This window comes from Gavia stellata, chromosome 3 (genome assembly GCF_030936135.1).
Source record: "Gavia stellata isolate bGavSte3 chromosome 3, bGavSte3.hap2, whole genome shotgun sequence".
Classification (NCBI taxonomy): Eukaryota; Metazoa; Chordata; class Aves; order Gaviiformes; family Gaviidae; genus Gavia; species Gavia stellata.
The window spans coordinates 14,541,193-15,059,827 of NC_082596.1; the positions used below are offsets into that span (position 1 = coordinate 14,541,193).

Sequence of the window (518,635 nt, forward strand, 5' to 3'; positions counted from 1 at the left end):
TCATTCAGCTAAGACATGGGAAGATTTATCAGCAGGACTAAAGGAACTGTAATTTCTCCTACTCTACAAAGAAATCCCTGTAGTGTTAGCACCACCCAGTACAGCATACTAGCGTATTTGCTTCTGCAATACGTGACGCTGTTAAGAGCCGAATAGGCACCCCTTTCACGTAGTCTACATCTGATTAAATGGTGCAATGCAAACCCTTAATCCTGTATAACTCACGAACTTTCCAAGTAAATGCAGAGCATCAGAGCATAAGAAATACTCCCACTGGCTGACCACAGCCTCTCCCGCAGAGGCACCGGCACGGATCCCTGCTCTAGGGCCCATCATGCCCCGGAGCCACGAGGTTCTGGACCACTTCTCACACTCCTGTTCTTTCGCTGGCATGGTTTGCCATAAAATTAAATCTCCACAGCTTTAAGCTAGGTCTCTGACTTCAGCTGGGTAGGAAGTGCCTGGGTTCTCCGAAGTCTATGCTCTTTCATGGAGCTAGGCCTCCATTCCAGCACATTTTTGAAAATGATGTTTCGATCTTAAATAATATATTGGTGTAGTTTAGAACTGGGAAATGGGGCTTAATCCCCTTAGCTGCTTTTGGAAACCTGACTAGGCAATAATTTGCATTTTCATTTTGCATTTTTATTTGCATCTTTTGCATTTTCACTCAGATTCTTTCAGGATCTGGCTATGGGGCATTTTTGAACATGTTATCCATGCACCTTTTCACTCTGTAGACCAATCCCCAAGCATGGTGTGCCAGGACAAAGGGGCTCCTGTTCACCTAAGTGACTTAAAGTGCATGAAGATTGCCATACCAGGCTGTCTTCAGCAAGAAACCATTGCTTTTTGCCTCCATTATCTTACCACTTATCACCTTACAGGCATCTTTGCCATCGGTGCAGTTTCCTGCCTATTTCAGGCAGAGTTGAGGTTGAGAAATTAGGCCTCAAAGGGAGTAAGATTTATGTGAAGACAAATCTATTGAATGCCAAATTAACACACGAGTTTTATACACAAAGGCATGAAAAGTCATGGAGGTATTCTACCTTACGCTTCCAGAGCTGCTGTTCAAGCTAGCACAGGGACCTTCATGAGAGAAATGTTTGCTGCAATGATATTGATGTACTTAATTAACTTTGACTTATTGGAATCCTTCCTCTTGTTTCATGTAAATTTATCTCCCTCTGCCTTGCGTTTTGTCTCCTTTTGTCTGTATTTCTCAAGATTTCCCATCAGCAGCCAGAGGGTAGATTTGTTTGCAGCATGATTGAATTTCCAGTGTTAGTTTTATTTAACTCTGTACTGCTGTGTATTTGGTCTGATCATTTCTTTTTTTAATATATATTTTTAGTTTGGTCTTATTATCCAGTGCTTTGTAATATATAATTATAGGTATCAGTTAAAATCACAGAATCATAGAAATGTTGGTTGGAAGAGACCTCTGAAATCTGTGGCCCGACCTGCCACCCACAGCAGGAGTATCACCAAGTAAATGAGGTCAGCCATAGCTTTGCCTAACACAGCATTGAAAACCCCCAGGACAGACTTCACAACCTCCCTGGATAACCTGTTCCATTTCTGCACTACTGTCCCGGTAGAAGAGGACAGTATCTTCCCTTGATCTGCTGACCAAGATCCTCATGATGTATATTTCAGTATGAAGTTTGCTCTGTTTGCAATCAGAGTGCAGTGGTGGCTCGTGTTCATCCACCGTCACGATCTCTCATTGAGCCAGTCACTTCCCAATCTACAGCAAAGCAGGGGGTTATTCCTCTAGATACACAATTTTTCTTTACTCATCCTCATGGGGGCTTTGCTGGTACAGCCAACTTTTCTGAGGTTGCTGGACTGAGGGGTCATGTCAGTCACTCCCTTTACTTGAGTGCCATCGCAGGTTTGCTGAGGGTGCACACGCTGTCCAGTTTGATGATGATACTGAGCAACCATGTGCCTCAGTATCAACCCCTGGCATACTCTCCCCTTACTCATACAACAAGATACGCTGTGAGACTTTACCATGGTAACCCAAGACAAGATTCAAAGCCTAGCGAGGCAAATGGGAATATTGTCAATGATTCTGCCAATGGCCCAGTGGTTGGGGTCCCTAGATATGATCAAGTTTTGACTTGTAGCTCCAAGCTGCTTGAGCACAGGCAGAAGCAGTTTCAAGCAATTATCCTCATGACTCGGCCACAGACAACAGTGTATGTTTGGCCAGAATTTTTACTTCTCTGGGCTGAGGGCCAGGTATTTAGTGACTAGAGGCATCTTGTGCCAAAACACATCTTTACCTATTATGGAAGGTGATAGAATGAATATTACACTAGAGCTTTGCTATTCCTGAGTGAAGTGTGTAATACTGTAAGACTACATTTTGTTCATTATCAGCTAAAGTACTGTGTTACAATCACCAGTGCCTGTAAGACTTTTGCTACTCAGAGCAAGATCACATAATAAATTAATAAGTTAACAGCTAATGCATCATATTCCAAAGTGTCCTTTTTTCATTTATTTTTAAGAACAAGGTAGTTTTAATTCTTCATATGCATGGATCAACCTGAACTAGTATATTTTGCCTGAAGTGATAAAATTTTACTAAAAGGGGACATCGTTTACGCATACCTTTTTACATTTTCCTGGAAATAAAGTATTTTTTTTGTGTTGTGGAAAACTTCATTCAGTGAGGATAGCTCTGTGCTATGCCTGGGACTATGAGTTAGCTGTTCCACTTCAATATTATCTACACATAAGCTCATATGATTTGAAAAGGTGCCTAAGTCTAAAAGAATGAGGCTCTGCTTTTCGGCACATGAATGCATACGTATCTGCTACTTATTTGCCATTAAAAAGAGCATGTGGTAGAGTGCACAAAATCGCACATGCCCGCTTGCATTGTGAACGCCATTTTCTGTGGCAATTGCTTGACCTCAATAATAACAATCTTTTCTATTCCACCATGGGGGAACAGAAGAGAGGGGGACACCTAATAGTGGCTTATCAACACAAGACCTATCAAGGCCACCTTGAGTAACTCAGAAACTGGGCCAATTCTGAGGACAGTGATTTGTTGGGATGGGTCCATCTGATGGCTGAAATTCAGCTGTGTAAAAGTTTGGCAAAAAAATCAGCAAAAGAGAGCTAAATTCAAGAAGGAAATCTGACTGACAAAAGAGAGCATCCAGACTACACGCCAGAAGACCAACCTGGAGGAAGAAAAAAGAGAAGAGAACCCGCCAAGCCTAGGACACTCTCCAAGGAAAGACTCACAGGAAGAATGAGGTCAGAATTGGAGCGGGGAGTGAGGAGTCTAGGAAAGGGGTCTGTAACTTCTCTAGCACTTTTTTTTTAAATTATTAATAAAAGTGAATGTGTTTGAGAAACCCTTCTGATAGTACTGTCTGGCTCATATATTCGGCACACAACTGCTGAAAGTGCTGATCAAGAGCAGGGAGATACCCAATTTAGCACTGGCTTTAGGGTTGTGGAGTCCAAAAAGGACAGAAACTTCCACATTCCAAAAACACCTTGGAAACCTGGACTAAGCAAAACTGACCTGGCTTTTCCCAAGCCCACTTGGCTCATGGGTACGTGGGATTCAGCAATGATTCACAGGGCTCTGGTATTCATCCAGAGCCAAGCTGCGACTTCTGCACATCATGTTCCCTGGATGGATACACGATCTACGCCAGTCAGTTAACAAACTGAAAGCATCATTCAGCTCATTGTTACACTGCAGCAAAGTTGGGTGAGGCTTCATGGACCTGTGCCAATTTACAGCCACTGCGTTGTGGCCCCACTAAGATCACCAGGGTGAAAGATTTTATTCTATTGCTTCACATCGGCTTAAATTCTTGATTATTTTCTTATTAGAAAACACTTGGGCCTGAGGCCAGAAACTCTAAAAAAGTATAACTAAAACGAACTATTTCAGAGTGCTTCATCAGCATCACAGGCAACCACAAGCACTTTAACACATATTCCCCTCTCTATACCGTCTTTTTTAGAATACCATCTCAACTTTAAGATCTTAGCACTTATCAAGGTTCCCCATAAACTGCTTCCTCAGTGCTTTGGTACTTTTTGGTAGCGTGGTTCAAAGGGCCGTGTTCCAGACCATAATCAATATCATCACACCAGACTTTTTGTTTTACAGTAAGTTTATGCATGCAGGAATGGACATTTCTCAGGAGCTGGTCCACGGTTGCGGAATAAATCTTGGAAGATACACTGAGTTGCAGGTAGTCTTAAGTCCTATTGTATGGAGCCATTCATGGAGTAAAGAAGTTGAAACTGGCTACGAATCTCCCTAATTAGTTTTATCATAGAGAGAGTGAGGTTGCTCAGAATACTTCTGTTGGAGTTTTCTTTTTCAGTTTCTATTTTGTACATTTCCTTTGGAACATCATCAGCGTGGCTGCAAAATACTGTTTATATGCTACACAAGGAAAAACAACTCTCCTCTCTGCATATTTGTTCCCATTTTTAAACCAACAGCAACATTAAACTACGTCTACAGCATCCAGGTGTTTCCTAAAGCAACACATACCTGAGACAGATCTCTGCTCCCAGAGGCTGTCACTTTTATATCTGCAATGGAGAGGGAAGTATTTTTCCTGATCTGGACAGAACAATACCATTTTGCACAATGCTAAAATCTGTGCTCTGAAGAAGAAACAACTGCAATATAAACACCAAACTGGCTGCCAGTTGGCTCTGCTTGCTGAAACAACAAAAGCAAATCCCTTCCAATGTAATCTTTGCCTCAGGAAGGGTAAAAAAAAAGAGACACAGCTAACAGCAAACAATGTGAAGTATCCCTATGGTGTACTTTCCAGCTAGCCAGGGAACAGCACTGTAAAGTTGGTTATTAACCTTTCAGATTTAAATGCAGACTAAATTATAACACTACAAGCATGAAAAAGAAATGCTTTTCCATATTCCTTCTCTTGGTTCTCAAAGGACCACAGGAGCGATTGTCCTTTTTATTCAGAAATAACCTGCAATGGGCAATTCCAGGCAGGTAGCAAAAGCATCTTGGTTGACAGGTGGTTTTGGAAGGGACTGAGGTTGTTTGTAAGAATGATGTGTAGCTGAAAATGAGGACATTGGTGCTGAATAGATTTCATGGATTTTCCATCTGACCAGCTCCAGGCTGCCTGTAACAGCTGAAGCTCAGTAGGTGCACCCTCCATCGCCTTGCACCCTGAGGCCACTCTGTGATGCAAAGCAGAGCTTGGTTTGCTGGGACAAGCAGGAGATACCCTTCAAACCTGCACTCCTCACCCAAACTGGGGTGAAACACCGAGCTACTGCTGATGTGCCATAGCATGATGAGGCCAGGGCATCTGACACCCCCGCCTTCAGTGCTTACTGTGGTGGGGTGAATCTAAAACCTGGCCCATGAAATATGACACACAAATACGCTTGCATCCTGAGGGAGAATTTGCAAGAAAATTTGTTGGGAAGTTTATCTGTTGCAAGTCAGTGAAAAAGTTGAGAAGAGGAAGCTTTTTGCCCCCCTTTATAATCTTTTTCTTCCTCTGCTTTGTTTTCTTCATATTTGTCCTAACAACAAAATTAATGTTGTTCTCTTTTTCCTTAACAAAGAAAATTACTTTTTTTTAACAAAGAAAAGGACTGTGAAATAAAATTTTGACAGATAACTAGGTCTTCTTTTGTACAAAGGAGACACAAGGCTAGCAGTGATTTTAAAATAAAAGTTCATTTGAAAGATTGCATGCAAAGGGAAGGAAAGGCATATTTTCTTTCAGTTAAATAACTTCTTGTTCTTTTCAGGCATTTAATTTCTCTTTGTGTTTAGCAGGGAAAAACAATTAATCTCTTTGCAAAATCCTATACAGGCCATCTAAGGCTGGCCAGAGTTAGGCAGTGGTGAAACCAAGCAGGGCAACACCAACTTTGGTCTGCAGTTGCTCAGGGTTTTACACCTCTCTGGTCCATTGCTGCAGCCTGGCAGGCAGTCCGAGAACCCTTGAAAACCCCAAGCCCCAGATGATGGAGACAGGGCCAGAAATCCAGCCCACCAGTACCACAGCTACTAATGAACACAGAAGAGCAGCTGACAAAAATCAGCCCCTCGGGGCAATCTCATTTTGAAAATATAATTGTTCACATACCATGTTTTGGCTTTGACAAAACTAAAAACCTCCAGGGAGAAAAAATGGTTTCCCCTAGACCTATCCCAGCTGGTTAGTACTTTTAACTATGACACAGACATTGACATACATGTTGGTCCTGTCACAAGCAGCAAGGAGAAGTCTGCTGCCTCTCTCCTCTTCTGCTTCACCTTTGTGTTATAGCTTCCACCTTTTGGGGCTTCTTTTACCAGGAGATTTCCCCCACCTTAAGGAGAATTAATAGATAATATTTTCCCCAAAATAATTTTCAGTCAATCCTTAGAATAAGTTATCAAGAGAAGACTCCTAGCAAGGTCTTATTGCTGAGGGGATTCAGCAGGAATACCAGCTTAAGGAATTTCATTTTCCCTCTCACAAAACTTCTCCCAACTCTTCTGATTTCAGAATAGTTTTGGAAGACATGGAAATGCCAGAAATGGATTTTGTTGCTAATTGTAGCCCAAATACCTGTTGCAGTGATGAACTTGTTTAATGTGAAATAGGCTGTCACACACAGTGGTGGATACTATTCTGCTATATATTCATGCATGCACCCAGTTTCTTTTGGGAAAACAATTTTTCTCACAGCACTAGCTGGTCAGTCAGTCACAGGGGCTGGGTAAGGAGCTTTCTAATGTCTTTAAACAAAATCACATTTAGATTAACGCAATTTAAAACAGAAAAAAGAAGAAAGAAAAAAAGGAAAATGCCACCAAGGCCTCAAAGCTTTTGTTTTGTGCAAGCCCACTGAAGTCATCGTTGCTCTATTTTCACCAGGTTGCCTGACAGGGCTCTCTCTGCAGTGTGAAGCTAGCTTTGAACAGGTCCAGTTGAGGCAGTTTGCCAAAATACTAAATGCCACAACAATTGTTAGTGCAATTGTGAGTGTGTGAGGTGGTGGTTATGAACTCACAGCCTTTCCACCCTCGAATACAGTTCATACACCTGTTTTATCAAGGGGATTAGTTTCCCCCTCTTGCAGTTTTATACCTATCTGAGCAGACAGAAGTGAGAACCTCTTTCCTTTAGCCTTCTAGTGCTATTATACCAGTCAAAATCTAAGGTATCTCTCTATTTTCAAAGTACACCAAAAAAAAAAGGACAAAACATAAAACAAACTAAACTTTGCATGGCAGTATTCAGACGACATCTATTCCCTCATAATTCCTGGGCCACAGAATCACATTATCTCTTCCAGTCCCCACGCTCACACCCCAAGGACCTGCAGAGCTCGGTCAGTGAGGCTTGAGGTAGTGGTGGTTGTGGTAGCCCCAACTGGTCCAGGAGAGCCCAAGGTGACTCTGACCATCAGAGATCATGGCACAGTAAACCCATGTTTTGGAATTAAAAGCAAATGCATAGTTTCTTTTTTTTTTTTTTTCTTAGGAATTATGATCTACAGGAAAAAAATTATCATGCATTTAGGAAACTACAGGAGGTTATTCAACAGCTGTTTCCTGCTGAGAACTTTAATCTGATTGAAATATTGAAGCATCAAAAAAATAACATGCATCTATGGAAAAATGACAGAATTGTCGACTTCATGACTTTTCTGCTCTTACGGCATAGCCTTGTCTAGTTGTGGCCACTTGAATGCAATGATGCAAAGATGTCTTACTGGAAAAACATGAGTATGACCTCAGTGTTTCTTCTTACAACCTTGCTGAAGCAGCCAAGTCAGCTGGGCAGCTCTAGTCAGCCACAACTCTGCTGTCTCTTCCTGAAGAGCCCTCGCACCTTTACTTACAGAGATTCAAATGGATTTTGAATTTCCACATGAAATGCTAAAATTTGATGTGTTGTGACTTGTAAGCACCAGAAAAAATGCAAAAAAGTGACATTTTAATACCATTTCTGAATTTGATTTAACTGGAAGAAAGAAGGACCAGAAAATCTGCTCCTGGGAAGCTTGTGTTGTCTAATCCTGTGAGCTCTGGAGGAACATCAGAAATTGTGAGCACTTTTACAAACTCTTTTCTTGCATATTTTGGTTACATCTCACCTATTTGTTATGCTTGAAGTCCACTTACAGACTAGACCTTTCCTTTCTCCCCGTTACTGTGCTCTTACCCCTCCTGCAGCATCCATGTGCTAACGAGTACTTTCTACCTTGGTGTCGTGCGCTGAGGTAGAGCTGTGGTCTCACATGCATGATCATACTCAGAGCAGTCTGCTCCCACCTCCTGAGTCAGCCACATTGACAGAAAATGGGTGAAGCAAGTCGACAAAATGATGCTTACAGCTGCTCCAGAGTCATCATGTTCTCTGCAGATGATGGTTAACTGCCATGACATTGTGTTCCACAAGCACAGGAGAAACTGAAACTTTCTAGCACGATATGTACTAATACGTACAGCTATGAGGAGACAGGATCACAAGGGTCTTCTGTTCTTTCCATAGCATCTGAGAGTCTTTCATGTAAAATCAGCAGTAATTTCAAAGTTCCTGGTGAACTTCACATAGTCAGCAAAATGTTTGGACTAGCTAAGGTATTAAAAAACTTCCATCTGTACAGACTTGATCCTCACTGTCTTTCACTGGTGGAGTATGCTTAGGAATTTCAAGATGTGTGGTGTGATTTATCCTCTGCAAGAGTTGAGGGGGTATTCACTAGTCAACAACAATTTATTGTACTCCCATATGGAAGAATAGAATTTGGAAAGAGATAAGAGAAGGATGATCTCAGAATGGGGCCTATTAGAAGATAAGGATCATGATTCCCAGTCCTCCTCCTAGGAGGTTTTATTCAGACCTGCATTTTGGATATAACTCACAGAATATGCATAAAATTAGGGCCAGTCCCATTGAAGGAGAGGAAGAGGGAATTGGAGTTATATCCCTGGAGTAAAATTCAATCGCTCTGGACTTGTATAGTTTCATTGTACGTGGCAGCCCCAGCCATCATTGATCCCAGCAGGAAGGGGAGGATGAGTATTTCAGAGCAAAAGGGGAAAGAAATCAAATCCAGATAGAACAAGATCACACATTTCAATTTGCATCTGTATCATCTTTGAAGTTGTGGTTGCAATTATTGAACGGAGATGACTGGAAATGTCTTTCATACCAAAATGACTTGGTTGCACTGAGTTTCTCTTTTAGCATGTCAAATCAATTAGCTGGTGTTTGGACAATGCTTTGAAAAGAGGAAGCAAGATATTACAGACACACACACATGCACATGTGTATCCCCACAACCTTCTGTGCAATTAGTATTTGTAAGAAATGGAAATCGATGTTTTAACTAGCAGAAGAAACATACAAAGCAGATATTTAGGGCTTAAGTTACTTTGCAGATTTTATTAAACTTAGCAGAACAAAGAAATCAAATCACTTCTGAAAAAAAACCAAAAGGAGTAAAAGCAATATACTAAAAAATAATGGATTTTAAAAGTTTTCACTATAAACCAAGTTTAAAACTATTGAGGTACCAAACTAACAGTCTTATAGACTCACTGCAGTCTTATAGGCACTGGAAAGTAATGCTTGTGCATCTTATTTCATTCTTCCATTGTGTTATATCAAGTTGGCAGTCTGGTAAGGCAAGTGTTGCATTTTGCTTTACTTACCATGTCATAGTCAAAAATAAATGGCAGTGTGGACAACTATTAATCCATATGTCAGCACAAGTCAAAAAACAAAATAAGAAATATGTAACAGTTCTTGATGACACCTACATAGATAGCTCTTTTTTTCACTCCGTTCTCTCCAGTTTCATCACCATTCACTGCTGGATATGTAAGTGGCGGAATTTAGCTACATGAAAAGCATGGTGAAATTTTAAAAGAATGAGATATTGTAGTGCCAGATTGCTACAAAATACCATATGATTCAAGAAAACTAGGCTGATCTTTGAAATCAGTTACACTCAAGGTGCTCTTGGTTGGCACACCTTTGTCTTCTTTTGTAGGTTTAAACTAAATCTCTGGCTCCGGTGTTATAAGTTTTTCCATAATGCTCCATCCACTGGGCTCTATAAAGCTACCCCTGTCAGTGCAAACATGTCTACAGAAGGAAATAATTTGTCTCGTCTGACGAATCACTCTAGGCTGATGAACATAAATTTATAATTGAGATCTCAATCAGGAAAAAAATTATTACCTTGGAGTAATATTTATGCATTTTGCTAATTTGATGTCATAATGACAAATTTTACTGAACATACGCAGGCAATGAGGGTGTGCCTACATTAGCGCTTTAGTTTGGCTCAGGAGGACACTTCTGAAGTGAACATCCCAATGCCCCCCACCAACACCACTTGTGTTTCACATTACAGAGCGGTCTCAGAGAGCACACACTGTATTCCCCTTAGACGAAACGAAACCAGAAGGTGTGCTCCAGCTCTTAATGCGCTTCCAGCCCATGGACCAGGCTAGAGCTAGCTGGAAACAACCCCCCAGCACAACGTACACACCTCATACAGCGGATCCTCAGCACATTTCTCTGTTTATCAGGTCCTGCTGGGCACCACTACTAGCTAATGTAGAGAGCCCCAGGGTATTACTTTAGTTCCTCTCACTTTCTCATCCCTCTGCATGACACTGTTTTTACTAATTCATATTTTATTAATTTATATTTTCAAAAAGCCTAGGATCCCCAGTGGGATCCCAGGGCATAACTGCATTAGCTGCCAACACAGAAAACAAGAACTTTTCCCTAGAGAGATTCTAACAAACTAAACAGAGACACGGGATTAGATGGAGCTAGATAGACCAGTGACTGTGAAGTGACAGTGCGACAACATAAGTCAAACTGGGCTGATCAGAGGCAGAAGTCACCTTCTCAATACTGGAATACAGATAGGTGGGGGAGATTAGGCCAAGAAAAACTCCGAGAACAAAGGCAAAATTGCATTTGATGTGGCAGAGAAGTAGCAGCAGAGAGGACAGAAAGAGAGGTCAAAGATATGGTTTAGGAAAATGCTTTTTGCAGCAGTAGTCTAGATGGATATAAATGGCCCAAAGCTAAAAAAACCCCAACACTGTACCCAAAATGCTATCCAAGTTCTGCATGTCCTGAACTAAGGGTAAGGCACAAACCTTTGGCATGTGATAACAATTCCTTCCTCTATCCAGAATCACTTCAGAGATGCAAATGTCCCCTTTAACACTTCCAATACCACACATATTCCATGTCAACAGCGGAAGCATAATCTTAAAATAAAAATAAAAATGTCCCTTTTCACTTGAAATACATGGACAGTGGTGCTTTCAGCGGGAGAAGCCTTGTGACATAAAGGGACCTGTGAATACTCAAACAAAAAAGACTATGTAGCAGATAAGTGAAAGAGGATATTGATAGTGCTGTTATCACCACAGTGAAGTGATTTAGAAGGCATGAATTTAATGTACCAGCTGTTCCATTTACTTTTCCTGCTTTCAACACTGCACACATAAGTGAGGACACTGGGGAGCTGTCTTCTCCTGCCCAGAACAGGAACATGTCCTGATCTATGAGCAAAGGAAAACAAGAACTCTGATGACACTGAGCTAGCTTGGGTTTCTTCTAGTGACTGAGTCTCCCTTAAACTCACAGCTCTTCACCCTGACCTAAGAGGATCTTTAGCAAAATAAGCACTTGCTTCAAGTGCTCAGTGTACTTCCAGCCACACAAAAGAGCCTTAGTGCAAACAAGAATCAGCACTACAAGCGCGAAGCACTTTACTTGGTAGAGTATTTCTTATTTTCAGTGCACGTCAATGAAGAACCATATTATCCTGTGCACATTCAGCACAAGAAACATTTTTCAAACAGCCAGACAGCTGCCGAAAGGAAGCAACATCATTCCCCGTTCTGAATCCAGACAATACATATGGTCCACCTTTTACATCTGCAGAAGTAGATCATCAGCCCTATTAAAGCAGGCTTATCGTTTTGGTTTTTGTTTTGTACTTTGTGGCAAGAACTATCAAATTTAATCTATGAAATAAGAGTGAAATTCAATTTTGTCATGTAGTTACAGCTGCGTTGTAGCTGGTATCAGGGCTGTGCCTGGGTGCACACACTGCACACTTAGGCATTAGTTCACTGGGTGGTTCCAGAGCTCCCAGATAGTCTCTGCGGAGGTGGCACAAGGGACTGAACCGAGACAAGGTGATTCTCTGAGGTCTCAGCCAGCCTCATAGCAAAGCCTTTGCCTAATTCCTGCAGGAGGTGTCCAGGTGGGAATTTTGGGCAGTCCCTGAGATTTCCTCGGAGAGTTTCTGCTGTGCCTAGACCATCTAACAGGCACTACTTGTGTGCTTCAATGTGTTAGCATCTAGGATGGAGAATCTGGCCAGGCTGGGGACTCCTCCAGACAGGTCCTGATGTAGAATTAACTAAAGTGTACACAGATATTTGTAAATAGTCCATAGAAACCATTCCTGTAGGTGCAGAAAGGGCCATGTAGGGCAATCTTTTGTACATAGCCAAGACAGAATATTTAAGTACTTTACCATGATCTATAGTGCTGGCTCATGCCTGTGATGGAGTGGTCATGTAGGACCACAGCCCAGCAGGTTCACATGAGCTGAGCAGAAGAACGAACGGTTCAGGGAATCTCACTCTGTCCAGCTGAAGATACCATTGCAAGGACCCTCACAGCAGAGACTCCCATCACCTTCAAGGCAGTGACTGGCCATCCTGTTCAACAGATTTGATTTCTCAGGTGAGTGTTACCCTGTACAAAGATCCCGATAAATTAGTTTAGCAAATGCTTCATCCATGAGTGTTGTCTGTGTAACAACTTACAGTCATTCTGGCTGTGCCCACTCTCCTCCTGGCAGCTCCAGTGATTCCCAGAAAGGACTGCTTTCCCTGGCCTTCTACCTTGCACAGTCAGGTTCTACAAGACATCTCTACAACAGGGCAAAAAGTATCAGATAACTTTCTTTTGCTATGTCCTTAGGAATTTCCACTCTTACTTCTACAATATTTTACATAGAAAAAGTGTGCCACCCAATCAACTCACTGCCGGTAAACTCACAAAGATAACCACAGAAAGACACACATAGTATGCAACTGAACCTTTAGCTCTAGTTCTGTATCTGGTATGAGTTTTGGACAAAGATTATTATCACTTTTACTGATATTTGATGAAGGTGTTTATCTAATTTCTGTATTCATCCTAAATGACAAGGTACAGTACCATTAAGCAAGTTTCACCCAGTTGCATCACAACAATTCAATGAAAAGCCCGACACAGAATTTCCTGGCCAAAGTCCAATTAACATTATGCTGGTTTACATCACTGTATTATTCTACTAGACAAAGGATAAGGCATCAAGTTTAAAAATTAATGAGTAATCTTGAATTTCTGTGGCAGTTTTAGCTGGAAGGCACCAAAGGTGTTTGTTGTAAACATTAGGATCACTATGGATTGTTATTCAGGTTAGATACAGATGCAATTCATTGACTCTATTGTATAGGACATGGCTGCCCAAAGCAGTATTTTAGCTAAGCTAATGCAGTAAGAGCCAGTTTGCCTGTGGAATCTGCTTGTAAAGCAACAGGGTAAGAGGAATTCTTTTGTGAAGTTGTCTTTGTATGGCAGGTTTAGGTTCACTACACTCATCTCTACAGCAGTATTAAAGGCTCCCTGTCCAAAAATCTGTGCTTCTCCAAAGCTCTCACTAGCCCTCAGAGTCTGCAGAGCATAAAGCTTTCCCAGAAATGTGTTTTTGCCGTCACACTTGTTAATTACAGCAGTAGGTTCACAGTTAATAGCTGTATGTTTATTGCCATGGCAGCTCTCATTGGTAGCTCAGTGGTTCCAGCTTTGTGTTACACTGTCCACCATAAGAAGTCACCAACCTTTTAAAAGCTAGTATCATTAAAAAAACAACCCAAAAACAAAAAACACACAAGTTTCTCTAATGCTAATCTTTAAAGCACAAGTATATGAAAACAAAGTACACAAACATGACATAAGTAGCACAGAAATACCACACTGATGGCTGAATTCCTTCTGAAATGAGGTTCACATAACCTTTATTTACTGTCTGACATCAAAATGACTGGCTTGATTTTTCTTTTAGAAACCACTGCCTAATTTAAGATACATTTCTCATTGCTTTATTTTATATTTTAGAGGGTAGTCACATGAAAACAAAACTGTCAATTAACAAGATGCTACATAATGTTGTTCTGATATCTCTAGATAGCATATGTATCTTATCTTCTTGACGACTGTGCATCTATTATAGGAGGTGAAAATCCATACACCTTCAGAAGATCCATTCCTATATCAGTTAGTGTAAAGTTCCAAACATTCCCAAAAGGAAAGTAAAAAGAACTGGGATCTGGTAGAAATGAAGCAACCAAACAAGACTTAAAGCTCTGTCCCATGAAAAAGACAAAAACGATATCAACACAACTGCCACCACCACCCACGTACTAAGGGAGTGTACATACTTTTATAACAATACCACTAATCACTGGAACAGCCAGTTGACCAACAATACTCTAATTAATAACAGATGATCACACAAAACAACTATCACAAACAAACAAAAACTCCAGGGTGCTTGATACATGTAGCTTAAAAAGAAGCTTTAGAATAACTACTAACATGCCACAATTTGTTCACCATTTAATTTTTTAACCCTTAAAAGATTCCAAATACTAAGCCAAAATAAAATCTAAGAAAATAGTCACCTGATTTTTCTTATTGCATCTCTGTAGAAAGTAATTTTCCTACCTTGATGAACTAGTTAAAATTCTAATTAAAAAATTATGCACTCTGCAATGTGATAAAAACAGGATCTTTCACAGTAAATATGTGCCCAAATAACAGGTTACAAAGGAATTCACACGAGATTTAAATTAGCAGCAGATTCAAAACATGAACTCTGTTTCAATTCCCATGTTTTCCCCATGGGTGCTGTCTCCACTGGACCATGCTCTGTTCTATTGTCCTTGTGTTACTGTCGTCTCTGGTTTGGACCAGAAATTTCATCCTGAAAATAGCACCTTGTCCCCAAAAATCATTTCTTCCTATTGGTCTATTCCCACACACAGAGGGGAAAAAGAAGAAGAGAGTATTGACTTTATTGATTTCACATTGCAAAGCAATTTCCTCAGAAAAATCTGACCAGTTCCTAGAATTAGTTCACAGCAGGTGATAAAATAGCATCACCACCATTAACTCAGGGTCTTCCTCTGGGCTTAGCAAGCAGCCTGGAAGAAAGTACACCCTTTTATAACTAAGCTATAAATCATCAAGGCAGGCAGCTTAGTAATTGTTTACAGCTGATCATAGAAACTACTTATTGCTCTGAAGAAATAACAATTTTGCATTACTAGAGAAACAAGGAAAAGGGATTTTTTTTTCTGACACATAAGGTATATGATGTGACTCTCTGTGACTTTACAACTGTTTCATACTGATGTAACTTTATGTCAGCTAGCTAACGGCGGCATCAAACTGGTATACTCAAATAAGGAATGACCTGATGGAAAAGACGCCGGTAAGTATGGGAAAATTATACATCTGCTAATAATAAATCAGCAAGGTAAACAGTGGCATACAGTAGGTAAGGGAGTTGATGTAGGCTCTACCTTCACCCCATTACTGGTATCCAACCAGAAATCATATGACTATTTAGTAGAGTCAGATTTTATTATGGATATAGATGTAGAAGAAGGGAAAGGAGGTCCTTTTTTGCTTTGTGCATGATGACACAACGTCGTCTTGTCACTGATGGTCACTTCCAGGCCAGAGTGTTGTCACCATCATTCTGGCCATCGTAACAGAGGATGACAGCACAGTAATGAGTTTGAAGCACAGACAACCCTGCTTATTGTGCAATTCAAAGCGTCACTCAGGCCCTGGTGGCCAGGTGTCCCTGCATGATCCTCATCTTCCTATTTCTCCAGTCCAGGGGCATGCGTCTCCTCTTTAAAGGTGCTTTTCACACCTTCATGCTCCATCACTATTTATTGCAAGTGAAGGCTTATAAGTGTTGGCCTGGAAAGTGCTCTCAGTCAGACATGCCTGAGTGTGTATCCTTGAAGTGTTTCTCAGCAATCACACTTCCTTCTCTGCATGGAAAGTGCAAAATGAACATCTCTCAGGAGCCAAACTATAAACTTTCAGGAGCTCATCAGCTGCTCCACCAACTCTTACCTTCTTTCCAAATACAGGTCAAGGTCCTGTGCCAAAAGTCCCTTTTGTTCGCAACTCAGTGCCATTTAAGTTAGAGAGGGAGCACAGAGGGGTATCCACACTATTAACATATGTTGCTGAAGAAAAGGATATGAGGTGCACTCATCAAAGACTCAAACATTCCCAGACTCTAGTATGAGGCTTTATTAGTACAAGAAAAATTTAAATTGGGAAGGCTCAGAAGTTCTAGATAAGATGTTAAATATCTTGCCCAGTGTGGCCCTGCATGGTAGGCCCTTTCCTCATCGTTGCTCTGCACTCCATTATTTTTCAGTGCTCTCTTAGCTCGAATAAGAGTCACACAACCCTCTCTGTATCCCTAGGAAAATTTCCTTCTCACAATCCATTTGTCCCAAAAGATTGCCCCTTCTCCTGAAGGGTTTCCACTGCTCTAGCCAGGTTAAAGCAAATAGGAAATAGAAAACACCACTGCTGCAGGTGGCACCATCTTCATCAGAGCATCTAGAACATGGTACCTGCACAGCAGGCTGCAAGACAGCACGTGAAACAGCTACAGCAAACCTGGCAATACCTTCTTTCTAATAGCACCTTCATGTCATTTTAAAAGACTGTAGCCAGCTACTTCAGTTGTAGCTGAAGGACCACTTTCGTGGATTCAGTACAGAAATTGAGATAATTTTACATTTTACATGATGATGGAGCTCAGATACGTTGCCCATTTGCAGTGATTTAGAAGTCACTAGGCACCAATGGACACCACTTAGATGGTTCAGGCTTGTCAGATACAAACTAATTTGATTAAAGTTTGCCTTTAAGGAAAGAGGATTACCTAAATCACATAATTTCATAGTAGTTTGTACTACATACCCAGGTAATTTCTACTTCTCAGCTGACCTGTAGTAACTTGTTTAGACCGTGGTAACTTGATCACGCGTCTAGGTCTTTACACAGCACAGGAAGTATGCAAAGGCTTGTAATCCTTGCTGGTATAAGCGTGAGGAAAAACTACAGAAGTCACTAATACAAACATTCAGGAGACGTACTGAAATTTTAATCACTCTCCCATTGTTCCCCAAGCAGGAGCCTTGCAATGACTACATCAGGATGAAATTAGGAATTTGGAAATCGTACAGTGAGCTTCTTGGGGAAAAAAATGAGATGACGAGAGAGATGGATAAGATCCAGTGCTATTAGACAGTAAAATAGGATCTGCAAACATATAGCTCTGTAAAATAAACATTGAGAGTGTCTGCAAATACATGTAGCCAAATTAGACCCATTGGCTAAGCACTGGAGGAAGTTTAATACAGATAAATTATTCTTCTAGAAGACAGGCTTCAGTAGGCAGATATATTTACAACTGGTTAAAAATCCAGTTACACAAGATAAAAACAAGTAGAAAAAACCCCACTACTATTCACTCAGACGGGCTCTGCAGACCTGAAAAGATGCCCATTTTGGAGGCTATCTGAATGCTGTCAGTGTAAGCAGTGTGCCATGTCCTAGAACAGATCCCATTGCTCCTCAGTTCCTACTGCTTTCCAGATGTTCCCCTGACTGCTCCTTCTGGCATGCTCCAAGGCAGCATTCACTCTCTGCACTTCGTCTTGTGTGCAGCCACTGTGAGCACCAGCCCAGGTACCCCTGCACACTTTGCCTCCTGCCCAGCTCACCCTGATGACCCAGCTAGCGGGGCAGTGGGCTACAAGCTCAGCTTATCTATAGGAAACTTTATGGCCAGGTGGCCTAGGTGGAGGCAGCACTGTGTTAGTAGAATAATATTGCTCCTGATAAATAAGCTGGTATGTAAGTCAGAATTGTTTGGAGTATTTATGTGTGACATTGCATTGGGCTGTGACACTCAGGTGCCACAGCACTCAGGATGCAGGTCCACCCCCATCTCTAAGGAGCTTTCTGCCTCAACAAGGCTGAATGAGGGTGGTAATGTCCGAGCAGAGAAGTTGACATGGAGGCAGGAAAATGTGGCCACCTTTCAGGTGGACTCCTTTCGTCAGCTCTGAAGCAAAAGCGCAAACATCTGCTTGTGGCAGGTTGGAAACTACTTACAGCCAAGTGATTAAATAGACTGGACATAGTTTAACAGCAAGGATAACTAACATCTGGTACAACTGGACATAGTTTAACAGCAAGGATAACTAACACCTGCTACAACATCCAAGGTTACTGGTGAGTCTTCCCCATGGGGGAATTTTTAAATCTAGGGTTTTTTTAAGGGGCAGGCAAGAATTCAAAGAAGAATTCAGTCAGAGTGGGTCTGGACCCTGCTGTCCTTGCTGGTCCTTGTGGGCCCTCTGGCCATCAAATTCAAGCAGTTGCTTAACATGTTAATGGCAGAAGCTCCAAGATTGTGGCTTGAGTGGGGTGTCGGAAGAGCAGAAGTGCAGTTTAGAAAAGGTTAAGATGAAGTTTTCAAGGCACTCCCAGTAGAAAGGCAGGTGGGTTCAGGCTGGCTGCTGACAGGTGGAGTGGCTTACAGAAATATTCCTTTGACCCCCGAAACTCCACCCAAAAGTTCAACCCTGTAATCCAGTCCTTCCAGCTGCTCACATCACTCTGGCATTTGAGATAAAATTTTTGCATTTCTAGGGACATCACAAAGTTAGCCTCCTCCCCTCCTTTCCCAGCTTTGTCTCTCTTATTTTCATTTAAAGTTCCACTTCGAGATTTTGTTTTCTCCAGGACAATCTACCGCTCCATCTGGCTGCGCTGTTTGACTAAACTTTGAAATCAAACACACTAGGCTGGAAATGACTTCCAGGCTCTCCAAGAATCAGGTGGCTCCAGCACATTCGGGGGACTCTGGCTAGGACTGAGTCAGCAGAAGCACCGCGTTTCTTCCTGGGGGGAGTGCAGCTGCAAAGCAGAACACAAAAACAAAAACACCAACAATAAGAGCTTCCATGTCAGCCAGCTGAGTAATAGGAACATTTCCACAGCACGCAGGACACTCTGCCCTCATTTAGGGTGTCCAAGAAATGTGATATTCAACAAGTCTCTGTAACTACCATGTAATACCTTTGCTGCTTGGTGTTGTTTTAAAGACAAATTAGTAGGATTTTGCTGTTAGAATCAAAAAGAGGTCCTTAAAAGTGTGGGAAAATTGTATCTTTTCCTCTGATTTTGCAGAGACCCTGAAAGCCAACCTCTGAAAGGTACAAGCAGCTCCTTTTTTAGTAAGTTTAACTCTGATACCTCGATGACTCGTTATTGAACTTTTCAGTCCCTGAGGGGAATCATGTTATGAAGATCAACACAAGTGAACAACATTTGGTCTTGTTGCCATGAGCAGAGGAAGCCTAGGTGAATCTTCTCTTTTCTTACCTCTGAGTACTGCCACTCAGCTTGCCAGCAGAAACATTATTGCCGAGAGAGAGACAGACTTGCCACAGGAGAGCTCCTGCCCCCAGAGACTTAAAATCAAACCTAGAAGTCCCTCTAAACTAAATCCATGCTGGAGCATGAATAGCCTGATTTTTTGGACAAAGGCTCAGCCTTGCTTCTTTGTCCCCACTCCTTGCTGCGGGCATCTTACTGCCCCTTTTCTTTTCTTGAGGACTCCTGGAGGGAATTGTGTATGCTTAGCTGTCTGTTTCTTTCCAGATGCAGAGCAACTCTGCTAAAGCATCCTCCTGTCCTGCCTCCTTCTTGATCTTCACAAAGCTGGCCAGGCAGCCAATCCCTAAGTACACAGGTTCACCTGGGACCACCACATGGACCAGTACTTCATTCTCCAATGGCAGTAGTTAGTAAATGCTCATGTAAATCCAATTATTTTTCCTCTAAATCATCTGAAAGCCCCAGGACCTATTCACCAGACTAAAATTTCATATCATATTTCATTATTTCTCCCATGAGAAAAAAATTACTGTTACGGATGTCATAATTCCTGTAATACCCAGTGAAAATTGTCAATAAGTCAATAAAAGTCATGAAAAAATACATATTAATAAAATCATTGGGCTAACCAGGCTGTTGGCTTGCTCTGTCCAGAGAAAAAAGAGATTTCTGTGTCTGCCTCCTCACAAAAGAAGTTTGGTTCACCTGAGCTGATACTATAAAATGCAGGGTAAACCCACTGCAATGATGAGAATAAAAAAACATAGATCCAAAGGACTTAGGACTGCAAGTGTTTTGACTATCCTGTGTATTGCTAAAAACAAAGCAATTTTTTAAAGCATAAATTCTTTCACTGTGTCATTAACAAAACTAAAATTTATTGACTGTCATAGGACTATCTGCTATTCTGCATGTTCTGTACAGTAGAACCGAAAAGATTTCAAAATATGTGTCTCTGGTTTAAATTCCTTTATGATGTATTTCAATGACAATATTAAATTATTTACTGTTCACACTATATTCTTTATGCTGTTAGCAGAATAATAGCACACATTCAGGCTCCCATGAGCTGTATCTGTCCCTAAAATCCATTGATATCACTGTGTGTTCTTTGGTCACAGTGACAGAACTGTACAATAAATTACTTGGTTGTAGAAATCAAGCAAGTTAGCCTACCGCATAAGTTTGAAGTGCATGAGAAAAAACAAGGCTGTAGCACAAATATTTGTTCAGCTCCCATGGTTTTTAAAAACATTGACCTAAAAATGAGGCGTTTGCACTGGAAACGACAGCCAAACCCCGCAACAGAACACAGCATACGTAGCGGTCAGACTGCGTATTGCTTTCTTGCGAGGTCACAACTGCAGGCTGAGGGAGCCAACATCTGTAATGCAGGACAGATCCCTTGAAACACAAATGGCTTTGGCATATTTTAGGAAGAGAGAGACATCTCCTGGACGAACTGTAAATTTGCTATTCACTCTTCTGTACGCTTAATAACACATGAAGAAAGTTACAATTATCTGCAATATAGTTGCATGATAAATAAGAGAAGTTCTCCTGGATCCGTGTTTTGTTATTTCAAATTAATTTAAAAGTACCATGCCATTGATATCAAGGGGAAAATAACAGTGTGTCCACGAAGAAAAGGATAGGAAAACGAGTTTTAGGAGCGTGGCCCTAGAGCCCAGTAATAAGACAGAGAATTAAACTGTGCTTTTTTCTAGACATTTCTTTTATAAACTGATTTCACCACTTAAACTTCAAAATCCTCTTATGGCTCTGTAACTTCTTAGATTACCAGCTACATCATATTGCTATTGCTTAGAGGTAAGTTGGTTTCCCCTTTTATTCAGAACAAAATTTATTATGCCATATTACAAAGAAAGGCATTGCTTCTCATCTTTCCAGTACGTTACCACTTTCATGAGATGCAGAAAATGAGTAGGAAATCTATTACTGTGTTTTCTATTAGTAGTGATTCCAAAGGTGATCGGTGAAGTGTTATTTAGGCAGTTCTCTAAATAGTATCAGCTTGCCTGAGTGTGAAGTTCCTGGCTATTGCTCTTTCAGGAGAACAGCCAATGTAGTTCATCTTTATGTTGTATTTTTGTTCCTCACAAGGAATTTCCTAGATAAATTCTCAGTGACACCGAAGCTAAATCACACATTTGATACAAAGAGAGGTTTGTGATGCCTTATCCAGTTTTCACTAGATATTTCTTTCCTGGTGTTATGTTAAGATAAAAAGTAAAATAAACTTTCTAAGTTTATCAGCAGTTCCTCTTAGAGGAATATGGGAAACAGAACCGGTAGACTTTCCATTGCACAATGAACAAATAGCTTCTTCTGTGACTGACTGCCCCAAGGACCACGTATGGATCATTGAAAGGAAACCCTAGGTCCATGCCCTGTCTGAATTGCCTTGTCTCATGGCCAGCATTACTGCAGAATATGAAGGGAATATTAACGTTGGGTCTGGAGACAACCAAGGAGCAACAGTGAGAAGTTACACAGCTGTGTGTTGCAATTACTGCAGCATTTCCAGAGATTTACACTGAAAAAAATGAACAGCCAAAGACAGATGGACCATGAATGGAGAGTCATTGCTGATCAGTTGTGAATATCAAGGACTTGCACCCACATCCCTCCCACCAGGGTTTAGAGACAGAATTGAGGTGCTGCACTTAAGGACCCTCAGAATTCAAGCTATCATTGTAGGCAAGGGAGACAGAGAGGTTATTCAGCCCATCTAGGTACTTACTTGCCTCCCTGAGGTGCACCGGTGCATTCAATCATCCTACATTGACACCACCTTGCCTTCACTAGGGATGTAGCCTGGGAATCCTCTCTCTGCATTAAGATACTTTAGTTAAGTATCTAAATCAAAGTGTGATAAATCTCAGCTTTTGCTGTCAGTCCAGAAACAAAAGTACACAAAATGCAGTGGCAGGAACAGCTGCAGACAAAAAGCTATTGCATCTTTCTTTGAGGTTTAAGTTGATTTTAATGTTTATTTATATTGCCAGGTAACACCATTCCTTCACCTCAGAAAGCATTCCCTAAAGCAAATGATTAGGTAAAAACACAGTAAGACTAATGCAGTGCTATTCATACCACTCATCAGACCTGAGTCAATCTGGTTTTGAGATATTTAACGCATGAAACTGTTTGCAGCGAGTTCACAATATTATAGTGGGAACAATTTCTTTAATAATAGCTTATTTTTCCAAGTGCTTTCAAATGCATGTGCACTCTCAGATTGCTTTGAAATTTTCTGTACCTCATCAAAGTTCCAATTAGGCTTCAGAGCCTTGATTTGTTACTATTTTTTCAATGCATTTCCAAGACACATTACCCTCTCAATGCATTGGATATCAGTTTCCTACTTATGGCTCAAATCTCTCCAGTTTAATCACCCACTAAGCTTTGATCTTGGCACTCACTGCCACTCAGCAAAAGAAATATTGAAAAGCTCATAAATGTATTGGTTGCAGAAGGTGACTTTCCAGTACCTCTTGATACAAATTGACATGACAGAACCACGACAGCTTGTGAGCAGACTGGTTTCTAGGTGGTGTGTTGCAGCCTCTGAAAATTATATCCATGTACTGACAGTGTGATTCCTACCCTGCCTGTATCAGCATCCTTGTAAATTCTGCTCGTGGATACACCCAAGATGATACATCCAAGCAAAGGTCTCAGGCCGGACCCTGCTGCCTGGTTGTGACCCAGACTCCTGAAAAACCCACTTCTTCCAGCCCTATATGCAAAACCAGGCTTCAGCATATACATGCCATGCTTGGGAACACAGATGAGACACACAATCCTTTTAAGAAGCTCTTGGTCCCACTGATACAGTTACCTTTCTATGTGAACAGGTAACAGGGTTTTAACCTCATTTTACAGAATCACAGAATCACAGAATTGTTGGGGTTGGAAGGGACGTCTGGGGTTCATCTAGTCCCACCCCTTGCTCAAGCAGGGCCACCTAAAGCAGGTTGCACAGGACCTTGTCCAGATGGCTTTCAAGTTTCTCCAAGGATGGAGACTCCACAAGGTCCATTTACTGGTTTTGAAACGAGAGGTTATTTTAGCAAGGACTGTTTCCATGTTTATGACCTCAGGAACATCTGTACCAGCTCAGCTGAGAGGGCAGTTAATTGCAACAGGGAGAGAAAGAGTGTAAAGAAATGTGTAGCCAGTTGGCAGGAACTTTTAAAGCTAGCTTTGTCTCCAGGTTGTTATTTAGCTACACCATGAGTCTGAATGGAAGCCAAGTTCCTGAAAACAACAAACACACCCTCTGCCCAGGTATAGAGGTGGAGTTATGCAGAGAATAATGTATACCTAGGAGCCTATAGCATGCATTCAGCCTGTTGGTACTGCAGGCTGTGGCCCTAAAGTGTTTTGAGATAAAACAGATGGGAGCATCTTGGGAGGGAGAAAACCAGACTCAGGGGGGACTGTCCTTCGAGTGCAGTGGCTGGAATGGTCAAGCACCAAGAAATCTCTCCTTCAGTATGCCTTAGCTCTTCTTCCCACATCAGTCTCCCTCAGAGTCCTCCTGAAAGAAGAGGACTTGGAAAGGAAAGAGAATGCCTGAGGCAGAGGTAGGGAGCAGGAGCGGGGTATCTCAGCATCCAGTCCTAGCCCCCTGCTTTGTTGCTGATGCCATCAAAAAGACTAGCTTCCCTTGCAGCCTCCGTCATGTAGAACATGAAGCAAGAAGGATGACTCCTCCTAAGAATCACAGTAAATTCTTTTGACCCCTCCTCCCCATCCAGTTTTTTCCAGCTTTCCAGTATATGCCCTTTCAATGCAATTAACATCATTTTCACACCAAGAGCAAGGTACATCTATCTTTGATGCACAGAGTATCTAGTAGGTTTACATATACTTTACCATGGGAAAAACCCAAAAGACTGATTCCAGGAGTAGGCTAAGCTGAGGCCATACAGCAGGGCAATTGTACTGTAACTCTACCTTTTCCGTTTTTCACGAGCTTGGCATCATGACCTGGCAGAGCACGAGGCAGCGTGAGGAAGTACAAGGCCAGTATAACTCCTGGCTAAGTGATACAGCAGTTAATGAGTCCAGGAGAGAGCTGGATCATCAGGCTCGGATTCTGCCAAATTTTCCAGGCCTGACCCTTCTACGACACACAGGTTGATTGCTGGCTTGCCAAACACATTTGGTCTTCATGGATATTCCTCTATTGCTAGAGCACATGCCATGGTTTAGTCAGACAGACAGTGAAGGACAGTTCTTTGTGGGCACAAGCAATATATTTATCGTACAGGACAGAGAGGGCGTTACCTACTACCTAAAGCCTCTTGCCTTCCACTTTAGCACACCTCCAACCCTTCCCAAAGCCAAGATGCATCTTTCTGCAGTGCTCCTTTTCCTCCTATTGTAGAGCTCCCCATTCCAAATAGCTCTTGCACAATTCTTCCTGGCCCATTTCTGTTGCTGCTATTTACCAATCAACAAAGAAAAATAAAAGTCCCAGGTACTGCTCACTTCTTATCCCTCTTCATAGGACTTTAGTCTTTTTAGATCTGTTCAGTTGTAACAGTCCTGAGAGCAGTTTTGCTAACTGCAGTGATTGTCGGTTTGGGGTTTTTTTTTCTAGAGGAATAGAAGTGTGAAGGAAGTAGTAGTGATGCATGTGGTTTGCTTTCTTGCATAACCATTTATCATTTGCACTTTATGACCTTTTTGATTAATGTTTTATTCTACTTGGCTTGTGAGAAGTTGCAGCAGTTTCCAGATTTTATGTCTCTGTATGCCATTAAATGTCATGCTGGCTTTCCACTTCTGGGCCTGATAAAGATGCATTATGGTAGCAAAGCCTCATAGTGAATTAATGCATTGGCCATATTGGCTTGTAATTCTTAATAGGCCTGAAAATGGAACAATGTTGGGTTTCAAGACTTTATAAGTGACAGGATATTTTTAAACATTACGTAGTCTATGGGATAGTATGTATGTAAGTTTGATAAAGCCATTACGATGGACTGCAACATTTTTCAGAACTCCTGGTTCTGAACAGTCAAACCCTTTTCTCTTCTTCTGTCTGGAAACATACAATAAAACCTCATGTTCTGAAGCGCTTGTTGTCAGTTATTTCAGAGTCAAGCCTGGAAAAATCCTTAATACCAGAGGTCCTGTTGCTTTCAACGATCAAGAAGAATATTTGGTATTGCACAGGATGGAGAGTAGCAAGCAAATCTCTTTCCTCAAAGTGCAGTCAGATCTCATCCAGATGTGATGGAAGTTCTGTCATCTGGAAACCACTGTCCTGACCACCTATGAACATTAATGGTCTCATAACACTTTTTGCAAGGAGATACATTAAACTCAGTGTGTGACTGTGACCCCATTTTTTCATTCAGGTTTGTGCACTGAACCAGCTAGTTTGCTATACAGTACGGCACGACCTAGCACGCTGGGTACTACGCTAAGTAGATGGGATTAGGCATTATCAATGCATGGGTATTTTAATCCATTTCCCATGCAAGCCTCTTTTTCCAAGTGTACTTTTGGAGAGCAGATAGACTGCTGATTATCTTTAAACTCAGAGATTTGATTTCCCCCCTAGCTTTCTCATCGACACTCATTCTACATACACCTAGAGCCATCAGTCATTAGGTTTGGCCAGACAAGGACAAGAGTAGCCCTACAAAGCCAGGCTTGCTACTACCACCCAGTGAGAGGTGGGCTGTATAGAATGGTGGCTGTTTTTGCAGGCAGAAGGAGATGGTACTCCAGAGGCACTGCCGTCATTGCTGTCATCCACCCAACAGCAGCAGGAACAGCAACAGCTATTAGACACTCACGCTCCCCCTGGCAGGAGTGACTGAGGCCCAGCCCCCTGTCCTTGTAAAATTCAGAAGTCTGAAGCCAGCTTCATTCTCCCCATAGACAAGCCCTGACTCACTATATATAATTGAAACCATTCTGAGGAATATAGTGTTGCAATGAGAAGTAGCATGAAATATTTTACCAGTCACACTGAATACACTTTTCTGAAGTGGTCCCTCTGGTAATTTTGCGAGGGCGTTTGCTCTAACCGAGGTGATTGTTGGGGCCTGGTTGCACCCAAGGAAACAGACTCGGACATTTGGCTCATTAATTTCATTTTGTGAAACAATGGCATATCTCATATCATAGAAAGAGAATATCCCTTTCAAATCTACTTCTGAGTCCATCACTTAACTGAGAAAATATTTTATGGGAAAGTGTTTCTTGAGGCCGAGCACTTTCCACCTAGGACCAGCAAAATCCCGCTGAAGCTGATGTCACCCTGAATTGATAAGGGCATGTTCGATCATGCAGCTACAGTCTCATCACTGAAGCCTTCCTATCACTGGCTAAATCTTTGGACCGGCTGCTTTAATTCTGCCTCATCGCAGTGGAATCTGCTTTCCAGGCTGCACTTCGATCCTAACGGCTCTTCTTTGCTTAGTGTTAGATACAAAGGATCAAGAACAATGGAAACCATGGAGGAATACTGCCCAAATCTTGTTCTGGCAAAGCATGACCTGAGAATTTGACAGGTTTTCTGGTAGATGTTAACTACTCCTATTCATTGCAAACTCAGAGAAACTGAAATAACAGTTTTCTACTTACAAAATGCTCTCAGTGGACACTGAAGAGCAGTGTCCACATCTGGGTGTCAACAGCCTCATGCTCCTGAAGCAAGGTGTCAGTCAGTGGCTCTCCGTACTGCCTCTCCAATGTCAGTGTCAACTGGCTATTTCAAAGCTGTAGAACCACACTCATGCCAACAGCCCAGATGTGGGCTCGTACTTCCCCAGCTACTGTGCCACAGGCGATCTTGAATTTCAGGCACAATGTATCAAGAGCTTATTTCTGAAGTTGAAAAATCTTAGTTATTTCTTTTAACTTAACATCACCTTGGAGCAGGGGTTTCTGGATACCCTTGACAAAATATAAATAAAACCATGTGATGAAATACAGGAGAACAAATGCAATAGAAAGAAAAAAAGAAGTGATCACAACCTTGAATTTGATACACAGAAACAATGCCAGACAATACTTAATACATCACCAGGAGTAGGAAGTAAGAAGATATTTCGTTATGCACTTGACATGTTTCCATATGTACTTATCTCTATGTTATACATAAAGGGATCTATGATGCCCGTCATGGAGTAACTGAGAATATAGCAGTTACAAAAGCATGCACTGAGAATCATATTGCAGAGTCACATTTGTTGCTATACTGTGCTCCCCAGTGCTCCAGGCTTTTGACTGGCTTTCTAGTTCAGTTGAATGCTACATCCACACTTAGCCAAAGCAAATAAATCAAGCTGGGCCCAAGCTGCCTGTACAGAACCATCTGGAAGTCTCTTGAAGGCGTTCCCTTGTGGGCTTTTTCTGCTCTGGCTTTGTGCCAGGATATAAAGTATTACTGGACAGATCACCTGCATTTCATGGCACTGCACCTGAGTACATACGTCCTGCAGACCACACCTGACTCTGCGCAAAGCCAATTTATGTCTTTTCATCTGCATCAAATTAAGCCAAAGACTGGATAAACTGTCTGTTGATAATCATATCTTTACTGTATGACAATATGCAATTACATCTTCACTATTGATAGCCACCAGGGACAGAGATGGAGATATTTAGTGGGATCGAGTTTCGAAAGTGTTGGCACTTTATAATAACAGTCATATTACTTACTTTACTATGTTTGCTTTTGTCGATACAAAAGTCAAAAAATATCTTTGAACACCCAGTAGGCTATCTTTTTCAAGGATATTGAATATAAAGAAGCACATACTAAATCTCAGATGTAATGTAGCCCTAGCCCAGGTCCAAGCCTTTTGAAGAATCAAATATTTTCAAGATGAGAAACGCCACTTTCTACCAGAGCATGAAACTGCAGGTTTGACTCCTTGATAAAATGTGACTATCCAGGTGTGTCAACATTTCCCCTCTGCCCGAGGCAGGACCTATCAATTCTCTGTATCACAGCTGCCCAATTCACTTGCCTAGACAGTAATACATGTCATATCTGATTTAGTTGACATTCACAGTTACATTTCTGCTTCACTGTTTTGGACAGGCAACAGGATACCTTTGAATAGAAATTATGACTTGTAGTAATATTTCTTTGCAGTTATTTGAGCAATTTTAATACACAGTGTCAACAAAATTCTGTTCTGTACAGGACAGAAGAATAAATTTCTCATTTTCTCAAAGTTTCAACCACATTAAATAAAACTTTCATAGCAGTTTCGAAAGTATCTGTCACCACGGTGTCTCAGTATAATTTAAGAATTATAGCATAGGAATGAGCTAAACTAAGATCATCTCACAAACTGCTGATTAATGACTTCTCATTGGCAGTACCAGCACCATCAGACATGACAGACATTTAATATTATCACCTGAGCAGTATTAACCAGGTTTAGTAGAAACATTGCAAAATCATCCTGCCGTCAAGAGTTCCTCAACAAAAAAGAAGACCTGAGCATGCAATAATTCAATAGGATGAATTTATATTTCATTATGATTCAAATCTCAGTGTATTTTAGCAGTTTTCTTAAAAGGAGGCGCTGGTATGCACATCCACACAGTGAAAGACTTACTCCCATATGGAAAGAATGATGTCCATAAGGTATTAGGATCTCTGACCACTACATAAAACTCTAGAACAACCCTATTTACCAAATGATAAAGAAGATGACGATGATAGAGCACTTCTCATTTCTTTTGCAGGTGAACACAAATCTATGAGCCCAGGAATGGGGACTCTGAGGTAAGCTTGGTCTCAAGCTTTCCCAAAATACTTACTTTAGAAATTTTATTTAGTAGCTTCTACTTTGTTTTTAATGCTAAGTGCACAAAACAGTCGGCAGAGCAAGGACTGTAACTAATGTGTCTCTTTGGCCACATGAATCTCATGCTGTTGGCAGCATTTCAGTCTCACTTCAGCAAGACTATGAATATCTAAGATGCTCATTTGAACTTAGATGGTATCTGCATATGCAAACTTCTTAAGGCTAAACAAAGAATAGAAGACAAGTCTTCCTGCTTTGGCGTGTATAGTCTAACTACTAGGTCAGCGTATCAGTGTCAGGCACAACCCAGCATTTTAAAACAGTGAGTCATAGAATCATAGAATCATTTAGGTTGGAAAGGACCTTTAAGATCATCAAGTCCAACCGTAAACCTAACACTGCCTAGTCCACCACTAAACCATGTCCCTAAGCGCCTCATCCACACGTCTTTTAAATAGCTCCAGGGATGGTGACTCAACCACCTCCCTGGGCAGCCTGGTCCAATGTCTGACAACCCTTTCAGTGAAGAAGTTTTTCCTAATACCCAATCTAAACCTCCCCTCGTGCAACTTGAGGCCATTTCCTCTTGTCCTATCATTTGTCACCTGGGAAAAGAGACGAACACCCACCTCACTACAACCTCCTTTCAGGTAGTTGTAGAGAGCGGTAAGGTCTCCGCTCAGCCTCCTCTTCTCCAGACTGAACAACCCCAGCTCTCTCAACCGCTCCTCATAAGGCTTGTGCTCCAGACCCTTCACCAGTTTCATTGCCCTTTGTTGGACATGCTCCAGCATCTCAATGTCCTTCTTGTAGTGAGGGGCCCAAAACTGAACACAGGATTTGAGGTGTGGCCTCACCGGTGCCAAGTACAAAGGTACAATCACCTCCCTACTCCTGCTGGCCACACTGTTTCTGATACAGGCCAGGATGCCGTTGGCCTTCTTGGCCACCTGGGCACACTGCTGGCTCATCTTCAGCCGTTTGTCGATCAACACCCCCAGGTCCTTTTCATTCATCTATATCCAACACCACCATTTAGACCTCAAAGTGCAGGAAATGCATTGGACCTACCAATGACAGTCTCATACATACACCTAATTCATAATCCAGGGGACAGACGGACAACCTGTCTCCTCTCTGTTGGTCAGTTTAGATATCTGCCCACCAACTGGGCTGTCTACTGAGACTTCTTCAGACAATTAACTTTCCTAGTTGTGGCAGCAACATAGGCGCCTAGCTGGCACTGGGCAATTCTGCTCTGAAAGCAGGACAGATACAATTCAGGGAGATGTTTGTTATGCCAACAAACATTAGCAGAAAAAAAGATGAAAGCATGTTTGGCCACTCCTACGCGGATCTTAATGCTAAGCTTCCTTCAACCAGGAGTCACGCCTAGACCCCTGGAACATACCTCTCAAATTTACCAAGACTGTCAAGATATATGTGGCCTTTTTTATCCTCCCCATACTTCTGCTCAACTTCCAAACTTGGATGCAGATGTGCTTTCATTATGTTGGACTCTTTTCCATTTGCTTTCCAACCTTTGTCTTCTTTTCTACTTTGAGTTCAGCCAAAATCCGCCATAAACTACAGCGTTATCGGCTGGGGAAAAGTCATGTGGTGTAAATGCGTTGATGGCTCTGGTGACTCTATCACATTACAAATCAATTTGCTTCACTCGTGCAGCTGAATCATTATAGCACCAAGCCTAAAACCACTACTGTCAAATGCGTCCTTGAGAGGCATATAAATTTCCTATGCGCTTTTAAAATGTTTTTAGTCATGAAGTGATTTTAAAAAATGTTAAGTACATTTTGCATCTTGCATGGCACTTTGGTAAGATGCCAATCCTTTGTCACAGACTCAGTCTTCAGACTTTTGTGCCATTTTTCATTTACAACTGCATACCTGGTCACAAGCCAGCAGTGGTGGGGTTGTGACAGAGTATTTCACTGCAGTCAGTTCATTATTTCCTATTTTCTTTCAGTCTCTGTGAGGTACTTACCTATCATCTCCCACTGTTATCTGTACACTGCCTACAAAGCCGAGGAACTGTCCAGTGAGGGATCATCTTTCTATTTTGTATTTTTTTGTCTTTCTGTACAATGCCTAATCCACTTGTTCTTGATCCCAGAATCAGATCCTTCTCATTTTCCCACTTTTTAGCCAAGCTCCAGTGTCAGAAACAAATGCATATAGTGCTTTTTCAGTTTCTTGGAGCTGAAGCATGGTCTGGCTTCCTACCCAAGTACCAGAGACAGCTAGGGCTGCTGGGGCTGCAGGATCAGGAGAGGTCAGCCTGGTGTGGCTGCATTGCTAAGTATGACAGCTAAACAAGCTATCTAAGATTGCTGCCAAAGGCCTACACTAATACCTGGCTCCTCATCAAAGCAATTATCTTTGCTAAAACTGTGCCTTTGTTTTCCTATCACTTTGCTGTAAAGGTACATAAACCTTTTGAAATACCAACACCGAAAGTTTCTAAGTGTCTCCTTGTACCCCCATGATAAAGGGGGGACGGGGGATTTTTAACAACAGACTTCCAGTGGATTGATATACATAAATCCCTTACATGCTTTGGAAATTCTCTTTCCACTATGGACAACATAACAAGCTGACTGAAGTTTACTTCTCCCTGTTCCTATTCCTCTGCCAAACCTAAGCTGTGTGATATGCACTAAGTCCATCTGAGAAATGCTTAGCAATGTTATCATATGTTGGCATGATCGCTTGGAAAAAACAGAAATGTATGTTATACTATACTTCTTTATAATTTTCAGCATATTCTTCAGAGATAATACACATCAGTATGTTTATTCATTTCACTTCTTTTCTTCCCACACCATTTAACACAGTAAAAAGCACCATTGTTTTTTGCAGCATCTCCAGTAGAATATATACAAACTTACCACCAGTGTTGCCCAGGTGGTGAAACTTGACCCTGTCAAAATTTTGTTTGCTTTCCAGCTGATGTCTAATAAAAGTTCTTTACAGACAGGATTAGCAGAATAGACTCAAGTTTCCCCACATAAATCTGCCCTTTGTGCTTTGTCATACACTTGAAATTTGGGTCTAGGTCTGCTGGATGAAAGGGCTGTACATATTCTGGCCCTTTATGTGAGCCTGGTATGGCCAGACTGAAAATCACATGGAAAATTAGCATCTATATTCTTATGAAGAAATTGTGAAGCTCTGGGCAAAGCTTTTTTTCCCTCCTGTTCTGTCAGTTTTTCTGGTGTTACCAAATGAAGCAAGCCTCTTCTGCAAAAAGAAGCTTGTATAACTTTCCAAATGAGGAAAAAAAATCTCAGTCAAAGCGCAGGATGAATTTGAAACATCTGCAGCAATCCAAACAGGCCAGGCATAAAATGAAAAGAAAGCCATGGAACTATTTATACTACCACATTGTTGCTGCAGAAGGCAAAGAAAGTATGTCCCAGCAGCTGGCCTGGTGAGGAAAGGAGGTCACAGATCTCTGCTCATACTCTGGTGGGCTCCAGGAAGGGAGTTTCCTAACAGTCCATGTCAAACAGGAGATCCCAGGCAGGTCGCAGAGCCTGGGATGAAAGCCTAGCAGCACGTCTGCACTGTCAGGACTCACAATAAAGGCACAGTCTTTTATAAAAGCTCTGCCACAGCTGGGCAGTGAGTTAGCTGGACTCCGAACTTGTTATCCTGCCGACAGCCGTTCCCAAAGCAGCGGTGGGTAGCGTGTGGGAGGTCACTCATGCCCTCATTCCCCCCCAGGTGGCCCTCAGGGCTGTTTCTGGCGCAGTGATGAAGCATTAGCTAATCTTCAAGCGGTGGTACTTCCCACCAGTAGAAGGTCAGGTGAGGACTATTTTGGGGGTTTCAGAAAACCCTTTACTAACTACATTTGTCAGGTGTTTCTAGGGTGTAAATTGCCCTAGAGCCATGCTTTTTAAAAATGCCACAATTTTACAAGAAGTAATAAAGTTATAGGAGAACAGAACTAAGCTGCAATGGTATGCCCAGAACTAAAACCCAGCATGGGCTGCAGGCAATGAACACAGGCTAGGTGCTTAGAAAGACAAGTATACCATTATACCAATGTAGTCAATAGTGTATGTGAATATAAATAAACAGCTGCAGTCATTTGTCCTAAACAAGCTGATATTCCACTGACTTATTAGGTGTCCACACACAAAAGCTACACCAGCTACAAAGACAAGATGAGAGTGATATCAAAAAGTAGCCTGGAAGAAGATGACTAATGGGATGTGGATTTTCTCCTTTTCTTTATGAACATAAGTGTGCTAGAACAGGAAAAGAATTGAGAATGGAGCCTTCATATAGGGTGCTCCACTTACCGTACGTGGGATGGGACCCGTGTTTTTGTATAGCAGTATTGCAAGGCAAAACTTTAATTTGGTGGGAAATGACAGGAAATTACTAAAACTCTTCACTCTTTATGGGTAATTATGTTTTAGTTCTAACTTCGTGATTTGGAGGAGATTTTACTTTTGGGGGGAATCGCTGCAGTTAATGTTCCCACTCTGATTAAAAAAATTACACTGAAAAGTAAATAAATAAGTGGAGTCTTGTTTAACTACACACTGAAGTATCATAGGGAGAATGTTCCCTGTGATTAATGGGTTTTGGCTGAATAATTCCATTCAACAACTTATCAGCACAACTCACTGTCACTTTTCTTGGCATTGGTTTCAGATGCATATGCAAACTAATTGCCATGTAGAACAACAGCTTACGATGCAGAAACTGAGACTGTCTAAACCAATTCAGAAAGTTCCATCTAGTTTTTACATCTATTTTTTTAAAGAAAAATGTCACTGTCATGAAAACCCTTCAGGTCCCAGGGAAAACGTTTTTAAAGGACTATAAAAAACTTTCTAAGCCACTTTTTCTGCCAGGAAAAAAAAAAGCTGGAAGTTTAAAAACTATCGTGTACCCTCTATAAGGAAAACAGGAAATTAAATATTGGCCACAGATATTTTTCCAAGGTTTATTGATGTAAGGGTTTTAACAATGTGTTTAACTGTGCAACTCATTCAGCAATTGTTACCATGAAGCTTCTGCTTTTCTGTACAGCATTTGCTGCCCCCACTTTAGAAGTCTCCACATCACAAGGGGTGTAAAAGTTCTTTTTAAATTTAAATTATGGTTATTAAAAACTTCAGAATTGCCAGGAGAGCCACTGTGATGAAAACCCTCTTATATATTTTTCCAAGAAGATTTACAACCTACATTAGACACAGCACTCAGCCATAAAATCAAGTGAAATGTGCAGACCTGACACACTTCCTCTGTGCAACAGAAATTAAAATATATATCCCATGAATGTTGTCATAGTAACATGTGGAAAACATTAAAAGAAGTCAACATGATGAACAGGTATAATTTATATTTCTCTAAAATCTTACCCCACACATCGCTCATAAATCATCCAGCTTGAGTACAGAGATGTTCAACTTTCCATCCTCTAGTCATACTGTTCCAACTAACAAAATAAGAATAAGTGCTGGAAAAAATGACTCAGTGTCAACTGGGTCTTACAATGCTCAGTTATAGAGATATACAAACTTAAAAACAAAACCAAAAAAAAGGCTGATATCAGTTTTACGGTGTTTAAACAGATGCTCTGTATATTGACATCAATAGAATTTACTTGTATGTTTAAAATTAAGCACATGAACAAGCTTTGCAGGACTGAAACTTAAATCAGTGCTTTGAGCACATCTGGGGCAATACATTCCCATGCAGGCTTTTGGACCCCTACATATTCCCTACAGCCCATGCTGCACACTGATGGAAATCACTGTGAGTGCTTCTTGCCCCAGCATTATGGACTACTGCTACCTACCATTTGGGATGACAACTTCCAGCGAAGCCTTTCAGAAAACGTTGGTCATCCTAAGCATTTCTGGGTTTGGCTGTCTTTTCTAAAGTGCTGTAAAGCTGGATATTCATGTGTATATCTGCAAGGGAGCTCCTGCAAGAGGGGAACTCAAAACCTGCAGCACTTGAAACCTTAGTGAGCAAATCTTTCCTAAATGGTTTAGCTAAAGGATTGGTTTCTTTAGAAAGCCTTGGTCTAATTAGCTGTTTAAGACTTTCCTTTTTCATAAAAGCCCTGTGGTTCACCCACCTGGAAAATGGAAATAAAAAATTAGTCAAAGCACCTGTAGCCTAGCCTTATAGGGATTTGCATATGGTCCTATAACTTCAACAACCGTCAATACATTGCCAGGATCCAGTTGGGGTCTATAATGCCTCCCTCTGGAAATTAAAGCCCACTACCTATTTTTATGCCCAAAATAATTTAGTTCAATTTAATTTTAATGTATTTTATAGTCTATATTGACAGTAAAATAACTCAATACAGTCGATTTACATAAAAAATATTTCATAGACTATCAAGTGAATAAAAGATTTAAAAATATCCAGCCATTATTTCAGAGGCTGTAACAGTTCCTAAGAAGCAATCAAGCATTTGACACATATACAGAATTATTTGCACAGCTTTTTGGAGGATACTTTGCATATTATTTGATGTGTAATGATAGTTATGACATTTTTTTCAGTTTTTAAACAGCTGTGGGGCTAAAAAAAAGGCAAAGGAAATAATACCACCAGAGATACAGTAAAGTAATATAAAAGGTCTTCCTTAAACTGACTAAAGTCTGGCTGTTCAAAGCTGAGCATGAGAATCCAAATTTAACTCACGCCGTTTGAGTTAATGTCATTTTTACAGCAACAGAAGGGATGGGGTGCATGAGAAAGGTATCTGGGCTAACCTCCGTTGGAGGCAGTGGCACAGCTACGGACTATCATCTGCAACATGGAAATGTTGTGGAGCTGCTGACCAGGCACCGGACCAAGGACGAGGGAAGGTGGGGACAGCCCAGGCAGGTATGGGGTCAGGAGAGGTTGGTAGTGGAGTTGTATCAGTTTTAGCCCAGTGGCATCTGGGGCACTTACACCAACCTGTGGAGTGAGCTCACAGGTGATTTTGCAAGGAAAGGAGACGCATCTGAATTTTCTTTCAAATGTGAGAGGAGAGGGCAACCCTACATTTGTCCAAGAGCAAGACGGGTTATGCTGCTGCTTGCTTGTGGTGCCAGTAGTTTTCAGCTTGTATCGTATCTTGAATGGACAGACACCCCGAAAATCATCCCAGGATTACCTGAGAGTTCACCTGCTTCGTGTGGGAATTTAACATTGACCTCAGCAGGGCCAAGAGGTCTTTTGTGCAGAAATCCACAGTGGTCAGATCAAGACCTATTTCATCTAGTGTCCTTTCTACTGTAGTGGCCATCAGCAGATGTTAAGTGTTTAAGGGTACAAGAGCTTAGGAGTATAAGGAGGTGGTTAGTTATGAAGATACTCCCTGCATTTTCTGAGCAAAACCTTAATCTTCTTTAAGAAGTTTTAGCTTTAGATTGTAATATTTCAACATAACTGCATATGTTTAGATGTCCTGAAAGTCCATTTTGTCATACAATACAAATATTGCAAGGAGAAGTCAAGGAGTATTACAGAAAAAATCCCAAGTAAGGTATCTCAGGCTTTTAAACATAGGCCTAATATAATTTTGTTCTTTCCAAAAAAAAGCACATCCTAAAATAATCTGTAAAACAAGTTTGCCATAAAAATACTATGCTTCTCAGCAGAGAGATCTATATTCTATTCACTGTATTCTTTTGAAATTTAAAATATAAAATGCTTCTACTGGATCAGTATTTAAAAAAAAAAATTTTTTCAACTACAAGCCTTCCTTATGTTTTTCAGTTTATAAGAGTCTAATTTCGTGGATGGTCTTTCATCAAGGATTATTTTTGCTCTGGAAGCACACTGTTCTGCTGGTTTGTTTACTGATTTCTTTATGCAAATGCCTCTGAAGAACAGGGCACTTCACAATGTTTTATACGAAAGTGCAAGTCTTTCATGTGCTTCTTCTCCTACGTTCTCCAAAAGAATCATCTTTTCCTGACAATCCGTATTGAAAGGAAGTGATTTCCTATGAATTTAACTATGTTGAAAGCATGTGACCGCAGCACTTTTCTACCTATTAAAATGAAAATCCTAGAAAACCACATCACATACATGTGATCCAAACCATTGAGCTGTATTGATTTATATAATGTAAACTGCTTTGCTCTATTTTGAATGTTTGTGTGCATTTTCCATTTTCAATTTTCAAAAAAACATTACTCCTTTGCTCTTCCTTCAGAAAGCAACAGAATTCTGAAATCCTAATTTTCATCCAACTGATTATATTAGAAAAAATAGTGAAATGTAAGGCATCTAATCACTGGGATCTTACCCCTTGTTGCAAAGCAACCACAGAGTTTGGAGAATGTCCAGCCTTAAAATTAATGAGTGAGCGTGATCCACAGAGAAGTAACTTTGACCACAATTTGGCTAAACCTTAAAGTCTGCATTTTTATTGTTTTTGGCATTTAGAACCGTATTTCTAATGGATTCACTTCCCTTGAGATAGGCAGTAAAAGAAACGTGGGTAGTCCTAAATTCGAACCTTTTGTGGTTTCTTTGCTTTCTTTTCTGAGATTTAAATAGCATTAATTACATTGTAACCAGAAAAGTCAATTGTCTTACGGTCTGACAGCATTTGGGTTTGTTCCCAAGATGTGAATCCTTGTGCTAAGAAGAAATTACATTCAACTGGGACTTGTTCCAACACTGACAACAGCCTTGGGATAAATGCTGTAATGGCTTTTGGCTCTCACTTCCCTTGAATGTGGCTTGTGTAAGCTCAGAGAACCTGTTGAACACAAGACAACCAGTATCTTAAGCAGCCATTGAAATGAATCAGATGTAAATGAAGAAATCAGAGTAGTATACCATAACTAGTCTGGTGAGGTCTTAACTTTCTCTACCTGGTGAGAAGGTGATAACTGCAGGTAACCCCCATGCTTTGTTCTCCCTGCCGTTTTATATTGCAACATGGCTATGAAAACGTCAGGGAGACCTCTGTGACCAACATCTTACCCATAAGAAATGGGCTGCAACCACTGAACTAACACATAGGGAGCTAAGCTGACCTCTGCGCATTTTTGTCCACCAAACCTGGCACCGGGTGGATGAAGTTTTTTCTTTCTCTACAGCTAACAGAGCCATGCAAAACACAAAGCTGGGTGTTAATGGGACACTTTCCCCAGGCATCTGCCACTAAGGGGCTGCAGAAGATGGCAGAAGGTGGGACATGGGAGACATGCAGCACTGAAGTCTGTACATGAACTAGGAACCCAAGGCTCTCCTTGTACTCAGTGGCAAGAAATGGGCACTAAAAGGCATTGTTCATTGATTCAGATACCAAATTAGGATGAGATGAATGACACTCAAAAAAAAATTACTATTACTGCTTACTATAGATTGCTGTTCGATACTGTCCATAAAGAAAATCAGACAGGGATCTCAGGCCTGTGCTTACATTCATTTACTCACGTACATCTCTATTGGGTTTGAGGAATCTCACCCAGACTTCCCAGCAGGTGTTGTGGGTAAATTTTAGAAAACACATCTGGAAGACAGGCTTTTCTGGGTCAGCTTTTCACCAGCAGGGAAATCATGGAAGTGGCAGGCAGGGGTTTAGAGTGACTAGGGAGGGTTAGGGGGTCTTCTTGTAACAAAGAAGAAATACAGAATAAGAGCCTTCAAGAAAGCTAAGTAGAATAAATTCAGGGAGCTGGAAGTTAACATCCCATAGAAATATATGTAAAGCAAAGGGATTGGGCAAACTAGCAATTCCATTTAAAAATAAAAATAAAGACAATTAGAAGCATTGGAATAAAGTATCCCGAGGCAAAAAATAAGGCAGAAAAAGCAGAGGAAACAAAAGAGGCACCCAGCTGAATCAGAGGTCTTCAATAACCTGAAATATAAAGAGGAACCAGACAGGAAAACATAGCTCAAACAGCTAAGGACAAGAATTAAAGCAAAGCGGAAGCATACAAAGACGTGAAAATCAACACAGATGCGATTAGCAAGTAATGTAAGAAGTAACAAGAAAACATTTAATATATCTATTAGATAGTCAGAGGAAGGTCATGGACATGGTCTTGCCACTCTCAGTAAAAAAGGAAAGCCAGGAACAGAAGATGTCAAGATACAGTTAATATCTCTATGGCTTGACTAGAACAGCTGGCTGTCACCAGACAGCAAACCCATAGTCAACCGCTGCACCCGATCTGGTGGCAGATTAAGGAAAGAGCAAATCCAAGATTACTCAGATAATCAAGGATTACTTAGATAAATTAGGTCCACATAAGTTATGAGTGATTAGGGAGGAGCACACATCTGCTTCATCTGTGCTCCGAGCTGGCCCATCGCGCAGCACCTGCCGTCTCAGAGGCTCTGTGGGTTGATTAGCCTGGTGTGAGCCCAAAACCACAGAGACCTAAGCTTGAAAAATGTGCCAGCCCTCACGCTTCTTCTTATCAAATGCCCAAGAGGGAAAGCATAAATACATCTGTTCTGGTTAGTTTTACCTCGGTTCAAAAATTCAAAGACAAGTAATGCTTAGAAAGCCCAGACAAAGACAGCATAAATAAATGATAATTTCCTTATTTTACTCAACATTGTGAAACTGCCATTAAGCTTCAGTACCTGTTCAGATAACCTTGCTTTAGAAAGCTCTGCTGTGCTGAAAGCCCTCCCCTCAGCCATCCAGAAACTGTCCTGACCCAATATAAGCTGTCAGCAAGCAAGAGTATGGCACAGGTCACAGCCAGAGTGCTGGAAAAACTAAGAATGGGGATATTTATCTAATATGGATATTTACTGTATTGGAGATGAACAGTAGTTTTCAGGTAGCTTCAGCTTATGCTGAATACAGCAAAAAGCTTCTTTAAACTATTGCTTCACTTAATAGGTACAGATCATATAATACTTATTTTAACAATATTTGGGGTAGCTGTGTGACTCAGAAACATCTGAAAGTGCTCTTTTCCCAGCAGAGCAAATGAAAACAACAGAATTTTCCCTCTGCCAAATAAAATTGCCCAGTCTATCAAATCCTACTTTCCACACCAGTAGGTATGAAGGGCAAATACTAAGCTAAAGAAATAATTTAGGAAAAGTGATGACCTAAATTTGAGCTCTTTTTTTTTTCAAAAGATGTAATAATTCATTTAGTCTAGAAAAGTAACCTCTGACTATTCCCTAAAAAAAAAAAATAGTATTTATCAAATAAGATTAATTAATTTAAAATTTGTAAAGGCAAGTCCTAAACCAAAAAAGTGCCAGATTTCAAATTGCCCTTGTCATATTAAATTGGCCTCCTGGTGCTGATACATCATGGTGCAATCTTTAATTACATGACTGCCTACTATCCTAGCTGCAGGATTGCTGCCTCATGCAATGTCCCATGTGGATTATATCAATAGTTCAATATGTTGTAGACATAGCTGGAAAGATCCAGTCAACAAGGCAAAAGAAATCTGTAATCCACACAGAATCCTTCACTAGAATTAGAAATAATCCAGAATGAAAGCACAAGACTGATATCCTTAAAGTTTCAATGAATATGTCATTTAGAATTTCAGAATTGTGGTATCTACAAAATCTTGAGGCATGTACTTTGTGGAAAACATGAAACAAACATTTCACCTTGAAGTGGGAGCATGAAGGAACATGTAGCCACAAAACATTTTCCAAGTACAAAAGTTCCATTAAGGTTAAAAGAATAACAAATTGCCCCCAGGATCTTTATGGGAAGAAAAAAAAATGAAATTCAGAGTTTTTCCAAATATTATACAAAATAAAGCAAATCAGTATAGAATTTTAAAACAAAATGGAATTAGTATCATTCTTTAATATCTGAGGTGTTAGGGCATACTGACATTTTATACAAAGGGGACGGAGACAAATCCGACCATATTTGATTTTTTCCCCTCTCCTGATAAAGGTTCATACTAGTTCTTACATTACTAAAGGCTCATACCAGTACTTGTGAAGTCCCCAAAATCACTCAAAAATAATGAAATCATCTTCATTTTTACAATATGGAAAGGAAATCAGAGTAAAAATTCAAAACTTCAAACCATGAAGCTCAGGAATTCAGAATAGCATTTGACAATCTTCCCTGGTCTTCAGGGAAGGCTGCATTTTCTTCCTGTGATGTTTTCCTGAAAGTAGAGTGGCAATTAACATATATATTGAAACGAAAAACTCATATACCTATCCTATTGCATCCCTTCAACAGGAGAGAAAATTAAATTAAGTCATTGTATATCATCTCTCTGTTCCTAGACACCCGTGGTAGGATCACTCTTGCTACTCCGTGTCTTTTCTGTCATTCATGTAATTTCTTTTATCATCAGTATGCTGTCAGTCTTCAACCCTTGCCAGGGTAAGGAGAAATGAAGGTTGTTCTGTGCCTGTGAGAGAAATGGGAAAGGGCATGGGATCTGGGATTATTGCACAGCCTAGGATGGGGACCCAAGGGAAAATCCATGTTACTTAAACTAATTAAATGCAGTAGTTTTCTGAATTGAGCTGTGCTATATCTGCAAGAACCATGCTGCAGACAAAACCCCTTTATTTTTCCACCCTCATCACACAGGACTGCTGGGGAGGCATGGCACAACAGTCCGTACTAACTTTGATCTGTTTGCAAGAGACAGAGATTTACATTACATTACCGGACACCAAGGATAATTTACAAAGACCTTCAAAGTCTTTGGAAAGCTAGAGCTTAGATCTTGAGGAGAGAAACTGTGCTGAGCTGCACCACAGAGCAGGGACGTGGTGGTGCTTTAGAGCTGCTTTCCTTTCTCCTTCATCCGGCTTCAGCACAGACTGTTTAACCACAACCTTTACATCTAGACACAGTTTCTGCGGTGTTGTAAATGTTGTCTGCTGGTGTCCCAGGGACCATCATTGTTTGCTCTGGGGCAGACTGACGGGCTAATGAACAGGCCAAGGAATCTTCTGGCAGCATTTGTTGGTAATTGCAACTCCATCTTGCTCCCAGGGGACTTCCTGAATGATGAGATCTTAAAATGTTTTAAAGATGCACTTACAAAGACCTGTCTTTTGTAAAGGGGATTTTAAAAGTGTTCCAGCTCCCCATTTTCTCTGGTCTCAGTAATCTGTGAGTTACAGAAATCCAAAGTATCTTTAAATATCTTTAATCTCTAGAATGCTAATGAACTATTTACTCCATAGTATACATTCTAGAAAAGCTGTCTTCAAGACATTTGCATTAACCATCAATTTGTATATTGTTTATTGTTTAGAAATGCTTTGTCTTTGTTCACGTTCTCCTTAAACAGGGAACGTTTGGTTATCTGTCCCCAGTTCCTAACTAAAAACAAACAGAACACTTCACTCATATTTATTTTATATAGTTTTTTAAAAAAAATCAAATTAAATTTTTTTCAGAATATATTTTCTGAGTCCAGGCTAGCCTTGTATCACATGTCCTACGTAGAGCACATCACAAAAGTTTTGATGAAGTTCATTGGAAAACTTGGAATTTGAACTGAAATCCTTCAACTGAAATACCTCAAGTTTCTTGAGCTCTTGGTAGACCACAGGCATCTCTCCCACATAAACTTGCCTGGCTTCAGAGAGTAATGATGAAGACTTAATGCTTCTACAAGAAGCTGGAGAGACCCAGGCACCTAGGTCTTCCCAGCCCTGCTCTCCAGAGCCAAGACCTGGGCGTGTTTGCCCTTGGAGACCTCAGGGCTCTCATGGCCATGGCTTCACAGCGGCAGGTTGGAGTCTCTCGCATGCACGGCTCCCTTGAGTGGTGCCTCTTGGATGAGAAAGGTGACAGTGCTGCGAAGCCAGCTGCCTGAGAGCCGTGGGGTCCTGGCTCCAGCTGCAGGTCTCCAGGCTCCCACATTCTGATCGCAGAACCAGGATGCTAAAGCTGAAAGTAGCTGCACGAGCTCTCCTGGTCCATTCCTGGGAAGAAAATCAATTCTTGATCTATAAAACTTCACAGCCTACCACGCCAGCCTTCAAATCACAGGAGCCTGGGAGTGTTGTACCCAGCCCAGGGAATGTGGTGGACAGTCAACCTGGAGACCCCTGGAGCTTGTGCATTCAACCAACTCCTCTCTTGGCAATGGTGAAAGAAACAGCAATGCCATTTTCTTTCACACCACAGGGCCTCTGTGAGCAATTTTTGTTTTCAAAGTTCCAGTTTATTAGATATTTTTGAGCAGCAATTATTATTGTCTGCCAACTTGAAATTCTGCATTTTGGCCAACTCTGAATAAACCTTAATTGATTTAAAACCTGAGGACTAAGGACATGTAAGTGACAAAATACATCTACACTGGCAATGTTAGAGTCATTCTGAAGGCAGTGTGTACGGTGAGAACCATGTCTATTAATTTTCTTAAAGTAATGGATGGCTGTTAGCAATAAATTGGGGTCTCCAAAGTGCACTGAAATTATTTAGAGACTTTTCTTTCCACCCCTCTTTCACTTTTAACATCTATTGGCAATAGTAAGTGTCTAAACGGATGCAGAAACCAAATCATGTGCCAGAGTTCATATATAGCACAAGCAGCAGGCAATTTAGATTACCAGTTTGGTTATTACTAACAGTGCAAAATTGCTGTGAATGAGGCAAAGTAAAAATACTTTCACAGACTTCTCCATTTCATTCAAATTCCTACATTTATTTTGGAGGTGGATTCTGGTGTGTTTATAGCTGAAGGTTATGGATAATTACATACTGTCAGTGTTCACTTTCATTATTTAGGCACGAATCCTTCTAGCACTTATGCATAAGCATAACTTTATTCATTTTGCAAGTTCAATGGGACAACTCATTGTACGTGAAAGCAAGCATATGAATAAATCTTCATAGGATCAGAGCCTTAATTTGTACAAGAAGAATTAGATGATTAGATGATTAGAGTAATCTGTTGCTGGTTTAGTGAATGTTAAGTTCTTCCCAAAATACCAGATGTGGGGAAGAATGCCCAAACAACAAAGTAGACATGACATCACCTAATTGTCATTGTAGAAATAACAGCGTGCATGTAGCATAATCCAACATGTGGCAGATATGGACAATTTAATTTGATCTTTTTGATAAACCAAAGTAAAATTAATGTAAACTGTAGCTAAGTAGCCAACTCATCAGCCGGTGCATCAAGTCCATTCTTAAACAATGGCACAGATCAAAATTCCTTCTCTTAAAAGTGAGTTTCAATTTTCCAGATAAAAACAGTTCATTTCAAACCAGGATGCTGGTCTTGCCCAGAGCAGGTCAGGCAGTTGTCAGTTGATCTAGCAACCTGATTGTCCCCAGGCAGGACTGCCTCAGCCTCCTGACTAGGAGCAAAGGAAAATGCTCCTGTTTAGAAGTCATGGGGCCACCATCAACCCTCTACTACCAACCTCAAGCTGCTCTTTCTGTTTTGCCCCCACATGCATCCACTTTTCCCAAAGAGCAAGCTGAGCTCAGCATAGGTATAGCTGAGCTCTGGACGCCTAAGAGAGTTAGCGACCCTGTAACCATACCTGTCTGAATGATTAGTGTTGGAAAATGTTTCATCTATTGCTAAATCGTAACTGGAACTAAATGAATTTTCTTTGACATTAGCCTTATCTTTGGATTTCAGAGTAGCCTGAGCAGGTTTCATCCTATTTGTGATGAACCAATGGCAAATTTGCTACTGAATTCGTGAATGCGGAACCTGGCCCAAGTAATCGCTGTGCTGTAAATTTCAAAGGAATGATGCAGCTATTATCTTGCATTTCTCTTCAAATGCATTTTTTTTTCCTATTTTAATTAATGAGTTGGCCAACCTCTCTGGTGTGCTTTACTTACAAATGCTATAGCTATAGAGAATGAATTGTTATTGCTATGCCTAAAAAATCCTGAGGAGTATAGCATGGATCCATCTGCAGGTACCGATTTCATCTCCACACTGAGCACCAGCAGGTAGAGTGCATCCAAGCCCTGAGCTGTCTTGGAAAAGGTGCAGCCGGTTTGTGTGCTCCTGGATCCAAGCTGACTGCACACAGAAAAAAAGCATTTGTGTGTGTCCGCATCCATGGCATGGTTAATCCATAACCCAGGTGAGCTTCCAGGCATCACTGCTGACATGATTATTTTCAAAATCCATAACTTTGTCACTTGACTATACACACAAAAAGGTGAATAATGACTGATTTTGCCCAGTACTATTCAGCTCAACTTTCTTTTTTTGAAATTTTGTATAATTTGACAGTATTTGATAGTATTTTGGAAGTGAGAAATAAAAAAGAATGTATTGTAATGATAAGGAAAACATCTGTTGAAGCCATACGGGTACCCAGAGTTGTTTGTAGCTCTTTTAAGTTTTAAATAACATGCAGCAGTTAAAGCACAGATTTAAATTATTAATATAATTAAGGCACTGGGGTTTTAATGGCAGTCAGAATGAACTCCTGTGAGCAATGCAAAAGAGGTTCAAAGCATCTTTTTAAAAGATGGCTATATTTATACCTGAAATTTTAACCTCGTTATCATATCGATTTTGTTATTTTTTTCAGTTTGGCAAAATATTTATTTACTTCAGTAAACAGGAAGAGGCTCATATGTATATGTATATGATTGCATTGAGGGCAAAGCAAAGACTGCTGGAGTCGGAATTACAGTTCCAGCCTGTAGCCTGCTGGGCAGATCTGCTGAGTGAATTTCTACTCTTTTTCTTCGTATTCTTCTCATGGTGACAGTGGAAGCTTCTTGTAATGCCAGCTGGGGAGTTCCACCTGGGTGAAGAGAGGTATTTCTTACCAGCGAAGTACTTAACGAGCATTGCTGTCAGCTTATCCACAAGCTCGTTACTGCAACAGCAATTAATCCTATCTGGTCTTAGATCTGTAACAAGACTGCAAACACCCACTTCACCCCTTTCTTGATCAGCCCATAAGGTTGCCTGGGTGGACTGCTACAGGCAACCCGGGGACACCATCCCAAAACCTGCCCCCAATCTGCACCCTCCTTGGGCTGCTGCTCCACTTTGGGGGCCAGCTGGTTGTCCGAGCTGTCAGTCCTGATGGCCACCTTTTCTGCAGAAAGCCCAGCTGAATTCCAGGCAAACTTCTCAATGTGAAAGCCAAATTTTGTCCAGTTTTCTCATTTCTTTAACTTCATGTCATCCCAGATGAAGATTTTGCTGTCCAGCAGTGCCTCCCTCCTCCAAGCACATACCTGGCCGTAGGCAAGGGGTTGCAGTGGAGCACAAGTTCATCTGCACACATCTGAGAGCACCTGGCCTCTGCAAAAAATTATAACAATAAAAGTGGCTTTCACTGAGTCCCTGTGTGGCCTGTCCTGGTCAAGGGCTGCCTGAAATAGCAGCCTCCCATTCTGAACATCATCTCCATTTCTTTTTGCCTTGTTTTTTAATTTCCAAAAGCTTGCAGAGATGATCCTTTCCTTTTGGGTTGCACTTTGCCTGTGTACGTGCAACTGCTGTGAACCCATTACTCCTGGAAAGGATCTGCTACCTCTGTTTAATTGAGCAATTTGACAAAGTGACTCTTTCAGGGCTTCTCTGAAGTTAATGGGAGATTTATTAGCTACTTCAGCAGTAGCAGGATCAGGCCCTTTGACTTCATCAGGCATGTCATCCATCTTCACATGAACAGGCTGACAGGACAGGGATGGAAATTTCACAGTCTGTGATATATTTAGAGATTGTTTAGATTGGATTAGGCGATGGAAAATACTGTGCTGACCAAGATAATCATCCTTTAGATATTGATCTAACCCCCTGTCTGCTCAAATTTGTTCTTCCAAATCACATTGCCTGCAGCTACCTACCACTATCTTACAGTAACGCTGCAGTGGCAGCTGCTGGGATCCCTGATTTTTCCCCAATGGGAATCAATAGTGAAACCCCAGCTGACTTCAACGGTGCAGGATTGTGTCCTATGGGGACTGTTTTCAGCACCACATTTCCCAGTAAGATGGGTCCATGTTTTGAGCCGCAATGCTGAAAATCAGACAGTAATATCCCAACTCAGCCCAATAATACAGCATTTAGCTTTGGGGCATAGGAAGGGGAATACATCCACAGAAATCATACCTACAATGCTATATAGCGCTACCTAGACTAGCTCCGAACAAAGTAGTGGGACTGCGCAGGGAATGTGCCAAATTTCCAAAAACACTGTACCAAGGCTAATATGCATGGCCCCAACAGAGCTAAAATGTCCCCAGGAGACCATTGTACCACCATGACTGTACTGCTTCAGCACGGCATTAGCTTGTTCCAAGACAGCTAAGGTATCTCTGGATGGTGCTGCCTTGTCATATTTTGATTTAGACACATTCTTAGACCTTTGCTGAACTGGGTCTAAATATATACTTGTGGAACAGCTCCATAATCTGGATGTCCATTACGACCACGGATTTGGAACACAGCTCTAAACACTTGGGATGGATGAAAAGGGCACACAAAGGGAATGACTCCCTGCAGCCCAGAAAACTGAGGGCTTTGCCAGCAAGACGTAAGGTGGAATAAAACCAACAGAACTCTTAAAGCTGTGCCACCACCCATTAGATATAAGGCAGGCCCAGCGAAGCACTATTGCAGAAAGAAATAACAAAATGTTGTCAGCTCTGTAAGTAGAATTCCTGCACTGGTTTATAGATTTCACATAGCATTTTAGTCAAAGCACACTATGGAAATCAAACGGAATTTAATTTTCAAAGCATCCTTTGTCCTGGAGGGAGAGAAGTGAATTAAGGTGAATTGAGTTTCTTCTTCTGATACCTTACACATTGCACAAAATAAATGTAAAACTCTACCAAAGCTATACAGATCTGGGATTTTGCAGTATTATAGATGATTGCCCCCAGGGCAGAAAAATAGTCTGCCTGGTCCTTCATTCTAAGATTTTCTGCTATTTAGAATAACGTTAGTCTCCTGAGTCATGCTGTTTTTCCTAGAATCCAAGCTCTCATGTTTAGCAGATCACATAGAACCTAAAAATTAATATTTTTATTTATTCTGTGGTAATCCCACAAACAAGACAATTCAGGGATGCAGCCAAGTCTGCAACAGGTTTTGGTGTAGTGTTGCCAGGTGTTTACTGAGGTCCTGTGCTAGCTCCAGATCTTGTGATCTGTATTTCTTTGTTGCTGGAGGTGATGAAGGGTTTGCTCTTATCTTTTGGCCTCTCATTCCAGTTTGTGAGGTTCGGGGTCCATGTCAGCAGCACTCACAGTACAGTTCAGTGCTCTGGGTTCAATAGGCTTCAACAGCTCATCAATAGCTTTTGTTCCAAAACCAGCAACATTTCCCTCAAAACCCTCAGCATACTCTTACCCAGCATTACTTACTCTGAACTATAAAACCTCGTGCTCACTGTTTCTGCTTTCATGGATTCCATGACAAGGGTAAGACATCTTGCCAAAACAGAAACTTTGCTCCTAAAAGCCTTGTACATCCATACAAAAACACCAAATAAGAAAACGTAAATAACGTCCTCTCTTCAAGCATTCCTCCTCAACTCATCAATGGCTTCTCGATTTTTGTCAGCTCTTTCAAGAGACATCTCTTTACCTTCTACATCCTCCCAAAACAGTAGCAAGGAGGGATTATTGGGGGAATCCTTTAACTAGAAAAAACAGTGAACTGTCCATGTCAGGATCAAGTAGATTTTAGAACCCATTGATAGCATTTTTAATAAACCAATAGAAGATGCAGCTACAACACTGGCCCACACTCATTAATGCGTTTGACTATTACTTCATGAAAAATTAATGCCAAGTAGCCATTTTGACATCAGAAAAAAAATGAAAATGGAACTCCAGAAAATAGTCTTAGAAAGACAAAAGTTCATATTGTATCAATTATTCTGAAATCAGGTTCTAAGTTTATGCTATACTTTCCAAGTATACTCACCGTATCTCACCTCTGATATTTTTGATTCTTAGAATTTGCAATAATGTAACTATTTCCAAGAATTTCCTTGCTTGGTTTATATATTATTAAGTTCAATATTTGAGATAACTGTAGTAGAAAGTTTTAACTGTATGTATTCAAGAAAGAGTGCGAATGGGTTGTAATATAGGAGATTATTTGCTGCAGCTAAATAGATGGGATGCCTGAGGACAGGAAGCTGACACAGCAGAGGCAGATATGGACTGAGATCAGAACAGGAGGCGAAAATATGCAAACACCTATCAAAATAGTAATAAAAATTATATAATAATGACAATGATCTTCCTCCTAACCAACTTCAGAGGGCTACTGAGCTACTGAGTAGCAAACAGGCATCATCCTCCCTCAAATAAGAGTGTTTGATGTCAGAAATGGGCCTTGGTCTATAGAAAAAGGTCCAGAGCTTCTGGATGTGACTAAGAGAGACAGAGTTAGATACTCAAATACGCTTGGGATGCTCAGCATGAAAAGTTTTGTGCTGGGAAGTTATGCAAGGCTTGGGTCAAAGATTTCTGAATTGCTGTCATGCCTTGCCTGTCACCGCTCCATCAGCCACCTTAGTGTGGTTCAGTAGGAAATATCCAACATCCAGCTCCTGCCATTGCCTGCCAGGAGTGAAACCAGACACAGCTCCTCTCGCTAACTTTTTAGGCATACTCAGGAGCTAAAATCTGACGTCTCCTGTCCACTGAGCTGACATAAAGCAGGTGCCTGCCCTAATTCTGCCTGCCTGTGCGCCCGGCATCCTTCACTGCTTGCAGCCAGCTCACAGCTCCTCTAAACACAAGGATAACACCCCGGGCCAAGATGAGGCCTCCAGTTCCTTGAAGCAAGCACAAAGACACAAAAGGTGTTTGAAGACTGCAGGAAGCCATGCCAGGGTCTTTCTGGGCCAGGAGGCAAGAGGTGGAGAGGAGAGGGCACACTGCAAGGAGGTGAGGCCACAGAGCCACACTCCGCCTCGGTGGGAGTGCAGTTGGGCTGGGGCGTGAGGAACTGTGGTCAGCAGCTGGAGGAGGGAAGGGGATGTGGCATGTCCGCAGGTTATGGCATGGCTGTGGTGTAGACTCAACTCATCCACGTATGAATGAAGCGCCACCACCATTGGGTCTAGCTGAACAGAACAGAGAGGTTGGTTTTAGGAGTTAACGTTCATGACTAGGGTAGAGAAAAAAACACTCTGGAAGATTAGGGACAGAGTTGGAGAGGTCAGCAGACATGTGCAGGGATTTATAAATACAACCCTTTCTCGTTTCCAAGCTTGCAGATAAGAATCAGATCTGAGCACCGATGGAAGATGCCCGAGCTGTCACACAACGGGTATCACAGTCCAACGCTTCGACAGATGATGGCACATGTTCACTGCGAGTATGTACATCTCGCAACAAGCAGGACTGCTCTTTTCTTCCCACAAGAGGGCCCTACAGTTTCACTCTCCAGACTAAGGAATCTGTGATATTTAAGGTCGGGCTTGTGAATAACTGTAGTCCCACGTTGCCTGTAAGAGGCCACCGTGGGGTATATATTGTCACGTACTTGGCAAGAAAACAGTTCTGCCTGCTATGAATGTGTAAGTCATCCCTCTGACTCCTTCTGAGCCAGAGGAGTAGAATTTGAGCCATAGCAGGATATAAGCCTCTCTTAAAGGGAAAGAAATAGTTTTCAGGGACCCCCAGTTCGAGTTGAAAGGTGTGATTACATGGCACCGGTTTTCTAAGTGCTGCGATGTGGGAGGGACCCGTCTCAGCTTGTTACCTAGAGTTGCAAACAAAAGTAACCACAAGCTGGAGACAAACACATGGTATAAGCGGGATTGATTTCAGCAAGGCATTTTGCAGTAATGCTATCCACTGGTGGGATAACAAGCAGAAATGTTAGAGATGTGAGACAGATGATTGCAGCCAGGCTCATGGGCATGTTTCCTCCGCTGGTAGTGCCGACATGTGGTCACTAAATGAAAAACGACTGGAAGAAGCACAGTGGAACAACCCTGGCTAGTCCCTCTCTCACCATCCCCTGTGCTCCCTGGGGGAGTCCCTCACTGGGGACACAGTGAGGACTCCTGCCCAAGTTTGCAGAGAAGAGGACCCAAAGGACATCAGTCCCCTAGGAAAACTCAATCCCAGCTTCTTGCAATATACAGACACAAAACTCGATTCCTGCTGCAGATCCTAGAGAGGCCGAATAGGAGCAACACCTTGAGCAGTGCAATGCTGGTAAAAGCTTTCCATTTCCCCATGTTTTTTCAAGCCAAGAGCTAGGTCCATTCCTTCCTACAGTGAGCTATAAGTGAAAACCAGCACAAGACACATTTTCTCCCTGTCATTTCTTCTCATTGATGTGTGCTGGTCTTGCTTTATCTAAAAGGAAGCAGGATCAAACTTCAAAAATAAAGTCCCAGACCATGCAAATTAACTTCTTTTTTCCTCCCCAAGTGCACTATTTATACTACTTTTAATGCCAACCAAGACATTCTCCTGCAATTACTTTTTTTCAGTGCTGGAGGGAAACCGAATGTCAAAAACCACATTTCATACTTTATACGTCAAGTTCTTCAACTACATTCTTTTTTCTCCCTTAACTTCAATATACCATTGAAAATGTTTTTAAGGATGGTTACCACAATTACAGTCATATGCAATCACCTGACATAAAACACCAACCATAGGTACACTACTAACTCCCTATGCTCTCTTGAACTGCAGTAACACCCTTTTAGCAAACCAGTGGGATGGCACAACCTCAATCACAGTGTACAAGTCCTCTTATTGTCCTAACAGTTATGAGAAAGATATAAAGGGAAACTTGCAGCAACTCTTAGAACTACAGATCAGAACAGATCCTTACAGTGTTTGCAGAACAGATGAACAATAAACTCTTGAAGAGTAAAACAAGCAAGCGAGCGGAACAGCCAGCTACGCTCAGTACACATCAATCCCGGGAAAAATAAATGTTTGTACAAAGCTGCACAACCAGTGTGGTCACCTAGAGGTTTTTTCATCATGTGTTTCATATACTGACTAATTCCAAACATTTTTTACTTGGGTTCATTTCCAGGTGCAAGGATGAACATCCAGTTAACTCAAAACAACTAAGGGCTGGTTTAGGCATGGTTGAAAATGGTCACAATTAATAGCTTGTTCAAAGCTTGCAGAAGTCGTACTGTTGCCAGACTATTGCTGCAGTGCATTTGCCAACCCTTTTCTGCTGCATTGCTACATATCAAGTATTTCTTTTGATTCTAAAAAATGCCCATTTTTGCTGTGTTTATCAATGATTGCAATGGTATTGTGGAGACCCAGTCTGGAAAGAAGCGGGCTAACAACAGCTCACAGTGATGTTATTTTAATACACCATTTGCTTCACACTCAGGTTCCTGTTTCTGTATAGCTCCTTTTACATCAGCTACACTCGCAAGTGCTTGTTAAAGGCAAATGAAAAAAAAAAATTACAAAAAGTTGCAGCTCTCTCTTCACATTGTGGTCCAAATTTAGGAAGTCGTGTCTCAACTATCTCTAGCCAGCAAAGAATTTAAGACAGCATTTGACTCTAAACGCTTGGTAATGTCCCACTGAAATAAAAGTAAAACATATGTTTATGCACTGAAGTGGATTGTCTATATGGCTACACTGGAATTTGGCCGTTTAAAATATAATAGTCTAATTTAGCTTAGAGATTCCCCCAACCATGAGGGGAGAGACATAAATCAGTCCCCTTGATATTTCTGAGTGTTACCTGGAGCCCCCTCAAGAGACACAGGTGCTGCTGGGGGCAATTGGTCTGGTTTATTTGAGACTGCCTTTAGAAAGGAGAGATCTTTTAAAGAATCCATCTTTCTAAAGTATGAGAAAGGACTTAATGACATACAATCCAGTGCATTTATGAGTGCTATCTATTTTCTCTATCTATTTTCTCTCAAGTAAGGTACTGCTTTGCAGAATCTGCTCGGCAGCAGAACGGACCTTTAGAGTCAGAGGTCCCTTCGTCCTAATACCATGTTCAGTCAGTGTCTTTCCTCAATATCTGCACAAAATCCTTTCTGCTTTGCATTACAGAAGTCATGCTTGAGGCAGTATAAAGTTAGTGAGGCATCAAATCAAGTGTGGGTTCATAATAAGCAAGTGGAGCTGGATGATATGAAAGCTCCAGAACTATGATGGATATCTCTACCAATTCCACCTAATCATTACAACAGAAAGTCATTCACAGTTGGACGTGTCTGTCCCTAATGGCTGTACATGGTTATATTCTGCTCAAGACACTCTTTCTGTTAAAAAACAGAGGAGCCACATTAAAAAAATAACAGAAGTAGCAGCTTGTACAGTGGAAATGTCAAAGGGATAGCTATGCTAAGTTGTGCCACTCTCAGTATCCTCTGGTATTTGGGTATGGGGTCACTCCCACATAGGCAAACTGCCTTCCACAGCCACTTCCAGCTCTCCTTTATTAGCTTTTTATAGAAAGGACATGGTACGAATTATATGGCACTTACCAGTACTGCACAGAAAATGTAACAGGTCACTTTTTGGGGCCATGATTTTAACTTGGAATTTTCTTCCACTATTTTATCAATTTTGTCTTCAGCTCCTACTACTTTGACCAAGGTTCAGAAGCCTCCTGGAATAAATGCGTTATAAAGAGAGATTTCCCTGGTCTGTGCTGATGGATTCAGAAAGCTATTAGAAGAATTGGAATCAATTGGTATTTAGAATAAGTTTGCAAGCACTTCTGCTTATTTTATTACCCCTAGACACTTTCTGTCTGCTTTAAGATTCACTGTTGGTTATTTAGGTCAGGTTTATAGGCTAGTCTCATTCCGTGCTTCTCTCAAGCATCCTGTGAATCCTGTACAGGATTCAATTTGCTGAAGATTTACGAGTCCTTCCCATTCCAGAGTCATATACATCATATGGAAACTATTGTGCAATGGAGAGCTTCGAGGTAGTCTCTCCCCAGCTGTCCCCAGAACTGCATTACGAAATAATAGCTTCTGAAAAGAACTGCTGTAATAGTACCATAGTCTTTTTTCTTGTTGATTTTTTAAATTTAACTTAGGCCCATTTTGTCTTTGTGTCTGAACGTTTTCTAGCCAACTCCTTGAACTTTACCAGGGAAGACAGAAACTGCTACTTGGTTTCAGCTGCAGGCTCCCAGTTAGAGCTGACAGACTGAAATGTCCAAAAATTGAACCCCTGAGGTGGTAGTCAGAATATTTGCATGTGTGTATTCTAGCCCACTGTCTCTTCAAATGAAGAGGCACAGTATAAACACTGCTTTTCAGTTATCTTACCTCTTGTAACCAAGTTGTTCCCTTGCCTGCAAAGAATATACAATCCAAAGAGAGCATAGATGAACTGCATTAGAATGAGGTTTGTCCCGCATATGGGTATAAATACGCACTAGGGAGAGACCCCCTGTACTCAGACCACAGATCCACCTAGTGCAGCAGCCAGCAGTGACCAGAAGCAGAAAACACATTAGAAAACAGGACAAATATAAAGTGATTATTGCCTGCGCTGCATTACAGCTTGTAGCATTCAGAAGGGTGGTGTCCAAACCACTATTTTTAGTAACTAAAGACTAGTGTTTAGTAACAGTGTTTAATCCTCCTTAAATTTGTCTTTTCCCATCTTCAGCTTATACATATGTCTGACCTATAAAAATGCATGTTGCAAAGAAGCTCCTAATTTGACCATGCATTGGGTGAAAGTATACTTGGTGTTTTTAAGGTGCAGATTGCCTTCTAGTTCTTGTCCTGTGAGGAACAGTGAACAGTGAAGCTCCTTTTTCCATTCGTCTTCTTTGCACCACCCAAGTTATAAAAATCTGTTATATTCCTCTGTTTCCCTTAGTCATTTCTTCCAAGCTGAATAGCAGCAATCTATTTAGTTTTTTGGAACATGGAGGATGAGTCAACTGAGAGCCTATGGGTCAGGATTAGAGGGCAGACCAATGTGGGTGACGTTGTGGCAGGTGTCTGCTGTAGGCCGCCTGATAGGCAAGAAGAAGGAGATGAGGCCTTTTTCAGACAACTGGAAGAGGCCTTACGTTGCAGGTCCTGACCCTCATGGGGGATTCGAACCAACCCAATATCTGCTGGAAGGGCAACAGGAGCCATCTGGTAGGTTTCCAGAGTGCACTGATGATAATGAGTCACTCCCTGGATGGGACAGATACAAACAAGGAAGAACTGGTAGGGGAGGTGAAGGTGAGGGGCCAGACTTGGCTGCAGTGACCACGAGATGGGGGGACTTCAGAATCTCAAGAGAAGGGAACAATTCAAATAGCAGGATCATGGCCTGGACTTCAGGAGAGCAGACTTTGTCCTGTTCAGAGACCTGTTAGGAAGAATCCCCAGGGTATCCTGGGGACTAGAGGGGTTCAGGGGAGCTGGTTGATTTTCAAGCATCACTGCCTCCAAGCTCAAGATTGGTCCATGCGGATGTGCAGGAAGTCAAGCAAAGGGGGATAGGAGGCCTGTGTGGACAAATAAGTAGCTCCTGACAAAGCTCAGGCAAAACCAGTAAGTCTACAAGAGGTGGAAGCAGGACTAGGTAACTCAGGAGGAGGATTGAGACACTCTCAATGTGCAGTGATGGGATTAGGAAAGCCAAAGCCTGCCTGGATTTCAATCTGATGATGGATCTGAAGGGTAGCAAGAAAGGTACATAAGTAGCAAAAGGAAGGCTGGGGAAAAATGGAATGGAGCAAGGGACCCAGTGACAAAGGGCATGGAAAAGGCCAAGGTACTCAATGCCACCTTTGCCTCAGTCTTCATTGGCAAGCCCAGCCTTCAGGAACTGCAAGCCCCTGAGACCAGTGGGAAAGACTTCAGCAAGGAAGACTTATCCTTGGTGGATAAGGATCAAGTTAGGGAATATTAAAAATCTCCAATCTAACTGGACATAGTCACAAGCAACTTGCTCTGATTGCTCCTGCTTTGAGCAGGGGATTGGACTAGATCTTCAGAGGTGCCTTCCAACCTTAAGGATTCTGTGACAGTTCATGTTTTGAATCATCCTTCTCCACCTTTATGTCTTACTTTTCCAATCCAGCTATGATTTTTTCCTTTTTCTAATGTAGTACCTATTGTATGTACTGGCTAAGAATGGGTACCCTGGAGTTACACAGTGGCATGATTATACATTCTTTTTTACTCTCTGTTCCTTTGCTAATCATTTCTGAACTTAATTTGCTTTTTTGATCTCTGTTGAACTTAAGGCAACATTTTTGCATACCATGATACCAAGACAGGTAAGACAGAGCTCATCACTGTGCATTTTAGCTACAGTTGGTTTATTTTTTCCCCACCTACATGTATCATTTTGCATTTACTGACATTAAATTTCATCTGCAGTTTTACTGCCAAGACACTCTGTATCACGAAATCAGAAGGATTACATGACTTCAAAGACTTTTTTGACTATCCTAAAGCATTTCCTATTTTTCTTGAGCTTTTCCACCTTGCATCTTCACTCCTCCTTCTATTGTTGATCATGTAAGAGATTTGAACAACAGCAGTCTCAGCACATTTCCTTGGGGGTGACCAGTGATAAACCTCCACATCATAAATGTGGTCAGTAATTCCCACACTACAATTTAACCAGATATTAATAATCCATGAAAGGATGTTTCATCTCGCCCCAAGATGATTTAGTTTCTCTAACAGTCTTCAGTAAAAGACTTGGTCAAAGGCTCTTTGGAAAACAGTTCAACAGTACCAATCTCATACATGGTGCGTTCTTCAAAGAAATCTTGTAAATATATGCAATACAATTTTCCTTTATAAAAATTCAGTTGGGCTCTTCCTCAGTTCACAACATTTATGTATGTCTAGTAATTCTAGTCGTTCATGTTATACTCCACCAATTTGTGAGTAGAGATCACATTTAGTGCTTTGTAACCTCAGCAGATTACCTTAGACCCTTTAAAAAACAATGGTGTCACCTTCATTCCTCTAGTATCTCAAAGGTAATTTCAAAACACCATAAAATTTGCATATTATGCTATAGTAAGTTATATCAAAAAGTCTCTTAGAAACAGACCGGTAATGTATAGCTGAAATGTTGATTTTTCACAAGGGCTGAATCACTTTGTAGATTAAAGTACAGTTTTTAAACTGTGACTCTTCTAGTTCTTTTTTGGAAACACAGCAATATCTCATTGCAACTTTTTATCAGAGTATTTCAAAACATCTTTTAAAAGAAAAATTAAACCTTGTGAAATCACTGCGTCTTTTGGATATAGATAAAATTGATTTTTATCATTGCCATCTCATTCACAGGTGATGCAATGACTCACCCAAGAGCACAAGAGTCCTGGCCAGAGCCAGGAATAAATATAGACATCCTACCATTCGGCACCTTGCACTAGACATTAGGTTGCATTTTCTTTCCCAATTTATTACACTGTGAGACTGAAAAAAACTAGAAAGCCTTTAAGTGCGTCCCTGCTTTACAAAAGATTTTTCTACGAACCCTTCCTGATTTTCATTATGACTGTGGCTCATGATAACTGTGCAGAAAAAAAAATAAATTGCTTTAATTCCATGTGCATAAGACAGTCTTAATGAAATAAGCCCCCATCTAGGAATCACTTTCTTTCCTAATACCTAACAGACATTTTTAAATTAGGCTGACCAAAGTTTATTTACAGTGCTATTCTGGCATATAGTTAATACCGCCAGCAAAGATGCTTTCTGACTGAGAGAGGGTATGAGCTCGTTTTTTCCCAGACAAAGCAAGGTGGATACATACCTGACCTGTAAAGTCTGGGACAAAATGTGAGACTCACTGTGAATTAATGAATGTGAATATGGACTAGCAGCTCCGATTCTAATGTCAGTGCAAGAAGGGTTCTGATTAACCTGTCTCGTAACCTATTCAGAAATGTGTTCCTATGTGTGTTTTATGTAAAAAGCTTATAACAAGAATTCCGTATTTGCTGGACAAGGATATTTTGTGTTCTCTTTGCACGATCATTGGTAACGATGCAGAGCATGTGGAACAAGAAGTAGCTCAGGCTGTGTAATTTTTATAGGATTCTTCTCAATTGGACATCAATGAACAATTTATAAAATCTCCTTTGGCTTTCTTCATATGTACTTTACCTTGGAATTTCCAGATTCCCTCTCTTTTGTGACAGAAAGTTCCAGGTGATCTGGCAAGTACTCCATTCTTTTAATCAACCAGTGGATATTTACAACATGTAGTCAAAACGGATGTATCATGGTAAATTTTACCAGCATTTCCAATTTAATGTACTGGCCCTTTTCCAAATGGTATATCAGAACAGAAATTTCATGTTAGATTTCCATTTTGCCCACTGTCTACATTATTAACTGTATAAATATTATTGCCAGGAATAACTGACTGCAGGTAGCACTTGCGCAAGATTTCACATGCAATAACTTGATCCACATAGTACTCTGTATAGTTTTGAATATTTTCTTACTGTTCAGAGCACCAGAGGAGCTATTGCTTTTCTAATTATTACTACTTTTCTAATTATTACTACTCACCAAGAGAAGTGAGGCAAAGGTGGACACCAGCACAAAAAAGGAAATTATTATTAAAATAGCACTGCCTGTGTACATGCTGTACCCTGCTCCTAAAGGCTTACATTTGAAGGTCAAGAGCTGCTATGTCAAAACCTTTTGGCTTTTTCAATACTAGCAAACACTGCTCTGGTATCCCTGTAATATATACATGCAAAGGCTGCCAACTTCTGCAATTCTATCTCCAGTCTCATCCTATTCTGTAGTTTCCTGCCTGAAGGCCCCACTGGTAGAACAGAGATATTCCCCAAAGGTTCAGCTTTCGTTTTTAAGGTAAGTTTCCATCCCCCATGGCTAGAAAAAAATCTTTATGAGGAAAAACATGTGCCACCAAAGGATGGGGACAGATTGGCAACTAAAGAGAATTCAGAATATGCTATTATAAAATACTTGCTTGATTCTGTCAGGCTGGCTGTGGAATTTGGATAATGAGGTGGGATTCCTGTGCACAAAGAACCGTTAAGACTGTCCTTGCTATCTCTTGTGTGACCCGGGGGAGTGGAGACTCGCCTGGCTAACACAGGGTGCAGATAAGGAGGGGGCCCTGTGGAGGCAGGACAGCCCTGCCTGTGGTCAGCAAAGACAGTAAGATAACAGGAATGTGAGAGGTCCTTTGTTTCTTCGAAAAGGCTTTGTGTCCGATAACTGACCTTTGCCTCATTACCGGTGAAATGCATATTACACCTCACACCCTGCATATGCTAATGAAGATTATAGAGGTCATGCTAAACATACATGACTATAGCACTTGTCTCTCCACCCAAATCATGCTACACATCACATATGCGGGGGGGGGGGGGGGGGGAACCTCATAGTTTTGGGGATAAAAGACATAGAAAATTATTGTTAAGGTGGCAGAGAAGAACCTCAATACCTGACGGACCAGTCGACGGGCTGTGTTCTCTTCCCCCAGCCCAGGCAGGGACGCCTCTCTGGGTAAGTGCTGCGCCTCACCCTCTGGATGAAAGTTATCCCCGGGTTCTTGTATTACTATCAAGTTTGCTAGCAATATTAACCTTAATTAGTAGCACTATTGTAGTTAGTGAATTTATCAACGGCAATCTTAAATCTGTTTCTGTCGCTTTCAATAAAATAACTAATTTCGATTTTTGTGCATCTGCTCAGTGCAAGTCCTTTTGCTGGGGCTCTGATAAACGAATCAGTGAAAGTCGTGGGACTCTGACAGACAAATTTCGAAACTGCATTCCTTTTAACGCGACACTGGGTTTGCCCATGCACGCTCGCAGAGCCCACTTGACATCTGTCAATCAGTTAGTGCACCTCAAAATGTGAACAGTCCAGAGGTCTCCATACAGTCCTCTTCAGCAATGAACATCTGTCCCTAAATATAAAGGGAGATAAACAGATTGTTTAAATTATCGTGTAACTTTGGTTAAAATTTGAAAAGCATTCAAGTTACTGGAGATGGATAAGGAATTTCCTCCAGATACTCCGTGCCTCTCACGTCAGGATTTTGGTTCACGGCTGTCATGCAGTTGGAAAGCAAATTTTCCAATCACCCCTTTTTACTGCGTGTTGGCTCAGTTTGCAGAGTAATTTTGGTGTACATGAACTAGACTTCTTTCAGGAGAAATTAAACCACATGCACACCAGAGCACTCCAGCCCTTTGTGGAGGTGGGAGGTGTGACCAGCTCTGCAGACAGAATTCTCGCAACACAGGGAGACACTCAGGCCAGACGACAGGACTGAGTCCAGTCCCAAGCAAAAGCCTAGAACCACACAAAGTGCAGATGAAAAGCTTCAGCACCCACTGCTTTATCTGGTCCTCTCCTACTGCTCTGAATTAGCCTCTACCACTAAGCATTACTGATTTAAAAGTGCAACATACTTTGCCATTCTCCATTTAACTAAAAGAAGGCAAAGAAGGTAGCTAATAAACCCACAAAACCATGCTGATGCCAGCTAAGCTTGCTCCCTTGCCCGCCTCCTCCAGCCCTGGGGTCAGCAGCCCTGCCAGCGCTGCACTGGGGGCACCTTCCTGAAAATTACCCGAGACACACAAATTCATCACTCCTCTTGGGCATCTCCAAAGACTTGAGACATATCTCTTTAGGTAGATGAATCCAACCCTGCCTGACTACTGTGACAACATTACAGACATCTGGGAAGAAATACAACTGAGTACTTCCTTCTTTGCTTGCGACTATTAATGGAGAATAGTTAATATTTTGCTACAAAGCTCTTGCAGCATGAGTAGTCATCTGTCCCTCTGTACTGTATGTCCCTGACAGTCCCCTTCTGCCCTCCTGCTGCTTTATCCCCACTCTGTGCAGATGCACCAGGTGGAAGGTGGGAGATATTAGGGAACCAGGCAGGAGAGCATTTGAGCCATTAACTCAGATTTGCTCTTCTAATGTCAGAAGATTCAGCCAAATAATTACAGCTCACAGCTGGTGCCTGCTAATACACTTTAAATTTGATAATCTGTCCAGAAGTGAAGAACATTTTTATTCAGTGCAGGTTGGAAAGACAAAGTAAGAGAATTGAATGAGACAAGGTATTTTCAACATGATCTTTTTCATTAGTGTGCTTCAGCTCTATTGACTTTAAGACTAGGGCAACAACTAGGCAAACAAAAGACTCCTTTTTCATCTTCAGAAGTTACATAATTTAACAATACTGTCTCTTTTTTTTCCAGACTTGCAGAGTCTTAGCAACTCTTCTCTGTCAAAACAACGTCTGCTCTCAACACCAAATTTTCTTAATTGCCCTACCTGAAGCAGAAATGTGCCAATTACATTCATGTCCTGATTATCAGACAACTCACTGGAATATATCGTACCAAGATAAATTCAATTCTGAAGACAAGCCTGTGTGACAAACATTTTAAAGATAGATAGATAGACAGACAGACAGACAGACAGACAGACATATAGATAGATAGAAAGGTGTGAAATCAACAGTTATAATAGCATCTGGGAAAGAGAAGACGAAGCAGCTCTGCTCTGGCATGGAGCTCAGTGCTCAGGGAGGTCTGTACAGGCCTCCGTGTCCTCCTGGAGCCCCACCTGATCCATACCCTGCCCTCACAGAGCCACTGAAGGCTTCAGCTCATAGAGAAGACACTTGAACCACAGATCCCAAAAGCACTTGTGCAAATATTTATCTGGTCTCCTAGCATGACTGAGAAATACAAGCAAGGGTCACATTGCCCACTGTACTGATGGGCAAGCAGCATTCAGAGAAACAGAACAGAGAAACAGAAAATGCAGCATTTCCCATGAAAACAAAGACTCATGCCTACACGTCGTGTCCCTCTTTTGGTGTGATGTACCCAGGGATGGAGGTGCTCAGTGCTGAGAAACACTGGTGGGGCTGAGAGGAGTCTCCTCATCCTGAGGGTTCACACTGTCTAGATGGATGCCGCAAAGAAAGTTTTGACATCAACTGCAAGCTTTGAAATTCTGTAGTAAACTGTGTGTATATCTCTTCTAAGACCGTCTTCCTTATAAAATAAACTGGCATGTAGCTGTAGTTGCATGCATAGAAAATGAACTATGTGTGTAGAGAGCAAAATTTACTATCCCATTATTAAGGCAGTGGTGTTAAATAACATAGGACATGAGGACATGAGGTTCCTCCTGGGAGGAACATTAAATGACAAAGAAGCAATACTTCATCACCAGTCCTAATGCTCATCCTCCCCAGACTGACCTTCCATATCTTCAGCTGTTCCTGCTCAAAACTCTACAGGATGAGAAGGTGAAGGTGAAGCTTGTCTCTCCAGAAGGGCTGGTGGGAGATGCCAGCATGGGGTAACTGAGGGTCCAGCAGACACGCACAGGATACAGGCAGCCTCTGCCAGGCTTCAGCAAGGATCTGATGACACTGAGCATCCCCTGTGAAGCTGTTGCTTGCTTGGCAAGATGTTAATTTGCTGGGAATAGTGAAGGAGCATTGTAAATTATTAGCCTTTGTGTTCAGGCTTAGGAAATGTTTTAAAATAGACCAACAGGATATTAGATGAAAGTAAAAAAACCCACTAAAATATAAGTAATAAAATTGAATCTTTGCATAAGAAAAAGATTTGCAAAGTTGCAGCTATTTAAAAACAGGTCATTTTATAGCTGCATGAAAATGCTTAAAGATACTAAGGAAAAATAAACACATTTTTTACTTCATTATATGATATATTTAAAGGTTGTTTATTAAATAGTCCGTACAGTCATTTTAAGTAGCCATGCAAAAACACAGGACATGAGATGTTAATGGGTACAGACAACCTCTTGAGAGGTAAAATGACATCTCAAAGCTGCCCAGCTTCTGCCGTAACTACTCAAGCCTCGGAGCTGCTCCCAGTTCGAGAGAGCTGCTGACCCAGCGTTCCCCAGCCTTGGAGGGTGGGCCCCTCCTTAGATGAGACAGTTTTTTTCCAAACACTTTTTATAATGCTTCTTTGCAGCACTTACAGTTTAACCCCCCGTTTGCCAGCCAGAGACAAACCCCCCACGTAAGGGGGCAGTTCATGGCACAGACCAGCCGAGAAGTGAATCAGTTGGAGCTCCTACTGCTCTGATGAGGGACGTGAAGTTCAGTGCAGCAGAAGCATTCCCTGCCCTTCCTACAGCAGGTTCAAGGAACCTGGCTTTGCATCATGCCATATATTCCCCTGGCCCTACATCCCCCCACACACACATGCACGGAGTCCTTATTCCTCGTGCATTATAGGTCTTCCTGTATGGCAAGAGCCTACAGAGCTTGCGCTCAGAAAAAAAGGGAAAACCTACAATAGCAAACGCATACACACAAAAAAGAGACAGGCAGATGACTGCATGGAAAATATTTTCCATAAAGGAATGGTGGGACCATTTGTAACTTGGGGTAATGAAGCTAAAGTAGTCAAAAAAATGTGAAGCGAAATTGGGGAAGTCATCTTCACAAGCAAGGAGAAGTCAGGCTAACTTCTCTGATCCTGCACGGCATGCAGAGACTAGCAAACCCCAGCAGGAATAAATATATTTTAAAATGAACTTATTTCAGATCACTTTTTCCTTTGCTTATCTGTCATGATCAGAGATCGGACCTAAGGCTATCTATCGTAGTAGATGATATCTTCATTAGAGTGGCTTAGGTAGCTACGCAGGTTCTGGAAGAGAGCTCTGCACTGCTTTAGGTGTTAGTGATGGGCATGACACAGATCTTAGCAAGTAATGAAAATTTTAGTTCGCTTTCAAAACGTGCTTAGAAGTGCAGTCAAATGCCATTTATCCAGCTAAACAAGCTTCAGCTCTCTTGATAGTTTCTCTGCTCCTACTTTCATTATTTATCAGTATATATTACTGGGGTTATAGGAATGCTTAACAGCTTGAACCAAGAAGGAGTTCTCATTATCAGAGGTGTTGTACAAGCACACAGCAACAGACAGCTCCTGCCTGGAGAGCTCCTGATCTGAGCAGAAAAAACAGGCACATGCTGGGAAAGGCGAATTGACACAGGAGGGGAAAGAAGATGTTCTGCAGCAGAGCCAGGAATGGTGATCGAACAGCAAATGCTGTTTTTACACATAGACACAGCGTTTTCAAGTCTTTTCTGCCTTGTTGGGGCAATTTGCATGTAAAAGATCTCACCTGTGTTTTCGCACCTGGGACCAACCACAATCGTGAACATCATTAGTGAGCTGGTTAAATTCCTTATCATTCCTCAGTGCTTTTTTGGCCTGATTTCCAGCTGAATTATGTCATTAATTTGTGTTTGTTGAACAGTCAGCTCCTCCCAAATATTTTTTGAATCTTTTGGCTCACAGCAGCAGAGGGATAAAGGTCTCAACATTCTTAAGCTTCTGGCAAGTTCTGTAGAAGTAATAAGTAATCAGAGAGAGGGGAGAGACCTCATTAATACCCCCACCGAGAGGACAATACTCAGCTCCTTTCAGAAACGGGGCAATTCCCACAGAAGTTCAGCATCAAAACACAAACCCTTAGGAAGTGACTTCCCATTAGTTCTGCTGCTCTTGGAACAATCTGGCCATGCAAATGCTGATATATTTGATGGTTTGGCTCACAAAAGCGAAAGAACAGGAAAGCCATGTCACATTCATTGCAAAGATTACCTTCTCTCCCAAGGGTCCTACCCTTTCTCAAAGAAGATCCCATGATAAACCCTACTCCTGGCTGCACTGGGACAATCAGAGCTGTCTCAAGGCTTTCCAGCCATGTAGCAATAGTTGATTTTTCCCAGCCATAAGGATAAATATATGCAGTCCTTGTCCTCAAGAGAGCCCTGAAATTTGTGTTATTAGTGACAGCAGAGCTGTTTTGCAGACTGTGAAGGGAAAGGGAGGCTGTGGAGAAGGTAGCTCTGCTGGGTATTGCAGAGCTGGGGATGTTTCGGGTGCCCGTCGGGATAAGTCCATCCTTCCCAGCTCCCCAGCCAGCTCTTCCTGGATCCAGCCCCTCTGTCAGGACTGACCCTCGCTGCCCCGCATGGCTCCCAGCAAACCTGACCTCCTTTGCCTGCCACGTAGAGGCAGCGGTGGCGCGGCTGCTCCTTCCTGCATTCATTGTGTCACGCCTGCCACCATCCCTCTTGTCAGGGCTTCCTTTGCGGAAGACTGAACTGGTTCTGGGTGCAATCCCACTAGGAGCCAAGAAAAGTATTTCAAAGTAGAATTTAGCCTGGTGTGGGAATACCTGCTTACATGAGGATATGGCCTGTATTTTGACTGTGCAATGCCTTGGTGTGCTCATTGCTTCCTTACAGACCATCCCAAAACACATTCTCCACAGTGCGCAGTGGATACATCCCCAAAAGGATGCTGTAAACACCACATGCAAACCATCTGCCGCCTCCTCCACAGCCAGAAGCGCTGGATACTGGTATCAAGGCTGCTGAACAACTCTCCAATGCTCCCACAGTTTTCTCAGATGCTTTGTGTGCAATGGTGAGGCAGAAAGGGAAAGGTTTAAAGATGGAGCCAGCTACAAATGGCAACTCCTGAGCGTTACACAGTTTTCAACATTTCTTTTCGCAGATGACTGCAAAGCATTTGGAGTAGGAAAGCAACAGCTCATCTTAGCCAGAAAAAGTCATGCCTTGTGGGTGCGGCACAGAAGGACTTTGTATATGGGAGCCTTTGGGAAGGAAACCAAAGGGTTGGTGTGACTCAGAAGAGCAACAGAGACAAACAACGTGACCAAAATATTCTGATTTGTTTGAAGCTGCAGCCTTAATGACGAAGAAAACTTCACAATACAGGCACCTTCTTACTGCTTCACTTTCCTGCAATGCTCATTATTTTCCCATCTGTGCAACTGGGAACCTGAAGACCCCATGACACCAGGAAAATTTTGTGGCTGTGTTTCAGGACAGTGCAACATGTTCTGCACACTCCCCAGTGCAAAATTCAGTATGTGGCACCACCTTCTCAGCTCACCTGACCTTCCTCCACAAAGCATTGTCCTCAGCAAGAAAACAGCAAATTTCATTTCTGAAAAATCATAGAATCATAAAATCATAGAATGTTTTGGGTTGGAAGGGACCTTAAAGATCATCTAGTTTCAACCCCTCTGCCATCAGCAGGGACACCTTCCACTAGACCACGTTGCTCAAAGCCCCATACAACCTGACCTTGAACACTTCCAGGGTTGGGGCATCCACAACTTCTCTGGGCAACCTGTTCCAGTGCCTCACCACCCACATGGTGAAGAATTTCTTCCTTATATCTAATCTAAATCTACCCTCTTTCAGCTTAAAGCCATTACCCCTTGTCCTGTCACTACATGCCCTTGCAAAAAGTCCCTCTCCAGCTTTCTTGTAGGCCCCTTTCAGGTACTGGAAGGCTGCTGTAAAGTATCCCCAGAGCCTTCTCTTCTGCAGGCTGAACAACCCCAACTCTCTTAGCCTGTCCTCATAGGAGATGTGATCTTCTTGGCCCTCCTCTGGACCTGCTCTAACAGGTCCATGTCCTTCTTATGTTGGGGGCCCCAGAGCTGGATGCAGTACTCCAGTGGGGTCTCATGAGAGCAGAGTAGATGGGGAGAATCACCTCCCTCGACCTGCTGGTCACATTTCTTTTGATGCAGCCCAGGATACGGTTGGCTTTCTGGGCTGCAAGCGCACATTGCTAGCTCATGTTGAGCTTCTCATCAACGGAGGCCCCCAAGCCCTTCTCGTCAGGGCTGCTCTCAATCCATTCTCCATCCAGCCTGTATTTGTGCTTGGGATTGCCCCGACCCATGAGCAGGACCTTGCACTTGGCCTTGTTCAACTTCATGAGGTTTGCACAGGCTCACCTCTCAAGGCTGTCGAGGTCCCTCTGGATGGCATCCCTTCCCTCCAATGTGTCGACCACACCACGCAGCTTGGTGTCGTCGGCAAACTTGCTGGAGGTGCACTCAACCCCACTGTCCCTGTTGCCGACAAAGATGTTAAACAGCGCTGGTCCCAATACCAACCCCCGAGGAACACCACTCGTTACTGGTCTCCACTTGGACATCGAGCCATTGACCGCAGCTCTTTGAGTGCAACTACCCAGCCAATTTGTTATCACTGAGTGGTCCATCCATCAAATCCATGTGTATCCAATTCAGAAACAAGGATGTCGTGCGGGACAGCGTCAAATGCTTTGCATAAGTCCAGGTAGATGATGTCAGTTGCTCTTCCCTTATCCACCAATGCTGTAACCCCATCATAGAAGGCCACCATATTTGTCAGGCATGATTTGCCCTTAGTGAAGTCATGTTGGCTGTCACCAATCACCTCCTTGTTTTCCATGTGCCTTAGCATATTTTCCAGGAGGATGTGCTCCATGATCGTGCCAGGCACAGGGGTGAGACTGGCCTGTGGTTCCCTGGGCCTTCCTTTTTTCCCTTTTTAGAAATGGGGGCTATGTTTCTCCTTTTCCAGTCAGTGGGAACTTCACTGGACTGCCACGACTTCTCAAATATGATGGATAGTAGCTTAGCAACTTCATCTGCCAGTTCCCTCAGGACCCACAGATGCATCTCCTCAGGTCCCATGGACTTGTGCACCTTCAGGTTCCTTAGGTGGTCTCAGACCTGATCTTCTCCTACAGTGGGTGGTTCATCATTCTTCCAGTCCCTGCCTTTGCCTTCTACTACTTGGGCAGTGTGTTTTGAGCACTTGCCAGTGAAGACAAAAAAAGTCATTGAGTACCTCAGCCTTCTCCACATAGGGGGTAACCCGGTCTCCTGTTTCCTTCTGGAGAGGGCCCACATTTTCCCTAGTCTTTCTTTTATCACTAACATACCTATAGAAGCTTTTCTTGTTGCCCTTGATGTCCCTGGCCAGATTCAATTCTACCAGGGCTTTAGCTTCCTAACCTGATCCCTGGCTGCACGGACAATTTCTCTACATTCCTCCCAGACTACCTGTCCTTGCTTACACCCTCTGTAGGCTTCCTTTTTGTGTTTGAGTTTGTCCAGCAGCTCCTCGTTCATCCACGCAGGCCTCGTGGCATTTTTGCCTGACTTTCTCTTTGTTGGGATGCATCACTCCTGAGCTTGGAGGAGGTGATCCTTGAATATTAATCAGCTTTCCTGGGCCCCTCTTCCCTCCAGGGCTTTATCCCATGGTACTCCACCAAGCAGATCCCTGTAGAGGTCAAAGTCAGCTCTCCGGAAGCTCAGAGCAGTGAGCTTGCTGTGTGCCCTCCTCACTGCCCTAAGGATTTTGAATTCCACCATTTCGTGGTCACTGCAGCCAAGGCTGCCCTTGATCTTCACATTCCCCACCAGCCCCTCCTTGTTGCTGAGAATAAGGTCCAGCATAGCACCTCTCCTCATTGGCTCCTCTATCACTTGTAGAAGGAAGTTATCATCAACACATTCCAGGAACCTCCCGGATTGCTTATGCCCTTCTGTGTTGTTTTTCCAACAGATATCAGGGTGGTTAAAGTTCCCCATGAGGACCAGGGATTGTGAACGTGAGGATGCTCCTATCTGTCTATGCAGGCCCTCATATGCTTGGTCTTCCTGGTCGGGTGGCCTGTAGCAGACCCCCACTATAACATCACCTGTCCCTGCCCTCCCTTTAATCCTGACCTATAAGCTCTTGGTTGGCTCCTCATTCATCCCCAGGTGGAGCGCCATGCACTCCAGCTGGTGATTGACACAGAGGGCGACACCCCCTCCTTGTCCTCCCTGCCTGTCCTTCCCAAAGAGCCTGTGTCCTTCCTAAAAAGCCTGTATCCTTCCATTCCGACACTCCAGTCATAGGAGCCATCCCACCACGTCTCTGTGATGCCAGTAAGATCATAGCCCTTGTCGTGGTTTAGTCCCAGCCGGACTAATCGCCACGCAGCCGCTCACTCACTCCCCTTCCTCAGCTGGACAGGAGAGAGAAAATATAAGGAAAAGGCTCGTAGGTCGAGATAAGGACATAGGGAGATCACTCACCAACTACCATCATGGGCAAAATAGACTTGATGTGGGGAAATTAGTTTAATTTATTACCAATCAAAATCAGAGTAGGATAATGAGAAGTAAAACCAAATCTTAAAAAAAACAACACCTTCCCCCCACCCCTCCCTTCTTCCCGGGCTCAACTTCACTCCCGATTTTCTACCTCTTCCCCCCGAGCGGCGCAGGGGAACAGGGAATGGGGGTTGCGGTCAGTTCACCACATGTTATTTCTGCTGCTCCTTCCTCCTCACACTCTTCCCCTGCTCCAACGTGGGGTCCCTCCCACAGGAGACAGTTCTCCACGAACTTCTCCAACGTGGGTTCTTCCCACGGGCTGCAGTTCTTCACGAACTGCTCCAGCATGGGTCCCTTCCACGGGGTGCAGTCCTTCAGGAACAGACTGCTCCAGCGTGGGTCCCCCGCGGGATCGCAAGTCCTGCCAGCAAACCTGCTCCAGCGTGGGCTCCTCTCTCCACGGCTCCACAGGTCCTGCCAGGAGCCTGCTCCAGCGTGGGCTTCCCACGGGGTCACAGCCTCCTTCGGGCATCCACCTGCTCCTGCATGGGGTACTCCAGGGGCTGCAGGTGGATATCTGCTCCACCGTGGACCTCCATGGGCTGCAGGGGCACAGCCTGCCTCACCATGGTCTTCACCAGGGGCTGCAGGGGAATCTCTGCTCCGGAGCCTGGAGCCTCTCCTCCCCCTCCTTCTGCACTGACCTTGGGGTCTGCAGAGTTGTTTCTCTCACATATTCTCACTCCTCTCTTCTCCGGCTGCCTCTTCCCGGTTTTTCCCCCCTTCTTAAATATGTTATCACAGAGGCGCTACCACTGTTGCTGATGGGCTCAGCCTTAGCCAGTGGCAGATCCGTCTTGGAGCCGGCTGGCATTGGCTCTATCAGACATAGGGGAAGTTTCTAGCAGCTTCTCACAGAAGCCACCCCTGTAGCCCCCCCCTGCTACCAAAGCGCTGCCATGCAAACCCAATACAGCCCTGCAGGTGTGCGCACGTCTCTAACTTGCTTATTCCCCATGCTATGTGTGTTTGCGTAGAGGCATTTAAGTTGGGATAAATTACAGGTAGGGAAAGGATTATGAAAAAGGAAAGGTGGATGGATTTACTTGTGCAAAACTTGCTCAGCTGGATATTATTTTTGGTCTTTTTTGCCAGAGCTTAGTTTGGCTCCAGCATGTGGGCCAATCAGATGGGCAGTCCGGTAACTCCGAGGGATTTGGAGTGAGTGGTTCCAGCACTGAGCTGTCTCCCAAAGGCAGCCAGCAGAAAGTGAATCAGCCGCTATACTAACAAAAATGAGCAAGAATAGAAAGTAGATTTCCAGTCATCCTGCTTTGCAGCAGTTTTGTTTTTCCTTCCAATGGCAGCGGTGATTACCTTATCTGTACATACCAGCCAACCACACAATCCGGGAAAAGCCACCATCCAAGAAATACCCCTTTAATAAGTCTTGGCATATTGAATGCAGACCCAGGAAGGCAGGATACCGCACAAGAATATCTTCCTTCAGACAGGCTCCATAGTGACAAATACAAACCTGCAGTATGAGGTGAACAAAATTTCCAGGAGGGAACATCTAGTAGCAAATCTACCCTCTCTGGGAGAGCTTTGCAAAAGTCCTTGTTCCTCCAGTGGGTGGAAGTTTCTTTCCAGTCACTGACATTGAATAAACATGGATTTTGGTCTCCAAACCCATATCCCAAGTTTGAGGCTCATTTTTGAGTATCCATGGAGGTTCAGTAGATGAGTATGTAAACTGTAGCCTCCTTCCCATGTCCCAGTTCATCAGGTGTCCCCATGGTATGGCTCTCAGACAGCTGGGCAACATCTTCGCCCGTAGGACCTTCAACTATTTCACATATTTGGTAACTGAAAGTTAACAGTACCAGGGAACCTAGAAAAGTTTGCCCAAACAGAGACAGAGATTATATGATTGCTCTGTATAAATACATCAGGAGGTTAATTGCCAGTGGAGGGAAAGAGCTATTTAATGAAAAGAATCTGTTGGCAGAAGAGCAAATGGTTATGAACTACCTGTCCATGAATAAATTTAGGCTGGAAATTAGATGAAGGATTCTACTCATTAAGGAAGTGGGGATCCGAAACAACCCCAAAACGGGATGACAGAGATAAAAATCCCAAGACAGGACTTAATCCATTAAGGAGGGGATTACCTAAAATGATAGCCTGCAGTTGGAGGGAACTGGACCCAGAAGGACACAAGGTCTCCTTCCTATGCTCCTATGCTCTTGATGTCAGTTTGAAGGGAAAAACTAAACACATATACTCCTAAATTCTTTCTTATCTCAATGCTAACCGTATGCCCTAAAACGCACAGACAGGGACTTGCATCTCAACAAGGAAAAGGGAGAAACACAGAGAAGTGCTGTCGCAGTCTGAGGATAGGCTGGGCCTTTCCTTCCTTTTTTTGAGACATGGTTTAGTGGGCATGGCGGTGTTGGGTTAATGGTTGGACCTGATGATCTTATAGGTCTTTTCCAACCTTAATGATTCTGTGATTCTGTGATTCTCCCACTGGCTGAAGCACAAGTGCACATTACAGCAATCAGAGACCACTGTAAAAACATCCTAGAACAAGCACTTTGATATCTGATTACTCTGTTTTACAACTGACTACCTATTTGTTGAACTATAATGTCTGTATGTCACGGAATGCTATTATCATGTCATTGAAGTAGTCATTTTCCTTCTACCTCATTACTATTAATCTTAGTAGGACATTGCATTTCTGTTACTTACCATTTACATTGCGGTGATATCTAGATGTCCCCATTATGTCAGGACTCCATGTGCTGGGTTCTACATGAATGCATGAGTGACAATTCTTTCCCTCTCCCCCCAAAATGTCTAAAGCCCGTAGGATTTTCCATCCATAACATTGTACCAGTTAAAGCCCAATCCATGCAAACAGCTCTGCAGCTGTAACAATAGAAATATATTTCTATTCCATTGTGGTATGGCCAAGCAGTCACTTGTGCTCCTACAGTAAAGTGCTGAACAACCCATGTTTCCCACCCTCAAAGCTGCCAGGTTCCTAGCAAAGCCTTGAGCAGAGGTGAAACAAAGACACTTTCCTGCAGTGACTTAGCGATACTACGCTGTCACTCAACAGGGCACAGCTCAGACACAGGACCATTGCATGTTTCCAAACTGTTCAACTCCCCTCATCATTTGAGCGATGTGAGAAGAGGCTTGAGCCTTCCTGAGCTAAGGTATCCTGTACCTGAGAGCACAGTGCATGCACAGGGGTCCCACCGCTGCAATTACATACATTTACACTGATTTGAGTTGAACTAGCACAACTTTAATTTCTGGTTAGATCAAAAAAGACAAAATCATCAACAAATACTCAAATACTCAAATACCGAGAGAACAGGGTAAAGGTACCACTGAATGTGAGCTCTCCGTTGCCTTGTATCTCGCAGAGTGGCTCTCATTCCTGCAATATGGGTGGAGACCGTCTTCCTCCCACCGGACAATGTTATATACCATCTTGCCCTGGAGAAAATGACTGTGTAAGGTTCAGTGGAGAACTGACCTCAAAATGGTTTGACCCAGCAGAGTGTCCGTGAAGCCTTTAAAGCAGCCACATAATCCCACCTGCTATCTGCCATCAGCAGGTTTCCTCCCACCTTGCTGCAGAGGTGAGCTTTAAACCTGAGCTGCAGCTCTACTGTATTTTTACCAGCAGTGATCACCCCACGGCCCACTGTCATTGGACATCAGCTGCTTAAAGAGAGCATCTTTGAGGAACAGTGTCTGAGACTGAAACAAAGTGCACAAATTTCTTGGGCGAAAAATCTTAATGCAGCTCATCAGCGAGACAGATGGCAGCTTCCCTCCCGATAGGCACCGTGGCGGCTGAGTTTGCTCAAGTCCCTCTTGCTGCACTTTGATGTATTCCAGCAGCTGTATGAAATTAATTCCAATAAATTAAACCTCTTGCAGGGGCAAATGATCTGGATGAAAACTATAGTGTTAGGGGCAATCGGCCATTTGAAACTCAGCGATCTCAGAGACAGGGAAGCAGCACCCTTTTGCTGTAAAGCCCCACTTGCTGGCTATATCATAGGCATTTGCTGAGGCAGCCAGAAAAGGCTCTGTTAGCAAAGGAAATAAAATCAGGATCCAAAGTTCCCCCTCTATAACCACAGCAGTGCCAGCCCATTGATTTACAGTGATCAAAAATTAGCCCAGAATATCCAAGCTCTCAGAGCTGACCTTCCCTAAGCACCTTGAGGAGGCTCCTAGCCATAAATTTACCCAGCCCACCGAGAATCACCCCACAACTGACTTCAACAGGAGGAAGAGCAGCTCAACCTATTTGAAACACACAGCTCAACCTATTTGAAACACCTTGAGGAGGCTCCTAGCCATAAATTTACCCAGCCCACCGAGAATCACTCCACAACTGACTTCAACAGGAGGAAGAGCAGCTCAACCTATTTGAAACACACAGGTCTAAGACTAACATTCAGCTTAACCATCGCAAATTTAACTTTCAGTGTACCAGCGTCTTTACTACGCTTATCCAGCTTGTCAGTTGTTCGCTGTTTCAGGACCACTCCAATGAATATGACACTGTACATAAGACTTGGGGGGTTGAACGATGAAGGAAGAGCACCTGGAGCAGGTACCTGTGTGCCACTGTTTCTACACTGTCAGCACCAATCTCTTCTCGGCTGTGCAGCAGGCAACCATTACACTCAGCAGGAATATTGCTGAACATCTTTTCTTTTAAACTTTAGGAGTAGAAGAATTTTTCAAAGAGCCTGTGCCCACTAATTTCAAACTTGTTTTAGTGAACATCATAGTAGTGTGCCCAAAGATATCAGATCTTCAAAATGAGCATGAGGAAGGAGTCAGAAAACTTGGGTGCTGGTCCTTGTCCCCCGCCCAGCTCTGCTTCAGTTTGTCTGGCTAATAACTGCGTACAAAAAAGTTAAGCATCCGCTGGCAGCACGTTCTGTTCCTGGTCATGAAGCACTTTAAGATTCGTTGACTGAAAGTATTAGCAAGGGCAACAAAGCACTTACAGCTAAAAGAGAACTTGTTACTCTTTCCTGTTCCTTTCCAGGAAAACTGAGGCCAATATTCAAATTACTTCTCTTTATGGCCTGTTCTATATGGAGGAGATTTTAACTCTTTCCTTTCCTGTAAGAACTAAGAAACCGTAGTTGCTGAGAAAATGTGAGGGATATGCCTCACAGAGACTATCATGGCCAAATAAAGTAACTTGCAACAGAGAAATTTAACCTAGCAGATCCTTATGGAAGCACCTAAATATAAACTCATAGGGTATTTTTGCTATAATTTATCACCAATAAATGTGGCAGGAATTATAAGCACAAACCTTAAAGAAGCACAGAATCAGGTTTTTGCGTATGTTAACATGGAGCAGCATTTGAACCCAAGACCCTGACAGGATCTATCTCTGCTTATGGTACCCTGGCCCCCATTTTGCCTCACGGTCTGCAAAAAAATATACCCCAAAAGCCTATACCCCAAATTACCAAGGTATTTAAATGGGTCATAATTTTAAGCACCAAAGTCTAAATTTCATATATGGATAGGAACGACATGCATTTAATCATCTGCTTCTGTAACGCATTCACCTACTTTATATACTGGTATAAAGTGGATGTAACAGTCTTGTTCTCACTCAAATGATCAGAAGTGTCGCTCTGAAATGACCGTCTGAACGAGTGTCAGAATAGTTTAACTGTGTGAGAAATGAGGCCCTGGACTTTGAAGACTTGATTATGATCCATTTGAAGCTCTCCAGACTGATAACGCAGCCTGGCTGCTCACTGGAGTAGATTCCTCGGGTACCAAAGGAAACGACCGCCCTTGATGTTGTAGTGTCATACAGTAAATGCAGACACAACGGAAGAAATATGAGTCAGAGATAGCAAAGATGACACGTAATGGGAAATAACCCTGCCCGACGATACCCATTAACAAATGAGCGTGCGGAGACCAGTGGGTAGAGTGTGCCTGTGCAAACAGCCACAAATTACACAACTAATTGCACTGCCAGACAGAAAAGCTCTTTGCAGCACGTAGTCCTGTTCTGCAACTTGTCCCCTGCCCAGGGAGGAAGTGGCATCTAGCTGCAAGGGATCACGCGCATATGTCCCAAGAGCAATGACGCTGAGGGCAACAGTCTTCCTTTTGACTCTTATCTATCATCTCATGATTCCTCTCCAGAAGGACAGGAAAAGGTGTACTGCTTCTGCATTTTCGTGTTTTTCTCCTTTCTCCTTTCCTGTTCCTTTGCTTTATCCAAGGAGCCGCTAGAACTGCACCACCCCAGCAGCAGGAGATGTGTTTACTGTGGGATATGTGTTTAAGGAGAGACTATTACTGGTAGGCAAATCTGTAATTTGGAGCCCTTCTCAGCTCCTCCCTCTGAGAGGATGTGTGCCTCCCAGAAGTTATTTGACAGCACATATTCCCCAGCAGGAAACAATGCTGAGATATACTAAGGATGAAATCCAGCTATTTCCTATTGTTGACATGGAGTGGGATCACCTGGTGTGTCAATCTGAGCTGCATTTGACCCTACATCCTAAAGGATTTGCTATTTCATCAAATCTGTGACCCAGCCAGGATTTTTTAATGTTGTCACCAACACCTACTTGTGTAGGGACATTAAAAAGGAACCAATCAACCCAGAGTCCCTATGTTCATTTCTTCATTAGTTCAAACACAATTTGTGTGATGCACTTGTCCAGCAGAGCTCATAAACCTTTTCTAATATCCTGTAATTTGCAACTGCTTTTACAAATAATCCATCTTCTTAGGAACGTGCTAGGACCAAGTTCAATAACCGACTGAGGCTACAGGCATGAGATGTGGGGAGAAATTCAGAGGTGGGATTCAGAGCACTAACCCCGAAGGCCCAGCTGATGCCTCCTCCTAAGTCTGCATGTGGGTGGGATCCCCCCGTCCTGGGCAGCCCAGAGCCTGCTCACACCATGGTCCATCAACCAGGCATTTCTCAAAAAAAGCCCCACTGGGTGTTGTTCTCCCATATCTCAGGCTGCATGCATATAGCACTGATGGTCACCATTCTCTTCTAAAAGAAGGGGGACACCGGAGGAGGTGATGTCCCCTGGAACACACGGCAGCCAGGTGGTCAGAGGGCTCACCAGAAAAATAGGATATCACACAATGGACATGTTACCCATAAAACCTACCAGTGGCTTCGTTTTCAGACACATCCCAACATGACACCTCCCTCACTTTATGAAGTGTGACTTTTGAATAAAGGTACTATGAACAGCCTGGCAGCGACGCTGATGTAATTCATCCTCTGACAAACTTCACACTTTGCTACTAGTAACTCCAGTTAAGTCGGGGGGCGGGGGGGTCTGAGAAAGAAATTGCAATGTTTGATAGGTTAATCACACATGAAAACAGGGAGATAGGCAGAGATTGAGCAAGAAAAATTAAATTTGTAATTGCCTTTATTCGGCTTAATTACTTTTGGGGTGTAGGGGTATGAGTAACCTTAATCTGTTCTCAACTTGCTGAATTTAGTTAAACAAATAATTCCCACTCAGAGAAAGATTTGGAAAGAGGAAGAAGGAGGGGGAAAACGACAGGGGAAGGGTGGAGAAAAAATCACAGTTTTCAGAAACTGTGACTTGTTACCTGTAGGCACTGCAGGATCTTGCCCTCGAGCAACTCCTACTCAATGGCAGGATCTTCAAATATGCAAAAGTAGATACAAGGGTTCTGTAAATCTAGGATAATCCTAATTCAGTTTGCAAAGGAAGTACAAACAGGAAACTTAAACCAATTAAATATTTGATACAGGATTCCAGGATCTATCATTGAGATGCAGGAAAAGAATTACAGAATTTATTAAATACAGTACTAAATGAAATTTAACAATAAACATTAGAACTATAGAACAAAAAGTGTGGTCAAGGTTTAAAACTGAACCCAAAATCAAGATTCCTTGATTTCTACCAATTCATCATCGACCTTGTGAAAACTACACAATGTGATTCAATTTACTGGACTCTAAAATTATTTTTTATTGATGCCCTGTTCTTATACCTATATTATTTTGTCCTACCTACTAGAAATATTAGAACATTCAACTTATTGAAGCCATCGCAAACAATTTAGTGCAAATTCTGCCTTAATGAAATCCTCAGGACTTAGCCATTTTGACAGTCTCACTATGGCATTATAAGTCTGACATAAAAGCTAAAATTATACGGATGTAAGCCATATAAATGATGTAATAGCAGATGTAGGGAAAATAAAGGCATAAGAAGAAACAGAAAATTCTCTCTGGGCTGTTCTCCAAAAGAATTCTCTGTGGATGAAGCTATTACAGGAAAATAGAATTAAATGTGACAAATACATACTTTAAAACACCAGGAAACTGAAAGAACAGAAGTGTCTAAAAAACCGGCCTGTGAGGTGAAAACATAGAGAAGTACCTGGTGAAACCACCTGTGCTTTCCTGCAAGTGTGTACCTTTGGTTTGCCTGTAACTATTGCAACACTGATGTTAATGTTTGCTCCCTGGACAGGAGTTGCAGAAGACAGGCATGTGTGGAATTCCCCAGCCGTCCCCAGGGCATCAGCCTGCCTTGCTGCTCCTTTTTATTTTTCATAGACAAAGTGTGGATTAGTAACTTTGCATGCCTGAAATTGCCAAATATAATCCACAGAGCCCTAAATCCATACATATTACACAGCATTACAAAACCTTTCTTCTTTAAATGAGTATGGTGATTTTTTTCATTCCAGATGACTTACAGCAAGTAATTAAAGGGATCATTAGCAAAGAAGTGTACAAAAATCCTTAAGCCTCCCATGATCAGTCTGCTTTCTTAACAAGTGGAATTGACACTTACAGCACCCCATTTAACATAGGTTGTTCTGGGCATATATCACGTTTTCTTCCTAGACTCAAAACCAAAACATCAGCTGATCAGATCTGCTGTGTCTCCACCTTGCTTGAGTAACAAGTCTGTCCTTACAGCAATTTACAGCTCCGTCAAGGACTTCCCGAGTTACAACTTTGGGTAAACCACGCATTTTCTCTTTGCTCCAGTGCCGTATGATCAGCTTTGTGTGTGCAGAAGCAGCTCTTCCAGGCAGGGACGGTCTCCCTAAAAGTATGTCCTGTGCATAGCAAATAGGTGTTTCAACACAGTTTGAGCCTCCGGGCATTCCTGCAATGCGAACAATAATAACCGAACGATCCGCTGATGTGATAATAACAGCGTCTGCTGTGTTTGCCTTAAAATAGATAATTATAGCCTTGCCCTGTGTTAGTGAGAAAGGAATGAATAGCCATACTATCCTTATACAGCAGCAATACCACCGTGTGTCCCCACGCCTTGCTTCCTCAGCAGCTCCCCTGCATTCTGAGGAGCTAGAAAAGAATAATCTGACTCCAGTCCTGCTGAAGTTATGAAAAACCCACTATGAAGTTGGGTAGTCTCTTCAGGGTGGTTGAACTGTGGAAGCAGCCCTACCAGCCCTCTCCAGTGCCCTCCACCCTCTCAGCTGGTGACGGTCACATTGTCACCCGGGCCACCAAGGAGAGTCCATGGTCAGGCATGGTCAGGAGTCAGGCTGCCTGCAGGCTTGCTGTGCACAGCCGTGAGCACAGCAAGTCGCCTGTTCAGGATTCGTCCCTCTCTTTGAGCAACAGCAGCTGTCAGCTTTAGCTCTGCTTTCCTTACTGTCCTCTTCTCCAGCCCTCCTCGTAGGTCAGCTCCATGCTGCTGCTCCAGCCCCTGTCCAGGTCCCTTGCTCTGCACCAGCTCCAGCCCTGCCTCAGCTCCTTGTTCCTTGGGTTTCTGTCTTGGTTTACCTCCCTCACCTTGGGGAATCCCACTTTTGGCTGCTGGTGCTGTAACAAAGTCATGGTGTGGAGGTAACAACCAACCATGATGAGGCATGGCTGGTGGGAAGAAATGAAGGAATCGTAAGGCTGAAGTTCAATGTCCGCTTGTGCATTAATGCAGCCCTTACAGTTTTGAGCCAGAGCCATGTCAAGTCAGGCAATCGTTTTAATACCTAAAACTGTGGTTTTATGTGTGCAATAACTCAGGCTAAATTACCCTGACCTCCTGAGCAAGTCCAATATGCAAAATAACAAGCCCATGTAGTATGAGAGGAGCAGAAAAGGGCTCAGTTCCCCTAGAATGGGATGTTCCAGCTCCAGCCCAACAGGCTTCTCAGGACAGTGATGGGGCTGATTTTATGTGAAACCAGGTATGAAAATGGAGTCCTAATATGTAAAAACTACAAGTGATGCAGTGGCTCAGCCAACAGGTCCAGTTCCCTGCCTTTGTCCACTCCACCACAAAACATGCTCAAGCTCAGCTCAACCCTCAGCAGAGGACCAACCTAACTGGTGTCAGAGCTCCTCCAGCGTTGCCAGCCCAACACATGATGGCCCCTTGCTGGGCCAGAGCCAGTTCAGTTATCACCTTACAATGCTGAGCTTTCTCATGTACAACAACACTTTGCTTCTCACCTCAGGAGCTCACAGCACCAAGCCTGTCAGAGTTCAAGGGGCATCTGGACGACACTCTTAGTCATATGGTTTAGTTTTAGGTAGTCCTGCAAGGAGCAGGGAGTTGGACTCGATGATCCCTATGAGTCCCTTCCAACTGAGATATTCTATGACTCTATGAGTCTATGACTTCTTTGGGCTTCCATCCTTTTTCAGAGAAAGCTGTTCCTTCCTTCTTAAAAGGCTGTGGCTATATGTTGGGATATCATTTATCCCCAAGTTTGCTATTGGAAATGTTCTATTCTGCTGAGATGGCACCAATAAAGAAACAAAACTACACAAAAGCTGCTTGCAGTACAGAATACAGATTCAAATAATGTCAGCAATGAACAAAGCATTGGTGAGTAACGCTGACGAAAAAAAATACAAGCCTAAAGGATTTTTATAGCGGTTTTTATTTTTACTGTTGTAGGATAATTATTGCTGTTCTAATCTACTAGTTTTACCCTGGGTTTTGCTTTTCTTTGATTGTATGAGGTTTTTTTGTTCTTGGCAATTTAAGATTCAAAAACTAGTTTAGGTAAATGGAACAAATTATTTCAATTGCCAGTCCTGTTCTTCATAACCATGACACAAAACCGGCTCACATTTTGACAACGCTGTCAGTCAGGACTGTATGGGGAAAAGTGCCTCAGATGCAAAAGAAAGTGCGAGGAACTTGCGGCAAAGAGAAGCCACTTCAATACTGACTGCCGCTATGCTTAGCCATTTCAGAAGCAAAACCTTGAAATTATACTAAATTTGTACATATTTATTAATCAAGCATCTGGGCAGAAAGCAGGAGTCTGTTTGTCTGTTTGTAAGACCCAGGAGCAGTTAGGCAGCAGGAGCATGTTCTCTGGAAGCAGACGACCTCCCCAGCCTGCAGAACAGAATGGGGCAGCTGAAAGTCAAAACGCTTTTCCAACCCTGGGGTCTCCTATGCAGAGAGGATCTTCACTGGGGAGGGGAAAAATCAGAAAGGCATGCTGCTGGCTATACATGAGAAGGGATATGTCACCCATGGAAATTGCTATGCACTGTAGACTTATAATTTAGTGGTGGTTCAGACAGTATCAATGGGAATGCTGCAAAAACTCCCTGCAGCAGCCCAGTCTGATTGATGGGATTTTGTACAGTGTTGAGGGGAAAGGAAAGGTTTGAGCCAAGACAAAATGCATTTATTTCTTTACTCAGGCAAAACACCCATTCACTTTGACTTGACCCTGTCTGAAGTCCACGTTGTCTTCATTGAAGGTTTTGGCTGAGTAAAGACTGAAGGTTTTCACCTTGCAAGCTTTAGCTCCCAAACAGTGAGGAATTAATGACAGGCAGTTTTCAATTATTAACGCCTATAGTCGATTGCCATGTTCCATCCCCATAATTAAAGAGCTATAGGTGTTACGGTTAATGAGTGCTTTAGCACGAGCTTAGTTGCATATCCACTCATCAATGAAGTGATCTATTGAAATACCTGTGAAGCAGTGAATAATTTGTCTTCACTTTGAAAGTGAAAACTCTGAGATGGGAAACAATTCGGAAAATTCACAGCCACTGTCAATATTCCTATTCAGCCACTCAGCATCCTAGTTTTTTTCCAGCTCCCCATTTTGTCCTTCAGGACTGAATAAATTTCAGCAACTATCAGACTTTGCATACTGAGGTGAAGGAGAAAGAAGAAAAGAACTGAGGTTGCATCATTAGTGTCACTTCATTCCTATTACTGTCTTTCTACACTTCAGTCTGAAAAAAAAACAGTTCAAACAAGTTCAGAGCAAACCTTTGAAAAATCAGTATCAGCCATGTATAGGCCTTTGGGAGCAAAATGAATTTATTTCCCATGTTTCACAGAACACATGAGCTTCCTTAGCTGTCATACTATATCTTCAGAATATCATCTAGAAGCATTAAAAGATCATTTGAATGATCTCTCGACTGATGTACATTTGAAGTGACCATGAGGAGCATATATTTTTCATAAAGAAAATCAATCTGGAAATGAAGGGAGAATATCTTCTGCTGAACATCTCGCAGTAAAAAAATTAACAGGGAAAGTTTGACACATTTCCTTTCTGCAAACAGGCAGCAGTGATTGTATTTGTTGTCTACCAAAGGCTATTTAAATAGCTTGTCTAAGAAAATTTGTTTGAGTACATTCAAGCCTGTGAGCTGCTTGCAGACTGAACATTTATTTCTGGTATTCAAGCTCTGCCCTCGGTCACCTAAGATACATGATATTGATTTTCTTTCCCAACTGGAAAACTTAATGTCCACAAACTTTTACTATTTCTATTCAAAACAGGTTTGATTTTGTCACCAGTGTGAATTAGAGCCGTGATTAAACAAGTCCTGTCTGTGACCTCAGGCTGCAGTCTTTCTCACACACATGTCCATACACAATCGTCTCCTTTCAGAAACGGCCATGAAAAGTGCACAGCCCGAGCGATAGCAGCTACCTGGAGCCTCCCAGTTAACCCCGGCCAAAGATGGGCTTCCAAAAGCCTGCTTAGAAATCACCAAAAATGCCAGTGATTAAACTTGTATCCCTGTACAGACAACTCGGACGTGAAATCGGGATGGCACTTACATACCTGCCTTTTTCATGCATGAGTTCATCTCAGTGCTGACTTGGGTTTCTGAGCAAAAATTGAGAATATATCCAACACAGACACTGGAGCAGTTTAAGGCTGTCACAGTACAAGCTGCAGTACAAAACTCTGTACAAATCTCCAGCTGAGCCAACATCCCTCAACCCCCTGAATTCATTATGGAAGATACATATGCCCAATGCCTTTATTTTTTTAAGGAGAGAGAAAAGGGCACATGGCTGAACCAAAGAGTGAAATGGGAGCGAAAGAAGAAAGGAAAAAAGAAAAAAGAAAAAGAAACGGGAAGTTTCACCAAAAAAATTCATCTATTGCAAGTAGCAGAAGCAGAGGCCGCTGCCTTCAAGATCAGTGGACGTGGTTTGCCTTGACCAGGCTTAGCACCGAACCCAGAGCACCAGCTGCAAAACCAAGCCCCAGAGCTGGGATTGCAAGGGGAGTCGGTGGAGGCACGGCGGCTGACTCGGGCCCAGCTCCTCCGTAATCCCTCGGGACATCTGCTTGTGGGAGACCCAAATAACCTGCTCTGTCCTGTCTTTCAGTCTGTCTTTCCCCTCTCTTTAACTCCTTGTGAAAAGTCGAGCCTTTGCCGGTTCTGGTTTAATAATGAAAGAAACACCCCCTTCAAAACATTTAAATAAATATTTTTAATCGCTCAGAGGTTGAAGGATTTTCTGCCCTGTAAAAGTATGAAAAAGGGGAAAAGAAGCATGTGACTATCTTTTGACTAACATACGCAGCAGTCTGGGACAGATGTCTCAACCAAAAGGTCAACCAGCGATATTCCTTTCACTTCACTAAAAGGCATTTCTCTAACCGTGGCATCCACCACTGCAAAATGTCACCAGCCATGCAGCCCAGGGTTGTGCTGCTAAGTAGGGCACGATCTGTAATAATAATATCAAACCTGGGGAAAAAAATCTGTACTTTTATTCTCCGGAGGCTCTACAAAGCCCGTTGTTTCGGCCAGAAGCTGCCTGCGATAGGAGCGGCAGCTGGTAGCTCTTACTTTCCGATCCTGCCTCCGCAGATGGTTCGCTGCACAGACCTCGGCAAGCTGCTCAGCCTTTCTGCACCTGCCATTTTTCTTCATCTCTGAAATTTTAATTTTATTTTGTGCTCGCACTTCCCTCTGTAAAAGCCCTGCGCTAGCCTGTTCATCCTCATCAGAATGCCCCTCCACGGCAGATGAATATCGGTGTTCCTGTTTCAATAAGATGGAGAAATTGAAGCATGGAAATTAAATTACTAGTCCACAGTCTCAGACCTCTCTGAATCAAAGCAATATCTTTTTGGCTTGTAGAGGTGTCCTCTCACTACAAGATCATTTCTTCCCATCTAGTTCGGAGATAATAATATCTCTGTAACTAATACCTATGGTTGTTATGAGAATCTGCCGTTGATTGTGTTGAAAATCTGAAGCAGTATAAAATATATTACTGAGTAAAGAAGATGACAAAGTCACAGTGAAGGTGGAAAATGACAGCTATTCTTCTTAATTTTCAGGTTTTCATCTGTGGCAACGCGACGTGCCTCCTGGAGCCTTACCCCCCATTCTGTTATTGCTGTAGGGCTTTTCCAGAGGAGGTACGCAGGTGGACACTGCTCAAGGAGAGGAGATTAAAAGACAACGTGCTACTCTGAGCAAGGTACGGACCATCACAACAAGGACAATTTTTAAGAGACAGTCAGAAGAAATGTATATGATCAAGTGGAAGGGGTTGTGGGAGGATTTCTATTGCTTTGACGTAATTCACGAACAATGTTTCCATAGCTAAGAAAATCCTTTCTAAGCTTTCCTGCCCTTCCCTGCTGTGTCCCTCAAGGGTTAAGCCACCAGTGCAGTGCTCCCGAAGATGCGACTGAATTCCAGGGAGCTTGTGTAAGCCCCTCAGGACCGGAGAAATTAGAGGCAATGATTTCAAAATCAAGGAGGGCTGGGCTGCATCGAAAGGAAGGGATGAGGGAAGAGGCTGGAGCTCTGATCGGTGACTTTTAGATCCCAAACTAGAAATGACCTAGACTTTCTCCAGATGTCTAGGTCAGCGCCTGGGCCTCCTTAGAGCAGCCTGCTGTCCCTGCAGCCAGGGAGGGGGACAGTTTTAGCACAAGACATTGAGAAAATCAGGCAGCTTGGTGTACAGACAGCTAGCAAGCAAACGTGCAGGATCCACAAAATTAATGTAAATTTGCTTTTGTAGCCAAATGGTGTAAGAATTGGCCTTTAAGCCAGACAGATGGTGTTAAACTTGGCTCAGAGTCCGGGACAGAGGTTTGTCTTGTCTATGGTTAAAGTTTTTGCTGGCAGAGCTATGTCATTTGAGAGTATGAAGAATTCATACCCCTAAACAGCACATCTGTGTATAGAAAGTCCTTTAATAACAGTTAGTTATTTCACTAATAATAGTAAGTTATTTCACTGGAAATTGGTTTTCTTTTTTTTTCCTTTTTCTCCCCCCTGAATTCTTAAGTATTTTATCATGGCCAAGTGCTTTCTTAGAATAAGAAAGTGTAGAGGGACCTTGTATGCACCAGGGGAAGTTTGCCAGTTGAGTTGAACCATGTAGACATGCAAATCTGCTTAGTGGAGACACAGTTTATAAAGGCAAAGGAGATGTATATCTAAATGGCCTGTTCATAACAGCAAACTCCTTCTAATGTAGACAGAACTGCTGTTTATTTTGTTATTCTGATAAGCACTAGCCCTTAATAATATATTGAAGTATTAGACTTGAAGTTATTAAGGTTTGGCCTCTAGTTTCTCTGCCACTTGAGAGAACAAATCTTCCCTGAGATCCCAATTAGGAAGAAAAAAAAAAAAGCGGGGCGGGGGGGGTGGATTCAGGCACCAAAATGAGTTAGCTTCCAAACAGTTTCGGCACGGATGAGATATAGCCTTTCATCATTTTTGGAAACTTCCCTTTTCCAATTAGAGAATACAGCTGCTCCAATAGTGTCATGTCTGTTCAGCAAGAAGCAGGCACAATGTGCAAGCACTTGTAGCATCAATAGGGACCATTGTTCGGAAAATATTGCCATTGAAATATTGTAAATGTGAATAGCATTAACTTCCCATTCATCTTTTGCTGTCACACTCTGTTTATTTTACTGTGCCACCTGAATGAAAGCGCAGGCTCTCATGTGCTTGTAGGTCCTGTATCACCTAACAAATTTCTGATTGTTTGTATTCGCTGCTCTTCCCTTCCTCCCTGCTGAGCTTCTAGCAGGGATTTGGGCATTAATGAAACTCCTCCCCAAATTGTCGTTTTCCTGCCAAGAACTTTACATAAGGCCTATTTCTTCTTTATGTTATTCTGTGCAAAGCCCTTTATATTGCTTTTCTACTCAAGGAACAAAAGACACTTGTTCAGCAGCAGAGGGGAATCAAAAGAACATATTCTTTCAGGTAATGGCACGCTTCCATTGATCAGTTTTCTCTCGTGAACATTGTGTACTCCAGTTCTTGCTACAAAAGAGAGTAAGAAGTCATATCCCAGAAGAAGTTAATCACACTTGACTAGCTACACTCTGTCCTGAATTATGAGTATCATGAAACAACACAAGTTGCTGAAGCCAATATTCCTTGATCACTTCATTTCTTTTATAGCCTCAACCTTCCTGCTTTCCCATGGCATTCTTGCAGATTTAAAGCAGTTTTATCTGTAATGAACAGAGTATCATTCTCTTATTGACAGTAAACATGCATCTCCGTTTTAATTAATTTTAGCACTGTAGGATTTACAGTACAGAACTGCAGATACTGCAAAGGAGGTTGCATGTGTGTGGGGATGAGTGTGTGTGTATGTGATGGAGAGCTGGGAGAGGGCAGGGGATAATTCTGTACTGAACTACTATGACTTCTGCCTCTAATGCTGCAGCTTTTTTTAATCCTTCTGTTTTCATGGGACCTGCATCAAATCCTATTATATGTTTGGGAATCTTGCAATGGGCTTCAGTGGGAGGTGGATTAGATCCAGGTCACTAAACGGTGTTGATGGACAGTCAACATGGGTGTATCTATCACTTACTCACTTTGCAGCATTTGCTAAAAATAGGGAAGGCACCACTGACTTGTGCAGTGGAGTGTGCTGTGCTGACCTGCTGTCTGTGAAGAACAAGCTGAATGATGTGGCTAGGAAAGCACAGATCTTTTCTGACCCTATTTTTCCTTCAGCTAACTCAGAGTCACAAAATCACAGAACCTCTGGAGGTCTCTAGTCCAGCCTTCTGCTCAGACCAGGGTTGCTCAGGGCTGTGTCCAGTTGATATTGCAGTATCCACAAGGATGGAGAATCACAGTCTTCTGGGGCCCTGTTTTAATATTTGAGCACCGTTGCAGGATTTTTTCACCTCTTAGCAATCCTTATATACTTACATTCTCATATCAATTTCATAGTGTGTCCATTGCTTCCCTGAGCACCCTGAGAAGAGTCTGGCTGCGTCTTCTCTACATCCTCCTATTAGGTAGATGTAAACTGCATTAAGAACCCCCTGAGCCTTCTCCAGGCTGAACTAGCCCAACTCTCTCAGCCTCTCCTCTTACAACATGTGCTTCAGGCCCTGACTATCTCAGTGACCCTCCATGGGACTTGCTCTGGTTTGTTAATGTCTTTCTTGCACTGGGGAGCCCAAAACTGGTCACATTGCTCCAGATGCAGTCTTAAAGGTGCTAAATAAAGGAGGAAGACTCACTTTCCTCCTGTTAGCTACATTTTTGGTAATACAGCCCAGTGCAAGGACACACCGTTCAACTAGACCCCCAGGTCTTTTCTGCAAAGCTGCTTTCTAGGCAGTTGGCCCCCAGCCTGTACTGGTGCAGTGGGTTATTCTGGTCCGGGTGCAGGAGTTTGGACTGACATTTGCTGAACTTCATGAGTACCTGTCAGCTCACCTCTCCAGCCTGTCCTGGTCCCTCTGAATAGCAGCCCTACCCTCCAGGGTATTGACTGCTTACCCACAAACTCACTGAGAGTGCACTTTATCCTGTCATCCCATTAATAAAGACATTAAACAGTACTGGCCCAAATATTAATCCCTGAAACACCCCACTAGTAACTGGCTGCCAGCTACTCCAGGCCATGGATCACTTAACAATCGAATTTTCCACCTCTCTTGTCATCCACTCAGCCAGTCCGTATTTCACCACATGGGCAATTTCAGTGATAAGGTGATCATGGGCAACACAGGGAAACCTGCTGTCTGCAAAGATGTATGGGAGAAAATGATGAGTGTTATGGGCTAGGAAAGCACAGAAAGGGAATTTGCTTTATTTATGGTCTTATATTCCCTTCTGCTACAGCCATCTGTTGAACAGTGGTGTTCCCTTCAAAGCTTCCTAGGAAGCCAGAGTAATATTTCAAGAAAATTACTATGAACCTTGAATTTACTTTTTCTATTGAGGAAAACCTTCTGAGAATACCAAGGATCAGGAGAGAAGCGTGAATCCTCTGTGTTTCTCAATCAGTGAGTTTCAGCAAAAACTGACACATTTTATCCAAACATGTCAATGCACTGAGCCCCAAATCCAATGGCAGTTCACCACATCCAAAGTTGGGTTTCAAACAGAATCTAAAAGTGGTACAGTGACCAGGACACGGATTAAATTTGCAGCCTTGAGACAAGCTTGAAACCTGAAGTCAGGCCACCTACAAATGTCTACTGTCTGTGACAGGCAACACTTGAGCCCTCTAGAAAGGACTTTGTGCTATCTTGCCTCCCGGTATTGCTGCAAGGGCAGATAAGCACATGGAAATAGGCCTACTAGTCACAACTCAGCAGGGCTCATCCCGCTGAAGGAAGGTGAGATTAACAGATGCATTTATAGCCTCCCTCCCTTCCCTAACTCATCCTTTGAACACACTGAATCTGCTTCTGAATTCAAGGTTCTCTTAAAAATAATCCCCGAGGAAGTCCTGCAGCAAAACGATGTAAACAGAAAATTTTGTCTCGAGTTTGCCACTAAAACTGATCTAAAAGAGAGTGCAGAGGTGGTGTATTGCTTCCAGGGTCTTTGGCTCTCATCCCAGGGCTTCATTTGGGACTCTGAAATAGTTTACCATGCCAGGACTTCCAGGCCTCCTGCAATGGAGCCAGAAGCCTTGTAAAGCAAGAGCTACGGATTTTAATTTACAGACATTCAAGTTTGTCCTATAGTTATAGCTACGGTGCAGCTGGTGTCAGGGCTGTGCCTGGGTGCGCACCCTGTGCATTTAGGCATTAGTTCCCTGGGTGGTCCCAGAGCTCCCAGCTAGTCTCTGCAGAGGTGACACAAGGGACTGAGCTGAGACAAGGTGATTGCCTGAGCTCCCAGACACCCTCACAGCCAAGCCTTTGCCTAATTCCTGCAGGAGGAATTAGGTGGGAGTCCATGTGGGAATTTTGGGCAGTCCCAGAGATTCTCCCAGGAAGCTCCTGCTGTGATTAGATCATTTTATAGACACTCTTTGGTGGGTCAATGTGTTAGCATCTGGGGTGGAGAATCTGGCCATGCTGGGACTCCCCCAGGCAGTACCTGCTGCAGAACTGACAAACACACGTTGATGAGCTACTTCTAAATACTCAGTAGAAAGTGTTCCTGCAGATGCAGAAATGGTCATGTAAAACAGCCCTCTGCACATAGTAAAGATAGTTAGGGGATGTTTTGCTCATAGTTTAAGAAAATCTATAGCAGGTCATGTAGGACCCTGACCCAGATGGACTACAGGAACTGAGCAGGATGGCAGTTCAGGGAGTCTCACCCGACCCAGCAGAAGACACTGTTGCAGGCACCCTCACAATAGCGACTCCATTTGCCATGTGGATAGTGAGCCAAACATCCCATCCAAGAGATGTGATTTCTCATGTGAGTGTTACCCTATGCCAAGACCCCAATGAGTTAGGGATTTTCTTAAAGAAACACTCTCCATGAGACAACAGATGTTGCACATTTGTTGTGCGGATGTGCAAGACTTGAAACCTTAGAGCTCTACAGTTATCTCCATCTAGACCTTCTTGTCCAGCACTGCACCAGGGATCGTGGGAGCCCTGAAAATGTCAGTGGGGCATGAACCCTCAGAGCTGCTAGACCATCTGCAGAAGGGCACACAAAAGTCTGTAAGTCTTGGGTCTTTTGGGGCTGGGGCTGTCTGGTTGTTACAAACCCTGGTGAACATTTACAGCTGTTCAGATCTATAAATGTTCACACTGATTTCATCACTGCTGCCAGCAGTGGGCCCAGTGAGCTGCCTGGCGGTGAAAGGGATTTGAATACAGTATTGTATGAGCAAAACATTAAAAAAAATCCTGCCACCAAATAACGCTGTTTTTTCAGCAAGCTGTAGCTGTAGCAGCTGCCCCTACAGCTTCCCTCAGATGGGGCAGGGGAAAGCTGGGAAAGACTAGCAGGAGTTAGACTTTTGAGTGTTGTCTAACAAGTGGATCTTCATTCTGCAGTGTGTGGTGCATGTCCCCATGCAAGACATTCTCCAGGTCTTTACACTGTGCTCCAGGACTCACCCTCCACTGCCCTGGATTGGTGGCACCAATCACCACATGGACCCCTCCATGGGACTGGAGTTGTTTTGCCAGACTGCTCCCAGGTCTGCCAGTTGCACTTCCCTAGTTTTATTCTATCCCAGCCTTAAAACAACATTAAAGAGTCTGGATCAAAAAAACCTCATTCCCATAGGCTCAAAACAGCACTATCTTTAGGAATTTTGTATTCTCTAGCCAAGCATATACTCCAATTATACAAGCTTATCACTGCTATCATGAATGTATTTTTACTCTTATAGTAAATGCACAGCAATCGTGCTTTTATTGTTTATGTTTTAATAATGGATTGCCACCCAGAAAAAAATGAGAAACACTGCTGTAGGCAGCTGGGAAGTGGTCCAGAGCTACCCTCCTGTGTGTTCTTGGTGCAGGATTTCAGAGACTCACGCTTATTTGTCTCAGTTCAAATCTAGTAAGAAAGTTATTCTGTATTTGCATTAGCATGAAGGAGCATATTCTGCTAAAACCACCCCCTTCTCCCCCATGTGTTTTGTCTCATTACATGTGGTAGAACTAGATTCCCAGAGGAAGTGTACTTGGCTAAATAACTGTGGTGACTATCCCACCAGTTGTTAAATATATTGTGCAGTTTCTAATACTACTCTCATTTTAACAACCTAATTTTGATTTATATTATATAAATTCTAAATAAAAACCCAATACTTCAAAAACCACACAAACTTTGAAACAATGTTTTCCATTAACAATGTGTTTCAGCACAGTCTAACTAATATCACCCACCGAAAGTCGAAACTTCTTATGCAAAGATGCAAAAAATTCACCTTCACCATGACCCTAATTTTAAAAAGGATTCAACATGTTCCACCCTGCCAGAAAATTATTCAGTATGTTCCATGCTAAATATGATTTTTAATTCTGGAGGGGGTGGGATTAAATATCTAAAAATACATCTGGTTAGTATGTTACATTTATTAGTCATGTACCAGGAAGCTCCTACCACCAAGAGGTTCAAATCTAGGTGGACTCTTTGGGCAAAAGCAGTGACAGTGGCAGCAGCAAGGGGTACATAGGATGGGTGGGATAGGATAGGGTAGGGTAGGGTAGGGTAGGGTAGGGTAGGGTAGGGTAGGATAGGGTAGGACAGGACAAGACAACCTGTTCCCTTATCACATAACCAAGAGTATGCACAGTGTGGAAAAGCTAATGGGGATGTGGTTTGGCAGTACTGGGTGATGAGGAAGAGATTACATCTAGAGGTTCCTGCATCCTCTGTGACTTTCTCACCTTTTAATTCCACCCTGAATATTGAGAAATGACGTTGTCTAGCTCACATGATAGTTTCCATTAAAGAAAATTAAAGTACTTTATAAAGAAAGTCAGTATTATTGTGCCTGTTAATGGATAGGGAACTAGGACACAAACCAAATATTTGTCCATGGCCACACAGTTGGACAGTGGCTTTCAGAGCCTGCTGGCCAGGGCTTATACACAAGAAAACACTGACATAAAGAAGAAAAAAAACCACAACCAATCCACAACAACAAAAAAACCCCCAAAACCCCCTGGCAACAGCTATTCCACTTAGCGAGTTTGTTTGAGGAATCTTCCAGGCAGATGGGAGAAGTGTTCAAACATCTCTCCTAGGATCCATTGTGCAATGTCACATACACATGCAAAAAATATAATAATATTATAGAGGACCTGAAGGTGAGCGCTATTATTTCCAGTGTTCCAGTGATAGCTTTGTACTCTCGTGTTCCTCAGTGGAGCAGGCTTTCTGCCTGTCCATGCGTCGCCTGTGCAGCACAAGGCATTTCTTGGGAAATCCACTACTTTCCCTCCATTGCAGTTCTGCCATGCGATGGGTGGGAGCAAGATCCCAACTGCTGGTTCAATGCTACGGTGCAGAGCTCAGAGGGACTGCCTGACCTCTTTGCCCTCCCTTGCCACAGCGATGAGGGAGCAAGGAGCTTCTGAAGCACAGAAAACGGGGACATGCCTCCTGCTTGGAGTATCAAGTTGCTGCTCCCATGAGGACGGGTAGGTAGGGGAGACTTGCTAAGGTCCTGGAGGACTCCTAGGGAGCCCTTCTCCTCCGGCAACCAGCAGGACCATGCTACTTCCTTCTCTTGGGTTGGGGGCTGCTCTTGGGAGACATACTTGTGCTGAAGTCATAGCATGAGCTCAGCATCATCTTTGCAGGACCAATCTTGGAGAATGGCCTGTTTCCAAATTATAAACTTCTCTCTTCATTTCCCTTCAGTCCCAGCAGACCGTCTCTGTTTCCCAACCCTCTAAAAGGTTGATTTATGGCCCTGGGAGTGGCATGGAAAGGGGGAAGATGACCTTAGTTCACCTGTGCCAGGGTACAGCTGGAGCTCAAGGAGCAAACTAGCTTTTCTAGCCGAACTGCTTTGCACAAAGGAAGCAAACGCTTGTGGCACCTGCACAGCAGCACAGCCTCTCTCCTGCTGTGGGGCAGCAGGCTGCAGGCACAGATGTCTGGGGACAGATGAGCAGCAAATACTGCAGGAGATCCCAGGGCAGGAAATGCCCAAAGACCTCGTGGACAGTGTGCTTCACAGGTGCCATAGCGTGAGTAGGGTGAGAGGCAGGCCGCCTCCAACGCAGTCTTGCGGTAATGCACAGGATTTGACAGGTCGAGGACATGGGCATGAAGTCTTTGGGCTGTGGGGACAGAACCACGTGGTTGTAACACACAACATATCACACCCCCGCAGCATTAAAAAAAATAAGTTAAGAACAGGAAAGAACAAGATGGCAAAAATGCTTTGGTTGCTTTGACACCCAACCAGATTAACCTGTTTCTGATGAAAAGGAAAACCAGGGCTGAAACGTGTTGGATGAAATCTGGAGTTCGACCACCTTTTTCCTCAGTATTTATTGTACGTTCAAGAATTAACTGTAATGCAAACCTCTGATCTTGGCATTTAAAACATCTTGGGCTTAGCTTAGGGAATGGGGGGAGATGAGTACGCAAGAGAGATAAAAATCTGATTCAAGAAACTGCAAAGTGACAGGATCAAAGTAATTTGGAATGAAAAAGTTAAGAAACTAATGCACTGAAAGATATCTGCAGAGCAAGTGCAGGACACCAAGACAGGAAGAACTCTACTTTGCTATAGTGTCAACACTGTGGTTATGAACCTTTATTTTCAGAGTTTGTTGGTTTTAGTTCTTTCACAAAATTGCTTGAAGCCAAGGCAAAAGTTTCTAGGGTTCTGAGCTTGATCCTGTCTATTTTAAAGTGATTTTAACGGTAGCAGGAACTAGCCTCAGATCTGTGAGTGCAGGAAACCTGAATGCTTCCTGACACTCGCTTCAGCATTCACTTGCGCCGGAGCTGTGTTTGCAGAAGGGAAACATGTTCATTTGCAGCCTGGCCCACAACTCCCTGGGAGTGGGAACATTTTCTCAGTTTGCCTAGCTAACATGTGACTCGGGTAGGTGCACATACAGATTTCACACACACTTCTTTCATGTACACACAAGTAGGTTCCTGCTTTGAAAAACTGAATGCATAAAGCATTTGCTGGCAAACAGCTATGCATTAATTTTATTTTTAAATGCCATGATGTGCGTAAAAACCTGGATAGCTTCAAACTAGGAAAAGAAAAAACAATGCTTTCATAGTTTTGAAAATAAGCAGTAATGCAACCTCCAGATTATGAAGATCTTCAGGCGTTCTTGACATCTTCATAATCCCACCAGCTCCAATGAGTAATGATTGTTGAATGCTGACTTTAAAGCCAACAGGCTCCCTCAACACTGAGGAAGGGGTGGATTGCTCGGGGGGATTAGGCAGGTTGCCAGTCCCCCACCAGCAATGCCTTTTGCAAGGCGTGACACTGGTCAAGTGAGAGGTCCCACGGCCATGCAACAGGGACATCTGCATCAGGGGTGGAGCCTGCCCTGCTGCATCCCAGCACACACAGACATAGGAGGGGCTGCCGTGGGGGAGCAAGTAGGGTTAGTTCAGGCACATTTCTCAGAAAGACTTACTTAAACTTGGCTGCTGCAGCGTTTGGGATCACTGGAGGAACTGCACTCCCTTCCAGCTCTCTCATTACTTGTCAGGTTTCCAGCACTGGGCTTCAAACACTGGGCTTCCTTCCTGTCTAGATCCATCTGCTGACCTGGTTGGTGTCAGGGTAACAAGATGGGAACATCATTATCCAGACCTGATTTTGTCTAACCTCCGTCATCTGAAACACGTTCAAGGATCACAACCCAGTTTTCCAATTTAAAGGAGTTTCAGATGAGCTGACTTTGAGCTATCTTTGCTACACTGATAATGCAAAAAGGAAGAAAAAAGTGCCTGAAGGGTTCGAGCACCTCACAGAAGTCATTCAAATATTACATGTCTGCTATAGAATAGCACCGACAGTTGTAAAGAAGCCACAGCTATAGAAAGGCTCTCTTGTGTCCTTACCTTCTCCGCCTGGAAGTGGGGTGGGAGCTGTGTTCCCTGCACTGCTGTCTGAGTGGCAAGCTTGCATATGTGGCCTTGCAATGGTTTTGCTGTTAGAAGGCCAGTTTATTTACATAAGACACAAATGCTGACCTCTTTGCCTGAAAACAGGAGGAAAAAACCCAAGAACAGGCAGTGTCCTGACTCTGTCTCCAGTAGCCCCTCTAGTAAAGCTGAGCCTGAAGAACCTCCTCAGCGTCACCCTCACAACCCTTTCTGCATTGCTTTTCCTGTATTTCGTTCTCACATGCACGCACAGACCACAAACCCCTTCCCCTTGACTGGGCACCCAGACAGTTCCTCAGATATTACTGCTGCGCTTCTGACCTGGACGTACTTTAGTGCTCCTTGTCCCGGGAGGCAGTTACTGTGTTTTCCAACCCCCTCACTTCTTCCAGTTCACTGAATTGCTTCTTCCATTTAGCCCCTTGGCTTTAACTGAGCCCACAGTCCCCTGCAGATCAAAGACCTATTCAACAGCAGCTATTAGCATTATCTTGCCTCACAACTTGTTTATACAAGTGAATAGTGAAAGGGGTCCTAATCTAGTTCAGGCTTTTACATGCTGCTAAAATACAAATGGTAAAAGATGATTGTTTGAAAGGGTCCACTTTTCACAGCAGACCCTTTCAGAAGGGCAAGTGATGGAGAGAGACTTTTGCTAAGCCTTATCTGCAGTGGAAGCCTTTCTAGCGACTAGAGATGGGAGCTTGGAAGTACCGAGTGCTCTGCCCATCCCACCGCACATCCCGGCTTCCTTGCAAATAGTCACACTGAACACTGCAATTGCAGTGTGAGTATTTACAGATTGTGTCAGAAACATCACTGTCAGAAGAAGCTTATAGCCGAAATTAGGAGTTTGCATTCTGCCATGCACTGGAAACCACTAGGGACCAGCAGCTGACTTTGGTGTAACAGTTTTCTCTGTTGCAAACCTGAGCATTCAACAGCTGCACACCTGATTAAACACCGGTTTTTATCTTCTGTTCCTGCTCCTGCTGAATAAACCCGTATTTCAGAAACTACCTTTGCAGGTGCGATTAGCAGATCCGAGGCAGGGCTGAGGGTGGTAATGTTGGCAGGGGTACCAGCGGAAAAGTCTCAAGGCACCTTTTCTTTCTCGACCTTAGTTCAGCTGCCAGAAGTTGCTCTTGGGGTACACAAAGACTCAGAGTATGCAAAGACAATTATGAGCCTGCACTCCTAGGACAGGGAAGCACAGACATCAGGTATCAGTCACACTGTCTCCAGGTGGGGAGATGATCTGGGAGACTGTTTGCCTTGGGCCTGTGCCTTAGCATCTCTTACACTATCTTCTTTTTACTTTTATTTTCAAGATTAAAACATCACCTCTGTTTTCTTACAGCTCCAAGGTGGGGATGATTGGGGAGGAGGAAGCAGTGAAGACTGCTATAAAGACTTTTTCATACCAGGGACCAATATATCGGATGCTGGCCCTGGGAAACTTTATTATTTACCTCTGCTGGAATGGGAAAGGAAAATAGCTGGAACAAGCACAGCTCTCGGATACACGTGGTGCAACTGCCTATACAAGGCAGTTCCATGGGAACCCCACCGGAGAACCAGACATACTCAGCAAACATGGCTGAGCGCACACTGTGCCAAAGGAGAAATGTGAGGCATTAAATATTTCCTTTCCTTTCTCTAGTACCTTTTCACAACAGGACAGAAACAGTCTGAATATTTTTTCCTTGTAAATTTTCTGAAACGACTTAAAAAGAATACTTAGAGACACATTTTCATTAGCAGCAGCACTGATTCTTTACTAATTCATGAAGAAAAACATACGAAATAATTGGCAGGAGCTGATCCCTTGGGAAACAGAGATGCCTGATTTTATAACTTGGCCTGGTCACTTGGGCTCGGAGCTACACAGGAATGTGAGTGACAGCTGGCATTGCAACACCTGATTTTGGCATGCCTGTCCTTGCCTTTCCATCCTCCTCTCACCTACCTGAAGCTGCTGGAACCGAACAAGCACTCTCATTCACTATGCTTGGCATCTGGGAATGGGATTTAAAAAACCACCAACCCAAACATTTAGGGTGTTGTACTTGAGCTACCTAAATTAGCCAGTGAGAAATGCTGGAGAAAAGGGTGTGTTACAGCCTCGTCCTGTCTAGGGCTTAGGTGCTTTGTTCAGGTTTAGCGGGACATGCTTCTTTTCACTCTGGATTCACAGCCCTGAAAACTTAATTATAGCTTTTCACCTAGCATTAATTAACATGAGAAATGAAGAGACCTCTCTTCAGTCTGCTTTTTCTCCACCCATCCATTATCCTTGAATAACCCATCGCCTGTGGGTTCCCGCTCTCCCTAGGCGCAGGGTTGCATTCCTACTGGGGAGGAGGGACGCACGCGCAGCCTCCGTGAGGCTGCAGACGAAGGAGGGTTGAGGCCTCCTTCTGCCATCTTTTGGAGGGAAGGGGATGTGTTTTGTGCAGCCCAATGCGAGGCACGTGGTCTGAGAGACCCTACCAAACCAAGGCAAGCTTGTCCAGGGACAATCCTGTGTGTAGGTCCCACACAGTGCGTAGGTGAGGAGGTGAGTCCCAAGTTGCCCAGCCCACGTTAACCTAGGCCACTTGTGTATATCTGGGAGCAAAACCCTGGTGTCTGAAATGAATGGCATTGCTTCAGAGAGGAGCAAGATGCCGCATTTAGGGACCCACAGGACTCACATGGCCAAAATGAATGGGACTAATAACCTCACTGGCCACCCCAACCTCCCCAAAGTGTTGCTCCCACATACACCAAATGGTCCAGAACCACCAGAGTTTTCAGCTCAGCTTAGGAAGGAGCCAGAGCTGCTCTGCAAGGAGCCGAAACAAAGGCAGTCCAGGAGGTGCTTGGTGTCTGCGGAGTCGCATCGCTGTGGGGCAGCACCCTCAGGCCCGCTGGTGGCATCTCCAAACCGTCAATGTGAAAGCTTTGTCCTCTCTGGTGCCTGAGTTCGAGGGCCTCAAGTTGCGCCAGGGGAGATACAGACTGGATATTCGGAAAAATTTCTTTACTGAGAGAGTGGTAACACAGTGGAATAGACTGCCCAGGGAGGTGGTGGAGTCACCCTCCCTGGAGGTATTCAAGGAGCGTGTGGACGTGGCATTGTGGGACGTGGCTTGATGGGCATGGTGCTGTGTGGTGTGGGTGGTTTTTTGTGTGGTGGTTTTTGTGTGTTTGGTTTTTTTGTTGGTTTTTTTTTTTTAATGGTTGGACTTGATGATCTTACAGGTCTTTTCCAACCTTAGTGATTCTGTGATTCTGTGAGTTGGAGCCTCGAGCCCCTCATCAGGCATCAAATTGCTTCCTAGGAGGAAAGCGAGCATGGGAAAAACCACAAAATGGGCAGCGTGGCCTCCATGGGCCTTAAAAATTTGTAATCAACGGGCAAAGAAAAGTTTCAAAATGTGCAAAAGTATCCATGGCAATCACTTAACACCTTCATCCTACAAAGCGTTGAAACAACTTGATTCTACTTTCACGCAGTTGAAATGAACCAGCTTTGCGCCACCTATTAGTTTTAATCCACTTTATAAAAAAGTCTCCGGGAAAACCAGGAAGTTGCATTTTGGTTAACGTTTCTCTGCAGCTGACCTCCTTCGCCTCCCTGCTACCCCCGCAGCCCAGACGGCAGCTGCCGGGGCTGACACCGCCGCTCCCGGCGGGTCCCTTCCGCGCTAAATGCCATCACACCCTCGGCTCGAAGAGAGCCAGGGCTCAGGAGGACGTGTCCCCGCCATGCGTCCGCGGAGGGAAGGGACACCCCCGGCCACACAGACACGCGCGCGCACGCTCGCGCGCGCGGCAGCAGCGGGCGGCGCCGCCAGGTGCGCCCGCCCCGGCGCGGCCCCGGGGGGGCGGCCGCGGCTCCTCGCCCCACCCCGCCGCGCCGGGAGCTCGCCGCCCCCCGGCTGAAGTCCGGTGCCGCCGCGCCGTGCCGCGCCGTGCCGGGGGTGCCGTCACTCGGCGCTTCCAGCATGCTCCTAAGATGGCGGTAGCGGCGGCGGGCGGCGGCGGGGGCGGCCGGGCGCAGCGCAGCGGCTGGCTGGAAGTTTTGGTGCGGGAGCGCTGGCACAAAGTGCTGGCCAACTTGGGCGGCGAGGCGCTGGTGCTGAGCGGCGAGGAGCGCCCCGACGGCGCGGCCCACAACGGCCTGGGCGGCGATGGGGCGGCGTGCCGCGGAGCCGAGGGCGGCGGGGGGGCGGCGGCGGTGCGCACCGCCTTCACCGACCCCCCCGAGCAGGTGCCCGAGGCCGTCTCCAACAAGAAGCGGTGCGTGAAGGTGCTGAAGCAGGAGCTGGGCGGGCTGGGCATCAGCATCAAGGGGGGCAAGGAGAACAAGATGCCCATCCTCATCAGCAAGATCTTCAAGGGGCTGGCGGCCGACCAGACCCAGGCTCTCTACGTGGGCGATGCCATCCTGGCCGTCAACGGCACCGACCTGCGGGATGCCACCCACGACGAGGCGGTGCAGGCGCTCAAGCGGGCCGGCAAGGAGGTGCTGCTGGAAGGTAGGGGCCGGGGGATAGGGCGGGGGACTGGGGACAGCCCGGCCGCCAGCACGCCCCGGGGCGGGAGGCTTTGGGGCAGGGCGGCTCGGCTGCCACAGAGCCGGCGGAGCCGAGCCGCGGGTTGAAGAGCTCCGTGTGTTTCGTCCCGCTCCTCCGGGCGTCTTTCCAGCGGGGAGCGTTTATTCCCCACCCCCCCGAGCCGCGCCGGGACCCCCGACGGCATGCATTAAGAACCTAGCGCCTCGGTAAGGGACCCAGGGGGTTGCTGGGGAGCTGGGCTTGAACTTTCTTCCGTCCCCCTGTCAGCCGCCGCAGCCCCGCAGCCCCCTCCGTGCGCGGCCGCCGGAGCCCCGCCGCCCCGTCTCGTCTCGGCGGCCTGTCGGCTCCCAGGCTGAGGGCTCACGGTGGGAGCCTGTCCGACCCCCGCCGGGGCGAGGGATCGTCAGGATCTGCCGCTGGAGATTTTCGCGGCTTTTCAGCCCAAGAAGGGTGGAGGGGGGGGCTGGGTGCCGGGAGAGGAGGGGTTAAGGGAGTAAAGGAGCCCCCCCGGCCGGTAAGGAGAGGGCTTGGGGGACTTTTCCCGAGCCGTCTCGAAAAGCCCGAAACCTCCCTCTCTCCAGTTCCTCCTGGCCCCTTCCACTGCCGCACTCTCCACTAGGGATGAGGAGGGCAAAGAGACTGGAATGAAGCTGGCGGTGCCTCACCGACACGTTAACCATCCCGGCAAAGCAGTGGCTTTCGTTTCCTTTCTCAAGGGTCACTGAAACAGTTTTGTAAGAAGTAGCCTTAGAAATCGAGCCCAGAGTAAGGAACGGATGTTGGTGTGCGTGGAGGAGGCGTGGAGGGAGGGTGTCCCGCCGGAGCGGGTCGGATACTGGGGAGGGTGCAAGCAGAAGCAGAGCCAGGTTCCCCAGGACAGAGAGTTCATGAGGAGCAAGGCATTCACAGGCATTTAATCCTTGTCTTCTCACAAGGACTCATGTACTTGCTCCACCTGAGAGAATGAACAGCTGCAGAAATGCCCTTGGCACGTGTTTGATAAAGTGATTACATATTTGCCCAGAAGTTCATTTAACTGCAGGTCAGTGGCATTTGAATTATGCTGCTGCCCTGCCTTCCCCTGTGCCATCGCCTTCCTCTGAGCCACAGACGCTCCCACCTCGCTGTGCTTGTAGCCCTTTCGGTACCGCACATTTTTTCCTGTGTGTCTTTTTGGTGCTTATTCTGAGGAGTGAAGGAGGTGCTGCTGCAGGTTAGGAGGTGTAGCTGAGGATCAGCCGTGAACAACCAACTACAGCATGAAGTTATGGAAAAAGTTTGAAGGGGAGGAAAGGCGAGAAAATGTCATCTGCAGTAGCGTATGCTGAGAAACTATTTGTGTTGTCCACATCACAGTGAAAACTGCGAAGGAGTTAGTGCCCCATGAGGACTTAAGAAGCTGAGGGCAGTTGCGGCTCCCCTCCCTGCCTGCCCCACGCTGCTCACGCGACCCAAGTGCGACCTGTCATCCGTCATGGCAACTGAACTGCTTACAAAGATACCTGTGAAATCTTAATAAGAACTTCTCTTTGAAGTTTCAACAGCCTCTTCTGAACTGAGGCTGTTGCATTAGATGTCACTGGTTTGTTTAGCTCAGTTTAGGGGCTTCCTGGGGTGCAGGCCAGGCAACGCCTGACCTTTGGTGTGATCTAATGAGTAATGTATATAGTGCTTGCAACTGTCTCCCTCCCTCTGTAGTGCCTGCAGTAACAGCACCTGAACATGCTGCTGCTGTCTGAGTCTTAGAAAAACCTCAGTTTTCTTCCCGGTAGGAGTGAAGATGAAACCGTTTTCAGCGTGGACTCTGCTCCTTCTCTCCACTCCTTTCATTGCCGCAGCTATTTTCATCTCTTTCTTTGCTCCATGAAGACCAATGTGCCTCAGTGGTTGTTTCTGCGATTGAATTTGTGATTTGTAAATCAAGAGCATATTTCAGTAGTCATCCCTACGTAGAGTTAAAATATTCTGACACTGAACTTGGTATTTTGCCCTGCCTCTCGCTTGCTATTCCAGCGGAGTAACCAAAATGAGAGCTGGCCGCAGCATTGCCTGGGGAGGCGCTACTCCTTCAGTAGGGAACTTCTCTACATGAATGGATTGTGTAAACAGGCAGTTTAAAACAATTCTCTGTGATTCGGTTTCCCACTTTGAAGCTCTTTCTTCAGTTGCACAGTCTAAAATGGTCTTTTTATTACTAAAGGAAGGAAAATCCAAAAGTTTTTTTTCCCTTTGAAGTATAGGAGGGAGAGTCTTGATTTTCCTCTCCTTCCAGACAATAGGAATTTGCCGTTTCCTGACTTCTTAGAGAGTTATGTACTGCGAAAAGCAGCCTGCGCTGGGGCAGGGCAAGACCCCTGCGCAGCTCCTCTCTAGGATCTTTCTCCAATTAACAGAGCAATGCCAGCGTATGTTTCCAGGGTCAAAATGTAACATTTACATTTTCAGGGCGATTCTGAGACCTGCTTGTGACTTCCAGACCAGGAAAGCTGAATTTGCAAGGGCATGGCGAGGTGTGAAGCACAGGGGTATATTTCACGGTGCAACAGGGCTCTGGGTATTGCCCCCAATGCGTTGTGCGTTCCTGGAAAGGGTCTTATGGTTGAGTATTTCCTAGAGGTTATCAGCAGTGAAGATGTCGTCAGTATGACTCAATACCCAACATCAGAGTGCTGGAGCCTGTCTGTTGTATAGCGTCCTTCCTAAAATTGCTTGCTCAGTGAGATGAGGCATTTACCAGCTCAGCACTAAACTGTAGTCTCTCCTGCATTCCTGTGCAGGGAGGAAGGGAGCGGAAAATCCCTCCCCAGCCCTCTGCACCGTGTGTGGGCAGCAGGGCTGGCACTGGGGTGGGTGGCGGGAGGAGGAAGGTCTTTGAAGGGCCGAAGGGATGGGGCAGTGCTTTGTTTTGACACTTGCCCTTTTTGCTGCATTGATCATCGTCTCTGAGCTGGTAGAAATGGAAATAATTTGCTAAACGGTTAAGGGTGGCATAGCTGCAGTAGCTGTGCTGGTGTGGGGTGGCACAGCTGTAAAGCCCAGTGGGATAAGTCCTACTCTAAGTTTAATCGGTGTCCCGGGTTGTTCTGTCCTCTCATTTTCCACCCTGAAGGACATCGATCTGTCATGGTCCGGCTACTAAGCTAAAGTTGTATAAATCGGTTCCTTCGTACAGATCTGCTCTGTGGGGTTGGCCAGGGTGCCTCAAAGCAGGTAGGATTTGATAAATGGAAGGGAAATAAGGCAACAGGAGACACTGCCATAGGAAGAGCTGTAAGGCAGAAGGTTCAAGAGGAGAGGGAGGTGATGGTGAGGAAGGACTCGAGCCCTAAGAAATCCTGCTCTCACCTCGTCTGCAGGGATGGACCTCTTCTGCCTGCAGGGTTTAATTTCCTGTGAGCTTTTCGTCACAGCTTGGGCATGGGTGCCCGGGAGCGAAGCAGGCAGTGAGCAGGGCCAGGGGAAGCGCTAGTGTTGGGCTTGTCAGCCCTGGATGGCTTCTCAGGTGTTCAATACATCAGGACGGAGCTTCTCGCCAGCGTTCGGGAGTGCAAAGAATCTCCCTACGTGAGAGACGAGACAGCCTCCTCGTGCAGTGCATATTTGAAGGCGTGGAAGGCAGCTAAAATTATCATGACAGCTATTGTTTGTACATATAATTTCCCTGCAGTTCTGTTAAATTGGGTCTTCTTAAATTTGGAAAATCAAGCAGCCCCTCTTGTGCTGTGTGAAGCACGTTATATTCAAGTGACTCTGAAGACACAAAAGGTGCTTGTTTTTATTGAAGCATCCCAGATGAGAGCAGTCCCTTGGCATGCTCTGTAACCGAGCTGGTTGTGTTTTACTCGTGTTCTCTATATCTTCAGTGAAAAAATGAAAAATTGAAGTAGCCTGCGCTAATGTCAGACAGGACCCCTCTGCATGATGCTGTGGATATGCAGAAAAAACCCCACACAGTAGTGTGTTTTTGCTAGCTGGCTGCAGGATATTTTTTTTGATTGCATCACTTCCTAACTTGTTAAAAGTAGGCAGACGAGCTTCTGATGATGATGGTGGAAGGTATGCAGCAGGAAAAGGAGCATCTTCTTAATGTTCCTAGAGTTTTTTATTGGTTTTGAGTGATTGCCAGTTAAGCTAACACAGTTGCAAGGTAAGGGTTACAGCTCGCTTGAGAAGTGGTTCTCTCAGCCTTTCTGGGTTTGCAGACATTTCCCAGAGACGCAGCCCCCTGCATAGTGAATTTTAGCATATGGACAGTAGACCATAGTCATCTTCTGTAGCCCTCTTGGGAGTAATCCACAGCTTTAAAGCAATGTAAGAGTAAGCATGGTGCCATCTGTACTATGGTAACGTATTATTTTCCAAGCAATATTTCTGTAAGAATGGTAAGAATTGTCTCCTTGCTACCCTTTTTAAATTTTCTTTGGGTGAAGTAAAGCAATTCTGCCTGTGTGAATTATGTTGAAATACTGCAAAATAGGCACGCGCTAATTGTTGGTTGTATTTTTCTATCTTGTCTATGTTTTCCTGTTTCTCTCAGTAAAGTAGTGACAACAGGAGATTTCTGGGGGTTAATGAAATACAATATTTATCCAAGAAAGTGTGTCTCTTGCAAGTATAGGGGAAAAATGAGGCACAAGGCACTTAAGTGCCTACGTGACATAACTACTTACTACAGTCAGGGCTGTAAATCTCAGTGATCGCAAATTGTATGCATAGTTATTCTTTACACTTCCAGAAAACGTATGGAGAAAACACTTTACCTTTTTTTTTGGTGCCAGCAAATATGCAGTTAGGGAAATGCTTTGTACTTAGAGGCTATACCGCATTTCATAGCCTGTGTAGCTGTCCTTGCACACATCAGTTTGAAAGTGAAATTGAAAGGGAAGGGAGCAGGTAATCTTATTCTCAAGAATACCAGGTCTAAGCAGTCCCTGAGAATCTCCGTTTTGATTGTTTCAGCTGCCTGCGGCTGATGGTGAAGCTTGAGTGGGGACACTTGTTGTGTCTGTCATTGATTAGATTAGATTACAGGCTAATTTAGCAGTCCAGACAGTCTGTATCACCTTTCACAGATAGGAATCAGTACATCCTCTCTGCAGTAAATCTGGTACAAGTCCTCTTTCTCAATTACTGTAAAGAAAATAAGGCAGTTGTGGGCAACACGTTCCTGGATTTATTTGCACCAAGTGCAGGGTTCCCCCTCAACCCACCCACCTTGGAAATGATTCTTCTATAGGACTTAGTATCAGCTCCTTAAGGGTGCTTAGAAGATTAAACATGTCTAGGGATCTGGGATTCAATTCCACATACAAAGTCTACATGTTAAGTGTCATTAGAAAAAAACCCACATTTTTAAAAATCCCAGCAGTAATTCTGTTGTGGAAAATTAAATTGAAAACTTGGTATAACTCTTTGAAGAATCTTTAAACCATTAGACAGAGTGAAACTGAAAGCTGGAGGCTTTTGCTATAGTTAGTGAAACAGTGTTTGTATCTTAATTTTGCCGTGGCAGGTGCCTTTTCACTGAAGGCCAGTCCCACCCTCCCAGGAAGGCATTTTCACATGGATGATTGTGAACGGCAGTGGCCTCTTCCTCTTCTGGGTTTGGGTTGGAAACGCCCACTGCACGTCTGTCCTGAGGGAGCTGGTGAGGAGTCTCCATAATTGAAATCAGAGTTTGGATTTGGGACAGCCCAATACAGGTGCTAATCACAACAGTTAGATATTTTCAGGTATAGGTTGGGAAGGATTTTTAATTTTTTTTACTTGCTTAATCTCACTGTTTTCATAACACGTAGTGTGGAGCTTCTCCTGGTAGTAATTTATCTGTAAATTTGACTTCAAGTATAGCATCCGTTCATGTGCATTCAGAGTTCATAAGTGTTGGAGAGTTTACCTAATCTATTTGTAATCTGTTTCAGTGGTCACTTACTTCCAGGCTTTAAGAACACATTATTTCCATTCCATTTTTCTCATTTAGATTTCTGATCATAGGATTATTTTGTACTTTATTCTGCAAGATTATGTTGCCATGGCTACTTGTTAGAATTGGTACAGCTACTTCAGTAGAAGGGAAATTGGAGGAAACAGTAGTTCAAGAGAGCAATAGCATACGTAAATGAACAAAATAGGATGGGAACAAAGCTGTCTCAGTACTGCACAGGATACTCTGGCTTTCCAAGTCTGAAAAAATTCTTCAAGCATCTCAGGAAAATAGTTGGTGAAGAAGGGGTGGTAGCGGTGAGTTTCTAGAACATGCAGAAAGTCTTTTAACTACATATCATACAGGGTTTGCAAGTAGCCTGTATAACACAATTTTTCTGGCCTTGATGTGGTGGGTGGAGGCGAGTGAGATTCATCTCTCTTACCCCCTTCCGACCCCCTGTTGGTCTCACTACAGCAGCCGTAGCTGGTGTGAAGTGAGCTTCGCTTGGCTCAGCTATGTCACCTCTCCAATCCTTAGACTATGTCAAGCAGAGAGAAATACTGCTGTCAGCATAAGCTGTGTCTGTGCTAAGGGTCTTTGCCAGGACACCTGTACTTAGAGCCATCAGGGAGAGCATCGTACTGTTGTGGCAGATTGGGAAAGAGCTAGGGCTCTGAATAGTAGGCACAAATAGTCTGTTTTGGCAGGGGCACAAAGCTCGTAGAGATGGGAAGGAACATCAGGGTAGTGGCAGTGTTCGATACATGCCTTGAGGAGTGTCACTGCAAGGAGAGAGTTAGAAGATGTTTGAGGTGAGGCATGGCTGATTTGGGCTACAGAAATTTGTGAGAAACTACTACGTAGAAGTGAGAATGTGCTGAATGCTACTTGTTGCTCATGCTACGTGTTGGAAGGTGGGTTAGGAGCCTCCTTCATGCTCTTAAATAGATGACTGTCAGCTGCTATTTTGCAGGACCAAGAAAGCTGCTCTATGAGTCTTGGTCTCCGTGCTTTAAAAGATGGCTAATGGACCTGCTTTCTGTGCCTTGCACTGCTGGAAGAGAGGATTCATTGAAATTATGGCATCCAGAATCTTGCAGAGTCTTAGAGTCCAGCAACACTGAGTAATGAACTAGGACACAAAAGTTTTTTACCTAACTGCTTGCAGGAGAAGTTGGGAAAAGACAAAATTGGTTTGTCCACTATCCACTTAACTATCAAAACATACTTTTCTCCAGAACATAAATTAACAAACTTGCTTACAGAAAGTTTAGTCAGCTGTGAATAGCCCTTCAGATTGCTTCACCGCTAGATACTGCCTTGCTGTTGGGTTAGGTTTGTTCCTTCGCGTAAATTAAATTAAGGGTCATAATTTCTGTATGACATTTTGGCAGACTTGAATTTCCGACTGCTGCTACTGTACATTCTGCTATGGTCTGGCTTTGATTTTGTCTGTCTAGAACTTGAACTACTGAACTGGTTATGGCTTTCACTGCGCACTAAGGGCACGATGCAGTAGATCACTGCCAAAGTAGCACATCTGTATTGGAGCAATTGGGTAAAATGGAGTTTTTAATTGCAAGGAAATGAGCCACAACAGTAGATGTGGAGAAACCGTCTCTGATTAGAAATGATTAACATACAGCACACTCCTTCTAAAAATGTTGCGCAGCTTTTTGCTGACCTGTTGGAAGTCATGCTTGTTGGCACAGCTCTAAAAGTCATGGAAAATAAGGCTGTGGCTGTGTTTATTCCTCACTGCTCAGGGATGTTTCCGTCTAAAGATGACATGTATTCGAGCAGTGAGTCTGCTTCAGGCAGCACGCAGATGAGTAACTTGTGCGTGTCTGTGTGAACAGCTTCTGTTCACTTTAATGGCATGCTAAAAATAGTAAATTCCTGGTATGGTGTAAGTATTTGAGAAACAGGATCCTTTTTCCCTCTATCTGAAAGTTAGAGACATAGCATAACAGAAAAATAAAATTACAAACCTTTTTTTTTTTTAAAAAAAGGACAGCATCAGAATATAAATTCTCTTCTGGCAAAGGAGGCACAACTTAACTGATTTGCTCCAACAGATAACATGACCTTATGGGGCTATTTATCAGCCTCATGTGCCCTTTCAGGGAAGTAGGGCCATTAGTTAAGCTTTATGTTCCATTTGCCATAGGCACATTCTGCTGGTGCAATACCTATTTTGGCTTTTGACATAATCAAGTAGTTATGAGAGAGTATTGAAAGCTATACCATGGAAGTAATGTATCTCCACTCTTGTCTGACTTATTTCAATCATAGCTGTTTCTGGGATGATTTACTAACTAACACGTGGGTTCTAACTGCTATTGGCTCTGATTCTGCAAGGGGAGCAAGAGGCAGCTGTGTGACAGTGAAGATGCTGGAGAGGTTTAGTGTGATCCAGCCTGTAGCTTATGAGGCTGCTTTAAGTTAATAGTTTTAACTCGGACAGTGGGAGTTTATCTGTTTATCCTGGAGTTTGGGCTTTAGTCACTGCAAAACAGCCTGGAAGGACAGAGCCGGTAGTGGGGCTGGCGGGACAGCAGTGGCAGATGTGATTTCCCTCATAGCAGGCAGCTTCCCGTTGTTCTTAGACTTGCCGGGCAGGAGCCAGCAGGATCCTTCTCTTGCTGACGTGAAGCCAAGGGAGGGATTTAATTATTGGATGTTCAGGATGTTTTCCAGGAATGAGGTGAGCAGGATTTGCCTTCAGTACTTGCTGCCTGAATTCTTTGTGGGGTCTTTTTTGGTTGATTTTGGAGGTTTTTTTTGTTTTGTGGGATTTTTGTTGTTATTGTTGTTTTTTGTTGGGGATGCTATGGACAGAAAAAAAGGCTTCCAAATTACGACTGTGTCTGCCCCTTTTGATTTATTTGCCCTGTCTCATGCAGTGGCAGACTCCCCTGGTACACAGCCTCCATCTGCGATGTGTGGCTGGGATGGAGGGGTGTCTTCAGAGAACCAGCAGGATTCTTGTAGGATTACCTACCATATCAATACGTACCTAGGCACTGAGACACACACCGTAAGATGTATTTATATACGTACTTCTGTAATGAACAGCCCCATCAACAGGCATTCCTTGTTTGGGGCTTGACCTTCAAATGTGCTTGAGGCCAGCACGGGTGTACTAACTTCAGGCTGCTGGGGCTTTGCCAGGTCTGGAGAGGCCGAGCTGATGCCTGTGTTACCCGTCGGGTCTCTCCACTGCGAGGGCAGTGTGGTGGGCTGTCCTGGCTCAACACTGCATGGAGAGGCTTTACGTATTGCACCCCTCTTCCGGAGCAGGGGATGTAGCTGGTTGTGAGCTCTGTCGAATAAAGTCAAGAAGATATGCTTACTGTAAGAGAAGGGGAGCCAGCTTCAAGCTGGAATGACTTGGATGATGAAAGAAGGCTCTTTGTGAAGATGTCCAGGTGGTATTACTGTGCTTTGCCTAAACTAAACACATCTGGATTTTAGATGCTCAGGTAAATGGCCAGTCAAAGTGTTAACAGAGCTCAAATACTTCAAACAGCCGAGGAAGTCCTGAGCATGCTGGTGGGGAGAGACACAAGCAACACTTAAACCTGCCAGCAAACCTCAAGGTGCTACAGATGCCACAACTAATCTGCTTGAAGCTGCTGTTGCTCTCACGGCTTTTGCTGCCCTCTTCTTTGCAGGGGTAGCAGTTGGGTTGCAGGCTGATGCCGGGATGTTTGTAGACACGGCTCTTGTCTAGCCCTGGGGAGGAAATCTGTATTCCTGCCTTAAAAAAGGTAAAAAAAGCTCATTCAGTTGTCTTCATGTTTGTGGAATGCTGGAGGAGTGTCTGGCCAAAAGGGCAATAAAAGAAACCATCATTTTAATTCAGGAAGAATGCAAGTGAAAGAAACTAGTTTTAAGAAGTTCCCAGTCCATTCAGTGAACGGCTGTCTGTATAAATAAGCCAGACCTATGTGATGTACGAGGGCAGGTCATAAAGAAACCATTGAAGTAACAAACTAGTGGAATTTCCACTTGACACATTAAAATCAACCCTGAAAGGCTCTATTAAGGAAAGCCATAAATTGAAGCTCTAAAAGGTGGCATGTAAAATATCCCTGAAACTAAAAATGATCCTCTGTCAGTTTTATGTTTTCCTTTCACTGTGTTATATCTACTTTAATAAACATGTGGGATAGACTATCAAAAGAGCAGCACTTCGTCTGTGAAGCCTTGATGAAATAAATAGTGACTCTGGGCATATTATAAATTTCACCCAATAAAAATAAACTTAAATTGATTCTGTGCTTTGCCTGTGTAAGGACTGCTATGCTAAGACCATTTGGCGTTGATCTTGTTTTATATATATATTGAACTTTTCTGCTAGGCATACCTTGAAATGTTAGCATTTAATGCCTTGAGTTTTCATTCAAGTATTGCCAGAGCTTGCTTTCTATGTGCATAAATAGTATTAAGACCTTAGAAAGGTTTCAAGGTTCACTCTTGTAACAAAATATTGAGGAACAAGTACCTTTTGGTTTTTGAGGGAGGAAAGGGAAGGTTGACTTGAAAACACACAAGTTTCTATGGGAGTCTTTATGATGTTTTAATTTGAAAAGGCATTTTATATTTTGAAAGAAAGCTATTTGCTTTCAAAAGGCTGATTTGAACTTGCATTTTAAAACTTTTCTAAGTAGAATTTTCTATGTGGAATAGCAGAGAATAACCCATTGTACCTTCTCCTTGTGGAAAATCTTTGCAATCGTGTCACATTTATCAACAGGAAATTTTCATGGCCAGAAAGTTTTGACCAACTCAATGCAGTACTTTTTTCCCATCTTGTTAAAATATGTAGTTCATTTCTGTAAGTGCAGGTATTTGTTCTGTTCTTTGGAAACTTTAGACATGCTGTTCCCCTTAATCACTTTGTTCTGTTACTTTTCTATCAATATGCACATTGTACGAAGTGGATAAGGATGTGTATTTGGTACGAGCCGAGACAGATATGCTTCCAGTGGAGAAGTCACAAGTGATACATTGCATGAATTCCTGTAAGGCATTTACGTTTGATCTTTTCAGCTAGTCATAGTTCTGGGGGTACGCTTCTTTCTTTCTGTGAAACTCACAGTAGAAGCCCTGAATAGAGAGGGAAATGAGGAAGAAACTTCTCGAGTCTCTAAAACTTGCCTAAAAGAGCTCTTCTAGGTGTGATTTTAGTATCTCAACGCAGCTGTAAATTAGTTTGGCCCACTACCCTTTTAGCTTTTGCTCTGTTAAAGACTTTGTGTACAACTGTATGTATATGAAGGAATCAAGAAATGTTCATGAAACCATAAAGGGTGGGAAATTATTTCTATGGGGGAATATGAGATGCATTATTTTGTTTCTTTATTTTCCTGTTACTTTCTTTCTGTTCACTATTGCGTTGGCTGATGTTGGTTTAGGAATGCCTTTAAATGTATCTGTTTAATTCCAGAGCTGACCTAGTCCTGGTGTGGGCACAGCTATAAATGTCTATCAGCAGTATTACATGGGCACAAGGTACAAGTGGGTACACACATATAGTGTATGCCATGAGCTTGCACGCGTGTTGTACATGCATTTGCTTGTACCTAAGGCAGAGTTTGTTTGTTGTCAGTGCTATGTAGATTAAGTTAATTGTTCTGTGAAAATGGAAATAAATAGGGTCTTGATTATACCTGCACTGAAGGAGTCTCTGGGTTGATTCATTTGCTGGAGTGCTTCACAGGAGGCCACACCTGCAATTTGGTTTTTTTTCAGGGTCTGTGTTCTCCACCTGGACCCCACCGTCCAGGTCCGACTGTCTGCAGCCAAGCCGCCAGTGGTGAGCAGGAGATGGCCAGGCTGGTGGGGATGAATTACCATCTGCTAGAGAGTCCTGAGAAAGGAGAGTGAATGTGGAGCAGAAGGTGGGAGAGCGAAAGCCACCTCCTGTTCAAGTTGGCATGAATTTTCCCATTGATTTCAGTGGGATTAGGATATTTTTTAGCAGGCAATATTGACGTAAATCACTGATGGGAAAAAAAGCTGCTGATGCAGCTTTATCCTGTCTCTAACACCTACTGCATTAATTTTCCTTTAAAATAATATGGACAGATCTTTGGTCCGTACTGGTTGTTGATTCAGTTTGCTGGCTTCCTGCGTGGCTAAAAAGACCTGCTTGCAAGCTTTTCAGTTGAGGCTCTGTGTTAACATGCTGCTTTACTGTGCTTAGCAAACCTGACCCCATACTCCCCCTCTGCAACCCTTTCGGCTTGGCCGCCCTCCCTTCTGGCTCCCCCAAAGCCCATGAGCGAAAGCATTGTAAAATAGACGTGGCAGCAGTTCAGTCTCTGAATTCAGTCATTTTGTGCAATAATAATTAATTAAAAAATCGTTATTTCTTAATCTACTGCTCAGTGCTAATCACAAAGGTTGAATAATTCAGTGCAGTCGGATCTGTGCCTGAGCTTTGGGTCCTTGTCTCAAATTGGAAAAGCATCAGAATGTTACTTCTGCAGACCTCCAAGGTTTCTCTTAGATTCCAGGGTGACTGATACTGTATCAACAGCTTTCCAAAGGATGTTTCAGGTTTTCTTTCTTGTTCAGATCTGAAAGCTCCCACCTCTGCAACAGTGGAGACACGCTAAAAATAATGTTTAACTGGGAGCAGGGAGCAGGAAGCAGTCATTGTTTTTGGAGACAACAAAAATGTAGTTTCAGGTGAAGACTGGTTTGTAGAGTTATGTTTTTCCCCAAAAAGCTGCACCCAGCAGAAATTTGACCTCCTTCCTGTTGAACGGGAGGTTTGTAAGTGCCCCCCCGCCCTCTCTGTAGCACTGTCAATGCGTAGCTGGTTCTCCAGGAGACATTAGTTTGCTGCTGACTTGGTGCCATTGCAGTGTATAATGCCAGACTGTGACAGTCATCAGAGATACTCTGGGTGTGCAGAGTACACCAAGCTCAAAGCTTTTGTGCGTCTTCCCCCTGACCTGAACACAACGCTCTTCTCCCCCCTGATTTTTTGGCTGTCATTCGCCTCCTTTCTGGCTCCCAACTGCATCGTTTAGGATGCGAGGCAACATCAGGAGAAGTTTGATCTTTATCAGCCTGATTATGCAGGAAGACCTGCAGTTGTAGCTGAACAAGTAATTGCATAATCAAAACGTTAGCTTGCTGACTTTATCCCGGCTGGCTGCGTTGTGTATCTGAACGCTGGCAGATCCCTGCTGGGGATGCACGCTGTGTCCGGGCAGGCTCCATCAGCTGCTGACGGCCACCTGGCTAACAGCCAGACCTGCTGGTTTTCTGTATCTCTAGAGAGGTGCAAAGTTGCAACCGCAGTTTGAGAGTGATTGAAAAGTGACAGAATTGGTATCATCACAAGACAGTACATAAACTCCAAGCCTGCTGTATTTCATGTCTGAGGTCTTGGGAGAATTTGGGTTAGCTCAGGAGCCCCGAGGTCTCCAGGACTGGAATGCGACCCAATTACACCTTGTGGTTTTTCCTCCTTTTAAATATAGGCATCATTAGAAAATACAGTGACTTGAAACTAACCCCTAATTTTAAACCTATAATCATAGCTTTGGAAGAGTGTTCAAAAGAAAGCTCGTACAGTATTACATGAAGAGTACCCAGGTGAAGTATAGTAACTGATTCAGAGAAGTCAAGTGAGACACAGCTCTGCAATAACTCCATGCTTTTTGAACAGTATTTCCTTGATAAATGCTAGGAAAAGAATAATGTGAGTCTAATTCAACAGGCAATTCAGCGGCAGTGCCCCTGGCATCGTCTCCTCTGGGGTTCAGTTCTGGCTGAAGGCCCCTCGTGGTGCAGCCTGAGCCCTCTGAATAGTTCTGCTGAAGATTTGTATGATCTGCAGCGGCCCAGGAGGCTGAAGCGGGCCTGTCAGCCTCAGCTTGCTCCGGGGGGAGGTTTGCTTCTGTCCCAGAACCACCTCGGACCATGTCCTTGGTCAGTATGGGAGGTGGCGGAGGGGACTGAGCTGTGAGGGGCACTGGCAGCCCCCGCCCCAGGCCAGCCTCCCTCACTGCTGCCTGGCGGGATCCACGGCTCCTGTGCACAGCTACTCCCTGAAAGTGCTTCCAGAGCAAAATTCGGTCACGCCATCTCTTCAGCTTTTAAATAAATATTGTATAATAACAACATATGAAAATAACAATATATGAAAATATTCCGCTTCGCAGGCTGAAGCGGGGTGGGCAGGGAGCAAGGACAGGCAGAACGCCCTATCCAGTTCTTAGCAGTGTATGTGTAGGCTGAAGTTTAGTATGAATAGGCTCCTCTCTCTGTGCCCCGATCCTGTAACTATATAGATCCAGATGTCCTTTGCATACATCAGATGTCATAATTGATTTAATTGGAGCTAAGTTTGGGTAAGGCTATGCAAGATGAAGACCCATGATTTTGTTTTTCCTCTCCTGTGGGCACACGAGTGCTGATTGCACTCTATAAAGCTGCTCGCTGTTAAGCCTGTCACTGTTCAAGGTGAGGAGAAAAAGCATTCATGTTTTTATTATCATTCCTCCCTCCCAACCTATGCTGCACCAAAACAAACAAGCAAATGGTAGCGATTGCCAAGGAGAGATGTACCGTTTTGCAGATCATAGCTTTTTCCACTGGAAAAAATGTAGCCATGTTTAACTTCTTTTTAAAGAGCGGCAATGTTGAATATACAAATTAAACTCCAGTTTACACAGTTGAGATTTTCATGAGCACTTCACACAAGTATTCTCAAAGTGCAACGTTTTGAAATAATGACATTTGCTAGGAACAGTCTTTGGGGAAATGGGACCGCATTTGCGTTTTTACCCTTCCCCCTTCGATGCCAGCCTGTGTCAGGCCAGCGATGGGAGCCAGGCAGGAGGACTGCAGCCAGCGCTGAACAGATTGGCTTTTGTGTCCCCAGCACAAACATCCCTCTTCTTTCAGAGGGAATGGGCAAAACGGGTTCTGACCCAGTGTGACCGGCTGTTTGCGGCTTGTCCGTCAGCAGGAGAGAGACAAGTGCCTCCTCTGCGTCCCTGTTAAAACGCTGCCGCAGAGCGAACCATCAAGCAGGCTGTTCAACAGTTCCAATCTTTATGAGCCAAAGTTTAACATCGGCCATAAGATATTTCAGCTGTGTCACAAGACTGCCCAAGTTGCTTCCTCCGCAGAGGTTTTCTCCTCTGGTTAGAGGCTCAGAGCTGCTTCACTGCCCTGGAGCACCGAGTGGTGCAGAGGTGCAGTGCTGCCCTTCAAAGCCTCTGCTAGTTGTTTCTTTTTTTTGGCAACTTGAGTCTTCAGGTGTTTAGTGGCAATACCTCTTGTGGGAACAAGTTAGCAATGACTTAGTAGTCAATGACTTAGTAGTCAATGACTTAGTAGGATGAGACAAAACAGCGTCAAGTTGCGCCAGGGGAGGTTTAGATTGGATATTAGGAAAAATTTCTTCGCTGAAAGGGTTATCAGACAATGGAAGGGCTGCCCAGGGAAGTGGTTGAGTCACCATCCCTGGAGGTATTTAAAAGGCATGTAGATGAGGTGCCTAGGGACATGGTTTAGTGCTGGACTTGGCTGTGTTAGGTTTATGGCTGGACTGGATGATCTTAAAGGTCTTTTTCAACCTAAACGATTCTATGATTCTATGACAAAAAATGGTAATAACTTCTGCCATTATTTGTTACTTCAGAAGGTGTGCCCTCATGAAATTTAGGAGGAGACCTGAAGTTGATGTAAAGAGTCTAATTCTGCTCTTTTCCGTTGTATGATGCCTTACACTGATACTGTTCAAGTGCTTGGGCATGGTATTTTTACTAGTCCTAAGTAAACTCTGTTCAACTTAAGTTAATTTCCAGGGCCCAAGAGCTGTTCACAGTTTTTCCTGAGTGTGGTGTAGCTTGCAGCACTTCTTACCTTCAGCAGCAGAGGTGGGATGTCTTGGACTGTAGTTTCAGGCTTTGCCAGTGTTGTTAGTATGGCTCGTTTGGCTTTATCTCAGTTATACATCAGAGGAGGAGGAGGAAGACACTTAAAAGCCGTTTCTATCCAGAGCACTGATCACCTGCTGGCTGCATCAGCTGGGGTTGCCTGTCCTCACCACTTAGCCTGGCACATTGAAAGCTGCAGAGGTTAATTGGACTGAAACTACCTGTAGCAAAGTGTGGAGTGTTTCCATCACCAGGGCCAATGCTTTTCACACCCTACCCGCCGTGTAGGGAGTGTGGTCTGATTTCTGTGTTTGCTAGTTGTACTCCAGATCCTTCTACCTCACTTAACAGTATGGAGCCAGGCTTGGGACGTGAGCAGCCGTGAAGCTGGAACCTACAGGAGATATGTACATCACCTCCAAATGTTCTCTGTCTTTTTATTTGCAGCAATGGTGATGAGCTGTGAGAGGCGGGCCCAGCGGTTGGCTGCCAGGAAAGGCAGTATTATAAATGTCTAGTAATACTGATTAGAAATGGAGTGCTGAAGAAGCTTTATGCTAGAGGCGAAGTCCCTTCTTTGTTCCTCTAGCTCACCTGTTAGAGACTGATCCTTCTCTGCTTCTCTGTGGTTGTGGTCTGGGCTGGGCTTCAGCAAATAAAGCCAAGTGAAACATGTCTTTTCAGGCCCAGTTAGCTGGCATGTTTGCTTCTGGGTCATGGTTTTTGACGTTCATGCTGTAAAGGTAACAACAAAGGGGAGCAGAGGCACTTGTGATGCCTTGGTGTGAGTGGTCCTGGCCGTGGTCTTACCTCCGGGGCAGAGGAGCGCTGAGCCAGCACAGCGTGAGACTGGATTGTGGCTGGGATGCTATCATCACCCTCCGATGTTTATTATATCCCATGGGGCAGGAGAGAAAATGAGCCGCTGATACCATCCCCAACTGCCAGGTAAATGTGTCTTCTTGGTAGTTTCAGACCTTGCTGGGCTCCCCGGGAACATCCTGTAGCCAGACCACAGCCCGGACTTCTAGGTAGACTTTAATTTGCTATCAAGAACTATTGTAGTAATGGCTTAAATTTTTTTTTAAAGGAGCTATGAAGGGGATGCCATTGTTTCAGCACTCAGAGAGTGCAGAAAAGAGCCCTTTACCTCCTAAATTTTTGACGTTCTTGAGTAACTGTGAGATAGGCTAACAGGGAATGGGTTTTAACAAGGATGCAGAGCTAGAGGCCATGTGAAATGTAATCTTAATCTAGGCTGTCATGAAGCTATAAAAAGGCATTTGACTTTGTTTTGAGGGGTAATGTATGGGAAATAGTCTTTGCTCTTAAAGGAACGTTATCTAATTTGTTTGGGCTTTTCGTTGAAAGGACAAATAATACTCCCTTTTCCTCTTTTTTAAAATTTTTTTTATTTATAAAATGGACTTGCTCGTATCTTTGAGTGCTTCCTTTTGCTGGCTTTATACTGTGTTTTTTTACTGATTGTGTAGTGATCTTTGCCATCCCCAAAATCTTAATTTCTAATTCTGAATGTTAGAAGGTAATAGGCAGAGAAAGGTGCTTGTGATTTTGCTTTTGTTTTCCCCTTTCTTGGGAGTGTTCAGACATTTAGAGAGGATTCCACTTACGTTAGGCATTTAGGCTTGACTGAGCATCCCTGCTCTCAGGATGGGCAGCAGAGAGAGAAATAGGCTGAGTGGTCCTTGGGAGATGCCACTCTCCCTCCTCACTTACTACAGAGATACTAGCTTGGCTTCCAGTTACACTTTTTAGGTGACAGATCCCTCCCTTATAATGTTTTTCCAGCTTTTTTCTTCGCAACCCGAGGACAGTTCTTCATTTTTTCAGTTCTTGCACAGTTACGTGGCTCTCCAGAATTGGGATTTTGAGGGAAACACAGAATTTGTGCAGAGCAGAATGCAATCTGAAGAGCAGAAAGTGCTACATATCTTTGTTGCAAGTAATATAAAAAAAGCATATATACTGTGTGAGAATACTAGCGTGTAATTGCGTTGTGTGTTGGCCTTGGCAAGAAACTTGCATAAGAAAAGCCCATCCCTGTGCTGCAGTACACCTTTTTGTGGTTGCACTGATTTAACTATGCAATGCCATGCCAGAAGCAGATTATTTTAAAATTGCTTGGGCTAAAGGTATGCTCCACAAAAGATGTCATCTCTAATGCTTGGTTTTTTGGTGATGGAGTTTACAGAGCAGACTTGAAAGTGGTTGTGCTGGCAGAAGGGAGCTGTGGACCCCAGCACGAGGCAGAAGAAGTGCTGAGGTTGGAGGAGGAACCCAGCAAGGTGGTTTTGTCGTTGAAGTCAACGTGTTCTGAAACTGCAGCCTGAGCTGAGTGGGACTTTCCTGCCCTCCTGGCCTCGGTGGCTCATTCCTGCCCCTCCACCTGAGCTCTGACAACTGCTTCCTTGTGGCCATGCTGCGCGTTGGGGTGCTCCAGGTCCCCAGGTCGTCTGCCTGGGTGGCAGCAAGATCAGGGGAAGCTTGAGTCATTAGAGGTCCCTTTTGGGGGACAGCTTATCTTTAAGATCTGTGTAAAACTGTTGTGAAACTGCACCCATCGTGCTGAGGCTTGTCTTGTTATTGTCAACATGCAATGGATGAAACCTGGCCCTGGTGAAACCAGCTTCAAACACTCAATGATGGAGCAGGGCCAGGATCTCTCTTAGTGTTGCAAATTGTGCCACAGCTGAGAAAAAAACAACTCCTTTTTTTTGGAAAGCGCTAGACTTCTGTGTGACAGTCTTGAATTTCCAGTGTTAATTGTGTCACCTACAAATTAAAGTGTGCTTCTTACCTGCTTTGTATTCTGAACATCCCAGCTTTTATATAACCTTGTGTTGCTGCATAAAGGATTGATACAAATCTTTCATACAGGCTGTCTCCTGGATTGTGTGTGGGAGTGGGAAATTCTGCAGAAGTTAAAAGTACCTGTCCTGAACAAAGGCTGGGTTGATTTGATAGCAGGAGGGATGATCTTACAGTTGAAGTGAGGAGCAAGAGCCAGAAAATTAGACACACTCCACTACCTCCGATGGGCAAGAAAAGGGACAGCCCAGCCTGGTGGTGCCCAGGAGCAAAGCACAGTCTCAGCTGAGACTCCGGAGATGTGCATGTTTAAATGCTGATTTGGATTAAGGCAGGAAGGGAATCTGAAGTGCAGCAGCTTTACTTGTATACACCTTGCTTAGGGAATAAATGCGTCTTATTCATGAATGGGTTTATGTACAGATAATCCCTTAGTTCGTGCTCTCACTAGCCATGTATAGACATGTCTTAAAAGCTTCAAGTTCACTCCATTCCCGGGCTTGCTAAATTTGGTCCACATTAAGTGTGGGACTCCTGTGATTTTTTTAGTGCTTGCATGGGTCTCAGATCTAGATGACTTGTTCTGTGCTAAACCCAGCCATGCTGTATTTACTCTGCCTTGAGGCCATTTAATTACATTGACTTTCCTACCCATTTCACAGAGCTGAGTTGCTTTCTGAGCTCTGCAACCTTTCCAAATGCCCTAGTTTATTTAAGTCAGATTTTTTTAATATACTATTCCCTTATGTATTCAGTCCCTGTCCTATGAGTAACCAATTTAATTTTTTTAACCTGCTGCTTATCACTTCAATTGTTTATGCCTTCTTCCTTTCAAGTCTTGGTGACTCCAACCTAAATGCGCTGGTTCTTTGCGCCTCTACCAGTATTTTGCTCTGTTGCATGTTCTTCCAACATATTAGTTAATCTTGCAGTGCTTCTCAGACTGCCAGCTATTTGAATGCTTGAAGACTTCCTTTCTTGGAAAAAATATTTTATTTAAAACCAAAAATTCAGAATTGTAAGAAGCTTGTGTTCATTAACTAAATTAGAAAATTATGAACTGTTGCAAAGATATGAGTAAAAGAACCAGAAAAATTTGGGAGTAGCAGGTTCTGATAGCACTGAAAGGATCTTGGGAACTTGACTCGCTTCTCAAATTGTGCAAAAGGGTAGTGACCCTTAAGTTTGGTTGCAAGACTGACTGCCTCATGCCCACAGGATGGCTTTGCATTTTCTTGTTTAGGACTTAACAACTTATTTCTTAGTGCGAGGCAGCTTTCCAGGTCCTTGCTCTGGCTCTTCCAGGAGATTCAGTGCTGCGGCGTGGAAATGCAATTTTGCATGACCTAGAGAGACTTTAGTGTGTTGATCTGAGGTGAGTTAATGCACGTTGGAGAACTTGGAGTGTGGTTGCATTACGCTTAAAACTTTTCTAAATGGTTGCTGCTGTGGTGCTGACCTCCTTACACCTGCAGCTGTGTGTTTCTGACTCTTCTTTCCGTGGGTCAGGCATTTATCTAGGGGTCAGCTTCAGAGAATTAAACCAGCAATAAAGTGGGGCTGTTGCACTGGCCATGCAGCCCACAGCTGTCCCTTACATGAATACTAGAGCTTTTGCAGTCAGGCAGGGAGTTGGTTCACCCAGCTGAACATGAGGAGTATGTTTTCATGTTGTTTCATCAACAGGATGAAAAAGATTCCCTACCCGAGCATCTCTATCGTTCTCTTTGCTGGTTCTGGCTCCACTTGCTTTGTTGTCAGTTACTAAATGGCACCTGACTGCGTCACTTAGACTTGGGCCGGTTCATATGAACCTTTTTATAGTTTCTCCCCCAATATAGTGCCCTCAGCATGGCAGAGAGGGTGGCAAACAGTGATTCATGGATAGAACCAAGAAGTTGGCCTGGCGCTTCTTAAACCAGCTAGAGAAATCACGATTACACACTAACCAGTTTCAGCCTGCAGCTGGAAAGCATGGTTTGTGAGCAGCCACTGAACCCCTTGCTTTCAGTGGCAGCAGCCTTCTCCGCATATTAAGACATTGTTCTGGTTTGGTGGTTTTTTTCTTTCCCCTTAACTGATATGTTTTAGCATAATATCAGTTTATCTGAAACTTTCCAATTCTGGGAAAGTATGAGAAATAAGAACTGTTGTGTCTGAAACAGTGACTAACTCCTTTTTTGGGGGATTATTTGAATTAATAGACATGACTAAAAAGCACTAGAATGGGGAGGCCATGGAAACCCCTTGGTGCCAATAGCCCAGATGGCATCTCTCCAAACTCACGGTGTGGGTAGATGGAGTGCGACACCTCCTGTGGCCCTTTTCATGCTATTCTTTCATGTTTTTTGAGAAATATGCACAAAAGCATCCCCTTCAGGAGAGGACTGAACTGCATCAGCCCTTTTCAGAGACGGCCTCAGTGAGGAACTGGCCGTTTTCTGAGGTTTTCTGTGAAGCCACAGCCAACAGTGAAGGCAGCAAGCTTGGAGATCAGCATGGCAACATGGGTTCCTGGGCTTCAGGTTACCTTTTAAATATCCCTACACAGTGTTAGGCCGAGTGACCATGAGAAAGTACCCAGTGGAGGCAGTCAGACAACCTTCAGGGAGCTTTGGGTGTAGAGCAGATGAATGGTGGCACTATGTCGGTTTATCTTGATACAGTAAAATCACCTTCTTTTCCCCTCTTCTTTCTCCCTTGCCTACTGCTCCTCTCTCTGGTCCCCAGTGGCTGGTGTGAGCTGCCAGCATCCCTTTTGTTCAGAGATGCTCTGGGGTGTTGCTGGTGACACTGGGTTGGAGAGCATGGCACAGGGTGAATGTAGAGGACCAGACTGTATAGTTGTGCCTGATGCACCCATAAGGAAGATTTTTTTTTCTTTCCTTTCCTTTTCATTTGTGTGTGAGCATCAAATCTTTCATGCTGCATCTCTGCATGTATTCCTGTAGTTGTTCTTGCTCTTCCCAGCTCTTTTACCTGGCTCTGCAGGCTAATTTCTGAAGACCTCACAAGCATTTATCTGTCATCCCTCCTTCTCCCTTAAACTTTGCTATTTTCTTTCTTTTTTTCCCTTCTTTAAGCTAGCTCTGGTCTTGGTGCCTAGGGAGCACATTTTGATACAAATCTTTGTTTCTTTACTTTCCTGAAGTTGCCCCCTCCCTGAAAAGTGGCTTGGGCTGACCGGGGTCTGTGCCCTTTGCTGGAGCAGAAGCGGCTCTTTGGCAAAGCCTTTCTTGTCTTGTGAACTTTGTGCATTAGTTACGGAAACTCCTTACCCAGTTTTAGTGGTGAGGCAAACCCAGGTCTCAGTTTTAGTGGGGGCAAACCCAGGTCTCAGCTACACCTTTCTCAGCTCCTCGGAGAGGTTAAAGCTATTGAAAGTTCAACACTTCAGAGTCTATCCCTTTAGCACAGGACAGAGGAGGTGGGAGGATTTGGCATCTTTCTTGCCACAATGAAGGCAGCAGGAGGTGCAAAATGTGAGTTTGAGATTCAAAACATTTTTTTAATTTATCTTGACATTAAGCAAGCTGATTCTGGAAAGGAATTAAGGCATTAGTCTGTCCTAAGTTATTTCAGCAAAAGTTTAAGCATTCTTTACACCAGTAACGTTCGTGGAGGAACAGCATGGACCTCAGAAAGTATGGTTTCGTGTGCCATAGCAATTTGAATCCTTCAATTTTGGGGTGAGCAAGCTTAGCAGATATGCTAATAAATGTGTCCAGTATTGAAAACTTTGTAAATACTGATGTTTACTCCTGCTGATAAATCTAGAAATCTCCTCCTTAAACGAAGGTGCAGGTGGAGAGGTGGTAAATGTACTCTTTATACAGAGAAGCATCTCTGAGAAAGTAAAAAACACATCTCCAAACCCAGTAGAAATTAGAGATGAGGAGTCATCTGCCATCTAATCCAGGGGACCTGCTAGAGCAGAGTGGTGAAGCTAGTGGCCCTCACTTCAGTTCAGGATTTCTGATGATTTATTCTTTAAAATACCATTCTTAATTTCCATGACAGAAGAATACCGAGTTTCACAATTGTTTCCAATTCACACATAAAAATAGATAAATGGAAATTTTTACCATTTACTAAAGCTTCAAAGGAAGTAGTTATGTTTAGTTAATTAGTTTTGCTGTTTAAATATATACAATCCATCCTGTCCTGGTTTATAGATTTAGTAAAGAATCCATTACGGATACGGATAGCCTGGAGGGAGCATGTCTGCCCTATAAACTCTTTTAGTTGATGGGTATTATGAATGTATGTAAAATGTCAGCTTTGTTCAAATGCAGGAATAAAGAATGCTTTTCTAATATGTGTTGTCTTAATCTGGTGCTTGATCAGAGGTTTTGGCTTCACAAACCAAAGCAGTAGAGAGGGTGAACAGGAAATGGTGTAGAAAACAAAAAGGAGCCAAAGCCTGTTCTTTGCAAAATGTATGAGGCTGATGCCCTGAGAGTTTGGCGACAAGGGCATGCAATCAGGCTAGCACACCGTTCTCTTCATTTGGTCTGTCTGCACCTGTGAAATACTCTATCAAGTAAGCCTTCATCCGTATGCAAGAGGAGCCCAACGATTCTCTGTTTGCCATTTCTCTCTGCTTTCATGTCTTCTGGGTCACCATTGTTTGTATTTTTTTCTGGTTCCTTCTCCTATGTGTCACCTGGTGCAATGTCCTCATCGCAGCAAGCTCTCATCGTCTCTTTGACACTTAGACATGAGTAGAGAATCAAGCAGCCACTGGACTTTAAGAAAGTTGCTTGCACAAATGCATTGGAGATGTTTTTTTTCTTTAAAAAGAAAATCCTCTTAAGTTGAACTGCTTAAAACACCTACTATTTTGGCTCTACACTTTAAGTTATGCATTTTCTTGCTATTTCTGTTCTATATTTGCTTCACACTAAATATGTAGTCATCTATGCCTTTCAGAAACCTACAAAAAGTGCAATTTAAGGGATGTATGCCCGTGTTTGAGGATTGGGTCTGTTACAAGCTGGCTAAGAAAATTGTCCTCATATTCAGATCAATGCTATTTTCTAGTCTTTTTTTCTTCCCAGTTGCTGGAAAAAATGGGGAGAATGCCTCCATCAAAGCAGCATATTACAAAGGCAGTATTAATTGAAAGCCAAAGTTGTGCATACAGGTGTTTGTGCATTTCTGTGCACAGTTTAACATCTTTGAAGCTGAGCAACAGAAATCTGCCCCTTTTTAAAATCAGAAGTTGCTTTCAAAAATGTTGGATTTAATGGCAGTAAAGCACTGGTGGAAAATGGAAACAAGAAATAAAGTCTGCAGAAGTTGTTCTGGCACAGCCTTGCATCTGCTGGATTTTTAATAATGAAATGATTCTTTCTTAAATTGCAAGGGAACAAATACTATGCTTCACTCATATCGTCAGTGCTAACATACTTTATTTGCTTTAAGAATGATGCTTTGGTTGCATCTTTAGCAGATGATCCAGTAGATTCTTTTGAATGCACTAAGACTGAAGCACATTAAAAATAAAGAAAGTATTTGTGTTTTCTTGAGTCTCAATCAGGTATTGGAACCTAATCCAAAGCCTTAATTTGATAAAGTAGAAAGGAGTCTTTTCATTGACTTCAGTGTTCTTTGGACGAGTCTTCAGAAGAAAAAATAATTTGGACAATTTTATTCTTGTTACAAATATGCAAACATAAGTAATGTATGGAATTGGATTTATGCATATACATTTTTAAACATTTTGGGTTTTGTTTGGATGGTTAGGAGACAAATAAGTAAGATTTTAATTGTGTGAAAACACGTGCACTCTTCAAGTAGATACCTTTGCTGGTGAATAGGATTGTGTACATTTTTTTTCTTGTGGCCTCCTAATGGACTGATGGGAACGTGACACCCCAATTCCTTGGCAGGTTGAGTGCTCTGAACTTCTAATCGAAAGGCCTCATGAGACTCTTCCATATTTGTGCAGCTCTTAAATTGAAGCAAGTTTTGAACAGTTGGGCTTTTGCAAACTTCCTCTATTTACTCAAGAAAAGCTTTTTTTGGGAAGTAGCCCATCTTTATGTGGGCTACTAAGAGTATTGATATTTCAATCATCTTTATGGTGGCTAGGAGATTAATTGCAGGACTGGTTTGATTGATTTTGTCAGAAATTTTTCATTACTTGAAGTAACAAAGGTTTGTTTAGGGTTATAGGTGGACTAAGAGAAAAATGTCCTGCCTTTCAATAGTTTTTGATGCTGCTGGGAGATGCAAAGTGTTTTGTTGACCCAGCCCAGCAGACAGACAAGAAATGTATTTCGTCTTGATCTCGCTATTGTAAAGGTATGAGATTACCTCTTGAGAGGAGGAGAGCTAGAGAGAAAATTAGTCTTGGGGCTTACTCAGCCAGTCTATCTCTAGCTGAGTAATTTATATTTGTCAGTACAGTGTTGCCTTGGGGATTTTTTTGCACTCGTTAAAAATAAAGACAAACCTCAGGGGGGCGCGGGAGCCTGGACAGCATCGCAGCGGGGTGTGGGAACAGCGTGGGCATTTGGCCTCCTTGTGACATCCTGTTTCCCCAAGTTATCACAGCAAGTCTGTGCTCTTTTTCCAGCCTGTGCTTCCTGAGTCCCTCCTCTCACCATGCCCTCCCGCCTTTAACTCTTTTTCTTCTTACCTTGGCTAGAAAGGAGGAGGGCTTGACTGCTGTGTGCCAGGGTGCTTTTGCTGCTGTGCCACGTGGGACTGGAGGACAGAGGTTGGGGACCTCATCTGGTGTGAATCCAGAAGATGGTGGCTGGGTCAGGCCACTACCAAAGTGTAGGTCCTTGTGGGAAGGAAGACCTCGTCTACCACCTTTGCTGGCTGTCAGCATCACGTCTTTCAGGGGGGACAGCAGTTCGCGAGTATCCCTGGAGAACATCAGTGAGTGAGGGCTTCACCCCTAGGCTGGGAATGGGGATGGGATGGGATGGGATGGGATGGGATGGGATGGGATGGGATGGGATGGGATGGGGTGGTGAGTACACCTCCAGCTGCTGGACACTCTCTGAAGTGATTGATTGTATTGGCACTGTGAAGGTGGTGTTCTCCTGCAGATCCCCCTGGGCTGGGAACATCTGAGACATGGGTAGCTTTCAGCCATTTGTGCAAGCAGCATAGCTAAATTACGTTACAGGCTTGTTCCCGTGCGTGGATGTAAACATTCCTACAGATATGGCCAGATGTCTGCCACCCCAGGATCCTCGCTGTTACATCGGCCAATAAGCTGATATTTCGGGGAAAAAAATATAAAAATCTGCATGAGAGTGAGGTGCTCCTTCCCTTTGTATCCCCTTCTGCCTCCCAGCAGTCGGCAGCTCAGGACTTCTGGAGCCAGGTGTTGTACCCCAGCCACTGCCATGTCATAGCCACCACCGACCTAACCCCCATGGATTTGTTTAAAATCTTTTTTTAAGCCCAGGAATACCTAAAACTATGCCTGCAATATCTTGCAGCATGCAAATGTATTACATGGGAAAAATACTTCTCTTTTAAGCCCGCTAGCTGATAATTTCACAGCATGCTCATTAGTTCTCTGGTAGGAAAAATGATGAATACTCATTGTTTTCTCTGTCATTTCTATCATCAAACACATTTTTTCAACACGTCCTGGTATATTTAGTCTTCTGATATGTCTGGAACCTGGCACACACTTACAGGCATCCTTTTTATCCTTCTCGGTGCCCTTTCTTGTTTTTTCCAAATCCTACTTGAGATGGGGTGACCAACAGTGAATGCAGTTTTGGAGATGTGAGCGTACTATCAATGTCTTTCTCTCTCTTGCAGTCCCTGAGCACTGAGCTGATGTTCTCTGAGCCTTTTCCACTATCACATTTAGATTTCTTCACTGAGTTGTAATAGCTAATGTTAATCTCATCAGTAATCCCTTATGGGACTATCTTGATGACCGTCCAGATTGGTTTAAAATAACCTTGAAAGACTTTTTGTCCGGCATAGGACTGGGAGGCAGATAGCATCTTCATGAAGAGCTGAAACACCGGAGACTCCGGCAGAGGGAAAGCAGGGGGGATTAAGAGTTGATGAGTGAATTTGACTGTCCTGCAAAGAACTGCTGCCAGCTCTGTTTAATAGACACGCTAGAAATAACACATTTTTTACTTCAACCCTGGAATAACTTCAGTGGCCATGGCGTCAGACACATGGGGAAGTTTTAGTAGTCCTCTGTGACTCCCTGATTTACTTCTATCAGTGATCCCCCAGCCCAGCCCTTCTGTTTCTGACCAGATCCTTAAACTCTGACACAGACCCATTCCCTGGTGATGTGGCAGCGCGTTTGTCTTTCAACTGTATTAGACTGTCTAAATTACACCGGGAAGAAACTGCTCTTGAATTCATTGAGTTGCACGGCATAATTTCACCCTGTGTGTCTGAATTTCACGGGGGACAAGGATGGAGTTAGAGGGATGTGAGCTGGGGCGAAGTGAAGTCCTTCAACAGACACGTGGAAACCCCCCAAGCTGGGGGCCAGGTCGTGAGGGTTGCTGTCTGCTTTCACTTTACAGCTGATTTCCAGTATAACCCCAAGTTCAATGTCTTTAAGGGTCTTTGCTTCAAGCCTCCTATAACTTAAATTTTTTAATTCATCTCTTACTCTAACTGGAGGGCGGGGGAGGAGAGACAGGGCCAGGAGCTGAAGGGGAGGAGCAGGACGGCCTCTGTAGAGGCCAGGTGTGCGTGGAGGCTGGGTGTGTGAAGTGGCTCTTTGTGTAATTGAAACAGGATTTTTTCCTTATTTTAATGGAACTCCTTTTTGAAAATGCAGAATTAAAATAGGAGTCCCAAAAATTGGCAGTGTATGCTTTGTGCAGAAGTTTTAAGGAAGCTCAAATTGGGGGTTGCTGGCTTAGAAACCATACATCAATCAGATGCTGAGAGCATGTCACGTTTAGGGTGGCTGCACTATATGAAGCCTTGCTTTCTCCATTTGTCATTGGATTCTCATTGCTGTCCAAGCAACGAGTGACACAAATAATGAATTTTAATAATTAGAGATAAGGATATTTATCCTAAATCTGTTTATCTTTTTACAAGGAGAAAGGTACCAAATGTAATGTCACAGTCCATAGCTAATGTCAATGTCAATTCTCACTGTTAGATAACTTTTTTAAAGAAATACTTGAAAGAAAAAATGCAAAATAGGACAAAAATGTGATGTTTGTTTAAATCAAGGCTTCCCACTGCTTTCATTGCACCAGTGCCTATGTCATCCTCTTCCCATCTTCTCAGCCAGTTGAATGTAATAATCTTTAAGCTTGTAAACAAACTGAACTACTTATTTATTTGCAAGCTCTCACTGGCTTGGACTAGTTTTTTTTTGTTGTTTAGTAACATCCCTTAATTAACGAGTAAGCCCTTTGCAGAGGTTCATTAGCTTATCTGCTGCCTAACTTCTGGCCCCGTTTGGCAGCGTGGCCTGTCCTGGTTGGGTTATGGTACATGCCTAAAAAAACAGTGCCAGTTGGGGTGCCGGCATCCAAAAATAGGGGGGAGGATTGTCCCTTCTTCAAAGCGCCCATAGTCTGAATAGAGGAAGAGGGGGAAGGAACACAGTGTATGCATGAGTGAAGCAGTATGCGCTCACACTGTGTTAGCTCCACAACTTTTATTTTATTTTTTTAATCCTCATTTTATGGCTTTGCCCTTGAAGGAACAGACTGCAGGAGCCCACGTAGTAGCTGGCGCTCCAGCTGCAGCTTTTATGGGAGCAGGTAGGGCCACAGGTGGTGCAGTGCCTGCAAACCAGGAGGCAGAGTCACCCTTCTCCTTCTCTTTTGGCTGGTGCATGCAGCACATCTCGGCTTGCAGCACCTGGGACTTTGCAGAAGAACCATGGTGCTTCCTTTTCTGTTGAAGGCACATGGGCTCATTACTGGGCAGACCAAATGCCAGTGGTGGAATGAATGTCTGGGTTGTTTTTTTCCTCCCCCCTTTTCCCTTTTTAGCGATTACAAAGGAGTAGTTTGAAAATTGCATCTCCTGAAAACAGACCTTTTCCTTGTAAAAATGCTAATGAGAGAAACTTGGAAATAAGCAGGACTTTCTGCAATTGCAGCAGGTAAACATACTCTTCAGAGGCACTCTTGGGCACTGAATAAGGTAAAACTCACAGCTCTATTCCACTTATATTTCCCTCTTTATTAATCCATCTACTCTTGCTTTTACTCACAACTGGCAATTAGTTTTTTCTTTATGTGAATCTTACTGTGCTGGTGACCATGGCTGTTTCGGGAAGGTCTGTCAAAAAAAGAAATTTGGATGTTATGAGGATGGTGCATTGCCCTGACCTCATTTCCAGAAGACTTGTGAGGGTGAATGCAAAGCCTCGTTGAGTAGAGGACTTGGACTGAAGGGTGCTTGAGTGTCTGTGCTTGCAAACAGTGCTAATTTAGCAGCCCTAGAAGATGAAGACTTTTACCTCAAGAAAAGGTATGTTATTATGGTACAGGCTTTAGGGTCCCTTTGACGTACTGTAGACCTCATGTCCCCTAAGACAAAATGTGTCCCTTGGTCAGTTCTTGGCACACCAGCAACTTTAAGAGCATTTGGTGGTTTGATCATGAAATTAAGAAAACAAAAATAAAGCCTTCCACTGGTGTTTGAAATTCAGTCCATGTCAGTAGTGACTGAATCCTGTTATCTGGAGGTCGCTCAGGGACCTTTGCAAATTAATAGCTCGTTTGGTTTCCTTGTAGTTCTTGGTGGATAAATACCTACATTGCAGGAGCTGCTCATTTATGATACTTTTCTGCTTTGTCTCGGGATGCTGGGGTGTGTGTTTTGTTTTTCTTTCTCCTCCCTGAGGGCTTTTACCTGTTTTGTATTTCTGGAGATAAACGATCATCGAATCCAGTTTTAGGAATGGCCTCTCTAGACGCGTTGAGCCACAGAGAGGTCTTGCTGAAGTCCTGGTTACATTAGTAGGGAGGGGCAGGTGTTTATTAAAGATGTGACAGCTAATGCAAAAATATCATCCTGCTGAGCACAGGAGGGGTGTGGGACAGTACCCAAACCCAAGTCTTAGGCTAAGGAGAGTTTAATTCAAGTTAGGGTCAGTTACACTGTGCTGGCTTAGAGGCAGCTCAGTGGGCTGTGTCAGACAGAGAGGGCTTCTTTTTTTTCCTTTTTTTCTTTGGACAGGACGACACTGAGGCTTTGATTCTCATGCCCTTTTTCCTGCCAGTTGCAGACATGCAGCTTTTTTCCTGTCTTTTTGAACCCAGGAGTCGGCCAGATGTGCAGTTCCTTTTCCAGTCCTGTTTGCAGCCTGCACTAGCTCCCTGGTCCTAGACTGCTTGCTGGATTATTCAGAGCACAGAAAAGCCCTGTTGTTGAAGCGTAACAGGTTATGTAAGGGTTTTGAAAGTACACCCTCTAGCACTTAAGATCTTTCAAGTATTTAAAAAAAAGTAATAAAAATTACAGGCTTGCCAGGTTTTCCTGCCAGGCTCTTTCATATATGAAAAGGTAGGATCCCTGGTAATGTTAGGTTCTGCTCTCCCAAAAGGTGAGTGGCCAAGCTCTTTCTGCTGCATTGATCAGTGGTTTCACATAAAAAATACAAGAGATCAGTCCTATTACAGGTGCTGGATAACTTGGACATGAACCACTTAGATCTGGAATGGGTTGACAGATCATAGGCTTCTTAGCATTTCTTTTTTGAGACAGAACTGGAAATAGGAAAATTAATAAGATAAAAGTATTCTTTTTTTTTGCCCATAAAGTTTAGTAGGAAGTTTTTTACCTGGGTGTAGAATTTAAAACGTGGTTTAATGCAGTCTTGCGGCACAAGAACTGCATGTTTCGTTTCCAACTGAGAGACATAAGTTTAGGAGCAGATAGACTACTTTAGTACCACTTGCTAATAATAATAATGGTAATAATAATAATAATAATAACCCTTCAAAACTGCTTTAGTCATTTGATTACCTGCTGTGTATTTAATGTTTTATTCATTTCTTATGCACAGTCTTCCTTTCTCAAGTAGCAGGTGATTCTACTCACACCATGGCTGCAAATTAAACTGTGTTGGATTTTGACGTCTTCTATCACTATTTCATATATAGTCCTAAGGGTTTTCCTATCAGCTGGTAATAGTAAGAGAGTATGAAGCTATCTGTTGAAATGGCCCGATTCCTGCAGGCTGCGTTACAGGCATTATTTTGTCAGCAGTATGAGGCCAGATAGGCATGCTGAACAGTAAACACAAAGTCAAAATGACTGTGGTGGCCATAGATTTTTAAAATCACAGCTGTGCCCTGCAAATTTGTAGGTCTTAGTGGATGACAAAATGCAGTTGTTAATGTGATTGAGGGACAAAGAAATCCAGGAGTCGTGTGTTGCATGGAGATCGTGTTTTGCCTGTATTACTTGGGCATGCTTGTTTGTCCCTCTTTCCTGCTTTTCTGTTCATGACAATGAGATGTAGGTTCAGAGAGAAGAACCTTATCTGAATAGATTCACTGTGTGTTCTGGCAATTTAATGCTGATAAAATTTAGAATTTTTGTCATGTTACCACCTAATGGTTGCTCTAGATCTACCATAACCTTTTTGTACCTTGGGCACCTCAATAATCTAATATCCCAAGGTGAATTTTTCGTAAGGATTAGAACAGCAAGTCCCATATCCATGGTTCCTGTTCTCTAACAGTCTTGTTTTGTGACCTCAAATTATTCACTTGGCCTCCGTGTAATCTACTTTGTCCATCTGCCTTGAGGTGAAGATTCATCAAGATGCCTGTAATGAGGTTTAATATAATGAAGAATAATCCAAGAGTTCGCAAGAGTTAGACTGCCAAAAGCCAACATTTGGCATGTTTTTCAACCTAAAGAATGTGTTTTGCTGTTCATATTTGTCTTATATCAAAAACCTGAGAAGTTTGCTGGAAGACTTTTATGTCTTGGCTGCAAAAGTTCCAAGGAAGGTCTTCAGTATGTCTGTTTCTTCTGCAGATCCTTCTGTGCTTCAGTTTCATCTTAAGGGTGACCTCACTGACTTTTCAGCATTTTAAATCACATTTGTTTACAGACACATCTTAACCAGAATAAGAGATTTAGACTTTGGCGGTGATACCTTTGCAGACCAAAGACAGCTTCGTACTGTGGTGCTGGTATTGCTGGAGTCCCCCGATAAAACAAATGGTAGGACTTGCACAAACCAGCAAATGACTTCCCTGTGGAAGAGGCAACATCCTTATGCGGAAGGGAGACTGTGGCCACCACTGAGCTGCCAGAATAACCTGGTCAGACTGAATTGAATATGTACGGGATAGAAGGCTTTCGGGTTTTGATTTTTTGTTTTGTAGGTGAATGTAGTTGTCATTTTTGCTTCAGTAAAGAAATAGTGTGACTGAGCTGACTGATTGTTTTAAAGTTTATTCTAAAAATGACTGTCTGGTCTGAATGCTCTCTAACAGAGACAACTGAAAGAAAAAGAAATCCTATCACATACAACCTAAATGTATGATACAAGACTTGTACTAGGCATCCCTGATGGAAATGAGGAAAGGAATAAACTTTCTACAGCTGACTTATACAAACTGGTATATACAGTTTATACATCTGACATTCTTCCTGCTTTGGGAAATAGCTTTTAACATTGTCTTGCTTATTTTTGTCCTTATTGCAATGAAGACAAAATCTTCTAATTTTTTGAATAAATAGACTTGTGAGCTGACATTGTCTTTGGGATAAAAGTATACTGGCATATTTTACTTCTGTCAGTATTACCTTAGAAATTACCAGCAAGTTGTAGACCTGATACCTTCTGATATCCAGGAAACACTTGGATTACAGCCTGCATAATTCAACAAAACTTTTGAAAATGTTCAGACCAACTCAAACATTTTTTTCTGTCTGTTGTGCTGTTGACCAGAGTTTATTTGCTTTCCTTTTAAATTTGGCTTTTTTTAAAAAGAAATAGTTCTGCAGATGAAAAGAGAGGCATCGGGGACAAATTGAATGGCACAAGCAATGCAAAGCATTTCCTGAGCTATTTCATTGTATCTGGTAATTCTTCACATAATCTTCTCTTCAGAAATCTTATCTAACCAATGGTATCCAGGCAACATGTTTTGAGCCTTTAATCTTCAAAATCCACAGCGTGTGAAACTTAAAAATTTCCTAAAGAGTGGATTAGTGGTAGATTTGATACAAATGCAAACAAAGCAGACGCTCCTCACGGCACTGACCGAGGCTCCAGGTTGGAGACATGGTCAAAAGCTCCCTATGCCCTTGGCTGAAATACCCGGATTGGCTGTGGGGAAAGTGGGAATAACCATGTGTGCGTGTGTCCTCTACTTACCTTAGTAGTCGGTCAATGTAGACTTCAGCCAAGTCCTCTTTTTTCCCCAGTTCTACTTTCCTGTCTCTGTGCTAAGGAGTTGGGATTTGTCAACACTTGCAGTTCTTAAAGCTTCAAATTCCCTGTAGTTGATATTTTTTAATTTTGCAAGTTGAAACAAGGGAAATTCCAATTCAATATAAGGCAGAAAATCTTCAGAATGTGAGGTCAAACACTGGGACGAGTTGCCCGGCGAGTCTGTGTAATCGCCGTCCCCGGAGGAATTCAGAACTTGCCTGGGCCAGGCCCTGAGCAGACGGCTCTTGACTTTGAAGTTGGCCCTACTCTGAGCGGGGGCTGGACCAGGCGACCTCTGGAGGTCCTTTCCAACCTACAGCGTTGTAAGTTTTTGTTCCGTGTTTAATTAAAATCTTCTGAAGGCTGGCAAAATGAGTCCAGGATAAGGAAGGTAAATGTAGAGTCTTTGGATTCATTTATCATTACTTTTATAAAAAATTGAGCATCTTACTACCAGTCAGAGAAGATGTTTTCAAAGAAGTATGCATGAAGCATGAAGAAGGCAGAAATTGGTGGATGGCAAACTTTTTGTTTTGGTTATTTGCTGGTAGCCACAGAATATTACCGCAAATAGTGCAAAGCCAAGGGGAAAAGACTAATTATCTTCTTAGAGGAACTTATATTTGCTGGTTTTGTTCAGTCTTTTCTTGGGATTGGAAGTGTTTCTGTAATTAGATTCTGTATGTCCAGACCATTCTTTATGTCTCTGATTTTGGTAAGCAAACCCATGCCTGGCAGGAGCCTGCTCATTGTATGTGCTAGCAAAGCCTGTATCAAGAGGATATTCAAAGTTTTTAATCTTGTAAAGAAGTAGCTTACAAATGCATGCCCCAGAATTCCTGCATGAAACGGCAGCATTTCCCTGCAGACTTGTTTGTTCGTGGCAGCTCAGCTGAGTTCTTCTTTCAGCTCTGGCTATGACAAGGTTCTTCGTATTTAAAACATATATGGCTATGTTGTGACCTTCTCTGGGATTAGTGGTTTTTTTTCTCTCTGTGTACACTAGTTTCATGTTATTGCCTTTGTATAGATACAGGTTGACTTTCTTAATCTGAAATGTTTAAGGAAGGAGTCAAAAGCAGACCATATTGAAGTTACAGAGTTACCTATAATGTTTAATAGTACCTTCTTTCTTCCACCTGGACAAGGTGATAAAGTCTTACTCGTTAACTCTGGGACTGAATTTGGCTTCTCCTATCTTAAATCCCTTAAACTGAGGAGTGGGCAAAATTCAGTCATCTGCTGACTGATCAGTTGTCAAATGACAAATCGATAATCAATGACAGCTCAAATGACCATGCTAATTAGCTGCGTAGCTCTGGGTGGCTGTATGAGTTGGAAGAGGGTGGAAGGGAACCTGGGAGCAGAGCACAGGCTGTCCATAACCAGCTGCTAACAGCTGCAAAAATAAATGTGTCCCTATAAAATGACACTGCATCTGCAAGCAAAAAGGCTAACCAAAATGGAGAGGATGAAGTAATTTTGGTTCAACCTCAGCAGCCCTACTGCGTCCTCATAACTAACGCTTGGTCAGCTCTGCTGTTGTCAGCAGGGCTTTCAGAGAGAGCACTGGGAAGGGGTATATGTTTTGATTTACCCAAGGCATGTAGCTCTGTTGGAGATTAACTGTGATCTTGTTTCTATTGCAACCAAGAGACTGTCTCAATAGAGGGGCTGTCTGGGCACTGAGCAGATTTGCTTCATTGTTGGAACAACTTTTGGCCCCTGAGTCTCTTCCCTGCGTCTATGAAATGAATACCTTGGAGCTTTGCATTTCCGACTCTTATTTTTACCACCCATTCTTGACTGAGATTATGGCAGAGAGGTTAGTGCCCTGTTTTTATTGCTGAGAAATAAAAAAGGTTTTCTATGCAAACTAAAATATGGTCCTTCATGCTCTGGTCAGCTTAGATGTCTATATGTTTTGGGGTATAGAGTTGGAAAATCTTGGATTTTCTTTTGGTTTGATTTATGTCTTCCCTACTTCATGGTAAATTTTCTGTGTATTTTTCTCATAACTTCAGTTTTTTTACTTATTGAACACCCATCTGTAGCTCTGACTTTTGGAAAGTCAAGTTCTGTGCCCTCCCTTTCTACATACACTGTTTAGCATTTGGAAATGAAGAGACCCGAAATAACTATTGGTTGACAACCCATATAAATGTGTCGTGCCCGCAGAACTGAACTCTTGAAAGACCTCAACACATGGCTTTAACTTTTAACTTGTACTTTGAAATTGTGCGTATCAGACTGTGCAGCAATGCGAGCCTGGGGAACTAACGTGTTAAAAACCTTGGGCATAGGTGCCAGTTGTCTAATGTGGCTGTTCAGAACAAGGTTCCCATGTGGACACTTGAGTTTTTCAGAGGGTAAGTGAGTTGACTCTGCTTTTAGGGTACAAGTTGCTATGACTGAATATCGATTCAGACTAAATTCTGAAATAATTGAGTTCCAGACTAGTGCTTGCAGTAGGGAAAGTTAATTTATAATAGCTGAAGTATTTTGAATAGGGAATAAGGCCATTCAGTTTCTCCTGCCCAGTTAAGACTAATTATTGTCTTTTTACCATAAAAAGTGGAGTAAGGTGGTAGCTGAAACAGTGATGGAGGAGGGTTTGGAGTACAGTTCAGGTTTTAGTTGTATAAGTAAAATCTCTTTATTCTTTTAAAGAGAAGAAAATGCCAGTTAAAACACAGACAACACATATCTAATTCCTGTAAACTTTTTTTTCTTTTCTTCTTTGGTAGTGTTAGATTCTGAGTTTAATTCTTCCCTGACGAGAATCCTCACTGTTCAGTGCAAATACATGAGTTCTTTGGTTTCAACAGTAAAGCTCTTTGCAATCAATATTGGTGGCAATGATAAGAGAAGCTAACTTATTTAAATTTGCAGAACTGTGTTTGACTACGCTGTGTTTTAACAGCTTGGCCTTTAGTTTTAATTCTTGGTAATTTCATTGGGCAGTGTCACTGAGCAGAGCAGTGGAGAGAAGTGAAGACAGTCAGGCGCTGAAAAACTGACATTCACCCATGGACCGGTGAGGCTTGCCTAGCAGTTGTATTTTGCCTGTTCAGCTCATGGGTTATCAGGTGTAAATATTACATTGCTGGTGCCTCACTTACGATCTTTGATTTGTGAAGACAAAAAGCAGGACATTTGAAAACCCTCAGGCTTCCATGAGATGTTTCCAAGGCAAAGAAGACAATGCTGCAGGGGGTGTATATGATGTGGTGGTTCCTGGACCATCTAGATGCCTGTTGAGTGGTGTAGTATATTGCTTGGTGATAGGGATACAGCGTTGTGTAACTCTGTATGAAAAGGGAGAATACATGGTTTATTCCTTGATGGTCATGATCTTTTAAATTTATCTTTCTATTTAGATTTGCCTCACACAGATAGTTACTTTGAAATATTATTTCATTTCATACTGGCTGAGAAAAGGAAAAGTAAGTATTTTTTTTTAATCATCCATCCCTCATTGTCTGTACAAGATGCCATCAAAATAAACCTGCCCAGAAGAATTCCTGGATGTGTCTGTCCTATCTCTGCCTATCCAGGCTCCGTGTTGGAAACAGGGTAGTCTGTACCTTTGATTTGGAATAGCTTTGGGGAGGGATGGGAAAAGGAGGGATGGATGGGTTCGAGCTACCTTTTTTTAAGAGCCGTTAGTTGGGACTTGCGAAACATAATGAACCGCCTTGCCATCTCTGATTATGGTTTGCAGTCAAAAGAATAATGTATATGCATGTGATTTGGGTATGGTAATGTAATCAAAAAAAACCTTATGGAAACTCCAGAGCATTTAATCTATTCTTATTTTCCTATCTCACATGTCTTTGCAGCACCACTTCAGCATTTACAAATTATAATTGGATGATATGACCTTGGATTTACAATACTGGATTTGATGCAAAAGCAAATACAAATTGCTCAGGTGGAGTCTCTTGGTCTTCTGCGTGAAGTTCATCCTTCTGAACTTTAGCTAAGTGCTTGACAGCTAGCTGAGACTAGATACTGACTCTTCCCTGTTGTTAACAGAGAAAAAAAGAAAAGCATCCGAAAGCTGATGTCTTCCTGCTTTACAATAACTGCTGCATGAATTGCCCTCTTGAGAGGTCTATTTACCTCTGTGAACTATAGAGATTGCCAGTTTCTAAGGTAGTAATTTAAACTCAGTGGATGCCTCCCTTTATGGCACATTGTTGGCTGTTCTCTTCATTTTAGATTTTAAGTTGTGTTAGATCATATTAAAAGCCTCCTTCTCCCCCCAGACTTCTCATTTTTAGTCATTTGATTTTGCCAACTTGATCACCAAGGGAATAGCAGCAGCATGTGTCTACCAAAAGCTAACTATGCCAAAGCAGCAGAGACAATTAAATCATCTCCTGAAGTCTTGGGAGCTCAGCCAGCGCCTGGTTTCTGCTCTACAAGAAGACTTCCTTGTATTTTTCATCTTAAAAGACCAGTGTCACTATGCTTGGTTAAGTGTGGGGCTTGATGACGTTAGTGACTCAAATCCTGTAGCATGTTAGGACCAGCTGCTGCGCTGGATGCTTGTGATGCCCAGCTATTGCTGTGCCTCTGAACTGAAGGGCACTTCCAAGCAGAAGGGGTTTTATGGCTCTTCAGGTCTCAGTTATCTACTCAGCTTCCATCAAGAGCTCCATCTGTACCAGTCTGGAGCACTGCTAAGTGGGGATGACTCTTTGTTTATGGGTACTTCTGGCGAGGACTTGACACAGGCTGAAGGCAGCCACATGTCTTACACAAGTCAGGCTCTTTCCATTGCGAGGGAACAGGTTCCTGCTCAGACAAACTGTTATTTGGGGCGTGGGCTCTCTCTGTTGATTCTTTGAGGAATACAGTGTTCTGGTTTTTTGCTGTTCTTGTAATTGGACTTCCTGGTTATTTGCAAGAAAAACGAAGTGTGACAGCCCCAGAATTAATGGAGCCTGGTTTCCAGTGAATCCTGTTTCATGGTTGATTGACTTCTTAACCTAATTAATCAACCAGAAATATTGTAAGACTGTGGTGGGAACTCATGCCTTGTAAACATCAGAGTCCAGGCGCAAGAGTGACATTTGTAATGTACACAGGAAAAGTTTTACTGAGCTTTTATATCTCTTTACCAAGGAATCTGCACAGGGGAAAAAATACTTCATACGATTTCCCTTCTGTAGATCTTCTGGTGTCTAAGGAGGGTTTGCCTCTGGTTATTTCCTTTAGCAGGCCAGTGATAAAGTCTCTCTACCCTGCTCTGTTTGAGAATGTATCTGCCAGTCTCTGTCATCTTTGATCAAAATTGATCAGCGAATGCTGTTATTAGGAGGGGCTGATACAGTGGGACTGCACAAACCCTCCTTCCATGTCATACCAGCTAAAATAAACACAAATTTCTTGCCATAGACCTTCCTGGCCATGCAACAACAGCTTTTGCTTACTGTGGAGGCTGCAGTGCTTGCTGTCTTCAATGAGGAGCGGGGCACCCTGTGGTGCCCCACCGCTGCTCTCTGCCGCGGGAGTGGACCTGCTGGTTATGGACAGTATAGTCCCAGAAACGAAAGGGAAGAGAAGAGGACCTTGGCAAGTTCACCATCACGCAGCGTAGCCACATGTGTGGCTGCTCCGTGGCCGATGAGGGAACAGCCAGCTTCTCTGTTATCACTGCTCTAGCATTCCACCGACTTTCTGCTTGTGAGACAAAACTCACGATTTCTTGCGCGAGCAGGTGGTTTTAGCAGTTTTATTCAATCTTCCCACTGTCAAGTGTTCTCCCGAGAGAGTATGTTATAAAAAATACTACAGCTTCTCCTCTCTGTCTTTCCCCAGGCTTGGAAATCTTCACCAGCAGCAGCACTTTGCATCTCTGTTGGACTTTTTAAAGTTTGACTTTTACACTGATGGCAGTGTCTTTTTGCAGTAAGTCTCTGGATTTTGGGTTGTACACCTAAGACTTTCCAGCATTCTGAGTACCCAAGACACAACTCGATTTCAGGGACAATTTTAGAGCAAGGCCTGAGTTGCCTCAGGTAATGTAGTGTTTCAGTAGCATCAGTGTTTGTAAGATTTGTCTCCAATATCCCTTTTGCTGTCACTGTCACAAATGACACATCAAACTGGCTTATTTTTAACTCTTAAAAATCAGATGGGAGCCATATATAACTGAGCAGAAGCTAGTGCTTGTTTGTGCACGATATGCAGGTTTGTTCTTACTAGCTGGCTGAAGTGGACTGGATTGGATTTCCATGCTGTAATTCCCACGGTCCCACAGGATTTATGCTGATGTAATCAGTGAAGTAGGAGCTCTGTCTGAGGGGGCAAGGGATGAAAGACATTGAAGCTGAGCTTAAAACAAGCCTTTGCGATATGCTGTGACTTGACTTTGCACTGCGTGCCATGACTTTTCCTTTACTGCAAATCATAATTTGGTGACCATATAGGTTTGTGCATCTCTGTTTTTAGTACAAACAAGTTACAAGACTCTTTTCTGTTTTAAACGTGGGGGGTATATTATTTTAAAATTATTTTGACATATTTTAAAATATTTTTTAAAATTACATAGCAGTTTTATTTAATCTGAGTGTTTGCATGGAGAATGCAAATGGAATTTAGGAATGAATCCCAAACTATTCCTAAACATCTACACCTCTCTCTGCAGCATAAGAAGAGAGTTGATACTGTTTGGAATATCAGATTAAGTTTCCTTGACAAAGTAGTTTCAGTAATACATATAGACTTCTTTGAGCTGTGTGTAGTAGTTTACATACATGGAGAGTGAGAAGAATTAAAATACTTCCCTTAGCATGGCGGCAGTTTTCTGCTTCACTTTGTGTAGATAATAGAGATGCCTGCTAGGTAGTGGGAACAAACCACGCAGCATGGGGAGTTGGGTGGGAAGGGAAGGTCTCCAGGCATTTCCTAAAGCTGGAAATTCCTAACTTTCCACAGCAATAAAATGTTGCATATATCAGTATTCCCCATATAGAACATGCTTCATTTCTAACCTCCTAAATGGTCAGTGACTTTTTCAGATGGAGATAAAGGTCTCACCTTTCAAGATAGGACTCGAAGTCCTGTCCGCACCATCTCATGGTGTGCCACAGCTCTGCAGCTTTCTTCAGTTAACGTTTGCAGCCGTGTGTGTTGGAGGCACACACTGTAGTGTAGAGGCTGTGATTCCGTACTTTCTCATCTTTAAGTAGAAGGTACAGTTTGAAATAGCTTATTCCTAAAATGGAGTGCATGTACAAGAATGTATTATTTTTATATAGACCTTTCAATTTTTTGATCTGGTTATTCTCAGGGTAAAAGCTGAAGAACATGTTTTCTATGGCTGAGATTCCAGGTTTATAAACTATGTCTAAGGTCTTTAAATATTATGGATATATTGATTTATTTATTTTGATGATGAGTAGAAATACATGTGGGAATATGCTGGCAGAATTTGGTAGTGTCATTTTTCTCTAACACATGGAGAAGAAATGATCTAAACTTTTTGTTCTGCAAAATATTCGAAGCCTCTGTGTGCTTATTGGGCTTTTCTAAGAGAAACGGGTTTTGTCATTAATACTGTGAAGAATTTGAATTCAGACATTTGTTTCTTCCTCACTGGGTCAAAACTGAGAACATAAAAACTCACAAAAGTCTCCTCCTCCCGTCCCTCACCTCCCCTGCTTCTCCCTCCAAATTTGCTTTCATTAGATTTAGGCCAGATTTTGTTCTGTTTTAGCGGGTGCGGTGGGAATTGGACCCCTTCACCAGGAGCAAACTTCATCCTCTGATGTTTATCACAGGAAGACTAAGTAGCCTAAAATTAATAGTTGAATTTTGTGATGGACCATGTGGCAGTTGACTTTATGATGCAGAAATGGAAATTTAATGTCATACTATTCAAGCTTCTGCTTGTTCTCATGTACTTTTATTTTACTCCGCTATCTGGGATACACATAGTATCCCATGGAAATGCTCAAGGAAGAGCATGAAGGAAACTGGCCAGGACTAACATGGTCTCGATGTCACCTGTGTTAGAGGCCAGATCATACCCTATTGGCATTGCCTGGCGACAGGCTGACTGTACTGCGTTTACACTGGAGGAAAAACAAGGTTTGAGGAGCATGGTTGCTACGTTTGCTGTGCAGTACATTGCAGTTAAATCAGGCCACCCGATGGCTGTTTCCAAGGGGGTACAATATATTGTCCAAAGCTTGAGGTGTGTTTTCCTTCCTCCTGCCTCTCCAGCTTTCAGCGGGGTTGCTTGCAACCCAAAAGCAAGACAGACTTCTTTTCATCCTAGCAAACATCAGGATCGTATCCCTGCAATGCTGGGCAATGCAGAAGGAAGCCAGAGGAGACAGTGCTTTGGTTGAAGAGATCAGCATTTAAAGACGAGGTGCATAACTGTTGATGGGAATAAAATAAGGAGGAAAGGTGAGAATAATAGCGGAAGTCAATGAGCAAGCAATTACATAGACTTAGTTTTGTGGAATTACTCAGCCCTGACCTACCTAATTTGTTGATCACAGGAAACAAATCAGACAGTAAAATAGAGCTCATCTCTGCTCTTCGCCCCCTTAGCGGTTACCAGCTGGGAAAGCCCTGTAGGTTTTGCGGTAGAAGCAGAGCAAAGGCACAAAGGGGTGTCCTTAAAAAGGAATGTAGTCAGGGCATTGTAAGCAGAGGACAGTAGGAAAAAAAGATTTAAATCAAATGCTTGTTTGAGGCTGCTGAAGGACTGTAGAGTATTGAATAGTGCATTGTGTACCAGAATAAATAGGAAAAACCCCAATGTTTGTGTCTCTATTTCTGATCTGATATTTCTGTCCGTGATAGATGACTGGTACGTGCAGCGTTAATGAACACGTTGCTATTGTGTGAGTAGTTGGGGCTTTTCTGGGTGGATGCCCAGGGCGGTGAGCAGGAAGGCCGGAGCGGACCCCGGAAGTGGGGCGTGCGTGTGCACAAACTCCCTTTCCTCCCACTTGAGGAGCAACTATTGAGTTTAAAGAAAAACAATGACGCTTCTAAATGTGGTAGCTCATGCCGAAGGAGCCTGCTTTTTGTCACAGTGCAGATTCAGATGCTTGACTTCAGACAGCTGTAATTCCAGCACAGGGGTGAGGGGGGACGGGGACGGCAGGGCCACCCAGTCCCTGTGTGCTTGGGCCTTCCTTCCTCACCTCTCCCCTGAGGGAAGAAGAGGCCCTGGTGCTGCAAGAACACTTTAGGAGATCTGGGAAATGGCTTTTAGTCAGAAGTGTAGGGCTGAGGTGGTAGCACAGCCCATTTTCCCCTCAGCCCTGTCATTCAGGAGGATCTCGTCCACCAGGAAGACCCTGGTCACAAATTTTGGGGTAAATACACCTGCTCATTCTTGAGCTTAACGGGCAGGTGTCAGCCACACATTCCTGAGTGTGTATTTTGAAAACTGATTATTTCTGATCATAAGAAGGAAATAGCAAGATCGTTAGAGGTGCCGTAGGGGTGGGGGGTTGCATGGCTGGGAGAGGAGCTGTTGGTGGCCTGTTGGATTTGTCTTGCTGGAAGGTGGCTTAATTGCATCAGATTTTCTGTTGCTGTTTTTTTTCTTCTCCTGAAGAACCTCTCAAGCTTTCCATCTTCTGAGCACAGCAGGCGTCTGTGCGATTACTGCGGTGTGATGCAAAGGGGTGGGGGGAGAAAGCGTCAGCTGGGGCATCCTGGCAAACATTATTTAAACCGTTGGAGAAGTGCGGCAGATTGACTCCCCGACCGTCACTGCCGATAATGCCGCTCATAGAGCTTGTCAGCATTCCAGCTTCACATTTTTATAACCATTTAATTACTGCCTGTATTGAATATAGCTGGAATTCACCATTGCAGCTAATGCTCTGCAAGTGTGCTGTAGACTATAAGAAAGTGGAGAATATCAAGCAGGCAGCCAGGCTGTAATGAGTTTGCTCATCCTGTTAGGTAACGTCTCAGTAACAGCCCCAATAACTGTTCTGTTTGTTCTGTGTTTGGGTTTTTTTACTGTGGGGTTTTTTTTTAGGATACTGTGTCCTTCCTTTGCTAAAGTTTTAGTTTCCTTTAAATCTACAGTCCTTTCTTCAAAACTTAATTTTACCGTATATTATTAAATATATTCTGTTTTCTACTTCGTTCTAGCTCCCCATCCATGACAGAGGGGTGGTGGTGGGCTGTGCCACAGTCCGGCATGGGCACCTCATTGCCGTTTTATCAGAGGCTTCCCTGTGCTTGGAGGGGGTCGCGGAGCGGTGCAGACCTGCTGCTGCAACTTGATCTGACTGTGGTGGGTGCTGAGCTGCTGTGAAGTCACCTGAAAATACTGACACATAGCGAATCCTCTGAATGCTGTGAAGAGATTTTGCCAGGGAGGCAGTATTTCTATGTAATGGTAGATGGTTAGAATTTCTGGCGTGAACATGTTGGCGTCATTCACTGTAGCTCAACACATAGCTCATGGGATGCTGCTGCCCTTGCTGCTGTGCTTTCCCATGGGGACAGACCTGCAAGATGCAAAATGCATCCTGGGAGCCTCCTGCAGCACCTGCCCCAGCACAGGGTGCTGCTGGGGTGGGAGAGGTGCTGCGGCCCGGCATTAGCAGCTGCTCCCTGTGTGCATGCTTGTGCATGGAGCAAAGGGGGAGTGGGCAAGGACAGCCAGGCCCAGCAGCAGTGGTTATCTCTGTGCCTCCTCTTTCCCCTCCTTCCGATCCTTTTTGATCCTTTGTTTAGAGGCTGCTGTTGTGGGAGGGAAAGGGTAAAAGGGAAGGTGGGATGTTTTGGGTAGGGAGGGGAGAGATTGGCATTTGATGGGGTAGGTGAGAGAGGGATGTGCAGGGTGTGCCCCTAGGAGGGAGGTGGGGAAGGGACTGGGGCAGATGCTGGCATGAAGAGGAGACTGCTGCTGAGCAGTTCCTGGCAGAGGAACAAACCCAGGTTTCGTTCAGGTGGTTGAGGGGGTAGGACTATGACGATCAGGTAGCAGCTTCTGGAGGAATGGGGAACCAGAAATCCCTTGCTCCATAACAGCATCCTAGGACATGGCAAGGTCCTGCCTGTGGGTCGGGGCAATCCCAAGCACAAATACAGGCTGGATGGAGAATGGATTGAGAGCAGCCCTGAGGAGAAGGACTTGGGGGTGTTGGTTGATGAGGAGCTCGACATGCGCCAGCAAGGTGCACTTGCAGCCCAGAAAGCCAGACGTATTCTGGGCTGCATCAAAAGAAGCAAGACCAGCAGGTCGAGGGATTCTTCCCCTCTGCTCTGCTCTGGTGAGACCCCACCTGGAGTACTGTGCCCAGGTCTGGGACCCCCAACATAAGAAGGACATGGACCTGTTAGAGTAGGTCCAGAGGCGGGCCGTGAAGATGATCAGAGGGCTGGAGCACCTCTTCTATGAAGAAAGGCTGAGAGAGTTCGGCTGGTTCAGCCTGGAGAAGAGAAGGCTCCAGGGAGACCTTATTGTGGCCTTTCAATATATAAAGGGGGCTTATAAGAAAGATGGAGAGAAGCTTTTTACCAGGGCCTGTAGTGACAGGACAAGGGGTAATGTCTTTAAATTGAAAGAGGGCGGATTTAGATTAGCTATAAGGAAGCAATTCTTCACCATGAGGGTGGTGAGGCACTGGAACAGGTTGCCCAGAGAAGTTGTGGATGCCCCATCCCTGGATGTGTTCAAGGTCAGGTTGGACGGGGCTTTGAACAACCTGTTCTAGTGGAAGGTGTCCCTGCTGATGGCCATTCTGTGATTCTATGATATGTTGGGGAGAAGCGTGTATATGTGTATATATTTGCAAAGGTCTATATATTACTGTATTGGCTTATGTAGATGTAAAGTTGTTCTGTTACTACTAAATTATTTTCTTAACACTTTTGTGAAGAGGGCTTTCTGGTCATTGATTATTAATGTCACTGCTTGCTAAGCACAAACCCTGTAAGCCGCAGAGCATGAGCCAGGTCTAGTGGTTGTAAGCTAAACTGAGATGCAGGGATTGTGCTATTGACCTGGAAGAATCCCATGAGTCTTCCAGTCCTCTCTCTGAAAGAGGTGATGATTTGGCCCTTTGGTTGTCTGAGACCAGGCAGTGCAATATAAATGGCGTGAGAAACGGTCGTGAAGAAGCTGAAGTGGCCTAGAAGCGCTCTGTTTACTGGCACATACTTCTGAACTGGTCTGCCCTCTTTGCAGTTAATAGGCTTGTACACGCTCTAATCTATCATGCATTTAATAAACCAGTTACAGAATAACCCTTGGTTAAACAAAAAGTGTATACAGCACTCCAATATTCTCAGCACCTAACTTCTGGTAACTAGTGGGCCATTATTTACCCACCCAGGGAATAAGTTTCTGACACTTCCTATGGTAGAAGAGGTGTAAATATCACAGGTGTACCTCCCCCATCAGCTAGCTTAAAATCCTGTCCCAGGTCCCCATCTTCTTTTCTTAAATGCAGTAACCAACCAGGCAGATTGCTCTTGGGGTTCCTCGAAAGTTTTGCTTTAGGCTTTCAATCTGCCACCAACTTTACTTCAGCCTCTTATGGGCTCTGCAAGGGGAGGAACTGCAGAAGTGGTCTTTAAAGGGTTGGAGATGAGCATGGTATAAATATTGAATTGTTTATCAGTTTCTGACATTTGCTGGAATCTAAAGTTTCAAAGTTGTCCTTTAAAATCTGGAGCACAAACCTACTATGGCAATAAGCCCAAAGGTCGGCTTACTTACATGAGTGATCTCTTCAGAGGTATGTCAGTAATACTCTGATGGCCTTTGGTGTGCGAGATGAGAGAAGAGTCACCCTGATGGTGGGGACACAGACAGGCAGGTGTTTGTGATCTGTGCTGAGGCATGGTCCTGTATGGCTGAAGTCAAAACATTTTTCCAGTGGTTCCATTTGGGATATCTCTTGGTGAACTTGGTGAACAGCTACTCATGCAGCTTACCTGCTGGGGTTAGTTTTCCTCCCACTTCCCATTGTTTCCCTCTTTATAGCCTATTCACATCTTCAGCTTTGACCATTGGACCTGAGCTAATTCCGCTGAAGATGAAACCAGTGACTTTGGCAGAAGTTGTAAGTGATCCTGAGACCAGAAGCTCTTCGAGGCAGAAATTGTTCTTGAGGGTTTTTTTTCTGTGCCCATCTGTGCTGCTGTTAAAAAAAAAAAAAAAAAAAAAAGAAAAAAAAGAAGAAGAACTGATATCATCTGATTGTGCTCTCTGCAAGTAGCAAGAGAGACCTGCCCTTGAACTAAATAAAGCAAACAAGCCTCAAGCAGATAGTTATCCCTGTTGTGTATCCCCAAGCCTCTGTAAAAGCATCGATGTTCTGGATGGGAAAGCTGTGCTTTCAGCTCCTCTTTTCAAAGGTACTCCCACACTGGAGCCTAAAGAAAACCAGTTATGCTAATGGCAAGCATGCACATACACCATCCTTTGCTTTCAGTCTGCCTTTGCCTTGCAAGCTTGTTTACTTTTGCAGCAGAATTATTCTCAGGACTTACTGGACAGACATATAGGAAGGGTGTTTTTTCCCTTTTGCGGGAACTGGGCTGAACATGTGAGGCCAAGCCAGCGAGTGTGTGGTTCAGCAGAGCTGCAGTTAATCTGCACGCATATTGAGAACTTTTCTTTGCACTACATGTGCCTCAAGTCCAGTCCTCCTGTCCATACAGGCTCTGGTGGGCATCCTCATCTGGCGAGGTGCTCTCAGTTGCTTGAGCTGTCCTTGCTTCAGACAAATGCTTTTATATCTGTATCTATCTATCTATATCTATATCTATATCTATCAGCAGAATTCAAGCAACAACTTCAGTGCAAAAAACTTTTATGCCTGAGGTGGTATTGAAAGTTTAAATCTTGATGGAGTCCCTACATGGGAAGCAGCAGTGATAACAGCACAGGGAAAATTCTTGCCACTATTAATTGTAAACGCATCCTAGCAACTGTATCACCCTACTCATATTTCCTTTTCTTCCTCATGTTTTTCCAGTGTTTTTACAAACAGCACCTGCTACCGCTGTCTCGTTACAGGGGAATACAATACAACTGTAACAACACTGGGAAATACGTGCATGATTTTTAACGTAGGCTCTTCTGCCTGCTTATTTCCTTGTCATGTTCCTATTGTCTCTTAACTTGTACTTGATTTCTAAGCTCCTTGGGAGGGGACCAGCTTTTTGTTCTGTGTTTGCACAGCATCTGATGCTGTCATGCCCCAGTTCTTTCCTAATCCTGGTAAGTGCTCCGGTAGTACAAACGGCAAATAAATTTGAGATACAAACAAATTAGCATTCTTCTCACTGATTAAACAAATTGTTTTCTCTGTGATGATTTGAACTGGAGTTGCATTTCATTACAGCCCTTTGAAGCTCAGCCGGGAATTGCCAGTTTCTTTTCCAACCTCTGTTACCAGCCTCCCTTACCAGTTGACCAAATAGTACTTGGCAGGCAGTTTGCAGACTCTGAAAGACAATAGGTTGTACTGTTTTAACCTGGCTTTGACCTAACCTGGAACAGTCAATACTGGCATTTGGTGTAGTGAGGAAATGTGTTTTGATGTGCCGAGTCAACCGCATTTGCTGTTCAGCAGCTGCTGAGAGCAACCCGTGTCTGTCTTGTCCTACGGAGAGGTGGGGGGACCACACTGGCCCCAGCACCAGCGTGGTACCAGGTGAGTCTCAGTAATTCTGTGTAATAGGGCCTGAATGAAGCAGGGAATTACTCTGCCCTTAAATTGAAGATTAATGTGATTTTTTTCTGGGACAGAAAACATTGCTTGTTTTCTGGATGGATAAAGTGTCCACTGAAACAGGATTATATTTACATTATTATTGCAGGGCCATCTGTGAAATAGGCTTTCTGTACTACAGTAAAGAGCCGTGACCCCTCACAGTGTTATCTTTTAAGCTGCGTGCTAAACCCATGGGGGCTTATGGCTCAAAGCTAATGGGGATTTAACATCTCACTGAAAGGAATTTGAAGCCTAACCCTATTTAGATGCTCTTTGCTCTCATTGATTAAATGCCCAGTCCACTGCAAGAAATCTAATGGAGTCATAGCTATATGAATTTTCCATCTGACAAAATGGATGCTGGGGGGCACTCCATGCAATATTTATTAGAAAAGGAGTTTGATTTTAAAAAGACATTTTAAACAAAAATGTCAATTCAAACTACTATTTTGTTTGTAGAGAAAGAAATTAATTTGAATGAGAATGTATTTTTCAGAGCACCCCACAAAACCATTTCATGGAAAAAAAATCAGTTTCTGAATTCAGGATTTTTATGAGGATTTTCACTGCTTCCCTTGTTCCTTGTGTTCACTAATTAATTTCTGAGATCCTGTCTGCAGAATAGTTTTAAATGATGCTATTTAAAAATAATAAACCTGCCAAAAAAACCCATATTTTTTTCACCCCCAAATTTCATTATGCACTAGAGTTCAAGGAGACCCATATTCCATCAGGGATCATTGACATTTTTTAAGACACAGTAACTCAGCTCCTCAGGGATGAGAATAGAAGAGCTGTCATCTTGGTAAGAGACTTTGAGCTGCAATGAGCAGCACATGATGCCATGGTCCTATGGCAGCACAGTTGGGTTTCAGTGGTGGTCTCTTTGGGTGCTGCAGTTCTGAGAATTTCCTGTGCTCAAAAGTGCTGGTGCTTTCTGAATACCTTTTAGGTGGTGCTAATGGCTAGTATGCTTATTCTTTTATTGTTACAGTTTATTATTAGGGTTTTGGTGGCTTATTCTTAGAGAACACAACTCCTTGGAGGAAAGAGGTCTCTTCAAATGGAAGCCCAAACACTGAGGCACAAGGACATGTCTTAATGTTTCGTTGTCCGGCTCTTTTCATCGCCCTTGCTGGACATACAGTCCTGCTTCCTTTTCTCCTGGAAATATAAGGGGTGGTGTCATGTGAGGTCCTGTCTCCCTTCCAGTGCCTCAGCGAGTTATCTGTCTGCTTCAGGTGGTTTTCTCCTAGTTGTAGACCAGCAAGGAGGTAGGGGTGGAGCCAAACCTCGTTCCAGGTCTGCCACTTGCCTGCTGGGTCATCTTGCAAATGTCTTCAGGTAGACAAGAGGCAGTTTGAGACTGTACTTAGACTTCAGAACCAGGCAAAGGTGGCCTTGAACTACCGTTATGCCACACTGAAATAAATAAAAGTATAGTTGCTACACTATGCCCACTTCTGATCAAAAACTTATCCCAGTTCCCAATGATCGATTTAGGTACCTCCTTGAATTTGTCTTTCTTTTTTTTCTTAGTCATATAGAAGTCTTAAGACTACCTTACAGATTTTCTTCTGTTTTGTGAGAGGAACCGTCATGCTTCTCCTCTTGAACTGTGATGGCACGACAGCCTGGAGATGGTAATGTTTGATGGAGAGAACTGATTCTTGTGGCCTGGCTGTGTAGAATTGACTGGATGCTTCTCCAAATTTACCTAACTCTGTAATTCCCAGTTTAAATGAGAAAGGGAGAGAGAGGTAGGCAGGCACATGTGCACTCATGGGAGTCCAAGTCACTGCACTTCAGTAGTGTTCGCATTATATTTGTTTAGCTAGCTAGCTATCTGTATTTAAATGCATATAGATATAAGTATTTATAATCACTGGCACTTGAGTGTTCTGGATGTGGCCATTGGTCTCTCCTGCTGGAAAGGTTGCTAACTAAAGAATTCCCCAAAATAAGGACTTGTATGGTGATCTGATGCATTTTGATGGATAGCCCAGCTACAGGAGATAACGTCAAGTTTGTAGGTGAATGAGTGCCCTGAGTTTGTTCAATTTCAAAGCTCTTGGTGTTGATGAGTGTAGAATGAAAACAATGAGCTTTGAAAGTGATTGCAGCCCTGCTCTTCAAAATAAATCCTGGGGATCTTGGAAGGTCTTCAAGGTCCTCCCATAGGGAGAAGACTGTAGGCATTGTGAATCCGGTTTTCACTGGCACTGGGATCCCTTTGGGTTGTTTAAAAATGAAAAGCTGTAAAGGGGTAGAAATTAAGTTTAGTGCTGAGAACTCTGTCACTGACTTACTGCATGACTTTGAAGAAGGCATTTTAACGTGCCTGTGTTAATTTAGCCATCTGTAAAACAGGTACAGTCATACACAGCATAATAATTTCCCTCAGTGAGTGCCATTTTCAGTCTATCCTGTACTACTTAATGATTTGTGTGACTGCTGAAATAACAGCATGCTCTAAAACTGTAATGCCCTCATGTATTTTTCACATAATCACTAGTGGTTGAAATATTTGTTCTGACACTTGAGATTACTCATGTAAATAGAAAAATTATAGCATGCTGGCGATGCCAGACACCTTGAATTCCATCTGAGCGTGTGGGTGATTGGAGAGGGATCTATAAATACTAACAGAGAGGGGGAAACAACAAACATGAGCAGCACATGAGAAATTCTGATTCAACTTATTCCAGAGATTTAGAGAAAAGATTTTAAAATACAACATGTCGGTACTGGGTAGGAGATGGTCCTTAGGAGTCTGAGTACTGCAAGCCCACTGAAGAAATGTATTTTGCTTCATTTCCCTGCTTTACCTGAAGCCACGTTTTTCTGTTGTACTTTGAGTGGAGTTACAAGGTGTATGATGACCTAGTCCTAATATTATGTGACTAAAACCTCTTTTTTATTTTTTAGCTTATGAAGCATTCTGCCTTGGAGACAAGCAGAAGCTCCAGTTTGATTATCGATGAGTGACTCTGCTCAAAAAGTGACTGCTAATTTCCATGTTCAGCTCCCAAATTGCCTGTTTCAGATGTTTTCCACTTCCATTATGAAAGATTTGCATAGTTCTAATTGTAGAGTTCATAATGTCACATAACAATGTAGCAAATGAGCTGTGTCACATGTTACATAAAAATGTAGTAAGTTATATAGCTATTGCTGGAAGGTTTTGACAGTAATCTTTTTTAATTTCTAGTTTATTAGATAAGGAACACTTGTGCAATGTAGCTGCTCTCTGTTCTCCACTGAGTAGTGTTGCTTTTGACTACAAGCTCTTCAAGATACTGCTAGTGTCTCCTTCTAGATCAAGGCAAAGCGTCTTCTTTTTAACCAAACATTGTACTTCTGGGGATCACAGAATATTTACAAGCTAAAATTTGTTTTTCAGATTATGAAAAGAGAGATATCTCTGCATTTATTTTGGGGAAGTACGTAACGTTTTTGAAAGACAGATGAATAGCTTATGGGACCTTGCCACTAGAATTCATGTATTTACCATTAGTAATATCAAAAAAGAGAACTAAATACATCCAATTTATTGAAACAGAAACTTTGAAATTTAAAATAAATTGAATCACTTGAAGCAAACCATACACATTCAGTGTAGCAGGTATGAGTAATGGAAATGATAATGGCAAGTATTGAGGAACGTCATCTGTAAAGAGTCTGTCTGTAGTTTATTATTAATTTGCTAGTTTAAAATTTTCTATACCAGATTACCAACAACCTGTGACTGCTTTTGGTCACTCCATCAGCTGAAGTGCTAGCAAGTATTTAGAGATCTGAACCAAGCCAGTGGTCCAGCCTACGGTTTCACTGTGATTCTGTGTGACAGAAGTTTGTGTTTGTTTAGTGTCCATTAAGCTACTTTGAACAGAAACTCGAAGATCTCACCCCAGCATTGAAACTTGTCCTCCTTCCTTGAGCATGTGTGCTGTTAGCCTCAAACACGGACCTTATTATTAGAACCCGGTAATGTAACTCACAAAGGAGCTGAAAGGGGATGGTTAGCAGTGACCAGCTCCAAGTGACAGCAGGGAGAAGTGGGTGGGAAATGCTGACTGCACGTGAAGCTTGCAGGCTGTCTGAGATAGACTGGAGAGGATTAGGTTGTGTGTTTCGCTCATGCTTGCTCTGTGTGGAGTATAAAACCGTGGCTTCATCAAGGAATGAAAATGGATTAATATTTACTAGGTTTTGCAGTTGACAAAATTGGTGTGCTGCAGAAGATAAGAAAACTTTTAAAGCCGTCACTTCCTAGAAACATTTGCACAGAGGAAACGCAGAGTCGAAGAAGTGTTTACTAAAGGGGAACATCAGGCCTGGGGAATCAGTGGCTGAATCAGCTCACATCATAGGTGAAGTCTCAGGAAACGAAACCGAGGAAAATAACTCTCTGAAGAATTTTTGGTGTTACAGAGAAGCATAGGATGGCCTGGGAATGTAATCTGCAGCTCCACAAGTGTTGAAATCAGAGCAGAAAAGGGAGGTCCTTGGTGCAGGTGGGAAAGAGAAGGCATCTGCAGGGGCTGCCCGTGGCTCCTGCCACGGCTCGCCGCTGAGTTTCCTCCTACAGTTTCTTGACTTCTAAGACATCTTAGGTGGCAAGTTACGTTTTTTGAGACCTGCTATGGATAACACAGTGTGGCTGGTCACTGTGCCCTATTCGGCTTATCAAAACTATGAGGTTTCCCAGGCTGCACCCTTGCATGGCTTCCCGAGAGCAGCCCGTTTTTTCCCACTTGATGGAGGCCTGGACACGCTGATCCCTTGGTCTGCTGTCTGGACCGCAAGGCTCTTTAACTCATTGACAAAGAAATTCTCTTAACCCCACAAAATTGCAGATTGCAAGTTGCTTTGAACAGGAACTGCCTTCATTTTTTTGGGTGCAAGGATGTGATGGTGCTTACAGCACCACTTAATATTGCTCTACCTTTTTTATCGAAGCAGCTGCTAGTTTAAGGGAACACAGTGAAGTATTCTTTATATTTTTAAAATGCAATTGTTGATCTTTTTTCAGCCATCCTGTTTGTAGCTCACTGAAAGCTTGTAGCCCACTTGAAGCTTGGTTGCTTACCAGCAGCCTTTTGGCATCAATTGCTAATGCTTTCCCTTCAGGTAAACTTTATCTTAAAGGCGTGTTTGTCTCCTGGAGTTTCTCTTTCAAAACACTCATTCATCTCTTCCAAATAAAAAGTATAATAAGTGCATACATTGAATGTATTTTAAAAAGGATTTACAATTTAGATCCAAGCCCGTCTCTTTAAGGGGTGAAGCAACATACACTGAATTAATGTAAAAACAGCAGAAAATGGTAAATTCAACTTAGTCTCACTACAGTGTGAGAAATGGCCAAAGCGTAAAGGGATTTGTATTCTCACAAGGTGTTTATTTTAACTAAATTGTATCATTTCCCAGAGGTGGAGATCTGATGCTCTTGGCAGATCAGGAGGTTTACTATTTCAAATCCCTTTCAGCATGGGGGAAGGAAGATGATGTTAATGGATGTTACTTGTCTGAACGTAGTAACAGATGTTTCTTTAGGAAATGGAGTGGAAACACTCACAAGCAATATTGTTGACTGGTTTTTGGTTTATGCCAACATTAAAGCTGTTGAAAGGGTCATGCGACACATCTTCATAGATGATCTGATTCATAAACTTTTTTCTTAAAAGTATTTGGGTCTTAGTTTTGATGATGGCACCAGCAGCTGGACAGATTCTCATCTCATTTTTATACATGTGTCTTCATTGTAGGGTGTGCGGTTTGCTTGAGTTTAGTGGAATTCTGAACTCTAACATAAAACCTAGCAGGCAAATTCTGGTATCATGATACTGAATTAATTTTAATACAGTAGACCTATATCCAGCTCTGTTAATCTCAGTTCCATTGACAGTAGTGCAAAATACTCTGCATTTATGTTGGCATTGCTTGGGCACAGTTTATACATTTTATGGCAAGACTTCTCCTTTCAATTACAACTACCTTTGAAACCATTTGGGGCATTTTGGTTTGTGCCTTGCCAAAACTTCTAGACTGCAAATTCTGTGTTTTAATGTTTCATCAAGCAAAACGACATAACCGTGCTGAGTGATTGACTTGCTTGGCTCATCTGCCCTTCTGAAGGCCCCATACCTGCAGTGATTACTTCTAGGTTTTGCTACTGTCCACTTTTTTTTCTTGGGACAGTATCACTTCAGCAGCTGGTAGATGGCTCTGAGTTGTTAACTTGGACTTGTAGTGGTGCTATCTACAACCTCAGAAGTGTTTGTCTCCATTTGTTTCCTCCTTTCCAGGTGGGAACTGCATACCTGAAGGTTGGGCCTCCTCTAGTTCTGCATTAGCAGCTCTTCTCAAACTAAACAAGAATCATTTTTGCAAGAAAATTTTTTGTATGCCCTGCTGCCCGCAATACCCTTGTAGGTGGTCTGGTGTACTTGCTTCAGCACAGATGAGTCCAACAGCCCCTTCATACTGAATAAGCTGATGAAACCAATTGATCTCATCATGTTCAGTTTGTGGGCTTGAATGACTCCAAAAGTTGATCCCTACATGCAGTCTTAAAATGTCTTAAGTATGGTGGAGGAGTTGCCTAGCTCCTCTTCTCTGGGCCATCTTTCACCCTGACAGAAACCGGACCAGACTAAGATGGATTTATGGGAACTTTGGAAAATCTATCTTTTTTGGGTGTAGGTATCAGTAATGTTAGGGCATCCTTTGAAGAGAGCCTCAAGAGGTTTCTGGGTGTTGTTTTCTACTTACCTTTGGTCTGTAATTACTTACTTAGGAGAGAACAAATGCATAAAGAGGAGACTCTGCTTTTCCCCTGCAAAGCAGAATTCCTTGATCATCTTTCTTCAAGCAGATTCGGGCATGTTGTTCCTTTTGCTTTCATATTGTAAACCTACACATCCTGTCCTCATTCCTATAGTAACGAAAGAACTTTGCTTGGGAGTGCTGGCTTCTCTTCAGTGGTCTTTGTCTTCCCTCCTAGGAAACAGTTTGAATGTGTCCCAAGAGTCCCAGTTCCTCAGAACTGCATCTGGCCAAGAACTTGATGAAGTTGGTCTGTAGTATTTCTCTCACTAAAAGGCTGCTTCTTTCCCCCCACAAACAACAAAGTCATCTGTGAACAGTAACAAAGGATTAGTTGTGGAGACTTGGGACTTGGCAGCAGTGCCTATAAATGAAGTGCTTTTTTGGAAGCTGTATCGCCTGTCTTGCAGATCAAAAAATAAATGCAAAGTATTTCAATGTGTATCAGTGGATTAATTCATTTGATTGCCACTTCCCTTCCTCTTCTCTTAGTGGGGAGGGGCACTCCGGAGATTGCAATTGTAATTGCTTGACCGCAGTTTCTAATTAGTGGTGCACCAAAAGGGCATGGATCATTAATTAGTACTGAACATAAGGATCTCTGAGGCTGAGCTATAGCATCAAATGGATGAGTTTAGACAACTCGTGACTGAAATTACAGTCTATCAGTAAATTGAGTTATAATAATGAAAACATGAGAATTTTTTCTCAGGTCCTGCATGTTGGTTTCTGTGTTTGCAGAGTACATTCTGGTGGTCTTAAAGAATGTAGCATTTTTATATAAATATATATTTAATAATTGTATATATATTAGACATATGTATCTATTCTGAAGGCATACATATATACACATGCCTATAGAATAGTTATACATAATTCAGAGTTGTTACACAATGACATGCCTTATTTAATTTTATTAAATGTTTTGGGGTTTTAATCCATTAGGTAGTTTCATTGGCAATATATAAAACCAGTGTTCTCTATAACCACTTTCTTTTTCAGTTGGTACTGCATTTGTCCTACTGTATCAAAAGGGAAATCTAGCTCTTGAGTGTAATGGTCTGAAAACAGAATGTTATCCACATTAGTACTTTAATGTCCAATAGTCTGTATCATATTTTTTTCTGGTTTTAAAGCTTGATGATGGAAGTGGATTGTATAACTTCAGTTATACATTAGCATTTCTGCATCCAAGATTCTCAGATAGTGCAGTGTGGAATAGGAATATGCCTATGATACGTACTGGTAACAACATGTTTCCTAGTATGTGTATTAAGAACTGGTTAATGGACAGACTGCAAAATGTAGACACGTGTGGGGTCACCATAAATTACTGTGTTTGTAGTAGGGTTACTGGTGCACTGGTATAAAACAGAGTGTTCTGCAGTATTTGCATCCAGAGTTTAGAGGTAAATAGGAAATAATTGCTGATAAAACTTATGAATCATCTGAACAGCCTGTGCCTTATTTCAGCTAAATTCATAAACTGGGCTTTGGTTATGGACATGTAATTATGGATGTTGATGGGGCAAATAGAAAACAGTGGCTCTGAAATTTAAATAATACAAAAAATTACATAAATGGATCAAGTTCTGCCACCTGTTCCACTCCCAGATTCCATTTGTGCATTTATATGTACCCGTTTGGGGGCTTTTAAAATACGAAACACATTTGAATATGCAAGAGCCATAAAGTCTGGTTTGTAAAACCCAGCAGAATTCAGCAATGAATCTGGAGAGCTGTGCTTGTATTTAGTGGGAAGTAGGAGGTAATTAGTAGAAAACTAATAAAATACTTTTGGGGTTTTTTTGACAGAAAACCTATATTCACTTTGTTTTTTAATTCTCCTGTAGAATTTTGTAGGAAGATGGTGTTCAGCGGTTTACCAGTATATTAATGGATCTTTATTCATCTAAGTCTCTGGGGCTGAGCACCCATCTTCTGTTGAGAGTTAGTAGCAACTAGAAATCTGGGAGTTCAGAAGTTGGCAGGAGTTTTCATAGGACATTTTCCCTCAAGGTAATTTTCTTGGCTTTTGCTGTGTTTGAGACTTGGTGGAAAGAAGGTTGTGTTTCTGCTCTCTCCTCCTGCTCCTGCTTCCTCTTTCACAGGAGTTTCTGAAACAGTGCAGCTGCCTGCCACAAATTCACCGGTGCGTCGCATGGAAACTTGGCTTCTTGGCACATGGAAGGGACGGCTGTTTTCTTCTGTCCCTGTCTCTGGGGAATTAAATTCACATTTTGTGTTCTTGCTTAGGTTTAGAGCCTAATTTTTCACTTCAGCTTCCTTCCTCCCCCTGCCCCTCTCTCCTTTCCTTAATTAAAAGATGCTCAGGTCGAATGCATATAGCTGCAGCTGGAAGAGGATAAGAATAGCACAGATGAAATAACTGCACTGTTGAGACCTGGACCTTTATTTAGCATCACGTTTGCTGGCAGGTCACTGTTCAAAAGTGGACTGGATTAGTTTTTTTCAACACATTAATTGATAATATCTAATTTTAAAGGGAACAAAATTATGTTTGCAGTCAAACATGATTTTTACAGCTTCATCTGTTCCCCATCTAAGTTAATGACATAACTAAGTCATATTTGTTCAGTGTAAACAGGAATATATTCACCACATCTGTATGTGTTCAGTCTCTCTGCTTTGCAAAGACTGAGTGCATTCAAACCGAGATGCTGACTCTTAAAACCCAAATCTGTATGACACTGACTAAAACTGCTCATTTTCAGCATCTTTGAAAATCAGGTAATTTGTGGAGTGCCCAAGGATGACCACTGGTTTTGAGAGTTTGGTGACACAGGTTTTTAGGTAATGGACTCCAGCCAGGTTGGTGTCTACATAAAGATCAAAAAATCCATCTCAATACCTTTTGCCTTAAATAGTTTCTGGAAGCCTGGTAGAATCTTGTGCCAGCACTTCCCCAAGCAGGGAAGAAATGAATTTCCAAAATTACTCAGAATAGTATGGGACAAAGAAATCAAAACAGCAGTGTTGAGTAGTACAGCATTTCTGATAAATCACAAATGATCCTTCTCACAGAGGAATATCCTATAAAATACCTAAACACAGAAGTCCTTATAATTAGAAGTTAACAGATTTTTAAAAGAAGAGAGAACAAGCAATGGCAAGGTGTGCACTAAGGTGTTTTAGAGGAATGGCAGCAATAGATCTTGCACAGGCATCTCTCTTGGTAAAGCTGTTATGAAGTGCCCTGAAAATAGAACTGCTGAAATTACTCACTTTATCTGTGGTTTTGACAGTAATACCATTTTTGTTCTCTGCTCCTCTGAATACTTCCCTTGCTTTCACTTTGAACTTTAAAAAATTCAGTCTACTTTCCCTAATTTAACCTCCTTCGCCACAATGCCCTTTTGTAATTTACCCATCATTTTGTTATTCAGTCATTCCCAGCCTCTTCAGCCGAGCTGACATGACGATCTGCACCGTTTCCTTAAAATCATCTCTCACAGCATTTTAATAACTTCCCCAAATAAGTTCACAGTGCTCCTGCCCTTTTGGTTCATCTCATTGCTGTTTGAGTCATGGGTACAATCAAGTGGCAAAAGCCAGTTAGGCAGCCACAGCTGAGTATATTGGATATATATGTTTAACCAGGTCGCTTAAATGTGAGGTCTTTCTTGGTTGAGCTCCATCAGGTTTGTGAAGGAAAAAGAGAGTGTGGCTGGCAGATTTGCCAAGTACATGAAAACAACAAGAAAAAGTGATCTTGAACTGCCTGAAGAATTAAAAACCAGGGAAAATGTTGCCATATTTGCCTGAATAAAGAGGGGAATATGAAGTATGAGTGTAAAAGAGGTATTGATTTTTGCATACATTAAGATAATTTGAGAATCCTACATTCACTTTTCCTACCCATACTGGAAAAAAAGCATTGGAAGAGGCTGAGAAGAGATCTAATCTGACACCTCCACTCCCACGAAAGGCTCGAACTCAGTTTTATGTCCCTATGAGAAGGCTAAGAGGTGAATTGGTTTTTGTTTACTCCATATATGTATTTACAAGTAGATCAGCTAAAACTGCTTCCCAGCAAGCAGAAATAGCTGTTGAGATCAGTGGCAGGACACTGACAAGCATGAACCAAAGCAAGATGTGAGTTTTCAGCACTGGGGGTATTGCTAGAACATTTTAGATAGGGGAATAACAGATTCACTGTCACTTGGTTGAATGTCTTTCTTAAAAACTTCCCTATACCTCAGCCAGCTCACAGCTTCTGTACATAGGAATTGCTGCATGAGGACTTATAACCTGTCAAGTAGAGATCGGATGGCTTTCTTGGCCTTACAGTAGCTATATGTTCTTATTTCTCCTATTCTGGTTTTTTCCCTCATTTTACTCATTGCACCATACTGAGATGGGCTGCAACCAGATCTCTGTCTTCTGTATTTGCACAGCTTCTAATGCCGTGAATGCTAGACAAGCAGAAATAATAAATAGCATTGAGGGTTCAAAGAACTGACATGGATGCGACTACTGAATACCCATTTATTTATTACTTTCCTTTTTCTTTTTTTTTTTTCATAGTGAAATACATGAGAGAAGCAACTCCCTATGTGAAGAAAGGCTCTCCTGTTTCAGAAATCGGATGGGAGACGCCTCCCCCCGAATCTCCCCGCTTGGGTTGTGCCTCTGCTGACCCCCTGTCGCAGCTTTCGCTCTCCATCCACAGAGACAAGAAGACAATACCGCTCAAGATGTGCTACGTGACACGCAACATGACGGTGTCAGACCCCGAAAACAGGTGAGTGGGGGATTTGCCTGGGGCTGGGATTTTGCCTTCGTGTTGAATTGGGGTTGGTGAGCAGGAGCATTGGGCTCTGGCCACACACAGCAACCCAGCAAGGGGCAAGCGAGGACTGGTTTGGGAAGGGTGGCTGGTGGTGTCTGAACCGCGTGGTGCTGGGTTCAGCTTTTGGGTTGCGCTAGAGAAACTCTTCAGTGTGGTAATCCAGCATTTTTATTAGAAACAGAATTGCAGGTGTTTGGTTTTGTCCTGATTAAGTGTCTGCTTTTGAAGGAAAAGACACTGTACACTAATTGGTTACGTCTTCCGGGCTGGCTTAATCTAATTCCACTAAATTGCATTTTCTTTTCTTTTTTAATGAATATTATTTTAAGAATGGCCTGTTTTGTCCATTCAGTTCTGGGCACTGAAGTCAATAATAGGAGAAAAGTTCCACTTACAAGGCATTAATGGGGAATTTCTGTGACTTCTTTTTTTTTTCATAATGTTAAAAATAGGATGAGCTTTTACCAGCCCTTATTTATAACATATGTGGAACAGCTGCACCACACCAGCACACTCTCTGATCCCTGCTCTAACAGCTGCTAATAAAAAAGGGACCAGTCAAGTCAGTAATACAGACTGATTCTTCCATCCACATAATGGCCTTTTTGTTTTTCTGCAGTGTCCTGGCTTGCCCAGAAGCTGGGTGTAATGCCTTTGATTGTCAGCATTTACATGTAGGCATAAATAAAACTTACATTTTCATTTGCAGAGAAGGATAAGGAGAAGAGGGGAGAGCAGAAGGGAGTTTGGGGAGGACGGGTTCCCGTGTACTTGCACTGCAATTCAGAAATTTTATCAGTATCTGGGTAATTTTCCTTCTTTCTTTTTTATATCTGTCTGGCCTTCTTTTAAGGTTTTTTTTCCCCCCTTCTATGCTTTATTGTTTAGTATTGCTTTACTTTGCTTCTGCTCTTCATCTGACCAAGTGGTTACCACCATAGTCAGTGATAACTGACCACTACAGAAGTGCAGTTGTAAAACAGCAATTACTGTAGCAGACTTTCTCAAGTTTAGATCAAGGTGGTTATTCATATTGGCCGCTTTTTCTTCACATATATCTGTATAGTTTAAGATGTTGAGGTTTGACAGCTGTATCACTAGCCTCAGAGTTTGTCGTTCTCTCTGCCATGGAGTGTATTTTAAAAATACCCATGCAAGTCGCATTGCTTGAAGCAGCACAAGGTAACAATGCTTTACACATGTTGGCTTCATTCTTTCAGCATTTTTCCCCTTTTTTTTTGACCATATTGTAGTTCTCAGCTTCTGTCACTCTCCTGGTCCTCAGTTTTGTTGAAGGCCAGGAGGGCTGATTCAGAGGGACACGCAGTCATTGCTCATGATACTTGACCTGGATGAAGGGATAGAGTGTGCCCTCAGCAAGTTTGCTGATGACACAAAACTGGGAGGCGTGATGGACACACCGGAAGGCTGCGCTGTCATTCAGCGTGACCTGGACAGGCTGGAGAGTTGGGCAGAGAGGAACCTTATGAAATTCAACAAAGGCAAGTGTAGGGTACTGCACCTGGGGAGGAATAACCCCAGGCATCAGTACAGGTTAGGGGCTGAGCAGCTCTGTGGAAAGGGACCTGGGAGTCCTGGTGGACCACAGGACGAGCACGAGCCAGCAATGTGCCATCATGGCCACGAAGGCCAATGGCATCCTGGGGGGCATCAAGAAGAGTGTGGCAAGCAGGTCGAGGGAGGTTATCCTCCCCCTCTACTCTGCCCTGGTGAGGCCGCATCTGGAGTCATGTGCCCAGTTCTGGGCTCCCCGGTTCAAGAAGGACAGGGAACTGCTGGAGGGGGTACAGCAAAGGGCTACGAAGATGATTAGGGGACTGGAACATCTTTCTTATGAGGAAAGGCTGAGGGACTTGGGTTTTCTTACTCTGGAGAAGAGAAGACTGAGGGGGGATCTTATTAATGCTTATAAATACTTCAGGGGTGGGTGCCCGGAGGATGGGACCAGTCTTTTTTCAGTGGTGCTCAGTGACAGGACAAGAGGTAACGGGCACAAACTTGGTCATAGGAAGTTCCATCTAAACATGAGGAGGAACTTCTTTACTTTGAGGGTGGCAGAGCACTGGAACAGGCTGCCCAGAGAGGTTGTGGAGTCTCCTTCTCTGGAGATACTCAAAACTCACCTGGATGCGTTCCTGTGCAACCTGCTCTAGGTGAACCTGCTCTGGTGGGGGGGTTGGACTAGATGATCTCCAGAGGTCCCTTCCAACCCCTGTCATTCTGTGATTCTGTGATTCTGCGATGGAGCTGACTTTTTCAAAGTGTGCTACAAATATGTGTGTTCTTAGGTGTTACTAGGAAGTAATGCGTGGGAGAGTCGTATTGCTTATTATCATGGTTTTCATTTTGTTGTGCTGTCATTTCCTGTGGAAAGAGTGACTTCTGATTTTTACTGTAGTCCAACACTGCAGTGTACAGTCTAAGCTAGATTTTTCCATCCAAGCACGCAGTACCTCATCATGGTGCTAGCTGCAGTGTAATAGTAGCATCCCATTGATTCGGGTCTTTACCAATTTCAGGGTTTTTAACGATTCTGTATACTGGAACTGATATTTCCAGTAGAAATGCTGTTACAATGCAGTGACCCTTTCCCACTGGAATATATACCAAGATAGTAATCTGATTCCCTCAAAATAATTTGATCATTCACAGCAGAGCCCAAACCGTGTCCTTACATGCTTATGACACTTCTGTTTTATAACCCAGTGATCTGACATACATAGATCTTATAACTGATGGTGTCACTTTGCTGGACGGCTTTAGAAGAGCACCAGTGGAAGGCTGCCAAAGCATATGCTGGCCATAAAAGGGTTCCTTTGGATTGTCGCTGTCATCTAAGACCAAGTGTGGACATAGAAAGCATGAGTTTTCCAGTGCAGATGTTTCTCCAGTGCAGGCTGGAGATCATGTCACAGCAGCTTTGTGGGACCAGGCTGAACTGGTTTGATGGTCAGCATGAGAAGATACCTATGTTAAAGGACCCAGAAGGAAATACCTGCTTGTTGGCACTGAATCATCTCCAGTTCTTAGAAAGCTGGGGTGAAATGTGGGTTTAACAGGCGCAGACGAAGTTGCACGTATGTTTTTCCTACTAGAGCTGGTAGCCCTGCATAGGATTTCTGTTTCTCCTTGATGACTGACCCCAGTTAAGAGATTCCTAAGTCTGTGTCTACTCTCAGATGGTTTGGTGAGCCTGTTATTTCAGAGCGGGAGTGAGTTTGGTGCTTTTAGAGCCAGCAGTTCTCAGATGTCTCCTTCACCTAACCTGCTTGTGGGTTCACTCTGAAAGGGGTAGGGAATTGTCTTCTCTGTTACCTGATTAAAAAAGCTGTAAGATACCAAGGAGAAGATCCTTTATACAAACCAATGCCAAACGTAGTGTGTAGGAGAATTTTTTTAATAGTACAAACATGGCAACAGGAGAAAAGGTGCAGAGCATCTTGGTGTCATCTATGTCATTCTCCTCTATACACAGGGTCTATTGTTAAATTTTAGGCTGGAAGAAACTGCGTTAAAATAATTACTACTTAAATCTGTTTTTTGCCTGTGTTTTTTTTAAGTGTCCTTCTTGGTGGCAGCATTAAAGCAGCGTGGTGCCGGCTGCCAGCTGCACACAGTAGCAGCACCACAGCAAGTACCAGTCCAGTTCATAGACTTCACACCAAGGACATGCGGAGAAAGAGATAATGCACTTCCCTTATCTGTTGTCCATTTCAGGGTTGGACTGAGAATTATGATCAGAAGGTAAAACTGAGCAGGTACGTTTTATAGGTGGCAGAGGAGCTGGCTGGTATCCATTCTTTCTAGGCTTTGCGCACTGAGCTGCATCTGGAAATTGCCTGAGCTTCCTGGGACAACAGAGAGGTGCAAGACAGACTGAGGCCTGTTTACTCCAAAGAGAGTTATAGACTTAAGTTGCCTCATTACTTTGATTTTTTTTTTTTTTTTGCATTGGGAAGTACTGATTCACTGAAAAAAGTATTTGCAAGATTTATTGCAAAACTGTCACTCCCCAAACTGGTTCCTTTTGCACACATTCTTTTTAAAAAAAATTTCTTACATTATTTAATAACATGTCATTAACGCACAGTAACAGGGTCAGTGAGATTTAACATTTTGAATTGTAATTGGTGTGTAAGCATGTAATTTATGTAGCATGAAATATCCCTGTGTCATTCTGAAATGGCATTTTAAAATCTTAAATATAAAACAAATTCTGGTGAATTTGGATGTATTTACTTTTGTTACAATGAGACATGAAAACAAAAATTGAAACTTCTTTAAAATAAAAACTGAGTTTCAACCAGATGTAATATGACATAGTAAAAACTAGTCCTTGTGCCAAAAAAATTGAGCCATGAATGCTGGTAACAAATGTTAAGAAATTAGCAGAAGAGCGTGAAGCTGAAATAAAAAGGCAAACATCTTTAAGAAGAAGTCAGGGATCTGTGACACTAGTATAGGACAGCATTGTCCAAAAATTGACTTCCTGAATGTTTTTCTGATTCATTTTCAGCTGTAAGGCTGGTTGATTATTTTTATAGGTGATGTCTGGAGCACTAGTAGAAACTCCATGCCTTTTCAGTAAAACTCTAGGAAAGATGACTGCAGGTAGTATGGGACCTGCCAGCACTCCTAGTTTCACTGCTGATCCAAAGCACAACTGTTTTTCTTTAAAAGGACTACAAGACTTGACATGTTCAGACTGGACATTAGGAAGCATTTCTGTACCGAGAGGGAGGTCAGACACTGGAACAGGCTTCCTAGAAAGGTGGTTGTTGCCCCCAGCCTGTCAGTGTTTAAGAGGCATTTGGACAATGCCCTTAATAACATTCTTTAACTTGGTCAGCCCTAAATTGGTCAGGCAGTTGGACTAGATGATCGTTGTAGGTCCCTTCCAGCTGAAATTTATTCTATTCTATTCTATTCTATTCTATTCTATTCTATTCTTCTATTCTATTCCATTCTCAGAAGGAATGAAAGACATTTAGCTCCTGCACCTCTTCAAGCTCATGCTGGTATAATTTAAGGGCAACCGAGGGGGCAGGGAGGCAAGTATTAGGCAGTGCAGAAGAGTCTGGACGTCTTGTTGATGGATGTGTGGGCTGGCTCATGCCTCCACCCTGCCGGTTTCCTGCTTGGTAAACAGGACCATACTTTGATGTTGCCAGGCACGAGCAGCCACTGGTATGCAAAGCAGAGGCTGGATTCTCCTCGAAGAGCAATGTGGTTTAGGTGTGCAGCTTTGCAGCCCGGTTTTTTTCCCTGCTGATGAGGGAGAAGATCCCCTGAGTCATGTACCTGGTGTGGGGCTTGCAGAGGGCATGGCACTGCCACGGGGAGTGAACATGATACCGAGAATGAGTTACGGCTGCTCTTGTAGAACATAGGTCCCATTTATCTTGCTTTTTGTCTCTTGCCTCTTCAGAGGTAGTTTGATAACACTGGGCTCAGCCAACAACGCTGGCTACTGATAGAAGCACAGATGGGGTGAGGTGCTGGGCAAAGGCTGAGCCCTGGACCTGGGACTAGGGAGGTGATGGACCGTTTCCATCACCGTGCTGGCACCACTGCAGCATGCTGGAGCTGTGTCAGCCCTGGGTGGATACCAGCAGTTCTGTGGGGCTTCCTGAGGAGGTGGAAATCTTCCCTTCCTAACGGACAGTACAGATTTAGCAGGACTGGCCTCTGGTTTAGGAAACTTGGGTCTTTTTTCTGTTACCATGTGTTGTAGGTGGGCAAAAGAAAGAGAAAGGACTTATGTATGCATGGGGGATAGAGCAAAGGTAAAGATACTATAATGGGCACATTACCAGTATAAAAAATTCTTCTCCACACCTCCCCAAGGAATTTGTGCCTTGCTCCTCGTGCTGTGATTGAGCTGCTCTCTGGCTGTAGACAAAATCTCCGTGAAATGGAGAGACCGTACTTATTTCGCAGTGTTGTTGTGAGCTACAGCTTGAGATCCTTGGATGAAAGGCATATAGCACTTAATTATCATTATTGGTACAGACATGTTTTGCTAGTTGAATATCAATAAGTCCTTTGAAGAAGTCATTGAGCCTGCTAGAGTCAAAGTCCTGATTTATATCAAGAATTTTTGTTACTGTTTTTTTTTCCTGGTGGGCTGTGTTTATTATCTGTTTAGATTACTGTTAAACTAGGGAAGAAATCAACAACCCAACATTAAAGTAAAGCAACTTGAAAGGATGTAATTCAAATCCAGAAAAGAACAAAAATTACGATAATCAGGGTGAAACTCTGGTTGACTCTCCCCTCACCCTTAAACCACCCTGTTGCGCTAGGCTATTGCAGTGTGCATGGTCTGTTATAGAAGGATGATCTACAACTGTGAAGCCCTTTGCATCCTTGTCCACAAAGTGTAGTGAATTTAAGATCAAGGCGAATGCGGGTTTTTAACCTTAGCTCCCAACTATTTTACTGTTACGGATCCAAATAGTCCTTTTGCATAAAGTTGGACGTTTCTTGTCATGTTCTTGTTTGTTTATAGTACTGTAACTGCTAATCTGCCCCCAAAATCTGGTCTTTACTGGAAGGGATGAACAAGTAGGCGGCATTTGAGATTTATCTACTGTTCTCTCTTTTCAAGCTGAGAGAAGTTAGGTGATTTAGCTAAAAAAGCATTTACAGTGTCCCCTTCAATACCCTGAGGATAGGAGAGGGAAGAAGTTGGGGTGTGGGCAGAGGGGGGAGAAGGGTGGAGTGATGGGATGGATGAGTCGCCAGGCAATGGGGAAGCTTCCTTCTTGATGCATTAACATGTCCTCTCTAAGAGCTGTATGGCTGTGGGACCATCCTTGGTAGCTAGGGTGAATGCATTCAGGGCTAGGGTTGTCAGATGAGAGACCCATAAGATTGCATTTCTTCTCTTATAACAGAATTTTGGGGCAAATCATTAACTGCTAGAATTAATAATTTGTTCAGACTGGGCTGTCTGATAGTCCTTTATTATCTACATCATCTGCTTTTCAGGCAGCTCTGCAGTTGCTGGTGCATTTTGGAAGCTGCAATCATCTGTCTTGTTAGAGGGGGCAGTTTTCCAGCCCTGTAAGAGCTGGAACTCTGAAGTCTCTAGGCAGAAAGGATGAATTTTTTATTTTTGTTTTTTTCATTATTAGGAATAGTTATTTTCAATCATTTGTGAAACTCCACCAGCCAAACAGGTCATCAGTTTTCCTCTGGGTTATATGAGCTTATGTCTTAGCCTCAGTTTCTTCTCAGACTTCTTGGAGGGCCACTGAGATCAGACACCTCTGTAGGACTGTCTCTTCTGTAGAGAGGAGCATTTTAGTCTCTTTTGAGTCTTTTTTGAGTCTTTTTCAAAGACTGTTTACCAAAATTAGTCGCCATGTATTTGCTTTTTAAAAATGTCCTGAAAATGTATGGCTTAGACGTGGCACTTTGGGACATGGTTTAGTGGGCATGGTGGTGTTGGGTTGATGGTTGGACTTAACGATCTTACAGGTCGTTTCCAACCTTAATGATTCTGTGATTCTGTGAAAAAAAACCACCACCAAACAACCCAAAGGCCATTTTCTGCAGAGCAGCCTCAAGGGTATTCATTTATACAAAGACGTCAACAAACTAGGTTGAACTTTGGATGTTCATTCACTTTTATTTACTTCAGGTTTTGTTTTTGTTCTGTTAAATCATGTTAAAATAATGTCTTAAGGATCTGCTGTAGTCTCTGAGCAACAGTTTGAGAAATGAATTGCTGGGGGAATGTGCCAGGATTTGAGGACACAGTGGAAGCTGCTGAGTTTTCCTTCAGCCTATTTGAGATACCAGTGTAGAACTGGACAGTTATGGTGTGTTGTGACTGACCTTCAATCTGTGCAGGTCCTGGTGAATCTGGGATTAGTCATGTCTCATTTTCTTGAAAGACAAGTCACATCTTCTCCCCTGATGTAATGACATGGGACTTTCTCCCCTCTCCATCCTTCTGGGGCGGACAGGCGAGCTCCTGGTGTCCTTCCCATCTCCAGCACAAATTGAATTGGAATGGGCAAAGCTCCTGCACGTGTTACTCAAAAAAGCTGTCTGTGCATGCATGTAGATGTGTGAGTGCAAATAAAACTTTGTGTGTGTGTGTCTGTGTGTGACCTGACAGCAATAAAATATGTCACGGTGAGTGGGTGGCAAGGAAGGATGTGTGTGCTGTGGAGGTGGCAGTAACCGAGGACGGCAGAACGCTTTCAGCTGGATTTTTGATTAACAAACTTTCACTCAAAGTCTTTCTTTCCTGTGAAGATATTTAAATAATGAGTTAATGGAGAAAAAGAAGATATGCTGGTGGTTTTTTGTGTTGTATATTGGGTTTTTTTTCAGCCACTGCTTCAGTTAGGGGAGTTTTGAAAAAGTCAAAGAATTTTCATTTTTCCAACTAACTTCAACTGTAGAGAATTGAGCTGAGGAACAGAAACAAGAGCAAAGTAACTAGAAATGAATCAGGGGAGGGGGAATAAGAAGAAGAAACCACCTTGAGAAATACATGGAGAGAAGGGAGGAGAACAAATTAAGAAAAGGTGATAAAGAAAGAAGCCAACCAACAAAGTGAAGCGATGAACCAGGAGAGTGAAAACTGAAGCAGACTTTACTTAGTGAAAATTTTTGCAAAAAAGAGAAAAATCAAAGCACTGCAGAGATGGGGGAAGACAAATGCTCCAAGAAATGTGTCTCAGACTAAAGGGAAAGGAAGAGCCATGTGAGCGCTGCAGGGCAGGACAGAGGAGAGCAAACAGTTAATGGTGGTTTGTGTGTGTCTGTATGTAAAGGTATGTAAGTGCTGACATCCAAGCAGCCCCTAAATAATGTTGGAGATTGATTTTAACACCCCTGAGATCTGCCAAACAAAGGAAGTTGATATGCAAGGGTTTCAGTTTCCTGCCATGCTCCTTGTCCCTGCAGTCTTTGTGTTACTGCTTGGAGCCAGTGACAGCCTTGAGACTCTTTTTCCTGCCTGGCTGTTGCCCTGTGCTCAGTGCTGGGCTTTCCCTCACTTATCAGCAGGTCTGCAAATTGGATTTCAGTCTTACAGCTCCAATCTGGCCTGACCTGCCGTTAATCAACGAGCAGGATTTCCAGCTGGTGTATTTGAAGCTGCTCTCTCCTGCACCTTCTGTAGTCACTTGTATCGCAGCAAATGGCAAATTACAGCCACAGTGGGAGCCTTGCCTGATGGGCTGCCATCATAGGTGCCCCAGCTCAGTGTTGGTAGGGGCTGAGGTTGGGCTTTAGTGCTTAAGTTGTATGCACAGACATTACTATTTTAATACCCTGTGGTCACTTCCAGCTTTCACCTGTGTTTCTGCTGATGGAAATTCCTGTTTTCCTGTAGTAGCGATCAGGGAGAGTTATGCTGAAGTTGTTATTTCTTCTCATCACTTACATACAGCTTTTCCATTGATCTCCGAGTCTGTTATATGGGAAGATGAGTTTACCGCCAGTAGTGAAAATGCCGAGAGGTGACCCATGCCTGCCGACCCTGAAGAGGCCAGCAGCATCTCCAGGAGGCAGGGTCCCAGGTGGTGCCCTCTCCCCAGCGCTCAGAGGTCAATCATTGATCCAGAGGGAATTTGTGGGTTTGTCGTCGTGGTTGGTAAACAGTCTGGCACTTGTTTTGCTTCACTTGGCAACTAATTGATGATCCCTGGGAATTTTTGATCGTGTAAGCTAAAAAATGGGCATATAAAATAATGAGACATTTAGACAGATACTGCTAGTTGAGGTGGACCTGCTGTTTGTCTCTTCCAGTGAGACTTTCTCCCATGACAGTTCATCCGCAAGACAGAGCTCATCTATCAGCTCATTTGTCCCCTTTTCCTATTAGTTTTTGTCCATGCTTGTGGATCATGTCGCCTTCTTCCCTGTAGGTCCTACTACAGTGCTGCCTACCAGCAACAATGACAGTGGTGTTCTTTCTCAGAAGACATCTAATTCTTCTCCAAGCCCATGATATGTTATTTATGCAACAGCATGAGACTTTCCACCCTGATCTCAATCTGAAGGGGTCATTTACCACTACTACCAGCTACAGTGAGGTGCTCTTTGCTTAGCCCAGACACAGCTCCAGCTGCAGAACATTTGCTTTGCTGCAGAAGGTGCTTTGAGGTTGGCTGTGGCTTTGCTAGAGGTGCAGCTTTTGTGGTCGAAACAATTTCCCTTTTTCTCTAGCATTAATACACTTTCCCTCTTGCTGTCAAAGAGTTGCTTCAGGGGGCTGTGGTCAATGTATTGACCACACCAATCACAACATCTGGTCTTAAAGTTTCAGGCAGCATCTTTTAAAGGTTAAATCAAATTCCTACCATGCCTCTGAAACCATTCTTTTTTTTTTCCAACTAACTGGCCCCACTGCTCCTTGAAACAGCACTTTTGCCATCGTTTGGTACTGAATCCACTGTGAAGAAGGCTGGACTGTGTATTCCTGCATTACCAATGTTCAGCACAATTACAACCAGAATATAAAAGAAAATTTCAAGAAAGAAAAAGACAAGAGGTCTTTTGGCCAATGTGGGAAAGAGTGCTGCTCCTTAACATCCATAGACGTTTAAAAACTATTAAATTATTTTTTTTGTTGTTCTGGGTAGAGAAGGCAGCGTGTGATGTGCTCTGCAGATTGGTCGGCATCGGCACACAGCGGTGTGAGCAAGTCTGTTGCAGAACCAAATCCTTTCCTTACTTGCATGTGGCGCAACTGCTGATATCCCTTTTATTAAAGGCCAGCTGGCGGCATATAGAAATGAAATCAACTGTGACAGCTCATTAGTGATATATACACCCTCTGTTTAGACATCAGTCTAGTTCAGCTCCCAAGAAACGAGTATCTACATCGTTTTTACCACTGTAAGTTGAAAGTCAGCAAGTAACTGTTAATACAGTGGGTATCCTTGTGATGGCGAGGGGACTGAGAGACTTTCACATAGAAAAATTCCACTTCATTACCAAATAGCACTCACTTGGTAAAATTGCTTTCACCTCCATTTAGGTGCATCAAATGAAATGCTTCTTCAGTGTATGCTGGAGAATTCGTTGCAAGACTAGCAGTCTCTCCATGGAATATTTTCCTTGCAGACTAAACCCAAAGTTTCCATTGCTTAATTTTAATATATTTTATTCCTGGTTCATCTCCTGATGCTGCATTTAGAATTGAGAAAGAACCTTAACAGTTTTTTTTTTTTTAATTTTATAACAAAATTTACAACTATTTAAATATAATCTTTGATTGTGTTCCTCTAAATCCCCCCTTATGCTGGAAAGCCTCCCATATTTGTATGCTCAGAAATCAACAAAATTACTTACCACGGTTTCATGTGCAGATGGAGGAGTTGGAGTGAACAGTTTGGCCATCGCCCCCTTTTTATGTTTGCAGAATCAGTGGCAGAGTGTTTTGTTCCTGGCTATGCCGGTGCAAAATCAAAGTAACATGATGGGCTCAAATAACTCTGGCTCCAGCTTATCATTAACTTCAAGGGATTTACTCCACACTTTAATCAGTCACTGAATACATAATCTGACCCAGGAAAAGGCACAAAGTATAAATCAGTGCCTGATTTGGTCCTGAGCCAATGCTGGTGGGAGAAGTGCTTTCAAGAGATTTGATAAAAGGTATTTCTTAGATAATGAACACTCCTACAGAAAGAGGCCTTGTCAAATGTGGAATGAGTATGGTCTATCAAACATTTGCTTTCAGCTTCTTCTGATCCTCTGTAAAATAAAAGCTCTGGATGATGCAGCGAGGGAGGGAGTTTTGGCCTCTTACATGCAAGGTTACGGCATTTGGAGGCATTGGGTCTTGTGTCACCCCCTTGTTCTGCGGGTGGAGAAGGGGGATGCTGGAAGCACTCCTCAGTTCAGTGGCACTCTTAGAGAAGGAGAGAGAAAATTACTCTTTTATTATAAGATTTTCCAAATGATCTCTGAGAAAATGTGATATCATTCATATGCATTGCCAAGCTGGAGAGATGCCGCGCATCTTGGCAGACATCTAGAGCTGACATATAATTCCTTTGGGTTGGTATGGGCTTTATCAGAAACAGCTCCATATGCAGTATTTACATAACTGTGGTGGAGTGTGAGAATAAACACAGCTGTGGCATTGCCCTAAATATTTCAATTCAGTGGGGAATTAAGGGAACTTTATCACTGAACTGCAGATAAACAGAAGTCAGTAAGCGGTGGTCAGTTTAGCCAAGGAACAAGTCAAAGCTACAATGGCTGGACTGCTGGAAATATTTAAGTGCTTTAGTGTTGGAGCTTACTAAGGTCACTGCTATTTTTCTGCTTTTCAAAAAATATGGAAATGCCATCAGTCAGCTGTTATACAAAAACATCATCCAAACGGACTGGTGAATCAAAGCAGCGTAGGCTGAAAGGCAGAAAAGGGAAGAGTTTATAGGGCCGCAGTACTTTCTGCACCTGATTGTGGTCGGAGCCTGTAGGTTTCTGGGAAGATCAGAAGTTTCTGTTAGTATCTCCGTCCCAACTGACTGCAGAGACAGGAGTCCTGGATCTTTAGTGGAAATCTGCAAGCCCGGTTTTCTAAGGATAGTTTAGTGCCCAGATCCTGTAGCAATAGCCAGTAGCAGAGTTCAGGCAGTTGAGGATTTAGACTTTTGTCCTTAAGGTATGAATAAAAAAGGTGCCCTACCTAGCAGCTTGCACAGGAACGACACTTGCAGACCTATTCCTCGGGCTGGACCAGTGCCGTGGATAAAAAGGATTCCGTTTCAGGGCTGCGAAAGCAGCATTTATTCCAGTTTTGAACTCACTTTTGAGAAGTGTAGCATGTATTGTCCAATCTTCCTAACACTCAGCTCAGGGAACAAGGTAGACTTTCTGCAGTTGTTAGTGTGTCACCATCAAACTTTGATGACTGGCAAGCAGTCCCCAAAATAGCCCCATTAAAAGTCACTGAGGGATGATATTTGAAGAGTATTTTTGCAAGCATGGCTCAGCATGTGTGTGTGCATATGTATACCAGAATATATACATTGATATCACAGTAGAATGTGTATATATTAGAATACGCATAGTTTAGAACCCCTTAAACAGAACTGTTAAGAGCTATCTAAATGTTCATTATTTTAGGGGACAGAACTCTTGTAGAAATACTTAAATAGCCTTCATCATCAAGGGAAATATACTTTGATGAAGGCCCAAGTAGCAAAATACTTGTTTGTATGTTAATCCACTTGCTTTAAGTAAAAATTTAAGTGTATTCCAAATTGGAGGGAAGTGAGTTGCCATTTGGAAGATCTTTCAGCTCTAGATAATTTATTTTTAAACCAAAGCCTGCGACAAATGACACAAATTTGCTGCTGTTCCTTTGCGACTGAAAAGCAGCACATTCTTCTGTGTCTTTATAGTCCTTGTTCAGCGCGTTGTTTACCGCATGACAGGCAGTGACTTTGGAGGTGGGAGTTCCCTTACAGAAACCACAGGCTTTGTAAAGAACATCATTGTTTCACACAATCCATATGGTGCATTAACATTTTTCGAAAACAATACAGTGCTGCTGTGCTGTCCGAATATTTTTTTTCTTTAAAAGATGGATTAAAATGGGAGTTAGAGCGCAGAAAATACTGCGTGCTGCTCCTGGCTTGTTCCCTGCCTCATCTGGGTTATGCACCTTCCCACTTCTTCGGTGGTGAAAAAGGGATGCTGTCACTGATCTCATTTGTAAAATGGCATGAGATCTCATGCCAAAAAGTGCTCTGTAAGTAATAAGCAACATTTCACCAATTGCCACAATGTACTTTGAAAATCCAAGCCTGTATAGTTTGTTTCCATTGATAGCTGCCTCCAAGAGCAAGTTCAAACTCAAGTTCTTACAGCAATGGAAGAGCAGTGTTTCTGATAGAAAGACAGACCAGGGTGTGGTAGCTGTGCATGATCGTAATGACCATCGGACATAAATGGCTAAATCATAACCCTCAGGGAGACGGCTTTTTGTCGCAGTTCAGAAAAAATGAGAGTGTGATTGGGAACATGGCTATCTACAAACATAGTTTTCTTATTCACCAGACTTACATCATCTGACAAGGAAATTTCCTTTTGGTACCTGAGGTTGAGTCCTCGGTGCATCCTGGAGTGGCTAAATAAGAGCCTTTATGTTTCAGACAGTGCTGAGCTCCAGCAGCTTTACTGAGGAAACATGTGTTGTTGTGTTGAGTCGGTGCTTTCTGAAAAATCAACCCACTTTTTAAGCTATCCAAACAGTGATTTAGGACCCGAAACAGTTCAGCTGCTGAGTTTGGAAAATCATGACCTTTTCTATCTTTAGAGCAATGTCTACGTGGAGACCTCCCCTTCCCAAAATGGACAAACACAAGACCAGCAGTCCTCGCTCTCCCAGCCCCAGAAAGCTGCAGAGATCGAGTCACCCCTGTTCTAGATTCTGCTCTGGTTTCACCAATTAATTAAAATCTCTTGTTTGTTAGTTAAGCTCCAAATTGCAGGATTTTGTAATTGCATAACAAATATTTGTATTGCAGTACCGTCTTGAACCTCAACCTGAATAAATTCCACTGAACTAATTACTTTTCTGCTACAGAAAGGAGTCATTGTGTGTCCCAGAGATTGGGCAGCAATACACAGGACAGAACTACGTGCTTAGGCTCAGATCCCAGGTCAAATTTGTGGGTGTGGGTAATGTTCAGGGGCAGTCACTGTACATGTATAATGAAAAAGCACAAATGTGATATGGAGTTGAGTGATGGGCAATGACCAGGGCTTGGTTATATAATCACTGCATAAAGATAAACCAGACTATTACTTAGTGGGATGTTTAACAAATATTCAAGTAAAAGTGGCCCACAAAGCTATAAAGAGCACACAAAGCCCCACTAATAACTAATAACTTCACTGAGAACAGAGCTGAAATAGCTGCAGCTGCCTCTCAAAACATTTTTGTTGTTGTTAGCAAAGGTGTTGGCACAGGTCCCATAACCACGGCGGACAGGATTCATTTTCCTGGAAACCATGTTCGCCTGTGCTTTTCAAATGACAGTTGTGGGGTGGAAGCCTGTAGGATGGTCTAGTAAGCATGTTTTTTGAGGAAAAAAACATCTCTCTCCACAGGAGTTTGGAAAACTGTGAAAGACGCCTGCCAGCAGCAATCATGAGGTTGCAGTTAGCACTTCCTTGCTGCCGCTGTTAGCAGGATCTAAATGGAGCATCGAGGATGTTGGTAACTCCTGGAGAAGGCTAGTTGCGGTGGGCTTCTGGTTGATGCTTACTGGTGTCACTGAAACCACAGTACAATCCTAAGAAAACTCCTCCATTAGGGATAACGGTGGTTTTCATTTAGCTCTGTATGTGTAAAATAAGCACACTGAGAAACTCTGGACGTGCCGTGATACCCAGCTAAAGAAGGCAGCAGCTTATCCCTGGCTTCTCCACAGTCATCTCTTGTGCAGTTCTGGTGTCTGCCATGTCAGTGAACGTTAATGGGTGAGAGCACCTCTTGCCTTTCTATTTCAAACTCTTATTGACATGCTAGATTGTGGGCTTGCGTCAGCATTGGCAAATCCCCTTCTCAAGGATTTTACTATAATGCCAGTACAGACCTGGCTTCAGTTCAGATGATCCTACTCTATTCAGGTGTTGTAAAGGTAAGTTTTTAGTGCTAGGTCTTGATATTAGTAACCTTCTTTTTAACTCATTGCTAACACTAAGCGAGGTAATAAATTTAGCCGCCTAATGGTATCTGAGTGACCATAATCTTTTTCCCCCCCGTTTTTCTAGACTTATTGAAGTTCATTCACCTGATGCCAAGCACACCGTGGTGCTCAGGAGTAAGGATTCGGCTACAGCCCAGGCCTGGTTCAATGCCATCCACTCCAGTGTCAATGAGCTCATCCCCAGGGTGATTGCAGAGGTCAGAGACCAGCTGGGTAAAACAGGGATTGCCGGAAGTCGAGAGATTAGGCATCTAGGCTGGCTTGCAGAAAAGGTAATGAAAACATTCTTATTTTCATTTCTAAGCTTTCTCTTTCTCGCTCGCTCTCTGTTCCTGAATTCAGTCTTGTCTGGAAGTGGAGAGGCTAAATGATGTTTTGGGTTTTGATTTAGACCTTTCTTTTCTTAATGTGCCAATTTTTGTGCTTTAAAAAAAACAACAAAAAACTAGAAGGTCCCCTGAGTCTTTGCTTCTGTATGACAATTAGCAAAGACTTTCCTGGGAGATCAGAAGTCTCTTGACCTTTCAAGTTTAGGCATGGGACATGAGTCAGAAAAACTGACACCAGCCTTGAGCTCCCCCGCTGTTATGTCTCCTGTTCATGTGTGTGAGATGTCACCTTCCTACTCCCAGCCTGGGAAGTAACCAGTTACTTGGTCCATGGTCCACCCCTCTGCTGTGCCTGGCCACAGGAGCTGGGCATGGTCTGGAGCACGAGGTGGTGTCCCCGCTGCGCCTGGGAGCTTGTTCTTTAATTGCAACCCTGTGTTTGAGCTGATCTTTGTAGAAGGCCGAGCTTGCAATTGAAACTCTTACCCCTTGTCTTGCACAGTTTTAATCTCAAAATATTTTACACTGCAGGGGAAGGCTGGTATTCAGTTCGAAAGTAGTTTGGGATCTATTGACCTGCAGAAAGCTGACCCATGAATGCATGGTATCAGTATGAGAGGACCTATTTTTAAATTAGTAGTCTCAGAATTTGTTTTAAACACTGTACCAACTGATAAGTGTGGATCTGCTACGGTAACAGCGTTAAGGCTTGTGCCTAGAAATACCTCCCATCCAGATATTGCCTGGGCGGCCGTTCAGAGCATCTCTGCCTCTCCAGCTGCGGTGCGTGGAAAAATGGCCGCGATGTACACACTGCCCTTTCAACCTATGCATCCAGCACAGGTGTGGAAAGCTGACTGCAACTGCCCTGAAAAAAATGCTGTACATTTTAGCTCTGTCTGGGATTTTGTAGATGAGAATATGTGAGCCACAGGCACAGGTGCCATATTTCTATGTAGCGTCCTTTAAGAAGGCACACCATCGATTTTTAGCAAAACATGGGTCGGTCCACACCATTTGTATAAAGGCAAAGACTGCAAAACCTTTCAGGCAGATTTCGTCTGTTTTCCTGTCCGTCCCTCCAAGCCTGCAGAGTGGGGAGGACAGCACAACTCTGTTGCTTAGTGCTGTAGAAAATGTAAAAGTTTTCAGGGAATAATTTGGGGTTAAAACACCAAAGCGTTGGTAAGTAAATTTTAACAGTATTAAACTGTATAGCTGTGGGGTCTTAAATCTTGTTTTCCCTTTTGTATCCTTTTCTATAAACTTATGAAAAGCTGAATATAAGAGGCTTTTTCTGTTGCAAAATCCTCTCCTCTGTAAGGCTAACTGCTGTGTAGCAGATCATATAGATCTTATATGTAAAATACTCACAGGTCCTTTTAAGCAGACACATGGCACCCTTCTGGTTTATGAATTTCCTCTCCTTACAGTTAATACACAATATCCCATTCACATGCTTCTTTCTCCTCTTTTTTTTTTGCCTTATGGACTGAGATCTTATTTCACTTCAAGGTCCTGCTGAATTTAGTGGTGAAACTTGTGTTGCCTTTAATAGGACCAAGCTGTAGCTCTGTGCACGTTCCAGTGTATTTACAGTGTCTGTCATCAAGAATTAGCCTTGAGAGATTTGCAAGCGACATTGTTACCCAAAAGTCAACATTTTTTTTCCACTAAACTAACCATCCAGAGCTGTGCAATAGTAATGGAGTGAGGTCAAAAGTTCCCAGCTTCTTCTCATGTTGGAGATCTGTTGAAAAGCAGAGAAAAACCCTACATATGGTAAAAAAACCAATGTGAAATTGCTTTTATTTGTTACTGGACTGTGGGCTGTAAAGCCTGGGTGAAAGAAAGATAACCTGCAAGGTGGGAGAGGAAGGTATATATACTGTACATATACATGCAAACTGTATATATACTGTTTCAGAAGAGGTGTTCAAGGCAGCTGGGTGAGGTGCTGACCACAGGGCATTTCCTAGATGCAAGCCTGGGTTCGCCAGTGGGGAGAGATTAAATTCTGTAGTGATTGTTGGAAGCAGCTGGGGAATACCAGCTTTCATCTCCTGGGGTGAACTTCCCTACCACATCCACTGCTGGTTGGTTTCTAAATGTTGGCGTTTAGAAAGGAGCCTCATTATTAGTAGCCACAACATAAAACATGTGCCTTGTATTCCTCCTAATATTATCATAATTTTTTCACTCTGTGATAATTTGTGGCATTTTTCTTGCTATTTTTCCATAGACTGCAGTGGAAAGAAATCTGAACTTCGTTTTGAAAAGCATCTTAGGCTGTAACTTTTACGAAAGCTTTTATGGCGTCACATTATGTTACCTACATAGCATATCCTTACAGTGAATTCTCAGCAAAATGGAACGACGCTAAGTGAGATGAATTCCTCTGCTTGTTTGGGGAATGCAAAATGTAATCCCGTAGAAATTTCACTGTAATTTGCTGTGATTACTCTCTACTTTCATTAAGCTATTTCCTGGTTTGACATTTTTTATATGTCTCTGCTCTAAACTTAGCTCTAAACTTCAACCTTTATGGTACTACAAAAATAGATTCATTAGCGGAGCCTCCCTCAGGTGGGTAACATTAAAATAAATAGTAGGTTATCTAAGGTACTATGCAATTGCATGCTAACAGGATTCTTCCACCTTCTCTGAACTTCCGTGTGAAGACAGCCCCAAATTTGTGGTCTTCAGCGTGAAACATCCATCTTGCAGGTTCACCATCAGGTCCCTGGCTGTGCCCTGGGGTGGGCCCTGAGGGTCCGTCAGCAGGTAGAGCAAAGAGTTCTGCATCACTTTAAGAAAGCAAGCGTGCACTGTGGCATTATTATAGGTAAGGAGAAAAACAGCCAGAAGCAATCATTAGAGATGCCATATTCCCTCTTTTATTAAGGCACTAACTTTGTCCTGACCTTGACCTTACGGCAAGGGCTCTGAAGCCGGCCAAGGATTAGGGAGTTATATTAGTCACCAGTGTCCTAAAACTTTTCTGTAACTAAGAGAAATGTCAAGTACTGATTTGTAATGAAGTGGGCATGCTCCCCAACACCTTTTCTTTCTTGTATTTGTCTTTTCACTTCAGCAAGACCTGTGGGATTCACAAGCGCACACAGCGGGAGGGAACAGCTACATGTGGGTTTTAATCTTTCCAGGTCTTTCCTTTTGTTAATGCTCCCTTAAAGATACTTCTAGTGACCAAATACAAAAAAAGAAGTTAGTAATGTCATCCTAACTGAGGAGCTTTTCCATGTGTGTGTTAATTGTGCCTCTTCTTTCCAGGAATGCTTTCAATCCTTGTAGAAATCTTTTCCACCTCTCTTTTTCCCCACTTTTTTGTAGTTCTGCACATCCCGTGGCTTATAGAGGAGCTGAAACAGGCATCGCTGCTTTTCTCCTCATGCTTATCTACCTACGGTTGAGTTCCTTCATGAGGAGCAAAAATTCTGCTCTTGCACTGGAGAGCTAATACACTGAGGAAATGGTAGTTTATTTTATCACTCTGTAACGTCTGCTCCAACAGACCAAGATGTTGTTGGCAACAGCTTTATCTACATTTTTGCCTCTTGAATGCAAACACAGAAAGGTGTTCTGGCAAAAGTGGTTTTGCAACGGTAGTTTTTCCCAATTTGGCAATTGGCCCCACAAGCAAAAGCATGGCTGGTTTCAGGGGAAGCTGGAGCTTTTAATTTTCATTTTCAGGCTGCCGCCACTCCCCTTAGCTCTCCCAGTTCTTCCATCGCAGTGGTGGCAGTGCTTGTCTGACCCTGAGCCAGATCAGACAGTTACGCTGGTAGAAAACTCATTACTTTCGGTAACCAGCATTAGCTTTCTGCAGGTTTTATGACAAATGCAGATCCCAGTGCAAGAGAAGTAGTGAGAGCCTGTGGCAGAGGGGCAGGGACTGGGAAACAGGGCTGCCTCGTTAGGCAGCATATAATTCTTCCTCTGGGCCAGCTGCCTCGTCAGGCTGCACAGACTGAACCAGCGGCATGGTCAGGAATAAAATCCGGGTTGTACTAATTCCCAGGTCTGTGTTCTGGCCCTGGATGGTACCTCTGTGTGTTTAGGCTGTAACTGCAGCGAGTTTTGGGTTGTACTGTGTCGTAAACCCCAGTGCAAATCAGCGTGTGGTTTAACCAGATAAATAACCTGCTAGAAACATGAGCGTTTGCTAGAAAACTATTACTCAAATGCCTAATTTCTTTGCAAGGAAATTACATTCCTGTAGTGTGGTCTCCTTTGTAATTTCTAGTCTCTACAGGTTTTTTTTTTTGTTCTTTTCTTTCAGTCTCTCTTTTCTTTACTAATTATCTAGGCATGTTTGGAAATGCTACCCATCTATAATGCCCAGGAAGAAGAACAAGGTAATTTGGTCCTGGCCCCGTTTTGAGTGGTTAGAGAAGAACCCGATTTCTCATATTGATAATATACAGCTAGTCATAATCTTAAAATGATCTGACCTTTTGGAGATTACACATACCTCAAATGGGAAAATCTTCTGTGTGACCTAAATTAGAAATTGTACTTTTAAATCCCAGCTAACTTGCTGTGGAGCACTTACATCCAAACGAAGAGTCCTGCTTTTGCCCTGTGTCGCTTAACCTTGCAACTTATTAATGACGGAACTTATTTGTTTGCTTTGTAAAACACCACAACAGAGCGCTTAATTACATTAACAGTCTCCATTATCTGGGATGACGATCAGCCTGTTCTTAGGAAAGACGTAATCCTGAAATAGCATGGAGAGTAATTTCCTCTCCCAGCTTCAGCAAGGTTCCTCCACAGGCCACTTTTATCAGCAGTAACATCATTTTCTTTCTTGCTTTAGGTGCATTTAGTAAATGGATATATTAAGAAAAACTCAGGGTGAAAACAGCCATTTCATTCACCATACTGTTTTAAAGATTTTGCCAGTCTTTATCTGTAACACATGTGCAATTTCTTCCCATGCCAATGAGATGCAAGCAAACGATAAGTCTAAGTCAGGCAGAAGTGCTCAGTACAAGGTGGTTGGAAAGAAGAATAAGTTTAAATACATCATGAAAAATTATAGGAATATGATGGTAAATGGAAGGCATGAAGGATGTGAGCTTGAAAGTCTATACTTCTGCATTACAGTTTGGTTATAGTGAAGGAGAACCCCTCTATCAGATAATTATGGAGCACAGTTAAATAGTGAGTGAGTGCTGTTGTGCCTGCGATAGCTTTCAAGTGTTCAATCATTCTTACAGAAATTCAGCTGAAGTGTAAACTCGGACCCCGCACATCCCCTCACCCTTCCCACAAGGGTTGTGTTAGTTCTGGCCGGATCCCAGCAGAGGTAATCACACCCTGCCTGCTCTCCCTCAGTTTTGATCTAACCGTCCTAACAACTGTCTTAACTTTTTTTATAAAATACAGCATATTGCTATTGCTGTTCCTGTGAGCCCTAGGAACGATAATAAGGTTTCTTTTTAATGTCATGCTGCCATGAAGTTTTATTTAACTTCTCCCTTCCTGCATCGGGAGGAATTGTGAGCCTGGAGATGTGACTCCTGCTCTGGCAGCTGTGCCTGTGCGGGCAGGGAGGAACATGGAGCACAGGTGGGATCTATGTGGTGGCCCATAGCTCTGCTGCGAGAGGGACCTCTGCAGATGTCCCGTGACAAACCTGGAGCAGGGTTTGAGAGAGGAAATGATGGGCTATAGCTTGGAAGAAGGAGAGGATGCTGAAAGGAAACGGGGGGGATTTGCTGCCTCCCCAGGGTATGGGAGCTGTTAATCTTGGTTCCTCCAACGTGGCAGGCTTGTGGCTGTGGGAGCACATCCTGGTGTGGTCCTGAGCACCGGTCACTTTGCAGAGCACGGCTGCCACAGCATGGATGCTTAACTCTTTCTTCTACATAACCCAAACCTGAACAGCAGTTCAGGCTGGGCTGGACTGGATTTTGCGGGACAAGGAACTTTCTAGATTTTGGTAGATGAGGGATTTTTTTCCTAGATCTTGCAAAATTTTCAGGATGTTGGGACTCTCCATCTTTCGCCTTGGCAGCTACAGTTGGATCTGTCCAAAAGGGTCCACCTCCCTTCACGCATGTGCCGGGTCAGGTCACCTTTTGAGGCTTCACAGGTTTGAAAGCCCGTGTTTGAACACATTTGCAGTCAAGTTCAGTTGGAAAACAAAGCAGGAAAGATACAGCGTGATGTGAAGGAAGGCTTTGATCCCCTTCCTTCAGAAGCAGGTGAAAGGCCTCCTTTTTTCTCTCAGCCTCTGACAGTAAATATTGCAAGAAAGCCAGTGAAGGAATTGAAGACAGTGATGCTCCTTGGTTTTCAAATGCGATTTAAATGCGACATGAGCCTCTCCTTAATAAAACACATGTTGCATAAGGAAGCAGAGACCTTTACTGAACCCATATCCAGCCCTGCCTTCAGTGGGGAGCAGAAGGTGCCCTTCCCAATTATTTTAAGCACTTAAGCATCAAAACAACTGGTCTCCTTCTGCCCCAGTGTGTTTCTGCCTCCTTCTGCTGGTGCAAGTAGGGTGTCAGTAGTGGCGGGGTAGGAAAGGGTGTGCTTGCCCGGCTGTGGGATGCAGGGTGGGAGAAAGCAGACAAGCATGTTAGTTGGGAAAGGTGTGGAGCTCATCCCGGGCATTTGGAGATGCTGTGGAACAGTTACCCAGGGTGGGGAGGCTGGTATGAAGGCAATGCTTTGGGGCAAACTCAGCTGAAACAAAGAACAAGGCAAATGCAGCCTGAGCGGTAGCAAAGCCCTGAGCATCTCCCCCATCAATCGTGCTGACCCGAGCAGCGCTGTGGACACCCAGCTCACCCTCCAGCTGCTAGATCCCACTTCAGTTGTACGGGACAAAAAGATTTATTCTTGCATCCCCGGGGCTGATCTACCCTGATTACACATTGCTGGGAGTGATGGGTGCTGAGAAAGACAGCGTTGTGCAAGGGCTATGCCTGTGCACTGTGTCTGTCTGCTCGTTTGTCTGCATTTTTCTGCTTACTGGCTGCATGTAAGAAGTTTGAAAGGAAAGGGATTGCCTATCTTAGAAAATCCCAGATTTTCCAAACATTAAGTTCCCATTGAGTTTTGTTTTCTCTGTTCAAAATTACCTCATTCTCATTTGCTGGTTTTGTCTCCTGAAGTTAAAAATCACCTTCAAGGCAATGGAGGGGCCCATTAGGGTCGCGTTGACCTTCAGGCTCTGCCCAATATGAATTCCTCTCACCCCAGTCATCAGGGGTTTTTTTCTAGCACAAAAATACTCCCATTTCAGCTTTTTGATTAATGGCATGAATAAATAGATTATAAAGCATCAGAATAGGCCATAAAAACCCCCTTCTCTCTGCCCTGCAACCCTTCCCTCCCCAAGACCCTCAGCTGATCCCCGTGGAGAAAACTCCTGGCAAAAGCAGAGCTGTTCTAGTGAAAATGCCCTAATTCAAAGGAGAACATTTGTTTTTTTTCCCCCTGTGTTTCTGCATAGTGTTGCCCCATCCTGCTCACCCACTCAGCTTGCAATCGGAGGTGCGTTGTCTCTACCCACAAGTGCATTTAGGACCGATGAGCTGGTTAATGTTTGATGGCTGTTGCAGAAGAGCAGAGTATTGCTGCTGCTACAAGCAGAAGCAATATATGCCTTGTATCCTGTTTTGCCAAACAACTGTTAACAGAGAAAAATAAACAGATTTTCTAAAAGTACCTTGAGAAGAAGCTGCGTTCTCTGTTGGAAAGAGAGATTGACTTTTAGAATAATAGGTGAGTTTAAAAAAAATAGTGGAGAGGGAAAAGTTATATGCGTTATAATTTTCAGTGCGGCAAGACATTTACTCAATGCAGACTCTACAAATCCTGTCCAATTTTAATTCTCAACCTCTGTTTATGTAATAGGTTCCTAAGGCTATTAACGCCAGCCTTTTACTTTATTATCGTATCCTGTAAAAATAAAATTATACCCATAATACCATGACAGCCCTTACAAAAATGTGCCATTAGACAATTATATTGCAACACAGCAACTCTGGAGACGGCAGGGAAGTATTTCTCGTACAGCCTAATTGTTGTTTCAATAGTATTTTCAACACCCTTGGTTACTGAGGAAAAAAGAACATGATGATACTATATGTAAAATAGCGTATTTTGAAGTACTGATTTCAGGGCCTGACTGTGGCAAGAGTGCTTGAGTTATGAGTGAGATCTTCGGAAGAACTGTACTTGAAACAAATCCATGGTTGAAAAGGTCTCTTGTATCGTTCTTCTGCTCTCTCCCACTCTTAAACTAGTGTCTGTTTTATTTTAGTTATTTTAAGATGGGAAATGTTTTGACACTGGAGTTTTAACTAAAAGAAATAATAGTGCTGATAAAAAAAATCCTTTTATTCCCTTCCCCCAGATCCTTCAGTTCTGAAGATTTATTTCTGCCTGCAGCGTTATCCTCTCTGCTTAACTGGACAGTAATTGATAGTGCACATCAAGATAATTAGTCTAACACATCTCCTAAACCCCAAGCCCCACAGCTACCTTTAAGCTCCACATTGTCTTTACTGTAATGTAAATAAAAGCTTTAGGAAAGGACTGAAAAAAAAAATTTGATAGCAAGGGAGCCTCCTTCCCCTCTCTAAGGGGTTTCCTCTTCTCGTTTTTAATGAGGCTCATATTAGTTGTCATTTGTACCTTCCCTGATGAATAGTTTGGAAGAAAAGCTTTCTCTGTGCACAGCAAAATTTGTGCCAAGTTGCTGACCTTTGCTTTTGGTGAGACCTCATTTGAGTCTCGGTCCCAAGCCCAAACATATTGTTGGATCAATCATGTTGATTTTTGGCTCTGATAGTAATGCGCAGCTAATGAGTTGTACGGTGTACACATTAACCTCAGACCCAACAGCTCTAATGCCAGGCACGTAGCAAAATCGCGCTGGGGCTGCAGGAAAGACATACAGTGCTGGCATCTTAATAGAAGGAAACAATTAAAAACAGTAGAGCAGTATCACAGGTTCACTGCTTGTGGGATGCAGGATTTAATCAAAGCAGGAAAAACAAACTGTCTTCTGTCTGTTCAGAAAAAAAAATGTCAACACCATAAAGGTGCTTTATGAACTGTGAAATAGAGAGGAAAGCCTGAATGTTTAAACAGTAAGATAATGATTTTACTACCAAAAGGGAATCTACGCAGGGGAACAGCCATTGAATAACATTAGATTTAACCTTGTCGGAGATTACCGTCTAATGATTATAATCACAGTGCAAGGACTTTGGGAGCATTGCTATATTTTTTTGGTTAGTAGATACCTTATTTGGCAATACTTCAGCAAAGTTCTACTGTCCTCAAAAGTAAAATTCCTAAGATCAGTTCTGGAATTACCACAAACAGCCAGCATCACTGGCTTTGAAAGCAGCTGTTTCACTTCCAAAAGTAACACTTCCCTCGAAGGGCCAGATTTTGATCTCATTTTACAATTGTAAATCTAGGCAGAGACAATATTTTGCTAATTGTCTCCATGGAGAGATGGAAAAAAATCCCAACATGCACAATATCCTTCTCCTGGCTGTTTTCCTCACTTGAAGGATTAGGAAAGGAAGAAAGAGGTGCACAATGACTATGTAAGACAGCAACATTTCCAGTTTTAATGTAAGCTCTAAACAACCAGCAGCAGGGGACAGAGAAATAGAGGCAGAAGAAATGTGATTTCTACAGATCACACACAGTTTTATGTCCTCCTCTTTGTGCAATGAAAACTGATCAATAAGGCTGAAGGACCATTACAGCTTCAAAGAGAAAATCTAGTGAAATCAAATGGAAAAACCCAAAGTACATAGAGGTGCAATCTTCGGTGTTCACATTAGACTTTGGATGCAAGATAGGAAAAACAGCCTGAAAGGGACAGGGTGAGAAGGGGGGTCAGTGGGTAGGAGAATCCAAAACAGTGTCTTCTGGAAGAGCAAAGTTCTCTAGATGTATGATAAACTGCCCCATCCTTGCAGCGTTCTTGGTAGAGTTCCCCGTACATGCAACATTACCAAGGCCTGGAGAGGGTGAACATGAAAGAAGTGAAGTGGCCTCACACTCACATGAGGCATTGGGGATTTATCCTGTCAGACACACCATAGGGGTAGAGAAATTAGGTGCTGTTGTATCACACCTGACCTCATGGCAGAACCTGTTGGAATGACATTGGTTTTTTTCTAGCACTAGCACAGCACACAGAAATAATTCAATTTCAACAGACATGCAGTACACCATCCTTAGTAATAACCACACAGTAGGATCCTTGGAAGACTCTGCAGTCCATTTTAGGGCTGCTTTTGCTGAAATGGCCCATGGAGTCACTTTTTTTTCTCTGGTCTAATAGTGACATTAAGTATTTTTCTCTTCTAACAGCTTAGTTTTTTTTTCAGAAAAGTCAGACAGCATCAGTAGAGTCACAGATATAACAAGCGATAGAAGTTAAACTTGCTGGAGATAGGGATCAGAAGAGTCAGAAGAACTTGCTAAAAAATGGTAGCACTTAAACGACATGCTGTCATGAAGAGTGAGCCATCTTGTCAGCAAGTACAAATAGGGTGGTTTAACTCCAGCAGCTTCAGCAAAAGCACACCCATTCTTACTAACTCCTATTGCAAGACCGTCGGAGATCTAGATGGATATCCTGGAACATTTTTTAAGTACAGGGGTTTCCACCTCCCTCCTTTGGAAGGGTTTATCCACTTATACAGTGCGCATGTTCAATTGTCAGGGTACAAAAAGGAGCCCTGGAGCCAAAGTAGCTGTTTCTTTGGGTGTACATCAGAAGGAGACTCTGTATGTGCGTTTGGACCTGCTGCTCCCAATGTAGTGACGTTGCTGTTGAAGACAAATGGACTTACCAAAGGTTTTCTCAGATGTTATTTGGATTCCCTGAGTTTCAGGTTGTTGTACAGTAACAGTAGCCCTGCTGGAAGGAAGCACCTGGGTTTTAATCACTAAATGCTAACGACTGTTAGGCACAGTGAAGATTCCTGAAACTGTGAACACATCATGTTATTGTTGGGGCTTTTTTTATTTATACATTTCTGCTGAGCAGATGCTGCTGTGCAAACATTCATTTGTTGATCTTGTGCTGAAAATAGTTTCAGACATCGGCCAGAGTAGGCTGCCTATGCGTAGTATGGATATAGCTGCTTTTGTGTGCTTTATAACTGGAAATGTCAGTGATGTTCATGGAAACAGGTCTAAAAAGTTCACTTTGAGGAGAAGCCTGCTGGCTAAATAGAAGCATACCTATTTGTTTATGGAATGAAAAGCTTGTACATTATTATGAAAGGAAGTGCTTTATGGTGTTGTCTCTGGCCTCATTTCATCCCATGAGGATTTCTTCAGGGCCCTTCGGGGGGGATTACATTAAAACTTTAGGTTTAAACACACACATGTGTTCATTCCCCTTAAAAAATGCTTATTATTGCTATATTCCTTGGATCCCTGAATCATAGGGTTAAAGAATACATTAACATTCTCCCAAATAAAATTGAAAAACGGAGGTTTAAATTTGTGTGCCCAAAACTGCAGGAAGATGTTAACAAGGCAAAAGCAACTGGAATAGGTGGAAGAAGCTGTTGGTAGCAGAGGTATTGCAAAGAGGAGCAGTGTGGAGAGGGATTACAGTGTTGCATGGAGCAGTGTGGGAACCTTTTATGTGACCTTTTTGTCTTGAGACCCCATGGTTTTGTGTTTTTTGGGAAAGCTGGTTATGGAGGAGGAGCTGACTTACTGTTGGGTTCTTGCTTTGTTATTGCAAGAGTTTGAAATGAGGAAGAGAGCAGCACTGATTCTGGTGGTGATTGTTGTGGTTAATAATATAAAATTAATAATTATTTTAGTATGAGAGGGCCTAAGGACTAGCCAAATCTGGAATGCCATCGTGCGAGATTGCAGCATAACAGTACTAACAGGAGCAGACCCTGCTCAAACTCTAACCATCTGAGTAGGCAAGGTAGAAAAAGGAGGAAACATGGAACCACATATCAGATGTTGTGTCTCTGCTGTGATTTTTGTTCCTGTGGGACATAAGCCAAATGGACGAGTGCAGAAAGAAGAATAGAGCCTGGGAGAAGGGAAGAGTGGGACAGCACTGGAAGAGACTGGGAGATGAAGCTGAGCTACAGGAGCCTGTGCGAAGGTGGTAGTGGAAGGAGCAGCCCACTGATGAGCTGCAGAGACCGTTGGGTGCAGACAGGTATACAAATTGTTGAGTGGGCTGGAAGGTGTTGAAATATCTCCCATTGGCAAGAATATGACCAGCCTTCCCTGAACCTTGCCTAACCCTATAAGATTAATTCTTCACAGCTGCAAGGAAACCACAAAGAGAAGAATTTTAGCTTCTCTGTCTTCTTTCACTTCAGGTTGGACAGAGGGGCTGTTTGCACTCATCAAAGGTCATGTACATCATCAGTTTCCATTAGCCTGGACACGTCAAGTAAAACTTCAGTCTCTAGCCCCTTCAAATAACTTGAAACAGCTGCTTGGATATTGCAAGCACAAGCAGAAGGAATGGGTTGTGGTTATAGGATTGCATCCAAGCAAGTGAAAAATTCTGTAAAACGGTTACAAAGAGCCAACCACTAACTGATAACGGTTATGCACCTGTAACCCTGCATGGACCTGCAAAGGGGTTCAGAGTTTTGGAAACAACAGCATTGCAGGCTGCTGTGCTGAAAAATGAAATACAGGAATACTGATCTCAGAGGTAACATAGATCACAGGCTGCTTTTCTACTAGGAAGGCGAATAGCCACCATGTTGTCTTGTGTCAGCCCCAGAGGTTATCTGTTTAGTGCCCAGGATTCAGCAGCAGGTTATGAAGGTTATGTGCATGTGCAGAACACAGCAAAGGAAGTTTGTTCCAGATCTCCTCTTTCCCTTCCCCTACTATCACTCTGCAGTTCTCCCCTGGCATTCCCCATCAGTGATTACCCCTTCTTCTGATTGTAGCTGGGTTATCTGAGGATGCATGCTGTCTGAGGACATACCTTTGAATAAACGGTGCTCTTAAAGGGGTGCTGGTTATATGCATGAAAATGTGGTAATAGCTAGCCTGATTTCCATCTGGCATAATTTAGGAGTAAATCCATTGACGTCAGTGGAATTGAACGGATATAAATATAATTGAAGTCAGGTCTTATATTTTTAAGGTTAAGCTTAGAAAACACTGTAACTTACTCCCTCCCCCCCCCCAACTTTCTTTGCTCTTTCAAGCCCTGCCACAAATATGAATGTCTTAATTGGGATTTAGTCTATTTCTGCCTAGATTAATCAAAGATCTTTCAGTAAAGAATTTTACGAGATGCAGAGGTGAAGCCCTGCTGACCCCCCACCTATCTTTAGAAAATCCCGCTGGCTGCTGGTTCTGAAAAACCTCAGCAGCAGTTGTTCTTTTTTCCCTTGGTCAGTTATGTCAAGCAGCGTATCTGTAGCTATGTTTAGTTCTGAGCATAAAAATGAAGCAGAAATGGAAGCTTTTTGGCAGGCAAAGAACATGATTTTTCAGCTCATTCACGCGGAATGGTGTTAATTAATAGATTGTTTTCTGACAAATAGTTAATTGTGCCTGACTGTTTTCCATATGGCTAAGGAAATAAAAAAGCCAATGAGGACATGGTATTTAAAAATCCAGAAATTTTGGTATGAAACTGCTGGTATGATATCCAGTCCAATCCCATTTGCTATACTTCTAAAATGGGTTATGTGAATATTAGCATATGACAATGTTAATGAAGTTTTCAATTTTCTTTTTGCAGTTTTATACTGGTGCTACTCAACTGAGTTACTTCAGGTTTTTTATACCAGTATATGTAAGATGTTTAGGCCAGCACAAACTACAAAATAGATCTCAATAAAAAGACAAATATTTATCTTCATAGTAGGAATAAAACTGGAAGAAATAATTTGCAAAATTTCCCAGTGACTTCAGTGCAACTACATTTCTAACACCAAGGGTAGAATTAGGTGTAGTCACTTGGTAATATTCATATATGTTTGTCCTCTTGGGGTTTTCACTTTCTTGTAGCTGCAGAAATAATAGCAGCTCTACGCGGTTCATGTTACCCTCAGCTGGTTCTTACTGTAAGTGGCTGGCACTGGCTGGCTGGAGTGATTTATTAGACTGCAGCAGGAAACAGTCTTCCATTGATGAAATCAGTTGGTTCATGAGATCGTACATCTCTCAAGCCAAAAATCATTTCTCTTTGGATATGTGATGTGTTTGTTAAGAGATGTAAAAGTCTAATGCTGTTACCAGGAAGTTCTTTATTTTATTAAATTATGTATTTCAGGCATAATTCTTTAATCTGAAACCTTAGTTTCCCATCCTGGCCCCAGGGAGATAACCTGTAGTATGCAATCTGTTTATACTAGCTTTGGAAATTAACTTTGTTCCTCTGAAGTTTTTCTTCTAGAGGAACGTTCAGTTCTCAGTAGAATTGTCCTATGAGTAGTTAAATGCTGTGGTTATTGCAAAAATATAAAACACTGTGAATTAGAACCAGATAAAGAGCATTAGCTTTCAAAATTGCATAGCTTACAGCATGTAATTTGCTGATATTTGTAGGATTTGGGTCTGTAGATTGATGGCCCTAATTGTGTATCTTTTAGTAATCTAGATGAAATAACCTGGCACAGCACTAAATCCATTTGTCCTGTGTGGCTAATTTAAAGCACAGCATAGAAGACTGCCAAGTAGAAGGTTCTTTATGTTTGTCTTTCTCGTATGGCTCTATAGAATATTCATAGTTTCTATTAACACATGCCCTTCAATATTTGCTACGTTTTTGTTGTAGATAGAAGATTAATTAAGAGTTGCTGCCATAAACCCCTGGGCTGTGATCTTGTCAGATCTTGTAATATGAGCAGCACAGGTCTGGCGAAGTGATGCCTCTTGAGAAGTGGCAGCTCACATCCTGACCATAGGTCCAAACATCATAGCTTGAATGCTTTTACTTCAGGGATATTTCTCCTACCACCATCTTCTGAAATAAAGAGATTTTATGAAAGCTGAGCAGTCATTTTTATTGTAGGTTCCTAGCCACAGAGTAAAGCTTGCAACTATGGAATGTCAGCAAAGCAAAAAGGCTTGATGGATCAGCAAGAATTAAAAATGTATTTTAAATACCAAGCATACCTCAGACTGATTTTCAAGCCCCGCTTGACATCCCCAAGAGAGCTTTGGCTGGCTAGAGTTGGTAATATTGGTTTCCTATTAAAGCTGCCTTGTCATTTATTTTCCCAACGTTAGGGATCCGTGTGCTTTTCTTCATGTACCAGATAGGTAGTGGTGACAGCTATCCAGCAAATCACAGGACCAGTGACAAACTCTGAACTTTCTCTCCTGCATTCTTCCCACTTACCCATTTCCTCTGTGACCATTGCTCTCCTGAAATGACTTTGGCATGGTTAGAGTAATGATCATCTTAAAAAGACATTTAGCTAAAAAAACAAATTCGAGTTTTCTATTAGTCTCCCAAGCATGTAATGATACCCGCCCTTACAGTATCCCCAGGACCACAATGGCACATGCTCCAGTATGGGCAACAATTTCCTAATGGTGAAACTGGCCAAGGACTACGATAGAGTAGCTGGGGATTTCTATCAGGGAAGGTTTTACAGAACAGGCTAGACATATCTTGGGAGCAAATCCTTTCCTGAGAAGAGGCTGAATGAGTCAATCTTTCATCCATCTTTCTATGAATCTAAGCATTCACATTTCTGCACCAGTGACTGGCTTAAACCGTCTTGGCAGAAGAAGGGTATTCTCAGCTTTTCAGTGGGGCAGGTGGCACTTTTTGCTTAGATCCTATTTGTCTTCTTTACCCATTCTTTAGAAAACTACCATCCCAAATCAAACAGAGCTTTCTGAAAGGGCAAAGACTTTAAAATTCAACTTTGACCTGGTTAAGGAGTGAAAGAAGGTGAATTGGATATTAAATGGAATAACTGTTCATTTCCTACCTTTACTGGCACCCTGGGATCCACCAATACTGAGATCCAGCATGAAGACCTACTGGATGGTCTCCCAGCTCTCCATACTGGTTGCCAAGGTGTAGCAAACTGGAAACCTGTTTAGTGGGCAGAAGTGTCTTGGAGTTCAGCTGGGTTTTTTGGGAAAAAAAAAATCATTCTGCTCATCAGAAACTTTTGACTTTTGATAAACAAATTATAATGAAAATTACATGTTTAAGTTCCTTTTTGTCCCCAGCAAGAAAGCAGATATATTCCTTGAGTATCTTAGGTACCTTGTGGAGGTCTGTCATTGTGCTGGCAGAGATACAGACCTTTTGTTTCTATCCATCTAAAAAAAGGATATGGTCTCGAATAATTGAATGTCATTGAAAATGACAAGCAGGTAAATAAACAAACAAACAAATAAATAAAAGACAAATAGAGGAAGTTTGTGTTGATAAATCTTTACTTAAGCATCTAAATAAGTAGGTTTGGATTCCAAATTGTGACTAATTTTCACCAAACTTTTCAGAAACCTGTGACTGCTCCACATTTTTTCAAAATTAAGCCAAATTATTAAGGATTCTACTTGATTTTTTGCTTTTTCAATCAGGCTTCCAAATATTTCTCGGCACGTTCAAAATTCCAGCTGATGAAGCATAACATATAGATTTTATCAGTGTCTTTTGAAGCTAATACATTTTTGTGCCAGGCGTGTAGTGAATTCACTGATTTGCTTGAGGTCATTAGTTGCACTGCAGTCCATCAGTATTACTGAATATTGATCAGTGACACAATAGACTGAAACAACACAGTATTCTGGACTGTCCTTGAGACAGCATGATAACAATGACAAAGAAACATCTTGTTCTCTCTGTATTGCTCCTTTACTATATTTTTATTCCAGCACTTGTGATTTATAATGACCCTTGAGTAAAGTAGTCACATCTGTCAGTCTTGAAAAGATACCCATCATGATGGGCCATCATTTGTGAGACTGAATATTCGGAAAGACAATGTGATAGAGAAAGGCACAGAACATCTTCTGGGACAGATTTCAGTCACTACGGTTTTAATGTAGACATTGATGATTACCTGTCCTTCCACACAGACATCGTAATCATTTCAAATGGCATTTTACATGTTTGAGCCATCATTAAAAACTGCAAGCTGCTTTCAAATCAAAACTCCACCTCCAGCATTCATGTTTGATTGGGAGCTGTTGACAAGTGTTCTTGAGCTGATGATTAGAAATCCATGCACTTTTACTGAATTGAAAGATGAGATGTGTGTATCTTTTGAAGTAATGGGTATTATTACTCATTTATCCTAATCTGGTATCTACTTGATCAGCTGAAGTCAGATTCAGTTGTAAATTATAGACTCTTTAGAGACAGTGAGTTGAAACTATGCTGTCTTTACATTGATTCTGCTCCTGTACAATTACCATTATACCCCACTGATGATGATGAACTCCCTCATAAAATGCTTCACCTTGGCTTGAGCAGAAAACTCTGCTGACAGCAAAACTCTGGCATATAGCAACGTGCAGGGCATAGCTGAGAATAGTGGTTGCTCTTGGTATTCTGGAGCATACCTGGGCGAAACTGGTTTTTCCCATGAGTGAGTAACAGCATCTGTTCTTGAGCAGTTGCACAGGAGATGTGGTAGAGCTTCCAAAGCTCCCCATCTCTTTTCTTGCCTCGAACCCAAAGCCATTGACAGGTATGAAGCCTTTTCTTCTGGGGCTGATCCGGATGTGCCAAATAGCTCCCTGGACTGAAGAGGACAATACAGGACCATGCCATGGTCCTTCTTAGTGTTTCCTAGGGCAAGCTTTGCTTACTGGAGGAAGGGGACTGCTCCATTTTAAAGGGAAGTTCAGTTCCCTCAGTACTTGCTTTGAGATCCAGTGTTTATTTTGGAGACAGCACTGCTGCTCATCTCTCCCAGAACTGAGCTGTGTCTTGAAAGTATAGTTCATCCCACATTTTAATTCTGTGATTTTTATTCAAATATTTATTACACTTCAAGCAGTTGCTATCACCAACCTTTCTGTGATGTGTTCATGAGATGTGTTTCAGAAAGCAAGTTTACAGCCACCCTCACCTGCAGTCTGAAGAGCCCAGACATCCCATAGATAAGCCATGCGTAGTCAAAATGCATGAACACACAAGAGATGCAAAGGTCTCTGCTAACAGCCTCTTCGGTTTTATTCTGAATGTGTGGTGTGAGCATGGAGAGAGAGATTGCTGGGTGAAACACATGTGCTGGTAGGTCATGGAGGTAGGTAGTTGTGATTGCCTTCACTTTTGCACAGGTTTTTGCTTTCATATAGCAGCTTTGTGCTCACCGCCACACTTCAGGCTTTCCGTTCATTTGTTCAGTCAGTATAACTGATTTGCAAAGCCTGAGGTTAATGGTCTTTCCTTCCCTTTTTTCCTCCTTCCCCTGTGCCTCCTTTGTAAGCAGTACTTAAAATGTGACCTCTTCCAGCACAGGTTTGTTCCCAGTCAAACTGCCTTTGAAGGTCAGTTGAACTGTAGCTGGCCTGTCCACTATCTCTTGATCAGCCTCAGCTGCCAGTGCCAGCTGGGCTGTTCTGACCTTCCCATGTGTCTGACTTGCCTTCCATCCCTGTCCTTGCGACTTACAGGTTGGGGAGTTCTTCCTTGACACAGCTCTTCAGTGATGAAATGTCCTCTTCCCTTCCCTGCTCTCCTCTGGCAATTTCTGAGAAGCAATAAAAGGGGAAAAAAAAAAAAGGTAGCAAAGTGCAGGTTTTTCTACAGAAATCATTTAGCCCAACACTATATCTTTTCAGGAGTGGACCGTTGCTGTTTACAAAGCCTTGCTATCATAAATTACCACTACTTAATTTCAGACAGTGCTCTCATGGTCTGAAGAAGCTGCTATAGAAGAAAATGTGTTTTACTCAGAAAGCATCAGAATACTTCTTAAAACACAGTAGAGCTCCTTTCACCTCCTGTAAGATGAAAAGCAATTGGTGTCTTTAACAAATGGTGTGGGGCATTTACCATCTGCTGTGTGCTCTGCCTGTTTGCTCTTCGCTGGAAAGATTACTGATATTATCAGAAAGTTTACATTATCAGAGTCTCGTGTCTCACTGCAAAAAAACTCTTACTTACAGACCTTCAAATATCAACTTCATGCATAGCAAAATGATCCTGGGTCACGGTAGAGGTTTCTAAAATAGATTAATTACAATTTTTTTCCTTTTTGAGTCCCCTGGAGTTGGATTTTTGTGTATTTAATTAACCAGTTTCTATGGACACATGGATCAGGAGAGGAAAGAGAACACATTGGGTTTTTGAAGTTTTCTCAAGCAGTTGTGAAATATATTTTTACTTAAGGTATGTTGTACAGTGAATGAAGTTTATGTGATCCTGGGTTTTCTGCTCCCTTGCATTCCTTATCTTTTGCAAGGAACCTATTGCAAAGGAAATCCAGAGTGTTAAACTCTACCAAGTCAGAAGGATCAAGGATACACATTTTATACATCTCTAAATGATTTAAGGTACAAGGTAACTACAAATCATCCTGCAAACCCTTAAGCTACGATAACCATTTTATGTAACTACTGAATTCATATTGATGCAACATTCATGCAACACATATGCATGAAAAACTGCATGTGTACAGAATAATTATACAACCAACTTTAACTCAAGGGCAACCTAAATGATGACTTTCTGATCCAAATCTGGAATTCTTCTTTCATTTTTTCTGGTGTTTCACAGACTTACGGAATAATACAGGTTGGAAGGGAGTTCTTGTGGTTCAATCCCCCTGCCCTAATCAGAGCCAACTAGACCAGCTTGCTTAAGGCCTTGCCCAGTCATCTTGTGAGTATCTCGATGGGTGGACGTTTTACAGTCCATTCCAGTGTTTGACCACCATGACATATGTAAAAAGTTTCTCTGAGTATTAAATCAGAATTCCCCTTGTTTCAACTTGTGGGTATTGAATCCCATCCTCTCACTGTGCACCTCCGAGAAGAATTTGGCTCCATCTTCTCTAGTGTGGGAGACATGCAGCCCTCCAGGCTTGTTTCCCAAGGGCCTAGTCCAAAACCTAAAGAGTCATTAGAAAAACTGCAGTTGACTTCACCGAGCTCTGGAGCAAACCTCCACTATAAAACTGGGATCGGGCATTCTTGTTTGGCTGTAGGAAAGATCTCAGATCACCTGCCATTCTTGTGTGGGTGAGTACAGAGGACTGAGGTGCTTTTCTTGACATTTTGAGGTATTTGGATATGAGCCAGAGCTGATTGAAAATCCTGTTAGTTCAGAGATTCAGGACATATTGAATATATTGCCGTGCTGATGTGGTTGACTGTGTTACTTTTGTCAAAAGCTGGCTTGTGGCTTGTCATTTTAGAGGCTATTTAGAAGGAGTTCAGACTTGAACAGACCTGTCTTGAGAATGGGTGTCCTGTCCATACTGAGCAGTGCCTGTAACTGTATCTGCCAGTGTACCCCCGAGCTCTGCTCAGGAGAGCATGAGAGGTGGAGCAGCATGGTCCATGCTGTGGTTCCCACCTGACCTGCGTGGCTCTGGCTGCTCGCACAGCAGTGGCACCATGGCCAAGGTTGTGCATCACTCGCTCACTGCTCACAGGAGGCAATATTGTGCCCTTTGGGGGATTTTTGTGTGTGCACTGACTGTAATCCAGATCTGATCATGGCACAAGCCACCTGTGAGCCGTCACTGAGGTCAAAGAGAGAGAACAAAACCAGACACATTTTCATTAGCTTTTTTTTTCCTAAACAATGTGCACATTATTTCCTGTTTAAAACTACAAAGTTTAGCAGCAAAACACATCTCATCCGCGTGTGGCGTGGGAGGTGTTGATATCCCCTGCCTACGGCTGTCACTTACACCCACTCCTGAATTGCAAATTGCCTCCCATCAAATGAGCTCACAGAAATACCAGCGTTGTTGCATATGCTGGGGTTTGCATGATGTATTTCTGCATCACTGCTGTTCGTCTTGCAAAAATCCTTTTCAGTCCCAGCTGTTATTTTCAGGAACTTGACAAGTAGGTTTCTGTAAATGAATCAAATTTATTTTGAACATGGATGTAGCCCTTCATCAAAAGATGATGAAAAGGCAAGTAATACATAGCAGAACATATCCCAGCCTGTGTGGGAGCTGGCTCTTGTCAGCACGGAGAGATTTTAAGTCAGGGAGGAGGGAAAATAGCAAGAAAAAAGTTTCAGACAATTCTTTCTTGGTTGCTCCTCCTGTGCTCTGTGTGAGGGAATAGTGTAGCTCTGGTATTTGGGAGGGGGTGATGGAAAAGGGGCTTAAACCACGTACTGTAAGTGTAAACTTGCTACCTTCACAGAAGTTCTCTGAAAAGCCACATTTTGGATACTTGCTGCAGGGGAGTCTGCTGGCAATATGTAATTTGTTTACTAAACAGGGAATGTAATTGAAATGTCCCTTTTGAGTTAATGAAAATATAAAACAGCTTTCCAGAGTAGACCAAGGACTCTAATTTAATTATCTGTGAGCCTCATAGATTAAAAGTATTCTTTCATCCATTCCTGGCAGCCTGAAGTAGATGAATAACTGAAATTCAAAGAAAAACCTTTCGAAAAGGAGATCTGGGAGATGAAAGAGCAAAGGGCCAAACCATTTGTAAAAGGATTTATCTCCACTGAGGTGCCCGTTGTCTTTATGGCAACTAATTATATGTGAAAACTATTAAAGATTTGGAAGCTGTGATACCCATTAAAGGGGCCAGGGGTCCCCATCGCCTGCAGGAAAAACAAGCTGGCTCCTCTTTGAAATATTGTTTGCTATGTATCAGAGGAGTTACTCTTTAAGGGTACATTGCAAGCACTGGCCTTAAGCACATAAGCAGTTGCCAGAAAACCGGCCCGAGCAGTTGTACAGGTAGCATTGAGCTTGCTACGTCGTTATTTGCAGAGCCAGTCCTTCAGACCGCAGATCCAGCCCTAAAGAAAAGCCTGGAGCAATGCTGCCCCACCACTGCAGAGGCATCCAGAAGCAGCCAGAGCTCAGGCACATCCTCAGTGTGGTGGGGTCTGGTGTGTCCCAACACTGCGTGAGCTGTCTGCTTTCTGCATTGAAGCGCTTTTGCTCCTGTGGCAGCCAAAGGCTGATGGACAAGTCTCCACATAGCTGCTGAAATACAGCAGCCATTCTTGTGCACTCTTTGTCCACCTTCATATTTACATCTGTTCCTGCTGTGTGTGTTACAGCAGCACTTGCCACCCCAGCAGAGACCACAGTGTCCATATGGAAACGCAGGGCATTTAAACTGACTTTGCAGAGGAAGCCTGTGACCGAGCAAGGTCTCCTCTGGTGTCATCCCAAGCCCAGCCATCACATTGTTATCCACAAAAAAATTAGGTTTTATCCTTCCCGTACATGAAATATTTTCTGAATTTGGAAAGATAAACCAGAGAGGTGCATATGGGAAAAAGTGGGGTTTGCCTTTCATGGAGTGAGTATATAAGGAGCAAAAAGAGGTTGCGAGTACCAAAAAGGATGCTTCACCGCACTTGGGGTTTTTTTGTTAGAATATGTTCTCCTATTTCAGGTTTGTACTTGAAGGCTTTGATGTAGAGACACAGTGTGTTTAGGAAAGAAAAAAAATCAAGTTTGCTTCTGGTATAAACATTTACAACTTCATTGACCTGAAGTGGAATTTCACTTGGGCAGATAAGCAGTGACCTCAGCTGAGATGAGCAGAGCATTGAGAGGGGGCACTGGTACCTGTTGCTTAGAGTTACCTGAACAGTGCCCAGAAGACCAGCAAAAAATTTGCTGCTTAATTTTATTGCAGTGGGAGGTTTGAGGAATACTGATTTTTCTTTTCTCTAGTTCATCTAGATTTGATCTAACATTTTTGACTTTTTGAAAAAGGGTTGAGTTTGAAAAGTTTTTTAGAGTGGGTGGTTATTTTATTTGTCTACAACACATATCAATGCACTTTGAATTGTACGTGTGCAAGTGGGAACCGGAACGAAGAAACTGTAGCACAGGTGCCAGAATTCTGCAAAATTCTGGCTAAGAAGCTGGCCCTAACCATCATCTAAAATGATGCCTCTAAAATGTATCTCAGATGATACTTAAATTTACTCTTACTGAAGTATTTCATGTTATCTTTCTGATAAGTCAGAGTTTAAAACCTTTAAAACTTGAACAAATCCTTCACTTAGCTGCCCGTAAGCAGCATGTTTTTTGCTTTTGTTTTGTAATTTGCTATTATACTCATGCTTGATATGACACTTGCTTGATCTGGATTAATTTCCCATGCTGATTTGTTCTGAATGTGCCTTGTAGGCTAATGGTATATTTGCAGCCTCTCTTCTTCCTTTGTAAAATTTACTATTACCATTTATGGGACAGCGTGTTCTCTTTGACACCTTCCAGAAGTGCCAACTGCCTGTTGAACAGCCCGGCATCTGCTGTTAAAGGCTGATCCAAATCCCAATGAAATCAGGGAACAGTAATGCAATTCAAGGTTTTTAAGGAAAAGCAGCATCTTTTATTAGATTAGCTGTTACAGTTGGAAAAAAACAGACAAGCCTTCAGGCACACAAATCCTTCTTCAGGTCTGAAATAGCAGCAGTACTGCTTACACCAGCATTCCTTAGCAGTAAGACAGCTATGGTCCCAGCAAGGTATAAAAAAATTGATTAAAAGTGTGTGTATTCCATGGACCTTCTTACTGGGAAGAGCTTCCTAGCAAGACACAGGCAAACATCAACAGTTGGACTTGATGATCTTAAAGGTCTTTTCCAACCTAAATGATTCTATGATTCTATGATCGTTCTCCTCTCTCCCCTTCCCAGTATACACCCTACAAACAGGGGATACATCCTACAAGGACAGGTAGTATAAGGTCATTTTTACTTGAGAAAAAGTCTTCAATACCTTATGACTGAACCATATCTTCTCCGTAGCCACCCTGCTATTGGGAAGGACTGAGAAGAAGCTGTGGGCTTTGCTGTGCAGGTTGTAACCACGGGATCTGCGCTGGAAATTCTGGCTGCTGATGTTTACAGCTGTCCAGTTGTGGGACTAGCTGGCAAAATGAATTTTATTCCCTTTCTTGTGGTTGCTTTACAGGGAACAGTGTTTCCCAAAGTTTCTGAAGTCACAGCTGACTGACCAGCCCCCTAATAACAAAGCTTGTGATTGAAAATGCTACACAGGCAGGATGGTTCTGCAGAAAAGCTGTGAGCAGCTTCCTGTAGTCTTTGGGTTGCTCGTGGTCAGAGAATAGAAAACTAAGAAGAGCCCAGTACTCTGTCTGCTTACTCCTCCACATGACGGATCTGAACATTCTGCTTTTTCATCCTGTGATAGACTTCATATTTATCTTCCTTTTTCTTTTCTGGAAATCTTCAAAAGTACGTACTAAAATCTTTGAATTAAAGAACACAGGCAGGTGCTCAAAAATTAAATGGTAACATTAACCGTAACATTTATCGAGTGTTAACATTAACTGTAACATTTATTTCTATATTCCCATGTTAGGAACTGGGGTGTTAGCTGTAGTTAATAACTGTGGTATTAAGAAGCTGAGAATGCTTTTTGCTCATGTAAATATTTCTGCGGTACACAGGCTGCAAGAACTCTGGATTTTGCATTCTTTCTGGAGTGTATTAATAGGCTTCTCTATTCAGCCCTATTTGAAAATGAAAGGTTGCATTTCAAGAAACTGTCACCACAACAAAATTGTAAATAAGTCTTGACACTTCTGAAGAAATTAAAGGGATGAACCTTTTATGAGTTTAAATTGACTAACATAGAGACATGAACAACCAGTGAGCAAATAATGCTGTAAACAGGAATATAATTATTGGAAAAACTTAATTCAGAAGGAAAAATATCTCTTAAAAACAATGTAAGCCAAAAATATTTGGTTTAAGTTTAAGATCTGCTTTGGGCATTGGTGTTCTGGTGCAAAGCTATCTTACAACTGTCTTGAAAGTCCTTAAAAGTTTAGAAATTTGTGGGACCCTTTCTTCATATAAAATACGAGTGTTTCAAATGTGGTTCTCAATCTGAATCTATCACTTAAGACACGTTGTACTTAGGGAGCTGAATCACCATTCCTGGCTGTGCCACTCTCAGCCTGGCCAACCTTTAATTGATCCCGTTTATGTATTTCTCCACCCAGTGATGTGCCCAGTGACACATGCCCATGGCAAGCAGGCTGGCATCAACCAAAGAACACCGTAGACAACTGCTTCTCTTTACTGGAGAAGGTTTTAATGGAGGAGTCATGTAGACAACCTGATTCTCTAGTGAATCTCAGAATTTGTTTCATTCCCTTTAGTACCCCGCCAAGGAGTTCAGGTTTGAAAGCATTGCTGTGAGTGTACTGCATAACATGGTTTCTTTTTCTTTATGTGCACCAAAAGGAAAATGATGAATTTGTCTGTGAAAGCCAAGAACTTCATTCTCACTTGAAACTAAACCCTCTCATATTCCCATATATTTTAAGACACTTCCATGCTGCCAGCATAGAATAAGTAAAAACCAGCATCCATACTTGATCCCCATAATGGTAATTGTGTAGCCATGTGGACGACCACATGCCTAACCTGCAAAATATAATTCCACATCTGGATCCTGCAGCCAGGAAAGGGCTCTGATGTCCCAGGTTTTAGACATCTTTCTTCTACAGATGGGTTTGAAATGTAGATGCAGATCCATCACTGAGTCAACCTCATGTTTAGGTCTTTACAAATTGGCACTTGTAAAACTGTTGGGAAGGAAGAAGGGTATGAAGGAAGCAGAAGCAATGAAAAAGTAAACTGCTGAGGACAAAAGCATCTGCTCCCAAACCACTATTTTTTACTACCTGACACTCTTCTTTAATAGTGATGATGTTGCGGCTTTTTGCAGTCATGAAAATAGAAACAGCAGCGACAGTGTCCAGCATTCAGGTTAATGTGCCAGCTACACATGAATGGTGCACATTTAAGGTCCTTTCATGCATACCATAGCTAAATAATAGACAGCTCTGTCTCAGTGTTCTTCCACTACTGCGTTTATGGAGTAGCCTGTAGTAAGGGAAGGCTGCAAGGAGGGCTGGAAATGGCAGTGTTAATGAGACCAGCAGATGTCATTGCACTTTACTCCATTTCTCCTGCAGCTGGTTATAAATTCAGGTGGAAGATGTCAAAAAGCCAAAGAAGTAAAACTCTCTTTTGTTCATTATCTCGCCTGGGACTCGACATGTTCATATCATCAGGCTTTCCACAATGGTAGCTTTGTCTCTTGTTTCACTGAGACTTTGCTCTTTTTCAGGTGCCAGGAGACAATGAGAAGCACTGGAAACCAGTGTTAGTGGTCTTGACGGAGAAAGACCTCTTAATATACGAGAGCATGCCGCGGATGAAGGAAGCTTGGTTCAGCCCTCTGCATACCTACCCCCTGCTAGCCACCAGGTACCTGTGCTTCTTTATTACAACCACTTCAAGAGTGGTGGGAATGGCTGAGTCAGCCAGGAACAGGTATAGCTGGTGCATAGCTATATATTACACTTGAAGCGTCGTGGTTTGAGAAGCAGATTCTTCTTCAATGGGCTGATGTGCTCAGTTTAATTCCTCACTTCTCCATTTCAAGTTCTGGCCGAGGCTGATGGCCAGAAGCACACCAGAAGGATTATGGATGCGGCTGTTTGGCCTGGATCCAGAGGGGGGAGAGCTGAAAAGGCCAAGAGCTCGATCTCCTGAGATTTCTATCTCAGCATACAGACCTGAAGGCTTGGCAGAAGCACTCAGATTTCCAGCCACTCCTCCAGGCTGCAAAAATTGAAATTGCTGCCCTGAGTTGGATGTGTTGCTGTGGCAGTTCTGCATGAGCGGTTTGGGGCTTTTGGGGGCTCGCACATGTGATAGAGACACTTAATTTCAGCATGGCTTGTGTTCCTACTTTAGCAAATTAATTCCTGGCTTTTTTTAGCTTAAAATGGTGAGCTTGGAAGACACATTCTTGAATCTAGGTTGGAAATCTGCATTATTTCAAAGGTATCCATCAACACTAATTCAGAGAGAGCTTTCCCATGGTTGTCTTTATGCAGTGGAAACTGTCTGTTCTTCTTAATGTGAATCTTAATCACATTTCTCTGCCAGTATGGTCAAAGGGCTTGAGAAAGAGCTGCTGTTCCATTGTTTTGGCCTTGCTACAGGCCTCTATTATACTATTTTCAATGAGTTCTCATTCAGAAGGGCTGGTAGGACATGGCCAAAAGCAGTGGGTCTCTTACTGCACTCTTATTAGTTAATTTTTGTTCTTGGTCTCTTAGTTCTCTCCCCAAATGAACTGAGGCTTTGCTGCTAAATCATTATATTAAAAAAAAAAAAAATTAACTGGGTGAATTATGATGATGGTTGTTTTGTCCCAGTCTACCTACCCATGATGGAGCTTTCAGACTTCCTGGGAAGCAGGCTTCTGACTCACCCTTTGTTATCATAACGTGAGGCAAGAGCCCCATGCTTTACAGCTTGCAGCCTGCCACACGTCGTGGCGGTGAAGGCTGACAATTCCAGGTGGCAATTCCCAATGAAAACTGAGTAAGGTGTTGGAGCCGGAGGCTGCGTCCAGGTGAGTCACTAAGGCCTTAGAGTTTGCGAAGCAAGAGCACCCCAGCAGAAGGTGATGTGTCTCCTCCCCAGTGCTTCGGGGTGTCATTTGTACATGGACCTAAGTCCTTCTTCTTACAGTGACTGGAGATCCTGCAGCACACCCTGCCCCTTCTTGCCCACATGTCATCACGTGTAAAGACAGCCCCTTGGTGGGCATGTCATCAGTGACCACCAATTTACTGGATCAAACAATCTTAAGTCCTCGTCTTGGAGGGCCTGTTACTTAATTACTTTTTCTCAGGAGTTCAGATTTGATAGCAGACTGTCTTGCCTCAAGTGGGGATAATCATCTCCTTGTCCGATGGGATTCCCGTGTGAGTGGAGGAACATCGGCCTTTGAGCTGGAGGGGAATGAGAAGTTGCTCGACACAGGTGTCAGGCTGAAGGGTCTTTATGGACTGGGAAAATGGTCTGTAAGAAAGATGGGGTGCGGTTCAGAAAGGACAAGCACGAAGTTCAGTGCTGGGGAATAATCAGCTGCACTGGTTTGGGGTGAAGAATGACTGACAAAGTAGTTACTCTGCCAGGAAGCGTCTGGGCAGTGTGGTGAAATTCCTTAAATCTATGGTGTTATGTTGTTGAGAAAACAAAGACAATCATCTTGGGTTATAGCAGAAGTGTTGCGTGTCGGACCGATGTAGTAATCTAACCTAACTACAGAGCATGAGTAAAGCCTCAGGTGATACACCACCTTCATGTGACGCATTGTACTTCCAAAAAGATGTCAGTTAACTGTGGAAGGTCTAGAAGAAAGCAATGCAAATGTAGAAAACACTGTCAGTAGGGGAATACTTAAGAAACCTTAGTTGTTTAATCTAGAGAAGTCCATGGAAAACATGTCAATAGTTTTCAAGTATGAAGATGAGACACAAGGAGGACAGGAGAGCACGTTCTCCAGGTCCCCGCTGGTTACAACAGGACATAGTTGGCTGTGTTTGTGGCAGCAGGGGCTCGGGGTAGGTCCTGGGAAAAACTTGGTGTGCAGGTGAGGTACTGGATTAGATTAGGAAAGGTGTACCATCCTCATGACTGGGAACTTTGAAGAACGGGTGACACTGTAACCCTAAGGAGCACAGTTAGCCTTGCTCTGGGAAGGGACATGCGCTGGGTGACCTCCTGAGAACCGTTCCAGCCTCATCTCTGTGATTTCTTACTAGTATCGCCGTGAATTTAACACTCAGGTAAAAAGACAGCAGATATACCAAACTTGACATTCAGAATGGAGTTGCAATCTGATAAATACATATAAATACTTGAATCCCCAAGGTGAGCAGATTACATAAATTGACAGATTCCCTAAATTACTACACCTACTGTTTTGGATGATTTTGATTAAAACTCTGCAGGGTTCTGCTTTTATGATCTGTCACACTGAGTACACTTATACCAAAAAAATACACAGGGTTTGCTGTTAGTATTGACTGCTGTGTTCATGCTCGGTCAGTGATTACCCTTCTCGTGATGGGTTTTTTAATCCCCTCTGTGCATTGATCAGTGCAATTTAGAACTTTTCACCTGGAAAGTTTGCAGACCACATATTATAATCTTGGCTGCTCCCATCTTTCATATTTTTATGAGTCCTGGGGAAAAATTTTTGCTTACCTAATGCATATTTGAAAAGCTGCTGAAACTGGAAAACTTCAGTGCCAGATACTGTACAGAGTCATGCTTAATCTACCCAAGACATAATGAGCAGAGAAAATTGGAAAGTGGTGGAAGGATTACAATCTTCCTACAGTATTTTAACAGCAGAATTTCAACATGCCCTTTCTGTTTGTTGATAAGTTTGCCTTCAACCTATGGGTGCTATTAAGACCTAAAAATATTTTCCGGTCAGTCCTTCCCAGCTTTGTGTGGAGTACAAGTAATAGCTCAAATAAAACTGAGATCAGGAGATTTAAGTTGTTCCTTTAAATCTCTGCACTGGGAGGCACAGCAGCTGGCTCATAGCCCTGACTCCAAGGACCTTTTTGTCATAATCTCTGTTTCAGTGTTTCCTTATGCCTGAATAACAGTGCCTCCCTCTAGCATGGGAATGGGGCTTAAGTAATTACATCTTAAATGTTTGCAATCAAATTGCGTTATCTATCGAAGCCAGATATGAAATGAAAAAAGAAAAAAAGCAGCCCATGTTGGACTCTGATTAAAGATCAGGTAAGCAGCTTTCATGCGAAGCTGAGGTCTGTAACCAGAAAGTATTAAAGCAGTTTTATAGTTAATGCCATGGAAAGTTGGGAAAGGAGTTTGGGCACCGATTAGTCATCTGTGCAGGTGGAGAGAGGAGCAGGCGGGGAGCACTGGGGTCCCTGAGCACCCCAGGGAAGGTGTATGAGGTGGCATGCAAGCAGTGCAAGTTCTCCGCTCGTCTTCCCAGGGCAGTGAGGGTGGTTGTGATTCCCTCCACGCAAAGCTCAAATGAATGTGGGCCTATGCATAGGTTTCTAAAGAGTACAGCCATTCCAGAGCACGTTTCAAATGCTAAGTCAGGGGTAAGGAGTGGCTTCGATGTAGGAAAGGTTAGATGATAGTGGCTTTCTACTGGGCAGAGCTGCATGACTGTTGCTGCACTTGTATCACAGCCTCCTCTGAGATAAATCTCACATGAGCAGCTGAACACTTGCTTTGAATGTCAGTGCTGGTTTCGCTGTCCTTTTTGAAGAGGCCATTAGATTTTGCTGTTGCAGTAAATGGTTGAAACTCTTTTCATAGCATTAGAATGAGAAGCAGGTCCCAGTGAGTCTCACCCACCACCAGCACTTCAAGTTGAACCGTACAAGTCTTGCTATCACACATTTGCAAAGAATAATGCTAAAAAGGTCCCCAAAACATAGAGAGACAAAGGAGAAATTAGGGAAGATTAGAATTGTCCCTGTGGCTCCCTGGAGCATGCCAAGAGTTGCATTTTACAGCTGCTGCCTGCTATCTACACGTTGTGCAAACAGACTCGATCGTGACCAACCTTCTCCTGCCCTCTTGCGGCTCCGGCTGCTCCAGGGAAGCGTGCTCGGGCTCCTGCGCACTCAGAGACATCTCAGAAGCCTCCACGGAGCCCTGTAACCTTCAGGGACTGCAGCTGAGTATTACCAGAGCCGGCCATGGGGTGCCTTTTCAGCTCTGGGGTGCAGCGTGCACCACACACACAACCTCCACTGTGGTCAAGCGATGGGAGGTGGGGGCGAGGGGAAGCCTTCTATGAAGTTTCTAAAACTATTTTTTGCCTTTTAAGGTATTTTTGTGGTCTTTAGGATAAACCATCTTTTATGTAAGTGAAACAACTCATGTGAATGTAACTTTATTAAAGCTTAGGAATCCTTTGACTTGTACCCAAATACATCAGTACTGACAGCTGATAAATACTATCAAATGTTCCCCTGCATATTTGTCTAGTTCACATTCAACTCCCTGATTTTCCAAAGCACAATCTGGAGTTGTATGATAGAAAAGGATTTTTAAATAGTGAGACTGAATTTTTAATAATGAAGGGATAATGTGAATGAGAAGGCAGGCAGGAAACAATGCTCATGTTGGGTGTGTCCACAGACTTTAATATGTAAAGTATATCTTCATTCTATCCACGTGCTGAAAAACCTACAATGCCAGTGCTATGGATGAAGCATGAAGATGTAGGGAGGTAGGGTTTGTATTTGAAAGGAAGTAAAACATTGGAAACAGCTGTCTGTCACATATTCAGTATCACAAGTGTTAGAAAAGAATTTTTAGCACAGCTGATGAGCACTGTATAAAAGAGAAGGGACGACCCAGGGAGAAGCTGGGATAGTTTTATTTTTAATGACAAACTTGACGTGATTTTCCAGGCTGCTTTCCTGCAGTTGTCTGTCCCCCTGTCCAGTAGCAGAAGGCAGAATAAGAGCGGCAACCCTGCCTGCACCTGAGTGACCAGGCAGCAGCAGAATTCACTGGAGATTTCAGTTCCTCATCTCCTGCCTTAATTATCAAGATGCAGCTTCTCCTCAGAGTTTGCACTTCCTCACGCCAAATCAAAGTGAATAAAAGTTTTTGGGCTGTTTGTTTGCTGCTGACTCCCCGACTGTAAAATCTGTCCAGGGTACAGTTAGAATCATAAAATCATAAAATCATTTAGGTTGGAAAGGAACTTTAAGGTCATGGAGTCCAACCCTTAACCTAACACTGCCAAGTCCACCACTAAACCATGTCCTTAAGCACCACATCCACACGTCTTTTAAATACCTCCAGGGATGGTGACTCAACCACCTCCCTGGGCAGCCTGGTCCAGTGCTTGACAACCCTTTCGGTGAAGAAGTTTTTCCTAATATCGAGTCTGAATCTCCCCTGGTGCAACTTGAGGCCATTTCCTCTTGTCTTGTCACTCATCACTTGGGAGAAGAGACCAACACCCACCTCTCTGCAACCTCCTTTCAGGTAGTTGTAGAGAGCGATAAGGTCTCCCCTCAGCCTCCTCTTCTCCAGACTGAACAACCCCAGCTCCCTCAGCCGCTCCTCAGAAGACTTGTGTTCCAGACCCCTCACCAGCTTCGTCGCCCTTCTCTGGACACGCTCCAGCACCTCTATGTCCTTCTTGTAGTGAGGGGCCCAAAACTGAACACAGTATTCGAGGTGCGGCCTCACCAGTGCTGAGTACAGGGGAACAATCACTTCCCTACTTCTTCTGGCCATGCTGTTTCTGATACAAAAGGTCCCGAGTATCAAAGCTGAGCAGGGCTTTAACACAGCCCTTCTACAGGCAAAAAAATCATTTGGAGAGGATGGCGGTGTCTCTCTGGAAGAGGCTTTCCTGCAGAGACACAGGGCAGGGCAACTCTGTGCCTTGCCTCCTGAGACCTCCTGGGCCCATGAAACCAAGGCTGACGCTCAAAGTCCAAAGGAAGTCACCACGAACCTGAAGATAAACAATTCTTGCAAACCTTCTAGCCGGGTACGGAAGAAGGTTTGGCCCGATGTGCATCCCAGATGTTAGCACGGACTGCCAGGGAATTGGGGAAAAATTCAGATGCCCTGCGGTTAGTGTTTCAATAACTAAAAAGCTGAAGTTGTGCTTTTTCTTTCCTTTCTGCTTTTTTTTTTCCCTTATTAAAACATCTCTGTTTGATGGCATACTTCTACAGTGTCAACTATTCTTCCAGATGCAAAACAATAATTTGAGGGTGAATTAGCATTCAGTGGATGATTAGTATAATCTAATGTTTTATGTTTCAGCACAAGTATTCTACTACCATGCTACATACTTACTTTATAGTCTCAAATGAAGTATATTGTTTGCCTATAGAAAGGGAAACAGGAAACACACGACAGAAATAAGCTTGTCAGAAGAATTTCCGAGGTTTCATTTTGTGACTCCCTCAAAGGGTTAGTGCCTGTGTCTCAAAGAGTGGTGAACTCCTCTGGATTATTATTTTCATCTGAGTCATGTCCCTGAGTGAATTCTGTATTCTTTGTCCACACTTCTGCAGGAAAAAAACACCAAAAGGACAGTCTCAAAGAATTAAATATTATGAGGTGTTGATTTTCTCACTCAAAAGTATTCTCTGCAATTAGTGTTTGCCCAGATGAACAAACCTTTCCTGGTCATGGGAGATCAGCTGTTGATGCCAGGCCAAAAAAAAATTAATTGCAGCAAAATGTGAGAGAATTTCAGATTACAAATAGCTGCAGCATTTTGTGTTTTGCAGGTTCCTTACAGGAAAAGTACGCACAAGACAGTACTTTGGCATCTGCGTTATTTTACAGTACTTCTTACTTTATCTGATGGCATTTATCATTGAATTTGTCTGCAGATATTTAAGCTTTATGGCAACTGCAGCCTGACAGTGAAAGTCAGATTCAGCTGCCTCAACTTAGCTAGCACTTGTATCTGTGCACCAAACCCCGTCACCACAGACCAGTCAGTGATTTCTCTCAGTTCCTCATCCGAAGAGGTGTTTCTTACAATTTGTTAGGAATTTAGGGCCCTCTGGGATATCCCCATCATCACCTGCATGTCTGGCTGCTTCAGTACTCACTGCTTTGGACCTTCACTCTTCTGCGTGTCACTAGGAGTCACTTTAGGCTCAAATACAGAGGAGATGCAACTTCTCACGCTCCCAGCCACGTGCATTTAGGAACATACAGAGTAGAGCTGTGCTCAGGTGGGGATTTTGGCACAGTGCGCTGTGTCAGCATTATAATTCCATGATGTGGTTTCAAATCCAATTGCAGGTTGGTTCATTCTGGCCCAGGAAAAGGTTCACCGCAGTCGGGGATGGATTTGTCTTTCGCAACCCGTACTGGTACAAGGCAAGGGATTGAAACCCATCTGTTCAGGACGGAGACTAGCCGAGACCTCTCACTGTGGACGAGGAGCGTAGTGCAGGGCTGCCACAATTCTGCGGAGCTCATCACGGAAATCACCACATGTGAGTAACACCTGCGGTGCTGCCTCTCCACACCTCCTTGTGACACTCATGGGTAGTTCAAGCTCCTTCTGCTAGAGGTGATTCATTTAAAAAAATGTGCATATTTAGCTTTCTATGTGTTTAAAATACTGTCCCCTTGGTTTCTGAGCCAGTCCCAGCTGGTGTGGTACCTGTGGCCAGTAACACAGTCGCTGTCATTCTGACTTGTGGTCTTGTTTTCGGCATGTTGTTTCAGACACAAGTCTGTAGTCAGTCGTATAGGGCTGCATGTCATGGAGGGGTGCTCATCAGAGGTTTGTCCAGAGACCCAGAGAAAAGAGCATTTTTCTGCGATTCAGGAGACTCCTGAGAGCCTGGTGGGAGATTCTCCTGCAGAGGGAGGAGGCAGAGAAGGACCAGCACGTTCACAAGAGTGAATTGGCCATTTATTCATCCAGCTCTGCACACTTGAGAAGAGTAAAAAAATACAAACCAATCCAGTAGCCACATTTTGACGGCTAGTCATTTCCCTCCCTGAACATCAGGGTATCGCTTGTCAGCACTACTGTACATGCAAAATTGACTGGAATAAAAGTAATTGGCTGCAGATGCTCTGGAGTGATGCCCCATTCGGCCAGGTAGCTGCTAGCCTGGGGTGGCTCTGGGGCGTTGAGACGGGGCCTTTCTCTTGAGTGCCCCCAGGATTTGGGAGTCCTTCCCCCACTAGCTCTCCAGTTGACAGGGCTGTTAAAGTTGAACATCATCTCCACTCGTTGCCTAAAAACGTGAGAGCAAGAGCCAAAGCACAAATCCGCTCCATGAAAAAGGGCGACTCCCATTTCGTGAAGCCGTCAGGTACAGCCACATGCTGCTGAGCACGGGGACACCTGCCCGTAGGCTGCCAGGCCCCGAGCCTCGCGGGGAGCTCAGGCTGCTTGGCGAGGGCCTCTGACGTGGAAACCAAGCAGACTGTTCAGTGGGAACCACCTCGAGGGCACGTCTGCCTCCTCAGCCCAGCCTTCCAAGAACAGGAGGAGGGCATCAGCCCCCTCTTTTATCGTGGTGCTTTTATCCCAGTGCCAAGGACCCTTCTTGGCAGAATTGTTCACAGGAAAGTGGTGGAAAAGAGAATTCGGGATGTAAACACCTAAACTCTTTATTTTTCTGATGTGGATCATGGCCTATGTTTCTGAGCTGAGGGGAGGATGCAGACTTTCTGCTGCAGTAGCTATTATACACAATTATCTGGGCCCTTTTTCAATTATCACGACACTAATGAGGACTCGTGAGTGTCTTCATCTTTGTCAAAATACTTTAGGGAAATCCTTTCCAGCTTCTAATTTTCTCGTGCATTGTGTGCCACGTTTATTGATTTCGGCTATGTCTGTCAGATGTAAGAAGAGGAATAGCTATGACTTTGTCAAGGTTTGGAAGGAGGACGTGCCAGCCTGAGCCTTCTTAAACGTCAGTAGATTGTTTTTCTGTCAGCATGTAGATGTATGCTGCAACATGAAGAATGCAGTGAATAACTGAAAGGACTGAAATCAGTACTGCTACTGCCGAGCACCATTTTAGTCTGTGTGTTTACACTATAACTAACAAACCTTGCTTGAACCTTGCACAACACAAAGATTTCTGTTGTTCTTCCACATCTGTAGGCTTACAGTTAAGATTAGCACAGTTTTAGGAAAGGTTAGTTTCCGCAAGATAGTGTTGAGATTGAATGTAAAATGTAGATATCTGCAGCCAAATGGTATTTGTTGCTTTTAAGAACGTTACAGACTGAATTTTGTTTCCTTCTTCAGCTTGCACATATAAAAGCCAGGAGTGCCGTTTGACCATCCATTACGAACATGGATTCTCTCTTACAACTGAACCGCAAGATGGTGCCTTCTCTAAGACAATTGCACAATATCCCTACGAAAAACTGAAAATGTCCTCAGATGATGGGATAAGGATGCTTTATTTAGACTTTGGAGGAAAGGATGGAGAAATTGTAAGTACTGCGTTTAGCAGAGGTGCATGTTACCATCTTTTTGGTGGTCCTTCAGGCCGTGGGGGTGGAGAAGCACTAATGGAAGTTGGACTAGGTGATCGTTGTAGGTCCTTTCCAACTGAAATATTCTATTCTGTTCTGTTCTATTCTAATAACAGCTGGCCAGTACCAGGTTCCAGTACCAGTATTTAGACACTGTGCTTTCTAGTACAGCACGACAATCTGGCTTTAGAAGGAGATAAACTAAGAAAAGAGATAAAATGGTAAAACCATGCAAAGAGGGATGAAAGATTTCTTACATTTAAGAACAAATTGTGTCTCTAAATAGCCAGATGTTAGAATTTTTGTATGTATCCATTTCACTTTTTAAATGATTGCAGGTGGAAGAACTTAAGAATGAGATGTTACCAATTTCAAGGTACACATAGACATTGCATGTTATGACAACGAGCTATGTTTTAGACATTTTTGAACATCTAGTTGCTGAAAAAAATTGAAGACTACAGATGTAGTGCAAACTGTCTGCTTAGGCCTCTAAGTTAGCTGTCACAATCCCTAAAAATAAGGTGCTTATACCTACAAGCAGTTTAGATACCATAAATTATGCATGTAAACATGGTCTTTCCTGACAAATATTTTCAGCAGTTCCTGAGCACATTGGGTGCTTAATTCTTCACATCACTTTTGATAACATACACTCTGCGAACTACTTATTGTCAGGCTTTCAGAAGGGAATTTGTTACTAGCTCTCAATAAAGTTGATACATGACTAGTGAAAAGGCAAATCTGGTTTGTTTTGATGTGAACCTACTGTTGAACCTGCAGTCCGTGCTGACGAGTCTGTCATGCTTAGCAAGCATGTGGTGAGATCATCTGAACCGTAACTATGGAAAAAAAAGTCTCAGTTCAGTCTCACTGCCAGCTGTATGAACAGAGGAGCAACCGTGCAGCATCAGCTAAGGTGCAGTATCCTGGCTTCAGCTGTGACCAACAGCAGATGCACTGGGTGTTGGACATAGCAGTCCCACCACCAGCCCTGGTCAGAAACAGAGCCTGAAAAGATGGAGGGGTTCAGCCTCTTGGAAAACTGCTTGCAGCATCTGACTCGGTTTTCTGCTGCTTACCCAGGTGGATGCAAGCCCAGAGGCACCAGGATCTCATCTGCTCTCAAGATGCTTATTATTTACTTTTAGTAACTTAAATATTTGCAGCTGTATGCAAAGGAAAGACAATATGTTGTAATAAAGGGTTGTTATTAATAGAAGCCTGTTCAAAATACCAGGCTACAGTTAATCAGGTACTCTGTAAATGATTGCTTATTTGAGCTGTAATCTAGTCTAATCATTCTCAACTTGATTTCTTTCTGTACTTTCAGCAACTGGACCTTCATTCCTGTCCAAAACCTATTGTGTTCATCATTCATTCCTTCCTGTCAGCAAAGATTACAAGACTTGGCTTGGTGGCATAAGTGGGATACATCTGTTTCTTCAAAGAAAGACGGAGCGACCATGCTAATCTGAAGGACAGTCAAAAGCAGCAACCTGTACCAGCTAGCAGCATACACCAGCTTGGGGTTCAGTACTGGGCCTTGGTCATTTCTGCAGCCTTCCAAGGCCCAGGTTTCATTTTGATCAACTAAAGAGGTGGCATGACAAGAAAAATGGTGGATTTCATTGTAAATAATGGGATTTTTAAATCCCATATGAGACAGTAGAAGTGTGTAGAACCATACATGTAAATGTTTCAGAATCATAAATTGTGCCTATTTCAATGTACTCGTTTATATAGAATAAGTAAAGGGCTAAGCAGACAAGATTGGGTGTTGGTTGTGATGCAAGCTCAAGGTTGTTTGAGTAGAAGTTCTCCCAACAAGACTGTCCCACCACCCAAAAGTAAAATATTTTTTCTGTTCTAACCTGTGCACCACTTACAGAAGATTTTTCTTTGAGAGCGCTGTCAGAACCCGTCAGAGCATGCAAATATGCACCTTTGAGTCAGATGCCCTAAAGCAATACAGCTGTGGTCAGTGAACAGCTGGAGGGTCCCTGCCAAGGGGCACTTTCAAATTAAATGATAAAGACATTTTGCATACATGCCTAGCGATGGACCCAAGGCAAGACTAGCTATAGTGATGTACTGAGCGCTGGCTGTCAGTGGGGCATAGGTAGGAGCATCCTTTGTTAATGAACACACAGGATGTATTTTTATAGTGACTTCCCAGAATGGCTTAATGAGTTTCAGCTACCTGGGATCCCCGGCTCAGGTGAAAGTTACCTGAATCCACATTGAAGTGTGGCCTAAGCTTCTGCCAGCACATTTCTATGGCTGTTTTCCAACAGAAAGCCTGTCCTCCTACCCCTACTTTGTCACCCCTCAGCTCTGCCCAGGCTGATTGTGTGGTCTTCACAGAAGAACAAACACGGGGAAGGAGGAAGACTTGATTTTTTGAGCGTTTTCTAGATTAGATCAGAAAAGTTATTCAAGCCGCTCCACAACAGTGAGGAAACGCACCAGGGCAGGAACATGAGCTGCACTGCCAGAGAAGCCTTAATACGGAACTGCTCCTATCAGCATGACTTGGCAAGTTTGGATTTATTCCTTGCTGGTGAAACGTTTAAGATGTTCACCTCCACACCCACAACTTACTGGCTCCTGTTTTGTGCCACAACTTACTGTTTTAAGTCAAAACATGTGAGTCACTGAGTTTCAGCCTTGTTCACCACTAACGTTGGGCACAAAGCAGGCAGCAGGCAGGAACGCTGACTTTCATCATCAGAGATGATACACACAGCTTGCACCTGGAACTACTAAATTGGCTTAATGTGGTCAGGTGGGAACAGAAAGAAGCAGAACAGGGGTGGCATTTATGTTGCTCTTACTTTGTAAACAGAACTGCTTCATATAGGGGTGGGGTTTTGTTTGCTTTTAGAGTTTTGCCCTAATTTCACACTTTGAAGGACAGGAACTGTACAAGAAGTAATAAATCTGAAGTTTGTGGAAGTTCACTTGTCATATTACACCACTTCTTTTATTCTTGAGAAAGCACATAAGTTTCAACTTAGCATCACTTGGCTGGCAAAGAGGAAAATTAAAACCACAGTTTGGTTCCATGTTGTTTTTAAGCCAAGGCTTGAGAGTTAAGCGTAAGTCATGCTGTTTATTCACAGCATAGGAATTAGTTCGTGGTGGTTTCCATAGGTATCTTAATCAATGAAACTAATTAAAAAATTAAGATGATGGGCTGAATTCACAAATACAGAAAATAATCATTGAAGAACAACAGGTAAATTGCCATTTGAAAGAGCAGCCCCACTCCCGGCACCTCTCACCAGTCAAAAGCAAGCCAGGGAGGGGATTCACCTAGCTGTGAACTTTGTTTTTACTGTCAGGGTACTTGCACTTAAAAATGAATTCCTCGTGTAAATTCACAAGGTAGGAGATAACATGTTACATAACTTACCAATAATTTCCAAATGGACATTTCTCATTTAGCAACCACTGCTGCTCAGGTAACTTTCTGTGGCAGTTACTTGGGTCTCCTTTGGCTTGGAAGCTTCTAGGAGAACGTCTTCTGAGAAGCTGAGAGCAGTCGGTACGCTGGGGGACGGGGGCTTTGAGTGTGACCTCAGATCACATCATCAAGTAAACCGTTGCCTGAAGTTTTTAAAAAGCGTTTCAGGACATTCTTATTGCTGTTCCAAAGTATAACTTCAAAATTTGGATGCAGGCTCCTTTAAAAGTTCCAGAGGTTAAAGTGAAAACTTGCATACTGTGGGGTAGGTTAAATACGTATGTAAACTATACTGCACTATTTCCTTATTCCTTTAACACTTACAAATCACTGGATTGTTACACCTAACATGTATGTGCATTGTAAATATTACAAATTCCTATATTAGTACCAACAATTAAATGACACAATATGTAATCTAAGGTGCTCAGTACTATATGAAGTGTAAGTGAATAACTAAACAGTTTTCAAAGAAAATTCATATTATATATATTTATAGAAAAAATAATTACAGATGCTATTTCTTCATTTTCAGATTTTGGACTGATTCATATTTGGATGGGATAGACAAATGAAATACGGACCTACTCCACATTTATAAGAGTATAGTGAATATTTATATTTTAGAGGAAAAGAATATATTTAATAAAGTCATTTATTGGATTTTTGTGAGGTGAGCTTACTTTGTACCCAAACAAGCTGCTTGGAAGGCTGTCCTTTGGTTTTGGGCTGGGGAAAAACGTTTCTTAAGCCTCAGTCATTCTGTTAACAATTCAGTTACTTGAGAGGACTATTCATCGTATTGATGGAATGACTTTTAAAAATTTAAGATAATAAAAAAGAACCGTATTAATGTACCGTCAATGGTGCATTGGTGCTTTCTATTAAGTAAGCTTGGTGTTCACGTGATAGTGGCGCTGTTGATGACAGGCTGAAATCGTAACTACGCAGCAGTTTATTTTGCTGCTGGCGTTTACTGAAAGACTACAGGGATGTTCTGGGGCAGGTTGTTCAGACTCACCTGCTGGTTACAATGCTTTCTCTATTGTTTAGACTTAACTGAGCGGTTACAGAAGTCATAAAAAAAAAGGGCAGAAAGTTCTGCTCAAGCTTCCGCATTCAAGGAGTAAGGCCAACATGTGCCTTGCTTATCTTATGAACGGTTATGGGAAAAAAGATAGCTTTCTTCCCTTCTACTTTAATTCTTAACTTATTGGCCCAAATAGAAAAGCTAACTGCAGGTATTTAAGCCTGTTCTTTCAGTCTGACTCGAGGTACAGCAGACCAGCCTCATGGAAATCTTAAAAAGGGGTATTCTAGAGTTTCACTCTTTTCACACAATACTGACTGTAAATGGAATGGTCTGATGAGGAAGTTTGTATAGCAGCCTCACCTTTAGACAGACTTGGATACATATTGGAGCATATATGTTACTGGAAAAATGTGATATAAGGTGTTTGTTTAAAAAAAAAAAAGAAAATAAAGCTGATCTGATTGTGTACAGGGAAGCATACTGGTGTTTCCTAAGAGTCTTGCTCTTTAAGTGGAACTAGCATCTCTTACGGTGCTTTATAAATCAGAACACAACTACCAAGTAAATAACTACCATGAACATCATTACAATTGGTCTTTTCCAAATAACAAAAAAAGTGCTTTCTCCTTCTGCGGAAGGTAAGTATTCCTTCTTCCCACAGGACATGGGAGCACACTGCATCCAGCTTTTCAAATCAGCTGTGCTTCCCAATGCGAAGTTGAAGTTGATCCGATTTCCATCTGCAAGACTTCTCACTGTCCTCTTACCCACGTTTAAAAGTTAATTGGAGCTTCTTTGGTTTCAGTGAAAGCAGAATCGGAGCCTAAACAAATGATGTGCTCCAGATTGATACACTATCATTGATTTGTAAATTTATCTCATTTTTCGTAAGCGTCAAACTGGCAGGTTTATAACCAGCTGTTTACTAGTGCTATTTACTACATATGGAGACTTATTACAGCACACTATTGCTGTATATACTATTACTGTAAAGTAATTGGGAATTGTATCTAAAATGGACACTTCTGAATTCAGTGGTGACTTTGATTTTAAAGAGCAGATATTAATAATACACTAGCAAAATTTCGAGAAACATCAAGCCTGCTTGATAGAAGTGAACCCCTAGAGTAACCAGGACAAAAGTTTAAAAGCATGAGGGAAAAAACATTAAATATTTAAGTAACAAAGATAACAACCTCTTGTGAACGTATTATCAGCTACTTTTTCCACATAGGATTAGCTTTTCAGTTTGTTTTCTTCGTCAGAATTTCTATGCTTGTGTAAATAATTAGAGACATTAAAAAATAACTCCCAAGGGAGAACGGGGGGGTTTGTGAATTTGGAAAAGCATTTGTTCCCAAGTAAAGTTCTGTTGTAGCCCAGTGATATTCATCATGCAATTGCTGTAATACTAGAATAATCATCTCACCAAGTAATCACAACCACGTCAGTGTTGTCTCACCCCAATCTTGTGTAATTGCGTAACATGGATTATGGGTAGACCATAAATGTATATTGGTGAATATGACTTATAACCTGACTTGCAAAAACATGAAAGCAAGCACCCAAAGTATGCATAGGGCAGACTGGATTTTTGGTTCTCCAGCCACAAAAAAGAAAATGATTTGAAGTTCAGAAGCAAAGAGTGACATTACATTCTGTATCACATAAGTTACAACATGGTAGCTGAACTGCGGGAACTCTTAGCATGGGGTTTTTGAACTATGACAGATGTAAGATAATTTGGTCTAGCGCTGTTACAGTAGACCAGGTCAAATTATTTTGCATGCTTTTTTGTAGGTTAAGAGCATGGACAAGGACAGTTACCACAGCTCAAATGGGACGCAGTGTTATTAAGCCATGATAATAAACTAGCTATCACTTACACTAAAAAAACCCAGCATAATAACAAAGTGCAAGTGAGACATGGGCAGCACTATGTTAGTTCAGCGCTGGGAATGATGCAAACAAACAATACATCAAAATGCTTATGTTTCCCTAACCGCTTTCCTGCTGATTATTTCAGGCCAGCCTTTGAGTCTACAGAATTAAAACAATAACCATTGGGTTCTACTTGCTCATGAAGTAAGATACTAACTATCTAAATCCAGGACTCACTTTGGAGAGGTAAAGGAGGAATGAGAAAATAATAAAAAATAATTTTAAAAACCACCTTTTTATAGAAGCCCTCTACAGATACAGGCAGATGAGTTTCTCATTAATAAAGCTTATTAAAGATTATTAATTACTTTCTTGAAAGGGATTTTCTTTGCTCATGGCAGCAAGCTGCAAGCATTTTACAAAATGTAGAATTTCTGTACTTTTGCTTATCAACTTATGCATAATTTGTTAACTACAATTTTTTTTTTTAATTACAAGTACATACCCCCCCCCCCCCCCAAATTAAGTAGGAAATTAATCTTTTCAGTGGCTTGCTTTAGTATTTGGACAAAGGTATCAGCATTCAGGCTGAAGATACGAGAGTATAACTTAAGGCTTTTCTCTCTCTATTTGGAAGTAGAGACTTTCTTTATTCAATATTGGATGTTAAGGAAGGTTAATAACTTGATTAATTTCTTGTTTTATTGGCAAAGTATTTTAAATTTAACACATTAGAAGTGCAAGTGTTCGTCTATTTTAAAGTGTTTGGCTCTAAGAGTATTCATACAATTACATGAAGAAACAATTTCTGTCTTGAATGCAAAGAAATGGGAACCATACACAATAATTAATGCGTTGGAGCAATTTCATGCATGCACTTATTAAATAATTATTTAATTATCTACCTTTATTGTGTTTATATTTCACCAAATCAGTAAAACCCTTTAAGTTATTACCTGGACGTGATGAATGTGTGGCATTTTGCAGACAAATCTAATCCCACTCCAAAGTAGTTGTGTTGTCCTGGGCTAAGACGCACACTGTACTCACTAGAGTCCATTGTCACAGTAAAACAGCTACACAGCTTTCCTACTGCTGCTCAGAGTGCAGTTAAAACTTAAGTCCACACCTACATATCAAAGGTCTTGTGGGTTCAGGGGAACAGTACACATTGGAACAAAGGAACAGAAGAGTTAAATGCAAGATTCTGTAGGACACAAAAAACCTCCTTAGGGCTTGGCTTTACACAAAATACAATTAAGCAAAGAATGATGTCACAAAATCAGGAAGGCTCTTCAGAGAATGAAATTTTACAGTATTAAGTCTAACTTACACATGGTTTAGTTCAATTACTTTTTCATAATACTAAATTTCATTTGTATTAGTATTGCCTAATCCATTTTTCTTCCAGAAAAATATAGCAAAGAATAACACTGCATCTCTATCAATTTTAATCGTGTTAGTTTATACGATAAATATGAAATCCTTACACTGAAAGCTGTAAAATACATTCGTTTTGGCAGAAACTCCTCATCTCAACGTAACACTAACTTAAATAATTAAACTAGTACAAGACAGGTACATGCCTGAGACTTAAGCAAACTGAGGTCAAATCTAGTATTTTACTGTGCTTGCAACTCAGGTAGAAATTACTCTTTCCATTACATTTCATCATAGCATGCCAGCTCTTTCACAGCTCTCACAATCATCATCACTGCTATCATTTTCATTTTCTCATCCCCCATGAAAAGAAATCTCTGTTATGAATAGTTTCTAAGGAGTGTTACAAAGAGTGCACATGAAATTATACCAGAAATTCAGCTTGTAGAACAATGATCCTTCCTTTAATGGGACCTTGCAGCGTTTCAGAAGACACGCTTTTTTTTTTTCCTTATACTACAACACAGATAATTGTGACTTAAATTCTAATTATGTTTGTGTTCACCTGTTCTTAATTATTCTATAAAATGACAACGGCTGACACTGTAAACAGTTGTTTATACAACAGCAAGTAGTAATAAATAGAATAGAGGTCTTCACACAAAAAGGTAAAACAAAGTAGTTTTGTTATTAAAATTAAATCTGGTGGGTTTTTTATTCACATAAAAACAAACATACGGGTTGAAAAACATACAAAGCTTTATCAAACCAAGTCAAGCTATATTCCTTTTAACAATGAAACATAATAAATATTCATAAAAAATAAAACCTTTTTTCATTTGCATTTTTAAAAAAGTAAAACTTTCAGTATAAAAAGTTTCAAAACATGTTACTGTGCTTTAGAACTGAGTCTATATAATTACACTGCCCAAAGTCATTCCGGTGTGTAGGGGGGTGTGTGTGTGTTAAGCAGCATAATGCTTTCCTTACAATCAGAAGTGCTCTGTCTCCACAGTTTCTGGAAGGTGTGACTAGCATCCATTCAGTACCTCTACTTGCCAGTCTTCTCCAAAACCCATTCAATCACCTGGGAAAATAAATGAGAAACAAACAATTTACATGACTCCAGTTCTTGAAAGCAACTTAAGAACATCTCATGCACTTTACCAATTCTTTATCACCACCTGTGTGGTGTTTACTAAACAGGATTTAAAAGTAATCCATTCAAAAGGAGTTTTTAATAAACTTAGAGGATACAGTGTTACCCAAGAATTGTATTTAATTTTACAGAATCCCTTGTCTTTAGAAAAAGGCATTTTTAGATCCCCTGAATTGAGCTACTTCACCCCACTCTCTCCATGTACTAGCAACAAGGTGCACACACAATGCTAAACAGCTAGTGTTTCCAGCACAAAAAATTCCTAAAGCTGTAAAAGAAAGGGTAAAGAATAATTTGTACACTGCTGCATCTGCCACCATTATTACCACTGTTTCCCAAACAGGGTAGTTGTTCAGACAACTGACTAGTCCTGGGCAATTATATTTTTTATAAGGTAGTTTCAAAGTATTCTCTAACACAGGGAGAGGTGGCCAGCTTAAGAGATGCCCAATTTTAATGCCTCTGCCAAGAGCAAACATACATAAACCTACCAACTGACCTCCCCAGACAAAGATGAGGGTGAGAAACAGTGTATCAGCCCAACACCCCAGTTCAACACCAAACATGACAACCCAAGTAATTTTTGAAACCTTACGATCTGTAGGAAGCAAGTCACAAGGGAACACAGTACAGAACATAATACTGCTCTCGTAGAATAAATTTTGTGGAGATCTAGCAGTTTTCCTTGAGAGTTTTTGTTTGCTTATTTGACTGCCCCAGTCCAAATCCTTCCATTTAATTTATGATTTTGAAAACTCTGCTGTAAATATGCACGATACTTTTTTCTTTTTTCTTTTTTTTTTAAAAAATCATGGAGTCACTTCAGCATGTTTTTCAGAATTTAAATCTTTAAATTACTTAATTTCTGGAGGACAGGAGTATTTACTCCTGTCACTTGCTCTGTGCTACTGTTCACGTAAGTACCACCTTACACACAAATAAGCTCATCTGATATCCCTCGTGCTTACAGTTATTCCCAAGCTTAAAATTACTAAATTTCATTGCTTCTTTTAAGAAATTTATTTCCTTTTTTAGATCCCTTTATTGCTTCCTAACCTTTGAAAAGAAATGTTTCCTTCAACACAAAGAAAGAATAATTCCCTAATGATCCAGGCTTCTCTCAAATGAAGAAAAATCTCATCTCTCCTTTTTTTTTTTTTTCCACTGATGTGGAAACATTTATTGCCTTTTTTTCCGTTTCTTACTATGGCACTTCATATTGGCAGCTATAACTAGAATACCATCTAAAACCTGAATATATGCAACTAGAAATTTTGCCATGGGACTACTGATTGAGAGAAAGTTTTTATGAGATCAGAAGGTGAAATGAGACCCAAAGCCATAGGAATGCATCTTTTTATCTTTAAAGCTGTGGACTAAACCATTCTACAGCTAAGCTGCCACAGCTACATTTAGCCTTGGCTAGTTACAGGAACAAATAAACAATGGTCTTACCTGTTTAGCATTGTTATTTGCTGTTTTCTTCATTTCATCAAGAAGTCCTCTAGAAGTTTTAAGATCCTAAATATGGAACACAAAGCCACAGAAATTAGCAAACTCATATAATCCAAATTAGACTAAGTGTAAGATTCCTAATAACCAGGGGGGGTGTTACCCTTTTATCACCTTGTTCAGAACCACAGAAGAATTATTTGACTTCATTTGGTTTTTTGTTGTTTTTTTTAAATGAAATACTCTAAATCTACTATTCTAATGGGTTGTAGCTTTCCCTACAGCAGTCCAAACCTGTATACAATTGAGTCACATTTTTTCTAACCTTCTGCACACTTCCAGAAACGTTTTTTTTTTTCTTAAATGATATTCAAAGTTCTTATAGTTTTGATTGAAAACTTATTTTCTATATAAACATGAAAATCAGCTGTGTGCTTAGATTGCAATACAGAGTTCTGGCACAGAACAGCAAAGAGGACACGGAGAAAGAAAATCAGTGCAAGAAAGGAAAAACCTAGAACGCCCTGTCTGTTTTGCAGTCCAATTAGCCCAATCTAATCCACTGTTTTAAACAAAGCAAACACATAGCTTTGCCTAAAAAGAAAATTCATTTACCACTTGTCTCTAAAGGAAAATGATACCTATGATATCATGCTTCTGAAGCATGCAGCACAGAAGAGGATTCAAAGGGCTCCTACAGACTTGGGGCTGCAAGACAGTTCAGGAGAACAAAATCCCACTACACCTCTCTCTAGATGGGCTTTTCAAAGGACAGGATCACTGCAGTACTCTTCCTTTTGCTATTCTACTTGGAATGGAACCGTGAACCCATCTGATTTGCCCTACTCACTCATCCCTACATGCAGCTCTTTCTGCTTTTGGATTAGAAGATCTTCCTTCAGGGCATATTTCAGGGAGATTTTGGGAGTGCTTACAGAATGACTGCGCAACTGTGTTCTAATTACTTAAGAAGTTGGTGCTCATCAGCAAGATGTTCTAATTGTCTGTGTAAGCATCCAGCCCTCTTCAACTGCAACTTCATTTAGTTTAAATCACCTTTACTGAAGTTGACTAAGCTGAGTTAGTTCACAAAACAGTGGTAGCCTAAACGCATGCAAATGAACAGAAAGAGCAGCTCAGCTTGTGAGCAATAGTTTTTAAACACGCTGTGCTGTAACTCTATTTTGTGCCCAGACTAAGTAACATGGGCTCAAGCATTGACTCACAAAGTCTCCTAGGTATTGTGGAAAGAATTCTCATCTCCTAAAAACGAGGTTGATGCAATTCTACATGGGGCTGCCAAGTCAGTATGTGTTAAGATAGTTGTGCACATTTGTAATGGATGTACAAGGACTTCTGTGGGCGTGTCAGGGAACTAGAATTTCTGAGTCGGTTGTGTAAGCTACCTAGTGAGCCGATAGCCTCAGAACAAGGGCGAAGGTGAGCTGTCACAGCTATGGCTGGGAGATAGCTACAACAGCTTAGGAAGCAATATAGTATAAGCATGACCTTATCTAACAGACCACTGCTTTAACATGTTATCTCACATAAAAGACTACTGCTTTATAAGGTTTAAAAACAAATAAACAACCACCAAAATATACTGTAAAACTAGGTTCTGCATTTGACAAGTCCAAAGGTTTATCCACACACTCTACACACTACTAATGCACCACTAGGAAATATTAGCTTAATCAAGCCTGAATATCCCACAGTTCATCTCAAGTTTTATTCAGGAATAGATTCACTTAACTAAGAACAAACAACTGTACGAGCATGTCTTCTAGTTACCTTTAAGTAGAACTTTGATATCTCAAACAGACGCTGGCTGCATGATGCAAAGCACTTGTGATCCTCTGCAATTCCATGTTTTTGAAGAGTCTTAGCAACCACCTCCTTCAGCATCTTGGAAACAACAGAAACACACTCAAAAGTTCATCCCAGTTATTGGTATAAAAAATTGTCCAAGGGAAAGTTAAAAAAAAAAAAAAAGAACACCTGAACTTTTTTGCACTTCCATTGGCCAAATGCTGTCAAACCACTGACCAAATTTGGGCAGAGTTATTTAACATCTATTTCCACGCTTACATGTCAAAGCAATATAATCAGTGAATATTCACATGGGGCTTGGAAGACAGAAAAAAATTGATAATGGCTTGAGTTTTCTCTTCTCCAAAATACTACATATGTATGTGTATATATATAAAAATATAACTTTTCTTTATATTGATATTCCCTTGTTTGACACATCCATATATTAAAAAAAAAAAAAAATCAGACACTACAGTCAGTTTAGAAAATTTACTCTGACATTCTTTATATTTACAAATGTTTAAACTTTGCTGTAGGTCTGAGTAAGTCACACCAATTTATGCTTACTTCGGTCATCCCAACTTGCCCTTGATAGTATGCCATCAACATTCAGGCAGTGTCCTCTCCAGCACCCTGAGATTAATTTAAAATTAGTATCACCAAGCCAGAAACAGTTTTGTGTATTGTATTTTAAAAGTGGCATTCCTAATATATATAGCTATTAATTAAACATTATTGCACCAAAGTATTTAAGTGTTATCTCAATTAGTGGACTTGAAAGCTATTGAAATATCTTTTTATTCTCAGAACAGTCTGTTCCTCCACAATGGCTTTGCCCCTTCCAGCACAGATATTTCTTTGGTGCCTTTAGGTTTTATATTAATTTTCTACATTTCGTAACTCCTATTCATTGATATCCCTTCCCACCTTTTTTATTTCTAGTTGTTATCTCTCTCAGCCTTAAATCCCTGGGCATGGTATAATAGTCCTTACACACTTTTTCACTCCTTGCTTCTGCAGCACTCTCCTCAGTGCCTTCAGGATTCACGTACACAAGTGAACAGAATGAAATTTAGTAATAACAAATAGAGATGAAGACAGTTCACTTTGAGTTAAAAAATTTCAAAAAAATCAAGTCACATGAAAAGAAGTTAAGCAGATGCTTTTTCACTAAGCAAACAACATAGACCTTTACCCGTGTATGTTTCTGGGATCTCGATTCCTTAGCCGGCTTTGAAGTCTCAGATTCCGTTGCACTTATGCGACTTGCTGAGCCAACCTTGGCTACTTTGTGGGGTTGACCAGGCTGTTTCAATGGCACTGAAGCTAAAGAAACTGATCTTTCAGAGCACTTCCTCGTTACAGCAACTGTATAGTGACTCCCACTACTTCCACTTGCCTGAGAGAGGAGGGAATCTGTACTCTCAGAATTGGTTAGCCTGGGGGGGGGGGGGGAAGATAAAAAGAACTTTTAGATTTTATATTGACTCTTTTGGTGCCTTTGTTTCCGCCATAGAGGCTGCTTTTAAGAGTATTAAGTACTGTACATTCTTGCAAACAGCATATGAAAACAGCAGACAGTATTCTATTATGTAACATTTTTTGTATTAGAACACTTTATTGACTGATTTGGTCTCTGATACATAGACCCATTGCACCTCTGATTAAAAAAGTCTAGAAACGAAATGAAGAAATGAGATAACTAAGAAGAGAAACTCTTTGGAAGAATGGGTAGTTTTGCATATGGACACTTCATCTAGATAGCTAGGAAGAGCAGAGTTTGCTGGCCTCCAGTCTCAGGCTAAGACAAAACTTCTTGAAAATATCTGATTTCTTTTGGCCCTACAGGAATGCCACAACTCATCATTAACTATGGGAAGTTGGGCATTACAATTCTACTGGAATGTTGTAATGCTCGATCCTTCAACTCTAAGAGAGTTAGTAATTCTGAAACTCCAATATATGAAGTGCTAAGTACAATCGCATCTTCTGTTCTAACTATTCAATAAGCTGCAAAAGATATGGTTATTCCTAAAACCATACCTCTGTTAAAGGCTTACTGCGATTAGACTGCAAAGGGTATCAAACTGGAAAGAAGAAAAAGTGAAGTATTACAGTAAAAAGTGAATTCAGAAGTAGTGTTACGTAGCAGTTATTTTTTATTGACACAAAGAGTTTGCACCTTCAGAGTGAGGACAAGGTACAAAGGGAAGTCTTAAAAACTAGTTTGAATTTTGGTAGGTCGTCTTATATAAGCAGTCCTTCGGTTAGGAATTCAGTTATTCTGTTTGTACAGTACTTGGCTTTCCAAACCTTTAGTTGTTTATTTGTACTGCAACAGCACTGACAGTTTCGGTCCTAGATGAGGCTATCTGTCATCTTTTCAAAGGCATTTGAGAATTTGAAAGAAATAAGCCCAAATCTCTTAAATAAAAGGTGCCTGTGCTGCATGGTTTTGATTAATGTAATGCTACCAATGAGAGGTCATGCTTGAGAAAAAAAAATGAACCTACAGAAGACGATTAAACAACTAGAACATTTGTCTAGATAGCTCCACTAAAAACATTTTGAGATGAAAGAAAAGATGCATTTCATAAGAGACTGCTGAAATATTTCATGCTAAAGATTTATTTTATTCAGTGCATTACCTTTTCTTGGGATAAAAGCAATCCAAGTCTTTTGATCTGCGTTTTAGCCTTGATGCCTCTGTTTTGAATTCACTTTGTAAAGACTCTCCATCAGGGACACTTCCAGGCTCTGACAAGACTGCAGGAGATGGGAGAGGGCTCAAGACAACTGGCACAGGGCAGCACTCTTTAGTGCAAGTAGTCTGAGTTTCATAGCGAATAAGACGAGTTTGAAGTTCAGCATATCCCACATCTCTCTCCAAGGCTCTTCTGTTATCTAGACAATATCTAAAATTGAAATTGGTGAGAAATCTGTGAGAGAAAGTCTCTGTTTTATTACAATCAGGAAAAAAAAAACCAGAACAATTTATTTTTGACTATCATACAATCTCCAAAACTTCTTTTGTTTGGACTGCTATATTGTTCTGAAAGATACCTTAAAACACCCCAGAAAATTAACACATGACTGATGGATTTAGCTATATTTAAGTCTAACTCCAACAAAGAAGCCAAACCATATACTATTTGTAAGGCTTTACCCCCCTGTGGTATTACAAATAAGATTTCCGTGGACATCAGCAGAATTTTTTCCTTGAACAGTAAGTGATGGATTAGGATGCTGAAATGGATTTTTTGCTCCTTATAGCCACCCCTGCGTTACATTTGTATCATCAGTCTCTCTATTTTAGATCTTACTGTTTTCCATATTCAGTCCATACTTAACAGATGTTAACATGCTAACCGGTGTGACACTCCAATACAACAGCCATGAGGATAGCTCTGAACCCAAATACATGATGAACCCAGCACACCATAATGGATACAGTATCTTCAGACCTCAGACTTTGCAAGCATCCACCAAAACTTTGAGACCCAGAGCATATCATATATATATAAAATGATACGCTCTAATATGATAATATGATCATATAATATGCCTCCATTTCTTTCTGGAAGAACGCAACTTTCCTAGTCAAAAAAAACCAAACCAAACCATAAAAACAACCAAGATTTCTTCAGTGCATATGCCATAAGAGAATCCCATAGGAAATGCCTGAAGAAAACATCCCAAAGTACAATATATGTAATTTGTGAGTTACAAGTACTTCAGGAATCCCAAAATGCAAGGTTGTACCAAAAACTAGGTTGCTGTGAGATTGTATTAATTGAGCTTAAGTATGAGGAAGATTATAGAATCATAGAATGGTTTGGGTTGGAAGGGACCTTTAAAGGTCATCTAGTCCAACCCCCCTGCAGCGAGCAGGGACATCTTCTGCTACATCAGGTTGCTCAGAGCCCCATCCAGCCTGACCTTGAATGTTTCCAGGGGTAGGGCATCTACCACCAATCTGGGCAACCTGATCCAGTGTTTCACCACCCTCATTGTAAAGAATTTCTTCCTTATACCTAGTCTGAATCTACCTTCTTTCCGTTTAAAACCATTACCCTTTGTCTTATCGCTACAGGCTCTGTTAAAAAGTCTGTCCCCATCTTTCTTATAAACCCCCTTTAAGTATTGAAAGGAATTTAAGTATTAAGAGATAGGGCATGGTGTTTTAAATGCTATTTAGTATAGACTTTTTGCTAACTGCACTCTTCAGAAATGTAACCTTTAGCTTTGGCCGAGATAAGCACTGCTGTATGAGAGATTCACATTTTTTAAATGCTAAAAATACAAAAGTGTCACTGAACAAGCACAAGCTTCCCAGCTTCCTATTCATTACAAAGAATAAGTGGTTTAATCAACCAAATCAAAAGAAGAAGCTGTATTAAATATGGTGGAGCCGAAAGAGAACAAATGAACAGCGCTAACTCAGTGAAACATACTCATGAGATTACAACAATACAAAATGCATCTTAACTAACTTTTCTCTTGTGTAAATGATTTCCAAGATTCCTTGCAAAAGACCAATGTTTCATTGCCCAGTAACTTCCATTACCTCTACTGCAGGGAAAGACAACAGTATTATCCAATATCATTCCATCCTTTTCTTAACAAGTATTCTGAACAATGTGAGCTATCTCTCAGCCCACCCTCCAAACTACTTAGCAATGTTTCCTACTCTTAAGAACTCTAGAGATATTCTTTACTTTTATCTCTTAACACGGACTTATGTTAAATCGCTAGATCTGATTTTTCCTCTTTCTTCAGAGTATTTTCATATTCAGAGGAAAATTAACTTTTCTAATAACAGACCACTGAATTCATTTCTTCAGCTGAGTAAGACTTTCCACTAGAAATAAATTCATTATCTGATAAGAGTAAGTTCTCTTAACTTACAAATTTCAAGGTATTTAATTTTCCTTATTTATATTCTCAGTCCCCTGAGTAATCACATCCCCTACAAAGATAAAAATGTTTTTATCTTTAGAAGTTAAATTGCCATTTTACTCACTCTGCTTTAACGGCAATTACTTTCTCTTTGCAACATAGGATTCAAGTGTTTGGCACAGGTTCATTACACCAGAAATTTGATTTAATCATAACTGCTACTCCTGGATTTGTTGACAAGACTTTACTTCCGAATATAAATACAGCAGCGATGCAGATGGAAACTACAATCACAACTGCATGGTACAAAACACATGTACTCCAAAAGACCATATGCTTCCTACGATGCTCTTGCTACAATATATTCTGGTTCTACAGCTCTAGGTTCTTCCTTTTCAGGCTAGTTTCTACCATCTCACTCTACTGCTTCCTCCCTTATTGCTAGCATGTTCCACTTGTAACATCAATATGCTAGGGTCTCCCTCCTCTCCACAATATCCAGGCCTCCCTGTGGTCTCTACCTGTCATATTTTGCTATGAGAAGAGGCAGCACAAGCTGTGCTTTGCCTAATTTGAATCCCCCTGCACACTCCCTGCTGAGGTCAGGCAGGTCAGCAAGCTACTACATACCAACAGACAACGGCCAAGTGCTTTCTTCCCACACCTGAGAGGACAAATTTGCATTTCTCCTATCTACCCAGTTGCCTCTCTGTGCCTGTTGTTACAAATCTAAAAAGGCTAACAGGCTCGTGAGTTACCACTTAGAAAAAGAGAAGAAACAGATAGCTGAACAGATAGAACGACTGCTTCACTTCCCTAGAGAACATGGCTAAAATTACCAGATATTAAACATAGGCTTAACCAAACTCTTTGTGCAGTTGATAGGAAAAAAAATACCAGCAGTATCATTAGTCACATTCTGATAATCTGAAAATGTGATTTTTAGAAGGCGGCAGAAATTTGCATGAAGACCGAACTGCCTACGCTTGGTATCCACTGCATTTCTTTATATATACTGCATTAAGAATAAGAATCTGTCTGCATGGGAAGAGTTATGCTGAATTATCTACTCTAGCATTTGTGTATGTCATTTTCCTCTTCTCCTCAATGACAATATTTATATTTTTCTAAACAATTTCTATACAGCTACATTATATGATGTTTGCCCACCCGAAGCTTTGACAAATAAGTAACACTGGCTTTCTGGGACTAAATACAGTCCTAACCATATCGATTCCTTTCAAAGATTCTTACCACTAACACTTGCCTGCTGGTAATGTTTTCAGGTTTCCCAAACATACAGGTAGCGCCACAGCAGGTCTTATAAACCTCGTGACTATTAGTCTGAAAGTGCCTACAATTTAATATCAAAGTAGAAACTACGTATGTAGTTCACTCATGTGCTGCTCCAGGGACTTGATATGTGCTAATGAACCCCCTTCCCCCTTGCCACTTCTAATTCTGAATTAAAATTTTCAGAGACACTGAGAATAGCTACAACAGTACAACTTAGAAAAAAAACTTAAATGTTTTTACATTAACATCAAGGCAGGAGTGTTGCAATTTAAACCAGTGAATAAAATAAAGATAAGAAAGGGAGAGGTCGCATGTGCAAAGTTGTTCCAACGAAGGAAAAGGATACATAGTTTTCTGTAATTAATGTTCATGCTGCTTGAAATGTTTCTAACTATACCTTGACTGGAAGCTGAGAAATAATTTTGGGAAAAGAAGCCAGGAAACTTACTCAAGTCCATGATAATGGCATCCCGCTGCTTTTTCAAAAGGCAAACCTCTGAGTTTCCGAGGAGTAAGCTCTGGTGTCAAAAGGAATGCATTTTCACTGAAAGGAAAAAAATAAAGATCTACTTTAACTAGTTACAGCCAAGATAAATTATACTTCCAGAAGTCAGAAACAAATGCCTTCACACAGGAAGACCAAAACAGCATGTCTTGTAGCTAAGCCCCTGGAGTACAGCATCAATGGAAAATTAATTTTTTATTGAAGTGAGAATTTAAGTTCAACTAACTAATACCTACTGAGCCATTATTATTACAGCAGCTCTTAGACATTTCAACCAGTTTAGAGGTCACTGATCCAAATAGTTTATCAATAAAACCAGGCAACTATAGCCCCATTTCACAAGGGGCACCTGAGTAGTAGAATGAACTGAGAGGAACCAGGAACTGATCTCCCATTTCTCAATCCAGTGCTATAATCAGTGAATTCCTTCCCTTTAGCTTCAAGTTGTGGTATCACCTAAAAGTCACCTTTCCCAGGCTTCATAACTAACTACTTGTCTCCTGTGATATTTGAATTTCAGCTAGTAACTCTCTGCAACTAAATCATATGAATATATTTGAAAGTACTTCAACAGAATAAGCCATAGCAAGACAGACAGAAAGAGCTTGCTGCCAGATTCTAGCATACCCTTTAAAGTCACATCCCCGTTATGTCTAAAGGGAAGAGATGAAGGCAAGATGTAGCAGTATCTGAAACTTACACATTGCTTCAAGTTTTATTCACATAGACTGTCTCTGCACCGTTACCACTAGAAAAATTATCTGGGAAAAACATCCAGGCAAGATGTGATACTGAATCTAGCAAGATGGTCATTTAGAAAGACTGTCAGCCAAAACTCTGATCTATCAAACTTCTATTTAAGCTCAAACATGGAAAACAAGTGAAAACTCCTTTAATTCACCAGTCTCTCGTAAAATCTCTTTTTTCCTTCTGTTGATCAGGAAAATCTTTGGGTCTGTAGTCACTGTGCTTGAACATCTACTGTGCAAAGCTGCTAATTATTCCAGAGAATCTAGTCAGAGCACCTGCTAGAGGGGCAAGGAGCTAGGAGTACAGAGTTCTGCTGGACACTACAATAACAGCAACCTGGTATGTCAGAAAGGGAATGGTTCACCATCTCCCAGACAACAATCTAGCTATGGATTTTCATAGGTTTTCTGGTTTCTTTTCGGACAAAGCGGAATACATATGTACAGTATAAGTCATTAGCAGACCTTGTGGCCTTCAAGCAAAAACATTTAGTCTGCTTTATTATCTAGTATCTTGATTTTAGCTTTATACTTCCCCTAGATATCCAATCTAATTATTATGAGAGAGACATTATAGTAATGTACTACAAAGCAAAGGTTTCATCATCATATTTTCTCATAATTGGCAGAAATCCAAGCAAACTTGGGCAAACTCCCTCAAATTCAGACCTGACTGAGCTATAGCTCAAAGCAAATAATTCAAGAGAATCACAGTATTCTATGCTATAAAGCTTCTCTGGAGACTTTTGAAAAATCAGGGATTAAAATAAACATTTTTGTAGTGAACAAATTATTCACTTCTTTCCCACACAACTAATTGGAATAAAAATATTTTACATTATAGCCAAAATCCTAAATCATCTGCACTCATTAACTAAGAACTCTGTAGAAGACTCTCAATCTTCACTGCATATTTTCCAACTTGCTTGAAATCTCCACTCAGAACATCCTTAAGCTAGTTTCAAAACTCCAGTAAGTATTTTACAGAAGTCTCCAAAATCCTACAGAACCTTTCTCTCTCACAAGCCCTCTTAATTTATTACATATAGAGAAGTTTAAAAAATGATTGAGGGCTGTATCCAATAATTCCATTATACATTCTATTATACATTAAAAAGGTCAACAAATATAACTCTAGTGACTGCAAAAATTGTCTTGTTTACCTAGTAGTCTATGACACACTGCACAAATAGTAGAGGCTCTGCTTCTACAAACACTATCTGACTCTTGTATAGGTTGGCTTTACTCTAACAGATGTTCAGATCCTTAAAATTACTCCATTAACTCCTTGTACCAGTCTTCCTGCTGAAAAAGCAGTGGTTAATACACTAATACCTACCAGCAGACACACTACGGATGAATACATCCAGAGAGGTCAGAGTAGACAAGCTTCCTTTAAGGAGTACTTTACCACATAAGAATATAGATAGGAATGCTGGGCCAGCATGACATGAGACAAACACAGTTGAATAGGCTCAGTTATGCCCTTTTTACACTTTGTCTTCCCACCTAGTCTCCCCTCCACTGAATGAAAGAAATCACACCAATAAAATTAAAGTTCTGCCACCATAACTTCTGGTTTGCTAGAAATACTCTTCTGGAAATGGACACGTATGGTAGCAGCAGCTTGTAGCATAGCCATGGCAAAGGTCTACTGGCACACTTTTGCACATCAGGTGATTATTTTGTTATTTAAATGCACAGGACCAACATCATCATCTCCAGACACTTCAGATTCTGAAAGAACTAAATAGCAAGACCGACTGGAAGACCTTAACAGTTAATTTCACTGGCAGGTATGTGATGCAAGGATGCTGCAAGTTACAAACTCAAATCCAGTTAGGCCATTCTGAATATCTCATTCAGTCATTGTTCATGTTCCCCTACATCTGTCCTGAGTATGGTCTTCAGTGGTTTCAATATGCTGGATTCATACCGTTTGGGAATTTGTAGTGGCTGAAGATCACCAACTGGTAGCCCTTCTGGTGTGAAATATTTCAGTAATTCTTTAGCATCGAGCAATGTCAATGACTCCCGTTGACTATCTTTATGCCCCAACAATTGCTCAGATGAATGTGCTAACATAGAAACTCTGAAAAAAGGAAAAGAAAAAAAGACCAATCTAAGAATTATTTTTTTCTTTTCAATGTAGTAATCTCATCGTATTAAAAAAATCACTGCTAGTCTGGAGCAATTAAACGTATTTCCAAAGTAAAATGAACAAGGTGGCTCCTTGAGAACTTTTAGACAAATGTTCATGACAAAGTACATTTGATGCAAATTCTCTACCATCCTACTGCAGAAAGTAATTTCTTCAGGATTTTATAGCTTAGTTATGAAATACAACATGGGAAGAATGTTATTCGTCCTTTTTTTCCCTTTATGGACCTGTAAGATCAAAAATTAATTCCTGTTAAGAAAAAAAAAAAAAAAGACATACAATATGCAGCAAAGGAACCATAAAGTCACTACTGCATGCAAGTCTCCACTCTATTTTTTTTTTTTTAGTGTCCTCAATCAAGTATAGCAAAGTTCTCTCTTTTCTACTGTTAAGCAACATGCTGTACACTGATTCAGGGTAAGCAGAAGATAACTAGATCAGAATACAATAGAAATAAACATTAACTGACTATGAAACAGAAAGGTCCTTCAGGAAGCTTTTCAAAAGCTAATTAGAAGGAAGAATGTTACCTGTTTGAGAAACAAAAGCTAATAATAATAATAATACCACCAGAGATCTAATGTGAGAATTTCTGACAGAACTCCAATCTAGGCCATGGTCAACTGTGGTATTTGAAAGACAGAAATGGGATGGAAGTAACTAAGAAAAAGGCAGTTGGACACCTGGCTGTAAAGGTCTGTCAGCAAAAATGTTAAGACCCAGCAAAGATCATTAAGTCTTATATAAAAGTGAGACAAAACTGAAATCAGTACACAAAGGTCTACAGGTTTCACTTGAACAGCACTGAAGGAAAACCAAAACTAAATATAAATTTCAAACATGAAACCAGTAGGATCTTCTACAGTATCAGGTCTCATGTAATTTTAGTGAGTCCTGACTATTTAGGAAATATGAGTAGATTAGAAACACATTGTACCTGCTGACAAAAACTGCTGTACTATCTTTATTATTTATGCCCCAAGGCATGTTGGAAAAAAAAATATATGTTTTTTTTACTATGGCTACTATTTTCTAGTAGTGCTGTTTTGGTAATTAGTTTTGGAACTAAGTTACTTTTATCTAACTTTCAGCTGTGTTTTGTCAATAAAAATCAAAACAATACTACTTTAAATACCAAGAAAATACACCTTTGGAAATTGACAGAAATTTAGTTTTAGCTTTAAGCAATGTTTCCTCTGAAAGTTTATCAATATATTTGAAAACAGTTTACAAAATGGCTATCAACATACGCAATTCCTCTAGAGTGATGTTCAATGGCCACTACAAAGAACATCTGCAGTATTTAACCATTACCTCATTTTTTGTTTGTTTTTTTCAAAGATTTCCAAATTATGAAGAACATGTCTTTCTGGCCACTCCAATGGATTTGGCTCCATTAAATCAGATTCTGCAAGAAATATACGATGGATAACCCTTAATAGAAGTAAAGAATCTTATTCTTTAAAGAAATATATATATGTATATATGTGCCTTTAGATACAGATAATCCTTTATATATAAAAAATTATATAAATATAAGGAAATCTGCCTCATGCTGTCATCAGAAATGTTTTCTGCATAATTTTTTTTGTCAAGGAAAAGAAAGGAAATAGTTAATGCGAGGGTAATTTCAGTTTGCAAAAAAGCCTAGAAAGCTACTTTACTTTTCGTTCTATTTTCCCCTCTTTTGGTAAAAGACTCTCCTTTTAGTAAAAACTTGACAACAGGTATGAAAATACATCAAAAGAGAGTAAGCAGTGTATTTTCTAAATAACAGTACTTACCAGAAGTCACAGTGCATGACACAGTTTTATTGGCAACCTTCTGCAGAACAGGCTTAGGAAAACTAGTGTTGCATAGGTCCAAAATACATTCTCTTGTAAGTTCTAACAAGTTTTTGAACTCATCAGTAGAAATAACTGGAGGCTGCTCAGTCAATTCCTTTCTCTCTATAAAAGGAAAGAGAAAGAAAGAGAAGCTACTGCACCTGCTAAATGATAAAGAATAACTGGAGGCTGCTAAAAACCAACCAAACAGAAAAACCCCACCCCAAAACAATAACACAAATAAGTTAACTTGACACTTACTATTGTACCCTTAAGCAAGGCATGGGTGGTTTATTCCATAGGCAAGTGAAAAAACTTAGCAGTGAGAACAGCTGAAACCACGTGTGGATCACCTTTTTACAGTCCTTTAATTTCTGTCTATGTGCATTTCTCAGTATATCCAGGTTTGAATCCCCCAGAGAAAAACTTCTGGAATTGCTGAGCCTAAACATGAAAAGCTCCAGTCCACAGAGAGCCTCCTACCCACCTATTTTTACTGCTGTTGCAGGAGTGTGGCTCCAATATAACTGATAGCCTGTTCTGGTCTCTTTGGTCAGAATATCAAAGGTCAGATAATTCTGATATGATTCAGGATGACTAGCAAATCCCAACTGTTCCTATTCAGTCTTCATCCTAATGGAAATGGGTGACCCACTCAAAACAAATTAAAACACAAGCTCTAAGGCAGCACCAAGCTCAGGGTTAAAGTAGACAGAATCTGAGAATGACTGCAATTTGATGGGGTGGGGAGGGGAAGACGAGACTATTAGCAGAAATCTTACATTCCTTAAGCTGGTATTCTGTTAATGATAATACACTTAAATTATCTTCACAGTATGCCATTTTCAATAATCTAGCCAATCTCTCAGAAGCATTTTTTTATTTTAATTGAGTCTCTTTGAGCAATGGACTTAGATGGAAAAAATCAGGTCAGTCAAATGTACTACTTCTCCGCAAAGTCATGAAAATCTAGAGAGGATGATCTTTCAGTTGTTATTATGATTGATATATCATGATAAACATAACAAATCTCCAATGCATACTTCTGTTTAAGACTTTTGCCAGAAAGAATAAAACACCCCCCCCGAAACTGTAAAACAGAATTCTTATTTTAGAAGGGACATCCAACAGTAAGGTTTTTTTGAGGAAAAAAGCATTAAAAAATTAAAAAAGAGCAGAGAAAAAGTTAATTACCACAGAATTATTCCAAAACTATGCTTAAATTTTCAGAGTATTAGTGTAACAAACACCCACCAACTTTATTTTAAGTTTAGCATTCTTTTTTCCTCAATATTTAAAAGTCATTATCTGACATACAAGCATGGGTATACTACAAAAAGTTTCTTTTTAAAGCTCCAGGTTTTTCTTCACAAAGTGTTCAACTCACCTGTAAGGTGAGCTGTCACATTCAGTCAGAAATAAAGACCTTTTAAATACTAGTTTGAGAACTACCAGCACTCTACCCATTACTTACTGAGATATTCCTTCAAGGCAAACACTTGGAGACGAGACAGTTTCATTTCTCTCTGTACAATCTCTTCTCCACAAAAACATGGCAGAGACTTGATAAAGTCAGCAATATGAAAGCCTGTACAGATTAGGAGAAATCTATTTTTAAGATTCTCTCATATGACTTTGGAGACACCAAGTCATTACTTCTTAAAAGAACATATAAACACAGCAGACATACAAATTTCATATTCAAAGGAAAGAACGAGACTTTCAAATATGGCTAATAAAAATAAAAGAATTTCATTACAGTTGAATTAAGACACTAGGGTGATAACCTGGAATAATGTCTGACCAGTATTTTTTTTCTGTACAAAAGCAATATAATGACAACACAATTAACATGACTGACATTTAAAGAAGGTAAAAAGATCCTAAGTTTGATACCAGGAAAGAAAACTTTTCTCCCAACACATAGTCAAGGACTTTCAGTCTTCTGACACTGTACTAATGGGATTTTAATTAGGACAAATGGTAAGCAGTCAGTCGTATCGCACATGGATTTATTTCGATAATAAGGAAATAAGAGGATAAGATGCAGATCACTGTGCTCTTTGTCAGTGTTCTTGAGAGCAAATACACAAATTAGCAGAGTTATCGAGTACGTGTAGTTGTAACAGGACAACTACTCTAAGATAAATGTCTACATACGTGCTCTTACCTAGTGGAGCAGCTGATCATCTGCTAGCCCATATCCTAACCACTCTGCAGTAATATGGACATCTGCCAAGTAACTGAAGACATGATCATGAAATTCAACTTGCCTGCTGGCCTTGCGGTTTTTATTTTAAATCATCAGTAAAATAGGCTTGTCAACAGATAATTGACTAGATTTTAGGCATGGGCTGGTCAGTCTTTATACCAGCAATACACACTTCTTTAAGTTCTGCAAATTTGATTTGCATTAATATTACCTAGACATCCCTGTACATTAAAACATTTACAACTAATCACAGTCATGAGAAATGACTGACTACAAGTGTACGTAGTTGATTTAAAAAATATGGTAGTAGTAAATTGTGTGAATAAATAAGCTCTTATTTGAAAAAAATATTGCTGAGAGAACAGAGTTATTCATCAAAATGTAATGTTCCTCCTTGTCTTCTCCCTTTTAACACAGACTGGAATGAATAAAAGGAACAGATAAATTTTAGTAGCATTTGCCTGCACTCAGATACTCTTAAATAAGTAAGTAATAACTCTTACTTGACTCTGTTTCTTCTGCTTTTGTCTTTAGCTTTCCATTTACTGCAGCAAGAGTGGCCGTACCATTGATCTGGCTAGCTGAATGAATCAAGGTTGCTTTACATCTTCCAGAGCCATTGCCTTGTAGCAAGAAATAATATCGGCAAGATTCTCCTTTCAGTTCAATTTCTGGAACTTGAAAAACATCAGGATATAACTGCGAAACACCGTCAGGAGAACAGCTTTAAAACAAGCTATAATCTGTCATCAAAATTCCTTCAGTTGCTTTCTTCTGTTCAGTGAGAAATCTTACTAACACCTTTTTAGGAGACACACTAACTACAGCTGATATTTACCCTTTAAAAAGCTACAAACTGAAAAGCATGCAAAATAAATGAGCTGTGGCAGCAAAGATGAGTTGGACTACACTGCTGGCTTAAAGCTAGCATGTTACCAGCACCGAACTCCTGTGACTGTAGTGAGGGCTAGCTTTCTAACGCAGGCTACAAAGTACATCTGGCAACTCTAACCACCAACTAAGGGAAGTTCTTCAACTGACCTTAGTAAAAGGCAAGCCTTTAACTGGCAAAGTTAACGTTTCTACCATGAAACAACGAAGAGTTAGGCAAACAGTGTGCTACATTTGTAATGGTTAGAGAAGGGTCTGTTCTGCTAGGTAAAAACAGGCATTTTTGCATATATGGATTGAAATAACAGTAAGTGTTCACTGGAAGAACATACATCTGTAGAAGAAAAGGAAATACTGTACACACTCTTCCCAGGAAAGCTGCATTATTCATTAAGAGTTTCACTCACTGTTTTACACTTGTGCATAGCCTGGGTGAGAGATAAACACATTCTATTTTTAAACACTGGCATATAGTATGCAGTTTTGAAAATAAATTAATATAGGACTTGATAGTAACAGTGAAAGGATGGGTTTGCTATCTTTTTTACACAGAAAACATTTTATAGCACTTTGGTAGATATAGAAATTGAGAGAATGAATACTTCTTGACTACTAAGTTTTAAAAGTCAAATCGCTTAATTTCATAAGATATTTGCAGTACTGCCTCCATAAATAACTCAAGAAGAGCTTGACATTTATTGGTAGTATAAATTTTTGTTAGTAACAAATATAAAGTATTCCAGTGTTTCTTGAAAAATTTAAGTTGGAGGGGGAAGGGAAGAGAGGGGAAAACCCACTACCTCAGTATAGAACCTAGGGAAAGAAGAAAGAAAAGAACAAGAAAAAAAGATTCCAGACACATACTCACTACTGTCCTGTTCCCCATTCCCCATGTCATTTGAAATATTTTTCTTTTCCAGTTTATCTTGGCATCTCAAAGTTGATTCCTCATGGGAAAGCTTTTATTTCTCATTTTAATATTAATTAGTATTTGAGAACTACCAATTCAAAGAATTATGCCTTCCCACAGATTGAAGAAATTAGGGATTTGCAAATCATTAATATAGTCAGATTAACAGTACCTACTAAAACACAAAGTTTTCAACTAACCGAGCAAATATGTTTAAATGGCCATGTTTCTCCTCCTTCTCTAAATTTTGTTCAAGGGGCCTAATAAGAACCTGTTGTGTATTACTGATCACATTATAGTTAATACTTGTACAAAACCCTTCCACTGGAGATCTTGTGCTCATTTGACTGCATCAGTAGTATTTCTCCAATACAGTACAAATGCTGCTGCTGTGATCAGCTCTATAATCACACTCTCTCTGCTCTACCACTTCCAAACATGCAGAGATAATTTTAAATCCATATATTGCCAGCACCCACTGCATAGAATTAAGCTTCTTGCCCTGTTATACAGCTCTTCACAATTTCTCTCAATTTTTTGCCTATCCCAAAACCTTAAAGAATATCAGTCTGTCAGACATCCTCATCTGCATACTTGTTTACAAACGCTATCTTCAGTTGGCAACAGAAGCAGTCACTGTTCCTTGGAATCTGCATGAATTATATATTAGATCACTGTATAAACAACAAAAGCAAGGCAGAATCCTGCATCTTATCCTGTCCTAGATAAGTACTTGCCTAGAGAAGTACTAGCCTGGAGAAGAGGAGGCTGAGGGGAGACCTTATCGCTCTCTACAACTACCTGAAAGGGGGTTGCAGAGAGGTGGGTGTTGGTCTCTTCTCCCAAGTGACTAGCGACAGGACTAGAGGAAATGGCCTCAAGTTGCGACAGGGGAGGTTCAGGCTAGATATTAGGAAAAAGTTCTTTACTGAGAGAGTGGTGAAACACTGGAATAGGCTGCCCAGGGAGGTGGTAGAGTCACCCTCCCTGGAGGTATTCAAGGAGCGTGTGGATGTGGCATTGTGGGATGTAGCTTGATGGACATGGTGCTGTGTGGTGTTGGGTGGGTTGTGGCTTGTTATTGTTGTTGTGTGGCGTGGGTTTTGTGTTTTTTTTTTTTTTTTTTGTGGGTTTTTTGGTGTTGTGTTTTTTTTTTGCTGGTTTTTTTTTTTGTTTTTTTTGTTTTTTGTTTTTTGTTTTTTTTCAGGTTGGACTCGATGATCTTACAGGTCTTTTCCAACCGTACTGATTCTGTGATTCTGTGATTCTGTGATACTTTAAGCACTGGGCTATCACCAACCTCCTTTTAGCCTGATGTTTTCAGGTCCCTATAATACTCACAGTCACTACTTGTACAGTGCCTCCACTTACAGGGCGTATATACTGACTGACTGAGAAACTCCACCCAGTCTTGATCTGCACTGATTCTGTTCTCTCACTTTCTGAATTGAGTTTCTAAGCATTGGCACATTGTGTAAGAGGAGTCAGCTGCCATCAGTATAGCCCCGTAAGGAAGAAGGAGCACATTTTCAATCACTAGTTAAGCACACTGGCTGTCAGGTGAATGGAGGCATCCAGCATTTCCTGATGTTCTGTATTTTCCTGGGAAGAGGTACTGAAAAACCTCTGGAAATGCTTAAGTGAGAAGGAAAGCACCTAAGTGAAGCACACTGGATTTCCACCTGCAGAAGCAAACGTCTTTGCCCATGGATTGTACAATCACCTTAGAAAGGTGTGCGGAAGCTGGATCTTAGCTGGCAGATAGGACACAAAAATGGTTTAAAGGAGATACATTGTTTCCCTATAGCTTGCCATGATGTTATTATCAATTTTCCTCTACAAGAAGTCTGCATAGCTGAACCCATATTCACCAAAACTTTTTGTGTCGATGAAGATTACAATCACTGACTTAATTTCATTGGAGAAAAAAAGAACATCCCAAATGTATACAAAAAACCCACCATATATATATACATACATACATACATACAACCACAACAAAATATACCTGTACTAATCTTCCTTTTACCTACCAGTAATGACCTTGGGTTTCCTAGCCATATATTCCTTCCATTTCTTGGTACTCAGCTGGGCAGGGGATGGGATCACTACATTGCTTACATTACATGGCAATGTAAATAAAGCTCCCACCTAAATAATGAGAGCAAATACAATACATGCAATATTACTGAAACCTGTTTTACATTTCATTCTTGAGCTACTGATCCGGCATTATTTCAAATGTACTTCAACTGAAGAAAAACATCTTTACTTAACACTTCTGTCGTTGTCATCAATTGAGATGGAACAGCATTTGACACAGAAGCTGTAAAAATTGTGCTTATTTTTTGCTCCAGTTCAGAGATCATTAACTGCTGAATTACTATTTCGTACATAAAAAGGTATTTGTTACCTATTACAAGTCTTTCATTAATCTAGCTAAAAACACTTCTGCAGAGTAGTATCCAGAATGAAAAGAGAATTCAAAGATATAGTTGGTATCAGCAACTCTTCATTCCTTTGGAAAACATGTGATTTTTTTTCCTCCCTACATATTATCTGTTCAACTAATCAGATACTGGACTATGTTAATGTCTGTACCTAAATTTCAGGCCAGTAAGCACTAATAGAAAAAAAGCATAAGTATTTGAATACTCATGCAATAAAACAATGCTTTTACAGCTATTTGAAAAGCCTACAAATGTGTAATATTTCCAGTAATAGACTGAAAAAAATCCCTATGAGAAATTGTCATCTTGAAAACATATTCAATTCAACATGTGCAGACTCTAAAAAGTAGCCTGAGAATGTGTTTTAACTGTTTTGGCTTTTTCTTTAAAAGAACTAGTAGAAAGGCAAGCTCTTATATTGTAAAAGGTATTTGACCAAATGTTCAGTATCCTCATGTAAAATGAAAATTACCTGGGATATTTACCAATATAAACCTATTCCAAAAGATACTTTTGGTACAGCATTAGAAAAAGGACTTCTTTCTTTCCTGGCTAAACATAATGGGGAATGGAGTGGCAAGGGAGGAAAAAAGTTACTAAAAACCTAAATAACAAGCTGAAGATGAAACATACAGCCTGATAATGGAATAACATCTCCACAGTAAATAAAGACCATAAGTTATTCATTATAATTTTATCAGCATTTTCACTGCAGGCTCTGTTTTGATTTGCATAGATTTATTTTATGAACACTAAAAAAAAATTTCCTAAACAAGCATACATGACCTTAAACATTCAGGAAAAACATCTTCAAACTAATACTGTGGCTACAAATAATCATATTATCATTCCCAGGTGGGAAGGGGAAAAAAGCAAGCTTGTAAATGTTTCAAGAGCTCTTTTTATCCAAAAATAGAATGGAAAAGCAGAATACGTACATGCAAAATAAAAAAGCTCACCACTTCAGACTAGCTAGATACATTTTGTAGGCTGCACACATGCCTGCTTTTTGCTAAAAAAAAAATAGTTGAATTATGATAGCACAGAAATTATTGAATTATGATAGCACAGAAATTATCTGTCAGGATAGGATTAGAAGTTACAAAATGTTTTAAGAGATCGAAAATTAGCCAACCTAAAGAGAAAAACATTCAGTGGGCTTACAAATTGTCAGTACCTGTATAGCATGCACTTTTAAAAGCCAAATTTGCTTTAGAACTAAATATTGAATGAGCCTACACAGAGATTACGTTTAAAAATATTATTCTTGCATCTTTTGTGAGCAATATACGTATCTTCATTTTTCTGCTATACCTAAATAAGAAGTTTTTACCTTCCCAGAGAGAGAAGAAATCTGGTCCAAAAGCAGTGTAGATGTCTCCTTGATACCTTTTCTTGCCAGGCTCCTGAACAGAACAGTTTAAGGAACCTTATCTTCACAAAGAACTGTATGCACCTCTATTTTACAAATCATGTTACCATCCTATTTCAAATAAGGACTGCAAGTGTCTAGTATTTGATACTCTGGTACCACAAAATATACAAACCTCACCTTTCCAGGCAAAGGGGTACACTTGGAAATGTTATATGATGAAATACACCACTGACATCTTTAATATAGGCAGGCATAAACAGGTATTTATATATTCAAAATCCTGGCAGGCTTATACAGCCTAAGCTACTATTGTTACACCAAGACTAGTACTGAAAGTATATGAATTTAAAACCAATAGGAGTACACCTTGAGATCTCTGCAGCATACACAAGTCAAGAGAAAACTCCTCTGCTATACTTTGCCACAGATTTTGCACCTACACAATAAAAATATGATTTGTGGAAAAATATTTCTATATTGTGAAGCACGCTATATACATTAACGAGTAAGGCTTGGGTTTTTTTAAACTCACACAGCAGTAAATATTTCTCTATTCTTTCCTCACAAATAGCATACACATCAACAAAGTATATGTGAAATAATACCAGAAATAGCTGGGTTTTGTTAGTGTAATTTAAATTTCAAGATTAAAAAATCCAGTTGTGAAGAATCACTACGATTATTTTCGCAGGCTAGAATGGAATGAGCCCTTGCCAATCCTCATTTATTGCTTGCATGGGTAGATCCTGATTGTTTTCTTTCTGCTATAGACCACTATCATTAGTAGTTTAGATCCTTAAAAAAGGATACAGCTCGAACTCCACATCCGATATAAAAAAGGAAGGTAGATCAGAGAGCACCACCATCTGTAAAAATTCTAGCGCGGGACCATAGTAATGAAAAACCTGAAAAGAGATCAAATCAAAAAATCTGTAACACTATATATGTTATCTCAGTAGAACTTTTTCAAGTGTTTTGCTGGAGGCATTTGCCTTACAAGTACATCTGAAAGAGGTAAAAAGGAATACAAAGAGAAAAACATTTCACAATACCATATTAAACATAATTGTGTAAAAACCAAGGAAGGTATTTAATTCTGTTTAATAAAAATTACTTTCTAGAATGTTAACCACGTGCATCACATGGGTTGTAGCTCTTACCCAAATTCAAAGAACAATAAGATCTACCAGGACCAGATGAATGCAATCCAAAATATGCATATTTTAACAATGAAAATATGATCTCTTAACTGATATCGGTTGTCATAAACACTGATTTTTGTTTTCATCAACAAATACGATTGTGGAGTTCCCATCGAATATTTACTTCCAGTGGAAAACATGAAACAGCAACAGTAATTTAAAAAAAAAAAAAACAACCAAACTTCTGAAATGTAGTAGAAAAGGTTAGATAAATACAGCATTCATAAATAAATTACATATTTTAAGATTGAACGAAGTCTCAATTTCTACTTGAAAAAACTTTTGGTATCACATTCCTAAGAACAAACAGATGAAATTTTAAGGACCTGTTTTGAGAATACACATAAACAAACCAAAGAAGTATTCCCCAATCTTATGCAATCATTACTTCTATGTTTAATTTTCAACTCTGACTAAGGTTTCCCCAATTACTAATTTTCTCAGGAAAGTAAAATAGATGAATTCTAGTGGCTCAAAGAAAGATCAAGAATAATACTTGCCTCTGGCAAAGCATCAGTATTCCTTGGGTTTTGTTCTTTTTTAACAGGAAAGCAAGAACTTAAATGTGAAGTGCTGAATGTCTTTGCTGAAGTGCTCTTCATACAAAATTCTGGAAACCTAACTTCTGATCCGAACTGGGGGGGTGGGGCGGGGGCGGGGCAGGGAAGAGAGACAATAAATGTGTCAAAAGAGAAAGAAAAATTATTTCTCTTCAGCCAGTTATGTGTACCACTATTTTAAACAACTAGTATTATAATTGTTTCCAGCAGATCTGTAAAACTAGGTAAAAATATTAGAGTTAGATAACCAACTACTATACCCAAAACCTTAATACTGAAAATGTAAACTATGTCTTTCACAATCACAAAGCTATCAGTCTTTGCAGAAACATTAGACGTGCTTGCAACAATGACTTACAGAGTTACACGATAATGATTTGTGATAGATACAAAACAATCTAATTTTGAACAAGAAGTTCTAAGGAAAATTATTTCAGAGGAAACTATCTGGATTTCTGAAATTCAAATCCTGATGCCTTGATCTCATTTACCATTTACATCGTGCTAAAAAGCAAGTTGTTCCCCCACCCATCCAGATACGTTGCACATTACCTCTTTGAATTACATTGTCAAAACCAAATTTGGCTTAAAGCATAAAATGCACTGTACAATACATGCTTTAAATGATGTACACAGATGCCTTAAAAAAATAAGCATAGCTGAAAAAAGTTATTTTACCTTTCTTTCCCATATCTGAATCTTTCCTCTCCAGAGTTCTTTTAAATCAATAATATTCATGACATTATCTGAAGATACAAAGTCTGCTGATAGATAGTCTGCAATCTTTTGCCAGCTACTGTAAAAATAAGAAACAATTAATCTTACTGAATTTAGTATTACAAATTAACATGCAGTGCAATTTGACTGAATTTACCTAGTACCTCAGCACTGAATAGTCTTGTGTATCTTAAGACAGACATATATAGCTTTATATTCCACAAAGTAAAAAATATAGCATTGCTGGTTTAGACTCTGTAAAGGAAGTTGTTCATAAGCCCCATGAATGTGACAGCAAAGAACTTTGTCAGACATCAAATAAGACCGGCAATGGCAAGATGCAGGCATACCATAGTAATGTTGGGTGCTCAGAAGCTAGAGCAAAGCCAGGTTGCCATCACTGGGGATATCACTGTCCCATCCAGATGGTTTGTATTTAGCCTTCTAAGTCGAGATACGACTGCAGCACAAGTATTACCCAAGCTCAAGAACAACAGAGAGAGAGACCAGCCAGTATCTGTGGGTCCTACCGTCAGTCTGTCTTCTAAGAGAAATCAGCACCATCAACAGAACAGGAAGAGTAAGTGAGAGAACTTTCATCAGAGAAACTGCATGCACAAATGCCCTAATTTTACATAAAAGGCAGCAGAAAAATTTATTCAGTCAAAAGCTGGCCGCACAGGAAGATACCAACGAGCACTGAGACCAAGCGCTCATGGAAGTCACTGCAATAAGTTTATCTTCCTCCATATAACTTAGGAAGTACTTACTATATAGTAGGTATGTTGCTTATTCTATCCAAGGACTGAGCATTCAACTTTTTAATTTTAAACAGTTCTATTAATTTAGGATTAAGCCTAACCACATATTCTACGAAGCAAACTTGAATCTTTTGGGTGTGGAGAGGAGGGGAAGTGGAGGAAACCTTGCCAAGTTACTCAATATCCACATAATGCTTTACTCCACAGGAAAAGAAACCAAACCACTGTGCTTTATATTGAGACATATCATGGCCTACTTATGTCAATTAGAGGAGGACAGTAAGGAAATTACTGGACTTAATTTCAAATTGAATTAATAGTTTCAGTGTTAAGACTCTTCAGAAGCATACAGGAAGTAACTGAGCATTTAGACTCAATTTTCAAAAGGGACAAATCAGACACTCTTTTTTTCCTCCCTGAAATGTAATACCAAAGGTAATACAAAATTTAAAGTAAAATCAGCAGTTACGTATTCATTTTACAAAAACTGTGTGCTGGTTTTGGCTGGGATAGAGTTAACTTTCTTCATAGCAGCTAGTATGGGGCTGTGTTTTGGATTTGGCTACAATCAATAAAATTTATTATGTAGCATAGTACAGCTTCAAAACACCATATGCACACTGAAGCCACTAGTGATGGAAAGTAAAGAGAAAATCTTTTACCTTCTGTTCTCACAGAAACAGGAACTTCAGAGGACTTGCCCTGCCCCTCTTTTGCCTGCCCCTCTGATTAGGGTATGTATTTACAATAAATCAGCATGAGTAATTCCTCCCCTCAAACAATAATAGAAGACAAGTCTATGTATTTTCAAAGTATACATATAAAGAACTCAAGACACTGTTTTTATTTTAAACCACTGACATATACTAACACAAAACAAGAGTGACCTTGTTTATAGACTAAAATAAGTGGCATACCCTTTAGAGTCATTTGCTGCAACAGTGATTTGAGCAGAGTGCCATTCTCTCAGGTGTTTCAGGGCACCGATAGCAGGTAAGCAGTCTCTTAACTTGGGTCCATCTTGCTCAACAGCCTGCAGTATTACATCAACCATTGCTCTGCCTATAAAAACAGTTATATATGACTCAAAATACCATTATTCAGTCAATGATTCAGTCATTTAAAGATAGAAAAGTACTGATTATCACTGACTGCACTGAAACGGGCTTAAAGATCAACCTCAAGTAACCTCAGCAAGATTTAAAACACTTTTCACGCATTTTAGCTCATCTCTCGCTACTCCTCTTAGATTAACACAATATAAAGTACTTTGCCATTCACTCAGTTACAGCGGTTCTATATCTCTCTCCTCTCTCAGTCAGCACTGTATTTGACAGATAAGAGTTGTGTCCAGTAGAACTACGCTGTGTCATTTTCCTCCTTTTAACACCTCTAAATTTCTGTATCTCATTCTTTCCGCATTCAGTTCCTTTGCTATCCCAACTCAACTACTGCAACATTACGTAACCCTAACATGCAAGGTGATATGCAACTCCAGCTTATAAAATCTGAATCCAATAGTTCTGATCTGCATTCCTTTGCAGCTTCTAGGGTCAACAAGGCCAAGTGCCAGGTCCTGCACTTCGGCCACACCAACCCCAGGCAACGCTACAGGCTTGGGGACGAGTGGCTGGAAAGCTCCCCTGCAGAAAAGGACCAGGGGGGTTGGTCGACAGCCGGCTGAATATGAGCCAGCAGTGTGCCCAGGTGGCCAAGAAGGCCAACGGCATCCTGGCTTGTATCAGAAATAGTGTGGCCAGCAGGAGTAGGGAGGTGATCGTGCCCCCATACTCAGCGCTGGTGAGGCCGCAGCTCGAATACTGTGTTCAGTTTTGGGCCCCTCACTACAAGAAGGACATTGAGGTGCTGGAGCGTGTCCAGAGAAGGGTGATGAAGCTGGTGAGGGGTCTGGAGAACAAGTCTTATGAGGAGCAGCTGAGGGAACTGGGGTTGTTCAGCCTGGAGAAGAGGAGGCTGAGGGGAGACCTCGTCATTCTCTCCAATTACCTGAAAGGTACCTGAGGTTGCAGAGAGGTGGGTGTTGGTCTCTTCTCCCAAGTGACAAGTCATAGGACAAGAGGAAATGGCCTCAAGTTGCACCAGGGGAGGTTCAGGCTGGATATTAGGAAAAATTTCTTTACTGAGAGAGTGGTGAGACACTGGAATAAGCTGCCCAGGGAAGTGGTGGAGTCACCCTCCCTGGAGGTGTTCAAGGAACATGTGGACAAGGCATTGTGGCACATGGTTTAATGGGCATGGTGGTGTTAGTTGATGGTTGGACTTGATGATCTTACAGGTCTTTTCCAACCTTAGTGATTCTGTGTGATTCTGTGATTCTTGGCTCCCACCCAGAAGCAATCAGCTGGCAAATCAGATGTGAGTGAGATGTCAACACCTTCAATTTTTTTCATAAAAAATTCCTATGGTTGCATGTTGAGTTTCATATTGTTTACTGTCTATTACTACTTCGGCGGCATTTGAGATGGAAAAATTATTTATAAAAATAGCTACCTTAATCCCTACTGAAATACAGCCTTCCAAAGAAACAAGCAGCAAACTACTCAATAAGCTGATTTGTGAGGCCAATCATGCTCAAGTTCCTTAAGCTACTTGCAAGAGCTGCATATGAGTTAATTCAACTAACAAACTAACATCCTCTGAGTTTTTCCATTTGACTATGACTTTACCAGCTGAGTTTTTAGAGTAATAACTAACAAGATAAACTCAAAAAGAGATTGGTCTTTTAAAAGAGATTACCTGGGGCAGGCAGTTTATCAGCTAACTGATGCAGACTTTCTGCAGCTTCATCATAGATACTGAAAATGAAGAGCACATGGTTGGACGCAAAAAAGTAATTTAGAAATAAAAAGTTACAACTAATGAATACTACCTGATGTAAGTATCTTGTATCTTTAAAATCCTGCACAAACATATCTAGGCAATGAGATATATTTATCTCCCCTTTTACTGAGGCAGAAGTAGGCTAAATGACTTCAGAACAATCTGCAGTAAAACTGGAAGCAGGATTCAAGACAGTCAGCTTTCTCTTAGCAAGAGACTTCTTTTTGTATATATAACTGTCAGGTGTTAGGAAACTGTTCAGTTATTCTATAAAAATCATCTGTAGCTAAAAAAATAAAGCTATGTTAAATGAAATAGAATTATTTTCAGTAGTAGTAGGGGATTGTTCATAGTTAACTGTTACTTTGGTAATACCTTGTACTTGTTGAATTTTCTTGATTTCCTTGGGTTATTACTGTTAAATGTCAGATCACTATACTTTCAATAGAAATAATAATATGCATACTCAGTCATAGACAGTGACTCTCTACTGTTACTGTCTTCTTCCTCAAAATTCTGTATGGCTCCCAGGCATTCATCAGTACTTGTTTGGAGAGAGTCTTCATTTTTCTGTGTGTCAAAATTTATTTCCTCCCAGTCAGAACTGCAGAACTAATCAAGCAAAAAGAATTTTGAACATCACAGTTTTAACTTGCACTAAAGACAGGCAGAGAATTGAGGAACTTATGTTCTCTCTTACCTGATAATAACCACATACAACGTGACTTGCAAAATACCATTTCTTTACACCTGGAATACCAGCCACTGAACATGCTGAAAAGAGATAAAACAATTATTTAAAATAATCAATCCACTACAATTTAATCTTTCTATTATAATAAGCATCTCTGTTGAAAGACTACGCAAGACATTTAATGTGCCACAATATCTTAAGTTCTACTTTACTTTGGCATCGTAATTAAGATCTAAACATATTAAGGCATAGGTGAGTGTCTAGGTAACTGTCTAACTATTAACGATCCTCTGACTGTTAATAAGTAAGAAAGTTTTTGACCTCTCCATTCTGGTTGATATTGCTCTCCATTTGCACAAGTTGTGTCGTAACTAAACTAAATCACAACTTTCATAAATAAGGTTTATGCAGTTCACAAAATGAGATGTTCTCTCAACATCTCTATGCAATAAAAAACAGCTTAACATTCCCATCTTTATGAATTTTAACAGCTTATAGTCATTTCCCCACATGAACCACAATTAGATGACAACTGTGACAAGATCAGCCTTAACAGCTCAACCCTAGATATCCAAACCAAGTAAAGAACTAAGAAAGCATTTTTTAACAAAAAAATCCAAACAAACACCCAACCCCTAAAAGTGCTAAAGCAGATCTTCAGAAATCTATTTTAAGATGGTAAAATGATTTAATAAATATTCATGGTTTAGGGTTCTGAATTATGACCCAACATTGCTTCCACTGAAAAAATCAGAAGACATCACAGGAGTAATGAAAATATCAAGCTGCCCACTGACATGAGAAACAAGCCCTTTCCTACTCTTCCTTCCTAAGCTGGATTGAAATTTGTCCACCTTTCAAAACCTTGTCTTTCATTTCTTCTGCCCAATCTATTTAACCATCTCCTAACACCTCAGCTGCTGAAGTGACACCAATTCTCCACAGAAACAGTAGCAGCAGGAGCAGTCCTGCCTGAAGGTTTAGGCACACCGCAGAAATTGGGTCTCCTTGAGCTTCTGACTTCTTTCACCTAGATCATGAAATGTGCCTAGGCCAATTCCTTGGTAACATTTGCCTTACCTTACCGTATGTTACTATATTTACCTGGAAATGCACAGACATCTGCATTTATAGTTGAGTTGCAGCTTTCTTTCAGGAACTGATAAAAGTTTGCAGCAGTCCCAACTGAAAAAAAAAATAATTCTTAAAACTTCTAAATTACAGAAGTCTTGCTTTCTTGCAAATACAGTATAAGTATCAGTTTAATACTAAAAGTTTAGTTTTAAAAAAAACTGTCAACTACAGATTTGCATGAGTTTGAAAAGACAATTTTTGTAAAATTCTTGTTAAAGTAGTGCGCATCTCAGGAACGCTCTACCGGTTTATACAGCAGTGTCACCATAAAACAGGAAAACCCCTAAGTTTCTGAAGGTTTAAGTCATTGAAGACTTTTAGTCTGGAAAAGGGGGGGGGGGGGGGGGGGGGGCGGTACCGAGGTAGGGATCCAGAAGAGCCTGCAGGGGCGCAGCTCCTAGCCCAGCGACCGGGAAGTAACGCCCGCGCTACACTAAGCGAGCTCGGATGGGCCCCGCGGCGGGCGGCTCCCCACACGGCGCGGCCTCCAGCCCCCCCGGGCCCCGTCGCCCCGCGGCGGTACCTGCTCCGGGCCCGGCGCCGTCTGCCGCAGCCCCCTCACCCCTGCGCTCCCCCCAGCTCAGGAGCAGGACGTAGCGGTCCATGGCCGGGCGGGGACGGAGCCGCCGCCGCCGCCGCTCCGAAGGGCCCGCGCTGCCGCCCTTGCACCGCCCCTCGCAGGGCAGCGCTTCCGCTTCCCGCCGGTGCGGCGGCCAAGGGTCTCCGCTTCCCTTCCCCTCAGCCGCGGCAGGAGGGCGGCCATGGCCAGTTACACTAAGGCGGCCCAGGTAAGCGCGGCCCTCTCCCCCGAGGTGCAGGCCGAGGTGCAGGGAGCGGCCGTGAGGGAGCGGGCGGGCGCCGGGACGGCGGGGCAGTAGGCCCCCAGGGAAGGGCCGGAGCGGCCTCCCCTCGCCGCGGAGCGCCCGTGGCGCGGCAGGAAGCGGTAGCGGTGAGCAGGTGTGCGACCGTGAGGGCCAAGGCTGCCCACTGCGGCGGCTCAGGCTGGTCGTGTCCACAAAACTGCGTTTGGGGGAGTTGTGCCCTTCGCTGAGAGGGAAAGAGATGTTGGACGTTAAGAAGCCTACAGCGGTTTTACAGTTCAATTAACAGTAATGGAAGCTTGCAGTAAGAGAGAGTCATTCTTGAAACAAAACCTTCAGAGCTGGTAAACTTTCAGTGTTGTTACGGCCACATACCTTGGAAGCACGTACAGCAGTGGGTGTATCGCAGTGTGTAGCAATGTTCTCCATCCATTTAAAGGTTATTTGGAGGGGGTGTTGCATATTAATATTTCTTCTAGTATTTTGGAGTGTAAAAAAAGTGTTGATCTAACTAGGGAAGCTAGATTTATGTATCGTAGTGTGTTCTTTTTACTATGTTAAGTAAAACTCTCTTTCTCTTTAGCAATGGGCTACTTTTGCCAGAGCCTGGTATCTCCTCGATGCGAAGATGCAGCCACCAGGAAAAATAGCAGCCGCGACTGTAATCAGACTTGAAGGCAGGCATAAACCTATTTATCATGCCCTGAGTGAGTATCACAGTAGATAAAAGCAAATTTGCTTTCCTTCACTTGTATTTTTCTTCTGAGTTCAGTTTTAAAATGACACCTGATATATAAGGTTACATTTTTCAATTGTTTGTAAATTATAAATGTCTTTGTTTTCCTTCTCATCTTTTTCTTCAATACCCCTCTACAACCTCATGTTGTTGTCTTTACCAATCCATATAAAGCTCATTATGAATTCGTAATTTATTCTTAGTAGCTGAATTACAGTGGGTTGTGCTTTCGGTTTTTTACAACCTTGAAATGGGTTTCATTGCACTGATTTTAGATGTAAAGATTTAGTTCACAGTGCACATAATGAAATACTGATGTGATTCTTGATTAGATTTTTCTGAATGCTACCTTTCAGTAACTGCACAGCACCACAGTCTTGGAGTGGTTCTTCACTCTGAATAAGGTGCAGAGAAGTCCTGTCTTCATGAGGCAACGGGCACAAACTGAAAAACAGGAGGTTCCCTCTGAATATCAGGAAACATCTTTTACTGTGAGGGTGACTGGAAGTGGTTGCCCAAGAGGTTGTAGAGTCTCCATCCTTGGAGATATTCAAAAGCTGGTCCTCCTTGAGCAGGGGGGGCTGGACAACACGACCTCCAGAGGTCCCTTCCGACCTCAGACATTCTGTCATGATGAGGCTGGAACCTGTCTGATTCTTCATGGGAGATGTAATCATTGTTGAAAGATATCTTCTAGTTTAAATGAAAAAATCATTTTGCTTTTCTGCAAGAAGATTCAGCAGTAAAGATGTATCTGTGATCTTGTTCATTACTTGTAATACAGTAGTGCCTCTGTTGCAGTGATAAGCATTTTATAGATAATAAAAAGGTGACTCGTCATATTGATGGTACAGTGTTTCCTGTAATACTCATGCAAGTTTTTCAAGAGGTGTTACTGAAACATAAAAGAAGCATTAAAATTTGCTCATACGTGTAGAGTGTACATACTAAAATTATACTTTATCTGTTTTTCATAATAGAAGGTAGAATTTGTAGTGTTCTAAAGATGTTTTAAATACCGGAGTTCTGCTGTTGCAAATCATGTCTTATCCACAAGATGTCACTGGAGGTTAAGGCTGTCTGAAAAATAAAGCAGACACTGAGAAGAAATGTTTTTGGTTGTCCTCTGGGAAAGATCTTTGATACTTTCATGTCCATGAAGTTATAAACTCCTGGAAAGTAATTTCAAGGATAACTTTATTTGGTCTACAGTTTCTATAAATCAGTACCAAATGCATTACACCTGAGACTGACATGGATAGGTTACTACTACTGAGACATTTGATACTCTCTAAGAGAGCAAAGTATGCATGAATTTGTGGTTGATGTTCTTAACACATCTTTTTTTCCTTTTTTTCTGAACTAACAACTATTTTAGTGTCTGTGAGATAACGTTATGGGGATTTTTGTTTTGTTTTTAATTTGGTATCCAGATACCCTTCTATAAAATCATTATTTATTTATTGTGTTGAAAAGTATCTGGAGCTGAATTTAAGCTGTGGTTAAGGAAGGAAAGGTATTGATTTCACATATGTTTATTTTCTGTTTTAGGAATAATCTTTCATTATTCTCCAGAGTCTCCTATTTTTAGATGCTGTCAGACCATATGCCTTAAATAAGGGGGTACAACCTTGCTCAGGAGGCTTGAATCTGGATTTTTAGGTTTCTTCTGCACCTCCCCTTCTTTCTACCTTCATCCCCTTGCATCCTATCTTTGTGAGCAGCTTCACAATACAGAACCAAAAATAGTGGGCCAGATTTTTAAAAAATTCGGCCGTCTGGTTCTTTATGTTGGGTTGTGAGCAGATATAAGTGAGCCACTTCTTTTGCTTGAGTAGGATTTGCTGCTGCTCTCTACATCCTCAAAGGAAAAGACTAGGCTGGATGGAAGTGTCCCACAAACCGGATCTGGCCCAGGTGTTACTCTAGATAGCAGTGTTAGTTTATAATAGCTAGAGGACGCAGCGAAGACTTGTCTTCTAATGAAAGATTTGGCAAGTAGTTTGCCAGTATTGTGAGGTAAAAGTTGAAAATATGTACCTTTAATTACCATTTAGTCCTTAATTAAAATGTAGGAGGAAAAATGCATGTACCTGAAGCATGTCTCTTTACTGTACTATAGGAATTACTGAAGTTATAAATGTATAGAGATATAAAATGGATTTACTGTGGCAGCTTAGTTTTATCTGAAGAGGTGTAGCGTATACGCTGTATGTAACAAATTGCGTATACCATAATGTAACAGAACATATTGGCCTTATTTTTTAATTTCTTTAGGAAAACATGCTTACACACTTTGTAAGAGAATAATTCCATATTATAGCATGGAAATTGTTGGCACACCTGAGGGACCTGGACAAGCTCGAGAAGTGGGCCCATGTGAACCCCATGAGATTCAACAAGACCAACTGCAAGGTCCTGCACCTGGGTCAGGGCAAACCCCGGTATCAACACAGGCTGGGGGATGAATGTAATGAGAGCAGCCCTGTGGAGAAGGCCTTGGGGGTACTGGTGGATGAAAAGCTGGACACGAGCCGGCAGCGTGTGTTTGCAGCCTAGAAAGCCAACCGTATCCTTGGCCGCATCCAAAGAAGCGTGGCCAGCAAGTCGAGGAAGATGATTCTTCCCCTCTCCTCCACTCTGGTGAGACCCCACTTGGAGTATTGCGTCCAGCTCTGGAGTCCTCAATACAGTAAAGACATGGACCTGTTGGAGCAGTTCCAGAGGAGGGCCACAAAAATGATCAGAGGGTTGGAACACCTCTCCTATGAAGAAAGGCTGAGAGAGTTGGGGTTGTTCAGCCTAGATAAGAGAAGGCTCCAGGGAGACTTTGTTATAGCCTTTCAATATGTAAAGGGGACTTAAAGATGAAAAAAGACTTTTTATTAAGGCCTGTAGTGACGGGACAAGGGGTAATGGTTTTAAACTAAAAGAGGGTAGATTTAGACTCGATATAAGGAAGCAATTCTTCACCATGAGGGTGGTGAGACGCTGGAACAGGTTGCCCAGAGAAGTTGTGGATGCCTCATCCCTGGATGTGTTCAAGGTCAGGTTGGATGGGGCTTTGAGCAACCTGGTATAGTTAAAGATGTCCCTGTCCATTGCAGGGGCGTTGGACTAGATGGCCTTTAAATGTGCCTTCCAACCCAAAATATTCTGTGAAAATATCCTAAAGGAAGAGTTTTCTTGCGTGGTATTTTGTTAATGTTCTTCAAAAGTAGGATGCAATTTGACTGTGTTTCTGGAGATGGTAAATATTTTTTGCTTTCTTCCTATTAAGTGCAGTCATCCCTGAGGTGATGGGAACAACACTGTTTAAAGACCAGTGGAAAATAATGTATTAATTTGAAATTTTGAAGGAGACATTAGCTGTCCATAAATTCAGTCTACTTAAAAAAGAACAGGTTGCAGTCATTACTCAGGTAGCGTGTAAGTATCCTGGTTAGTTTTTCTCCTGGCTCTTAATTGTTCATAATTGATCTATTGGTGTATGCAACTGTTAACTCAGTGTTTATGCAAGTGGAGAACTGTTGGCAAAAATTTCCTTAGATGAGCTTATTCTGTCATCTTCCCAATCAAAAAAAAAAAGAGGCACAGAGTCCAATGTCAGTTCCCTGACACATACAGTGTTTTTAGAACTGATCTGTCAGTGGTGAAAGGCTGCATCAATGAAGATGTTTAAATTGGTTTGCACTTCAGCTGTAATTGAAAGTAGAGCTTGAAAAGACCACAAGATTAAAAAATAAATAAGGTGTGAAATTCGCATTAATTAATTATATGTTCCTCTAAAAAAATACATGCTCAATTTAAGTCCTTCTTAGTATAGCTGCTTTGTTACCTAGTCAAAAATGTTTTAATCAAATGAGCCTCTTCAAGTATTCACGTTGTTCTATTATGGTAATGCATATGAGTGACCTTTGGACAAATTGTTTTCCAGTTGATTGAATGGGTGGTTATAGCTTATACAGCTGATCTAAATGATCACTTCAGAAATTAAGAATTACATATTTTTTTCATATTTTCATCATTTTTGAGATAGTATGGTTTTTATTAGCACTTGATTAGTAAAGAAGATCTATAAAAGCAACTGTTTCTGGCAAAGTATTGGTGCTAGATTATCGACTTTGCACTTAAAAAACTTTTGATGTGAAAGTTGCTGATATAACACTAAACATACCTGTGTGTGCTGTAGTGTTCACTTATGCTTGACTGATGAAAATGTGGGGTTTTTCCCAACAGAGCTGTTTTAGGTTTTTTTGTGGGGCTTTTCTCTCCCCTACTCTCCCCCCGCAATCTTTTTGTGTTTTTTATATACTTAGCCCTAGGCTGTAATTTTTTAATAGAATTATTTTACTTATCTAAAATACTCAGTCCTCCAGTAAACATTGGTACTGTTTTTATGAGAAAACTAAAATCAAACAAATATTTAGGATCGTTGTTTAGAACTAACCGCACCATAATGTGTTGAATAAAATAATACACTTGCCTGTAAGCCAGATTTCCAGACCTTAGCTGAATAATTGCAATGGTTTAATTATCTAGTCTGATGGTATTTTACCTGCTCACCTGCCCTCTAACCTGACAGTACTAATAAAAATAGTAATTAAGGTTGGTATTTTAATGCAAATTTGAATGGTGTGACTCAAAAAGCTCAGATCTTTAAATTTGAGCTTTGTGAAATGTGTATTTATGTGCCACTATGTATGTATTGCACACTTTATAGTTGTTACTTTGGTTGATTACCACTATGGATCTCTTAATATTTTCCACTGATTTCTACTTTGTAGGTGACTGCGGAGATCATGTTGTCATAATAAATACGAGACATATTGCCTTCTCTGGTAACAAATGGGAACAGAAAGTATATTCTTCACATACTGGGTAAGCTTTATAATTAATATTCAAATGAGCTAGTGGTAAATTTAATGTCATATTTTCTTAATAGTTAAAGCCTTTTTTAGAATATTGGTTCAATAGGGAATTTCTACTTACATGTTTTGGGTTTTGTTTGCATGTGTTACGGTGTTTAAAATGATGCAAACCTTTTTCTTCAGTTTTTTTTCCTTTTTTTTTTTTTCCCTGGTGTATGTTGTTAGGGAAATAATCTAACTCAAAAGTAGTCAGAGTAATTGAGTAAGTTAACAGATTTGGTGAACCAGGTTGTTTCGTGTGAACCCATGAACCCAATGATCAGGACTGTTCTATTTACTAAGTAGTAGAAGACATTCCTATTGGCACTGCACATTTAAGATAAACACAGTTGACAACTTCAATTACTTTATCCTACCAGTACGTATTTACCTAACAGTAAATATCAAGATTGATATATTATTGAATCAGAGGATGAAAAAAAAGAAATTGGAAAAACTGGTAAGAGATGAAGTGCCCTTAAGATGTACTGATGCATACAATAGTATACAATATATTATTCTGGCAGACATAACTTGTTTACAGAAAGAAGTGCAATAATCAATTACAGACAGTATAGCAATGATCAGTTTAGTCAAATAAGAACACAATTTAGTCAAATAAGAAAGCAATTTAGTCAAATTGCTCTTATTTTATACAATGAAAACACTAGATTATAATCTCTAAGTGTCAAAATGTATGCAGTTGGGAGATGAATAAATCACATTGAGAAAGCTAATTTTGCTAGTACTAATGTTTCAGTCGTGAAATTCCTTTGCTGAATTTCTGAGAAGTTCTTGTTCAGAGTTGATGGAAATAAATGCGCTTTTATTTTTTCTCCCCCACCGCTATGACTTCTTAAAATTTTCACTAAAATCTTCTACGTAAGGTAAAGCATTTGTGTAAGAACCTAAGTTGGTTTTGAGTAAGTGAAAATAATTGTACAATTAAAACAAATACTTAAATCTGTGCAGTTTCCGAAGTGGACATGTTTTAATGATGGGTTTATTTGGGTTTATTTTCATTTCACTTAGGTTGATACCTAATAATGTAATTAAACCAAAATGAAACGCAGCTTTACCTGACATCCGTGTAATTTCTTGCACCACTGTATCATCCATTTAAAGTATATGCATAAATGTGAATTAGTGCAACTTCACCATATCACATAGACTTTAAAAAGAGGGATGCGTTGCAGGAAAAGTCAAATTTTATTACTGTAGATACGCCAAATCATGCTAAGGTTTATTTAAAACAGTAAGAAAATAATAAATATTGTTCAAAATGGTTGTCTCATATGTCAGCCACAGACCGGGTGTGAGTCTTGATCATCTTGAAATGTTTCCAAGTTTTGCATATCTTACTCCCATTGTTTTCTGTAGCTGTGATGGTATATTTCATAAGCAGTTTTAAAAACATATCCATCTGCTTGTGAAACACAAACTTTTTAATACTCAAGTGAATAAACAAAGTACAAACGGCATTGAACTTAGATACTTGACAGGATAGAATCTTTCTAATAAAATACAGTTGTTGGCCTTGTGAGAACAACTTCCTTTTTTGAAGGCTTATAGTACCATTCACTGTTGTTCAAGATGTCATGATATTTGTGTTAACATCATGCTTGAGCATATAGCATTAAGCTTGTATGTTTGTTCTGTTTTTCTAGCTATCCTGGTGGTTTCAAACAAGTGACAGCAACTCAGCTCCATTTGAAGGATCCAACTGCTGTAAGTATTTCCCCTTTCGTTTGTAAAGCTGATTTGTTTTGTTTTAATCAGTTGCCCTAAACAAAAGGAATCAGTTACCTGCATGTCTAAAGCTAAATTACAAACATTTTGCTAACGGCTCTTAAAAGTTAGGCTTGTGACAGTGTTTTTGTGAACAGCATGTTTTGAGGGTTAAATTATAGGTTGTGCATTTTTGTGAATTTTCCATGCTGTCCAAATGAGCAAATGAAATTCATTTGCTTCACTCATTTTTGACTTATTCACTTGCTTTTAGTTTCAGGGGTCTGACCTTCCTCATAAGTGATCTGCCTCAGGTTAGACTTAGCTAAGCTGTACTTCAGCTTAATGACCCTACTACTTTTTTAAGAGCCAGCAAGAATAATGCTCATCTTAAAAATGTTAGAAAGTACACCTGCCTTTCTCCCAGTAAAATTCAATTGTAGGTTTTGTTAATTTTTTTTTTCTTTTAAAGCTTTTCTGCAATGCTGTGTGTTCATGGTCTGTGAAAGAATTGCAAATGGTGATTACATTGAACTTAAGCCTCTTTACTAAGTGTCTGTATTAGGCTATTATAAATTCTGAACATCAGTGTTGATGTGTTTGTTACTGATTAAAAAAATAGGGTGCTAGATGTGAACATTTTGGTATGCTGACTTACACAGTTATGAAATTACTTTTACGACGGTTTTGAATGGTCGGTATTGGAGGACTGAATTCTCTAAGTACTAGTGTTTCAGAACATGACATGAGGCCCACAGAGATTAACAGATACCTATTTTTGACTTTGAAATGCTTTGACTTGGGTCAACTTATACGTAAAGTATAAAAATGCTTCTTCCTTTTCCTAGAGACATTTTATCCGTTGTAAAATTCTTGGGTTTTGTCAATGATTTTTTTTATCTATGATTTAGAAATCCTGGTTTGTCCCAAGACTCTCTTATACAAGATATTGTACAAGTACTTAATAAAAAAGCGCTCTGCCACATGAATTTGCCTGGTTTTTGTTTTTACTTTGCAGTTTCTTTCTTTATTTAAAGTGGAATGAAATCTCAGAGTTCAATATTTTCTCTCTAGAATTTTTCAAAACCACTTAAATGCTTTTGAGAACAGGCTCTAAGATAGTTATAATTCCTTTGGGAATTACTGGTAGTTCTGTGTCTAAAATGGGTTCTTCAGCCTTTTCATTTGGGCTTCAGGCAGATGGTGTGCACTGGGAGGCACTATAACACAACTTGTTTGTTAGGGCCTGAGAATTGGATGTTTTATAAATTACCTTCTGGCAGTCATTCTGAAATACCTCTTCTCTTGCCAGACTCAGATGAATTTCTGTGCAAACAGAGGAGGATTAAATGCATTGCCAATAACTAAAGCGTGTTGGACAGAGGCTCAGCAAATGGTGATGTGGCTCAAGGTTTGGTCTAATTTAGCAAGAGAAACTTTTTTTCTAAACAGAATTGTGGAGAGCCCTCAGCAATTAACTACTTCATTTTATTGAAGATGAAGCGTTCAGATGTCCCTCTCATAAAGATATCTCATGTATTTTTGTCATAATTAATAATAGTGGATGGTAGCTCGGCATGATATATTCTGTATGTGTAGCTGTTATAGGTTTTGACTTTCAAATGATTTTATGGCTAGAAGCATTTATTTACTAGTTGAATTGTTTTGATGTGAAATACATTGGGATATGACAAAGATGGAAATTATGATGGTGTTTTATTAACCTGTTTTATTTTTAGAACTAGCTATTAAAACCTGAAAAGGATTACTGTAGAGAGAACAATGCCTAGCCTAAGTAGCATTTGGTTCTTCAAAATATGGTCTATATGACACATAGTTATTGTGGAGACTTTTATAAATCACTTTATTTCACTACTATGAATTAAAAAGAGACCTTTTCTCTTTTAATCATGTTAAATTCAACTCCTGTGAAGCTGGTGGAATTAGGTAGGTTGTAGGAAGCAGACTGTATCTTTCTGTGGAATCACAGTCTTCATTCTGTAAAGAAGCTACTGCTTTTTCTCTGCCCTTGGTCCTGTTGTCTCCTGCTAGCTCATCCTGGTAGTGCTTCATTAGATGAGTCAACATTACTTTTGGAAATGTGCTGTTATAGAAATTAAGGCATTAAATTAATGGAAGAGCCTATTTCCAAGGAAAAGGATGTTGACATAACACCTTGTAAACTTGCCTGGTGTTACATAGAGATTTTGCAATGGATATGACTATTTTTGGTTTATGTAAGAAATAGATTAAAGCTTGTAAGATTCCATGAATGTGTGTATATAGTAGGACAGCAGTACTGCTTAGCACTGGTTTTACTTACATATGTCTAAATTGAAACATACAAATCCCCAAGATAAATATTTTTCCATTACAGTTTTGTTTAAACATAGTTTCTAGTATACAGAGAGACTGGTTTTAGGAAAAACTGGTACACAGCTAATACCTAATTAAAAAGGTTATAATGAGTAATTTGATGCAAAATGGTATAGTTTATGTTTACATGGGGGGCTGAAAGTCATAAATATAGTTGTCAGAATTTAGACATGTTTACTGCAGTATCACCCTTCATAATTTCTAGTTCCTTCATAAGGTACCAAGATGGGGATGGATGATCATCTGATATTCTCACTTAATGGAGGTTGACATCATTGTATCTATCTTACTAACTGTAGACCTTTATATTCCTTGCGGTAGCAGTTAGTGCTTCAGAAGGATTTGTGCTGAATTTTGAATGTGCACATGCATTTTTTCATAGGATCATAGTATGATTCAGGTTGGAGACAACCTTGGGAGATACCTAGTCCAACCTCCTACTGAAAGCAGTGTCAGCTATTAGGTCAGATAAGGCTCCTGGGGGCTTTTCCAGATTGGTCTTGAAAGCCTCCCATGGCAACCTTTTCCAGTCCCTGACTTTTCTTCTTAGTTGAAAAGAATTAAAAAAAAAAAAAAAAAGACCTGTGCCTATTATAAGTGTGTAACCTCAGATGTATAATTTTGTGCCTGAGATATTCAAGGAGCGTGTGGATGTGGCATTGTGGCATGTAGCTTGATGGACATGGTGCTGTGTGGTGTTGGGTGGGTTGTGGCTTGTTGTTGTTGCGTGGTGGGTTTTGGTTGGGGTTTTTTTTGTTTTTTGTTTTTTGTTTTTTTTCTTTTTTTCCAGGTTGGACTTGATGATCTTACAGGTCTTTTCCAACCGTAGTGATTCTGTGATTCTGTGAGATTGACAAAATATTACTATTTTTTCCACTTCTAAGTATTTTTTATGTTAATATGGGGCAATGAATACAAAAAGAGGTCTGCGTAGTTGATGTTTTGTATAGAAATTAAAGTTCCACGTTCATTGTGCCAAGTTTCTCAGCACTTTGTTTTTGTTTTTATGGAATGGTAAAAATTACAGTGTGTTGCCAAAAAGATACCAAAAGTAAATAGTCTAGCACATTTTTACCTTTAGCACCTTTGAGTTCCTTTGGGAGGTGTGGGGAGGGGACTGTCTGTGAATCTGTTTAAAATTTCTAGTATTTTCAGTTGTCTGCTCTTCTGGAGAATTGCAGAGAATAGCTCTCATCTATTGGACTTGGCCAGGCTAGTTTAGGAAGTGCTTATTGAAGAAAAAAAGAGCTTCTTCACATTTCAGCCTTTTCTTTCTCTGACTTAGATTTAGTGTAAATTCTTGGACCACCCATAGATGAGAGTATTAAATATGTTCTTTGGGTGCAGCATAACAGCTTGTTGCTGTAGTTCAAAATAGCCTCTCTGTTCTTCAGGTTAATATAATACTAATATTCTGTATGGTATTACTACTCCCTTAGGATACATATTAGCAGACAACATTAATTTCCATTGTAGGTTGCTAAGAAAAATCTGTTTGAAAGGGTTGGAGTGTTCTCTTTGCCAAGAGAGTCTTTTGAAAATAAAGGAAACAGGTAAACCTTTTTATTTGAGATGCAGGTGTTTGGAATGCATAGAAGTTTGGGGTTTTCTTGTTTGTTTTTAATAAAATTTGCAGAAGTTTTGTTTAGCTGGAAAAATGCTGATAGGCATGAGACCAACACTTTGGCTTTGAAGTACTTGATACAGGAAGACTAAAAGATGTACTTTAAATCTCACAGATTTGAGAGGGAGCAAAGATTACTTGGAAGAAACTTTCTGGAAAAATCTTATGTCTTTTAATTAAAATGCCTGCAAATTATGTTGACAGATCTAATCTGTAGAACTAGGTAGTAATCCTGTCAGGACAAAGTTTTCAATCAATTTTTATTCTATTTCTAATTTTAAAAGTAAGGAAAACTTGGTTTACTACTTTTTTTCCTGGCTGCATCAAACTCCCCCCAAAAAAAGAAAAAGAAGAAATCATGTTTGGCTAATACCAAATGCTCAGTGAGAGGTTTGACCTTTGCAGTATTCAGAGGCTGTATTGCCTCTGACAAAGAAATAATAGGCAATAATTGTCCAGAATGAATGTTACCTGCTAGGGAAGATTATTAAGTGAGGCAGGGTAGCTCCATGGAAATCTGCTGTGAGGAAGCCTCCAGGGGTGTCAGGGTTCTGGTTTGTTCAGCTGCTGGCACTGATATGAAGGGGCTTAAAATGTTAATTCTCCTTTTGAATGCTCTTTAGCAACTGCTAGCACGTATAGACTTGCCATTATATCTGTATAATAATGATCTTTTGAAGAAAAGCTCGGACAGAAAACATGGTCAAATCTTGCTGTTGGTATTTGGAAGCCTATTTTCTTTGCATCAGTAAGGGATAGTCGATATAATAATACGTACATGCTAAACGACAGTTACTGAAACACCAGAAATTATAGCATTTTCTTTTATTACTGTGGAGTAATGTTTTTTAATGAAGTAGAGCAAAACTTCAAAGTCTGGATTAGCAGGCACACAGAAGTTAGTACGGCATGGGAAGGAGCGTATTGTTATGGAACCTGTTATCTTAAAACCTCTAGGTGCTCTTAATAAGTCTTAAAGCTAGCTTGGGCTTTTGCTTCATAGTAGACAAAAATAAATATTTCTTTGTTTAAAAAAGTCTTGATCAATTTCTTATTTGAATTTGCAAGGCAAATTAATATATTAATTTAAAGAACACATTAAACTTCTAAGTTTTTAAATGCTGAACAGTAGTGGGGAAAAAATGGCATGCGATGGAAGTTTAATTTGTCTGTGACCAAATGATTCTTAATGGTATTAAGTACATTCACTGTTGCTGTACTACTCATATAACTGTCAGAGGTAGAAAGGTGAAGTTCTTTTTATGCTTTTGTGACACATGGTGAAAAGAACAATATCGTATACAGAACAGAAAACCAAGAACTGGTAGAAGGAAGACATCGTATCAAGTTGTACCTCCAAGTAACTGGTGTATCTCCTGAAATTCTTCTAGGTTGTTTTTGGTATGCCCTGTAATTAATCACTTTGTTTTCTCTGGAGCACTGTGTCCTTCCCATGTTCTAGAGTTGCTTCCTGGTGATTATTGGACTTAATTCAGCTGTTAGGGTAGACTTTCTTCTGGAAATTCAGTCAATTATTTTGTGCTTCTCAGGACCAGAAGTGGTATTGCTCTGTTGATCTCCTCCTTTAAAGTATGTTTTATCTGGCAAAGAGTCTTTCTGAGAACTTGTTCTCCATCAAGCGTAGTGTACAACTTGCATGTGAGCCAAAGCCTATCACAAAAACTGAAACGTTGAAGCCTTGCACAGCGTTTCAAATAAATATATTTTTAATTTATTTGTACTCATAAAGTGTTAGACCATGTAGTAGGGGACTGAAAGAGTTTTACTAGAGCTGCTTTCATATTCCTTTCCTCCTAATTAGCCCTTTAAATTGGAAACTAAAAACATAATGTCATATAACTGTGTGATTAAGAGTATGTCTATGCTGTGAGTATATAAATTAGCAAACTTGGAAAAAAGGTATTGCAATATTCAGGACGACAGTTGTAACTACAGCCAATAGGAATTCTGTAATACAAAAGAAATTGAGGCAAACAGCATTCCAGTACTTAAAAAAATCCCCAAATATTAACATTCTGGTGGCTGTATACATCTGATGGTGGATGTCTTTACCTGAAAGTGTCATGGCCTTTAGAAGTAAATATTTATGAGGATATGGAATTTTAAAGGTTGCTAGTACTAAAGATAAAGAACTAGAGAAAGGAGGCAGTAGGAATCCATAAATAACTGAATAAACCATTAAACTGTACTACTTAGTTTTAAACTGAGATCAAGGTTGCAGTGACACCTGTGGGTCGCAGTGACACCTGTGGGTCTCATTGCCAGTTTGAAATTCCACAGAAATCAATTGGCTTTTATACCTTTCATGTAAAATTAAACTCTTGTTATTTTAATAGTTCAACGTAAACATAATCACATAGAAAACAGTAAGAATTGTCTTTTATTAGAAGTGTATTACAAGCATATAGAAAGATGCCATCCAGAGGGACCTGGACAAGCTTGAGAAGTGGGCCCATGTGAACCCCATGAGATTCAACAAGACCAACTGCAAGGTCCTGCACCTGGGTCAGGGCAAACCCCGGTATCAACACAGGCTGGGGAATGAATGTAATGAGAGCAGCCCTGTGGAGAAGGCCTTGGGGGTACTGGTGGATGAAAAGCTGGACACGAGCCGGCAGCGTGTGTTTGCAGCCTAGAAAGCCAACCGTATCCTTGGCCGCATCAAAAGAAGCGTGGCCAGCAAGTCGAGGAAGATGATTCTTCCCCTCTCCTCCACTCTGGTGAGACCCCACTTGGAGTATTGCATCCAGCTCTGGAGTCCTCAATACAGTAAAGACATGGACCTGTTGGAGCAGTTCCAGAGGAGGGCCACAAAAATGATCAGAGGCCAAACTATCTTCAGTGTTTACTAACTTCAGAATCCAAGTAGAAATGCCTGCAAGTTTAAGAACCTGCACTTCTCATTAATTTCACTTGCAACAATTAATCATTCTATCTTAGCTACATGGTTCCAGCTGGGAACTCAGTATTAGTGATTGTCTCTAAAATTTCAATTTAATTCCTTTATTAATTTTATTAATTTTATAAAAAGAAGCAACTTTGCTCAATACACTTTTCAAAATATTTGGATGCCTGGGAGATTTGTTTGTGCTTAGTGCACTGCATTTCAGCGTGGCTTATTGACTTCAGCGCTAACATGGTGCTAAGCATGCCTGGGTAGCTTCTGATTTGGAGCTGGTTTATGTCTGGGTGGCTTGGAGCACAGGCAGAGCGGGGTTTCCTTCTGCTTACAAAATTGCATGTAGATCTACCCCTAAATGCTTTGCTGTCCTTTATAAAACCCTTTTTGTCTCCTACAGTTGCATGCCTTGTTTTACATTTATAAATGTTCCCCTTTTGGGTGAAGTTCATAACAACGTGTTTTGTATTTGAGTTACAGGCATCTATAGTAGAGTCCAAGATAAATTCTGTTGAATTTTGTTACTTTTCAGTAAGCATCATCTAGTGTAGATGTGCAAATTCTATTTGTTCCTGGTGCTCAGAAGTGAGATTGTTCATCTGGAACAAATAGCAAGGGAATAAATTATAAATATATATAGTATGTTTATAATTCAATGTATTGGTATGTCAGCTTTGCTTAAGATATGATGCATTAATTATATAGAAATTTCAAACACAGCAAATTACAGAGTTAAACTAGTTTCTGGGAACACTTGGTAAATTTCTTAGAGCCTATTTTATGTTTTTTTCTTAATACCGTGTGTATATAAATGTGCAATACGATACGGAGTTACCACAAGCTTCTCAATTCTTTTCAAAGTTGAATGATCATATGCAATCATCCATAATGCTAAATATAGCTCTTAACTTACTAAGCTGAAATTTTCTCTATGGCTGTTAGAGTAAGTGTTTATATGACGGGGAGTTAAGTATTTCTTCCTCCAACACAGTAAGTCTAGAGCACCTTCTGAATGTGGTGCCAGAGTTCTTCAGCATGGAAGAAGCTGACTGAAAAGAAGTTCAGTGACTAGTGGAATGGGCAGAGGGAAATGCAGCTTATCTTTTTCATGTTATTTGTAGCCTGTCTGACTATTTGTTACCATGTTATCTTTCCTCAGATTGTTAAACTGACTGTTTATAGAATGCTTCCAAAAAACCTTCAGAGAAGAACTATGATGCAGAGGCTGCACCTTTTCCCAGAAGATGTGAGTAGTCATGCAGTTACATTTTCATTCCTGTGTGATTTTGAGGTGAAGAGAGAATGTTAGCAATAGCAAAACTCTTGTCATAAGGAGGTAAATTAAGAAAAACCAAGCTGCTTTTTATTTATACATCTAAATGTAGTTGAAATGTTGATGCATTTTTCTTTACTATTTCACAAAATTGTGAGGTATAAGACATAGGTGAGATTGTCTTCTATATTTAGGTCAAACACTTATCATGAAGAATGCAGTAGTGTTGACAAATTTTGGTCTGGATTTGGGAGGGAATGGTGTTGTTTTTTAAACAATCGTATAGCTAAGACTGTTCTCACCTGCCTCAGGTTATTCCAGAAGATATACAGAAGAATCTTCTACAAGAGATTCCTCAGCCACGTGCAGTCCCCAAGAGGTTAGATGAATATACACCAGAAGAAATTGCTGCCTTTCCGAAGGTTTGGACTCCGTAAGTATCTTAGATTTTTTTTTTTTAAAAGGACACTTTGTCTGAATATGTACTATATAGGCTCTCACATTATCAGTAAGAAAAAAAAGTAATTATTTTTCTCTTTATGTCATTTTTTTTTGGAGAGATGAGGTCATTAAAGCAAAGAACTGTCATATTAGAAGAGAGTGGTTGCTAAGTTTTTTGTATTTCTGGCCTTTCTTTTAATGAGAAAAGCTTTACTTAAAATCATGTTTTCAGCTCTTTACTTCATCAAAAGGAGTTGAGTAAAAGATGAGTATAAAACTTCATTACCCTATTTGAGTTGTATGTGCTCTGTAATACGTAACTGTTAGCCATAGCCAAAGGAAACACCATGCATCCCTGTGAGGGAATGATTCATTGCCAGGGAGAACCCTTCAGATTGTCTCCAGAGGAAGGGAAAGAATTCTGCTAAATTAGACCTTGGAGAATGGATCTTTGGCAGGGAACATACCATGTGTTTATTTTGATAAATAGTTTCTCTTCCATGTGCAAAATCAGTTCCACAGTAGTTTTGTGGCATATCAATGAGTATTTGTGGTTTGCTTTATACCACCACATGCAGCATTGAGTCAACCTGCTAATGCATTACATTCAGGACATTTTCTGGTTAGTACGATTTTTCTTGTGTTCATTTTGAGAGTCCTATTTAGGATCAAGATCCCATTATGGTAGTCAACAGAGAAATTAATTTCGAAAGATGGCCCCTTTCCTGGTTATTCTAATGAGATTTAAGAAGAAATGTAACAAGTAGGGAGATGGGGAAAGGTATAAATAAGCTAACACCAGGACCAACTTGATGGTCTTGTCTCCAGTTAGATTACTGGTATTTCTATTTCTGTAGTAGTATTTAAAAGGTTATGTTTCTCTTTGTCCTGTAAAAAAGTGTTCCTGTGTACTTACTCCTACAGCAATCCTAAAAAATAGACTTGGTATGAGTCTCCAATGGTATGTCGTCCTATTGAGTAGTTCCACTGAACCAGATGTTAGCTGCGTGGACAAAGGTCAGCTGCTGAAGTGGTAGTAACAGCTTATTTCTCATGAGTCTGCTTAAGATATGATCTCTCAGGTGTCTCAATAGCTGAATGATCACAGAACAGTCAAGGTTGGAAGGGATTTCTGGAAGTCATTTGGTCCAACCCCCCTGCTGAAGCAGGGCCATCTAGAGCTGGTTGCCCAGGACCATGTCCAGACCGTTTGTTACTATCTCCAAGGATGGAGACTCCACAATGTTTCTGGACAACCTGTTCCAGTGCTCAGTCACCCTCACAGTAAAAAAACTGTTTCCTGATCTTTGGACAGTACCTTCTTTGTTTCACTAAGTCTTGTTCAAATCAGTAGGACTTCAAAGTGCCAGAACTGAATACTTCCTATTTTTACAGGAGCATTTAATAGGTTCAGTGTAGATTTTCATGTCTGGTTGATTGCAGAACACTGTTAGAGAATGATCTGCAGCAACTACATGGTTTAGATTTGTAGCTAGTAGCAAGCCTTGTATGGTAGAAAAAAAATCATTGTACAATAGCGAAACCAGTAACCCCCTTTCAAACAAAGGAAGCCTTTAAATACAAAGAGAGGAGGCGTTTTATGTAGGAAGGTAAAGTTAATCTGGGGGAACAAAATTGAATTTGAATTAATGAAGAGAAGGGGAAACTCACATAAGAAAAATATTCTTAAATGGTCTGTCAGTAAAAAGAGAAAGTAAATAATTTTTAATGTGTAGTCTGAACTGTTGGTATACCTCTAAAAGCGGTCTGATGCTTTTTGCTTGCTAAAATTAATATTAAAGGGGGGTTTTGTGTGTTTCTTCTGAAGTAAATTAAACATTACAGCATGTATTTTCTCTGCATTATGAGACACTGCAAATAAGGGCATTTACCCTTCATAGGCAGCGGAGATAAGGCAGTAGAGAATGTGGACAAGAGATGTAACTTTTCCAGAAGAAAACTGGTAATAAGATAACATAAATGAACACTTGAGTAGGACCTTCTTGCAATTCAAAAGCAGATTGTGCTCATAATTCCTTCTATGAGCCAGCAGCTCTCACTGCTTAAGCCAGACCAATACAATTACGAAATCCCGGGAATATATGTAGGACAACTGTCTGTATCTGTTTCGCGTATATTTATAGAATTTGTATTCCTTTTAGGGGAAAACTGAGTAGTGTTCCATTGTTCTGTCATATGTTTAACAGAAACTAAAATAATTTTTTAGTGAAACTTCTTAACATTAGTGGGCTTTTGCTTGCAAATTGTAGCAACGACAGGAGAAAGTTAGTCTGTGACTTCTATTTAGTCTTAAGTGAAAAAGCCTGGATAGAACTCTGTATTTATGTATAATGTGTATTTGTGCTTGCACAGCCACACACATAGTAGTCATATAGAGTTGCACTGATTTTGCATGTCAGAGATGGGATGAGACCTTTCATTTGTGGAATATTTTTCCTCTACTTTTAGTGATTGAACTTGGTGAAACGTGTGATGTCATGAGGGTTGTCTGTCTCGCATGACTACTAAAGATGCACAGCATTTTGCTTTTGTCTTTTTGGGTCTTTTCCCTGTCTTGCAGTTAACGTGCAGGTTCTGACTAAAAGTTTTAAGTGGATTCAAAAAAGGGAAGTGTGTGGACATCAGTGGCTATGAAATATGGTTTTCCAGATGCGACTTATGGCTCAGGAAGTTGTAAATATTGCTGTATATTTATCTTGTTCCTTTAACTTTTTCTCTGTGCATTTACCACTGAGTTGATGGAACTTTGATGTGACCTAGAAGGGCAGATCTTACATGTGTACAGTAAATAAATGAGCAGTTGCTAAACAGCCTGTCTTATGATAAAATTTGAGATCTATTGTATTCCTAATGCTGGGCTTCTTTTAAGTGCCAAAGGCAAAGAGCTGTGGGAATGAAGTGAGTAGAGTATGATCTGGAGTCTTCCAGGTGATCAGTACCAACTTGTGCTCTTCTGCTCATTTTCAGTACGTAGAATTTAATGTGTTTTTTGGTAGGAAAAATTTAAATATTGGGTGAATGTTGTATGCGGAACACCTAAAAATAGTATGTTCTGCACACACCAAAAAAGCATGTTTGTTTACATATCAGTATCTAGACACTCCTTTGTGACAGTGCTTGCTTAATGTGGGTTGACTTAGGTCTTTGTTCTAAAATAGGGGAAGGGCATTGACAGCATAAAAAGAAGACCATTTTGGAAATTACTTGGGTTTTGTTGTATTTCTCCTACGTTCTCATGAATGTGGGTAATACTTTCAAAACCTTATTAAAAAGTCAGTTGTTCTTAGGCTCCTGATCCTAAATGATACTAAAATAAAGTCTGTGCATCAGCTCTGTGTAATCTGAAGCACCCCAGTATTAAAGCGTCCGTTGAAAGGGAACAAAGTCCAGTAATGCTTTAAGTCTTCTTCAGGGTGGAAATAGGTAGATTGATTTTGACTTTTTCTAACCTGTATCAGTTACCCAAATTGCTGTGTTTGTTTTTATCCTCACTACTGGATGGAGTTGAAAATGCTGAGATCTCCTGGTTCCTGTGAGATTTCATTGGATTAGCCCTGAAGAAATTTAGACTCTGCACCAATGACCAGAATTCTACAGTACATTAGAGTAAAGCTGATAAGCCTCTCATGCTGTATGGTATATTATACTCTTGTATAACTGTCTTTAGTACTAGTAAAGATTCTCACATGATAATTTAGCACTGAATTGGAAGCTGACACTTAGCTTTAACTAATTGGGAATGTCCCTTTTGTCAAAGGAAGCGGTGTTATGCTGCCAGAGCTTTTGAAATGCTTTTCTTTGTCCCCACGCACTGCCATAGTCTTTCTTGAGTTCATCTCCTCAGCACTGGGCCACCTTAATTGTGTTGACTTATGGGTGTGTGTGGCAGAGGACAAGTAAACTCGATGCCATTTAGCAAAGTCATTGCTGTCAAACTAAGTTTCCTAATAGCTTCATGTTAGCATTGAGAAGACTGCTTGATCGTGTTGATCCTTGGGGAAAATCTGCAGGTAAAAACAATATTTTGAAGCTAGATTAGAAGCTAGAATTCCCCTCCTGTCATTTGTTGGAACCATTCCCTCTGGAGGAATTCAAAGCACAGACAAACTATATATTCCCTTTTTTGTATTTCTCTCCTTTGCAGTCTCATCCTGATTGATTTTTGGTAAGTGCTATCTGTATACAGTCTCCTTACTCCATGCCAGTTACAGAGGTTGTGGAGTGCTGCTGCCTTAGAAGCCCTGCAGCTGCAGCAGATTTTGAGGCTTTCAACTGAGAGGATCTTAGCGCTTCTCCTGTGCCAGGGGTGGGTGACTCAAGTGGTTATTCTGGTGAGAAGAACCAGAGGAATAGGTGGATCTGAAAGGAGTGGAATAGAGGGTCTGAAACAAGTGTGAGAGAATGCTAGAAAGGAGTGGAGTCAGTGGTCTCTGGGAGGGGTAGGGAAAAACAAAGGGGAGTTTGGGAGAACTTTAACGCTCTGAGTGGAGAGACTGGCCCAGAAGTTTCCCTTCAGTCAACTACTCTAGCTAGAGCCACTTTTAAAGGCAGGAGGACATACCTAACACTGCTACCTTACCTTTGCTGTGTTGAACTTTAGTCCCACCTTCTTTTCTGCTTTCAGGAACTGGTAAGTCCTAGCAGAGGGATCAAGAATGAAAGTGGTTATCTACCATCTCTCCATTAGCCGCAGGGCTCATCGCTGTAGTTGCTGTTGTAATTTCAGCTTCTTGTCCTAGCCTGCAACCAGACCTTTGTGGATGTCAGATATTAGTGTCAGATAAGTTTTAATTTAACCTTCAGCTCACTTCTCTGGCAGTTTTCATGTTGGGAAGAGTTTCCAATTTGGAGTAATGGGAAAAATAATAATGCTTTTTTTCCTGAGGGAATAAATATATTACTGTGATTATCTAGTACTCACAGTGCTATGGGGGGGAAGGGCTTAGTTATGAAATAAAAGATACAGAATTGAGCAAATCTGGTAAAGTAACTTTCTGATGTAAAGTAAAACACAGAAGTCTGTAAAAGGGGGTTTACAGAGTGAATTGTAGCAGTCACTGTTCTGATTAAAATGCCAGCTGGAGTGTCTGAGAATAGACAGCTTTGCACCAAAGGCACTAAAAGAAAGGCTGTATGAATGTCCAGCTGTAATAGACTCTGTGTTCTGAACTTTTTCAGTGTGTGTGAGCCCATGGAAGAAGAAGCGTTTGCATTATTCCTTTGAAAGACTGTAGAAACAATAAAGACTTAAGTATTTACATATTCTTTAATGGTGTCAGCTTCTTACACGTGTATAGCAAAAACATTCTTTTAAAGATGAGTCAAAAAAGGGACAAAATATTGACAGCTTTGTTCAACAAAAACAAAGAGAAGTTAGTTAAACTATCATTGTATAAATCTGATATCCTTTATAATTTTGAGATGTACTGAAAAAACAACTACCTGACATCAAAATTGTTTCAGAAGGGAACATGAGTTGTTTTTTGGAAATCCAAAGGAAGATATGTGTATCTCTGAATACAAAACTGACTTTCTGCTTGGGCTCCTCATCATTTTATTCTTCTCCAGCTGACAGGCTGCCTGGAGAGGTTGTGGAATCTCCAGCCTTGGAGATGCTCAGAACTTGACTGCCTGAGTTCCTGAGCAGCCTGATGTAATGCTGAAGTTAGTCCCACTTGTGAGTGTGGTCCTTTCCCATGCAGATTATTTTTTGTTTCTTTATATATGATGAAAGTAAACAAAGAGAGACAGTAAAATAGTTTAATAATTTAATAAACTGTGTTTAAAAACCCCAGTGCATAGGGGACTGGTGACCACTCTGTTTAACACAGGGTGGGGGTTCAAAATGGAATTCGATTCCTCTGAGAGTGATTAAAAAAAGAAGAGGAGTTAGAGGGAGACACTCTTTGTGGCACATCTTCTTTCTGTAGAAAAAAAATAATTTAGTTAATATTAGTCCTTTAAAAATAGGTGTATCCTTTAATGGAAAAGATCAAATGAAAAGCATAGCTTGATTAAAGGTATGTAAGGCTATAAAATACAGGTAAATACGACTACGACAAGAAAATTAATTTTTAAGGTTTACATTAAAACTTACACCCAAGAAATGCACCTCACTGTATATAAAATAGCCATAAGACAGAAAATAGGGAATGAATATAAATTACTGAATTTATATGAGAAGTTACTGGTATTAGGAGGAAAAGAGCCTTTTTCTCTTTAATCTGAAGTAATAATGTAAATAGTTTTAATTCCGAATGTGAAGAGAACATGCTCAATGCTGCTAATGATCTCATTGGACTTTTTACCTATATTTTGTATCAAAATGTCTTGCAATAGGTTTTGGGTTTTTTTTAAAGACTATTTTGCCAGTAATTGGAGATTGACACACCATAGACCAATATAAGATATCCAAGTGGAATGCTGGAACAGAGAAACATTTTTTAAGGAAAGCACAGATCCCATATGGAAACCTAGCAAATTGTTTGTTTTTCAGAGTGCAGAGCCTTCCCGTCACCTCTCCTTTCACCACAGCAGAGTTCATGATCGGACATCAAGTGGGATCCCACTCTATGAAAGCAGAGAATTAAATGTCAGCATTTCCAGTGAGAGAGATTTTCTTTGAGCATTCTTTCCTTTTATCCGTAACCTGAACCAATTGACTTCCCAAATTGTGCAGAGCTTCTCTCTTAGATCTTCTATGGAGAGGTCTGAAATAAGTGTCGTGGAAACCCGTGTAGATAGAGGACAGTTAAATTATGTCTTTTCCAAACACATTTAGAGGGGAGAAAGATCAAAAACTAGTTTCTTTGATGGGGTTTGATTTTTGTAGCCTCTTACCATGAATCAAACCATTATTACAAGTGTGTTTCAAGTTTCAGATTGTATGTCTTTTAAATGAGTTTTAAACAGAAATCATCACAGAATTTGCCAGTCACATATGACTAAGCAAACAATTCTGTTCCGTAAAAGCAAGGATACATCAGATTCATGGGTAAATTTTCCTGTTATATACCATTTTAAAGTTGTTTAACTGTCTGGGTATATGTATTTTTTTTAGACAGTTTTAAAGGCAGGAAATTGTTTTTGAAGAAGTATTTAAATAAGAATATTACCAAATATATAGAACAGCAGCTCTGTGTTGTTCCAGTTAGATGGATGCATTCCTGAGAGTTTCCCTTAAGAAAGCAGAGCCGTCTGATTTCCAGCAGTGCACCCGGGCTGGTGCTGGTGTGCATACTGAGCGCCTGTTCCACTGCCAGCCTTAATGGGAACTCTTCTCGGGCCAGACAGCCTCTCACTTGTCCTTCTGGGAAAAAAGCCCTTGAACACTTTTGACGTTTTTAAAACTTGATGTATTGTAAACTCTGAAATTTGGTTTAAGAAAACCAAACACCTTTTTAATGTTTATTTTTCTGAGTAACTTGCCTGATTTCTGGCTCCCATCTGTACATCCTGCTTTGAGGCAGGAGGTTGCAGAACCTGGTCTGAAGCCATAATTTTGTTTCAGCTGAGCAGTGTGGGCTGGGCAGGGTCTTGGTATTGACACTGCGTGTCGCACCCGTGGCATGGCACACAGATTCTTGGTAGTTCATCAGCAACGCTCCATGGCTTTGAAAGCAGAGAATCACAATGTTCTCAGAAATAAAAGTTTGTAGCAAGCATGTTGGACACCTAGGAGTCGCAGATGGCTCTGATAATCCTCTTATGCATCCTTTGCTAATGATAACTTCCACTTCCAGTTCTTCTCTTGCTTTGTGTTCCTTAAAGCCAGCCTTGCCAACTCAGGCCACCTGAAGCCTACTGCTGATGTTCCTAGCAAACAGATTTGTAGGAATTGGTAAACAGAAAGGCTTTCAGATTAAGAGATCCTCTCGGCCACAGTTGCCTTTTCTGTTTGTTGTCTTACAAGATAACTGCAACAGTAGTTGTCTTGCACAATTCTACTATTTCTAGTGTAAGTTCCTATTTTTAGTTACCCAAATTATTTCTGGGATGTAGTAGTAACAGAGCTGAAGAAGAAGTCAGATATCCAGGATATGTGGCTGAAATAAAACAGTACTTTTATAAATGCGAGGTGCTGGCAGGTTTTTTTATGAAGCTTTTTGCCTGTTAATTTTTTCAGGGAACTTTACAAGGAGCCAACACCAAAAGACATCTTGCATTATATTAGATACAGAAATTATATTTGGAGTATTTCCAGTGATGTGCTGCATTACAAAGATTGTAACTTACAGTTAAAACCAAGTTTATAAAATACTTTTTCTTCTACAATGAAATATAATGTATAATACATGAAAAATTGTGGAAGTGGTTACTCCAGCTATTTTTATAAGGACCATCTCGAGTTTATTTTTGAGCCTTTAAAAATTCTGCACTGAAATAAACTTACTCGTCCAGCCTTTTTCTTAGTTCCTGCATAGTTGCAGAGTGTGTCTCCAGCTTTTTGGGTTTTGAATTGTGTTTGTAGTGTGCCTCGCGTGGTAGTGTTTGGTTCTTATCTTGGGCTATGGGGTATTTCTGTAACAGGAATAAGTACTGCCCCTCCAACTTGAGTGCTCATCTTCTCTTACAAAGCAGGGCTGGCGTGTATCAGTTTTGAGAGAAGAGGTGGCCAACACAAACTTCTGTGAAAGACTGGAGCCGGTCTTACTTTTTCCTAAAAACAAACTGTATAAACCAGGAAAAAGCTGTCATGCCAATACAGCCCAGTTCTATTCCAACGTACTCTTCGAGGAATCCCTCTGGAAGTTCATTTTCTGTGGCTTTTTTGGTTCTTGGTAGGAATTCCAGTAACTAACTGGAGATTAACCCCCATTAAAATCTGGGAACCGTCACTGATAACTTTTTTTTATAGTAAGGGCATAAAAATATCTCAGGATTTTGTGTAGCATCTTGCTTGACAGGAGACTTGAAGTGAACTAAGTCCTACATTTCAGGTAACCAGAGCTGGATCTTAATTTCTGTGGACAAAAAGCCACACAGCTACTTGAGAAGAAAACTGCTCTCCTCTACATTAGGTTTCAACTGCAGGCAGCAGCTGGACACTGATTGAGAAGGGTCAGTAGCTTAATCATCTTAAAAATCGGACAAATTCATGTTTAGATTGTTTAGCCTATTAAAATGAATTACTGGCTTTTCTCTAGCGTGCGTGAAACACACCAATGCTATTGATTCTCATACGCTTTACCTGGGGCAGCTTACGTTGTATCTAAAACTAGAGTTGAAGGTAAAGAGATTTAATAAATTGGTAACTTGGCACTTTCACTTCAGCTGTCTGAAGAGGCTCTCAAGAAGAAAGTTGCAAAGTTACTTTCCCCTTCCCCTAAAATCTGTTGATCTCGTATGCAAGAATAGAAACTAAATTAATGGGAATTTGACAAGCAATATGAGAATGGTTGTATATGACACTGTTGAACTACTTGCCCAGATGAAATTAGAATTAGATTATTTTTTAATTGCTCTTTTATAAATGTCTAGATTTGTTTTTTTCACTTTTGGTGCTGACAGTAAGTCTGGAAAGCATTTCACCATTCCTTTACCCACTTCCCTGGTTATTTGAAGAATAACATAATTCTTTGGACAAAGCCAAGTGTACAGTGCTGTTCTTTCTACAGTCCTACAGTTTTTAGCGGAATATATCACTTAAAGAAAACCCTTTCATTTGCAAAAAGTATCATCTTACCAAGATTAAGTTTACATGTACCTTGCATTGATTTAACTTAAATCATTTTCCAGACAGAATTTATATAATCCAGGTCAAAATCTGGGATTGACAGTAATTTTTAAACAGCTTAATTCAGTTCTGCTTGATTTGTTTTTAGGGAAACTGGGGTTGTAACCAGTTTATTTTAAATTGTAATAAGCCATTCTTAATTAAGAGTAATTAAATGCATATTAGCATTGGTTTAGATAACTTGATTTATGGACACTTTTTAAAAATTAAAACAAGTGCTGGTTTTATGTAGAAAAATACCCAAGCTGCAGTCGAGGACTACTAAAGATTTATCTTAAGCTTTGTGTGCGCAGGAAAGGGTTAGTCACTATAGATGTACTGGCGTAACAGTATCAGTAAAGCCACCTTTTCTTACCCTGTTTTGTTACTAAATGCAGCTTCTGTTACTGTGGTTTATTCTCCAAGTGAAATAAGTTATACTTGTAGAAATGCTTTTTAGCCAAGAAGATAGTCTGCATAAGAACCAATATGGAAAAGGTTCTTTTGCCCCCAAGCAGAGCAAGAAGTTCACAGTTTAGAATAGGCCAAGGTGATTACTGGAAATTTAATGATGGTGTAAATATCATTACCTGTTTCACTGATGATTTTACCAGAGGCATAGAGCTACCCTGGGGTAGTATGTACATCTTGAGTAGAAAAATGATTCAACTCCCCGCCAGCTCCAAACTCTGTTGATATTTGAGTGTAACCACATAATTTAGTTTTACAGAGAATGATAGCCACGTCTACTCCTTGGGTTTTGATTTACTAGTGTAACTAGTCAAACAGATGAAATATGTTCAGAAATTCCCTTTAGCTATAGTGTACTTACCTAATAGCTATTGACTTTGGCACAGCTTGTGAAGTCTACCTGAAAAATATATATATTCCTCTTGTTTTGGAGTTTACAGTAAATTTTGGCTCTGTGTTGAAGTCCATCTTTTAAGTTTGTCTAAAAAAATGAATCTTAAGATACTCAAAATTTTATAGTTGTATTCATAAATTAATGTTAAAAAGTATGCCAGATAGACCTCAAATTTCATGCTATGTGTATTGTACAACATTTTTTTACAAAAACAAATTATTTGGAACCTTTTGTTAAAAGAAAAGGCTAAAAAACACCTATTGTCATTAATAAGCGGACATGAAAGATGAGCCATAGAATTATCCTGTGTAAGCAGCCGACTGTCATCAGTTAGCAATAATCCCACATTCTTGTGATTGTGATTTCCATAAATATGAAGAGCATTACAGTAATACTGATCCAGTGTGCCTGCTACCTCACAGAAATTGGATTGAAGAGTGGCTGAGGGCTAGATACTAAGTGGCGTGATCAATACACAAAATCTTTTCACTAATTGGTCTTCCCCTATCTGTCGTCTTCTGTTAGAAACCATTTTGTTTATAAACTCACCTAAAAGACACATTTATGAGCCAGTGAATATCATTGGTTAAGTACTTAACAAATTTGAGGGTAGTTCAGAAGTACTTTAACGCTAATTAAACTCCATTTCTTTGTGGGGTTTAGTTTTTCAGCCAAGTTTGGAGAGATTTTATCCCTGTTGTTACTTAGAATTCTTGAAATCTGTGTAGGAAAATCATGCAGAGCTTCTGTAAAACTACACAGTCATCCGGAAGACTCATTCAGCTGTTTGGGGAACTCTCCACTGTTCTTCAGGAAACAGGGGGGGGAAAAAAGCCAGTGGAAAAAAATCTATCATAGCAGCCACAGACCTAAAATCCTCTAGCATGAGTTACTCTTAAAACTTTTTGATAATTGAGTTAAGACTGATACTTTTTTTTTTTTTTATGGATAACCCATGCAAATGGGACTCCTACCAGACATGAAATTTTTCAAGTAATAGGGAGCATTGCACAGACTGTGAATGGATGCGATGGATGTGCCTTTCATACAGGATGGTTATTAATTTTTATGGGGTTTTTAATGCATCTGGAGTGGTTTTTCTCATTCATGGAAGCAGTGAAATCTTAACAGACTTCTAAGCCTGTGCTTTTCAACTTTTGCTCTTGTACCACTGCTTTCATCTCTTTGTCAGTTTACTAGTGTGCAGCATTAGTTAGCCTTAAGGCACTGACCTTTTACAGTGCTGATGCAAGGTTAAATCCTTTCTGAACACGCATTGTTATTGCTGGTGAGATTGCAGAAAGTACAGGGAACTCTGGCTCTCTGGGTCACGTTCTTGAATGGTGAGATAATTGCCTGCAGGTGAAGAGAAAAATGCAATTTGAGATCTTCAAAGCTTCCAAACCAGGTGTGCATTGCCGAGTCAAGAACAGGTATTGACAGGTCACTTCTTCAGCATTGACAATCTTGTTCCTTAGCAGAGGCAGCTTTGAAACCATTAGTTAGCAATCATGAAGACATGCGTGTAAGCACTCAGATGACTGTAGCAACTCCATGAAATTTTACTTTGTATAACTTCTTTTGAAATTCCTTGGACAATGCAACCTAACAACAAAACTATTCTGAGTAGAGATTGTTTATGGAGAGATGACTCTCCAGTTTTTCTGACCTTGAAAGAAGATATGGTCATGTTATCAAATGCTATTTTATCAGCAGCATGTGGTTGAAAAAACTAGGCAGGTATGTAACTTCTTTTGGAAGAAGAAGAGCAACATCTATTATAAATTATATTGTTATAGCTAATCCCAATGCATTTAGAAGTTCTAAGAAACAGAATAATTTGGGCTAAAATAAATAGTTTTGAAGAAGTATTCTGAGGTATTAAAAATTAAGAGAAAATATTTTTTAAAGGATTGTCTGAAATCAAAATGCTGTAAAGGTTTGTAAAATAACTTCTTTACATATGAAATAGACAGTGTCATGTGTTACTCTAGAGCCTTAACCTTATTATTTCTTTGAAGTAAGTAATACTATTTTTTATCTGTCTGCTGTAAGGACTGTATTTCAAGGTGTTCTCTCACTTGCCTAGAAATAAGGTGGTGAAGTTGGCCTATATATTTTTGAAATCAAGATAGTTGCAGTATAACGCAGACTGGTGATTACTTAGATTTGGCCTTCATGGAGTAACACCACCCCCTTATTTTATTTTCTTTTTTCTAAGGCTGTTTTACCTCCACAGAACATTGCTAGGCAAAGGAAAACATCTTTGCTGGAATGTGCTGACAAGAATTTAATAAAGATGGAACTGTGCAGCAAGTCTGTTCAGACTTGATGGCAATAAATATTCACTCCAGGAGTTGAAAATTGAACACATTTAACTTTTGGAAAGGGTCTCTGTTCTGTCCACTTTGACAGGAAAAATACCCTAGGAAGAGCACATTTCACATTATACTGAAAAAGAGTATTGAACATACATCATAGACCTACTTGCATACTTGCAACTTTTTGTATTGTTAGTTTCTGTTTGCCAGCCGAGATATTCAGAGGCTGAGGTCATAGCTTCATGAGCATTTCTTCTGGCAAAAAGGCTGTTTTAAGTATCATCCATCACTTTTCCTGCCTTTCCATTCTGCTTGTGTAGCAACAGAATAAAGAGAATCGGGGAACTGACCTAGGTTAAAGATAACCTTGTTTTATGCAGCTGCACAGGGTGGTGTACGTTAGAGTTGGTGGGGCTTGTAAGGGAAGCTGCATAAGTTCTTCTTCTTCTAACGTGTATGATCACCAAACTTCAGGATTACTTTAGCACAGGTAGTTTAAGCTCCGTTTGGAGTAAATAAAATGAATCTTTAAGTAAAGTGCTCTGGGAAAGCCCTGCCTTTCTTCACTGACTTGAGAAATGACTTGAAGAGATGTACCTCCTTAGGCTGAAGCTTGCCATTGTGAATTCTGTCTTCAGTGTCTATGCAGATTTCACACAGTTACAGTTTTGTCTGAAAAGCGGTTCTAACTGCAGCATTGTATTACAGCAGACCAAGTGGTTGGCAGGGACCTCTGGCAGTCATCTGGTCCAGCCCCTCGGTTCAGGCAGGGCCGCCTAGAGCCAATTGCCCAGGACCATGTCCAGACAGCTTTTGAGTATCTCCAAGGATGGAGACTCTACAACCTTTCTGGGCAACCTACTCCAGTACTCAGTCACCCTCATAGTAAAAAAGTGTTTCCTGATGTTCAGACAGTACATCCTGTGTTTCAGTTTGTGCCCATTGCCTCTGGTCCTGTCACTGGGCATCACTGAAAAGAGCCTGTCTTTGTCCTCTTTGCACCCTCCTCCCTTCAGGTGTATGTATACTTTAACGAGATCCCCCTGAGCCTTGTCTTCACCAGGCTGAACAGTCCCAGCTCTCTCATCCTTTCCTTGTATATGAGGTGCTCCAGTCCCATAATCACCTTTGTGGCCCTTCGCTGGACTCTCCAGTATGTCCATGTCTCTCTTGTACTGGGGAGCCCAGAACTGGACACAGTACTCCAGGTGTGTCCTCACCAGTGCTGAGCAGAGGGGAAGGATCACCTTCATCGACCTGATGACAATACTTTACCTAATGCAGCCCAGGGTACCATTTGCCACCGTTGCAGCAAGGGTGTGTTACTGGCTTGTGTTCAACTTGGTGTCCAGCAGGACCATCAAAACATTTGTAGGTGAATGGTATCTGAAGCATTTGCACATCTGAATTAGCCCCTCCAAGCTAATACATTTGAATGGCTCTAATTTCTAGAAAGAGTAAGTCAGTTTTGTGTTTCAGTGAGATTTCACAAATTCCTCTGATCCTTTTAATCACTGAAAATAACCTGGATGATATAAGGTGTCTTTAGAATCCCTTAAGTACAGCACATTATTTCTCAGAGTCTCAGTAATGGTTCCATTTGATCCTTAATTCCATCAACATTTTGAGTATTCTATTGAGTTTTGTAGATCCAACCTTTAACAGTTAGTTCACAAGTGGACTTTATTCTTTATGCACAATGCACAATAACCCTTGATTTTCATTACATTAAAATAATAGATAGGAAAAGAATATCTGGATTTACAAAGCTTTATAGGATGTTCGAGTCCTTTATCTTTAGAATATGAAACAAACTTCTCTTAATTTTGTAAACCAGTTGTCCTACTCCTTTCTGCTCTGCTGAGCATGTAGTTCTGCAGGCTGTATATAGGGTCTTCATGGGCTACGGGTAGGTCACAGATCCCTTTCTTGGAGGTAGCTCTGTATTTGCTAACTAGCATGCTGAAAACAGCTTGTAGTAGTGAGCCAGGCAGAACTGTTTTCCACCATTTTCCTCTTAGTATTTTTATTCAGAGTTGATAGATATCTTGAATAAATTATAAACAGGCAGATCAGGAAGTTGAGAACTTTTGTTTTCTAATCTCAACATCTTTTTGAGAGAATGGTATAATATATTAAAGGATTTTTCAGTGAAGATTGTCTTTATTCTCTCACTTTACATTTTGAAATTAACACTAACAGTTCAGTCTTGTTAATCTGCCTTCAGTTCTGTTTTCTCTTACACTCTGAATAACTTGTTTCCTGAGTAAATACTATGCAAAGTTTTATTGTGCTTTCTACAGAATTGTAAACTTGCAATGTCACAGGACCACAGTATTTTTAACTGTATGATTTATAATATAGCATATGCAACAGTAATATTACTGCTGTCAGTGATGGAGCTTCTCTGATGGGGGAATTATGGTGGAGGCTAAAAAGTCACAAACTGTAGGTGCATATAGCTGTGATTTTGATGTTTTAAGGAGGCATTTGACTTATTTTGTTACATAATGGTTTCAGATTTTTTTTTAAATGCATGCACATTCACTCCTGATATTTTACTGTTTCTCTGTATTGTAGACTGGATTACCACCTGCTGAAATTATTACCATTAACAGCTGTCACTGATGAAAAGATAAGAATAGCAATTCTTTTCAAAATGAGGGCAAATTCAAGGCTGTTTAGAAATTTGACATATCTGAGTAGAAAGCTTTGTAGAACGTTGGTTTACAAAGAGGTATGCTCAGGTATATGTGTGAGAGAAATCAGATCATAAAATAGACTGAACCAGACCTACTGTGTCTCTAGAGAAAATCTTAGCCCGTATTCTAGGGCTTACTTTGACCTCAGTCTTATTTCTTGAAGTGGGGTACAAAGCAAAAAAGTTATGGTTTCCCTGTAAATGGGAAAACACTCTTGGTCCATTTGATTTTTTTCAGCATTCAAGAGTGTAGGGCTGGCATCTGTATGAAAAGGCAATGTTTATGTGGAATACCTTAGTTCTGCAGAGTTCTGGGAAGAAGAAAGCACTACCAGTTACACAGGGGACCACTGAGAACCTTTTGTTTTCCATAGCAAAAACTGATCCTGTGAACTGCACCTATGTGCAGGTTTACCTATTTTGCAAGGTTCAATAACTGTGGATTGTCATTTTACATCGATTGTATTCCTCTTCTCATAGCTGTGAGTATGCGAAAAAGTTGGGAGAATTTAAGAGATTTAAAATATGTCATCAGAGCGCAGGACCAGCTCTTCGGTTTCTCTTACTCAACGGTAAAGTATTTGTTAAGAGAGAGAAGCACCGAGAGGCATGGTGTAATTGGACGTTAATTTAATTTGAATATTTTGCCTAGAATTCACTGGACTGTATCTTAGTGGACAGGCTGGATCGATGGGCCGAGACCGATTGTATGAGGTTCAACAAGGCCAAGTGCCGGGTCCTGCACTTTGGCCACAACAACCCCAGGCAACGCTACAGGCTTGGGGACGAGTGGCTGGAAAGCTGCCCGGCAGAAAAGGACCTGGGGGTGCTGCTTGACAGCCGGCTGAAGATGAGCCAGCAGTGTGCCCAGGTGGCCAAGAAGGCCAATGGCATCCTGCCCTGTATCAGAAATGGTGTGGCCAGCAGGACTGGGGAAGTGATCGTCCCCTGTACTCGGCACTGGTGAGGCCACACCTCGAATCCTGTGTTCAGTTTTGGGCCCCTCCCTACAAGAAGGACATTGAGGTGCTGGAGCGTGTCCAGAGAAGGGTGATGAAGCTGGTGAGGGGTCTGGAGCACAAGTCTTGTGAGGAGCGGCTGAGGGAGCTGGGGTTGTTCAGCCTGGAGAAGAGGAGGCTGAGGGGAGACCTCATCACTCTCTACAACTACCTGAAAGGGGGTTACAGAGAGGTGGGTGTTGGTCTCTTCTCCCAAGTGACGAGTGACAGGACTAGAGGAAATGGCCTCAAGTTGCACCAGGGGAGGTTCAGGCTGAATATTAGGAAAAATTTCTTTACTGAGAGTGTGGTGAAGCATTGGAACAGGCTGCCCAGGGAGGTGGTGACATCACCATCACTGGAGGTGTTGAAGGAACATGCGGACGTGGCATTGCAGGGCATGGTTTAGTGGGCATGGTGGTGTTGGTTGATGGTTGGACTTGATGATCTTACAGGTCTTTTCCAACCTTAATGATTCTGTGATTAATGCTTTTTATGTGCAGTATAAAATGTTAGCGGGACAAATATTTTTTTACTTGTTTGGTGGCATACATCTGCTGCACAGGCTAATGTTGCATTTTTTCAGTGAACCCGTAATAGTTTGCATTTCAGCATTGATTCCAGAGATGCTAGTTCCCACATTTTGTCTCCTGTGTCCCCCTTGTCTTGGAGCCTGCTGTCAATATACAGCAAAATTTTTTTTTCCCAAGAATGTTAGTTTAAAAAAAAAAAAAGAGAGAGAGAAGAGGCTGTGTGAAGTCTTGTGTTTGGGTGAATTTCTGAACCATCTCTTCTAGGGGATACCATTTCCTTTGTTCCAAATGCATAATCTCAAGTGCTTTGCTGAGGAAGGGCAAAAGCGCTGCCATTGCAGAAGAGCAGTCTTACATGGATTTATGTCATTTATCAATGAGCAGTTATCCTTTGGTGTTCATAATTCTCTCTGAGTAGACAAGGTTTTTGTGGATTCTTATTCTTCGTCTGACAAAATATTTATAACACTTTTGCCAAAGGCGGTGTTTTTCAAGGCTTAGCATTCCTAGTGCCAAGGACTCTTTAAAAGCAGAGATCGTGGCCTCCAAAAGCCAAGTAGTAGTAGGCATAAAAGCCTACTGTAGCAATAGAAAAGGCTTTAAAAACTTTTATATTTGTTCACAGAAGTGTTACAGTGTAGAAAATCCTGCCTTTAAGCTTCATTAACTTTGTAAAACTGCAAACTAAGAGTCCAGTGTTTTATGCATTTAACTTTAAGACAACAAGCATTAAGGTTGAAATACGGATTGCTAGCAAGAAAAAAAAAAATTAAATTTTCACCCAAGAATAAAGTACTGTGAGATCCATAGCTCTGCGGCACTTCACCGTGGCCTTAGATTGGAGTTTTAAATGTGCCATTCAAAGAAAACTGCAAAATCCTCGGAGCAATGTGCAAGTTGATGAATTGGCGTATAAAAAAAGAGTAGTAACTATAAGTCTCAAGACAATGATGTCTTTACCACGTTACATCTCTAAAATCCTTCAGCACTGGTCCACCTGTCTAGGATGGATGCAGTGATAAAAGTTCTGCTAAGTCACTGCTCAGAATTTCTTAAAATCCTGCTCTCTTAATACACTACAAACTGTGATATAATGAAATACATATTCCGGTATGCAGGGGTGCGATCTGAGTAACAAAATGTGGAATATTTCTGAGGACTGAAATTCAGGATTTTAGGAAACATGACTTGACTGTCTAGTGCATATTATCCGTCAAATGTTGAGTATGTTCCAGTCCAACATTAAGCAAGTATGTAAACAATGGATAGGGTGCTTACATGTTCTTGTTCTTTCATGCACAAAAGATGCAAGTCCAAATGTTAATACAGACTATGCCATTTAAATGGAAAACAAAGAAGCTTTGTGATTCATTACAGCATGAACACTAGCTTGTCTTTATAGTTGTTCTTTAAAATTCATATAATCATCAAATTTTATATGATACACTTGAAATATCACAGACTGAATTCCACAGTTGCTTTCACATAAGATCCTACAGGCTTGTACAAGAATTGCATGAATGACTTCACTTTGCAGTGCTATTGCTTGAAAAATGCTAGATCTGCAACATTTGATTTTAATGACTAATTAAGTATTAGATTTCTGTATGGCATCTCTGCAGCCGTCTAAACTCTTTGCCCCCAAGGTAAGCTCCCTGCATCCATTGCTATCTGCTTCTAATTTGCATTGATGAACAAAGTTGGTGATAGAATTTACCACTATTGTAAATTTAACTTGGTTTTACTGTTGTGGATTCCAGTTTCTCCTGTATTCCAGACTTTGTTTTCATTCAGCTTCACAGGAAATTCACTGACCTTGTATCCCATTACATGTTTACAAAACCTTTGTTACTACATCTCTTGTTCAATTCTAGTGAGGCACAGATCACAGAATGACAGGGGTTGGAAGGGACCTCTGGAGATCATCTAGTCCAACCCCCCCACCAGAGCAGGTTCACCTAGAGCAGATTGCACAGGAATGCATCCAGGCGAGTTTGGAATATTTCCAGAGAAGGAGATGCCACAGCCTCTCTGGGCAGCCTGTTCCAGTGCTCTGCCACCGTCAAAATAAAGAAGCTCCTCCTCATGTTTAGATGGAACTTCCTATGACCAAGTTTGTGCCCGTTACCTCTTGTCCTGTCACTGGGCACCACTGAAAAAAGACTGGCCCCATCCTCCGGGTACCCACCCCTGAAGTATTTATAAGCATTAATAAGATCCCCCCTCAGTCTTCTCTTCTCCAGAGTAAGAAGACCCAAGTCCCTCAGCCTTTCCTCATAAGAAAGATGTTCCAGTCCCCTAATCATCTTCGTAGCCCTTTGCTGTACCCTCTCCAGCAGTTCCCTGTCCTTCTTGAACCGGGGAGCCCAGAACTGGGCACACGACTCCAGATGCGGCCTCACCAGGGCAGAGTAGAGGGGGAGGATAACCTCCCTCGACCTGCTTGTCACACTCTTCTTGATGCCCCCCAGGATGCCATTGGCCTTCATGGCCCCAAGGGCACATTGCTGGCTCATGGTCATCCTGTGGTCCCCCAGGACTCCCAGGTCCCTTTTCACAGAGCTGCTCTCTGTGGTGCTCTAGAGTCAGCCCCTAACCTGTACTGATGCATGGGGTTACTCCTCCCCAGGTGCAGTACCCTACACTTGCCTTTGTTGAATTCACGTTACCTGTTTTTATTTGTATATGAGAGATGAAATCAGAAGAGTCCAGAATAAAGGGCTGCTGTATTTATAACAGGTTGTATTGCTGCAGGCAGTGTGTTTGCCTATGGGTGCAGGGTGCTGTGAAGAGCAGCCTGTTCATGCTGTGCACACAGGATCTGTTAGGGATGTAGACTTGCAGCCTGCCCTCAAACTTAGCATTCTTCTAAAAACCATGATCTAGTCTGATCCTGTGCCTTGTAGGTTCAGGAAGAATGTGGTTTCTACGGCCAGTGGATGTGTGGCAGGCAAAGTGAATGACGTATGGTTGAATAGGAAATTGCAGAGGATTACAAACAGCAGCCTGTTGTCCGAATGTTTTCCACATTCGTCATCCAAGCAGAAGGGATTGCAGAACCTTTAAGATTTAAGTAGGTTTTGCTTTAAATCATCAGTTTTAATTATTCTGGTAGTGTTGTGGTGGGCTATGCTGTTAACTTAAAACTTGCCATCTTATGCACAGATTATTTATTTTTTTAAAAAATGGAGATAAATTAATACTAGTGTTTAAAGTCATTGTGAGACTGCATTCAGTTAAAGATGTTTTTTGTTTTGCTTAGGAAGGTAGGAGTGGCTCATAAGAAACACCTTGACCAACTAGTCCTGATGTCTGTAAATTCTTAGAGGTCTTAATAAACTTATTTGATTTGTTCTGTCTTGTTAATGTCATCCAGAAAATATTCATCAGCACAAAAACTTCAAGCACCAGCATAAGGAAATGAAAATAGATATGGCTGTCATTGCATCCTTAAAGCAAAGCTGCTGTAGTTCCCGTACATTTCTTAAAACACTTTTTTTTTTCCCTCCCCAGACCTAAAGATTTTCGAAGGAAGTAATAGCAATAAAAGAAGAAGAACTGCCATCAGGAATCTCTCCTCCTTGAAAAAAAATTCTTCTAACATGGAAGCATCTGTGCATCTCAGTCAACCCTTCTATACAGAATGTTTTTGACAGGTGTGAGCAAACTTTATTTGGAAAGATTACAAAATTTACGGTATTTGAAACAGCTAAGAATGGATATTATGTTGTTAGTGCCACCTGTACTCTGTGTTGTATGAGCTGGTTATTTGTTAATTACATTTGGTTTAATACTATTATTAAAGAATTGGTATATTTTTAATGAATATTTACATCTCATGGAAACAGCACATTGTTTACTGAAATGAAGTATCTCGCTCTAAAAGTTGCAAAACTTTATTTCCATGCAGTAAGATCAGTGAATAATTGTGGTCACATTGCTCCCACGAACGGCACACTGTTGGTAAATAATCTGATGTGCTTTTCTGGTAAAACAGGTGATCCATCCTTACACAGCTTGATGAATGAGAGAATGCCAGCCTTAGTTCAGAGAAAGGGAATTGTTCATGTAGAACTCGTTCTGTCTTTGGGTGATGTAAAAAAAAAAAAAACCCAGTGGCTTGAGCTGTTTATTATCTCTGTAATATATTGTGCGGTTCTTCTGAAAGCCTTTCCTAGAATGCGGTGTGTATATACCGTATGAAATTAATGGTGAGATTTTGCTGAGTGCATGTCTAGGCAGGCCTGCAGTTTCCTTATCTTTTTAAGTGAGTACACCCACTGAAGTTACTGTGGTGGTGGTAAGCAAAATGAAACTTATTCCAGAGCCAAATTACACTAGAAAAACACAACTCTTCAGAGGAAGCAATGCAGGTACCAAATATGCATGCATGCATACTGTAGTCCTGTTAGAGATCAGAAAAATATTATTAAAAGATGCATCTTGGAGGAATGAGGAGGTGGTGAGACCTGTTATGGTCAGATTTATGTCCTGTGGGAGTTTGTCTCGCAGTCTTCAGCAACCTTCTAGAAAGAGTTTTTCTGCACGACATGCTTTGTCAATTGTTTAACCCATTCATTATGAGCAAAGAAGTAATTGGCCACCAACCATACTTTTTCATCCTGAAGCTTTGTCCATCTTTTGATATGGAATGCCATATGGTGTGCTTGGAACACCAAAAATGAAGCCAAGGGGAAATCAGTTTATGCTTACAGAGGGCCTGTTTGCTACAGAGAGGAAGATTGCGGCATTTTACAGTGTGTGGAGTTTCTTGGATGCTGGAGGAGTGATGTTTCAGTTCAACTGAACATACTGCTGGAATACTGCAGAGCAGCAAGGACAGCGTGAATTTCAGAGGTGATACTGTCTGCTAGATTGCATCCAAATGGTAAACTGTGTTGGTGGAAAAGGTACACCTCTGGGAACTACATCATGAATATAGGCAAGGAATGAACACAATGAGAACTACTTTTGTTTTTAATAATCTTACTGTTTTTCAGGCTCTTGTTAGTCTGCTCCGCACTTAAATCTCTAGTGTGCTGAATGACATCAGGGTTGACTCTTCTCTACTTTCTAGCTGCTGAATGGTATTAAATATATCCTTAATACGATTTCTTTCTTTATGGGGAGATGTTACATGATGGTCAGCAGGAGAGTTGATATCCATAACGTTCTGCCTGCCTTAGAAAGCAGACAAGCAGAACACCTCTCCATCTAGGCATAGCTTTTGAAGATAGTACACTTTGGAGCTCTGCAGTGCTGTTTACAAACTAAAAGATCCATTTGGGGCTGTGCAGTATATTTTCTTAAGTGGCTCTTCCTCTATAGGAGTAGGTCTGCTGACAACCCAACGTAGTATAGATTTTGTTAAAGAGCTTATTGAAATAAAAGACAGTAAAGGCAGATCATATGGAGATACTCTTCCTTTTTTTCCCTTCTTAAGCCCAAATCTGATTTTGATTCAAAAGTCACAGGAACATGCCTTCCTTAATTAATGTATTAAAGAATAAAGTAGCAACACTTTTCTTATGAAAACCAAATGAGGAATTTGTACTTAAGTGTTGAATGATGCAAAGTAAGTCTTAACAATTATTTTCCTTCTGCATATTACTGCCCTGAAGTTCATTACTGCTTTTCTGCACAGATAACCCTCAAGCTGAAGCTGTTGTGTAGATAAATGAAGCACCTGTTGTTTTCTGTATATTAGAAGATGCTGATATGTTATCTATCTATCTATCTGCCACATTTTACAATGTTTGGTCAGGAAAATTTGTGTTTTCTGTATCCATTGTACACAAGCATCATATAGGAAGAAAAACATTGTTTTATTTATAACCATATTTCATTATATGAAATAATGATTTGGTATTGGGCATTTCTTTGGCATTCAGATGAGCTTATCCCAGGGAACGTTCCTATCCAGTGTATGTGCAGACTTCATTTCCAAGTCAGAAACCACATTTAGTTAACTAGTAAAAGCACTTTTCAAAGCAATAGGTTAAAGTAAATACTTTTTTTTTTGTAAGGACATGGTACATACTTAATTGGTAAGATATGGGTGGCATCAGCTGTTCATCATATGCTAAATAAATACTTCACAGTCAGCAGTAAGTAAGTAAGTTTCTTAGGCCGTCTGGAAAAATAGGAGACATTCCTGATTATTCAGAGACTGAATTTTGGAGAAAATGTTACCCATATGCGTCTGTGTCTTACTTTTTTTGGCGAACATACAAATCCTGAATAATATTTTTATAACTTGGGAGTGCCTACCAGTTACTTTTTATTACCAAGGTATACCCAGCAAGTGAACAGATGACCCACAATACATGAAGCACTCTGGTTAGCGGGGTGCCAGTAAATGTCATTATAAAGTTAAAGCAAATTAACTGGTGCCATTAAAGGTTGTGCTTCAGTATATAAGTTAAGTTATAAAATTGTAATGAGTATGCCTACTTGATTACCCCCAAGTAATCTCTTTCTTTGTTTCATTCACTGCATGTACATCCTATATGGCGTGAGGGGAAGATGGTTGTGTTGGCAGCCAGCTGGGGGTGTGTCCCACAGCTGGGACCCCACAGGGCGGGGCACCCAGGTTCCCCAGGGGCAGGTGGGTGCAGTGCTGCTCCCAGCTTCTTCCCCAGCCTGGGTGACTGGGGATGGGTGCAGGAGTTGTTGGGAGGGGCACAGCATAGGTGACACTGACCACGCAGCACAGACGCACGCAGGGATTTGGTCAGGCTGTTACCATTCATTTCAAACATGGGGCAAATAACACCAATTGCCTTATTTTGAAGCGTGTGACTATGTCTATGCTGTCTTCCCTGCATCCCTGGTTTTGCCATGCCACTCCCCCTGGACCCCCAGGAACTTGAGATTTGGATATAGCGTTGCTTGATGACCAGTCTGGGGTACAAATTAATTATGAACTGTAACATGAGGCTCCAAGAATTGCGTGAACGCTGATTTTCCATCACTGACCTTCTCAGTCGCTCCACAGGACCTACAATTTGGCACATCATGGGGGAGACTCTCAAAGGTGTCAGTAGAAGGCGTGGGTGGGAGAGGGCCAGCTGGGAAGGGCACGGAGAGAGAGATAACATTCAGGGTGTGTTAACGTGGGTGATCACAGCCAACTTCAAGCAGGGAAAGTAATCACATGATGCATCCATAACCTGTATTTAATTTTAATAATATATCTCTGTGTGTGCTAGGCGATGATACGTACATGTGTGCACACACAGCCATGCTCACTTGGTGCCTCAGCATTCTGTAAACTGGGGTTAAGCTGCTTAAATTCTGTAAGTTATGTATGTTATACTTTTCTACCTTCTACTTTAAATGCAAGTCCGAGTAAGGAAATGACATTCAACTCATATTTTCATCAACTTTTCTCACCTTTCTTCAAGTGGTGGGAGGTGGGGGGGCGAGAGAAATAATGGGAAAACAGAAACACAGCATAGAAGGTTAAATAGCCACCTAGCCTGAACTTGCCCTGGGATATACACAGCTGTGGGTGTTAGTCGCATGTGTAAATGGTTTGTGTTACCAGTGAGGCCTAATTCTAGGCCAGATAATTGGAGATTACACAGCAAAGGTCTTCCTGGTGAGCCAGGAGAGCATCTGGTAGTGGGCAGAGGCAAAAGCTGACAGGTCTTTCCTTACTGAGCCACCTTTCTCCATGTCTTTATAGGGCTGGATTGAAAGCGATCTATATCTATGCTTTCAACTTGAATGTATGAACATTTTTGAGCTTCTACTTTAAATCCTGCTTTGATTGCTTAGTCTCCATAGTGCTGTTCAAAGCTGTTTGTTGAGTCACTTTTTATAATTCACCTGGTTTGTTTTAACATAATGAATTGCTTTGTGCTCCTCAAGCAGTTGGATTGGGGTTTTTCCTTCCTCTCGTCATCAGCTGATGCAAGTTGCCTCCGTGACTACACCTGCCAGTCTTTTGAGTTTGGCATGTCAATATGCAAAATCTCACGTCCATAGATGGTACAACCACCTCATCTCAGAGTTACTCTCCACACCTGTTCATATATAATTTTAAAAATAAGGCTAAATATTGTTTATACTAAGTTCATATATCCTTTACAATAACACTGTTGCCCAAAAGTGTTGAAAAAGGAAAATGTGTTTTTTTCTCTTTACATTCTGTTCCCCAAAGATCTATACAAAAGTTAGAAGTTAAAAATCAAGTGAGTACAGAATTAACGTATAAAAGCTTGCCACTTTTATTTGCATATAAAACAGAAATGAAAGAAGTTCACAATAAATTACCAGTGTGCTTCCACGGAACATTCTTGTGTATTTATATAATGTGGGTTAAAAAAAAAAAAAAATAGTCCATTAACATAACATTTCTTTGCAAAAGTAATAGCTGGGTTCAAGGAAACCTGATTATGCATTGTTCTCTGGTGAATTTAGTCAGGTTACTCTGCTAGTAAAGCAATTCATCCAAAACTAACAGAACATAATCAACTGGAAAAACGTGGATAAAAAAGACATTAACTTTTCTGAATGGTTCTGCATACACCAACTAGCCTGATGCAGTTTTTTAGATACAGTTTGAATAGTGTATGGAACTGTACTCCAGAGAAAGATCTACATATGACCTTTCATCATCATCTAGCACCAACCCACTAACATACTAAGTTTCTGGCATGCAAGATAATTACCATTATTTGTTGTGTCAACTGGTCATGTACACTTTTTTCTCTTTTAATATAAGAGCCTGTAAACATCTTCGATGACAGGTTTGGCACCTGGACAAAAGGCCAAACACAGATGCACATAAAATGTTTCCCTTTTTTAAAGAGTTCATTGAGAGGGCTTTTTTCCATTCGCCCTTTTGTGTACTGGAGTCTTGACGCTCCTTTTGGCTATCTTCCTTGTGAAACGACTAATTCCTGGGGATCTCAGTTCAACGGCTTCCATCTCTTCTCGAACAGGAGTAAACTCTGGTTGAGCAAGATGAGGTGATGGATAGGAGGACTGGGAGTATGGGGATGGTAAGGGGTAGGACCCGTGAACTACGTACGGCTGTTGCTCACCATCATAAAGGTCCTCAGGGTCATAGATTTGGTAGGAGTTATGTGGCAACTGCACTACTGGGATGTCTTGATCAGTTGGCTCACCGTATCCACCTTAACCCACCACCACCAAGAGTATTCATACGGTTAACACAGGAGAAGGGGAGTAGAAAATTAAAGCACTCATTAGGAAATTGACATTTTATATAGATAGATATATTTATATATAATGCGTGTGAGTATATATATAATCTTTAAATACACATCTTTTATTCACATAAAGGAACAGTGAAAACATTTAACAAAATTAATAAGCTGGAGCAATTGGAAACCCACCAACAGACAGCCAAGTTAGTTGGAAACCACCACCAGAATTTGTCAAATGTCCAGTTGTAATACTGTGCTTATTATACACTGCACAATCTGCCTGCTTTAGCTTATTCCAATTATGGTCTAGAATACACGATTAACAGCCAAAATGGGTCAGGCAATACTTTTTAGCAGTGCAAGGAAGCTAAGTGCATGTACAGCAGCTAGTAAGTTCATTAGTGGTAGTCAATATCGTTGATGGAAAGCACAGAGCAGTTCAGCATCCATCTCTGACCTTCAGCCAAAAGAGACCTGAACCAGAATGAGCCTTTCACCTTCTGGATTGGTAGCCATTGTAAGGGAGTGGGCCTTAAAACAGGAAATGAACAACAGGGAGGGGAAGTGAGGAGAAAAGAATAGGAAGAGACGACAACAAAAACATTCAGGTAAGTAAAACATACAAATCAGCTCACGGGCAGATTAAACCGTCCACATCAAACAAATGTGCCTTATGTGTAACACTTGTAGTAACTAGAGCTTTACTAACAAATTTTGGTTTTAGGTTGGGCGACATAATTTTTGGTAATTGTGTTAACTTCCTCCCACAGCCTCTCCGTGCTATAACAAGGCGGGAAAGTAAGACACAGAGAAGATGTAGAAAGAATCATTTTCTCCAGATTGCTTCACTGGTTAATGACGGACACGTGCATCCCTGTGTCAGGTTACACTGCTAGGGGTTTAGTAAGGGTCATGCTCTCATGCCATTCAGAGGCACACGGAAGAGGAAGTCGAGCAACACATTTGAAAAACTACAAATGTAAAAACTCTGTTGTCACAAACATTAGGAGGTGGGGATTGAACACGCAGACTGTTCAGCTGAGATGGAGCAGGCTCGTACAACTACACAAATACGTACAGGACAAAAACCCACTATGCGGAATCCATTGTACAGGCTGGGATCAGATGGTGGACTTCCTTTGGTCACTATGCTGGGGTAACCCTCTCTTCGTGCTGCAGTCTCACAAAATACAGCAGCACTGGACACGCATGTTTTTAGGGAGCTACCACGTTTTAGCGCATGGTTCACCAGTAGCCTCCATCTTACTTTGGCTGTTAGAAAATGCCACCCCCGCCTCTGCAAACAGCAGCCGCACCGACTCCTGGCTACTCACCTCCCATGCCATAACCAGCGCAGGAGGACGGATCGCAGTACCCCGGCGGGCCAGAAGGACCCTGTGAGCCCGGGGGTCCTGTGTGACCAGCAGGACCTCGGGGGCCTGGAGATCCTGGTGGTCCTGGGCTGCCAGTTCGACTTTCTCCTGGAGGTCCTGCGTAGAAGGGGGAGATGAAACATCTGAGTAGCATCGTTCATAAAAGCAGGAAGTTGAGGCCACCTTTCCAGGCCTCGAAAACATGGCACCAAGTGTGCTACAAACACTTCCAGGAGATAGCTTGAGTGGAGGAGCTACGCATCCTGGCTCCGTCTCCTCTGAACAAGCCAAGGGAAAAGCTGCAGCCTTCCTCTGGCAAGGAAGACAAATCAGCGGCCAGAGAGATGACCCGCTCTCAACGAGCCTCCTCTCTGGCCACTGCTTCATCGTCCTTGCCAGAGACAGCTTTTAGCCAGAAATTTATACTAGAGCAAATGTTTCACCAAGCCTCAGACATTTGGAAAGACAGTTTCATGGAGGGAGGACAGTCCTGGATGCCTGCACAGCTCTCCGTTCACCCACTCCCTCTCAGTACGCCTTCTGAGTAATGCTGTGCCTTGATACTGGTGCTCTAATGGACAGAATATCCTAACAAAGTCAATGCAGTTTTACTCCTGTTTCAGCAGGACCTGGATATCATCCTCTCTGCTTTTTCAGAAGCTGAATATAAATCCCTGTGATTAATGGGCTTCATTAATATACATTTCTCTGTCAAGTTACAGTTAGGTATAACCTTGAATCAGTGAGAAAACAAATGCAATTAATCCTGATTAATTTTTTCCTTGCCAGACCCTATCGCTGAAAAAAATACTTAAAACATTAAAAAACCGGTGGTTTTGGAGAAGCAGTTTGTCACAGGGAAAAGGAAAATACTTGTGTGACTGATGACAACATCATATTACATAGTAAGAACATTATGACAGTTAAGATGCCTGAACTACGGACTCTGCTGCTGCTTAAGCCTTAGAAGTGGAGGACAGAGCCATGCAGGTCTTAGCTGCTTTGCACACAAGTCACAGTGTTCTACTCCAGATGCCCCAAATATTAACTTTTTACCTGTAGATCCTGGTGGGCCTCGGGGTCCTTGTGTTCCAACTCCTGGATTGCCTTTTTCTCCTTTCTCGCCTGGTAAACCTAAGGAAATGGTACTCATCAGAGTCACATTTTGAGCAAAACTCTGTGCAGTGTTTATTATTTAACCAGGATTATAGTTCCATATGTTATTTTTCATCTAAAAAAAGACGGCACAGAAGGAAGGAGGTAAAAATAAAGAATTATTTGGTTCTTTTTTCCTCCCTTCTCTGACAGCCTCTCAAGGGAAACATGGTATTCCTGGGGTCTTAAACATTCCTGCTGCCATGGTGGTTTCATCGAGGTGGTATGCAGAGGCATCGACCAGTTTCCAGGCTGCACTTCCTGCTGGAAAGCTGCCTCTGGACTGCACCAAGGTACAACTATTGCAAGTCAGAAGAATCCTAAGAGCCTCACAAAGCTGTCTATAAAGTAATGTGTGGCCCAGAAAAGTCAAATTTTTAATGCTAGAGCCAATTTTCCTTCAAAGATTTACCCACCAAACAGTGGTTCAGCACAAGACGGCTCTACGCATAAACGGAGAGAGTTATCGCGGGTTATTGCAGTCTTGCTAAAACACAAGAAAGGAGTTTCAGCACAGTCAAAATCTGTCCCCCCAAACAAAGCCTAGTCTAAGAGTTTCCCAGTCACGAAACTCTGATGTTCCAACATGCACAGCCATTGAGTTGTGTTCCTGCACTTGCTCATGGCCCTAGATTTCTATCGTTGGGTCTGATCAATGGAAATCACAGATCTAGTAATCCAGAGAAGGCATTACCTTCTTCTAGCTTTCCAGCTCCTTCTGCACTACCACTATGGCATCCTATAAAAAACACCTATACACAGAGATCACAATGAGCAGTGTCGAACTAAAGTAGGTGTCAAAACTACAAATTCCAGACTGTGAGTTTCCACTGGCGACTTGGAAACTCTCATAAAGTCTGTGTTTGATTTGGATGGTTAAAAGACACCAAATCCAGGCTGGTTTGTGGGACTTTTCCCCCCTTTTTCCAGACCTCCCAGCACTGTTAATTGCTCTCACTGCTTCACAGCTTCCACACTTTCAGAATCAAAGCCAATATAGAGCACCTTCATAAAAACAAAGTAGAAAGAAAACAGCTGCTGCCCTTGATGGGGCAGTATCTACAATTTCAGCTCACTGGCCTCCTTCCTTCCCTTCTGCTCAGGTAACTATTATCTCCTAGGGAAAAACATCTGGAGGACACCTCCTTTTTGCAGTGACCCACAGAAGATTTTTTTTTTCCTTCCTAAGCTAATTTCTGATGGAAGCAAATAAGTAAGAACAAATTCTTAACTGTGGAAAAAAAATTAATTAAAACGCATCACTGACAAAGAGTTGCTTACATCGAGTTTACAAAATAAGTCTACTGAATTACAGGGGATTCGGTATTTGCTGAGAAGGTCTTCTACAGAAGAAGTGGCTTCCAGGACAATATATCATCTAGCCCAATCACCTGGAAAACACAGGCCACACCACCACAATCAGTAACTCGATACTGAGCACATCGTTTTTAACCAAAGCATGATGAGCTCTTTGTCTTATCTCTACAAGGCTTTTTGCCACTGAACCGGCATAGTTTAAGTATTTCCCGTTTCCATTTTGTACGTTTTATTTCCTTTGGTTGCATAATTTTGGTTTTGAGTTAAAAAACCATGTCGTTTGGTGACCAGTTATTTTATCATAGCGAAATTATACAACCGTAACCACTTCTCACAGCGTTTTCTGTTAGGGGGTCTCCAAAGCTTTCCAAGTCTCTCTAGTAACATTGTATTTTACAGGAGAGACTTGGCCAGCAAGAGAAGAAATACCATAGCCCAACTAAATCAGCAGGAAGTGGCAAAAGACAGCAGGTGTGATAATCTGGGTGATGATTACACCATTATTTTGCAAATAGCAGGTATCTTCCTCTTCCTTCTAGAGAATATTGAGCAAGACAGAGCAAGGTCTTGTACACCTCATCCCTGAATTTATAGATAGCAAAATATTTATAAAATTATTTCTAAAAGTGAAATCTTTGTGTTCAGTTGTCCTGACCGTTTAGTCATTTGATGACTGCAATGCTGCATCAGTTTCTTCCGACATTGCTCCCTACCTATGTCAGCACATGTTAGAAGCATTACCAAATGTTCCTTTGACCAGTGTACGAACACAAGTGCCAGGGTCTACCCCAGAACGTGCTCTGACCTGGAGACTCTAACTCATGCCTCTAAAGTTACCTCCATCCCAGCTAGACCCAATACAAACACATTGATTTGGTTACAGTAATTCTCCATTTCCTCATTCTCCTGCCAAGCTTATTGGCAAATTCTTGCTCATATCATGCTCAGTAGCCAGATTTCTGATTGCATAAGCTTGTTATCCCATGACTGGCACTTCACACTAACTTCCAGGGATGCTTCACAATGATATCAAGGACCTGCAATTCTCGTGACCGTGGGCTGGGTTCTCCTTTGCTGGTTTAATACTTTCGCCTGTGCTTACTATGACACTCGAGGCACAGTGAGTACCTCCTCCACTATTTGAAATCTTAGATGAAATTCTCAAAATCATCTGTAACCACGACTCTCAAAACCTACAGAGCTGCCACAAAGGTACTTTTTCAAAGGGCATTTAGGCTTGGCAGCAGAATGAAGCCAAGTTTGATGCACACAACTCAGTTAAGCACCTACACTCACTCTAGAGTACCTGAAGAGAGCTAGGCATTTAGGATAGGTTACAGAAGCCAGAGTGCTAAGGTGGTCACTGTTAAATATAGAAGAAATGCTGAAGGGAGGCATGCCACGAATGTATCCCTCTAGGAACAGCTCCCAGAGCTGGCCCACCAGGGCACACATTTTACCTCTCTATCTACCTATCTAGAGAAATAAGTAAACACATGCACACTGAAAGATTGACATGATATCAGTGTCATGATCCCACTAGTTTTTACAAGCCCTAGTTTGGGTAAGAGACCAGGAGGGTTTCAGGGGGCTGTGGTCAATAGGGTTTCAGGGGTCTCCTCTCCCTTTCTCTAGAGCCCTTCCATTTCCCAGTGTATTTGAGCTTCATGGAGAAGTCCAGAGCTCATTCCACAGTTCAGAAAGCAGCACAAAGTGGCTTTGCCATGCTGAGACCCACCTCTCCTATGCTGAGACCCATCCCATATGCAGGCTTTGCAGATTTTTAGATGATGGCGTATAGCTGAAATCCAGAAATGTTGGATGTTCAAGTGTAGACAATCCTGATGATGTGGCTTGGATACATGACTGTGTGTTCTCCCCTACTCAGTGGTTCTGACTACCACCTCAGTATGCATTAGGCCAAAAAGATTAAGAATGGCTCTCTAGCCTAACTGCTCAAAAACTTATCAGGGGGAGGGAGGCCTTGTTTCAGACCTTATTCCAAGATCTAATATCCACAGCACAGAGGAATATATTCATCAAACTGGACCACAAGACCTTCTGCCAGTGGTGGCAGTAGGCAGGAAAGGAATGCAGCTTCAAATTTCCTGAAATTATGCTCTAACCACTTAGCCACTGGAGAAAAGTTGGAGAGGAACTAGCACTGCCATCTCTTCTATCAAGCCTCCTTCACATCTAATATTCCTATTTTCTATCTTGCTTGTACACCATAGCTTTCTCTCACAACTAAATTAGTTCCTAGCAGCCTTTTGCAGGTAGATAATGAGCAACCTCCGACCAAACTAAAAGATTACTAAAAGCAATGTGACCAGGTTGATGAAAGTGTGGCCTTGAGCTAATACAACCTTATTGCTAAGGAAGGGCTCAGCACCATTAATACAACCCCTTTGGTGATCTGAGAACAACAGCAGAGCAAATTTGTGTCTGCCTGCCATGTACTAACATACACCTACCTTACCTCATGGTTGTACAAGGTATCCAATGGTCTTGTTCAGACTGTTTTAGACTTTCCAATTATAAAGTGTCCAAAAGGTAAGTTTCAGGAATTTTATATCCATAGCCTTTGGTAACCCTAGCTCCTAAATCTCGCTGCAAGTCAATGGGTCTTAACTGTTTAAATTACTCAGGCATCTTGAAGTTTGCTAACATCTTGTCTTCTGGAATTCTTAGCAATGTAATACATGGGATTCCTGCTCTGGGCCGTCTTCCAAGTCCCGTATGAACCTCCTCTTTGCAATCCAGCATTTGGTTAGCAGAGATTGCAGTTTCAGTCAGAAGTGCTATCCAGAACCTTTGATGAATGATTGCATTGCATAGTGTATGTAGGAAGCAATCCTAGGTGGCAGATATATGCTCTAACCTGCCAAAAAACCACATCATCTGTGATCAACAACTGAATTCCACCCATCTTAAAGACAAATTTCTCAGGCAAACCTCTTGTCCTGCATTGCAAATGCCGTTTCCAGATACCTAAAATTTGCTTAGCCCTGGCTTGCTTCAAATGTATGGAAAGGCTCCTTTGTTGCAATTCACTACTTCTGCTGCAGGCCTTTTAACAAGGTAAACTCATCTAAATTGTCTCTTACTATACATGACGTGTAAGGAAATGCTTGCCCTCTGCAAAAGGCAAAGTCTGTATGTGTGGATTGCTTTGATCATAAGAAGACTGGCCCATGATAACTGTCTGGAATCTACACAGATGTTCAGTACAAGGATCATTGCTTATCCTACTGTACAATAACATTACATGGTGACTTCAAAGACAATTGACACAATGTTTTCAAATCACAGCCTTCCATGCACTCAATTATTATTCTTTATACACACAAGAACACACACCCATATGTGATGTTCACAAAATAAACCACAGTAAGAAATGATAAATGTGGAACAAATCTACTCAGGCTAAGAATAAAATGTTTGCCCTGGAACAAGTTATGAAGCTCTTGTGCAGGGTAAACCTTCTTTGAAATCACATGGATATCATGTTCCCAAAGCAAACATACTGAAGGCCAAGATACAAGTCTGCTTCAGGTTTCTTTTAGTCTAATTTCCAGTAAAGTTTACCCAAGTGAAAGAGAACATAAACACTGAAGCAAGAATACCCTCCTCCTAAGGCAAAACTCACATGAGTTAAAATTGAGCTCTCCACGAGATTCCCTAATGGACTTTCCACCAAAGCTCTTTAATGACAGTAAGTTAACAGATTCACAGACCTCTTGGTCATATTTAATGGCTCCCTCCTATAAATGACAGAACATTCAAAATTCACCCACTTTGCTTTCTGTCAAGGTCATCTTTGCACCTCATTAGACCATAGCTTACAAAAGTCAACCTGCAACGGTTAATCACTCTCATGGGTAAAAGCATGTATCAAAATTTGTCATTTGAGTTAGAGTGACTTCAAATTCTAGTAACTACTTCCATATTTATGCTCTGGACACACTTCAGCAATACCACCAAACCGTCTCTCCCCCTTCATGCTAACCACTTTTTTATGTCTTGTCCCCATCCAAAATAAGCAATGGCTTGGATTCAGCCCCAGGGAGATCACAAGCAACTGAAATCAATTATTTCCAATGCTCTGCTAAAGATACCTCTGATAGCATCAGTTATTAAAAACAAAACCAAGACCACGAACACATTCTCTAGCAAAGAAAATTAAATGTCCATAGTTTCTGCACAAAAAGAAATCTTAGGTATTGCTTATCTATTTTTGTCTGTAAGAGAATACTGTCCTTTGAGGAGAACTGCAAATTGCAATTAAGAAAAATTAAACTGCTACCAAAAATGTCCTCTTTCAAAGATGTTCAGTTGCAACCATAATGTATAATAACACAGGCTGATTTTTTTTTATCCAGATGAAGCTAAAATTGGAAATAAAAATATTCAATTGGCTCAACTGGCAAAAATTCCATTTAATTCCATTGGAATTTTGCCATCAGAGCTGTAAACATGTGGCTTTTGATAACATGTTCAACACTTTCATATGAAGCCAGGAAGCAAATATGGATGAAGCTGTACTTGAGAACAGTGACTTTCCCAGTGACACCTTAGGTATTTATTATATTTTGATCATAGTGGGATGGAGTGTTAGCCATAAATTTTGTGCATCACTTCAGGACACATCATAAGAGAAGTCCACTCAGCAGTAGAAGAACAACTGCATTGTCACAGCATCTGAAAGTTAGCAGTGCCTCAGCATAATTTTTACTACAGCTTTTACATTTTCCTCAAAGTTTAAAAAGCTACCCATATGTTATAAAAAAAACTGAAAAAAACCCCCACCACGCTGAATCTTTGATTTTTGATATTATTTTGCAAAAGTCCAACCACTTCCTGAGCACTCAGAAGCCAGATACCAGTTATTTAAGTTCCAGTTCATAAACATAAAATCAAAACAAAAGATGTTCGAACTAGATGAAATAAAAATAGAAACCAGTGCTGTGCACTAGTTAAAATAGAAATAGAGATGAGTGCCGTGAATAATCCGTGTTTGTGTTTGTTTTTTCCAAACTCCTATATTTATGCAAATATGTAAGACAGCAAAATTCTAGTAATTTATCTGGGATTATGTACTATAGGGCACTGATAACACAATGTGGCCTCCTTAATCGTTAAATTCAAATGGCCTGTTGGGGCACCAATAAAATGTTAATATTGCTAACAAATATTGAGATTGCCAGAGATGCTTCTTTTCACATCATTAGGAAAATACAACAGGTAAGACCCCACAGTGTACAGCTAAACCAGTAATCCACTGGGGAAACTAAATAACAAATGCTTTAGTGTGATCCCAATCCATTCGCTTACATCTACACTAGAAAAAATAGATCTCAGCTGGCAACAGACACTGAGAACTGAATCTGTCAAGAGAATGACTTATCCTTTCACACTGAGGTGGTCTTTCTTGGAAGAACACATGGAGAGAATACATCCAGGAATGGGACACCCTGGACCTAGAAGTTCAAGTGGACGTTTCTAGCAAAACTCCATGACACTGTCTCAGTCCAAGCCTCCTTCCAAAACTTCTGATTATTGCTTGGCAGAGTGACAAGGTAAACAAGGGAAAAGAAGTTATTGGCCAGGCAAGTTAGCAGGGAAGTTCACTGATGTCAAGACCTCTCACTGCTGACATTTTCCAGCAAAGCTCTCTTTGGTGCATGATGTCTAACCAGTTCCACACGCTGCTTTCAGAAGTTCCCCCTTCTCACAGGCTGGGATTGAATGGGTGGTGGGCAAGAGAGGTCAGTAGGAGGAAATGTCTAGCCTCCCCTCACCTTTTCTCTTCCCACTCTACCAGCACCTTGCCATTCAGCTCAGAGCCAGTAACAGGTTCTTGCAGCAATCCCACAGTTTGAACTCTCAGGGAAAAAAAGCAACACTCTACTAAATAAACAAACTGGTCTTTTTTCCCTTCTAATGTCTATTACTTTTTAGTATGTGCTATGGACACTGCTGTCACTGTTACAGTGTATTTTCTTCTGTACTTAAAGGCGGAGGCTGACTTTTCAGAGGTGCTAATCTGGCACTGGTTCTGAACATTAAATTGGCTTCATACACAACCAAATGCTGATGACATCAGTGAAAAGAAACATTGTTCATTAAGACCTCCAAGTGGCTGGTTGGAGATCTTCAGGACAGGACTACACATTGTGCCTTGCTGAACAAGTTAAATACAAACAATGCTTCAGAACACAGCAAGGGATGGGGTCTGAGTCCATTTACCCTCCTCTCTGTATTCAGTGAATACTAAAAACCCTTCCAACCAGAAGCAGAGGAATTTTAGTCTGCTACTTCACTGTATGCTATGAGTTAGGAATCAAGTGAGAATTGGGAATGCACAAGAAACTTCCAATCAATCTCCGCAAGCATGAAGCTCGTAAAAATAATTTTTACTTTTCACTGCTGCATTTTGGGGGTAGCTTAGAGCAATTCCTTAGAAATGCATACTGAAATATCCCAAGTGTCTGTACAACTCAAAAGGTATCTGCTACTACATCAGGCACACTATCAATCGAAAACTTCAGTTGCTTTTGAAGAAATTAAATGCTCAAGGACTATATTCTATATTTTTCCTAGGTTATGAATGATGTCCTTCCTCTTCCTTCCAGGTTCTGTGCAAGGCTCCAGTTACGTGAATGTCCTATTTTCACTCGAATAAAGCCAATTATTTTGTATTTAAGTTTAGACATAGATTCTTTTTTCTTAAAACAACCTCATTTTAAGCTATAAATACTGTAAAACACTCCCAACATTTCGCATCCCATTTTATGAAAACGGGCAGAGAGCCCTGGCTGACTAATTATAGTTCTTGAAGTATGCTTGATAGGTGCTTGATGCCCACAAGCACTACCTGCCAAAATCAGTCCCTTCTAACATCGGTTATCTGTAGAGACAGGAAAAAAATAATACTCTTTTTTAATGTGCTTTTACCCTTTCTGTACTCTATTGCCAATGTTGTTTCCCAGATATTAATATTACCAGCAGTGGGTTAACCCAGTGGCTAACCAGTGCCAGTCACAAGTGGTGTCCCCCAAGGCTCAGTTTGGGGCTCAGTTTTGATTAATATCTTTATCGATGACCTGGATGAGGGGATCGAGTGCACCCTCAGCAAGTTTGCAGACGACACCAAGTTGGGCGGGAGTGTTGATCTACTCGAGGGTCGGAAGGCTCTGCAGAGGGATCTGGACAGGCTGGATCGATGGGCCCAGGCCAATTGTATGAGGTTCAACAGGGCCAAGTGCCGGGTCCTGCACTGAGTCACAACAACCGCATGCAATGCTACAGGCTTGGGGACGAGTGGCTGGAAAGCTCCCCCACAGAAAAGGGCCTGCGGTTGCTTATTGACAGCTGGCTGAAGATGAGCCAGCAGTGTGCCCAGGTGGCCAAGAAGGCCAACGCCATCCTGGCCTGTATCAGAAACAGTGTGGCCAGCAGGAGCAGGGAGGTGATCGTGCCCCTGTACTTGGCACTGGTGAGGCCGCAGCTCGAATCCTCTGTTCAGTTTTGGGCCCCTCCCTACAAGAAGGACACTGAGGTGCTGGAGTGCGTCCAGAGAAGGGCGACGAAGCTGTTGAGGGGTCTGGAGCACAAATCTGATGAGGAGCGACTGAGGGAACTGGGGTTGTTCAGTCTGCAGAAGAGGAGGCTGAGGGGAGACCTTATCGCTCTCTACAACTACCTGAAAGGAGGTTGTGGTGAGGTGGATGTTGGTCTCTTCTCCCAAGTGACAAGTCATAGGACAAGAGGAAATGGTCTCAAGTTGCACCAGGGGAGGTTCAGGCTGGATATTAGGAAAAAGTTCTTCACTGAAAGAGTGGTGAAGCATTGGAACAGGCTGCCCAGGGAGGTGGTGACATCACCATCACTGGAGGTGTTCAAGGAACGTGTGGACGTGGCATTGCGGGACATGGTTTTGTGGGCATGGTGGTGTTGGTTGGTGGTTGGACTTGATGATCATACAGGTCTTTTCCAACCTGAATGATTCTGTGATTCTATGTTTCATTTAAATGAATATATCTAATCAGTACAACATGCAGGTCTGGGCCTCAGCACAACAAATACAATGGAAAATACATGCTAAATGCCGGACAGGTTTCCCTTTTTGTAGCCTGGCATTTTGGTTCCTCCATTCCTGAAGCCCCAGCAAAATATTCTGTGTACTTAAACAGTTCCTGCCTGAGAAGCCATTTAAAATACACTAGTATTTTAAGCAACTACCCCAAAATCTGCATTCAGTCTCCCCAGGTCAGTCAGTTCCTCACTTGCTGTCTCTTCCAATTTTCTTTCCTACTTGCCTCCCACCCCCTCATTCCTCCTTTTTTCTGGACAGCGTCTGGTCTTCGCTCAGCTGGAGCAGGCAGCAGCATGAATGAGAAGCTAGTACCCTAACCGTGCCTCTTTTTTCATGAAGGTAATTAGAACTACAGTCTTGAGGGGAAGAAAGGACCCACAGACTCACAGGTTGACTCAAAGACTTTCTTTTCAAAACAATGCTTTAACTCTGGTCATCATGGCTACTGTGAACTGGAAACATTAAGCTCCTGAACTGAACAGCCTTCATAGGAATTGATTTTTAAGATCTCATTTTAGATTTTGTAACAGCACCACCAGTTCATTGCTCTTGAATATCACATTTGTCTCTTGGGTTCTTCGTCATTTCCTCGTGTGATGGTCTTCAAAGCACTTTCACAATCATAGATCCACTCAGTACTACCTCTGTTAGCACTACTCTGGTACACCAAAGATTGCCAGGGCTGCACAGAGAGAGAGTAAATCAAAACATGGAGCTTGTTTCTTTATTAGAAAATGCTGGAGGACGAAAGCGAGAAGGGATCTAGCATACAAATAAGAATACAGAGGAGAATTACTGTAAATGAACAGTTAATTGTATTACTTCTCTCTGACCTCACCGTTTCCTCTCAACCTCTCATAAACTAGGATTTTTTTCCCCTCTTCTTATCAACCTTTCTCCTTTCAGACTATCACTACTTAGAAATCTTGAGATTGACACATTTCAAGTTTAGCAGAAAAGCTCAATCTTTCCCCAACATGAATCTACCAGTTTTGCAGGTGCCTTTACCAAAAGCTCCTTTGCTTATACTTTTACAGCTCCAACTTACTGCAGAGTCCTACTAAGATGAAAGCATCATCATGATGTGATGTGATGTTCCCAATTAGATGCCACCAATCTACAGCAGTTTTGGCATTTAACCTCTGTCTGATCCTGCCAAATCACACTCAGCAAAGCCTGCATTACCCTCATGACGGAGAGTCTCCAGAGCTTTCATTATGGTCTATGTTGAGCTCACCAATCAACTAGTGAGAAAACTCTTGTTCTCACATTTAGGTAGGAGACATAAGTCATCAGAATGTATCAGGAAAGGGAGGTATATTTTTTTGTACGTGAAGTATGAAGCCTACCTCTTTCTCCTGGTCTTCCTGGTTGACCCGGACTTCCTGGAAACCCTTGCATGCCTGGTGATCCTTGTTCACCCTGTGGCCCTGGAGCCCCTGGCCGACCTGGCTCACCAGGAGGTCCTGCGATGGTTCGTGTTGAGACAGACTGGCTTGGAATGTGGTTCAGAATTGAGTTATATCTTGCCATATGACCTGTCAGGAAAAAACGTCCTCATTTTCAAGTTGCAGTTGGAGAATCTGGTTCAGCTAAGTTTGTACAGAGCACTGGCAGGTCCTCAAGGCTGTGGTCTGTCGTGCTTTGATAATATGGAGTTGTGTGCTTGCTGGTGGAGAACCAGTGGTCTAGGGAGTACATAGAAAAGGGGAAGAACTATTGTGTGGAATTTTATTTCCTTGCTTTGATGTTTGGGGGTTTTTTTGTATTTTATGCCTATACAAATTTAAAACTGTCACAGCAGAAGTTTCTGTATACTATAAGAGATTGGAGACAATTCAGTCTGTTTTTGGATGCCTGATGCTAATCAGCTCTAATTGGACATAAATCCACCTGAACACAAATCCAGTTGTAACATAAATCCTGACTGTCTAGCCTAAAATGAACAGATCTCCTTGAATGCTCTGAAAAGCATCATATTTGTAATTGTGGCAGGAAAAGATCCATTCTGGAGATAGAAGCATATGAACTATCAATGTACTTACTTACCCTGGATGAGTTGTTCGCACACTTGCCGAGCAACAGCACGCACCATTGCTTGGGACTGGAGATCACCCTGGATAAGAAGAGCAGCAGTGTCATAACACAATTTCTTTCATCATTTCTGTCTTGAAAATGCTTAGAGTGATGAAAGACATTATCCCTAGGAGATTAAAACCTCACAGATGAGAAAAAAGGCCAAAAAGTTTTGGGATTGCCCTGGTTCCCATTACTGTTTTTAGCCAGCAGAGGTTGGAGAAGATAAACCTAGCAAGAGATTTGGGGACATGCTTAATGCCACATACTTCTCACCTTCAAAACATTACTGTAGCTGTATATAAGACAATGTTTGGAAAAGAAGGAAAGATTGCTGAGAAAACTATTGTGCCTGTAAGCACAGAGGAACATAAATTGTCGGAGAAAGCTTTTTATGCGATAGAAGGCCAGACAGGAAAAAAAATGGTGGCTAATGTGAACATAGACTTACCCGCTCACCCCTTTCACCCTTAGCTCCAGGAGGACCCTATGAAAAGATCCAATACAAAATTAATTCTCATTTTGTCCTTGCTCAAAATTTTTAACACCTAAATGTTGTCTCCTTTGCAGCATCACAGTAAAAGGAGAAAAACCAAACAAGGAACATGGCTTCAGGAGGCTATGTGACAATAATGAATATACGTTTTCCATTTCAGTACTCAACAAAATGTTCACCTTTGGTAATTACATGGTGACAACAACTTTCTTGGGGGTTTGTCACATACTGAATTCTCTTTTTTAAAATGTCAGCAAGGGCAGGCCACCAGATGATGCATTTCACATGGCTGAAATGGGTTTAATCATCACTAAGGAAGAGAAGGCTGATAGAAGACAAAATATGGGTCAGAAACTTGTAGCATTTGCTGCACTGAGACTCTGCATCTGCTATGAACAGAGTCAGCAATGGGATTAAACTGCAAGGAAAATGAAGTATGACATTAAAGATAATGTAATACTGTAATGATGGTAAGGATCATTATGGATTGGAACAAGTTGTCTAGGGCAGTTACAACTTCACCAGTGGAGGTTTTTGAGGTAAGCTAGACATCTCCCAGGAACTCCTGAAGCAACGAAAGGTCTGCATGAAGAGGTAACCAGCTGACTGATGCATGGTTAAAGCACAGCTTATTCTCTCCTGGGAAAGAAGAAACTCCTGCAAAGACTGCAAGATTATTTCTAGGCATCTTTTCTATTACTCTACCTTTTGGGAAAGATAGTTATTGAAACTCAGTAATTTTTTACCACCTAGCTGTTTTTCAGAACTACCAGAGTCTAAACATTCACAGCAGAGGTCTTACATGACTCACAGGAATATCTACACTCTAGGAAATCTAGTTTAATATCTGGAACATGTGTTTGGACAGGAACTGAATAGTCAGCATGTTATACATTGACAGTAATAAGTTCCATAGCTCATCAAATCTCCGTAGTAGATTTCATTATTATACTTAGAAACTATGCAGAACTGGGCATTAGGTTATTATTATCTTTGCTTATATAATATCAGTCATTTCATTTCCACTTAACCAAATAAAAATGCTTGCATTGGACTAAATCTGCAAAGCAAACTGGATTTTGAAAAAAAAATTCTATGCTACAAATCGAGTCAGAAGTACACACTGTCACATTCTGATGCCTTTAAAAATGAAAAAAAATGAGCAGGCTTTATAATTAACCAAGTGATTAAATGTTAAAATGTGACTACACAATATTATCTGAACTGTTACAAAGAAAAAGAGGTCCACTGTAAATATTATCTTTTACGTAATTGACATGCTCATTTTATAGTTCTAGTTAAACTGGGGTTTGTTTAAAAATAAAGAAAATAATATCTGAAAGACAAACTTAGTATTAGAGGTTCCTAATACTTATTTTTGATATAGAGGGTGTAATTTTCCACTCAGTGAAACTGATGGTCAAAGTTATAATAACATTCTAGAAAAAGCCCTGATCATTAGTCAGTTGCCCTGATGTAAACCCAGAGTAACCATGAAAGCCAGTTTTTTAATCATGCAATATTTTCACAGTTTGAAAATCAGAATAATATTTTGGAAATATTCAGGTTAAGAAATGGCATACTTTGATTTCCTGAGAGTTGCTTGAAGTGCAAAGGAAAAAAAGGAGAAAGTAATTACATACAGACTACAAATTCACATACTGTTAGGTTTTTAACTTCTGTGTTTTAATCTTGTGTTTTGACTCTCTAATCCCTAAATTCCAAACATTGCATGTAAGAACAACAAATAAATTTAGTTATGAAGAATGAACAAAGAAAGACCAATATGATGTTTCACTTAGCAACTAGCTGCGAACAGAACATAACCTATAAATATTGAGTAGTTCTGTAAAACAGTGAAGCCAGAATCAGAAACCAATTAATCCACCACAGCAGATATAGCAATATTAATTAATTTTACTCACAGGAGCTCCAACATCACCTTGTGGCCCCTGGCTTCCAGTAACACCTGGAACACCTGGAGCACCAGGTATACCCTACATGGAAAAAGAAAGAAAATACATAGTGGTGGCGACAATCAACATCCATGAATCCTGATGGGAGAAATAACTGTGTGATGGAGAGGAAGTGCACTAAGCAGACAGCACACAGACAGTTCTGCAAATCAAAGACTGGGGATGCTGGGAGAGAGGACTAAGAAGCACATGTTGCAGGAAAAAGAGCACTGAAAGTACAGCTCTGAGAAAAACACTCGAGAAAAATGGACTCATGTTGCTTGCTTTCTGAAACAGGCACAGATTGCTGAACTGCAAGACTAAATCCTGTGACCTTCCTACTGTGTTCAGGGGAGATGACTCAGAACATTCTTTGGAAAAAGAATAGGATTGCTTGGAGAATACTCAATACCATCAGCAGTTTCATCTAATGCCTTAAATCTATCAAGAAGGCGTTAACTTTGCCTAGCTGCCCTAGCTGAGAAGGATGAGACTGATTCTGGAGGCAACATATGTCTTGCTTGAAGGCTGAATGTGGCCTCTGCTGTCTTCCTTGATTACTCTGTGAGAACTTTTGAATACCTGCACTCACCTCCAGCCTCCAGACCAAGCAAAACTTGGCCGTTCACTTAAACTAACAATCCTAATTGGAATTTCTTACAAAAAGAAAGTCTTGTTTCAAATGTTAAGAGCACTAATTCCCTTTATATCGTGCAGTTACTTGACTAAGAACAAGTTATCAATCTGTTGATGGAAGAACTGTGTCCCCTTCCTGTAGGAGACATTTTTTCTTGAGCTAAGTAAGAGTGGAAAGAAATGACACTGGACAAGCAGCTCTCTGCCAACCCCGTGCGTCATGAGAATTTTAACTTCCAAGGAGAACCCTTGGCCTTGATCTATCCACTGAAGCCTAGATAACAGAGTGACCTACAATCCTTCAAAATCCTGCTGACTTTTACAGTAACAAATTCCATGGGCAATACTCACCATTGGGCCAGGAGGTCCTTGTGGGCCTGTGGGTCCATCTTTGCCAGGAAGGCCCTATAAAAGACAAATATATGCAATTTTATCAGCTTTTTATATGTACTTCATGAATCTGTTTCATTTCATCTAGAAGACTTCTTTTTTTTTTTTCTTCTTTGTTTTTTCTTAGATTAGTAACTAGTGGTAGTGGTTTCTTAGAAGAAAATTCCCTTATTTGCCCTGGGGAGGGTTTATTTCTGAAAAGGAGCTATAGCGTTGCCGGTATTTAAAAAAAAAATCCGACTATTCTCACAATACTTTTGAAGTAAGAAGCAGAAATGCAAAACTCTTTGTACTGGCAATTTTCACCTCTGAGCAAGTTTCACTTCTAACGCTGCTGTAGTGAGGAAAATGAGAGCGCTTGCTGTCAGACTTCTCTACCAGAAGACGGGTCACACTTCTACATCTGTTCTCACTGGTTGCAACTATTCACAGTCCCACTGATTAAGTGCTGAAAGATGGCAATTGAGAGTGTATCTCTCTGCCCAGCAATACTGTACATATGTACTAGCTATCACCGAGGTCCTGATTCAGGAAGCAGCAGGAATGCTCATGTGGTTTACATTATGAACGTGCTTCAGGGCTTCCAGAAACAAGAGCCAAAACCTAAAGATAACTTGGAAACTGAAAAGCAAGCAAATCATAGAAAAAAGACTGACCAGATGTAGAAGAAAATACACTATTAATAAAGTATTCTTGCAAATTAACTAATATGCACATTTTGTATCCACATGCCATAAAGTATGGATTTCTGAACAGCCTGGTGATGTCAATTCTTTAATTACTACACAGACTAAAAAAAGATAAATATGATCTTATCTCTGGCTCAAGACCAGAATATGGAGGTGAGAGTAGAAGGAAAGAGAGGGTTTGAAAGTGTTTATGCTGACACACACAGTAAGGAACATTCTAGGCCTCAGTATCTTATAGAGCTTCAGAAAAAAAATTCATAACTTTTTTGTTTTGTACTTTTTTCCCAAAACTTTATTTCTGACACGGTTTTAGTAATGAATATAGCATGAACTACTAGTTTTATGCTTTACATCATTTGGAAACTATGATTCAAACCTGCTATCATATGGCATAAAAAAAACTGGCTGGGGAATATTATCTGCTATGTACGTGGAAAGGATTTTTTAAAATTCCACCAGAAGGGTGTTTCAATGATAAAATAAGCCACATAGTCAACTTGTATTATGTCATCTATGTATCCTTAGACTTGACAAGAAAATACTTTCCTATTTCACAGTGTAGCCGGATGGTTCCTGAAGCTTCAAGGACCAAAGCAGCTCCCTTATCACAGTAAGAACTAAAGCAAATGTAACAGCTAAGTGGCATTGAAATAAAGATACTAGTAGTGCCTCTATCACAGTAGTTTTAAGACATTCACCGGGAAAAGATTGCAAGCCCAGCTCAATTAAATAAATTTGCAAAGGAAAGTGTGTTCAGTCTTCAAAATTGGTGTTTCTAGAGGAAACAGAGAATGGTATAAAGAACTTTGAAATGCATTAAAAATTATAAAATAGGCTTTCTCATATTCTCTGGAAGAAGCATTTAGTTGTGAACAATATTTTGAAAAATTCAGTGGTAGCTATTCACAGTTTTATAACAACATGGAAGTCCCTAAAAGATAATGCAAACTAGACTTGTTTTTGTAACAGTAAAACCTTCAGGAAGTCTGATACCTTCATATTTACAAGTATGTTTCACTTTTTAAAGCAAAGATTTAAAATCTGCATTTATTTTTGATCAGTCCTGAAGCAAGATGAAAACTGGTTGGACCCTCTTAAGAGCTTAATTTAACTAGGAGAAGGGAAATGTAGAGCTTTTCACCAACTTTTAGGATCTAGTGTGGATTCATACAAACTTCTAAAGAAAAATAATGATGTATGTCCCTCCCTTCTCCCATCCCAGTCAAAGTGTAGAACTAACGCTATGATCAGAATTACATTTTCTTTGAATATATTTCACAATTTCTTTCTTCTGAGCAGTATTCTTACTCTTGGCTGCTCAAGAATCATCTCCTGACTATTCTCCTAAGATTCATTTATTTGGCACTGTGTCTGTATTGCTTGGCCACAAAAAAGTCACCTCCTAGTGTATTTGTTAGATGTGAAAATTGCTATTTATAAATGAAGTCAAAGAGAGGTTTGGTTCAAGAAAGAGCATGGCAATATCTGTTCTCTTATGCAGGCAAAAGACCAAAGATATTTGTTTGTGCTGCCAACAGGGTTTGAAGATGATATTACACAGACCATCCGATGGACAGAATGGATCTGCTACTCATTCTGAACTTGTGAGTAGTGAGCAGAGGAAATTAGTAGGTACCAGGAAATTGGCAGGAAGACTGGGAATGTATTTCTTCTGGCTCTTTCTCCCATTATTTTTGGTCTGTGTAATGTAGAAGAAAATAGGGCACTGTGAGAATTCACAAAGTTGTATTCTGAGCATTGAAGCCTTAAAGATGTTACTTAGTCTCCTGTTCACTGAAGTCTCCTTTTTGCTTAACCAACTGGGGGAATTACATAGCACAACAGCACTTTCTCTCTGATGCAGTCACACCCAGGATAGGAATGACTCTGTACAGAGCCACTGAATTTCCTCCATGGAGCTGCATGTCCAAGAGCAGGATGGGACAGATTTTGATGTGTGACCTCAGATGTAGGGCAGTTTAGAATCAAGAAGTATATTATTTTGGATGGTTAACTTAAATCAGGACATATTTTACTAATGGCATGAAAAACAGTTATGGAGAAACAGTGTAACTACGACAGAATTTTTTACAAGGGATTTTATTTGCCAGAATACAAATGGCATCGCAGAATATAGGCACCACCTAAATCCCTGTAAAATCTCAAGTCTGCTGAAGTCAGTACTGCTGCTGACCTCACTATAAACTCTTCAGCTTTCAGTAGCCTGGAATTTGTTTGGGGTATTGTGGAGAGGTGATTTTTCAAGTAGGACTAGATACTGGCAAAACCTTAACTGAAGCTATTGAGCCCAGGCTTGAAAGACTTTCATGTACAGCCTTTAAAAAAAAACACTGCAGCCTGGGACCCATGACTGCCTCATCTTTTTTTTTAATTTTTCTGATGAAAAATTCAAAACCAAAAGTTCCTCCTCTCAAGATAAAACCACTGTGACCATCAGAGAAATATTACCAAACACTATCTCAGTGTATTAATCTGAGGTGTACCTTGCAAAAGATTTTGCACCAACATGAGCTATTTTAAACTAAAGCTAATCCAGAAAAAGAGCGGAAATGTGGGGATTTTTCTGAAACATTGCTCAGAACACACAGTCTTTATTTAATCAAAAATAGGCTAGTTCTGTCTTAACACACAATAATGCTGACTTAGCATTTCCTCTCTTCCTTGTGAAACTACCAGTGCCATCTACAAACTGATAGTCTGAAATCATTTTACTATTAATTCTTCATAGTTTAAAACAAATATTTCTTGCATATCTTTTGTTAATCAGTCATACTTCTCCTCCAGTATTTGCAGTGTGCTATTAGGATTAACATCTGGAAGATAATACTCCTTTCCTTGTGTATCTGTGTCCCTTTGACTATGCCTTTGCTTGCAAATTCAACAAGTCCTTAGAGAAAAAGATATGACACAGCTCATATCAACATACGTAACTGCATTTCAGTGGCTTTGTGGAAAAGAACCAGGGGTTCCTAGGGGACAACAGGTCGAACAGGAGTCAGCAGCATGCCCCTGCAGCAAAGGCAGCCAACCACATTCTGGCTGTAGGAGCACAGCTGGCAGGTGCAGCTGCAGGTTCAGGAAAGTGCTCCTTCCCCTCTATTGAGTGCTTTTGAGACTACCTCTGGAGTGCTGTGTCCAGTTTTGGTCTCCCCAGTACAAGACAGACTGACATACTGGAGCAGGTCCAGTGGAGGGCCACAAAGATGTTCATATGTCCTGTGCTCCAGCCGCTGAAGAAACATTGAAAGAGGTGGGTTTGCTCTGCTTGACGACCTTAGTGCTGTCTAAACTACCTGACCAGAAGCAAAAGAGATTTAACCAGACTCCTCAGAGGTGCACCGCGACAGCACAAGAGGCTACAGACACAAGTGGAAACAGGGGAAATTACGATTAGACTTTGGGAAAAAAAATGTTACAATGAAGGTGGTTAAATTGTCATGGGTTGCCCAGAGAGGTTGTGGAATCTTCATACTTGAAAGTGTTCAAGACTCAACTTAACATGGACCTGAGCAACCTGATCTGATCAGACCTGTTTTGAGCAGTCTGTTGGACTAGATGACCTCTGAAGGTCCCTTCCAACCTTAATTTTATGATTCTCTAAATCCCATTAAAACAGTGTGTATCTAAACTCCCTACTGGAAATGGCTTCTGATCTATGCTATCCCCTGAACGATGTCCTGAAAGAGTAGCCCCAGCCCAACACTGCCAAGAGGAATGACAAGCATTAGACTGCATAGGTCACTAGCCAGTGTTCAAAATCATATTCTGGCAATATCTAATTTATTAGTCTATAGACAAAGGCTTTGTGTCTCACAGCTGGTCTCTTTGCTCTCCTGATCTCAGAGTAAGCTGAACAGGAGCCATTAGGAGCTGAAGAAATGTTTAAGAGACTGAATCATACTCTCTATCAGTTAGAGGTATCTTACTGTAGACCAGTGTCTTCAAGCAGGATAAGGCAGCATTGGTCAATGCTTCTGGACTCCAAACTAGCTGCAGCAGCTCAGCAAGAGAAATCAATCACTTTGACAGTTTAACTCTGTGGTCCCACCCCTAACAGACATATAGAGAAGCACATCCAACAGGGCTTCCTCCAGAACTTTTTAACCTGCTATGGAAGAACCATGCCTCTTTGCCAAGGAGAAGCTCAGCCAGGAGAAGACACCCCTGAGGAAACCACCAGGCAACACTGAGCAGTAACAACGTCGTGGGCACAAGAGGTACAAACTTGGGAGTCAGAACAATGGAGATTCCACCCTACATTGTGTCATCAAGCAGAGCATACTTGCCACTCAGGATGATGTATTAGGCTTCTCTTGTTGCAGCTATGTAGATCTGCCCTCTCAGGTGGCCTGCACTTTGCAAGAACAGGGATTGCAACTGTGACCTGAGCTTGGATAGTAGCCGTGGAGATATGGGAAAGGGAAGACTTTTCCCCCCTCTAGCTACACATCTTAATAAGGGTCAGTCTCAGCCTGCTTCCAAACTTTATACTCTTGGCTGAAAGAGATGAACCAAAAGCACATGGGACTCTAATTACTGTCTACATACTCACCAGAAGCATGACGTCAGTTTGGATTCTCTCACATGTGCAATTCAAGCTATATCTTTCAACATGATATGCTTGGGAGAGTTGGTGGAGAAACACAATCTGTTCTCTTTAGTAAAACCTCTCTAATATTGCCAGCTACAAATATGGGACAGCAAGAAAAGACACCAAACAACCACAGCCCCAGCCATAAAATAAAAAGAAACCATTTTCTATTTTATAAAATCTTTCATGACACTCTTTTATAACTGGAAGCTGATGAGAGGGGAGGGTACTGTTCCTGGTGCGGAGTGCGAGATGTAGATTTAAACAACTTAACAGACAGATATAAAATATTATCGTGTATATTCAGAAAGTTTGCTTTATTATCAGAGGACACTTTTTTTACACTGATACAACCTTCACATGTTATTTTATTACATCCCAATCTTTTTCATAGGGAGGGTACTTAATTATGAAAATGATCTTTCTATGAATTCACACAACTGACAGGGGAGATGCTCTATTTCTTAATGAGGTACTAAAACCCAAGAAAAACAAATAAACCAGGGACTAAAAAGCAGAAATATTCAGAAATACAAAAAGAACATTTATAGCCTAATTGCTGAATTAAAAATTTAAGAGGAAATAAAGACATTTTCTCAACTGATTTAAAAAATAAACCCAGAAATTATGAACACTAGAAATCAAAACAAAAAGGAAGGAAAAAGAACTGTAAAAGTGAAGTGATTCCAGCTACCAGCAAATGGAAGGAAAAAATTCTCCATTCCAGGACTTCTTGAGTCTAATAACACATTATCCCCTGTTTAGCAAAGCTCTCAGAGAACTCCCAATAAATGTCAGTCCTGTGCTTACCTCCCATTAAAATCAGTGTGATTTAGCCATCTGTTTAAGTACTTTACAGAACTGGTACTGCATAATTAAAATATTTCAATGAACAATAAATACTAAAATACTAAAGAGGAAATGATAGCTAAGCTAAGAATAACATAGAAAATCTCAGTTCTAGTAGTATAATAGCTGCAAAACAGATTGACATCTTTGCTAACAGAAGGAAGCCCAACAAAAGGAACATTATACAAAAAGGCAATTTACTTCTCAGGAATTTTCCAGTTCCCCTTTGCTGTTGCTGCAGTTATGCCCTTTAGAATTATGCCTTTCTCAAGCACTTGGCCTTCAAAGAGACTGCGGTGAAATCATTGGTTTGAATCTTCACCCATTAAAAGCAATTTTATGTTGTCATAACTTCACAGGAATCAAATGAGTTACAACACCATAAAATTAGTACAACATAATTATTTGTTGCCATAGAAATAATTACTGCTGGACAATATTGCATAAAGGTTGCACAGAGACAATAACAGGCTAACAGAGCTAATTTTATGAGATCTAGGCTATTTATCCATCTCCTTTGATTAACACCAGAAGAAAGTGAACACATGAACAAAGCATTATATCTATAAAAACCGGCAATTTATGTAATTGCCCTACCTTATTATAGACAACACTGGGGTCTTCTACAGAATAAGCACTGCATGACCTTTCCAGGCTGTATCAAAAGCCTTTGCTGCACTAGTCTTCCTGCCTGCTTTTCTCAGAAATACCATCTCTCTGCAACAACGGGCTGACTTCCACATGTGGGAAAAACTAGACCACTTCTGAACTGCTGGCTGACATCAAGACATGGCTGAGGGCCTCCACTGCTAAATATAAAGTTAGCACAGAATAAAGTAAAAACACAGAATTCTTTTCTCCCTGAATTGCAGAATGCTCAGTGTCCTTCGTGATCAGGTATGCAGAAAGAGGAGGCACATACCACTCACATGTACAGCGTCTAGTACCAAGTCACCTCAACCTGGCTATGACCAAGATTAGACAGCACGGTGGCAAAAATCTAAATGTCCATCAGGCTCCAGGTCTTTATTAACCTGGAGATGAACAGGTGACACCAAGCTTGGGGAATTTAGGGGGAAAAATACCAATACAGTCAAAAAGAAGACATTAAAAACATGCAAAAATGAGCTTCCATATTATAAAGTAAGAAAAGGAATACATTTACCTTCATACTTCACCACAACTTAATTGAAAATTAGAAGGCTATTCATCCGATTGGAAGGTTATTCATCTTATGATAATGTTGCGTAAATCTTTATCTTAATAAAATTACTTGATTTTAGAGAAAAAACGTCTATGCATTGCCCAAATTCTACAGTAACTTTAGTGGAATTACTTCTATACATAAAGATATGCCAATGCTCAAATTTGTAATAGTGAGCTCAAATACATACTTTGCTATAAGGATTTTTTTTTTTATAACAAGGTCTTAGGTTAATGCCAGAAATCCAGAGAAGGTCCAGATTTCTGTAAAGTTCAAGTTACATTAACATATCCAAAAAAGGATCATGAATACGTAAATCCTGTCCAAGTGAAACTGAAGTCATATTTAATAATGAATTCTGCTGTAGACAGTAACCTAGTATTATGCTAACTGTAACTTTCCACCACCTGTCTAATAATGAAACAAAAGTCTCCCCAAGGAGACAGGGAGGAGGACTTAGAGGTTTAACTGCACACACAAATATGAAGATTTTTTTACCAATTCCTAGACAGAGAGTATCTTCATTTGTTTTACCAGAATCAGAATAAGGTTGACTAAATTTTGACATTATTCTTCACTTTTTCCTTATGTCAGCAGTTTCTACATGTATTGTTTTACATACAATATTAAATTCCCTTGTAGTTGTCTCTGTTATTCATTAATTAGCTAGAAAGCAAATTTAGATAACTGCATTGGATTGCATGTTAATTATGTGTCATTTAACCACCACCTATTTTTAAACATGTAAGCAAATGGTCTAATTGGCAGCACTGGACACTAGTGTCATCTACTCCCACCAAATGCATTAAATACAAACACAGAGCATGGGTCCCCATTACTCATCTAGTATTTCTCAACCTTGATCTACCAGATGGAAGGATACTCCACCCTATCTCTGTCTTCTCTGCTGATTGACACAGAGATATGGGGCTCCAGAAATGATAGAATACAAGTGACATAAACTATAATAAATCAACCACTCTGGGAAACATATCCATTATGGAATGGAAACTCTTAAAACAAATGCAAAACTTGTTCATTTTACCTTACCCTTTGACCTTGAGCTCCATCTCTTCCAGGTGAACCGGATGCTCCTGGGACACCCTAAACATGATAAAGGGAGGACAAATGATGAGATGAAGTTAACAGAATCCAACTAAATCACTTTCCAGTGAAACTGTATGACATGCTTTTGGATAAATGTTTTGGATAAATGGAACTAGGGAGTTCAATAATGGGTGGGGCCATAGAAGAGATTCAGTAAAGAAGGTATTTCTGTGAAATGAGAGATGGTTAAACACACATTGTTAAAATGCACAGGCTTCATACCTCCTCACTACAATCCTCTGATAAGAATATTGACAGTTTCATCAAGTCGGGCGTCCTATGCCACTAAGCTGAAAAGAGAGCTTGATTTCCTACATCATTCCAGTGTTGTGTCAGTGTAACTACACTGCACAACATCAGTACCTTAATTTAAAAAAACAACTGCTATTTCTCTCTCTCATTGCTAAAATGGATTCTGTTACCATGTTGTTTGAAGTCAGTGCAGCAATATCAAAGGGGAAATCCTGCCTGAGCAGGACTACAAGTTACATCCAGCAGTCCCCTGTTGTTCAGATGAAATGTCACTCTCTGGCTCATGAAGGCTGCAGACCAGCAGTCTGGGACCATTACTACAGTGGTCCAGAAGGTTCACAAAACTGATATATGAGGAAAGGCTGTATGAGTTTACTATCCCTTGCACATATGAACGAGACGGGGGAACCTGGTAACAACCAACAAATACTGGACGGATATCATCAGCAGAAGAGGAATGTCTGAAAAGGGAAGAGCAAATGATCCTGAAAAGCAGCAATAAATTGGAATGCAGTCTCCAAACTCACCAAACTGACTAAGATTCACTGAATACTACAGCTTTTTAAGATGCTGATCTTGTGAAAGATGGCATTAAAAAGTCTAAGTGCCTGATCTGTCCTCCTAGATAATTCCAGGAGGAATTTAATAGGTTTAAAGTGAAAACTAGCAGATGCTAATTATTCACTGTGTAAGCAGAAATCTAAGAGTGGATAGTTTTTGAGTCTAACACTGAAATTGGGTGTCTATAAACAACATCAAGAAAGTAACCATTTATTCAGGTCCTGAATGATTTGGTTACTGCACACCAGCATACCCTAGATTCCTCCTGATTCTAAACCTCCGTTCAGATTCACCCAACAACACGCTTCTCAGCAGTTTTGAGTATGTGCCCTAAATTCACAATGATGTCAATTCAACATTTAAACTTAGTTAGTAAGTGACAGGTTAAACAATAACTTAGGGAATACCTGCAGGCCAGGAAATCCAAGATCTCCCTTCTCTCCTTTTTCACCTGGTGGCCCCTGCAAATTAAGAATCACACATAGTAAACCAAATATATGGTTACTTACCTATCTTTAATAGTTCCTTTTAGCTTCTTTAGGAAAAAACAACCAAGAAACCAACAAGAAAACAGACTATTTTTCCTGCTGAAAGCAAGCCTACAGACTCTTATTTGCAAAACTGTGAATGAATTTACAAATATAGAAAATAAAACTCATTTTAAAAGACTTCAGAATTAACCTGACAAAACTACAGCCATTATGTTACAAAAAAGGTAGTTATTTTCTTTTGTCCTCAAAGGAATCTTGTTTCTCTTCAGCCTTCAGAAGTATTTCCTATAATGATAAAACCAATGGATTTCTATAGAAACTAGACGTGTTTCTACAGTACATATGCATGACAAAGATAATAGATAATAAACTAGATTATAAACTAAATTTAATTACATTTTATGCAGAAACACAATTTCTCTATGAAAGAACTATTCTTATAATTAATGTATTCTGTATTATTCTCTGGTGACAGCATCGTCAAGAATATACAATTTTGGTAAATTGCTTCATTATATTGTACCGCAGTATCATATAGACTGGGTAAAAAGAAGAAAGTGTATTACAGTGTAGTAAATTTTGAAAAAAGTCTAGCAGAAAAAGATATGTATCTACTACCTTTCAAGGCTTGTGTGTACCCATCTACCAGAGACATAAATGAAACAAGATTAGTGCTGCTGTTTCATTAGTCTACCAATATGTCTTTATGATGAAATTCTGAGACTTATTTCACAACAGCATTGCAAACTCTAGGTCTAATCACCTCCTCTGATGATAGACTTCGTTAATGTAGTGAATACTATTGCTTAATTTTGGCAGCGAATATGGTATTCTTGCTTGGGTATACCTTTCAAGTCAGAACTGATCTGTGATGAGCAATACCACAAAAATATTAACATTTTGGTTTCGTGCCATGTTACAATCCCCACTGCAATTTTTTTCACTTGTCTCCAGGCTTGGATGCTAATCCCTGGGTCATATTCAACCTACGATCAAATCCCTTCAGCTAACTAAAAGTTCAGATCCAAATAAAAACAGAAACGTTGGCATTGAACCCACATCCACTATAGGTTAAACCCAAATCTGTGATTTCACCTCAAATATTGAAATTCAGACTCTGATCAGGACACCAAAAGATATGTTGGTCTAGTCTAAGATGTGTGCTGTTCAAAATATCACAGGAAAGAACCCTATTGATTTTATAAGTCTCACTGGAAGCCCTTGAATAGAAAGTCCACTGGGTCCTTGTGGTCCTGGAGGTCCTTGTGGTCCAGGAACACCAATTTCACCTCGAGGTCCATCTGGTCCCTAAAGTAGCACAGGACATAAGTTAAACTGTTATCATATGGACAAAGGCAGCTTCTGTTCGAAGAATTAAATCCCAACAGACTCAAAAACATCTGAAATATGAGTTAACATTTGATTGAGCAGTTAGGGTTCAATTTAAAACTGCCTGGTTCCTTTATAAATAGAAAAAAATGAAGATTTATGCTGTGAAAGCAGCATTCTGAATTTTATATCTTTTATCAAGGAACAAACAGGACAAGCAATTGATATGAAGAGACACACCAAATGCCAATGGCATTTCACTGTGCTTTTTCCTCAGTGACATCAGAGACAATCTGGAATTAATTTCAAGGTTTACATGCAGCAGAGATAAACCAAGAACCTGTGCATCTGTCAAACGTAAGGTGCTGTACAAAGTACCTTTGGACCTGGATCGCCACGATGACCTTTGGCACCTCTGACACCTGGACCCCCCTGTGAAGCACAAGCACAGGACTTACTGAAAACCAAAACTCTCAAATAAACAAAAACAAAATCCAGAGAAGCCCAAACAGTTTTTTCTTATTCCTGAATCAGTGTTCAGGAATCAGGGGATATCCTGTCCATATCCTTGCACTGGAGTAATTAAACTGAGAACATACTTAAGTGTGGCCATACACAGGAGCAGATTTAAACACAGATGTGACTACTTTCTAGAGCCAAGAATGCACACCACGTAAGCATCAAAATAACACTGAAAGCTACACTAGGGATGGAAATGTATACATGTAGTTATGGGTTCCCTTCCAGTTGCTGAAACCTTCTGCACATCTGTCTGTTCTCACCAAAATCACCACATTGTTAACAGCTGAGTTTCCAAGAAGGCCAATGCCATCCTGGCCTGTATCAGAAATGGTGTGGCCAGCAGGAGCAGGGAGGTGATTTTCTCCCTGTACTCGGCTCTGGTGAGGCCGCACCTCAAATACTGTGTTCAGGTTTGGGCCCCTCACTACAAGAAGGACATTGAGGTGCTGGAGCGTGTCCAGAGAAGGGTGATGAAGCTGGTGAGGGGTCTGGAGAACAAGTCCTATGAGGATCGGCTGAGGGAACTGGGGATGTTCAGCCTGGAGAAGAGGAGGCTGAGGGGAGACCTTATTGCTCTCTACAATTACCTGAAAGGGGGTTGTAGCAAGGTGGGTGTTGGTCTCTCCTCCCAAATAACAAGTGATAGGATGAGAAGAAATGGCCTCAAGTTGTGCCAGGGGAGGTTTAGATTGGCTATTAGGAAAAATTTCTTCACCAAAAGGGTTGTCAGACATTGGACCAGGCTGCCCAGGGAGGTGGTGGCATCACCATCCCTGGAGGTATTTATAAAAGACATGTAGATGTGGTGCTTAGGGACATGGTTCAGTGGTGGACTTGGCAGTGTTAGGTTTACAGTTGGACTCGGTGATCTTAAAGGTCTTTTCCAACCTAAATAATTCTATGATTCTATGATTCCAATGACTCAGGAATATTTTTCAGCAAGGACAACTCTGGGATTTACTAGACTTACCATGGTTTAATTTAGAACTACTCTTAGGTAAAATACTCTTTTGCCCATCTTTCTCTTTTCTGCTTTCTTCAGCGGTGCCTACATCTGTTAATCGTTTATTAACCAACTGTTGCCTTTTTTATTAGTATCATCTGAGACACTGGAGTTGCATATACTTATGGATGGCTGCCATGAACATGTTTTGCATACATATGCTGTATGTGCTTTGTCCTCTAGGACAGCATAAAGATAGATCTTTTTTTCACTTTTTTCAGATCAATTTCCCCCTTCCCCCACCTGAGTGTATTGCTTAATCTCTTGGGATATGAATTTTACAGGGATTCTGCCCTTCTTTCTGCTCAAAAAGAACCTTTTACAACTAGGCACCGCAACTGAATAGCGTTGTTTAGAGGCTACAATAAGTACTTATAAAACAGTTAGATTGAGGACATAAAAATAGAAAATATGTTTATCAGATTTAATGCATATGTAGTATCTATGAGACTTTAAATAGGAGACTTTAAATATCAGAAACTTTTGGAAGTACTAGAATACTCTTGCTCTTCAAGGAAGATATCATGATATAGTCTTCATATGCGTGATCACAGAGCAGTTTTCTACTTCTTGTCCCAGCTCCTTCAGTCTTCTCACTTCCATCCCACAGCTCTATGACCACGACCCATTCCATCACTGTCAGCTCCGACCCTAAAGTCTCATCCCACGCTCTCCACAGAACTGTGTTCCAGTTGCCAGTTCCCAAATTCCAGGTCCTCACATTTCTGCATTCCAGCTCAGTAGCTCCCTCTGCCCTTTGTCCTGCCTCTGCCTTTCTCCTACCTCCCTCTCAGATTAAAAATTCCTATGCAAATACTCAGCAAACTAACTGCAACTTTTTAACATTAAAAAATCACACAGTTTTCTCCCATTTTGTTCTCAGAAACAGATTACATTTTTACTGAGTAAGAATGTATACTTAAAAATAGCCTGATGCTGAGCCATTAAATCATATGCTTTAAGATACACACAGAATTTGGTACACTTACCCATGTTTTGAACCCAGTAACCTTTGCTTGGTAAAAGCACAAGTTCCAGAAAAGCACTGATTTAAGATGAAAACATCATAAGAGCCTCCCTCATTTTTCTCATAAACTTATTTTGGTGGTTATTCCCCAGCACTACTAACCTTATATGACTAATTTCAAATATTTCATTTCTTTGGCTTCTACTTCTAGCCAAGAATTCCTCTTATGCCTTTTTCTCTTATTTTAAGTAACTCAATAGCCAGTGCTTTCCCCCAGAAACAGTTCGTAATCAACTGTTATCAAATTACATCCTTATTTCTTTTCAATAGTTAAAACCTATGAAGCACTGAAAGCTTTTCTCTGCAATTAAACTTCTTCAGTCTTCCAATATTTTTTGTCTCCTTCTTCACCTTCTCCAGTTCTGCAGCATTCCTTTCAAATGCAGGCATAAGGTTTGTGTGATATTTTACTTCTACTTTGTGCGGCGACCTTCAGACAGCATGATCAAATTCTGGCAAAGATGAAGCCGTAAAAACAGTATCCCATAATGAAAACGATACCTTGTCTTACCCAAAATGACCCACTTCTTAAAAGAGCTTAAAAAAATATTTCCAGAGTTACTATCCCAAACAAATGGAAGCCTTTTATTTGGAGTCTTTTTCGTCTAATGTCTAAAACTGGCTACATGGTAGAATCCTGATTCCTTAAACAGAAAAATCCTTGGCTTAGAGAAAAGTCACATGACATTTTAATGACTTGGAGCAGTATTGACCAGACATAGCACATGTGACTTTCTGACTTTTGGTTGGTGCAGAGATGAACACTGACTTTATTCTTTTGTTCTGCTTTTTCCTAGGCCTCTTTAACTTTTTTCCCAGAGCTATGCCATCTAACCGTCTGGCAAAAAAGTATTGCTTAAAAGAGGCTGAGTTCCAGAATCACATATTCGCCTGCCTAGGCAGTGATTTTTCTGCTTGATTTTAAGCCTCCTCTTGCATGGCACTATGCTACTCAAAACACTGTTAATCCTAAATGTAATAAATAGAAGGACTTTATTTTACTGCTGGGTTAAGCTTTAGCAATTTCTGATCTGTATATGTTTTGAACTATAGTAACACACACCCTTCGAGCCAAATAATTTTTAAACATTTTTCATTTTACTGTGAAACGTGGTCAAACTACTAGTTTCAATTGCATTTTTGTGTGAATTATCCCATTGTCTTTTTCACAGAACACAAATTGGATGCCTATATACAGAAAATAAAACCTTAATCCATACTTGATTTATAACCTACATTCAAATAGGAGAACAGAATAATTTTTTCTTGTTCAAGATACACCTCCAGTGAATTTTCTCCCGAGTTCCTTTTCTAGTTTTTGTACCAGAGCTTGAAGAACAGTTCTTGCAGAAAGACTAACCTCTGAGTTGTTAGTAGGATATATGTCTGCTAGGACCTACTATGTGAATATCTTATGTGCAAGTTAATTTTGTTGTTGAACATGTATCTCATGTACTTTGCGTACTTTATCCTTTTCAAAAATTTATTTTCCTTCGCATTTTTCACTGGCTCTTTCTCTTCAAAACATGCTCTTGGAGCATCCAGGACACAGTATGAGCAGAGAAACAGGCAGTTCAAACTTATTCACAAGAGGGCCTCATCTCAATCTAACTTTGCAAGCAGCCCTAAGATGCCAATCAGAGCTATCAATCTAGTTGTAAAAGAAAAAACACGTGACCGTTTTACAAACATCCCAGTTAGGATTCTCATTAAACCAAACCAATAATAGACCATTGTAAACAGAGCCTACAACTTTTCTAAACTGCTAAAAATCAGCCTTGGGATGTGAGATTGAGTTTTCTAACTTTAGTGACCTGTATGTCCGTTGTCTGGTCTGATCCATTGCCTGAGTTCTTCCACAAGCCAGTAAAGAGAAAGGAGATTTATTCCATCTTTCGAAGATACTACGCTAGGCTGGAAGGAAAGTTAAATAATTGTCTTCTAGAAGAGACTACCTAGTTCCACTGGTTATGCAAAGAACTTAGATATACACTTACTTAACATTTACACAGCAAACTCTTAGATGAGTGCTATCAAAGTAACACCACAAAGTATAGGTAAAAGTTGTGACAGTGTGTATTTCATCATTCACTGGCAAGCTAGAAAAAGTTTCAATTCAGCTTTCACCAAAGCCAGTTCACTTCATCCTCTATTCCCTTCACCACTTTTGGGCACCTCTCTGCCTCTAGAAGCTCTCAGAAGAACCAGAACTTTCAGTTCTGCTTTCCAGTAAATACTGTACTTAGGTAGGACTTTTAAGACAGAAGTCTTCTTTCATAGAATCATTTAGGTTGGAAAAGACCTTTAAGATCATCAAGTCCAACCATTAACCTAACACTGCCAAGTCCACCACTAAACCATGTCCCTAAGCACCACATCTACACATCTTTAAAATATCACACAAGTGGCATTGTCATATCCCATATCCTTAATTCATAAGAATAATGTAAACTGAGTATTTCAGAAAGCTAAACTCCAAGCTACATTTAATACACATGTGTTACAGTAGACAGATAGCAGGTGATTAAAAATTCAGAAATAAATGGCACTAACTATGACATATCTACTAATGCTACAGACAGATAACAGGATTCAAGGTCTAAAGATTACCCTAACCACTTCAGGTTTTGATTAAACCATTAAAAGTTTGACTGACTTATTGGGTGAGAAGGTTTTTTATAGCGTATTACTTGGCATCTTTGCTAAAAATTGAATGTAATTTTATCTCTGCCAATACTTAAACCCCTAATTTAACCTTATTAGTTATACAATGGCAGTATATTCACATGTCTTGGAATAAAGGTGGCCAGCGGTACAGTTCACTACAAACCTGAATAAAACCTTACCGGTGGTCCAGGAGGTCCAAGGGGACCCTTATTAGCTTCTGAACAGGAACAAGCATGAGGAAGAGCAGGACAATTTTCCTCATCTCTCTAAGGAAAGATCAAGATAGCAAAGAATTACGTCCAAAACTTTGATTCAGAAGTTAAGAATTTTATGAATCTAAGACATAGTATCGTGTGGATGCCTCAAAAGCACCTGCTTGATTTAGAAACATACATCACATTGACTTTCAATAGGACAAGTAAACCAAGCAGACTTGGGCTTTTTTGAAAACTCTTTAACTGTCCATTTCCATTAAAACATTTGTCTCAAAGGGGAAAGTAAAAGGTAAATTCTATAGTTATTGAAAGGTTTCTTACCAAGCCAGGAAGCTCACAGCATTTGTCCCGATTGGCCCATGAGGTAGCACAAACAATGTCAAACATCTGTAACTGCAACTGTTTCAAAACAAGGGTGATGTACAAAATGACTGTTAGTCGCAAGATTGGTGCAAAATGGAGCCATCAGCCAGAAAAGCTACCTTGATTCAAGGACTCAGATTAGACAGAGGAAAGGGTATTGACTTTGAGCAGCTAGCCACAAATGTGCTAACTTAAACGGTCAAAGGCTTGTGTTCTAAACAACTTGTCTGAACTATCAGACATTACAAGGATTGAGCAAGCTGTTCAAAGTTAAATGCTGCAGGCATTTCTGGGATTATCCCCACCTCCTTGATTAAATTCCTGATTTTACCCAATGGTGCCTTCTGATACTTTTTTCTAGCAAAGGAGACATCAAGAGTCAGGCAAAAGAGAGCTCAGCTTCTCAAAACTGAGTAATTACTCTTAACCCCTTGGTCTGGTGCTCAGATTTTATCTGGGACAAGGTCTCCTGTAGTCTATTACTTACACTGGAGCTGAGCCACAAATATTTATCATTTTCTCCGGTTTTATTTTACTTTAGAATATGCCCTCTTATCTGTATTATCACCAGGCAACGAAAGTTTAAGGATGGTGAAAAGCTTGCTCAACACATGACAACACTGGACAGAAAAGAAAATTCCCATCACAGGTCTGGGAACATGGTTTGGACAAGAATTTAATCTACAAGAACACGCACATTTGGTAGAAATAATGGCTGCCAGGTACTCAGAAACAATATACTAAATCAGACTCAACGGTAAAACCAATTGTCTCCTTTACAGCCTTGAATTGAAGAAATGGGTCTAGAGAGATGAAGCTTTCTTCTGTTACTATTTCCATGCCTCATTTATGTGCATACTGAATAGAGAAGGGAATGGAACAGAACATCCTATTAAAGTAACCCCACATGTTAAAAAATTTGAGGAACTGCTGGAGATAGAACTCTCTTTGGTTTTGCTCCCATTATTATTTTCAGTGGCCTTATTTTAACACTAGGACAGAGAAGTGAATTTAAAGATTTTGTTAAAACTGCATTGCTTCTAAAGCTGTTAAAATGAACTACATACATGCACCTTAGGTTTTGCCTCATTTGTTTTCTTATAAGTCAACTATTACATTTTAAACAAAGGAGTACTTTCATATACATAGAAATTCTTCTTATCTGCCAGCAGATTAGCTGGTTTGTAGATATGCTGTACTACAGATGCAGACACACATGAGCTGGCTCTGTGCTAAACACCTTAGACAGCTGAAGTGCAGTATGAAGGCAGCTTCTGGACCCTTGGGTTGGCTCCACAAAGGTCTATCCTGAGTCCAACAAGTCTGTGTCCCTGGCTATGTCAAATGCAAACTGCCTCCATGCGGAGCCACTTAGATTCCTCTTTGCTACACATCCCAAAACTACTAATTCCGGGAGGACTCATTAGCTTGAGCACAGTAGCACATGAACATACATGAACATACTGCTCTGAGACTCAAAATGACCCTGGGCATTTGCATGATACTACACTTAAGCAAATAAGACATCCCAGAAAAGGAGTGCAGCAGCACTTGAGCTGGTTGTGCAGAAAACACCTTAGGTACAGAAGTAAATCGTATTACCATTTTTTCCATAATCCAGTCTATCCCGGGCTATTTTGTTATCCTGAACAATGGAAGGTTGACAGTATTGGCTAAATTTATGCAGAACTACATAGGCGTGTATATCCATTCATTTTCTCTGGATTAGACAATCTAGAGATCCATAGTGATAAAGCATGTTGGTGTAAAATAAAGAGCAAATAGACATTCTCTGAATTGCTGTATTCACCGTCCAAATGTTGAATGACTCGGTATTCTCATTTTAAAATATTATGTGGGTTGCACTGACTCAAGCTAAATAACTAAACAAAGCTTTCTTTGCTACCATTAAACATTTATTCATAATTCTTGTATTCACAGTGATTTTGCTTTCTAAATATCCATCCCTGCAAGCAGAACCAGTAAGATGGAAAAGTCTGCCTGTCCTCATCTGATCAGGCTACAGTTCTGCAAAGATCTCTCAAGAGCAGACCAAAGCACACATTACTTTTTTAACAGTACATGTACATGGAGGTAAACAAGTTAAATTTAAAATAAAAGGAAACATAATAAAGAGAAGGTTTGTGAATTGTAAATAAACAATGTTTTAAAGTTGGACTTTTCATTAAATCCCACTGAAGGAATAAACAACATTACTTGCTGCATGTCACAGTCAGGTTTCATCGCTCTAGCTGGCTGGAGTGTCTAATCCAGAGACGCCTCACTATTAAGGGATGTTAATAGGGCTAGGCACCTTTAGCCTAATCCCCTTTTTGTCCTGTGTATCTCTATTTCTGCTTGTTCATTGAACTGTTGAACATCATATACATCGATGGGAAAAAAACTCTGATACAATTATATTCCCTCAAAATTGAAATGTTTTGCAAAATTCAGGTGATTGCACTGGATTAATTTATAAAAAAATACACTAAAAACATTCTGACAATGTTAAACTGTTCCATGTGAATACAGTCATAACAAAACATCCACAATTTTATTCCAAAATAACTGCCTGCCTGTTCTTATGTAATAAGCATCTCTAAGATTAAAGCATGTCATGAAAATATAGCTGATGAAAAAAGAACTTTTCAGAACTATCAACTAACGCCAATTTTCATATCAATTGAAAACAATTTTCAAAATGTTTCACAAAAAGAAATTTTTGTTGTATGCATGCCTTCATGAGCCTCTTAACACTATGAAGATACTGAAACAGACTAAATCCCAGAATTCTATTTCCAATGGTGGCACAAGTGATATCTAATGAAGCACAAGGGTGTAAGTCATACTTCTACCTTACAGTCTACGAGGTTCCAATGACTTTCAGATCAGCAATTTTTCTACCCCGGATTTGTTAACAACCAATATTTCCCTGTCATTCATTTGTCCAGGCTTCCCTACAATCTATATAAAATTCTATAAAAAAAAAAATTCTATACAAAATTCTATGGCAAGGAGCTGCACTGATCTGCTACCTGTTGCAAGAAGAACCTCTATCTTGCTTCCTTTGATGTCCTTTAATTTTTGGAGTAGAGGAAACAAACTCATTCATGCCTTACATGTGACTATTCACACAAGTTCTACTCAATATGAATAAAATGTGCAGAATGGAGACTTTAAAGAATGGCATTTGGGTGCTTTCTTGACCTGCTTCTAATTTGGTATATGTGGTAATACTTGAAGGCAGCTAAACAGTACTATGGATTAACGAATTTTCATCTTCAGCTACACATTTGTAGTCTTACGTCAGCTTTACAGTTCATTTGAACAAAACCGAATTTTTCAGTGAGTAGGCAGTCTGACTTATCTTTTATAGATTCCTGGGTTCTAACAAAAGACACCATTTCTTTCCACTTCTTTACAAAGACTTCTCTAATTCCAAGATTTCCTAAGTCTGCCTTTTTCCGTTTCTATTGGAATGTGACTACAAAGGTTTCTCTGTGTAATTGTCTTTACAGGCTTCATATAATTATTATCCATAAGTTTGAGCCCTAAAGGCTCTTTTTTGTACACAGATATATTCTGAGGGCTTATTTTTTACTGAACAAGAGTATTTCCACATAGCAGCAAGTAAATACATTTTTGAAACCTCATTCCTATTCAAATTAAGCCTTGAGTTCAAGGTTCACATTCTCTGCTAACCTCATTCTAGGATCAAGAAAGTTCAAAGAAAATTAGCAAACAGTACTGCATGGCAAAGAAGCCTTCCTAAGATCATCGCCAGACTGTCAATTCTTCTCCAGCAACTAAATCTACCTGAAAAACCCAAACAAACCTTCTTAATGACGTCTGAAGCAAAATGGAAAGACTCCCATAGGTTGCCGTGCGAACAGAATGATCAATTACTGCTTCTAGGAGAATAATTTCAGAGGAGTGAGAGGGTACTTAATCTTGGGGAGGATCTTACACATTTAAAATAGTTTATATTATAAAAGAACTAGATATACTAAGACAGGGGCTTTTGGGGGCCGTCTGTGTCAAACCAGTTCAATTATTTAATGAACAGACAATGAGCTATGGGGCAAACAAAGAGTAAGAGGGAAAAAGAGACATGGGGAATAATTATCACTCAAAACAAAGTTTAAATGATTCCAGGCAAAAGAGTTATACATTGTATTAGTCTATGTAACGAAGTTTGGAACACAAGTCATATCTGAAAGTATCGACCATGTTCACATATGCGTTTGAGAATAACATTTGAACAATGATGGTCTAGTGATTTCATTTATTAAAATAATGAAAAATTGATTTTGCCCAAGTTGAGAACCACTGCAAGCTTTTGCAGAATTTCTGAAATGCTGGAACTTTACTGTTTCAAATATGAGTTCACGCTGCTTCAACTTAAAACTAACTGCAAAGATCCCAAACACTTGTTTTTAGGATATTTTAAATGTTTTTTAAAAATGTTCTTGTTCTACTCACTGGTGCAGAGTTGTCTCTTGGTCCTCTGGATCTGACCATTCTCCCCAGCACTTCTATGCCATCAGAACTAATATTTCCTGCTGCATTAATGGTCTTTTCGCTCACTTCCTTGCAGTCAATAATTATTTTGGCCGTAGTCTTGCTGATAACGACATGCAACTACGCAAAAGAAAAGATGCTTTAACATACAAAGGAGCATATAGGATATAATATAGGATATAGGATATAATATATCCTATAGGATTATATAGGATATAATTTATAATTTATAATATAGGATTAATTTCCTGGGAAAAGGGGGACATTTTTTGAAATCAGCTCCTAACTCTATGTTTGCTGATGAAACGCAGAGAATAATCCATAGCAAATAATCTAGATGACCTCTAGAGGTCCCTTCCAACCTGAATTACTCTACGATTCTAATACGTGTAATGAATTCAGCTTATTTTTCTGCTTATGAAACATCTGCATACAAACTGGCACCTTACATAATTTATTCAGTAAGAAAATAATTTATGCCTGACAAAAGGTGGACACAATGTTCATATACCACCCAGATCCCAAAAAAACCTTGATTTCTGTGGTTAGTCATAATTCCTGGGTCTTGTATGATCCTGCTATATAGCATTGGATTTCACCAATACATCCTCTATAGCCATTTGCAAAAGGCAAAGCTAAGCAGTAGAATTTCACCTGTAAATTACACATTAACCACACAGCAAAACCTTTCATAGTGAAGTTTTTACACTGAAAAAAATCAAACCACATCAAACGCAGTACAGAAAAGCCGTGCACAGCAACAAAGTTACTTCCTTCTGCCTTCATTCACACTCTCTTATCCATCGCTGATGCAGCAAAGACATTGCCAGCAGAAAGGACAATCCTAGCCACAATTGTCCTGTCATGAGCAAACTCTCAGTTAAGCAAAGGAAAGAACAATTGGGGGGGGATGCAAATGAAGAGTGGTAGAAATGCAGTTATCTTCTCTATACCAGACACTATGTGGAGATCAGAGCCCAAGGTGAGAAAATGCCAGGAAGAAGTCCTGTAGTTGCTTTGCTCTGGCCTCAGATTGAACTAAGTAACTGAAAACCTGCTATGAATTTGGTCTCCTGCACCTTTCAAACACATGTATAGCAAGGATCATAATTCAAAATGCAGAAAAATGCTTAAAAGGAGAATTTGCTAAAGCCTCATCTACTCCTCCAAAGCATAACTTAAAAGAGTCAGAATTAGACCCAGCTCTGACCTACCTTCCCTTTCTTGCTCCATCAGTTAAAAAGGAAGTACAGAAAAGTTAAGCTCTGTAAATACTACCCCTCAATCCACAGTCCCCTTTTTTTGTTTAGGAAACATACGAACATCAGGAATAAAAGCAAACAACAAAAGCACCTTCCACAACAAATACATGCTATAATCCCAGCACTACTTCATCTGCTTTCGGAAAGAATGTTACGAGTTCTCTAACAGCCAAGAGAAGTTCAACATGTCATAGCCTTTAAAATATATTTAAAAATAACAACTCTAGTAAAAAAGGATAATTTTTTTTTTGCTGGACATTTTCTTTTCATTTTGAGTGACATTTCCAATCCAAACCTTAAAAGAAAAAGCCGATTTATTTCTGAATTACTTTTCAAGGCAAGTATTTTTAGTCAACTCTAAACTACAGGCACAAAGCATGAAATGAAAATTGATCACATCAGCTTCATCATAAAAACTATGATTGTTTAATGTTAATTCAATATTGCAAAGAGACTTAAGACAGTTTGGTAGATGGTTCTGAATATGCAAAATGCATTTATTTTGGCAGTGGTTGACAACATGAAAAAAGATTTCAAAACATGAAAAACTCCAAAACTTTTATTCAGAGTGCTTTTTTTTCCTATTATCATTACTAACCTTATGAAAACTCCCATAAAATATCTTTCTTATTTCAGGACCTTCAAAAGTCACAGTTTGAAAATCTCCTTTGTAGTCGTAGTTAAAGAAAGTCAGAGTTTTACCACCATCTGTGTGAGAACGAAAATAAGGGCTCTGTGTTAGAGGAAGAAAAGGCCTGATACATTATTTGAAAGAGTCAATTTTGTGTTTAACAAAGACAACCAAAGATGTCATATCAAATGTTAGTAAAACACATTCATAAGTGATATACTGACTCGGAAGTAACAAGTTATCTCAGAAAAATGCTCTTTCCTGGTTTGACAGGAAGGATGGGCCAACAGTTGGGAGTCTACCTCACCCATGTCTCCCTGATCCTACTCTCCCACTAGTTCTCTGTGGCACTTGGACAAGAAAAGCAGGCATGGATCCTCCATCTAACTAAATGCCTAATTCCCACCTAAGGTGACATATCTAAAAAATTCTAGGAAAGATAGAAAGATAAGTATTAATATATCTCTTTTAAAATTGACAGCTATGAAGAACAGCTATCATAGTATCTACATCTTTTCAACAGTAAATATGGAAACCTTCAAAATTATAATCCCTGTTTTACAGTTGTGGAAGTCAAATCAAGTAGAAATGAAAAGAGTCATCAAGAGTTCATGTCTCTAGCTCTGCTATCCGCCAGACTGCATTGCCTCTATGTGGTAATACGTAAGTGGTAGTACGTATACCGTACTGTCAGTACCACTGGCATATATCAAGATAGATTCTATTAGAACCAGATTCAGAGCAGTGGAAATTTTAAAAGTAAATGAGTAGCTCCCTTACATCAATTTACATCTAGTACAGCTCTCTGGATTTCAGTATCATTCCTCCCAGTTTAGAGCAGTGTACTCAAAATTTGACTCTAACCCCAAATTAAACTCAGTTAAATTAAATCTAAAAAACATCCATCAGAGACTATCAACTTCCACATTCAGGTAGTTGTTCTGGCAGCAGATTAAAACATTGGCAGTAATAAATATAGGCACAGAATGAATTGTTCATACAGTTAAAGTCACTGATAAAACACAAAATACATACTATCTAAAATAACTCCAACCAGTGGTTCATATCCTTCATTTAAAATCTCCCAAAGTGCAAATGGTTCCTGAGGTGTGTCGGGGAGTATACGGAAGAGAAACGTAATAGTGTAATCAGAAGGCAGACCTTCAGGATGCAAATACCTGTAAGAGAAATAATGTCTTTTAAACTGAAACAAACGTTAAATCTGATGATTTACTCACCAGATGTTCACTTAACATGCTTCCTATTACTCTGTATATTTCTTTGGAAATCAAGACTGAGAAGAAATATGAATAAGTGTTTGCAAAATCTACTCAACTTGATAACTATCAAAAGAATACTTATGAAGAAAGGAGAAGTTATCTTTTCCCTTGAAATTTACAAAATTGCCCTTAATTATTGATTATTTTTTTTTTATTTGAAGATCAAATCAGAGGTCAGTTTGAAGTAAAGCTGAAATTAATTATATTAAAAGCTTTTAAAAAACAGTAGCCACTTGCAAGACTGTTGCTATTATCTGGTTTAACAGACAATGAAAATAGCAGTTGCTTGGAAGCCCAATCTCAATAGACATGTCCTGTGTCATTAAACCATGGATGTAAAATTAGGAGTGACAGAGACTGTTACAGGAAGCTTTATAAATTATAGGGAATGTAGTTTATATATTTCAAAGCCAATATATAAAAAAGTGAAAACAGATCACACATACAGATATACAATCTGTTCTCCCAGAATTTTTGCAGAAGAGAGAGGAAGTTTATGATATAAAGTAGTATGTTATTTTCTGCCATTTCCTAAAATTTCTTATTTAGTACTTCCAATTTAATTTAACCTTTCATTGTCAAATCCCAAAGTGGGACATTTGGACAAGTGTCTGAAATGACTGACTGTATTTTGAAAATGTTAATTAGCCTGATCCCTTAAAATCAAAGAAAAGGCATCTGAAAGAAGCCTGAGGAGTTTTTTTAATAAATTTCTTTTCTTTTTCCCAAATACGATCCATTCCTTCTAAAGTGTTTCCAGCACATATAAGATGTATAGATATGAATCATGCTAGAAAAGGAGTTAAATGCGATATATAATCAATATATTCAGCACAGTGTCTGTAGATGATCAAACGTGATGTTACATTGCACATTTCCCATAAAGAAAAGAGAGAGGGAACTCAATAGGTATAAGAAAAAAGCCTTACAGTATGCCCATTGTAAAAAGAATGAAAGAAAATTCAATAAGCAGGGCGGGGCAAAGACAAGGTTTGGGGATACAGAGCTCAAACAGGAGAATCACATCAATGGCATTCAGTGCACAGATGAGATGACAAAACCAAATGGTATTATTCAGACGTACCTGTAGATCATGAAGAGAGAGGTATTCTCTGAACCATGAAAGGAAGTGAAAGCCTAATGAAGCAGTAAGACTGGGCTGAGGGGGCAGCCAGAGAAGAGCATATAAATGCAGCAGGTCCAAGTAGAAAGAAGCAGAAAGGGAAAAAGAAGTGAGAAATGCTAACCCCTGGGAATTTCAGTCCATCTAGACCCAGAAGGAAACTAAACACAGAGAATGGGAAACAGCTCCAAGAAGTCCTGCTCCAGCTGGAACACAACAGGATAATCACACAAAAAGACCTGATGACATCTAATATGAACCTTAGAAGTAATTTCCCACTGTTTTTCTTTCTTATTTATCTCAGCTAAAGAACACTTTTTGTTACATCTTCCCATGTTTAATCCAGCAGGGCCACTGCTTTTCTCCAGTGCACTTAATACAAAGCAGGAGACAGGAATGAGAGGAAACAAACACAACATACACACTGTTCATAGAAGAAATGGAGAGTTTCCATCACTTCCTCTCTGAGGAATGACTGTAGAAGTTCAATGGGAGGTTTCTTCATTGCCTCCTCCATATTTTTCCCAGGACACAGTCCTTGTGACTGAACCATGTCCTGCCTCCCAGGAAGGTATGAGATGGTGTTCACACAGACTCATTTCAGCATAAGGAGATAGTCTTCCTTTGTAATCAATGAATGGACATCGACTAAAGTAAAAGTGACTGAGGACAGCTAAAGCAGGTTTTCATTCTGACCTGTGCTTCAAAGACATTCTGCACTCTATGAGACTTCCAACCTGCATTCCAGAGGCACCTTTCATGAAGTACTACATATTGGAATCTGCCCAGACATATGCCTGCATGAAGTTGCTAGGTGCTAAACTGGCACAAGCCTGAAAACGGCTCATGTGGGAAACGCAAAATAGCCAGTGGGCTTACCTACTTTCACCCACAACTGCTATTTTTGAATGAAACTGATTGAGGACTCAGGACACCAAACACTCTTCCCATTCATTAGTATAAGGTAGATATACACTAGTGTCTCTGCTCCTCTGACATGAAAATACTGGTTCCTGAAATGAATAATTGCCTGCACTGGATAATTATCTTCATGTGTTTTATGGATATTTACATGTTAATACATACTTGGTAGGCTGAGATACCAGGGCATCCTTGTGCAGTCTGTAACACGGGTAAACATTAAATGTACCAGGTTCCATTGAAACCCCTTCCACAGCTGAAAACTCCTTTTCAACCAAACCAAACATTTCCATCATTTTAAATCCTGGAAAGTATCAAAATATACATTCTATTAATTTAAATTAATACTGCATTACAGGAAACAAAAAAAGGACAGAGCCAGTTGCATCGATGAGTTTCATATCACCATCTGTTTAACAGCTGTTAGTATAAAGGGAGATTTATTGCCTAATGTTGTAAAAATCAGGTAATGAAAATGATTCCATAAATCAGGAACAAAAATGAACACAAAAATACTGTACCTGCAAAATTGTTGCCGTCTTTAACTACCAATGGGCAGGCTGGAAAAGAAGGAAAGATAAATTTAAGAATACAAGAGATGTCCCACTGGGTCAGAACAATGATCCACTCAGCCCAGTACTCTATCCCCAACAGTAGCAAAAGGAGATGCTGTTTAGGAAGGGCATGCAAACTTGGCCACTTTCTACTCCATTCAGTTGATGTTCCTCTGGATCCATGAGGGTTGTAGCAAAGATGTTAAAAGGGTACATCCCTGTGTGTTCCATATAATATCCTTTTATGGACCTGTTGTCCATGAATTTGCCTAATCCTTCTATAAACCTGCCTTCACAACCTTTTGTGGCAACAAATTCACTGCCTGCTGCATAAAAAAGTATGTCTTATACTGGGGTTTAACCAAATGCTCTCTAGTTCTCTATTTGTGAGCTTCTCCAGCCTAACTCCCTCTCAAGTTCAATTACCTTAGTTGGCATTCTCTGTACCTTTTCAAACTCCACAATAGCTTTCATGAGCAACAGAGACCAGAATCGCACGCAGTCCTTAAGATGTGTACACACATTTTAAATAGCTGTAAATCTGGTTTGTATTTTTCTTCTGGCAGGGAAGAAAGCACACTAATGTCTTCCAGGAAAGATGCTCTGGGAAATCAATAAGCCTAGAGGCAAGGTGTCAAATATGGCACCCCAGGATACTCATATTCAGAGATCACTTTTGGAATACAAGCACAAGTGACCAATAAATGCTACTGTTGAGTATTCTCAATGTTCAAAATTCTCTCTACCATTAAAAGTAGAGTTTATGGTCAAAACCAAAGAACTGATGGGACACAAGCAACGTATTTGTGTTCACAGTCCCATGATAACTCACAGTCTTATGCACAAGGACTCATCAGCTATACACTGCCTACTTTCTAGCTTATATATAAGGAAACATATTGAGGGCGCACACCTAAAAGCATGTGAATTATTGACCTTTAACCATTAGGTGTTGTTCCAGAATGTCTTTCCCTTCATTTTCATCAAGAGTCTGAAGTGTGGCATTTTCATAGATTTCAAAGAGTTTGGGGGTGTTTTATGCTTTTCCTTAGGCTACAACTCTTCTACTTTCTCTGATAATACAGACATTAATGACTAGCTCTCCATTACTAAATTAACCATGTGATTTGAGCAATAATGAATGTAGCTAACTGTACTCTTACAGATGGCTAAAGTAGCCTAGAAAATAAAATATAATTAACTTTTTATGACTAAATTCTGAACCATTAACAATGTTTGGCATGTGAAATAAGTTTTTGACAACCAGTGGCTGTATTCTGGTTTTATGGCAAACAACCATTAATTATTTTGAAGTCACAACACCTTAATTTCCTTAATCTTTTATGGAAATAACATTAGAGTTATAATATCTCCAGTAAATTATGTTAAAAATATCAAGAATACCTCTTAATAGAAAATTAATAGCTACAAACCCCCCAGTATTTAGCACTTATTTTAGAAGCAAGTATAAGTCAAAATGGCTAACTTGCTGATGCAGTTTCACAAACAAAAGTGATCAGCTCATCTTCAATCTTTGTAAAGGCATCAAAGTCATCCACAAAGAAGACATGTCTTTCACTGGGCTTGCTGCCAATATTAACTAACTCTGAATAGTCAGCATCAGCTATTCCAATAGCAAAAAAGCTGAAACCTGTAAAACAAAAAAGAACACTCTTGTGAGTCATTCATTTAGAGAGTGGAAATACAATATGAACACAACTGTATTTGCACTGGTTGCTTTCTTGATTAAATACAAAGGTGGAAATTTTATTATTATCCTATAACACAAGAAAATTCACGCACGTAATCTAAAATAAAAGGTAATACATTCTCTGTGAGATATGTCTTTTGGTTATTTATGCTTAATCAGTTAACTGAAGCTTAAGTGTTTTCTTGAGGACATATAAGACTACTCAGTAGATTAAAGTTTTAGCATATGTTTAAATTTAATGCTATACTGTATTACACACAAAAATATCCATGTATCAAGTATTTAATAAATACAAAGAACAGAAATTAATTTCCTGTAGGTCTTTTACAGATTTTGTTCTGTGCCATATATTAATCAGAGTTTTCAAGCCACTGCTGCCTCATGAGTGAACACTGAAATACATGCATTTTCAATTCATCAGTAACTCAACTGCACTGGTTGAATCTGTTCTATATATTCTGTATTAATATATTTCAAAATTTGAGCCTGACTTCAAAGATTTAAATGAAACAGGAATTGTATCCTGTATGTTTGAGAAGCAGCAAACTAGCTAAAAGTTTTTCAACGTTTTCCTTTCCATAAAAGATAAAGAAAAAAACTGTCTACATCAGGCTGAATATTGTTAATGGACATACTGTTCTTGCATGGCTCAGTCCCAAATTTACTCCAGTCAAGCAATATTGTCTTTAAGTCTGAATGAGGCCCAAGGGCATTCATGACATTCTGCGAAGCATTTAGCATAACAAAACTTTGACTTAATATACTGTAACAACATCTTCATGTCTCATCCAAGATCAGCACCTCTTCATGCCAGTCTCTATCACAGATGCAAGTCAGTACCTGCTCCAACCTATCTGCAGCCTAAACATACAGCACGCACAAAAGTAAACGGGATAAAGTAATTTGTCCGAGGTGACACATCCCTTGGGTCAGCAACTGAACCCCCAACATATGCCGTCTCCTCTCGAGATCATTGCCAGTCTAATAGTTAATAAGGCAACTGCAAGTCTTACCTGACAGTTGAGCATTTTTTGTTCATCTTAGATACAGACTCCAATTTAATCACAAATATGGGGTTTTCTTGACTGCTACTTAAAATATGTTATGCATGCTGTACTGTTTTGCGATATGATTTTATCTATGAAGGCACTGCACTCAGCATCTAGCAATAATACAAGCAGGCAGCCAAACTCAACGATTGCACCGGGTTTCAGCAATCAGTAATATACACTGGTAACTTCATAGCTGCCAAAGTCTAAAGGCAAATAAAAAAGCACAAATGTTATTTCTTCTTACCTCTCCTCACGTTAAAAGGATGATAGCTTTTTCTTTCCATCCTTTAGTTTTGTTCCACGTGGCACACTGTGCCCTTTGGGTTTTGATACAAACCTCAGTATCAGACATTTCTACAACAACTAACCCAGTTCTTATGCTTAGACTCACAACACTGTGTCGCTGCTTAAAGCTCTAAAATTGGTGGTTTAAAAAAATTCTTAAAGGTAATTAGTGTAACATGAGAGCAGATCAGAACCAGTAAAAGAACATATGAAAGAATTTTCAAAGGACCACTTGTACAGAAAACAAAACCGTTCAGTTTGCTGGTAACCATAAGACTACACTTCATAGATGACAGTCCAGATTCTCAGGATCATGTCCCCTGAATTCTTCATCATGGGAGCAATTCCATTGACTACTAAATGGTTTTAGCACTGCTGCCAAAATGAAAAATTATAGCATTAATCACAAAAAAAAAAAAAAAATCCAGAATCTAACCATATCCTAGTGATATTCTGAGTTTCTCAGCATTTGCTGTCTGTTTTCTTTAAACTTTGAAATCTCCCTGGAGCAAAAGTTACCCTTACCTCATGTCCACACTTACATAGTTACAATTAATGAGAAAAAGGAAATGGGAATAGTTCTTAAAACTACACATTTTACCATCTAGTTGCATTTCTCTGGAGACTTTGTTCACATCGTCCTGTGATCGCCCATCAGTAATGACAACTAAAACCTTTGGAATGCCCCTTCTCATGCCTGCCTCTCCAGTAAACAAGACTTCTCTTGCGTGTTTAATGGCTTTGCCTGAAACGGAAAAAATTGACAACATACTTTCACTGTGACATAAATCAAATTTCTATTGGCTTCTCCTATCATGTTAGACATCGATATAAAGAGAAATCTGTTGGGTCCTGAGTAGTCTGTAAATTAGTGCATTCTGTAATTACTAAAATAGAGATATAGAAAAGTTTAATTTTGACCCTAACCTTTGAAAATTTGATGACTTCAGCCATCCGTTTTTCAATCCAGAAGGTGAAGATCAAGAACATGACAAGTGTGGGAAAGGGTATTCTGTTCAGGTTAGAGATAACAAAATCTTACCTTACTGGATTGCAGGGCACAGTGCAGGTAACAACTGAAATTGCCATTGTAACATTTTCTTGACTAAGCAGAAAATGTTTGATTTTGATACTACTGAGATTGGAGGCAATGCAACAGCTGCAAGAAATTTCTGTGTAGTCTAAGAATAATAAAACATGTGGTTTCCAACTAAAACAGATTTTAACCCTTTCAGTGCTCATCTTTAATTTCTTCACATCAGAGAGCTATCTTAAGGGATTAATTAAAATGTAACTACATTTAGTTAACAGACATCTTCCCTAGTCTTAAACATACCACTGAGGCTTAACTGTCCTGGCTTATAACCAAACAGACCCTCTACTCTGTCCACTGTTTTCTACACGCTCTGCAAGCTCCCTCCCACCTTCTTTCCCCTCTCACTTTTCCACTTGCCAGGCTGATTTCATATTACTCCCCATTCCACCTTCCACAATCCCCAAAGTCATTCACTTCTGCATAGCTGCCTCTCCCTCTTCCTCCCTGATCCTTGGCATCACTGTTGGTCAGAGGGATGAATACCCAGCAGTAGCAGGTGAAGGGTGTAAACTGCAGATTATGAAGACTTTGCAACTTCAAAGTCCAACTTTTCACCTCCAGTGTGGAGATACCATGTTCTCACTATTTTTGCACTGATATATTAAACCAGTTAGCAAATGGGAAAGAAATACTGCACAGAGAGTAGCAGGGAGAAAATCTGCATCATAATCATGACTTTTCTCACCTGTTTTTGTATTTCCTCCTTTGTAGGCTATTTGCTGAATAGCTTCAAGAAGAGTCTCTTTTGTTTTGTATGCATTCAATTTAAATTCCGTCCTGGGATCATCACTGAACTGAATTATTGCCACCTGTGCACACAGAAGATGTGTTCATTACTAAAGCACCACCCAGTGTATAAGCAAAAAGTAAGTGAATCAGCACATTTAAAACAAGGATTTATCTTGTAACTTTGCTTCATCCTTAAATTGAAGTCAGAATTTTTTTCTTTTTAAGACGCTTTCACTAAATAAAGTTTAATTTTACTCTCTGCAGTCTTGGCAACCACCTAACACTTTCTGGTTTCCTTTTGCAGCAAACAGGATGAGAAAAGTAATACCCACTTTGGCAAAAGCACTCTCAATCGAGCCCAAAAGCAAAATCCTAGTTACAGCTGCTCACACATGTACAGTTAGTTACTCATACACAGAACTGCAGGGACTTCATTCAGTCTCCACAAATTAATAGCTGCACATAAGTAACTTAAGATAGGGAGCAAAACTGAAGCAAGTAATAGAAAGATGCAAGAACATATTCTGAAATATTGCCTCTCCCAAATATGATGCTGCATGAGTCCAGGCCCTGTGTTTCAACACTATAGACTAAACACCTACAACTCACAAAACATATATTGAACTTCGTATTCTCTAAGTGGTGTCCCCGATTTAAAAGGAGCTATTCACATGCTTAAGCTTAAGCTTGTGCATAAGTTTCTGAAGCACCATAGACTATATTCTGGGAAAACAGCCGTACAGCAAGAAACAGTAAAAACTGATCATTCTTCAGGGTTTGGACAAGTTAAAAGTAATTTTCAATGCTATCCCAAACTGCATATTATACAGGTAACACTTAAAACAGTAATATATTTGCCAATAATATTTTCTGGAGCAGATTCAAGCATGTCTCTAAACAAATACATACATAGAATAATCATTGTAAATACTGTGTTTTATTTCAAGCACTGTAGATTCTGTAGAGCATGTGATTTTAAATAAATGAACCTTTAATTTTCCTTATCAATGCCTTTTTTAGCTTATTTAGAAATAAACACCCCAGTAAGTATCAATACTAAACACATTAACACAACTTAAATCTCATTAGAATGATTTAGAAGAGACTGAAATGACATTTAGCCTTTATGGTAGCAAAATTCATACCATGAATTTCACCATATGGTGTGTATAAAAGAAGATATTAAAAAAAATGCCATCCTAAAGCAGTTTATATTTTCAAAAGAACTGTGAAATTATGTCAATTACTTTTTGATTCATTTCACTTCTGGTGCTAGTCTAAAATACCCTGTCAAGTCCATGCGCCCTCCATCTCTCTACATGTTGATTACCTGCGTTCCATCAGGACCAATCTTATCCAAAGCTCCAACAGTGCTATAGAGAAAGCTAATTATTTTATTGAAATTGTCATCTCCAATACTCCATGACCCATCCACCAGGAATGCTAGGTCAGCTTTGGCTGCTTTGCACACTGAGAAAGAAAAGCAAGCATTTTGGAATTAGAGCAATGCCTCAACTCCTCATGAAATCTCATAAATCACTTAAGAAAATGCAACTGTCATGAAAAGCCCTTGTTTAATGTTAGTTAATAATGCTTTAGCAAACAGACCTGCTGGCATTTACTTCAGTGCAGGTGTAGAACCAGCTGAGCTCTGCAAGGGGTGAATGGTCTGCACTGACAGATCCTATCACAGAATACACTTCAAGGCCATAATGGTTCTTTAAAATCTGGCTAACCATTTTTATTTTTCTTTAGGTTGTTAAGTAAAGTCACACATGAACTTAGACAATCCCAGATTCCTAGCATGACACAGTAAGCAAGGTGAGAGAATCTCGACTGTGGAGGTTCCTAGTGGGAAACCAGTCCATTCAAAAAGTTACCCTAAGCTCTGTAGTGCCTAATGCTCACCGCCTTTAACTGCACTATTTAGGAGAAACGCAGGTTTCCCCCATCTCATCTTATTCCAGCATGTTCTTACACAAAATGGCCTGCAGAGCTGTACACTTGCTCACACAAGTTGCTCACTCTTTCATGGGAACGGGCAACCTTCAACACTCTACAGAATCCAAGTCTATGGCTTGGGGTCAGAAATAAACAGAAATAAACAGTCTCAAAGCAAAGTTATGTTTTTCAACATATTTCATCTTGAAGAAAAATGTTTATCTAAATCCAGAGAATGGGACAGGAAGATACATACCCTTATTTCTCATTTTCTGTTGATTACTCCTTGGATTAAAAAAAAAAATATCTGCTGCTATGCACTTCTAAAACACACACACACACGGTCTTTTTTTTCTGTTCTTCTGGATTAAATTCTCAATTACTATATGTCAGTTTGGTCCACTGACTTCAAGCTGACGGATTTGACCCTCAGTTTCCAACAATAATGCTCCCCTCAGAAATATTTATGAGACTCTGTACAAAACACTACATGTTCAAATGATAAATAGAAGGAAGCCTACATTTAAATAGAGAAGAGACTGAGCATGGCCAACACTTTTCTCATTACCTAAAGTAGACATATTTTTAAAAATCATGCTGCTTTCGAAGTTTAATTACCCTAGGATGTTTGCTTCAGGTGCAAAATATGTATGGTTTAGGAGTCCTGGAAAAAGAAAATCTCACACATATTAACCCTCCTTTCTGCAGATTTCAACAAAACAATAATGATGTCAGATTTTTGGCTCATTAAATTTAAGCCAGCTACCTTAACAGTGTCACTGTAGCAAAACCTTCTTGAAATCTGATCCCCACAGGTCTAAAATAGTGTCAGAAGCAGAAAAACATTGCATCAACACCTTAAAATTGTTATAAACCTACACATGTAGCACTTACCTTCTTTTGCAGGAGGGATTGTAGGTGGTGGGGGTGGTGTTGAAGGTAGTGTTGGCGGTTGAGTTGGAAATGGTACTGCAGAATAAACCAAGGGAAGATTAAAAAAAGCTTGAAAGCCCAGTATCAATATATTTTATCGATATTAAACACAGCATTTTCTACTCATCTCCACATTTAAATTTCATTATCTCTAATCAACTAGTTATGCAATTGGAGAGAAATATAGGTGAGGGTGTGCATGTAATGTCCTCCTGTACTGACCACCTGAAAAAGATAGTACTATTACAGAGCAATTAACGGCTGCATTTCAGTGTGAATGGTACAACTGAACTGCTACTGAAACTGACTCTTTTTGGGTTTCCCCAGTGTAGTAGACCATGTGACAGCTGTATTCTTGACATAGTATCTGTAATTCATTTTGTAAAAGGTCAGCGCCCTTTTCCTTTCTGACCACAACCAGTCCTTAGTCAGAGAAAGTAGGTCTCTACCCACCCTGGAAGGAAGAAGATATTAGTCCTGCAATCCAAAATACAAAGAGACAGTGCGAAAGCAAGCCAGTGCCCACACTCAGAGCAGATCACAACCTGCCCTCATCAAGATTTTTCTGAATTGGGTGGACAATCTTGTTATGTTTCCAGCTAGAAAGGCAGTTCCAACCACAACTCTACGGGATTGTGGCTTTGGTGCCTGCAGCAACTTCTACTAAGGTTACTATATAGTGAGTTTCTGAAAACTGTCTCATCATCCCGAAAATAAGTTTTGGAATTACAATCTCCCAGAAACCTAGCTGAATACATGATCACTGATTGACAGCTTTGCTGAATGCAAGAGCTCTGTTTAGTGCCTTTCGATACAGTCTTGGCTGAATTCTCAGAGAATAACATGCACATGTGTTGACTTCCATAACTGTACGTGAGGAAAAGCTTCCATTTTTGTTCAAGAGCATTTTTTCCGATTTTTTTCAATGCAATTAGTGTAAGAAGCCACAGGTGACAGAACATCATTCCTTCAAGTAAGACTGTACTTGTTATTTGTTATAAAATATAAGTTACATTTATAGACAATGGATAGAGTTAGATATGACAACTTCAGAAAAGGCACCTGTCTTTGGGAAAGGTTAGTGCAAACAGGATTCGTTACAAGCCTCATGTCTACATCCAAGTTGACTCTCACTGCGACTGACTGATGTGGGTTTTCCCATTGGCTTCAATGATAGAAAGGGCCAAGATTCTGAAACAAACACCTACAAGAAACTAATGCCCAGGACCTCCACAACCACAGATGGACTAGGACCAGACTAGGATCTGCAGTAAGGTGACTTGAAAGGCTGCTCTCTAAGCACCAGAGAGGTACAGGTCACCCTGAAGAGTGTTTTCTTCTGAGGTGATACAGTAATTTGTCTGCATCACAAACCATCTTTCTCAAATGGACATGTAGGCCAAGGTGTGTCTTCCTTATGTCTCCTAATTCCCTGAACTGCAGAGCACACAAAATGCATCCCCCTCCAAAAGGCAGGAGAAGTTTGGCTTGTTCCCCACTGCTCTGAGAATGAGCCCTGGACAACTGAGAAGTGGAGTCATGCACCTGTGCAATTTTTTCCTATGTGAAACCATAAGTGTGGGAGGGTTCAGTTAAAGAGGAAAATTATAAACATTATCTACCCTGAGAGCAGGGTAACTGCATTGTGGTGTATAGTAATATAGTATGAGAAGAAGGGTATCACTGAGATTGAAAATGGGCTCGAAGAAAGAAATATAATGTTAAAATATTCACTCTGTTCATCCTGTATTTTGTTTTGCAGTATTTTGAACTCATGAGAGCAGGATCTTGCCTTCATAAACAGCTGTGAGGGGTATTTTCTCCTGTCCTGTGTTACTGAGAATAATAAAAAAGGGTTGGTTGGTTTGTTTGTTTTAAAATACAAAAGTAGACTGGGTATCAAGGTCCCATTTAACAGTAAATTAGACATTGGTGAAATTTTACTAAATAACAAGACCTGTAGGATACAAAACTTTCTCTGTTTGCTTCATTTTTCTGCATTTTTTTTCCCCAAAGTCACAGATTTTCAGAGTATCTCCTAGTGGGACTTTTTATGAAGAAAGCTAAACCATCCTCCCTGTTTCGTTCTCATTAAGAAGTCCAATACAGTTGGTGAATGGGACTTGACAAGTAATACACAGCAATAGTGTAAGAATCCTGCAGCTCTGTGGAGGAATCACAAAGTAGTTGAAAAATCAAAAACTCAGCTAAAGAAAACTGCACAGGAATAGCACATCTGTGGGCAAAGGGCAAAACACGAGAAGCAATCAAGCATTATCACTGCTGGCTGAAATCTGATCTATTTTACTCACATGTTGTCTCCATGATGCTTACAGCAGGGCCCTCTATCTCCTGAAGCTGTGTATGAACACTGATTTTATATTCAGTTCCAGGCATCAGCTCAAAGAAACAATGTCTAGGTGTCCCTCCACCAAGATTTACTTCTTGCTTTTTCCCATCTGGAATTAAAAAATAAACCACTAAAACATTTCTTTACTGTTTTATTGAATAATGTAATTTAAGTCTGAAATAAGAAGGGGACATGACAGCAGATGAAGGGGAAGTGGTTGACATAAATTAATAAACTACATGCTGCCTTATTTCTAGAAATTCACCTCTGTGCAGAGGTCTCTGTAACATTTCATCCTTCATATTAAGTAGGAGTGTCAGGCATCTGCAGGGCAAAAGATGACTTTCACCCCTTGCATTGAAATTAATAAAAATCACTAACACTGTCTTCAATGGGCTTTGGATCTGGTCCTAAATTATCAAAAGGCTAATGAGGAATTGTTACATTATGTAATTCTATGGCATCCTTTGTCTATGCCTCTGGTTCTCAGATTCTGTAACATGCTTAGTAATCGCAAGAGAGACTGAACTAGATATTGTATTCCAACTTACACTAGTAACCACTTAACAAGTTGGTTAAGGAGTAGTATTTACAGGGTTCCAAAATTAATTCTGCTAAATTCTGAATTGGAAAACGTGTTGACAATGGAAAAAGCCTGAGTACTGGAAATAGCATAAAGCATATTTTAATAATAAGAAAACCTTCAGCACAATTCATAATCTGTAGCAGAAAGAAGTGAAATACAAGCAACTGATCTCACATTTTACAGAGTATTTACAAAAAGTGCCAAACAGTCATTCACTGCCAAGGAAAAAACACCTGATGCTTATCAGGAGGTGTTACATTAGTATAAAAATAATTGATCACTGCCTGAACAAGATACACAACCAATCTGACAATCAAAACTCTTCATAATAGATGTTAATAAGAAGCAATTGTTCACACTTTAGCTCATTCTGCTCACATGTAGGCTCTTTTGACTCAGTTAAAACAATTCTGGCAGTTCTATATGATGAAAGCAGAATGTTGGCTAGCTCCCAGATGAGAAGGAAATCTGTTCTGTCTCGTGCCAGCCAAGACTTCTGCTTTCTGAACAGCTTGTCTGTATTTCAGGCCTTCAAATAAACTGTATCACCATCCATTTGCCATTCCACAGAAAAGTCATTATTTTTTTGCAACCAAATTAGTTTTATTTTTCATTATACCTTTGATAGATCTCATTAAATGTTATTAACTGCACTACCCTCAAGTTATCCAAGCTTTTAATTTGTCATCATTCAAAAGATCACTTATGTCTGCTGGGGATAAGAGAGTTAGTCTGCACAAATAGTGACTTCTCCACAACCTCTTCTGGCTACACCTGAGAATCAGTGAGACAAAAGATGCGGTAATTCACCTTCTACACAGTCAGTGCTAAAAGCATCAAGACACCATGTGTTGGCACATAAAAATATCTCATGTTTATCCAGATGAGTAACATTACTACCAGCTATAATTAACAATCAACAGAATGAGAACAGACAAAACTGGATGCTGTTCCGACCCTATGAGCATGGTCTGGATTCAATCAGAGCTTTCCATACCCTTCTACCCTCCTCTCAAGTTGATCCTAATTCTACAGAGCTATCACTGATGGTTTATTTACAATCTTAGACAAATTCAGTTCATCCTTTATCCATCTTCTGTCCCTCACAACAGTGAAAAACTATCTTCTATTAATAGACATAACTCCCTTCCATAAAAAAGACAAGTTATCAACATCTGTTGGATATGAAAGGACAGGAATGCTACTTCTGTACTCCTGAAACTATCCATGGGTACACAACTCTCTTCTGTCCATCACTTCCAGTATTTCAGGAGCCAGTCTACAGGTCTGACTGCATACAATTTCTCAACTTATGCAATTTGGTTCTCTGGGTTAGGCTGTAGCTGCATATTGAATAACTGATTTAGTAACTTACCCACAAGTGATTCTATAACTACCCTGTATGCAGTAGCATGTCTGTGAAGCTGCCACTGAGCACAGAGACTAGTCATACGGACTTGATAGGAATCCAAATCTGTCACACCCAGGTACACTGAAAAATCAAATACCAAAAAATTAGATTTATACCTCTAATTAAGACATACAAGAAAAAATTACTAAATAATTATAGTGAAACACTTATGCCAATTCGTTTTTAACAAATAATTTCAAAAGCTGCTTAAAAAAATTATGTCAAGAAAATCCAAAACAGGAAGGCAATAAAAAAAGTGAATCTTTAGACCAAAAGTTTGTAACTTAAGTCAATTTAGTTAGGACTAAATAATGAACACTGCTAAGAATTCAGTTACTACAAATAAGTATAAAAATATTATTAATTCAGCAATATTTCTGTCAAAATCTAATTTAAAATTGAGCTTTAGATATACAAAGACTAAATCATATTATATATATGCAGCTAGAAAAAATAAAAGAGTAAATAGACTTTCCATTAAGGAGATTTATATCTACTACTAGGCAAATATGTTTGGCTGATAAATAATAACATCTGCTTTATGACCCCTGTCTTGCTAACGTCCAGCAGATTATTTTAAAGCCTGATATAGTCTGATAAAAAAAGAGACTTTCATTTCAGGAAAAAAATTTGCACATAACTAAGAAAAGTCTTCCACATGAAAATTTATTCAGTGAGCTGTACAAAGCCATAGTTATAGCGAAAAACAGTCTGTAGAGATCTGAACAGCATGAAATCATTCTTACAGGTTTTGGCTACGCCTGTTAGGGCATCACTGAAGCCTGTTGAGTATGAAGCAAATACTTTAACACTGTACTCTGTTCCACTGAAGAGATTTAGAATGAGAATGGTATTAATATCATCCCCTACAAAGGTCTCCAACGCAGGACCAGGAACTGCAAAAAATGAAATAAATTAGAAAATAATTTGCTCATCCATTGAATTAGCAGGTAGTTCAAACAAATCTTAAGACACATCCAAAATTACACGTGCTCCTAAAGTTACTGCTATTTTTTTGCCTTTTTTTTTTTTACACCATACACAAAAACAAAGACACTCTGCTCAGTCCTTGCATGGATGCAAGCCACAACACACTTGGGAAACTCAGCAGTGGGATTCATTAGGGCAGGGCTAGACACTGGCATCTGTTAAGATCCTTTTGTTCTGCTTCAGTGACTTACTACTGCCCTAAATAGGCAGCCAAAGATCTCTTCAGTTTGGTGGTATGCCAGGACCAACGGGGGGGACAGCAGATGCCAGCCAGCAATACAGTCCCTAAGGGGTTCTTATACAACAGCATCATTTAACACTCTGCAAAAATGATAATGAAAATAGAAAAGAATAGAACTTTCCCAAATCAGAACTGCAAACAGCTCCTTTGTCACCTCTCTCAGTTGTTCTGGATACACTTCAGAAACCAGGCAACAGTATTGTCTTTGGACAGTATTTTAGTCCTTTAATGGTCACATATTTGTGTTTCGCTTTCAATAGAGGACCTTGTTTTTCTAAAGAAATTTGAAGGAGCTTGGGTGCCTTGACTAGCTGCAATGTGCAGGTGGGCCAAGGATGCAGCACAGACAGAAGGGCAATGAACAAAATGTCAAGTATTTTGGAGGTGTAGAGTGGGAGTAAAAGTCAAGGAAAGTAAAACTTTGTATCGCAAGGGGGCGGAAGTTGACGAATAGGAGAACACAGAAGAGAGGAACAGGAAAAGAGCAAAGGTAGTCTCTGAAATAAATAGAGTCATGGTAAAATGACAGACTGAAAAAGTTGGGTTCGATCAGCCTTAAGATGGGACGTCTAAGGGGAAATCTTACTGCTGCCTACACCTACCTAATGGGAGGGTGTAGAGAAGACAGAGACGGAATGTCTTCTGAGGCAAACAGGAAGATGGTAAAAGAAAATAGACAAAATTTGCAACATGGGTAATTTTAATTAGATTATTAGGCAAGACAATTTCACAGTGAGGGTAGTCAAAAACTGGAACAGATGCTCAGAGAGGTTTTGAAATCTCCATCCTTGGAGATATTACAAACTTGACTGGACAAGGTCCAGCAAAACCTGTTCCAAGCTGGCCCTGTTTTGATCAGGGAATTGGACCAGATTATCTCCAGAGATCCCTTCCAACCTGCATCATTCTGTGACTATGAAACGTTCATATTCAAAACTTGAGACACCTAAGTTAATAGTAGTTTCAAGGCTGTAATCGCAACTGTTAGATTTAAGTTCAAAATTCAGCACAAGATGATGTCAAGATACTGTAAAGTCAAAAGCAAATGGCAAAAAAAAAAAATCAGTTTAAAAACTCACTGTTGATAGGTTTGTAGACAATTCTGTAACCCATTGCTGGTGACGGTGGGGGATCCCAACTGATACGTAATCTGTTGTACCACTCATCTGAGACACGTAAATTTCTAGGAGCAGACAGGGGTACTAAAAGGAAACCAAACTGAGCTTTTACAAGTTTATCTCATACAAGCACATGCATAAAACTCAAGACATGCACATGAAAATAGTGCGATACCCACTACTCTCAGAATTACAGATAAAATTTCGAGGATGAAAGCCTTTACTCAAATTCATCCTCGGCATTACATCAGTGGATTAATATTGACATATTTAAGAAAGTTATGTCAAGTTATACCAAGGATTAATTATGAACTTTGTTCAACAAACAATGAATTTTCAAACAGATTCTCAACTTTGTCCCTACATTTTTGTAAAAACATTAAGACAATTCAGAGATAATTATCTTTTATTTATATAGTTTCTTTCAATCCAAGTGCACTAAAGATTTTAATGTATAAATGATGCTCTTGTGAACACTTTAAGCTTTCAAATAGAATCAAAGGAATGATTTACAAGTGATTTAAGTGTCTGCACAAATAGCACTTCAATTTAGGCAGAAATTATGTAAATTAGGAGAGTAATTCAATAAAATCATACTATCATGACTAGCAGTGCACAATGAGATGATTTTTTACCAATATACAGTAGAGAGGGAACTTAAGCTACAGCTGAGTAATCTTTTGGTACTTGGTCAGAACTCTAGAGACAATGCAATCACTTCTATAAAAAGTTCAGCAGCATTTCTAATGGCCTTTAGGAAGTAATGATCTCACACAAAAGAAAATCTAACAGTACAATAGTTGGTTTGATACTATCCCAGCAGGCATTGTTTACTTTATTTTCTGCATTAGTTGGCTTGTCCTTGGTGGGCTATCTATCAAGGACTTACCAGCTTTATTACTTCAAGGAGTTTTTGCAAACTCACAGTATTTGAATATAAAATGCAATTTGTCAATTAGAAGCAACTCATTGTTTATAAATCAATGAACTGTGATTAATATAAAGCTTGAGTCATATAAGTCATGCAAAATAAGCCCACATTTATACTACAGCCAAGGAAAAAAGGCCAGAAGAGTAAGCCTTTCTTCATGCATATCCTGGCCAAAGACAAGCAGAAAGTTTGTCCTTACGAGTTTTGCCAGGAGCTGAGACACTGACTCCTTCCCCATCAGAATAGATGGGAGTGATGGTAACTTTGTATTCTGTATCAGACAGCAGAGGCTGAAGCAGAAGAGTGTTTTGTCTCCCAGGCACCATTACCTGGATGGTCAGAAAAACACAAACAATCAAGCTTAATGACTAGGGCCAAAAGATTTTTATATCTTACATGAACTCTGAGACCACTTTCTACTAGTATTGCTGTATAGCTTGCATTTTTAATTATTTCTGATGCTATATGGTAAAGTAAAATAATTTAATTATCCACCCTTTTAATAGATCTACTAGTTACCTGAGTAAAATAAAAAGGACGATGTGCCTATAGGATAACACAGTTTTATATTAAACCTATGAGCCACTACAGCTCCATAAACCACTGGTACTGTATGGATGGTTAGTACTTAAACAATTTTACTGAACAGACAAAATAAATCCTCATATTGTATTTATTCTTGACATGAATATGATTGTCCAAAGCTATGTCCATTAATAAAGGTTGATTGTTATGCTCTTTGGGGACAGAAAATCCTCCTTCCCTGGGAGGAAGGAAAATCAATTCAGAAGACCAGGAAGCATGAACTGAGCAAGCAGGAATAAAACATGTTTGTCCCATCTGCATCTAGTCTGGGGACAAGGAAATGAAGGTAGCTATTTAGGAGAGGAAGTAGGAGGGCATCCCACAAACAGCAGAGGATCCCCAATTGCCATGAAACATGCAAGATCTGCAGCAGAATTCCAACCAGGCAACCCGGTAGAAATAGAGAAACTGTAGAAATCCCTCCAGGCAGTTTTGAGCATGCTAGAGCAAATGTTTCAAACCGCTGAATTAAGCGCTGCTTCTTTTAATACAGTACAAGGTTTCCCCATAAGCAGCTATTTCTGAAACTCTTCAACAGATTACTGTATTTTAGCCAGAGCCTCAAAAACTAGTATCACAATAGTGGTGGTAGAGGTGTCCAAGTAAAGCATTGTAATCTTTTAACTTGACAGTAAAATTTCAGTCTCAGAGAGCCTCCAAAGCCTGAATGGGAGCTACCTAGCACATGGAGAGGACATGGAAAAAAAGAGAAAGAAATCCTATGTTTCTTGTACCAAACCTGTGCTCTGAAGTGACATTGTTGGAAGCAACAGTCCCAAGGTCCAACCGCATATTTTGGACCTTCCCTGGCCCATGTCCATTGTGTGAATTTATAAACTGAGCCAGCAACTGCACATATTTGGCAAGAAGTTGAGATATCTATAAGCCCTTAAAACTCAAGGGGAAAAGGCAGAAACTGAGTCTAAAAGTGTTTTGTTGTTTCAGAGAAGACTGATGCGTGTGATGATGGCAGAGCAAAATTTTCTGAAGCATATACTCAGACAAGAAAGCTCTCACCAGTTTTAATGCTCCAGGATACATTCAAACTACTTCTAATTTTGGCAAGTGATACACAGAAGGAAATTAATCTAGTACAGCCAGGTGTTGAGACTTCTCAAAAATTACTTCATTCATTGATCAAAATTGGACAAAACCATCTAAATACAGTGCATGAAAGATTTCCATGCTAAACTCTTCCATACATATACTCAAAACACACAAACCAAGTTTCTGAAAAAAGAACAACCAACTTTTATGGGTTTTTAGGAGAGGGGATGCAAGCATTGAGAACTCTCTCTTTTCCACATCTGCACATTAGAGACCTTCTACAGAACAATATACTTTTCAGCAGTGAGAAACATTCTTGGCTTTAAGGAAGAAAAAAAAATGCGGTCCTTCCAGTATGTACAGCACACCCAAGAACATACATGCAATTTATGGCTTGACCGTTCTGTAGTGAAAAGCATTCTATTACATTTTCTAGTCCCTGATTTTCAGCCAATTGCATCAAGGATTGAAAAGCTTATTAATATTTTTATGGAAAGGGAGGAGTAACTGAAATTTATATCATTGAAATCAGAGCCAAAAAACTTAAGCATCCACCACAGAATCGTCATGCTATAGTATATTTAAGCCCAAATTCCACAAAACTTTTGGGTTCTGCTTAAGAAATGTTCTTAAACACATAAACACTCACCTAGAAGTTGAACGTCTGTGTCGTTCTATTGACATCTGTGTTGCACCTCTCAAGTGCTTGAAGCCACATAATAAAATACATTCCTTCCCTTTAAAATGTGCTTAATTTTAAGTATAATCTTACATCATTCCTTATTCAGTAAAGTATTTATACATGTGATTAATTTCAAAGATGAAACACGTGGTTAATCTGTTTGCTGAATTGTGACCAAAGTTAATAAGACTTGAGAGTGTACTTAAAATTAAATAATTTGTGGAATTAGAGCCAAGATACCTGCCTAATCTTACAATTTTATAATTTTCTTTAATGAGCTTTTGAGTCAACTCTAATATCCTTCTGATAGCCAGAATTTGAATACCTTTCCTACAGTTTTAATTTCCTTTTAAAATAATAGTCGTTGAATACTAAAACAGAACTACATTTATATCATCCAACTGAATTTGATTAAGCTACCCAGAGCTGAAACAGTAAATCTGGGATCTGAATTTCAGAAACTTTGGGTTATTGTCAGAAGAACAGTACAATTTGTGCCATTATGCTGTGCAAGTTTGCCACTGTATTATATACTATACTATCATATAGTAGAGGTAAATTCGTAAAGCATGTTTTCCAGTTCAAAAGGAAACCACTAAATTGAAAGTTCATTTTCACATTATAGTGGAAAGAGATGGCTAAAAAGTAATGTTCTACCAAGGTCTCATAAAAGATGAATGAAACCAAAATGAAAAAAGACTGATTCATATTTTTCTACGAAAAAGATATTCAACTAACTCCTTTTAATATTTTTTATTGATATAGTCTGATATAGGGCTAAAAATGTCAGCTGCTAGGCATCAAAAAAAAATCCCATATTTTCGATATAACTGTTCTATGAAGAGAAGTGAGCCACATGACAGACACATAAGGTGAATCATATCGCAATATTTTTTGCATTCTGAGCTATTTACTAAGAAAATAACCTCAAATTATACAATTAAATCTCTTAAATGTATCTCCATAGAGCTATCTCAAAATTTTATAACTTAGTTTTTGTGGAAACCAAGCACTGCAATACTAAGATTTCCCCAGTTAAAAAAAAAAAAAAAAAAAAGCACTTGGCCTCCCAGAATTCTGAAATTATCTCAAAAAATTGTGAAATCTTCAAATATTACAGCTAGGCCTTCTTTTTTTTTATTATTTGCTATACGCACAAAAGAGTACATCTTCATTCTTTCAAATATTTTCCAAAATCTTGATCGCCAGAAACTTTTTTTGTGTAAGACAATTTTAATTTTGATCATCACATGATATTAGACAAATAAAATTTATTCTTAGGCACTTAGATTAAAAAGTGCTGGCCTTATTGTGACATGTTCAGGTTAACAAGCAGTATGAAAATTCTGCATTTGAACATCAATTACACTGCTTTGGCATAAAACGAGACTTTTAGGGAAGGAGCAAAATTGCTGAAAGAAAAATAAAACTACTTAAGATCATCCTGTACAAACATTTAAGAGTTGTTAAAACAGAATCTCGGGATAGAAAAAGGCCTAGGAGCAAAAAAACCAACACTCCCCCCCCCCGCCCCAAAAAAACCCCCACAAAAAACTTAGACAAATCCTAAAAATACAGGAAAAAGAGGACGTGCAGCTAGTCTTTTAACTATGACTTCTTTAAACATCTGTGTGACTGGGCCTTGATCTTACATTTGACTGCTATTGCCTGCAGTGCAGCAGGTGCTATACAATTAAAACTTTGAAGTTCAATCTCACAGTAATACCAAACATGCATCTTTTACTTACTGCAACAGGAGTGTCATATAAGGAGAGACCATGCCTTAGCAACCATTATAAACTTTTCAAGTTTATGAAGCCATTCACAAAACCCATACAGACCATTCTTACCGCTTCCTCAGCACGGTCACCTTTCGCAGTGAGATAGGTCACTCTGAACTGCTGAACACTGTAATCTGAAATGTCCCACATCACCCTGAGACTTGAGGTTGTTTCATCATCTATAACAAGGTTTCTGATTCCTGATCGAAAAACTAAAGCCAAAAATATTTAATTAATACTTTCTCAACTCTATTTTTAGATTTAAAATTGTGCTAATTATCACCAAGTAGCTGCAAGCTCTACTGAAGTCACAGTGAATCTGCAGATCCATGGTGGGGCAAAACCATATAGTTCAGTCATACTTGGGCTTTATAACATAAAAACTTTAACCATTTAATAAAATAATAGTTATCCTATACTGCCATTAATATATATTACCCCATCTGCTTTGTTTATATTACTTGGCTTACAGAGCTTTAGAACAATCAAAACTCCACTGCAGCTAGAATGTTACAGAAGAGAAATAATCCAGTACTGTTGTTCCTGAAAAGTCAGTTTTCTAATTCCAGGGAAAACAAACAGAACACTCAAAACTAAACAAAATTCTGAAGAGTTTCTAAGCTCATATTTATAAAGGGAAAGAGAAAAGAGAGCTGAATTTTCCAAATCAGTCTCTGTATTCCTATGTAGCATCACTGGTATCATTCAGAGTCCCTACGCTGTGTTATAGGTCGGCTCCTCATCCACACACGTTACATGCAGGAAGCTGGCCACACGCAGAAGGGTGGTGCAGGAGCACAATAGTGTGCACCTTTCACGGGTGATGTCCCTTGCCTGGGGTCTACACCTCCACAAGATCTCCTATGGCAGTGTGCTGGCCGCATGGACCATCAGAAACTGGGGTTATCAGCTCCTCGGTAATACCACAGCTCTCTGTCCCTAGATCTGGGTGTGCCTGTGGGGAGCCTTAGCTCTTTGCATTCAGCATTTAAACTGTTGATATTTATTCTGTTTACCTGCTGTGGTGGGCTTAGAAGTTGTGGTACTGGTAGTAGTCACCGTGGTAGGTATTGCGGTAGTCCTTGCAACTGAAAAACAATACTCAGCTCACAAACAATTCAACAAGACATGGAAGTCACAATATTTATCTTGCATTTCTAACTATGACAATGAAACCATATGGTTACACCTACAAGCATCCCACGCAATTCAGGCATTTCAGAGACTACAAGGGAACAATTCATCTACTTTAGGCACATATATTTGCAGGATTAGCACTTAGATGTACAGATAAGACATAATTATAAACTGTACAATTAAATAAGAATGCATATAGTTTCCAACATTTCTGGCTAAACTATGCATAATGACTTCCACTTTGACCATTTGTTAAGGTTGTCAAATTAACTAAATTGAAAGCTTTTTAAGGGTGCTTCACTTCTGTCCATGTTAAAACCAGAAAGTACACTCAGCAACACTGGGCAATACCAGCATCATTTGGATAGGTAAGGGCTTCTTGTCTTAACAAAAGGTTTAAGATTAACCATGCAATTTAATTACTAAGAATCAAATACATTTTTTAATTTACATATGAAAAATATAGCTATTTACTTAACAAACTCACTATCCATAAAAAGAGAATGGATAGAGCAATCTACCTGAAATGCTGGCCAATGTTTTGATTATAAACTATAAAATACACTGTACATGATTTTCAAGTTTTATCTTTGTTACTTCCATGTTAATGTCACAGGATGCCTGTGTAAGCTTTTGGGACCACTATTTCAGCCAAGACTGAATTCACCTCTAGTGAGTATAAATTACATAAATAAGAAAGAAAAGGGTATACAGTAAATGCCAAACATTTACTTCAAAACATTTAAACCCCCCCAAGATCTAATATATCTTCTCATAAGGAACCCTGTTCAAAGACTAAATATTGAAATGTAGGATGGAAGAATATCTACCCAGCTCCAAAGGTTATTAATGCCACAGCTCAGATAGGGAGCCAAACCATCATTTTGATTCAATGCCATCTACCACACAATATTATATAAGAAAAGCAAAAAATAGAGTCAGCAAAGGCCTGGTGCTAAACCACCACATTGTTCAATATTATAGCTACCCAAAGATGGACTATATTTTAAATAGAAGATATGTGCATTAAATTTAAAACACTTAAACATCTCTAAAATCTACAATCAAGAGTTTGTCTTACATGTAGCTCCAAGAACAGCAACAACTTCACTTTCACTTTCATCATCAAAAACGGCCAGCAAAGAAACTTCATATTCTGTGTTGGGCAACAAACCCTCAATAATGTGACTGTCTGCGTCTCCATTTATGATAACCTAAGTAACACAGCAATATTAAAGAAAATCAGTTCTGCATTTGATTAATTTATATTAATTGACTGAAATGAAAGAAGGAAAATGGATTCTCCTTTAAAATAAATGAAATCTACACTCACATCTGCCCAGAGAATTTATTAGCTATGTTGAAATAAAAAGTATCACAGAGTACATCTGGAAAAAACAGTTAAGAATACTGAAAATTTATTTATTATTTTGTGTCTGGCTTGATTATTCTAATGTGTAGTCTTATACTTTCACCCACAACTAACTAATTGCTAAAGTTGACCATATGCATTTCATTTGAAAATCACTAAAATTCAAAACAGTCATCAATGAAAGCAACATAACAGGGTAGATTAACTTTCATTCATATTTCTACCATTCAAGCACTGTTATGACAAACGTATTCCGCATCTCCACAGCCTTACAAAATGCTGTTTCTATATCAGAATTCTAATCCGAGTTACAGTTCCACACATCTGAATGCAACTTTAAAGAACTGCAGACTTGGGGATTAGGGGAGAGCTGCTGATGAGAAGTTTGCTATATGGTGGGGTGTTTTAAATAGTAATTTTCCTGCTTCCTACCTATGACAGCAGCAGAAGATTCGCATGTGCAATGTTAACTCTAAGCAGAAGGTTTCACTGCAGATTTTTGGATGTTTCATTTATTCTATTGGAAGGCATCAACAGATGGGCAGGAGTTGGAGCTAAAGGGACAGTAAAGCAGACTGCAAGGAGCCTAAGCAGTAATTCTGGTGAAATGGGCTGACTGGTTTTGAGAATAGTTTTTAGGTTATGCACACAGATACTACAATAAAACAACCTTTCTCTAGGGTAACACTGGCAAGTTTTTAAAGGTGGCCACTGTATACACAAAATCAAAGTAAGACTTATAATGGAAATCAAACAACAGATATATGCTGCATAAAAGCTACCACAGCAGTTAGCAGAAACAGTGATTCACACTTTACTCTTGTAATTACCACAGGAGATTTCCTGAGTTGGTCCTGGGGAAGAGGGACCCATAAAACAATCACAGACCTTCTGAACCCAGATGCAGAAAACAAAAGCAGAAAGAAATTAGTTGGGGCCATGCCTTCTACAACTATCAAATAATGAACTAGGCACCCCACACTGCACACTTTCTGGCACAGATTTTCTTGGGAAAATTTCAGAAACAAGCTTGAGGGAATCTAGCTGTATATGAAGTAGGTGTAATACCTTCCTTTCCAATACCTCCCTTTCCAATTCCAGAGCCTCTAGTTGTATAGCAAATCTTTCTAAAATATCTATACATAGTTACTATCTTACACATAACTTTGGCATACTTTCTGAAGCATAACTTCCATCACCCTCCACTGCCTGCTAATTTAGCCCACAGAGAAGACGACAAAAAAAGAAGAACAAAAGTGCTGAACTTTCAAGTGGAGAGGACAAGTAACAGAAGCAGGAATAGTAATAAGCCCATGAGTGTAACAGCATGCATCCTCTACTGTAACCTAGAAATAAAAGGTCACTCTTAAACTGATTTGGCTCTTTAGCGCTAACACCCCACTAAATGTTCCTCACCTATCAGCAGTGTGGGTGAAGTAAGCCGAGAAGTGTGTAATTCTCACCACCACCCCCTGACCTCACTCAGCTAATTGGCAAGTTGGGTCTTGGGAGAAAGACAGAGGGAGTGCATGTCATTTCTCTGCATGACTGATCACTTAGCTGGGAAAGAAGCTTAAAGAGGCAACAGCCTGGAGGTATTGTGCTATCCTAGGCCTGACCCCATTAGAGAGGTCATGAAAGGAGAACAAGAAAGCAGCTCGGGTATTTTTAATATTTCAACATACTAAGATATTAGGGCCTCCAGCAGTTCTTAGTGACTATAATGAACAAGTGGAACCTTAAAAGTTCAAATATTTCTTGATCATTTATTCTCACACTCAAAGAACACAGATATCATAAATCTCACTTAAAAATGCACTTGGCTTAAAAGGATTCATTGACAGCTACTCACTAGAACTTAAACAGAAACAAACCAATTCACCTACTGCAGGAGAAAATGCTAGGGGATGACCTGTGTCCACTCACTCATCTGCCAACTCCTTCTTTCCCCTGCTCACTCATGTAATTTCTCTCTTTCTTGCATGACTGCCTCTTGCTAGGTGAAAAGGGAGGAACGAATCAGGCTAAGCTAAATTTACAGAAAAAATGCCACATAACCTAATCTGGAACGACTGCTTTCTGCCCTAATGGATGACAAAATGATGCCTGAAACCTAGGGCCAGGTGCGAAATGTCTTCTTCCCCACTGAGTTCTGTACCCAGATAAACTGTTTGCAGATGTGGCCTCTCTTCACAGTGCTAATGCCAAGAGAGCAAGATGTTTGACAGTCATTAAAGATTGAGGAGTACAAAAGAAACGAAAATAATGAGTAAATAAAGAAAGAAAGGGAAAGAGGAAATGAAACAGATTACAAAAGTTGAAAATTTGGGAAAGGCAGAGAAAATGTCTATTGCAAAATACTTGGAAAAAGAGAATAAAACAGGAAAAGCTAAAAGGATGAACAAATCATTTAAAAATTCAGACTGACGAAAATGGCACTATGGAGAAGAGATGCAAGGGCCTAGAGCAAAAAATACAGCGTGAGGGGGAAAATGAGAAAGTACTGTAAAAAGGAAAAAAGGAACAATCTAATAAATTAACTGTGTCTAAACTTTTCCCTCTGTAACATTATATAACTAAGGCTTCACAGGCAATTTTACTGTGGCAGCACATCAGACAAATGTGGAGCCTTACATGAGTATATCACTGCTCTGGCTCAGCTACTGTCATCTTCACAACAAAGTGAAGAACATGAACCTCTAAAAACTGAAGTAGCATCAAACAGCAATACTAGTTATATGGCAGTTGGCACATTACAGATTAGATTGATTAGTCACAAAAGATCTCTTCTTTCCTCACTTCCTCTTCAAAAAAAAACTGGAATATCCTTTTGATTTTGGTTTAGAGAGCTTTGCAGTGGGGCAGATTTTTCTGTAAGTCAACTGGCCATATTTAATTAGCAAAAGTTGCAGCACAGATGTCCTCAGAATGGAATTCTCTCTTCCATTTCACTCAAGGCAACTCACCTCTTCAGATTCTCCCCCATCCAAAGGAATCCATGCCAATCTGTAAAAAGCAATGTCTGAGGAGGTGGGCTTCCAGCTGACCCTAAAACTATCTGTCGATGCTTCATCAATTTCCAAATGCTGGGGAGCTGGAACTCTTTCTACAAAATATTATGCAAAAGAAAAGTGAGAGCAATTTATTCTCTGAGACTTGCATAGTTGGCAACATCAAGCACGTACCATTTTACCTGCAGTTTGTTACAGAGTATAGCATGGGAGGTAGATAACAAAAGCACTACAGATTCTTTGCCCACTTATTTGTCCTTAGGGAAGTGGTTTTGCAATTGGGGGAGGGGAATGCGCACAATACATGCTCTTTATCTACTCTAAGTGGACAAGACTTCTTGTCCTCTATCCACTGAAGGAGCTCCGTGCAACCCTCGCTTTCTCTCCTTTGCTCAGAGCTCTGTGCACCATGCTTTTTTCTTTTCCTCTACCTCAAAGTGAAGTCCCAATCTCTGCCTTTTCAGGAGACTCTGTGTGCATTTCCGTTTGCAGTTTGCATGTAGGTATCAACCTCTCATTCCGTACATGTGTGTTCTTCCTCTTCCACCTCATGTTTCTCTTTCCTCCCTCAAAGTCCTTCTCTTCCCATTGTTATGTTTGAAAGCATTGCTAAGTGTTATCAGCCGTTTGTTTAATGCACAACTCGCAGAGCTACAGTTACAGAAACTGTAACTGTGCTAAACAGACTAGAGGAGCCTTAAATGTATTATATTTTCTCCTTTTGGTGTTCCAGTTCTCTGTATGTATATAAGGTTCCACCCTTTGTTGCCTAGATAGTTTACTGATGTATGATTCACAACTCATCACACTTCAGCTGGAAAGATAAATGCCATCATACAGAATGATGCTTCAGAAAGCTGGGGAGACAAATGCTTTACTACCTAATTGCAATAAAAGATGCTTTAAAATGGCTTTAAAATGGCTGCTTGTGGAAAGGCTTAAGAAATGAACCTTATCCACAGACATGTTTTCATAATGTCAAGAGATTACTCCCATGAGTAAGGATGCAATTGGCCCCGTAATAAGAGAGCAAAGAAGCCGAAAACTCCAATGTAAATAACAGAAAACATTCCATATATCTGAATTCACAACCAGAGACACTTGCTGTTACTGGTCTTACTTTCCAATAAAGTAAGAGAGTCTAAAAATTCTTCTTGGAAAGTCTTCAGAAGTTCGGCAATACTTACTTGTGGTAAAGCTGCCAGTAAGTGGTTCAGATTGTCCTTCATCATACAGGGAGAAAATAGCAACAGTATACTCTGTAAGGGATGTCAGGCTGTTTAGAGTATGGGTTGAAACACGACCAACTTCCTCCTAGAGAAAGCATAATTTGCCATAGATATTGATCATACAATTTACATTTTCAGTGTCTGAAATTCTGCTGGGTAATAATGATACAGAAAGAGCATGTCATGTAATTAGTAGAGAAATTCTGTGAAACTACGAACAAGTATTAATTCGAGGCCATAAAAGCTGACAAAATCAATTAACATAGACAAACTAGAAAAAATGAAATTTTTGTTTATGACAAACTATAGAAAAGGAAAATTCAGCCTTAGTAAGCCTAACTCACTAGCTAACATATCAGCACTGCACGTTCAGAAAACCAAAAGGGGAAGTAACTTTTGGGGCTATTGAATCTAGTCCCTTATCATGGATAATCATTGCATAAACCATTAGGTTTAACATTTGTCAAGAAAAAAGATGACAGTTTCATATGGTCTCTATCCATGCTGCAGTTAACATGACTTTGCCGGGTATATAAAACTCAAAGCTGTATAAACTGACAGTTTATCAGTCCAACTATTCAGTGTCACGTTAGCTTGGCACCACGGGGGAAATATTACTGATGTAAAGCAAACAAAAAAGTGCCACCTGCTCTTTGAACAGACATAAAGGACAAATTAAGAAGTAGATAAAAACCTACTGAACAATTCACTCACACTATAAAGTATATTACCACAAGCCTGAGATGTTCAAATACCATTGTGATGAGTACAGCCAGACGTATTATCTATATTAAGGGTAATCAACAGGAAGAGGTCAAGTGATTTCTAATTTAAATGTTAAGGGACCTAGCAGAAAGAAAAGACACAAAACATTGCACAGGTATGCTCTCTTCTAAACTCAGGAACAGTTTTTTCAGGTTTAATACAAATATTCCATCTTGTATGGATGAAAGGACAGATATGTTCCAGAAGAAAAATAATCACACATAACTACTATTAAAGACTTTTTTGGAGGGCTAAGTTATCCATGACAACTTATTTTATAAGGGATCTGGCCTGTTTTAATAATTGGACCCATTTACTGCAATTATGTTTTTAAAACTTTCTCTGTGTTTTTTCAGATTTCTGTATTAATATCATTCCATGCCATTTTTCATTCTACCGCAGAATTCATGCTGCTAAAAGTTATTATAAAGCACCTTTAGTAATAAGGCAAAACTAAATATTGCATAAGCAAATTATTAAATGCAAGAGTCTAAGTTAGAACATCTTGGCATCATCCTATCTTTCTGTTCAAGTCAAATCCTGTTTCTAGGAAGTGAGTTTTCAATACATAATTAAAGCAATAAATGTTAAGAAAATGTGGCCAAGCCTTCTGATAGTCTTTTTGAATGAGCTTGAGTCCATGACGTATGATATATTAAAAGACTTGTTATTTGCACTGAATCAAGAATAAATATTTCCATACCGTACATTTAGCCAGAGACTGCACCTACAAACTATTGTTCACTTGAGTAGTTTCCTTCAGTTTATGTGCACCAGCAATGACTGTTCTGGGATGTAAGAAGTTCAGGGTACTGTCCCCCATACATATCATCCACTCCAAATGTATATCTGATACTAAGCAATCTCTTATTTGCACTCATTTTCAGAATTCTTTAGCAAAACTTTTGTTACAGCTCACAAGGTAGCTTTTGTTTATAAAAGTTACTCTTAATAACTACAGAAGTTTGAGGAGGTCTGAGATTGGTTAAGGGAAGGGAGGAGCTAATAATTTACCTCATTGGTTTCTGTTCCGTCTGTTTTAACGTACATGATGCGATAGCCATTTACATTTTTGGAAGCAGGATCCCATGTTAGCTTAGCACTACTGTGTTCAACATCAGAAAATTTCAAGTTTGCTGGTGGACTCAGAGGCACTTGAAAAGGAAAGAGATAAAACCATGAAAACAATTCCAGGTTTTAGCTGTGAAATTTTTCATGTCTTGCAAATAAACAGCACATTTTCTATTCAAAAAGTTGTATCACTAATATTTATATTAAAAGACCTACATCAATGGAGCTACACAAGTACTTAAAGGCAGGTAAAATGGCTTAGCTCTTTGCTGAAACAGAACTTTCAGTCTTGCTAAGCGCATCTCAACTAATACTGAAAAAGAAAGAAATCAAGTTATTGTTCATAGCAGATATCATAGCAAGCTCTAACCTACACAATACTTGCAATAATTTTGTGTAAATTAATTTAATTCAACTAGATCTGTATTCTATATGCATTTGTTTTCCATGAGTATCCCAGCAAAAATATTTCATGACAGCACTATATTGGCAAAAAACTTTCTGAATCCTAAAAATCCCTGACATAAGGGTAAGTTTGTCCAAAAGCATAACTGGCTCAGATGATCTCCAAAGATGCTAGATTTTTTTACCTCTGCTTAACCTTTCCTTTTTTACTACACAAAGAAGCTGTTTCCTAACAGCAATTCCAGTTAAAGACATATTTATATACTATATATTCCTTGACTGTCACGAGCTGAAGGAAAATGAGGTCATGCAAGAGAGAGTCTCAGATTGCATCCACTGTTATTTCACACCAGAGAAAGCAATTTGTGCTGTCTGTTACTCTCAGCAGTAGGTTCTGTATTAGCTCAACATCTGCTGATTTCCTCTGAATTGTGAAACATTTCTCTATCCATCCTGCCTTCACACACACACTCCTCACCAATCCACGTGGACAGATAAATATCAGCACTTCAGAAGCTGTTTCACTCACACAAGAGTACATGGGGAAAAGCAAAAGATAAAAAAGCTATATATTGTGGGGGATCTTTAGTCAGGCCATGTATCGGCTCAGAATCTGCAAGCAAACACCTAACCAACTTAGGAACAGTCAAGTCAGCTTGGCTATGCGGAAAGAGAAGATGGGAACACACTGGAATTGTATGAGACAGGTTTGCCACAATTTCTGGCATTCAATATATTCCTGAGTCTAGCGAAGAGAGCATCACGTGCTGGCTTTCCTTTCTACTTTCTGTCAGTCATGGAATGCACTTCATTTCACCATCCAAGCCATAACACAGAACACTTCAGTTTCAGCTCTTTCCTTTTGGAACCAACCTCCTGACAATATTGCTCTCAACCAGGCAGGCAGTCCTGCTGTTGGAGTTACATGATAATTACAGTGAGTCTTGGATAAATCCTAGCCCCAAAAAGAAACACAATCCCAGAATGAGCTGGCTGATCATGCCTCTGTTTGGCACAGAGAAAGGTTTTGCTACAGTAAACGAGATGATACAGTGTGTAGAATAATATTATTTACTAAATAGAGAATATCAGATACTACACGTAATACTACTACAAATTAGGCAGATCACTCTCCAGGAAGAAAACACTAGGTAGCCTATTCATTAGTTGGAAGCCAGAAATCATCACACTGAAAGGAAAAAAAAAAAAGTAGCTTAAATTTGAGTCTGGACAGGGAAGACATTACTATTGAACACTGACCATGTGGGACAAATGTTCTCACCAAGAGCTTTCCTTCCTCCCAGATTGCCCCACTGCCTGATCAATCAAAGCCTGTTAGAAGCTGGCTTATTCAAATAGCTGCATATGGAAGGTTAGACTCAATCTTCTTTCATATTACAGTGCTAAAGACAGTCAGAGTTGGCTGCATTGAGTCACCCTAAAAATAAATGAAGGTTGCAGGGTAGTTAGGTTTTTTATTCTGGTCTGGTAACAGCAGTGATGATGGGCTGACTAACATATGTTACTAGCTTCTGTGATCAAACACTGAGGTCATGAATCCTCAGCTTGTGCCAATGTATCTGGAATTTGCATGTGATCTTCCATCCAATGTGTTAGCCAGGTTTAGAGCTGTGCAGCCTCCAAGATCACACAACGCAAAGTGAATTCAGGCTGGCACAGTCATAAACTACATAAACTACTGTTTAGGATAAATGAAAACCAGATATTGGGCAGATATTGACCAAAAGCAAGGTGGGGAAAAAAAGGAAGAGGGGAGAGAGACAAAGAGAGGGAGAAAGGGACAGTGGGACAAAGAGCCAAAGATTTGATTCTCCAAGTGTTAAGAATCTTCTACACTCATTTCAAGTCAACAAATATGCCCAGGTTGCAGTAGTTCGCTATTGATACTTGGCTGTCTACAGCTGTCCTCTCAGAGATGAGCCAGTTCAAACACCATTCCCAGAGTTTCTTCCACCATTAGTTGCTGACCTTACAAGCAATTGCTCTGGCCCTTCTTTTTCTTAGCACTCGCATGCCTGAACTTCTCTCACCTATTAAATGTAAGTCACTTTCGCACTGGCTTACTCATGCCAGGAGCACAAAACAAGAGGAAGCAATCACTCCACTGCTGGGGGCAATAGAGATGCCACTAAACACAGTCCCGGAAATATCCCAGCAGCACAATCATTTATTTTCAATTCCTTTGTCTTCCAAATGCTGAGGCTGTTTGGAGAGTTGACATACAGTGCTGTGTACAGTTAGCAAAGGACATGATTTAGCTGGCAAAACTCTTGCTGCTTATTAAAAACACACCATCTATCATGAGTGCACAGGTGCTTTCCAACCCTTCCTTTACCAGATGTTAGGCAGCAGGGGTAGGACAGAAACCTCTTTTCTTCTTTTCTGTCTGTACTACTGCTGAGCCAGAGGAATGAACTTCTGCATCTGAGCAGGCTCCTCCACACATCTGGTTCTCTGGCTGCAGAGCAGTCTCAATTTAGTTCTACGTGGTGACCTTCATTCACCTTCAGCAAGTTCAGAAAACTGCCAGTAGTTCCACCAAGATCAACAGGGATATCCATAGCACCACTACCAACAAGAGAGAAGAGTTCACAATCCTATTCCAAAACCAAGCGGTTTTGTAGAAACTCACATCCTCAGCCTCTATAAGTATTCGCACTGAGAAACTTAAGTAGAGTTAAGACCTTGCCCTATGGACTATTCAAATCGGATTTTAAAATCAGATGTTTGCTCTAATATGTGCAAAGACTATTCTGAAGTTTTATTAACACTGGAGTGAATATAGAAATGTGCTACCTACATGTAGTTTCTTGTCCTGTAAGGGGATCACTAGCTTCTTCTCCAAACATGGCATAAACTGTGACTGTATATTCTGTATTTGGCAATAGTCCATCCAGTTCAAGATCTGTTGAGGCCTCCCCAATTTTTATCTAAAAACACCATGAATAAAAAAGACACATTATTTACGAATTAGCTCACAATGGAGAAGAACACTATTTACACACTTGAAATTAGATATGTGATCAAATGCGCTGCTGAGCATTTGTCTGATACTGTGCCTGAGGTACTTGGCCCAAGATTTTGGGATTTTGCACAATAATCAAAAGAACAAAATTGTCAAAAAGCCAAAAGCCAATGTACAGGTAAGAGGACTTTAAAAGCAGCTAGTCACATTAGTAATGACAAAATAGTCCTCTCTAGAACATGCAGCTACTATTATCTTTTCAATCCCAGCTACACTTTGTTTCATCTTTGGTCATAGGACTGAAATGTCGTAGGAGGAATTGATTTCCCTGCACACTGACATTCAGGTTTGTTGCTGTTTAAGCTATGTATCATTTTCCTCCTCCACCTCTTCACTGAGACCCACATTAACATGGACTGACTTATTTATTGAAAAAAAGTCTTTCTTCAGGGTAAATCTCAGTCCTCCTGAATCAGCTAGTTTTCAGGGAGGACCCATTTTTAACAGAGAGCACAAATCTATGCGAGCTTTCGGTAGCTTCCTACACTCTCCACAAGTTCGCATGCCCCAGCATGCATTTTAGTGTTCCTGCTTGAAAAGAGATGTTGTACATAATCTTAATTATACATATAGAAACTTGAGCATAGAACTTTTAAACCCCAGACCAGAAGTTCCATTGGAACTATGCTAACAACTTTAGAAAAGTCTACTGTTTTTACTATTTTAGTGACAGAAGACTGGACTTTACCATGTCCCACCTTCGTTTCCTTCTAAAAATACCTCCTAAAAATCAGTATTGATGGAAGGCATTATTTTTAAATTTAAAAGTTGAACAGAACTAAAAGAAAACCAATAAATATCACATATAAAAATTTCACTTACTTTAAAGGTCCTGATGAGAACAAAGGCTAAACGTCATATTCTTCTGATAATACACTTAGAAAATATCTTAGTTTTGCTTTATTTTTTCTTCAAGTGTTAGTTTTATATGATGATACGGTATCACCTCATGTATCATTTCAAAAGAGTCACTTTAATTCAGCTGAAATTGTTGCATTTTTATGGCAATGACATACAAAAATACTCAATTGGTACTTGCACTTTATTAATTGTCTGTAACACATACAGTACTTAAGGCAGTCATGGAAAAAAACCAAAAGTGTTTGCTGATCAAGTGAGAGGTTAAAGGCCATGTACTGGTTTATTCTTGAAAATATTTTTTTTTTTAATAATTGCTATTCAAATGAAAGCTCAATACATCACCTCCTTCTCATCTGCTGCCAATCCTTCTGTGAGGGGAGCATATAGGATCATGTAACCTGTGGCACCTGCTACTCCATTCCACTTTGCTCTCATGCTGCTCTGTGATACATCATACAATTGCAGATCCGATGCCATTGGCAGGGCAACTACAGTGGAACAAGAGACAGATACTTCAGTTGTCTCACTTCAACAACGAGCTATTTTTCAAACAGTTTATTTTACCCCAGGAAACTCAGTGGAATATAGCTATCTCCAGGCATGGAAGTGCTGTCTTTATGCCATAACTATGAAGAGCTGATTAGTACATAAAAGAACGCAGAACTAGAGAAACAAGGAAATTATGACCTTACCAATTCTAATGCCAGGGCAGAATTACCCCTTACAAGCCATTTCAGCTCTTTGTACTAAATGGCTTTGAATGTTTCAAGTCAGAGGATTTCTGTTCTTTAAGCACCAGATCACTCTGTTCAAATCTCACCCTTCCTTCTCCCCGATCTGCAGGAGGATGACCACTCACTATCAAAGAATGGGCACAATTGCTATTAGGAACAAGTCCCCAGAGGTAGCTCTTTCTGGCAACAGTTCCCAAGCCAGAGCCTGGGAGAGACAGCCATGAGGTAGGACACCCTAGAGGAAACCCTGAATAAGCACATTGTGGACGTAAAAATATTTTGACTACAAACTGTTGTGTGTTAAAGGCCTGGACTGTCCAAAGTGGCTCCCAGGCCTATGTCAGTGGGATTATGCAAATGTGGGCATTATCATCCATGGCAAATCATGGTGAATGCTAACCTGGTGAGTACAACTAAGGAGGTTGAGTTAAATTCAAACATTATTAGGAGGTTTATTTGTGAATTTAAGGCACTGATACCAGAACATAGCACCAATCTGGATTCCTGAATATTTCTTTGTATCTCTGTAACTCTGTAGCATTTTGCACTTCTCTATCCTCACTTTCTTCCTCTCACAGAATAACATCCCAAGGCTTCTCCAGTGCTGTTACATCATTGATGGATCCCACCAAAATATCCAGTCAGTGGAGAGATATAAGAAAACTTTGGCTGCTCCTTTGGAACTTCTGCACTGAGAATAGTCCCTAAAATGACTCAAAGGGTCTGAAAAAAACAGAAGGCAGTTGGTAATTGATATCAAACTGTTCCTAATAGGAACTCAGAGAGACTGTAATAGGTTGGATGTTAAGCCTCTACAAAGCTCTGCTTTGCATGTTTCTGAAGAATCCGATCTGCAAACACAGATTCAGCAACCAATTCTAATAGCAACTGTGCTAATAATTCACAGACCTTCTCTAACCTCCTTGTTCAAACAAAAATTGCAGCCTGTCTAGCTGACATCTCCAAGGAGTAGTATATCTATTATGTTATGTTCAACAAGCTCTAACAGAGCTCTCAACTTCCCATATAAAAACATGCCAGTCTCGTCCTTTCTTGTTCATTGAGGCCATTCACTCAATACGTTCTTCAGGTCTGTCTGTAAACGTGGGCAAAACTTCAACCCAGGCCTCTCTTCAGGTTTCCACTTCCAGGTTACCCATCTATCTTCACTTCCAAACCTTTTGCAGCCTACCTCCATCCTTTTTAAACCCTTATTGATGTGTTGACTTACATTCCCATGAATTCCCACACTTCCTCTAATTATAGGGAGAAACTACCCAGAAATATTTTCAAATGTACTTCAGTCTCCTCCCTCAGAGCTTCACTCAGACCTCTGATACCTACAGAAAGAAACTACATGTTGAGATACTCTGAAGGCACTTTCTACCACATTGTCTCATTCCTATTCAAACTGCCCCAGGATCACAGGGAGAGTATCCATTACTTGTCCTTTTCCTTATTTTGTTTCTAAAAATCTACATGAAAAGTATCCTCTAATTCTAACTTATGACTCATATTTTAACCCTCAACAGGAACTGCTAGGTACTCTGGCAATATAAATAACAATTAATGAAAAGGTGACTGGAAATTAAACAAGTGGTGTTTTCTACTGGAATTTTCAGCTGAAAAGCTCAGAATCCCAAATATAAATATCCAGTAGCTAATGCTGATTTACATCTTGGGTAAATTAAACCTACTAAAAACCAACTGGGATAAACTAAACCAGGTAAAAATATATTTGCAGCAAATTAAAATGTGAATGCATTTCATATTTATTTCAAGTTAGAAGTGACTACTAAATCACAAATGTTTCTAATTATCTGTACATTATGCATACTAAATGTGTCTATTTAGATTCCACATACCTGTAAGCTATTTTCAATGTTCTACATGAACAAATGTGATTGGTGACTATTTTAATCTGTCAGTATCTCACACAAAGACAGGAATGTAAACTACAATTTTCGGTAGTTCTCCATTAAGATAGTAAAAAATACTTTCAAACTGCAGGTATTTTATCATATTGAGTGATTAATACTTGCACATGTCAGACTATTACTTCCAACACTATCAAAGACAGCTGTATAAAGTGGTTGATGCTGCATGACCTTGGGGTGTGATCCGATCAGATCGCAGAAAGCCAGCAAGGCTGGGCTCCGTCAGAACTTGACTAGATGACTTCAAAGGAATACCAGATGCAATACAAAACAATCCTGTTGGCTCAGTATGTGATTCTGTTCTCTCTGCCTCAATAAATTAAACAGGTCCTAACACCGCGTTATGGGGTATAACGTGGCTGGAGACGACATTTTGGGAGAGTGAGACTAAAATAATAGTCTCGAATAATTTTATATGATCCTATTTTTTTTTTGTTTTCAGATTGGGAAGATTAGCACTGACACAGAATCAAAGAACCATTGAGGATGAAAGACACCTCTTGAGATCATCTAAGTCTAACCCACTTCCCTGTTCAGTCAGGGTCAGCTAGAGCAGGTTGCTCAGAACCATGTCCAGTTGGGTTTTAAGTATCTCCAGAGATGCAGACTCCACAACATCTCTGGACAACCTACTCCTGTGTTTGAACACCATCACAATAAAATCGTGTCTTCTTCTGTTCAGTTTTAATTTCACGGGGTTTTAATTTGTGCCCATTGACTCTTGTCCTGTCAGTGGGCACCACTGAGAAGAGTCTGGCTCCCTCTTCTTCATTCCCTCCATCAGGTATTTTTACGCATCCATAAGACCACCCTAAGCCTTCTCTCCTCCAGACTGAACAGCCATAGCTGTCTCAGCCTCTCCTCTTATGAAAGATGCTCCAAGCCCTTAATCATCTTTGTGGCCTTTCACTGGACTCACTCCAGTAAGTCCACAACTCTCTTGTACTGGGGAGCCCAGCACTTGACCAAGCATCCAGGTGTGGCCTCATCAGTGCTGAGCAGAGGGCAAGAATCACCTCCCTCAACCTGCTGGCAATCCTTTTCTAATGCAATCCAGTAGGCTCTTGGCCTTCTTTTTGACAAGTATGCATCGCTGGTTCACAGTCAGCTTGTTGTTTACCAAGACCCCCAGGTCCTTCTCTGCAGAGCAGCCTTCCAGATGGTCTCCCCCCCTGATATGTACTGATGCACTGATGCATGGGGTTATTCCTCCCCTGGGGCAGGACTTTGCACTTCCCTTTGTTGAACTGCATGAGGTCATGCTGTTCATATCCATGCTGACTAATTCCAATCACCTCCTTGTCTTTCATGTGTTTGGAAAAGGGTTTCAAGGATTAGTTGCTCCATCACCTTCCTGAGGATTGAGGTGACAATAAACCAGCCTGTAGTTCCCCAGATCCTGCTTCACAAAGGATCGACATTTGCTTTCTTCCAGTATTCAGGAACTTCTCCCAGTCACTGTGACCTATCAAGGATAATTGAGACTGTCCTCACAATGACATAAGCCAGCTCCTTCAGTACTCACAGGTGCAGCCCATCCAGTTCCACAGACTTACATGTGTCCAGTTTGCTTAAGCGCTCCCTATACTGCTACTCCTCAAATGAGGGTAAGTCTTCCTTTCTCCAGACTTTTCCACTGATCTTAGCAGCCTCGGATTTCTGAAGGCTATTTTAACCAGTAAAGGCTGAGTCAAAGAAGGCGCTGAATACCTCAGTGTTTTCCACTTCGTTTGTCACCTGGTCCCCTGTCCCAATCAGGAGTGGGCCCATGTTTTCCTCAGTCTTCCTTTTACTGTTTATGCACTTGTAGAGTCCGTTCTTGTTGCTCTTCACATCCCTTGCCAGAATCAGCTACAGGTTGGCCTTGGCTTTCCTAAACTTACCGCTGCAAGATCAGACATCAGCTCTACACTTCTCCTGGGTCATCTGCCTGTTCTTCCATCTCTTATACACTTCCTTTTTATGTCTGAGTTCTGTTAGGAGTTCCTTGCTTATCCATGCTGTCCTCCTGTCACCTTTGCTTGATTTCCTATTTGTATGTATGGGCGTTTCTTGAGCTTATATGTTGTGATCTTTGGGTATCAAGCTGCTCTTCTGGATCCCTCTTCTCTCCAGGGCCATATCCCTTGGGATTTTTCCAAGCACATCTCTCAATAGACTGAAGACTGCTATCCTGAAACCCAGAGTCGTGGTCCTGCTTTTTGCACTCGTCCCTCCTCTTAGAATCCTGAATTCCACCATCTCATGGTCACTGTAGCCACGGCTACCTGTGACTTTAAAACCCCCAATCAGTTCTTCCTTGTTTTTAAGTATCAGCTACAGCACAGCACCTTCTTTTGCTGGGTCCTCAATCACTTGTGTCAGAAAGCTGTTGCCAAAGCACTGTAGAAATCTTCTAGATTGCTTGAGCCCTGCTGTGCTGTTCTTCCAGAAGATATCAGCTATTGAAACATCCCATATTGACTTCCTGGCTCCTAGTTTGAACTAAAAAGTTACTCTTTACTTCCATTCCTAATATCTGTCATATTTACTAAAACACTAACTGTATTTTGTATACAAATGCATAAAATTTATATGGTCAATAGCAGCACATTATCTCAGGTACTAGCATAGTTTTCATTATAGAACCCAAAACTGTAAATGTATTCATTCTAACAATATCCCAAGTCACCATTTTACAAACAGAAAATAACTGAATCATCGAGAAAGGAACTTACAGAAGTTACCTTGAAATCTTTGGCGCTGGTGGGAATCATGTGCAGGTATTTCTGGTCCCACTTAATCCTCCACTCATGAGACCATCTTCAGCCACAAACCTAATTTATAAAGGTTGGCTCCACACCCAAAGTGTAGGAATGTTCTAATTTAGGGTTCAATACAATCAACTTCAAAGTTCAGCCCTTTCTCAGCGTTTAAATATCCACAGAGCATTCGGACTTAGGAACTTAGCCCAGAATTAATTCAAATAGAAATTAATTTAAGGCAAATGCATTAAAAAGAAGCTAAATTGAAAAAGGCTCCCTTCTGCATTTCTTTTTCACAAAGACTAATGCTTCACAGTGTGATTAAATGCAGACAGTCAAATCCGTAACAACCATGATAAGGATACTTACGCGTAGTTTCAGTTCCACGGAGGCCCTCACTAGCAGCATTTGAGTATATGGCAAATACAGCTATCTGGTATTCAGTTAAAGACATCAGGTTTTTCAGAACTGCTGTTGATAAACTTCCATCTACCACAACCTGTTTAGAAGAAAATTCAACTAAATACATGTAAAGCAAACTAATTATATTACCATCAAATCAATCAATCCCTCTTTCAGGCAATCAATGTACTAAAGTTCAGTTCATAAATTAATTTGCTTTTGCTACCTTTATGTACAATAAGGTGTCTGAAAAAAGAACAGCAACCATATACATAATCAAAATGTTCAGCTGATAAAAGTAGCCATTTAGAACACAGGAATTGCTTAGATAAATAAAGCATATGCAATAGACTAAGTGTGTATATTGGGCACTTATTGATGCAATTACTGCATCATCATAAATATTCCTTTTTTATGACATATGTACACACACAGTACTTCAAATTGACAATAATACATATCCATGCTAAACAAGTTTCTAGTACAAAAAGAAATAAAATATATCCTTAGTTAAATCCTTTTGCTCTTCTGCCTTTCCCTTCAATTTTGTAAGTTGTCAGCTGAAGCCAAAAGCTTGTTCTACTGCATTTTTTCCCATCTCCAAAATGCCTAAGTCCTATTCAAATAATTACCTCTCTCCAAATTTTCAATGACCAGTTGTAGACAACCCAAAATATACACCCATACCATCTTCCTTTTATGAATTATTTTTTCTTAGAACTGAAAATCTAGTTTCCCACCAGCTCCTACCTCTTCTGTTCTTGTATACAGAATGGTGCAGGGGGAGTCTATAGAACTGGTTCAAGTAACTGTATGTGTAAGCAAAAATGCAAGCAGTTTACCCCACCCCCCAGAAGTGCTCATTGTTATAGCACATTTATTTTAAAGTACATGACAGAAAAGCAGCCTGGCTACTGCCTAACCTTCACCACCATACAATGTGCCCATATCTCCTTTCTGTAGTGGGCTTCAGAGCCCAGGCAGGGAATTTCAGGGTAATTTTAAATAAAGACCATGGATTTTCTGTCTGGTTAGTTCTTGCTGTTGTATTAAAAATTTCTGGGAAGCTTTTCCTCCTATTACCTCTTCCGGTTGTCCTCCTCGAGTGGGATAGTACACAACCCTGTATTTTTCCACTTTGCCGGGTGCATGGGTCCAGCTAACCCGGAATCCTCTAGCTGTTACCTCAGATGTGACCAAATCCGAAGGAGCCCCAAGTGAAGCAACTACTGTTCCTGGGTTAGAGACAACAGAGATTTTTTACTCCCTTCTGCAAAATAATTATTTGGTTTGTTGTATTTATAGAAGCTCCAAAGATCGCTTCTCATCAGAAAATCAAATAATTGGCTACTGCACATCTATTTAGGTCATTTTCAGTGGAAACAAAGAACTAATAATGAGTACTGTGCATGGAGTTTTCACTGGGACTAAGCCTCCCTGGTGTTTCATAAACCTTTCTATGAAAGAGACAAAAATACAAAACTAAGGCTTCCCTGTCCTTCCTCCTATCACTCTTTCTGGTGTTTTTTTTTTAAGGGTGCCTTCCTCATAGTCATTAAAAACATCCAAGCACATATACAGCTGTGATCTCCTGTGCTCCTCTGCGGGTTGGAAACTGATATGCTGCCTGTCAGCAGACTGAAGATATGTAGTGAATGGTCATCTTCTCTGGCAATCATTCCTTTCCACAAAGATGTCTCATCTCTATGGTTTTTCCATCCTCTCCCTCTCAATTTCCCAATTGACTGCTTACTTTCCCCACAAGACACAGCTAATATTCTGTATTTCTTCCAGTTTACAGGTGAATAAAAGAGGGAAAAAATGGAATGAAGCCTTACTAATACACGTTTTTTCATTGCACAGGTAGAAATCTGTGTGCAGACAGCCTTCCTTACTGATCTATATTACAAGCTTATTGAAAAATCAGTCAGCATTTCTGTAATATTACAGAATCACAAACCAAGCAATACAAACAAAATCCACTGAAGACTTTCAGAAAGAGTTTCCTCAGGTAGGACTGTTTCTCTGACAAACTGCAACATGTTTTCATAGCCATTTCTTTTGTTCAGAAAAGCAAAAAGATATTGTAGTCAGAGAAGGCTTTTTTATATAGGAACAATTTTCTTCACCACCATCTTTTCTTATGCTCTGAAATATATTTTTTGTGTATTAAATAAGAAAGAGAAAAAAAATTCCATCATCAGGAAGGGACAAAACAATCTTAATAGTTGAAAATTTTGAAAACTTATGAGACAATAAAACCAGTAAGTTAGGAGATGGAAATCACAGCACAAATGTAACAATTCCATGTGCAGCTGTTAAAGTAATTCATCCCCAAACCTGAATATTATAAAAATTTTTTCCTTACCCACCACTTGGAAATAGTTACAGCAGAATGAATGCATATTTTTTGTATTTTTGGTACTACCAAAACCCATAATATTTACCACTATCAAAGACAGAGAGCAAAAGATTAAAGATATCAAAGCAAGAATAAAACATACCTAGGAAGGTAACTTCCCTAACAACGTACTTCCTTGTAAGCAAAAGAATATACAGCATGAGTCAAGTGCCAGAAGCCAGATTAGCATTGCAGGTATTTGGAATAGGATTTGTAGCTCTAAGTTCACATTAAGTTACATTAGATCTTGTTTCTTATTCACCTTTGATTTCCTTTTCCTGTTCCTCTACTCGTGAGCACACTGTTCTGGTAAGACCTTCAACAATGGTATGCATGAAGTTGAAGTCAGCAACATTGTAGACGTGTGTGCTGTCAGGTTCAGAGGCAATCTCTTTGAGTTCATTTATATCTGCATTCTTTACACCTTTCATTGGCATGAAAAATAAAGAAAATATTTGCAACAAGAAAAAAAATCTTGTATTCACAAGGATTAATAAAAAAATACAATCCAATTCCTTCTATTTGTTTTTAATAACCAACTACAGATTGCTCTGTCATTAAGACGTTACTTCAAGATGTTAACTTCTGCCAGCGTAACTGGCATTTTTTCAGCTGTCTCCTGATAATGTAGCATCCATGTATACTTCTAAATTCCAGTTAAAGCAGCAATGAATTGGGGAGCATATTAAAGACGATTTAAATTAATGATGATACTTACTGGATACAGACAAAAAAGAACACTTCCTTAATATAGAGGGCAACAGATACAAATACACCAGAGTATAATGGGACACAATACATGCATACAGCAGAATACACACCAATAGCAAACAGCTCAATGCCAGCATCTCGTAGGTTTTTAGCAGGAGGGATAACATCATCTTGGGACTTCCCATCAGTGATCAGTATACCAATTTTAGACACTCCAGATCTTGCACCTGCTTCAGGCTTAAAGCTGTTTTCCAAAATGTAAGTTAAGGCAAGACCTAAAAAAAGGAAACATTTTGAAAGACTTTAAAAGGGGAAAATGTCCACTAATTTTGCTAGTATCACAATGTTTGTCTTTACACTCAATTTAAAAATGCTGAGAAACCTTTTAATGAAGAATAAGTATGAAAGAAGAATTTACTTACTGAAAGATTAAATTCCAGCAAGCAACCTAAACTACAGAGAAGGTGACATTCATCTTTAGCAGCCTTTTGATCAGTGTATTTTAAACGGGCTATGGAAACCAAAATTTATCTTCCTGTGAACACACCATCTTTTCTTTCTTACTCCACAAAGTTAGAATAGGAAGTCCCCTCTCCTTCTACCTACATTGGTTATATGAAAGAACATGACCTGGATAGCTTAGTAAATCCCCATACTACATACAATCTTACTTAAATTTGTTTGTTTGTTTTTTCTTTCCACTTTACAAGCTGGAAAAAAAGCTTAAATAAAGCTTAGGGAGAATCTGATTTTAAAACTGCTAATTATTTAAAGGGAAGCAAGAAGAAAAACTCCACAGGACAAACTTACACGTCACAATGAGATCCCATCTGAAAACTCTTTTAAGTCTCCCACAGCAAAGGTTCTTAACTCACCTTCTTCTAACATCCATATAAAATAATCATGATCATTTACTACTTGCTACCTCACAGTCATCTCATTCCTGGAATCATACTAGAGTCATTCTGTCCTTTGTCCCACTGCAATCACTCCTACCAAAATAAAGGCTGTTGCAGAAGAGAAGGAGAATCTTTCACATTCTTTGTCCCCTTCCTTCCCCGCCAAAACAAAAAAAATGGCAGGCAACTTACTTAAAGCCATGTCTGGGTCTTTGGGTATATCATTCTCCTGGCAAGACAGCTTTACTAACTGCTGCTTTGATGATACTGGAGTTGTATTCAGAGACTGTATTTTTCCCAGGTTGACAGGCATGCCCCATTTATCCATCACTAAGTGTCTTCTGGGCTTTCATTGCTCTAACTACTAAAAGGTCAATGGAAATCTAAAAGCCCCAGGTGATCATTTGAAAAGTTACTATTACCAGTTGTCAGATATTAAAACAACATTCTTTCCTTCCCCAGAATAAAGCTCTGTGCATGAATATTAGGAATGGATTTTGCATTTTCTTCCTAGCAGGTGAAAGATTTTACTTCCAGCACTGAGAGTTCATGTATACTTTGTTTTATGAGACCCTGTCCTGACCAGAAAGATTCCCAGTGAAGCCAATGAGACAAGCACTTCAGAAAAGACTTCACTGACGTTGGATAAAGCCATTAGCACGCTGCAAAAACCCTATCCTTTTCACCCTTCATAATAAACACTGACACTTCTTAGTTTGCTCAGCAGAATATCATAGAATAGAATCACAGACTGGTTTGAGTTGGAAGGGACCTTAAAGATCATCTAGTTCCAACCCCTCTGCCATCAGCAGGGACACCTTCCACTAGACCACGTTGCTCAAAGCCCCATCCAATCTGGCCTTGAACACTTCCAGGGATGGGGCATCCACAACTTCTCTGGGCAACCTGTTCCAGTGCCTCACCACCCTCATGGTACAGAATTGCTTCCTTATAGCTAATCTAAATCCACCCTCTTTCAGCTTAAAGCCATTACCCCTTGTCCTATCACTACATGCCCTTCTACAAAGTCCCTCTCCAGCTTTCCTGTAGGCTCCCTTCAGGTACTGGAAGGCTGCTATAAAGTCTCCCCGAAGCCTTCTCTTCTCCAGGCTGAACAACCCCAACTCTCGCAGCCTGTCTTCATGAGAGAGGTGCTCCAGCCCTCTGATCATCTTTGTGGCCTTCCTCTTGACTCGCTCCAACAGGTCCATGTCCTTTCTTATGTTAGGGGTCCCAGAGCTGGATGCAGTACTCCAGTGGGGTCTCACAAGAGCAGAGTAGAGGGGGAGAATCACCTCCCTCGACCTGCTGTTCACACTTCTTTTGATGCAGCCCAGCATACAGTTGGCTTTCTGGGCTGCAAGCGCGCACCACCGGCTCATGTGGAGCTCCTCATCAACCAACACCCCCAAGTCCTTCTCCTCAGGGCTGCTCTCCGGCCATTCTCCACCCAGCCTGTATTTGTGCTTGGGATATGTTCTTTAATAAAAGGCAAAAGCTAAAACATACACTGTACCTGTTAATGTATTCCCTCCCTTATATGGTAGATTACGAACCGCATCCAAAACAGCATCTTTTGTGCCATAGGCATTCAAATGCCATTCAATTCGGGGATCACCACTGTACTGTGCAAGACCTAAAGAACCAGAAATTAAGGCATTCCATTAGACAATAAAGCATTTTTTTCAAGTATCTGCATTTTAGGTACTTGGTTACCAACAGCTTACCACAGTAAGCTTACCATAAGTAGCTTTGCTATGATACTAGAAAAACTGCATTGCTTGATGGCAAAAAAAAAGTATAAAGTTGTTCTTGGTGGCAACTCAATGTATTTTCAAAGCCTTTCTTTTAAATGCTAAGGGAAGTAAATGAGAAGGAGCAATTTTTTCAGAGTTTAGTAAGATTCCAGGAAATTGTTTTTTGAAAAAGAACAATTTTATTTAATATGCTTTTGAACTGACTAAAATATAAGCAGCAGATCAGAAATAGAACATTTGAGCCAGTTTAAACCATGAGATAAGTCATCCATTGGCACATTCTTCGTCTGAAAATTAAACTGCAAGGGTTTGATCTAATGCTGACTGAAGTCAGTAAGACTGTTTCCACCGTTTTTTCTTTTCCACTGACATTGCATTAGAGTTTACTTAATCTGAGTATCACAGTACACTAGTTCCAGGTGAGGTTAAATCTTGCACAGATAAGTAGCATTAAGCTGTTAACTATCCTGAAATTGTGAAATTTTTACAATTGCTACAGAAATATTAAGAAGAAATATGGCACCTTACCTACTCTTGTCTTCTCAGAACCCACATTGAAAGCGGAAACCAGATTTTCCAGGAACAGTCGAACAAGTCTGAAATTGAATCTGCCAATACTCCAAGAACCGTCCACCAGTATCACAATATCTGCAATTGCTGGAGTTTTACAGGTAAACAGGCTTCCTGTAAATGATTAAAATGAAAACAATATTGTTAATTCAACAATAAAATTGTAACTCAATAGATTTATACCTTTCTCCTCCCACTAAGCTTAATACTTAAAGCTTTCTTTCATGGGTAAAGTGAGAAATAAGCAAAATCACTAAACGTATTTTTTCTAAATTCAGTAATAGAACAGTTTGGCCATTACGTACTTCAGTTATTTCATTAAGCTGTTCAAAATTACTGTTGGGAGACCCATGAAGAAGAAATGCTGCTTCTAAAAATACAATATTCCAGGAAGAAAAAATTAATCGTCGTATAACACAATCAAACCAGAAGTTAGATTTCATTCTCAAGGATATACGTAAGCAGTATACAGTTCATGACACTTAACATTAAGTGTAGACAATGCAGAGAGAGCTACCTAGAGATGCAGACACCCAAAACAGTTATCAAGACCCCTTTTATTGTCAATGTAGAAAAGCAGGTGTCTCTATGCATCTCAAAAACTCTGTAGAAAAACTTCTTTAGCTGCCATTGTAGACTTCTAAATCTTGAAGTGAATCTCACTCTGGGGGACTAGAGTAAAACTGAAGGTCAATTGAATACGCTGTATTAAACCTAAGCAGGAGGCACTCAATGTAGCAGAAGTAAAATGCAAAGACCTCAGATGATTGAAATTCACAGTCTCTGTGAGAACTAGCACCACATGAAGGTTCAGTCTTTAGTACACAAAAATAAAAGAGCACTAAAAAAGCAACTGAAATGACCTGATGAGAATTAGCAGAGATGCATGTTAATAGTCTCTAAGGTTCAGCTAACCAATGGGGAAATCAGAGGAAATGGGAGTAGAGATTAGACACAAATTGCAAGACAAGCCAACAAGAAGGTTTTTAGTGATACAGATTCTTAAGAAATTGAGAAGCCTAAACAAAAGTGCCACATTCAGTTTGAGAAAATGACAGGAAGGGAAGTAAGAGAAAGGAAAAGGTTTCCATAACCTCAGACAGAATTGCCACATCCCACGGAAGTGGCTGCATGACTGCAAAAGTAAGGTTGGTGAAACAGTGGATTCATATTGTAGGGAGGGAAAAAGAATGAGTGATGTTACACAGGTATACCAAACAAGAGCTTATGTTTGAAGTATAAAAATAGCAAACTCCCCGCCAGATTGACTATAGAATAGGCATGGAAGTAGGAAAGCCAAAGCAAAGCATTTTAGTAAAAAAGTATCATGCATCACAAACCATTTAGGGATGAAAATCATGTCCCTGAACACAGTAAAAAACCTGCAGATTAGTAAAGTAAGCTGCAGCCCAACTTTTATCATCAATTTTTTCAGCATCCAGTACGTAAATTAGTTGACAAAGGATACCAACACCTAAGGTGGTACTAACAGGAATCACCAAGTACATTGTTAGAAATAAACTGATCTTGAGCAGAGATGCTCAGCAAATAACAGAAGTAATTCAGTGAGAAATAATCAAAAAGGTGCTTGCATTAGCTCACAAGAAGCTCTCCTGTTACAGAGAGGGAATAACCACACAGTTAATAACTTAGAAGTTTAACACCACATTATTAATGACATTTTTTTCATTAAAGACAAAATGATAGTCTCACAGGCAAAAACAATCTGATGTGCAGAAGGACTTCAAACAGTTGGTAATAATCAAGAGTTAGATTCATACTATAGTGTAAATCCACTGAGCAAGAAACCCAATCCATAAAGTTACAGTTAATGTCTTAAACGTGTACTAAAAATATTTTTAGAAGAGCAGGGAACATTTCCTACGTGCAGCTAGAAGTGTAGAGTAAGTTCTAAACACATGACAAAAATTCCACTTACAAAGATGCCAAAACAAATATTTTATTTTAGTTTTTGCAGTACAAGACAACGCTATTTGAATTGGCAACACATTTTAATGTATAAACACTGGGGAACATTTAGTAAGCATCAGGAAAATGATGTTAAATTGGAAGATAAATCCAAAGGAGGTCCAAATCTTTATATCACTGAAGTCAACAGGAAAACTTTCCTTGATTTCAGCAGGACTGGAATCTGTTTTGTGAGTTAATAGGAACTTACTGGTCATGGCAAAATTAATGTTTTAAATGTCTTTGCCAAATAAACTTCCTGTTAATCAGCCTGCATTACTTGCAGTATTTGTCTTCCATTAACACACAGTTCAATTGTGCCATTCTCACACTGGCCATGATTAGCTTCTTAGAGCTTCAAATGAACTACTGGCAAAGTAAAACACTACACAACACCAGTAAGAGTGATAGAACTGGACCCCTGATTCACATCCAAGCAGCTGTACTGTAGCACAGATGCACCTTTTCAGTATGATCCCAGCAGTTAATCATATAGCCCAATGAGGATAACAGGATTTGCGTGGCTGTATTTTCCTTCTCTACTTCTAAACTCTTATGCTTACTATGAAACCCAGTTAGTACCCTAGGTCTTACTCATTTCGTATCAACAAGTTTTTCCTATAAGGTTTCTTTAATCCTGTAGTGATGGCTTTGTGAATAAAACCTTTTATTGGTTTTAGTAAATCCATTCAGTGCAGCAAAACCCGAAGAATAAAGAAAACAATAACGGCATTCCTTTCAATATTTTATTTCCACATCATCAGATCAGTGCAAATAGTACCATTCAATTATTTTTTTGTTAAAATAGCGTGTGTGGTTTGATCCAAGATTGTACTGCAATGTCACAGAATGTGAAAATTTGATTCGTTCTTCGTAGGTAGGAGATACTTGTTGAATCTTTTCTGCATAAAACATTTAGGTTTTGTTACTTCTGTACACCCACTATTTGCTTATGCTTTCTCCTTGTTGTACTTAATAGAATTGTAGAAAGTTCCCTAAAATGGAATAAACAACAGTGAGATATTAAACAGAATAACATGCTGTACAGAAATCTTTAAAACCTGATAGGAATACAAACACCATATCATCCTAGTTTATAGTTAGTCTAAAGGACACAGCGTGTAGCAAATAATTTACATACCCCACAGAGACTAGCTGTTTTCCATTACTGGTTCTAGCAAATGTCTTTTTCAATAATCTTTTCATACAACCATACATGGCCATGAATTCCTACAGGGTTTGAGGATAATTTTTAACATTTCAACTACCTAAATGTAACTTTAATAGGCAATTTTCTCGAAAACATTTCTTAAAGGAGCATATAATTCCATATAGAAAAGCTTCCAAAACTCAGTGGTTTAGCCCACTCCAAGTTTCAATACTGTGATCGCGTTGTGCATATTTCCCTTTTATTCAGTTATCAAGAAAACAGGAGTTTCCTCTGAATTACTCACATTTCCTCTGAATTACTCACCAGTTTCAAGAGCAGGACAGTATGGAGGAGACTAGTTACCTAATTTTGTATGTTTGCTATTGTTATATAGATAGCATTAGTCTACTTCAAGTGCTGCATTCCACAACAAACACTAACAGAGCCTGTGATTTTTAGGTTAAGCGAAAATGACAGAATTGCAAACATCCTAAAGTCAGAAAAAGAGCTTATGTATTTTACACCAGTAACTGTCTTCAGTGCATCCACCTACAATGGGTGGAGGAGTTTGATAGGTAGACAAAGTAAAAAAATTCATGGGACTTTCTATAACAAATTAACAATCTTCGTAGCATTATTTGGCAGAAGAAACTCACCACTCCACTAGGAAGCTAACTGAGGAGGAAGGGGTTTGGTCTGCTTATTTCTGTATGTCACAAATGAAGGCCTAGGCTCAAAATTTCACCTCCAGAGACACCAGCATACAATTAAAGGCTACCAGCAACGTAATAGGAGAAGATATTTGCACATAACCTGCTTCAATTTTGCCAACAATCATATCATCATCAAGAATTTCCGTTGTTTTGTTTCAGGGAAATCTTGCAAAGAATAATCAGCATAGAAGGAATTTTGCATCTACCAAATGAATTTTCCTGCCTTTGATCCCTCAAGCCCCCAGACATTAAAGGTGACTCATTTGCTTGCAATTCCAATGCATAAGTGCTATAGCACCATCAAGACCCATGTCAGAGTTTGGCTGAGAGTGAAGCCAATGATGGCAACACTGAAAAAAAGATCCAGCTAGAACTTTCTGGGATAGAGGGAGAGTTATTGGAGCCTGCAAAATGTGACCCTTGAGACGTCTTATTGAAGGGAACAGAGTGCAGGTGAGGACTGGGAGGGTTTCTGGCAGTATGGGGGACGTGCAGAACAAAGCAGGGTCTACAAGCTTCTGTAAACACTGTCCACCTCTCCCAGGCTGCATTTTCAACCTGTTGCTATTCTTTCACACATGACATTCAGTGAGCAAGTGAGCAATGCTAAAAAATAGAAGTTTGACCAAAAAACCTGCAAGCCTTACTTCGACACAAATACAAAACTATGATTTTTAGGCTAGAGTAGTGGCTGTTTGACTCTTGGCACTACTACTACTACTACTCTTTGAAAGTTCTTTGAAAGGCAAAGGGAGAAGCAGCAAATACAGGCACTGCCACATGGGAGGACTCAATGCCGTAGAAGAACCAGTTCAATTTACATGCAGTTATGATACATTTTGCAGAAACACATTTGATATTTTGCCCCTCCTTGGTATGAAACTCTGTTCTCATTTTCAAGAGCCAAAACACACACTTCTGCTAGAAGAAGTTAAGACTATAATTCTTTCTGAGTCTGCAATATGTCGTTTCCTTTCTTACTCCCTGTCACAGTGGAAAAGTCGAATAATATATGTGGAAGGAGAGGAAGAAAGTTCAAGTAGAGGTCAGTAATAATACAGTATGAGTGGAAGACTCATTCGTGGGGTAACAAAGCACAAAAGGCAAGAAGCTTGATGACAGAAGCAAGTGAAAAATACCTTGTGAATAAAGCATGAATGACAGAGAAAAGTCAGTCCTCCACAGTGATTGACAGCACCACAGCTGAGCAGAAGTGTCACTGAGGACAAGGGCAATATAAATCTACATCAGCAAAATGTCACTTCTTTTAAAAAAAGTTAAAAAAATACAAGGACGTGAGGCAGTGTCCAGCTCCAAAATTCAGCAACTCACTAGTCCACACTTCTGACATTGATATTATTGCACTGTGCTGGTGATATCATCATTGCACTTAGACCTCAGTTTAACACATGCCATATGTCAGGCTATGGACCAGACAAATGCATACAATATAACTGCTTTTCTTTGAACTAGATCCAACCATAGCTTGAATTTGAAGCACTCAAATGCTGGAACATCGTTAGGTTGAAAGAGCAGCCCAAAGAGGTTAGAAGTTTGTCCCTGCTCCTTAGAAAAAAATCAAAATAAAATAAAGCAGCCAGCCCTTTCCCATGCACCTTGTTCTGTTCCAGGAAACTAATACAGCCTAATTGGCAGGCCTACAAATTTGTTATTTGGGGGAGTTGGAATATTAAGATTTACTGAATCTGTTGTGTCTAACCATGTCGCATTTGACTGTGAATGCCATAGTTCAATAATTTTGCTTCTTTCAAAAAGTACACAGCAATAAATAAATGTCAGTATTTAAAGCATACCTTTTGAATTTAAAGCCACAAAACTAATAAAAGCAGTAGCTGATAAAAAACATTAATTGCCTACATATACTAGCGATAATTCTGAAGTATGTGAGAAGGAAGCATATAGTCATTTTCTATGTGCCTTTTCATACACACTCAGTGATAGTTGTACTTCTGCAGTAAGCAATAACTAGCTTAGAAAAACTTTTTGAAATTTCTTCCTACATCTACATTTTTTAGTTTACTTGAGAGACAGAATAAATATAAAGGGTAACTACGAATGAAAGTGCTGATGTTTTCTGGAGGACCATTGCTGATTGATAGCACTGAAGCACCTGATCTCTGCAGCAGCTTCCCAAAGAGCAATACTAAACTCTCTTGGTCTGTGTACCTAGATAGAAAAATATGTTTAAAAAAACCCCTGCATTTAAACTGAGTTCAAAACACTTATTTTAGTTTCTCTTTCAACAAGCAACGTGTCAACACAGAACAAAGCACACTGCTGAAATCTTTCCTGAAACTGAAGTTCAACATGGCAAGATACTGTGTCCATTTAGTCATAATGATTTACACTGAAGATGGTCTACAACTCTCCTGTAAAGTACATAAAACCTAAGAAACTCTTCTGCAGATTACAGTGATAATTCTCTCTTTGCTCTCAGTTCTGCATCTGAGTGCATGAATGTTTTAAATGAAACAGCTGTCTCAAAGTCTAAATGACTTTTCAAGGTGGAGAACTATAATTTTTTATTAATATGGTCATATTTATCCACCATTCCTATGTAATAAATACACCAGGATTTAAATGAGTTATTTTTCCCTTTGCTTTAGTGAAGTATGAAATCCCTGATACAGTTTTCTCTGGCTATCTAGAAGGCAGTTAATCAGGGGGCTGCAGATAAAATTGGCACTCCGAAATCCTCAACATTAATTAAGCTGTATGTTTAAACCCCCTTACCAATGATAAAGAGCTGGTCTGTGCCTGAGCTTGTAACTAAGTTACAGCTTTAACACAACAGGTAAAGTAACAGAAGAGAGCCTGCCTGAGAGAACAAGCTGCATTTCTATGAAAGTCATTAACACAGAACTAATTAAAACTAGCTGATGCAAACTACTACAACACTGTTACATTACAGCCCAGCATTATAGATCCAGGTACATATGATGCTGTGGCGAGCGTGTCCGGAAAAAAAAAAGACCGTGCAGTACAGTTACAGCGCAGAAGACTTTCAAATTCAAGTCCCTATTTTACCTTCAAGCATTTCTTGAAATGATACTATCACAATATAACCAATGGATATGCTTGTATAAATATAAATATGCGGTGATCTTCAGAAGCATCACTAATTTTTGATGTCATGTGCTAATCCACAAAAGCTCGGGATGAAATTCATGCCCTCTCGAATGTGACAATTAATCCATTGTCTAATTAGCAGAGATGTCTGAGTGAACACCCGATTCTGAAGAATCTCCAACTCCCAGAATCACAGGGTAGTGGAGGTGGGAAGGGTCCTCCTGAGACTGTCTAGTCAAACTGCCCTGCTTAAAGCAGGGGCAACTACAGCAGATTGCTTCAGGCCATGTTCAGTTAGATTAAAGAGTCTCCAAGGATGGAGACTCCACAAACTGAGTAACCTGTTCCAGTGTTGGATCATCCGCACATTAAAAAAAAGTGCTTTCTTTGATTAAATGGAATTGACAGTTATTTCCGTTTGTGTCCACTGCCTCTTGTCCTTTGACTGGACACCACTGAGAAGAGTCTGGCTCTGCCTTCTCTCCTTCTTCCAACGTGTATTTTATCATCTGCAAACTTGCTGAGGGTGTGCTTTTTCCCCAGTCTTCATGTGATTGTAGGTTCTCATTTCCCTCTCACATCATTCCTATTATAAAGGTCTTCTCAGCAGGCTGGCCACCCTGTTAGCAAAGATGATTTTGCCCCATTTAGTCAAATAGATCGCATCTCTTCCAACCAGCTACTGAGCCCCAAAGAGGGTCCCATCGTCACAGAAGCCTAAACCCTGTTGCTGACAGCAGCTGCAAATCTAGTTGTTGACCTATAGGATCTGTCCAGTTCTCCTCAGGCCCTTTCCACTCGTAAGTGGGACCAAGGAGAAGACCACCTGAACCCTCATATGCTTGACCATTGCCCCCAGAGCCATATAGTTGATAGCTTGTCACCCAATGCAAAGAGACCCTGACAACAGGATTACCATAATTAGTTTCTACATATTTAATTCCCGATCTCTTAAAATATGTGCTATTAAGCAAAACAGACAAATACTAAACCAAAAAATCTTCCTTGGAGGATTTGATTTTGTAGTTGGTTGGTTATGTCCCAATGAGCATTTAATAGAAGAATCCCAGAAGTCTGTGCCACTGAAGTCCTGATCAGTGCACTAAGCAGCAATAAACGCACCACAGATACCTTTTCCTAAGTCAGCATTTACGATAAACTTGGATTTTCTTTTCCTCTAGTTCACAGACTTTCAAATTTCTCTCATCCATTAATTATTCCCTACCATAAACAAATTACTAAATAGCCATGTTAGATATTTTTCACCTCAGGCAGATTACACCAATGTCTTCAAGCCAGCAACATTTCTTTCTGTCCGAGATTCTGGTCTCTTCCATTCACTTACTATTTTTTTAATCTTATAATTACCGTACCATCCAGCAACAATGCATATAGGCACATCAGTTATGCTATATCATATATGGTGGACAGTTAAGCTTTTAAACTACAGGAGGAGTAATAATAAATCTCAAAATAATATACTGAATATTTTCTTCCATTCAATGCCATTTATAGCTACTTTATAGTGTTTCAAAGGCTTTAAAACAAAATGATAAGTCTTATCTCCAAATCCAACTGCATTTTAAAAAAATAAAACTGAAAATCTAATGCAGAACCTTTTCCTAAAGACTTTAGTACAGGGATTTTCTTAACAATTTCACTCTACAGAGGAAGGAAATATTTTAATCTTTAATTTGCACACATATGAGAAAAATACTAAACTGATTTTACATAAAAGGTCTGCATAGGAAGTAATAAGACTCTAATGATTGCATTGCATATGACATTTTTTAAAACATCTTCCAGAAACAATGGCAAATTCTAAATCTATAAGAGCATATTTAAAATTTACACTGAGGAAAAGACAAATATTTTAATTAATCTAGACAAATTACTGGCTGCTACCCAAAGTATACAACAGTTATGGGAGCTGTCAAAACCAAAAGAGAGTTCTATCACAAGGTACAGACTATGCTTAGACATCTGCGTTTATTTTTAGTTTGGCTAGTAGCTACTTAGCTATTTACAATAGCCATAATCAAAATGAAACTGCTGGCCCTTAACTAAAACCATGTACTTCAATATGCACACATATAGTTAAACCACCCGGATGCCTGAAAAGCAGCATGAGGGCAACCATAAGAAAATTTATTAAAATAGTCCTATAGAGCTCAACAGAGGATCTTTTTCATCTTTTTTCCAAAGAAAAAATTTTCAATATTCACTAAATAATTTTTCAGTTGTTCTTCCTCAATTTTTTCCAATAAATAATAAGTGTTGCATAATCACATTCTATTAGATCAGTTTTAGGGTTTCGCTCCTGCCATCTGTTTCCTATTCCCAGATTAATAAAATACTAACAGTTGTGAGGCTGGTAAAGGAACTGTGATTCTGTTTGAGACAAATCATGAGCTTCTGAGTGTCTTATTCTTTTTTTAAGGTATAGCTAAACAGAACTGCCCCATCAAAGTCATGAAAGTATCTCAACCAACCTCTAACAGATACATCATTATTGCTTGCAACTGATGCTTTATTTCTACTTCTTAGACAAGAAAAAAAAAAAAAAAACACTAAACATTATGAAGCTCTTATGGCAGAAACACCTGCCGCAGTTTGACACCACCTCCCTGCCCCCTAGGTAGTGAGCTATATTTGGATGTTGACTTTCAAAGGTCTTGAGGTAAGGGAGAGAAGAGATGACATACAGGGTAGGGAGACGAGAGATGAGATAGGAGTGGTATTTCACAGGCCACAGCCAATTTAGTCTTTTTGTATCACAGAATCACTAATGTTGGAAAAGACCTGTAAGATCATCAAGTCCAACCATAAAAAAAAAAAAAACAAAAAAAAAAACAAACCACACCACCCACAAACCACACCACAACCCACACCAAAACAACCCACCCACACCACATAGCACCATGCCCATCAAGCCACATCCCACAATGCCACATCCACATGCTCCTTGAATACCTCCAGGGAGGGTGACTCCACTACCTCCCTGGGCAGCCTGTTCCAGTGTTTCACCACTCTCTCAGTAAAGAACTTTTTCCTTATATCCAGTCCGAATCTCCCCTGGCACAACTTGAGGCCATTTCCTCTTGTCCTGTCGCTAGTCACTTGGGAGAAGAGACCAACACCCACCTCTCTGCAACCCCCTTTCAGGTAGTTGTAGAGAGCGATAAGGTCTCCCCTCAGCCTCCTCTTCTCCAGACTGAACAACCCCAGTTCCCTCAGCCGCTCCTCACAAGACTAGTGCTCCAGACCCCTCACCAGCTTCGTCGCCCTTCTCTGGACACAGTCCAGCACCTCAATGTCCTTCTTGTAGTGAGGGGCCCAAAACTGTTCCTCTCTCTTCCCTGATGTCACTTCAATCAGGGATTCCTTCTGTCAGGATCAAAGTGCACTACTCAAAGTGAATCCTTTCCCAATTCCAGCCTTCGTAGCCATTTCTGGGTCTTCAGTTTCAATCTTGCTTTCTCTCAAAAACATATTTCTCTCTTATTCAGATGATTTCAACACACCTGCAAGTAAACTAATGGCTATTTAGTTTGGTCAGATGGCAGACATAAGTGTTGCAATCTCTAAATGTAGCTTGCTTGGTTTTCTCCAAAACAACTACCAAAATGATGGTAAAGGAAAAGCATTTAAGAATTCTGTCCATGTCAGTGCTGATGCTTCCTATCAGGTTTTCCAGTGGTGGGAGGCAGGAAACAGGAGTCTGCTGAAGGATCCTGGCCAGGTCCATAAAAGTATTCCCATTGCAAAAGGAAATCCAAGTTGCAAGTAGTAGTCAAAGGATACAAAAGCTTAGCTGTTTCCTCCAGAGAAATTCATCTGATGAACTCCTGGAATAAGCATTGATCATCCACAGCAAAATAAGCTAAACTTTCCAGACAGTAAAGGGGAGTTTACCCAAGAGTTTTCTTGCAACAGAGACCTCCTGTAAGTCCTCCAGTGACTAACAAGGAATTTCTAATGTACAAAGCTCTGCATGGTGGCTCACAGGTTTATAGACTAGCTTGGAAACTTAATGGATGCCTCTCATTAATTTGTACCTCCTGAGAAGCACAGAAATGAGCATGGCTTGCATGGGGTATCCTAAATTCATATGTCAAATAAAGCAATGGTATATTCTGACAAACCTACTTCATCTCCTGTTTCTAAACAGTTATTTGCATCGCCTGAAGTTGAGAGAGAAGATGGCCATGAGGAATCACATAGAAGAAGAACAGAAAGCCATCACTTGCATGGCACAAGTTAAAAGATAGTCACTGTCAAAAAAAACCCCATGCTCTGCCAACCTAGTATGGATGGGGGCCTGCTGATAGGATTGCTGGGCAGGTTCTAAGTGGAGTCAAGAGCAGAGATCTTTTAGTACCACAACAGGATGGTGACCTAACCAGCAGTGAAACCACTGACACACCAGACTAGCTGCAGGCATTTAAGTAAGAGTCCTGTTGGCAAAGATCATATGGTCAGGTGCTGCTTTCACTAGTGAAAACTGAGATAGGGCACATCATGGATCCTCTGCTTGGGCAGAACAAAGCCAAGTGAGTTCAAAGCCAAAGTGACAGTCTGAAACCAAAATAGGTCTATAAAACTATTCCTGGGCTAAGCAGCTTCAGAGGGGTCAGAAGAGTGTGGTGAGGGGAGCATAATTATAAATGCTTGCCAAAGCTTTGTGTTGATCCAAAATGTTCTCAGAATGCTGCAGCATGGTCCAAGCATTCCCCAGTCTTCTCAAGGGAGGCATGGGGATCTGAAGTGACCCCCCTAAGAAGCATAGATAATAGATTTATTTTTATGTTCATATTACCTTTAATTGATTAGCAAATGCTAGAACAAGCAGGTATACACCACACACACAAGAGCTATTCACAATCAGATCAAAGGACTTCAGAAGTCACTGCATGCCACATAGTGCTGAAAAGCAATTTTTGGTAAAGACCACTAAAATCCTTGTCAAGATGGTAAGCACAGAACTCATAGAATCACAGAATAGTTTGACTCAGAAGGGACCTTAAAGATCATCTAGTTCCAACCCCTCTGCCATCAGCAGGGACACCTTCCACTAGACCACGTTGCTCAAAGCCCCATCCAATCTGGCCTTGAACACTTCCAGGGATGGGGCATCCACAACTTCTCTGGGCAACCTGTTCCAGTGCCTCACCACCCTCATGGTGAAGAATTGCTTCCTTATAGCTAATCTAAATCCACCCTCTTTCAGCTTAAAGCCATTACCCCTTGTCCTATCACTACATGCCCTTCTACAAAGTCCCTCTCCAGCTTTCTTGTAGGCCCCCTTCAGGTACTGGAAGGCTGCTATAAGGTCTCCCCGAAGCCTTCTCTTCTCCAGGCTGAACAACCCCAACTCTCAGCCTGTCATCATAGGAGAGGTGCTCCAGCCCTCTGATCATCTTTGTGGCCCTCCTCTTGTCTCGCTCCAACAGGTCCATGTCCTTTCTTATGTTAGGGGTCCCAGAGCTGGATGCAGTACTCCAGTGGGGTCTCACAAGAGCAGAGTAGAGGGGGAGAATCACCTCCCTCGACCTGCTGTTCACACTTCTTTTGATGCAGCCCAGGATACAGTTGGCTTTCTGAGCTGCAAGCATGCACTGCCACGTCATACTTAAAAATAAACTGAAAAAAAAGCAGTCCTTAAGTAACGTAACAGCCTACACAGAGCATGTGTCCCCTGCTGTGAGGCAGTTAAATGACAGCAAACGTGCATCCTATTTCATACATGACAAGGTAATGCATCCACATACCCCCTTCAGACACATGCAAAGATGAAATATTCAAGTCTCAGTATGATGTATATACATCTTTTAGGGAAATGTAGACAGTAGCGTACCATTTAGACAAACGCAATCAATAGTTCTAAACTTCACTATACTTTTTGATGCAGACTTTAATTTACTCATGTCCAAAAATGAACCCTATCATACTGAAGCACTCCACAATGTTTAAAGAACTTGCCGTATATCCAAAGTAGGAAATGCATTTGTGCCTATTCTGCAGCATCTAAGAAACTAATGCTAAAGACTGATGGCCAGGGTTATGTCTACACTTTGTAATGGAGTATAAGGTAGAAATCTTGTTCTGAGCAGGCTAGTGCATTCATGAGCGAGAGTGCTGTACTGGACAATATAGCTGCACTGTTACTAGATTTGTAGTGAACTGGCTTGCATCTAGTTCAAGCAACCCTTTGATATTATACTGCACTGGAACAAAAAAAAAAGGTAAGCAGAAACTTTAATTAAAAAAACCCACTGATAAGCAAATACTAATCATGGAATTATCAAAAGTCACAAGATACCTTCCTGGTGACCTTGTGCTTTATCTATTATGCAGCCTTAGGCCAAGCAGATCACTGTTTGCCTCTCATATAAGTACAGCAAAGACCCAGAAGCTAAACATTTTTAAATTATAGGGGTCTCATTTTGCTGGTATTTTCCAAGATCAGCAACATGTTTTTATAACCAGTACTCACATTTTTATAACTCGTGATTACTTCATAATATGGTCTGTTCATGGTTCAGACTGGTGGGGGTTACTGCTTAGGGCGTAATGAGACATACAGGAAAGCATATCTGTGGATTGTACAAGATTCAGTATGATATGTTTAGGGGAGGAACCAAAGGCAACAAAAGGGAGGGATCAAGGTAGTTTGGGGAGGAACAAGCATGGGAAAATAGAAAGATAAAGGGATAAACAGGGCCAGTTCCATCTATACAGGTGGATGGTTAGTACTTGTTTGGCCAAGCCCTGTGCTTGATCACCCCAGACCTATTGGGACTACATGCTCGGTCTTGCTGCTGGTAGGATCTGGGGGCATGGAGTTGGAGCAACCCTGCATGCTTCTACTGGGCTACAGGATTCAGTGATCCCTAGCACAAGACAAAAAAGAAATCATATCGGCAGTGGAAGAGCCAAGTACTTTCCAATAAACTTTGCTTTTACCCTCAGATTGCAGAAGCAGAATAATGTGCAAGGGCTAAGATGATAAGGACTGTTTAGGAAGAACAGAATGGCACTGGGGAAAAACGCCCACACAAGATAGTTACGATCTCTTTCTTCTGCTTGCTAATAATACAAGAGCTAAAGTACCCTCCAGAAAGTTCAGGGAAACACTGTTAGCAAGGCCAATTATAGGTTGCGTAAAGACATAGTTAATGAGTTCCACAGCTTAGGACTTCAGTAAGTAATAAAAATAATAGAAAAATGTCATGACTAAAACCAACATTTGCAGCTACATTAGCCAGGATGAAGTGAGTAAAACTATGAAACAAGGCCAATGGAGCAGAATTTCAGAAGGTATTCATTCCCATGGCTTAGTCAAATACCTCACAGCACTCATTTCACACTGTCTAGTAATACTTACTGAAGCATCCAACATTAACTAAACAGACAAGTTAATAAAATAGATAACTAGTCTCCACTGCTGAATAGTATCTTAATATACCTCTCTACGATTTTTTCCTACTCTGCTTAAATAGTGCCGTTCAACAGATACGGAGTGAATGTCAAAGCTTATTTGCATCAAAGGTGATAGCAGTATTGGAAGAAGAAAGCAAATCAGTGTATTTTTCAAGTTTATTGCACCTCTCATTTCTATCACTATGCGAAGACTGATGTGACCTCACTGCAAGAGTTATTATAATAGAAACCTCAGATATGTATACCATGTCATTTTGAGGAATGATATGCCTTTTGCATTATCTGATAGTGTACATAGCACTGGAAGAAAAAATATGAAAAAAATCATTCAGAAACACTTACTTTGAAAGATTGTAGAAATAATGTAAATAATATCACTAATAATGGAAAACACATTGGGAAGACAAAAAAAAAATCAAAAACTATCTTACTGCAAAACAGAATAACTTTGGATATGTTTACACAGTTTTTGCAGGCAGCTGAGAACTCCACCTATTTTCTAGGCATAGACCAGAAAGCTGAAAGTTATGTTCACAAGAAAAACTACAAAAGATCCAGCACCAAAGAGACACTGTTTCTGCATGATTCAGAGCGCTGGCAGAGCACACTCACCTGAAAGAAACTGCAGGCATGCTTATTCCTATTAATACTTAGCAGGTAAGTATCATATGACGGATGGCTTAAGGTCTCTTTCCAAGAGACTTTCTGATACCGAACCCTGAAAGTGCTAAAAACTTGAAATTTAGTACAATACAACCAAAATCTCTTCTCTGTGCAGCACTGAGTAGTGAAGAAAACAAAGAGGGGAATGGGACCAGCATGTGTCGGAGGGAACTGACTGAGTGAGCACTCTCCGTGATATTTATAACTTATATGTATATATATCTGCATGCATAATATGACTAATAATATTAAATTCACTGAAGGTCACTAGTAGAGGTCACTAATAATATTAAATTCTTTCAAAGGAAACATTTGTTTACCCTTACAGGTCATTTTTACCTCTTCCTCAAAGACATTTATATTTAAATTAATATACAAATGCAGGAATAACGATCAAGAGAAGGGCGACAAAGCTGGTGAGGGGTCTGGAACACAAGTCTTATGAGGAGCGGCTGAGGGAGCTGGGGTTGTTTAGCCTGGAGAAGAGGAGGCTGAGGGGAGACCTTATCGCTCTCTACAATTACCTGAAAGGAGGTTGCAGAGAGGTGGGTGTTGGTCTCTTCTCCCAAGTGACAAGTCATAGGACAAGAGGAAATGGCCTCAAGTTGCACCAGGGGAGGTTCAGGCTGGATATTAGGAAAATATTCTTTACTGAGAGAGTGGTCAAGCATCGGAACAGGCTGCCCAGGGAGGTGGTGGCATCACCATCACTGGAGGTGTTCAAGGAACATGCAGACATGGCACTTGGGGACATGGTTTAAGGGGCATGGTGGTGTTGGATTGATGGTTGAAGTTGATGATCTTAGAGGTCTTTTCTTATGTTAGTGATTCTGTAAGTCACTATTCAATGTTATATTACCTACATACAGATAATACAACCTGGCATCTGCACCTTTCTTTTATACTTTGTGGCAGACAACGTACGGCATTACACAGCTCATTAAAAAGAGCTTCTGCAGGTTTTTTTCCTATCTCTGAGGCCCACTGTGATTTCTACATTATCTTTCACTCACCCAGTATCTAATTTCTCCGTTCCCATGTTGTCCTTTCTATACCCATGACACAACAGATAAGCTATGAATTTTCTTTCTTAAACTTCTACCTGCTCGTCTCAGTCTTCCACATTGAGAAACTCAGATCTAGCTTTTACTGTCAGGTGATTTACTCTGTTTGGGCATGGAATTGAAGGGCAATACCCCTTTTCTCAGGTCATCCAGCTGGACCCACATCAGCCCAGGCAGCTAGGGTAATGTTCTGTCAGTTTGGTTCCTGGCATATGATAAAGGTGACTCCATCAGAAAGAATCATCTAAGGGATTTAAAAAGCTGCAGTCCTCCCAGGCTTTTTAACTAGGTCACACGTCACTAGATTTTCATAGCAACTGGTAAAAAAAAAAACCACCACACCTGCCCCTAAAGGACTTGCTCCAGGGACGAAATGCAATTTTCATTTGGGAAGGTTGAACTAATGAGCATGTTCTGTGCTGTGCAGTGAAGATCTCTGACCTCCTTAACAAGTCATACTTACTATATGACTATATTACATGCACTTTACAATGAGAAAGTAACTGTTGCATTGCATCATACATCAATCACAATCTTTTATGGGAGCTTATTTCCATCATTTTAATAGTCTACAGTCTGTAGAAGGCTTATCCTGTGAAAACTTGATTCAGAAGAGCAATCTGGTCCATACACACTCTATGTTGTCCTAAATCATCCCGACTGGAGATTTGCGTAAGGGAATTTCTGAACAGGACAGGTTTAAGAATGTATAAACGTTTTAGTCTAGTAGAGCATTAACAGAGCGCCTCTTATATTGGGTGTCTGTGCCCAGGTTCAGCAGCAGGGAGGCTGCAGGGGTGGCCTTTTTGAGAAGAGGCCAGGGGCCGCACTGTGCCTGTGGACAGCTGGTGGCACCTCTGGGAAAACTTATTTAAGAAAGAGCAGAAAATGCCAGGCAGAGAGAGAAGGAGGGGAAAAAAGAGTGAGAAACAGCAGAGGGAAGCCCAAGGTCAGAGGAGGAGGTACTCCATGGTGGAGCAGATATTCCCTGCAGCCTGTGGAGGACACACACTAGAGAAGAAAGGAATGGCAGGCAGAAGCTACTATGTCCTGATCATAATCCCTCAACACCCCTTTTGCACTGCTTGTTTCCTTTCTGAAGGGACTTGGACTGACTATAGTAACCTGCAGTGATAACAAGGGAGAAGGAGAGGAATCTGGGAAGAGGTCAAATTGAGCCTGGGAAAGTGGGGAGGAAAGCTGTTAGTTTAATGTTCATCTTTTTTGTTTCCCACTACTCACGTTAGTATTTTTTTTAAAGTTATTTTAATAACTAAGTAAATTTTCCCCCATTTGACTCTTTTTGCCTACCATAGTAACTGGTAAGCAGTCTCCCTGTCTTTATCTCAACCCATGAGCTTTTTCATTCCTGTTCTTCCTCTTTTCTCTTCTGTCCTGCTGGGGAGGGCAGTGAGCGAGCAGCTAGGTGGGAGTTTGGCTGCTAGCCTAGGCTAAGCCACCATACCTCCCAACTAAAAACCCCCAAAATAAAGTCCACAAGCCAGAAAATAAAACTGGCCCTCAGTGTTTTGTTGTTTTTATTGAAATGGGTGGCTAAAATCCTTTCAGACACACAGAGAAATACTCTGCAAAGAAAGGATATAATTGCATATTTGCCACAAGATATAGTCAAAACACTGTGATTCTCCACTCCCCAAAGGGATTTGATTAGAGAATCACTCGTAGAAGCTCTCTGAGAAACTGTAAAACATCTGAGAAGGCACAGAATGTATTAACCCCTGTCGCTGTACAGAAAGGAGCTTTGTACAGGAAGGAGTTGGAGAAGCGCCAGGGTACAAGTACTGAGATATCAGTGCGTGCTGAAAGAAGCTGAGTCTGTGAGCTTTATCTCAACAGAGAGAAGGAGAAAAGGCTTCTGACATTATTAATATTGGCGTGCACAGCAGCGATAAATCACTATGCTGAAAACTGACAGGTTCTGAAAAATATAGAAAGAAGATTCAAGACTTGAAAGTGGTTGTGCAGAAGAACTAGAGAAGGTTTCTGGAAATCAAATATAAAGTGAACATTTGATGGATTAGTGCTAGACATTAAACCTGAATTAATCTGGCACAATGACATTACTGGATATACACTGGAGGTTTGTTTGAGATAAGAGCATAGTACTTAGAGCAGGAAAAAAAGGAGTAAATCTTTTCAAATTACTCGAATGGGCAGCACACAATAGATAGAAAATTTTAAACTAGGTTACTGAAGCTGCTGGAAGAATTACTAGCAAGCCACACAAGCCACTGACAGAGTTCCAAAAAGACAGAGTGAAACCCAAACACCATCTAATTTAAGGACAAAAGAAAAAAGTAGATTCGGGAGTTTAGGAGAAGACATCCACACCTCCCAGTTCTACCTACAGCCTCAGACAGTTGGCAATCACGTAGCAGACAGCACTGCAGAATCAGTCCTCCAATCCACAGATGAAAATAAAAGTGAGAATCTTTGAAACCATCTGGAATCATTAATATAGATACCCATCTTGTATTTCTTAGTGAAGAGCTGGTTTCTATGATTAGAAGGGTTATGGTAAAAACTTTGTCCCACTGAAAATGAAATTTCTGTGTTTTATTACGTGACCCTGCAGAAAGTATATTAGCTAAGTATTTATAAACAACAAATTTCTATGATTATGTGCCTTTTGTGCCTTTCAGAAAAATCAGCAGGATACACAAGTTACCATAATGCACAAATTAGACGTTGCATTATTGACAGATTCCACATGCTTTTTCATACACACTGAAAAGTGTATTGCTGTGCTTTATTAGTTTTGTCCCGAAACACTTATTTCAGATTTTCTGGCCTACTAAATGCCAAATCTGTCCTAATATTCCCACTGGATAATTTTGCCAGACTATTCTCCATATGCAGGAGAATGACTAATGACTTTTGCCTTTCTAAGGCTTGCAAAGACACTCTAGTTTCTTCTTATATAAGCATTCTTCTGTAACAAGTGGGCAGATGTTCACAGAAAGCACCTCCTTACATCAAAACTTGACTCTAATACTTACAGAAATGGGGAAATAGGCTTTTTCTATTCTTTCAGTTAAGACAAGAACAGAAGCCACAACCACTGACAATACCCATCTGGACAATGGTTGTTTTCAATTTGTTTTGTGGGCAAAGATTGCTCTTGTTTTCAGATAAGACATTATACTACCTAAAATTTCTTTTGTACTATTAACTCCTAAGGTCTTACCAACCTGATCAAGGATATAAACACAACCACAGAATGTATCAGGGTTGCTATTAAATCCATCAAATCTAGCCATATACTAAATTGTTATGAAACCAATTAACTGCTGGCCTGAATTCATGTGGTCATACTCAAATCATTTCCTGTCAAACATCTGCAGAGGATCAAGTTATTCTTCATGGTTTTGCCATAAACCTTTGCTCTTAATTCTTTAATCCATTTCTTTCCCAGACTTACTTTTCCTTACTTTTTTTTGTGATCCAATTTCAATTTGAGGTAGAACAGTCTTTATATATCAAACTAGGAAAGTTTTGATACCATTACTCTTTGTGTATCAGTTCTGAATTCACTTTTATCCCAGCTACGCATTTTTTGCTGATGCTGTTATTTCTGCACAACATTTTTGCTTGGACTCTCACCCTACTCCCACTGAAGTCATTCAGTTGGAATCTCCATCACTTTGAATAATCATACTACGCAAAGGGAAGAAATATGCAATAGCTAGACAGTAGGAAAAAAGTCTATTAATTTACATTAAAATATAGCTGGGTTGGGAATAGGGTTAAACAAAATCAAGAATTCATGAAAATTACCATAACGTTTTTTCTTTTTAGTTGGTTTTGCTGATCGAGAAGTTTGTAAGTTTTGCCTTTCTTTCAAATACATACCCCAGTTTTCTAGTAAAACCTGCTACAGAATCACTAAGGTTGGAAAAGACCTGTAAGATCATCAAGTCCAACCACCAACTAACACCACCATGCCCATTTAACCATGTCCCACCATGCCTCATCCACATGTTCCTTGAACACCTCCAGTGATGGTGACACCACCGCTGCCCTGGGCAGCTTATTCCAGTGTCTCACCACTCTCTCAGTAAAGAAATTTTTCCTAACATCCAGCCTGAACCTCCCCTGGTGCGGCTTGAGGCCATTTCCTCTAGTCCTGTCACTTGTCACTTGGGAGGAGAGACCAACACCCACCTCTCTGCAACCCACTTTCAGGTAATTGTAAAGAGTGATGAGGTCTCCCCTCAGCCTCCTCTTCTCCAGACTGAACAACCCCGGTTCCCTCAGCCACTCCTCATAAGACTTGTGCTCCAGACCCCTCACCAGCTTCGTCACCCTTCTCTGGACATGCTCCAGCACCTCAATGTCCTTCTTGTAGGGAGGGGCCCAAAACTGAACACAGGATTCGAGGTGCGGCCTCACCAGTGCCGAGTACAGGGGAACAATCACTTCCTCAGTCCTGCTGGCCGCACTATTTCTGATACAGGCCAGGATGCCATTGGCCTTCTTGGCCACCTGGGCACACTGCTGGCTCATCTTCAGACGGCTGTCAATCAACACCCCCAGGGCCTTTTCTGCAGGGCAGCTTTCCAGCCACTCGTCCCCAAGCCTGTAGCGTTGCATGGGGTTGTTGTGACCCAAGTGCAGGACCCGGCACTTGGCCTTGTTGAACCTCATACAGTTGGCCTCGGCCCATCGATCCAGCCTGTCCAGATCCCTCTGCAGAGCCTTCCTGCCCTCAAGCAGATCAACACTCCCACCCAACTTGGTGTTGTCTGCAAACTTACTGAGGGAGCAGTCAATCCCTTCATCCAGATCATCAATAAATATATTAAACAAGACCGGCCCCAAAACTGAGCCCTGGGGGACTCCGCTTGTGACCGCCCGCCAACTGGATTTGACTCCATTCACCACGACTCTCTGAGCTCGGCCGTCCACGACTCTCTGAGCTCGGCTGTCCAGCCAGTTTTTAACCCAGCAAAGAGTGCACCTGTCTAAGCCACGAGTCGCCAGCTTCTCCAGGAGAATACTGTGGGGGACAGTGCCAAAAGCTTTACTAAAGTCCAGGTAGACTACATCAACAGCCTTTCCCTCATCCACTAGGCGGGTCACCTGGTCATAGAAGATCAGGTTGGTCAAGCAGGACCTGCCTTTCATGAACCCGTGCTGGCTGGGCCTGATCCCTTGGTTGTCCTGCATGTGCCCCGTGAGCGCCCTCAAAATGAACCTCTCCATAACCTTCCCCAGCACCGAGGTCAGGCTGACAGGCCTGTAGTTCCCCAGATCCTCCTTACAGTAAGTGTAAGGCAGTAGCTCTTCACAGGTGCTGGATGGAAGTGTATTTTGCTCTGATACAAACTGCCCCAATACAGCTGAAGAAGTTTAGATGAGTAAAAAGTATGGGGAGGAGGAAAGCGTCTGAGCTAAAGACTTTGCAAGTAAACAAGAATCCTAAAAAGGGAGAGGCTGCTGATCCAATTGCCTCTTGCCAACTGTATTTTTGCCCCTACTCCATGAAAAAGCATAAATCCTCTCCTACAGTCTGGCAGACACTTTCCTCTGTCTGCATTTAATCAACATTTCCCTACTACAGGACCAATTTTCCCTCCTTCAACTTTTATCACTTGTCCTTCATTAAGAAAACAAATCACATTTTCTAGACATGAAAGTCAGATCACCTATCCACTACCCCATCATACACTAGCAGGTATAACTTGCTTCTTTAAGTGTTGTAAATACTAGCTAACATTTCCCCAACACATCCAATGTGATGAATTCAAGGGTGCTTTGGCTTGAGAAGTGCTGTATGGAAACAAACTTGTATAGTGTTAATAAATACAAAATGACACAAGTATGTATGGTAAGAAGACAAACCCACTGAAGTGAGAAAAATTTGCATGGGCTTCAAGGAGCTTTGGGTGAGGTCTTTGATATTTGCATTAGTAGGAGACAGAGCCAAAAGGGACAGGAGAAATGGGATGCTTGAAACTGTCCAATTTATTCACAGAGAGACTATTTAAGGTCATATCAAGCTATTCTCATCTGTGCTTGTTCTGTACATCATAAATAACCACTGAAGGGAATAATTACTGTTGGGGTTACTTCATAAAGAAGAAGATGCTATTTGAATTTTAGAATAACAGGAAATAGAGTTATATATTAAGCTTGAAATAAATTTTACTGTTCATACTAGATGAGATTCTCATGACAAGCAATATCATATTTCACCAGAAGATTGGCTCCTCGCAGCCAGACAAAATGAACTCCTTTTTTCCCCTCTCAGAATATTTCAAATGTTTTCATATATACATTCGGACAGAGTTATCAAGTTATTATGTGCCTAATTATACAATAATACCAATTTGATCTTAGGTGGGAATTAATACTGCAAGTCTATCTTGCAGTCAAGACGATATGAAATTACTATTATGTATACGCACACATGTGATTCTTTCACTACTCAAGGTGCACCCAGTGGGGAAGTACAGGCAATGGGATTTTTTAATGCGGGTTCAAAGACTGCTTTTATACTATTCACGGTGGTATTCAGTGCTTACTGTATGAAGTGGTAAAGCAAAACACAGAACTAAAAGCAATACTTCTGTTGTAGCAACTCTCCAATGGTTCCTGAAAATACTGATTTTTCCCTTCTGTTTAACTTAACCCTGGGAACCAGATTTAAAGTACTGACTTAATAAAATCTATACAATGGCCAAGTTAAATAAAAAAGCTGATTATTTTCAGAATATCACACAAGTCATATGTGTTATGATCTGACCTTCTGGAGCTGGTTTACTCGCATTTGTTTTTTCTGGATCCTTCACCTTGGATTTACTTGTTTCTTTTCTTCTCTCTATATCTTTAACTGAAAAGTAAAAGGGGGAAAAAATAGTCAATCAAACTAGAAACAAGGCAGTCAGAAGCACGTAATTTTCTTTTTCCAGATAAAGAAGTTACACACAACATCTTGTGATATGCTTAGGTAACAAGTGGCTGTTTTCCCTCCCTCCCTTTAGGTTTATTCTTTTTATTAATCTTTCCCCATCCTATTATCATTAAAGTTCTCAAAAGTGACTCTCCTCACAGAGGAGAGTCCAAATACAGTGACATCAGCACCTAAGCCCATGCTGACAAGATCCAGCACTGGAAATATAGTCCAGAAAACTGGCAAAGCTAGCTGGGGAAAGTCCAGCATTGCAGAGTCCCACTCCAAGTCATTCAACACAAAAGCACATAAGCCAGCTGTTACATTATCCTCTTAAAAGAATCAGCTTAGATCCCATGCCCAAATCTGTTCAGGGCACCAAATACTCCCATGAGAGAAAAGTTGCTCCAAAGCTCAGACTTCAACAGTTTCCTGTCCCACAAGTGGGTGGGATACCTCTCTTATGTCCCAAATCTCTCATAACAGCCAAGCAAAACCCAGCTTGATTAGCAATTCCTAATACTGCATTAGTAGCCACTATCACTCCGCTCATAGTCTAGCAATGATTTTGCCAGAATCTTTCAAAGTCACCTATGAGGGAAAAAAAAAAAAAAAAAAAATCCTTTCAGAACTTCCTTAGAACTCTAATTGGTGTCAATGCCCCAGCTCTCCTCAATGGCCAGGAACAGCTTAAAAGAATGAAACAGAGAATATCTTTCATAGCAAATAAAATTCTACTCCAATTAAAATCTTTAGTTTATGCAAAGCTGGATCATGACTGACATTCATCCAAGCAGGCACCGAGTCTTAGCCAAGATCAGAGTCTCTCTGTGCTACATTGTTTAAAAAACACTCTGAGAGGGGGAAAAGAAGGTTATCGGACTCTTGAAACATACAACATGAAATAGGCAATAAAAGTATTCTGTTTTACAGAAGTGGAACCAAAGCCAAACGGATTTTGCTAATTTACCCAATAGTATATGGAATATCTGAAACAGACAATAGTGCTCTAAGTTCCAATCCAAAACATAATCACAAGACAATCCTAAGGTCTTTGGAAAACAACAAGCAACCGTCAAACATCTGAGTGTGACCTTCTCAGTGTGATAACCCTCTGCAGAACCTACAGCCCTTGCACTCCAGGTATAAAGGTAGGAAAACTGGTGAAAAAATAACTGAAGTTTTGACTCCTCTCCTTACTAACACAGCATATGTACCTGTACATCACCTCTACCTTTAGCAAACGGTTGTGAAACTGATTCAGAAGCAAGTTCAGGTCCACAAGCTTGCTGAGGACTCAGCTTTTACCAAAATAGATCTTGATTAACTGGGTTATAGATAAAGCCACAATGACACCAGGTCTTACTCAGAAGTCTGGGTTTAATCCTTACCTAAACAAGTCTCCAACTAAAATAAGTAAAATTACCAGAATCCTACTAGTCAGAGGATGCCATTGCTTAGCCTTCGAAGAGCATTCCTTTGAGAAAAGGCTAAGAGGAAGCTAAGGAGCTGCTTGATGGCCTCCTCTAATGTTAGTGCTGTTGAACAGCAAGTCTCCAGAGAAACAGTACAAAAGTCTGAAAATGCTCATAGGAGACAAGTTGGTCACATCCTGACAGAGATTTCTGGATTTGGGAAAGCCATTTCTACCTGTCAAAATTCTAACCACATAGGAAGAACAGACACCAGTTTTACTCACATATTTATACAGACAAAAAACTTACCTAGTGCATATTTTTACAGTTGCATTTTAAAAGGAAAAAATTCCCCAGTGACCTTTGTTAATTATGTACTATGTACAGTAACTTACAAGCAGCACTACAATAAGAAAGGATATGTGGCTATATAGAGGAATACTCTTTTAATAATAAAATTTTATTGTAGGCTTGACAATTCTTTGCATATCAGTTACAACTCAGCAGCATCAAAAACAGACTTTCAATGCACTAAACCAGACGATATTCTCAAAGCTTTGTGTATGTTCTGTGAGCAAGCAGCTTACAGAAAGTAATCTGTGGTTTTGTGGGTTTCCTAACCGGGATAGAACTTAAAGTAGTAAACACACAGTTGCAGTGATGAAAAGCTAGAAAGACTTTGATACATACCACATCAAGCAGTCAGCATATTTTATCTTGTGCTGGTTCTAAGGCAAAGGTGGTTTAGCAATGACAGGGAGAAATATTTAGTGTCAAGGGAATTCAGTAGGCTTTCAACTGTACTCCCAGACTGTCACATTTTTGTTTTTATTGACCAAATCTCCATTGATCATATTTAACTGAACTGTTTAAGATGCAGATCAAGACAAATCAGCTAAAACATATATATCACTATGATATAGACATTAAGAGTGTGTGTAGGTCAGATGGAAGAGTCTTAAGCATAATTTGTTAGCACATTTGACAGCTGAAGACCAGTAAGAATTTAGCCTTTCATAGTATCATTGAACTAGCAACTAGTTGCCAGTTGGCACAGCTATAAGAATGTTTTAATAAAAAGTTGGACGAAGGGAAGGAGATGTTTTAAGTATCAGAATATAGCACTTCCCTTCTTGTTTCCACTCACCAAAGATTATTTTCCATGAGATACTGGCTAATTTCATAACGGAATGGGGAAGAAAGGGATTCCAAACCAATGGAAACAAAGACAGCCCAAAGCAAGAATCTCCTGTGCAAGAGTGACTGGATCAATTCAGGCCTCCTGTGTTTTCGTGTGTATGCGCCAGTTAAAAATCTGTGGCTCTCATTAGCCTTCCAACACAGAAGAAACTGTTTTTCCAGTGTCCCCCTTTGTGTCAGACTTTGTTACAATTTCATAAGCTACATTAAATATCTGATAAATTCTGCATGTCAGGCATAAGATGACACATACTTCTGAAATGGCCTTGTGCTGGCTTACTCTCCTTGTCTTCACTGAATGCAATGATCTGAAGGGCATAGTTTTGATCTGGAATAAGACCTTGAATAATTGCTTTGGTTGCAGTGTTTTGAAGAATTAATTGATTGGTTTTTCCACCTGTAAGAGAAAAGACAAAAAAAACCCACAAATACATAACCTTGTTTGCTTTTCTTACAGCACGGTAAATTGTAATGACTTAAAACTACCTCAAGCTCTACAGTGACTCAAGTGTTCCCACTTTTGGAACTATCCATACAGCCAGGCCAGAGGGCATCCCAGTAAAGCAAGAAGTCAGGCAGCCTGACCAAAGACACAGACCAGTTGTCTTAGATAGAAACACTCTAAGATCAATCCATCAGCCTTTGTATCTGGGCCTCATGGAATAGCTACAGTGTCCAGCAAAACTATTAATTAAGAAAAAAAGAAACATTTGACAAAAAGCTGTCAAGTTTGGTAACATCATACCTACAGGCTTTTACACTGCTCTGTGACTGGTTGCCAGCTCTGACCCTATCATACCCATGTCATCTCTGAATACTCTCTTTTTCCACTTCCTTTGGGCAAGGAAATTCTCATGTATAAATACAAATATTAAACATTTCTATGTGTACATATACATAAAGATTGTATACAAATATGTATTTTAACCATATGTTAAATGTGTATCTATATCTAAATTTAAATATGTGTAAAAGTAGTACCTCTACACGGGTAGCCTGATATAGTCACTTTGTTGCCTATCTTCAAATTTAAAGTTTTCATTCAAAAAAAATTAACAGTTTGTTTTGTTTTTTTTAAGTTTGGTCTAAAATCTTTTTGGTCTTTTCTGGGGAGCTCACTATGGGAGAAGGCCCAGGCAGATCCATCTCAAAGCTTTGACTGTAATAGGGTTCCTATTGAGGAAGGCTCAAGGCTTTGTCTTGAATATTTCCTAGACTTCCTTACACCCCACTGGAAGAAACAAAGACAGATGATCAGTGATGATTCCCAAGGACTACATATGAAACATATCTAGCATCCACCCACTTCTACTACCTTAAGCATTCAATTCCCATATTGTATGCCTATGACCACCCTCTGGTGAGATTGATTTCTCTCTTCTGTTGACCAGTCAATACTGTGTTATACACAGCTTGCTGACAGTTCCTTAGTCTGTGATGACACTAGCCTCTGAAAGGCCTCTGTGATGATGCTTCAGCCTTAGGAAGACAGTTCTTTCACCTTAAAAGAGAACATACAGACTTTTGTTTTACCTGAACTTGGAGTGACAAGAAGCTTATATCCAGTGAATTGCCCTTTGGGAGCTTTCCAAGAGATCTGTACACTGTCAGGACTGACTACATTATATCTTAGTCTTGTTGGCGGCGACACTGCAAGTGGGGAAAAAACCCAACACTTTAATTCAAGTAAAAAGCAACCACCATTTTTAAACAAAAATAAACACATATAGGAAGACAACACAAAATTTTAATGATAAAGGATGCAAGTTATTCAAAATGTCACACACATCAGTTTATTAGTTTGTAAAATGACATCCCCAGGTGCACTACTTCCCTCAGGCATACCTTTTATTTACCTCTTTATAAAAACAAACTAACAACCTAACAGCAGAGGACAGAAAGACAAACAGTGTTAGATGTTAAGACTCTAGTTTAGCAGGCAAAGCTGTTAATAAAAATGCTCTTTGTTAATATATAGGAATTAAAATTGCTCTCCTTGCTTACACTGACAATAGGCGTTACCTAGCCCCTTTACCTCGCATTACCTTGGGCGTTTCCCCACATTTAAGGTCACTCAGGGCCAAATTTTCAAAGCCTCAAGAAGACACAGTAACCAAGAGGAAAGATAGGCATGCACAAGGCAGAGGGAACATCAGCTGCCCAGTTTGTAAACCTGGCCTAAGCAGCACACAGACTTGCTCAGCTGCAAGCACTGCTCCAGTCTCATCAAGACTAGCAGGCATGCACAGGCTAGTCAAGATTTAGACAGGGGCAATCTGGATGGTAAGCAAATCTGGCTTCTATTTATGTTGTGCCATCACCTAGGTTTCAAACAGAAGCAGTAGGTGAAATGAATAAAAGCATGAAATGACTGAGAGGTGGTATTTCAGTGAAGCAATACACAGAGGAACAAATGGAAAATCCGCCCTACCTTGTTACTGCAATATCAGCAACTTTGTGTCTATGCACATAAACTATTTTTTCACAGCTTTGCATCCCTCTGCTCAGGCAAGCTCCACTGACACTGGACAACACTCATTTCTGCTCTGCTTCAGGGAGCCACGTCCCACCTTCACAGCAAACACCTGAAGCAGAGCTGCTAGTTATACAGCCTGTAGTATCCAAGGCTGTCAATAAGGGGAAGTCTTCATATATTTGAACAGGGCTTGGCTCACAGAACTATCTAGAGGGAAAGAGGCAGCCAGGGAAGCTACTCGGAGGCTGAACAACAGAAAGGGCTAGAAAAGCTTAACAAACTGCTCCATCAACCTTACCCCTCCTCATCCCACTACCTCCACAGCCCCCTGAACTTTCTTCATTTTGCAAACCCTTGGTGTCTCTGCCACTACCACCCTTAAGGTTTCTGTTAATTTCCCTTATTTCTTAGGCTTACTATCTGAAGGAGGGAAGTGGCAGTTTAATTTCCCCAGTGCCCAAGATAGCTCTTAATTGACTAGGCTCATGCCCACAGTTTGTTGGCCCACTAGATATAATAAACTAACAGTTCATGATACTTCTGAGATTTAAGGATTACAGCATACGGAACATCTGAGTCAACAGGCAGAATGTGCTAGCCAACAGTCTCTGGCCTCTCCATTTGACCTGCTGCACTCAATGCAGCTCTGGCACTAGCAGCAGCCAAAGACCTGTCCTGAACTCATTACTTTTTCCTACGTGCTTCTTTTTCCAAAAGCTTGGGGGAAGAAAGAAGAAGGAAAGAGGCAGGCTGCAGTTTTTTGAGATTTGGGGTGGTGGGTTTTTTTTCATGTCATCTACCATTAAAAACATTTTGGATCTTAGAAGTAAAAATCTGGAGGTTTGACACAAGAGATGTATTCCCTTGCATCCAGCCTCTCAATCCATAAGGGACAGTTTTGCCAGACCAAAGGCAGGTTCCACAGTTCTCTGCCTTGAGGAACTTAACACCAGAACAGAGAAAAGAGAGTATATAAGCACCCAGAACAGCTTAGTAACACCTCCACATTCTCAAGGACTTCAGAGAACAAGCTCAAGAAGAGAGGCAAGGGGACAGAAACAGCAGGTAGCACACCAATTGCACACACTCAAAGTAGTTCTGATTCGCAGCACAGGGCTTACACCCAAACAGTGCGTTCCCCCAGTTGCTGGGCACAATCTTGTCAGACCTCATCTTCAGACTGCCTGTCACCTCCCTGAAGTTTAGAGAAAGAGAGGCTGCAAGCATGAGTGTATGCAGGAATCCCTGCAAATACAAAATCAGTTCTTTGAAAATTTGGCCCTCGGATTGCAAAATGTTTTGCTGGGCAGGTTTCTGCAAGAACATTCAGCAGGCTATAATTGTAATAATATGACAGAGACTATGGCAAAAAGTTTTGAAAGCCAAGCAGACTGTAGTTATGGATTACAGCTTTTAATTTATCCTCAAGATTCATTCTGTCTATGAGCTATACGTAAATCACAATGAATTGGGGCTGAAGGAACCAAGAGTGACAAATCATACCTAGAAGTCTGCAAAATATGCAATTCCTTTTATTATTATTTCATCTAAGGAATAGCAAATGAATAGCTGAACAATGACAGCATGCAACTGTAAAAATGCTGCACATTTTACCAGGATTAAGTGGTAAATTTGTATGGGGATTAAGCAGAGCAGAGCGCAACAAAGTAACACCAAGGATTGAAAAAAAAAAAAAAAATCATGTCTTAGAATTTCAGAGTTTGTTTTCTCTGCCGTCTTCTTCCTTCCCCTGTCATTCCATTCTGTCCTACTTTCAACTTAACAGTTTATGAAAGCACCTTCTAACAAAGAAGCATAGTTGTGGCCTAATTGCTATTAACCATCACCAAACCAGGTAAATTTTGGTAGCCCCTAAAAAACAATCACAGATCTTACAGGCAAAGAAGGACACAATCACCAAAAAGTTTTTCTGTTTACTACAGAGTTACAATGTAAAAGACTAGAAAAGTTGGGCCAGAATAGTCTTTACACAACTAGTCAATTTTCACTGGGTACTTTTTGCATCAAAGGTGGCAGCGCAGGGGAACGGACATTCCCACACAGCGATTAACCATAAAGAAAATAATTATTCACCAGACAGATACTCAACTGTGTCTTAGTTGTGCAAAGACTAACGTTCTGGCATAGAAAAGTACATATAGCTAAGGAAGTTAAAAATCTAACACTTGAACAGACAACAAAATATTGATGGGAATTACTACACATTCACCAACCTGAAGAGGATATCTTTATTTCTTTGGACCTTTATTGTCTGTGGAACAAAATCTCACTTCTTGCAGAAAGGAAAAAAAATTAATCCAAGCTGAGTCAGTTAACTGATAAAAATCAGTAGCTAGAGCCTGTTAAGTGGTTTTACAGGAATGCAAAAGTGAATGGCCGTCAGCAACATTAGAGCAGTCACCCAAAAGAAAACTACAGACAAGTTCAAGGCTTTGGTTTATGCCACCAGGTAAATTAGCACCCCAAATACATGACTCTTGGGGACAACTAGGGAAAGAGTGTTTTGAACTATTCAGTATCTTAATAGAAAGGGAAAATACCATAAATTGCGTATGTGCAGCTCCCTAAGACATCCAACAGTCTTAAGACTGGATACTAATTAAACCTTGTGGCTTCCAATTTACTTTTGTCATAAGAATTGAACAAATTAACATGCACTACAATTACTTAGCAATTACAGTAGTAACACATGGAAATTATTGCTACACAAAGAAAAGTTTACATCTTTAAATACAGAAGGAAAATTCTTAAAGCAAGTTACTTTATGAATAAATGGAAAATTCTGAAGTATTTTTCTTGCCCAGCACTATTTTTGTGTACTATATAAGAACATAAGTAGACAAAAGCTGGATTTTTTGTTGTTTAAGTGACATTATGCTGAATGAGGAAGAAACAGCAGTGATGAAAGAATAATTGCTGTTGAGTAAAAACTGAATGGCACTATGTGGTTTATAAGGCATTCAGGCAATAAATGAGATAAAACCATGTAGCCCAGCGTAGATAACTCCTCAGTTGAAAGAACAAGTTGTAGCTTCAGGCTTGTTGACTTCAGTCTCCCAAACATATTCTCCTTTCCAAGAAGTCACGTTACACACCTTTACCTGAGCATCTTTGCCAAAGGAAGGAAACACAAGCTGGAACTAATACCAGCTTTTCCTACACCTTGGCAGAGTGTACAATTTATTAAAACAGACAAACATACTGTACTGTTAGTGCTGTATTAAATTGTAAATAGTTAGCCAGCTTCACGAAGAATTTACTGCAAGGTGTGGCAACCTTGAGAAAAGAAAGGATTTGAGAAACATCTTATTACTTTAAGTATAGCAAGAGATATTTTTGTCCTGTGACCATGGAATAGAGACTTCATATCACCTCATTCAATAACATAACAGTCATTTTGGGCCAAGGCAATAGTCCACTTAGCTTAGTATCACACTGCTGACAGCATTCAGCAGCTGATGCTTGCTGAAAGAATATAAGAACAAGGGAAGTATTGTTCTTTATTCATCAAGTACACCAACTCTAGCTTCTGCTAGTGTGATGATTGTGGAAAAAACCTCTCTCTGACCTTCATTTCATTGTATTACTAGTTTGAGAGTTTTCTCCCCTACATATAACTGACTAAATCATTTTAAAAAAAAAAAAAAGAGTGGAGGGAAGAGTGTGGTTTTCCAAGCTCAAAGACTTTTGCAAGACTTTCTGGAGATGGATCTCAATCCCCAATCCTGCTTTGCAAATCTTAACCATATGTATTAGGACTGAAATACACAGAGAGCCTACTAACCATATGCTTTGCTTTATTGGCTCATTAAGTCACAAACATTCTGGACCTCATTTCTGACCAGAACTGATGTGTTGAACATTGGGAACACGTATTTCTTCATTCACCTCACATCGCCCACATTAAATATTACTGCTTACATGTGTCCCTAATTTCTGGGAGAGGCTTGTAAAACACTCACAGATTCCCAAACATCCAAGTGCTTCCCCAGCACTTGAGTACCACACAGACTGGACAGCACTACTACTTGCATCTACCAGAACTTGGAAAGCCTTAAGTTGCCACTACTCTCTGAACGTGCTCATGAATAATGCATTATACAAGACGCTTTAGAAGATACCCAGGATCAAATTCTGCTCCCAGTTATGCCTATGCAGTCTCTTATCGAAGGGATTACATAAAGTTGAGAGAAACGTCTTTCTTTAGAAATCATAAAAAATCATTTGCAACAGGATACATTTTCTCTAGAAGTCAAACCACTGTCAATATGATCCAACAAGTATTTAAGCCTAACAATCTCAGCAGTATCTTTTAATACCCACAAAGGATATTTAAAAAAAAAAAACCTGCAGAAGTAGTCTGTGACATTTAACAGTCCTGTGCAATACTGTATGATGTAAGTGTTACAATAGCTACTGTTCCAACAAAGAAAAAAAATATATATTCCATACATAGCTGGTCCTTCAAACTTACTTGATTATGTAGAGGACAGTCACAGCAATTTCTCATCAGTACTTTCATGTAAATAAGAGTTAAAAAAAAATGTTCCGTATAACTCATTTTGAGACACATGAATTTGCAAAAAGATTTATGCTATTTGAGATACTAGGTTCAAAGAGCACACATGAACACATAATTCTACTCCCCCCCTGAGATCAGCAGCAAAACTCCTGCTTCATTTCAGTAGTACTGGATCCACAACCTACTAAGAGGGAAGTAACACTTGCATTTGGAATAAGAAAGTCTATTTCTGCACATCAGAATGAAAAGCACCACCTTCTTATTTATGACTTACCTTGGCCCTGGGCATCACTAATGAAGAAAGCTGTGACAGCTAAAAAAGCCAAGAAGAAACAGCTCTGTATCTCATACCGACAAAGCATCTTCTTCCCCTCAATACACACAGTATCAGCAGGTCTGAAAACACATAGAACAAAAAGACTTACTAAACCTGCAAAGATAAGGCATCCACTTTAATGAATAGTGTGGGCAAAATCTGAATTCCATTAAAAATGAGGAATTTGCCATATGTGGAGCCAAGTTTTCATCCTGACAGCAGTTTTGTAACCAAAGCATATTTTACCTCAAAGGGACAAAGAACCCCATTTGGGCCACTCAACAGTTCTGAAAATTTGGCCCATGTAAAGAGAAAACTGATATTCTTTGCTAAGCATTCATGAGTATTGAAAGTAGAGTTTGCTATGCATAACAAGATAAAATGGGTATCTCTATACAATCCAGTGTTGCAAGCACCGTATCAAGATACCTGTGGTAGAGAACTCTGAAGCTCTCGATAACAAAGGAGGACTAAAACTGTTATCTACTTTATATCCAGAAAGCATCTAGAATGGGATGTTAAATTATGTACTTCAGGATTCTGTAATAAAAAAAGAGATGAGAACTGCCCTGCGAGCCTGCCATAAAATAGGAAATGCATGTACTCAACCCCAGTGAAATAATCATTGATCAGTCCAACTAAGCAATTTTGCACATCAGTTGTCAAAAAAGGCAGAACTTTGTTCTGAGGAAACACAAGTCCTCATCTCACTGTCTTCTACAGACTACTCTATTTTTCCTTTTTTTTTAATCTTACTCAACTTATTCTGCGCTCTCTGTTGTACCATCTGGCACTTACAGTGACTAAAGCAGACACAGCTCAGAAGGCATGTAGGATATCAGCTGATTAAGCACTAATTCTACTTGTAGGTCAAAAATATTTACCCTAACTTAATTAGTTAGGAACATCAACACTTTAGAGTGCAGCACCATATGAACACTCAAGGTAGTCCTAGGTGAACTACTTGGGTTACAGGAAGCAACTCTGGTGCCAAAGAACAAGTTCCAGAAGGGGTGATTTATCTGGCCACAGAAGCTAGGTTGAGAACAGTACAAATTTCATTATCTGAACTTGGCCTTTAACACTTTCCAGTTTTTCAACATATATGGAAGCCCCTCTCAAGATACATCAACATGTTCATAACATCATGCTTATAAACGTTCATCTATCACTCAACTTCACTGCACTAGTTTCAGTCCATTTTCTGGGACAGGAAGAATTTTTGCTGCCCTCTCCTGTTAGTATTTTATGGGAGAATTAAGATAATTAATAGTAGATTTCTTGCTGTCAACAGAGTCAGCATTTGAAGGTTTACTCTGGTAAATGTTGGTTTATGCATTTCTGTGTTGCAGAATGAGCATGAGCCCTGCCCATGAGCTGAGCCCCACCGCCTCGCGTGCTCGCAGCTCCTCTCCCGGGTGGGCTGTAGGCCGCTGCGTGCCCGGGATGTCTGCAAGGGCCTGGCAACCTTCTCCCGAGGGAACAACCTGCCTTTGACACCTCCCAGCCCGGGAGAAACCCAGCGCACATCTTCATCCTCCGTACCGCCCTGTCTGCGGCAGCGCACCCAGCCCAGGCGAGGAGGCAGAGCCGCCCCGGCCCAGCCCTGGCACCCTTCCCCAAGGCCCGCAGGGTAGCGCTGCCCGCCTGAGTGGGAGCCCGGCGGTTCTTTCTCCTGTCTCGGTGGTGGCTCGTTATGGAGCGGCGTGACCCTGCGTCCACCCGCTGCCTGGGAACAGGCACACGTTTCTCGGGTCGACGTCCCGCTGGGCGAAAGGAAGAGTGCGACCTGCCCCGGCACCGCCGCGGCCTCGAGGGAGCCGCCGGGCGCGCCGCCATGGCCGCCGCCCCCACATGGGAAGGGCGGGAAGGCGGCGGGGGGGCGGCGAGGCGGAGGAGCCGTGCCGGCTCTCGCAGACCCGCCGGCCGTGCCACGACCCGGCGGGTGCGTTTCGTTCGCTTTTCCACAGCCCTCGCAACGCGGCTCCAGCCCGGCCTGAGGGGCCGCGGCTCACCAACACGGCGCCGCGCCTGACCACCCCCCGCCTCCTCTTCGGATGCTGCCCGACACCGGCACCCACGGGCCTCCCTCTTGAAAGCGAGTTCCTCCCCCCCCAAGTTAAGAAAGGAACGGCGAGGAGCTCGTTGCCTCCGCCGAGCTGAGGCGAGGGACGGGCGCCTGGGACCCAGGGGCTGCCCGCCGGGAAGCCCCGCGCCGGCAGCGAGCGGAGACCGGCCGCCGACAGCAGCCCGCCGCGGCTGGGGAGGGCCCGCCTGCCCGGGCAGCCCCCCGCCAAAATAACGCCCTCCAGGCGCCGGGCGAAGCCATCTGCCTCGGCGCGCCGCGGGAGGGAGGATGCACCCACGGGGGGACGCGGGGAGCAGCCAGACCCTCTGTTTTAAAGTCCGGCTGGTTATTTTTAAATTATGATTATTTTCAAAAGTGAGGCTTTTGCAGGAGTTTCTAAGGGACCCCCCCTCCCCGCCCCAGGCTCGCCACTTCCCACCCCTCCATCGCCTCCTCCCTCCCCCAACTCTCCCACCGGAGCTCCGCTCCGGCCGCCGCGTGGTGTCCGGGCAGGAGGGTGGGGAGCGCTCCTGCCCCCGAGCCCCGTGGGCTCTAACTCCCCGGAGCCAGCCCCCCGCCCGCCTCGCCCCAGCCCTCGAGGGAGACGAAGCGGAGCTCACACCGACCTGCGCGGGCATCAGCGGGGGAGCCGCCGGTGGGGGTGCGGCCGCTCGTTTTCACGCGGGGCTGTGGGTGTTGAGGCGGCTGCGGGAGAGCCGCTTCCCTCCCCTCTGGCCGCTCTTCCCCTCGCTGCGCCGCATCTGATAAGGCGAAAGGGGAGCGAAAGGAGGCGGGCAATTATAGAGCAGAAGGTGGAAAGAAGGGGGGAAAAAAAAGAGGCATGAGCGATGCCTGCGATCCAACCCTCCGCCCCCCAGCCCGACCTCCGCGGCGGGGCGCGGCCAGGTGCGCGGGGAGGCAGGGCCGGGGCCGCGGGCGGAGGGGGGCATTTCGGACAGCGTTACATGTGCAGGTGCTGTGCTTTTCAGTGTCCTCTTTCGTCTGGTTTTGCTACCTTTTAACTCATTTTCCTCCCCCCGAAGTTCCTCGTTCACTTCGTTTTAAATGATTTAGAAGCCGCCTACTCCGCAGAGCGGCTTGGAATGCGAGTATCCCCCAGTGCTGGGTATTGCAATGTGTGGATTAATGATTCATCGGGGAAATATTTATATTAAAGTGTTCCAGCACTTGTCTGGCATAGTATAAACCTTGATTAAAAGCATCGTAGTACATACGCGCATTTTTGCCAAATGCATAGACGCTGCAATGGAGATGTGGAATTGCAGGATCTATTTTCATATAGAAATACAGAGTTACCCTATGGTATACCCTACTGAATTTACAATTCAGGCTACAACTCACAAAGTCCATAAGTCCCGAGAATTTAAGAGGTGAACGAAAATACTCATTACAATGTGCCTGGTCATCTGTATAAAATTATAAATTAAATCACTGAAGGACTGCAGTTAAGAGACAACAGGCGTAGCTGAAACAGAGATGAGCATCCCTTTCTTAGTGTTAGTAGGAGTCCCTTTTAGGGAAGGGGAAGGCAGCAAGTCCCAGGGAGATGACTGTGACTAAACTCTGTAAAGCAGGACCTTCTGTTGCTGAGTAGGATTCCCAGTCCTGCAGACTTGTGTCCAAACTCATAGTGCACGGAAAGTTTCAGTGGAAAGATATCTGCATCTTTCCACTAAAACTGCAGAAGTGTTTGAGCTTTAGAGAAACTCTTTAAGTCCAGTTGTTTTCTATAGCAAAGGTTAAAAAGCATTCCTACATCTAAAAAGCATCTCCCAGCTCTAGGAATCTGGGAGGTCCTGTCCTCTGCAGTTACTCTCGTACTGCCAGCTGTGTGCAACGGCCAACACTTTGTACCAGTCAAGAAGAGAGCAGCTTGCAAAATTAACGACTCCTTTGAAGCAATAAGATGTTCAGCTCATTGATGCTAAATGTAATACATTTTTTATCTTTTCAGTCCCTAATCTATGCATTTAGTGAAACCATAATATCCAGAAAACAAGAAAGCAGATGGATAGGTCTATTTGCAATGCCCTTGAAGACTTGGTAAATGTAGAGAGATAAATCAGCCTAATCCATGACTGCTTGCTGGCTCATGTATTTCAGGGCAGGACAAGGAACAGCCTGCCAAAGGGAGAGTCTGGCTCCCTCTCTCTTTTTTTCTTTCTTTTTTCTTTTTCTTTTTTTCCCAGATTTATAATGTAGAATGCAAAGTCCATGAGCACCATCCTGTGGCTGCATCTAGTCAGAGTACAGGGACTCACAGTAAAAAGTCTTGAGGATCCCACTGACCAGTGAATAGATTCTGTAACTCTCTGCAACCTTCAAATGACTTTATGCTTTAATTTTTAGCCACCTGTTTGCATCAGAAATGAAACTAATATTTTAAGTTTATGCAAAGTATATGCTTTCAAGGGTAATTTGGCTGATTTTATTAGTATCAGTTGATTTTCCTGATTTACAATATTATTCTTACAGCATTTATCCACTTTCTAGAGTGCATCACGCTTGTTACCATTGAGCTTTACTCAGCTTCCTCTGGAAAGCACCGTAGATCCCCTTGCATAATTACAAGGAAGACCTCATGTTGTTCAAAAGGTCAAGCTAAAAGTTAAAAGCTAAAGCTTCCTTGAAAGAGTTCGTACAAGTAGCGCATCTGGAAATAGAGTAAGATCACAATATGCACAATATTAATGTACAAATTATTTACCAATGTTTCCTTCTTGTCTTCCTTCAAAAAAAACCCCAGAGTTTTGAGAAGCAGTTTACTGAATGTGAATCGGCCCCATGAATTTACCTTCCACTATTTTGAATTGTGATTTCAAAAGAGCAACAATGACTTACAGCCACCACATTTTAAAAGTATTCAAACCAACATGATATTGACCATCCTTTGCTCGGCTAGTATAGATTCCACAAAATTTCTATGAATAGGATTGCATGGGAACGATATTGAAAACACAGCTGGAAACAATTCCACTAATCCAAGGCCAGTGCCACAAAGAACAGAATTAGCGCAGGCTGGTGAGCTCCAAGTGAACTGGGCTGAATGACGATACAATTGAACCAAGTAATGGATCACCGACAGCAGTATTTGTGGGAACTGAACAGAAACCAAAACAATGGCTATTTTGGGTGGCTGTGGGGAAGAATTATGCTGTAATTATCAATCCTCGGCTTTTTAGAATATCTTCTGCTTTTTAGGATATACTTAGAATATCTTTCTGACTTTTTCAAATATGTTAATAAATGCAATGTTAATTGTGGTGTCATTTCCACAAGACTTTTCGGAAATAAGAATATCAAGTGTGGGGGACATTTTTAAATTGCAAATAATTAAAAAGTAATCAAGTCTTGTATTCTTTTATTACAATGTTGTTTTTAAAGGTGACTAGTGCTTTTATATCCTAAGCTAATGTATCTTACAAAGAGATGTACATTTTTAAATGCCCTCTTTCCTCTAGCATCCAAAAACTCCAGTGACATTCAAAGATTTTGACTATGGATATCCATATTTGCATGACTTGAACTAGTCCTTAGGCCTCACAACAATTCCTAGAAATTTCTCTTTTTTTTGCTATTAAAAGAACTGAAGAACACAAAGACAGAGGTAATACTTGAGGTAAAGCATAGCTGACTTTTGCTTTACATTTTGTAATTCTTATTAAATATGATGGTACATACAATGCTCTTTGGAAGGTGGTTTGCCAAGATCAGTCTGTCAACACTTGTGATAATTAAGTAAGTGCTTTATGAAGTCATGTGCTGAGAGATTGGAGAAGGACTTAGGACTATGTTCTTCCCAAATTAAAAATACAGAAAAAATATTTTAATGAAAAATGCAATTGTGGTACACCATCTTTAACATATTAGCCATGCTTGCTTTTTAAAGTTTCTTGTCTTTAGTAGTTAAAACAATTTCACAGTTATTTTGTGATATGAATATGCAGTGAAATGACTTCTGAAAAGGGTAGCTATTTTTTGTGAAATACTTTTTTCTAGTGACTTTCTTTGTGCTACAGCTCTTTCTCTGTTATCAACCCCACAAATATGGCTTTTTTACAGCTCTATTTTTAGGCAGGAACTGCCAGAGTAGTCCAGCTTTGCTTCGTTATCGGTTGGCATGTCTGATGAGTCATTTTCATTTCCTTTATACTCTTTAGAAGATTTCAGTGCTGTCAGCACTTTAGTGAGCTGCTAGGTTTATTCATCTGAAGTTTATTACACATAATGAGGTAAGTGAAAGGGATACGTAGGAAGCCAGATTGATGCCATAGCCATTGAAGTGTATCTGTTCATGTTTAGGATTGGTCCTGCTCCTCCAAACATGCAGGAAAGGGAACAAAACTGGCCAAAGGCAGCATAGGGAGATGGAAAAATACAAATATTTCTCGGTCATGTATTTTTCTGTTCATCTGTCCGTATGAGGGTTCCACAAGGTAATGGGAAGAATGATTAGTTCAGTGTTTCATAAAGTTAGTTTTTCATTCTGCAGTCGAATTAGATCCCTTTAGATTTGTGAGGTGAGATTCATCTATCCTGGGTTTACACTGAGCTAGTTGCTGAGCCCAGTGCTGAGGAACAGACATAGCTGTATGAGCCTTGAGACACAGCCAGGAGCTAAGCTCCCTCTTCTTAGCCTCTGACAAGTGTAGCTTATCCAGATCCATTTAGGGAGGGAGTTCAGCCACACGTCCTTGAGCAGCAGGGAGGCTGAGTTCAGCCTGCCGAGAAACTGGAGCCGCAGCCACTAATTCCTGCACCCACAGCCTCCTCACAGCTGCAGTGAAAAGGCAGTCCACTGGAGAAGCAACGTTATCCTCTCTGACGTGCATACATGCTCACACAGTAGGAGCCCACCTTACCTCACTGGACAGGGAGGGCTCATGGTGCTCGTTCCTCCCTCAGGCTGCAAGGAGCAGGAAGAGTTTCCTGGTCTCCTGATGGGTAATGTTCTGGACCCATACGCATTACGCAGGATCACAGAAGCACTGAGCTTGGAAGGCACCTCTGGAGATCATCTAGTCCAACCCCCCTGTTGAAGGAGGGTCAGAGCAGGTTGGCCAGGGCCATGTCAAGTTGAGTAAAGAGTATCTCCAAGAATGGAGACTCCACAACCTCTCTGGCCAACCTACTCCAGTGTTTGACCACCTTCACAGTAAAAAAAAAAAAAAACCACCCAAAAAAAACAGCGTTTTCTTGTGTTCAGATGGAATTCCATGTGTTTCAATTTGTATCCATTTCCATTCACCCTGTTGCTTGGCACCAATGAGGAGAGCCTGGCTCCCTCTTCTTCATTCCCTCCCATCAGGTATTTATCCCTATGGATAAGATCTCCCTGAGCCTTCTGTTCTCTAGGCTGAACAGTCCCAGCTGCCTGAGCTTCTCCTCTTTATGAAAGATGGAGAATCATCTTCATGGCCCTTCACTGGACTCACTCCAATAAGTCCATGTCTCTCTTGTACTGAGGAGTCCAGCACCTGACCCAGCATCCAGATGCCACCTCACCAGGACTGAGTAGAGGGGAAGGATCACGTCCCTCAACCTGTCGGCAATGATCTTCCCCATGCAGGCCAGGAGGCTGTTGACCTTCTTTGCTGCAAGAGCACATTGCTGGCTTATGGTCAGCTTGTCTACCAGGACCACCTGGGCCTTTTCTACAAAGCTGCTTTCCAGGCAGCCAGCCACCAGTGTGTACTGGTGCCTGGGGTCCAAGGGCAGCACCTTGCACCTCCCTTTGCTGAACTTCATGTGGTTCCTGTTTCGCCATTTCTTCAGCCCGCTGAGGACACTCTGAATGGTAGCACAACCCTCTGGTGTATCAGCCACTCCTAATTTTTTACCATCCACAAACTTGTTCAAGGTGCAGTCCCCACCATCAACCTGTTCATTAATGAAGAAGTTAAACAGTATTGGCTCCAATCAGCCCCTGGGGCACATCACTAGTGACTGACCGCCAGTGGGACTTCATGCTGCTGACCCCTTGAGCCCAGCAATTCAGACAGTTTTCAGTTCACGTCACTGTCCACTTATCTAGCCTGTGCTTCATCAGTGTGTCTATGAGGAAGTTATGGGAGAAAGCATTACAAAAGTCAAGATAAACAACATTGCAGTCAAAATGCAAAATCCATAATCACTGCTCCCACTTGCTCCCAGGTGGCATGCTGAGACTTCATCAACCAGCCCGAGAGAGCACTGCAATTGATGAGCAAATCCTGGGAGGCTGCTAGCACAGAGGCAGGGACGCCCTCAGGAAAGAGGGAAGACCAGACTTTATGATGTTTGGATCTACCAGCAGCTGGAAATAGGTAGGCACAAATACGGCATTAGGCTGGCAAAAGTGAACGCAGATTTCTTTTCATTGGATTATGCTGTGGTGCAGATTAAGTTGCGGCCCACCAATGGTACAATATAATGCAGTGAGGGAAGGGTTCCCCCCATTTTTTACTGAATAAGCAGAAGACCTACAGATTCTGTGCGTCTGTGCCAGAAGTCATTTTCTTTGGAATGAAATCCAGGCTGAAATGAATATTTAAGCCCAGTAAGAGCTGGAAGCAATACCACGGTGGTCTCTGTAATATATACCTTGAGTAATGAATACAAGAGATGTCTGGAACAGGGAAGAATTCCTTTTCAAATAACATGTATCTTAAGCTATTACCTAAAAGAAGCAGAGCTTCTTGTTTGCCTCCTACTGAGCTTCTTGTCTGAGCTCCTACCCTATACAGTCTTGAACACTATAATTACACATCTCTCATCTGCTTCAATCTACTTTAAGCACTTTTCTAGTACACATGGCCATGAGAGTAAAATTCCTGACATGAGGGACAGGGTTTGTTAAATGTTTTCCAATGATCTGTTTTTCCATCTTGTCAATTAATGCAAAACTATGAATTTTCAGGTTTTCTAGTTTGCAGTTTTTAGAAAAGCATGTCTGTTTATTAGACTCTGAAAAATAGAAAGTTGTCACCTAGAATAATATTGCATGACAACACATAGGGGTTTTTTGCCACTGAATGAACACCTGAATAAAACTGTCCTTTACGATAGCACTTTATATTGCTCACAAATTTTATTCATCTAAACTGTTTCCTTTGTTCAGTTTTAAACAGGCCGGTTCTCTTTGCTGCTTTTGTTTTAAGGGATTTGAAGTGGATGATGAGATTCAGAGATGAGTGCTTTGTTCCCCTCTGCATTTTTAAGCATTACAATTGGAATTTTCAAGAACAGACGTATGTACACATATGTTAAACATGTAAAGTTAGCTTTCCACGAATAAAATATTGAATTGACCTTAGCAGAAATTTTACAAAAGAGAAATGGTATTACGATTCATATTTGCTGAAGAAAAAGCTATTATTGTAAAAAATCATAGCCTGTGTTTCAGAGTAATTTTATACAAAATGTGAATAGAGAAAGCCAAGAGAAATATGAATATTTTATTTGTTGCAAACAGCTCAATAAAATCGCCCCCACTCAAATACTCACTGAAGAAATACAGTATGCCTTCCATTTTAAAATTTGAGGGGCATTTAAGCAGCTGGAATAACTGTCAGTTAATTATTCCAATAAATATCAATACTAAATATCAGTATACTGGAAATCTCACTTTATCAGGTACAAGAAGGAGAATTTACAGCAGTTTTAAACATTTTTTTTAGTTGTGAAGCAATAGCAGATGGGGGCAGTCTTGCACAAAAATTGCTTTTGTGTATTCACAAACCTGTATCTTTCTAGCTTCTGAGGATCCAAATTCAAGTACTGTGTCTGCTAAAACACAACACTTTAATAGTCCCCATGCTTTGATCTGCATTGTAAGAGTTGAGAAATGGTCAGCTGTAAAGACCTGTATTACTCAGCTTCTGTGCAGAAGGGTTCCACTCAACCAAAGCCAACTCATATAAAGCTCCTCTATGGAGAAGAAGGTGCTACCATGGGATGGACCTGAGTGCTGCTCAGAATTACTGCTAAAGTCGTAGAGTGGTACCTACACTGCAAGAGTACGTGTGACTCTTGTCAATGAGCTGTCCCTAAGGCTGAGGTGGCCATTTGCTGTCTCAAGATTTGCCAAGAATTGTTAGTATAAAGAGAATAAGGAGGCAAAGTTTTTGGTTCTTCTCTGCCTATGTTGCAGAACTAGCGCTCTGTGTCACATACGCGCCCAGGAAGTGCTTGGACACTTCCCATTGAAGATGATTTAAGTGCCTTAAATATAAAACCAAAAATAACAGGAAATTACACAGGAGGAAAGCAAGTGTATATACTAGCCTTAAACAAATAGCCGGCAGTAATTATGCTCCAAAGCGATTGATCTGATGACTTAAAGAATTATAGGATTTTATGACAAAGAATGTAAAAGCTGAAAAAAGTAGAGGCAGTAGTCTACAACCACAAAAAAACAGGTAACACCTCAAAAGCTTTTGGGTTAGCCTTTTTTTTTCCCCCCCTCAGTCTCAACACCTAAAGGCTATATTTTATGCAGTTGTGCAAGTTTTTGCGCATCTGGATCTTGCACTGAACATCACCTTAATCCATGTTCTTCACAAAATCCAGGTAAAAATAGGACATGCAGCAACACTCCATCCATGATGCTACTCCATTTTCCGGTATTTGTTAATTTAGCTGTAGTGACTGACATTTCATGTCAGGCTTTTTGACAAAGTACTGTAATCCACATGTCATCTCTTTTTTTGCTGTTTCCTTTAGATTATCACTGTTTGTGCCCTATTGTAATCTTTAATTTACTGGTGGCATCCTTCATAAATGCTAGTTCTTGTAATATTGATGCTGGCCACAGTAAAGTTCTTTATCTTACGCTTCACAGAAAAAAGCTTGTCCAGGGCCTGTTTAAATTAGCACAGTGTTTAAGGTAAATCAGATTACAACAGGGCCCTGAGGAAAATAAAGCCTTGAAGAGCACAATGTTTCTTACAATGCAATCTTCAGAGACACTGTTCTTCACTATCTAGCACAAACAAAATCTCTGTCCCAAGGTCTGCACTCTTGGAAGAATAGCCAAAACATCTGCTTTAGGCCACTGGGCATTTCACAATGTTAATAATAATAATAATAATAATAACAACAACAACAACAACAACAACAACAATAATTCAGCACATGGAAAGGAATTACTGCTGTTGGGGACATCAGCCAATCTGTCCCTTCAAATATTAGCAAGGTTTGACTTGGAGAATCAGTCCTTAAAATCTCACTAGCCTAGTGAGTGTGTTAGATTTATAGGGCTTTCTATATGTGATTCATGCCAGTAATAAAATTAGAATTATTGATGGAGGTAAAACTAAACATCTGAACTCTTCATAATTCACAGTCTTTTTACATAGCAAAACCCACATTACAGTCGTCACAGTTCAAAAGATGTTAACCTGTCATATTTACTTACAAATTCCCACTTATGTTATTTTACATAAAAAAATAAATTAACTGTAGCTATTCTCATTATTTAGCTACGATGTTATTCCTTTGAAAAGCCAGTGGGCTTTCTGACGCTTGCTTTTTAGCGATAGGCAGGAATGTGCCGGACAAATCAAGCCCTGAACTGAATGTGCTATTGAGGGTGTTTTCTACGACTGGCTTCTCTACGAACCGCAGACTGTTTTTGTGGCTTTGCTTGGGTACACATGGCTCTCGCTGCACGGCGCGGGGCTGGTTGCGCAAGGCGGCGTGCCGTTTGGCCTCCGCATCCTCCCACACGCTGCGCCGAGCGGTTGTACAGCGCCCGGGGACCAGGGCCTGGTCCAGCCCTCCGCCAGCTCAGCTGGCAGCCTGCGGAGTTTGGCACTGAGGCTTGCTGCAGACGGAGCCTCTCCCTTGGAAAGGCTGGGAGGAAGGGAAGCTTGGAGAGGAGCTTGGAGAGGACTCTGGAGCTGAGGAGCTTGTAGGTTGACTGCACATGGCGGGTACCTGGCACACTGGTGACAAGAGCCTGCCAAAACTGAACAGATGGGGTTGCAAATAACAAATTTATGGCTATGGAAGATTCAAAATACATTGTATTGGGTTTGCATGGCAAGGTTTTGATAGCAGGGGGGCTGCAGGGGTGGCTTCTGTGAGGAGCTGCTAGAAGTTTCCCCTATGTCCGACAGAGCCAATGCCAGCTGGCTCCAAGACGGACCCACTGCTGGCCAAGGCCGAGCCCATCAGCAATGGTGGTAGCGCCTCTGGGATAACAGAGTTAAGAAGGGGGGGAAAAAAAACCCTGCATAATTGCAGCTGGAGAGAGGAGTGAGAATATGTGAGAGAACCAACTCTGTGGACACCAAGGTCAGTGAAGAAGGAGGGGGAGGAGGTTCTCCAGGCGCCGGAGCAGAGATTCCCCTGCAGCCCGTGGTGAAGACCATGGTGAGGCAGGCTGTCCCCTTGCAGCCCATGGAGGTCCACGGTGGAGCAGATATCCACCTGCAGCCCCTGGAGTACCCCACGCTGCAGCAGGTAGATGCCTGAAGGAGGCTGTGACCCCGTGGGAAGCCCACGCTGGAGCAGGCTCCTGGCAGGACCTGTGGACCCATGGAGAGAGGAGCCCACACTGAAACAGGTTACCTGGCAGGACTTGGGACCCCATGGGGCATCCACGCTGGAGCAGTCTATTCCTGAAGGACTGCGCTCTGTGGAAGGGACCCATGCTGGAGCAGTTTGTGAAGAACTGCAGCCCGTGGGAAAGACTAACATTTGACAAGTTCATGGAGGACTGTCTCCTGTGGGAGGGACCCCACACTGGAGCAGGGGAAGAGTGTGAGGAGTCCTTCCCCTGAGGAGGAAGGAGCGGCAGAGACAACATGTGATGAACCGACCGCAACCCCCATTCCCCGTCCCCCTGCGCCACTGAGGGGGAGAAGGTAAAGAAAATCAGGAGTGAAGCTGCACCTGGGAAGAAGGGAGGGGTGGGGGGAAGGTGTTTTAGGATTTGGGTTTATTTCTCATTATCCTACTCTGATTTGATTGGAAATAAATTAAATTAATTTTCCCCAAGTCTAGTCTGTTTTGCCCGTGACTGTAATTGGTGAGTGATCTCCCTGTCCTTATCTCAACCCATGAGCCTTTCGTTATATTTTCTCTCCCCTGTCCAGCTGAGGAAGGGAGTGACAGAGTGGCTTTGGTGGGCACCCGGCAGCCAGCCATGAAGGGTAGTATTTTTCCACAGCCACAGAGCCCATGGGTTGCAGTCAATACAGGGGACTGCTGTCTTTCTGCATTAGAGGGTGTGTGCTTCTCTTCCCCTCCGAAGTCTGTGGAGTAGAATGGTTATCCAGCTTCTCCACAGGCTTCCTGGATGACTTTAGGTATCGAGTATCCAGGAGCTCATCTGGTGACACTTGGAGAATGGTGGATGTGTGAGGGGGGGTGCTGAGGATGTGCTGCCAGTTGTAAAACTTATTGAACATGAAGATGTATAAGCCAGCTAGTAAGGCATACAGTCACAGCACGTTAGGTAACTACTGGTGAGATCTTCAATACTGATGGCCTTCTAAACACCTATGTGGGTTTAACAGGTATTTTTGATGGACTTTATTTTATGTCAGCACCTAAATTCTCTATAAATTTCACTTTGAATTCCTCATTCAGTTTTGGACATTGCCTCAGTTCCCCTTCTGCTACAGGGGGTGAGCAGAAGCTACCCTTGTACCAAGTGCTGAGATGTCAAGCACTGAGACACGTGACTGACTGTGGTGTGAGGGACATAGTAGGGAGAGCCATCACTGAAGCGTATGCGAGGTATATAAATACTTCAGGAACTACAATACACATCATATTGCAAGCAGTGGACTAAAAGTCAAGTTTAAGTGGAAATTGCTGCTGCTGCCTCTGTTCTCATCTGCTGTGGCTGCAGTAGCTGCTACTCCTTATGATCTCATTTCCCTAATGGGAGCAGTTTGCTGCCTTGCTGTGACTCCTTGGGTGAAATTAGTACTTTTCAGGACAACTTAAAAACAGTAACACCCAAAAAGCAGGAAGAGCCTGCTGAAACATGCAGAGAGTGATTATGTATGAACATTTATACGCACAGATTACAGCTCAACTGACAAATGGCTCTGGTCCCCTTGGCTGGTGACAGACAATTCAGAAACAAAGCTGTCCTTGGGTGAGAGGACACTTTGCATCTTGACAAAAAGCATAAGAGGAAAGGAAAAGGAGACGCATTTCTTGGGATATTTAATAATAGCACATCATCACAGTCAGTTCTGCATGATACAATTGTGCAATGACTTCTCAGAGAATTGGCTGGATAGCCAGGAAGTTTTCTCCCATCAACAGCACTGATGGAATATACAGCTGGGTAACGCCAATAAAATTACCAGCAGTAAGACAGTTGAATTAGCTGATATTAAGTGGTGGTTATTAGGGATATCATTCAGTTCTTCACACATAGGTGTCTAGTGCCATCTGAAGTATCCTACAGTATGTAAGACATCCTCTGGAACTTAGTCTCTAGATGTGATTTCAAGGGGCATGGGCTTCTCCATATGTCCTCTCTGCCCCATAAGAATGTCTCAAATACCCTAAGGCATCTTTGATGGCACTCAACATTTACATGTATGCAACAGAACCAACCCCTGGTTTCTGAGTTCAGATTCCAATTAGATAAGTAGAAGTAGATGCCATCACCCTGCTGTGATGCTTTTTCAGATTATCTGCAGATTGGGGAAAAGAGCACTGCAGTAGCCCACGTGACAGAGGTCATCTTTGCAATTACAAGCCCATTGTTAGGAATTAATCATGATAACTGCTGGAAAAGGGTATCATCAAAGAGCCTTTAAAATGCGGACACTTTTACCTTAATTATAACATTTTTATTCCTGTATTATGTGGCTTCCTGAAGCTCTGCACATTAAGACAGCATTGCCTGGTTTTTGCAAAAGAAACAGTAATCAGCGACAGTTAAGTTAAATGTTTTCTGTGCCTTCATCTTCTAAATACAATTTCCAACTGAACCAGAAGAGAAGATTTTTTTTCTATGGCTATGTAGGAGATGAGGTCAAGGGGATTTATATTTAAATGGTCTCTGGAATGGAATACTGATGCTGCTATAAGGAAGGTGAATCAATAACCCTCAGAAAATAATCTCTTAGGAGAATGAACAATAATACAATCATGCAGATACATGTATAGTGGGTAATGAAACAAAATTTAAAAAGCGTAATACATATTTTATCATTAAAATAAAACATTTAAGAGGGTAGGTCAGCACCTTTCTGTAAATGCTTCTTTTAAGCATATTTTGTAATAGATTATTTGCCTGCTGGAGTGTAATGGAAAATGAAATATTGAATTTTTTTAATATTCAACAGGATCTTGTTGATTGTGGCAAAACAAACAAAGCATACACACATCCCAAACTGCAGTAACAAACAAAAGGGTGCAGTAAGTTATCTTCAAAAAGCAGCTGAGCTGACAATGCTTATAAAACAAGGCAGGCAACAGGAAAATGTAGCATTAAGTTCTTAAATACTTTCATGTTTCTTCCTTTCCAAGTTAACCCGTAAAAGCTAGTTGGTTCCTTCTGCAATATTTAAATGCATTTTAAGAAAAATCTTATCTTGTTTCTAGAAATACTTTGCAGGTAAAGCAAGACTGTTAGGGCACTTTGAGAACAGAAATTAAATGGATTCCTGATCCTGCAAACTACTAAGCACTTCTTCGAGTGGAATCAATATTTCCCAGGCTTTGCTCAACATCATGCTTAATTAAACTTTTGCTAATAAACGTGAAAAGCTCAGTTTAGCCCCATTGCTGGACTCCATTGACAAATCAGTCGTTCAGTCAAGCCTGCTTATCTGCATGTGTATTTATTTTTGGTTGATACATGCAGTGTTTGCACATATATGTAAATATTATATATAGATCTCAGAAACTGAAGATATGAAAAAAGTTTTAATTATTTCACAATGTAAATGAAAATTGTTTCTTTAAAGGAAATGTTTTGCTTGGGTAGCTTGTTACATTTGAAACTGAAGTGTTTCACAGATGAACATATCTTTACTATGTTCTTATCTAGCGCATTTTATGCTTGAATGTTCTTAAATGCAAAAGCATTAATTACAACTTTGTTCGTATTGAGAAGACAGGGTTAAGAATGTGAATTGTAAATTTAGTCATAAAACTAGAACATTTTTCTCCTCTGTGACATTATTAAGAGACATAACAGGACAGAACCTTTCCATACTACACCCTATCACTGCACCTGCCTGATGGATACTCTTCTGCGTTCTGCACTCGTTTTGCTCCTACTTTAAAATAATCAACAAGAAATTTAAAACAAGCTAACTTGATTTTTTTACAAAAAACTAATGGTTTGTTCATACTATATATTTTCCAGCTACAGCCTAGCAATAGGCATCCTGTTGCAGGTTTTGCTCAGGTAAAATTTTCCCAGGGAGACTCAGTGGAGGTTTGCCTGAGAAGAGCAGGTAAGAGCGAGTATTCCCTGAGTTATGCTTGGATACAAACACAAAAGTATGATTTCTGTTCCTCACAAGTTCCACTGCAAACATAAGGGAGGAAAAGGAGCATTTCCTAACTGGAAAAGCATAGAATAGCGGGAGAGATTTTTTTTTCCTGTTTAATACAAGATACTCTAAAACCTGAAGAGGAAAACATAAATCCTAATGATTAAATTTGCCAGTCATTTACAGTTGGCAGTGAAGACATGAGTTTATGTGCTTCTAAGCCCAGCTATGGTTGGGAGGCTGTGGTCCATCTGGGACGTGATGAAGGGAGGGAGCAGAGGGTCTGTAGTAGCTCATCCAGCGGACTGGAGGAAAACAACACTCTTTTGAGGTCTCTCATCTTTCCTCTCTGTAATCTGAGAAAGTCCATGAAAGCTATGTCCCGTACTTTGTTATGAACCATATGAAGCTTTGTTAAGAGTAGGTGTGGTGGTATTTTATACCTCAAACGAATTTTATTCCATCATTATGGTAACTTTGTCTTATTTTGTTCTCTTACCTCAAGGCTTTGTTTGCATGTTAGTTATCGTTTGATAGTATAGCAGAAGCCAGTTCACCCATTTTTCTGAAATCTTAGGCCTGATAAATAAGCACTGCTAATTCATGAAAAGCTAGTGATGATGACCATGATAAAAAGCCACTCAAAAACAGACTAATAAAAATGACAAAAAACCCAGGGTCATCAAGACCTTCAAGAACCAATTTTTGAGCTGGAAGCAGAACACACGACCATTTTAACTATATGGGGCAAAAGGAGCAGAAGAATAGGAAAGAAAACAAAATATGTCCATAAATCACTGGTAGACACAAATCTCACTGGTAGAGACAAACCAGTCTGGTGGGCAGGGGCTGTCCTTTACAGCAGTGTTCCCCAGCTTGGCCTGCTTGGGTGCATGCAGCAGCAGCAGCAGCAGGAGCAGTGGGAGCATATCCCAGTAGAGGAGGTGTTCAGCTGCTCAGTAGCAATGTAAAATCCTCTTTGAAGTGGCCTGCAAACCACTAGCTGTCCACGTACTGTGATCTAAAAACATTTCGTAGAGGTCTCTGGGTAGAAGTACCATAGGAACAGAAGCAAGAAGTTGCACATAAAAAGAAGATAATTTCCTGTGGCTCTAATCACCTGCAAATTCTGAAAAGAAATGACGACTATTCTTTGACAAGGCAACACAAAAGCCAGTAGGCAGCTGTTGTAGCCCAGCGAGAGCTATGGTGACATAGGGTGGGAAAGCTATGTGTGTATGGCAGCATTTTTAAATAAAAGGCAATACAACAATTTGCACTACTTAGCGTACAGTGCCTGCTTCAAACGCGTGCTCTTGAAGCTGAGCATTTAATTTTAAGCATGTGCTTATGCAACTTGAGTTTCAACAGTACTGGAAATTCACAGCTGCCATGGACAATATGAGAATAAATACCTGACTGCAAAACAACAGCCATTTTTCTAGAGGACATTCAGTTTGACAGTTATAGCTACTCCCTTCTGAATATTCCTGAATTTTCCTGAGGAACTGCAAGTATAAAGACTAAGTATCTATACGTGAAATGCTGTCTTTATAGTATAAACTCACTGTATCTTTGAGTCCTGTGACATTCTTTGACATTCTCAGATTATCTCTTGCATTAATGGCTCAGTTTAAAAATGAATGTGTAAATATTTATTTATGTACAAGTTGCAGAGAAATCTAATAGTTTAAAATCACTCAGCTTCTCTGGAACATCAATAGTATTTTTGTCTGCACTGTGTGTATACAAAAGGAATTATTACATTGGCAGTTACTATTTCTGTTTTCATAAGTAACACATACAAGTGAAAAATATAAGCCACATCACTCACCAGATAAAGAAAGACAAATTTTAGAAGTGTGATTTATAGAAACCTTTAATGGCAGTTTTATTGTAAAAGGTTAGAAGTTGTCTCACTTTGAAGAGTGGTGTTGTCTAGCTTTACTTATACATGTGACATACACATGCTTTTTAACTTATACAAGTGGTCTAGTTCTAATTATACACTGGGAAGAAAATACTCGTACTTGCAACAATTGATTTCTCAGTCTGTCTTGCATTAGGCAAACATTTTTGCAAACCATATTGTCTCAGTTTTTCCTGTCTCTAAAATTGGAATAATTCTTATTTAGCAAAATTAACATTAAAAATTAGTATTTAATTCCTGACGTTATCTGAAATTACTAGAGCATTACCCCATAATCTCATCATTCTGTCTCCATCCACAGGGAAAAGGAAACCTCCATGCATCATAGCTGTCAGTGCAGATGAAGAAAGAAGTCAGTCACTCCTCCTTCTTCTTCCAAATCCTCAGACTACTCTCTTCGGCTATGTCTATGTTAGTACATCAGATCAGTCCAGGGACCGTTCTCTGGTCCCAAGGCCAAGTGGCACAACACAGGCTGCACCCCTATGCCCAAATTCTGATCTCATGTTATTCTCTGAACTACACTTGGGCAATTTTCACAGAGGTCTAGACCATGCTAAGGGTACATCCTGACTGTTAAACCAGTAAATGTGGGACAGTGTTTGACACATCCCTAGCACTCTGTAATTTTTAGTGAGGATATAATCAGAAAAGGAAGAAACTATTGAGATAAACATTCCTCCTGTGTGACTTTTTCCTCCTAAACCTCTTCCTGAAGATAATCTCATAGGAGAGGGTAGTAGGACAGACCCATTGGTATTGCAGATGCTGCTATGACACCACTACATCTTTTTGATGCTGACAATTTTATTTTCAGCTTCTATGGAGCCCTAAAATGCAGACAATCAAATTCTGATACACTTGAAGTGGTTTATTGCATTATTTTATGAGTGAAATGCCTTCCGTGGGACTAGCTGTGGAACCAGTTGTGTTCAAAGGTATACACATGGCATTTGGTCTTGATAAAGGTAATCAAAATTATGTCTCTTGTAGGAAATATGACAGAAGGAAAACAGGAGAAATATGGCACTGAATTAATGCTCCAATTAGCTTAACTGCTACTTGAATTTAATTAACTATTATATTGCTTGAAGATGTTCTATAAATGACTTGCAAATGTACATGTGCAGAGGAGTGGCACTAATCTGTGTTATCAAGGCATAAAGATTTATTAGAGGATCTCACAAGATCTATAGTAACCAAAAATGTCATCACATAAGAGAATAAGTCTTACAAACATGCCTGTCTTTTTAATGAAGTTAGTTATTACTGCTGATGCCAGGGGTTTTTCCCTTTCTGGTTGCTTGCTTCAGTCCACACTGTGATATTCATGCATCTCTTGAAATGCCTCACTTCTGTGAATAATCTTACATTTTCCGTGGTACTTTGCAGGAAGCAAGGTGCTCTATTATATTCAGAATTCTGTGTCCTCTGAAGTGCGTGAAAGTTTGACTCTGACTCCTATGGGATATCTCGGAGGGTATGTATCACTATGTGCAGACAAACTGCAATTTAATTGGAAACTATACACTTCGTAGCTTAATTGTTAACTTTGCACCCTTTTTTCCAAAATACAAACTTTCACTGCAGAGGTATTTTGAATACTTTTGTCACATTGAAGAGGGAAAGAATTAATTAAATTCTGGATTGCAAGTCGAGAACACAATATGGAAATCCCCATTGAACTGCAGGCAAGTAATGGTGCTCAAATTGTGATAGAGACTAACGTATCTTGCAAATGAAAAAGCCATCTCCGATCTGTAACATAATGATATGCACAGATTTCTCCCTGCCCCCATCCCCACTCTTTTTTGCTCAAGTCTAAAGTGCACTCTGTAATGCATTATTAAGCTAAATTCTGACCCAGTTTCTTAATTATCTGTAAGCTACGGGGAACTTGTAGCAGAATATTAACTAAGGCAAGAGATGTAAGACAGAAGAATCCACGATGGCATTAGAGAGAATCATTAGCATTTTGCTGAGAAAATCCTTCACATTTTAATATTTAACCTAGCCTAACATGTAGAATGTATATTTTAAAGTGGTACAAATTATCTACCAACCAAGCCACCAAAACAACCCAGGCAAAAAAGAAAATAAAATGGAAGTATTTGGGGAAGCATTCCTGGATTCACAAAATCAAAAACCTGTAGCATACTGACACATTTCTGGGACAACAGGATTTTTTCCAACCGTTCTTAGTGGATACCATTGACAGTTGTTACAGTCTCACACAACATTATGATGTGCTGAACTATTTATTTTAGATGAACTCTAGAATATAATCTGCTATGGGTTATATATGTGTACCAAAATTTTTGGGGGTACAATAGGTATAAACAACTGTCATTCATACTAAATGACACTTTGGAAGAATCTTCCAAACACTTTTGTGCCTGGTTCTTATCAAGTTAGCGGTTGAAAGTTTTATACCTCCCTGCACTGCTGCATATTAGTGGAATATGAGAAGTTTTCATGGTGAAAAATCAACCACAGATATAGTGTATCAGAAACAAAGAACGAACACATGGACTTCTACCTACAAAGCTGAAGGCATGTGTGATTTTGAAGACTTGCTGTGTATCTCTGATGTAAAAGTGTTCAAGTGAGTGAAAAACATACTGCAAGAGCAATGTATTTAGTGAGAAAATTTTTTAATATAAAACATATTTCAAAATTATTTGGGGAAGAAATACTTTCCCCACCCCGTAATTGAAGGATTTGTGGTATGCTTATATAGGAAGTCAAGCTTTAATCGTAAAATTTAGATAGCAGAGAAAGTCTGCAATATATATTTATAATTTTTTGGACAAGGACGTACGTATTCAGTTTAAAGATCAAAGAAAACCCATGCAGTCCAATTACCATTGACCTGAGGAGTCACCTAACTCAGCAGAATATGGCATTTGTATATACATTTTTAAAAACATTTGTTTCATGAATTCATCAATGAAGAAATCCTACTGTTTGAAAAAGAGTAAGAGTCAAATACAACGTTTTATTAGTAATAGTGTCAAATGCAACTCATGTGGCAAGACTGTAGTTTGCAAAACATTTGATGATTTGAAAGTGCTAACAAGCTTAATGTACATTCAAGTACATCATTGCTTCAATTTGAAGTGTACTTTCTCTATTGAAGCATCTGGATGTATCATTCCTAATGCTAACACTGTGAATTTCCCACTTCAACCCACCAAATATTCTTCTTCTAGGAATAAAGGTATCCAAAATTTCTCCAAAGTGACTAATGACGAGACTGAGACACCCTTCCTTTACAGAAAAGCGGTGGGAAAAAAAAAAAATCAAGATTTTATATTTGACCACCTAAACCAGTGTGTAGGCATGTAAACAAATTTTCAAAGGCCAGATTTTGCAAAAGTACCGCACGCTTTTCCATTTGTATGGCCTTATATTTTTCTTTCTAGAATAATCCATGCATTCAGTCAAACCCAAACATTCATACCAGAGTATTCCCTATAGAGAATGAACACCTTTTTTCATGCATTTGCAGTTCGTTTGTGTTTGATGGCAAACAAGCCAGCATTTAGTCAGCTGTCCCTCAGCCCAAGGAGAGAGCAACCGCAGCAGCACATGCTCCTGGGACAAAGCTGGACACCAGGAGGATGTTTACCAATGTAAATATGTCATGCAAACCATCTGTGACATCCTGACCCCACAGTATTTGGTTCCTTCATCTCCTGAAGTACTTTGATCCAGTGGTGGACAGTGAGGAAGTCTGCATGGACTCTTAGATGGGAAACCATCCTGACTGATGCAGACATGGCTGGACAGACAACCTAAAGGCCTCGTCTCCATCAGGCAAAGAAAAGTCTTTAGTGAAAATATGCTGGTATCTATTGTTCACTTCTTAGCATAATCACCAGTGCTATTATTGTTAAATGAAAGAGAGCCCCCCTCCCCTAAAAGCAAAATCGTCTATTTAGACACAGCAATGTTCTGCCTCCTTCTGTCATGCTGCTCCATGATCGTCGCTATTTCTCTCACAAAGATGTCCAGTAAGAGGGTTTTTTCTTTCTCAGGACTCTATTTCTTCCATCACTTCCATCACAATTGTTCGAGGGCCGGTCAGGATGAGGTTGCTCACTGTCCTGTAATCCACGTGGAGAACATTGAGGCCATTGACAGACACGACGAATTGGCAAACCTGAGGAGAAAGGCAAGCAGCAAAAGTTAGGCATTAGACTTTTTTTGGTGAGGTTATTTACACAGACGTAGTATCAACTCCTGGGCATGCAAAACCTCCAGAACTCTTCATACCATCTCATTCAGCACTCTTAAGAAAAACACATTTCTTAGAATTAATCTGTCAAGTTAATTTTCCGTAACATTTTTTGAAATATCACGGCAACTTTCAAATCTGTGGAATTTTGAAGTCCTACATCAATCATTTTTCTTACAACAATGATATTTTTATTATAACTGATATTTTCTGCTATCAATGGTGCTTTGCAAATAATATGGGACAAGACAGCTCTGGCCATTGCAAAGAGTCTGTTATCCTTAGTTCGTCTTAAACACTTCCATAGAAACCATTTTAGACAGCTCTTGGTAGTCACAGTAAAAACATGCATCACGTTTCCAGGCTTGGGGCAAGGTCTGGATGATGACTTCACTAGATTCAGTGCCAGAACCTCCACCAATACAACATAACCCAAAGGATCCAAATTCTAGGAACTAATATCATGGAAGATGAAGTCAGTACTAGGATGGATTAAAATGTTACTGCCATTTTCAGGTGATACTCCTACACAGATTTAGTTCTTTTTACTTTTTATGTGAACAGTTTTTGTTTTTCTTCAGCAAGTATGGCTCATTAATTAATTTAAAATATGCTAATATTTTGGTTTTGTATCATCAGTGTCTTGTATCATCAGAGGCCATTTTCTGTCCAAAAAGTCTTGATGGAAATATTCTGACCAAGGCCACTGTATATCTTAAAAGAGTTAATCAATCAGAGAAAAAATCACGTCAACATTGTAAAAAACTGACAAGGAAAAGAAAGATAACAACACTGATTCCTCAAAACCATTAAGCCATCTCTATCTAATAATAGTATTACAGTATTTGGTAAAAAGACCAAAAATGTGTAGTGTCTAGGTCTGTGTTTTTAATGTTAAAAATATGGAGCCTAAAGCAACCATAATATCATCATGATGTTTCAATGCAAACAATACACTCACCAGGTTATCCTACTCATAAGTCATCTTGAGTCTGTATGAAAGAAGCTATGAAGTGAGTACCACTGGAAATTTTCATGCTTTATTTTCTATTCTTACCTTTCCTATTTGGGCAGAAACACAACACAGAAATGTATGCAGAAGAGGTGGGAAACAGCTCTGGTGTCTTCCATTGCTAGCTCTAAAACAGATTTTCACACAAGCCAAGTAATTTAGCTTTTGTGCATCAGCTACCTTCCCTCTCAAGTAAAACGTGTGGTGAAACTCAATTCATATTTGTGCAAAATGTACAGAATGTAGCTATCGATGTTCCATTTAAGGAAAATTATAGAGGAAGCAAAGCCAATCCAGAAACGTAACATTTCATCAAAAATGCCACCGATGATTTTAATCTTTGCTCCTTAGAGCCTCTGCACAGAAACAGCGTCAGCAGCAGCCCTGAAGGGAGGGGAGGCCTCTCCCTTGCACCTCACCCCTTCAAACTCAGAACTCCTCTGCAGAGCTGAAGATCCTGAAAGTCAGCCTTACTGGTAGCCTAAATGATCATCAAAGTATGGCAATCAGCAATACCACTTAGCCAACTTCCATGGCAGTATGAATATAACTTTCCTATACATTCACATGCTATTTTTCAGCTGCAAGTAGCATTAGGAAAACGGTTCAGCTTTTACATGCAGACAAAGCATTCTGAATTTTAAGGATTTTGGTTTAAAAGGTAACCCATCATCCTCTCCAGTGTGCCTTGATTAGTATTTAAGAGGCATGTCTATTTAGTTTAAAATGCAGATTTTTGCAGCATCTATAGGTCTCTTAACTCCCAGCGGTATTTCCTAATGCTTTCTATGGCTTTCCAAGATTGTATCAAGTTTCACTGAATTATAGCTCTGGCTCCAGAATAATATTTGGGTTGATTTAAAACAGACCTGCAGAAATAACATTGTCTCTTCTGGCTTAATGCAATTTTTGGAAGTTGAATGGCTGACGTTTGTTTTACTGCTGCATATTCTCAGACTTCTCAAGTTACTGGAATCCCAATGCATGGGACTCGTGTTTGGCCAGGGACAGGCATGCAAGTGTGTGATGGATAAATCTGCATGCCAGATCATGTCAGGGGCATTCAGGGGCCTCCAGGGAACATACCTGGCAAGAGGAACAGACTTCCCAGACCAGCCAGCCACTCGCACCAGGGCTGCAATGGTGTAAATGCGGACGGCACAGGCACTGCAGTAATGAACAGCAATCTGGATGCCAAAGAGTGAATTTCTTACGCAAAAGACAAGAGTCGACACGTCTGCGTTCTTGATGTGTTTGCTCCAATGTATGCCCTTGGCAGTATTATTAATCAGCAATGCGTAGGGGCTGAGCACAGTCCCCTGCGTGCTGTCCGTTGCACTGGATCCAAATGGCTTACTAGTTTCACCATTTCCAGTGGGTAGGATTAGATGCAGAAAATCCACCTGAGCCAGACAAGAAGGGAAATGTAGGGAGGAGGACAAGGCACAGAAGAGAGTACTTCTGTCCTAAAATTGCATTAAAAGACCTGCGAGGAACAGGAGATGATAATAAAGAGGCAGTCACCCTGGGGCCAGAAAGCTCTCTCCATGGCCATCGCTTGGTCCTGACGAGGGAAGAGAGGTTTTCACAGTCCTGGGCCCTTCGGTATGCTGAGTGCCCTCGACTCACCCCGTTTTGTTCTCTACACCCCAGTTTTCCATCCAAAGCAGCATCCAGGAAATGAAATGCAGCACTTCTTTGTCCATTTTGGCCGTCATCAATCCTGCCCCCAACAAGCCAACTTCGTGCGTTGCCCTCTTGGTGAAGTTACAAAATGAGTGAGAGCAAGTGAGTACCCACAAATCAGCCCTGACTGAGTGTATCAACCCACACATTATCATCTCAGGAATTTTCTTAAGGAGAATGGTTTACAAAATCGCAGTGATTTAATGTTACATTTATAAAAACACATTTCAAAAAGCTGCAAGTGCTCAGCTCATAGCTACAGCTGTTAAGGGCTTTGTAACTATAAATATGTAAAACTTCTCTGTTGGTTTCCACACATCAGTAACTATAATACATAATAAACTAAGGTTAAAAAAGCCTCGAAGAGCCTTTTATTGCTCATTTCCTCATAGCTCTTCAAGGAGCTTGACAGGAGGTAAGCATCCATTTTTATCCCTCAGACTTCAAGAAATGACAAAGCTGAGAATGAATTCTGACCATTGTGTTGGTCAGGATGTGGAGATCTAAAAACCACAGAAACAATAACAATTAAATAAAGGAACACTGAAATGAAAAGACTCCCTTAATTAATTTCAAATATTTAAATGTTACAGGAATAAATATTTATTGTTAAGTATTTGAATTTCCCACCCTGGCATACAACAGCCCACAGAAGCAGGGATAGTGGAAAAGGCACCTCTGTCTTTCTGCGGGTTTTCACTGGCTCATACAGAAGATTTAACCAAATCCAGGTGTTCCTAGGAAAGGGAAAACTTCAGCTTTGGGCTTACATTTGAACAGAAAGGATCTGGGAACCTATCGCTTAAAGAAGTTAGCAAAGATTTCTCAGGTCATTTATCATCAAACTGAAGATGGCAAGAGGAGGAATTATAATTATGTACCATAACGTTTAATGGCCAAAATTGGTATTGTGCTGTACTTGGAGCTGTACAACCCTTCCTCCCCCTCCCTGGTTATTGCTCTCTTCCCTCCACAGCAATCTTTGGCTGCCGGCCCCTCCTTGGTCTTGCCAAGCTGCCCTGGAGATGTACATCCACACCGCCTGATTTTCCTGCCGGGAGAATTGCCTGCCGGCCAAACCAAAGCCCCGCTCCCTTGCAGGGGGCTGCCTACACCGGGGCTGGACGGCTGAGCCAGCGTTGATCAGGAGCTGCGGTGAGGATGACTGCGGGATGCTCCTGAGCGACGTCAGGGACTGGCTGCAGGCACGGGCGTGGACCTGCACAACTACCTTAAAGCCACTTACTGAAGAAAAACGTTGCATACCTGTCACTAATTCTTACTTAGCATTCTGCCTCAGGATGACCTTAATATTTATGAAGGCTACAGGAATAATATTTGAGGATAGGCAGTTAGCCTAGATCCTTGGATATTCAGACTCTGTTTGTGCTGTAGGCTTTAGTCACCTGTCCTTGTGGAGCCAGGCCTTGCTTGCTGGACATTTTTCAATTTAATATGTAAAAAAAAAATCCTTTAAAAGTTTCCTTTCTTTTTCTAGGCACACTTTTTAGAAAGGTGCTGTGAAAGATCATGAAGTGCTGGAAATTCCCACTGCAGAGTTTGGCTTAAGTGATGATTGCAAAGTTCTTCGGGACAGCCCTAAAAAAGCATTTAAATTTACAGATGCAGTGAGCACAACCATTCATCACTGGTCGAGAAGCAAGAAACAGCCATGCAGAGTCAACAGATAATATATCTCAAAACAGTAGGATAAGACCATGATTACACAGTCACTTTAACTTGACATAATTTTTTTAAAAAGCTTGAGTTGAAGAGGAAGACAAACGCCCGCACCAGTATACAGGAGGCGGCGTGGCTGGGGGTGGCAGTGGGATTGCCCTTCTCCACAGCAGCAGAAGTGTGTGCCCCATTTCAGTGGCCATGGCTTAAGGCCATGACTTAATCCTCAATGGATTTATCATTTACATTTCAATGTCAGGATCAGTGTCCAGAATCCATTCTGCTTTTTTTCCGCTAACTTCTCTTTAAGAAAGAGAGTATAAACACTATTACAAATAATGATCAAATAGGTCCCAAAGAAATCAATGTTATCAAATACAATGTAGGCTTGAAAGTCTCAAATACAAAGCTACATTATGCACCGACACATTAAAGACAGTGGCAAAAATACCATTTTTCAGCAGTACTGATATTTTACCCAGTTATCTGGGTGGTGATGGGACCATTCAGGGTCTAAGACTGCAAAGCACAAAGTCTCTACCAGCACACTTGAGTTTTCTCCTCCACCACCACCAAGGTCAACCAAGCAGCAAGGTTTTCACGGGCTGTTTGACACTGACGGCTGCTCTGGCATCAGGTGTTAACAGCATGAAGAGATGCTGAAAACGTTGCCACCAATCCATTTCCATTGAAGGTGCGAATATTACTGTAATGTGGCAACTACATGAAGAAAAGTCTTAGAAAAGGCTGGAGAAAGAGCATTAATCTTTCACTTTGCAGCAGCCAGAATTTCACCCCTGGACTCTGCATAGATCTGAAACAGATTTCTAGCAGCTGGCTGCTCAAACCAGGGCCACGTCCCGCTGCAAAGCAGATCCCTTTGAAACCAAGGTACTTCAAGAGTTATTAGCACATTGCACAGAAACATGCAGTTGCTGGGAAAACTGTGTGAATCAGGGCTGGCTGAGTTGTCCACCATGAGAAAGACTGGATTTAACCCTTTGCTTGTTCATAATTTGTACGCACACATCCGATAACATATAGTTATCGGACAGTTTAGGACACGCTTCCTTGACTATTATTTCTTCTTATCATCTGATGTTACATGTATCATCTGATGTTACACCAAAGTCACACAGATAACTTTTAGTTTAAGGCAAGCCATTCCCAAAATACATGGGAAAATGTATTCATTTCTTTCTGGTCTTTTTTTTTAAACCTTATTAGCGTCAAATAGAAATGATGAATTCAGGCAAATGTAGGAGTTATTTTCAACCCTGGAAAGTTCTTCAGCAATTTTCCTAAGAACTAAAATAAAAGCTTCTAAGTATAACTTCTCTTTCAGAGAAGTCTTTCAGAGCTCTCTAAAGAAAAGTATATTTTGACAATTTTACAGAATAAAATTGATACCAGAATTGACAATATATAACTATTTCAAAAAGAACAGTCCAGTGTTAGTGGTTTTGCTTGCTAATAAAAATCAAAATGAAATCCATTACAGAAATACCCTGCTTACATTTCTGTTATAGAGATACCCTCAATAATTATAAGTAAATGTTTTTTTCATGTCCTGCTAATCCTGCAGGGACAAGGATCAGCTGGCCAGTTTGAGTAGCTCAAGCTTATAATTGTTCCATTATGGTATTCTGAAACTCACTGTGATCTTCCAGAGGAAAGGTTCTTCACGTGTGGTTAGCAAAACTGTCTATTTTCTATGTGCAATCTGCATGAGAGTCCTGGAGATGTCGTAAGCACGATACCCAACAAATCAAGCTCTTCACACTTTACAGATGCTTTTTAAAACTCTGGGCCAGTTCTAAGATAGAAAACTTACTGGTTGATTCCTGTGGTATGGTCACAGCTCTCACCTGTGAAGGTTACTGAACTGCTGAAACTGAGAAGGAAAAAGCAAAGCAAAAAAAGAAAAGATACTCTTTACCATCGCTTGTTTAAAAAGGCCATATATCTGCTTTGGCTTTTCCTGTCTTGCTGACAGATTTCAGCAAAATTTGGAGAAGGCTCAGGTGCTACAAGAATGCAACACCTGAAACAGAGCTTTCCAGCCTTCAGCAAGGAGGAAGGGGACAGCCAAGCTTCCAGCATTTTAAGGGAAAAGTTATGCTTCCAATGGGATTTCCCCCCCCCACATACCCCTTGCTCCTCTGGGGATGCTGGGAACCGCTGCTCCCATTCCCGCCTCCCGAGCACCACGGCACTCTCAAGCAAACAGATGGAAATCAAGGCATCATTTTTTAAATCCAATTTAAATGTGAAATATGAAGGAGTTGAGAAATGAGTGAATGTAAACACTTACTCCCATCTGAGGCTGTTATTTTGTCACAGAGGAACAAAAAATTACAGTTTCTACTTTTTATTGCAGTTACCATTTAAAAAGGAGCTATTTACAAGCAGGTAACCACGCAGGTTTGCCCTGCCGGTTGTTAGATCCCTTGAATAAATCTTCCGAGCTAATTACCACATCATCATCTTCTGCCTCACACACCACACCATGAGAATGAGGTTTCCCTCTCCTTAGGGTATAAAGAACTACTCTTACTTTTAAAAGAAGCGTGGGAAAAAAAGGATTTTTTATTAAAACCTGGAGCAGTAACCTGATCTGGGATCCCACAACACTTTCTGCCAGCAGAAAAGGATACCCTCAGCCTGAATTGCCAAGGATCCGGATATCAAACCTCTTCCAAAGGGGAGGAGGGTTTGTAGCAGGACATGGTGCCTGCACTCCCAAGAGGTGCTCCTGTCTCTTTGTGCTGGCTCCGGGCACCAAAGCCAGGCACCGCTCCCTTTTAATCTTGTGCCAGCAAAAATAAATAAATGAAAGGACTTGTCTTCAGGCAAAGTAAGTTCCCTGATGTGCCTGACGTGGTTGGAGGAAGAAGGCAATAGATACGTATCTGGTTGGAGGCGAAGGGAAAGAGGGAGATGAAAAGGAAGTGAAGATAGGATCAACCTTTCTGGCAGCAGCTTACACTTAGATCAGTAAACTCCAGCTTAAGTTTTCAGATAACTTAAAGTCCCAATGAAATCATGGCAAGATGGATGTTAGGATAGAAGGAACAAATGCAGAGAAATCTGAGGCAGGAGAACAATGGTGGAGGATAGACGGCGCAGGGCTCAGCCTCTCCTTTTACACCCTTACGCACACAACCCGCATTTATGCCAATACAGGGGCTTTTCTATTTTAATAGGTAACCCATAGCCATAAAGCAGAGGAATCCCCACGCTCAGCAAAGAACCCAGGCCACAGAGATGCTGAACGTGCTGCCACAGAAGAGCCTAAGACGCAAGACTAACCTTCTAAATAAAAGCAAACACAGGCAGCACTGAAGCATTTGCTCCCACTCTCCTAAGCTTTACATTGTCACACTTGAATGAGGAAAAGAGATGAAAATCAGAGGTCCTAAAAGTTATGTTTCCAGTTAGATTTTTATCTTTTTCTTTTTTTTTTTTTTTTAAGAATTCATGCAATCTTGCTAGGATTAGTAAATCAAAGCTGGGACCTAACAATTCAAAACCTACTGCATGTCGCTGGAAGGTTAAAAAATCATGCAGTGTCCTTTTCTACATAATTGAGGTTACTGGATGAAACAGAATAAATTGCAGCTGTGTGTTCAGCTCTGTAAATATCTCTAGCAAATGTGTAATTGGCTGTAGAGTGGGTAGTGTGGGAGTAGGCAAGTATCCAGGTCTTGCATAAACACAGGATTTTCTCTCTAGAGGGACACATTTCTTGTTCAATGTTTACAGCAGTGTTAAGCTGGCTCACTGTCCCATCAGTGGGCTAGAAACTGGGTACCAGAAAAGCATGGTACAATGCATAGCAGAGAAAACCAACTCCATTTACACATTACCAACATAAGCGTGTAATTCTGGCTCTCCATCTTGGTCCGTGGCTGCAGTCTGGTATGGATGGTTTGCCTGAGCAAGGCTTCATTACATATTTTCATTACATACATTCATTACATACTTCTTTTTTGGTTTTTAAAAAAGAGGCTGAATTTTTTATAGTATTGCAAACTCATTGGTCTCTAACGGGAAAAAAATTCGGAAATTAAACAACATAATATAAAAAATGCATAATATAAAATAATAAATAAATACATCTAATAAAATAATATGTCTTCTATAACATAATAATTCACATAATATAAAATTAAGTCATAGATTCTCAAAGGGCTTCATCAGTGGTTCAGATAGTGTCTCTCTCCCTCCCCACTGATGGGAATCAGTGGGAATTTCAGTCTTTTCACCGGGAATAGAATGAAACCATTGCTGTGCAAACTCCACAAATAGGGTGGGCAAATTAGAGGGGGAAAAGAGCTGACCTAATAGCCCATGAGAACAAGTCCTGTTTTGGGACAGGTGGCTTTTGGTCTGCACACAAGTCTCGGCCCTGCAGCGGCAAAGTTTCCCCAATGGATTGACTGAGCCCTCGGACAAACACCAACACAGCGAACGGGAAATATGTAGGCTATTAAAGCTATCTATAGATACCTGGGGGGTAATAACTGTAAGGACCTAATACCTTGAAATGCAAAACTTCCATAAACAGGGAATAGGGAAATACAGGTCATTGCTTCTCGTGGCACTAATTGGGAAATTGGTGTGTAAAATGACTGACTTAATCTGAGTTCCAGCAGGAAATACCCACAGGTAAAGCTGAGCTGGACTGAGCCATGTCAGGAAAGCCAAGCAGCAACTGCATGCTTAACTTTATAAGCGTTTTTATTGTATACTGCAATTTGATACCTACCACAGAACAGCTCGGAAAATGTTAAATAACTCAAACGGCTAAAGGTGGCTCTGGGTGAAATACTGCATCAGTAGCAAAAGAACATGGAGTCTTAACTTAGAAATGTCTTTTTATGCTTGGGTTAACCTTCTAGAGGTTTTTTTCTCTGATATATCTATACCTAAACTAGAGTTGCTGAAAGAAAACTACACATAATGAATAAAGAACTTAAAAACTATATATCAATTTACTTACAAGCTCAAATATAATTAGGCTAAACTAACTACATGTAGTTCATTTAGGGACCATATTACTTAAACAAAAGTAGTCCCTAAACCAGCCCAAACAAGGGAGTTACAAGGGCAGTCAGATCTACGCAGGGCACCCTCAGCACCCTCCGGTATCAAGACTGTAACAAGCAGGAACGGTCTGCGCCATTTCAGGCAAACAGCTGCTCTCTGTTTGCACAGACAAAAGTGCAATTGTTTTTCCACGTGTTGGACTAGCTAAACAGAGCCTTGGCTTTAATGCAACATGTTTCCAAAATCATTTGCTTATATCATGAAAGGAAGCCAGCTTGTGTCTTGAGCAGCAACAAGAAAAGGCACGGAGAAGTGCGGAGAAGGGGCTGTAAAGCAGGCAGACGGGGAGCAGCAGCATCCCCAAAGCACTCAGGGCAAAAAACTGCGATAGCCACAATGCTGTAAACCCAACAGCATCTGAGGAACCCTTCAAGGCTTCAAGTGAAATGGATATTGCAATTAAACCTAATATACAAATGCTTTTCATCCTCAATTGAGAGCAAAAGCAGTTCAAAATGCCAGCATTTTCCTGTACTGACTTCTGATTTTGTCTTTTGTACAGAAACTTAGGATATTGTTTTTAAGGTTTCAGCCGTCCTGCAGCAATCCAGCAGTGGGATAAGTTTTCCAAATGACAGGCCTCTCTTTAGAGAGCCTGCACTACCTAACAGTGACCTGCAATAGCCTAAGAAAGCTCAAGCAAGGGTAAGATCCCAGCTGTTCTGGCTGGCACCAAATCTCACTGTTCAATGGGCTATAGACCATGATGGAATTTGGAAGCTGTATCAAAACACAAGCACAGCCCTGTTTTACAGTGCAGCTGAAACCAAGACTGCTTTCTCTCTTTCTGAATGGCTACAGCTGTAAGACTTCAGAAACAATCAAGAAAGCACTTTCATAAATGCAGGGTGTTCAGATACCTGCGTTAACCTGCCATAAAACACCGCTTACTCGAAAAGAGTTTTTAAACCTACTTTTTATTAAAATAATGGGACTAAATTTAAAAAACCCACTTACCTCCAATTACAAACCTGCAGACAATTTTTTTTCCTGAATTGTATTTGCTATTGATGAGAAGGAGACGATGTACAAACACAAGTACAGTAGGTTATTTGTTGCCCAACAGCGTTTTAGGTGACCAGCCTACAAACAAGTTCAATTCTAGTGTCAACTACACTGCTGTGAATGCAGAAGAAAGAGCTCTGAGGTATTATGAATCTTTCTGTATTTGCATAAGGTTTCAGTTGTTGTAAAGAAAAAAAAAAAGTCATTTTACTGCCCAGTAAAACTCTCTGTTAAAAGAGTCTTTAGAAAAAAATCACACAGAGTTATTGGAAATGTAATACTGTTCTGCAGGCCAAAATTCAGGTCTGGGATAAGCAAGTAAAACCTTGCTAAAACCTGTGTCCTATAAGTTTATGGGAAAAAAAAGGAAATTCACTACTAAAGGTGAAACTTATACCCAAAAAGCTAAACCCACTCCTTTTATATTTTACATAGGAGTTCCCACTGCCTTAATTCATTTTTCCATAGTGGCTAACATAGGTCCTGTTGTTCAAAAACAGGACTGAAAATCATAAAAAGAATTTTTCTCTGTTTTCTTTTGTGTGTGTAGTTTGCAGTTTATATCCTTCTGGAGTGATGTTTGAGCACTGCGCTGACTGTCTGCATGGAAGTGGATCTTTCCCATATTTTCTACACTTCAGAGGGGTACCTTTTCAGACGCAGAGTTTTGATTTCTTTATCATTTAACAGTCCCTAAGAGCCACAGCAAGCACCTAGTCTCTAGTCCAATATAAAGCTGGCTGATTTTTTTTTAGGTGATTTTATGTCCACTGACTCAGAAGAACAGAAGCCAATGGTCCATTGAAGTGAGTGCAGTCCTGCACCGTGTCTACTTGGTGGTGACTGTGCACTCAGAGATATCTGTGCAAGGGTGGAGTTCACTTAACCATCCAAAACAACTTCAACAGAAGTACTGGGGCATCAGATGAGATGTCTTCAAAACAAACCGATCCTTAAACAATTCTATGGGGAAAGAAGCAAGGCAAACCAAGGAAACAAGCAGAGAAATAGAGATCCACCAAAAATGTAGGAATGTAGGATGAAATTCTGACATGTCTGAAGACAACGGGAGCTTTATCCACCCAAGGGTACTGAGGGAGCTGGTGGAGGAGCTTGCCAAGCCGTTCTCCATCATTTATCAACAGTCCTGGTTAACAGGGGAGGTCCCGGGTGACTGGAGGCTTGCCAACATGACGCCCATCTACAAGAAGAGCCGGAAGGAGGATCCGGGGAACTACAGGCCTGTCAGCCTGACCTCGGTGCCAGGGAAGATTATGGAGAAGTTCATCTTGAGGGCGCTCACGGGGCGCATGCAGGACAACCAAGGGATCAGGCCCAGCCAGCACGGGTTCATGAAAGGCAGGTCCTGCTTGACCAACCTGATCTCCTTCTATGACCAGGTGACCCGCCTAGTGGGTGAGGGAAAGGCTGGCCATGTTGTCTACCTGGACTTTAGTAAAGCCTTCGACACAGTCCCCCACAGTATTCTCCTGGAGAAGCTGGCGACTCGTGGCTTAGACAGGTGCACTCTTCGCTGGGTAAAAAACTGGCTGGATGGCCGAGCCCAGAGAGTGGTGGTGAATGGGGTGAAATCCAGTTGGCGGCCGGTCACAAGCGGAGTCCCAGGGCTCAATTTTGAGGCCGGTCTTGTTTAATACATTTGTTGATGATCTGGATGAAGGGATTGAGTGCTCCCTCAGTAAGTTTGCAGATGACACCAAGTTGGGCGGGAGTGTTGATCTGCTTGAGGGCAGGAAGGCTCTGCAGAGGGATCTGGACAGGCTGGATCGATGGGCTGAGGCCAACCGGATGAAGTTCAATAAGGCCAAGTGCCGGGTCCTGCACTTCGGCCACAACAACCCCATGCAACGCTACAGGCTTGGGGACGAGTGGCTGGAAAGCTGCCCTGCAGAAAAGGACCTGGGGGTGTTGATCGACAGCCGGCTGAAGATGAGCCAGCAGTGTGCCCAGGTGGCCAAGGCCAACGGCATCCTGGCCTGTATCAGAAACAGTGTGGCCAGCAGGAGCAGGGAGGTGATTGTCCCCCTGTACTCGGCTCTGGTGAGGCCACACCTCGAATACTGTGTTCAGTTTTGGGCCCCTCACTACAAGAAGGACATTGAGGTGCTGGAGCGTGTCCAGAGAAGGGCGACGAAGCTGGTGAGGGGTCTGGAACACAAGTCTTATGAGGAGCGGCTGAGGGAGCTGGGGTTGTTTAGCCTGGAGAAGAGGAGGTTGAGGGGAGACCTTATCGCTCTCTACAACTACCTGAAAGGAGGTTGCAGAGAGGTGGGTGTTGGTCTCTTCTCCCAAGTGACAAGTGACAGAACAAAGAGGAAATGGCCTCAAGTTGCACCAGGGGAGGTTCAGGCTGAATATTAGGAAAAATTTCTTTACTGAGAGAGTGGTGAAACACTGGAATAAGCTGCCCAGGGCAGCGGTGGTGTCACCATCACTGGAGGTGTTCAAGGAACATGTGGACGAGGCATTGTGGGACATGGTTTAATGGGCATGGTGGTGTTGGTTGATGGTTGGATTTGATGATCTTACAGGTCTTTTCCAACCGTAGTGATTCTGTGATTTATCACGGCTTTAAAAGAACCAGAATGTCATACTTAGAGTCTAATGGCTTATTAGTGGAAAACAGAGCAAAATAGAGGAGAATTTTGGTAAAGACTAACAGAGACTGGAGTACAGTGGCATTGGAAAGAGAAAGCCTCTACTCACCCTCAGAACAGTTACAAGCTGGGCAGGGATGTCAGGGTGGTATATCGCAAAGAAAGTATTTGGAGGTGATACAAACACATATTCCTCGTCAGGAGGAGGAGGAGGATGGATTAGCAAGAGGGCAATTGTAGAGACTGAAGTTGGAAACCCAGTGGAGCCTGTGCTGATGTAACATTGCTGCACAGGAGTCGGTAGGTCCAGTCCGTAAATTTGGATCTACGTGTTGCTCTGAGACTGGGAAACCTAGATCATACGCTGTCAACCACCGCCCCAGGAAACACAGGGAAACTTTAGCAAACCTAGATTTTATTCATTTGTACTGGTATGAAAATTGATCTACTCATCAAACTTTTTGATTATATCAGATTTGTTGGCATTTTCCACCTGTCTAATCCCACAGTACCTTACAAGAATATCTATGTATTCTGGTAGGAAAACAGCATAATTGCACAGAGAATTTGTGACAGGGTAAAGAAGAGAATCCAAATCCAAATTGTGTCTTCCATGTGGCCACATGGGGCAGGTTCCACCAGCAGGCCAGTGGTACAGTGTCTCTAAGATAGCATCCTGTGACTCAGTGAGGTCCAACAATGATAGTGCTTCCACCACAGAAGAGGAATAAAGCAGACTGAGTAGCTGGTGCAGCAAAGGGGCAGACGAGAGACTGATTCGCAGCTCATGCAAAGTTGCACTGGGATTCCCAATGATGAGGGGAAAGGGGGACTGCTGAGAAAACATTTCATGATTTCCATCAACCTAGAGACACTGTGCTAATGCAAAGGATGATCAAGGCCGTAAGGACTCTGTTGTTGCACTACTAGTATTCTGTAATGAAAGCAAAGGAGAAATTTGCCAAAACTTGTCTCCTTTTGGCAACCAGACAGAGTTCTGGCAGTGACACACAATGCAGCTCCCAAAATCATGTTTTCCTTCAGTAAGAGAAGCTCCTAGTTGGTGAGAGGGCTGAATTCACAAAACTCTCAGACAAGAGGAGATGGGTGAGATGCAGCCTGCTGCCCAGTACACACAGAACTATGTTGCTATCATAATTTTGATGGCAATTATTCCAGTATAGTTAGAATACCAAGGTTTTAGGGTAGGGCCAACCTACTGAAAAGTGGCAACAGGACTCACTCTAAAAAATTTGGGAACTACTCATTAAGGTTAATTAAACACACCCACTGGAAATGGAAACTTTGGGACAGTTACAGAGGCATCACCACAGCTCACCAGCAAACTCTTTGAGCAAATGATGATCCCAGACCAAAAAAAGGAGGCAGGTGCAGAGTAGGAACACCCAGGCACAGATTCATGCATCGATCAGGAAAGTACGGTGACTGCTATACATGCTGTTAAACAGTTGCCAAGGACAATCAACCACTAATCCATTTTTCATGTTGATGGCAGAGTCGAGTATTTTCACATTCACAAATATTTGATCTCTTCCAACTTCTGTTGAATCATCATGCTACTAACACAGCTGCCTTACTAAATTTTTCTTTAGAGTCTTCTAGAAGGATTTCTACTAAAGATCAAATGAAAAAAAGAAAGAGCATTCACACTGTTGACCATTATGTTCTTACTATGCTCTTAACACATCCTAATGTGACAACCACCCTTCCTGAGCATGACTTACAAGATGTTCAAGGCTAATGGCTACCCTCCTCAGCTCACTCTCTCCACTCTCTGATGGATAGCAGCACATAAAATCTGAGGTTCTGGTTACAGCTGCATAAAGTGAAAGGCAGAGCTACAACTTTTTGAATTTTCTTTGGTTTTGCAAAACCAGAGTTGATTTTATGGTAAAATATCATATCTGATTTCCTAAAATTAGATTTCCCTGAAGTCATAGGTGCTTGAATACAGCTTCCACATTTCTATGGGGGAGAATGGACCTTTATGTTATAGTTTATAATTAAATACTATCAGAAAACGAAGCTCTCATTTATGGAGACATGTTTGAAACTTATATACATATCTATATTCAAGCCCTACAGTAGTGGCATTCAGTGCACGCAGTGCTATGGCATTTAGCTCTGCTGCTTCCCTATTTATGGACAAGCTATGAAAGCAGTTTGTCAGCAACTTTTTCTGAGTGTTCACATTACCAAATTCATTCATTCTGAACTCATTCTAATGTAATTATCAAATTCAGCAGTGAGCTGATAACACAGCTAAAGGAAAATACCAACCTGCCTCAGTGTTTTCATGCTGTAATTGAAAACAGATGGCAACTCGTGTAATTTATGCTTTTCTACCATCAGTAACATGTTGGTATAAGATAAGAATTCTAAGACTGAATTGCATCTGCTTCAACAACACCATATGCTAGTGCACAGTATAAATATTTATCCAAACCTACTTCATCTTCTCATTTAAAGCTCAGTCACATGAGATGATAGTGAAAGCACCCTTCGAATACCTTCAGTTAGCACTGAAGCATCTCCCCAGTGCTTTAAAGGGTTAGAGTCTCAGCACCAAACATTGAGGGATCTTCCCTTTCCTAAGCTTCATGGAGAGGCTTAAATAGAGGCATGTTCGTTGTGCCTTATTTATGCAATATAAATCCCGGTCTTCAAGCTCTCCCTAAGCTGCCTTTAGGAGTTAAGAATTTGTTTCTCACTTACGATGTCCAAGCTTCTCTACTTTTCCCACTACCCTGTAAAACACTGGAGATTGGCCACAGCCATAAATGCGATATTTTTTCCTGGGGGAATAATTTTTTTTAAGATTTTTAGACTGGTTTGTTTTGCTTGTCAAACAGTTAAGCAATCGCTAGTTTTGGGGTCAGATTGGCAAGGACTATGGAGTGGAGTTTGTGTTTCTCTGCAGCACAGGGTATGTTCAACGTCCAGAGAATTTCACAGTTCAAGTTTCTTCGTATTGCAGGAATTGAAGGCATTGGCAGTTCCTCTGATAGCACATGCTTTTGGATTGGTTTTCCCCTCACTTGGCACCTTATAATGCATAGCTTTTAGTCCTTTATGTTACAAGCCAGTAATATTTTGTGACTGCGGCAGTATTTGGACTCTGTGGACTAAACAGATAGTACCAATGTTGCTTTGATTGCAGGGAGACTGGGCTTGGTGACCTCGATGGACCTGGGAGCAATCTGCTTCACAAAACAGGGGCTACTCAGTTACACTCGAAATTTGGCTCTTATTCTGTTAGTGAAATCATTTGAGAACCTGGACCTGAAATAATCATTTGTGAATGTAGAAGACGATGGCATAGGCAGAAAATTTATGAGGCTGACCTCCTCCCTGCGCCAGCTTTTAAAGATCAGGAGAGCAGAACCACGCTGAAATGGTCCTGGCTGTATACTGTAATCTTCAAGCAGAGCTCAAAACAGAAGGCGTGGGTACCAGTGATCATACGTGGTCTCCCAAACTCCCTGCTACTAACTGAAATGAAGAACCAGAATAGGGTAGAAAAGCTTGAGTGGCCGTTGGCAATTTGTACACTACAAAGACCTTAGGTGTAACAGCTATAAACACTAATTTGCTCATAATGAGTTTAAGGAGACACATACTCTTTAGCGTTCTGGAAAGGTTAGAGCTGGGCACTGATTTCTCCAGCCAAAGGGAAGAACAGATAGTCAGCAAAATGAGTGATTAATTTGTCTCTTTCACAAGCCTCACCCTAGGCTAGGTCTGTTTGTTTTGTCACACTCTGTTGCAGTGATGTCACACTAAATAACAATGTGCAATGCATAATTTAAGTAAGTCACTAGTTTGAAGTCAAGTTGTGTAACTTTGCAAAGAATACTTGTGCCTTAAAAACACAAATTAACTTACAGAATAAAACACTGAAAAAAGGAGGAAAAGAGTTTTCCTGACAACAACTGGCAACATTTAGCAGTGTCATCTGCAGAGACCTGAATTTTGCAGCCAGTCAATACTGAATATTAAAGCAATCTGGGAACTTCAAAATCCTGTTGTTCCTGTCTTCCACTGCTGACGACAGCAGACAGCAAAACAGAGCTGCAAATAACTTAGAAGTATGCATCGCAACACTGACTCCTTTCATAGCCCCGCGTCGCCTCCAGCTCCCACTTGTTAATGCGCTTACAGCAACCACACTCTTCACAACGCTGTCACAGGCAACCGCTCTTCAACAAGCCAGGTCTAAAAATACTTTAATAAAGCTAATTGACAAGATGATATTTATGAAATTATTTGCTCAGCTTCATACTTGAAACCTCAGATTGTAAATGGCAATCCTATTTACCAGCCCTAGAAGAAGTCTCAAGACTTAAAGCCAAAACCATTACACCCTCTCACACCTCTTCAGCAGACCATGCTAGCGGGGATTTTCTCAGAATTAAATCGTCTGAAAATTACCCCAGAAGAGGATGGCATGTATAACGAGATGGCAAGTGCTGCCACGCAGGGGTGTGTGTGTGCAACGGAGACCTGTGCGTCCCAGCCGCCCAGCGCCGTGCCCACTGCACAGCCACTGCGTGTGGTCAGAGCTCCGTCCCAAGCTCATTGAGATTTCTACCGAGACTCCCAATTCACAGCGCTTTGGAGCAGGCCAGGAACACAGCCAAGGTCAGAGTGAAAGCAAGACATCACAAAGTCCTTCAGGTACATTGAACCTGTAATGTTTACTGCTTTATATAATACACAGTAGAGTTTTAAGTGCACAAAGCGAGGTCCTACAACGAGATTGTAGGCAGTTCTCTCACAACAATTTGTCCAGCGTAATGCAAAGAGAGGAATATAGTGCTCTCCAAGAGACATAACTGCAAAATCACAAGCTTTACAAATAAAGACACTTCCAAAAACGATTACACTGGATACATCTCCTTAGGAGGAAAAACCTTGCTGCTACTGCCAAGAACTTTTCTACAAACTGCAACGCCAAGTCTTGGCTCTTCTTCAAATTCTTGCCCTTTTCATCATAGCCAACTTTCCTTGTTAGTGCTTCTTTGGTGTAGCGCTCAGAGCAACACTGGGAGACAAAAGCCTCTTGCACCAGCCCACCAGAAGTTACTATGCCAAATAGCCTATTTTCAAAGTGCCCCTCCTGCAGCTTCCACACAGGGGAAGGTTTATTTTCAAGGAGCTGTCATCTAAAGCCTGTCATATGATTCCTTTAAATTTGCCAGATTGAAGAGTTCTGTAAACAGATGGATTAAGTGACATAGATTTTTAAAAATTTCAAATACTGCACTATAATTTACATACCTATTGCCATGGGAACACCTCAACAAAACCCCTTATTTTCAAAGAAAACTGGCATTTCTTCACCAGGGGCTAAAGGTATTCAGTGTTTCTGAAAATGGAGCCCCAATTTTGGTGTCTAAACAGGGAATCTACTAATACATGGCTATAATGTTTTATGTGCAATTCTGCTCTGAAAAGCAATTTTATATAAATGTAGCACCTTTGCAAATAATCAGATCTGTCCTTTGTGCAAATTCAAGACAATATATTCCAGCTTTACTGTCTAAAATACTGTTTGCTTCCCTCAGGACAGTAGATTATTTTACATTCTTATGTCTTGAATGGTTCAGGTAAACCTCTGTAACTCTATCAGAGTACATGAGCACATGGAGAGCACGAATGGAAGTTACAAGGACATAATTTGGCACATAAAACCAGTTTCAGAGGTGAAATATGAAAGCACCCAGCTTAACCGAAACATCCTAGTGTGTAGTCACAGGGCTGCCAGCATGAAACCAAAAGTAAAAACAAACCAAAGCCCCACTATATTCAGCTCTAAGCTGCTCAGTGCAGAAGTGAAATCTCTAAGATTATACATATGACACCACAGGGTTATTTTTACAAGTCAGGTTTCAGAATAGATCTACTTTATTGCTAGCGGCTATATTCAGAGAGTAAAAGATGCTGTAAAGTACTAAACTCCCAAGTTCAGGATCTAGAACATAGACATGAATAAATTCATTATTTTAAAATTTAAATCCTTTAAATTTTAGGCAGGATTACTTTTTGAAAATGATACTCTTCATACAAAAATTGTAGCTGCATATTATATTTAGGTATTGTACAAAACTCCTAAAAAAATCCAGCTCCCTCAGGAATCCAGCTGTTTGCCAGCAGGACGTGTCAGGGTGCTACATGCACCAACAGGCTCTGCAGCTGCCATTCCCCCTCCCAGAGGTTTGCCTGCCCGTACTCAGAAAAAGCAAATGTTTCAAAGACAGTATGTTCTTGCAAGTTTCATTTAAAAAAACTCAGCAGCTGGAGAGAGGAAACCCCTGTAGGGCACTTGCTAAGGAGGCTGCCATGGCAGGTCTGGCATCGTGCAGTGGGCAGGATGCTCATCCCTGGAGTCGGGGCAGCGCATGCTGTCTCCAGCTTGCTGTGTGAATACACGGGCGAGTGACAGCTGGGCTGAGTGTGATGGGAAAGGGAAATAAATTAGAAGGCAGGACAAAATTTGCAGCAAACTGGGCTGCATGTGGAATACATCTGAAGCCTTCATCTGTGTTATTACCATACAATAAAACATGATATAAGCTGATCATTTAATCTTTGTGTCTGTCCCAGCCTGGACACTGGAGTAGGTGTAGCAGTTAGTTTCCCTTTCTTGCTTTTATCTGTACTTGGCATAATGCTTTGCTTTTATTTTTTCCCACTGTACAAGAGAGTGAGTAATTCACAGATATATGCGGGATGTGATCCAAACCCACAGGTAAGTCAATGGGCTCTGCGTTAGCAGTACAAAAGCCTTCACATGGAATTTGTACTTATTTATTCTTAAATCATGTACGAAACTATTTCAACTCTTTATGAAATAAGAAAGTACCATACATTCCTCTTTCCAAAATGTCTTGAATCTTAACTGCTTTACAGTGAACAACGGGTTATGCTAGCTTCACTTTCAATAGGTATGTCTGACTTTGCCTCTTCCTATATAGGCAAAGTCCAGAAGCTGCATACCAGCAACCACATAAATTGCAAAGTAAAGAGGGAAGGTAAAATTGTGCAGAGTTGGAAAAAGGTGAAAATAAAAAAAAAAAATTTCCAAAAAAACCAAAACACCACCACCACCAAAACTAGCCAACCAACCAAAAAAAAAAAAAAAGATCAAGAAAGCAACTTGGAAAGGATAAATGAGTTTCATTTGAAAAAGGGACCTGAAGAATCTCAAGGACAGAAGAAAAGAAACAGGAGGGGGATGTAAGGCAGCAGAACTCACTGGGCGCAAATGCCTGAAACCGAAACAAAGATGCTCAACCCTGGAAACAAAAGCACCTCTCCTTCCCCAAGTATAGGCAGCCCAAGACCTTCACTGAGCAGCACAAACACCCCCAGTAGATCGTCCCATTTTGAAAACCCACCTTCATCCCAGCCGCGGCTGCCGGCCCGCTGGGGTCCACGGCCTGGATGTGGCAGGGCTTGCTCCCCCGCACCACAAAGCCCCAGCCCACCGCGTCGCCGACGATCTGGAAAGAGAAAAGGAGGACACGATCACCTTCGGGCAGCTTGGTGAAATTCAAGGGTGTAACATCTAAATGGTTCAAGACATAATTTCAACATCTCTGTAATTCCAACACGTAGTAAAGGACATTGTGTACAGGCTGCTATACCACTCATGGGAAAGGCTCTATCCAAACGATTCCTCTTGCTTTGTTGAACTAGGAGGCTGTAAAAAGCAATGCTTCCAATGACTAGGTTCAAAAATGTCTTTACAGAAAGGCTTTTGGTAATCGTGAATATGAATCAAAATTTCTGTCCAATCATAGTCTAGAAAGTCCTGAGTGGAAAATTTCAATTTGGGTACGTAATCCACTCCTGCAGTGCAAGTATTACCAGGAGCACAAAGTCTAGATGAGTTTGTATAATACAAATGTTATTTGCTTTATGTAATTTTACACTCCATTTAAGTCAGCAGTACTACATTGGCATACAGACAGGATAAACAAGTGCAGAAACAGACCTGAAATGTGTGGAAGTACTGATAACGGAGTTTGGGATTTTAAAGTACAAACCTTAGCAAATGCAAATAAGCTGTAATTATCCCATCAGAAAATGTCTGTTTGGACTACCTTATGCATACAACATGCAGAAAAAAAAGAAAAATACTGGAGACATACCGTAAAAGTTTTTCTTACGTATGGGGCTCCAGGCATCAAGAGCTCATCAGCAGTCACAGGTCTCTTTAATACTGTGGAGGTACATAAATGAATAGTCAACATAAGCATTCCTCTAGAGTTTTTCCTAAAAAATAAGATACAGTGTTGGGATACTACATCTTCGTGGTCCCACTTCCCATAAACTCTTTCAGTTCTTGCAAACTTGCTTGAAAGTAGTAAAAGAGCCAAGGAAAAGACTGCAGAAGAACTCTGAGTACAAATGATGAAATCTTTGGAAAACCAGGGCATTTAGCCAACAGACTTTGCTGTCTGCAATCTATGTCCACTAAATACTATCAGAAACGTCAGAAGTGGCTGTTCCCGTGTCCAGTGTTGAAACAAGTGACTGACCTGCCTGGCACGGAGCAGCTTTTCTTCCTGGCTCGCTCCATGCATGTTGGGTGCTCTCTGCTATTTCATCTGAGTCAGGTTTGAATCACAGAATTAAGTAATAAGAAAATTCTGCTTGAGTCAGAAATTCTCCCAACAAAGAGATTCCTGCAATTGTAGGCATAGACATCTAACCCCATTTTATCCAGGGACAGCCTAAGTAATCTATAGCTAGCTGGGATTTTACATGAAAGGAAATACCAGTGAGTTTCTGCAGGTGATTCCTCATTTCCTTGCTATGTAATGGGGTAATTTTCCCCTGAACAAAATAAAGGCAAAGTTCTGCCAAACCAAATCGATACCATTCTGCATACCAGTTTTTATCTGTCTATAAATGCTTCACAAGATGGAGGACAATGAGACAACATATGTTGTTCACCATATTTGCCTGCCACAGCTCAAAAATTACGGCTGCTTTTGTTTTAGTGATAAATAATTTTGATGATGTCTGCCTTTTCAGTCACAGGTGGAAGATAAAATTTCCCACAGATGGTATTCGAAGACATTCATGAGTTTCTTAATGACATTCATGGGAGCAGAGAGAATTCTAGCATACAAAACATTATGTATTTTTTTTCTTTCCCATAGATTTTGACAAACTGTCATTTAACCAGTGTTACACTTTGCAGAGCATGCCTGGTCAACGTAAAAAAACTGAATTATTATGCTCATTCGACAAGTCAGAAGCAGGTAAATCATCCACGCAGGCCTCCCTTGCGTGCCTCCCTTCATTATACCTCCAGAAATTTTTTTCGTGTGATGATTGTTTTTCTACATGACTGGTCAAGTCATGACCTGGGGTTTTTTTAAGTGTTTGCCTGCAAGAGAACTCATCTGATAATATACCTCCGCCTTGTGTTTATTAGCACACAGTTCAGCGACATGCCCCAGTTCTGGATAGCAGGAAACTATTTGTGAAAAAAATCACTTTATAGTCCAGCAGAGGATTAAGAATTCCTCCATAACATTTACATCTGACAGCCTTATGTTAACCTCTGCGAGATGATGTGTGGATCTGTACTTGCATTACAAGCGAAATTACCCTACATTGCCTGTAATTGTGTAATTCTTAAAAATAAGTCTGTTTATACATCTGTTGCTGCCTTCTTTCAAATATGAGCCTGTTAAAGCTATTCAGAGTTTGAAAACTAGTCCTAAGGGAGAATTTCTTTCAAAAAATAAGGAATTTATGCAAGGGCAACATCAGCCTATCCTTTTTGTTCCAGTGTTGTGTAATCAGCTGTATTCAAATAAACTTGTTCTCACTACTCATGGGTTGACACTTCATATATAATCAGAACCATAAATGAATGGAATAGTCGGCATACTTTAGATAACACACACGTTTATGGACAGCACATGAATGCTGCTTTATCTGTCCCAGAAAACTTTCTAGGCTGTAATTAATGATGTACTGGGTCCAAAGAGCTCACCATGCAAAATCTATCAGAGTGTTTCTGGGAAGTATACCTGAGAGATATTCTGCCAAAACATGATAATGTGGCACTTTTCATATAGGGGCAAACGCATTGCATGTAGGTGTAAACATATCGGGAGGTGGTGCCAAACACCCAACAGCAGCGTACTCCAAGGATGCAATGACCACCAGCACTGAGAGCATTCCTCCAAGCTGGACAGCAGGTCTACTGTAGGGGGTTATGGCTTTTGCAATCATACTGAGTCCTTCAAATTATTTTAATTTAGAACCTCATACTGAATTCCGATCAGAGCCTAAGGAAAGGGAAGGAAACGTGCTAAAAGGAGAAAGAAAGAAAATGTCCCCATAACTATGCCTTTCTTTCTGATGGCCACTCTGCACAGCAGGAATGAAATGCACTTTAGCTCACTCATCTCCAGAGTAAATTGTCAATGTTTTGAACAGGATTCATATAGTGCTTGAGGCATTCTGTAGTAATCATTTCGAATGCCAGCATCCCTTTGAAAGCAAAGCTTACACATATCCACTGAAGCCTTCCCCCATTGCACCACACTCCCCACACTGTCAGCAGAGACCCAGTAAAACTGAAATAATAAGGAGCACAAAGGGCAGCAGGGACTCTGCTTTGAAATTCAGGGCTGTTTCTGAGGAAAATGGAGAGGCTGAAACAATGTCTACCCTGGTCTCTTTTCCCCTTCCCAGATGTACAGTAAGAAACAATTTTAAGTGAACTGTGGAAGAATGGGTGTGTTTAACCTTCCGGCATGGGATAGGAAATCCTTTCAAAAGGAAAATAAGCTTTGACACTACTTTTACCTTCCTAAACAGACCCGTGTAAGACCTAAACAAATGAAAATGTTGAAATGGTCCCTGACGGGCTGAAACAATGCTGCCTCTTTTTTTAGAGGCTGCTGTTTTCTGGGTTATGCTATTTCATGGCAACTCAAGCGGCCACTGCATAGTTAAACTCTCCTCTGACTTGCACCAAAGGAATGTCTCTAGGAGGAGATTTGAATCAGTTCAGAGCTTGGCAATGAAGAGACAAATCTGGGTCTCAGACTGCGTGTCCTCCTAAGAGATAAACTGCAGCTCAAACCACAATTATGGGCTTGATGCAGAGATTATTGGAGGCAGACGTCTGGCTTGTGTTCAGCAGGACTTCAGGCTAGAGGATGATAATAGTCCCCTCTGGCCTACAAAACTTGTGATGCTGTCAATTTTTAATCTCTCCTTGAAAAGATAAACTTAGACGTGATGCTAGGCATTCTTCATGTTGCCTTCTTCCCAAACAGATGTCTGCGCCTTGGCTCCTGTGCATTCTAAGTGATGCTGGTGCTCACCAGATTTGGGGTTGCAGAGCACAGGGGGACTGCTGCTGAGCGTTGGGCTACTGCTGAAGTACCCACTGCTGCCACAGCTACTCATGCTGCTCCTCCGTACTGCCGACACGATCTTTATCTCCTTGGTGGGACTCACTACAAACAGAGAGAAAATACAGAGAGAAAGGGAACCGGTATCAATTATTAAACCCATTTCCCTGGTATCTTTAAAACAATAGCAATAAGCCATGCTTTCACTGACAACACTGGGAAGGGGTTAGTGCGTTTTACATAGTTACAAGAGTCACTGCATGAGTATGATATACTCATGTGTACTGTAGCTAACGCAATGGCTGAACTGCTCCTATTGCAGTGTCTTTATGGTTGGACTTGATGATCTTAAAGGTCTTTTCCGACCTTAATGATTCTGTGATTCTGTGATTCTGTCTTCTAGGAGGCATTTCAATATAGGGAAATAATTTCTTCCATTTTTCCTTCTACTTCCCATTTATTCTTTCTATTCTTGGTAGATATTGCTGTACAGCAAATGCTGCAGGACCTATTCCCCTCACTTTTACTCTTCTTGAAAACTCCACATAGAATATATAACCAATTACTTTGGGCTTGGAGGGATTTTAACCAGTTCTGCTTGTTCATGGATACTGATTTTTGATCAGCATCTGACATGCTATTGATACAGGTGCAAAACCACCCCAGGGAGTTAAAGATTTGGTAAATCAAGTGAATGGACAATGCCTATGAACAGGGATACACGATACCTTGTCCTGCATTTTTCAGATAAACGCTGAAACCCCTTGGTCAAAAACAGGACTGTTTAACATCCCATGGAGTTGCCCTACAGGCAGCAGTATGGTTGATGAGTCACCTGAGAGAAAACTGGTGTGTTTTCTGTTGTCATGGTTCTGCTTGCGCAGGCAAAATGGGCTGTCATGGCTTTCTGGCATCAAGCGAGATTTCTCAGTGAGGAGCTCCATTAATCGTCGCCGCCGGCGGAAATTCATTCTGCACTGGTAGAGCAAGTTGCTGTCCATGAAATGGTGCTTGTTGGACACTGAAAAAAGAAATGGATAGAAAGTCTATGCCTGGTAGGACTGAAATCAGAGCCTATCTCCAATGAGTATGCACTGTACACCTTGGTGTAAGGAAGCAACACCCAGAGCTGTCCCCTCTCCAGACTCAGAAAAAGGAAGAAGGTGGTCAGCTTCACACAGGTAGTTTCAATACACACGCTTTTATCGTGTCGATAACAAAGTAGGAACTTTAGTGGTCATTGCTGAGAGGAATCTTCTACCGCACCTTGATTAATGACAAGCACTTCTTATTGTCAAGTGGAAATGGAAGTACTTTATCTTTTCGTGACAGGTTGCATAATGGTCCCCCTCCACGCATGCTCCCTCTGAATGCTGTTTGGTGCTGCCGGTCACTACAGACCAGACTTAGCTCCTTACATCGAGTTTTTTGTAAATGCATCGATCTAGGGCAGCCCCTGGGAGCTCTGACTGACTACCTCATTTGGAGCTACAGGGCAGCAGAGAATTGAGACCTGTGTATTTCCTCTGTCTTGTTCACCACAGACACTGTGTCCCAGACACTTCCTGCAGGCCACTTCCTCCCCTTCGCACGGATACGCAAGGTTTGGGAACAGGCACCCAGCCAAAAATCATTTCTTACATAATGAACAGAAGTCTTAATTACAACCTGTTTTGACACTGAGAGCAAATCCCAAGTTGCCAGTGGCAGAGCAAGAGCACTGAGCCTACCCGCAGACTGCAGCATCGCCGTAACATCTGCGTGTTCACTGCCACTGATGCTGCTTCTCAATAGCAATGAAAAATATAGCAGTTGGACGGATCTCTATGCCAGGTCCCAAAAGTGCTCTGACTCCTTCAGGGCTTGATTGCAGAAAAGCCCTCTGCAGTACTCTCTGTATTAGTGCTGCAGCATCTTAAATAGCTGCAGTGGATGTCTTGGCTGCATTTTCTTTATCTTCACCTAGCTCCTTTGATCACGCTCTACAGAAATTATTTCCCACAGTTGACCTTTTCCATGAAGAATCTAGATTCTGGATTTACCTAGTTTATAATTTGCATTTCTCCCAATATTGAATCATAAGAACTGGTGGGTTTTACATATTTATATGTAAAGTGTAAACAACAACATAGAGATGCACTCAGACATCAGCCAACTCTTGCGCCTCATTTGGCCTCAACCTCAACCACAGACACCAAAGTTTTGCCTTGCTCTTGGCTCTGCCTGGCACGTGGGATCCAAAAGCAGCAGAGCCCAAGGTGCTACACCAGATCCAGAGCCTGGAGCCTTGCTGGCCCCCTCTCCCTTCGTCCTCATCCCCAACACACTCTTTCTTGCTCTCATCCCTTCTTAACACCTCCATGCGTCTCAGATTGCTCTCCATGAGCCCCACAGGAGTACACCACATACATGATAGCCTTGCAAAAAAGGCTGTATTTAGACATAAACTTCCAGTATGTCATTTGATGCTTGTGAGCTGAAGGAATAGCCTCAAAGAGGACAAAGCCCAGTCACCTTCTCCAGCAGCTGGTGGTCTCAGAGACACTATTCATGCCAGGGATGTCAAGTCATCCAGACAATAAAGAAGATGCCAGTCCTAGCCGTGGTCCTCCATACGGATACAGAAACTGCCATATGGGGTCAGAACATATGTCTGTCTTGCAAAGAAGCGTGGCTCTTGCCTGCCTGGGCCACTGTCGGAGCGGGGACACTGTCTGTACAAATGGACTTTTGCCTTTGGAACACAAGGAATAATCAGGACACAGGAGCTTTCTGAACTGCACATGCTTGTGCCCAAGCTGCCACACAGATTGTCTGCCCCGGAGTCCCACAGCGTGGCGTAGGCTGTAGGGCATTTCTTAGAGTTTCGAAAAAAGGTAGAGTTTTGAAACTCTACCTTTTACCACGATCAAAGCAGAAAGTTCGTGCCAGTTAGCCAAACTGCGATGTTTCCTGTACCATCTACACAAAAGACCCGTGTTACCTCAATTGCCTGGTTCTGCTGAAGAACTTTGGAAGAGCCAGTACCACTTGGCTTTTCTCTGCTTCATTTTGGTGCTGAACCTGTTGTTGCCTCAAATCAGCCATATGCATCCTCCATGAGAAAAATGGCTTTGCTAAGGCAAATCTAGCATTCAAGCGATATGTTACTGTGGTCTGACATGTTGATTATTGCAGGCACACACTGCTGCTGTGCTCATCATTTTGGACACATATAGTACGCAATACTATTAAACAACACTTACTAACGATCGCTATTTTTGAAGAATGGAAATAGAGGAGGAGAGATTTGGAGACTTGCCTACATTCACAAAAGGATTTGCTATCAGAGGCAGAGTTAATATGTAGGTGTTCACAGCTACCAGTCTCATTTTCAGACCACTGACACAGTAAGTAAAAGTAGCAATATCTAGCAATATCCTACCACATTATTAGAATAACCTGATGCAAATACAAAAAACTTCCTTTTCTTTTTTTATGACATCTTAAAGAGTTCCCTGAAATTTAAAAAGACAAGCTCTATTTATTCAGCACACTACTGGGATTCATAACATTAAGTGAAAGAGGGCCCCACAAATACTCACTTGGAAATAGAATTACTGTTGCCAACCGTTTGCAATATAAGAAATATCAGTATGGTTTCTGATTCATGTTAAATATTATGGTACTACAGTTCTTAAGTAAAACTACTCTGTTCTGTTTGTGTCATTAACTGAAGTGTTCTGCCAGTCTTCAGAAATTATGATAATCAAAGACCAACACACACTTGTGTTGCAGACATTCTAAAGCACTCTGAAATTCTAGAATAGTCATTGACCATGAAACTGCGTAATATAAACTTTTTTATGCCAAGGTACTGAACATATTTTAGAATAACAATACTTGTTTTGACTGAAATATTGTAACATTATATACTTAAAATAGAAAAGCTTAGGTCTTACACTGAAGTAATTCATCCCTGCTATAACTATTTTAGTCCATGGAAGGGTGAATTTTTATACAAAAAATTAATACAAGTGGAAGAGGTAAGACCAATGACTGCATGTTGTAGAATATTTGTATATGATTTACACAACAAAGGGTTTGTAGCCAGACAAGTAGAATTAGTACAGAATCTGGAGTGCTCATTGATTTTCATAGTTCAATTCCTTGTTTCTACTGCTGGTTCACATTTCATGCAAGAGTGTTAGAATAACAGCATGCATCCTCAGTTTGAGCACACAACGTATTTGTAGCACCATGTAACTTTTTGCATATTCCTTGACTAAAAGGTAGTGTTTATGTACGTTTAAGGAGAAGCTCAAAAAATAAACAGGAGTAGTTAGCGCAAACTGCCTCCTTGTACATACATCATCAAATAAAATATCTCACTAAAATTATTGGTGTGCCCCATGTGGCTTTTTTTTTTTTTTTTTTTTTTGAATCATCAACTTTCTGAGATATTCGTGATTTGGGATGAAATGTCCATGCCAGGACTCTGCCTAAGGGTGAGTATATCTGGAATGGTGTGGGAAAAAAGGGATTTCCACACCATGGATCAGAAGGAAGAGGTTGAGGAGGGGGAAGCAGACACCAGAGCAGGCTGTCTCTGAAGCTCTCCTCAGGCACAGTGGCTGACTTTCAGCATTAACCAGGAGGAGCTACACATGCCCTTGTCCCTTGATAAATCACAACTATGTGAATGCTGGATGCAGAGCACACACAGAGGGTTGTTTTTGTTACGCTTGGTACCTGCCAGGTGAGAGGTACCAGCGTAGGCATGGGTGCTCAGATCAGCTGCTTTAACAGTTTGCAATCAGCAGAGAAAAGTGGGAGTGAAAAACTTTTCCAAACTGATGGCAGAATGCTGAGAGGACTGCACAGATTTGCTTGGGAGGGTTTTCTTTCAAGGTAATGTAGAGGTTGTTACCTTGAGCTAATGTGGAGTGTTGACTCAGCCGCAGCAGCAGCTAAACTCATGGTGCCCAGCAAAGCTCCTGCTCCAGGTATCTGTCCCTCTCGTGGAAGTTGCTGCCTCCGGATAGGGATTGACTTAACTACTCCTGAATTAGTTCACTGCCCTTCAAAATGCAGCATAGAAAAGCAAACTGGCACCCATTTCACTTTGTCTCAAACTGTCAGGCCATGGCTGATGAGGATCAGGACCTGTATTTGTACATGGTGAGGGTGATGTAAAGAGCAAGGTGGGGTGACTTCATGGGTTTTTCGTTCCAATTTAATTTACCAGTGCTCATGTGGCAACATGTTCATGTTACGATGTGCACCTTGTGAAACAGAAGGGAACTGTACCAAAGAGAGTAAAGAAAATATATGGTGACTGGCAACCTCCAAAATCATAGAAGTGCACAAGAGCATTTGTGGTCCTGGAGGGAAAGGCACCAACAATAATTCACAGTCACCTACGTCAAACTTTGGAGGTACAGTTGCAACCTACCAGTCTAATCTCCCACGTACACAGGCCACAAAATTTCCCCCAAGAACAGAATTAAAACCCCATCTTTTAATCTTACAAAACTATAGTTTAATCTTACATTAAAGCAGCCTGTAATGACCACTTTACTCTTCCCCTTACGAGCTGTTCAAGCCTTCAGTTACTTTCCCTGCCAGGCAATAAATATTTAACTGAAGGCTGAATTTGTTTAACTTCAGCTGCTAATCCCTGGACTTTGTCACACCTTCATCAGAAAGTTACATAAGATCTGGTCAGAAATCTTTGTAAAGAAGTCTGTGAAGTGATGAAGCCAACTCTCAAACATATCTCTGATCAGCTGAATAAGTAACACCCCTTAAATTCTGACTCGTTTTTTAGGCCTCCTTGAGTCCTCTTCAGACTTTCTTTATCCTTCCTAAAATGCGGCTATTAGAACGGCATGCTCTCGATTACAACCTCCCGCCCCTTCTGTTACTTGCTGTCCTCCTTTTGTACATCTCAGGCTCATAGTAACAGTTAATACAACTGTACTGCATGAAAAGCATAATCTGGGAACAATTTGTGCTCTGTGCATCCTCCTTTCCCTGCACAGCATTGCTTCACACCAACGAGCGGAGCTTGTACTCTCATCTCCTAGACGTATTGTCTTCTAGTTATACCATTAGTTCTATGAAAACACACCTCTTTTTGGGTGATGACCATTTAATTAATAGAGTTAAATTATTTGTTTACTGTCTCGTCTACCCCTAGAGTTTGCAAACTTCATTGGCAAGGATTTTAGATGGTTATTCCCCATTTACCTTACTGTTAAGAAGAGAAAAATCAGGTTATTTATTTTGGCATTTGTCTGACTGGGAGTACCTAATGTTGCAGCTTTAGTGGTTCTTGTGCCTGGCTGCTTCACAGTTTCTGTCCAGATACATAAAATATAGATTGCGACATCCATGCAAATCTTCTTTCAGCTTCTGATTCTGACATAAAATCCTGGTATCTGCACGGGGCTCAAACAGCCTTTTCTTTCCTTCTTTTGCAGGGAGGCTGATGCACAGCAGAGATAGATAGAAATATTAGCTTTACATTGATTTCATAGAACTGAGGAGGCTTTAGAAAGTACAAAAGCCTATTTTAATAAATGGTATGACTCATGCCTTAAAAATCAGGCCATTTTCATAACTGGCTTTTCCCCCAAATCCCTCCCACAGCTTCAATTCCCTGTGATTTTTAGCGCTGATAATCTGTGTACATCTCCACCGCTTTCTACCAGCCGAAAGCTGCAGTTCCCAGTAGGCCACATCCAGCGATGCACTCCAGCTGCTCTGCACATCCCCAGAAACACGACCCCGTCACCAAGCGAGCCCGCGGCTGGAGCCGGGAACGGCTGCTCCGTGTCGAGGGAGCAGTGGGAAAGAGACGGACGTTCCCCGAGGAGCCAGATGAGCAGCTTTTCTCGAGAGAGCGGAGGACATGTTGAAGTGTGCGCTTGTTTTTTTGTGTGAGCATGTGCTTGTGCTGGGGTTAAGAGGAAGAGGTTATAAAAGCATTAGCAGAGTAGATTGAGTTTTTAGCACTGATATGTCATATATTTCCTCACTTAAAGACAAAAGCAGCACTGAACTCTTCCCAGTGGTGGACAACACATTTCCAAGCCTTTCGCTGTACGAGGCAGCGGCCCCAGTCTGTTCGCAAGTATACTTTATCTTTTTACTGAGGTAGTTTCCTCTATTAAAATGACGTTAAACCCAGTTTGAAGCCGCAGGAGATCATTCTGGACTTTCACTGTTACTGGCCACAATGGTCTGCACCTTCACACAGCAAGTCACAGATGACCATAGCAATTCTGACCTCTGAAGCGGCAGGACATTGCCCCGAAAGAGTTGACGTATGCCGGGTGAGGAGACACGCGCTGGCGGGCTGCTGGTTTATCTGAAGGAGGGCACAGCCCGCGCTGCTCCCACCAGCTCCCAAAGCACGCCCGGCGTAGGGTCTGGCTCCAGCCCCGTGTCCTTTTGCTCGCTCCCCTCTCCTACGCAGAGCCGGTGTTTAAAACGGAAGGAAACAAATCAACACTGTAAAACAACAGTTCCTTAAAAAAATGCCTCTCTCCATGGATAGCACACAGCTTGCCGAGTCCATCTCCTCTGTGCCTCAGGCCTTTTGCCAGCCTGGTTTCGGTCCCTTGCCAGAGGAGCAGTGGAAGCGTGTGTGTCCGCTTCGGCTTGCACAGTGTGAGGGTGAGCCCGCGAGCTTGGAAAACACTGACCAGCTGCTGAGACCCGCACAGCGCGGCTCCCGGGCTTTCGGCTGGTCCTCGCCTCGGCTCCACGCTGCCCAGCCCTGCCGCACCGCCCCACCGCTCCTGCCCCGTCCCTCTTCCACTCCTGCCTTGCACCAACGCACGTGCGGCCGGAGGAGAATAACTAACACTTTATTCCGCATTGGACAATGCTTTTCCCACTCCTCTCAAAGCCTTCCTGTTTTTCTAAAGCTAATCTGGCATCTGCAAATGCATTTTAATAATGGCACCTATTCAGATTAGTTTCCTTTTGCACATTGATGAATTCCACCTGCTTGGAGCTCCCTCAAATCAAGGAAGAGAGACTACAGATGTTCAGCGAGCACAGGGCCTTGGGTCTTGGATTCCCTGCACCATATAAATACAACACTTGCATCTCCACCTTTTATGAATGTATATATGCTACGTAGACCGTAGATAAGCCCACCTACGATCGTACTCAACCGGCATGTTAAACGCTTGGCTGTGCAGCTGTACTAAATAGTATTTTTTTCTCATTTGGATTACAAGGAATTAGCTTTGAACGGACAACAGATCTAAGCTTGAACTGCTCTAGTTTCCACCAGCCCTCTCATATAAAACTGCAAGGCAGATCCTGGCCCTGACATACAAAATCCAGACAGGTGTTCCAGCTCATCCTAGCTGAGGGTGAAGCCAGTAAGCGTGTCCAGAAGTAAGTAGGTCCTGGACCTGTAAGTAGGTCCAGAAAAAAAGCTGTGATATAATTAGACATCCATGTCTTCCGAGCTGTTTCAATGAACTGTGGTATATTCATGTAGTGCAAAAAGGTCTAGACAACTTTTATACTGCATTTAAAGCATCAGGATTACGATAGACAACTGTCAAAAATTCCTTGGGAACCGAAATACAGAGTATCCTGCTCTTATTAAAGTGGTATGTTCTGCTCAGTGCATTAACATTTTATTTCAGCTGCCTTAAAATAGGTATGCAGATAAGTGTTTCTATATACATTTTTGTCTTTCCAGTAGGTTTGCCATCTATTCGCAGTCTGTTTTCAAATACACGCGACTTACTCTAGCATGAAAAGCCAGGGTTGAATCACAGGCGTTTCAGCAGTCTTTTCAGTTTGTATATGAGGATTTATCGTCTTTAATTTAGTAAGTTTACAGAACATAGCCAACTGCTTTTCTTTGCTTCCAAATAAAGTATGGAAAGTACAGTCTATGGCAAGGGAAGCAGAAGATGAAAAGGCCCATCTGGGTATCTTTTTTCTGCTGCAGCTGTTAAAAACTGAAACTCTGTCAGAAAAACAGAATTTGGTAGTTAATACGAAAAGAAGTTTTCATATGTTATTTACATAATGCATAGAGTGTGTGGCTCTTTCAAAAACCAACCCCCTTCCTGCTTTAGATAAAGACAATTGCAAGACGCGCACAATGAAAAGGCAATAGAATAGGAAGCTGGAAGATTATAAAATTACATACAAAGTTCTTATTCTCTGACTTTCCTACCAGGCCAAAATCACGAAAAACATGCAAAGTGGTCTCCAGATTTAGCATAAGCAGTTGCATTACCGTGGGTGAGGTTACTGTCCCTATGTATTGGAACTGCCAGGGAAGAACTGCCACACAAATAAACAACTGAGTGCCTCTGCATGGCACTGGCTCAGGGAGAACTGGGCTTATAATAAAAACAAAGTTGTGTTGCAGGACTTCAAAGACTAACTGAAGGTTTCTGTTTTACTGAGATAAATTAAGGCACCATCTGTAAAAATGTGATGTTTTATAATTTTTAGCATGGAGTATACACAATGAATGCTTGGACATATCCAACAGCTGATGTGATCCAGGTGTCAGATCAACTAGAAAAATTATATGAAAAATCTATGTGTTAATTTTGGAGGAGAAAACCTACGACCATTTAAGTCAAGAATCTATGGGATGGTTCAATGGCACTTATAAATTGCTACCGCCAGTTGATATTTCCAAGAAAAGGGGTTCCAAAGAGAAATCTCAAATTAAGTAAAAGTGTGTATTTCACATATATGGTAAGTTTTCACTTGCAAAGTGAGAAATGTCAGCTAATCATAAGCAATTGGACATCTAAAGTAAATGTAACAACACATTACAATTTTAGATGAGAGAGGGAAAGCTTTTCAACAAAAGCAAAAGAAATAATACTCTGCTAGATATTTAATCTACTTCCACAATTATACCGAACTTTCAACTGCATCATGTATCTTGATGCTTAAAACTAAATGCTCTGATTATCTTGTTCAGGGAAATTTCGCTGTATAAAGGTACAGAGTCCTTGCAAAGAACAGGGAAGATTAAATATATGTTTTAAGGCTTTTTTGCAGGGACAGGGAGATAGCATACGTCAATATTTACTGTTCTCACTAAGTCACTACAAAATGTTTGTTTTTATCTCTGAAAGTAATTTGCACAGTGGAGTTTTACTCATAAAAGATTAACTCTTGAGAGGTGGTAAGCACCTGCTTCTGTGTTAAGCCAGCAGAACATGTGCCTGCCTTGAACGCACCAGGTCTGTGCAAGTGCAATTAACTCAATAAAATGTTTTAAAGCTGAAAGGTATTCGGGGCGGGGGGGGGCAGAAGACATATCATGCCTAGGACATCTTACCACATATTTACTATCATTATAAAATCCTAGCACTAATAAAATGTTTCATAGAAAATACCTCCTAGCCAGTCATGTCCAAAAGAGATTTTTCCAGCCCTTGCTCATTCAGGAAAGCAAAGCCTATGGCCTTTCCAGAACCCATCACACATGTGTTCCTCTCCTGGTCTGAGGTTGGGAATCTGCGTCCCACCCCACTGGAGCAGAGTGGGCAGCCATGCAAACCGCTTCGTGCTGAACCGTGCGGCAGTCGCTGCCTGGGGAAGGTACTGGAGGGACGTCAGTGAGGAAATGACACCAAGCGCATGCACTGGAAGGTAAGCAGCAGCTTGGGAAACAGCAATGGCAAAAGAGAGAGAACATGATCTGGCACGGGAAGGCGAGCGCTGCTGCTCAGACCCACATTTCTCACAGGCTTGACGAGGAGAGCAGCACATGCCGTACTGTCTGCGGTGCAGGGCAATTGCTACGTGTTTACGCTCCACAACATATTGAAAAGTATTTCTAAATGTGCTATGGTTTGGTCGCTGCCACAGAGGAAATGCAAATACTCATCTTGTGAAGTGCAGGTGCTATCCTAAGAAGGTATAGGTTCCTTTTAACAGTATTAACCAGATTTTAAAATGGAAAGTATTTATCACTTGACATTCCAGACCTCAAACTTTCTGCAAGGCAGGCAGATGCTTCTCCATCTCCCCAGCTTCCGTACCCAATGAGTCCTCGGAGAAGGACAGGAGGACTTAGCCTATCATGTCAGTGGTGCTCTGCTGCTGGGGCTGCAGGTGCAGGGTAAGTGCGGCAGCAAGTGCCATAAGCAAGTATGAGCCAAAAAATGATGTCAGAAAGAGCTCTGTGGATACACTCTTTCCTCCTTGGACTTCTCAGTATCTCTGTTTTCCAGACTGACCAAGGGCTGTGACTGTGTGTGGATGCTCACGCTGTCCTCTGCCTGCCCCCAGCCCATCCTCGCTTTGTCTGATCTACCGTGGAGCTGGCAGAGAACTTCCTTCTTCTCTTGCTGCACGTGAATTTTGACCACAGTAGCTAATCAGTCTCACCACTTCCATATGAAGAAGAACTAGGAAAGACCCAGTCTCCTGGAGGAAAATTTTATCTGTTAATATTACAATCCTCACCACACTAGAAATGAGCTTTTTTACAGCTGAGAAATGTGTTCTGTGTGCCTTTTGTCCCTGCCCTAATTAGACGTACATCACCATGTTTATAATTCTTCCCACAATCTTTATTCCTATATTCAGGGGAAGACCATCAGTGTTCACAAACGCATAATAACTACTGGCAATTACACTGCCAACACAAGCCTTCAAGAAAAGTAGAGTGCATAATACCCTGCTACTTATGGGTTTTTTTATTCCATACTACCTGGGGGTACCAGTCCATAGGAAAGGACATCTGTCTACTATTTGTTAAAACGGCGGTTTGTGGGTTGCGATTTGTACGCGCCAGTGGGATTTTGGAAGGAAGCAATTCAGCATTCAAGCACGTTTCATCATTTTCATGTATGGCAGGGGAAACATGTATAGTTATATATGCCCAAAGAGATCAGGAAGATTATTTTTAAATGGAAACATTTGATGTTTTTACAGCATTTATACAATTCCTCTTAAACCACTGTTTTCCTTTTTAAAATTAGCATCAGTGTTTGTTTCCTGTGTGAAACCTGGTTTGTGTCTGACCAATTAAAGTGAAGATAAATGCGACAGGAAGCTGTTTTGAATACAGTACCTCAGCTGCAGAATAGAGCTTCTCTGAGTAATTGAAATGAACGTCATTATCAGTAAAAATAAATTGCACAATTCAGTTGTGACTGGAAAATTACTACCAAGATTGGCAACTTGATGCAACTATTTCTATCACTTTCTATTGCATTAGGCAAGGTAATAAATACTTCGTAAGAATCATAGAGCAAGCTTTATTTTATTCCATATTGGGGATATCAAACAATACTGCTAGCAAAAGATTGCCTTTAGGGCAGGAAAATATTTTATTCTCCACTCCTGCACAGTCAAGAGTCTTTCTGCTGGTTCGGCCAACAAGGATGCCAATTAGTGTCAAGTAACATTTTGGTACTGCTGATGAGATACAAAACAAATGAAGCACAGTATGGTGAAATTAATTTACTGTACTAAGAGATAGAAAAATAACTTTTTTCTTTTTTGGTAATTGAACCAAGAATTCAGTGAGATGGGGAGAAAAAAAGAGAATACCACTCCTGATGTTTTATAGTTTATATCTCCAATTCTGTAATGGGAGTTCTCATTTCGAGCTCCCTTCTTAGAGGAAGCCAGCATTACATAAACCTTCAAAATGCACAGATCGTATCCACTTGCTAAGGTGAACCCCACACCAGCCCTGTGTTAATTCTGCTAGTACTTTCATCAATACTCCTAACACTATCTAGACAAATTGTTTCAGTGAAATCCAGAGGAGAATGAAATCTCCTGTTTAGGAGTGTGCACAAAGCATGTCCACTCCTAAAGATAAATCTCAAGGACATCATTCAGTTTTATTTTACTTCAAGCTTCCCCATCAAGTCAGTGAAATCCCCACTGAGTTACCTTTGCCCCAATAAAAGGTGAGTGAGGAAGATGACGGTACCTTGCAGTGAGAAGGCTACTTCCTCAGCAATCAACCAATTCCCAGTGCCCCACCTGCAGTCACTTCATGAGTTTCAAATCTAACAGGGCACTTTGCATGTACTTTTGACTGCTAGAAGAGGATAGGCAGGGGATAAATATGCAAAACTGGCCAGGGCAATCCATAAAGGTGAGCAGGGTCAGCGGCACTCAGGAATCCCCCCAGAAACCCGGCCTGACAAGGGCAAAATTATTTCCCTGCCAAGGTGCACTGCTGAGCATTTGCCTTAGTTAATGAAACAATGGTTGATCTGCAGTAAAAGCCACATCCTGACTTTCTTAGCTCTGCAAAGATTTCAACAGCAAAGTAAATCCAGCTTTGCACCAAATGTCAAGTCCTGACTTTATTTCCTCTGCAAAATCATCAATAGCAGCGTAAATCTCACTTCAGTCTTTTTTTTTTCCCTTTTTTTTAAGGGAAGTTTGCCTTGTATATAATATACAGAAAATGCTTGGCTAAAAATAGGAATTAAATCATTGCTGTTATAAAGAGGAGGGGTGGCATACCTTCCCTGTCCGTCAAGCTCCAAGCAGTTGGCATCCTATAAATCATAGGAAGCACAGGGGTAATTATAGAACTGGAAGCTGATTACTGTAAACATTCAGAAGTAGCTCCTAGTAATTGGAAACTAAAGATAATGTAAGCATGATTACAACCACGAAGGAACTGTGCACTTATATCCCGATTTTTCTCTGTTCCTTAAAACTAGGTTTTCTCACAAAGCAACAAGCAACTCAGTCAATCTAGCACCTTGTATATTAACAACCTGTTAATATCGTGAATTGTTTGATCTCTGTCAGAATTAGTGTTGATGTGACAACATTCGGATCACCAGGATCTGATTACTTTCCCATTGTGCATTAAGCAACATAGCTAACAGCTTCTGCCAGCTTGTTCTGTCATCTCCTGGCACCCCTTCATCACTCCCAGAGGTACTGCAACACATTTATGGTGGAAAACACCTGGTCACAGAAGGGCAACTTGCACTGAGAGTAGATGATGACAACATGTAAAATGGGTTTTAGTGCCAGGGGTGTTAATTTCTTCACCCTCGGGGCAGTACGGAGAGAAAACTCTGTCTCCTCCACCCTTAACAGAGAGAGCTCCTTGGTGAAGGTGCATCTGCCAGACACATTGTGCTGGACCATGAGGAAATATTCAGTTCCTGCCTCAGAGAAGTTACACCACCAGGACAAATATAATAACACTTCAGCCAAAAGCAATACCCTCTTTCTTGCCCAAACCTACTGGAACGACTCTGCAACATGACCAAGAGGGAAAGCTCCTTTCCTGGTATCAGACTGTGCTCTGCTCCTGTCCTCAAGTAGGAAGATATACAGAACTTGTTGTTTTTATTCTACATAGAGAATTTAGCTTATTTAAGGCTCTAATCCCTACTTGATGCTTACAAACCTGTTTACCTCAATTATACATATCACTGATAAGTTCTACAAGTTAATTTCCACAAGTGTAGGAGCATTGATTTTCATCCACATCCTTATGTTGTTATTATACAACCCCAAGTTCTAGCTGTATTCTGCATTTGAGGCAGAATTTTCAGAAGTAATACAATGAGCTTTTAAAAAAGCCATCCTTTTATTAAATAAAGTTACCTAGACTCCTATCTGAAATGATTTAGAATTCGGACATATTATGACTAAGAAGACAAGAGCCCCTCCACATGATTTGACCTGAACAAAGTGCTACAGGAAGTGTAGCTTTTGCTACCTGGCAGTAAATTTCTCACCGTGCTGTATAATCCCGTGCTCCAAAAGTCTGCGGCCAAGCTGCTCTGCTTCAGTTCGTGTCGTGGCCTCTCCTTCTTGGATCAGCCAGTCAATGAACTCCGATGCCACGAAGGTCCGTTCGTACTTGACTCCTTCCTCTTCCCTGGCTTGCAGAAGAGTATTTTCAGAACTCATCAGCCTGGTATGGGGGGGGAAAATGTGGTAGAGAAAATGGTTCTTCAGAAAAGCAACTCCAGATCTATTCTGGCAAATCTCACTGATAGGAAGCAAACATATGTGAACCTTTCACTGACTTACTAAGTCTTTCCTCAAGCTATCAATCTAAACTTAGGATGTGAATTATAACTGCTTAGTCAAGAAATTCAGGCTCTATACCCTTGTGTGAAGTTAATGCTTTCTTGTTTTTTCCCTAAAAGAAGGGTTTTCAGTTTCACAATCCCCCTATTTAGCTCTTTAGCTTCTCTAAAAGCTACTGTATAATCAACTTTGAAATAAAATTAGCCTAAAAGAACCAGATTGTGACTAATGTGTTCAAAAATTCCTAATTAATTTTTACAGTTAGGAGGACTATGCCCTGAAGTCATTTAGATGGTTTTGAAAATTCTCCCCTTAAGCTCTAAAACAGCTTCAGAAAAATTCAAGAGGAAGGAAAAAAGCTAGTTCTGTGGTTTTGGTGGTTGATAAATATTTAGCGTCCAACACTTAGTGATGCAGCTGCAATCAGTGAGTTACACACCTGAACACATTTTAACATCTGAGTCCCAGAGTCTCTGTGCCTCATCTGGCTCCATGTAACACCAGAGTTCAGAGGAACATCCTGAAGCATCTTTAAATCTCCTAGCAATTGGCATGTACCTTGCTTAAAGATACTAATAAAATTCTTCTCCATTCAAGTAACCTAAGCAAATGACACAGTATTAAATAAAAAAGAAAAAAAAGCCTCAGTATTTTGTTAATGCAAAAGTAAGGTTGACAGTTTGAAAGAGAAGACAGGTTGAAAGAAGAAATGAGAATCGCTCCCTTTTAATACAGAATCTCACTTTTTTTTTGTTTTGTTGGGAGGCTGAGCACCATAGCCTTCTTATTTACTAATTTCATTTTTCTTCATAATTATTTCATTTATTATAGGCTAATAATAGGACTAGCAGCAAGATTTTCAGAATAAAAGTGCAAGAATGGCATTGTTATTTTTTCCATGTAAGACTAATAAGTCCTCTCCCTTCACCAACTATTTTGAAATTAAGGGCACAACTGAACTACAACAGGAATATTCTGGAAGTGCTTAATCTTTGCCTGTCTGATCAAAAATTTGAATTTTATGTAAATTCATACATGGGCCATCTCCTTCTTAAACTGTCAGCATGTCACGAGTTCATGGAATACAACTTCACTTCCTTTGGGAGGCATCAGAAGGAACACGGGGAGAAGTTTCATTTCAAATTACAATGAAGAGGTTTGACAGGATCCAGCCTCTGTTACTTCACCTGAAAAATTTTTTCCCTTGACTTCAACGAGAGCTAGCCAGAAGCCTGAACTGACTGGGTCTAACCACCAGGCAGCAGATCATCAAACCAGGCAAAGGCTGCTCAACCACAGCTGTATGTCAGCAGCAGATGTAATGAACTGCTCGTTTAGATGTTGGTGTGTCATTGCCAGCACCTCTGAGATGAGTAAGAACTAAGAAACTCAAAATGAGCTGAAGTCAGGGATGAGGCCAAAAGCAAAAGTATGTGCCACAGGGGATAAGGTCTTGACTCCAGAACTCTTGCAAAGACTATTCTTTTTTCATATTTTGATTTACAAGCATCTGCATGCAAGGCAACATTTTGCCCCACACCAATCACATCTAATACAGACAGAGCTCCAACAGACCATCTTTAAATGTGTCTCATTCACCAGGCTTTTTTCCCCCCCGAAAAAAACCCAAACCCAAAGCCCGTGGTTTTTTGTACCGTCTGCTGCATGGTTACCCAGAATTGGTTACCCAGGCTCCACGAGCACCAAATAAAAAATCTTTAGGATCGTGCTCATTGTTCTTTGATGACTCTATAATTAGTTGACCAGCTCATTGAAGTCACAGATAGAGAGGTCCTTGAAAAAGAGATGCTAATCGTTAGATTTTTACAGAGTCACAAAAGAAATTTGGAAAAATATCAAGTGGAAAAACACTCAGCTTGACATTTCACACCCTTCTGCATGTGCCCAGAATAGCACTGCAAAGGATTTGGACTTGTGAACAAACAGACACGACAAATTAACAGTTTAACGAACCCAGAAACAGCAATCCATGGACTGACATCACTAACTGATGTAAATCACTGTAACTTCATGGCTGTCAACAAAGCTGTACCAATTTACATAAGCCAAAAACCTGGCCTTTCATTAGCCAGAATCAGAAACGGCCTCTATCTCTTCCATTTTCTCCTTGTTTCAAAAAACCATGAGGCTGCTCATGTAAAAACATATTATTTGCTAAAACTGGTGTTATCCTGCATTAAGGGAATGTATTTAGCCAAACACTGAAATCCAAGCCCTTTTCAAAAGAAAACTTTAACCTTGTTTTATCTAAATAACTGCACAAGAGGATAAATTTGAATTAACCACTGATGAGTTAAAATGAAAGTGATTCAAAGAACGCAGTCTCAAAATCATCTGAATGATTTCCTGAAATTAAAACCATAAATCTGCACTTTTTTCACTGGGAAATCTGGTTGAAAAATCTCAGTTGAAGTCAATGTCATGACATGACTTATAGCTCCTAAACACGACTGCACCAGAAACACGACAATCCTGTGTGCCTGACGAAAACCTACTGAGAACTGCAAATATAAAAATGAGATGCCTGAACAACTTGGGGTTTTTTTAAAGCTATGAAAGGTCTGTGTTGGATTTATGTAAGATTTGCAGGGAGGGTTTTGCTGAACAGGAAACATGTTTATCTCATTCGATCTATTTGGTCAGTCCTGTAGAGTATGAAAACTGATACCATCTTTGGATCTAATAAACTATTTAACAATTTTTGGACAAAGCTATAGGAAAACCAGTAGGTTTCATCTCTAGTTATAAACTTGAAACTCAAAGCATGTTCACAGAAAGGATTACCAAAGTTTGCAATGATGTGTAGGGAATCTGAGCTGATTTATGATTTTCAGTGCAAATAAAGAGAGAACACAGTCAGAGACTGATTTTAAATCTTCTAATGGTACAAGTACAGCCACCAACGACATCCACAGTAGGTGAAGGAGGAAATGCCACAAGAGAGCAGAATCCAGGGTGCAAGAAGCTTTGTGGTCACACAGAAGGGAGACAGGGAAAAGGAGCTCCTCACTGTGGGAAGAGACCTAATGTTCTCCTGTCCCAGGGCAGAGCACAGGGCATTTACCTGAAACAGCTGTCTGACTGCAGGGAACCTGCCTAACACATCCATTCCTCTGCCCATGCAACAACCTGCTGATCCTCCTAAAGCATTTTGCTCATTTTACTCATTGAAGGTACCGGTCTGCGTGGACTGATGTTGGATAACATGTCTGCAATTTTTGGCAAGTGCAAAATACACTGGCTTCTGAATGTAATGGTACTCCAGCCCTAATGCAGTGGGTGGAGGAGAGCAGGAAATAGTATTATAATGTCTATCTTAAACTAGCAAAGCCTAGGAAAGATCAGCAATATCTACAAAATTAGACACAGATTTTTAAAATAAGTTGGATTCAAATAGATTTCCTTTGGCGTAGTTGTATTTCTCTTGAAATTAGGCCTACAGGCATTTTGATAAACAAGTTGAATATACTGGTAAGTGACTTCATGTCTGTGCGTGAATACTTTTCTCCAGTTGCTGCCATTTAATAACTATTTTAATCTCACTGAATTAATATTTTCTTTCTCAACACTGTGAGCAAACTGATACAATAGATACATTACACATTTCATTGCAGAACTCTTTCTGTAGTAGTCTGACTTTCAGCATTAGATTTTGAGTTTAAAATGCATCCAGTGCAACTGTGAAGGTGTTGCTAATAACCATGCATGGACAAGGGACATAACGAAATCCGAGTGCTCTGCACACTGGATTTGCTACAATAAACAAAGTGAAGCCCAGATAGGCCAGGTATGCATTCTTATCTCCCATTAATATAAAATATTTCCAATGATCCATGGAGAATTTTGACTAGCTTCGACTGTCACAAACTGGTTTTGAAATGCCATGTATTTTTAATCTATACTATATTTAGCACTCAGGGCTGGTTTTAAAAGTTTCTGAACCCTTTAGATACGTTGCGTAGGAGCAACCACCTCATGAGGTGGTTATATTTAGATATAGGTGCTGCTTTTGGCATTAACTCCTTTTCCAAGATGGGAACAATCTATACTGTTATGAACATTTTTCTGTCAGTATAGTGTTGGACAAACTGGACACTATACATCGGTTTGGGGATAGTTCTCCATGCAGAGAAATGGGGATGGAAGCAGACACCGGTAGAACAGAGTTCTTCCCACCATGGCTCATTTCATGCAGAGGACTGCTATCAGCCTCACCAACAAAAAATTATTTTTCTCACAGAAGAATAGAAATAGAAATATAGAAAACAAATAGAAAAAAAGGTTTGCTGCTGTAGACACGCCAATCAGCTTTTCGTAGTATGGACCAGGCTTGCGGGCACTGCGTGTTGCAGAGTCTAAAGGAGCAAATACTGTGCTTACTAAGGCACAGGAGATTTTGGAGATGAGTGATTCAATTAATCTGTCCCAGTGTATCCAGTGAAGGATTTCTTCCAGTGGTGTATTTTCTTGTGTCTTACACAAATTATTTTTTTTACTTTAAAAAGTCACAGTCACTGAGTCTCAGGGAATTTTATATGATGGGTGCAACAAAAGGAGTGGCATTTACAATTATGGGTTTATATTTCAGTTTAATTGCTCTTTCACCAAATTGACCTTCAGAAAAAAATGACCTTGAAAAAAATATTTATCATCAGCTTTTAAACCTGGGATTGTCCTGAGTGCTTTCTTCTAAGAGGAAAACAAAATTACTCCAGCCAGAACACACAGCATCTCTCCCGGCTGCTGCATGCTTCTGCTCTAACCAAGCAGGAGAGTGAGTGGGATTCAGTCTGGAGCAATACTTCAAGCTTTTTGGTAAATAACATATTACAACTTCTGCACTAGTTTGTAGCATATGCCAACATGCATTTTATTCACTCTGCTTGAAAGTACCATGTCACAATCTCTACATCCTGAATAAAAATGTCATTAATTATCGATTGGGAAGTATGGTTAAGCTGCCTAGTTATTTGACGGAAGTAATCCAGTGGGATATTCAGTATCTCAGCATAATCATCTGTTTCAAATCTTAATTAGATGTTCTTGGCTGGGATTTTTTTGAAACTACATTTACTATAACCTTTCTGATGTAGAAGCTTTGCAGACTGGAACACAGAAGTTTAATTTCATCTCTTATTTAAAATCATACCTCCTGGTGAAGGTATGGAGTCTCAACAGCTATGTAGCCACTTGTTCAGTACCTGTTGATGTACTAAAGGTTTAGGTCTAGTGATTACAATTTTACATGACAAATCATCCATTAGTAATTATTTTTACAGAATAGAGTTCAAGGGCTTAAATTTACATTGGGTTCTCATATAGGATGTATTTACAACCCAGAACATAAGAAAATGCAATTTCATTTTAAACAAAATGCTACAAGTTAACATGGTAGAAAAGTGAAAGGGAAATGGGAGAGAGAGAGAAGGGTTACCAAATAAAGGCACAGGATTACCCAGACCCATTCCTGCATGATTTGAAAGACTCTGACTATTCAACAATAGATTAACAAGTATCATTTGCCTCCTGTGGTACTATTAGCAACACATTATGGATACTGAATGCAACATACTTTTCATATAGTCTTTGTCCTCTCATGAAGACCTTCACCTCATTGTCCAGCGGAAATGTCCCATCATCTTTTCTGAAGCGGTAGAACAGTTTGACATCCTTGAATTCCTTATGCTCATCACAGACTGAAAGGTAAAATAAAAAAATTTTCATAAGGATGTTAAGGAGTTGAGGATCCCTTTCGCAGGTATCACTGCTGAACTTCAAAGCAAGCACATACAGAGCTTCACCCCCTGTATTTCTGAGCATGCAACTTTATTCAGTTCTAATAACTGATGAAAGGCTGGAGAAAACTTTCAGATAGGTAACCAGATTTCTAGGTGAGGGGGATAAGTGATCATCTGTTTTGTGAGTATTATTGCGAACATAAAGAGCAAAAAAGCATCCATCTGCTATATACCCAGAAAACCTTTCGACGAAAACAATCTGCTAGCTTGTTTGTTTAAAAGGCCAGCAGTGTAGAACACCCAATAATTTAAGGATTGGCAAACTTCTTAAAGTTACTTGTATCAGTTGAGTGATGCTGTAGGAAACTTGAGACTTGCTGCAGTCAAAATCAAAGCCTTCTGCCCTCTTAAAATTGTCTTGATTGATCTGCCATGTCAGCTAGCAAATGGCAGGTACAACAGAAGCACAATGCAAAATGCTAAATAAGGTTTATAAGAGAGCAGCTGATGATGGGCTCGTGTAAATGCAGAACAGAGCTCCAGGAAGGGCATAAATTAATGGGAAAGGTATCCCAAACAAGCTGCTCCCAGCAGAGTTGTCAGCCCACATACAGGGGCTCATCTTCTGTACCAGAGGAGCAGGAACTGGTACCCCTTTCACTTGACACGGGTGTTGAAAGGATGCTCTGAACATCCTGCAGAACCTGATTGAACCTCTCTGAATTTGCCCTAGCTCACTTTGCAAACAAATTTATTACATTTGACTGCAATACATGATTTTTTTTAAGAAACACCTGCTTTATGTGTAATATATACACTTATATATATAAAAATTGTATGGAAGTTAGTGTGCAATTGGATCCTGAGGTAGAAAACATTTGAAGGTTGTTAAAGCTTTAAACAAGCATTTAGCAATAAAACATCTATTGCTCAATTAAATTAAGTCACTCGGGCATCCACGCAACTCTTCACTGACATTTTCTCAATAAAGGATTAAGTAGTCAGATTTGAATACCCTATAATTACTTTATTCTTTAACTATCTACCATGAGTCCCAGTTTCCATAACAACCCAGAATTTTAATTTAATAGCCGAGCAGAAGCTGTAGAAGTGGCACTCATTCAATATGTGCATTTCTTCCTTTAATTAAGGTGTTGTTAATGCATTGCAGATAGGAGCAGTATTGCTGCACATACAGTGACCCCTGCATAGAGTCAACATTCGTCTGTTTGCAGTTGCTCTGTTTTCTCTTAAAAAAAGAAACAAATGGTACATTTTGCCTTTTTGAAATGCGTAATACTATACTCTTGAAACCAAGACCTTGGATCTTCTTTGTTTATGTGCTTCCTAGCCTTTTTGTGCACCAAAAGGCAACTAAATGCTACCACTGAATTGGAAGTCTCCTTTTCATCAGCATAAATTGTTATTCAAGATGCTGAAAGGAACAGATCTCAAACAGACAACAAGTTTAGGAGAAAATTAATCAGGGCACAGTCAGACCACTAACTTTCTTGCAGCTGTACCAGCACTAATGTTTGAGCAGCTGGTGTGAAGGACGGGGCCAGAGAACTAAACCATGTGAGAAAAATGAACTTTTTTTGCTGGCTGATATTTCAGATGGGTTTTTCAGCTGGACAACTGTGCTCTGGGGAGCAGGGAGGTGAGGGCAGTGGGGAGAGAGGGGACAGGATCCAGCTGGGGCTGTTCAGGAGGCAGGAAAGCAGCAGCAGAGTCTCCAGTGACTTCCCTCCTGTACTGACATGGGGAACATCACTCCACACCTCTTCAGCCTCTCCATGTCCCTTGGGACACAGGGGACCTTGGAGAGAAGCACAGTTCAAGGGACATGGTCCCTTGCTGGCAGGGAAAGGATCCTACCTGTCCTACACTTGGTTGAAGAGCAGGAGTAGGATTTCCCTTTGTTTCACAGGAGTCAATAAAATTTAGCTTAGAACTTTTTAGCAGCTGATATTGAACCTACCATGGTGGATAATGCTGTGATCCAGTAATTTCTGCACCAGTTTAATTGCTGTCTCTCGGTCGGAGGCCTCTTTGTGGTCAATCAGCCAGTCGATCAGCTCTTTGGCAACGAAGCAGTTCGGGTACGTCTTGAGGTGGTGCCGCCGATCTTTAATGACCTTCTCTTCGTGCAGTCGGAGCCTGGGGGTCAAATGACCTGATTAATACCATGTGCAAAGAGCCTCTGTAACTAGCAAGATTGGGACAAGAGTGGAGCAGAGGCACCCAAGCCCTGCTCACAGGATGGGCTTTGAAGGTGTTGGATGGAAGAGGAAGAGATGTCCACCACTGGTGTCTGACCACCACAGCAACCATTTGTTACAACTTTAAACCCCATGCTTGGAAAAACTGGGTTCCGAGTGGAAAAGACTAAAAAATGAAGAACAGCACAGCATACTAAGCCCATTACAATACTTCCTGTAGGTCAATTAAACTGTCAATAATTTGGAATTAATTTTCCCACACTACCACTAACACATTCCATGTTACTCTTTTATTTTGCAGTATCACTGCCATAGATTTTTTTTTTTTTAACTTCATTCATTTTTTTAGCTGTAGTTTCTGCCTTTGTCGGGTAACTGCATTTTGCCTCCAGCTGCACAACAACCATAGCATTTATCATTTAAAATTCAGGCGTAAAGCTGTTCCAACACAATGTTATCTAGCATAAAAAAAGTTGCCTCCTACTCTAAATAAAGCGGAACTGATTTCTCACTCAGGGAACTGTTGGTAAATGCTATATATCTGCAAAATCTTCCCCATCATCTTTAAAACAAGTTGGTTAGCTGGTTTTGAGATGCTTGGATCAGAATGCAAGAACCTTATTAGAGTATTACCTTGTTAGTAAAGGTTCTGGGGTTCTGCATCTTTATTTTTAGTCATTTTTTTCCAAATAAAAAAGTGAGCAACATTATCAATAAATTAATGGGTAGAGTTTTTTTAAAGTTTTTAAAAATTTTTTGCTTTCTTGTTTCCATTTTGATTAATAATTTTAATAATTCTGTCTTTGTAGTGTGATGACTATACAACAGTTCCGAAGAAAGCATGGAAACCACACTGCTTGGGCTCCTGTCACAAATAGAAATACTGCTGTTCACACTTTCACTGACTTCAAAGATGTTCTGAGTAATGCTATAACAATTATAGGGAGTACAACTATCTCTATTTTCTAGAGAGGGAGGTAGCCCAGAAGGGCGTTAACATGAGCCTCAAGAAGCACAAGAGCAGGAGTCCAACCATAAGACCAATTTTACTCTCAATGTAATTCCAGTATGAAACAATTATGTTTCTTTAGAATCAAAGAAGAGGACAATATTTGGCTGAAATCAATGAAGAAAATATTGTTAGGGCATTAGACAAGGCTTACATAGGCTTCTACCTAAAAATAGTAGTGAAGCAATGTTTTTGTTTTGCAGCATTTAGCCTTGAACTACACTGGAATGGTCAATCATAGAATCATAGAATCATAGAATCATTTAGGTTGGGAAGACCTTTAAGATCTTCAAGTCTAACCGTTAACCTAACACTGCTAAGTCCACCACTAAACCATGCCCCTAAGCGTCTCATCCACATGACTTTTAAATACCTGACTCAACCACCTTCCTGGGCAGCCTGTGATATGAATTCAAAACCAGCTTTGCAAACTTCATAAAAAAATGAAGACTTTTATATTAAAAACACTGATAAATCAGATTAGTATTCTGTAAAGAAGTGTTGGTAAATATCCCATGCATTGTGAAATTCTCTGAGCTAAAATACCTTTGCTTAAAGCATATTTTCCAGATGTGCTCTACAGCTGTTGCCATACTTAGAAAGAAAAGCCTACACAGTTTTAATTACAGAACATCCAATTATCAGTATGTCTGGCTGAGCTTTACATTTAAAATATATTCCAGGGTCTGTTAATGTTCATCCAGTCTTATGCTGCACAATAATTTGCAAGAACAAAAATAGGGAAAGAGTGTGTAATACATATGCAGATGGCTCGACCCACCTTTCAGTCATCAGTATAAGTCTAAATGGATGGAGTTCATCTCATACAAGAGGGAAACCCCCTTCTATAAAAGTCTTTGTTCAAACGCCATGTAGGAGTCTGCCAGGACTCGTCTGGTATTCCACAAACTAGCCAGTAGCCGAGAGCCCCAGAACTGAGTATTTATGTCTTAAATTCTGACAGAAGGACTTCCTGCAGTTGGTGGACTTATAAATATTTCAAGTTCTCTGTCATGTCAAAAGACATGGGTTCCCACTACAACCTTTTTCCTCACTCAGAGCACTTACAGGGTTTCTCTATATACCTTTTTGCCTATATTCATAAAACTCATAGAAATTTCATTATCTTAATTATCTCCACCCACTTGCTAAAGTGGCTTCAAATTTGATAAGAGGTTACGAAATCATGAAGTCAAACAGAGCACAACCACTTAAGCCTCAAGAAACCTGAAAAACCAAATTTATCCACAATTCCTAAATGAACGTGGGAACTTACTCTGCAATGTATAACAATTGTATCCATACTGAAGTACGTCCAGGCTAATTTGTTTGGAATAAAGAATAGAAAGACAATTCTTTTTTTCTCCCTGGTCGTATACACTGTTCTCTCTGTCAGGGCTCCCTCACCTCTACAAACCTGCTAAAAATCAAAGTTTATGGGGGAGAAGTAGCTCAATAAATTGAAATTGCACCTAATGTAAGCTATAAATATAAAAGTTTCAGGTAAAGTTATTGAGCATATATTGCAGGATACAAATAAAAAGTTTAGGCAGGAATTGCAAAAATGCATCTGTGTTCAGCCATATTTATTAGGAGCCAAATCAAATGGGACAAAAAAAGGAAAAAAATGTAGTGGTGAATGCTATTATACACTGGAACCAATGCTTAAGTGAAGCATTGGGAAACCGGCTTCTCACCAAAAGACCTTGATGTTTTCCCTTTAAGTAATGTTAATCACTTTTTGTCAACTAGTCTGCATGATGACTGGAGAAGACATAACTTGACACCAGTCACATTTCTCTTGCTAGAAGCTTTTCTCAAGAGCTGCTTAGGAGAATTAGTTCACTGACAAACCCTGACCCGTTTGAGGGGAGAAGGGGGAGAAGAGAGAGGGCGAACAGCAAGGGGTGATGGGGGGACACCTTGATTCAACAAGCCTTTATAAAATTGTCCTTCTTTCTACAACTTGATAGCTTAACACGAGAAAACGGTCTTGTGTACACCAGTACATCATCCATATGTAATTCCATATATTATTCAAGATTACCTGCCAGATTTGGCACTTGAGGTCTCAGTCTCCCCTACGTGCAGAAAACAACATGAGAACTAAAGCGTTTGAGCAATTGCCTGTGAGCTGTAACAGGCATATGCAACCCTTTAATATTGACAAATTGATATCCATGGCTCTTATTCCTGCTTACAACAAATAAAGACAGTCTGTATTTGCAGGCATGCATGCCAGAACAGTTTTCTTGGGGGCTTGTCTAAACAGGAGTTGCTCCTAATTAACAACATGTAGGGACACTTGCTCCAAAGAGAAGTGCCTTCCCCCTGTGCAGCATGGACGGGGCTAACCCGGAACACTCTGCTCTTGCTTTGCAGTGAAGGTGTTCAGAGTTAATCAGGAACAATGTTACTTGTTGAGAGGCCGTTAGGCATTTTCTTTGCCAGCTGTCAGAAAAATCATGAGAGTGGAAAAATCAAAATCTTTGCTTAAGGAATGACGAATCAGGCACTAGCTTCCGAAGAAACCACTCTCGCAGCTACATGAAACTTGCATTTTGTTTTCCACCAGGGAAATTACACGTTCCGAAGTTTCTTGCATCTTTTTCTGAACCAATGGGTAAGGATTTTGCAAAGGCAGTGCCTGCACAAGAGTCTAGCTTTCCTTTTAAACCCCAGAAAAGGCCAGTCCACTGGCTGAAGACAGTAATGATGTCACTAACTGGACCACGGTCCAAATATCTCACCCCGCTATTTCCCTCTTTTAAGTCTAATAGTTCGTGCTTGGCTAACATATATCTTGCAGAACACCATTTCTATCCATGAAAAGACAAAAAGCCTCCTACTCTTCTTTTGGTAATTTTCTGAATAATTCATCTACCATTCCCTAGTATATCCTATATAGTCCCTATGTTTATCCTAGCAAGGCTCAGTAAAAATGTGCAGGGAACAGGTTGGCTCCTGACACTCGACAGACAACATGGTATGAAGACTTTCATATTGTGCCCCACTCATTCACCTCTTTTAACCAGTAAGACACCTTCCTGAAGCAATCATACACACACATACATATGCATATATATAGGTACAGATACGTGTGCATACATATTTGTGTATATATGATCTATAAATAAATCATATCTATATAAATTATATATTTGTATGATATTATATATTTGTACATATCATGCATCTTGATATATATAAAATATATGTGATATATATATCGTATATATCACAGAATGCATCATTATAGCATGACTTTTTTTTTAGTGGAGGAACAAACCACCAGTGAAGAGACCATTTAAAATGGAGATTCTTAGCAGAATTTACTAATTACTGAACAATATACACTAAAGTTGTAATTAGTCATGGCACGAAAGCATGCCCTGCCCCACAGTGCCCAACCGCCGCTTATGAGTTCCAGCATGCTCTCAAATTACTGCTGCGTTACACCTCGCTTTAGCATATGCCCTTGGTTTCAGTGACTATCCCAGATTGAGCATTGCCAGTCAGCATGCATTGAACTACTACAGTTTTAGCACCTTAAGGTAAACTCTGAACAAAACCATAGCAGATACCTTGAAAATTAACAGTGATAGGCAGAGGGGAAAAGCATTGCAGGTAGTTTCTGCCATTTTCAAATTCATTCACAAGTTTCATCTATTTGAAACTTCTGTCAGAGAAGGATTTACTTATTTCCAAGTAAAGCAAGTCATGACATCCTATGTGACAAAAATACATGGACAGAAAAAAACATCTTGCCAAAGATGAGAACAATTCATGGCGGCTAAAGAGTATGGGTTTTCCACACGTCTTCTCAAGGGACATCATAGGTGCTCCATTGGCAGGAAGAATTGCCTCTTTCTGTTGGAAACAGAACAGTTTTCTATCTTCCCAGAGATCACAAAGTTTGGCTGTTTCCTGAACGTAAGCGTATGACCTGTCTACAGTACAGTAGACAGGCATCTTACTAAAAGATGGCATTTTCCAAAGTGTCTCAGTGACTTAGAAGCATAAATCCCACTGAAAGTTAAAACTCACAGGTCAGCTGCAGACCCAATTCATTACAAAATAAGTGAGCATATGGCTACATTTGTGTATATATACACACCCAGGAAAATACAGAACTACATGAAGTGTCCTTTACACTAAACTTTTGCCTTTGCACTGTCAGAAAAAAAAAAAAAATAGGTCAGTGACGATATAAACTTTGTACACAGAGGCGATCATGAAGGTACTCTGCAAACGCAATGTGTGTTGCTGGGACAAGCATTTCCAGCTGGGCTTGCCAAGTCTCAGCTGAAGTGTCAGCAATTTGCTGCTGCCTGTTCCTCTTTCTATTTATGCTTCAGCTCTGCAATCACTTAGTTCTGTTACTTGATATTCACAGAAGCTAAAATACCCTTTAAAACACGGGGTCGAACTGGAAATAGGATGAAGATATTTCTGTGTTGGTAGCTGTGGCAGAGAAAGAATTCTACCATCTGAAATAGGGTTAGAGAAGGTATCTTCAAAGCAGCTCCTGATACCAGTTCTCATCACTGTGTTTATCTCCACTTTCTTGCCCACAGCCATGTAGTCAATGTGAGGAGATGCCAGAATACAGAGCCAAATAGAGAGATTTCAGATAAACCATCTCTTGGTGCACTGCGGAGGAAAGCCTAAAGCTTCCAAAGAAGTGACAGTTCACCAATACCCCTGTGGCTTTAGATAAAACATTGGGGCTGCCTCTTTTATGAAGTCCTTTTTTATAAATTCAGAAAGTAATAAGGTCACTGAGCCTGCAACCGAGTGTGCACAGGAACATCCCCAATACTCGTAACACCTTACTAACGTTGGCAGGGGTCAAAGCAAGCTCTGGGGAACAGACCCAGGCATGGCTCAGAGTCTAGGATGAAATCAAAATTATGTTTCTTGGAGACACTCTTTCAGCCCACAAATTCATGCCAGAAATTCAGACCCACAGCCTCCCTTGTGAGTACTCTAGACTGCAGAGGAAATTAGATCTGTGTGTTTGTATTGATCTGTCATAAAACTAGAGACCACTTGCAAAACCAAAGTTTGGATTTTTAAACCTCAAAGATGTGTAATCTGAGCCTGTATCTGGTCTTCATTTAAAACAACCCAGCATCATGTTGTTGATCTGGGAAAACAGTGAATGTAAATAGTATCTTTAGATAACTTTTATATCAAGTTTTGGAATCTTTATGTTGGCATTTTTCTACAGTTTGACCCTGTAAGGGAAAGGAACATGTTCAGTGGACTGCTGACTCCCCTCCACTTTTCTCTTTGGGCTGTGATATACCCACGTGTGAGAATAGTCTAACAGTATCACCAAATTAGAACAATATTTGTTCACCTCTCTTCTTCAAGAAGTAGGAAAACTCAGGATCTTGCAAGGTTACAGATCTAACGACACTTTCTCCTCATGTCCACAGGAAGCTGTGAAGTGGCTAATCTCCCTGCCTGCCAAGCCATTTCACTTTCATTTGACTTTTAAACAAAATGTGTACAACCAGGAATAATACTTCCAACTGCCTGCACTCTTGAACGTTAAGAGCTTCTGTCTCACTGGAAAGCATAAAAATGGGTTTTACAAAGACTAAAACACAAAATGCAGGCAAGTTATTATTTCACCTGCCCCTAGTCATAAGGAAAGTGGAAGTCTGCCTGTCTCACTCTGGCTGCTTGCTTTCTGGGCTGAAGCTGTCAGAACTCAAGAATTCACCGTTCTCCTCCTTTATATGGAAGACAAATATAATTGTGCTTCTCACTCATGTATGGATGAGCTGGGATGCACACAGGGGACAAATGCATGCAGGTCAAGGTCTATGTGATACTACTGTGTAGATCCCCAAAAGAACCAATGTACTTTTGACTGAAGAACAAGCCATCTTTGCTTATGTCCATCAGCTAGGTTTTATTCACCTTATTTTTCTGTGTCTCCATTGCATGGATATTCTTAAGCTTACTAAATCAGTAAGTACTGTGGGAACTAATTTTCTTGGGGATGTCTTCCCAAGTCTAAACTGAAGACTTCTAGCATAAACCACCAAAATTTCAAAGTGTAAACCAGAAACCATGCGACAACTCTTGTTATAGACATCCCTTGACTGGATTAACACAGTAGCCAAAAGCCCACCAACTCTCACAGACTTATGCTGAAAATCACTCTCAATAAAGGAAGTATTTTATGGATAAAAAACTGAGGAAGGAGCAGTGTACCTCTCATGGGAGGCCAGTGAAAATCAATGAAATTTGTGTCAGGGAACGCAGACCTGTTATCTCAGTAACAGGTCTGGGAGAGATGAATGTTCCTTTGAAACGCTGAATGGGCCAAACGGGGCAAATATGGGTCAAACAGCCCAAGCCCTACTGCTGCAGCTATTCCTGCCAAGCACTGCCATTCAGGAACCTGGCGAGACAGACCGGGAACTGGGGAATAGGATGCTGGACTACAGGTCTGTAGTCAAGAAGAGGGGCTGCAGCAAGGATACAAGGGGCTGAGGATGCCAGAAAGCCCTGCTGCATGACAACCACTCTCCTGGATGCACGTTGCATCCCAAGGGGGTAGGGGAGCCAAAAAAAGCTACAGGCTGAGGTCCCTTATGCAGCAAGGCTGACATCTCTTTTACACTTATCCACAGGGAAAAGCTGAGTATGACCTTGCTACGTTTTTGCACTGCATGCAAAAACGAGGAGAAATGAGAAACGAGGAGGTCTTTCCACCCACCCGACCACCCCCTTACCATCTTCCCAGGGTGGAGCAGATCCTAACACCCAGAAAGCACCGCAGTACTGGACAGGTTTGCACTGCAAACAGTAAAAGGTGTCATTACCTGCCAGAGGTAACCCGAGAAATCCAGGGGAGAACTGAAATTAGCCAAGTGCCTTATCTCAAGTGCAGTTGTGATATTTCTCCCACCCTGTCAATGAGTGACAAATAGTTTTGCTGAGATGTTTTATGGCTTTGGGTAACTCCTGATCTCAAAGTCCTTCCAGGCATGGCTGCTCTCAGCCTGAGCACAGCAGACCTGCAGGAGATCTTCTCCCCAATATTTTATGCTCCTCAGAGGGGCACCAACTGTTGACACTCCTTTCAGAGGTCCTTGGCAACTCTGCTGAAAGCAAGAAAAAAATTTCTGCCTTCATCATTAATAATACGTCATGCTGCAGTAATAGCTCAACTGCTTTTAGCAACTGTTTTCCATCTCTACACAAAACTCTTAACCAATTACTGTGCTGTGTAATCATGAGCGTCATTAAGCACAAATAGACAGTACCTGACAGGTAATAAAATGAGTAATAAAATACTTAGTGCTATATACTATTGTTAACAAACCCAATTTTATATTGAGGCTATGATTCAAGACTTTTTACTCACTTCCAACAAACACGTAGGTTCATCTTAAAATGAGTATAGATGCAATACTCTTTCAATATACAGTACGTTGTACTAAAACCATCACACTTCATTTATCTCTTCCCATTCTAAATGAATAGCTTCCTTTTTTCATGTTTAGTATAACTGCATTACTGGGCTTTATTTTTATTTTAAAGGAAGCTGTGAAAGCAATAAGTGAAAAAATACTGACTAGAAAAGGCACACTGTATTAAATTTCTTCAAATAAAAAATAATCTTACCATATTGTGGCGCTGATTCACACTTTTTTTACCTCCTACGGCTGGCAATACCACAATATGCAGGATGTTACACTGACAGAAGACATGATTCAAGGGACTTCTTTCCACTGCCTTCCAGAAGTCTACTGAAATCCGGTGGTTGACCACTAAACTATAAAATAAAACTGGAACTGATGCAAATTTTTGAACACTGAAAGTAATGATCCATTTGACTGGATCACCTAGAAGCGATTAAATTGTTAGCGGATGACCTTCACAGTGCAAAAATAGAAATGGAGGAACAGGTAAGACTGTAAAATGTAAGGTTGTGCACTAACAACAAAATGTTCTGCTGAAAACTGAGAACTTCTTGGAGGCTGAAAGCAACAGAGCATAAGAAACAGCTGAATATGCAGTAGCTAAACTCTCACTGACTACAGGCTATCAATAGGCTGAGACCATACAAAAACCAAAGGCAATCTCAGGTTGTACTAACTGAGATGCTTCCAGAAATGATGGGAAATCCAGTTGTTCGTGTCATTGTATATGATACTACAGGACATCATCTAAATATCGTGTGTTGTTCATGCCATCCTCATTCAAGAATGATGAGCTCAAAGAGATGCAATGAAGCAGCACTACACTGGTATGAGAACTGATGAGCCAGCCTCATAAGCAGAGAGAAGAAGATACTGGCTTCGGAGTCTAGCTTTATCTAAAGAAAAAGTGAGAGGAACAGAATTGTTGTCTATAATCTTTCAGGTGAGTTAAAAGCAAACTGCAAGAAAAGCTATTTAAGTGATGCTGAGGGATCCTAAGGTAAAAATTAGACAAAGTTTTGGAGTAAATTTTTCTAATTGTTACTTGAGGCAAGAACTTAAATAACTTTTAGAGAACTGTAATAAATATACCAAAGGATTATGTGTTATAATATTCTGCAGAAGACCTTCCAGTTCCATGTTTCATAATTACATGATTTACACTGATATCTATGAAAAACCTTGGGAATACTACAGGGATGAATATCAGAGGCTGGCCTTTGAATGCCCTATACCAGGGCTCACAGCCTTTCTGAAGTCCTGTTTCATGTCAGCTGCAAAAAAGAAAAGTTCAAGTACTGCCTATATTAAGACATTTGCTGTTTATGTTAAGGCTTTTATTAAAAGTGGGTATGCAGATATACAGACATTCTTCATGTGCTTGCCGAAGCACAGGAGCTGTAAGTATGACGAGAGACGTCCATGTTTGTGAGCATGCTTCCTTGCTTTTGCAACAGGGTTTTACTTTGTTTTTCATTTTTATTGTGCAAGCATACAATAGTCCTTACGTGGCTGATTAGAAGGATAAGTATTTAACTGGCCTGTCATGATCGTGCGTTCAACATCAAACTAGAGGCAAGTTTTCCTCCAACGTCTGAGGGAAATCCTATAACCTTTGTGACAAAAAACTGTGTCAAAAAACAGCTGGGGATCTGCTGTGAGGAAACCCCTGTCATAACCTGACTATTCTGAGGGGTTATGCGTTGGTTAAGGTCCAGGCTGCTGCGGAGGCAGATCCAGGTGTTGGGCCCTGTACCTGGACTCCTCCTCGGCTGCCTTACTTCCACCCAACTCTCTAAAACGGGTGTATGTGCAATACCAAACCAGTGCCCACAAAACGATGTTTGAGAATAAGAGATAAAAAACAGTGTCCACTGGGCCCCCAGAGAAAGAGAAGTAATCCAATCAAACATCGGCATTGCCAACTTATATACGATTTATTCAGCATCTATAGATTCACGAATAGAAGCTATGCGTGATATAACTCTATCCAGATACTCATTAATAAAGACATACAAATAGCTTATCGAAATTAAGCAATACAAACCAAACTTACAATTGCAATTACGGCGACTGGCAGTGTCATATGGTCAAGCATCCTTGGCCGGGAGGATCTCACCACACTAGTGAGATCCTCAACTAGTTCTGTCCTAAGTTCAGCTTTTATATGAAAGCTTGCTTTACCTACGCACAATTACTTACAGCTATGATCCGAAATCAAACCACAAACCACAGACCGACTGTTTTTTCACAAAATGCACTACAAGGTGCTTTTTACAATCGGGCACCTTTTGTCAAAACTCACTAAAGGGTGCTTCTTCTGATCGGGCGGCTTTTGTACTAGGTACTTATGGGTAATTGCGGTTTGTATCAGCAACGTTCGGATGTTTCTGTGAAAAGAGGAAAGGGGGAGTTGTCAGCTGCTACACGTCAGCCGCTACAACCCCATCAGTGGGCTAGCAGTATGCATAGAGGCCAAGGGTCTGGTCTGCATCCTTGCTAAACCAAAGTGTAGAAGCCAGGAGGAGCTGCAATGGCAGAGGATTCCTCTACCAGCTCCACAGCCCAAGTCTGCATTTTACCCTTGGCTGAAGTCTCTACATGTCTGTACTCAGTTGGTTTTTGTGCCTCCACGTGCAACACCCACTCATCCCGCTGAGACCCAAATCCCCAGGTTTGCAGGAACCTCCAGCCCCTCATCTGAGATCTTGTGAAGCTACCGTAAAGAACCCGACTACATCGTCATAGTCACCCTGGTCTTTTTGAGCCTGGAATTTGTCTAATTTTACATAGTGGCACATGATTTTTTTAAAAATTTATTTATTGAGATAATATAGAGTATGTAATTATTAAAGTAAATAAATCAAAATAGGATAGAAGCCTAAACAGATTCATGTTACAGCCTTTTTCAGTTCCCTTAAGTTGTCATGTTTGCTTAAGAAAAACATTGCTTTGAGTGTAAAATATAAGCCTGTATGACCTTCACAGCCAGTTGGAGGCAACAAATCAGTATAATCCTAATTAACATTCTGCTCATTTATGTATGTTTTTCTTAAAGAGAAACCTGTAACATCCAGTAAGATTTCACTGTGAGTGCCAAATGAAAAAGAAGAAATGAATCACCATCTATAGAGAAAAAATGAAAAATGTCTCAGAAAGCTATTGATTGCCCCAAACTACACTGAATGAGTTCCAAATGCATCTATGCCAAATGGTAACAATGATTTTACTCAACAATTCTGCAACATGACACCACTGTATTAATTTTTTAAACACAGAAGGGACTGGTCTCTGACACAAATGTTTTAATGATAAAGAACCGTCCTATCAGCTTTAAATCTCTTTCTTTATCTAGGTCATACAAACATGTAACATGAAGAATTACGGTATATGAATTTAAGGGGATTTCTCAATGGCATGAAGTTACTCACTGCTTAAATTCTGGCAGGCTAATGAAGAACTTCATCATTAAGGAAAATGTATTAATAAAAATCCTAGTTAAAGACTAATTCTATTTAAATTATTTTACTTTTGCAAAAATCTAGCCTGGGGATGGTTTCTTTCGATGAGCTCAGCATTTTTCTACATCTGATATATGATACAAACAGATACAGAACTGCTGCATAACCACTCTGTATGAATAGTTCCTTCTGTCAGGACACTATCAAGGATCTTGTCTTGTTTGATTAGGCCTTGTTAAATGTTCACAAGTAGATGAGCTTTGAAAATATAAATATTACAGAAGCGTTCTTCCTCTGCTATTAAGATTAAATGGAAATTTTCCTTTAAAATAATAAATAAATCAATAAGGAGCCCAGAGAAGTTCTGCTGCTCTACTGAACAGCTTGCTCCCATTGCTGGGCCATGTGTTTGCCATTTCTCATTCTAGGCAAAACTCTTTCTCCACACATGCAGAAAGCTCAGCAAACAGGTATTTATGTGCTCTGACACTAAATTCAAACTGTGACTTCTTACTGCTTTAATAACTCAGAACATGAACCCTGACCCTTATTCACCACGTAACGGCATCAACTTTACATAGGCTATCAGCCTCAGCTGCACGCTGGTAGACTTGGATTACAACAATATGGTTATGTTTACAGCATACTCCGAACTCTGGGTCAGGCCTGAACTTGAATCCAAAACTCATGTTGCACAGACAGCTAGGGATAGGCTTTAGATAGGCAACAGGACAAGAGGAGGTGAGAGGTTAGGGCCCGTACTGTGCCTTTACACAGACTCAGGTATTCACCTCCCATCGGTGTAAATGGCCCAACACTGTGTGTTAATCCTAAATCCAATTCATTTACTCAAGACAAGCCTTGACATCACCTGTCCTGAAGAAAGGCAGGATCTGTAGGAGCCTGGGTATGGTTGCTCCTCAGATGGTGTCAACGACCACAGTTGGGCAGATGGACCACAGGCACTTCTTGTTGTAGCTACCCAGACACGTGGAGGCATGCTAAAAAGCATGCCAAGGTTTAGTCCATTACTCACCCTGGCTGTCAAGGCACAATACAAACAGTGTCAATTAGGTCTTAATTTGAACGTAACTACAATGAATGAGCTTTCTGAATGCTGAACTATACAAGATTTCAGCCCATCTGTGAGTAGGCTGTGCACATACGAACTGCTGAAACAGCAAAAGGTTTGTGGCCACTGAAGACATGAAATCATTGATCAAGTGGCCAACACCTTTCTGTGCCTTTTTCCACAGGTCTGTCACTTTCTGAGGTGGAATACTGGTATTTTACATTAAAAGATGCACTGTGTACACTCTTCAGCCTGCAAGCAAAATGTCACAATTTCCAGTCCACTGGAACTTTTCCTTAGCCACTGGAACTTTTCCTTTATTTACGTTTAAATAAATTCTTCTCTCTGTGTTTATTGTGCTTCTCCTAAACAGTTTACGCAATCCTTTTTTCTTCCTCCTTTGCCCCAGTAATGTGTTTCCCAAGAGTACAGTTGTTACTGGCCTCACATAAACTCAGATGTTCCATATTCATCAGAAAAGAAATCAACACAAAGTACAAACATATTTCATGTGAAATTATGTAGGATACACTGTTTCAGCTGGTGTTGATTTACAGATTTAACAAAAAAAAGTCATATGAAGTTCTTAATATATTAGTTTGGAGCAGCTCTAGCCCCTCTGTAGCCAAACAAAATGAATGCAAGCAATTATCTTTCAACCACCACTGATTGATTCATTACAGTAGGCCCAAAGTATAGCACTTGGAAAAAACACCACTTTATAGAAACCTAAAATGATTGCATTTTCCCCCATTATGAAATATTTTTAAAGGATCTAGGCCTCGCAGCATTGTGATAAAGCACAACGGCATACAGAGAAAGCAACAAATCTCATTGCTTTGTGCGTGTTGAAAGAAATATTATTATTTTCAAAAAGGTGAGATAATGTTTAGGCACATGCTTGATTTAATCACGTCTTTGATCGCATCTGTAAAGGCAAGGGAATATATCTCATTACCTTCCAAACAGATTATTGGATGAGACGCGCCCCTCCAAGGGAAGAAAGTGTTAACAGTTCTAATACCTTCTTCCCTCAACGTGGGACTGAAAATCCACCTTCCACAAGCAAAGCTGGAGCTGCTGGACTATGGAAAACCAGGAATTTATGCATACAAATGAACTCCCAAACTGGGCCCTTTGTGTGCAGCATGAGAGGATCTCAGAGTGCTCGATCCGTTTGTTGTATCGCCGTGCAGGCAGTGAGAATGGAGGAGCGGGTGGTTTGCCCTGAGATTACCGTTCCTCTTGTAATGCCAACACGACAGCCAGCAGGATTTCTGGCACTAACGTGATCTACTGGCCTTCCAGCATGTATTGCTCCGTACACTGCCCCCAATCTTTTCTCTATTCTCATCTTTCAATGACTGATATAAAACCAGTATGTCCTACGTATGCGTACTTTGGTTTCTGTCCCCCAGGTTCCTAAGAAATGGATCTACAGACAACCTCACAGACACCTTGAAAAGCTCTCTTGATGGTGGGAAGAGTTGTGATGTTGGCATCTCATGCACCTCACATGTTCTGGGGTAAAATCCTGGCCTGACAAGACGCTGTGGTCAAGGGAAGCAGGTTCTCACCTTCACATCTTCATAAAAATCTCAGATGAAACTGAGAGTTTTCAAAAGTTCTTGGGCATTCATTTGAAAATGCATACAATTCTCATCCTTAAATTTGCTTGAAAAGCTGGACAATGTGAAAGGAGTGGTACTGTCAATCACTGCATACGTTGTATAAACTAACCCAGCTGATTTTGCACTGAAGTAGGTTAGGAAGTATTCTCACAAGCCCTCCCACCAGTGCAACTGAGTGGATAATCTCTGGTTACCAGCCAGTGACAAAATGCTGATAATATCAGCCACCACAGCTTAAAGGAGACATCACGCTATGCCTTCATGAAATATAGAGTAATTCAGATTGGAAGGAATGACCTCTGGATGTCATCTGGTCCAACCTATACTGAAAGCATGTCCAGTTAATACAAGTTGCTCAGGGTCATGTCCAGGCAAGATTTTAGTATCTCCAAGCTTCTCTGGGACCCTATTCCAGTTTTTTACTTATCCACACAGTGAATAATTTTTTACAAATATCAGTTAGAAATTCCCTTGCAAATTTTGCCTACTGCCTCTTGTCCTATCCCTGTGCACCTTGGAAAAGACTCTCTCCCTGTTTCCCTACACTTTCTCATTTAAGTAGTTGCAACCAGCAGCAGTAAGATCCCCCTGAGCCTCCTCTTCTCTAGGCTGAGCAGACCCAGCCCTCAGCATCTTCTTGTGTATCATGTGCTCCAGCCCACCCCCACCCTGAGAGCCAGACCTCCTTGGGGCTTTTCTTGCATCTTTTTGCTGTCTATTTTAGATAATTGCATAATTTTGCATAAATAAAGGTTGAGATAATAAGCTCTTAATAAACCTTGGTTCATTTCTTTTGTTCAGTATGCTTTTAAGAACCTACTTTCATTGCCTTATCTAATTAGACAAGCAGCAGAATAATACCAATGGCTCCTACTATGGAGCCATTTTTCTTGTCACAAAGATCTACTTATTAATTTAACCTCATCCATTTCTACCATTTTCCAAAAGACTTGAATGGTCTGAGTTTGTCCAAATGCTATTAGTTTCAAAATTACTTCAATTGTCCACAAGTTTTTAAGCTTCTAGCCCCAAATAATTCTCAAAATGGTATTTGTACAATCTCTTTTGGGATTTGTACATGATAATGCTACTTTTAGCTTCTTCACATCACAGTCTCCCTCTGTTTGCACTGACCAAGCAGCAAAATAGCAGTTTAAGCTAGGCGTTACTCATTCTACATCTTACTAAAAATAGCTAGAGGAAAGTATAAGTTAATTACATCCTGAGCATCAGGAAACAATTAACAGCTTTTTGTTATATCACCCTGATTTCTAAGCTATACAATTATATGCTGCTGCAGAAAAGGATGTGTGATTATCAAGAGAAGGATCTTTTCTGCAAAAAATGAAAGGAAATTGTTGCACCGCTGACAATCAGTGCTATAAATAATGCTTAGCTAGTATCTTTTCAGAAGTCATTTCCATTATTTGCAATCCTAACTTTGAGTAATGTGTTGGCCACGTGCTGTCAGATTCTCCTCCCAAAGAGGATGAGCCTAAGTGCTGGACTCTGATTCCTCAGACAAACACTCACAACTTCAGCTTCCTGTGAATATTCTGCAATACTCATTGGAATTAAATCAAAAATCACTGTTTTTACGAACCATATTGTAATTATGCCTTGTGTTTGGTTTACCTCTTACACCAGAACTGAGAATGGCTTGAGAAAACACAAAGGAATGAACAGGCTTGCTTTAAGCAGCCCCAATGCTTTGAAGACACGAGTAACAATGTGAAGAGTAGCGGATGCAACATACAAACACTTCTTTTTAACTCCTGCCAATAAACTAATTTGGCCCAATATGCAGGAAAGTGGTGCAAACACAGAGCCAGCGGATTGTACAATAGTTCAGCTGAACACTAATTGAAACATTACAGCAATATACCCGTTTTGGCAATGGCCTGTAGTGAGAGAAGCAATGAAATAAACCCACATAAACTTCCACAACTCCGAGTCATAGGCCACTGTGCTAGATGGCAGCTGTGCTACTGGGGGGTGGGAGAATGTTCCCAAACCAGGTACGTTATATAAGATCCATAAAGGATAAATATGATAGTGTTAGTGCTGCTTATCAACAGAAGAACTTTGGTGTCTGCAAATTCCTCATGTAATGCACCTCCAGGACAGCTATACCTCTCCCCAAGAAGTTCAAGCTCTGTTCCAAGTTCTCCTTCCCTATTATCTTACACCTCAAGGCTTCTTAAGTGCATCGTCCTTGACAGACACAGTCTTGTCTGGCTCTTGTCTAGCTGGAATGCTCTTGGAAAGATAGTTTCCACAGCTCTTGATCTCAATCATGTTGCCCCTCTACCTGATTCCTTCCACTGCCTCCTCCTCTCCTGTCACATCACACACAGTATTACCGTGCTTATCTTCACCTTCAAGCTCCCACCTTTGCTGTCATCATCTCTCAAGTGCTCCTGGCTTTTGCTCTGACTGGGCACTTAGTTCCAGTTTTGCCATTCAGTTTTAAGTCTTCAAGCAAGCATCTTTGTGCTTGCTGCCTGAATACGCAGGAGGCACCCTCACCCAAACAGCCACAGAGCTGTCTGGATGTAGTCCCCCAAATCCTGTCCAGCATTGCTATGATCTCTACCAAGAACCTGACAACTAAACAGGGGTTGGTCAGGGGAAGAATGGATGAAAGCGGTGAGAAGGGGCTCCCGGACTGGCACAGCTGTACTTTAACATCTGGGTTTGACTCCATGAGAAGCCAATCTGACTGTGGGGTCCCCCACTAAAAGGTGTCTCTGGAGCTCCTCACCCCCTGACCCCAGGCCAGCTGACCTTATTCCTTGCACTGTCATTGGCATTAGTTTGACACAATGGTAACCTGGCTGAGCTCCCCAGACCCCATCATGGGGTCGTACACGCACCAGTGCAGGTGCTCCAGCCAAGCAGCAGGAGCCCCGGTCCAGGGGAGTTGGGCTGCCCTTTTCTGCAGCAGCAGCTAGACACATCAGCTCAACGCCGGTGTAAAACCCACAGCATGACCTGCAGTCCCCTGGTTCTCCACAGAAACCAGAAAACTCTCATCTGCCTGCAAATCCCTGTGACACAGCTGTGGTAGCCCCTGTAATCACCCACACAATTGCAAGGAAATGGAGAATTACGGCCTTGTAATGTGAAAAGCAGCTTCTATATTTACTCTGAATTAGCAAGCCCAATCAGGCATATTTTTAAATTATTCCTAAATGCACCTTCGGGAGCTGACTGCATTTACTGGATTGAGGCACCATTAAGAAGTAAACTATGAAGACTGTGAAATTATAGGGTTGATAATGAAGACAGGGAGTTGTGTTCTGAAGTAGTGTTGTCACTCTGGTAGCACTGTGATGTGCTGGTCATATAAATTACACAGCACAAATTTCAAAACATATGAAATGTCAATATTTGCCTCTATTCATGCACAATACCCTGAGAAGAGCGCAGAAGTAAAGCTAAAAACCTTGAGAGAAGTAATTCAGGCAAATTGCAAACATAGTTCCTGTTCCTACCTGGTAACAACATGTGCATTGGGCATTTAAACTGAACATGATTTTTATAGTCTGTCTTCTACTGGAGTCTGCAGTTTCTTAATGGGAATCCAGCAAATGTTTGACCCACGTTGAGTTTAGGCAAATTAAGCACTGAGGGAGTGGTCAAGCAAACCCAGCAGTGGCTGCTGCCGCCGTTCCCACTCTTCGTCCTTGACCATGTGTTTCTGCCGGCTCCCTCACCCCAGTGCTGGCACTGGCCTGACCTCATGCTGAGCCTGTTTAGAAAGTTAATTTTTTCTTGTTTGGCTTCAGCTGCTTTAGTTCCCTGAACTTCTGATCCCAGACGAACGCCAGTGAGCAGTGCAAGGGAAGTGATAAGAGCAAGGACAGTAGCAGCCTGCAGTTAGACCCACTGTATCAGAAAACCACAGCCTCAAACTGTAGTTCAGTGATGTGGGGTAAGCCAGCACCCGTTTCTCCCCCCGTACTTCTTCAGAGAAAGCTTTTATGTGGTCATGCAGTAAATCGGTTTGTAAAACTGACCCAACTGAAATATCAGCCATCCAAAAGCCCTGCTGATCACTTCCCCAGTGCAGGTCACCCCAGTGCAGGTCCAGAGATGCTTAAGCAAGTCCAAAGGAAGGGAAGCACAGAGGAGAAAACCAGGAGCCAGAAACACCTATGTCATTGTGGATACAAGAAAGAGAGGACCACTGCTTTCAGTGGAAGTACTAGCTCGAAGTTTTAGCCATCCAATTAGTCCCTCTCCACTTCTCTAGCTCCAGGCATACCTGGATCCCTGTGTAGCTGTACCATGATGAAGAGCCCAGAGAGAAATAGATGTAACAGAAGCAGACCTGCTGATGATCAGTGCCTGAGGAGGCTCCTTTGGCTTCACAGGTTTCTCTAGAGCCTGAGTGAGCCTGTGACACAGTCTGTGGGTTATCTTTTCCCTTTCCCCATGCTTCCATGTAACTCCATGCTTCAGAGTTTTCAAAAAATAAAGAAGCAAGATTGCACATTATTTTACTTCCACTCCTGCTGTATAGCACTCTCCTGGCAGTGTAGGTTTTTCTTTAAGATCAGTTTTACTCTTTCTGCTGCAAGGAACAAAAGCATATTCACAATACAGTCATTTCTCCTTAAGGCCACAAGAAAAATGTGGGATTCAAGGGAAAGGTCAAATCTCCAAACAGTTAAAAAAAAAAGATTACAAAAATTAAAAGTCATGACTGTTGCTGATATTTATGAAATTGATTAAAAATCCCTTCTCAGCTTTCCTTCTGCTAGCTAGTGGAGGCAAACTGCCTTTGTAAATCTGTCTCTCCATTCTATTATAATAACAATAGTCCTAGTTGAATCAGTGTAACTAAGGATCCTTGTGAGCCTGTGTTCAAATAGGTTTAAGCTGTATTTAATTCCAGCGGTTTATAAATTAAAATTGTTTAAAATATATGGTTTATATGTGTCGTGGTATGTGCTCTTGCTTAAGGAAAAAAAACCCAACAACCCATGACTAACATGTGAAGTGCATCCTTCACTCAACGAATGCCAGCGGTTCTGCCGAGACCTGAAGCTTTGCAGTTTCTGTCTTTATTAACCTTCAGAGCCTTGATGCAGTTTTTCTTCAGGGACCAGGTACATGAACCAAACCTGCTTAGCTCTTGCTTCTTATCCAGCCTTTCATCCCCTTTGCCAGTTCTTCATCAGCTTAATCTCCTCCCAAAAGACTTTATTTTGACAAGATGGCTGTAGTCAACCCTGGCCTTGAACACAGGAAAACAAGTATCTTTCAGTTAGCAAAGGGACTCATACAAGCCTGCTCTGCCAGGAAGAAAGGGGCAAAAGAGCTAACGCAACCACAATACAAGGGTTACAAAAACAAAAAGCAGAATAAGTGGCAAGAAAGGTAGAAGGGCCCAGAGCCTCAGGAGGGAATGTCTGTTTTTGAGAGCAGACCCTAAGCCAAGAGCTACCACTCAAGCCAGCACTCAGTGCCTGGACACTTAGTGATGGGGATGAAGAAGTCTACGTCAGGAACTTAGCTGGACCGTGAAGAGTCTAACGCTTGCTGCTGTGACAATATTGTTCACTTTCTTAAGTTTTACATCACAGAAAGCACTGAAATTCTTTGATTTACACTTCAAAAAGTACTGGAGCCTACAGATATAAGAAATACCTCAATTAAAATGAGATGCACTGATTCCTCCCTAGTCCTTGTCCATTTATCCCATAGTGAAAGATGGCTGACCTCCCTGCTGGCTTCAGTCTGTTCTCTCACTCTACAGATGTGACTTTGGAGGGAGAAAAGAGCAGATCCTTTCCTGAACACACTACCCAGAGATCCCCACCCATCCCGGCACATACAGTATCACCTCTGCATCTCCACGCTTGAGAGGTATTTTTCTCTGCGCTTTTGGGATGCCACTCTTGGGCTTGGTGTCTGACCTCCCAAACCAGAAATCCCAATCCCGACAGAGTCCCACTTCGGTTCCCCAAGTTTGGCGGCTTCACACAGACCCTCCCTTGCTGGCCAGACCCTGCTACTGCTGCAAGAAACCGCTACCAATTGCAGCCAATATTTGTGTTGCAGGGGCTTTTTCTTCAGAGCATACAGTGCCTACCCCTGCTGAGACTTGATAAATAGCTCAAATTCCTAGGCACTACCGCTACACAAATAGTAAATAATAATGACAAGTGATAGGAGGACTTCTCTGTCATGGTGTCAGCCTATGGCCGCTGCCCCCATAGCAGCAGGGATCGTGTAGTAAATGCAAAGCTAGATTGGTTTTGGCACATTAATTCTGCCTTCCCTGCACGAGCATCAACATCAAACCAGTTTCCTTCACCTGTTCATGGGCAGCTCCTCTAACGTACAATAAATGAAAAATATTCTTGCACATGCTACACACATCCAAGATCCTTTGCTTGCCTGCTGATCTCTGCTAACCTGAGACAAAAGTTAATGATTGACTCCATCTGGAATGGAATACATAAAATATACAGCACAAACCACTCGTACAACATCCGCCTTCTTGTGTACATAGCAAAAGAGCGATCGCTATTTGCACATGCGTTGTTAACTACTTGATCTCTGAGTTCTGCTTGAGGAAAGCTGCTGACAGGAACGACTGAATTATTAAAAGGCATAGCTTCAAGGAAAGAATTGAGCAAACAAAAGCCTTACGTCTTCAGGCTTTGAATAGCCAGAAATTTTACTGAAGGACATGAGAAATTGAGATTCCTGGCCCAGGAATCATATACATAAACATATACGCGTATCTCTCTCTCTCTCTATGCATGCATGCATGCTTATATATACATATGGGACTTGATGTCCTTAGAACTACTACAAACGGGCAAGATTGAAACACATGGGAAGGTGCATCAGGTATCAAAGATTCTAGAAAAAATGAACATACAAAATTGAGAAACACATGCTTTTTATAAAATTAAAATAATTTATATTAATTAAAATATATAATCGAAAGTGCTGTGATAGGGTAGAGTTAGCGGGAAACATCTTGATTTCAGAGCACTTCATTTTGCAGCTCTACCAACCCTCACTTTGAAACCTTTTCTTTCAGTGTATTACTCTGGTGGAACCTCACAGAGAAGATGATTGCCAATTTTTTGGTTGCTTGATTTTGGAAAACAAATTAATGAAAGTGAAATTATTTGGACAGAGAGTTCTGGAGCACTCTATTCCACAGAGATCTGATGATACAATCTCCTGTGTCCTATCCGCCCTGAAGAAGTCAGCAGACAAGAGCCTTCTCAAGTGAGACAACTGAAAATTATTTTTTTCAGGGTTAGTTATGAGCCCGATCAGTAGCTCTTGGCTAAGGGAAATGCAGCTACTGGTGGAGAACTAAGGAGGTTGCAAGAACATGGTGCAGGGGGTAGAAAAATATATCATCCCTCTAGGCGGAAGTACAATATTGGATTGGCTTAGGCAGATTACAAAATCTCATCTTAATGAATTCTGTCTCTGAAAACGGCATATACGTTTGTTTAATATCTGAAGATCGGTCAGGACCTGACTTGAGAGGAAGTGACCTCTAGTCAACTCTACATCTTTAATCCTCATGTTCCTTTTAGTGTATAAGCATACACAGTTGTAATAGCGCATCACTGGAGAGTTAATATACTTTCAAACACAGTGATAGCATTTAATAAATTATGTAACTATATGGTTAATATATTTCTGTATTATAGTAATACATTAAGGCTCTCTTGATTACTTCTCTCTAGAAACTGTTATTGTATGTGCCCTGGGTTCTTTGCACCTTAGAGTGCAAATGAACTTTTGAACCCTACCACCATGAAAAAGGTTGACTATTTATTGCTCAGAACAAGAAAAAATTTATGGACCTGGAAGTGCTATCATCCTTCAGAAGTTAATGGCTCTGAAAGTTATGCACTCCAATATGTTAAGAAGTTTTCTTAAAGTGATAATTTTCCTGAAGGGAGACCTTTGGAAGACCAGTGAAAACTGATATTGACTTTTCTCTTGCAGCTTCAAAATGTACAGCTGTTTACCACGTAAAACCTCTTTTGTAAGATGAAACTCATATACAAACTCTGATAAAAAGGCAAACAAATTTCTGTTGAACCATATCTTGCATTTTGTCTCTTCTGAAAGAAAGAAAAATCTCTAAGAAACATGCTTCATATTTCCCTAAGCAGAAAGAAAGAAGATGCTGAATTATAAGAACTATTCTATCAAAATCACTGGCTCATCTAACAAGTTTCCTAATTATTTACTCAACTGTTTAACATAAGTGTGAATCGGGAAAGGTGTTGCTTCTTGTAAAGGCTGGTGATAAAGAAACAATTAGCAGACAAGGAAGAATTCAGACACCCCTGACTTGTAAGACAGGCAGCCAGCACGTATATCAAAACATGCCCATTGAAACTGCTTTTGGTTGCCAGAGGCAAGATCAGCTCTACCTAAGTTAATGCTCAAACCCAGACAGAGATACTTTAATCCCTCTGCTGAAATGGGCACAACCTGTTGCCTTCGACTGGGATGGAAACGAGCTTGGAATTGCTCTGCTTCCGATAAAACTCTTATCGACTTCAGTAGTGCCATTATACGTCCCCATTACCAGGCTTCCAATGATGACTATCCAAAGCACTAAGGCTGTGACACTTTCCTTCAGGCACACCCAGCGAGACCGAGGAGGCTTGGGGACATTCACTTCCCCGGGGCTGCCCCCAGGCAGGTGTTTGCAGGCAGGGACATAGCGGGATGGAGGCCTCAAAGGGCTCTCCCGGTTCCAAGGAAGCTGAAGGCCCTGTGATCCTCTTAAGCGCAGCTCGCAGTTTCTTCAGGAGATAGGTCCATACTCATCACTTGTAACTTATGGAGCCTTTTAAGAGCTCTGTTGCAGCCATCCTCAAAAGAAAGAGCTCACCACTGAACAGCTATAGGGTCTCTGTAACTGCAGCAGAACAGAGGGAAGAGCTGGGTTTTCGGGTGGTTGGAGCTGTCAAGCAGCCAGAGCCCCAGCAGTTTGTCCTTGCAGGGCCATCAGTGCCTGGAGAGCCCGCCGCTGGATTGTGCCCATCCCAGCTCTTGCCTTGCTCTTCTTAGCCTCCTGCATGGCAGCGAGAAGCTGCCAAAGGTCTGTCCTGAAGTGCCACACTGCCGAGATCTTCAGCTTTGTTTCATGGCTGTCAGACTGATAATTTAAAGGCTCACCGAGAGCCAAACTTCAGAAGTCCTTACTTTAAAAAATATGTTCCCATTATCCAAAAGTAAGACTGAGTTAGGTGTTCGCTCAGCCAGCTCCTGGGGTTAGAGGCAGAGGACACTACTGGATGTAAAAATTTACCATGTTAGCTAAAACATGTATCAAGGTCCTGTTTCTTTTTCCATAAATCACCCCACCTATGGACCAGGATTTACATCACGGCCTTATCTCCCACAAACTGCTCATAACCAAAGCTGGTGGGTGTAAGCCCAGCACCAGCATGTGCCAGCAGCCAGCTCCCCGGGTGCCAGCAGACACAGCACACACCAGGGCAGCGGCTCCTGACCTCGCAAAGGAGAAACACAGATCACAAGCAACCGACGGACAGTAACAAGGAGAAGGAAAAAACTCTTTGGCCTCCTCCTCTCCCTCCCCTAGCCAGCGTGCACTTGGCTGGAGAGGGGAAGGGGGCACAGGGTTTCCATCCCCACTGGCAGCACTGCCAGTGTGCAAAGCCAGGCTCACCAAGGCGCTGCTCAGATGACTTCAGCCCTCACTGAGGAGGTCCCTGCCAGAGAGGGATGGATGTGCAGCAAACAGGCCACAGGAACGCAGGCTATAGGGCAATGCATGAGGCTGGGGCGAGATGGGCAATAGGAACTTCGTAAGGAATTTAAATAAAGCAGCTCTCATAAGTATTTGAGTTTAGACACACGTGCTGTTTGCTCCACTATAAGAGTGCTTTAAATACCTACATTTGGTTGGTTTTATGTAAGCAACACCATGCTCACAGTTTCGTTTTACACTTTTACTCCTAAGTTATGTGTTCATCTTGCAGTATGCAACACTTGCTCATATGCACTTTCACCCAAATACACACATAATCACCTGTCTGGCTGCATCACTCCCGCTGGGGGCTTATCTTGCATTTGTAAGCATCACTAAGAATAGAGTACAGTATGTTTCCTTGAGTGCATGTGCGTGCCGGTTTTCTATCATCTGTTTGCCTGCCCCAAAGGCGGCTGAGATAGCCTGTCTTTGATCCTGAAAACCCTCCATGTTTTCATTTAGCCTTAACAATTATACACTTCACTTGGACAGGAAAAGGGAACCTTTAAATGCAGGGTTGGCTAAAACTTGTCTACCGGACAGTCTTCTATCACATATTTTGTGGCTTTTATTGTCTGGAAAACTGAAGAAAACTAACCTCTTGCATAGAGTATCCCAACAGAGAAACAGAACAAAGCTAACAAAAAATTGGGGGAAGAGAGACAAATTTGGGTGCAGTTTCACAAGACCATTCCAGCTGACCCAACAGCTCACTGCTGCCAAAATGGAAGATCCCACTGCTTCTCCACTACCTCCTCTTCCTGCTCTTGGCTCCACATTCCCACCACCTATCTCCTGTGGGTTCTGGCAGTCAGCAGATGAAAAAACTAACCTACCTGCCGGATGACCACATTGGATCTGCTCCCAGGAACGTGCAAGAAGTATGCGAGCGGGCACAAGGGAGGAGGTGGGACTACCCAGCCGGGAGTGGGAAGTAGGAACAGGGTCAGGAGGAGAGAGGATCTCCCCTTTCAGGGGGAGCTAGACATTATGCAGGCTGTGTTGTTCATGAAACCACAGCCCAAGGAGATCTGGGTCACTTCCTATTGATTCGCAAAGGAATGTCCATAGGTAACTTCACAGGATGGGGAATAATTATTTTGTATCTGTAGATCATCCTGCCCAAAGACAGCACCATGTTTCATTACCTTAATAAATAAGATATGTCATCCTTGATTGTGATGCTAATGAGCTGATTCTAGGAGCCAGATTTGTTGAAGTTTCCTCAGTCTTCTCCATAGGGAAAGATTGCAAAGCTTTTGCTTTTACATTTAACTATGAGGTATATACAAAAATTAATGTGATCTTACTAGAAATTCTGTATTAGCCTTGAATCTTCAACTTCTAGTAAGATAAATTAAAAACAGCAGGATTCTTATCAGGGACTTGGATGAACAACTCAGCACTTAGTCCACCATGAAAAGCCTGTGTGCTGGTGCACCCTGTCACCTGAGGTTTCACTTCAGGCTACTTTGAAGAGGAATCTCAAGCTTGGAGCAGACATTGTTGTGTAATGGAGCCAGACCACTAAAACAACATTTACTCCCCAAACATGGATATCACTGGTGTGCATCGCAAGGTGTCTATGGTCCTTACCATGTGAATGCGACCAGTAACAATGTCTGCGTCTGTACTAGCAACAATGATGGCACGTCCCAAATCAAGCAACATTTCTACCATGTTGCAGTGTTTGTCTGGCATTTGAGCAAAAAGGTCAAAGAAAATTCATGCAAAAACTACTGGGAAAATATTTTTACAATCTCTTTCTAGTTACAAGTATAACACAAAATAATAATAGGATTTTTTATTCCTGAATCACAAGATGTTCCGTCAACAAACCGAAAGCCTTAAAATTCCTTTTTCTCCACTGTGGTGTATGGGTACAGATGGCACACTAAATACATCACAGAAATTAAAAATTAACTGAGTCAGGCATTTTTGTTAACGGTTTCTGTGCTGCACACAACTTCAGTCACACAGCACTGTTAATTACTGCTGGTGCTGCCAGTGAGGATCCCCTCCCATCTGCTGGGACCAGCTGATGCAAAATAAAACCAGGCCCTCAGAATGAGGAGCGCCTCTGCAGGGTCACTGGCCGGCCCCGCTGCCAGAGCCGGAGAGCACACGGGGCTCGTGCAGGAGCGGTTCGCTGCGCTGTTATTTCTCGCTGGCGTGCTGAAACATTATTGCTTATGGTTCGTTTGGGGGTTTTTTAATCTTTAAAGATGCAACTCTCCTTCTGCATCGCTTGAGCCCTTTAGCGATGCAGCACCCGTTCCCCCAGACGCCTCCTACCCCACGCAGGGGAGCAAAGGTGCCCGGGGCAGAAGACCCCCGAGGCGGTGACTTACCTCCCCGGGCTCGCAGCGCCGGCTGCCACCTCCCCTCCTCCTCCTCTTCCTCCTCCTCGCTGCGGAAAGCGGGGCCGGAGCCCGGGGACGCGCTGGAAGCAGGGCAGGTGCTCCGGTGCAAGGAAAGCCCGAGGGGACAGACCCTCGCCCTCCGCCCCGCAGATCCCCCTCCCGCCGTCGGGGGGGCTGCTGCGGACCCCTGGGAACGTGTCCCCGGCAAAGCGGGGGGAAGGCACCGCTTACCGGAGCTGCTCGCCGGTGAGCAGGACCTCGGCCATGTGCTCCAGCTCCGCCGCTTTCTGCTGCATGCTGCTCATGCCCTCCTCCATCGCCGCCGGCCTGCGGGCACAGCACCGCCGGGGGAGGGGGGAACGGGGACCCGCCGCCGCCCGCCCCGGCCGCGCTGCCCCCGCTGGCAGCTCCGAGGGGCGCCTCCCGCCCGGCCCCGGCGGCTGCAGAGCTTGTCGCCGGGGAGGGGGGGCAGCGGCAGCCCTCCACCCGCCGCTCCGGCTCACCTGAGCGGGGCAGGTCACTTTTTCCCTCGGCAGGCTCGGATCCGCCCCCCCCGCGCTTCCCGTGTTATTGTGTCACGGGCAGGCGGAGAAACACACGGCTGCAGCCGCCGCAGCCGCAGCCAGGCTCGCCGAGGCAGCAGCGTCCCCCCCCGGCTGTCACACGGCAGGGTCGGCGCTGCCTGCCCCCGCGGGAAGGGGCCGGCTCCCCGCCGGGGGCTGCGAGCCAAGCGGCTGCCGCCGCCTCGGCTCCCCGCCGGCCCCGCTGCGGCGAGGGCAGCCCCGCCGCTCCCTTCCCCGCCTGCCCCGGGGCGGGGGGGCGGGTGGTGCAGAAGGCGGCCGCGCACGGGGGAGCGCAGCTCTCCCCTCCCGCCCGTGCAAAGTCCCGCGGCCTCGCTGCAACGCGGGGCTGAAAGAAGGAAAAGCGCGCCCGGGAGAAGCCGGCCCGGCTGCGCGGGTGTGCGCTGCTCGGCGCTGGGCTGCCGGGTCTGGCGGGATGCTCCTGCGCTACCGCTCAGGTAGTGCGCGCTGTGCCTCGGCAGTTACCCGTAGCGATACGGGGGGGGGCAGCGAGGGAGCTATTGGTCCGGATTGTCACCCTCAGAAACTGCTGCTGCTCTCCCACCGTCCTGGTTTCTGCTCATCTGCTACCCAGGGGTTGTTTTCAGACATTGGTCCCCTACCCACCTCACCATTTGTCTCCAGGTGACAGCAGATGCAGAATTCCTGAAAGGGCAGAGAAGCATTTCTCTCAGCACTTAGTCTTGGCAATGGGAAGTAAAGTGCAAGGTCATGAGCACTCTCTGTCAATATTTTTGATGGGGAAAAAAACCCAGCCTTTTTTAAAAAAAGTCCAGGAGGCATCTTCTGCAGTGGTCCAACTATGGTTTTCATTTACAACCACATGCAGTTGAGATATACTTTGATCACCCACTCATTGCCTATATTATTCTGCCTGCACATACTCTGTGTGTATGGAAATTGCATATGCTTAAGTGTTTGCAATATTGTCATCGATTCAGGACCAAGACGATAGTTTCAGGACCAAGATGATAGTTTCAGAACCAAGAGAAGAACTAAGAGGGAATCAAGTGAACCTAGTAGTAACCAGGCTGCAGACAACAGGAAGGAGGCTATTCTTTGCATGGGCCATAGCAGACTTGTGGCACTTACTGCCAAAGGGGGCTCTGGATGTAAAATAAGGGACTGGGAGTCAAGGAAAAAATGGACAAGTACTTGGAAAAGAAATCTACAGAGGGTTACTAAGCAGACAGCAGCCACATCCAGCTCAGGAAATTCTCTGTTCTAAAAATAATTGGAAGCTAGGCAAGCACATGCGAGACGTTTCATACATGCTTTCCCTGCTGTTCCCTAAGCATCTGTTTATAGCCACTGAGATGAATACTGAACTAGATGGACCTTTGCTTCAACCCAGTATAGTCATTTTAATGAGCACCTTTGCGGGTCTCAAAGAGCACTAGAGATCCATGGATGGCAAAGGCAGAAAAACAGAATCTGCCTTCATTTCATTCATGGAATGGGCCAGGGAGAGAGGACTGGAAACACTACAGCTTGAGCTTGCTTGCTGTAAATTTGGAAGACATGCATTCTGATCTGCTTCTATGACAAAGTGACTCGCTTAGTGGACGAGAGAAAGGCTGTGGTTGTAGTCTATCTAGACTTTAGTAAAGCCTTTGACACTGTTTCCCACAGCATTCTCCTGGAGAAACTGACTGCTCATGGCTTGGACAGGTGCACTTTTCGCTGGGTAAAAAACTGGCTGGGTGGTTGGGCCCAAAGCGTTGTGGAGAATGGAGCGAAATCCAGTTGGCAGCCGGTGACAAGCAGTGTTCCCCAGGGCTCAGTTTTGGGACTGCTCTTGCTTAATATATTTATCAATGATCTGGATGAGGGGTTTGAGTGCTCCCTCAGTAAGTTTGCAGACAACACTAAGTTGGGCGGGAGTGTTGATCTGCTCGAGGGCAGGAAGCCTCTGCAGAGGGCTGGATCTGGACAGGCTGGATCGATGGGCTGAGGCCAACTGTATGAGGTTCAACAAGGCCAAAGTGCCGGGTCCTGCACTTGGGTCACAACAACCCCATGCAACGCTACAGGCTTGGGGACGAGTGGCTGGAAAGCTGCCCTGCAGAAAAGGACCTGGGGGTGCTGCTTGACAGCCGGCTGAAGATGAGCCAGCAGTGTGCCCAGGTGGCCAAGAAGGCCAACAGCATCCTGGCTTGTATCAGAAATGGTGTGGTCAGCAGGACTGGGGAAGTGATTGTCCCCCTGTACTCAGCACTGGTGAGGCCGCACCTCGAATACTGTGTTCAGTTTTGGGCCCCTCACTACAAGAAGGACGTTGAGGTGCTGGAGTGTGTCCAGAGAAGGGCGACAAAGCTGGTGAAGGGTCTGGAGAACAAGTCTGATGAGGAGCGGCTGAGGGAGCTGGGGTTGTTCAGTCTGGAGAAGAGGAGGCTGAGGGGAGACCTTATCGCTCTTTGCAACTACCTGAAAGAAGGTTGCAGAGAGGTGGGTGTTGGTCTCTTCTCGAAGTGGCAAGTGATAGGACAAAGAGAAAATGGCCTCAAGTTGTGCCAGGGGAGGTTTAGATTGGGTGTTAGGAAAACCCTCTTCACAGAAAGGATTGTCACATTGGACCATGCTGCCCAGGGAGGTGGTGGTGTCACCATCCCTGGAGGTATTTAAAAGACATGTAGATGTGGTGCTTAGGGACATGGTTTAGTGGTGGACTTAGCAGTGTTAGGTTTACAGTTGGACTTGATGATCTTAAAGGTCTTTTCCAACCTAAGTGATTCTGTGATTCTATGATTTAATCTGAGTATTTGCAAACATCCTCTAATTCTGCTCATACTGCAAACATAAGAGGTACAGATTCACAGAGCTGGAAACAAAAAGGGAATTGAAATGACCATCTCATCTGACCTTATCTTTAGGACAAAGAATTTGCACAGTATTTTTTATCAATGACTTTATCACATGACTGAAGGAAAGGCAATTTCAAGAGAATGTTATTGTACACTGCAGACCATTTCTGGGTAAGCTCTTGGCTCCATCACCTGGGTTTGGCTGATTCAGCTGTTTACCACTGCTAAAAGGCGATATACCATTCTTCTCAGCTCCGGTGGCACAATCTGCAATGTGTCTTATGCTAGTTTTCCCTCTGCTTGCTGCAATTCAATTCACTAAACAGGCAGAAGTGTACCAGAAAGTGGAGAGTTTCTTCTGGGCTGGTGAGCAGAGCTGTACAAATGGTTGTAGGGTCCAACGAGCACCAGAGCTGGCACCGAGGTGGAATGGGCCTGGGCAGCTGGGAACAGGAACAAAAGAGGAGGAAGAGGGAGAGGAAAAGGGGGAAGAAGCTGTCTTTGAGCAGTGATAAGCTATCCACTTGACTCAGGGTGCTTGTGGAACTGCAGCCTGAAATGCCTATCTTTCCTTGCATTGACTTGCAACTTGGAAAATGCAGGCCAGTGCAATTTCCTGTACTGCATTATTTAATGATTATACATGGCCATGTTTGCCTTTGTGCACTGATATCCCATTTGTAATTTGTTCCACATGTTCACACTTAAATTTCTTACAGTTGCAGTGTGCCTAAGAGGAGGGAATTGGGTATCAGTCACTCCAAGCCTGCTGTCATCCAGAAATGGTTAATTAACATAACCCCCAAGGGTCATGTTTCAGCCAAAAGCAGGTAATGAGCTACATAAAATAACATGTTTAGGTCTTTGTAGCTTGTTTGTTTTTAATGTACAGACTGCTATAGAACATAACGTCTAGCAAAAGATTAAATTGTCTTGACCCTTTCTCCCAGGGGAGACTAGCCACCAAGACTAAGATGGTCCTCTAAGAGGTGGGACAGCATGTACAGAGCCTGAAATCCTGACAGCAAGAGAAAGAGACATCCCTCTGAGGTAACCTCTGGGAAGTGGATTGATTTCTTTTTTATAAATGCAGGATCATTTTTAGGAGTTGGTGTCTATTTTAGATATGAATATATACTTGCATTTTACCATAGCATGGCTGGAGTTAAGGGAGATGAAGGTAGCTAGCTTACAGTAAGGCATTCCTCAGCCAAAAGCATGACAGATATTTGAGCTGGAGCCCTGGAACACTTTAAAACTCATCTTTCACAACATCAAGAGAGTAAGAGCCACATAGGTCTGGCGGAGAGTTGGTACCAAAGGCATGAGGGGAAGCTCAAGTGTCTTCCAGTGACTTTTGATAATGCTGGAGGCTCTCTAGCATGCAGTAAGGTATTGGGCTACACATTTGAACCCCCAAGGTCATGACACTCTGTGGAACATCATGCATGAATAGGGACATTGTATTAGAGTACTGGTTTTAGAAAACATTCTAGTAATTTGTATAAACTTTCTTATCTCACTGAGTAAATGACCAAGTGGTGAAACACTAAATATTTACATAGTGAAATAAGAATATTGCTTTCACTGCTTTAAAGAATATTGCATCTGTGGCCTACATTTTGACATCATAGATTAATCTGAGATTTGATAAATTAATTCTTTACTGTCGCTAATTGATTTTCTGCAAGCTTATTTTAGCGTGAGACATTCACATGAAAAAATTACCAATATTCATGTGCGTACTTCTCATTTCTCCTACAGTATTGTTCCTGAGTCTCACATAAGGTTGTCTGTCCCTTGCTGTGATGACTAGAGTTTTTTAAGCAGGAAAATGACAGATAAATCATTAAGGCATTGATCACCTCATGCAAAAGATGGTGAAGCACTTGAGGGAGAAAAGACATTAGCAGGTGAGCTGTTCCATGGATTAACGGTTTTGTTTTTCCTAACATTTTTTGTATAAGAGCCAGCATTATGTAAACATCAAATTCAAAAATACTTGGTCCCTCTCTTACTGAGGAAGAGAAATACAAAATAGGGGTGTAGGTTTTAAGTTGGCCTTTCATTTAAGTAGGTCTTGCAAAACTCATGGAAAATTAGTGTGGGTTGGTTTTTTTTCTATATCCCCATGCTTATTTGCAAAGAGAGCTCACTTGTCTTTGTGTTTCAACTGGTTCACTTCCTTAGCGCTAGTGGCCTGGCAAGGGGAACCAGAGGAACTACCAGGTATTGTCCAGTCTTGCCTCCTCTTTTCAGGCTATGTACAATAGTGTTTCCCATTCTTGGCAGTGCACAGATTGCATTCATTGCTGCTTATTCGCTGCTGTAAGTTCAAACAATTTAAGTTGTCTGCTAGGAACCGGTCAGAAGAATCAGTGCTTGTATGATTCAAAGGACTGAATGCATCTGGCCAAGCTAATTTTAGTCTTGTGATAAACCACAGGAAAAGTTAGTAAGTTTTCAGCAAAAAAAAAAAAAGGTATGTTTTAAACTTCTCTTTTTCTATTACAACATCCAAGTTCCTGCAAAAAACACCATGGTGAGATAACAGGAGGAATTTTTCACAATCTGTCCAACACTTCAGCTCTAGAGTGAGACTCCTATCTGTTTAGATTCTTATATTTCATGTGTCACTGACCTGGTAATTGTTACAATAGTGAGCGGAAGTGCAGAGAAAAAGGGGCTTTCTAAGCCTCTCCTTACTCAGTTTTTCCATTTTGTATTAAATGTTCAAACACTCACTGGGCCAGACAGAGATAGCAAGATTCCTGTGCAGACTGATGGCTAAAGCACAACCAAGAGATGGGTACATGTTTTAGTCCTTGCTCCTGTGAACAGGTAGCTATTTTATGGAAACAAACAGCTTCAATAAGATAAAAGAACAGAAATTCACATCAGACCAGTAGACGCAGTAACTCAAGCTGACAGTATGTTCTGCTAAATCAGCATTTTGCACTACCCAATGCCAGTAATGCCATTTGTTCTATACACTCAAGT

General features: G+C 41.1%; 5 protein-coding genes across 6 annotated transcripts; 2 read left to right on the top strand and 3 right to left on the bottom strand.

The window, feature by feature from the left end:
* The first annotated feature begins 98,448 nt into the window (after window positions 1-98,448).
* Window positions 98,449-215,468, top strand: SNTB1 (syntrophin beta 1). Its single transcript, XM_059836165.1, has 7 exons — window positions 98,449-98,971; window positions 158,177-158,393; window positions 174,231-174,438; window positions 200,790-200,929; window positions 208,325-208,521; window positions 210,306-210,496; window positions 211,872-215,468. The coding sequence occupies exons 1-7, from the start codon at window positions 98,449-98,451 to the stop codon at window positions 211,962-211,964; spliced, it is 1,569 nt and encodes a 522-aa protein (XP_059692148.1). The 3' UTR covers window positions 211,965-215,468.
* Window positions 215,469-219,287: 3,819 nt separating this feature from the next.
* MTBP (MDM2 binding protein) lies at window positions 219,288-250,512 on the bottom strand. Its single transcript, XM_059815447.1, has 22 exons — window positions 250,431-250,512; window positions 249,878-249,958; window positions 248,780-248,853; window positions 248,546-248,691; window positions 247,996-248,054; window positions 246,156-246,300; window positions 244,439-244,556; window positions 243,701-243,835; window positions 242,809-242,903; window positions 241,957-242,029; window positions 240,207-240,324; window positions 236,876-237,049; window positions 235,635-235,748; window positions 234,119-234,283; window positions 233,649-233,742; window positions 232,110-232,265; window positions 229,368-229,463; window positions 225,373-225,639; window positions 223,920-224,163; window positions 222,704-222,817; window positions 220,916-220,981; window positions 219,288-219,388 (listed from the first exon to the last, which is right to left on the bottom strand). The coding sequence occupies exons 1-22, from the start codon at window positions 250,510-250,512 to the stop codon at window positions 219,353-219,355; spliced, it is 2,652 nt and encodes an 883-aa protein (XP_059671430.1). The 3' UTR covers window positions 219,288-219,352.
* Window positions 250,513-250,620: 108 nt separating this feature from the next.
* Window positions 250,621-289,619, top strand: MRPL13 (mitochondrial ribosomal protein L13). The gene is made up of 7 exons (XM_059815537.1): window positions 250,621-250,695; window positions 251,312-251,435; window positions 256,252-256,345; window positions 258,042-258,102; window positions 266,182-266,268; window positions 266,607-266,728; window positions 287,404-289,619. Exons 1-7 carry the CDS (start codon window positions 250,669-250,671, stop codon window positions 287,426-287,428), a joined length of 540 nt encoding a protein of 179 aa, XP_059671520.1. The 5' UTR covers window positions 250,621-250,668; the 3' UTR covers window positions 287,429-289,619.
* A 3-nt stretch (window positions 289,620-289,622) lies between these two features.
* COL14A1 (collagen type XIV alpha 1 chain) lies at window positions 289,623-415,272 on the bottom strand. Of its 2 annotated transcripts, XM_059815536.1 has the most exons (48): window positions 415,185-415,272; window positions 409,425-409,541; window positions 408,145-408,288; window positions 405,130-405,216; window positions 382,228-382,383; window positions 381,459-381,578; window positions 379,154-379,318; window positions 378,595-378,756; window positions 377,015-377,166; window positions 375,899-376,028; window positions 370,457-370,602; window positions 369,029-369,158; window positions 365,746-365,885; window positions 363,925-364,051; window positions 362,693-362,832; window positions 359,436-359,568; window positions 358,234-358,305; window positions 357,287-357,429; window positions 353,322-353,451; window positions 352,153-352,275; window positions 350,589-350,738; window positions 349,807-349,923; window positions 347,808-347,954; window positions 345,457-345,531; window positions 343,952-344,091; window positions 342,578-342,701; window positions 341,398-341,541; window positions 339,235-339,399; window positions 337,716-337,754; window positions 337,360-337,498; window positions 334,906-335,048; window positions 333,838-333,947; window positions 331,939-332,097; window positions 327,415-327,492; window positions 327,058-327,144; window positions 322,038-322,091; window positions 321,543-321,638; window positions 320,247-320,300; window positions 318,970-319,023; window positions 310,527-310,580; window positions 309,510-309,581; window positions 307,540-307,575; window positions 307,062-307,128; window positions 306,362-306,550; window positions 295,499-295,576; window positions 294,404-294,559; window positions 292,944-293,036; window positions 289,623-292,850 (listed from the first exon to the last, which is right to left on the bottom strand). In XM_059815536.1, the coding sequence occupies exons 1-48, from the start codon at window positions 415,270-415,272 to the stop codon at window positions 292,711-292,713; spliced, it is 5,565 nt and encodes a 1,854-aa protein (XP_059671519.1). In that variant the 3' UTR covers window positions 289,623-292,710. The 2 variants fall into 2 exon arrangements, with proteins under 2 accessions (XP_059671519.1, XP_059671517.1); XM_059815534.1 differs by having other exon boundaries at window positions 289,623-293,036.
* Window positions 415,273-437,740: 22,468 nt separating this feature from the next.
* DEPTOR (DEP domain containing MTOR interacting protein) lies at window positions 437,741-512,567 on the bottom strand. Its single transcript, XM_059815669.1, has 9 exons — window positions 512,482-512,567; window positions 485,239-485,417; window positions 483,092-483,215; window positions 477,201-477,379; window positions 463,307-463,492; window positions 462,442-462,576; window positions 459,235-459,305; window positions 458,479-458,583; window positions 437,741-437,869 (listed from the first exon to the last, which is right to left on the bottom strand). Exons 1-9 carry the CDS (start codon window positions 512,565-512,567, stop codon window positions 437,741-437,743), a joined length of 1,194 nt encoding a protein of 397 aa, XP_059671652.1.
* Window positions 512,568-518,635: the final 6,068 nt, after the last annotated feature.

Excerpts from the sequence above, each read along its gene's own strand:
- DEPTOR (XM_059815669.1), bottom strand. The coding sequence starts at position 512,567 with ATGGAGGAGGGCATGAGCAGCATGCAGCAGAAAGCGGCGGAGCTGGAG. Across the intron at positions 477,380-483,091 it reads GGACAAAGACTATATGAAAA|GCTGATGAGTTCTGAAAATA; the intron begins GTATGTTGCATT and ends CCCCCATACCAG. Across the intron at positions 437,870-458,478 it reads CAGCCGCGGCTGGGATGAAG|GTTTGCCAATTCGTCGTGTC; the intron begins GTGGGTTTTCAA and ends CTTTCTCCTCAG.
- COL14A1 (XM_059815534.1), bottom strand. The coding sequence starts at position 415,272 with ATGCTTTGTCGGTATGAGATACAGAGCTGTTTCTTCTTGGCTTTTTTA. Across the intron at positions 376,029-377,014 it reads GAGGAGGACAACCGGAAGAG|GTTGTGGTAGATGGAAGTTT; the intron begins GTAATAGGAGGA and ends TCTTCTAAACAG. Across the intron at positions 322,092-327,057 it reads TTGGACCTCCTGGACCACCG|GGGGGTCCAGGTGTCAGAGG; the intron begins GTAAGGTTTTAT and ends TGTGCTTCACAG.
- MRPL13 (XM_059815537.1), top strand. The coding sequence starts at position 250,669 with ATGGCCAGTTACACTAAGGCGGCCCAG. Across the intron at positions 251,436-256,251 it reads ACCTATTTATCATGCCCTGA|GTGACTGCGGAGATCATGTT; the intron begins GTGAGTATCACA and ends TCTACTTTGTAG. Across the intron at positions 266,269-266,606 it reads TGCACCTTTTCCCAGAAGAT|GTTATTCCAGAAGATATACA; the intron begins GTGAGTAGTCAT and ends CACCTGCCTCAG.
- SNTB1 (XM_059836165.1), top strand. The coding sequence starts at position 98,449 with ATGGCGGTAGCGGCGGCGGGCGGCGGCGGGGGCGGCCGGGCGCAGCGC. Across the intron at positions 174,439-200,789 it reads TAGGCTGGCTTGCAGAAAAG|GTGCCAGGAGACAATGAGAA; the intron begins GTAATGAAAACA and ends GCTCTTTTTCAG. Across the intron at positions 200,930-208,324 it reads TACCCCCTGCTAGCCACCAG|GTTGGTTCATTCTGGCCCAG; the intron begins GTACCTGTGCTT and ends ATCCAATTGCAG.
- MTBP (XM_059815447.1), bottom strand. The coding sequence starts at position 250,512 with ATGGACCGCTACGTCCTGCTCCTGAGCTGGGGGGAGCGCAGGGGTGAG. Across the intron at positions 243,836-244,438 it reads TTCAGATATGGGAAAGAAAG|TTCGGATCAGAAGTTAGGTT; the intron begins GTAAAATAACTT and ends CCACCCCCCCAG. Across the intron at positions 242,030-242,808 it reads TCGGATGTGGAGTTCGAGCT|GAGCCTGGCAAGAAAAGGTA; the intron begins GTATCCTTTTTT and ends TGTTCTGTTCAG.